General features: G+C 40.2%; 18 protein-coding genes, 4 long non-coding RNA genes and 1 other non-coding gene across 39 annotated transcripts in view; 12 read left to right on the top strand and 11 right to left on the bottom strand.

The window, feature by feature from the left end:
• Positions 1-113,685: 113,685 nt before the first annotated feature.
• Positions 113,686-188,313, bottom strand: lcor (ligand dependent nuclear receptor corepressor). The gene is made up of 7 exons (XM_044028592.1): positions 188,123-188,313; positions 149,474-149,539; positions 144,723-144,802; positions 140,999-141,131; positions 132,650-133,138; positions 125,098-125,182; positions 113,686-117,247 (listed from the first exon to the last, which is right to left on the bottom strand). The coding sequence occupies exons 1-7, from the start codon at positions 188,217-188,219 to the stop codon at positions 116,098-116,100; spliced, it is 2,100 nt and encodes a 699-aa protein (XP_043884527.1). The 5' UTR covers positions 188,220-188,313; the 3' UTR covers positions 113,686-116,097.
• Positions 126,788-130,488, top strand: LOC122771190. The gene is made up of 2 exons (XR_006360587.1): positions 126,788-127,085; positions 128,659-130,488. It is a non-coding gene; the product is annotated as an uncharacterized LOC122771190 (long non-coding RNA).
• A 1,994-nt stretch (positions 188,314-190,307) lies between the features above and the next one.
• Positions 190,308-205,330, top strand: LOC122770700 (MORN repeat-containing protein 4-like). Of its 2 annotated transcripts, none has more exons than XM_044027723.1 (5): positions 190,308-190,445; positions 191,596-191,667; positions 199,937-200,051; positions 202,458-202,567; positions 205,027-205,330. In XM_044027723.1, the coding sequence occupies exons 2-5, from the start codon at positions 191,601-191,603 to the stop codon at positions 205,179-205,181; spliced, it is 447 nt and encodes a 148-aa protein (XP_043883658.1). In that variant the 5' UTR covers positions 190,308-190,445; positions 191,596-191,600; the 3' UTR covers positions 205,182-205,330. The 2 variants fall into 2 exon arrangements, with proteins under 2 accessions (XP_043883658.1, XP_043883659.1); XM_044027724.1 differs by having other exon boundaries at positions 191,593-191,667.
• An 8,707-nt stretch (positions 205,331-214,037) lies between these two features.
• On the top strand, positions 214,038-215,256 carry LOC122770772. The gene is made up of 3 exons (XR_006360545.1): positions 214,038-214,058; positions 214,510-214,658; positions 215,220-215,256. It is a non-coding gene; the product is annotated as an uncharacterized LOC122770772 (long non-coding RNA).
• A 7,777-nt stretch (positions 215,257-223,033) lies between these two features.
• On the bottom strand, positions 223,034-238,433 carry hoga1 (4-hydroxy-2-oxoglutarate aldolase 1). Its single transcript, XM_044029283.1, has 7 exons — positions 237,949-238,433; positions 236,269-236,397; positions 234,319-234,446; positions 233,609-233,743; positions 229,926-230,022; positions 225,788-225,921; positions 223,034-223,449 (listed from the first exon to the last, which is right to left on the bottom strand). Exons 1-7 carry the CDS (start codon positions 238,151-238,153, stop codon positions 223,300-223,302), a joined length of 978 nt encoding a protein of 325 aa, XP_043885218.1. The 5' UTR covers positions 238,154-238,433; the 3' UTR covers positions 223,034-223,299.
• Positions 238,434-241,199: 2,766 nt separating this feature from the next.
• On the top strand, positions 241,200-256,699 carry LOC122771588 (metal transporter CNNM1-like). Its single transcript, XM_044029242.1, has 10 exons — positions 241,200-242,831; positions 248,934-249,077; positions 249,189-249,329; positions 250,092-250,261; positions 250,339-250,429; positions 251,242-251,387; positions 251,704-251,983; positions 252,232-252,336; positions 253,291-253,395; positions 254,046-256,699. The coding sequence occupies exons 1-10, from the start codon at positions 241,391-241,393 to the stop codon at positions 254,123-254,125; spliced, it is 2,703 nt and encodes a 900-aa protein (XP_043885177.1). The 5' UTR covers positions 241,200-241,390; the 3' UTR covers positions 254,126-256,699.
• Positions 256,700-258,397: 1,698 nt separating this feature from the next.
• On the bottom strand, positions 258,398-266,186 carry LOC122771430 (aspartate aminotransferase, cytoplasmic-like). The gene is made up of 9 exons (XM_044028999.1): positions 265,940-266,186; positions 263,469-263,650; positions 263,256-263,379; positions 263,038-263,150; positions 262,033-262,137; positions 261,431-261,581; positions 261,171-261,336; positions 260,936-261,078; positions 258,398-259,707 (listed from the first exon to the last, which is right to left on the bottom strand). The coding sequence occupies exons 1-9, from the start codon at positions 266,046-266,048 to the stop codon at positions 259,568-259,570; spliced, it is 1,233 nt and encodes a 410-aa protein (XP_043884934.1). The 5' UTR covers positions 266,049-266,186; the 3' UTR covers positions 258,398-259,567.
• Positions 266,187-290,314: 24,128 nt separating this feature from the next.
• On the top strand, positions 290,315-293,689 carry LOC122771338 (homeobox protein Nkx-2.5-like). Its single transcript, XM_044028860.1, has 2 exons — positions 290,315-291,005; positions 292,407-293,689. Exons 1-2 carry the CDS (start codon positions 290,573-290,575, stop codon positions 293,051-293,053), a joined length of 1,080 nt encoding a protein of 359 aa, XP_043884795.1. The 5' UTR covers positions 290,315-290,572; the 3' UTR covers positions 293,054-293,689.
• Positions 290,936-299,913, bottom strand: LOC122771339. Of its 2 annotated transcripts, none has more exons than XR_006360597.1 (3): positions 299,884-299,913; positions 298,594-298,858; positions 290,936-290,986 (listed from the first exon to the last, which is right to left on the bottom strand). It is a non-coding gene; the product is annotated as an uncharacterized LOC122771339 (long non-coding RNA). The 2 variants fall into 2 exon arrangements; XR_006360596.1 differs by lacking the exon at positions 290,936-290,986 and adding an exon at positions 296,265-297,418.
• A 4,829-nt stretch (positions 299,914-304,742) lies between these two features.
• Positions 304,743-312,982, bottom strand: LOC122771458 (mitoferrin-2-like). Its single transcript, XM_044029038.1, has 4 exons — positions 312,498-312,982; positions 308,345-308,573; positions 307,927-307,983; positions 304,743-307,395 (listed from the first exon to the last, which is right to left on the bottom strand). Exons 1-4 carry the CDS (start codon positions 312,843-312,845, stop codon positions 306,809-306,811), a joined length of 1,221 nt encoding a protein of 406 aa, XP_043884973.1. The 5' UTR covers positions 312,846-312,982; the 3' UTR covers positions 304,743-306,808.
• A 3,787-nt stretch (positions 312,983-316,769) lies between these two features.
• On the bottom strand, positions 316,770-348,600 carry LOC122770698 (regulating synaptic membrane exocytosis protein 1-like). 8 transcript variants are annotated; one of them, XM_044027721.1, is made up of 28 exons: positions 348,099-348,591; positions 340,583-340,796; positions 338,699-338,991; positions 337,484-338,328; positions 337,214-337,254; positions 336,927-337,037; positions 335,985-336,084; positions 334,392-334,515; positions 332,908-332,954; positions 332,637-332,752; positions 332,414-332,544; positions 331,558-331,729; positions 330,443-330,596; positions 328,225-328,372; positions 327,291-327,398; positions 326,405-326,467; positions 326,004-326,081; positions 323,922-324,011; positions 323,283-323,374; positions 322,986-323,089; positions 322,729-322,889; positions 322,358-322,492; positions 321,065-321,282; positions 320,067-320,211; positions 318,877-318,989; positions 317,933-318,034; positions 317,695-317,834; positions 316,770-317,596 (listed from the first exon to the last, which is right to left on the bottom strand). In XM_044027721.1, the coding sequence occupies exons 1-28, from the start codon at positions 348,284-348,286 to the stop codon at positions 317,378-317,380; spliced, it is 4,452 nt and encodes a 1,483-aa protein (XP_043883656.1). In that variant the 5' UTR covers positions 348,287-348,591; the 3' UTR covers positions 316,770-317,377. The 8 variants fall into 8 exon arrangements, with proteins under 8 accessions (XP_043883656.1, XP_043883648.1, XP_043883649.1 ...); XM_044027713.1 differs by lacking the exon at positions 326,004-326,081; XM_044027714.1 differs by lacking the exon at positions 326,004-326,081 and having other exon boundaries at positions 332,637-332,749.
• trnay-gua lies at positions 336,385-336,470 on the bottom strand. Its single transcript is given in 2 exon segments — positions 336,385-336,420; positions 336,435-336,470. It is a non-coding gene; the product is annotated as a tRNA-Tyr (tRNA).
• A 1,313-nt stretch (positions 348,601-349,913) lies between the features above and the next one.
• On the bottom strand, positions 349,914-360,074 carry rin2b (Ras and Rab interactor 2b). Its single transcript, XM_044027722.1, has 7 exons — positions 359,341-360,074; positions 359,076-359,235; positions 356,020-356,102; positions 354,554-354,779; positions 354,285-354,416; positions 352,430-352,593; positions 349,914-352,115 (listed from the first exon to the last, which is right to left on the bottom strand). Exons 1-7 carry the CDS (start codon positions 360,037-360,039, stop codon positions 351,783-351,785), a joined length of 1,797 nt encoding a protein of 598 aa, XP_043883657.1. The 5' UTR covers positions 360,040-360,074; the 3' UTR covers positions 349,914-351,782.
• Positions 360,075-365,785: 5,711 nt separating this feature from the next.
• Positions 365,786-369,956, bottom strand: dtd1 (D-aminoacyl-tRNA deacylase 1). 3 transcript variants are annotated; one of them, XM_044027270.1, is made up of 6 exons: positions 369,816-369,956; positions 369,554-369,644; positions 368,346-368,581; positions 367,698-367,795; positions 367,350-367,511; positions 365,786-367,149 (listed from the first exon to the last, which is right to left on the bottom strand). In XM_044027270.1, the coding sequence occupies exons 1-5, from the start codon at positions 369,856-369,858 to the stop codon at positions 367,359-367,361; spliced, it is 621 nt and encodes a 206-aa protein (XP_043883205.1). In that variant the 5' UTR covers positions 369,859-369,956; the 3' UTR covers positions 365,786-367,149; positions 367,350-367,358. The 3 variants fall into 3 exon arrangements, with proteins under 3 accessions (XP_043883205.1, XP_043883206.1, XP_043883204.1); XM_044027271.1 differs by having other exon boundaries at positions 365,786-367,152; positions 367,359-367,511; XM_044027269.1 differs by having other exon boundaries at positions 365,786-367,152; positions 369,816-369,954.
• A 692-nt stretch (positions 369,957-370,648) lies between these two features.
• Positions 370,649-371,598, top strand: LOC122771316 (small integral membrane protein 26-like). Its single transcript, XM_044028817.1, has 2 exons — positions 370,649-370,903; positions 371,268-371,598. Exons 1-2 carry the CDS (start codon positions 370,780-370,782, stop codon positions 371,444-371,446), a joined length of 303 nt encoding a protein of 100 aa, XP_043884752.1. The 5' UTR covers positions 370,649-370,779; the 3' UTR covers positions 371,447-371,598.
• A 2,799-nt stretch (positions 371,599-374,397) lies between these two features.
• On the top strand, positions 374,398-396,345 carry LOC122770540 (collagen alpha-1(XVII) chain-like). Its single transcript, XM_044027449.1, has 54 exons — positions 374,398-374,545; positions 376,675-376,742; positions 377,683-378,087; positions 378,175-378,222; positions 378,521-378,574; positions 378,650-378,697; positions 378,833-378,979; positions 379,088-379,186; positions 379,281-379,346; positions 379,445-379,519; positions 379,632-379,682; positions 381,391-381,555; positions 381,659-381,733; positions 381,831-381,878; positions 382,822-382,944; positions 383,032-383,328; positions 383,571-383,621; positions 383,876-383,902; positions 384,002-384,028; positions 384,106-384,168; positions 384,254-384,349; positions 384,435-384,497; positions 385,056-385,091; positions 385,176-385,229; positions 385,319-385,390; positions 387,052-387,114; positions 387,742-387,813; positions 387,973-387,999; positions 388,097-388,132; positions 388,328-388,363; positions 388,451-388,567; positions 388,682-388,810; positions 388,897-388,968; positions 389,077-389,127; positions 389,686-389,748; positions 389,839-389,898; positions 390,021-390,047; positions 390,133-390,174; positions 390,312-390,383; positions 390,814-390,855; positions 390,994-391,062; positions 391,171-391,302; positions 391,385-391,480; positions 391,628-391,768; positions 391,851-391,934; positions 392,172-392,318; positions 392,402-392,542; positions 392,708-392,869; positions 393,303-393,449; positions 393,658-393,807; positions 393,882-394,031; positions 394,111-394,191; positions 394,682-394,735; positions 395,559-396,345. The coding sequence occupies exons 2-54, from the start codon at positions 376,685-376,687 to the stop codon at positions 395,603-395,605; spliced, it is 4,758 nt and encodes a 1,585-aa protein (XP_043883384.1). The 5' UTR covers positions 374,398-374,545; positions 376,675-376,684; the 3' UTR covers positions 395,606-396,345.
• Positions 395,866-422,628, bottom strand: slkb (STE20-like kinase b). The gene is made up of 18 exons (XM_044027450.1): positions 421,880-422,628; positions 419,821-419,985; positions 414,495-414,543; positions 413,259-413,408; positions 410,484-410,556; positions 410,123-410,317; positions 409,477-409,558; positions 408,050-408,181; positions 406,554-407,261; positions 405,676-405,806; positions 405,379-405,502; positions 404,386-404,565; positions 402,203-402,332; positions 401,732-401,856; positions 401,304-401,495; positions 399,532-399,657; positions 399,325-399,438; positions 395,866-397,764 (listed from the first exon to the last, which is right to left on the bottom strand). Exons 1-18 carry the CDS (start codon positions 422,027-422,029, stop codon positions 397,618-397,620), a joined length of 2,973 nt encoding a protein of 990 aa, XP_043883385.1. The 5' UTR covers positions 422,030-422,628; the 3' UTR covers positions 395,866-397,617.
• On the top strand, positions 420,948-429,776 carry stn1 (STN1 subunit of CST complex). 4 transcript variants are annotated; one of them, XM_044027453.1, is made up of 9 exons: positions 420,948-421,071; positions 424,176-424,271; positions 424,526-424,603; positions 425,640-425,813; positions 426,346-426,451; positions 427,183-427,333; positions 428,314-428,436; positions 428,542-428,614; positions 429,447-429,776. In XM_044027453.1, exons 1-9 carry the CDS (start codon positions 421,068-421,070, stop codon positions 429,602-429,604), a joined length of 963 nt encoding a protein of 320 aa, XP_043883388.1. In that variant the 5' UTR covers positions 420,948-421,067; the 3' UTR covers positions 429,605-429,776. The 4 variants fall into 4 exon arrangements, with proteins under 4 accessions (XP_043883388.1, XP_043883387.1, XP_043883389.1 ...); XM_044027452.1 differs by lacking the exon at positions 420,948-421,071 and adding an exon at positions 422,658-422,774; XM_044027454.1 differs by lacking the exon at positions 420,948-421,071 and adding an exon at positions 422,826-423,364 and having other exon boundaries at positions 429,387-429,447.
• Positions 429,777-438,967: 9,191 nt separating this feature from the next.
• LOC122771538 lies at positions 438,968-439,372 on the top strand. Its single transcript, XR_006360614.1, has 3 exons — positions 438,968-438,990; positions 439,097-439,264; positions 439,345-439,372. It is a non-coding gene; the product is annotated as an uncharacterized LOC122771538 (long non-coding RNA).
• Positions 439,373-445,012: 5,640 nt separating this feature from the next.
• On the top strand, positions 445,013-533,459 carry sh3pxd2aa (SH3 and PX domains 2Aa). 2 transcript variants are annotated; one of them, XM_044028873.1, is made up of 15 exons: positions 445,013-445,250; positions 456,350-456,430; positions 474,893-474,968; positions 476,228-476,304; positions 480,020-480,111; positions 492,564-492,589; positions 500,520-500,564; positions 505,146-505,274; positions 517,065-517,178; positions 520,780-520,863; positions 525,621-525,738; positions 527,559-527,962; positions 528,252-528,301; positions 529,312-529,431; positions 529,680-533,459. In XM_044028873.1, exons 1-15 carry the CDS (start codon positions 445,155-445,157, stop codon positions 531,684-531,686), a joined length of 3,519 nt encoding a protein of 1,172 aa, XP_043884808.1. In that variant the 5' UTR covers positions 445,013-445,154; the 3' UTR covers positions 531,687-533,459. The 2 variants fall into 2 exon arrangements, with proteins under 2 accessions (XP_043884808.1, XP_043884809.1); XM_044028874.1 differs by lacking the exon at positions 500,520-500,564.
• Positions 533,460-539,616: 6,157 nt separating this feature from the next.
• myom2a (myomesin 2a) lies at positions 539,617-558,884 on the top strand. The gene is made up of 28 exons (XM_044028996.1): positions 539,617-539,773; positions 539,889-540,030; positions 540,319-540,518; positions 540,604-540,657; positions 541,123-541,250; positions 542,182-542,365; positions 544,514-544,688; positions 544,818-544,939; positions 545,943-546,130; positions 546,220-546,346; positions 546,629-546,807; positions 546,958-547,072; positions 547,507-547,666; positions 548,272-548,378; positions 548,476-548,520; positions 548,766-548,902; positions 549,324-549,468; positions 549,679-549,738; positions 550,291-550,358; positions 550,443-550,556; positions 551,165-551,252; positions 551,353-551,391; positions 552,821-552,926; positions 553,585-553,748; positions 554,452-554,488; positions 554,584-554,606; positions 555,251-555,306; positions 557,288-558,884. The coding sequence occupies exons 1-28, from the start codon at positions 539,644-539,646 to the stop codon at positions 557,831-557,833; spliced, it is 3,639 nt and encodes a 1,212-aa protein (XP_043884931.1). The 5' UTR covers positions 539,617-539,643; the 3' UTR covers positions 557,834-558,884.
• Positions 558,885-559,756: 872 nt separating this feature from the next.
• Positions 559,757-572,133, top strand: LOC122771441 (protein FAM83B-like). Of its 2 annotated transcripts, none has more exons than XM_044029014.1 (5): positions 559,757-559,823; positions 560,030-560,525; positions 563,921-564,085; positions 568,458-568,582; positions 568,672-572,133. In XM_044029014.1, the coding sequence occupies exons 2-5, from the start codon at positions 560,088-560,090 to the stop codon at positions 570,668-570,670; spliced, it is 2,727 nt and encodes a 908-aa protein (XP_043884949.1). In that variant the 5' UTR covers positions 559,757-559,823; positions 560,030-560,087; the 3' UTR covers positions 570,671-572,133. The 2 variants fall into 2 exon arrangements, with proteins under 2 accessions (XP_043884949.1, XP_043884950.1); XM_044029015.1 differs by having other exon boundaries at positions 560,003-560,525.
• An 804-nt stretch (positions 572,134-572,937) lies between these two features.
• Positions 572,938-576,716, bottom strand: part of lgsn (lengsin, lens protein with glutamine synthetase domain) — a 4,489-nt gene continuing 710 nt past the window's right edge. Inside the window, exons 2-4 of the mRNA XM_044029017.1 lie at positions 576,494-576,716; positions 575,666-575,832; positions 572,938-574,861 (exon numbers count right to left, since the gene is read on the bottom strand). The exon at positions 576,494-576,716 is cut by the window's right edge and continues 399 nt beyond it. Of these exons, the coding sequence (XP_043884952.1) occupies positions 573,668-574,861; positions 575,666-575,832; positions 576,494-576,716 (1,584 nt within the window). The 3' untranslated portion in view covers positions 572,938-573,667. The remainder of the gene's footprint in view (positions 574,862-575,665; positions 575,833-576,493) is intronic.

The raw sequence follows: 576,716 nt of genomic DNA, 5'->3' as shown, positions 1-576,716 counted from the left end.
TGGATCCATGAGCAGTGTGTGCACTCTCTTTCTCTGCAGTTTTGTCTGCCACTACGAGTTATGCTCACCTCCTTGTAATGGTTCCACCAGGCTTGAAATTAACACAATTTACCCCACTCTGTGGCACATCTTGGCGCTGAAAACCAACTGGTGGATCCTCTCAACCCTCCTGATAAGCCCATACGACAGAGCAAGCCAAGGACATAAGGGAATATAAAAGTTGTCAGCTTACATGACCAAGAAGTGTTGTGTGAAATGACTTTAGCCCGACATTGTTAACACTGAGCGGGCTGCCTCTGCCATGCTCAATAAAGGCAAATAAAAAGGCCAGATAAAGCTCTAACAAATGCAGTATATGTGTGAGGGTGTTGGGGTGAAGGAGTTTAAAGTTTGCCATCTAATCCTCAGCCTCTATTACAGGGAATGTTTAGCATCACACCCTCTGCTCCATTCCCACTTGAGGAGTTTCTTCTTTTCTGTGTCACTCTCATTCCCCCACACTGTCTCTCTGTTGACTCAGTCACTCATAACACATATTCATTTAAGGAGTAAACATTGGGTTAAAGTTTGCAGTGTTTCAACATCCATTTCTTCCATGTGTTGTCATTTCATCATTTGTTAAAATAGAGTATTCCCCATCAACTGCACATGCTGAGTCAATCACCCAAAACCAACATTTTAACAGTGTAAAATATGAACCATGTTGGTGTGAAGTCGACTTTGAGAGTGCTAGATGTTTAATCCGGGAAACAAATGTCCTTCAGGGGAATGTGAGCAGCAGAGGGCCATCAGCCTCCGGGGAGACGTGAGAAGCCATATATATGACAAAAGAGAAAGTCTATTTGATGAGGACATTCTCACTGCTACTTCTGGCCATGTGCTTGGTAATTAGCATGAGCACAATTCATTACCCAAGGAGACATGGGATTATGTCTCTGGATCACTCGGCAGCTAAAAGTTTTGACACTCTCTAATTTAACAGATGGAGAGCTCACTTAACTTTGCCAGCTCCCTATAGGCAAGTGGTACTAGTAAAGGGAGTGGATAAATCATGGATTTCTATATATGAGAGAGAGCGAGAGAGAGAAAGGACTTTATTTTAAAGTAAAAACGCCGCTGTTTCACAGCGGTAGAAAGTGCAGGAGATGCAGTCACATGCAGCACCACAAATCATACCAAGAGCAAGTGCTTGTTATATCTCAAATAGTTTTTGTTGTATGAGTAGCAGTGACGGGTGGTGATAAAAAATGTTGGGGGGTGTATTTAAATGAAAAGAGAGAAAAAAAAAAGCACAAGACGAATCAAAAGAAATAAACAGCTGATGCGATCGATTACAGATCAGACATGAGGCTCTTTTTGGAGCTGAGCTGAGAGAGAGAGAGAGAGTGGGAGTGTTGTCTCTTGCTGTGACAGTATGATGTTTCAAACTAGTTTGACGTTCACAAACGTTTACAAAGACATGATGGACTCAGTCATCACATGTCTCACCTGCTGTGGAGAAGCTGTGTGTCCACAGTGACGCTGCCAGATCTGCAGCTGTGCACAAAAGCATGTTTATATCTGGTTATCTGGGCCTGCCCGCTTGGCTGTGGCTGAGTTTTCCTATATTTTGTATTGGAAGGGCATGCCTTTGTGCATGCGTTACTATAGCCAGAGTCTCTGGTAAAGATTTGTGCGCCCCAAAGGAACCGGAAATATGTCACTTGATCGGCAGATTACACATGGTAGTCACAGACTGTATAATGTGTTGTTTGTTTATTTAAATTTCCCATGTTTTTATAAATTATATTAGATGATTCTTATCTTCATCTTCTTCAGACTGATGGGGTGGCACTCTAGTGCCCTCTATGGATGGGCCACCACTGATAAGTAGCTTCTATAGCTCTACTTAATGCCACTTACATCTGCCTATAAACATGTTGAAGTATTTGTTATATTCAAAAAGTAATCCAATACTGTTCTTAGTGTTGATACAGCTGACCAGTCTACAGTACAAGATGGACAATGAAACGTGTCAAAGAGAGAGGGCACAGAATGTGAAGATGGTTGAGCAAGCCAACATCATAGCTCTTACAGGGGAGCGCTGGACTGCTGGAAGTAATGACAGTTACTTGGGCATGACAGTGCACTTTGATGTTAAAGACTGGAGACTGCAGTGGTTTGCAGTGAAACAGAGGAGCAGCATAATATTGAGGACACAAAAATCCTATGCATACGTTGATTGGCTTTGATGGCTCTTAATGTGGCCTTGGTTTGTTCTTTTCTCATAATGCATACCATATGTGCCTACAAGTTCCATGTACTGCACAGGGGATAAACCATTCACACTATTACATACTTTATATATGACAAATGATTGAGTAAATAGCAATTGTTTTCATCAAACGACAGCCCTATGTACCTTTCATTGTTAAGGCTAAGCTGAGTAAAACTGTCTTTTATTCAAGTAAGAATAACACTTTTGTGGGTGGTGTGAGTCAGTCTCAGGTCCTCAGAGGCCAGAGGCCTAGAACTTTGAGGGTCCTGCACAGTATGTTCGTTGTTTCTAGGCCTGTGCTACTGTCTTGATAGAGATTTCAGATGTTGCACCTGGAACCTGCTGATGTCACTCTCCCAGTTTGTAGGTCATAGCCTCCAGTGCCCCATTAACACTGCTGCCTTTACTCCCCACATCTTTTCTAGCTCTTCCTACCCAGACCTTGGAAATTTTGTCTTTGTCACTGTTACTGTCACTTGCTACATGATCACTGCCTTCTTCTGTTGTTTGTCGACCCGTAAGATGTGCGATTGGTTAGCCATCACCAGTTTGGCAGCGTCTGAAGGTCCCCCATTCTTAACCCCCCTTGGAACTTCCAGGCCATATTATTTTTTATTTCAGCCAGACACACACACAGAAATTCACATATTCTATCATTTTAAGGACTCTGCATTGAATTCCATTAATTTGGATGTTCTAAACAAAGTGTTACCCTTAACCTTAACCGTAACAAATGTATACCTAACCATAACCGTAACCCATCCACATTATAAATCTTTGCCCTAAGAGGTAACCAGTTCTTCAGAAATTTGATTCTGCCTTGTTAGGACCAGGTTTTGGTCTCTGTGAGGAATACGGATCCTGAAAAGGCCAGTGTTTATGCCAGAAAATACAACAAACACAAGTACACACACATACATACAAACATATAATTGAAAAAGACAGAGGTGATCGTGTCTGTCTGCATAACAGCTATCGATCATAGGCAGCATGATATGTCTATCGTCTGTGTCTGCCCTAAGGGGAGCCCATATTTGAAGAGTGCACGTTGAAGGTCAGTTCTGTCCTGCAAATTGACTCGTTTTTATACTCATGAATGTGCTTGGTCAAACGCTATGTTCCCATTTTCATAATCCAGTCCTTCAGAACGTTATTACTATGACAATACAGCGTGGTATTATGTCTTCGCTAAAATCTTTAATTACCTGTCTTTTTCAGACTGCTGTGAATAAAGTATTCATCCTTTCAGTCCATTTCCTATATGAGTGGTCTGGCATCAGACAGGCAAACCAAAGAGTTTTGGGGTCTCTCAGTGCAAAAAATAATAATTCACATCTGTAAATGTTTAAACATGTAAAGCTGTCTGTGACAACATCTGACAACATCTTTAGAATCTACAATATTCCAATGGTCAGACTTTTTAATTATATTTGCAGGCACACCATAAGAATCCCTAGAGGGGTTTGCAATCCTGCTGGTTCATTACCCCTCCGATTTCTCACCTATTTTGTAAACTGCCATGACGTAATGTATTTCAGGTTCCCAGACAGTCAAATGTTTGCAAGATTTAAGATGTTATTGTAGCACGGTATATTGCCTCCTACTGAAGCTGCACATAATTATATCTTACTATGGTGCACCATATCCTGTCATGTTGTAATTTGTGGGTTTACTTGAATAGGTCAGAGAGTAAACATAGATTGAAACTAGAAAGATAGATAAATTACTGGAGCAGTAGTGGTAATGTTAAAAAAACAGGAACATCACTATACATACAGTATATACACATACTCTCAGTCTCCTCACTGCAAAGAACGATAAAAAGTCAGTAAATATACAATAGTGTGCCAGTTATATCTAATAAAGGCCGGGTACTTTTTGCAGTTGAGTTAGGCACGTACATATGATTGTTGGTTGGCCAGCAGTTCATGGATATCTCTGCTTCTGTATCTTTGCAGTTTTTTCTAGATTATGAAAGATAGCAATACTTTGAGTTGTTATTAAAGACTGAATTACCAAGGACCATTGGGATCATCAACAGTGCCTGTTCAAATGGTGAAGCCTTTGAAGCCGGACAGTAATGCAATTGGCAGTTCCCATTAATAGATGTAGATTAGATGTAGACAAATTGAGAACAGGCATACTTTTGCAGTTATGTATCAATCAAAAATACCTGCATTCCTGCCATTCAGACATAATAATTGCACGAGATGAGAAAGGCCAGTTCATCATTCACAGTCCAACCAACTTACCAGACTCATCTGGAAGGCAAGGCTAATATTTAGAGTTTGGGCTTCAGACAATGCAACCAGAAATGGAGTCTGGAGTGGGTTTATAGTTGGGAAAAGGATAGTATTTTTGCTGGTATCTATGTGGAAAGTGACAAAAAGAAATATGTACTAAAATTAGAACTAATTTAGTACATACAACTAAAGTTACTTAGATATGAATATTAATTTGACGGTGTTTTTGGCACTGTTGGCAGAAATTAGAAAATGTAACTAGTTATGAATGTAGTTAAGGTAAAAAAAAATATATATTATTATGTGTTTTTTTTATAACATCACCATCCTTTCCATATAAAAAATGGATCACATTGTTAAAACACAGTGGGATCATGTCCTTATAACACATACAATCCATAAAAAAACAGTGTGTTTCAGGGTTGGACAAGTAAAGCATTGGGTTAACACTGCAATGCTAGGTCTCCTCCTTGTCTGGAACCACGGTCTGCTGCTAGGCAGACATCACCACATCACAGCTGTCACTGTGAACACCATGTCTCTCATGTCTCCATATGCATGCCTGTCTGCTTTTCTGGACATTTCCCTCCATCTTGCATGACCAACGATTTAAGTGACTGCCACTCAAAGAACAATAGAGAGAAAAGATTCAAGGAGAGGCCACTTTTATCAGACATGCTTTTAGAATAAAGTTTCACATTGAGATTTACCTCTCAAACTTAATTAGTGTCTACCCTCTCTTATTATGCTCTGCATTCTACTTCTCGTTTCTCTTTTAGGCTTGTCTCATGCATTAGTGCATTTGCTTTCCAACTCCATGCGTCTCCCCTTTAGACCCTTGTCACTCAGCCAGACGCCTCTGAAGATAGTGGGCGTGATGATTACTTTAGCTCTGACATCAATACAACCGTAACTGATTATGACAAATTAGCTCTCTTTCTGGCCTCTCGTGAGCTTTAAAGTCTGCTGGAGGAGCTTTTCTCTGCTGTGGTTGCTTTGTTTTGAAGAAGTACCTCTGCCTTGTGCCATGAATACTGATAGAGCCGGGTAGCAAGGTGCTAGACAATTGTGATCAGTCAGTGTGCTGGTAAGGGATATTTTAATCATAGTTGGACACACAGGAACTTTACACAGGCAGACAATTGAATTGAAGCTGGAATACCTGGAATAGTTTTGAATTGTATTTCTTTGCATGTGTCAGAAGGTGCAGTTTATGATATTTTTCATGTACATACTTTCAAGTGGTTTGACACACTTTTTGTAAGAAAAGATTGCTGCAATTTTCAGACGTAGGCTTACACATGTTTGTCCACATGGTTTGTATAAATTCCTGCAAGATTTGATTTTGTTACTTTGGTCACACATGGTTAATACGAATAAATGGCTTTCATTTAAATGTGATGAACTATAAAATGTCCATACTGAGTACATACTAAGCATATACTTCATGGCTAAGTTAGCTCCTTAGATCACACAATGGCATGTTTAGGGGATTCTTCTCCTCTCTAAAATAATGTAAAAATAAGTGGGAAAAATGAAACTTAGGAAAACTAGATGATGCTAAAACAAACAAAGAAATGTATAGTGGAAAGCAGAGTAATTCAAATGAACTAATATGTACTGTATTTGTAAGAACACAATAAAATAAGTTCTAGGAAGACAAAGAATAAGCAATGCCATGGAGAGGGTTTCACACATCAGACTCAAAAGTGATGCTTTAAAGAGGACCCTGTTGATGTCAGCTTAAACAGATGGTGAAGGAATTGTGTTACATTAATGAAAGATCCCTGCTTGACTCGAGGTATCTGTCTTGCTGACAGCTCATGTCCCTCTTGAGGACTTATCCAAGTTTTCCCATCATTTTCAAAGAAGTTTGTGCCACTTTCACTTCTGCCATCTATTTTCAAGATCCTCGAGGCTGCACAAATGAGCATGGGAGGATTAACCCCTTGAGGGAGACTGCAGCGTGTCAAAGGCTGACCACAGTTATCCCAAAAAATACATACATTATCAATAATTTCATTTGCGCTCACGCATGCACAGACTGAAAGTGACGTGTCTTGGAGAACATCTTACAGTGCATATGTAAAGTCTTCATTTCTTTATAGTCATGCTGCAGTCGTGCTAAACCTGGTAGTTGCACTAAAATGATAAATTAATTGAAAAGGAAGAAAAAATAAATGGTCATATTGGTTTGAATATTGAGATCCTTTACTCCTGTTTTGTTTGTTTGTTTATTTTGAGTAAAACCCAGCTGTCTGTGAACTATTGTTTTCAGGTTATGTTTAATTGGGTTCAAATGAGGTCTCAGAGGCTCTCGTGGATATTCATCCACTGTTTTGTCTTGGTTGTTTGCTTAAGGTTATTGTTCTGTTGGAAGGTGAAGCTTTAACCCTGTCAGAGGTCCTCTCGACTAGGTTTTCATTCAAAATTGTTGTTTTTTGCTCAGTCCAGCTTACTCTGAAGTCTGACCAGCCCCACCACTGTGCTTAACTATTAGTGTAGGATATACTACTAATCTTAGTTTCAACAATGTGTAGAATCTGCTTTCTCACAGTCTGATAATATACCCCAAAAAAATGACATGTCTGTCTTGAAGACAGACAATCATGTGATGACTCCACTCTAAAGTCAGTGGAGTGCTGCAAGGATGGCTGTCATTACCTCCACATAGGGAAAGGATGTTTTTTTCAGTCTCTCTGTTTATCTGTTTGCAGGATTTCTCAAAAAGCCTCTGATGTGCATAATTTGGAGTCAGGGTGGGGCATGACCCAAGAGCCCATGAAATCCAGGAGCAACTCTGATGTAGCAGGTGGGTACATGATTGCTTTCTCACTTTCCCTTTGTTTACAGATGTATGTGCTCCCTGTGCACTGTGCACTAGTGCATCCCATATGGGCATTATTCGGCTTTGTGGTTTGGCAACATGGGCCTCTTTTGTCTTTTTCTTGAGGAAATGTCTTGTTAGACTCCCCATAAGTAGATCATAACGGTTCATGCTGCTGCTGACTAATTAAGACTGCTCTAAAAAAACGACACTGATCAAACCATGTTTTCCCTATTTTGTGATGTCATGATTGCAGGTATTTGCTCAGTAACTGGATTTGTCTTTGGGCGATTAATGACTGAATGTTAAAAGTTACAGTAATGCACTTATCTAACCGAGTGTGTTTGGTTTATTTATGCTCATAGTTTGATCAGGGTGAAATATTTTTGGCCTTAATTTAGCATTTTCTTTATTAAAATCTGTTCATAGAGGTCAGCATTTTTTTAAAGCCTCTATTTTGAAATGGCATGGATTTGTTTTTATTGTTATACTTTTTTATAAGAGGCATCACAGCATGATGGTTATTTATTGACTTCTATGAGCTATATATTTTGGTGCTTAAGTTGCACATTCTTGACGACAGCAGTTTTTGCATGGCCATAAATAGTGTAAAGATGGTATTAGGCCAGGGATGGAAATGCAGCTAAAGTGTGTGCCCTAAAGGAGCTGTTCACTGTTGCAGAATGTCCTTCGCACCCCAGTAAATCAATGACTGCTAATACAGGAGACTAACCCTGCCCTTTCCCCATTCCATCTCCCAACACTAACACGCACCACTGACACATGTCATACTTTGGTCACCTGGGAGGAAAAGGGAGAGGAGAACACAGAGAAACATGGTCCGGGTGATAAACTGAGGGAGCTCTACATGAGTATCCCTGCTTTACAGAATGGTCATCACAGCCTAAACGTCTAGAGAGCCTCAGTGAGAGCATGCTGACAAACTGCAAAGACATGTCAAGCCTATGGAGGAAAACGGAGCTAAAGCCACAGTAAGACATGGCACATAGAGGGATCTCCATTTCTAAAATCTTGTTTTTTACAGTGTTTTTAAAACATGGCACCCCTCTGTCATTATAATGGTCATCGGGTGTCTTGTTGAGACACATCTAAATGCACACATGCACAGAAACACAGCTTGAAAAGTGTGACTCTCTCTGTAAGATATTTCATTAAAAACGAGATGAATGAAGCCAAATTCAGCAAGAATTTTTGTAAAGGTGCTATTCATATTCAAAGCACATTGACTCATTCCTGTGTCTGTATTCTATGTTGTATTTTCTGTCTGTCAATAAGTGCACACGAGTTAGTGTTGTTTATTTGATGGAGGGGTTGGCCATAACCCAAGGGTAGGATTTTTCTTTCATCAACATGGTGAGATGGGGCGTTAGCATAATTAGCAAAGGTATGCACTTTGCAAGCCCCATTCTAGTTTTAAATAATAAATTAGACTCTTCTAGATACAGCAGCTCCTGGACAAATGGTAATGAATCTGCAAATCACCATGGGAAACCCCTGCAATTTGACACACATTTTGGAAAGTGGAGCGGTAATGCAGGAAAATCACAACTTGTATGTTCATTTTGACATTTGTAAAGATGAAGTTATGATTTACAATAATGCAGTCAGGAAAGACAAGCCCATTTTTCAATGGCGAAAACTGCTCTCTCCCCTGAATTGAAAATCAATCACTACTTGTTACTTTTCATAATAACTTAGTCAATTCTCAAATAAAAAATGTTGCTTCAATTTTCAAAGAAAAAAACATAGAGCCAAGATTGTAAATACAGTCATTCTATAGTCCTTCAACTACTATATATGTGTCATGTTTTATATGATGTTAAATATGAATAGTATTATTATTATTAGTGGTAGTAGTGTCATTCTTACCATTATTATGGTTATTAATAACATAGTTGAGTAGCAGTGTCAGATTTGGTTTGTGAGATGGGTGAAAGAGGACAAAGTACATCATGGGCCCATAGCAGCATATCTAAGGGACAATTCAGGGTTTGGCCCAACTTAAATTTAATGACTGTTATTCAACTAAAAAAAAAAATAATACAAAAATAATACAAAAAAAATCAATAGTGGCATTTGCGGCATTTCAAAAAGCTAATTGTACATTAGTTTTCTCTCAGTCTTATTTGGCGGCTTGTGTGTACTTGTTCAGTCTGGGTCCATTTGTATCAGAGACACAGTATTGAATATCGTTAGCCTAATAGCATAATTGCTTAAGTCATTTTTTTGGTAATTGTGATATCTGCCCAACTTAACACTCCTACCACTGCTGCATAACCCTACCTTATTCCCTATGTCCTACGTTCAAATAGGACTTAGGCAACTATGCTATTAGGCTAACGATATGGTAATTCCAAGGAATTAAACTTAAACTTCTTTAAACTAAAAAGCCCAATCCAGACAGTCACACACCACCCATCATTGAGGTTGGTTAAATACATACTGTACATGAGCGTAACAAAATCAAGGAATATAAAAAGCGAAAACTTAATAAATAATTATAAAAGGTTTAATTGCATGATATTGTACATCTCTGTAATTAGTTCACTGGGAATTAATTAATTAATAATTTTGGTCTCTCTACTCCCCTATTATTCCTGTTCTTAAATTTTGCTTTTAACTGCTCTGATTATCAATCCACATGGAACAGCACCTTGACTAGTTATCTGTGGGCAATTGGACTTGGCTACTGAAGATGACTAATACCTGGATGAATAAGAACATTTGCAGAAACTGGAAATACATTTGTTTTGTTTAATTAATCACAGCCTTCATTAAATCACAGCTTTTTAGCGACATTCTCACCAACTCATAAAATTAAACAATTGTGTGGACCTTGAGTGAGAAGAGGAAGATTATGTTGGAGAGTGTCAATGATGCCGATGCCCTCATCAGTGATGTCCACCCACATTCAGGTGGTATTCTGCGAAGGCAACAATGAATCATAACATCAGGTTTGCTCAGTAATATTTTCTTTGTTTTAAAGAGTGTCCTAGTTTTTTAAAGGGGACTGCTAAACTAATGCTAGACTACTAAACACTAAGCCAATACATGGCTAATGATGAGAGGAATTACTTGGGCTTTCATCAGTCCATTACATGTATTCACCTGCCCCATTCCCCAAACACTATATTTTCATTCTAGCCTACACTGACAGCTGCTCAACCACAATGTGCTGTTGAATGTATTACCATATTGAATGGCTTACATTAGTTGCTTGAACTGTCCAAAGATCACTGCTATGCTGATGATACCCAGCTGTATCTGTCATTCCCACCATTCCCAGCACAAATCTCAGATTGTCTCTCTGACATTATCTTCTTGGATGAAAGCCCATCACCTCCAGCTAAACCTCTCCAAAACTAAACTGATGGTCTTCCCAGCCAAGCCACTGATACATCATATCTATGCATGGCACATCGACACCCCATCTCTGGCTCCTTCCAAGATGAGCAGTTGACCTTTACACATCAGGTTTACGACATGTCGCCCGGTCATGTCGCATTGCTCTATTCAGTATAAGAAAAATCAGGCTGCACCTAACCCAACAGGCTACCCAGCTCCTAGTAAAGGCTTTGGTCATCTGCTGCCTTGACTACTGCAAAGTCCTGCTAACAGGCCGCCCCCCGACCTGTTCTGTTAAACCACTACAGTTCACTACACTTCTCTTCATTGAGCTCCACTGGGGTCTGCTCCAACCTACTAATAAAGGATTGTCATCTGGTACAAGACAATCCAGACCCTTTTTGTGTGTCCTTCCACACTGGTGGAATGACCTACCGAGCACGACCAGAACAGTCTCTTCCCTGTCTATCTTCTAGAAGCTCTTGAAGACCCAGCTTTTCCGAGAGAATCTTCTGTCCTGCACAATCCCTTTCTGCACTTGGATCCACTCTCACTGTCTGTCAGTCCGCTGTTCCTATCTAGTGGACTTCTTCTTTGTAGCTTATTCCTCTGTTGTCAGTCGCTTTGGATAAAAGTATTTGTTAAATGCTTGAATGTAAATGTGCTGTATGCATATTGACCTGGTAGGGAATCATGCAGCGTGTGCTGCTGTTGTCTTCTTGTTTATGTGTCTGCGTACTGTGCTGTGGAAATGAATTTCTCTTTGTTGCCAGTTTGAAAGCAGGAAAGCAAGGAGATGCATGCTATGCAAGCACACTATAAACAGAATTATTTAAAATATTTAATAAATGTCAGGTACTATACATTCAATGTCACAGCTGTAAACTATTCATCACACAGTGCATGCATATTGTGTATCATATATTAGTGATATAGGATACTAATGGAAGACTGACATAAAATATTGTACAATATATTAGCAAGATGACATTAGTTTGTTGAAAATGATCTCAGCTAACTTTTTAATGTCTCCCGTTGATGTGTTTCGGAATGAAAAAAACATGCAAATCAGTCTTAAGTGTTTAATTTGTGCAAATTCAGTTCTGTGTAATGATGCAAAAAAAGTGAGAGGCTAAAGCTGACAGGTCTCAAGCAAAAAGTCAGCACCCTCATCAGTTAATGATCTATGAAGAATACATAGAAATAATGCAGCAGTAGTCTGAGTGGTGCAAGATAAATGGCACTGACACAAATCTAACACTCCTACTTTTACTACAGAAGTAAACATTACTTTGGCAAACCAAGCAAAGTTTACATTAAGTGTGTGTGTGTGTGTGTGTGTGTGTGTGTGTGTGTGTGTGTGTGTGTGTGTGTGTGTCAGCTCCAATGTCAGCAAGGTCATCTTGGGTAAATTTCGCTAAAGTTGATACAGCAATAGCCAACACTGACACTGACAATGCATGTCGTCTTCTTCTTTCGGCTTCTCCCTTTTGGGAAAAGTTGTTACACCAGCTGTCTTCCTGCCATCCTTTACAATACCCATGATCCCTCTCTCTTTTCCTCCTGCCCGGCAGATTTATCTTCCACATCCTTGAACCAAACAATCCCGACCTTGCCTCTCTTTATTTCCAAACTAGCCTATGCTCATTTCTAATCCTGGTCACTCCCAATTAAAATCTCAGCATTTTCAGCTCTGCGACCTCAAGCTCCATCTCCTGTCTTTTAGACACTACCACTGTTTGTACTCCACATCATACATCATAGCAGGTCTCACTTCCGTCTTGTGGACCTTCCCTTTCACTTTTGCTGCTACGTTTCTGTCACTCATCACCTCTGACTCTCCATCCACCCCACCCTGCCTGCACTCTCTTCTTCCCCTCTCTTGGGCACTCACCTTTGCTTGGGTGGTTGACCCCAGGTATTTAAACTCATCCACTTTTTCTACCTCGACGTCATCTTCACCTGTCTCACTGTGATTCACACACAGGTACTCTGTCTTGCTCCTATTAACCTTAATTCCGCTTCTCTCCACTGCGTAACCTCCACCTCTCCAGGCTCTCTTTTACCTGACAGGAGCCTCCTGTCTGACCTCATCTGTCAACCTGTCCATCATGATAATAAATAAGAAAATTCAATATAATTAAGTGGCTGACATTAATTTGTGATGCCAACACACATTCATGGGACATATAGATTGTATGGAACTTGAAAGGGACAAGGTGTTTTTCTTATATGAAAGCACTTCTTTCTTATATGTTTATCTATAATGTTGGTCCATCTGAGCAAAATAAATTAATACCACTGCTGTGTTAAAGAATACAGTGATAGTGGGTAAACGAAACTGAGCTGTGAGTGCAGAATCTGTCAGCTGTGTATCATCTATGACTGTATTATGTGATGCTAATGTTTGTGTTGTCACCAGCACTCCAAGTGACCTGTTCAAGTCAGTCAGGTCTCTAGTCCTGTGAGCTGTCAGGCTTGTTAATGGTTCACTACTTCCTCCAGATTGCATTTCCCCATTACCCAGCAGTGTCAGTGCACAGCAAAGTCAATAGTGTTAATGTTGCTATGCATCTTTAGAACTTGTCTGGACATTTTCACAATAACAGGCTATAATCTTTTAAGCAGAAAGTGATTGTGTACAGTACAAACTTCATCTCATAGCATTTTAGATTAGCGGTCACACACAAAAAAAGGTTCCACAAAGGCTGTTAAATCACTTTAATGAAATACAAAAAAAAAAAAAAAAAACTTGCCTAATAACATAACATTGGTAATGAATGTCATGATGCTTTGCCATTTTGGGTCAAATTACTTTCACAGCTGCCTGCAGGTTAAACCATGTTCCTACAAAACATGTGTATTTAAATTGTCACAATAATTAAAATTAATTCACTGCATACCCCCCAGTGTAACTGTCGAATCAATTTGTATTCATTGACAATTAGTCAGGATTTAAGAGCAGCACTCGACTAGGGTCCAATTATTTGCTCAGACAGCAACTCATATCCACTACACAGAAAACACATTTTGTGCCATTCCCATTTGTCTTTGCCCTGAGACATGGTAACATGGATGAAGGGACACTTTGTTTATATATACCACAACTAATTCCCTAACTCCATACTCTAAGGTACCATGATCAATTAGTCTCCCTGACAAAACATCAAAACTGTCTTATTATCTCTAGTCATATTTGATGTAGTCATTCATTTAACGTCTGCTTCATGGTCAAATTGCTTTGCGGTGTGCAACAGTACACAAATCTGCCAATACATGAGTCGGTATGCTACTCAACTTTTGGTGCAGGCAATGATTATCGCTAGGCCTCCACAACTGCACTGGCCTTCTGGCAGGCTTCCCTTCCAGCAGAGTCCAAACCGTGCAGATGGTCCTTGACTTGCTCTACTCATCAGCCTTCCATCTATGAATCTGAGTTCTGCCTCTGCCATTCCTGGCTTCTGTCGGGATAATTTCCTTGGCTGTCCAGTGTTTCACTGGACTTACTGGAGTTTGTTCCTCTGTTGCATGTGGGATTTCCCTGGTACCATGTCATTGACGTGAGTCTGTCCAATGTACAAATCCAAACCAATGTATTCCATGCTTGTCTTTTGTTGGTGTGCCGCATTGATGCTCATTGGCCCCTTCCAGGCTGGTAAACTGTCTCTACAAAAACTACAGCAGTGAGTGACATAATCATCCCTAGCCCACTACACTGCATTAAGTCTATTACAGAACTTTGCATCCAGAGCTGCTGACTCGCCAGTCTGCCGCCAAACTCCATATAGACTCTGTTCAATCTTCCATTGAACTGCTTACCTTGCTTTAATTCATTTAAACTGCTACATCTGATTTCCCACCCGTCTGCCATTTGTGCAACTCATGTCCTAAATACACCCATTCCACATATGAACATATTCTCATTTTCAGTCAATCTTTCCAATAACATTCCATAGTGTTATTGTTTATGCTTTTAAAAGCAGGGGAATTCAATGCTGTGTTCAAGAACCTCTTAGAAGCACATCCCTTCTTCACATCTCTTGACAAACCTCCTCCAACTCCTTAACATGTCTAACCAGCAGTTACTGGGCGTTTTCAGAGCTCTGCTTTACAAACACAGAGCACATACTTGACCCTATGTTTGCTAAGAGTATGAGAGAGGAAGGTCAGTCAATCAGTCATCATCTAACCGCTTTATCCTCCACCAGAGGGTCGCGGGGGGTGCTTTGCCAATCTCAGCTTCATCGGGCGATAGGCGGGGTACACCCTGGACAGTTCGCCAGTCCATCGCAGGGCCACACACAGCTAGAGACAAACAACCATTCACTCTCACACTCACTCCTATGGTCAATTTAGAGTGTCCAATTTACCTATTCCCCACGTTGCATGTTTTTGGACTGTGGGAGGAAGCCGGAGAACCCGGAGAGAACCCACGCACACACGGGGAGAACATGCAAACTCCATGCAGTAGGGCCCTTGTTCCAACCGGGGCTCGAACACGGGTCTTCTCGCTGCAAGGCGAGAGTGCTAACCACTACACCACCGTGTGGCCCAGAGAGGAAGGTATTCTCCTTAAAAAAAAAATGTAAACTTCACTTGTTAATGGAAATTGTAGATACATCTTGGTCGCTACGGCCACAACAAAGCTTTTTTCTGGATGCCATTATGGAGAACAAGGGTTAGTTGTTCTGATGGATTCCAGCTGAAATGCAACAGAAATAAGCTTTTATTTAGAGATAAGAGCATAGCAGTATGAATTAAGATGAAGTCTTCAATATGATTAATTACCATCTCATTTTCTTCTCTTGACTTAAAAAATGAATGCTTAACTTTATTTTTTTCACATGAAAAATTCACACAGGTTTTATTTGACATTATTCTATTTGCATGTCCTCATACCTGTATGATTGATTCTAGCCTCTGTGTTAAGTTGTATCTAGGCGTTAAGCATTTTTGAGTTGCATTTTATTTGTATGAAAATAAATGAAGACTGACTGATACCAGAGTTCACTTCTCTTCTCAGTGTTAAACTGTAAACTCTTTATGTAAAAGTTTATGAATAAGGATTTATGTGTGTTAACTTCACTAAGTATCTAGCAGTCAAATGTCAAACGCACCCTAGAGTCTTTTCAGTTGGTGACTGGTGTCTGTGATATAATACATGGACTTGTGCTCAAGAGTCATCAGTGGCAAACTTGATAAATGAACATGTGTTGGATAGAGAGGGAGGAGGTGAAGAGAGAGATGGAGAACTGGTGCTGCACCCCTCTGGTTTTGATGCTGGGGTCCACCTTGCAATCCTTAATGACTCAGTGTCGTTGATCTGTGAAGGAAAGAGAAAATGGGCCATTTAGGGAGAGAAACAGTGGACCTGTTACGTCTTGTACATTGTCTGGGATTTAAGTGAGAAAATCAATTTGTCATGACACTTTGCCGATAAAAGTAATTCCCCTGTTCTCTTTCCCTAGCCCTCATCTGATAGGCACACTGTGCTTAGCACCAAGAAGGGGATTGGCATGATTTGTTGCGCACTTAGACACATAGCAAATATATGCCCTGTGTTTCTAGATTTAAACTGAATAATGTTCGTAATTCCTGTTTACGCAAACACTTCCTTCCATCCAGTTCTCACAATACACTAAATATGTGTCGGCTAGTCAGGGACACAGAACCAGAGGTATAGAAACAGAATGACACTATAGTGAAAATAGAGTCTGGAATGTGGATCAACTGTAATAGTCTAGGGCACTATGTGTCATAAAAATGCACCAAATGACAACCGTGTCTCCCCATGGTACTTGTGGGAGGGGGGGAATTTATTATCAGGTGAGAGATCCAGTCATGATGGCCAGCCTGACAACATTTTCCCCAGGTTCAATCAATCACGTGTGTCCTCTGTGAAGAGGCACCACCACAAGGGGCCCTCGGAGGCTTTGCCAGCAGATTAGTCACAGCCAAGTCTCATTTCTGCAGCTGCATCAGTACAAAGATGGAATGCTGAAGTAAGGGGGGAGTGATAGGTGAGAAAGGGGTAAAAGTACATGATAGAGGGGTTGAGACAAGGGTGTGGAATAGAAAAATTAAAGAAAAAGACGGGATGTGCAGAGCGTGAGAATGAAGAGGAGTATGAGCAAAATAAAAAAAAAAAGGGAAAGCAATCACTTTTAAAGGAAGTATTGATGAAATGAGTACAGAAAATAAACTACAATATAAATATGCTAGGCAAAGTCATATGAGAATATGACATGGCAGTGTCACATGTGATTGGCACACACTTTTTATGTAAATGTAGTAGCAGTTTATTTTTTCACGGTCTTTACCCACCAACATGTACCACAATCTTAATTTTGTAAATTTATGACTTCATTTCAGCATCAAATCATTAATTAGGGGATCATTTAACATTGTTATATTGCTCATGCACTGTGTGCAAAGGCAGTGTACATTAACTGCTAACTACATTCAGCCACCTCAAATAAATGATACTGACTGGTGTGCTCATATTTCCAAGTTTATTCTAGGAAGTTTATTGTGTGCCTCATTGAATATTCATGAACAGCTATAATAAGCTTACTACATTTTGCCATAAAGATATACTTTGCTTAAGTACAATATCATCGGAAATATGTTCAACAGATACAGGTACAGGTACCTTCATGTGTCATTTAGGCATTACTGGTACATTAACTATGTGGTGTTTGCATAAACATAAATACTTACTGGATTATAATTCTACTGTTGATTGTGTTTGCATTCCAAAACAATCTTACTATAGGATAAAGCGTTGAAAAACTGCCACTTTTAAGAAAAGCATTTTTTTCTGATATAATATCTTTGTTCACTGGACTTATAAGAATAATAAGCAGAGCATGTCAATCAAAACTTTTTATCGAATAGTCATGAAGGTGTAGGACCTGAGTTTATGACTAAGGCTTTGCCTCGCTCACATAATTGGTGGATTCTTAATGATGTTCTTGTGGTGATGTAGTGGTTCGGTCCTGCTTTAAGTGATAATAACAGCTTGCTCTGTTCATTACAGCGGAGCAGAATGCTGACCCAGCCCAAACTGCCACAGAGGCATGCCACAGTATCTAACTGCTCTCTGCTCTCCATCTCCTCCCGCATGACACTGGTATACACTTGTTTGCACTCAGTGAATATATGATCATAGCAATAAGAAAACACTTCTTTGTCTCTGCTCTTCAGGAAGATCAGGAAGTGCCACTGGAAGTACTATTATTATTATGATATTTATTGACAGATTTTAAGTGTGGCACATACAAATGGCAACCTCCAAACCCAACTCAATTTAGACACACATACACACACACCGAGGAACATAACTTAAATATATTAATACATAAAGGAATACAGAGGTAGGAATATAACATTCTATTGATGATTGTAGGAGCTGCTATAAGACTGTAAAAAAACAGGCACCACAACACTGTCCCCTGAGGGAGCCCTTCTTTGTTAACCCCCATTAACCTGTCCAGTGAACAGGGCACAGTTTCACAGTCGTAGCCACTTAGGTTTGATCATGACCTTACTTTGTGCTTACAACTGTCTTATGCACCTGCCACATCTTGGCTGTACTCCAGCTGAGGTTCTCCTCTGCTCACTTGTTCACCCCTGAGCATGTGCAAACGCGAGACTCTTGGTGCTTCTCCACTATACAGTTCCAGCACGACTCGGCTCGGCCCAGCTCAACTCACGTTTATTTTTTTTGCTATTCCCTTAGGGATAGTGCTTGGTACCTGGTACATTTTTAGTACCTGCTCTGACAAAGTTTCAAGCGAGCTGAGCCAATACGGAATGTGACATCGACAGACAGCGAACCAAACAATCCTGAACTATAGATTAGTTAAAAAGACTTAAAAATCCTGTGTTAATCTCCAACATTTAACAAGGACATTTCTAAAATCTCACTATTTAAAAGAGGAGTCTAGTTTATTTAACGACAGCACTGCCGAAAGCTGGCGATCGTGAGGCGAATCACAACCCTTTCCGCCGTATTTCGGTAGAGTGACTGTGTCAGAGGGATTCTGTGCTCCGGTCATGCAGGAATTAAATCTTTTAAACTGATTCTAATGATTTAGTACATACTGAAAACAACTGGTTTGCTTGTCGCTGGTTTGTGGGTGTTGCGTATAAAACAATGTCACAGCTGTAACACAGCTGGTACTTTAGTCATGGAAATGTATAACAAACCAAGTAGAGTCGAGCCAAGACCTGCAGGAACTTAAGGCTGTTTTAAAGAAGTCATACATGTTAAGAAATAGGTTCAGGAGCTGCAAACTGTTGGCCCCTGCTCTATTAGTTACCAAGTATGTATACATTATGCAGATGATTGGGTCAGATGACTGAAAGGTCAACCTGTCAGTGTAAATGAACAGGTTCTTCCTCTGCAAGATTGGACTTCAAGTCAGGCAGATCTCTGACAAATTATTAACACTAATGTATGTAAATATCAGTCAAATATCACTCTGTTAGGCTGCAGTAGCACTTTATTTTACCAATCATTGGAGTCAGTAATTGCCTCTGAGAGCTATTGAAAACGAGTTCAATCAAATAGTAGAATACTTAGATAATGACTGTGACAATGGATTTCATTAACAATTAACCTGCCAATTATTTTCTAATCTAGATTAATCATTTTCTCATTAACATTTATCAGAAATGATAAGCAGTTTCATTTGATATGAAACTAAGAACTAAGAATCTCCAAAAAATGTTTTTTACTTTTCATGAAAAACGTCTGTAGCATTTAATTGACAGACAGACAGAAGATCATTGATCATCAAAATAACTTGCAATAATCTTTCTGTCAATCAACTAACTAATTACTTGACTAATAATTATTAACAACTATATGGAAATTGCAATATTCATAGGCTGGCCTCTCACAATCATTCCATTACACTCAACTTCATTTGCTTGTCATTGTTCTTCTTTCTATTAATAGGATTTATAGTTTGTTTTGCAGACAACAATTTTGCTGCTCTAATATATTCTAAAATATATTCCTCTCCTTCACACAGTTACATAAAAAAAATGACTTTCAACTAATCTTCAATTAAAACAATTGTTGTTCTAGTTTAATTTTAATGTTTGGGCATTTATGTATTTTATGTTTCATGTGCACTCTTGAAAATTTGTTTTTCCCACATCCATCCTTCTGTAGTAAATTTTGTAAATACAAGCACTAATGTTCCAAAAACCATGTACTGTCATGCAGTGGAATAAACATACAAAGACTTATTTCCCCAACTAAAACAACAACATAAAATACTAGACTAATTAAAATATATATGATCTAATTTGCTTTCAGGCAAATGGGTTCATTTGAATTTGACCTTATGGGTTCCACTTCTAATAATATTAATAATACCTATTATGTACGGGAAGCTTTCAAGACTCTCTGTTTTGCTGTTCAAAATTATAACAACAATATGAAATACAGAAACAAATGAAAATACAACACAATAGTATTCAACACAATGCAAACTGCAAAACAAATGTAGATCACGAATAACTAAAAACCTATTGAAGAGACTAAGCCTGTCTAAAGAGGTGGGTTTTGAGCTGCAATTTGAAAGTGACAAGAGAATCTGAGTTTTTGATGGCTTGTGGGGTAGTGTTCCAGAGGTGTGGGGCCATCGGCTGAAGGCTGTCAACCCCATGGCGGTTAAACGGGCACCCTGGAGGATGAGTTGGATGGAAGAAGACCTGAGAGAAGGAGGTTGGAGAGATACTCCGGAATGAGGTTGTTGATGGAGTGAGGAGCAGGATCTTATACATGATACTTGTCGGGTAAAGCAAACAAAAGGGAGTTACGGTAGTCAGGCGGGATGGAAGGAGGTGAGAGATGCGCGGGCAGAAATATGAGTGGCATTAGTGATATGAAATTAAAGGTGAGCGTGCTGTTGAGGATGACATGCAGACTCTGGGGGGAGGGGGAAACTGAGGCGAAACTGAGGCACTATCAATGAGAATGGAGAAGCTGCTGATCTTTGATAGGGTAGATTTGGTGCCAATGAGAATAAGTTCAGTGTTGTCACTATTGAGTTTTACAGAATGGAGAGCCAGGATCTGGTTGCCTGTAGACAGTTAGAGAAGGAGGGTGGACGTGGCTTTAGCGAACAGGTAGAGCTGGTTGTCATCTACATAGCAGAGGAACTGAATGTTGTGTTTAAAGTATATGAAGCTGACAGCGAGGAGATAGATAATAACAAGTACTGGCCTGAGGATAGAGCCTTGGGTATCACCAGAAGAGGGGGAGTGGATGGGATGACAATGTTTTTAATTGATTAAACTGAGCGTGGCCAGAGAGATAGGAGATAAACCATTCCAGGGGTGTGTCTGATACATCAATGGAGGCAAGTCTATCAATGAGAATGGTGTGGAAGATAGTGTCAAAGGGTGCAATCAAATTGAGGAGGATGGGGATGGACCTCCCCCTCATCCAATGACACAGGCTTGAGAGATGTAAATAAACCCAGGAGGAGTGGATTCATTGGGTTGTTGCCAAGTTTATGTCAAACACAAGAAGTTATACCTGCAGTTATGTATGTGAGAGAGCAGACTTTGAGAAGTCCAAAGGGGAGGTTGCTGCGGTCGCCCATAATGCTATCATTAGCCGACTTGCTAGGCTGGCTAGTACTGATGTTGAAGCTCCGTCGGGAACCAAAGTGGATGTACTTTCACACTTCACACATCACAAAACCAAATGAAGGACCATGGGTGTGAATGTGAGAGTGATTGGTTGTTTGTCTCTATGTGTGGCCCTGTGATGGACTGGCGAACTGTCCAGGGTGTACCTATGTCAGCTGAGATTGGTGCAGCACCCCCCGCGACCCTCCGGTGGAGGATAAAGCGATAGATAATGCCAAAAATATCCAACTGTTTACGTGGAGAGATAAAACCAAAGTTCCTTTATTACTTCCTGGCTCAATCTATTGTCGATCACTGATATTTTTTTATGAAAGCTTCCAAAAGAGTGCCGTGTTATATACTTAATGCTGATCCTCCTCTCCACAAATGGTGCATTGTTCTTTCATTTTTTTAAACTTTGTCCTACTCTTTTTTTCCATTTTATGTCCTTACTCATCTAATATTCATACAAGACAACGTAATTTGCAGTCTTTCCCAAGAGTTTATCTCATTCCGTCTGTCTTGTCCCATCATCTCTTGTCAGTGGGATTGCTGCTAACAATCCGACAATATAGTTGTTCTGTGGCTGACATTTTTTGTACTTCTTTTTCCACGATTTGTCTGTTAACTAGTTTCACTTGATTGCTTGTATATTTCATAATTTCTGAAATATTCAATCTTTTTTTCTTATTAGAATCCATTAAAAACTCAAAAACAGTGTTTTCTGCTTCCTATGAGTTCCACATACTTAAGACTTCCTGTTCAAACTTCAAAATGCTCAATTATTCAGTTGATTCGGAAATCTGTAATATTTCCTACTTTCTAAAATATTCAAGTTATTTCTAAGACAGTTTCTCATTCCAATGAACTGAAACACAGTTCAGACGCACTCATTTTCTTCAATTTACTGCTTCCACATACTTTAGTGCACAGACTTCATTCAAGCATTAAAATGTTGATAGGTACCCTATGCCAGAATTTTACATTGGAGTGTACTGCATGGAAGGTTCAGAGTGAGAGTTTATGACATCATATGCAAGAGTTGAGGCAGGCTGTTCAACTGTTTCTTTTCAATTTGCTCTTCTGTTCACAAATTTCACTCTTCATACCTGATTTTCTACCAGAAGATAGTTTTGTTCCATACAATGTGACAACCAGGTCCACTCTCCTCCGGACTTGCTCCGAGTGGCCCTGTTGGTAAAGGCTTGGTCTCCTCTGGATTTGAGCCTCAACTTTGGAACAGCCAGGCCCTGCTCAATTAGGATCTATGATTGGGTGGTGGCTCATATAGGGTCAACATCTCTGATATGTAGCAAATTCAGGTTTGCATATATTTCCTACTTTCAGTGAATTAGTCAGTTCATTCATTTTCAACTTTTTTTTTTAAACATTCAGAAACTTAAACTCATCATTTCAACTTCTCAATCATACCAATTCAATGCAGCATGCCAGATTGGCTTCAGTTTGGGGCAGGAGGCAGCAATAATAATCTTTGCGAGTGTCACTGTTTTTATGGATTCCTAACTATTCAATTCACATTTGATTCAATGGGCCCTATTTGTGCCACTCATATTTCCCAAAAGAGTGCAACAATACCCAAAGGGAATTTGGTAAATAAGACTCTGGGAACTAAGGGTGTTGATGAAACAGAGCATGAGTAATGTCCTCAGAAAGAAGTTGAAGAGATTAGAAGAAAAATAACTTTTTCTGCAATTGGGCAGTCACTCAAGGAAAAGTAATATTTTGATGTATGTCTATAGTTACTGATTTTAAGGCGTGATATACAGTATAGTGTTTATTATAACAATTAACGGTAATGTTCTCAGTTAAACTGGTAACAGAAGTACCACCTCACGTGTCTTTTCTCACATTCACATCACTGGACTCTTCCTGAGACATTTTCATATGTTTTTGATCCATACAACATTTTCTAAAATATAAAATTAACCAGATGTTTGATACACCTTGACAAAGAGATATCCAATCTGATGATTAAACCCTGCAAAGGGACCAAGATTCACCCAGGCATTTTTTCTCATATACAGTATTTGACTTTGATATGCTGGTGATGGACTGGCAACCCATCCACATTGTATTGGAGCCATTGTCCAATGCATGCTGGGATAAACTCCAGTTATCTGTCATCGAGAACAAGCTAGTATGAATGATGGATGTATAGAACATGACAGTGAAAAAGGAAAAGCAGGTATAGCTGAATTATGTTGTCTCTCAGGTCTTCTGCAAGGTAAAGTCACGATTATGATTAAAGTAAATAAGAAATGCTTATAGTGCATAATGCATATTTCTGTTCTTTCATCTTTCCTGCATTAATCTCAAACATTGGGCCCAGAATTGCAAATGCTCACAATGTTTTTCATTACATAATCATTATTATTGTAAACTGAATGATTATTGCTGTCACTTGGAAAGTAGAGTAATTTACTCAGAAATAATTGTTAGGTTAAACAACAGTGATACTAATATTTATCAGTTTATGGCTACAACATAGTTAAAATCCAACAAGCAGAGTAAGCTGAGAATTTATTAATTAGAAAGTATCTATTTTTGTCAGACAACTGCTACTAAAAAGGTAATGGGTTGTTTATTCACAGTAATTAAACAAATGGGCAATAAATCACACTTTAACCTAGAGCTCCTAAAACAGTCACACCATTTTATTTAATGAAACACACAATATGAGAAATTCAGTTTGAAGACTGTTTACAATAAGTATCACAGACTTTATGAGGTGTATGTTGTATGTTTTCATTTAAACTCAACCTTGCTTCCAGCAGTATGATGCTGTATACACCAACTTAAGGTAAATCATGCCAGATCATATAGCATGTTCCCATGTTAGGTAAAACAAGTGAGTGTGTGTATATGACATAATCGCATATAATTACTAATTTGAAATAAGGATGGTAAACGTCAGAATGGTTTACGGTTTAAACTTGTCAATCTTACCATACAAAAAAAATGTGCAGTTACCATGGCGTTCAAATGAAAAAAGTAAAATTAGAAAAAAAAAATTAGTAATTATAATGTGAATGAATTATAAATTACCATTCTAAATTGTATTATTAATTGAAATAGTTGACACAACTTTTTAATTTGTAGTTATCCTTTACCTTTGCAATGTTCTCTGTTTAACAGGAAACTACTGGAATATTGATGACTTCAACCTATTTAAGAGATGCACAGAGGATGTTAAAACAAATAAAGCACACTTTTTGTGTTTGCTTAGCTTTGTTGTTGTTCCAGGTCAAGAACTCGTAACAACTGTAAAATCTTTCCACAGCCAGAAATGCTTTTGTTTGCAGGAATAATCAGCAGTGTTAGTTGCACAGAGGCCCTTGTCACATTTTTTTACCCTGTAATAGCAACTTAGTGAGCAATCATACCATCTTAATTTCATCTGAGCTGCACTAAGCACTAACATTAAAAGATGAATAAAACAACTAGGTTAAGTGATGCACAAAGAATGCTCTAGGTCTTTTGTCAAAATATGCACTGATTTATAGAACATGTCTGATCATTTTCATGAGGTCTTTGGAGGGAATATTCAAACCAACCCCGGGACTGGAGTATTGCAAATTTTAGACAGCCTTATTTTTGGTTAATAAATGTGTATGTGTGTTGTTGTTGTTGTTTTTCAACAAGAAATATCCCTTGAGGAGAGTAGCAATACAGTTACTATAAAACAATGCTACTGGTGAAAGGGAGTATATATTGAAAAAGACTGTTTTCCTGTATAACCCTTGCTTGTTTTTCTGTATATGATACATTTGAATCCAGCTTTTATTGAGGACTTAAATTGATGCCTTTGCAGTTGCCTGTATTACTCTGCTCCATGCAGTTATTGTGGCTGAGGAGAGGATATTTCCACAAGATCCAAGGGAAGAAGTAGAGCAGAATTTAGACAAATGTAGCATGGTAACAGTAAAACCTATAATGAGCAATTTAACACTATACTACAATGTGTTATTTCATAATGCTCTGGTCACATGCACTAATATTTTCTCTTCCAAGCAAGCAGATGCACAGTACAGTATGTCTCAACTTCAAGGCTTATTTGAATGGCTATTGAAGGCTTTAGTTTATGAATGTGTGCTGGTGCATTAAAACACCAAGGCCAATGTTTTCATTGTGGCCTGATTTGAAATTTGATGAAAGAGCTTTATTTTTGGGTTATCACCAAAGCAAGGATCTACAAAGTAATAAAAAAAAAAAACTACACTTAACAAAGAGCCGCCCTGCCATGCATGATGTCTAATTCACTGTAAAACTGCATCCACATTTAATCACCCGCTCATTCTCAGCTTTTTAAAGCCTTATTTGTTTACATAAAACCCTGTTCCTCAGACCCTGACCAATTCACATCATATACTATGGCTGTGTCTAAGCTACAATTATATAAATGTAACTTGTCTCAGTCATACAGAAATTACCAGGCTGGTCAAAGTAGTCAGTTTTAAGGTTCTTGAATATAAATAAAATTCACATCTTCACTCAAGTGTAAGTAAGGGTTATGCAACTCTATGCAACAATTTCCTGACAGACAAAGCACAGAGTGAGGTCTCCAGGACTGCTTCCCCTTAAACTACAGAATCATAACTGATCAAATATTATTTTCTTTAATATAAAATCTTTGAGAGGATAAATACCTCAATGTCTAAGGACTTTGTTCGCCTGCTGTGTGAATGAATGCATACGCATTTGTGTACATTTAACAGGATATTTTGACATTTTGGTGACAGTGTGATGCATTATAATGTGTACTCTGATCATAGGTAAACGATTCACGTCATTCTTAGTCTGGAACCTCAGGAGTACGCATTTGTTGTCTGGATGTTGTCAAATGTGTTACAGGAACACGACATGGGCTGTTCCAATTGTCACTTTCGAATGTGACTGACAAATGCAGGATACAGTTTTTTACGCCCAACCATATCCCAGAAGTCTTTTGCGTGACAGTGGCAGAGCAATAAATATGGCAGTAAAAAATCAAAGTAAAAATGAAGCCATAAAAGCCTAAAGAAGAAGAAGTTTTTTTTCAGTAACCCTTTATTTCAACAACACAGCAATGGTGGATACAAATATATATATATGTATATATACATATATTTCAGTGTTTTTATTATAATTATATATCATCTGATTATCATTTAGAAAGTTTTTCACCATTTATTATTGACAGGGACTTAGTAATTTCAACTCATTCTTTATATTTAAACAGGATTACATTCTGAAGATTTTACATTTATGGATTAAGAATTTGCACAATTTATTTTACCAAACCAGTCTTTGTCCTCCTACTTCATGTCAAAAATGATCTGCCGATATTGTAGAGTTGATTGCATCGGTTAAATATTTGACTCACATGATGTTGTTGTTAAACTATTGTAACAATTTTATATGTCATTCCAAATAAGAAATGTTATCTTGTTTCCTCCAGTTTTTGCATAACATAATTTTAAAATAAATTATAATATCTGGAACGTCTATCAAAACTATAAATATTATTCAAACTAATACAACTACTACAAAACAAAACTAGAATTGACTGAAAGCAAATCACCGACTACAAAATACTAGTATTTTTTTTTTTTATGACTGTTTAAAAAAAAATAAAATCTTATTTTATTTATATTTATTTCATATCAGATATATTAAACTGTTTAGGATGTTTTGGCACTGTGTCAACAGTGTGATTCAAGACATCTAACCCTAACCCTAACCCACCTCTTGGTATACAACCTGCCGGATTAGGAGAAGAAGAAAGGGAACTGGTGATGTAACCATGCATGTGTTGTGTGGGCTGCACTTTCTCATTCGATCGGCTGCACGCTCATGAGGATCCAGGCTAAGAATTGAGACACAGCTATCCCAAAATGGAAACTGATAAATACAATGAATATTTCCCATTTGATTCACCATTAAGTACTTATCCTAAAATACAAAAACAAACAGAAAAATAATAAAAATAATAACAAAAATACAAATAATAGTGTATAACATAAAATATAAGTAATTTAAGGTTAATATTGAATTAACCCAGTGCAGTCAACATAAAAACCCTTGCGTTGTCAAGTTGTATGTTCGGATATGGAGTATATTCAAACATTACTGCATATTTACTCTAAGGCCAATATAATATGGTTGCCATCTCTTGGCATAATAATGCACTATAAGCCTTTGCATTAGAAAGACAGCAAACAAGAACTCTTTCTCAATCCCATGAGGTCACGGGAAATAAGCCTCATACACTTGTAACTTGTAGGTAGCCAGCCGCACCAAAAGTTTAAAAGCACATATTTTGAAGGTCAATGTTTAGCATTAAAATGTATTCCTTCAGCAGTCCACCATAACATGTATATTTTTCACAGTAGATTAATTGTATTGTGTGGTTTGACCTTCATTTGTTCGTCATAGAGCTGTATGGAGAAGGCAGTAATTTGCTTGAGAAAATCATATTCAAAACTCAATGTTTCCCCATAAAGAGCAGTAACTACAGTATATGGATACATGAATGCAGTATATCGATGCAGCTCCCAATAACTGTTCCTTTCCCTGTCTTTCATGGTTCAATCTTTAATTTAGAGAGAAGCTTACTCATTCATAGTGTCTTGAGAAAACTTCTTTTACTGTTGCTGCTCAAACAGTAATATGCTCACGTTGTGTTTTTACTCATAAAATAATTTATAAATGTATTGTATTTATTTGTGCATTTTTCGCCACCATTCAACAGATATATGTCAAGGCTTCTAATTTGTAATTTTTTTTTCTTTTTTTTTAAACATTAATTGATGATTTCTTTGAAACAAAGCAAAACAAATACAAATCAGACAAAAAAGACAACGCTGCATTTTTATTATTCCATAACTTGACATAATTACACTCCTACACAACCTTACAAGTAATATTATGGGGATCTAAGTCACATCACTGAGTGTTAAAGATGGAAGTAACAGTTACATGACAGCCATCAGTCTTCACACTGCCAGCTTCACATTTCAGTTTCAATGATTGACAGGATACATTAGTACTTAGAGCCATTAACACAAATTCGGTTCAACTACTGAGGTGATAAAAGCAGCAGGAGAATCATTCAATATTGTACAGTTTCAATTTGTATTAATTATTGGTCCACTGAATGAAACTAAAAGTTCACTAAGCTAGAGATCCAAGTTTTAAAGGTTTTACCTGACTGCAATATTGCATCTGTCAGCCTCAAAGAAATCTTAGTTTATGAGTAAAGCTGCTAGAATGCATTTTTATGTCTGTTGCTGTCATGCTGTCAAGCAGCACTTTCATTCTAATACACTGGATCTGCTGAGTGTTAAACAGACTGTTGCTGGCATATTATGTGCTGCTGTTTTACCGAAATGTTCACAACCTCTGTTCCTGCAACTACTCTTGTTTTAATTGTTACCTTAATGGATTAATCTATGAATCTCGAGTTTAGAAATCAAGCATCCACACACAACATCGTCTCTGTTTCCAAGTGTATACAAATAAACTAAATTGTGCAATTTTGAGTGGATCATTGGTTGGATAGTGTGGTTCAACATTATTTTTGGTTATGAAACTGGTTCTCTGCTATAAAACGCTGTCAATCAAAAAGTGGTTTGACCTTTCAGGCAGTTTTTCCAATCAGTGTCCACGCCCACTCACTGCTCCATTGACTCCCGGAAACACTAATCTTCCCTGGAAGTGATCATTTTGCTGCATTTATCAGCGTCTCACTCACCATGGTGAAAATTTATTTTGTGCTGTCCCATCAATTGAAGCTAAACTTCCACCGGTTTTAATGTGCCATGCTGCTGCTGCAGGAATGTATGAGAACAAATTTGCGTCAAACGATCTGTGATAAACAGCTGATTCTGAACAAACTAGTCATAGTTGATCTACTTTCATCTTGTCCATGGACAGTCCCACAACCCAAACGATAGGGACATAGGAAAGGGTTGGTGAAGAGACTGTGGGTCCACCAGCCCACTGGGATTTATCCCAGTAACCCACTGCCCAAATCCAAGACATTTGTGGAAAAGTCTGAAATTGGAAGGGATGAAGACAGATGAGGATTACTCTCTTTCTGAACTAAACAATTAAATGTCCATTCATTACAACAGATATTCTTTTAATGGAGCGAGTAACTGTGGTCTTTTGCAGAGTGTTTACAGAATGCTCCAAGGTTTAAGAGTCCTTTCAATCTGTTTATTGTGAGTCGTTCAAAGTTAATGAGCCTACAAGTGTTTGGTTACTCCAGTTCACCCTGTAGGACTTTCTGAGGGCTAGTGTAACATGTTCAGCTGCCACTGAGGAAATACAATCATGACAAGTGGAAGGTACTTGGTTGTGACTCCCAGCATCTTTACAGCAGAAATTAATTTGAGGATATCAGCCAAGAGTCAAGTATGTAAAAAAAAATTAGATTGAAGTGAAAAAATGAAAAAAAGGTCACTGTCAGCAAAAAATGTCAATTACTGAGAGTGACCAATCAACATTACGGTGCTGTAACCCAGTCAGCTAGTGGCCACAGTAAACTATGTAAGCTATGTTCAACTTAATAATAAAAAAAAAAAATGTAATAAGCAGAGAAATGCTGTTTTGGCTTGTGAGGAAAGTGAGACATTTGTAGGTCTAACCGATGGTCTGTGTTGTTAACCACTATTTTTTAAAACATCTTTTTTTTTTTTTAGCATGGTGCAAAGTAAGTCGATCACATTTGTTCAGATCTCTTTGTTAATATCTGTTCAAAAAGAGTTGCCATGCTCAGTGTGCTCGCTGAACATTCTAGCAAACAATAATATGTTTGCAAATATAACTGTGAACAATCCCTCGGATAGACTTGCCTGGTTACCAACATACAGTATATCCTACAATATTATCTCAATAAAAGGTAGTTCTCGCCCTCTGTTGAAGGCAAATAACAGTCACATTTATTAAGTCCACATCCATCTACATCCACCTTTCTTTTACTGCATGGACCAGCCCTTAGGGAATCACACAATATACCTCTGCAGTATCTACATTCATACACACAAACATACGGACACACACAAAAATAGGCACATGTGGGCAGCCACATGCTATACCGCCCGATATGCTGAAAAGCTATTAATATTCAGTTCCGGAGCATTGTGATGAAATGCAAGGCTGAAGATGAACACTACACTAACCATAGATGAGTCTCTGTACAAAAGATTTTATATCCTGAAGGCACTGAAAATTAAAGTCCTTGGAATGTCTCCACAAACTAGCAGGAGATGTTGCCTTGCCCCCCAACTTATTGAAAAAGAAATCTTATTTGTTATTGTCAGGGACACTGAGGAAAATGTGCTTTCTTAATGAAACTGAGTCTTGTTCCACTCAAACAGAGGTCATGTGTACAAATTAAAAGAAGAAGAACAATTCCTGACCTGCCGAGTGTTATGAAAGAAACCTTGGGTTAAGACTCACGACGATTCACCCTTTGAACTTTTTATTTTTACTGATGTGAAGGAGGTAATTAGCACTCGACTCTTGTGATATAATACCCCGTGAGGACCTGCTAAATTACGCTAACTGGAGGACAAACAGTAGTTCATATGCAAAATAATGCCTTATGGATCAAAATGCCTTGCGGCCTTCCCTCATGTCACTGTATGCAAATTGCGTCAATTTTCCTTTGCCTGCATTCATCTATTAAGAGCATGCTCTCCTCTGCTCACAGTTTGTGGTTAGTAATTTAAATTTTAATGCAACGCTGAAAGGTATATTAACAATTATGCAAATATATAGGAGTGCCTGATTGGATCTTTCCAGCTGTTCCTGAGTGCAGGGGGCATGGGTAAAAACTGCAACATGTGGGGTGAAGAGGGAAATAAAAGAATGTGTAGTAGTGCATGGTATTGGACATTTTGCCGATATGCCAATACATCGGGAGTGCTTGGGCAGATAACTGATTATGATATACGTTTTTCCCTGTGCCGAACTGCAGAGGTAATTTGTCTCTTCTGTAGACAAATTAACATAACATTTTGAATACTCATGTCACAGCAGATGTAGATATACAGGATTCTAGCCATGATATTATTTTAGCATGATGTTAATGGCGAGGGAGTGGAGCTTTTGAAAATTGAAGGTGAAAATTGACCATTCTAAGGGTACCCAAGAGGAAAACATTGTTTTTTTATTTTTACACTGTGTATTCTTCATGGGTCATTCTTATACCTTTGTATCTTGGCAGTGTGTAACCATCTCAAAGGATTTTGACACAAAATATTTAAACTCAGAGACAGATAAAACAGATATAAAAAACAGATATAAAAAATGTTTTATACCAAACATTCAAAACATCCCAAAGCTAATTAGTACTACCTGGATTACTACCTGCGCTGGTGAATTTGTCATCTGTCATTAGTCATTGGCAAGTGTCTTATTAACTCTTAAGTTTGTTTCTTTTACCTCCATAAAAATAAAAATTTAGTGGGGGGGTGAAGCGGAGTTAGGCCAAAGACACTGATACAGTGAAGTTGAGAACGGAATGAGGCAAAGCATGCTTCTAAAGTTGTTTATGCCCGTAAAATTGATACACTTCGCAGTCCAGGCGGCCCGGCCTTCCAAATAACGTCATGATTAGTTCTTCGTATCTACTAGCAAGTGCAACACTGCTGGGGATGGTTTCCATGGGCTTGGCAGTTGCTACACAGTGATTGACATAGTTGGGTGGGTGCTAATGTTGTGAGTATTGGGGCTGAATGTCAATGCCATTCCTGTCATCGTGTGCACGATCTTTAACAAGAATTTTGATGTTGATACTAGTAAAAATGTGAGGAATATGTTTGGAACTGTTTCAGTCAAAATCCTGTTACAAAAGGTCCTCAATTTTGCGTGTAGGCTGCAAATCAAAGCGTAACAGGCTGATACGCTACCATGCGCTAGCTAGAAGCCTGATATACATTTTTGCCATAGACCAAAATAAATAAATGATGGATGTAGGGCGCCAGCATAGATGTCGGTAGCAGTTTATTTAGCCGACTGTTGTAGTCATCAGACATATCGGCAGATCTTGGTGTGTTTGCCCGTATCCGATGATACATTTTAAATCTGCTGATACCGATGCATCCCTAATGTATAGCAATAAAACACTGTACCCTTAACCATGCTGTACAGAGAATATGAAAGGGCCATTTACATCAATAACAAAAATGATAAAAACATTGATTTAGAGTATTCATGTAATATGTTACACAGTGCATTACAGAGCAAGATGAAGCATGGAATTACTTGATAGAAGTCAGTTCAGTTTATATAGGGACAACTAGCGATGCAGTAATATGTATACCAGTCTCTTGTATTGGGTCCAATGCTGCCCTCATATACTGGAATTTGAATTTCGTAAAAATGATTCCGATTCTGATGCACCTAATACCACGTTATGTATCTTCAAGTGAGTTGAGCAGGTGTGCGGCAAAAAGCGAATGTGTCGCAATGTCAGCAGTTTGGAAATACTTTAAGGTAAGCAATGACGACAAAAGTAGAGCAGACTGCAACCTGTGCTCTGCTAAACTGAAGAAGAGGAGGGGTAAAAATGAGCTCCTTCAACACAGGTCATTTTATATGAAGTATTATTTATTCAAAGTCCCTGTGAAGGGATTTAAACATTTCATCCCATAGAAAAATGTGTTAGTCACCACCTTATTAAATTTGAGTGATTAAATAAGTTTCATGTGTTTAAAATCTTGGTTTTAAATCGTGTTGGTGCTTACACTCACACACTATTCTGATCCAATCGCTCGGCGAATGTCGCAGTTCATCAGTGTTTGTACAAAACATTAATATAAATGCTATAATATCATGTAGAGAAGCAACTTTATTCCATATTTTTTTTGTTTTCACATTTTTTTTTGCGGTAATGGTATTATTAATTTAGTAGTAGTAATAAAGTATTTTATTTATTGATGTAATCAAAGTTGTGCTCAGTCAGGAAAATGTGGTATTGTGCATCCCCATTAAAAACACATCTCTGTAGTACAAGGTAGAATTTGTGTTTGTATTTGTACAAAATAAATTCCTGTTTCCCTGTAAAACACAGCAAAGCCTCTTTAGATTTTCAGTAGCTTCAAACTGTGAATATTTGATTGTTGACTTCCAAGTGGAATCTTTAATATATTCCTTTCTGCACTGTGTGATTGCATCAATATTTCTGTAAACATGCATTGCAAATGCTATTATTATTATGTGCACCACTCAGACTGGTTCAGTAAAAAAGGGTGTTGCCAAAACCAGTCTTTAGGTAAGGCTGTCATACATTTACACTTTGGGTAACCACATGTCATGTTTTACATGCTGTGTATAATTAATAATAAGTAATCTAATTTAAAAATAAATAATAGATTTGTTTACTAAATCATATCATTTTTTATTTGAATAGTGCCAAGTCGCAACATTCATTATCTAAAGGCATGTTGCGTTGTCAGGCAGAAACCTTTATTATAGTTAAATTTACAAACGTGCGGCCTGCGGGTCACATGCTGTCCTTCCTTCATATTGTAAACTATTTATTGTTTATTGTTCCAACCATTTTAGTTTATTAAGGTGACTGCAATATGTTTAGGAAACTTTGGTTTTACTTTAACATAAGCTTCAACCAGGTTTTGGCTATTTTTAATATAAATTCCAATTTATTTCTATCGGTCAGATTTACTGATGATGAATTGCTTTCCTCGGGAAAGTTAAAGAACTATTCTTCAAAAACCTCAAGTTTGAACCGACTCAAAGATATACTTCATATCTCCACATTGAATATTCTATTAGGCCATATGAGGACATGTCGACTTGATGTGCTGTTTTTAATTTCTTGTTCAATCAATTGTTAACCTCATAATACAAGAGAAAGCATTGCTTCAAAGTCCTTTATGCATTATTATACCACCACGGTTTCACCTCTCTACAGCCATCCCACCTCATCAAAGTAATCAATTTGCAGCAGCTTGCTCAGAAAGATCAATAACTGGTTTAGATGCAAAGTGCCTCCTCCCAGTTATGCGGACTGTATATTTATTTTGACAGTTAATGAATTTGCCAGTTCAGCCATTTTCATTAAAATGAAGGACTAATCCTCTGTTTCCAAAATCTGTACATTTACTTTCTATATGAAAATATTGGCCCATGTAGTCCAGATCTGTTTTTGTTCCACACTACACTTACATTATTTAAGATCCATAAATGGCTTTGCCATGAGAATGAACTTAGTTTGTAATATGTAGCGTAATCATGTGTTTACAAGATAATACATGTCGACAAAAATGCAAGAAAGCTCTGTGCAACCGATTTAGACGAAGAGAGTTGCAGTGGGAGGAAAATCAACACTGATAATAACACTTACACCGTGGCTGTTATATAAGGAAAAATATTGCTTCGCTGTTCTATAGTGAGTTCAGGACGATGCCTGGATAAGAAAATGTATGTGCTAATGGCTCTCGCCATCTTGTGATGATTATCGGAGTACAGTTTATGCCAGCCAAATTACCACTAAAAGCTGCACGAGTAGATACTTGAAATGGTGTTTTGACTTTCAAACTGTTCATCAAGTTATATCCAGTTCCAGCATCTTATGCGAGACCTGAAATCAATGGTGGAGGATCACAGCAGCATTATTAATCTTATTATCTATTAATCTTTAACAACCTATCTGTGAAGGTTCTCAGTCATCCAGGTCGTTAGCTGCAGGCAACTGGACTTGCTTGAGTGAACAACCTACCTTCTTAATCTGAAATATAACCAGTTGTATTTGTCAGGCATAGGCACATTTGCCTCACCTGTCATCCTAAAAATGTTTACAGTCAAAATCCCTGAATTTCCACATTTCCTGTTCAAACCCAGGAGAGAAACGTAAGGTGTGGCAGGGGCGAACCAAGACTATGCTATCCCTCACTCGCTGGGTTGATGCATGTGTGCCTGTTGCTGTTTCTCTGTATGTCGATAATATAATGTTTGCAGACATGTTTATTATACACCCAGACTTTCCACGGATTCAGAGCAAATGCCCTCTCTCTCTCCTTTGCTGCTATAAATGTGACGTTCTCTCTCCGACAAATATGTACATTACCTATGTGTGTGTAAAGAATGCTGATGATATATGAAACATAACCAGTAGTTAATGTGCATGCTGCCAATGGAGTAATGAATGAGCTTCCTCTTGGGTTTTATATATTCGTAAATCTGACTCTGAATGAGTCAGTGCCTCACCAGCCATGAACCTCGCTGCACGTCACTGGCACAGATGAAGTCTGTTTTAGAATGGTTGTTATTTTAGTTGTTCACTGTCCACTTGGCCTTGCTGTCACTGCATTTTTCAACTAGCATGCTCAAAAAAAATCATGTGAGGTACCTTGCATATCTCAGCCACAGAATGCCTTTGTTCAGTAACATATCAGACAATACTAATAACCTGACCAAACCTGAATTCAGTCGAACAATCAGAGTTGTAAATAATGAATGACCTCACCTCCCCAATGGTCTTTACAAATAACTGGAACAATCAATCGCTGCAACCCACAACGTGTAGTGGCAGAAGAAGGGAGCTCTCCTTATAAGAAATTGAACTGAAAATATATAGTGACATAGAGTTCCTTTACTGTGACAAGATTCAAAAATTATAAATATTGTGTTCCACTTCTTTCCAAACCTGCCGACTTTCACCAGCAAGTCTAAATTGGAGCACATTCCTGCAGGTCCTAACCTAAGTGGGACTGGCATAGGCAGTGGCCCTCGAGGGACCCCCAGACTTGGCCATCTCAATCGTCTCAATAGGTGCAGAGCCAGCTTGGCTTTAGACACACACATCTCTGGCAGAGAATGAGTGGAACTCTGTTGTTAAGCATCGCCTCAATGCAGCACTGTATTAGACTGCAATGATAAGCCTCTGGGAGTATCAGCGAGAGAGAGAGAGAGAGACAAGGGTTATAGGAAAGGAGGGTTATAGACAGAGAGTGAAAAATGGAGTGATGGAGGAATAATGAGTCAAGCAGGAAGAGGCAGAGAATTGTGTAGAAGAACAGAGGAACATGATTGAAGAGACTGTAATACATGGGTTTGCAATAGTATTCATTTTGCAATTAATGTATCTAAATGTCATAGGATAAGAGACAATCTATAGAACTGTTTAAACCAGAGTAATATAGGGAGAACAAGGAAATCCCAAAGAAGCATCTAATTGAATATGCCACGCATTTAGGTATTGTGCAACCTCTTCAAAGTAAAGCTCTGTATGTGTCCTGTGCGAGCTCGGCCTTGAAATGATAATTATTTTTAAACTTGGGGACTATATCAGTCACACTTTTCCTTGGGGAGGCAGGTAGGGCTAAGCCCAAGGCGAACATTGCTTTGGGACTCCCACTGCCTCCCTTGATTCAACAGTAATGTCCCTTGGTACCCCTCTTCCTCATTTATCATGCTATCAAGTGACCCATATAAGTGCATGCTTGAAAGGCACAGAGAAGGAAATAACTATGGGGGGGCAAATGCAAAGTTATTAAGATTTTACCTTTATCCAGATATCAAATTATTTCTTCACCAGTGTGAAGGGTACTGTGAATATATTGGCATTACATTATTCATGTTTGACATATTTCTCAACTCTCTAGGTATGAAATGGTGATGCCAAATGTCGTAACCAAAAACGATACGGCTTCATCTATCCAGCTGATACTTCACCGCACGGAGTGTGTTTGTTTGTTTGTGTTTCCACACTCGTCAATTTGACCAGCAGAAGCCGCCAGAGGCTTGTTTTGCGTGAATGGGGTGAAGTCTGCCATCCCTTATTGCCTTGTTATAGTCTTAAATTTGTTGCTTAGCAATACATGTAAATGAATTGTGTGTTTACCGTAACCAAATAAATAAATATTAATAAGTGAAGGGAAGCTCATTGCCTAGCATTTATGTGTTTGGGACAAACACTGACTTTATGGCACAGGAAATCAATCGATTATGTTTTAAAGATTAGATCTGGGACATCTCTACAGTCATGGAAGCTCAGTAGCAAACACCACCACTTTGTTTCAGTCAGTTGCTTCCGAACTTCGATACACCTCAGCTTAGAGTGAGTGACAAACATAACAATATTGCTTCCAGTAGTAATGTCAATGACAGTGACGGTTAAGATGAGCGTAACCTGACATCCCTATTTGCTGTTGATGTTGAAGTCAATAAGACACAATCCCACCATGTGTTAAAAAAGTGATTGTTTATACAATCCCTCTAACAGGCAGACAATCAACACTACATATATCAGCAGCGGTATCTTCAGCCTGAAGTGGCAGAAACAAGTAGAACAAAACAACAACAAAAAGGCTGTATCGAGCTCTGTTAGCTGACATCACACAAGTCATGGAAGTCATTCTGGCAGGGAGCCGTGCTGTTCAAATTTATAGATGTATTATATCAAGCAACATACATACCAGGCAATACATCAGACAAGTCGTCTCGTCTGTGGCTGTATTCATAAAGATGAATACATAGTGAAGCTGATGGATAGCTGTTGTCCCCCAGGATGCCAAAACAGTGGGGGACAAGCAACGGTAGAACATTTTACCAAATCCCCGAAGATCCCAAGAGCTGGTCGACTGCCATAAAATGCATTTCGAAGCGAGCATAGAAGATGGAGCGATGGGAACCCGTAGGCAACGGATTCAGCTTGTGTAGCGACCGCGTCATATCAGGTAGAGAATCCAACACTTACAACCTAATATTTCTATTTAACTTACATGGCTTTTACAGCAATCTCTAAGCACTCTCCAGAGTAGGATGAGGGAAAGATCATCATAAAGTCGAAGAGGCTGTGATACTGCCGGTCTAGAATATTTGTGTTGTTTCTATACTCAGTACAAGTTCTGTGATATACTGCAACGCAACTAAGTGCACGGTGAACTCTGACCGGTTGAAACGGGCACTGACGGCATTCATCTTTTGCCAAAGATTTACCTGGATTTTGAAGGCAACACCAAAACTTATCTAAGAACCATGTAAGTCTGGAATACTCAGTATTTGTTAAATTAGCAGAATGTCTAAGGAAGATAGTTGAGAATGTTTTCCAAGAAAAATAAGCGACAGGCTCTTTACATATTTTTTTATGATAATATATTTAATTTCAAGTTGCCTGTCTTACTCTCACTGATCAGTTGAATGCGTCTGTCCACTGGAGCTGCACATCCGCTTTCTTTAAAGGCATTTTGTCTGCTTCCTGTTCTCAAAAAAAACCCATGTAATATTCAAGGGATTAAGAAAGGAAGATAGATGTGTGCGTTTCTTGACAATTACATTTTATATTAACGTTGAGCTTAATTTGGGCCTAATCACTGTCCGATAATGCTGACAGTCAGATAATCATTTGGCAGCATATATAGAGGTAGAGAAGTAGAATACAGACAGGTGGACAGGTATATATTTTTTTCATAATTGCTGATTTTGCAGAAAGATAATTGAGAGAGACAAATTAGAACTATGCCGAATACAGGAATTCACAGTTAAAGGCTTGTGGTTTTAAGTGGGTTTCGGGGAATTACAAGAAGGTCAGCGAGCTGTCAGTGGCAGGGGGTGATCTAATTATAGTTCTAATCGTCTTGCATGACTTTGGAAGTGTAAACTATAAACTCTGTGGATGTACAGCAGGATGACATTCTCAGATAAAATACATTTCACTTCCAAACTTAAAAGCAGCACTGTCTGTGCTTGAAAGTTTCAAATCCCAGGCTGTCTGGGAGGATGTGATGACTAACCCTCCTTCTTTGTGATGTAGTGAATATCCGTGCAGCATTTTTGAATTAAACCAATCTACTGAAATGTCTGATAATTTTAATAATATAAAAAGTACCAGATGTGCTTTTGTATGGTTTGAGGTGGAATTACAGTTTATTCCTTACACTAAGTCGTCTGCAGCACAGGAAACAACATTAGTTTAGCTTTAATTTCGCTCATTAACAGCCTCATTAACAGCACTATGGCAACTTTTAAAGTATGTGCCGTACTGTACATCATTAAGCATGCTATCACAAGCTATGTATCATGTAAGACGGTGCAACAATTTGCCTACCGTGCTTTGAGGAAACATGATTCACCAAAAAAAGGTGAATAATGATTAATAAGTGGTACTATAACTTTATAGGCTATTAAAGCCTAATTGTGCAGTAATTGCCTTAAAGCTGGTTATCTCTGTCTGCCGTGCTGTGCTGCATCATTTCTCAACACTTCATTTTGGAACTAAAGTGGGTCATCAATACACAAGGTAAGAAATCCATTATCACCCAATTATGGTCTTCATGTAATGTTTACTGCTGTTATTACTGTGATAACTAGACAGCTGCACGGCATGACCTGTTATCCAAATGCTGTGGACTCATATACCTGGTCCCAATCCTGTGTTTTCTGTGTGTCTTTCTACTTCAGTACTTCTGTTTCTTGTCCTTACATGCCCTAGAGAGGTTTATATTTTTGACCAATACATTTTACTATAAATTTGACAAGTGTGAATTTTGGCCATAATTATGAATTCTGGAGTATGTGCCAGACTGTGTTTCATCATGATGACCACCACAACTCTAATCTCTTTAGCCATGAGTTCAAATGATAGTTTATGGCAGATGTAATGAAATTGCCTCTGGGTGTTCCCGATGTTTTGCATTCACAAGACAGTGACATTGACCACTAAGAGCTAATCAGTTCATCCTTGAGTCCAAGTGAAAGGTTTGCCAAATTTAAAGAAATAACTTCAAGGTGTTCCTTGAAGGTATTTCAACATGATGCCTCTGGCCATAGTTGTGCCTGTCACAAAAAGTGGGACATTGACACTTTTAGAGAGGTAGGAGAAAGAAAAAAGTTCAGGAAAAAGAATAGCAATAGATAGAAATAGTCATTGCAAACGTGATGTTAATGAACACAATGTAAGCAATGGGAAATGTAGGGTTGATCATACTGATGAACCTACAAAGAATTATCACCCAGATCTACAGCTTCCTTCAGCCTTGGTTTGTTTCACTTTCAGCACCGTCTTAATGCCATTTTTAGCTGTGGCAGGCAGCTGCTTCAGAGAAAAAGGTTTTCAAGGCCTACTTAATAACACTTGCTCAACACCAGACAGTAACATGTTGTTGCTGAGGAACCAAACAAGCTAGAAGTGATCGATTGTCGTTGTGTTCGACAGGTAGACACAAAAAAATGACTCCAAATTGGTGATCATTTTGCTGCAGAACATCAATATTTATAAATAGGCAACTGTTTAGTAACAAGTTTGCCACATAAGTGGCGAATGTGAAAATGTGACAGTACTTCAATTTCTGTACACAGCATGTTTTTCAGCGCCCTGACATGGCCAAACGTAGGTCAGCAAACATATATGCTTCATTTGTTTGAAATGTAATATTTTTTATTCTTTTGCAGAAGAAGTGTCATTCCGATTTCAACTCAAAACACTGACGTTGTTGCACCCTTGCTCTTAAAGCCTACTGTGTCTCTCCTTGAGGCAAAGAAAATATTCAGAGGACAGATGTGAAGACATGGAACCCAGCAAGAAATAATCAAATGATAGTGACCCTGCATGACAAGGGCAATGTGCCTGGAGGCAAAATAAACGAACAGCGCTGTGCCTTCATGATGACGTTATACCATAAATAATGTAACAGCACATTCTTAAGAATTAAGAGAAGCATGACAACATCTCAGGGTTTATGCGGAGCCTTTCAGTCAGCCGGCAGCTATATTCATCACAGCTTCTTTAATGTTCTTAATAAGTATCACCCAGCATTTGTCTCAAAATAATCAATGTGAATAATCAATGGGAACGCTTTAAGGACATTTCCACTGTAAGACATGTTTGATCCACCACCATCAATCTGCGATCTCACTGCATTCCAGCGGATATTAAGTTAATTGTTGCAACTCACTTCACCTGCGTCCTTTGGGAAATGTGTATGTCCTTTCGTTTGCAATCACTGCGTCAGTAATTGCAATCAAAACACTTTGTGACAACACACGACAAGAATAAGGAATTAGCAGTGTTTGTTTACATGTTTTGTCTAAAGTGATCCGTGTTGTAAAAGCTACAGAACTGGTGCTGAACTTTTGAAAACTGTACTGATATTTAAAAAAAAGCTGCCGAAGACTGTTCAAACTGATTTTGTGTCATATGAAAACCACTCACAAGATCTCCATTATGCACTCACAGTTCAGTGAATATTTTTAATGTGATATTAGCTGAATGCACGAGATGGATCCATGTGTTGTAATTGTTATTTTGTTTTATATATTTTTATAAATATATATGTTGCTTTTGCACTGAGGAGCATCCCTCTCCAGTACACAAAGAAAAAAAATTAAGTCCATCCTTTCATACGGCCTTCCATAAAATCCTTCTCTAGCTCGATGCTTGAATTGTTTTATGGTTTGTTTCTTTGTTTGGGCCATCCCTTGTGACCTGATTGAATTATAGCAAGCAAATCTTGCTGTGGAGAGAATATCAAGCCACAGTGAATTGTAGCCCAATGTTCACTTTTTTGAATACAGCTATGAATATGCACCTATTCGGGAAATTGCATTTGCAATATGATTATTAAATAAGTCGTTTTTCCCTCTCAGCCTTGGCAGAAACCTCTCCTCTCCCTCTCCTCTCTTTAACGATCACATCTCAGGGTTACTCTTGTACGTTTAAGAAAGGATTAGAATTACATTGAAAGGGAATGGTGTGTTGCCTCAAAACATTGTTACAAATTCAGTTTTGTCTCTCTTTTACCCGTGGTAGTATTCTTCTATTAGGAACATTCCACATTTTCTCACTAATACTCACTGACGGTTCTTTCTCCCGTACACTTTTAATTCTCTGTGTGTCAGAAGAAGGCATAGCTACACATTTCATCATTAAGCAAACTGAGAGACACCTTCTCCGGATTTTGAAACAACATTTTCTCAACAACAGAAATCTCAGGGTGTTTAGTAAGAGTTGTACTCTGCCGTATTTGTAGGAAACTTCTATTTCTTCATCAATTGGTAAAATAAAACTAAACTTTTGTCTGAAGAAAGGCTCCCAATTTGCATGTAACTTTGTTATTCCATAGCCAAAAGGTAGGATCCAACATTCTTGGTGGAAAGTCATGATTGTTAATTATTATTTTTTTTAAATCTTTCAAAAAATTACAAATCTTATATTCTACATTTTGATAAAGACAATTCCATGTCCACCCAAATAGAAGACGTCTTGTCCTGTAACTACTCAGACACAAACCTCAAGTGGGCACAGAGCTGATAGATTTTAATAATTGGAAGATCTAAGCGGCCTATAAATCCTGGCAGTTGTAATCCTGCCATTTTTAATCTAGGTTTACAATTGCTCCATATGAAGGAGCTGAGCCAGCTATTCAGATCTTTTAGTGCCCTTTTTGAAAATAATTTAGGAATCATTTGCATGGGGTGAAGGAATCTGGGTAACACATTCATTTTAACCAGAGCTATTCGTCCTCAGGGAGTGAGTTCCAATGCTCTAGGTCTTGTCTTATTTTCTCAAATTATGGCACAAAATTGGCTTTGTACAACTGAGTAAAACATGGAGTCATAAAAATGCTTAAATAAACAAAACCAGTAGGTATTATAGTCTGGCTGCCTGGAGGCATGGCATCCAATGTGTTTAAGTGAATCCTGCATTAAAAGTGTACGAAAAGTGTTTATCATCGCAATAAAAGCTGGATCTGGCGTCACAGGGTTGCTCAAAAAAAACATGCACATCATCAGCGTACAAAGTCATCACATAGGGGTGCCATTCTGATGGCTTCAGGCAAAGGCTCGATAGCCAACGCAAAAAAAAAAAAGTGTTGAAAAGCATTCTGATCTGAAACCATTAGTCACCACTGCTGCGTGAGGATCATTATAGAAGAGTTTTCAGACTTTTATAAAGTCAATTTGATCTAGATGGGGAAACATTTTAGCCAGCAATTTGCGATCTACATTTAAAGGAGTTACTGGTCTGTAGGAGGAACAAAACTGTTTTGATATAAATGCTATGTTTGCCTCCTTAGGGGTCTGTGGCAACTCTGCAGTTGAAAAAGAATGATTAAAAATGTGGAGTTAAGGTTCCACAAGCAGGTCCAAACGGCCCCGGTGATTTCCCACTGTGAAGGTTTGATAGCATTGATTATTTCATCTCTTGTAACTGGGATATTAAGAAAGTGCTGTTGTTCTACAGATATTGTTGGGAGATTTGGGCAAAACAAATTTGAGCAGTGTCATTTGTCTGCTCAGAGGCATACAGATTTGTGTAATATTCTTAAAAGCAATTTGTTCTCATGCACCCTGTTGCCCAGTTAGTATGTTTGGGTCTCCGTTCAGGTAGGAAAGACATTTCCCTGGTTTGTCATCATGCTCATAAAATCACAACATTCCAGTTGAAAGACAACCCACTGCAATACTGAGCTCAAGTTCTGTAAGTGACAGTATCTCAACTTCTGATTTTTAAGAGCTTAGCTGTTTTCCATCCGTCTGTCCAAATTAATAACCTATTAAGTCTCGATATGCATTCAGCGTAATCCATGTGTGGGCCTTGGTCAACAAATACCTCTGGATAAGTCGTCTTATAAAACAGAATATCCTCTTTCACTTTTCCCGGCTTGTAAGGCCAGAAGGGAGATCAAAGCCAGAAGTGAATCTTTTATTTGTTTCAAGCGTGTATTTCTGTTTTAAGAACATCTAAGCCACTACATCTACAAACAAAACAACAGAGATGAGACAGAGAGGGGAAAAAATGGTGTGCTTCTCATTACATTCTTTTATCAGATTGTTCTGTTGCCATGAAACATTCATGTCACTCTCCTGCAATGGTGCATAGAGATAAAGAGGGGATAATTAGTTCAACAAGCTTTCATGTCTTTCAGTCTTTTTTGTGGCATAAGTCCAGTGATAGTGACAGTCAGGGTATTTTTTTATTTATTTATTTAATTATTATAATGCTGTGAAATGTTTTATCTGAGGGGGATGTGCGTTTATTAGACCACTCTAAATGAATCATTATAAATTGTTTATGCATGGAGGCAGGAGGTGGATTTCAGGAAGATATGCATCTTATATAGGTTGTCACACTTGAGTGCATGTAGACTTCATTACTGCTGTGCTTCAATGATTACTCATTAACATTCATTTATCATTTAATGTCAGGCTCATTTATTTACTCCTACATAAATCACCTCACAGCACGCTAAAAGTGAATGTTGCTGTTTCCACTTGCAGATGTGCAGTTTTTTGGGGGCAATGATCCCGAACATTTCACAGGAAACATCTCAGATGGAGGTTAAGGATGGAAACGTGAGTTAAAGGTAACTCCCACGAGCACCGTCGCTGAAATTCTGAAATGCATTTCTCATTTATACCATTATTGTTCCATTATTGAGTTATACACTGTTTTGCACTTAAAGGCATAGTTCAGATTTTCATGACATTATTTCACAGCATTAAGTGATGCGTGTGTCTGACTCTCTGCCTGCAGTAAATACAGTTGGATGAATATCACTCAGTTTCTTAGTAGGACTTGCTTGTTTGTTTAATTACCCTCACTCCCTCTGACTAAAACAGCACAACTGCACGGCGCAGTGATACTGGCCAGAAAATAGTACCTAAATGTTGATCTGTGCGATCTGACTTACTGATCTACAGTGATTTTATAGTTCAAACTTGTTAACATAACATATGCATGCATGTTTGTGGTTTAAAACCCTTCAGTCATTTGTTCGAAACTGTTAAATCTCCAAACCGGAGCTTCGTTAAATGATTTAACCATGTGGCATCCACTCTACTCCTGGGGTCTGTGTCATACAGCTGAATGGTCAAAAATCCGAACTATCCCTTTAACTCCAACACCATAATCAGTCAATCCTTCTTCATATTCCTAATGAATGTGACTTTGTCATTAACACACATCCACAGCAAAGCAGACACCATGAGTTTTCAACACAAACATCATCTATAAACCATAGTGATGTGTCATTAAGGGCCTTTATAATGGACACCTAATTACCTCTTAACAGTTCCTATTTGCAATGTATGTAGACAACAGTCACTGAATAGTTTCGCCTCTGACGAAAACTGGAAAAGGATGTCCGTTGCAGCTGACCCACCCCTACTTAACCGTTGTTTTTTTCCCAGAAAAGTTTTTTTTTTTTTTTTCATCTGACTGGCCCCCTACTGACCAGACTAGATGCTCAGTGACTCCCAGGTCATTTGAGTTCGAGACCCCTGCTGTGGATCAAATGCTTTGGTCCAAGTGAAATGTTATCTCCCCAGCTGGTAAACACAACAGTATTAAGGCAACGTTGAAATATTACCTCTGCCTGAGCAGCTTTGGATTTGGATGATGAGCAGATTCTTTATTTCTCCACACTTTCCATCACTTTTTTTTAGTGGCTGATCTCAATCCCATTTGCTCATAAAACCTTGTTCTGGAACGTGTACTTCATGGGGCCTTGATGTTCTTCTTGTGAATTCCTTCACCCGTGAATTTGTGATGTCACTGAGTCGTATGTCTGTTGCTCAGTACACCTGCGGTTTTGTGTTGTTTCGTTTTTTTTCTGGACATTTCAAATTGTTGTATTGTCTCTGCCCAGTATTTGTGAATTTGTGACTGTGACTTTAACAATAAACCTAAGACAAAAAAGAGATTTATAATGCCACGGCAACAAGGCACACCTGTCAGACAGATATTTAAAAATGTTACGATTGAAACAGAAGATGCTATATGTGTTAAATTGTAAGATTAAAATAGGAAATAAACAAAAGCTGATACCTCTTATCGTCATAATAACATTTGATATATAGTTTTCAAACCCAGATGATAGCTGTGTACTTTTGATGGAGCTGTATCTGAATAATCACTGATTACCAACAACAATTTCCCTCCTCATATTGCTTAAGTTATATGGATTTTTTTATTATTAATGCAGAGGCAGTCATTTAGAAAATGATTTAAACTTTTGTTAGGCTCATGATTTCTAACTTGGAAGTAAACAATAAATAAATGTAATGTTTTTAATGGGCACTTTTTGCTGAATTATAAAAACGAAAGGCTCTCTCTGTCAGAAAGCCTTGTTTTATATTTGCCAGTTTGAGCTTTTCTCAAATGTGGCACATAAAATTGATCTGTAGATCGTGATTTATGGAGCAACAACTGACAATTTATTGGTTAATTAGTTACAGCATTTTTATGGTAGGGCTTGATTAAATTATGTCTCTACATTATAGGGCTACACAGAGATTAAAATCTCCCCAACAGAGCCATCACATACGGGTCTACTGCTGTGTCTGTGTCTTCAGCATTGGGTAAAGTCTGGGTTCACTCAGCCTATTCCGTTTTATACTGATTTTATACGGCTCAAGAAGGAAAAAAAAATCTTTAAAACTATAAATAATTTAAAAAAGAGGTGTCAAAAGAACTGCAGTCACATGGACTGTTATTTTGCGTCATTTTCCAAAACAGTCTGTGTTTTAGCCTGAAAAGTGAACAGAAGCTCTGGGGAATCATACCTATGACTCATCAACCCCACAAGGTCACAGGGCACTGTGATCAAAATGTGCAGGCTATTACACCATCTGTTTATTTCATCTTTAGTGACAATTATGACTTCAGAATGTCAACAGATGTCTAAATGAAAGAGAGGGGGCCATAAAAGCTGAGTGTCCATATACAGCATATTAGAGATTTTACATCACATTTTCAGCAAACACTGCTCATAATACCTACCCACATTACCATGCTACCTACTCCTCCCTCTGTACCTCTTTCAATTATTCATTCCGTGCTAGTATCTCTTGTATTATTAAAGACTTGCCCAGCTGGTCAGTAGTGCAACGTCTAATTATAATGTGTAATGTTGACTTTTCATAACTTTGTCTTAGCATGGAACAAATTCTTCTTCCTTGCGCTGAATTCCACAGACAAGGTTAGCAAATATGGTCAGTGTCCAGAATTCTGAACTTAATTAAAGCTTGCAAAAATCAATGTTTTTAGTAAATGCAAAAGTACAACAAATATGAATTCAGTTTTCTGGGCGTTGGAATTAATGCCCAGAAAACTGAATTACTTACTCCAATTTTTTTTTTTTATTTAAAAAGTAATTTTCTGAACAAATGCTGAACTTCCAACACTCATTGGCCAACCACATTGGTCTGTGTCCGTATGTCCAATACACAAGTGCTGCCTTTTCAAACTGGGGGGCGTGGAGACTCTCCGGGGGGGCGCGAGTTCTGTTTTTTTTTTAAGTCCTAACTAAAGTTTAGCAGGCGGAACTTTTTGTCTCGCTGTAAGCTGGACTCATTTAAGTGACGTACCACAACAAAACCTACACTGGTGACAAGGTTTGGTTAATAGAGAAGTTTCTGAGGGGCAAAAAGAAAACTGTGCAACTAACAACAAGCCAACGTCAGCCGAACGGAACAATGATTCACGACGACCAAAACACAAGACCAGAAAAATCCTACCAAGGACCTCTCTGTGTGTTGTCTCTCAAAACAGGTAGGGGCAGGGGACAGCATTTGTATTGCTAAAACAAAAAAAATTAATTGCACATCAAATGATTGATATTTGTAAAGTATTCTATGTTATCCAAATGTATTTATTGATTAAAAAATGACACTATTACAGTTATAATTGCACATTTCATATGTGTATTTAAAAATTGCTTTCTCACAAAGCAATATTGAGGTTATTTGTATCGCTAAAGCAAAAATGTCGCGGGGCCCCCAGGAGATTTCTTCCTCCAAAGGGGGGCCCAACAGAAAAAAGTTTGGGAACCGCTGCACAAGTGGATCTCAACAGACCCATGCATATGAAGTATCAGCTCCAATCAGGTGCTACATCACAATCACCACGGGGTAACATGATGAGATGTGAAGCAAGAGGGAGAACAGTGACCTTCCAGCTCACCAGAGCTGTGTCCTGATGAGGGAACTGAACCCAAGTTTAAGCAGCCTAAAAGGTTGATGTTGGTGCAGGAGGGGGATCCAGTAACAATTCATGTGTATGCTTTATATCGGAGTTATTTCTTGTTCTACATCTTAACATTTCTTCTTAGGACTGCTATAGTACTAGGACTAATATCCTTTGTTACACTGGTTATTCTGTTCCATCTCAGGTTAATGGTTGCATGGTCATTGTTGTAAAAACAAGACGACACATCTGTGAGTCTGTATAAACCTCAGTAGGCCTGTCTGTGTTGTAATACTGGTCAATTTTGTCATTATTTCATTGATTGATTTTGTCCAGCAGAGGATGCACCAAACATAAGATGTTTAAAAAGCACACAAGGAGTGAAAACTATCCTAGACTGTTATAAAAGTCGATGTAAAATGCAGATCTGAAAAATGTATTTTCTGTCTCACACGCAGCACGGGCTATGCCTGACAGGGTTTTACTAAATTACATTTGAGAATGCATCGAAGCAATTTCTCTGGTTGATGTACCATGATTTAGGATATGACAGGCGACATGATAGAAACCTTTAAACCCTCACTGTGCGCCAGTGACAAGGAAAACACAGTGCTTAAATCCAGGCGGCTGCTGAGAGCATGGAGAGAACAATCATTATAAGCTCAGTTCTGTAATGTAAGTCCACTGCAGAGCATAGTTTCACTCGCCGATGTCACTTTTCATAGATTGGATCTTTATAACAAGGGTTCTCTGACGCTCTGGCTCACAGGTGCAAAGAAGGTTCCCACACATTTGATGTAGACCAGAATAACACCTCAGAGTGGTGTAAACGCCTTGAAAACGCTTTTTCAAGTTATTTACAGGTGGAGGGGCACTCTATCACTGATGGTGCTTCAGGAGATGAAATTCCCTTAGAGGTGAAAAGTGTTGAGGTGTCTCTGCTAGTTTAGTTGACATCGCCAGTGAATATCATCTCCCACAGCATCATAGGCTGAGGTCACTGTTGCAGTAAAGAAGGTATTGAGTGTATGTCATTAGTGTAAATCAAATCCACCCCAGACTCACAGTCCTGTTCCTTAAATGCAGTGACACCTAAATGGATATCCTGTATGAGATTAGGATGCGATTAAGGTGAACCTTACGTGTATATACAAACAGTACTTTTTCTCTCTTTGTATGTTTTGTAACCATTTTAATTGATTTTGCTCTTTTGTGTTTGTTCTTTCTACAGAAACTGATTAAGAAAAGAAACTTTAAGTTGCAGGCGATCTGGTGGTTGTCATGGTACTGAACCCCTTCAAACTATAAACTGCTGCCTCAATGCTGTATTCTGAGAAATGACCAGAACATCTAGAGCAACAGACAGTCATTATACGAGGAAGGAGGGGAGGCGTGTGGTGTGCAAGATAAAGAAAAAAAAAAGCAGACATCGAGCAAAAAGCAAGTCATGGAGAAAAATAAATTTTAATCTTATTGACAGGTTTGAAGTCTCTGGTGGCAGGCTGGCACACAGGCAGGCAAAAATAAACTCAGGAAATCCAGAAACACAAACGCAGGCACAGGAACAAACAGAATACAGGGTAACATAGGGGAGCATTAACAGGAAAAAACTGGTGCGGTAAGCTGAACAGAACTAAACTGAACAAATCAACAAAGAAGGAAGACTGGGAAGCAAGATATTAAACTACTAAATACACAAGGGAGGCAGGGATAAAGGCACAGGTAAAACACATGAGGGTCGGGTAGAAAATCACTAAGACAAGAAAACCAGACAAAGGCGGCACGTCACACAAGCTAATGTGACATGAAAAATACAAAAAAATTATATCGTTTTATTTATACATTCACAATTTGCGTGTTATGCTGTGTTCACACCGGACGCAATGCACTTTTTTTTTTTTAACAAATTTTAGTTTTTTACAAGTTTACATACAAGGTCAATTTCCACAAGAGAGTGTGCAACAATGCTTTGGTTGATGGTGAAAATAAATGCCCGTTACTTCTGTTTAAAATACGGCGACCTGTGGCCAGCGCTCCCATCGCGTCACAAAATGTGCAAAATGATCATGTGGCACGATGGATGAAATTGTCCGGTGTGAAGCTACATACGCTGGAGATACGGTGACTTGATGACCACAGTCCAGATCTGGACCCAAACATGGACCTATTATCATGAATCACTGATTATTGCCACGTTTTAATTGAATGAACGTTTCCAGCCTTTCTGTGGTACTCACCCAATCATATTAGTGAAATGGGGCCACATTGGATGTGAAAGCAGAGTCTGCATCACTCAACATCTTGCTTTTTTTATTTTTGGAAAGCCACAATGCCCACATGAGTAATGCTTTTCAGGTGTTTCTCAAAAAGCTGTGCTGCTTTTTTCTTAAGAATAGACCTCACGTCTATTTTTACCTCAAAATGCACATATTTCATCAGTAAAAATAGACGAAGAACATCATCTCTCTCCACAGCGTTTAATGTCCACATCTGTTGCATATGCTACAAACACAACATGCCCTGTTGCTAATTGGCTTTCTGCCGTCTCAGTTCTACAAATCAATTAATTGTTGTCCAACAAGATTTTTATTTTGAAATATTTGCAGTGACAAAACATGTGCAACTTCGTACTTGATGAGTGCTGACGTATAGTTAAAGTATATTATGATATAATAAAAGGCAAGCCCTGTATAAAAACATGCCAGCAGCTTCACAACAACACATTCACGATGTGAGCAGTGAGAGACTTCTCTTTTGTTTTTAAATATTTAACTTAAACAACATCATGTCTGATCACAAAATCCTCTCAGAGAGCAATATTTTTTTATTATTATTAACAGTTCTAGGAACATTGTCAGGGATTTTTACTTGTATCAGCAACAAAGTAAAGCCTCTACCTTAAGCTGAACCATGCCTTTAATGTCTGAAGACAAGAACCCACCTACACTCATAAGTTGTTCCCCATTTCCTTTCCTCCGCACATGCACACACACACATGCACACAGAAGCTTATTCAGAGCCAGCATGACAGCTATGTCCTTTGATGTAGAAAGTGATAAGCTCATCTCCAAATCTCTGTGGTACTGGGGAAGGAGAGGAAAATGAGAAAGAGGAAGCAAGAGAGCGAATGGAAGAAGGGAATGAGATCAGTGGAGCCAGCTGAAATGAGGGGAGAGGGGAGAAAAAACAGCCAAGAGAGTGCATCACATTTGGGCTTGCAGACCTAAGCCCAAATTAGAGGACAATATAAACGAGCAAATGATCCTCATTTGGGCACCAGCATGTAATCACAGAATAACCATTTGCTGAGAAATTCAACTCCAAGCCTGCCATTTGGAATAAGGAAACAGAAATGTTTGCCATATAATGGAAGACTTGTAATCTGGGACCTAATGTGTCAGCATGAAGGTGTGTATGATCATAAATAACCTTTAGCTAATGCTTTACCAAATATTTTAAACCACCCCTCATAGCTAGCTCTGACCAATTTCCTCGACCATTGATTAGTGGTCAATTCGAGGCAGAGAGAGACGCAACTCTTCTTTAATATGGATTTTTATGTCACAGCAATGACTTACTGCAAATAAGCACTCGCCAATCATGTCCCACTTTCCAAGTGACCTTTCTCACTCACAATTGTGTGTTTTATTGCAGGTTCAAAGACAGAGTTCTTTTTTTTTGGCCAAAAACATTTAAAAATGGAACTGTGTTTTTTAGTAAATAGTGATGAGCAATTTATTTGGTCAGCACTGTATCTGACTATCAGTCATGAATGCAACACATGGAGAAGGCTGTGTGTGTGTGGGAGTTTGTTCATGTATGTGGGGGGGATTTGGAAGGGTTCATGGCTTCAGAAATCAAGGACAATATGGATTGGTGATTCATACGCAGGCCTCCACAATTCACCACACATGCACCTGCATTTATGAAAGAAAAATGTTGGCCCCTCCAGCCTTAACCTCAACCATGGCCACAAAAATAATAGGAGAGAGGCAATATTATAATAATAATAATAATAATAAGAAGAAGAAGAAGAACAATAATAAGAATAACAATAATAATAATAATAATAATAATAATATAAAATAATTGCAACAACATCAATACATTGTATTTGTATTTGCAGTCACAAAGCCATTTTGCGAAATGTCCATTGAGGGTGTAATTTTTTGTGTGATCCTTTTTATTTATTTATTTTTATTGAACACATCATTGTATTTTTCTCACTTTATGCTCTTGTTGTTCCAGCCTTTATTGTGTGACACTGGAAACACAGTTGTTATAATGACACTATAAAATGACTCATTACTTTTTAGATGTTTAACACCGGAGTTTGAGCTATCACTTCTCATGATGGTTTACAGATGCAAGGTAAAATTAATGTCATATACTTAACAGTCCCTAACTGTTGATAACAACCCAATATGTGGCTCAAATGACTCAGCTGACAGATGTAACAAAGGTTTTAATATTAAAATAATCTAACAGTGTGGGATGGAGTTCCTCAATGATTGAGATTTTTTTTAAAAAAACAGGACCATATCAGTAAAAAGTGTTTTATTTTATCCTTTAGGGATAGCCATTCACCTATTTCATGGATAAACACATACACTATATACTTTTTTTTTAATTGCACTTTTCACCCATGTCATTTTTTTTACACCTTCAGACCCCATATATATTCTACTTTTACTCTTCCAGGTGGTGCACTCAAGCTGTCACTCGTGTTTTGTTTTTTCCCTCGTTTCTTTTTCTGACTGAGTTACGATCTTAAACTTGCTGTCACACAAACAACCTGTGACCTATAGCCTGACTAATGCCACTCTCAATCTCATTTAACATAAGATTAGATAAAATAATCCTTTTTCAGATTGAGTATGAGTCTGGAAAGGGTGTAGTCATCTCCTACTTCCAAAAAAGCACGACCAATGGACGTAGATCAAAATGTCCACCTGTAGCACGCCAGGGGGAAACAAATTGTGATTGATTTGTAACTGGTGCCCTTTTTTTTTTTAGATTCTCTAGTTTTACGTGTTAATTGTGTTATGGAACCATATTCTTTTTCTCACATGTTGTTGAAATGACCTTTTTTTCACTTAGTCATCAATAATCTACAGCTCGTAATGAGGACACACTCAGGGTCTTTGTGGAACATGCAACTTGACAGTCATGATCAAGTGTAAAGAGCCATTTGTCCTTTAACCTGTGCAGATGATTTAGGAGGGCTGGTCACACGCTCATTTCATTAAATACGCTTCACCTATTCCCTGCCTTTATTAATAGATGAGGGAGGTGGGTTAAAGATAGCACGATGCTAATAGGTTACATGTGACACAGGGAAAGATTGCGGCAGACACACTGAAAGTGGAAGATAGAGAGAGAGATAGAGATAGAGGGGGGTGAGGGTTGAGGTGGGTAATCGAAGCAGGATTCAGAAGTCATTAAGGTCAGTTAAGATGACACCTGGCTCATCAGTGAGCTGAGAATGCTGGGGAAAAGAGGGTAGGTGTGAGTGCTAAGTGCTATTCTTGTTCAAAACTCTCTCTAAAACCACATTATCCACTATCAAAACATAAAAAAAGTAATGTTGGATGCAGATTTAATTTCCAGCCCACTCAAAACTGTAATTTTGCTGTTAGCCCTAGCTGTGCCTGAATCTTCCTTCCTAAATATGCATTCTGGGAGTGCTAGATAACCTGCCCCCAACAAGTGTTTATGTACACCACGTTGCATCTTAAAGGTTTCATGAAATAAACATGTTTTCTAATGCAGCTGTTAATCTCTTTTATGTATAATTCAGTCTGATGTGTTTCATGCTGATCCAAGCCATAAAACTGTCCCACCTGTTATCAAGCAATGTCAACTATAGGGAACAATAAATGAGACTTTGGCATCTGAAACTGGGGGTGTCGCTGGTAGCTCCTCCCATTTTGCAATTTAGAGTGTCAAGATCAGCTGACCATCTTTGGGAGACTCCACCGCAACGGTCACAATAAGTCTAAATAAGGGGATTTCCTTTGAAACAATGCTGTTCAGAGACTTTTGCAGAAAAGCATGGTTGCTGTTCTCCATGCAGCTTATGGTAGCAGCTCATCACCATAAAAAAATTAACATTTGTTTACTCTGTTCTGTATAGGTGTGTATGTATTCTCATGGTGCACATGGCTGTTAATGAGGGAGGACAGTGTGGCTATGGCAACAAGGTTTACACGGCTCACAGGTCAGATATTTGAATTATCATATCCGCACATACATATACCGGATAACAAAGGATGGCTCTTCACTGAAAACTGAAACATTATGCTGAGATACTGTCATGCATTCAATCTCGACCTTCTACATTATGCATCAGCAACTTATATTAAATATAAGCTGTGGCAACACAGTGCAATCAGTTAGGTTCATGATGTTATACCGACAAGCTATTTCCTGTGGTTACCAGCAATATGTGCAAGTGAGTGCAGGAAGAATGTATGGAGGTGAGCTTTGATTGAAGAAATTAGATTTCAGATTGCATTTGTGGTTGGAGGTAATGACTTTTTTTTTTTTCTTTACCGTATGAGCCATAAAAGATTCCGGCAGTGAATAGTCACAGAGACAGTCATACCTCGCGTGGCTTGTAAAAGCCAGATATGGGGCCATGTATTAAAAATGCAGTAGATGGATTCACAAGCGAAGGTCTAAGGGCTTTCAAACCTCCATACTTATTACTGTATCCATTCACCATGCACTAAAATTATTATAAAAAGTGTTGCAGAAATTCCTTTTGACATTTGCATACTAAAATGTGACTTGATTTGACTACGTGTGCAGGCATGTTTGTGTATTTTTGTGTATGCATGAGTCATTGCTCATTGTGTTAGCAGTTGTGCGAGATGGTGTGGTTAATTTATTTATTTGACTTTATCTCTTTTTAAACATTAGTAACTATGTTTAATGCCTTTTTTAAAACAAGCCTGACAGTGTGTGGGACTGTTTCAAACAAACAGCCTGATGGGTGTAATGGGTACAAACTCCCAACGCAACATTCTGGGATGTCGGTGTGATGTTGTGTCATCATCAAAGTCACTACAGGAAGTGCAAGAAATAAGAAGGAACAAGGTGTAGAGGCGAAAGAAAAGAATGTAAAATAGGACGGAGGCAGTAATGCAAAGTTATGAACAACTGTCGAGTGCAGAGGAGGGGGACGAAAAGGAAAGAGAAGAAGTGATGGATGATGGAATCCAGTAGAGAGTAGTAATGCAAAGGAGGCAGTAATGTAATATTACTGATGCCACGTATCAGCAAAAAAACATAAAAACAAGGAAGAAGGTAATGCAACCACAACGGTACAGAAAAGGTTATTGTGAGAGAACAGGGAGTTTGGACCCACAGCTAAGGCGTGCAAAGGAAAGAGAAGAAGGAGACAATAATGCAACATTAAGGCCATCCATCACTGTAAAACACCACAGAAGAGGGAAGGTAATGCAACGATATGGATGCCAACTGCACGAGAGATAAAGACAAAGCGGGGTGGGGGGTTTCCAAACGCTGAGCCACACTCCACAGTCTATGCTTTCTGTGGTCCTTAGCAACAAGACCAGGTTTGAGGTCCACTGGTTGGAAATCAAAAGGGCACAGACAGAGATTTATGGTTGTGTGAGTAAAATGTGACAAATCAAAGTAGCAAAACAAACTAAAAATGAAAATGTTAAAAATGTGTAATTTGATCACAATTACAGTGTGCTTTTACAGTGAGTGGATAAACAAAATAAGGGGAAACAGTGTCTGGATCTGATGAAGTCTGCAGTTATGAAGGAAAAGTGTATGCTGATGTGTTGTCAGTTTTCAAGGAGAAACGTATTATTCCAATGACTTAATCTTTCTCATACAGTACATTTGAGTTTGAATAAATGTCACCATGACTTTGATAAATCATAACGGATGTTTCTTTTGCTGCTGGATGTGAACTGGAGTAACCATTTTTACTATTAAAAGATGCATGCACATGAATATACTGCACACTTGATGGATAAGGTATAGCATACACACACACAAAATGTGACTGTATGAAGTTATTTCATCTAGACATATAGGCTGCAGCACACTATATATATATATATATATATATATATATATACACACAATTGGTTTTACAATACATGTTTTACTTTGCCAAGTTACGTATGAGGAGACTGCTCTTATTCTATTTTTCTTTGGATGTCATCCATGCAGGTGTTCGCAGATTTGGACTGTGATTATTTGAGTTTCTCTGTCTTAGTTTTGTTTAAAATACAGCAACACGTTTTCAACATAAAGAAAAAAAGTAGTCAAGTGACCCTTGAGTGTAATTTATTCTCAGTAAGCTTTCATTGCTGTTTCCCCCCGTGGATTTTTAGATATTTGTCAAAAACTTGAATTTGCCTGTGGATCTGTGGCAGTCAGCCAAAGTCTTAGGAGAAATATTAAAAGATAAATAGCAGTGGGAAGATGTCATCCCTAAATGCCAGGAGAGAACACTGGGCTTGGCATTGATGTACTTTCATCAAACAGTTTTATTATTGCTCACACAAACAGAAACAACATTCTCAATGCCACCTGACGAGGAGTGACATGTTCTTCTTTCATTATTAAATCAATTACCTCATGCATACCTCATGCCTTCATGAATTCCAAATGGCGCTCCTGGCCTCCCTCGGCTACCACCTGCATTCCTGTAGCAGGTGAGTGGTGCACTTGAGCATGAGACTTAATGAAGCATTTCAAGTGGAAACCACAACAAGACCTCCTCACATGTACAGTCATAATCCTTGACAAACTGTTAATAAAAAAAAAAACTACCTTTGCCTTGAAACAACTGGAAATATAGAAATCTATCCTATCACCAAGTCAAAGCTGTCAGAATTGTCACCCTCTGCAATATTTGTGCATGGCAACTAGAGCAGGGGGACAGGGAAAGACCATGTATATGGATTAGAGAATAAAACTGGCTTAGTTTAAGGAACCACCAGCGTAAACCTATTCCAACAACTTGAAATTAATATGAAATTCAGTTCACAATGAGGTAAAATGCCCATACATGACAACCTCTAATCTGCTTGTGTGACTATAACACCATACACCACTGTGCTGCATATCATTGGATCTAAACAGTAAGGTTTGAATTATCCTGAGGAAAAAAGGGCTGCTGTGATGAGCTTCCTTTTGCCAAAAATAGTAGCAGGACACCTGCTATCCAAATAAACATTGGGCAGAAACTCACTTTTTTTTATTATCTGCCACCATTTTTGTCAAAATAAAGTCCTTTCCGTGTGATATGAACAATAAATGTCCTTTGAGCTTTCACTGCCTCGGCATGATTTACGGTCGAAGTTGAAATACAGTAAACAGAGCTGCAATGGGCACCATGGGTGTACTGCAGCCATGACAGTTAATATATACCCTAACAGGTTACAAGCTTCCCTGGTTAAGTTATGATCACTTCAGACAGCTTTTTATTAACAACATAGTCCTAGAGTTAGATTGAAAAACATGGCTCCCATTTGCACTGCAGTGTCCCGAGGCTGTAAAGGAAACATGCACGCCATAATGATTAGTATTCAGTGTTGTGTAGCCTCTCAAAAACAGCAGATCAGGGGGAAAGCACCCGATAGGCTTTTAAGTGATAGTTGCATACAGAGCCTGTTTACTTTTTATTGCCAATCTAGCACACAGCATGTTGCTAAATGAGTTGAGAGGCTATTTCTAGGCGATACAAAAGGCGATATGAAAAACATACTTTTAGCTATAGTTTCACATCGACCAGCTCTTCCTTTACAACATCACATTAAAGTTGCAAAGCTCATTCACTAATTGCAGCGTATTAAAAACGTGCATGCACCCTGCAAAAATAAATAAAAAATACATTTGTATCGTCATTTGTTTGTGTACGCTATGGCTGTACATTAATATTTAAGGAGTGTATAGTACTTTTTATGCCTGTATGGTCCATTAACGTGAACACGATTTAATTTTACCATGCAATGTGGAGCATCTATGCAAATTAAACATAATCTAATCCTGTTTAATCCATTTCTGAAGCAACAGAAACCCAACAGAAAGCTAGAATTCATTTTATTTCCATTTTCTTCTACTTTAAATGACTGCACAGGAATTATGTACGACTTCATGGGTCTGAAATGAAAAAAAAAAACAGAGTGTGAAATCTCATAAAATTACTCATTTTTTTCGGTTTCAACAGGGGCAGGGACGAATATTTCACTGTTGATGCTTGGTGTGGTAATTTGTTCCACTCTTTTTACATTTGTGGGTTAATTGTAATTTATTGCATATGAGAACCATGGCTCTGCCCTTGTTATGCCATAATCAGGTCTTTATACATTAATAATGTTCAACCTTTGAAGGGATATTTCTCTTATTATTATTTACACTTGTTCCTGTAAAGGTTAGGCCCTGAAATGTTGTGTCTCATGCATTTGTCTTCCCTGTCTTAAATGCTTGCTGGCTGAGAAGTCTACTAGTCTTTGCTTGGCCAACTAATGTTCCAGCATAAGAAAAAAGGATTGTTTTTACCTACTGTAATACACACAGGAATATTTCTTGTCATCTGATTAATCAACTGCATTAACAATTAATGTGCCACCATAACCCTTGCCACCACATTGTGATGTGGGTGCTTTGTTCACAGTATATTTTATGGTAAATAATTACATAATATAATATTAAAAACTTTTATAAAACAAACTATGACAATAGTGTTCCAAAAAAACATCAATCAAAGTAGGTGTTGTAGCACGGTAGCTCATAACTGACAGTGACATGAGATGTATCGTTCTATGCAATAATTCAATGCAAGGTTTTTCAGGGGATATCTTGTTTCTCAAATATGGACATCATCAATCCATCCATTTTCTACCACTTTATCCTATCCCCAGATTGCCAGTCCATTGCAGGGCCACATTTAAAGACAAACAACCATTCACTCTCACACAAACGGTCAATTCAGAGTGTCCAATTTACCTAATCCCCATATTGCATGTTTTTGGACCGTGGGAGGAAACCGGAGAACCCGGAGAAAAATATGGATCAATCATTGGTTAATTTGATTCACTGATTAATTAATCAACAGATAGCTCCATTTCTACTTAGCAGCAGCCCTGCTTCCAGCTATCAAGACTGTGATAGTCAGAAACATGGTAAGTGCTGTCAGGGACATGCAAAATCATGTCTGCCTCATGTCAGATAATATGTAAAGAGAAGCAGCGCTTGGCAATTCCAACTTGTGGATGTCAGCCTATGGAAATGTTAGCTGGCAATGTGTTATTCATGCCAAGGGGAGATGAGGTCAAGATTTATCACTCACACATGTCTAAATCGGTTTAAAGTGTCTCGTAGAAGGAAGAGGAAACACCGGGTGAGTTTGATGCAACTATGCAGAGACACACAGTAGAAAAACAATATTTAAACTTCATCTATCACCGGGCAATATGTGTATTTTACTCATTTTAAAAAAAAGCAGAATCCAGGACACACACAAACATGTGCATCTGGGAAACGGTGCGATGTAGCATGCACAGACAAACGCCACAGTCAGAGCCTGGGAAGTTGGGAAGTGCACTAACAGGCTTTGCTGTCAGCCTTCGGCCAGACAAAGGGATGCTCTCTGTCACACATGCAGTCATTTGAGTTTTCACCCAGACCTTTAAGTGACTCCTCACACCACAGCGGTGAGTCACGCTAGGAAAATCAGAGCCTTTGCACTGATTTCGCCCCTTCATTTTATACTGAGAGACACGTTCTCTAACTTAACCTCGCTATGTGTCCGTTCATTTGACTGAAACATTCAGTAAGAAAAGAGCAGGAATAGTAGACTACATTCTGAGAGCTAAGGTGATCAAATGTGAAGGTTTGCTAGTGTTTGGCGTTTGAGAAAATTTCCAAAGCTGAACTTTGAGAATCAATGTTGGGGCTGATCAATGCATATTCTTATGGCAGCATGTCAACAAAACACATTTAAATTCAAAGTGAGTCGATTTTAATTGATTTGGGCCCAGTGATGTGTGACTGAGTTCTGACTGGGATGTGACCAGAACTCTCAATAGAGTAGAATTATGTTGAGAGGTGCTGCAGGAAAATGATTGAATGTTACCAAAGTAGAAATGTTTTGTATTAGGCCTAGAAATGTGCTATTCAAATGAAAAAGATAAGTCCAAATATGTGGCACTTCCACATATAGAGGATTACCTCGCATTGCCTTAGGATTTGGATCAAATATTTGATGAAAAATCACGTGTCCACATTCGATGGCTAGAGCCATTACATGGACAACTACGCATTTGATAGACTATCCAATATGAGCAGATGATAATTAGTTTGATTAGAGGCTCTAAATGAAATGTGCATGGGTGGTTTTGTCTGTGTATGTGGTTGGATGCATGAATGTTTGGATGACCACAAGCTTAAAAATGTCTCAGTCTTCTTTTAAATGCATGCTTCTTCACGCTATCTCACATGCTAGTGAGATGAACACACACACATTTTGTCCGGTACACTCTGCTCTCAGCCTTGCAGGGATATAGGTCGAGGACAAATGTGCACCAGCATCGTATGACGTGTCAAAACTCTGGAGACCTGTTTTCAGTGAAAACCCAACACGATATCTTGATGAGCTTTGTCACTGGTTGGCAGGTTGACACATGGGAATGTCTCACTGCCACTGTTGATCCACATCACTCCTCCAGATAAGCAGCAATTGGTGCATCCAGAGTGCAATTTGCAAATCACTATCACACACTGACACGCAACATGGATGTCGTGTGCTGTGTTGTAGTCTGTGGTATGAAGATGGGGCAGTTTTTCTCAGCTATGTGAACGAATAAGATGGGAAAGCTGAAACACTCCAGCCTATTGAGTTGGGTCATAAAGAGGTTTGGTGGCATTTGTTACACGTCTGTGGACTAAATACTTTGATGATGGCTGTCACTGAATTAGCCAAGTTTGGTTCCTGTCCCTGGGTTGTGTGAGTGCCCTTGTATTTGTATATGTGTGTCTCTGTGTCGTTTTGCTGTTGTAATTTAAACAGCCGTGTCAGTTAAAGAAAGACTGATGCATGGAGGCAAAGGTTTGGCTCACACACTCAATGGTGTTATTGATTTTTAAGTTGATGGAGTTTACACCTCTTACATACCATTGCATTCCAATTGCTATTCTATTGTGTAGTGTTGTGCTTTATTTTATGGCCACAGAGACATTGTTCTCTGAGGCTTGGCATGCATAAAAGAGCACACAGACACACTCACATGCAGAGAGAAAGAGGTTTGCGTAGCTCTTCTTGTTAGAACTCTGCCATCCATTTGGACAGCCTCATCAAAGATCTATCCTCAAAACAAAACAAGCATTCATTTCAATGTGTTTTGCACAGTGGTTGAGATTGAATTATCCACCAAACAAGCTTATATTTATATATATATATATATATATATATATATATATATATATATATATATATATATATATATATATATATATATATATATTTACTTCTTTCCACAAACATGGGGACGATTAAATTTGACAAACAGATAAATTGATATTGTTTTTCATATTTTGCTTTCAGGGATAATGTGTTTTCTGTATTAAATCATCCAGAACACCCCACCAAATGTTATTTACTAAAATGCCAGTATCTTTTGATTTCTTACACTGGGTACTTTGCTATAACTTTGGTCCCAAATCACAATATTTAAGAAAGAAAGAAAGACATGGGTGGGTGATTTAATTTTATTCAAAAACTGCTGCAATTGAAAAAAACATGGCAGAAGACGAGGGCATATTTCCCAATCAAAGACTATGTCTTTGACTATGTCTTGGGTCATGAAGTCAAAATTTCTTTGGACAGCTTGGTAAAGACTGTGACTTCCGAAGAAAAGCAAAAGTCACATCAAAGAGGAGCTGATATACTGTATTTGGGCACAAAATAGTAAATAGCAAGTGCCTTTGGCCATCTCTGTGAATAAAAAGTGCCAGAATATTTTTAATTAAAATGGGTTTTTGTGAGTCACTGGTAAACAACCATAAAAATGAGCAACCTAATACCCCCTTTCCTATTAAATCATATCAAAATTAATTAGCTCACGCTGAGTAATATAACACACAAAAATGTCATGTTATTTATAGTAGTAAAATACAACCAATGCCAAATTTATGCAATGACTGCAATGGGAAATCATTTTTGAGCTCTTCACACGTCTTTCAATTCCCTTTTCGGCCTGTGTACTTTTAATGATCTCTAAGCGAAGCTGCTTTATGCGACAGTTTCACCCATTCACACCCATTCACTCACATATTCACACAGCGGATCTATGTGCAGCAAGTTTTCTATCACACATCTTTCATACCCGTTCACACGAATTCGGCACAGCTGTCAGGAGCTTAAATGTTTTGCCCGAGGACACGTCGTCATGTCAACAAGCAGAGCCAGGAACTGAACCCACAACCTTCAAGTTGAACGACGACTCCATTCTATTATTTTTTTTATTTTTTTATGCTATAAGACATATAATAATAAAAAGTGTTTGTGTTTGTTTGCAAAATAATGTGACAAGCACATTTCATGGAGCAGGATAAGTGTGACATGGTGAAATCAAAACAAAGGAAACGATTTGAGTACTTTAAACACAGTTGCACACACACGCACTGTGACATCTTTTTGGAACTGATCAGTCAGTGGGACACAAACTATTAGATTAGAGCAGTACAGCGGTTCAGTGCCATCTGAACACGGATGATCAGTCTTCCCTAAATTTTAATTATAAGAATGTGCAGCTGTGTGAAAAATACAATTTTGCTCCCATAGCAGAAACATTTTTAGAGATAAATATTTATCACATGTCATTAACCGTGAAAGCAAAGATTATTGCTGTTGGTAACAGTGAGACTGTGGCTGTTTGTGATTAATATTGAGCACTATATAGTGCAAGCCTGCTGGATGTGTGAATATTTTTATTTAAAGTCGTGCAGTTTAACTCTGGGTGTAAGCATGTTATATAATGTCGACATGGAATAAGGAGTTCATGTACGTCTAACAATTAGACAATATGTGTCATAGTTTACACATATTGTCTAATTCTAATAATTATAATGACGATAATGAGCAGAAAAATCAAGTACAACTGCTCTACTATAAAGCCAACTAATGTTTTTTTAAAAAATCTTTTACAGGCTTTGTTGACACATTGCATTGATAATTCTATTTTACAGCCAGGATTAGAGTTGGTGGTGGAACACATTGTCTAAGCAATGAATAGGACTTTGCTACATAATCTTTTCCGTATGTTCAAGGCTGAATCAGATGGGAAGGCAAACTATCCCTAATTTTTACAATCATCACATTTTTTAAACAGGTTTTACTATATGAAATGATTGCTGACCTTCTCTCTCAAGCATCCCATTACCGCAGTGTCCCACAACTTAAAGTCAGTCTATTTACGTTGGCATCTAACGTCTGAGAATGTTCTTTTCTTGCTATGGTTAAAAGACACAACACAAATTGTCCCTGTTAAACAATGAAAGTAAGTATCGCTTGTCTTTTCTCTTAATATTCACAATGAGTACAACATGTGAAATGCATAATGCAGAGAAAAACTGTTTTCAGTTGTCACTACAAAAGAAAAATGACAATCTCACACACACAGAGGGTGACAGTGGATCAGTAGTAGAGCGAGTCTTCTTTCAAATGGAAGGTGAAGGGTTAAGTCCCCGCCTCCACAATAGTCTAGATGCCAATGGGCAAGAAACTTAACCACACATTGCCCCTGACAGCAGCATGTGAATTGATATGAAAGATGAGAGATTGAAAAGTGCTACGCATGGTAATGAACGTGTGAGTGAATGGGCGTGAAAGGGTGAATGGCATATGGCAAAAGTGTAAAGCAGCGTTGCTTGGTCATCGAGTGCCAAATAAATGTGTGTACTGGCAGCGGGATTCAATTCCTTTTGTGTAACTATTGTATGCCGTTGTGTTGCAGGGCTGTAGTGGACACATCTGAGGAGATGCCTGCATTTTTCGATTCTCAAAGTTGCTGTCACAAGCTGTACACTTGCTCTATGACAAATACCCCTCCCACATCCGCTGACTCAGCCGAGAGATGCTGTGGGCACAAAAAGCGAGTGACAAGTGATAGGCGGTTGGCACATCAGACAAGGTACTTGATACAAACCCATGGAAGGAAACACTTTGAAATGAAGCAATATCATACATAGTAAATAGGAAGTTAATTAATCATCCATTTATTCATTTTACACCACGCATCCCGTTGAGGGTTGCAGCGGGAGCTGAAGCCAAACCCAGCTGACATCGGCAAAAGGAGCAAATTATCAGTCCTTCCCAGTGCGAACACACAGACAATCATTCATATCACAGTGAGGTATGAATAAACATGTTGCTGGCCACTTTATAAGGTACACCTCTATTCAGTACGCACCTGGTGCTAATACATAGTAATGTCATACAAATCAGAACTCACTCGTGCTGAGACCCCTTCCTTCTCATCCAGTTAAATGCAGCAACTGACTGTCTGGAGGAGCCATGTCTTCATTTGTATTTTCTCGGTTTATTCCTCCTGAACACCAGGGGGTGCATCGGTAACAGCCGACGCTAGTCAGAAGAAATGTAAGTTCATGTCACTGATCACAGATGTTGCTAATTTTGGGGAAGCAAACAGTTTGACTGTGCTCAGAAGACCTGTGTTGGATGTTATAGACTTTATGTGGAAAACTTATTGAAGGTAACGTCACAACAGAGTGTGGACAGTGTGCCAATAAATGCATCTTAAACGATAAGAAAGTTTCGTTATCAGTTACACGTCTGAACAATCTACCAATTAGCAATCAGTAGCGGCAGCGGCTGAAAATGGATCATAAAAGCATTGTGACATTGGGATAATCTCAACACTGACATCACATGCACAAGTATTTTTCTCTCTTTAATTCAGTTATTTCAAATTGAGCAGCTGAAGCAAATGACACAGGATAGTTTTAGTTCTTCACTCTTCACACGTTACTTCTCTTGGGAGGTAAACTAAAAGTGAAATGCCATGATTAGGATGAAGTTAATGGATTCATTGTGTCCAATTTGTTATATTATTATATTTCATTCAATGATCATGATCATGATCTAGCGATTGTTTATTTGATTTGTAACGTGTAATTGTCAGAGTCCCGATCAGCACAGGTTGGGAATACTAACTTTGTGACAACCAATAATTTCTTTTAAATGTGCTTTTCTGCACCTGTTCTGCAACAGTAATGCCACAGGTAATTTAGTCCCATTAACAATACTTCTGCAGAGAAAGTGAAAGCATTTTGCTGTTAATTAAACCTTTTGCAAATTAATTTCAAACTCCCACACCCACTCAACAATAAGATGCAAATGTTTTGATCTGCATCCTGAATCTATAAAAGGCTCACATTTGTAGCCTTTTATATTTGTACACTCAACGGCATTATAATGTTTGTTTTTTTCTTCCAAATGCACAAATCCTAAGATGTAATATAAATGTATAGTTTAAACATTACTGACATAAATTCTAATTATCTGTTGGTTTGGGGGATATGAAGAACTGAACTTACCAACTGTATATATAAAAACACTCAAATTTGATGATTAAATCACAAATGTGGTGCACTGTATGGAACACAGCTGCACAATAGCTATACATAGACACTTTGTCCCTGACAAATGTAAAAATATTTAAATGTGTTTAAGGTATTTCTATTTTCCTTTACTCTCATCTCTCATGTATAAAAACCTCCAAATTGTTGCGATTGAATGTGCTTTTATTCATTCAACTTTGTCTCAAAATAACAAAATTATGTTATCACACAACTCAGCTGAATTCTCCAACATGTACAACTTCTAGATTGCATTTATTTTGTGTATTGACCTTAGAATAAGTCAAACCCACTCTGCTGGTGGTGTACTTTTTTTCTTGTGTGTATTCTCACCACAGACAGCACCACCGCACAATGAAAATGTATCCTTAAATGCTCTTTCTGTCTGCTGAAATGAAAATCCAGAGAAGCTGGTTAGGGAATACATTAATTACCTTTATCTTCACTAAAGGGGATGATCACAGAATGAATGCGTTTTCCTCTGGGTTCCCATTAGGTTTAGAATTTGTAAAAGATAAGGCCCTAAAACAAAATTAACAATTCACCTACTGGATACAAATTAGGTACATACTTAGTAATTTAAGTCCAGAAATGTGTTATCTATTGACAGCAGATCTGTGTTCTTTGTAGTGAGCCATGGTTTGCTAGTGGGCTTTTGGTGTATTGCAGGGCTTTACTATTAGGTTTATTTTTTATTTTATTTACCAAATTTATTGAAACACAAATTCTTTGTTTCCGAGAAGTAAAATGTAATTGAGGAATTTGTCATTCACATTTATTAATGATGACTATTCTTAGTTTAAATGAACATTTTCTGTGTTATTTGTGTACTTACTTACTCACTCTGAAGTTCTGGTGGTTGTGCATGGAATCCCACTATGGTACAGGCTAATGGCTCTTTCCCACTTGCCTCGACTCGCCTCGCCATGGCACGGCACAGTTAAGGTTTCGGATTCCACTGCAAAAATAGTACCTACTGAATGTGGGCGGAGTCATAACTGCATGGCTGCATGAAACTGCGACGTACACAAATGAATATTTAGATTTTTGACATATCCTTGGTGACGGCACTCTGGCCAATCAGTGACGTCACGCATATATCGCCTCAGCTCGCTTAGAACCTCGCCAAAAAGCAGGTACTAAAAAAAGTACCTGGTACCAGGTACTATCCAATGTGGAAACACACCATAAATTGTTGGTGTGTTATTGTGTACAGTGGCCCAGGTGCCTCAATGCAAATGCAAAAGACCAAAAAACTGGTGCAGGAAAAAGATAAGTATGTAGAAAAACTGAAGTATATCGAAAAACTGATGTCGAAAAACTGAAGTATGTCGAAAAACTGATGTAAAAAAACTGAAGTATGTAGAAAAACTTGGAGCACTTGCAATGTTTTTTATTGTTTCCACAGTCGTGTTGACATGAAGTGTCTGCCTCGGCCTGACTTCAGTGATGTCATGAATCTTATCCACATTACATCTACATATATCACAGGATGCCAGCAGATCATCTGAAAACATAGGCTATTACCATGGGATGCCTGTCCTGCATGATGATGACAGACTGGAGTGCAAATCTGGAATCTATAAAAGTACATGCACAAAGTTGTCTAAAGTCTAACACAACTAATTTAAGAATGTCAAGTTGGAAATGCTATGACTGCCTGAGGGAAATGGCGAAAGAAAAGAGGGCAAAAAGAAAACAACGGAACAAAGTAGAAACCTGAAATGTTTTATTCAACACAGGCCACTCAGTGTTTCCCACTTTATCCAGGGGACCTACTATTTACAGTTCTGTTCACAATGTCATTACAAGAGCAAATGTGTACATTATATTCATGACCATGTTCACTGTTCTCTGTAACACCTGATATAATTTGTGCCAGCTACAGCCATCTCCAAGAAAAATGTTTGATTAATTAATTACTTGCAATGTGTTATTTTAAACCCGAGTAAAAGTACATCAGTGGGAGATTTGTTTCCAATGTCATAAGTGTTCACTATTAACCAAGGGTTGTACCGTTCTATATAAATCATATCATTGCCTTCACCTTTCCATCATCTTTTTCAAAGCGATGTTCATCTCATGTTCCAGATTTTGTATATGGCTTTCCTCTCTAAACGCATTTCATTCTCTCTGTAATATTTTCCTTTTTTCTTGCACTCTTGTTCATCCTCAGCTGGTGACAAAGGCTCTGAGAACATTTCCAGGACATCCCCTGCAATATATTTCCTTTTCTCCTCTGCTCTCTTCTTCTGGATCCTCATGTGCTGCTCATATCTCTCCATCAGTGGCAGTTGAAACAGGGAAAGCTCATTTCATTCCTAGTTATTTATAAATACAGTCTTACAAGTTCTACAAACAAACAACTAGAACAAGGAAAACACAATAATTATGTCAAACTGAAATGCGATAATAGTATTTTTATTGACAGTGTATATGTAGAAATGAAAATTAGCTATATCGCTGAGGAACTAAGACACAATGACCAGCTATTTGTCTGATTCTTCGCAAGATTCATACAGGATTGAGACTGTCTTGCATGTTTCTGGAACGCTGTCAATCAAAAACTGGTTCCACCTTTCAGACAGTTCTTCCAATCATCATGCAGAAGCCCAGCGTCTGTGCCCACCCACTGCTTCATTGACTCAGAGAGAAGCTGAGCTTCCGTGGAAGTGATGCATTTGTCCAATCACCACCGAGCTCACTGCGGTGAAAAAAACATTGTTTTCTGTGTTGTCCCATAGAGAACAGCCAAAGTAATACGAAAATCACTTGAGACGATCCGTAAACTAGTGGCATGTTTTAATTGTGTTCTATTATTAAAGTGTAAATACAACACACTACATATTTGATGACATGTTAGAGCAATTACTTCTGCTCTTCATGTCTTCATCTCTATTCCTTGCTTTGGTGGTTGGAATGATTGAGAAGATGGAGGGAAACCAGTCTGAGGACAATGGGTCATTGTCATCATTTTGCACAATATGACTGTTATGGCGACAAGAAATCTTTCTGCAGAGTGGCGCTAAATCAAATTATTATTATTATTAGTAGTATGTTTATTGCATTTTGACAGTACACATTAATCAACAAATCAGCAAAAAGTATCAATGCACATATTGTTGTCCTTAGGCAGGTAACATAAAACACAGGAAATCACATTCAATTAACTCACAGAATAAACAACTGTTAGTTATTCAGACTAAAAACAAACCTTCCCCCAGTGTAACGATAGAGTAATGTTTATATAGCTATCATTAGCACACAACGTGTCAGAATGACTACATTAAATACAGTGATTACAAGAAGAGCATAATTGCACTAACTATTGCACTAACCTTTGACAAAATGATCAATGCAAAGACATATCTACTATAATCCACTGTACTGATGGGCAGGGCTCTGGGACGAGTGCCGTGAGCGGGAAAAAGAAATATTACTTTCTGATTTGCTGGTTGCTAATTCAAGACAGCTGCATGAATGGACTATGTGGAGCAATCTGCCTTCAGCGCATCATCCATTCATAGATTGCTAATTTATGTGCGAGGAGTTTTATCACTTATCAGTGTGAGAAATGTCATGTGTGAGTGTGTGAACTCATTGAAATGCATGTGTCTCACGCTGAATGAGAGAGACTTGAGAGCTCTACTGATGGGATCCTGTAAACAGAGGTGATCCTAGACTCGGGGGGTCCGAGTCACATGTCATGTACACTTACAAATAACAACTAATCAAATATTATCTATACCACACACACACACAAATAATAAAAAAAAAAAAACAGTTGGTAGGTTTTTAACACTGTCGCTGACCAAATGTGCTGCTGTTGTGCCTGTTCTCCTTGTTGATGTCTTGAATGAGCCTGTCAGGCCCACTTCTTCTTGTTTCACTTTGATGTGGCTGTGGTGAACTGCATATTAGTGGGGTTTTACAGGCTTTATGGATGTCATTGCAAAATATACCATTAGGACTAGCTCTCAGGGGTCCATAGAAGTTCCACTGCATGACAATACTCATAATGGGGCCCGATTAAGGGGGTTTAAATGTAACAGTGACCTGCATATTAGGGGGATTAATGGTTGTCATTGAAAATGTATCCAGAGGGGAGTGCCTCTGCCTGTAAAGGTACAACTCAGGCTTATCTCGTCATCGGTTAACGCAACCAATGGGGGCGACAACTGTTCGTCACTTTGATGAAAAACACAGTCGATGTAACACGCAAAAAGTTGATAACTTCCATGTGATGGGTGTAGGAGGGAGCCGCGTTCAGCCACCAAGGAGGCATTCCCAAAGGAGTGTGACATCACGTGAAAAAACTTCTACCGCACTGATGCATCTGTGTGGATGCATCAGTGCAGCAACTGCTGTTCTGCTCTGTTCTATACTATTCTTGGTTCGGCCGCCTGTCAACTAACACACCTGGACCATTGTATTAAATAAAAAAAACAACAAACAAACAAACAAAACCAAAAAAAAAATTGCTGACTCTCATTGTGGCTTATGTATTTGTGTTGAGCCGTCATGGCTCATAGTCCACTTCAGTAGCTGGCTGTACTTGCTTGAATTAAGTTTGAATATGATGTTGAAACGTCAGAGGAATACAGACTGCAGGGAACATTACTGAAGGGCTGAAGGTGCTGTGTGAGCGTCACATAGGTGAAGGTTCTTGGTGAAGGTTTTTTCGCTGCTTTTTTTCCATCTTTTCTTCCTTTTTTTCATCGCAGGCACATTCGCTTCTTCCTTTTGAAGAAGCTCAGTTTTGTTTGATTACTTCATGGCTTTTTGTAAATAAACACTTTTAATATTTAATTGACCTTTCTCCTCTTCTTTTTTTGAAAATCTTGTTTTCTCAATAAGATTATGTTACTTTGGGAACACAACACATTAGATCAGCAGTTTCTGAAATACTCTAAATACTATGAAAACGGATAGTTAATGCTATAAATGCTTTCACTCTTCTGTGTAAAGCATAATAAATGAATGCAGTCAATTCAGTCAACTCAAATATATTCAATTTAAAATTACGTAAAAGAAAAGCACAAATCAATTTTTCTATCAATATTTTTTTCTATCATAATTGCTGCATAAACATTTCTGTTAATATCTAGTAGTATTTTTCAGCTATACCTTCCTGTTAACATTATTCCCCTGAACATGCTGTTAAGAACATGTTTTGATTATGTTTGACTTTGACCTCCAGTAATATTTGGCCTTGTGGGATTTCAGACCTTTTTTTCATCTGGCAGTTATTTCATTTCAACTTAGGCAGGCTGCAGTGTTGACTCACAACTCTATCCTTTGGGACACTGGAGGGCAGGATAGGGCAGAGGTGCTTCCCTATTCGCCCTCCATCTCTCATTCCTCCCCCGACTTAGATCAATAACAAGCTCCTTAGCCACAGGTGCTCTCGAGGGAGACAGACATGGTGCCTTCCCTCCTCAGCTCATTGACTGTTGCTGACTCTGGCAGAGCAGTGGTGCATGACCAGAGCACACAGCCTTAAGCCCTCTGCAGAAATTCAACATGAAGTATCCTGGTACAGTACACACAGAGTTTGTGTCTTAATATGGACATGTACACATGCACACTTCCTTCAGGTCTAAATCTCTTTTACTCACATGCTAATACACACACCTAGTCAGGAATCTGCACTGACTCTGCACTGTCTTCCATTCATTTGGACAGCCTAATCAAAACATCATCCTGAACCTTAACTATAACCAGGTAATGCCTAACCCTAACCACAATTCAAATGTAGCACTAAATTCCACTGGTTCCTCAAAAATTAGGTTTGACTCATTCAGATCGGGTTTTGGTCTTCATAAGGACTCCTTGTCCCGACAAGGTCAGTGTTTAGTTCTAAAGAGCTAACAAATACAAGTACACACACAAGGTACTACATTATACAGTGTCCGTAGTGAGGACAATTCTAACACTAAACCTAAAACCAAGTCTTAAAGCCATTTTAAGCGGCGACAGAACATGAGGACTAAATGTCCTCACTCCCTATACGTTGTTTTTTTGTTCCTCACAAATATACCCATACATTTTTTTTTTTTTGTTGAGTTGAGTTTTCTTAACAAATTGCACACAGATTTCCTTGAAAAAAAAACAAAAAAAAAAACTAAATGACAGGGACAAAATGAGATCAAAAATAATGTTAATTATTCAATTTCTGATTCATGTTTCTGGTTTCTTCAGTACAACACGACATACCTGAATGTGACCTTCATCTAACATCATGTTTACTAACCTGACTTGGCCTCTCTCCCCAGGCTATCACTGCACACCACCCGTGCTTGCTGTGCCTTCTTGCTGCTGTGCAACTTATTGTTACTGACACATCAGCATTTACATGTTGACTTCCTCACCTTGCATATTTTTATCTCGGTAATTACTACAACTAGATTGGTTTCGTATAACTGAGATGGTCTATCATTAGCACACCTACAACAGTGTCTTAACATGGCTTTTGTGCATATTATAGGCTTTTTTTAATATAGTACCTTTACAGTGTTACAAAGGGAAAACAATTGTGGGGAAGCAATAAACAGCAAAACATAGAAGTTAAAATGACATAAAGCCACAGAAAGATCATAAAAGTAAAATATTCCACAAAATAGTTGATAAGCCATCCTGAAAATGTGACTTTTCAAAAGAGATTCAAAAATAGCAAAAGAACTTGGCTGTTTATGATGTCCTCAGTTTTGCATGCATTACATCAACTGATGTAAAAGGCATTTCATTCATTCATAACAGAGTAATCCATTCAACAGTTCTTGAGGCATTTAACACTAAATCCTTCTGAGAATCTCATGGCGGTGCTGTAGAGGAAAAGTAAGCAGATGAAAGTCAAGTTTTGATTTTGTCTCAAAGACCCATCACGGTGTGGTTTCTTGTTGTGCCATGATATATTGAAAACACAGTTGGAACTAATCCAAGAAAAAAAAAGCTTGCCTCTAGCTTTCCATAAAACAACAACAATATAAACAACTTATTGGCCATTTCTGTGACTGAGTTTGGGCTGTAGGAGGACTTTCTCTCTATGTGAGTGTGGACGCAAAGTGCTAATATGCATTTATTCTTCTTTTGCAAGAACAAACCACAGTTCACAATTGATGTTATTACTACAGCGTCGAATCAAAACCTACCTCAAGTGTTGCGACTCCATTTTTTTATACCTGACCCTCTTTCTCTCATGCCCCCCTCCCCTCCACTCCCCCACACCCACCACCTTTGGTAAGTAACTTTCTGATTATTTTCCACTACACACTTTAAGTGTCACTTCATCCCTGCTGTCTTTGTCATTTTGTGAGACAGTGTGCTATATGGACTATAGTTGAGACAATCCAATCAAAATGAGACCCTGTACATTTTCCACCATTAGCAAGCACTTAGCAACAGTGAAGAGGAAAAAAAATAACTGCCAGTTGAGCTCAATGTAGATAGTAGAGAAAGGAGAAAGAGGCTGAGAGGGTAAGAGAGTTGACAGATAATCTTGAAACTGTAAAGACTACCTTTGGTAAAATGAAAATAAGAGCAATGCACATAGTGGTAATGGAAATGAAAAAAAAAAAATACTCATTCAACTTGAGTTCTATTGCCTTGGCTTGAGACTCAAACCTAGAAAGCCAGTCAGTAGTACCGTCTTGTCTAACATCACAAATCGAATCATCAAAGAGAAGAAGTTCAGTTCAGTTTGACCACTGAACAATGTGAAAACATTTAATTTTAACCATAAAAGGACCAGTAAATGTCCTGTAACTAAGGGCTTTTGCCCATTTTTTTCCAGAATAACTTCCAATATCTGGCAGTTATTTACAATTTACTGTATGTTAAAATACAATTTAAAATGAAGAAGAACAAAAAGGTTTATTTAGAAAAACACTGCAGTTGTACGTGAACAATAGATTGGGCATGTGAAATTTTAAATTTGAACAGTGCAGGCATGTTTTTTTGAGTCTCTCAATGTTCCTTTGTCTCTCAATGTGCAAAAACAGACCAAAAACTGGAAACTCTGTACAGGTGTTCCTCTGGCTTCCTGAAATAGCGCGAGTGAAATTACTGCAATAACAACATGTTGGCTTTGACGTGCAACTTCACAGCTTTCCAAAACCATTGGAATTTTCCCGTAGCACTTAAAATGTCCTATGATGAAAAAACATGGCATTACCCCTTTTGCCATAACCAGCTACTGTACATTGTTGCACAGTGACAACTGGAGGAAATTGAGCCACTAATAACAAAAGAAAAACTGTGTATAGGACAGTGGAGCAAGGCCCTTCAAATGACACGTGCAGTTAATTTATTGGTATTCAGGAAACAACTCCTAAAAAAATGTATCTTCGGTTGAAAAGTTTAAATATTAAAATTTTAAACCCACCCCCCAAAATGTATGCCTTCCTTCACAGAGTAATGTGCTGACGTAGACCATGCAGCAGTGTGGTGTTAAGTAAAATAGTATGAATCTGGCAGATTCGACAACCCCTGGCTCCTAAACTCAAGGCAGAAATTCATGAGCTGCCACAGATGAGGAAGAAATGACTTCTGCACACAAGTCACACGGGGTTACATTGCACATGAACAGCTTCAAATCACAATTTGTGTCCTGTGGAAAAACATGTGGGAAAAAAAGACGAGGACAGAAGTATGAGGTCTAAGAGGGCAAATGAAGACGGCAGTGGAGGTGAGTGGTTTCTATTACTTTAATCAAGGACAACATAACTTTTCTTGGGATTTGAATTGACTACCCTGATGAATCTTCATGCTGCAGTAACAGTATTTTAGACAACAATATGTTTCCAGTTGGGACTGACAGGACAGACAGCACAAAGATCTGAGGCCTTTAACTGTGTCTCAGGGACATCTTAACAGATCAGGATGGATTTTGTCATACTGATGTAAGACGGTAAACATCAAAACATGAACATTTCAAGTGCCAACGCAGGTGACAACGTGTTCAAGCCTTTGCGGCGGTCTGCACTGTCTGCCTGCTCTTTTTAAGGATGATTCACACTTTCAGCAATCGACTGTACTGGTCAACTGTGACCCAAGTAAGAACACTTTTTTGGAACTGAATGTGGGTTCAGGTGTGCAAGCCAGACTCCTATGGTCCTTCAGTTTAGTACGAATGGAGCCGTGCATGTGTATGCATGAGCAGAATTTGTGTATTACTTCAATGATACATACAATTGAACAGGCCACAGAGGCACATTTGTGGGTTTGGACTATGTAAATTAGAGGCCTTGTGAAAAGCCTTGACTTCAACCCAATTAAACACCTTTGGGATGAACTATTTTGATGGCTGGTCAACCTTTAACACCAAACATCCCCCCATGTATGGGACTAAATATCCCGCAGGCAGATCGCAAAATGTGTTTTATTTAAGCCTCCAAAAAGTGGAGGCTGTAAAAACAAATTATGCTCATGAACAAGATGACCACACTTGTGTCCATGTGGTGCACATGCACGGTCATGTCACAACTGTCAGCCTCGTTTAAAATCATCTTGTCAACACCTAAGATGAGAATGTGAGACATTCTGAGACACGATGCTGATGATTCAGTTCACGGTTCTTCAGCGCTGCATTAGGGACCACAACAAAGCATGCAGTGTTCATATGTAAGCATCTCAGAGTCTGTGCCAGTTTCCGTATTATTATAAGTAAAGCAGTCCCTGCAGAAAACAAAATATAGAAAAATAAAAGGAGAAGAAACAATTGCTACTGAACACTTTCCAAGATTTGAAATTGCTGTCTCAAGGAGTAAGTATAGTGGCAAAAACAAGCAAACAAAAAAACTATTACAGTTTCATCATTTTTTATCTGAGCCGGGTTGGTCTCTATGTATGGTGTGTCCGTGTGTGCGTGCGTGAGTGTGAGATGGAGAGAGAGAGAGAGACTGTGTGTGTGTATTTGTTACCTCTTTGAGACCCTTCTGGCATGAACACTGATCGTGTCAGGACCAACAGTCCTATTGGGGACCAAAACCTTGTCCTCCATAAGGCAGGATCTCATTTTTTGAGAAACGTTAAGGGGTGAGATTTCAATTGTGGTTAGGTTGTTAGAGGCGTCATCTGGTTATGGTTAAGGTTAGGCATAACACTGTTCAGGTTGTCCAAATGAATGAAAAGTCAATGTCAGTGTCCTAAGAAGAACAAACTTGTGTGTGTATGTCAGTAATAGCGGTTACATGCATTCAACATTCATGATGGCTAATAGCGGTGGCGTAACTCTGAAACAAGGGCAACGGTAGTCAGGGATTAGAGATGGACAATGCCTGATTCAGCAAAAAAAAAAAGTATATAGTTCAGCTTTCCAAGCCAACGGGGACAGTGATGACAACTGCTTTCAAAAGTTGACATCTTAATTTCCCTTGAAATGTGGTCCTTTTCTGTAAATGAATATACCAACTGAAAGCATTGTAATCCACCTATGTATTTCTGTCACTGTAACATCCTGTAGCATGGCACTTTGCCCAGACTTCCCATGCCCAGGAGGCAGCAGGCAAATGTAAATGTATTCATCAGGAACAGTCCAAAAATCTTTGATAACAACTTCAGCAGTATTTATGTCATAAACGTTATGGCTCCACAGCCAAGAATAAACATTTGATCTTATAATAATTGTACCAACAGATTATCGCTGAATGATTTAATGCACACATTTCTTGGCATGATCAAAGCATCATGATTTAATTTTGCAATAAGAGAGGGGCCGAAACACAAGGCCAAGCATGGATTTAACAGAAATCTGAATTTCTAATCTTGGCATTAAGCAGATAATGGCAAGGATGTGTCCACACTGGCTGGACGTTCCCTCGTTGAATCGTAATGGCTACTTGCAGAAGCGCTGTAATTCATCTCTTTCCTTTTTAATGCTGGAACTGAGAATAAAGCACATGGCTTATTGATAGACATAAACCATTCAAATCTTTCCAATAGTGACTGCAATTGCCAAAAACTGTAAGCCACAGCAATTTAGCACTCAAGTTATCAAAGACTTGCCCTTTTCATGGGGGTCGCATGACATGACTCAAATGCTTTTTTTGGAAAAACCTCCTGCTTTTTTCTGTGGCTCTTTCATCTTTCATGGCTGTTCGACATTATCCACTATCACTCCAGCTCATGTGCCAAACGTCTATCATCAAATGTTTCCAACTTTTCACTATAGATTTACATGCTACGTGCGTATTTCCTTCTACTTAGTTATACTGTATAAAAAAACAACAACTGGCATTTACTTTTACTTAAAGAGTACTTGAATGAGATTATATGGTTGTTGACTTACAACACCTTGGTATAGGTAGTGTAGGTTGTGATTTTATTCCTTTACAAATAAAAATCAATTGCAGAGATATCTCGAAGAAGGTGTTGGAACAGATTTGTTTTCCCTTGATCTTGACCCGATGGAGTCTGCAGATGCTTTCCCAAAAAATATTTAAACCTAGTGTGTTGGCAAACATACTCTATACACACATATTTTGGCGTTAGGGGTAAAAAGAGAAAAAGAAAGAACAGCGTGGCCAGAAATTATCTGTTGCAGAATCAATCATAAATACGTTTGAAAAGTGTATTGAGGATGCTAGTTAAAATATGCTGGCAAAAACTATTTAAAGTAATGAAATGTGGCTCCTGAAGAACAGACTGTGTAAGAGAGACTTGGCTTGGCTATACGAGACCTTTGAAATCATAACAAAGATGTAACTGAGCTATGATGCACTTGAAATACCATTCAGTGGTATTCAGTGGATACATCAAACCCTTCAGCCAACAGATTAAGAATTTATTAAGGATTAACGGGCTCACGCTCTGCAGTACTTGGAAAAAGACATCCTTATCTGGTTGATTTGACCACTCTTAGGGTGTGTTTACAGGTCTCTTTAAACAAATAAATGTCTATATCAAAATAAGACAGATGGGGCTGATTCAAAATGATGCTGAATGAGTCTAACACCAAGTAAGCAAATCATATCACTCCAGTTTTCAGACCGTTACGCTGGCTCCTTGCTAGTGGTTTTGTGAAGCAACAACTGAAATACATTTTTGATCTGTTGCTAGATTATGAACCATCAAGACCCCTCGCATAAGGACACGAGTCAAGGCAGCTTTCACTTTTATGTTTTACTGGAACTAAAGCAGAGACCTGCACCTCCACTGCAACTCTGCATTTGTTTTGTTTCATGGTCAAATGTTGTTTTAACATTTCTAATCATTTCTAATTTTTTTTACCCCATGTGAACCACTTTGAATTATTTTGCAAAGAAAATAGACCTGTCCTCCAAGAGTATTTTTTTCTGTTAATTGCACATTTATACTGTGTTTTTGGTGACGTGTTGCTTTTATCAACGCATACCTGCAAGGCTACAGAATTTTAACCATTAGCATTCATGAATGATGAAGGATTTTTAAGCCCCGGTCTTGTGGGCTTCAATTTAATAGGAACAATTCAACTTTCATGTCACTGTTAGAGCGACCACGATGAAGTATTACTGTGGTATTGTTAAAAAGTGTTGGAAATGTAAAAAACTGTAATCACTGAAGTACACTCATACTAACTAAATTAGCGATGTCATGAATGGTAAATGGTCCATATTAATGAAATGTCCTTATCTAAGCCTTCATTTTTCGTCATACTGTTTTTAGACACTGTAGCTTAAACACTTCGGAGTGATCAACCCAACTCCTCAGCTTTGAATGTTACTGTACTGGCAGACTTGTTACGCTCTTTTTCAGCACTTTCACAGCTCAGCATGAATCCATTCTGCTAAAAGGCTTATAATAAACTTCCAACTATTTCAAAGGTGCTTCTCCAAGGCTTCTCCCAGCTGGGTGAGAGGAATAGCCACCTACTAAAAACTGGTCACTGGTCGCAAAAAAACAGAAAAGTATATTGTCGGCCAATTCATTTCAAGCATCTGGTCTTTCAGGCAATATAATAGGATTAAAGAGTTAGATATATATGGTGAGGCACCCAGAAACCCATGAATACAGCTTTGACATTTATGCTGCATGTATCTACTCTTTTGTGTGGAGGCTTTTTTTTTAACAGGTTTATAAATTCATTTAATGTAAATGTATTTCTTTTCAATTAAGTGTGTTAACATGCATATTCTATTATGCAGGATTGCAAATCAAATAAATAATAATAATCATATTAATATAATATTAAGCTTAATTTATATAGCACTTTTACTAACAAAGTGCTTAACAAATCCAATCGAGTCTAATCGAAGACTGTCTGGTAAAGGACAAGTAAAGAAATAATCCCTAGGCACGAGGCATCAGTGGAGAGCAGTCATCTGCCGCGGCTGGTTTGGACGAAAGGAAAACAGGGGAGAGAGACCAGGAGAAGGAGTATAATATGAGAGAGAGCCGGAGAACAATAAGCAGAGGATGAAATCATAGAACAAAAGAAAACTAAATTAGGATAGTCCATGACTGTCTTACCAAGCTAATTTTTAAAGCCACAAAAAAGATATAAATCCTAAATATTATTTTGAATTGCTCAAGGGTCTGAGCAGCTATCACATGTAAAGGAAAGGTGTTCCACATCTTAGGAGCTGTGATGTGTTCTCTGCATTTTGGACGACCTGTAAGCATCAGAGAGCCAACTGATCAAGACCAACATAGACGGTAATACAGAAGTCCAGGTGTGAATTGCCCAAGTCTTTAAAGGGAATGGAGGCTTTCACCTTAGCAAGGTGAAGCCTTAATTGGGAGACTTTTATTTTTACTACTGAGTTTATCGCTTTCTCAGGTTTAAAGGTTTTTTTTTTTGGTTAACTGTTAAGAATTTTAACTCCATCCATGTGTGAACGTCTCTGAAGACTGAATGGAAACCGAACTGAAAATCATCTGCAAAAAGATGGAAAGAGATATTGTATTTTTTTTTTTTGAAAAATACATATATAAAAGAGAAGCAGGTATAATGAGAAATAGATAGGACCCAGGATAGAGCCCTGAGGCATCCCACAGGTAAAAGGAGAAAATGCTCAAGAATACTGACCTAGATTAACAGAGAAGCTTCTATTTGATAAATAGGACCTGAAAGAGACAAACAAATGTTTTGATCTACTGTATCAAAGGCAGTAGTCAAGTTTAAGAGCACTGAGACAGCAGAGTTTCCAACATCAACAGTATAAGTAGTTTATTAATAGCCTTTAAGAGGGATGTTACTGTGCTGTGACGTGGTTTAAAACCAGATTGGAAATTTTCAATGATACAATTGGATTTGAGTTAACCATAAACCAGTTCCTCCAAGACCTTATCAACAAAAGGCAGTTTAGAGATAGGCCTTCAGTTGGATAAGGGGGTCAAGATTATTTTTCTTAATGAAGGGCAGAACTAAAGCATGTTTGAAGGCAGGTGGAACACAGCCAGCCCCCAAACCATATATACAAGCAGACAGGCTGAGATACTGTCTAACTTCTGGTAACAAAGTAGAGGGACACCTAATCAAGGTCCTCCAAAGCAGCAGTGCATATCAGAAAAGAGGCAGGGTCTGAGACAGAAGGAGAGGGAGAAGTTGAAGTCCTAATTGCAGAAATCTTGTTGATAACAATAGTGGAGGAGTCACAGTGGTTTAAAAGACTTAGTAGTTTTAAATAGGAATTGAGGTTTGTGTTTAGTTATCACAAGGTTGGAGAATAACTGAGATTTTGCAGCTTGAATGACACTCTGATATTCCTCTAGACCTTTAAAATGTCTAAAGACACTTCTTTGGATCCTTCTTTCATTTGAGCACATCTACAAGCGTGTCTGAGAGGGTGAGTGGCGTCATTAAGCCACGGCTCTGGCTTTGGCTTAGAGCTTTTTTATCTTAAATGGAGCCTCGGAGTCCAGTAAATTAAAACACAAAGAATTAAAAGAAGATGATATCGCATCAGGAGCAAGATTACAAAGTCTATGCCATTTATAGAGCATATATAGAGTTGTTAAATGCTGCAGAAAAATAAGGCGCTGTAACGTTTTTTCATGTGTCGGGCCAGTCACTGACTGTGTGAGATTCAAAGACTCAATGTCAGAAAGTGTCAGAAAGTCGGAAAGTCAGAAAGAAAAGCTGAAGTCACCAAAAATGAAGAATTGATCATAAATGACTGTTAATCTGAACAAAACTCAGGAAACTCCTGTATAATTTTACATTTTGGCGGACAGTATACGAGTGCGCACAAGATGGGAATATTTATGTTTACAACAAAAGTCCGTAGCTCCCCAATCCCAGCCCTGTACCTCTGCCGGTGGCACAAGGGGAGCTGAAGAATGAACAGCCAGGAGGAAGGAGATTGGAAGCCTCCTCACTTCCCTCGTTCTTCTGAGTGACGGGGGTGGAGGGAGACTTGAGTTTTGATTTCCCAAATCTTATTTAAAACTAGATTTTTGATCAATTCTTTTTACATCTTGGCAGCATTCACTGAACAGTAGAACAGCAAAGAAAAATCCTAACAATACTAGCTGGCCATGCACAGTGGCGCCATCTTCCCACTATGCACTTGGTCGCTGTTTCATTTTAAAATGTCAAAAAACATAAAAAGAATACAATGTATTAAGTCAGTAGTCAAACAAATTGTGATACAGCTTATGCATGTTCTTACAACAGCACACACTGTGGCGACATCCCTGGTGCCATCTGAATAGGCCAAACACACTGACTCTCAAAATGACATCTAATTTTAAGTTTCCATTTCGCAAAACCCTGCAGGTGTTTGGACTGTGGGAGAAAACATTGCACCATGGGAAATGAAACAACCATACGCATGGGGGATGATTCTTGCTTTGTGGTTATCCACAAGCTACTTAAAGTTTGCTTATAAACCCTGAATGTCAGAGCTCATCACTAGCACATTTAATCTCTATCATGCTTACTGAGGCCACGCCCTTTGACATAGACATAGTCTTCTAATATTAACCTGCTCAGACAACTTAGTTCAAATGTTTCAACTATGATTAGCCTAGTTAATTAGTCATTTTAAAAAGGTCTGACTTCCGGAAGTACTTTTTTTTTTTGTTGAATATCATCAAAATCGGATGAACTATATGAGAAACCAAAACCTTTCAGTCATTGGGAGCACTGCGGAGTTGGGTTAACTTTGTATCTCCTAGATGTGTGCCACATTTCAGGAGGCTAGAGTATCCTGAGGTTGCATTATATCAAATAAAGTATGATTCTTAATTTTTGTGCAACATTTCATATGATTTGGGGTTTTGTAAAGGCTTTGGCTCATTGAGTTCTGTCTCGATCCAAGGACCATGACCCTACTTCCGAGTCATGGTTGCACTTCCTGCCAGGAGTTGTTTGGCCCTGGCACTTTTGTGCCTGGCCCTAATTATATTGGCTTGCCTCTCTGTGCATGAGCTGTGCTTGGTATGGATTAAGTGGATGGTGGAGCGCAAGGTTTTTAGAGAGTGGTAAAATCCAAACCTGCAAAATAATACTTTAGGATTCTAGCTTGCAACTCAAAATTATTGTTTTCACTTCCATAATCACTTCATCTGACAGTTTTTTGTTTTTTTTTTCATTTAGGTGTATAATTCCTATGCTTGTTTTGTCTGACCAACAGTAATACATGTTTTATCCCAAGTAATCAGTTCTTATTATGCTCATAATAAAGTGTGGACAGATGTTGCATAAGGCTTTGCTGTGCACAAACTGCAAGCACTGTTTGCATCTTTTTGGCAGGCAATTTCAGTTTATGCATCTATCTGTCAACACTCACATCAAAGCAACCTTGATGAGCTTCTTAGTCCATCCTCATAACAACAAGAGATGTCGGCTTATTAAAAAATCATATAACCTGTTTTATCAGGCAGAAAATGTCTGGAGAAACATCTGTGAAACAAGTTGTGTATTAATTATGTAGAAGCTACATTCAAAATTCCTTTTTGCATGGGATGGCAGAGCTGTAAAGAGAATCCAGTGTGCGGGCCCCCAAGCTTATTCAAGTCCCACCATTCTCCCCATCTTACAGTTGAAGCAGAATGATCTGGCGCTTATGCATCCCATTCACTATTTACCCAACTCTATGGGGATAAAGCAGTCAGAATGTTCCTATCACTGCCAGAAATTAGTGACTAAGGATTGTCTTGGATCATTTAAAAAAAATCAAGAGAAAAAACCCCAAAGCATTAAGAGGTTTTTTTTTGTACTCTGCTTTCCCTGAAAGCATTTGCGCAGGCTAAAGAGTTCATTAATGCCATTTTTGTTCTGAAGCGGAGGCCTCTGGAGACACGCAGACTCCCCGGGCAAGAGAAGTGAAAGAAAGATGGGGGTGTGTTGCAGTACAGCAGGAAATGAGCACAATGCTGCATGGACAGATTAAAGAAGCTGGATTTCAAAGGCTTCTTTATAACCTTGTATTGCAATTATACTTTATGCTTGACAATTGCATTTTACTGATATTAGTTATTTGATCATCAAACCTCTGATATTCCAACCTCATGATTTTGTAGAATATGCATTTGCACTTTAATCATGATCATTACTTGCACAGTAGACCTAGCGGTGACATATTACCATGTGGTAAAACCCACTTTCCATCAAGCAACATTTATGTTCTATTGCCTTTAATTGGAGCTACATGATTAAAAAATGACTTTTTTTTGCAACAAGGAAAAGTCACTAATGACAAAATGTGATACAGAAGCATGATGAATGGAATCTGTGTTTCTCTTGATGGCAGTAACCTATCTGAGGGAAAGCATTCAGGCAGGATCTTTACAAATAGTGCTGATGTCTGTTGTGGTATTGGGGGGGGCCATTAAACAAAATGTAAATGGGGACATCAAGTATTGCTCCCTGTTGAGAACAAACAATCACGCACAAATGAAAAATGCAATCATGCAAGTTGTGCGACAAAGGCAATTTGTATATGTTTTCCAATTTGGCTCCAAATTGAAAATCAAAAAAAACCCTGATGCCAACATTTAGGTTTCTGCTTTCAATGGCAGAAGCCTAATATTGAGTCTCATGGGGGATGGTAGTCTTTTATTTTCCTAGGTTTCCTTCTTTCTTTTTTTTTAGATTTCTTTGTAGACACAGGCTTGTCTAAGGTCAACATTATTCTAAGGTAAATGATTATTTGTCATTACTAATTGTCACAGTGTCCTCCATATATGTACAACAATACTTGAAACATAATGGTGCAAGTGGTGCTTATGGACAGTTATGTTCATCAGTTTTACAATGCTGTCTCTGTATGTTGAAGAGGAGCATTGTGACAATTATTGAGAAGATATCAATGATGTACTGCAGGTACAGAAACAGAGGGAAAGAGACGCATGATGTGTTTCTGCTGCTATGTCTCATTTTATTCAGCAAAAAGAACTTGAACTTCTGAAAATTGTTTGGCAAAAGAAGAGGGTGTGGGCATAAATGATACACTCTGTTAGGACTTGTTTCCTTAAGAGCTTAAACACAGACATTACTAAGAATGTGTGAGACTGCAGAGTTTAAAAAATGATCATCTTTGGTGTTTGGTGTGCTCCACCAGTCTCCTGTCTTTCAGCCTTGAATGATACATCTCAGTGACTGCTGGTGAGATGAAAGGCTCCATGTTGAAGTGGTTAGTGCTGGTGTGCTCGACCGGCTGCCTTATATTCCTCTTCCTGTCAGAAACACTTAGACGCTTGTGGAAACCCCACTGCCATCTGGAGTCTGTTATCACATAAAAAAAAGGCTGCTCTCTGACCTGTAAACATGTTGTTGTTTGATACAATTCACTGTGAGACTCAAAACCCGAAACACAGAGTAAACAGAGAGAAAATGCACTGATTGTGATTTGAATAAATAGACTAGTGCTGCCCAAGCATATTGGCACCTCTCTGCATCAATATGGAAATGATGGATACTATCATTTATATGCATGGCCATGGAAAGGGTGCACCTGGGTTTAGGCTTGATGAAGAAAATGCGTCACTTTAGATGTCATGTTTTTACTTTTAGTCTTGTTTTAGATCCCCATTAAGTCATTTCCAAACTTAAAAGCCTTATAGCTACCAAACGTCTGCTGCTGAAATGAAGAGCTATTACTTTCACTTTGGGGAACAGGAAAAATAGCATCAAAATAAGATGGTATGGGGAGAGCTCACTCAGAGCAAAAGCAATTATACTTAGCTTCCCACAGCAAGCTGCTATAACACAATTAGCCGTGATCAGATGGAAAATGTAGTCTAAACATATTAGTTGTAACTAGTTTGGACAAAAAGCTGTTACGCTACAATTACCAGATAATAGTTTGGAAATTAGTAGGTATATAAAGAGAGGAGAAAAAGAGGATGCCAAGTATGTGCATGCTTTGATGTGTATGCGTGTCATTACCTTTACTGTACTGTAGACAGGCAAAGTATCCACATTTTTTGTTGTTTAGTTAAGTAAGAATTCAGTATTTACATAGTGTTTCTGCTAAATAACATTCCATTTTTACTAAACATTCTAATTATGTGAGTTAAGAGTTCCTCATGTCCTTTATTCCTCAGCAAAAGCACTGTACAAATGAACAGGAAAAAAGTTTTTCTAAAACATCTCCCAGTGAAGTTAAGGGTTGAGTTTGTGCTTATTGTGATTTAAAAGACAGGTGACAATTTAAAAAGTAAGGTGTTTGTCCAACACAGGCCACCAGAACAGCTTCACTGTGCCTTGGGTCGGATGGTATTTCATCATTTTGTATTTGGAGGTGGTGGAGCTTCTTGATCCGAATCTCCCGTTGGTGTTAAATTGAAATCAGAACATTCAAAGCCCTAAATCACAAGCTTGTCTCAGAGGATTTCACTGAAAAAGAGAGATAGTCTAGCAAGATCTAACTAATCGATAATCAATCACTGGAGAAAACAAAGTAATGCATTATGCAAAAAGTACAAGGGATGACAACAAAGCACGAGTACATGCAGCAGGTTGGCATGTCTAATTTACAAGGTGACCTACAGTGTCCCACTCTGTGTCCAGATGGGGTCTAATCTAATAAACTGACCCAGTGATATCAAAATGGTTACACAGTAAAAAAAAAAAAAAAGGGAAATATAGTAGTTTTTGTTAAGCTCAGGGTTAGGTTGTTATTGTAAAATGTCTTAGCTGTGGGTTTTGTTAAGATCAATATTTAAACAGATGCCTCACAGTTGCCAACTTTATCTAAAAATTTCAGTGTTCCCATAAATTGAGGAGCAATGAATATGTTTCTTGTCCATTTTGTTTCTTAAACTTGCATCAAATGGAACATATCTCTATGTTCAGCCTAGACTAAGCATCAACACCCCTCACCCCCCAATCTTTGTAGTAAGAATGTACCAGTCATAATAGTGATGGATAGTGATACTTACAAAAAGGTACAGTTGCATTTAATGGGCAGTCAAACATTTTAATGGTTATGAGAGCACCTTGCTGCCCTGCTCTAAGTGCTCACAACACCTCCCTGTGCTATTAAGTGCAACCAGGATGGAATTATAAAGGCATGAACAAGGTTTAGAGGAAATGAACACTCTAAATCCTCACCACAAAAAACACTATTAGTGTCCACATTTCCTCCAATGTACAATGTACATGCGGACATAAGTTCATATGGTATAATGACATGGTATTTCATTATACATGCATACAAAGGATTTTTCTTCCTAGTACTGAACTGAAAGGCAAGGTAATAAAATGTAAGTATATACGTTTACATTTTGAACCCTGAATAACCTTGAACCAGAGCTACTCTATACACACAAATGGTGAGAATGTGTGCATATCATGTATATACCTCAAATAAATGAATGTGATATAATGAAGCCAAACAATGAGGTGGCAAAAAGAATAGTCATAAAGCATTGTTCACTGGTTCTTATACACTGTCATACTTCTGCAGTTTCAGTGCAAAATACCAAATGTTCCTCATTCACCCTTTATAGATGATTGACAGCGGAGAGGTCACAGAAAATGAGCAGAGATTGAAATGGGGTATGATATTTAACAAAAGTTCCACACCAGACGTGTGCCAGGGCTGCAGCAGCTCCTGGTTGGAGACTCATGGACTAAGAAGGTGGGTGAGTGATTGGCAATTCATTGTGAATGGGACCTGGCATTGCAGCTCAGGATCTCCCACTGGGTTGTGCACAACATGGGGGAGTAAATGAAATGAGGATTCACTCCAGCACAGATCAAGGACATCAACACTCATCAGTTGTTTCCTCCTCAGGCAGCATTTTTATATTTAAACCAGTATCGACAAAATGTAGTGTGTTTTAAATTCTGTTTTGACAACACAACAACACAAAAAAAACACACAAAAAATAAATCAAACTTTCTTTGAGTGAAGTGAGGATGAAACAGGAACTATCCAGCTGGACCAGAATTTGTAAAAACACACACAGTGATGGTGGTGATTGTACATCTGGCTAACAGTGGGAAATCAACATCTAAAGATTTCTTTAACAATGTATGACTAAATATGAAAATGCACATTTTACAGTTTTATGCATCCAGCCCATATAAGGATCTGCATAGTACTGGCACTTTAAAAAACCTTTGTGACTAAACTTTTTATAGTTTTCCTTTAAGGTGAACTTGAGTATCTGTGAACTCAAGTTCTAAGATAAATCCAGAGTGCTGAGAAAATATTGGTGAAAACAAGGGTCGATAAACACCAGACAAAAAAAAAAAGAAAAGAAAAACCCAGTAGTCAATTCAGACACCTTATAAAAGCCAACCACGGAGCCTCCACAGCCCCATATATAACCTGACCCGTACCAGTGTGTGTGTGTGTGTGTGAGTGTGTGTGCACACTCGCACAATCCTTCACATGCTTGCGTTTGATACCTGCAGTTAGATTTATTGGATTTGGGGATTTCTCCTGCTGTGTGCTCTGTGGTACGAGTGGGTTTGACTCAGTTTCTCTGTGTGATGCTGGCAACACTTTGGACTGACCTTGCTTTGAAAGTGTTACTATGCAGCGTTGTTGTCATTATTCAATTAGACAGAATTAGGCTATGGATAACATGGCAGTGCATGCTGTGCAAACTGACTCTAGATCATGTGAGCTTTGGCAAGGCTCAACGTAATGTTAGGGCAATGGAATTAATCACCACAGGTCTTTAGTTATGTTATGATGCCGTACAATATTGCAGCCCCTGTATTTTGTTTCTATATTAAAAATAAAAATATGTTCAGTGATCATTAATGTTAATGATGTGTAAGTCATAGACCCGCGTCGATCTCTGTGCGTGTATACGTGATCCAACCTGGTTTAAAGGTTGGTTCTTTTAGCAATGCTATAACAATAATAGAGGATAATTATTTCTATTTCACTTTACTGGAACATATCCAGAAAATATGTATGCAGTTTAAAAAAAACAACATCTTCTACAGGTGTCAAGTATTTAGCGTGATCTACCCTTACACTTGAACAATAACACAGCTCTGTTAATACTGGAGTGAAACCTTAATTAATGTCACTGGTAAATCCTGTGTTTGTCCTACTATTACATTTAAATAAATATCTGCTGTAAAAAACGTCTATTACGGCAGGTTTAAACTCCAATGAAAAAACAACAGATCTGGTGGTGCCTGAAACTTTTGCACAGTACTGTGTTTTAGACAGATGTGAGGCTTTAAATGTTAAATTTGCCTTTTTTTTATTCAGATTGAGCAGTATGTGTTCTCTGAACTGCTGCTGCTGCTGCAGTGAAAAGAAAACATGCTCTGTTGTTTTTGTTTAACCCTCTACGTGTGCATGTGGTGCCAACCTCCCATTGTTTTGTTTATCTACTGCCTTGGCAAATTTGAAAACAAATTCCAGCCAAAATCCTTAATTTTATTTTTATTTTTATCATTTCTCAATATTTTGTTTAAATATTAACATTAAGATTAATGTGCCCAATGCCATCAGTGACTGTTTATACACACAGTAAATTTTGAATGGTCCTCACTCTGCACCAGAAAAAACAAAAACTAAATTGCATAAAAGCATTAGTCCAGCAGGGCGGCCATTCACTCTCCGCCAGTTCATCCTCAGGCATCATTTCATGTCCAATATGTGAATCCTTGCCTTAGCAGAAAAACAATTTTTTTTGATGAAACATTAAAACGGGACATTTTTTAACCTGATTTGTACGAGCTGTTTTCTGCATTTCACTGTTATAGCTACACAATCCATTAAAGGCAGAGCAATGAAAAAGTCATCAGTCAAACCCTTTGTGTGTTGCTCTTTACCCTCTGTGAAAGCATATATACCTCCTGATAGATAAATATGGACTCCATGTCCACTCTCTTTGAAAGCCAGCGTTAATGCAGCTAATAGTTACATGGACGATAATAATCAGTGATGGAAGGAAATAGCTGCTCCACATTCTTCATGTGTGATAGAATTTTCCGTTTGACTGGCCAAGGCTCAGGCTGTGTCAAGATTACTCTCACTTTCCTCATTCAATTACGGACAGACATAAATCACACTGTTCCTGCAGCCATTTTGGGGCAACTGCTGGCCACTTTTTCATGACCTTGTTCAAATTTGCTAAGGGTATTTTACTCATTTGCCACCACATGCCTCACACTATCACTTTAACAGTGGGAACGTTGGCTCATTAAGCCATCATCTGGTGGAATACAAAATAAAGAAGGAAGAACTGCAGACCTCCAACGAGGCCTAATAATCTTGTCAGCTGTTTCAAAGTCAGCGATGTACTGAACAGAGTTGTGCAAGTAGTTGAATGAGAAATGACAAACTTTCCAGAAACAACAGTTTCTCTGAGATAATTATTACATAATCCATCCATTTTCTACTGCTTTATCCTCCACATGAGGGAAACGAAACCGGAGAACCTGGAGAAAAACCAGGCAACTCCATGCAGAAAGGCCACATGTAAGCATGTCTGATTGAAATTGTACATAACTGATGATGCGATTGGAAGTGTAATTAATGACACTATAGAGGAAGGCTGTACATAAAAGAAGAGGCAACAACAAGAAAAACATGGTGAAATCCAAACCTGTGAACCTGACAAGGAGACAAATATAGGAGGAGGGTGAAAGAGAAGGGAAACAGATGTGTAACAGTTGTATTTAAGTACTGTCAGAATACTTTATAACCAAACCAGTGTTATGCAATGATGCTATTAATAATAGCAGCAGCAATGGGGACAGCATATGAAAGTAAAAATCACACTGACACAATTCATCCTACAGCTAATAATAATTTAGCAGCTAACCAGTAGATCAGCTACCACCACAAACAATGATCCAGGATTCTGGAATCTGGATCTGCACCAATGAAAGCACCAGGACCCTGGGGACGATGTCAAGTCAGCGACATGGCTCAGGATGTAGAGCAGGTAGCAGGTAGTCTTTTAAACAAAAAGGTCAGCGATTCAGTCCCGATTCAGTCCGTAGTCGATGTGCGGAAATGTCCTTGGGAAAGACATTAAACCCATTGCTCCTGGTGGCTGCTGCGCTCGCAGCATGTGAATGATGTGTGCTTGAAAATAGCGCTGCATATAGATGCACATTTACTGTACAGTAGATGTGATGCATGAATGTGTGTGAATGTGTGAAAGGCAGAGCTGTTGTGCTTCAAGTGGTCACCAGGAGTAAAGAAAGAGCTACTGTGTATTTGTCATTTACTGTGATAGGGGGGGGATACATTACCAGAGATATGTACAGTTACAGGGCCGACAGACACACAGATGCACACCAACACAAATTGTGATTAAGAACATAAAAATGTTATAAAAATTAAAAGATTATAGCCTTAAAAATTGAACAGTGGGTAAACCCAAGCTAATGTGACATGATTAAACACTACTAAAATAAATAAATAAATAAATAAAAATGGACCAAGAAAGTAAGGTTACCTGAACCATACAAAATGTTTACCTGTAAGTCACTGTTAGTGTAATGGGCAGCAGTCACTTGACACTGGATGACTGAAGTGGATCACTGATCCCACCTTTAATCCTAGCTTACCGCTGCATTTTCTAAAGACCTACAGCTGATCTAAACAGCTGTGTATGACCAGAAATTACAGGGAACGACAACCAGGCAGAAGTCTGTTTACTGCTACGGCTGTGAGTCATCACTGATAAACACTCTAATCTCCTAATTGATGAGTATAATTAGGAGGCAATAAAAACAAGTGTTTGTGGAAAGCAGGTGGTGAACTCTGTTTGTGAATGAATTCATCTGCCTGTATGTGAAAAAGGTCTAATTTTAACTGTTTGATTTTTACATGTCACAATGTACTGTGCTGTTACATGAATGGATTGGATGTGTGATGAACAGCTGTACCTTATCTCTTTCCCAACAACACACAAACAACGGTGTTGTCGAAGTTGACAAAATAAAATACAGCGACCCCCTCCCCAAAATGGTTCATTACTCCAATGACAGTTCGGGAGGCGGACACTCTCTCTATATTTAAAGTAAGACTTAAAACTTTCCTTTTTGATAAAGCTTATAGTTAGAGGTGGTTCAGGGAAACCTGGACCATCTCTTAGTTATGCTGCTATAGACCTAGACTGCTAGGGGATTTTCCTGTGGTGAACTCACATTCACTCTCTCACATTCAGGATATGAATATGACTTTTTATATGTCATTAACCTTGTATCTTTCTCTCCCTAGTTTGTGTCTTTCCTTCCTTCCCTCTCTCTCTCTCTCTGTATTCTCATCTTGCAGGTTGGAGGATCCAGATCCAGTTTTCGAGGCTACCCATATCATATATATCATCACCATTATTATTGTGCTATGATTAAAAGTCGATATCATTGACTGTATAAACTTGTAACTTGATACAATTGTTGTGTATCTGCTCCTGGTCTCTCTCTCTCTTCTGTCTCTACCTCATCTCCCTCTTGTCCTTTCTCTCCCCCCTTTCTGTCCCCCATCTCTCCACTGTCCCCCATTTTCCTTTCACCCCAATCGGTCGAAGCAGATGACCGCACATCTCTGAGCCTGGTTCTGTCAGAGATTTCTTCCTGTTCAGAGGGAGTTTTTATCTCCACGGATGCCTAGTGCTTGCTCATTGTGTGAACTGTTGGGGTTCTCTGCTCTCCTTGATGTTGTCTATGTACAGTGCCTTGAGATAATGTATGTTATGATGGATAGATGGATAGATGGATAGATAGATAGATAGATAGATAGATAGATACTTTATTCATCTCACAGAGAAATTCAAAATTTCGTGCTTTCGCTGATTTGGCGCTATACAAATGAAATTGAATTGAATTGAATTGAATTACTAAGGTCAAGACAACACTACAGCATTCATCCCTATCTAAAATACCACACTGTCCAATGTAAATGAAGTTGGTTGTATTAAGTGGTTATTATATATATATGTATATATATACATATATATACATATATAATAAGCATTTAATACAACAACATAAATACAGTATATATACTGTATTTATGTTTATGTCAGTGTGTGATCATTATTGTTTTTACCATAAGACCCCTTACATCCTTGCAGAGTTAATTTAAATAATTAACTCTGGCACTCTTCCAATGAAGTACAAAAAAAACAAAAAAGGAACAATAGAGGATCAGCTGCAGGCAGTTATTAAACAAGTGCTGATGGAACACTTAAGTCTTTTAAATAAACAAATGAGGCCACAGCTCAGCCATTGACCCTGTGTCTCGATGAACACTTTAAATGTTCAATGAGAAAAACACAAAGATTCCTCTCTGTGTCTGAGATGCCCCCCTCAGGGTGTCACTGTGGGATACACATCACAGGGAGAAAAAAAAAAGTATGTCTTTCAAATTCAGCCTGTGAGAGTTGAAATTGCCTCTATGCCCATGCTCCTCTTCTCCTGTTTATCTCTATTGTTTTTCTGTTTGTAATGTATGTATAGTGCCTTTTTCCAGATGAGACCAGAGGCAATATCCCCAGCTCAAGAGAGATCCACAACCCTTAGAACAGCCAGACGTCGTAAATATTCTGCTGTGTCATTGCAACCAAGCCTTGAGACATCTTTTTTTCCAGCTGTGAGTGTCCCAGCCTGCACTAGTGGGACCTTTTCATATATTCTGAAAGATTGAGACATTGTGCCAGGGGAATGGTTAGATTATCTACCGTCTACCAGGATCACATTTTTGCTTTAATCATTGGCTGTATGGCCAAAAACCATTTACATCCTTCCAGCCTGGATTTTCAGATTGGAAACATAGAATGAGTCAGACACAAGTGTCATAATCTGGGCGGCCACACCGAAATGCCAAGCCCACTTGACCTCCTCAGGCACATTCACGGAGATGAGTAGGAGCAGAAGGAAGCGTCCAAAAAGAATTACTGACACAACACTTTAAAATGAACAAGTATGAGAGTGTGTGTGTTAGCCAGACTTTTGTAATGCTCCAACATTCAGAGGAGCTCATGAATTTCCTAGATTCTCCCTACCTGGTGGCTTGTGTGAGAAAATTTGTATTTGAATTGGAGTGGTAGGGTGGTGGTTCAAATCCTGGCTGTGTCATGACAAATTTGTACAAAAAAATAGTACCTACAGCATAAAGACAGGTAAGAAACAGTGGTTGGTGCTGTTGCTCAAGAAGGTCCTGGGTTTGAACTCAGGTCCTTTCTGTGTTAAGATTGCATGTTCTCCCCGTGTTTGTGTGGGTTTTCTCTGGGTGCTCCAGTTTCCTCCCACCAACACAACATCTGTTAAGGTAACTCTCCTGTTCAGTGCCCCTGACAAAGGCACTGACATTCTATCTGGAGTTGGTCCCAGGGTGCAGCTCAGTGGTTACCCACTACTCGTAGTTCTCGTAAGGTTTCATCTAGAGGACAAATATCCCCATGAGTTTCCCCACGGGGATTGATAAAGTTGCCTTAACCTTAACCTTAATGGACCAGCATCCCATTCACGGGGTGTAGAACCACTACTACAACAGAAACTGCAGATTAGCACCAAATTAAAATGTATAATCCAGTCATACATCCTGTCTTTCTTTGAGCATATAAAGAGTGAATATCATAAAGAAGGTAAAGATGAATTCTCTATCTAATAAAGATTTTCTTTAAAAAATGTGTCTTTTCCTCAAATATATTTGCTCATGTAAAATAATCCAAGTGAAACTGTGCCAGTGCAGTGCTTCACACACTGTATATCAAGAAGAACTCAGCTCTCTCCCTGAAAAATGCTTCTGTTTAACCTTTACGGCCTCCAAAACTTGGTGAATGGCTAAAAAAAGACACTCAGTTCCAGTAAAAGATGATCCAACTCAACTTCTCACGGTTTAATAATGTTTTTATGTGGTGTAATAAAACAAATGCAGCCATAGAAAGAAGTCACATTACAGCGCTGATGTCCATCTGCGCACATGGTAATCTCCTGTGTTTTCAGTGTCAGAAGGTGGTGACACCAAAGACCGAAAGCCAAGAACCATATTGCAGCAGCTGGTTGTATGCAGTTCATCACCATTATGCCTCGGGGACTTTTAATTTATTCTCCTCTCTGTCTATTTTTATAGTTGGTGTGAGGGAGGTTTGTTTTAGAACTTAGTTTTAATCATTTTAATACAGCACATCCCATGTAGACACATATTACATTGCAGTGGCATTCCTGCTTCCATTATTTCTTATTTATTTATTTCCCATTTCGAAAGAGAGGCTGTCCGCCAGCGTGCCGTGTTTTATTTGGAGGGTAGAGAGAGACACACACAGGGATTATTTCAGTTTGCACCACAGCCGGAAATTAATCCCCCCATTAAGTGGACTGTGCCACAACTTCTCCCCTATGGCTTTGTTTCCTAGTTTCCTAACCGCTGAGAAGTTTAGATATGCATGGATGCCCAATGCATGTTGGGTTTAATGGCCATTATTGGTACAATGACGATACATAAAGAGTTAGGACCATGTGCTGAAATATCCAGTGTGGTGTTGTGTGAGCTGCTGTTGGAACAATTATTCTTGTCATTGCTTTTGGTTTGATTTGATTTATGAGACATGACGATCAAGTGAAGCAATTAATTATAAAAATAGGGACATGACTGAGATTTGTTGTAAAATAAATGTGTCATGGTGTCTCTTAAAATGAACCAATTCACTGGATTCACTGGCTTAAAGGGAGGTTGAAGCCATGTCTCAGTGGTTTCTCACAGAAAGGGAAGCTATATAAACCTCGCATCTGTAGCATCCACGCCGATGGCTCTTTAGAGATCTCAGACTTTTATATTCACAAGAGTGTGTCGTGGGGATTTTTTTGGGGGGGTTTGCTGACTAGCAGTTGAGTCCTGGGCTTTTAACTGCTCTTCTGGTTTTCCCCATCACCTCTGTCCTTCCCTCAATATCTCAGTGGGCTTAAGTGAAATTGACGCAGACTTCAGTCGTCAGTTCTGGGCTTATACACCTGACATTGACTTAGTGGTTAAATTCGAGGCCATGAGAGATACATACTTGTGAGTCTCTCTCTCTCTATCTGCTTTAAAACTTGGTGTTTTAAAGGTTGATTCCACCAAAATACCACTTTGCCTAAATATTCCAAATTTTAAAGGTTCAATACACTCTTTCAGATTTTATAATGCAGTCACCAAAATGTCATAGTTTAGTATGTCGTCCAAAATATGACAAAAATGTTACAGTTTAGTATGTCGTCCAAAAAGCAAACAAAATGTCATAGTTTAGTATGTCGTCCAAAATTTGACAAAAATGTCATAGTTTAGTATGTCGTCTATAATGTGACAAAAATTATGACATTTTTTTCACATTTTGGACAACATACTAAACTATGACATTTTTGTCAAATTTTGGACAACATACTTAACTATGACAATTATTTTGCATTTTGGATGACATACTATACTATGACATTTTGACCAAGTTTGGACGACAAACCAAAACTATGACATTTTGGTGGCTTTTTGGACGACATACTAAACTATGACATTTTGTCAAATTTTGGATGACATACTAAACTATTACATTTTGGTGACTTTTTGACACCATAAAATTTTTGTCAAATTTTGGACAACATACCATACTATGACATCTTGGTCAAATTATGTATGACATACTGAACTATGACATTTTTGTTAAATTTCTGACGACATACTAAAGTATGATAATTAAGTCACACTATGGAAGACATACTATACTATGACATTTTTGTCAAATTTTGGACGACATACTAAACTATGACATTTTTGTCAAATTTTGGACGACAAACCAAACTATGACATTTTGGTGACTTTTTGAACGACATACTAAACTGTGACATTTTTGTCAAATTTTGGACGACATACTTAACTATGACAATTATTTTGCATTTTGGAATCTATTATATTATATACTATGAGACAAATTTTGGTTGGATCTACAACTAAACTACTTACAATTATGTAGCATTTGGATTTTATACTAAACCATTACATTTTTGGTGACTTTTGGATGATATACTAAACTATGACATTTTTGTCTTGATCCACATACAACTATGCCATTTTTGGTGAGTTTTGACAACATACTATACTATGACATTTTTGCCAAATTTTGGACGACATACTAAACTATGACATTTTGGTGAATTTTTACTACTATGACACATTTTTGTCAAATTTTGACAACATACTTAACTATGACAATTATTTTGCATTTTGATGCATACTATACTATCACATTTTGACCAAGTTAATCACAAACCAAAACTATGACATTTGGTGGTTTTTGATCTATTATACCAAACTATGACATTTTGTCAAATTTGATGACATACTAAACTATTACATTTTGGTGACTTGACACCATAAAATTTTTGTCAAATTTTGGACAACATACCATACTATGACATCTTGGTCAAATTATGTATGACATACTGAACTATGACATTTTTGTTAATTTCTGACGACATACTAAAGTATGATAATTAAGTCACACTATGGAAGACATACTATACTATGACATTTTTGTCAAATTTTGACCATACTACTAAACTATGACATTTTTGTCAATTTGACACAAACCAAACTATGACATTTTGGTGACTTTTGAACTAATACTAAACTGTGACATTTTTGTCAAATTTTGATCTATACTTAATCCACAATATTTTGTATTTGGAGCTTTTGTACAATATTTTATGATTTTTGTACTTTGGTCACAATTTTAGCATTTGGACTTACATACTAAACTACATACTACTGACATTTTTGTCAAATTTTGACTCCACATACTAAATCCATGACATTTTGGTGAGTTTTTGGACAACATACTATACTATGACATTTTTGCCAAATTTTGACGACATACTCAAACTATGACATTTGTGAGTTTTTGACAACATACTATACTATGACATTTTTGTCAAATTTTGGACGACATACTAAATCAGAAATTTTTGTCATATTTGACCTATTATACTAAACTATGACATGTTGGTGTCTTTGGATAATGACATGATATTTTTGTCAAATTTTGACTAAATACTAAACCATGAAATTTTTCAAATCTTAGAGACATACTAAATCTGACATTTTCTTAAATTTTGGATCAATACTAAACTATGATATTTTTGTCAAATTTGATCTATATACATACTGACTTTTTGTCACATTTTGGACAACATACTAAACTATGACATTTTTGTCAAATTTTGACCTACATTCTGAACTATGACATTTTTTGTCAAATTGACGCCATTTAACTATGACAATTATAAAGCTTTGGACAACATACTAAATCATGACATTTTGGTGACTTTGGACGACACACTAAACCATGGCATTTTTGTAAAATTTTGGACGACATACTAAACTAAGACAATTATGTTGCATTTTGGGCGACATACTATACTATGACATTTTGACAAAGTTTGGACGACATACAAAAACTATGACATTTTGTTGGCTTTTTGGACGACATACTAAACTATGACATTTTGTCAAATTTGATTATATTACTAAACTATGACATTTTGGTGACTTTTTGACGACATACTAAACTATGACATGTTTTGTCAAATATTGGACGACATACCATACTATGACATTTTTGTCAAATTTAGGATGATCTACTAAACTATGACATTTTGGCCACATTTTGGACAACATACTATTCTATGACTTTTATGTCTCATTTTGGACGACATACTACACTGTTTCTTTTTTTTCACATTTTGGATAACATACTAAACTATGACATTTTGGCCACATTTTAGACAACATACTATACTTTGACATTTTTGTCGAATTTTGGACGACATACTAAACTATGACATTTTTATCACGTTTCGGAAGACATACTAAATTACGACATTTTGGTCACATTTTGGAAGACATACTAAACTATGACATTTTTGTCACATTTTGGACATGTCTTATGAGTCAGTCTCTTTTAAAGGGTGATTCCATCAAATTATCACTTCATCTAAATACTTCAAGGTTCAAAGTTTAAAGTGTTTCACACGAGGCATTAAAGTATGTTTTTTAAAACAGGGGCGACCCATCAGCTGAAAAGAAAATCGCAAACACTTTTAAAGCAGTAGGTTGTGGGTGTACTGTTGCTAAACGCAGCTCAGACAGGCCTGCTGAGAGGACGGCATGGGGCTGGCACTGAGTCTTAATTGAATGGAGCTGATGTGGTTCCATTAATCAGTAATGGGGAGCCTTGCTGGGCACAGCCACCACACACCACAGCAGGAGGGGCTTCTGATGGAGCCTGTGACATTTTCACAGCAGTCACTGTGTGTATGAGGAGGGAGACCTGTTTGTGTCTCAGGAGTAAAGGTTGTGTTTGCTACTTTTTTTTTCTTATTCAGCTGATGTAGGAGTAGGAGTAGGACTGGAACTGAGTAGTTGGAGGACACAATGGTAGCCATTAAAGCATTTTATCACAAGGCTGTTGCTGCCACTTCTGCACTTTTCCCTCCATTATCTAACAGTGAGAAAACCAGCTGTGGCAAACTAGAGACAAAATATCTGCTTCTTCTCTCCTTTTATCCACGAGCCAGGTATCCAGGAAAAAAGCCGCAAATATCTTCTGAAAATACTTTGTACCTGTTTTCTGCAAATGGTAAGAAATGTTACATGACATTAAAAAAGAGTGTCCTCTGCATGTTTTTGGACTGTGGGAGGAAACCGGAGAACAATCACATACACAGGGAGAACATGCAAACTCCATGCAGAAAGACCTTTGGTCGGACTGGGTCTCAAACCCAGGACTTTGAGGGTGCATTCACACCTGCCCTTCTAAACCGAATCCTAGTTTGTTTGCTTGGAAAGTCCAGTTCGTTTCAAGTGAACCAAATGCAAGAAGTGGAGGGCATTGTGGGTAAACACAACCAGAACATACGTGCGTGTATAACGATAGCCGGGAGAAACGTCTGAGCCAATTGTTACAGCTTATAAAAATAAAAATCCAACACTGATAGGATTTGATGCAGCTCCATGTTTTGCTTTTATTTGGAGTCCTGCATTAACCAACTGATGAGTGAGTTTTCTTGTTCACCGCTGTCTCGTCTTCTCCTTCTCCAGTAATTCTTGATGCATCGCCACCTCAGACCAGGAAGGGAATACCCTACTCACAAGGTTCGGTTGTTCAATTGAGCCAAGTCCCCAATCGTACCGAGTATAGCAGAGACTATTAGGTGTGAATACCACTGAATACCACTATACCTCTGTGTGGCCCTCAACTTCATTATCATCAAAATTACAATAATGATCTCAAACTGATTAAACTAATTAACTGTTCCTTTTTTTATTTAATTTGCCCCTAAATCAAACGTGTGCACTAAGACTGGACGCGTAGCGTAGAACATTGGATGTAAACACACAGAAACACATGAGGCAAGAAGCTATTTCAATATGCGTTTAATCTAGAAAAGAGTGGATGAATGAAAAAAGAGGTCAGACCTCCAGAGGAGAGCTGATCCTCCTAATATTCAATGCCTTTGTGCTCAAATTCACTCAGATACAGACCACGTGAGCTGCCATATATGTGCAAATGAGCCTAGAATGAAACCACACACACGCACACACATACACACATATACCATATATATACGATACATACAGTATCTAAAGAGGGAGCCCTTTTGGAGCCTTAGGCACAGTAGGAGAAATAAATATTTGATAGGAGGATGACCTACTTCCTGTGCCCTGAAAAGTTATTTGTCTTATTCTGCCTGCATCCACTATATAGAGGCCTTCTTCCTCAGGCCCTGCAGCAGAGGAAACCAGAGAGAGAGAGAGAGACAGAGAAAGACAGAGCGTGACATACACTCAGATAGAAAGAGAGAGAGAAAGGAGTTGGAGAACAGAGCAAGAGGTGAGGTAAAGAGAGAGAGTGAGTTCATCAGAGGCTGACAGAAAACCCAGACATAACTTGTACATAAATATCTTGTTTAATGGAGAGAAAATGCATTTGGTGATTGCGTGCATGCCTCTGAACCTCTGCTTTTAAACTTGTATGGTTACAAGATATACACTGTGCAAAAGTCTTAGGCCACCATTAGATGCCGCATCATTATTTCGCAATCACTTCACTCGACAACACATCCAGACAATACAGGAAACATGCATGCAGTTTTAAAATAACACATTTTTCGAGGGAAAAAAAAATAAAAAAAACAAGCTAAAAACAGCTGGTCTAGTATTTAGTATTTAATATTTAGACCTGAAAAATAGCACAAACCTGGCTCTTTTTTTTCACCTTTTTTCTCTATGCAGCTCCCCTACAGTTTCAGAGTACATATGGTGGTAACTCTGTTTCGAACATGAGGGTTGTGGGTTTGATTCCCGGCTCCGCTAGTCTACATGCTGATGTGTCCTTGGGCAAGACACTTAACCCCACGTTGCTCCTGACGGCATGTGAATGTGTATGAAAGATGTGATAGAAACTGTGCTGCACATAGATGCGCTGTGTGAAAGTGTGAGTGAATGAGTGTCAATGGGTGAATGGCAAAGCAGCTTCAAGTGGTCATCAAGCATTTGCCATTCTTACAACACCGACGTAAACATTAATTACTGTCTGCTACTTTATCCTCACTGTTATAAAAACTCACCGCTGATGCTGACCATGTGTGTTTCCTTTCATCGGAGCAGGCGAACACAAGCCATGGCACAGCCAACAAACGAGCATCAGACATCATTCAACACCTTTACAACAGCAGCAAACATGGAGAAAGTGCAACTACACATGAATACAGCGAGAACAGAGTTTATCCCAAAGATACTGAGCTACTCAACTGTAATCCTATTTATGAAAAAAAAATAATAACAACAACTAACTAATTAATACATAATTGATGGTAACCTTTTACAGTACAATACAGTAACCATGGTTGTGGTGTAGTAATGATTTATGATTGGGATTTTAACATCCAAGTTATCACAAAGGAGCATTAGGTTTAGGAAACTATATTATATATAGATATATATAAGTATATATATATACATATATATATATCTATATATATATAGATATATATATATGAATACACATATATAGCAACGGTAGGTGGCAAACACTAACAGTCTTGTGCCACATCCAACTTCTTAAACTTTTTAAAATTAAAATAAAATATCATATTTAAGATTGTGTCTATCATTAGAGAAATCAAATTTTGCAGGTTCATAGGAAGGACGTTGTCCCTCCTTACGTCTCATGAAAAATGCACAACTGTAAATCTCATGCTGTTGTCCTTCTTCTATTAAACACTAGATAAATGAAACATGTGGAAAGAAATCAATCACACCATAGTCACATTTTATTTTCACAACAAAATTTATTAGAAGAATAGTGGTTTTGAAAAGAAGGTTCTAGCATCCAGTGAATACTACCTTACACAACATTACAGCTGAAATGTGTGGCAAAAATGGCAATTTTCTTTTTTCTGTTTTTTTTTTCTTTTTTACCAAATTGAATATAACATAACCAGTAAAATATTTTACACATGCACAAAGACAGATCTAATCAGCGTTGCCAGACGTTCATTGCAAAATTAATAAAAAAAGAGAAAAGAAAAAAAAAGAACGACTGCAGGAAATCAAATCATCTTTCATCTTTTTTGTCAGAAAAAAATCACAGACATTATGAAACAGTTTATTATTCATTGGCCCAATCAGAAAATTAGATTTCGCATTCGAAACAGGGAGAAAAAGATAAACAATATAGTGCAGACAATCAAACTAAAAGCAATTATTGTGATCCTTGTTAAGTGCTCATTTACACAGACATTGATAAGTCTACAAGAATAAATGTCCAACTCACAAGGTACAAAATAAGAACAAAAACAAAGAAATAATTATTGTACATAAATAAAACTACAATATGAGAAAAATATTTTTTAAATTATACATTTTTTTTGTCAAATTGTAAACAGTAGATATTTGAAAATTGAGGTCCATTTGTTTGGAGAACCTGCGTGTAAGTGTGCAGATGTGTGTGTGTGTGTGTGTGTGTGTGTGTGTTGTGTGTTTGTAAGAGGTACAGTCCGGTTGGGACCAAACCATGAGAAGGGGGCTTGGGCATCCTGAGCATTGGCACAGCGCCCCCTAGGGCCCGCTGGACTGAAGGAATGAGGTATATATTGTCAAACCCATAAAGAAAATCTCAGTGGAAAAGAGGAGAAAGCCCAGCAGGCCCTGCAGCGAGGCGTCCAGCCACCCGTTAAGAACAGAGGTGAGATTACAAAACGTTAGAAACCTCTGCAGGACAACAATGAAGACCTATGAAAAGAAGAATTTTTTTTTTTTATTTTATTTTTTTTACTCAAAGTAGAATCCAAATCCCTGGACGACACTTCCTGCCTGCGTTAAAACCAAAGATCACAAGCTGTTTCCAAACCAATCAGAGCTATTTCTCTATCACGACAAAATCAGGTTACTACCAAAACCACCATAAGGAATGTAGAAAAGTAATCTTAAGAGTTCTTACAACATGAAATACAAGTCTTTACACAGTTCTCACCAAACGTCACTGATTTGATTGTTGCAATGCTGCGGTCACACCGGTGTTTACATACAAATTCAAAGCACAGACATGAGTAGATGTGCATTTTGAGTTGGCCGATCCGCACGTACATGGCGCGCTTAAGCGCCGTTCACATTTTTGTGTCATTCGCTGGAGCTGAAACATTTGAAAATGAGTCAGCGGTGAGATTCTCCAACTGATGTCCGGTGGCCAGCCAGACTCAGCTGGTTCACAATGGAGGAGAAATCCTCTCTGTGTGTTCACACCTGGAGCTTTTATCTACACAGACTGTTTTAAAAAGAAAAAAAAGCCTTAAATAAAGAGGAAGTCGGTCTACCTGGCAGACACAAATGTACGTAAAAATAGCACAAAACTGAGACACAACGTGAACATTGTTGTTTGGTGTGACCGCAGCCTAAGAGGTAAAAAAAAAAGGGGCAAAATTCCAAACACATGCCGGTCAACAATCGGGTCCAATAAAATCTGCCAAGAAACCCATGGCATTGGTTAAGCGCTTGCAACAAAAAGCTGAGGTTTTTAACCAAGTCAGGAGAGAGATATAGAGGCGGGGCTTCGCAGTCAAACAATACCAGAGCAAAAAATAAAACCTTGGCTCTTGTCTCAGAGAGAGAGAATGGAGAGCTAACAAAGTCTGAGAACAATTTTGGACATTCATAAGATACTCAGGCTGAAAAATAGAGCAGAAGACTAAAGGGCAGAAAAAAGCAAAATTACAAAAACTCTGAGGGCGGGAAAAATGGCTTCTGATCATAAAAAGAGATTGGCCATTGGTCATTTTTGTCTTTGTCTTGTTAATGTTCATCACTGCGAGGCCTTGGTGTAGATTTAGTACCTGAATAAGAATAAGAGCAGTTGTCGAGTGTCCCTGAGGGTTTCTGGGTAATGTATTTTGGATCTGCGGGTCTGTGCCCTTTGCTATAGACAGCCAAGATACGTTTTAGAGATGCACTTCTTCAAAGTGTTCCACTGATTTAACGTAAGCGCACGCAGGCAGATTAATGTTCGGAACAAAAGACTGAGGGAAATGTTTTTTGTTGTTTTTTTTGTTTAAAAGAGCAAGCGTTTCACATTATGTCTTACACAGTCGCACAGAGTCACACTCATACGCACTTTTTTTTTGTTACTTTACACAAGGGAGAAAAAAAAATGATTGCAAAAGAGCTTTTTTTTGCCAAAAAAAACACTATGAAAGCTGCAGTGACAAAAAGCAGACAAACAAAAAAACACCTTAGGTGTTCTTTCTCCTCGGGAAAGGTTTTTTTCGTATGGGGGCAATGTTTAATATTTAAAAAACATCTGTCCTGTGGACAACATCCACAGAGAAAAGCGCTTTTGGATCAGCCAGCCTCTGAACAAAGGACTGATACAGAAGGTATGTACATCAGCATGCAAAAATATCAAGAGGCTCAAGCGTTCATGAAAACCGTTCATGTGATTGAGGAGATGGCGTTTTTCCTTTCTTCCAGCATCGTCACAATGCCCGCCCCCAACCCCCAACCATCCCGTTTCCTTCACTTGAAAGTCTTTTACTTTTCTAGACAAAAAACACACAACCTTTCTCTCCTCCTCCTCCTCCTCCTCCTCAGTGCCTTCAATATACAGTTTGCCTCACCTGTGAAAAAGACAGGTGAGGTCCGATGGGTAAAGCAGATTTATGTACAGCCCCAAAACCCCCAACCCCGTCCCAATGTGACTTTCCCTCCACGTCTTCATAGATTTACTGTCTTTACAGTGTCCACTTGTAGAAAACAAAAACAACCACAACAAAAAAACCTGACCGTCCCCCAACCCGTCACCCATTTTCACAGAATTAGGCTTGACTACACTTTTTTCCTAGATCCACTAGATCTTTTGTTAAAAAAAACAAAAATCAAGCGCATGCCCCTTTGCCCTGTGCTACATAATGGAGGGAGAAATAACTAGCAAGAGCAGAGTAAGCAAACAAACAAGCAAAAGCAACAGAGTGAGAGTGATTTTTACCAAACGTACTGCAGTGGACTTCTCATTATTTCCCTGAATTATCAACGGAAAAGGCTCACCCTCTTCCTTTTCAAGATAAAAGTATATGACATTAGAGATTTTTTATATACATATGCATTTATGTCTGTGTGTGGCTTGTATAGGTATAATCTATGTGCACATATAGAGTATTTCTTATTCTTAAATATGTATAGTTAGATTAGAGGTTAGTTGTGTTTGCGTTTTTATTTTTACATTCAGTCTTCAACGACGATAAAGAGTAAGATAAGTAGGTAAAGAGGTATGCTAATGGACCACGCGGGGGACTGTGTGGTTTTCAAGCGTTCCGCGCCTCGGCCTTCGTTCATTCGGCAGACCCGTGTAAATTTAAAAGACAAAAGAAATCTCCTCGCTCTACACCTTTACACGGACAATTTCAATGAATCGAAGGGTCTTGAAAAGCGACCTTCTCGAATGCAAGGTGGGCTGCTAAAGGCTCGAGACCGAGCATGTTCACGAATCAAAAGACTATGCTATGGAACCTTCACCGGGAGCTACCTGCTGCATGGCAAAGAGAAAGAAAGACAAAGACAACGGACGGGAGATAGAAGAAAAAATATCCAGGAGAAGAGTTGATGGACGGGAGCTGAACATTATGTAGAGGTTGTCAAGGTTACATGGATTTCTTTTCTGAGGTATTCTGTGTTGTACTTTTTTTTTCATCTTCTTTACATTTTTGCACACCAAGAAACACCAAGATGGACAACATTATCAAAGACTGAAGGAGAGACCACTCAGCACTGCTTTCCCAAACAAAGATTCGGTCAAAGCGCTCGTCTTTTTCTTTTTTTTTCTCCTTCGTTTTTTTCAAGCAGCTTCCCATCACTTTGACTTTTGGAAAGGCAACAGTCCAAGTCTTACAAGTTAGATCTCTAGAGGACCAATGAGGTGGACCATTAAGCTCTGTATGAGCCTCCCCTGCTAAGAGTTATTCATATTTACAATCCTTGCTGTTTATAAAGCACTGATAACGTATTTGGCTGAAAATAATGTATGGAATTAGTCAAAAACAATAATAAAAAAAAGGCTTTTCGAAGACTCTTTAAGTGATGTCTGAGTCAACTTCAGCCAGATGAGTTCGAGCTGTTCCTGTTTGGCAGTAGGAATCGTCTGTGTGACATTTAATCTTGTGTTCTTTGTCACTCGCCAAACTTCCTGGCAGGAGGACTGAACTTGCCGAGAGCTGCTCAGTCTGACCCTGGGAATCGATCGCACACGTGAGCCAGCGCTGCTCCTCGGCTTGACCATAAACACACCGGCTGCAAGGGTGTGGATCTGCCTGTAGTGTAGGCATTCACAACTGAACGGTAACAGAGAAGGTAACGTGGTCGTCCAAACTTCAAACGTGATAACTTCGAGAGACGGCGAAAACTAGAAAAAAGGAAGCTATAGGAGGATGCACTGGCAATGTCAACAAAACAACCCTGCTCATTAGTGTACGTTTTTCTCCTTGTTTTTCAGTTTTTTATACAAAAACTAAAAGCCGAGTCAGTTAACCTGACACATCAAAACAAACGATCAGAGACATCATACAACATTAACGTCCAAACCTTTAAAATGCTGAACTCTCTCTTTTGTGGCGGGAGTTCATGAAATTTTTACCAACGCTAAAATATTAACCGACTGCCAAACGTACTGCATGTACTGTGTTTAGTATGTTAGTGTTTCTCAGTTGTCAGTACTGCAGAGGAGAATCGCCCTCGCTTGTTACTGAAAGAAGCTCAAGCCCTGTCTTTAAAAAAAAACCTCAAAATCTGCAAGTTGCTCATGAGAGAAGAGCAGCAAGCAGAACGTAGCAAAGCCTCTGTGAAAAGATTAAAGAGAAAAGAAAAAAGTGAAGGCCCCCGAGGCATCTAGGTTGTAGACACAATTCCAACGAGGTGGCAGCGAGGTCTAAAAGGAAAGGAAGTGAAGGACCTGGGTATGTCCAGGAAAACCTCATCTCTCCTGCGATAAACGAGGGCCTGTCAGCCCCACGGTGCTCACGCTCCACTGCGCAAGGACCCTGATATAAATAAGGGGCAGAAGGGGAAGAAAAGGGGGTTTATTTCTTTTCATCATAGTAAATGAATAAAATCAAACGGCGTGGAAAGGATGTGTGGCCCCATCTGGCCACCTGCGGTGCTGCATCTCTAGAAAAACGTCTGAGTGACAACACAATCAACATCTGACACGTCGCAGAAGGACAAGAAAACAAGAAAAGGATATTACAATAGTCAGCAGACAATTATAGGATACGCCGTCTTAGAGGAATGCTGGTGGGAGGCTTGACCGATCATCGACATTACTTTTCACTGCATTACAATTCTGTCAGAACCCCACGCCAGCCTGGACCTGAACTCAAACGTATATAAGGCCTATAGAGGATGCTAGGAAAAATTTGTACTTCACTAGCAGAACAAATAGAACAAATGACTAACTATTACTGCTTTTACTTTTTACTTTACTATACTGTCTGACCCGTGAAACGGTCACTCCCCCCCCGGACAAATCCTCAACACAGGCTGAGGTAGTAGAAATAACAGAGACGATCAGAGAGACAAGCAAAGAAAACCGATGCATGCCCCAAGATGTCCTCGAGTCAAGAGCAAGAAGGTCTCATAAAGGAAAAGCTGAGAGTACAACAGATGGAAAGCGATCGCAAGAAGCACACGAGACAACAGCCAACATTGAACGGAGATTTTTCTATACTCGTATCCTCAATGTCAATGCAATTTCCTTTAAAGACACAAATAAAGCAGACAGAGTCTAGAGACAGTGTGTCTGAATCAGCATCAGCATCAGCACAGAACAGGTTCTCGTCTGCAGAATGTGCCAAACAATTAGAATCATGTGCAAACGCCAAAAACACCCCAGACAAAATGGCATCAGCAGAGTTTAGAGCAGCCACAGACCAGCTGGTCCACGTGGGTGGCTCTAAAGGACCAGACACACCTCCACATGGAAACAATACTGCAAGATTGTCATGGCAACACACAAGGGCACCTCATGAGCGGCACTCTGTCACCGAGATTTCCTTCACACAGCCTTGGTCTTTATATTGTTGTATAATTCTTATTTTCGACGTGCACATCAGGTGCGACATGTCCATCTCTCTGTAAGTGGCGTTTCAGATCAGACGCTACGCGTTGAGTTGGTGAAGTGAATTTCAGCATCATTCCATTAAAAGCTTGTTGTTTAACTGTGGCGTGGGGGTGGGGATGGCGACCTTCAGCAGCCTTTATTCTTCTCTACTTCACTTAGATTTCGCACACCCATCCACCTTCTAACACCACCGCATCGTTCCGGCGCTTGGTTGGTTGGTCTGTCTGGCTGCCAACAGCAGGGGGGCGGTGGGGGTGAGACTCACACCAGTGCCGCATGCTTGTGTATCTGCCCTTTGCGATTTCGTCCAAGTGGTTGGATAATTTTGTGATTAAGAAACCAACCCTCAGAGATTAGATTAGGGATTTCTGATGAGTGATTTCAGAAAGGCACTCCTGCTTTGACTGATATTAAGTCATAATATTAACAAATTCTATTATAACTTATTGTTATCGCGCTGGATGGTAGAAGTTGAAATATTAAATGGATTTTATGACGTCATAAAAGGCAGAGATGGAAAATTAAATAATTATACTCTGCATGAGTGCATGCAACTTCACCAACTGATCTTGCTAAATCCTACACAGTGCGCCTTTGATGATTAAAAGGGGGCAGTTTGAAAACACATTTAAACTCATTAAACATTATAACAACACTGAGCGAAGGAATTTGCCAAATTACTCGCTGCAGCGCAACATCCTTCCTTCCAGAGGTGTGTCTGGCCTTTAAGATCTCGACTCAGCTCTGCTTTCAAAGCCGAGCCGCTGCTGAGCGACTGCTTGTCACATCTCCACAAATTCTCTGACATTTACAACACTTGGCATCACACCGCACGACAGAAGAGATGCACATTTTAGCAGATCTGCCGGCGTCTCTTTGACAAACGTCTGGGGAAATAAAATGATGGATTGCAGGGCGAAGCTCACATCTGTCAGTGAATGTAGTCATTTTTTTCTTGGACTAAAATAGAGCTTATTGCAAGAAGGTGATGCACACTTAAAGGAACAATTCAAAATGACATCAAGTGTTTCTTAAAAACAAAACTATTCACTGAAAAACCACCTCAGTCCAAGATGAGGATTCATTCTGGACTGAAAAACAAAACTCAAACATTTCAGTGATGGTCTATGATTTCCTGTAGCTAATTCTTGGCTTGTAAAAGTAGAGAATCCAACATCTGAAGCTGTAATGGACCAGTAAATAGTCACGGTTAAACATTTACAGCTGTATAATCTGACAGCTCTCACTTATCTAAAGTGTTCAGTCAATCTAGAAGAAAAATGTTCCAGTATCTTTATCCAATCCGCAGCCAGAACTCCACAGAGAGGCGGTCCTCTCTGCTTGTGAGTTTAAGGCTGCAGCGGGAATTCAGCCAAAATACGTCAACGCTAACAGTTTTCAAAATTGACCACGAAAAACGTTTGGTATAATGTAAATCATGGGACCTGAGATAGAGAGAGCAACACTTCTGCTACTCCTCTTAACTCTGTTCACGGCTTCACAACTAAATGTGTATCATCATGTGGGCATCACAGAGCAGTTCAGACAAAGAGCGGTGCAAAGACACCTACAGGAGGAAAGTCCAGAGAAAGTCCAGAGGAGAGTCATGAGAGCTGTAATTGTACTAACGTGGATATACGTGTGTAACGCGAAAGTCACCAATAAACTATTTTTCCTGCATTACTGCCTACAGGTCACAAGATTGGAGATGTATGTTTATATGGCCGTAATCTCTTTCTAGTATTACGCGATGGACAACTGTCACATCAAACAACCTCAAATAAATGCAGCCTGAGCTTCACTATAGTCGTAGTTTTGTGCATATCTACCCAACCGATGAGGACAAGCAAATAACTGCAGGAATGCAGGGAGCATCACAGAAAGGTCACATGTGCAGAGCAGAGCAAAGAAATGGGACACATCTTCCCCCCCCCCCTTTTTCCTTTGCACTAAGATCATCGGATTTGATTTGAAGCAAGAAACAAAACAAAAACGAGGTTTTCACAGAGGCAGTGCCAGCAGAGTCCCAGTGTGCTGGATCAGGATCAAAATGAGGCAGCGGAGCTGATGTTCTGCAGGCTGTGGACAAAACACACCCACCTGCTGCTAAAAGAGACACGGCAGACTCCTAGCTTCATAATTATACATATAACCTGCCCACACAAAGTGTGGCTATACCTGATGAGGAGCGAGCTTTGCTGTCGGTGTCTGTGTGTGTGTGTGTGTGTGTGTGTGTGCGTTCTGCTCTTCCACGTCTGTATGTGCTAAAGAGAATACAGCATTGTATTCACAGATACCTGGCTTCTGACTGTTTTAAAGAATTTCTATGATCTATTATTATATGTATATATATATATATATATATATATATATATATATATATATATATATATATATATATATATATATATATATACGTATATATATACATATACATACAGTATATATATAAGAAATAAAGAAAGGGGAAAAAAGAAGACAACATCAGCATAACAACAGTACGAATGACAACAAGAAATAACGATTATTCAAAAACCTGCTTCCGTTGGTCAAAATCTGGAAACAAGCCGTACTAAAAATCCTGATTCTTTTGTGTGTCTGTGTGTGTGTGTGTGTGTTTGTGTGTAATTCTAATATACAATCAGCTGCTTTGAAGTGGTCAGTCCTGAGGTACAAACGACAACTGGATATGCAGCGTGACAGAGAAAGAAGAACAGAAGAAAACCTCTTCGCAGAGAGGAGCATGGCAATCTTATACATCGTGGTTCTTTCTTTCCTGGTAAAGTGTCCGCATCACGCACCATCCTGACACAAAATGGCACATCATGTGGCGTTTACCAAGTGAGGTTACAATAGTTGCTGTTCAACATTTCATTTTTTGTCTTTCACTCAAAAGAAAACAAGAACTCAAATAGAAAACAACCTGAAAAGCAGTAGAGAAACCAAAAGGTTTACCTGAAGATGCAAAAACAGTAAAGTAAATACATATATTCATAGGTATACTGTATAGAGTTTTCATTTTCATCAAATAAAGGTACATTTTCCTGCATGTGGGTGGTACTGTATTTTTTTTTGGAACGCAGTGTAAAAAACTTTTGGATAGAATATCTTTTTGTTTTTTTAAAGACAGAACATAAAGGAAGGTTAACTCGTCCACCTGTCCCTGATCTCCTCTCTGGGTCTCTAATTTCTTTAGGTGTGAGAAATAAAAAAAGAAATCCTTAAATATCGCCCTGTCAAGTTTCAGCCTGGAGTTTTGTTACACCTAAAAACAGTACAATCAAAAACAAACAAAAAAGAAAGAACAAAACCACCTTGTTCTTTTTCAGAACAGGGTGGAACCAACGGGACGGATCGCCTCCAGGGTGAAACCAGACGACTGAATCCCAAAATGTTTTGACTTTTCAAGGAAGAGATGGGAGGTTTTACAGCCCTCCCTTACCAGCTGCAGCTAGCGCTAAGAAAATCTGTGCACTTCCCGAGGGTCTCTTTTCCTTTCTTCTCTTTTTTTTTTTTTGTCAATCTGTTGCTTGCGCATTATATAATTCTATAAGGTTTTGTTGTTGCAAAAGAAAAAATACCTGAAAAGAGGTAGGGTGGCAAATATTGGTCAGTCAGACACTTGAAGCCTCTCCCTCTGCCCTTCATAGGAGAGAGGTGAAACAAAGAGAAGAGAAAAGCAAATAGATAATAAAAAGAAACAGCAGAGGATCCGATATTTCCCAGAGTATCGGCTATCCCTTTGCCAGGCTCCCAGGTAAGGGATACAGAAAAGTATGAGGCACGGAAAGAAGTCATTATTCTGAGAATGAGGTATAGCAACCGGTCTCTGCTGACCAAGCTGACATATAGGTTGTGTGTATATACACATATACGTATTTATACGTATATGTGTGAATATATATATATATATATATATATATATATATGCGTTTATAAATTACATTTAATACAGGTAGTTAAGTCTGCGCCATTTTCCGACTGACAAATATTGCTGCCCATCCCATTGGCTCGATCCTGAGACATTTACAGTACTGGAGGCTACTGTTTGCACGCCGGCCTCAGAAAACGAGTGCGTTTTCGAATGCGAGCGGCATAAAAAAAAAAACAACGCAAAAAACAAAAGAATAAAAACAACAGTCTGTGAAAAATGAACGGACGGTGCCATCTGTTTTTCTTTCTTTATTGCAAGTCACTGCTGTGGTTTTGTACGTTTAAGTTTCACTACATTCATCGCATGAGTGTTTGTTAAAATATGTGTGTATATATATAAATAGATGTATACTGCTCTTTTCTTTTAAAGTATCAAGTTACTGCAGTGAGACTCAGTTGCGAGGAGGAGGACTTTTTTCGGACAGGGGGAACCGTTAACCACATGATGAAAAACCATCAAATAAACCAACAAACGGAATTAAATAAATAGAACGTAAATGGCATGCACCTCAGTAGATTAGTTCAGGCTGAAAATGGGACAGAGAAAGAAAATGTAAGTAAATGATTTTGTGTGGAACTGCCCCTCTCAGGGGAACTCAGTCTAAGTGCTGTTGGAGTTTATCCATGCAAACCTGTGCATTAAGTGCCAATTACACTATTTCTACACAACAATCTTGTTTCTTTTTTTTCGCAAGAACATGCTTTACATGCATTACATGAGGTACAGGCAGGAACATCGCCAGTGTTTGTTTAATTGTTTTGTTAAACGGCTATTTGGACAGTGTTTTTGAAATGACCGTGTCTATGAGAAGTCCATTACCACGCATCGACACGGGCGCCTTGATCCTGTTTTAACTATGAGATCGGTGCACTGTCCTTCGCCAGACCTAACTCAACGTACATGACCCTTTTTCTTTTAGACACTTTAAATGCTCAGCATTGTCAGTGTTGGACGCATTTCATGCATGACGACCCCCAGCAATACTGTCCTTCCAAGGGTCTTTTTTTTTTAGAGCTTTCCTCATTGGCCATGCACATGTGCCAATTAAACCAAGGAAGCTGCACAACTTAAGGCCTTTGCACACAAAACATTTCCTTTACTGTGATTTATTCACCTATTAATAACATTTTTCTATCCTGGACCCAGTTGATGTGAGTTTTCACAGGGCATTTCTATTAATTGCCAAAATGGTAGGATGAATTATTTTTGATAATTTTACAGATCATTATCATGTATGTCTGTTAATTATCATTGGTAATATGAATACATATTAGAATTTTAATGTTATCTGTTTACTTCAGTGTGCTACACTCTTGCTAACCAGATGTTATTGATTATATGATGTGCAAATACAAATATTCAGATAAATGAAGCAAATGTGCACAGAGAGACCTTCCTGGAGTCGGGAAGGGGTGAAATTTACTCTCCTCTCTTTTTTAGTGAAACCACGTTTTTATTTTCTTATTCTTTATATTAAATAACATGTCTGAACTCACGCTTGTTGTTGCTGTATATTGACTTTTGTTCCTGGTTCTTGAGAATGATTCGCAATTTTGTGCCATTTAGCTGCATTGTTGTTGATGTGCAAAGGCCTTTAAGCTGGATAATCAATGACTTCATGGGGGAAAGTAAAATTGTTTGCAACAGGTAGTAATAGAGTCTAGTTCTTAATGTTTTTTTTTTAAAGCATCTCAGGCTCAGGATTATTTGAGTTGAGATCCGCTCAACAAAATATTGGCGTGATCCCAAAATCAGCCAGAAAAGTGGTGCATGCCATTTTTTAAAAAAAAGAGGATAATCAAAGAAAAAAATCTGAACAAATAAATTAAATATACAATACATTTCAAAAGGAGTGAATCTTCATCATCATCATTTTGTCTGAACAGAGAGGTAAAATTCTCATTTTAAGAATCTCACACACTGGGTGAGCACCAGGCAGTGTTAGGAACGAAGAGCAACATTTACCAACAGCAAAATAGAAAAAACAAATTGGACAAACAACACAACTTAGAAGCATTTGTCATCTCATTCAGGGTTTTCCTGACAGGAAACACCAAGAGGAGAGTTTTTTTCTTTCCACCTGCGTCTCTGAGGGATATTCTTTAAAACACGATTAGAGGTTTTATATTCCTGATGCTTCAGCAATGAGGGGAGGCGAGAGACGAGACAACACCACAAAAAAAACTGAACTTGTTCAAGGTGTTCACCTATTTTCTGTCTTTCTTTAAATTGGTTGGAGGTAATATGAGAGGAAACAATTAGTAGTTTGGGTCAAAACTGCAGCTCTCAGAAAGTCTTCACACACTAAAGCTTTTTTCATCTTCCATCTTTTCACCCTCCTCATTGCTTCCTGCTCTGTATCCCTCAGAGAAGAGCTACACTGCATGCATAACCTCAATCAGATTTATCTCTCGTGTATTTTCTTTATTTCTGAAAAGTGCTATATTAGAAGTTTAGCGCCACATGTTCGACCCCTAAACCTATCGTCAGCATTTTGGGTTCTTTCTTCCTTACGTGATTCCTCTGCAGGTCTGTCAGCCATGTTCACTCACACGACCCCTCCTGCTCACAAAGCATTAGTAAGAGGTGTCTGTAGTCCTCCTGTCTGTCTACTATAGGTCCAAGAGGAAATATTCGAAACCCACATCATCTGCCTCAGTTACCCTGAGTTTAAAAATGAGGAAAAAGTAAATCACCCACAATCACGGATTGGCTTCTACATAATCAGTCATAATAACTTATAATATATTAAAATCTGGCTTTTCCTCAGCTCTATCAACTAGACCTTCCCAATGCATATTTGCCCACCCACCACCTGAAATGAACACCCCACTATAAATGCACATTGTTGTAGTAAACTGCCTTCGTCTTTGACGTTCGAGGGAGACAATTTCATTTTCAAACTCACCAGCTAAGCTGCTTCCGCTTAGTTTGATTAGAAAAGGAGAAAAATAAAAACAACAGAGATGTGTTGTTGTTAGCTAAAACTAGCTAAAGCTAGGAGATAGATAATCAACTGGTTAGCAGCAGAGTTTCACATTCTGATCCTAAAAGGCCTTCAACACTTGGAGATCACCATGACGGGATGAGCTCACTTCGGGCACCGTTCTGAGGGGCAACCTGAAGGCATCTCCGGCATTCAAGGATCAGCAGTGAGACACTGATGGAGGTCCATGAGGGAGCATTCCGCCTTAAAAAAATCCAACTGATCCATTATCAGATTACCCCTCGACTTGTCCATTGGCAAAAAAGAGGGTCAAACAGCCTCCTAAATCTGATCATGGATCAGTGTATGCAGGCGACGTGCATCTCTGACCCACTGCAAGGTTGCGACTGGGCTTGAAAGACAGACCATAATAAGTGCATGATGCAAGGGCAACAATGCCGAGGTAACCTGGTCTGTAAGCGCCAGACCCAAAGTGTAGTGCAAAAGAAAGCAAAAACGAATCAAACGAAAGGACAGAGGAAAAGAAGTCAGTTGTAGAAGTCAGTAGTGTCCACTAAACTCACAAACATGCATCCCTGAATGACTCTTTGTGTGTCTTTTCCAGTTCAAAAAGGACAGGTCAATGTTGCTTTCATTCACACAGAGATTAGCAGAACATCTTCAGGAGGAAAGTAAAGGTTTTGTAGTTAAAGCATCATGGCTATCTGGCAATAAGAGAATGGGTTTTGATTCAGAACCCTAGTGAGGAATATCAGTGGTATGATTAAACTTTACAGTTGGCTTCAAATGTAATAGACATTTCACTTACCAAATTTCAGCTAGTAAATCCATGAGAGAGAGGGAGTGGTAAAGGGACAAAATTTGTGAGTTAATTTTCAACCTTCCCCCCATTTTCTCCCCCAATTGAAATAGTCCAAAGCCCAAACTGCATTCAGAAGCAGCCAATGGTTCAGTATCAAGTTCAGAAAAAAGGGCAATTGGGTTTTTGGGTGAGGGATTATCAGCATGCTTAAGTAAATTTCATTAATAGTCTTTTAACTAATGTCTTTAGCTGTATTTGTTGGGCCCCTGGATATGAAAGCCAAACAAATGCTTGTATGGCGTCGATCATTTGACGCTTGTTAAATACCATTCGATTAGTTGTTTCTCTCCAGTTTGTTTCAAGAATCCTCCTCATATTTTCCCTGCATTTGTGCTCACCCAGATGCTGCAAAATAAATTGGCACAAATAAAGCCCCATCCGTTTTCAAATTACCCAAGTCATTTGACTGAGGTTTACATGTGTAAGTCGTTTAGTCGATTGGTTTGAAATTGTCATCAATCTCTTCTTTTATGTTGTCCTTGAGCTCTGCAGCTGCCAGAGGCGGGCCGTCATCTTGCGGGTTTGAATTAGGCATGTTCTCCGACTCGGTGGGAAATTCCTGTCCTGCAGCTTCCATCTTCATCATGAGCTTGAGCTTCTTCTTTGGGGGGTTCTTTAGGGTTCCCATGCGCTCTTTGACCTTGTACTCCAGGGTGCTGTGCGGGATGCCGTACATGTTCTGCGCCTTGGACACGCTCATTTTCCCGCTCATCACTACTGCTATGGCCTCCTCTAGGATCTCACTGTTGTACTGGCGATAACGACCCCTCTTCTTCCTTGGCTGCTTGGAGCTTGGGTCCCCTTCCGCATCAGAGGTGGAGTATGCCGGCCCGGAAATGGAATGCTCCAAATCAGAGGTCCAGTAGTCAGCTGCCCCATCCAGCAAGCTTCCAAGGCTTCCTCCCCGGCGGTTCTGTTTGGGCAGGATGGCTCTCAGCTTCCGGCTGAGGGTGCTCTCCCCATGACCACCACCCCCGATACCCATTGTGCCATAGTTGTACAGCTCAGAAGCATGGGAGTCCCAGGACAGATCCATGCCTCGGACTTGTGGGATCTTTAGGTCGACAGGAGGTGAGTGGCCCTGGTCTCGCTTGCCCTCATTTTGGTGGTGATGTTGGGCCTTGGAGACCTGATTGTGGTGATGGTGGAGGGAGCTCTTGATGGAGTAGGCTCCATGGTGGTTGAGGTGGTGATTCTCCAGGAATGTTGGCAGGTCTTTGAGGTCACTGAGAGCCCCACTCAAAGCTCCACTGGCCTGTTTTAGCTTCATCAGGCTTTCAAGGTGGGCTTTGCTTCCCCAGAAAGAGGAAGAACCCTTTTGGCCAAGCAAAGAATGGGATTGGACGTGGTTGAGCAAGCCAGCTGACTCCAGATTGGCCAATGAGAGGGCAGCAGGCTGGCTCAGCAGGCGGTGCTTCTGGCTGAGGAGCTCTTCCTTGATGCGCAGGGAGCGGGCCAGTGGGGGTTTGAAGGAGTTAGAGCTGACATAGTTCTCCCTCAGTCCGTCCTGCAAACTTTTCTGCAGCAAGCCATCCTCTTCATCCACCTCTGACAGGGTCTGTTCCACACTGAGTGAATGTCTTGATGGAGAAAAACAGAGAAGAGGATTTAGGATTACTGACTGACATTTCTTTAACTGATTCTTCAGGCTGGAATCCTATACACTCCACATTTCCCATTTTGAGATTATAGATTGTATCAGGGATTAGAGTCATACAGAGTTAATATATTAATTATTAGATTTAGAATTTGCTAGCCCATAATTTAGTTATTGACAGTCAATCACACATTAATTACATTTTCAAATCATATTTTGCCAGCAACAATATTTGAAGATAAACTATAGATCTCAGTGTCAACAGCTTTCATTATTTATTTATTTTTTTCATCTTCAATAAAATTCTTAATAAAGGTCAGGTCAACTATGAAAAACATATGTATTAGATGATTATCTAACATCTTCAAATTAAACAGCAGTAAATACTTTATATTGTAACTTGTAACATTTGTAATTTTACAAATAAAACTGCTGCTAAGCAAAGTCCAACAAATCAAGCACAAAAAAACATCTTCTGCAGTCACCATTGTTTTTCCAGCACAAGCAGAACTAAAACAGTAAATATAAACATAAATATACAACATAAATATACAATAAACATTATAATTCTAAGCTCTTTATTATTACAAATCAATTCGCTGATTGCAGGCACTATAGTTGCATTTAAACCAACATGGAATCAGGATGTTAATAATGCTTCAATCTTTTATGTCACAATTAAATCTTGTCATATGTTCTTTGAATGCATTACACATAATGTCTGTTGTAGTAACCACTATAATCAAACACCATTACAGTAACAAGCCAACCAGTGGATAACAAGTAACTGTCACAACTGTACATTCATATGAAAAGCACTGTGCATCGAGTGTGAGTGGTTGAGTGACAGGATGAATGGTGAATACCACTGAAGTGTATGCCTGTGAGAGAAGTAGATGAAAACTACAAACATGTGCCCAGCAGATGCTGACTCGTCCATGTGTGTGAGAGTGTCCTTCTGTCTTTCTGTCTGGGTATTTAAGCAAAAACTAAGACACAGCCTAGGTAGATTTCTGCTATCATCTGCTAGTACAACAGTAGGGGGTGTGTACAATAATAACGCATACCGCGCAATCTAGCCACTCTAAATTCCCGCAGGGGAAATTCCATCACTGCAAAAGCCCTAATTACGCACATAAATCTGATCCATCCACTCATCCATATATTCTACTTATTATCATCACAACTGGAGCTGGAGCCAATCCCAGCTGACCTTGGGGGGGGGATACTGAGGCTACATTTTTACTACAACATTTTCATAAAAAAAAAAGCTCTTAGAATTAGTTTTATTTGCACACACAACAAATTAAAAATAGTAAATTTGACCTCTGCATTGAACCCATCCTTTTCGCACACAGCAGTTAACATACAAACCTCAGCGCAGGAGAAAGCACTTATCTGCGCCAGGGAGGGAAATGAGGCTTGGGTAACTGGAGACGCTCCATTCCAAGCCCAATTCCCTTCCCATTTTGTCTGTTTTAGTAATAATCTGTGTCCATACTAATACATATAAAAACACATTCAGGTGTGCATGAGCACGGCAGTGCAAGCAGGAAGTTTACACTGCCACGAACAAAGATAATGACAATGAGGGGGAGTGAGTGAGTGAGTGCTAATGGAGTTTTTGTTGTTGTTTGTTGACAGCTGTTCGGGAAGCAAATGGTAATTTCATTTCATCATAGTCCTTTCCAAAGACCTCAGGTTTTGCCCATCCAGACTAAAATGCAGACCTTTAGTTCTCAAACTCTAACTCTAAGCATTTTTGAACTCATTTTTTCAATCTGGGGGTGGAGTGGCTCAGTGGTTAAGACCGGTACCCTGTAAGCGAGAGACATCATGGCTGCAATGGTCACAAGTTTGACTCCAACCCTGGCAGATTGTACTCAATTCCATTGTAAGTCGCTTTGGATAAAAGTGTCTGCTAAATAACATGTAATGTAATGTAAATGAAGGAAGACTGAGTACATCAGTGACTTAAAATTGTAGTATTTTTGAAGAGACACCCTATGTATCCTATGAACTGCTCCCTGTTTCCACCAACAGACGTGAGCGAGACACAGAAGATCAGTGACGCAGTTGTTAAGCAGTGCAAAGGCATCTGGTGTGGACAGGGTGTAACAGGGTAAGGGGTAAGGAGTTTTTTCTCTCCACTGATGCCTAGTGCTTACTCGTTGTGTGAACTGATTGGTTTTCTCTCTTTATAATATTGTAATGTTTGTCAGGATTTGGCTTTACACAAATAAACTGTAATGTAATTGAATGCTATTCCTATGGCTGTGACCATACAAGATCTATACAATGGAAGTCAACAGAAGAAAGGAGTTAGGAGCACGTTCCTGGTTTTCTTTGACATTCACAGAGTTTTGCATCATGAATTTATCACCCAGGGTCAGTTTTTTAACTGACATACTATTTACTGCAGGTGTCTGGGGGAGGACAAGCAGTGTAAAAATCCTGAACTGTAGTGAGATGGCAATTTGGTGCTCTATCAACACAACACTGATATGAAAATGCTCAAGGTTTCTTGGCAGTATTAACACAAAACTGGCTGCCAAACCTACTCACTTGATTTGGCTCCAAGTGATTCCTTACTCTTTTCCAAAAAAGACATTCAAGCTGAGGGGTGGCTATTTTGACATGGTGGAGGAGATCCAGCATGAAAGGCAGATGGTTCTTAGATGCATTTGCAACATGGGACTTCCAGGATGCATTCCAAATGTGGCAGCTTAGGCCGTGAGTACTACTGTGCAAGCAAAAGCAGTTTCTACAAAAGCTATTAAATAATGTAACAACAATAAGAGAGTTCTGAGAAGGCTGGGAGCCGGGAGCAGCAATGATCATGGGTTGAAACCCAACTATAATATCTGGTCAAGTCAGATTCACATGGGTATTTCTTTTCCATTTCTTTTCCAACCTCACGGACCAACATTGTCCTTCAAGTTATCTGAAAAAGGACTGACTGACTATCTATCAATGAAGCTGTATTTCCATTAGTAAGGTTTCCCTTTACAAAAGGCCAAACATACCACAAAAATTTTAGTCTAGGGGATATGTATGACACACTTCCCTTAAAGTGTTCCTGAGATGTTGTATTTGCAATGTAAAAACATAATTCTCTGTTGGGTCACTGTAACTTCACCTTTTGTCTCGGTCAGTGAACGTTGGAGCCATATTTGAAAGGATTCCCTTGAATCCTTGGATGATAAAGGTGGAATTGAACTGAAACTAGAATAACATGGTGTTAGCCATCGTGGCAATAATCAGTGGTCCTCAAGCCTTTTGCATTTCAATGTTTCAAATTACTGAAAACCATCTCTACCGCTAAAACATACACTTACATGCAAAGTGTCTGCACTTGATCCACTGCCATCACTACTGTTAAGTAACTATAGCAACAGAGGATAGACTCTTGGTGAAACGTTTCAAAGCGTTTCCTATAGATGGTGATGGGGAGAAAAAAACTTGAGAGAAATACAGTATCTCTCCTTTGGAGACGTACTGTGTTCTGTTGAGCTACAGTGCAACTGACTGTGCAACGTGGGGAGTCCTCAGCAGGAGATTTTAGACAGATTATCACAGTGGGCGGTCCTGGGTTTGCTGCAAACAATGCAGGGTTAACAAGAGTCTTCTGTCTAATAGCGTGTTCTGTTACAGTAAGCATGCAATCATCGGGGGGCTGGGTCTGACAGTAATGGTGGATCTGAGGATTCAATGCAAGTGTATATTTGTGAAACTAAAATACCAAATAAACATACATAACAAATGAGGATCCCAGTGGAATGGCTTGACAGACTGTCTTGTGCATAATCTGCATTCTGTACACAACAGTGTCAGTGTGCTGTTGCTTATGGTTTTTGAAGCATGGAATTTGTATCCAGTTTTATTTTTAAGATTTCATTTTAATTTCTTATATTTAGACATATACTGTACATAACCCATACATATCACATCCACTCAGTATATTAATTTCCGGTCCAGATGTTCAAACTGTGTATATTTCTACTCTTTTCAAGTTTTCATTTGTTAATTCTTGTACTAGCAAGTAAGTACGTATTTTTTTGTACGTGTATTGTTTTTTATTGACTCTAAACCTTGTAATCGCACTTTCTTGTTACTGTGTTTATAAAACACTGTGACACCAAAAAGATCCCTATATGTTAACACCTGGTCAGGTCTTCTTGTTATTTAAGTAAAATACAGCAAAACAGCATGTAACATGAATTATTAATTAGAAAGGTGTTTTTTTACAATACAAATTAAATATGTAAAATAATTTACATAATAAAATTGATCCTTTACCCGCAAGTGCAGTCAGATAATTATTTGATATTATAGGCTGGTAGCATGTATTGCACACACTGACATGCTGTGAGCTTTGGGGACTGTTAGCTCGTCAGAGATGAGCTGGTGTAAATGGGGGTGGACACAGAGACTCCGCCTCCTCCCACAGTAAATAATTCACAAGCCGATCATTAGAGACGCAGAGCGAGGCCCCCGGTCCTATGGGGCCTTAGGAAATTCCTGTCCTGAGGAGCTTAAGGTGTTCCTTCTAATTTAGCTGAGGTTTATTGTTGAGTCCTTGCTCTTGGAGAGCAACAGCAGATAATGTACTATTGTGTAAAAACCTGTTAAAACCAGATGCAACAAATGTGTGTTTCTTCTTTTAAAAGCTGTGTGATTTATGTGTGCTTCAAGCTTTTAAACCACAAGTAGTGATGTTTTATATCATGATGTTGGTTTAAAGAAAAATGATGAATAAAAGACATATATCTGGCCCTAAATAAATGCAAGCAACCAAACACTGTGTGTGTGGGATTGGTGCTGAGTTTTAAATGAAGGAGAATTTCCTGTTTTTCAAATTGACATCTTCAATGGTTAGTATTTGTCTGAGGTAAATTTTGGCCAACACGTATCTACCAGTAACATCTTCACCACTACCATCTGATATCAAACGCCTGGTTAAAGAGAAGTATTATAACCATTGCCTCAGACAGGTTAATGTGATATATATTTAATAATTCAATACGATCCACGGGGGATGTTATGAAAACTGAAACAGCTGCTGATGGGATGAGGCATTTTCTGTTGCAACTATCAGTTCTGAGAAAATCTGAATCATTAATGTGACCTCACTATGCTCAGTCTGGTGACAAACAAAACAAAAACGGCAATTGAAATATTACACATTTTAAGCTTTCACACTCTTTAGTTATCTTACAAAACATTATTAACAGACATTCAAGGCTGTAATCATGCAGAATTACCCTTCACTGTGTCATTTCAAGCATTTTAATCATTATATCTTGGTATTTTCACACTTGCCCATCATTGGGTATGAAAACATCCAAACTTAGTGCTGAGATTTGGGAACACCAAGGTCCAAGGTAGAACCACAAGAAATCAAAGAGGCTTTAAAAAACTAAAGAATCTTAACCACTTTTGGTTAATACAATGAATATGGTCAGGCTTGTTCTGTAAACTGTAATGAATCTTTACCAAAGTCCAAAACAATGGCTAAATCCAACCATCCATCCATTTTCTACCACTTTATCCTCCACATGAGGGTCGCGGGGGTTCTGTGCCAATCTCAGCTGACATAGGGTGATAGGCGGGGTCACACCCTGGACATATCATCAGTCCATCTCAGGGCCACAATGGCTAAAGAACAACAAAAAAAATACCCAATCTCTGGCAGCATCTGCTAACATATGAATATTTCTACGAATCCAAAACTGGTGGGGTTAGCACTTTGTTGGGAGGTTTTGCATCAAAAGAACTTTAGGTTTCGCCTTGAAGAACATTACTCATATGGTGCCCCTTTTTCACTTCTCTCATCTCAGTTCACAATGCATTTGGAGGTGGAGATGTGCATTTGGATCAAAGAAAAACTTCCCACATGGTGGGCACAAGTTTCCTAAACCCACATGCTACATTGCTGCAGCCTTGCTGAACTCCGATATCCAGGGGCCACTCACTGTATCGTACTTCTCCTAATCCATCTCTGACCTACAGATCAAAAGTATTTCTGGAAATGGCTGCTTCGATTAGCGTTGATTGTTTATTCCCTCTAGATGCAGCTGAGCTGAGAATGATGACTACTGATTTAAACATGACTTCAAGGCAGAGTACATGTTCATCAATAAATGATCAGGCTGTAAGGTAGAGGATTGTCAATAAAGGTACTGACACTGAGACGGAAAAAGAAAAGCAGTCAAACCTCCGTCAAGTGTTTGACATGCACTGCTGTTGAACTCTACCTCTGGGGTGGGTGGGTGGGTGGGTGTGTTAGACAGGGATGAGGTATGAATTATGAATACCTGTACGCAAGGACGGTATGGGCAACCTTGCGATGAGACTGATGAAAAATAGATTCCAAATTAATCAGCTGAACGAAACCGATATGTGCGAGATAAAGTGTGTGAAACGTGGGAGGCGTTGGCAGGATTCATTCCTGGGTGATCAAAGAATGTGCCCCAAAAAGAAGAATTAAGACTGAGGGCATTGTCCTTTGAGAACCTTTGGTACGCTGTTTCCATAAAAGTCGATTCTTGTTAGGTCAACACTTGCCACTACCAACAAGTTGCTGCTAGCATTTCTGCGACTCTGAAACTTTACATAACACACAGCACGATGCAGAAGATTTTGATGAACCTTCTTAAACAGAATTGCTTATGTTCATTTTGAGGGTCAAAATAGTCATCATTTGCCTACCTAACCATTGTAATTTAACCCAGAGTTAAGTTTCTAAAAACATAATGCTCATAATTCACAATGTTTTACACCTGCAGTGGTTTTGATATCCCTGCCCTTGACCTGGCAGGGATTCAAACCCGCAAACCCTCTGGTTATAAGCCCAATTCCCTTACACTCATCCATGGGTTGCCCCCTTTAAATGAACTAATATGCAAACTCATTTGATTTTACTCTAATTGCTGCTTTTGTTTGCTTTGATCACATTTGAACAAGCTCCTGTTGGTGCTGTGATGCATTCAGGTGCTGTGGGAATATCTGCATATCTATGTTCCTATGTTTGGGCAAAGGAGGATTTCTTGATGATATCTTATGTGTGCTCTGACCTGCAAACATATTTATAAAATTGTCTAGAGCTGTTGTTATTTTCCAGAACCACTTCTGCCAGCTCCTTATTCAAATAATATCCAGGTCTCTGTCAGTGTGAGACAACAACAGTGTTCTGCCTGCCGCATGCCCAATTTTCCAGACATTTTCCAAAGTTAATGTCCAGAAATAGCTGTGGATACCTTGATTGTTCCACTAATAATATACAAATCCTAGCTCTCTTTCTCATTTTTGGTTGTTGAATACAAACAAAGGCGAAGACTTAAGCTGATGTGGAAGTGCCTGAAAACTATCAGGGGGCAACTCCACTGGATTGTAGGTAATTCTATGAGAGAATGATTAACAGCAACAGAAAACATCTTCCTGAATGGTTTATGGTCATAATCTCTATGCTTTCAAGATAGCATGACATCCATTTTGTAAATTAGGGTTTTAGAGTCAAATTGACCATAAAGCAAATGTGGCTATGGTGTGATTGACAGATATGATCATCGAAAAACAAACAAACCAGAAAATCTGTGAGTGATGATTGTCAATCTCAACATTTTGTTTTCTACAACTGAGAAGCCTGACAGTGGTTAGACCTCTCATCACCAATCTTACACAGTGTCATCGTCATCATCATCATCATCATCGTCATCTTCACTGTGTTCAGCAGCTACAACGACTACAAGGAGAGCTTTAACTTCTCCAGAGTTGTTTCAGACACACGGCTGCGCTGCTCTGCTAACAGTTTGACTAATCCTGTTATCTTACCCTTTGACCCCAGAAGCAGGGGGAAAACCGGCGAAGGTTTTGTCTGAGCTGAGGTTCTTCTTGGTGGAGAGGTCCAGGACACCATCTGATGTGAAAGACACACAGGAGAAAAACATTATTCACCTGGGATTTCAAATCCACTTCAAAACTTGCTTTAAAGAAAACACACAGAAGGATGAAGGAGCGCATATGTAAATAACCTAATTACTACTCTTGGTATTCCTTCTCAAAGGCATTAAGCTTGAAATAAATGAAATAATCATTTTATTAATCATACATTACATATTAAATCTATTTTATGGCAGTTTTATTAATAAAAAACAAAATGTTGTGTGGAGTCACTGAAATCAAAGAGTAGAGGAAATCAATTTACAATTAAAACAATGATAAAGAAGTTAGTAAAAAGAAAGAGACATTAAAAAGAGAATGAAGTAAAATGGGTAAAAGAAGCAGAAAAGGATAGTGCTATACAATTTACAAAATAAATTGATATATAATACAAATACAAGAGACAGAAATGATAGTGTATAAGTCAAGTAATAAAAGAAAAAGTTAATACATTGATGCCATGGCCATGGATTTTGTGAAGTTAGTGTTTAACTGAAAGATAGTTTCAGTTTAAAAGTTGCATTCAAAAGAATTGATCAGAACCCATTAAAGCCTGCTGCTGGAGTATACTGTCAATAACAGACACCATCTTCTTTATTACCCATAATGAACCTTGATATTTACTTGCCACATCCTGATGATAATTTTAGATCCAATCAATTCTACACATCTTGTTTATTTTTTAGCACATTCCCGTTCATTCATCATTTGTTTTATATTTGGTTTGTCATCTGATTTTCACTGAACCTGAAATATACAACAGTAACAATAATGGTTATGATCACAACCGGGATTTGTTAAAACTGTAAATATCCTAGTGTACATCAGTTGAGACAAATAAATATTGGGTAAACATTGTAATATTTTGTTATTAACACTTGGAAATATGGCATCATGTTGTGTGTGTGTAAGATCATATCAATACTACACAATACTGATCTGATTTTATTTATATTTTCTAATGAAAATGTGCAAAAAATCCAAATAGAAAAATTAAGATAAGACTCAAATTGTTTCCCCCCTTCCATAACAACAAAGTCATATGACAGGAAAAACTCATTTTCTGTTAGTCAAACTTGAGGAAACTCATCATGGTGATTGTTATTAAAAAATATATTATCTTTCAACAAAATTAAGAACCTGACACAGAAAACAAAAACACAGAAATGGGAAAAGTACACACATACATTGAAAAAACATATGGCCTCTGTTATGGGAATTATGCACCTCATGTAATACATGAAGACAAATGCTCAATGCAACCGTTTGATGTGACCTGAGACCACTCACTCTTTGTATTGTTAATGTAACTGTTGGATGCGATTTTGGCCAGTGACCATATGTATTGTTTTAGGAACTGTTTGAAGTAACTTGTGAATAGAGACAATGGGTCTGCGACTGAGGGCAAGGTGATAACAAACCCACAGAGGCGGGGGTCTGCACCTTATGGCAGGGTGATAGCTGACCCATTGAGACAGATAAATACCTTGCGATTACTACAAGACAGGGAGTCTTCACTTTGTAACTGGCCTGTGTGTGTTGCTTTGTGAATGCTCCTCTTGTACAAGATTAAACCCTTGTTTGGACACTGAGCTGACTCCGATCTCCTTCCTATGGATCTCAATTCTTTTGACAACTTGGCGCCCAACGTGGGGCCCCAATACCTGTCGCTCTCTTCACATCAGCGGACCTGAAGACCTTGCAAGGCGGGGGTAAGAAAAATAAATCCTCCTAAAAGTCCTCCACCTCAGGGCTCTTAAAGCTCCGTTTGGTCAGGGAGGCCAGGTTCCGTGAAGAGTGGGACAGTGACGGGGCCAACCAAGGAGGGGAGACGGATCAGCCAGACAAACATTGAGTCAGGGACTCAAATCTTCAAAAGGGTAAGAAATAACCATTTCTAAATTTAAAACAAATTCGGCTCAAAAGTAACAACAGTTAGTTGAATATGCGGTGCCAGTAACGAAAGAAGCTGTAAGTCATGGTATTCTTCTACTGAAGTGAAAATTGAGCATAGCAATTCGGCAGATAAAAAGTAGCAACAGTAAGTTTGAATATGCGGTGCCAGTAACGAAAGAAGCTGTAAGTCATGGTATTCTTCTACTGAAGTGAAAAAAACGGTACAGAAACGGATCGATCCTAGCTCATTTAAAATAGATAAAAAGCAAGTCAGGGACTTGGGGGAGCAGAACTCTCTTATATTTAAAAGCAAGTCAGGGACTTGGGGGAGCAGGACTCTCTTAGATTTAGGGCAGGGACCTAAAAATGATTACTGTCTTTGGAAGGACAAGGTTTAAACTAATCCCTCAGGGCTGAGAAAACAACAGGCGTCGGGGTCTGGGATCCAAAGCAAGTCAGGGACTTGGGGGAGCAGAACTCTCTTAGACAAACCGGTAAAATAAATAGATTAAATTTCCGCTAATAAGTAACAACAGTTAGTTGAATATGCGGTGCCAGTAACGAAAGAAGCTGTAAGTCATGGTATTCTTCTACTTTGTGAAAATTTAGCATAAAATTAGAAAACTTAGGATACGAACTCTTTTAAAGTCGACATATATATGTTGTGTGTTAAATGTTGTCTTGTGTTGTTTTGTGTTTTGTGATGTTTTAATGTGTGCGCCATGGCTTTGTGTTGTTTTATGTGCCTGGTGGCATAGGCTCAGGCTGCAGAGTGTTGGTCCTTTTCAGTGACAATCAAAATACCAAATTTTATTTGGTATTTGTTCCTGATAGTGGATGCATTGTTAAAAACAAGAATAGATAAATAAATAGAAATTCAGAGTCTGGACAGAAATTATATGTAGAATATTTGGAAAGAAAAAGAAAAAACAGGCAAACACTGATAATCCAGATTAAAAGTTGGGAAAAATATATAAAATAATAATAATAATAATAATAATAATAATAATAAAGGAACCTTAAAATAAAAGTACAAATAAAATTGAAGGTAATTTTTATATCAAAATGGGAAATGGTAATAGTTGTTATAAATGTTGTTGTGAACCTGACGAGGTTCAATATGAAGGTGATGCAAAACGAATGGGCCAAAAGGCACTAGATAATGTAAAGTATATAAAAAGATGGGAAAATAAATATGGATTTAGAGGAAAATTACAGGTAGAAGAATGTAAAAACTGGTAGAAAAGATAGAGGTAAAGTCAAAGGAAGAACTAGAAATGACCAAGAACCAAAGAATAGATTGGCGGTTTGATTAAATGTTTAAAAATAATAATAATACTAAAATGAAATAAAAACAACAGTACTAAAAAAATAACATTAATTAAATAAAGTAATTGGGGTAAGAAGATAACTAAAGCGGTCATAAACTAAGTCATTATAGGGCTGAAATAATATAAAATATATATTTCCATAAACATCTCTCAAGTGTATTTGACAATTAGCTCAGGAGATATCAGAAGTTATGAGGAGAGACGTAGGATGCTGTGTTCTCTTCAGGAATTCCACAGCAAAGAAGAAATGGAGGACCCAGACGAGTTGATGATTCATCGGCGCTACTAGTCAATAAACCAGGTCATGCACTCACACACACACATACATACCAGGACACAGAAGATGAGGAGGAAGAAGAAGTATGTTAACTAGAAAACACTGAAGTATTTTTGAGTATGGACCAAAAGCCATAGTCACCCTGTTGGTTAAAAAAATCGTAAAACTTGTTTTCTAAACGATACTGAAGCATGCAGAATAATAATTGAAGAAGATGAAGGCGGTAGTAAATTGCCACTTCAACACTGTAATGGTATGAAGGTGAGATCTGAGACACTAATCTAAGACAAAAAGAATTTGTTTAAATTTGTTACAATATTGAGCCATGGGATTACCCATGTCTCAACAGGAGGGATGGTATCCACGATAGACTAGACTACATGGATGTTAAAACCACCAAAATGTGTTTGTGCCTCATGATTAATGTATTCTAAGCACAATGCTCAAGGCAGACTACATCAAAAACCAGATCCAGCACCCACAGGAGGGCCAATCAATCCAGGAGATTGGGTGTTGGTGAAGTGGTCAGCTTCACGCTGGGAAGGCCCCTATCAACTACTACTGTCGACACCTACAGCAGTACACATAGCTGAAAGACAGACAATGGATCACACACTTCAAAAGAGCACAAATGCCAGTCAGATAAGTAGAAGCATTCACCATGCCGGAATTAAAGCTGTGTTTAATAACTGTTTCATGTATGACCACAATTGCATTCCTTATTTTAAATATAGTGACATAAGGCCAGGTATGATAAAATGAGGAATAGATCAATAGGAACAATCTAGATGGGACACTAGGAGAGGTGCAGTGACAATGCGTGTACTATTGTCACAATTAAGTGAGTTTAAGTTAGATTTAGTTTCCAGGGCAGCCTAGAGCTGTGGCCGTCACAGGGGGCCTTGTGAGATCCAAACCTTGGAAAATAAAGTTTTGGGGGGTTGAAAAAGACTGCCTCGTTTGGTATCAAGAGCGAGAATCCTCCCTGTGTCCTGAGGGAAACAAGAGATGTGTAAAATATGTGTAAAATACTCAAGGAGTGTTATAAAGAGAAATGCACCAGCAGGTTGGTTTGATCACTCCTGGCTTGATGGGGAACTGTTAATAAAAATGTGGATTGATAAAAATGTGTATTATAATCAACAGAGATTTTTGACTTCACTAAGGAAGCAATTGGAAGCATACATCAAGAGTTAGATAAGACTAGTTTAATGGCATGGCAGAATAGGATGGCTTGAGACATGATGTTGCTGAAAAGGGAGGAATACTGTATAATGTAGAATGTTTGGAGATATGTGTTGTACATTTATTCCTAATACAGCACCTGATGGCAGCATCTAAGGCAATGAATGGATTAATCACCCTATATGTAGAAGGACTGTTACAGAGACTCAGGACACCGCTTTGAAAAAAAACAAAACAAAAAACAACTATGCTGCATGAAAGAGTCCCAACCACTGATGACCACCGAGAGGACGACAAGAATGCAGCACCAGAAATGTTCGACTGATTTGACAAATGATGATCTATATGGATACATGTTAGATTAAGATAACACCATGGTTTAAAGGATAATTGCTGTTTACTCTATTGATTATGATGGTACTACAGGAAATCTAGAAGTTGTAGTGTTCTGAATTGGTCACCATTGAATTCATTTTGGGGTAACAATATAATCAAAATGTTTTTGAATGTATGCTTTTATGCCTTGATCAAATGGAGTACCTGCGTGTGGTTGCCGGGGCAGCGGGACCGTGAGAGAGTTTCCCTATCTAGAAAGAAAATTGATAATTGGAATGTTTTGAACTGCTCGATAGGGTTTTCGCTCTCACACTCTAAAACATTTGTTATAATTATGCTTAAGCATAAACAGGAGGGATATGTTATGGGAATTATGCACCTCATGTAATACATGAAGACAAATGCTCAATGCAACCGTTTGATGTGACCTGAGACCACTCACTCTTTGTATTGTTAATGTAACTGTTGGATGCGATTTTGGCCAGTGACCATAGGTATTGTTTTAGGAACTGTTTGAAGTAACTTGTGAATAGAGACAATGGGTCTGCGACTGAGGGCAAGGTGATAACAAACCCACAGAGGCGGGGGTCTGCACCTTATGGCAGGGTGATAGCTGACCCATTGAGACAGATAAATACCTTGCGATTCCTACAAGACAGGGAGTCTTCACTTTGTAACTGGCCTGTGTGTGTTGCTTTGTGAATGCTCCTCTTGTACAAGATTAAACCCTTGTTTGGACACTGAGCTGACTCCGATCTCCTTCCTATGGATCTCAATTCTTTTGACAGCCTCTCTTTCTGTGTTTGTTGGTGTGTAATCCCTAAAGTGCAACTGACCTTTCTGACCTCCTCGCTAATCTCCAGCAGCTTTTTGTCATTTAATCAGGCAAAAGAGACATTAAAAACAAAAAAAGTGTCTTTATGCCACAGAAAGGAGATGGGGGAAAAAAAGGATGAATACGATGAATATGGTCATACGACACTAATCAAGACTCAAGAACTATGTGTGTGCAAAATATGTTAGCTCTAAAATGAACTTTAAATGAACTTCAGCCACAAGATGTCCATAACAATTACAAAGCAGTTACACTAATGAGGTCCTTCCTTCTCTGAGAAAAGATGAGATTTATCTCATTTCTCAAAAATAGGCCATAAAAGTAGATGATTTGGTATTTTTTAAAGGAACAACATGAATAAAAAAACAGGATTGACTCCAAATCCTCCTTCAACCCACAAATAATAAGCAGTAAGAAATGAAAGAATGAGGGACACAAACATCTACACCAGCGTGTGTCACATGCTCACTCTCCTGGATAAGTGTTTTCAGCTCATGGGGACACTGAGGCTGTTGGGGTTAAAAGATTTGAACACCAAAGTGCTAAAATAACATATTTGGACTGACTGATGAAGTGCTTCTAAGAGACTGAAACACTTGTCTGTGTGTGGGGGAAAATCACCGTTTACATTGTTATTGCACAATTGCCTTAATACACATTTTTTATCACTTTATCTTGTATTTTAAAGCCGCTAAACAAGTAAACCATGACTATGTCAACAGGAAATGTAGAAAATTATGCTGTAATTTAAGATTTGAGGATAAAAAAAAGTCTGAATTGTGTGTTTGTGTGTGTGAGAGAGACAACTTGTGAGAACACAGTAAATGCCTAAATCTTTTTAGTAAAAATGAAGGAGGCTTACTGTAAGCAGATTCCAAAGAGATGGTATTAAAGTGGGTGAACGGTCACAATGTGGTTAAATGTTGAAACAATGGGCTGAGGATTTAAACCAGCAGCCTGGTCGGTGATGGAAACAACGACCACCCGCTGGTTTGGTTAGATTAAATGGAGACGGAAACCATGGGCTATATTTCAGAGACGAGCATCTGCCAGCGCTCAGTCCAGACGAGGATGTATGTTCAGTGATTTTGTTGGAAATGAACCGGTTTGCTTCATCAGTCAGTTTTAAAAATAAAGATCTTTTTATGTTCTTGTCTGGTAAGGTTGAAATAAATCAAGAAAAAAAAGACAATTTCAAATGTCAAAATTTGAATGTGTGATTAATGGATTAGTTGTTTGGTCCAAAACATCTGTGAAATTAAAGTAATTCAATTAAAATATCTGGCAATTACTTTTGTCCAGTCAAGTAATTATTAAATTCTTGTAACCCTAAAAATCAAGTTGGACTTTATTGGTAAATTATATTAAAATCAAGTGATCACTTTCCAGTGATTCATTAATCACTGGAAGGTGGATTCACTATTTTTCTCTGAACCTTGGCAGCATGAGATTTTTGAATTAATTGTATCATATTTTAATCATGTGGTTGTAGTGTAGATTAAAATAAAGTCTTGGTAATCCTGCAGAGAATTAAAAAAAAAAAAAATGGCACAGTGACAAAAACAGGCTTCCATTTCCTCTCACCTTGCTGGCTGGGCTCTGTGTCGACCTGGTTCTTTTTTACGGTGAGGTCCAGCGGGCCGTCCTGGTCGGCCATGAGTAGTTTGCTGAGGACGGGGTTCTGTGCAGAGGCAGCAGCTGTAGCTCCTCCCCCTCCTCCATTACTGGCTCCTGTGCCGTTGCTGCTCTGGGTGCAGGCAGGTGCTGAGGTGGTAGCAGCGGTGGTAGCATTAGCGGGGGTGGGGCTGAGGCCCTGCCCGGGAGTTGGGGATGGGGAGGAGGAGGCAGACGATGGAGGGGAGCTGGGCGCCGGCAGGGGCCCGGGCGGGGAGCAGGGGGCCGGAGCCAGAGACGCCGCTCTCGGTAGGCTTTGGTCCTTCATGGTGCCGTTGGGCAGGGGCAGGTCGTCCTGAGTAGTTTTTGAGGTATATTCGGCAGCGAACTGGCGGATCATTCGCTGCATGATCTCACGAGCCACTAGTGGAATGTGAGGGTCTGAGAAACTTGGTAGTTCTGCAGAGAAACAACACAGAGGAGCAAACACATGAAACACTCTGCTTATTGACAGTGATGAAAGCATGATATTATCTTTGGACTATACCTTGAGCCATTTCTTGTTTACACTTTTACACTACAATAAAGAAATCTCCTTTTCTATCTCAACCAATTATCGGCCTGTCTTATTATTGGGGGCTGATATTTGACATTTTGACAATTATCGACATCTTGTTGTATATTAGTAAGTAATTAAAAAGTGTGCTACAGTGGCTCATGCTACAGTGGCTCAGAGTTTTGCTGCTCATCTGAATCCGTTACCAAACATTCATCAAAATGATGTAGAAAAAAGGAGAAAAGGCTGGGATGTTATTCTTTAGCTCAACTCATAAGAGGGCAATTTCAGCATTTACATTCTTTTCATTTAGGGATCATGTAAAAATATTGAAATATTACTTGCAAAAGTATTGATGGACTTTAAAGGTATTTAAACACATGTTTGTAAAATTGGTTTCAAATATCAGCCTCATTAAGTAGTAAATATTGGCACTGAAAAAACAATATTGTCAAGTCCTATTTAAGACTATATATATTAAATATTAAACCTATTAGTCTTTGATCTTTATGCCCATGAGCACGTGTGCACAGACAAACCTTGTTTTAAAAACCCATCCATCCAACTATGTGCTACAAGTTGATTAAATCACTGCTAAATACACGCTGAGCAAAACAGTGACAATGACGACACTCATTTGTTATTAATGCATAATCTGGCATTGTCCCAGTTAAACAAAAGTACTTATCTCTTGATAAACAGCAGGATTTTTGTTTGTCACTGAGTCAGATGCTGAAATCCTACAAACAATACATTAGCCCCCAAATAATCTAATCCTGTAGATATGATGTTATAACCCAGAAACCACATTTATGCTGCTCTGCATATAATCAATATCCACCACCATGATGTCACATAGCTGCTATTTTCCAGCTAAGATTTCCCAGCATGCTCTCTGATTTTAACTCTGATTGCTGTTTCAACACAGCATGTGCTGGAGGTGATTTTAGCTCAGAGAACGTGTGAGCAAAACAAAAACAATTGTTCAAAGGAATTTACTACTACAGCACGAGACTATAAGACAAGATAAGATAAGATAAGATAAGATAATCCTGTATTAGTCTTACAATTTAGACATGTACACAACATCAAAGACAGTAAAGGTAATTTATAATTAACATGCATTTCACATCTGTGATTGTAAATCACAGATGATTGTTATCATATTATTTAACTGATATGTTCCAAAACTAAAGCTGTTGTTGTATTGCATTTAAAAAAAATGTGAGTTCCATTAAAACATAATGGATCTTGTCTTATTTTATCATATCTTATGTCACTGTTATCTTATTGTAAATATTGACGCTGTAAAAAATAAATAATGACATGTTGTGCAGACGATTAAAAACAAACAGAACCATCTCTGCTCTATGAACACAACAGAGATATATTTGGAAAGAAAATCCAAACGGTGAGCAATTTTAATCACCGCTGAATAAAGATATGACACTGGTTGGAAGAATGTGTCACAACTAGTGTTTGAACCATTAAACACAAAGCTCTTTTGTAATTGTCAGCTGTGGTGATGTAATTATATATGAAAAACTAAATAAAAAAAAGGAAACATTTCCAACAATGTTTGTAGACGTTTGTAAACCATTCATATTTCGTCACATTTAAGACAAACGTTCACTCCCAGGCTGCTGCACGGCTCTGCCACAGAGCTTTTTGTTACATCTGCTGCTATTTGTTGTTTGAGATAGATTACGTAATCCTCTGTTAATGGAATTGGATGGTATTATGATGTTGTTGTTACACAACACATGACACTGTAATCCCTGCTCATGGAATGATTTTTAAGCCAAAATACACACATTTTTGGCTTAAACTTTGCTTCCACTGTATAATGAGACAGACAAACTGAAGCATATGTGTTTAAATTGGTCCCGATGAGCCTCTCTTTCATTGTTCTTCTCTGAGACACCAGGATGCAGTTTTCTTGGACAAACGCTTACTTGATTAACGCCGCAGATAAATTGCATTGCAGCCATTATAACAAAACAAAGAAGATAATAACATTCTCTTGGTGTCAATCACTGGTAATGGAAGCTGAATTGACAAAACAACTCCAGAAAAACAACTGGAGAAAAAAAAGAAAGAAAATAATTTAATTGACGGAGGAACAAAAGCAGGTGAAGATGGAAGTGATGAAGAGGGTGAGCTCAAGGAGGAGAGAGGCTTCAAACAGGAGATGCAGTTTTCACTCTTCGCACCATTAAACCTCAAGTACCTCACGTGTTTCTCAAACACTTTTTTTTAGATTATTTGTTGAAATCCACTTTAGTTCCTGACAGCAATCTTTAATTAAAGTCTGTGTATAATACAGGAATTAATATTATTCATTAGTTAAAATCGAGTCTCTTATGGTGAGCTTATCCGTTTACACTCTTGGCCTTGATTATAATTGTGATTTTGACTGTTATTCACTTCTTTGGCTGCTGGCTTTGAATTAGCCATGATGCTAACACTAAACATTAGGGGCCAGAAAACAAAGTAGGAGCTGTGAAGTGTTGGATATAAAGCCTCTTTTCCACCTATGGTCCCAGCTCGTCATCCACTACAAAATAGAACCTACTCAAGAGGGCGGAGTCATCACTGCACGAAATGCATGAAATTGCTGTGACACACACACTCGCGATCACGATCAGCAGTGCTGTCCCTAAAGACACCATTTTAGACATTTCCCTGGAAGTTGTTGGAGATGTTTTTAAGATTGTTAAATCTGATCTACAGATCTACAGTTTGGCATTGTTCGGTTTGATTCTTGTGTCGGACATCTCTTCCTGTGACGGCACTCCAATCAGTGGCCGGCAGTCTGGCAACGTCACACATAGTATTGCCTCGTCTCGCCTGGAACCTCGCCAGAGCAGGTACTTAAAAAAAAGTACCTGGTACAAGGTGCTATGCTAGTGGAAACGCAAAATAACCGCGTCGTGCCGAGGCGAGGCGAGCCGGTGGAAACACGCCATAAGCTAAGCATTTTAACAAATAATGTATTTTGGGGGTGTTTATAATTTACTTAAGTACTGGCATACATTCTAGGGTCTTGATGCTGCAGTGACTTTACAATAATGACTTGTTGAAGTGCTAAAGAAATACAGAACTTGTCTGTTGCTTCTGTAATGTGGCAATATACGAGACATACACTGAGTTTTCTGTGCTGCTGTCAAAGATCCAAACACCTTCAAGCAGTTTGCAGATTGTTTGAATGTCGAGAAAAATCCAGTAAGTGCTTTAGTTTCCTGGAAATATGTCAGTAAATGTACAGTATGGGGCTCCATTTTGACAGGAGCATGCTGCCACCTTGGGAAATCTCTGTATGAGCTGTGATTGTTATAGGAAATGACCATTGTGTAACACGGCAGGCTCGTGTAAAAGTACACAAGAGCTCAGGAAGCTGCATTTTCTCTATTTAAAACAAAACATTTCCACATTTAGTTTAGGAATTTTAACGTCCACCCTGTGAGTGGAAGCTTCCTGAGTCGACACAATCAACAGGAACTAATGTGTTGGTGATTACATGTTGTTCAAATCTTAGTGTGATTATGTGCAGCAGTGTGTATGCAGTAGGTCAGCTGTACTGTGGCAGTGACATCACATCACATCACAGTGCACCCTGGTTAGGGTTAGGGTCTGTATTTTACATTTGAAATGACCCAGTGTGTGATCATAAGGTTTCTAAAGATAAGTACATCCAGATATTGACTGTGAACACAGACGTCTTTTAATTGGAAAACAAAAATGTGCTTTGAAGATTTTTGCTTTATACAATTTCAGAAATGGAATAAGAACGAGAAATGTTCTTTTTACTGTGCCAAATAATTCATTGTCCAATAAACCTGCTTAGTTCTTTAAATCCATTGTTCACAGCTATGAAATTAAAAATATTTGCCAATTAGGTGGAAGGATCAATAACATGTTGCTGTTCATCTGGTGAAAGTGTTTTGGTTTTATGCTTTTGTTTAGAATTGACAGAATGTAGGCATTCACAACATCTCAAGTTACTTATAGTTTTTATAGTTTTATATATTTTTTTTACATCTATCTATCTATAAAAATATATATAATATATATGATGTCATTTTTTCTTTTGAAAATTGTAAATTGCGAGGTGTGTTTTCTAATTACTCATTTAAAGTTAATATACAACATCATGGGTGACTTGTCTCCTTGTCTTTGTGTCTTTCTCAGTGTATTTTTTAACCCTTTAAGAGCAGAAAGCTGTTTCAGCCACAGAATAAGAGACAGTGTATGTGTTTGTCCCATCAGGGCAATGCCTGTGCGCCTGTTTATCATCTATATATAGCGGCTCTGCGGGCAGCTCCGCCTGTGTGAGTATAGCTGGATTGATTAGGACCGAGCATTGATTGGACAGACATCTGTTTCCTCCCTCCCTCATGGAAAAAAAAAAACACACAACACAACACAATAAGTGTCTGCCTCAGGACACAACGTCTTACATTTGCAGTTTAGAGGGAAATATAGCAACTCAGCAAACATTCAGACGTTTATTCAATTTGTTTTGACTCCACAATACAAAGTATGACATGAAAGTTACCGCAGCATCCACTGTTCATTCATCTATTACTTTAATCCGATTTCCTGAGCTTAATGAATTAAATAACGAGGTTTTTGTTTCAAAATCTAATTTAAGTGTAATGCATGTTTAGTATTATGTTTTGTTTTTTTTCTTGGAAAATGACTGTCCCACTTGTGGCATCACATTAATAATGTCAGATATGCTTTTTGTCTGACCACAAGATTTGAAGATTTCATATTACAAAATTCAATTGAACAGGAACACGGACACTGGGGACGTGTGTCCTGATGTTTTCAAACATTTCAACAAGTTAGTGATCATTTAGATTTATTGTGCTGTTGTACGAGGTAATGCAATATTTATTGATTAATGATCGATTACTATATTAATCCTCAACTATTTTGACTATAATCAATGAGATTGAATGTGTTTTTAATAATTAAACCAAACCAACAAAGAACATACAACATTACAACAAGACGTTTGAAGGTTTGGTGGAACACTCACTGATTTCAACATTGTTTTGGATGAAAAACCTGATCGATTAACCCAGGAAATAATTGTTAGTTTCAGCCCTAACACAAAGTCAATGTCTAAGATGGAGCTCATTGTACTGAATGCTCTCCCTGTGTTCAGAGCCTGCGGAGGTCAACGTGACTCATGCTCAGTGAAAAAAATAGATTTAAGCCAAATCTACTCTCAAATGTATACTATTTTAGGAATACAGTATACAGTTTGCCACTGTGACTAAAGTTTGTGTCTGTAAACTGGTAAGCTTTTAAGCAGTGATCAGCAGTTGCTTTGTGTGAACTCTTCAAAGACACGATTAGAGTCTTCAGTTCCTTAAATATCTAGCGTGAATGGAAGTGAATTTCATGTCACCTGCACTGTCTTTGTTTTTGAAACTGTCTGCAATCTCTCCATGAAAGAGAGATTTGCTCTGTGTTTGTGTGAATCCACAAAGAATCCACACACTTGTACCCACATGAGCTTCGATTAGAGAAACTATGTTACCATAATTATGAGGATGACACACTTATTTAGAATTAAGATAAATAACAAAAGTCACCTGAGACCTGAGACCATCATTTCAACGCTCCCATTAATGTGGTTACCAAGTCAGTCAACTGTTCTACACAGCACAGATTCAATCATTTATGGTGAAGCAGGATTTCTATTCTGAAAAATCTAAAAACTGAGAAAAAAACCAGGAACTTCTTTTTTACCACAGCCTTTTATCAGTTCAGATTATTATTATTATTATTATTTTCTTGTTTTTATAATTTGTTTCCTTATTAGATTGTGTTTAGATCATTTATTTTCAATTGCTTACAAAAAGCCATTTTCCTTTGGATTCCTTTTTTGTTGTAATATTATTACGCCATGATACCTTTTATATCCACCCTTAATTGCTTTAAAATAAACGTTGCGTGTTTGTTATGTTACATTACATTACATGTCATTTAGCAGACAATTTTATCCAAAGTGACTTACAGTTGAATTGAGTACAATCAGCTAGGGGTGGAATCGAACTTGTGACCATTGCGACTACAACGTCTTTCGCACACAGGGTACCGGTCTTAACCACTGAGCCACTCCACCCCTATGTATACCTTCAGAAACACAAATTCATTCACTGTGTGTTAACTTCCGTTCTTTGTATAATTGATTTTGTGCAAAGACTCGTCCAATTTCAAAAGATAAACCTCTGCACCTCATAGAACATTTCTCTCTTTTTGCTGCCGCCTACACATTTTGGACAGTTTCTATTGGCCTTCCTCTCTCTGCCCTCAGGCTCAAGGTTAGTAAACCGAGTCTTCAAAAAGGTATCGGAATAATTTGCTGTGGCATATGTGCCAGAACATTCGCAAGTATAGAAAATGCCAACAAAAAGGACTTGTTTTTTTTTTATTTTTTTTTATCATTATAGCGTTAAGTGAAAGCAAATGCAAAACTTCTTTGCAATGAAATAAAATAATGCCATAATAAGGGACAATCAGTGCCCACTTTCCGTAGTGTTGCTGTATGTTTGCATTAATCATATAGCAGTTTTATATTTGGCTCTCAACATTTACGCAGAAATCCTCATGTGACTAATTATGTAAAACTCCTACGGTGAACCAGACAACTCCCATGGTCTAATTTTAAGCCTGTGTGCCATTAACACCTCATCAGTTTCTGATCAGGCCCAGAAAAGGCTCCATCGTTCTCCTCCTCGATCAACTTTTAGGGAACTAATGCTTGATAATTTGGGCTGTGCTTGTATATTTTTTGTCGTCTCTAGGATTGTGACGTATTCCCTGAGGATTTTGTGTACAGGCAACTCACAGATGATGAATCTTGCCCTATTTTAAAAGTCCCCGCCCTCCAAAATTCAGCAAAGGTATCTCATTATACCACCACCATGAAAAAAAAAGAAAGAAACTTTCCTCAGAGTTTCCCACATGGCCTCCCGCAGTAATCATGTCACCGTTGGTACAGGTCAGAAAAGTAGGTCATCGTCTTTGACACAGATCTGAACCAGTTTAAGGTCTACAGTACCTGCAGGGCAAGAACGCCTTTGTCCCAAATGCAAAAATAAGTTAAAACTAACAAAACCTCAAAGATGCAGTCTAACTGCCTTAAAAACATTAATATGGCACCTTTAATAAATAATAAAAAATACTCAAATCAACACTGTTCTTTTCTAATATATAACATATTATATAGCAACCCTTTCTTAACCTATCTATCCTTGATAATTATAATATTGCAGAAAGAATGGCCACACTTTGTTTTCATAGACTGTCATAGATATTTCCCTTTGACATGACTCTAACAAAATATAATAATGTATATGACCTTGTCCATACAATTCACATTCACGGTTATTCTCCTGTAATTTGGTGCGATCTGTGCCATGTTTGAGCAGATGTAACATTGTAGCAGTGGCCATTTTCATAATTTTAAATGACTTTCCCAAGCTTTAATTGGTCAGTGTTCAACTCCAGTACATATAGAAAATAATTAAATGTTAGGAATTTCTGACATATTCACTATATGCTTCCCTATAGGTTTTATATTACATTAAAATGGTTTTGATTTCTCATGGGGATTAACCAAATTTTCTGGCTTAACCTGTTTGAAATACACCTCTGGAAACACAAAGACACTCGAGTTATTCATGACCAGAGGGGATGTGGTAATGAGTTAAGAAATCTGTGCGTGTGTGTGTGTGTGGTACCTTTTCTGTGGAACACAGCATTGAGGAAGTCTTGGGCCTGTCTCTCCAGCCGAGTGATCCGTGACTGCTCCCGTTTGAAGTCTTCACACTCAGACAGCTCCTGGCTGCCGCCACCGTTTTCTGCGCTGTGGTCCTGCAGAGACAAACACGTGTTTAAAGGTCTGCTTCATCTTCTCCTAACTGCAAACTACAGGAACGTGCAGATGTCCACATTCTCTGCCCTGAAATTGGCTGCTTATGCTCCAGATCTCTGACTGTGTTCATCATGGAACATCTTGTGGTGGCACTACAGCCTGATCTATTTATCTTATTGAATATTTGATCATTTTAGTAACTAGAATCCCATTATATAGATGATTTAAAAATACATCCATATTCATTAGTGTAGATTAGTAACAACCGTAGTCATTATAGCAATTAATCATTTAATTAAAGCCTGTAATTTGCTTGTGAAACTGGAAAGATTGGGTGGTGTATGTGTTGCTAACTAACTAACTAACTACCTAACCTGCTCACATGATCTCACAGCACATGACCAGTCATCACGAGAGGGTGCAGCCAAAATTCACAGTCATGTTTCAGTCATATTTTGTCAATTTCTACTGGTCTACTCACATTATATATTTGAAGCATATTTATGCTGTGCTCTATTTACACTGATAGTCAGAATTGGGAGTGACCAGACGAGAAGTCAGAAACGCAAATGGAACTTGTGCTCCCCATTGTTAGAAATAACAGTCGATAATAACAGTGTGCAACACGTCTCCGACAGACACTATAGCTTCATGCACACACACACACACACACACACACACACACACACACCACTTTCCCTATATGATGTTTTTCTTTTTCATTCTTAAAAAAGTTTTCTCTAAACATTGTTTCAAGACGTGTCATCATCCAGACGAGATCCGCCACAACAACTCTAAATGCTGTAGTACATATGTCAGGCCTATATGTGGCGCTGTAACGCAGCCGCATGAATACAATCTAATCACAGAAATGGGTCAGGGAAAAACCTCCCAAAGCACCAGGTCCACGTGGATAAAAATACAACATACATACGATACAAGAGAATAACTTCAGCCGATTCTCCTGAACTGGTTTTCATGTGTACAGGCGCCTGTGATTATCAACCAATAACCAATAACGTGACATCACAGGGCGGAGTGGCGGCAGGGTGGATGAGTGAGGCCCCATTGTTGGGAACAGGCCCTTTTTAAAGCTTGCAGCCAATCAGACTGCTCCGTCAGGAAGTCCAGGGTCGAGACGTTGAGGGAATATTACAAAAGAAAGACAGCGCAGCTGAATGTGAACGTGAATGGACTCTACATGTTGAAGAGATTAACACCCACCATTAGTGTTTGTGGTTGTCAGCTGTAACGAGTGTGTCACCATTGTCTTTGAAACAGGGGAATTGTGTGTGTGTGTGTGTGTGTGTGTGTAAATGGTAAGAGACAAAGAAACTAACAGAGACAAGAGTGTCCTTCTAAGTCCATCCCTCGTGGTCCCTCTCTATATTTGAACCCCTCAGCTCTCTCTCTCTCTGTCTCCCTCTCTCTCTTTCTGTCTCTCTCTCTGTCTCCCTCTCTCTCTTTCTGTCTCTCTCTGCTTTCGGCTTCAGATCAATGAATCAATTGTTCCCACCTCCTGAAGCTCCTCTGGCATTTCACAAACAAGCAGACAGTAATAACAGTGAAACTGGGAAAGCCTTCAAGCCCTGACAGATTAATAAAAGATGAAAATTGTATTGAGTGAGAAGAGGAATACAATTAAGCCTGCTGCAAAATTCACCTTTATTTGCACACTATGAGGCAAACATAATTATTGACCAATCAGACGATACGGCAGCAAAGATCTCCTCTAATCCCTGTTAGGGTTAGAGTTTTAATTGATATTTCTGTGAATTATTTAGATTTATTTTCTCGTCTTTGTGGCTGTAATTACACCGAGGTTGTTTTTTTTGTTGGTTTTCAGTGCTGTGGTTTTATTAGCATGAGCAAATTGAGACACAGAAAAGGCAGACAGAGAGCGACAGATGGGGGTTGACGCAGTGGGGTGGTGGGGAAGCCGGGTTGTTTTTTAAGGAGACAGATGGTCGACCCTGGAGGTCAGAGTGGGGTCAAGTCGAAAAACAAGTCGGTGGGCCGAGGGAAGGATGGTGCCTCCTACTTCCTTCCCTCCTTCGTTTTGCCCCCTGTTCACTTGTGCCATCACACTCCAAAAATAAAGATGTGGATGGGAAACATCCCAAAAATTTAAGTGACAACACGAACATTGAGTCCTGTTTTTTTTCAGAAAGTCTCATCTCCTGACTAAGACTTCTGGTTTCATTTGAATCCATTCATCTATGAGCATGTAATTAAATCAAATGAATTTGATTTATGTTTGATCAAATTCAAGCATTAGAGACTAATGCCACTTACCACAATTTTATCTTATCTCTCTAATAATAACCTTTATATGTTTTACTTATTCAAATATGTTTTGATGAGTGATGTTAAGTCATTATTGATCAACTAAAGAGAATTTCAGTGATCATGGCTCCTTAAATATAAGTTAAAATAATTGCACTCTACTCTGTATTTTCTTTATTACCCAATTCTGATTCTGATCAATTTAAGGTTGTTGTCCATGTTTATAGGTTTAATATCATTATTACAATTACCTCTCCATGGAATCCAAATGTTTTACACTTTACTAGTTCAAATCCATGATTAACATTGTCTTATTGCCACTTTGTCTGAAAATCATTTTGAATTGTGCTGCTTTTTTTGAAATGTACAATAACAATAAAGTCAGTTTGATTGCTTTGTTGTTGTTGTTTCTAAAGGATGAATCTGCCTCTTCTGTGGTGATTATACAGGGTTATTAACACACAGCAAAGTCCCCTAAATAAAAACCGATGCGCATATGCAAATGTACAACCATGGCATTTCTGCTGAGGCAAGTACAACTATCACACAACTGCTTTGTGTCTCGAGCAGAATAAGTAGTCCCACAAAATCCATGTAAATATGTATATGTGCATCGAGCTGTGTGTCCAATAGACTCATTATTATTCTGCTGCAATCACCTTTTTGGCCACTGATGAAAACTGGCCTGTAGCTGTGGGAGTCTCACTAATTTACACTTTACATTTCATGTCTACATCATCTTACCACACACACACACACACACACACACACACACACACACACACACACACACACACACACGCTGGTTTTTATATTTTAGTGAGGACACATCATGGACCAAATGCATTCCCAAACCCTTTACCCTAACCTCAACCATCACAACTAAGTGCCTAGATGTGTACATGTGTACAGATGTGTACATTTTTAGGTTTTGCCTCATAAGGACCGGGTTTTGGACTATGAGGAATACTGATCCTGACAAGGTCCTGACAAATACAAGAACACACACACACACACCTCCAAATCATTATGGCACATTCCTTTCATAAATCGAGGTCAAGCCTGTGATGGTTGAAAAACACTAATAACAAGCGTGTGTGTGTGGTGGTGGTGGTGGTGGGGGGTGTCGAAGGGGGTGGGGTTGTTTCATGGTAAAAATGGCAGCAGACTAAAAAAAAATCATTAAATTATTCATTTAAAATGTATATAAAAATTACAAATAGGTTTCATGATGTTCCTTTATACTAGGCTAAGCCAAACATTCACACTTCTGGTAAGTCATCTAAACATGTTGTGTCTCTTACCTTGACTCTTTCACGTCTTAAGCAGCAGAAGAGACAGTTTTCGTCGAAGGACCAGTCAGAGACTTCCTCCGGCTCACAATCTACGTTACATACAGAAAAAACAGGAAGCAGCAGGTTAAGTCAAGACAAATTCAATCGCTGGTAATCCTCAGTGACACAGTGCACAACTTGTCAATGATGTCAATAGATAATTGCAAACTCTATTTGCATTTGCTAATTTCAACCCAAAAGCTGCCAGTGGTGGTTCGGTCATCAGACTGAGGACAGTAACATGGGTCCGGTCCAGGATTCATGCCTGGCTGAATGTGGTGGCAATGCTATTTAAGTTTGGGCGTCTTACAGCTGAGTTAATGGACTATATATATATATACGTATGTATATATATATATATGTGTATATATATATATATATATATATATATACGTACATATAACTCGGAGATAATCTTGGACTATTGTCATTTGAGAATGGACACTGTATTTTAGTCATTGTTTCAGGAGTTTGCCCTGACAGATAAAAAGGAAAAAGGCGTTTAATTCATGCATCGTGAGTTGTCCGATATTAGCAGATATTTGTCATAATTATTTTAACCACACAGCTGCAACCATTGTTGTTTTTTTTTACACTGAGGCAAAATAAGAAGATAATAAGCTGCCTTTAAGATCAGTGGTGTCTTTTATTATTACTACAAATCATAAAATGAGCCTGACATGGTCCACAAGGTTATACAGCTGGTGTTAAGACACAAAGTACTGTGCACGTGTGGTCATGGGTGGACATACATGCTGTGTTCTTAACAATATAACAGATCACTGCTACTGTATGTCTCTTCCCATCGTGCCACAGATAAATGGACAGTCTATTACTCACCCATTTTATCTCTTCCTCTTACTGTAATGGAAAGGTTAAAGGTGAGCTGTGCTTGAACCCTGCGGTTGTGCCACTTGCTATATCCCTGGGAAGGCGCCAATTAGCTCCAGTCCCACTGCTAACATGACCCCCAACCCTCACAGTTGTCTGGGTGTGTGAGTGTGTGAGAGAGAGAGGAAGAAAGAGAGAGAGAGAGAGAGAGAGAGAGAGAGAGAGACTGTTTGCATGAATCTTTAACTGGCTGCATTTGTGCATTTACATGCACTTAATTTATCAGGTCATTGTTTCCATGGCAACATGTTTTTTCCTAACTCTCATAATAAAACAAGAAACTATTTCTTTGTTTCATATTTACAGAAACCTGAATGAGGGTCTGTTTACTGTATATGTTTGTGTGGCAAAACTGGAAAGTCCACCAAAACTTGCAGGTTCCCACGGCTTTGTGGGAACCAACATTCTGGATTGTGCACATTTTTCAGTCATTCAAATAATGGTTGAGGTTAAATAGGCTTGTGTTTGTGGTGAGGGTAAGTATTGTGGGTCTAGAGATTCAGGTGCCAGGGTCTTCTTTTGCTCCTTTATCTCACTGTTTGACAGCTGTTTCAGACTGTGAACTGAAGTATTTGACACTTTGTTCACTGTTCACTCTCCTGCATCAAAGTCCAAAGAGAAATTCCTGGTTTACTGCAATTTAATGTGAACTAAGGATTTCAAATAGTGTAGTCACTAAATATCACTTCATGTGGAAGAAACAAATGGAAAGAACAAGTTTTCAAAAACAAAACAAACATCAGTATATACTGTTTGCTCTGGGAATATATCTAAGATTTTGGATACTGTTTTTAAAGCTGTTGCATTGATAATCATCATATATATGTATATATATATATTATATATAAAAATGATATATAAAAAAATAAATGGAATTGGCACAATTGTATTGTTTTTAAAAAGTCACTTAATAACACTTATAGCAGAATTGAACACACGTAACTATCCTTCATTGAACATTAATAAGTCAAAAAAATAAAGCAGGTATTATCTGATAATAATTAAAATTGTTTAGAAACACAAACATTCTCAAAGAAAACTTTAAAGAGTGCAGAGAAACAACCTGTGTGCAGCTTTATATCCACACATAGACTAAAGATATCCACGTGTTATTTATAACTGCATATCTTTACTGCACATCAACACAACATGGTCAAATGGCAAATTTTCAGACAGCTTGATGAACAACTGCAGCCCAGGCACCAATATTGTGCCACGTCTCTTGAGTGGAATTCTGGGAAATATTGGAAATCACTAATCACTGATGTGGAGAGGGATGAGCGCCACTGCAGGCTGATGATTTATGAAACACATTTTGGCTTTCTGTCAAAATGTATGGAAGTCTCTGAGTCGCTCATGTGGCGACCGTGTGCATGAGCGGCTGCTTCACTCAGAGACAGTGTGCATGCAAGTGTGATATATGAGTGAAAATATTGGAAATATTCTAAAAATGCCTTAAGTTGATGGGGGAGGGGGTCACATGACTACAGGACGCCATGTTGACCTCCTTTTAGCTGAGATGGGAGGGAATGAGGGAGAGAAAGAGCGGGAGCTGGGTGTTTAGCTGAGGTTGGGCCTGAGCTGGAGACGGGCAGCCAATCATATGATATGATATTATATATACATAATATATCAATCTTATGGTGAATTTGACCATATTTTGTGAGTGTATGCTTTCCCCCACAACTTGGCTGTGGTGCTCAGTGCCATAATAGCCCATAATGTTGCATTATGTTAATTAAATGAGGAGACGCATGTAGGAGAGGTCTAAAAACACACAGGGATCCTGAGCACTGAAAACTATTTCTGATGTATTGTATAATAGATTGTTTTTAAATGAGCTTGGATGACAGCTCTGTGGAAGGTGTCGTCCGTCTAACGCCGCCATTGTTTTTCGTTTCTAATAACATTACAGCCCTGCTGACGGCTGCTGCTCTGTATTTAATTTGATATCGATATATATCGCGATATAAATCAAATCAATACTTGTATAAGGCTGGGTGATATGACATGTTCAGGGTTTGGGAGATGTAATGTGGATATGAAGTCTCATGAAAAGTGTATGCTTCTCAAAGGAGAGTGACAATACATTGTAAAGTAAAATATATACTGTTTATTGTATCTGTATTACATGACCTTAAAATGCACTTACTATTGCCTTTCATTTCAGATAATGCCTGTTTTATTTCTTTGGCTTTTCATGTTAAATGAAGGATATTTACATGTGTTGAATCTTTTTTTTTAATCAATAAATAATATTTAATTTATAATATTTAGTGTATTTGATAAATATAGTCAATATAAAAACAATATCAATGCAACAGTCATCACAGATACTTATATTATATTGATATTGATATAATACATATATATACATATAATATAATTGATGTAATTACTCAGCCCTTGTTTTAGGTTTTTGCTTAATTTGAAGTGGAGGACCATGAGTAAGCAGTGTAAGAGTGTTTTATTTGAACATGTCTTTGTGTTTAGCCTGATTTAGCGTTCCTTTTTTACAAGAATGCCCAAGAAGTCACAAAGAACCGGTACCTTTTTTAGGCTGCTCTAGAAATAGAGAAAACATTTTTACTTTGCAAAAAAAGAAAAAGAAAAAGTATCATCAGTGAGACATAGAAGGCTCTGGAATTTGGCATGGAAGGGAAGAAAAAAGCAAAGATGTGCTTTTGGTGATCTTACATCTATTTAGGTCAATGCACTTCTGGGTCGGTTTGATCCATGGAAACCAAAAACAAAGACGAGGGTGGAGTGCACACACACACACACACACACACCTGTGGGTGAGGTTCATACAGTTTCATTCTGGGATTGGCCTCAAATAAAATCAGTGCTTTGAAAAGAAACAGTGACGACTGGCCTGTGTTGTCACATTGACTTATTTCATTATTGAATGCATTCATCGTGTGTACAATGTCCTCTTTATGGACCTCAATGACTGCAGCAAATCTTCCACCACACTCACTCACTCTTTTCTGCACTTTTGTGGGATCTTGCAATAGAACATCTTTAATTTTTACATGTTTAATTTTCCAAGCTTCCAATTAACTTCCTTCCTTAACTTATCTTCCTGGGCCTCCATAGAAATATAGAGCCTTTACTTCATGAAGCGTATACCTGTGTATGTATGTATGTATGTATCTTTAATTCAAGAACCTTCTTTTTTTCTGAATTTTCTGGCTATTGTTACATGAGATGTGGTGATTTTTGTTGCTGTTGTTGCTCGTATTATTCTGCTTCTGTTTGGTCTTCATGAGCAGAAATTTGTGTGAATACTGCACATTGCCAGGTGACCCGTTTGGAGCCGAAATGATTTTTGTGAAGTTGTGATTGTCAACTGTGATTGTCAAACTTATTTGACAATGGTTTGAACCTAAGTGACATATTGTATTTAGAAGTTGCACACGACGTCTTTAAAATCTGAAAACCTTTGCCAATGACATGAACAATGGACATTGGACCAGTGCCTAATCTGATGCAAAAACAAGTGCAAAACAAAATTTTACAACCATCAGTTGGTTGTTGTTTAATCTGTGAGATCAGCTGTGACATAATGGCCTTCACCTTTGTTGAAACAGACCAAACAAACTGGTTGTGCGGGAGAATTTCTGTTGGTCACGCTTTGACCATGAATGATGTTTTAGCAGCTGCATTCACTTTTGTTTTTTCACTCTGCTCACTCTGCATTTGTATTAGCATTTTCAGTAAACAATCAGTGACAATATATAAGTATATATATATATATTTATATATATGTAAATGTAACTTTAGTGGTTGAATTTGTGTTTCTCTGTGTTATCTTAGTGCGTATTTACCTTGGAAAAGTGTGATATCTTTGACTAGTCCCGGCCCAAACAAGCCTTCCAAGATGCTTTCAAAGCCTGTGAAAAACAGAAAACATGTTATATTAATGCATTGTGACCACAGGGAGAATATCATATGTAATAAAAGTTATAAAAAAACAACAACAAAATATAATTACATGGGTTATATTTGTCAAAATAAAATATTTGGAGCATAAAATAATTGGAAAGGATGCCTGAATCATTATTTTATATCTTTTGAAGCATGAGGAACATAAATGAAAATGTTGCCCCTCCCCCGTGGGGCATATTTTGCTGATGTACAGCCTCCTTTGTTTTCATCCACCAGCAACAAAAACAGAGAAGAGAAAATGTAAATGCATGTATATATATATATATATATATATATATATATATATATATATATATATATATATATATATATATATATATATATACATATATAATATTAAAACCCATTTAAATATTTTATGAAAAGTGACAATAATAAGAATTAACCTGCATGTCTCACACACACAGCGCATACATTCAGACAATGGCATGGAAGCTCGTTATTTAAAAACAAACAGAAAACAGTGCACGAGCACAGGCGTCACAGCGATACACACAAAGATAATAGACAAGGCCAAAGCTAATGCAGAGGCTTTTTGGACAAACAAGAAACAAACGCACAGAAACGCACAGAAATATCTACAGAGACAAGCTTGACTGAGCAATTATAATGTACACACACACACACACACAGACACACACACACACACACTCATCTTACTTCCCTGATCTTAAAGCACTGGAACGCTTTACCTACCCAAGCTAATGTCACTCAGTTTTTATTAACTGTAAATACCCTCATTCTCGCTGTTGCTTGGCAACCACATATAGAGAAACATAAATACATATCGCACTTTTCAACCTGGACACCACCGCCTCCCCCACCCCACACTGACACACTCCACCCCACCCCCTCCCTCATCCTCTATTAAATGGAAATGAAGGCAGACAGAAACAGAGACAAAGACACACAAGCACACCTATGTGAACGAATCTGCATGTGTGTGTGTGTGTGTGTGTGTGTGTGTGTGTGTTTTCAGCAAGAAGGAAAGGTTAACAGAACATGTGCACACACTCACACACACAATTCCTTCAGGTATTGCCACTTGTCTCTCCACAGAGGGTCAATGTCTAGGGCCGTGTATTTCCAATTGAAAAAATAAACTAGCTGAATAAAACACAGCCTGCATCCAAATGTGTTTTCTTTGTTATAAAATGATTAAAGATGACCTCACGACAGCCGCCGCGTCACCTCAGCTCCTTCAGCAGCGAAGATTCACACTCCGACAGCTTGCTGACGGGAAAACTCATACAACGCAAAGTTGTTGACTTCAAAAGAATCTTATGTTCTTTGACCTTAAATCATCCAACTCTAAACAGTTTGTCCGCGAGGCAAGACCAAGAAACTTGTGGATGAATCATGAAAATGATCCACCAGTTATGGAAAATATACATTCACACGTCAGGGATCAAGTTCAGAGAGAATGGACACTTCTGTCGGACGCTCTTCTAAAACAGCAACAAAATAAAAAACAACAGCCTCAAAGTAAGTCAAACAATAAACACGATATATTACATGTAAATATTGTGTCATCTGTCATTTATGAACTGAGTGTGTCTGTCCTGCTCATTGAAAGAAAAATAATAATAATAATAATACTAATAACCAAACTGTTTTTTCTACTCATACTGCAGCTTTAAGGTTTATGTCCGAATTGGTTTAAGTTTAAATTTGAGTTAAGGTTTAGATTCAGCTTTAGCTTTTAGTTTATGTTTCGAGATACTGATCTGTGAAGGTTTAGGTTCATTAAAGAGCTCGAGTGTGTTATTAATGCATTCGATGGTGGACATGGTTGCTCGAGTCGTCTTTTAACTAGAAGGTCGAGGGTTCGATTCCAGGCACTGATGTGCCCATGTGTCCATGGGCAAAACACTGAGAGTCAAGGAGCTCATGACTTTGAATGAATATGAAAGGTATGTGACATAGATGTGTTGTATGAATGGGTGAGTGAATGGGTGTGAATAAGTGAACGGCAAAACTAGTGTACAGCTAGAGAGCCCCCACACACACACACACACACATACACACACACATCCTCTAAAACAAGGCCATGCTGAAAAACAAGGACATTCTCTGTAAATCATAGTAGTGAACATTGTTAAAGGGCAAGTGAACAAAATTCAGTTTTTAAATAATAGCACAGTTCAAACCTTAAACGCCAAGGGAAAAAAAATCAAATAGTTAATGATTTAAATCAGTCAAAGCCAAAACTCAAACCTTTCACTAATGTAGTCATCCTATCAACCTTTTCTGACGGACAGCAACAAACCCCGCCCCCCCTGTCCTCGCTTCACAAAACAGTAAAGTCGTATATGGTGGAATACACACACACACACACACAGAGGCACATCACAAAGTTCCCTTAAACCTGCACATGCAAAATTCATGTGGCCTACAAAGACAGCTTTGATAACAAAAAAGAAAAAAGAAATGGGGAAGCTTCAAAGAATTTTCAAAAGCTTTAATTCTTTTCCTCCTTTCCTGCTTCATGTGTTCATATAGAAACACAGCCCTGCTTTCAAGCTTTAGGGTAAAATAATTAGGGTTGTGGCGTAAGAATTCACCACTGAGAGTTAAAGGTAAACAGGCCTCTACAGTATCTGGATGCTTTTCACATTTTCACAAACATCTTTGCAGGCGGATGACGTAAAAGTCGAAGAATGGCTGCGTTCGCGAGAGTGGAGCTGTATATGTTTAAAAAAATAAAAAATGAGCATTACATTAATGACCTGTCCAGAGTGTGACCCGATCCCTGTGAACCTCATGTGGCAGATAAAGCAGTAGAAAACGGATGACTGAGCAACTCTAGCTCCAATTTCTCTCACGTCAGCGTCTGAAGCATGTGTGTGAGGAGCACCTGCACTCTCACAGCTCCAAGGGGAAGTGACCACAGGACACATTTGCCTCTCTTTGACGAACCGCTACAATTTTACACTTATTTTACACTTATATTAAGTTGTAGTCAGTATCTTATATCATGTTACAGCTCCTCCTCTTCTCTCTCTCTCTCTCTCTCCCCCTCTCTCTCTCTCAATCCCTGTCTCTTGCCCAGGCATGAGGCCTGGTGCTACAATTGGATGGGAGCGAGGTAGAGGATGTGATTGGCTGGATGAGATAACGGCAATAAAGTCTCTAAAGCCACAGGCAAAAAAGAAAGAAAGACTGAAAGCTCCAGGAATGTAGGTCAGTTAGTAAACACACTGAGCCCAAAAGCATTCACACATGAGATGGAAGACAGCGAGAGAGAGAGAGAGGGACACTGTATAGTGTGGCATCTGGGATTCTCTTGCTGTGTTACGCAAAAATACACGCACATGTGCATTACACACACACACACACACACACACACTGCCCCAATCTCTGAAACCTCCATTGTGTCACTTCGTTTCACTTCACAGAGTCCAGCAGCACAGCCGAGAGCAACGTGACATAAACTTAAGAGACTCGCGCACACACATGCACACACACACATGCACACACACACTAATACTTGCATGAAGCGAATCACAAGACATCGAGCTAATCCACATCTGTACCAGAAAGGACAAACAACAAAACTGTTACACTGCTCTCCAAACACATGTTAAATGCATGAATGAGGCTGAAAACATGATTTAAATAATAAAGTAGAGTTAGATTATGTAAACATACACAGACACACACACCTGACAAATGAAGCATTTAACCACACCATTCATTTTTCAGTCCTGATTGGTTTAAATATTGTTTATATATATATATGTCTATATATATATATATATATATATATATATATATATATATATATATATATATATATATATATATATATATGTATATATACATATATATATATATATATATATGTATATAAGTATATATATATGTATATAAGTATGTATATGTATACATGTATATATACATTTATCTGGAGAATTAAAACATATATCACAATATAAAGAGTGATGACAGAGGAAGAAGCACTGACGGAGCCTGACACTGCTGATTGACTAACACCGATGTGACATGTGTCATAAGCAAGCGTCAGCCTGTCCAACTTAGCCCGAGGCCAAACACAGTTATTGAGAGGAGGAGGGGACAGAGGTGGAGTCATTAGGAGAGACGCTGTATCAATATGAGCTGATATTCAGCTCAGTGTCTGTCATCGGCCGATCGGCAAGAATACGATGACGTTCACCAACGGAGACACTGTTGTTTTTCTTGGTTAATGAACTGACAAATTCATCTCATTGAAGAGGAAGTCGAATAACAGGCTAAAAAAATATTTGTGAGTGGAAATAATAGAGGTTGTTTTACTTTGTGTTGATTCAAACTGAGTGTGATAGTGTTTAGTTATAAGTTTTTAAATAAAACAGCACCATGGAGCCGTGATTTCATTATATGGTCAATAAAACAGGAACAATTGCTATTGCAATATGATTTTTGAATCAATTATTCTTTATCAATATAAAAAAGCAGCTTCCCACGATCTCCATTTGTATATATGTCCTATATGTATATGTATATGTATATGTATTCTTTGAGCACTGAGTCAGGCACCAATCTCAAGCAGGTGTCCATGTTACTGTCTCCTTCGTTGTCTCTTTTGACTCAAACGAGATTGTTTCCACCAATTGGACTGAAAAGTGTTGTGCTACATGGGCCATGTGCAGTCAGATTTGACGTTACATAGAGACTAAGTGTATGGTTGCATGTCGGTTTCACACAAACTACTGCAGTCCCTGATGGACGGCATCAAAAAGTTTGCAACCACGACGCCACTGTAGGCTCCAACACATTACTGATTTACACAGTTTTTCAGCTGTTTTCCAGGGGTCCCCCTCTCATCCTGGGGGTCACCCGCTGCTGCCTCTTTTGCCAACCCTGTTGCAGCAGCCCTGCTCAGTGTGGACATGGCAACAGGGAAATCTAGCAAACACAACAAGGCGGGAAGAAACTCCTCCCTTTGCTGATGTACCACTGCTTTACTGTGTGTTGAGAGCAACAGAGCTGATCAAAAATGCATTCATAACACTCTTGTCAAATCAGAGCGTGCCCCACACACACACACACACGTGCATCGACTCACAAGCATGTTCAAAAACAGCTTCTCCCATTTCCAGTATCGGTGGGAAAGAACTCGACACAGAGCAGAGCAGAGCATGGGGGCAGAGAAGCAGTGAAGGAGCAACATGGCTTTTGGCTTTCTTGTGACCACTGGACCTGAGCTATATATAGCCCTGCATCGGAATTAATAATTTAGCATGACCAAAGCCTTTAGAACAGGGCCCCTTGCCCAGCCCCTATCAAATCAATACCTAATTAACTCTAACAGGGGTCTGCTGGGCTTAAAGCGATAGTTCGGATTTTTTAAAGTGTGCTTGTATGAGATATTGACATAATAGTCAGTGCTGACTGCGCTATGAACACTGCTACCATTAAGAACTGAAAACATGGCTGCCAGCCACTTAACAAAATGCTCACCGAGTAAAATCTGTGCCATCGAAATTCTAGGACATTAAAAAATAAGCTTTGTCTCGCTGTTCCGTTGCCATTTCCCGCTGGAAACTCCTGAACCAAAGAAAATCAGAATGAGTGGTTCATGTTGACACAGGAGCCGTTGGTCCACTGTTGCCTCCTTTTGTAAAAGGTGTGTCTTGTAGATAAATCTCAATAAAGGACTTCATACAATGACTTCATACACATACTTTATATGTGTCATAAAATGACACATATAAGGTAATTAATGGAGGCAACAGTGGATCAACAAACTTTAGTTTGAAGGCGAAAAGTCGGTCTCATGGGGACAAGAAAATAAGATTGAGGAGCTTTTTGTTTAGTTTTTTCTTTGTGTCTCTGGACAAGTCTGTTAGGTCCATATCAGAGGTTATCTACTTCCATTATAGATTATATTATAATATATTATAATATAATATATATAATATATTATATATTCACAAAAACACACCATTATGCAGATCTGTTGGGTTTTTTTGCGGGAAAATTGCACCATCAAAAGTGGAGTTACAGACAACACAACTAGCTAATAGCAGACACTGCTGTTTAGAATGTACCTCCTGTAGCACATGTGACCCAGAGTTCACACTTCACTCTCAGTTAAAAGGTCCAAGAACTTTCTCATGCAACGCATATGTGCTGGAAGCGATTCATGCCGTCTATTCTCAGCTATAATGTAATGACCATTGACTTCAAAAATGGTAATAACGTTGCAGTTGAGCAATATCTTGAAGACAATTCACAGTTGGATAATATCCCTAATTAATTCAGGAAACAAAGCAAAAGTGGACACAGCAATAACAAGCTCCCCTCATCCACTGAGACGTAAACAAAGCCCAAAACTGCGAGACAGAGCTGCAGGGAGTCCATATATAAATATAAAAGGCAGCTTATAAGTTATATGTTGTAAACAGCTCATAAGATTCTGGTCAATAAACAGGCATGAGAACTGAGGTGAAGGCAGCCATAGGTCTTCTACAATCAGTTGTTTACCCAAACCATCTGAGCCTGAACACTTAGGAGTTGTGGTGCAGGAGCTAAAGCGGGTCATCCATTATCTAGGAGGTCTGAGGTTTGATCCCTGGCTCCTCAAATCAGTGTGCGGAATCATCCGTGGACAAAACACTGACGGCAGAGTTACCACAAAACAAAGCACATTCCACTTATTGATTAAAACGTTGTTTTTTTTTTGTCTAAGGTGGCTGCTGGCCTTACATACTGTAAACTACAGCTTGAAAAAAAGACTAATTCACAAAATAAAACATCATTCAGTTAGTCTAAAATAGATAATCTATTTTCTGGACTGCTCAGTTAGAATAATTGTAGCAAAAATACACCAGTCTTCGGTTGACAATCAAGAATGCAGTCTCCTCATATTTGCTGGGAACAAAGTGACATAAAACAGATCTAAAACATAATCCTCAGACTAGGTTATCTTTTTTTATTAGCTGAGTCTGTTGTTTAATGGCTAAAATCAGTTTTTTCTTGTGTCCCCACTGGGAGTGAGAGTCCGTGTCTCCATCTGATTCTCAGTGCAGGGACCACACAGATTAATCAGTGCTGACTGTGTCATTACCTCTTACAACGGCACTTCAAAAAATTCTACATTAGTATTTAGGACCCACCAGTCTGTCCTCATCCTCATCCACAGCCTTAAAAACACTGAGATTAAAGCTAAAACCTGACAAGGCAAAAACACAGAACTGCAAAAACTAATTTTCAAGAAAGTGAAATAAACCTAATCTTGGGGAAATTGGTCTTATTTTTTGCCTAAAAAGAAAAAAATCTAATTTTGCTTGCTAGTTAACCTGGTTACAACTGACAACCTTCTCACCTCCATTTAAAACTTTTGCTTTAGGTTTGCAGAAAAGTGAAACGTTCTAATAGATTTATATAAGTGAATAGTTTGAGTGCAGCAGCACAAACAGGCACCGAGAAGTGATTTACAAACATCACAGCAGTGGAAAAGAGCAACACAATCCTTTTTTTACTTCTGCAGGAAAACAAACTTCAGTGGAATTGTTGAGCTTTTTTGTGTGTGTGTGACTGTGAGAACAAATATAAAAGCTTGTTTACTGAGAGTCACCACCACCTCTGGTATAATGTGTGCACATGCGTGTGCTGTGTATGTATGTATGTATGTGTGCACATGCATGTGTGGGTGTGTGTCCTGGGGAATGAGGAGGGAAATGAATAAAGCAAATATTTGCATGATTGGCCAAAGGCGTGGTGAGAGTCAAACGCGCACACACACACATGAAAACACACAGCCTAAACGCGCTGTGTCGATTCAATCTGACGGCTTCTCGGCAAACCAAATCCCTAATCTCATCTCATCTCTCGTTCTCTGAAGTATCCGGTGATGAGCTCAAAGGAGGCTGATGTGCGCTGGCAGCTATTTCTGTGACTAACACACTACCATAACACACACACACACACACACACACACTACCATCACGCACACGCACGCTTGTTAACACACTGTAAAAGCAATCAGAGCTGGGTGTTGTCTTGAAGGAAGATGACTCAACCCATGAACACACACATCATACTGTGGATTTGGAGACTTTACATTGTGTTTTTTGTGGCATGGAGCCAGTCACACTTCATTTGAACGCGGTCATGGCTCGGGGAAGGAGAAAAAAAAGAAAAGAAAGTAGGTCGGGCTCTCTGATTGGTTGACTAATCACCCCTAACATCAAGTGATGGTGTGTGTGTGTGTGAAGAATCACTCTCTGCTACTGTACACGGGGCCAATGCACACGGGGCACACTCTACTGTACATGCCAGGCTTTATTTTGAAAAATGCAAACGACTGGTCCAGGCAAATTTAGGGCAGGCTGGGCTCGGGCGTGGTGCTGCCCTCATTCTGTTCACTTTGCTCATTTCAGCAGATGTCGAAGCAGAAGGAAAAGAAAAGGGAGGAATCAGTGCAATTACTTGTCTAATTATCTAATTATTTCATTACATGGTGGAGAGCAGGAAGGAGGATGATGATGGTGCCTGCGTTTCCTTCCCTCCCTGACCTGCTGTCGTTCCGCTAACGACACCTGGACATATCTCAAAGTCTAACCTTCCTGCACAGGCCCTCTGCTCTGGATTCTCTGCAGATTTCACTGCTATTTACGTCCTCGGCCTCCAACACAAACATTATTTCCCACTCTTTTCATTTGCATGTTCTTTCTAAAGCAAGAATGCACGGGGATATTAAAGAGCTAACGGGAAACAAATTAAAAACACTTTAAGGAGAGACAGGGGAGTTTGTGCAAATGTGGAGAGGTGGGTGTTGGTGGGAGGAGGAAAGGGAATAGGGATGATTAGCAGGGTGAAAAATGGGAGTGCTAATTGGCGGATTCTTTTATTTTCTGCCAATTAACCTGCTAAAGTGATAAATGTTGACAATGTGAGGGAGATAAAGAGCAGAGAGGAGGCAGGAAGGTAAACTGGGCCAAGTCTGAACTGACTGACTGTCTGTGTCATCGAGGTATGACAGCACTGGTTTCTATGACTGTGGCTCCATTAAATTCACATGGTAATGTCATGTGTTTTGGATCCTAAAAATAACGGAAACGGAAACCGGAAAAGCTGCTTTAGTGAAGAAAAAAAGAGGCCATGATACAATTATCTATTTGGAAAAGCCCAAATCTTATTATGGTTTGCACAAATGTAGCAATGAACCACAGATAAGTCTGATATGCTTATTTAAAGATAAAGGGAGAGGAAAAAATGATTTGTATTGAAGTCTTTCTGAGCGCTGACTGAGAAAAGAGAATTGTGAACGCTAAGTGCCTCACAGCAACAAGGTTCTAAGTTGAAATCTAAGTTTGACCGTGACATTTCTATTTGGAGTTTGCATTATCTCACCAGCGTGTGTGTGTGTGTGTGTGTGTGTGTGTTTGCAAACATTCAAGACATATCTGGATCAGCAGTTCTAAACCATCTGCTTCTGTGCCCCTGAACCGTTTCTGTTCATTAACTTCATGTGTTACTTGCCAAACCAAACATATTTCAGTTTTTTCACACATTCAGTCTGTCCAATTCTTCTTCTTCTTTTTTCTATTTTTAAAATGCTATATGAGACAAACAGTAAGTTTACTTTGACATTTCAGGTGTGGTAAAACATCTCTATATATGCCGCATATACTGCGTATGTTAACCTCTAGTTTCACTTTCTATACAGAAGTTGAAACTAGAAGTTGACAGACAGACGTACAGTTGTCAATGACGCTCTGTACACATAGGTCTACCTGTGATTGAACCTGTGGTGAAAGATTGCTTTCACGGTCTATTTTGAATCTTCTTCTCGAGAAAAAGCCACACAACTCACTTGCATGTGAGGGCTCCATGGCTGCTGTTATCTGATAATGTGGGTGCCTCATTAAAAACACGCTACTCATTCATCCAGTGTGACCCAGGCCTTAGAAACCCTGTACCACACCTTCACAAGACATCACTTAATTCAAACCAACTTCTACAGACACATACTGAATAACTGAGCCTTTCAGTCAATGTCAGATTAGTTATGCTTAGCATTAATAAAGACAAAAGGGAAATATAATTAAATGTAATTGACTTCAAAATAAGTCGTAAAGAATGAATGAATGTCTTGGTATCACCTCTGCCCAAGTTCAACAGTCACACATCTTGCATTAACATACAATAAAGGTACATAAAAACATGCACTCAACTCTGCTGAAGCTCCCATTGTACCGTCTTTAAATACAACTTGTTTAACTATGATTCATTTTTGAAGTACTTTCTGACCCTTGATCCAACGCCTCTAAAGCATACATACTTCCCTCTTTCCCCATGAAAAAGAGTTTCTCATTTCTAAAGCCGGTACATGCCCCTCTCCACATTATTCTGTAGATCTTTAATTACTACAAGGATGCAAAAAAAAGAGAAAAAACATGTGAGTTACATAAAAATGTCAAAGATACAACAATAATAGAAGAAATGAACTGAGCTGCAGAGAGTTTTGTAATGCCTGCAGAGATGGGGGACATTTTTCTCCACTCCGCGACCTCTCTGAATATAATTTCGGGTCAGAAGAACACATTTTTATTTGCAAAGAAAATTACATCCAAAATATTTCACAGATATAGGGTCCTCATTTTTCAATCAAAAATATTAGCTTGAAAAAGAAGAATGTCACAGAAAGAGAAATGTTTTTAAACTGTTATCGAGACCTTGTCTTTTAGAGAACATCTCGCTTCGACACATAATGGCCTCCGCTAAGCACTCAAGACTGCCATTTCTAAAGGGTGGCAATTTGCAATTCACAACAAACTGAGGCCTTTCAAACTGAAGAGGGTGACACATGGCACTCTCTCTGACCTTGAAGTCTTCTGGGTTTTTCATGTTTGTTTTGTCTTTGGTTGGCATTGTCACTCCCTCCTTGAGAATGACAGTCAAGCATCAGCCAATCATGAAAATAACCTTTCTGGCACGGCAGGGTTAAGGCACAAAACATCCTTTTGGAAACAGGGACATTCAACAGACTTTGGACCACTAAGCCTCATGTCCACTAAGTAGCATAGTATAATTCATTTTGTAACAAAATAAGCAGTCATACTGTATGTCCCGTTTTTTTGGCTCCTACAGAACGAAGCGAGTCACACTGCAGTGTGCAATAATAACGGTTGTTTACATTTGTGTTCCGTTCCCCATGTTCCAGTTGAGAAGTCAGAAATGCAAACAGACGCTGGGCTAGCCATTGTTAGCAATATCAGTGGTAAGTGGTATTTTGCACACAAACAATGTAGCAACATGTCTACGGTTAAAAAGGAAACATCGCTATGTGTACGACTGATTTAAAGGCTAATGTAGAAGTGTTCGTATCCCATTTTTGTTTCCAAGTTAGAAATCTGACTGGAACGGCCCCATGATCTCGGAAATTCAGAGTTCTGACTACAAATGGAACGCACCATATTTCAGTGCAGCCTTCTCTCAGAGAAAACCCGTCTTCTTGATTGTTAACATGTGGTTAATTTTAGAAATACATTGTACTGTGTCACGCTGTTTACATACATATATACATATATATACACATACTATATATATATATATATATACACATATATATATATATATGTACATATATATATACATATATAAACGCTATTTACACACTGTTCAAAAGTTACCCGTATGAAGGCTCTGGTGTCCATATAATTTGGAAACAAAATTGTGACAACACCGGTGCTACCAACAACACTGGACATTTTCATAATCGTATTATATCACATCATATCACATGCCCCCTGATTATCAACCTGCTTCACAATAACTTTGCACCGAGCCAAATTCAGCGTTTTCGCCTTCTCGCCTTTGTCGATTGAAAACTGCAGCAGTCATGTAAATCTGAGATTGTTGTAGATACTAAAAGATGCTAAAACGCTTGTCTGAAAGGCGAGGGAAGATCACAGAGGAATTTTAGCCTGCAGGCACTGGAAGCAACACTGGCGGGAAACATCTGTTTAGGTGGCAAACAAGTCAACAATCATAGGTTGAATCTCCTCGTTAGCATCACAGAGCTGCAGAACCGACACCTTTGTGCGCCTCATTATCTCTTCCCGTGGAGCCTCTGAGCCCAGTCTTCCCCTGGTAATTACCATCAAGTCCTTTGCAAAGCGAGGTGAAGATCTGATGATCTAAATTACATTATTTTTTTAGGAGTAAAGAATAATGGCTCTACTTTTCAAAAAGTAAAGAGAAAACACGCATGAGACAAATGAGGCAGAACGTCAAACAAAGAAACAGACTCTGGATGGAGCGCAAACAAGGCTGACTTCTAATCTTTTTAGTTGCGCCAAAGTCAGATGGGTAAGCGGCAACGTTCACAACTCCAGCATAATTATGAGGCCAATAAGCAGCACATTCTCAAAGATAAAGAGTCACTCTCAGCATGGAGCGACGTCCAGTTGGGTTCAAACATTGCATTACAAACACAGCAACATCACCATCAGGAATAATTACAGAAAAATGTGATGGCCATTCCCTAAACAATCACTCACACTCCACTGCATCTCAGTCAAAGGTTTTATCATCTCGGTGTGTGCAATGTCGGCCTGGTGGTTCTGGAGAGGAGGAGTTTTTTTAATGACATCATTAATAAAGTAACACATGGAGGAAGTTGTATGACACACAGAGACTTCCCACATGGATCACACATGGCTCACACATCTCTTTTGCCGCTGTAATGTAGCTCATTAGACATGTGAGGTGTGTTAATGAAACTCAACTCTGTAAAAAAAATAAAAGAAGGCACCATGCGTGTTTAAAAAAAACCATTCAATCATTTGGCTTTCTTACTGTCATGTAAACAACTGTCATGTAAACAAGTCCGACTAAAATCGAGCTAGTCGGACTGGGTTGGACTTGGTGTGATGTGTATGCACCAGAGTTTCCTCCCTGGTCTTTGAAGTACAAGGAGACGACGTATAAACTGCAGAAAAGAACACAGCAAGAACACGACGACATCAGTGAGGCCAAAGGCTAGAGAGATGAAGAGACAAAATCCATGCTTACGATCCATCTTGCCATTCGCTGTTTGTTTTTTTGTCACGTAGCGATAAACAGGAAACTGATTCAATACGCTGTAATTTATAAATAGATAGAGCACCACCTACGGAGGCAGAGTCAGGCATACATGGCCAATAACTTGGTTTTCTCCTCTGCATGTTGTTTGTCTTAGTTGGACTACAGCCGTAGCTCCATTAAATTGTGCATGTAAATGTACTGACTGAGAACCTCACACAGCTACAGCTCAGTGCTGTGAGATTATCACTACCAGACCACGCCCCCCCTGAAGCCACTCTCTCTTACTCAGTACTCGCTCTCTTTAGGCACCAAAATTTGCCAAAAACTGACGATGAACACGAATCATGATCATTTGGTCTCAACCATTAAAAGCAGGGGTGTCAAACTCATTTTTGTTCAGGGGCCACATACAGCACAATTTTATCTCAAGTGGGCCGGACCAGTAAAAATAGTAAAATAATAGCATAATAACCTATGAACAACAAGAACTCCTTGCTTTTGTTTTACATTTAATGAAGGATATTTTTACAAAACATGACATTTCTTGAGACATATAAGTGCAATTTCAACAATATCATGCCTAAATGTACTATTTACACATCACACTGGATCTAAAATGGCACAAAAATTTAGTCACAAGTATCTGGAAGAGAAAAATATTGTATTTGACAATACGTTTAGATTGTAATCGTAGTGTGAAATTTGAACAAATTCATCCTGTGGGCCGGATTGGACCCTCTGGAGGGCCGGATCTGGCCCCCGGGCCGTATGTTTGACACCCCTGATTAAAAGTATCACGTTCATTACCCCACCCTACTTTTACCCTAATAGATTACTTTAGTATCAAAACACAAACCTTTCTATGGGGCTTTTTTACGGGTTAGAACCTGAACATTTCCCAGTATGAGAAAGACTTGATCAACATGTAAATGGTCAAAGTTGAAAGAAGAGACAGATCTCTTAGACACGGACAGTTTCCCACAGCATTTCTGCTGAAGACTAAAATACACACTCAATGAGGAGTTTTCATGTTGTGTCTTTCCCAGAGATTGACATCTATGACACTATCTGCTCACATGTCTGCTTCTGTAGTGATGGACCTTGAAGTCATCATTCTGCGTGTTGATGTTCCTCCCTGAGCAACAAAAGGAAACTTTGTTCTCCAGAATCTAAACTTGAAAAGAACATCTCAGGAACTAACCAAGGGTCCGGAACTCAAACAAGAAAATGTATTATCCCCACATCTTTTTGTTAAAAGAATTCAATCATTCCAGCTGATGTCATGGTTTCTTTGGCTTTTTTGTCATTCCCTCTGAACTTCTAAATTGTTTTCTACAGTTTGCAAAAACAGGTAAAAAAAAATGCCTCTGGTTACAGGAAGTGAACAGATAATGTAATGAAAGACTCTCTCTCGCACACACACACAAACACACACACAAGAAGCTGTCTACTGACAGTCAGTGACTCATTAAACCCACACTTGCAACTGGGTAAAGATATAGACACAGAAATACACTAACACACACGCAGATCAAACACACTATTTGTTTTGATTTTGTGTAGCAGCAGAAGCATCAGGCAGTGTCACTGCACTCAACAGTCTCATCTGGTCCACACTTGACCTCCATTTGACTTGATTTAACCGTCCAAAGAGAGAGAAGAGGAGAGAAAGAGAGAAAGAGAGTGAGAGGGAAAGATTAGGAGTGACATCATGTTTAGAGTACAGCTGAGCTACCAAAGAGCGGACAATCCAATTTGTGCAGGCAGGACCTTGGACAGGTCCCCCTCCCCTTATCCAAACACAGCAGTGGAGGGAGGGGTGTGGTGGCCTTTTTTTTTTTCCTTTTTTGGTTAAGCATTAATGTAAATTCAGTGGCGAGGTCTGAGGTAAAGGTTTTATATTTTACTTTCTAATTTTTGCACCAATAATACCATGCATCTGTTTTACAAAGGACACTTTAGGAATGGGATGATATATGGTTTTGATTAACTAGCGATGAATTGATTAATCGCATACAGTCCTAGTGATTTATTTTGCAACAATAATTCTCTTCTCAATCTGATACTTAAATGATAAAGTCCAATACAACAACATGTAAACAATAAATCAAACCTAAATGTTTCATTAGTTACAGGCAGCATGATGTAAAGAGAGAATCCCACCCCCCATCACAGCCATTTTTATATCCGATTTATTTTAAGTGGCTGCTACAGCTAGATGATAAATGCATTAGCACAAATGCGTCATCAACAATTAAGGAGTTTAAAACACTATATCACACAATATTACCATCAGAAGAAATTCAAAGTTAAGATATTGGTATCATATCAGACACAATAAAATGGTATTCAGCCATCCCTAAGAATACATTTGTCTTCTATTTGTTATTTATTAGCAGAGTGCAAGCTTAAGTGTGTTTTGGAGGAGTTTAAAGCAGGAGTTTACTCAGACATCAATGTTATTTTTGTTTGGTTAATCATGTCGTTTAATTATTCATATCATCTCATGCTCGGACATTTCTGTCTTTCTCACAGTAAACGGAGGTAAACAAAAGAATCCAGGGGTTTGAGATCTGACCACAATCATAGTGTTCCCGTGGAAACCTCTCAAAAAATACCAGTGGCAATTTTTTTGCATTTTTGGAAAAATGCGTGAGCAAAGAAAAACTGCTGAAATACTTCCCTCCGTTGCACTTTACCTAAGCCTGTGCTCTGTCTGATCATTAAAGGATAAGGGCTCTGCAGCAGCTGCCTCATTATTCTCACATTTTGTTATTTACCTCTGACTCTCTGCTGAACAAAGAGCTGATGCTGCCTGCAGCTGCTCAGGTGTCCTTGTTTACGGTGCCTCCTCAGGTGCAAACTGGAGGAAACGGTGAACACAGTCATGTGGCCTGTGGTTATTATTATCAACAATAATAATAATAATAACTTAAAAAAAAAAGAAAACCTGCAAAAGGCTGCTTAACGGTTTCAGCTTTACCTCTGACAGTGAAGCAGCTGCAGGTCGTCTTTTTAAAAAACTACTTTGTAAATACAGCACCTTTAAAAAAGGTGAAGTTCTTTGATAGACAAAGCAAAAAGTCACATTTTGTTAAGCAAATGAGGTTTCCTGGTTGCAGCATGGTGAGTACACGTCCCTTTCGTGTTATTGCAGTGGGAATATCTGTCAGCGTCGGGCGCACAAAACATGACATGTGAATGAAAACGTCGACATTTACGAGAAGATATTAGACAAGTCATTCCTAAAAGGGTTGATTCTGTATAATGCATTTAAACGTCTAACTTCTGCATGTTAAGAAATAACGTGTAACATGTATGCATTAATATAGCTCATAACTATGTACGGACATTAGCCAGAACATTTCCAACACACAGGGAGACAACAATCCCCATGATCCCAAGCTGCTTCCTGACCTCATCTTTAGTTTTTGGAAGAAATTATACTACATTTACTATGCTTTTAATTCCAGGTTCACTTTTCATTTCTACACTATTGTATTAAGTAAAAGACGTTTTAGGAGTTTCTTGAAATTTTTCAGATCCACTTGATTGAATTTTAGGACCAACAAATGTACAATTCTGTCAGGTCTACAAATAAGTAAGTAAGTAAGTGGATTAGGTAGCTCAGGTCTTTCACTAAACAAAGTGTAAAGATGAAAAGAGCACGGGATCACTAACAACTGATGCAAACAGTCAAATTAAATTAAAATAAATGGAAAATAAGAAGTGTAGAATGAAATACATTGACTATTGGCTTTTTAATGCATCTATATGCCTACGCAGATGGGTGTTAATAAAATGAATCTCCAAGTAGTTCTGTTCAGTGATGTAACTTTTCATATTGCTAGTTAGTAATAGTTTTAGTATAATTGAGTTAATCAGGAAGGATTTTCATTATCTTGGTTTAATCAGTGTTATTCAATTGTTAGATAGGAAAAAAGAAGCAGCTCCCATTAATGCAGCTAATAGGAGTCTAATTAATGAGGACATACAGCAAGTGCATGACATATTGTTTAAGTTTGAACGTGCGTAAGAGTCCAGAGGAGATTGAATTCTAATTCGCCCAGTGGATGCAGAGAACTATTATTACTGAATAACAAACTACATTTTCACATGTAATCATATCAAATTCCAGTCGCGTCTCATCTGTTCAGTTGGTGAAAAATGAAATTATCTAATGAAGCCGGAAAAACATTAGTGCAGGTAAACATTCGCTCGCACTCTCCCTGAGAACTGGCAACATTTCCAAGGAAGATTAGACCATCACTGTAAGTGCAAAACTGAGAGACGCGTCACATTAAAGCAGCTCGGGTCTGACATTTTGTTTCTGAAACAGACACAAGTAAGTAAAACAGACAAACTGGGCTCTGTAGTCCTGATCAAACTGCCTTAAACACAACCAAACATTTCTTTATTCCTTTAGTGAGCTGAAAGAGATTCTGAGATTTTATATTTCTGAAAAAAAAATCAAAAAATAAATCTATTTAATTTTTTAAATGTTTTTCAAAGTATTTAATGTTGTCTAAAAACAACAGCAGCAACAAGATTTTACCAAGTGTGTAAATGCAAACATAAAGGCCTATATATGTACATTTTACATAATTTTTCCTAAATACAGCATAGGTTTAGCAAAATTAAAAGTGAACCACTCAGTATATTAGAGCATTTACAAAAGACAATTTAAGTAATGCACCCATTTCATTTGAAAATACACACACACAAGTACCATGTTAGCTTTAGACTCTGTAATGTCCTTAACTCTTTAAATCTCTGCTAATTATAACATTTAAATGGTTTGCATCATTTACAAGTGTTGAAAGTAGCCACTGTATCGTGTGACGACAGTCTTGAGTAACTTTAGGTCATAGGAAGTGAGAGCTCGGCTTCTTTCTGTCCGTTTAACTCGAGACATGAGTGGTTGGTCATCCTGCGGCGGCACACGACACAGAAACAGGCCGCCGGATTATTTAGGTTCAACTGCATTGTAACTCTGTTCATTTGCTAATAGGCTGCTCAGCTTCCTTGTGATTTCATACATGTGAATAAATAACCTTGCATGTGTAATTGAAAGCATGTAAACCACTGGATTTGACAGATGTGACTGACTGCGTGTATTATGCTGGGCATGTTTTTGGGTTTTCTTTGGACTTATTGTCGTAATGACAACTGTGGGTTTCACTCTTGTGTCTGCTTGTTGATGGAGGCTCGTGCCTCACAATATGTCTCATTTAGTGCATATAACCCCCCATGCACACACACACACACACACACTAGCATACATAAATATAGAGTTAGTCAATCAGTCAGTCAGCATGAGGCCCCAGTAAAAGCCTTCACCGTGTGTTTATGGTGAGAGGGGGGAGGAGACGGTTGAAGCTCGCAGTGGGGTGTCTTCTCTCTCTCTCTCTCTCGCTCTCTCTCTCGCTCTCTCTCTCGTGAAGGACCGCTGCTCCATCAGCTCCTTTGTGTCTTATTAAAGAAAGAACACGCCCTCTACCTTTCTGATTAGGTCTGTTATATATGTAACAGTGGAGGTGACAATGGTCCTGTACTCAGCGACGCTGCGTGACAATACGTTATAATAAATGGCCACCACTGGTATTTTAGCAGCAGCCACCTCTTGAATGAAGTTCACATGTCGCCGCTTGTCAACAGCAACACAAATAATAATTAAAAAAAGAAAGCAGTTCCCATACAATCAGTATCAAAGACACCATTAAAGACTAACAATTGGAAGATTAATTGATTAGGAGGCGATAATTAGAAGATTAATATCATTCTCATTGCCTGCTCTTCCCTGTGGTGTTTATTTTTTCCATTACCCGTGCGTGAATTACTATGGAATCAAAATGAGCTGGAGGAAGAAGAAAAACAACAACATTGTGGATCTCAGTATAACGACGTTAAAGTGGTTCATGTTTTGTATCTTTTAAGTCGGTCCCTCTTTCAATCAATTGTTCAGTTGATTTGTACATAATATATAAAGTAAGGTTCAGTACATGGCTGCTTTATTTATTGCACTACTGACTTAAAAAAAGAAAATATTTGCACTACCATTGGAAATATATTTAAACACAAAACATTTCCTTTATATTTTGTTCTTTTCATATTTTAATATACTTGATACCAGGAGCAAAAACTAATAAAAACCTGTTTGTTGAGAGTCATTTGACCCTGGAGTGACTTACTATTACTGTGTAACTAAACCCCTTCCTCGGAGGTTAACTTAGTCCAATGCCTGATTATGAGATATGACAAGAAGTGGGCTGAGAGCTGAGGGAGGGAGGGAGGGAGTCAGAGTGGGGAGCAGAATTGAAAATTTGAATGCAGTAGCTGGTGTTTGACCAGAGGTGGCAGTCGATACACAGACACGTGTATAATTTCAATCATTTTCTCAACTGAGGATTTGCACTGGGATGAACAACTAACATTAAGGGATGAACATTTACACTGGTGAAAAAAGTGATTATGGGATCAAACACAATCACTAGTGCAAGACACATTTATACCCAAAGGGCTTTTGATCAGTGGTAATATGAGAGTAAATGGACATTTTGGTTTCTGTGCTGTTTCCTCTGTAGTAGTCTAAATGTCTGCTTCATGTGGCAACAAATGAGCCACAGAGAGCAAGGGCCAATATTTAGGGGCTTCCTGTGTTAAAAGCGGTAAACAGAGGCAGGACGTCCTTTCAGTGTCAATGGGAACCAAAGCCTGCTCAAACATGACTGGTCAAACTGGAAACAAAACCTGTCCCTTGTCTAAAGATCCTGCACATATTCACCTGATCATAGATTCCTGCTAACATCATGTGGGGACGGAGGTTCCAGAACACAGCAGGTAACAAAAAGTGAAAAAAGCCACACATCAGTACACCATTTCATAAAATGTACTATTTAGAAATTGATTTACATGAACACTCCAAAGTCTACAGAGAGTCTTCCCTCTTGTGTTTACTCATTCTCATTATCAACAAAAATTGAATCGGCACGCCACGCTGTTTGCTGTCTGTTGGTTCAACAACGTGTTCGTTTTGGAAGGTTTTGGTTCACCAGCAGATTATTCTGGAACTTCTAAAACCCAAACAGCAACCGATGCATGTACATATAAAAAGGGAAATAAAGGTGTGCTGCAGCTTCGTAATGGGCCGTGACTTTCAGGCCTTTGAGCACCTCTGAGATCAGAGGCTGAACACTTTGCACCCGTTGACCTCTGCCTGCAACAACAGCAGCAGCAGCAGCAGGAGGAGGAAGAGGAGGAGGAGGAGGAGGAGGAGGCTAAACCACGACTCTGTGTGAGCTTCTTTATGGAGAGGAGAAAATGATTCTAATGGGTTCAATCTAAACCTTTTAACAAAGGCATCAGGGTGAATATAACTGGAACATCACTGACAGTATCAGCAGGAGGAGAGGAAGAGAGAAGCAGAGTCAAAGTGATAAAATATGTTTAAGAAGGAAAGAAATGCAAACAGAAACACAGTCATTCTTTTTTTTTTTAACTGCCAGATTGTGTGGATTTTTTAAAGCAATAGGGATAGTGTTTATGAAAAGTAGTATCCTGTTATCATATGATTTTCACAAGAAGCTGTGCTGCTTATATTTTGACGGACAAAGGGAGCGATTCACAGGCAGCAGGGAACATATGGACAGAGGCAGAAATTCCCCTAAAATGCACACACACACAAAGATGATTGTCTGCTGTTGTAATTGGGGGCGAGCTGAATGTCTTCTGTGACCTTTCTTTTTATACAAACCACATAGATCTCATCACTTTGCAATCTTTGTTTCCGTGCTAATTTCTTCAGATACAGGTTTTAGTCTTGCATTCAGTGTCTTGGCTGAGTTTATTCATTCAAAACAACCCCAAACACAAAGTCAGTGCTGTTTCCTATTTCTTTTTTAAACGTGCTGTGCAGTGCTGGCAGGAAACAAAACTACAATGGCTGCTTGCTAATGGCTGAGCCTCAGTTTGAACACATTCAAAAAAACAACAAAAAAACAACAAAAAAAACAGTGGTAGACCATTGTTCTATACAAGCATGTTTTGATAGGTCAGCAGCATGTCATTACTGTAACACTGGTGAGGCCACACTAAAATTAATGACTGCGTCAGTGATTCACTATTAAACAGCGACTCTCAGTGAACACATGCGGTTTAAGTTCCCACCTTCCTGCAGTGATGCAGAGGTTTACTCATAGACTGTAAACAAATGTAATCTGTAACAATCTCCGGCGCTGGGAAAGTAAAGCCTATTTGGAAGTGTGAGGAACCTGTATTGTCTTGAATTGCCACCAGGGGCCTGACTCTGATACTGGTTTGTGTGTGAGAAAAAAAGAGCCGAAATCTACCCTCATATATATAACGTCGGTAAACGTGACGAGTTTAAGGTCGTCTTTAATAAAGCATGACATCCATTTTGTAAATGATGGTGGATAGTTTGAGTCAAATACCGAATAAAGCAGGGGAGGCTTTAGAACTGGGCTGAGATCTGTAGTGGTTTCTACCGGTTTTAAAAACCAAGATGACAGTGGACAATGCAGCAATATACTTTACACTGGAGCTAAATATCGACAAGAATAATCTAGGGTACGGGAGCATTTTTTATCACATTCTTTTTTCAGCTCTCATTCATATTCACATTTTTACATCATTCATAGCTACATATGTCACAATATGAATCAAATCAATGTTTCTGTAAGGCTGGGTGATATGGCTTATCAATAATATCTGCATATGTTTAGTTTATATCCTGATGTAGGAGATTTATGTGGATATAAAGCTGCACAAAGGTTGTTTTTTTTTCCTCTGGACTCTCACTCTTTCTTTAAAAAAGAGTGAGAGTGGCAATACACGGTAAACACACTGAAATGAAATATATTCTACTGTTTATTTCTACTGAATGACATGGACTTAAAACACACTCATTATGTATCACCTTTCATTACCTTTTAAGGATATTTTATCATTTGTTAGCAACAATGAAATTGCCTGTAAATTCTGCTATAACACAAATTATTATTATTATTATAAGTTACTTTTTTAAAAAAAATTAAATGCATATACATATATATGTGTATATATATACATATGTATAAATATATATATGTATATGCATTGAAAATCTCACAGTATGACAATATCCAAACTCTAAGACCATATCTTGTCTCATGTCACCCTTAACTTCCACATATCAGACCTTCATGTTGCACAGCTGACCTTGACCCCCACCCCACCAAATGTAACCAGTTCATCCATCTGTTGTTTTCAGTCAACTTGAAAACATCACTGCTAATGTGTGTTGGGCCCGTTTGTCATGTTTCAAATGTTTCAAATGTTTCAAAAGACCATGAGATATCACCGTCTCGCTGTGTCACATGATCGAGTCAACATCAGGAGGCGGAACAAAAGCAGCAGGACACAGAGACTTCCATGTGTCTCAAGGATTGATGTACAATTAAAGCTGTAAAGCCATTAGCTGCTAATTTCTTCAGCGCACATGAGATATGAATGGCATCATCCTGCACAACAGCAGCGGCTCTCCAAAGATAATGACGAGGCTGCAGAGGCTAACAAAGGTCAAAGTCCTCTCATCAACGCTCTCATAACTTCAGCTGTGATTCAGGAAAACCTTGTCATTTTTTCGGAAGGCTTCATATGTGAGGGATACAAACGTGATCTCGATTGAGGTATTCGCTTCTTATAATTGTTAATATTATTTTGTTCATGTACAGAAGTGGTGCCAGTTTTTGATCTGATTTGAGAAACACGCTCACACACACACACACACACACACACACACACGCACACACACTCTCATTGCATTAAAGCAGCACTTCAGATCCGAAGCCATTTTGGAGCTGAGGCTAAGTGCTGCAGTGATTTTAATGAGCCATATACCATGTGACACACACACACACACACACACAGATGACCATATGGCTGCTTTTAAGTCGTCTTACTTCATATTCACACACTCACATTGGTCTTTGGACGGCCGTTAGCGCTCCCTCACTGTAATGCAATGCACTCCTTTTGTTTCTTGACCTAATCCTCAACAAACTAAAACCTAAATGTAAACCTAAACTCACACCTCGACCTAGTTATAACAATGAAACCATGCCTTTGAAGTCCTGAACCATTTCAAACGTGTTCACCGAGATGAATTTGGCAATACAGGGAGCGACCACACACATACACACACACACCCACGCACACACACACACAAAGAGAGTGTGAACACACTGTGAATTTAACAACTGGTCATAAATATTTACATTTTTGCAAATCCAAGGTCTGGTGTTCTCCCTTATCTGTGTGTGTGTGTGTGTGTTTGCATTTGTTACCTCTTTTATGTCATAAGAAGAATAGCTGCACAAATGTGTGTGTGTGTGTGTGTGTGAGAGAGAGACAGAGGGTGGGTGTGTATTGGGGGATGGAACGGTATGATGAGTAGTTCTGGGGTTCAATATTGACAAAGCAGCAGAGGAGCCCCCTAGCATTAATATTAAATATTATCAGCAATATGGAGGAATGTTCTATTAGTTATCTCCACTGACAAGCGCAGCATGCGCACACAGGAAGCCGTGTGTGTGTGTGTGTGTGTGTGTGTGTGTCTGTGTGTTTATTGCTGTAACTTTCCTTGAACTGTTCCCGAAACGACTCCTGCCCAATTCCTCCTCACAGTCCAAAGGTGAGCCAGTCCAAAGAGCCGTGGCACACCTTAGTTCACAAAATGTTCACGACTCATTAACCACATCCAAAAGTGACACGCTGCACAACAGTGTGACACACAGAAACCACCAACACACAATGTCTGTGCCTCTGACACACAACAAGTCCAAAGCCTTTTCAATATCGACCTGAAGCCTTTCAATGATGTAGAGAAAAACGTTTCATTCTTCTTTTATTCAACTGAATTAGACTTCATAACGATCTTAACCCTATAACACCAAAGCCTCAAAATGTCCATCTGGACTTATTATAACCATAAACAGCCAGACAATGTCCACGAGTAAATGCTTTTGACCATTTGCCCGGAATAACTTTCAATATCTGGCAGTTTTTTTTGTTTTGTTTTTTTTTATTACTGCTAAAATAGTGTATTAACAACTTAAAATAAAGAAAAAACAGTAGTTGTACATGAACATCAGATTAAATTTAAAATATGAATGATATAACACATATTTAAGAGAGTTTTTGTCTCAATGTCCAAAAACAGGCCAAAAAAATTGAACGTTTGTACAGGTGTTTCTCCCACTTTGTTCCCTCTCTTGTGACAAAGACGCTGGTGAAATTACCGTAATAACCACACACTGGCTTTGATGTGCAACTTCTCAGCTATGTTTTCAAATAAATTCTAACCACCACAGAATTTTTTAATCTTTAATCCAGAATTCAGCTTTTTTGAAGTGTGGTTGTACGGTACCACGCAGCAGCTGTAACTGAAATCCTGAAATCTGGCTGCCATGTGGATGTTACACTGCTTTTTTCAACAGGAGACTGAAGTTTGCAAACCATTGAGAAAATCTGTCAGGGACACAGGAGCCGCTGGTCTCCTGCTGCCTCCTTTGGTTAGTTTTTGTCACTTGGGTAAATTCAAATGAAGGATTTATAATACAAAAGCCACAACATAACACATTATGCACTGACTGATAGAGGCCGCAGTGGATCAAGAGCTCATGTTGTAAAATGACTGGTTTTCTCTGTGGACAAACATCAGTTTCCTGCTGGATGTGGCTGTCCCATGGTGCTTCTTTAGGAAATATTATATGTTTATAATTTTTACATATCAAGTTCAACATTTTACAATGATATCGTAAATCACAATCACTTGACGTGAAATGAACCCATGTACAAAGTCTATGGCTGAGTGTAAAGCATTATTCCGGTTTCTATAATAACTCAACAACTCCCAAATACAGACACACGGACTCTGAACAATTTAAGAAAAAAAAGTACATAAGAAAATCTGCAAATAACAATCAAAACAAGTCTGTTTTGTGGCCTTGGTTTAATGACATTTATTCAGTATTAATGAATCCGACAAGCTATGGTAGCAAAGGAAAGCCGTCTAACAATGTCAGTTTTTGTGTTACAAACGATTTCCCTTTTATATGATTCACACGGGTTTGTCCTTGTGGTTCTGATCTCATACATTGATTTATACACACTGTGGCTCTTTAGTGTGCAGCACAGTGCTGTCATTGTTCCGGCCTCATTGGCAGACAAAATGACCAAACTGCAAACATGATTGACCATGAACAAACATGTTTCATGCAGCTTTCATAAACAAGGAGGTAAAATCACGACAACCGAGGAGTCCCAACACAACTGTCCCTATGCTGTTTGTGTTGGGACTACACTCTGTAACCAAAACTATGTGAAGATCCCATTCTGCAGCCCATGACCCAGTGGATGAGTATTGTTGACGGTTTGAATCCCCGCCAGGTCAGGGCCTGAGCAAGGAACCCTATTCCCATTATTCATTGTTAATTGGCTTTCGTCATTGCAATGTATATTTATTTGAATAAAGTTTTATTTGTCACTCACTGCTTTCATTGTTGAGTCAAAACTGCAACAGCGGCAGCTGAAATATGTCCACGCTGCATGACACTAATCAACCAAAGAGAAAAAGGTTTCATGGAGGTTTTCAACAATCAGTCACATCGCAGGAGAGAATCTCGAGCTTCTGTCACACACTCCCAACCCCAAACCACTTCCTCACCGTCGAGTGTTGAAAAAAGCGAATACTTTGAAAACACTTAAAATACAGTAGATCACAATTTATCTCCCAGCGAAAATATTGAATGCGCAGAAATTGAAATTAGATTTGACTGTCTCTTCTGTGCTTCTCCGCCAGTGTGAATAATGGTTGTACAGTATGTACAGTGTGTGCGTGTAGAGCGACTGCAGGTGTGTTTATTATATCTCAACATTCACAGCGCATGACAAGACCACGGTGGTGTGACATCTGCACTCAAGTGTAAGAAAAAATATAACTGACACTTTTGAAGGAACAGCGAGAGAGAGCGAAAGAAGGAATTAAACCAACCTGTCGATGCTTCAATTAAGCCTGTGATGAAATCTAAATGGGTGCATGGTGGGTCTTAGACAAGCTGCGAGAATGTAAAGGATTGCAGAATATATAAGACAATAAGTTGCAGCAGACGACTGATTCATTATTGCTGCTTCTGAACATGTCTGGCACTTGACATAATCCTGATAAAATGTCAAAATACCAAAGGTGAGATGGAGGTAATGCATATATGTATATATATATATATATATATATATATATATATATATATATATATATATATATATATATATACACATATATATGTATAAAAGGCCTAAAGGAGGACAACTAACCAGGAAGTAAAAGAGAGGTGGAACAAGGTTGGATTAAAAGAAAAATATAGAGGAGAAGAAGGAAAGAGAGATGGGAAAATATAGAGGATGCAGCACGGAGAAGAGGAGATAAAAACACAAGTGACATTTCTCCTGGCAGTGATGAGAGTGACGGTGGCGTCAGAGCGGCATTTTTTTTTTGTTTGACCTTCACTTTTATTGGTGTGTGTGTGTATGTCAGAGCCAGGCCTGGTGGGCTTGACACCTAACTGAGGGTGACACGGTCACACACAGAGGAGAGCTGAGAGAAGATCCCCCCACCGCCCCCACCCTGGCTCTGCCTGCCGGCCTGGCCCTCACACAGCACAGCTGGCCCTGTCACCTCCACTTATCCTGCCCTGCTCCAAGTCTGCCAGTCCAGTAACAGTAAAGTGTGTGTGTGTGTGTGTGTATACAAAAGCCAAGTGAGTATTAAATTGAATGTTACTGTCCCCCTGCACGTACAGTCTGTGACCATAAATTATGTGCAGGGTTTGTACTTAAAACTAATTACTGCGCTACATCAGCTCAACCATGCAATGACGCACGTTTTGTTTATTTTCAACACAAAAAAAACATTTTAAAATAATGAATTTCTGACTTGAGAATACAGTATGCTGACTTTCCTCTATTGTATACTTTATAAACACTGCAAATATGAAAATACATGTGGGTTCTGAACTGCAGGTCAAACTGTGATATAGAATATTTCTGCACATATCTGACATTCTGTAGGTCAAAGATTAAATAAATTAAATTATTCACTTCCGCAGTGTCTCCTTCGTGGTCCAACTCTAACATTTAAAGCCTGCGTTCATGTTGTCCACTAAAGATTTGCCACCACAGTCGATTACCTTTAAGGCGAAAAGTCAATACAATAATAACCCTAAATATGGCACAGATATTTCACTAAGCGCAGACTGTAAAGGCAGCAACAGCATTTTGACTGAATCATGTTTTCTTTTTGGAAGCAGAATATTTTCAATACATTTGGAGGCAGTGATTATGTTTTAACAGCTTTGTAGTTTCAAAGACATAAACTACTGTATTGGACTGCTTCAGGGCACCAATGGAATTACATAACTGAAACAATGGTCAGCTGAAAGCAGCACTGAGTGTGTTTAAATTCTGACAGAGAGAACACTGTCCACATTATTTCTAGTGTAAAAATCAAAGCTGGTCATGGATGAGCCACCTGGTCAAACACAGAATATACAACCTTATATTAGCCTGAAAGCCAGGTCCCCGGCAGCAGCAGCCTGCAGCTTCTGCAGCAAAAAAGGAGATGCTGTGAAATAATGTCTTCACCAAACTCAACTTTTTCAAGTATGTTGACATTGCAACATACAGGCGTAACCAACAAATGTTTATACGTGAGTGGAGCAAGAACAGAACACAAAAAAATCAGAGCAGGGAAACAAGTAGACGAGGAGGTTTGTAGAAATGGCTGGAGAGGTGGGAGTTAAGGAAGGTTGTAGGTGGTGCTGAAGCAGCGGCTCCAGTCTGAGAGAGAAGAACATGTCTGCTATAGTCTCTGGTTAAAGAATTGATTTAGACTGAGACTGGTCACCATGAAATACTTGTTCCTCAATCTGAATTAAGATGCATTTTATTTATTCTTTTCACTCAGACAGCAACAAAAAAAACATTTTACAGAGCTAATTACCTCAATCTAGATGTATGTCTTATTTAACACAGCTTGACATCCATTTTGTGAATTATTATTTATTTTATTTTATTTTATATGTATTCAAAGTTTTATATGTTTTTTTAATTAGACACTTACACATGCCTTTGAAACAGCAGCCTGTGCAAGAAGCTTTAACTGTTTTGTGTATAGGAGAATGACGAGTTCAGTATTCAGTCGGTCAGGTCAGACCCTGTGGCACCGTGCAGCATCAGAGAGCATCACGGTGGCTCCCCCTCTGCTCTGCTCCTCACATACACAAAGACTTATGTGTTTTAAGACACGCCAGCATCAGTGAGGCCTTGTGCCGCGGTCATCGTGTCAAACACCACCGTCACTCACTCTGCTCACAACATCTCTGAGTGAAAAGATAATTAACTGTGGATGCACAAAATGAGGGAAACAATTTTTTACTTTTCTTTTTTTTTAAAGAAGGTGAAACTGATATTGGGAAAGGCCCTGCCTCTCTCTAGCCTTTATTTCCTGCATTCATCCTGTCAAACTCCCGGCCAGAGAAAGGCCAAAACACACTGAGGAAGGAACAGGTTCACATTACTCCACCACTCCTCTTACACTTGTTTTCATTTCCAACATGAATTTTCTCATTCACACAGTTGACCAGGAGCAGAGAGTGGGTCTGACTCAAATATACCTCCAGCAGCTCATGAGTCCCCATGGGCTAAAAATTTGGATTTTTCCCTACTGACTTTATTATGGGGAGTGAATTTAAACTTCAAGCCGGTCTAACAACATGATCTTCTCTCACTGTGTATATACAGTGAAGGGTTCATGCTCGTCTCCATGAGCAATCTCATGTCCAAGGCCACATCATATCGAAGTCCCATTCAGTCTTTGAATTGCAAATAATTGCTCATTGTTTTTGTGTCATTTGCTGTGCAAACCTCATCTGTCATATGTCCTCCCAGGGTCCGCTTCATAAAAGCCGCACACTCCCCGCTCCCTCTCCAGCTCTCTCTATTGTTCCCATTCTGTGCCACTCTTATAGGAACTGCATTTCCCAGGGTGCACCTGTGGGCACGCTGCCATGCCCTGTGGCAACAGGAGCTTTAAACACAGACAGATTAAACACCACTTAACCACAGACCCGTGCCGCTCAGTAAACGACACACATGCACTCCTGTACTAAATGACACTTATTATCCTCTGTGCCACGTTTCATAAAATGTTCATGTCTTACAGTTACTTAAAGTGAGAGTACGTTACTTTTCCATTTTTGCTGGCTGACTGCAATATAGATTTTAAGACCTGCAACTCCACAAACACACACACACACACACACACACAAGCAGATGGGACATGGACTAAACTAATGGTTTGTTTCCTTTGTCATAACTCGGAATTTCCAAAGAGCAACCTTGCATACCGCAAATTAGGATTACAAGATGGCGACTGCTTCTTTTATTGACGCGTTAGTGTCACAGTGAATCAGTCGTACACAGACTAAGATAGTGTTTCAGAGCATTGTTATGCACTGTTATTGCAAACAAAAATCTGCTAACAATCTAGTAGTCTAGCCCAAGTCACGGTTGTTCAGTTAAACTCACATTTTTATTTAGATATTAGATTTTTCAACATAAACAAGTGATTTAATTCTGATTTATACATCTCTACATTTACAGCATTTTTTTAAAATTAATCAATCAATCAATGTTTATTTGTAGAGCCCTTTAATAACTAGATACCCACAGTGCTTTACATAAAATTATAAGACACAATAAAATAGCAGCTTTTGTGTTTTGTTTTTAGTTTTTTTTTTTTTATTATTATTATCTATGACCATTTATCTGAAGTAAGCAACTTCTGTAGTGTCCGATGAACCTACATACAGTAGCATGTACAGTAAATATTATATTATTATGCTGTATATTTATGCAGTGAATCAGATGACAGTCATTTATTTAGGTGACTAAACTGCGGATTATTCCCTTAATGATTCAGAACAGACGAGTGCCCACGGACGGTCCCTTTAAGTCTGAACCATGACAGCTTAACACTGCTTAACCGACTGTTCAGCCCTGTTATTATCTCATTAGCCGCTTCCTCTGCTTCGAGAATACCGAGGTGCCGCTTGGTATTAATTAATTGTTAATAGCACAGACTTGTACTTTAATTCCATTAACAGTGAGGACTCACAGAGCGGAAGAGTCCCACCAACACGTTCCCTAAATGTAATATCACCAAATAATAACATGTAATATCACAAACTTAAAATCAAATGTCCTCAATCTTTCCTCACAAACATTAAACAGTGTGAAAGCAAACACTCACACACACACACACAATCCTAACCTTAACCTGACCACAAATCTTAGGCCTAAACTTAACCAGTTCCTCAGGAATGAGGTGCTGCTTCATTAGGACCAGGTTTTGGTGTCCATGAGATCTACTGGTCCTGACAAGGTCAGTGTTTGTACCAAAAAAAAAAAAACTTACAGAGGTAACAAATATTCGGAATGTACACACGCAGGCACACTCAGGTTCTTCCGGACAATTAATTGAACGAACACACTGAAACTCAAAGTGCTCAAATATGACCTTCCACACAAAAGCAGCCAGTATTTAAGAAGCAGGAGGAATTCACTGAGGGCGGGGCCAAGTAAACATTCCTGCTGCTCTTAAGCCACCTCTCACCAGCCCTGTGTGTGTGTGTGTACTTGTATTCGCTAACCCTTAAGGACCTTTTCTGTCATTAACACTGACCTTGTCAGGACCAGTAGTCCTCATGGGGACCAAAACATGGTCCCAATGAGGCAGAACCTCAAGTTGAGTTAAGGTTAGGTTTCGGCATTATGGAATGAGGTTTGTGTCAACAAATAAAATACAATATCTTTGTAATGATTAAATCGATATTTTATTTGCAATTTGTGTATTTTGATTTTGTGGTTCACTTTTGTTTGCTCAATTCATAAAGCGTTGTTTGCTTCATGAAAGGTGTTATTTGAAAATGTTGACACAAATCTAATTCCATACGGCATTATGGTTAAGATTAAGGTCAGGAATAATGTTTTGTTCAGGTGTGTGTCTGTGTGTGTGTACTCAAAACACAAATCCCAACCCGAGCATGAGCCCTTATAGTGTCACTGTCCAAAGAACTGCTCCAAGGAGGTCAGGTAGCTCACATAAACAAAAGCACTCCCTCCCATGTACACATACACCTACACACAATAGAACTCTTACGTAAATTTTAGGTTGAGTCAGGGACGCTGTGTACAAAGTTTAGTTTAGGAAGTGGAGGACTTTGGTCGCTGTTGACACCTAAGGCAAGAAAAGAAAGAGGGTGAAGTGTTGATATCTAACCAGCTACAGCATTTTTTTCCCCTCTGCACTCTAAACACCTCGGTACCCACGGACCTGTCGGATCATGGGACCCAAGGTCATCTTCCCCAGCTCCACAGATAACCCTTAAGGCACAAACACCCACTATACACTACACAGCTTTCCTTTGGTGCCTCAGAGTCATCCTTGACTGGCTTCAGTTGTCCATCTTGACTCTCTCTTTGCAAAGAATAAACCAAGCTCCAACAATCAACTTTGATCCAACTTACGACAAATTTTGCCACAACAAACCTTTAAGAATAACAGAAATCTGAAATAGAAGTCTGAGAGAGAACTAGATGTCTGCACAATTGTTTCTCTGGCCTTCACCACACAACTCCATACACTGCAAAGAACCCTTAAAATGTATAATAAACACAAGAAAACACCTCAACATCGGCTCAGTCTTTCAGAGGTGGAGAGATTGCATTTGACCAAGCCTGTCAGTCTCAGAGGTAGAAAGGTAGATTTCTATTTTGACATTCATTCAAAAGATCTCAGCGGAAGAAAATGGCAAAAACAGAAGCCAAATTAAATAAAAGAAAATACGTAACATAGAGTAGAAGTGACTTTATCAGACAAAGAACAACAACCAACAACAATGCTTCCTTCCTCTCCTGAGACTGTGTCACACTTCATAAACACAAAGGATTATTTCCTGAAATGTATCTCTATGCTCTACAAAAACCAGATGAAGAAGCACAATTATATTTTATCTTTCTGGCACTTCAGATAAATGTGCTTTAATGCGTTTGAACATGAGGCAGGACGACACTGGAAAGGAGCATGGAATTTTTGTTTTCTACATAAATAATGGTATTCACGCGTGCGCGCACACACACACACACGCGCACACCTTCTGTCAACATCCACTCGGTGGATGGAAGTGGTATATTTTGCTTTTCCACAGATTGCAGTCAAACCTCCCCACCCCAAAGAGAGCAGCCCTCTTCCCACAGGGTTCCTGGTTGGCATGGATCACCCCCTCAAGACACACACACACACACACACACACACACATTACTGTCAAGCATGAATGTGTAATGAAAAAGGCGACGCAGAGATTTATAGCTTTGGCACCTGCTCTGGTCGGATGGGTGGATCGCTGCCACTCTCTCCAGCCGCTCCCAATAAAATGTGCCATGTTTTGTTTTCCTTTCAAAAAGCCCATGAAAAGAATTAGCAAGATGCGAAAGTGGACGGCAGATCTCTCGGGGCGTCCATCTGTCCATTACTGGAGTAAAAGCAGAGCGCTCAGAGTGGGGAGGCTGAGCCGAGGGACTCTGGGATTTTGTCGACGTGATAAGACTTTGAGTACAGAAGGTAATCAAAGGAGTAGACGGGTGGATAGATGAATCGACACACAGATAAATGCTAAAATAAAAGAAGAACTCATGAAGGCACATTTAATGACGTCGTGAACCAGAACGGATGACCTTGCACATCGTGGTCTATCCACGGGGGAATAATCAGAGTACATATTCTTCGTCTTTATAGCCGTCATGTGCCTACGCTTTCAAACTCTGGTGCTAAATCATCGACGCTTTCACTAATCTGCATTAACGGAAAAAAACCAGAGACACGCAGCTAAAACGACCAAGACAACTAATCATGTGACAGTCATCAGCACATGGGAGAAAAAAGAGCTGTGGCTTACACATTATACTATTGCTCTGTTTGACTGGATATTCACTGGGGGCCATTTTGGTCATTGATTTATTTTAAAAAATGAGAAGAAGAAACCAATCAGGGAGGACTTTGGTTTCCTTTTCAGAGCAGATTTTAATCTGTTCCAAAAGTCAACCACAGCCATTTATCTTATTGTAAATGGGGCGGTTCCGATATGACTTAGAGAAGGAGTGTCCTACTTGAGAGCTGCTGAAACTGAATCCCAGGTGGCTGGTGCTGACACGCCTGCTAAATCTGCTGTGAGAAGTTTTTTTTCTCCGTTGCTCTGATCTACATGACACAGTTTCATGGCTATTCCTTTAAAAAAAAAACAAAAGAACAGAGTCGGACAATTTTCATTTGATCAACCAAGACAACAATGTGCACTGAAGATACTGCACATCTAACCCTGATATATCTACTCCATGTTCCTATTTTGGCAACATGACTTAAAAACAGTAGTCTTAATTAAACAAAGCAAAGCTTATTGACTCTTACCCGAGCTACAAGGTTTGATAGATCTATGCACTGGATAATAAGGTACACAGATTGTATGTGAATATGACTCCGGTGACTGGTGACCAGTCCAGGTGTAAACAACCTCTCACTTCATGTCAGCTGGGGTTGACTTCAACTACCTCTGTCACCCTCAAAGGTTCGACAAGATATATAATGGTTTTACTTTATATAAGGAGTCACTTCTTAGACATGACAATGAATACTTTTTCTGTGAAATATAATATGATCTGAACAGCAGAAACAGACATTTCTAAGAGTGTGTTAGATAAATTCAGAACAACTTCATTTTATGCACATGAGAAACGTTTCCTGAGCCCTAAGCCTCTATGGGACTCAACCTGGTCTCAGGGCAACTGTCTATGACATATACTGTAAAGGTATATGACCTGGATGTATGAGAATCTACCAAAACATCCCCAGTCTGACTTGACCTAGTATTCAGTCCTCCATCAAAGTTTGTGCCATGTTACATTATTGTATCTACTTGTATAAAAACTCTATATTAAAAATTCTATATTAATGAGATTTTGATATGAAAGCCTGCATCTCTGTTTTTCTCTCACGCAAACGACTGACACACACAGAGAGAGAGAGAGAGAGAGGGAGAAATAACTGTGACTCCTCCAGCTGATTCATCCTGTGGCGTTGTTGCTGCATTTGGAGCAGCTCTGCCTGTGAGTGTTGGAGGTAAAAAAGCAATCTGCCGCTCAGACTCACACCTCTCTCTGCCTCCTTCTCTCTCGCACACAGTCTGTCTCTCTGCAGCGCTGCCACAACCTTTCAGCGATCAAATTAGCTGCACTCTCTTACCCAGGATATGTGCAAAAGGAATCAGCAGTTGGGCTTTAATTGCCCCACACACACACACACACACACACACACACAAAATACGAAGCTTTCTGTGGCATATACGATCAACTTTATCATCAGCACAGTGCGGGGCGGAAAGACGGTGGCCGTGTGCATCACCATGAGCTTTAAGCTTTGGTAAATGACCTGCTGAAATCACATGATTCAAACACACTGATACTGATGCTGGTGTTTTTTTATTATTATTATTATTATTATTATTGCCAAACAGAAATGAACACAACAGCTTTTTTCAAGTCTTTCAGGTCTTCTTCTCTATCTTTAAATAAATACAAATCCATCCATAAAATATGTGAAATAACCCTTTTTTTACTGCCTTCAATCAACTACTTAATAAGTCGCAGTTAATATGTCCCTGTATTTGCATTTCTGTTGATACCAGTCATGAAATATTCACTCAAATGTTCTAAATTGACAAAAAAGTGTTTGTCAATTAAATGACTGATTCTTTGATTATTTGTCGTTGTTAGGTCTGTGTGTTTTGGACACAATAAGAGTTGTAAAAAGTTTTTTTAATGACTTCCTCACACTTAAATCAATGCAATGATTGAAATGATTGTCATTTTTAAAATAAAGGTATAAATATAGTAGTAAACAGTGGTGACTACCAGCTGCAGTTGCTTTATTTAATTGATTAACATATGCTTAAATATTGCTGCCTTGTCATTTTGTCTATATAATTCACTTCTGATGCTATTGTTGTTGATAATGTGGTTGTCCAGTGTTTCCTGACCCAGTCTTGGTGAGGACTCACCAGTAAAACAGGTTTTAATCTCAGTGTGACTGCAGCCAAGTGTCAAAAAAGCACATTCCATGGCTGCCAATATAAACAAAACCTGTAGCTGCAACACTTTTACATAAAGGATCCTCTGTTTTGCTTTGTCTTCCTCAGCTGCTCAATTTCTCATGTTTCCAGAACATGTCAGACTTCAATCTGAGGGCTGATAAATGCTGCTGCTGCTGCTGCTGCTGCTCTAAAACTCATCATGCACTGCAAACCAGTACACACCAACAAGCGTGGGGAGATGAAATATGCCAAACTAACAACACAAGCTCGCACACACACAGAATACAGAACTTGAATACCCAACCTTGAGTTGATTATTGTGTTTGTTGGTATATGTATTCCCTATAGTATTTGTGATATTAGTACACACATTCAAGGTGCACAATAGTATGTTTAGTATCCTTATGGCATCTCCATAGACTTCACCATCATTTCATGCATCCGTCTAGATGTCGAAGGTCTTACTGCGACGCCTGAATAGCGCGTTTCCACTGGAGCTGCATACATCCAAACAGGATTAGGAGCAAATACTGTTCCACAGAAATGTCATTCGCACATAATTTAAGTGCATTCTCAATTATCCTTCAGAAGGAATGTATTTCTGCCCAAATTAAATTTTCTACTGACACAGTTTTACAGTGCTATGAGGACTCTTTTGTGCTATTTTAGGACTAAAATCTTACCACAGTTAACTCACTGTGTCTAAAACAAACAGCACTGATCAGGAGAAAATGGTGATCGTCACCGTCAATTCACTCACTGACTGTGAGAAAGTGTCAGTTAAAACACCAGCTCACGTGACTGTGTGCTAAACAGGTCAGTTTGCATTTGTTTTTTATTTGTGTGTGTGTGTGTGTGTGTGTTTTTCGCACAGCTTTCAGAAAAAGTGGTTTTATCTAAAAAGCATCAAAAAGCAGCCCACACTGAAATGTGAAGTAATTTCACCGTGTTTTATTTAAGATCAGATCATGTGACCAATTACCACAGCCAATATGTTTTTTAACCATTAACATAAAGGAGATAAACGGAGTTTTACTTATTCATTTAAGTTTAGACATTTTAGTTCTTCAACAACATGAACTTAATAAGTGCTGCTAAATCACAAATAGCTTCATTTTTCATTTGAAGTTCAATATTTTTGACGACCTGTTTCATACAATAATTAGATTATACATTTAAAATATATAAGTATTTTTCCATATTTATTTGTGTAAGTCAAGCAATTTTGCTAATGTTTTGTCACTTTTAAAATGTCATATTTTACCTGCTAATAATAAGCCAAATATATTGGTTTAAAAATCAGTCATACAATAAAAAGGCATGACCGCATGCATATCAAGATCTTGATATGCTCTTGATTGATTAATTTATGTATTCATTTATTACTGTTTTGTAAGTGACTGAGTTACATAATTTTGGTTTCATTAAAATAATAGGTTGTGTGTAAGGGAACAAAAAAAATAGGTAAAAAGAAAAAAGAAAAAAGGTTTGATGTCAGTTTAAAGACATTTTAAATCACCTCTTGTTTACACTGTACTGAAGGTGATTTCCTTACACCACTACATTAAATGCTGAGCACACGCCAACTGAAGGTCAGAGAGATGACCCAACCTTTTCATTCACCACTCCATGGCTTTATTTCTCAAAAAAAGAATAAGAAAGAAATTAGAGTGTCACTGACCTGCAGGAGACTCAGAATCAGGCCATGTGGGATACTATTATGATGATATTATACAGTGGTAGGATGGATAAGTAGGTGACAGGTCAATATAAAGAGTAACATCTGGACGCAGAGATGCAGCCAAAAACAAGTGCAGCCGCAACAACCCAACTCCTCTCCCTCCTCCTCCTCCTCCTCCTGCTGGTGCTGATGCTTCAGCTCTACAGCGCCCGTAAAAGCCAGATTATGAGGCCGAGCATAGAAGCGGAGGAAACCTCGGGGAGGTTAGCAGATCAAGAGGGGGGGGGTGGCGAAGAGTGGATGATAATCGTGCCATAACATCGGGATCGGTGGATGTCACCGGATTACACAGCTAATGAAATACATACAGATATAGATGGTGGGTTGAGAGTGTGTGTGTGGGGCGACCCACGGATGATAAAATCCAAAATAAAAGCCGACACGAGGTGATGGAGGGGGTTGTTTTTTTTAGCTGCTCTCCAGGGAAGGACTGTCATGTGTGTGATCGTGTGTGTTATTAGCATCGATAAATTGTTTGTTATATTATATTAAATTGTTATATATATATATTTTTTTTTATTTAGATCGTAGGTCCCTTTACTTAACCTCTGAGTCCCCATGTTGGCGCAAAAACAAGTGTGTGTGTGTGTGTGTGTGTGTGTTATAACTATGACAAAATAATAATCATTAGATTACTTTTTATTGCAATAAATATACAAACTGAACGGGACTGACTTTTTAAAGCTCAGTATCCGAAGAAGCGACGCTTCAACAAGTATCGAGGTTTGCAGGGCGCGACACCGCGGCATCCCCCGCCCCGCGAGCCCCCGCACCGCAGCATGCACCTTCCCCCTAAAATACAAAATTATTTCCTCTGACATTTTTTTCCCCCCAATGCAGCAATGCGCGCTCCCAAAAGCCGATTTCCAGGTCAGTGGAGGAGGAGGAGGAGAGGGAGGTTGTGTTTGGAGACCGAGAACGCGCACCCCCACCAAAAAAAAAAAATGAAGAAAAGAGCACGCGCACTCATGCACGGGCCGGCCTATAGCAGGGAAGCCCATTGGCTAACGCGCAGCTCCATCTGCACATGTGACACTGCTCTGCTTACGATAAATAAACAGCTACATGTATTTTTATATATATATATATATGTATAAAAATAAGAAGAAGCATAACAAGCCAACGAACGTAAGACAGCGACTCAACAACAACCACAACAACAATAACAGTGAAGCAGGTACACAGGTAAACACAAACATAGGTGACAGCACCTGAACGCACCACAACACAAGAGACACAAACTTGGAGGAGAATATTCAGGAGAGTCCGGTAAAGAGGCGGGTACCAGAACAAACACACACGCACACACACTGACAGAGCTGACACAGCTGACAGCTCCACTCTATATGTTCTTCACTGGCCGCTATACATTAAGAGCTGTGAGCTCTGGAATCAGGCAAGTAGAAAAACAACAAACCGGGAGCTCCGGCACATCCGGACCCACCGGACCACGACACACACACATACACACACACAATGGCAAACGAGCTTACCTACACAGTGAATGAGTTTGTGCCTCCAAGAGTCAAGTTCCTGCCGAAAGCCGCGCCTCTCTATCGTGCATTGCTGCCTTTTGCACAGACTCGCCATTTTCTGTCGGCCCCTCCCGTGGGCGCGCACATACTGCTGGGTGCTTCCCTGCGCGCACGTCACCGGTGGCTTTTTTATTCTAGGGCTGGGTGGAGTGAGTGAGATATGAGGGGGGACGCGGCTGCAGCATCCCCCTTTCTATAGCGCTCTCATTTGTCCCACCCACCAAAAGTAGCACCCTCCCTCCTCTCCTCCCTCTATCCCTCCACTCAGCAGCATCTCAACGCGGGGATGCGCTCACTCATTGGTCCTTTTACATTATATATATATATATATATATGTACGTATACACACATACATATACACACATATATATTTTTTGCCTGGCCTCCAAATCTGCCTTGGCTTAAAGCTGTGTGTATATGTGTCAAAGGGCGCGGGTGCGTGCGCAGGGCCGCGGATGGATTTAAAGTACGCATAAAACACTGCATTGTTGAAAAATGAACAGATGTTTGTTAGAGCGAAACACACATACACACACACAGACACACACGACACTGCCGTTTCAAAGGCCATGTAAACAAAGAAGCATGTTTGCATAGTTTGCATGAAAAAAATAGACTACATATAATATTTGTATGAATGCTAAATATACATATATATACATATATGTATATACATATGTGTATATATATGTAAGAGCAGCTCCTCACTGTGACATCACTAATATCCATGTAAGCAGAAGAATGTAATTTAGCCAATTAAAGGATTAACACAATTATTTTAATAATCAATTAATTATTTCACGATTAGTCACTTAGTTGTTTTATAAAAAATTTTTTCCCCAAACCTAAAAAAAAAAATCTGATGTTAATTTGATGTTCAGATTACTGTCATAGAGGAGCAAAACAAAAACAAAATCTACTCACAGTGCTTTTGTGTTGTTCTCAAAATAAATGAATTTATGAATTTAATTTAATGAATGAAATTTTCTTTTACTTTTTTTTTTAGTGTAGGTGCATTACTGACTCTGCCAGAGCTGACTTCACTGTGTGAACCCCCAGTGTCTGGCTGACAAAATTACCTGCAACACGAGCATTCACTAAAAACATGGCTGTTCTGAAATCTGATGTGTTCACAGACCTCTCTGACTGAAAAAAGTTTGTCAACTTCCAGAGTCCTCAGAGAAAATCTGAAAGTTTTTAGCTGGTGTGGAAACAGGCCCTGCTGGTCTACTGCTGCTGGAGTTTGTTGAGTTTGCGTCACTTTTGTAAATCTCAGTAAAGGATTTCAAACTCACAGGAAACAAATAACACATTTGAACCTGGAGATTGAGACAGCAGTGACTGTCTGCTCTGCACTGTGATGTGTGAGTTGTTTACAAAGTGACACAAACTTCAGTTTCCAGTCAGAAACACACATAATCTTAAAATATCATCAAGCAGGTGTAGATTTTCTGAAGTGATGTGTCCCCCTGTTACCTGTCTCAGTCTGGTTCCAGGTGATGTCAGCATTGACTACTTCATACAACCACCCTTTTAAAAACTAAACTTTCCCTTTACATTGTTGATGATAAATGATAAACAATATTTTTCTTTAAAAAAAAGAAAGACATCAAAATAAATAAATCAATAAAAAGCTACAGCAGGTTAATCGTAGTGCTGGATTTACCCTGGAGTATCAAAAATCAGGACGCATACAGTGTTTTTGTTTCATTTGGGTCACCTTCACTCCCTCCTCTTTATTTCAATTTTAGTGGATTAAAGCCTTATTGGCTCCACCTCATTTAACAAACCTGCTCCACCACCACAGTGCAGCTGTTTTAGCTGCAGCGGGAACAATAAATCTTGTTTCATAAAAGTGGACAAAACGCAGGTCTAATCACTAAATTGAAACTTGAAATGACACAGTGGCATTAAAGAGAGTCCTCGCCGCTGTTTTTATAATCCTACAGAGACGCTGGGCGGAACATAAAAAGGCAAGGGCAAATGCTTTAAAGGAGGTGCACTCCGGCTAATTAAGTCATTGAACCCATTGCCCCAGACAAAGATGTCTCCCGCGGAGGGGACGGACAGTGAGCAGGAACAGCCAACGGGAGGGGGTGTTGAGTCGAGGTGGAGGCGCAGCAGCCAATCAGAGCACGGCACCTTGGAGAGACACTGAGGCAGCTCCTGCCAGGACAGTGGCAGCCACAGAAAAGGCTGAAAATAACCGCTGAGAGGAGCAGAATTCCTCCAACTGAGTGATGTAGAGGAAAAAGGACCGAGTTGCTCGTGAATAAAACAGGTAAAACCATTTCTTTCACTCCTCCAGGCCTCCTCTCCCTCCTTCTCCCTCTCCATCAGTCTGCATGTGTGTGTGTATGTTTTGGAGGCTGGCGGCGTCATACCGGCAGGATGAAAGGGATTAGGGGCACCGTTACTGTGGCAACATTAGATGGAGGGATACACACTCCTCCTCCTATCTAAACTGACAGCATGTCTGATGGCATTTGAGCAATTATTCAGCCTAATAAACGGCCCTTAGATGTTTTCTGTCTCATCGTGAAGCCTGAACGAGTCTTTGATGCTCCATGTGCAGCAGTTTGTCTCTAACCTCATTGTGAAACAACAGGAAGGAGAAGACAATGACACTACAGAGGACCATAGTAAACACAGCTGCTTCACAAATCCAGTAGCATATAGGCAACAGACTTGATATAGGACATAAACTGTGACAGAAAATGGCCTAGTCATATTTATATATTCATCATTTCATATTGGGGTGAACAGTAGTAGTTGACAGTGGTATAAAAAAATGGAACTCTTCCAAATTCTGCACTTTAGCCTTTTTGGGGCCATATTGTGGTGTATCATTACATGATTGTCTTGTAAAATAATAATAAAATAATAAATTACCCTCACCTCCCAATCACTGTGTTGTGATATATAATTTGCCACTTGCTTCACCTTTCTTCCATATACTTGTACTATTTTGTATTTGATTTGTGAGTTTCTATAAGTTTTATTTGTGTTCATCTCAATGGGTCTTTTATCTGGTTAAATAAAGGAGAAATAAAATAAAAAATCCACAACAGGATGTTTGCATGAAGACAAAATCAGCCAAGATGAAGCTGACATCATCCAATAATGCAGATTTTGTTTTCTTGGCATCGCACAAAAAAAACAATTTTTTCAAAACTTTGAACTCTGATCTTGGCGCATGATGCTTGGCATGAACTCTGTTATTGAACTACATGAATATTTTGCTTTTAGTGTGAATGCACAGGAGGAAAACATGTTTATTATGGAGTGTCTTGAACCTATAATCTTAAACCCTGCAGTTAACCCACATGGGAGGTGATAGGTGGACACATGATCTGATGAACTGCCAGCTCTCAGTATGTGTGCGCGTGTGTGTCAGGTCTTAATGATGTTTTTTGTGTGTGTGCCAGCAGGACCCATGACCCTGACACGAGGATCCTTCACCTACTCAAATGGCGAGGAGTACCACGGTGAATGGAAAGAAGGCAAGACTGACCTTCTCAGTCACTCCATCCATCACTGACTTCATTAGCTTGCACAGACTAGTTATATTATAATTAAAACAATAAGGCACAAGCCCATGTAAATACCACGAGACATATGTTTGATTGATGTGATCAAGCTCTTAGCAGTAAAACATAGCAGTAGCATACAGCTAGAGGGTGGATATGTGCTGGGGTCCATTGCATTTGCGGAGCTCGGCTATTTGACATGTTGCTTTACCAAATAAAATGATGGATCTATAGCTGGTCTATACAGTAGCTACATTTCCATTGCAAAGTACCAGGAACTGTTTTAAGGAACTAAGAAGGTTCCTGATGGCCATTGTTGTCTGTATTTCCACCATGGGAAGATTAGGTAAATTAGATTGATGACATGTAAATAACCCTCGGTCACAACACAAGTTGTTCCCTTCCAGTCCACTAGGTTGCGGTAATGTGAAAGACTACAGTAACAGTGCCACTAATGTTTATATTTACATATTAAATATGAAGATAGTTTTAAGAGCTAATGCAGAAACTGATCAGCTGACATAAAATACTGGAGCACAATACTGTAAGTACTGTATCAGAACTACAGGCTCCTGTACTTTCACAAAGTAGTGTCCCCTTAGCAGGGGCCTTGTTGGAGCCAAAAACTTCTATTTAGCTCCTGGATACCTGTGGTGAAAGCACACATTGTTAAGAGTATAGTCCCTGTACGTAACAATGATAGAAAAACAACATCATCCACATTATAGTGGTACCTATATATCTTGCTTTCCCTTTTTCCTGCGGTGGAAACATGCCTTATGTGGGCTATGTCCTGGTTGGTTACCGCTACATTTCTGACAGTACAAATGTAAGTAATATTAGCTTAGCTTTGGATAAAGGATGTGACGGGGGTATAGGGCTCGAGTTCAGTTATTTGTATACTGCTTTTCGTAGCATTTCTGCATTCATGCCCACATCGACAATTGCTGCGTTCCATTTACATTGAGTTGACCGCGTTTCAAAATCACAGATGCAAACACAATTGTTGGCCATTCCTGTCGACTTTCAGTGTTAAAACTGGGAGAGTCTGACTTCAGAGTACAACAGGAACACGCCATAAGTAAACCTACACTGGACTGTTGTCAGGGAAGAAGTCACGAGTATGGTCGGTGGAAGAACAGCATAGTGGCTAGCACTGTTGCCTCACAGCAAGAAGGTCTCTAGCTCAAATCCTGGTTCAACAAAGGTCCTTTCTATGTGGAATATGCATGTTCTCCTTGTGTGTGCTTGGGTTTTCTCCAGTTTCCTACCACAGTCCAAAAACATGCAGAGGTTAACTGCAGACTCTAAACTGAGCGTAGGTGTTCGTGTCTATATGTTGGCCCTGCGATGGACTAGCGACCTGTCAAGTGTGTGACTCCACCTTTCACCTATTTCATTTTCAGCTGGGATTAGCTCCCGCCCCCCATGACCCTCGTGTGGATGATAAAGCGATAGACATCTCTGTTGGATGTCCTTTTGTTTTCTCTTATGTTGATCGATGGTAAATGGTCTGCATCTCTATAGCACTTTTCTAATCTTAACAACCACTCAAAGTGCTCATAGCCTTGATCCAACTGTGGGCTATTCCCTCAACAGCACTGCTCCCAGAGTCCACCACCACAATAAAGTGGCTGTTCTCACAGGAGTATAATTCAGATTTATTGTACTGTACTGTATTGGAGGAATAAAACTGTCCAAAAATGATTCATTATCGAGATTAGGATTGTTTTGTCTGGCACCTTTTTTTCTTGTCTTCATGATGTTAAAACTGATTGCGTAACAATGATAGAAAAACAACATCATCCACATTATAGTGGTACCTATAAATCTTGCTTTCACTTTTTGCCGACTCAATCAACTGCTTTTTCTCTTGCAGCTTCTTTAGTTCGCGTTTCTTGAAGTAGAGGTTTATAGGTATAGGTAATGTATGTGAATGACAGTGGTCTAATGCTGAGATGAAGCCATAGCTATACATTTGAGACATTATAGATTTAGGAAGGCATATGTTTCATTAGGTGAGCCTTTTGTCAAGTGGCTGAAATCAGTGTTTTCCTTGTACTGGCAGCCATGTTTTCAGTTATGGTCGACTTTAAAAGTCTCTGGCTGGCATCGTGAAGTCTCATACAACCATACCTCAAAAAACCTGAACTATGACTATGACCACAAACCTACCTGTTTGTTGGAAGCAATGACATTATTCAAGTTATCCTATAAGGGTGTCACGATTCTCCAAATGGTTGATTCGATTTGATTTTTGATTAAGTCCAGGGTTTTCCACCACTGAATAAAGTCACATGTCTGATGTTAAAAACACGTCTATATCGCTAGTTATCGCTGTAGCATGAGTTGAATTTTGAGGAAGTTTCACTCCAAATGAGGACGGAGGTGTTGTCTGAGTTTGCGGACTTGTTTTTTTAGTTACGTCTACAGTTCGTCCTTATAATGCATGCGGAGATGTCCTGTGCTATGCTACAAGTACATAGCATAGTTTACACACCGTAGTTTTATTGTTGACAATGTTCATAACAAAACTCACAGGGAATTCAAAATATGATCATGACGTTGTTTTCGATACGGCGATTGTGACACCCCTGCTCTCTAAGAAAGCAGTAGTGAGACCTGCTATGATGCATGGCTTGGAGACAGTGGCACAGTCTAAAAGACAGGAGGCGCTGGAGGTGGCAGAGATTTTCGTTGCGAGTGACCAGAGTGGACAGGATTTGAAATTAACGTATTTCAGGGACAACTCAGATTAAACGGTTTGGAGATAAAGTAAGAGAGTCAAGTTTGAGATGGTTTGGTGCAGAGGAGGGTTAGTGATTATATTTCTACAAATGATGATGAAGATGGAGCTGCTGGGCAGGAGGAAAGAGGAAGACCACAGAGGACAAGGTGGAGGCAGATGATCCACTGTGGCGACCCCTACAGGAAAAAAAAGAGCTTGGCTGTACTCAGCCAACACGCCATGTGCCATTATCGGATTAAAGGCGAGTGCTTCACGGAGAATGTGGGCATCGATCCCACTTCCTCTCGCATGCTAAGGGTGCGTTTCACCATTTGAACTAATTCCCCTTTGTGAAATTTAAATTTGGCCTGTAATAGCTCAAATACATCACAGTGAGTTACCAGACTTACTGTAGTTTAAAGAATCGGCTAAAGTGCACTTAAACCAGGCTCAGCAGCTGAAAGTCAGCTGACATTGCCAGACCTTAGCTGCAATCACATTTGTGTGCATATTTCTTCCTTCTCCTCTACTGTCTTCAACACTGCGGTGCTGATAACATCAACAGGAGCTTTTGTTCTGTCATAATAAGCAACTCCGCTCTGAAAAAAAACCACTCCCGTTCTCCTGTTGTGTGGAGGTGCATTAACATCTTGCTCACGGCTGGAGTGTTTCTGGTAGGACGCTTATTATGGCACAACACCTTCTCGGAGGAGAAGGTGTTTGACACCTGCCACCTGATGCATCTACTGCTGCATCTCTACACCAGTGGCCAAATATGAATATGAAGATGTCTTAGCTCCTGAACGCTCGTCCAGGGGAACACAACTAGTGTAGTGTAGTTCTTTTTTTAACTGGAACACAGCAACAGTAAGAGCATTGGAAATTCATTCAAATTTAAACATTTGTATATGTGATACAAAAGGAGTTATGACACTTGAGTTGTCTCAGAAAAAGTATTTGGCTTTTAAATGAACCTCTCACACAAATAGATTGCATCTAACGGTTAAAAAAAAAAAAAAAAGTGTCAAATTTAAGTCAGGAAGTTCAGACAGATTCACACACATTCACACACGCACACACAGACCATATGGTTCCAGTGAGTCTGCTGAGACTGTATCACATTACCTCAAACCAGTATTTGTAGGTTAACAAAAACACTTGGACAACCTTTAGGGCAAGGTTAAACAAAGAAAAAAAAAACATTGGCACCAAACATTATGGTCTGTGCACTTTTAACAAACAACTGTAAAACAGGTTTGTCTCTGCTGCATTAATACACACACAGCATTTAGCACACCACAGCAGCTGATGCCACTCTGTGATAACTCACAGGATGTTTTGATTGTTTTTGTTTTTTTATTATCTTTTAAATCTGCTAAAAATGGAAATGAAAATAAGCTTTGTCCTAATACAGGGGCTATTTGATCTATGCAGGTGGTATGTTCATGCTTCTCAGCTACAGTATGTGTGGGGCACGCTGGATGAGTGAGCACAGATGTTCGGGAACACTTTATTATTTATTATTATGTATCAAGTTATCGGATTAGAGCAGCTACACTGCCTGTGAGCTGCCCTGCTTTTCTCTCACCTATGTTTTTCACATCCTATGAGCAGTTCCCAGCAGAATAGAAAGTGGTGAGGATCTTTGATCACAGTTCCTGTGTCTGTACTTAACACCAGCGCATCTGTTTCCTCAAGGGTTTAAAGTGACGATATTATTTTCATTAGGCAGAAATTGAAGGTAAAATGTAACTGGTTATATATCCAAAGATGTTTGGAGTTTTGATGCTAACTGAAGGCAACATAGTTTTTCCAACGCACTTAGAAGGAAAGGGGGCGGTGAAGGATATTCAGCTGCAACATGAAACTTCACCAATAAGTGATTAAGCTTACACACTGTACCTGTAATCTTTTCAACAAGGCTTTTATTGTGAATTATTTGTTCATCAGATCATGTGTCCACCTGTTAATTATTATATTAATGTGCAGCTTCATAGCACAGAATCCTGGTATGTAGTTGATACAGTGTACTATTAAAAATGATATTATTTATGGCAATTTTCACAGGCAAACCCGATGTTAAATATGCAGCAAGGCAGCTTTATTTTTATGGTGCATTTCAAACATGGGGCAACTCAAGGTAAACAAAATAACATTTAGAATTCGGAAACATTAAAACAGTACTGGAGAGTACAAAAAAATAGAACGAGAGAAAGAACAAAATAGAGCTTAGAATATGATTATTAATAATAATTAATAATCATATAGCAGCAGGCAAGTTCCCTGTGTTAACAGATGTGCATGTAGCAACACAGCAACTACACAATGCACATGCATCCACGGTGGCCAAGGCGTTGGCCTCTAGGGGCAGCAGTGGATATCTGGGCCAAGACTTTAATCTAGCTACTGCGTACAGTCTGCTGAGCAACAAGTCAGAATTTTTTACAACTGTATGTGAAAGTAAAATTTAAAAAAGCTGAAAGCAGATGCGTTTTAGTCAAAGTCCCAGACAGATGAAGAGTCTGGCTATCCAAGATCTGGCCTTTTTGGACCAAGTAGACTGTATAGGCTCAACTAAAAGGAAACGTTGAAGACTAACTTCTTTGTTGCAGCTCATTGGTTTTAGCGTGTTAGCTGAATCCTGGTGTAGGTTTGCCCTTCTTGAGATCTGTTAATGGAAAGAGCTTTTGTAATGGAGCAGCCTAGACACACTGCTGTGGTGCAGTCAGAGTTCAAATACAGTCTCATGCTACTGCTGCGTTTCATTTAAACTTGAACTCAAAAGTCAGAGGTGGGAGTGACGTCACCTGCGTTCCAGAGAGAGGTTGGAAAAAAAAAACATGAATGCAAACTAGTACCAGCATAGCAGTGCAAAAAATGTAACAGTACGATGTGTACGACTGATTTCCTGTAAAACAAATACGACAGAGGTGCTACTAACATAGTGTTTGTATAAATTCTGAGTTCTGACTACACATGGAATGCAACCATATTCAACATAAACAGAAAACAGTCAAACATGACCTTTCAGTCACATCATTGTCGTCATCTTCAGATTCTGGATACAAAAATGTTTTCTCAACCTTTATGTACACTTCTCTTTGGTAAGCTCATGATTCACAGTCTCATCTCATCTTAAATGAGAATGGGATGCAGAAAAATACTTGGTTGTTGGAATTGTCACTTTTTATTATTTAGCCGTTTGTCAAGATGTTAATTGTTTTTAGTTGCTTTCCTTTTGACTAATTTCTTTCCTTTATTAAGTGTGTCCCCCCACCATGTAATTCACACAAATGTTTTCACAGAACTTTAGTACACCAGGGAATATTCTCACGTACCTTTTCCTACAACACAGTTAATGTCTGCCATTTCCAAAGTACAACTCAACGAGCGTTCTCTCGATATTAACTGAATTAACACTGTTGAATTTGCTCTGTGAAGTACTTGGAACTCTCTAGGTGTCGTGTGTGTTTGTGTGTGTGTGTGTGGTGGGAGGTGTGATCAAGAACACAGATTGACACGTGTCATGCAGCGTATCTCGGTATCCAAGCATGCAAAGTCACTGTTTGCACACAAACATGTAGGTGCATGTCGGACAGAGGTCTACGGTGTCACATGAATTATTTAGCAGCGCTCCAGTGGAAGACAGACCCGGGGCTCTCAGATTACAGGAAATAGGTTGGATACATCCCCAACAGCCAAGGCAACAGCCAGAAACCATTTACTACTGTACTTCCCCTGTGCGGTCATTTAACATATGCATTACCGCTATTGATTGACATAAAAGCCGAACAAATTCAGCTAAACCAAAATTAGCCAGAGACCGTGACCCAACATGAGATTGGAGGGAGGCATTACAAAGGAGCTGAGCTCTGGATTAGAGTCCGTGTGCAGGGATCAAATCAAGGAGACAGGGAGGAAAGTGCCGCTGCTGCCGTCCGCTGATAATCTGTACCATCAGCAAAACTGTCAACTGTTCGCTCCATAGCAGTCTGTTAAAACTCTCACACTGATACCACTTTATTTCAGTACATTCAGTCTATACACACAGGTTCTCTAAAGCTTGATGGAAGACACTGCTGTTGGCGTTTGTGGCCAATGTGACCTCTCAGACAAACCAGCAGATTGTTGCATTTCAGTGGCTCGTCCGTGAAATTCCTGCCTTGGGCTTCCAGGGCTAAAGAGCAGGATTTAAGCCCCAGTTGGCCCTCTTCTTTACCAACATACAGTATATATAGACTGTATACTTAATCAAGTCTGGCCTCACATATGGATGCACTATGTGTTAGACTTGGAAAATGGAATGAAGAGCTCCAGATTTAGTTTCGGCCAAATCTCTTCTCCAAATCTCCTGCGAAAACCCTGCTGAGATTAGGCAGAGAGCAGCACTTTAAGCAGCCCTGACAGATGGACTGCCTAATTTACTTTGCCATTAGCTGCATGGAAGCTGGGGGGACAACACTCACTCGCCTCACCCTCACTCGTCTCACCCCCACCTCTCCTCCTGCAAATCCCAATCTGCTGTTCGGGTGCTCCCCCGAACTCACCATTGGAGATTTTCTCTTTCTCATCTTCATTGGTTTCATGCCATTTGGCGAGCTCACGGTAAATCCTCTTCCTCACTTGCGACTGCTACGAGGCACCCAGGACCTCTTTGGACCTGTGTCCAACTGTGCCTCATATCCATTTATTCTCCTAATTCCTGCTGGGCTTGCTAATAGAGGTTGCAGGGATTCTAACTTCTTTCCCTACCCCATCAATCCTGATCCAGGGAAGCAAGAATTAGGAGGAAAATTGGATCTCACCTCCACGGGATCATCTTAAGAGTCGAGAAATGACAGAGAGCGGTTGTGCATTTTGTCTCTCATAACACCAATTATGAAAATGAACTGCTAATTCAAAAAGTTGGAACTAAAATAATGATGTAGCTGCCTTCTTAACCCCCACCGCTTACCCTAATTTAAAAATTAAACACCTTCCCATTAAGGTCTGAAAATCATTAAGGCGTTCATGCTGACATGAAAACTATATTAGTATTTCTCAACCTTACTGATTGTTTTATTCATTTATTCATTACTTCAATCTTTTACTGCATAGGCATTTTGGTGACCAAGCACACAAAATTGTAAATAGAAATAGATAATAATTGTGATAGAAAACGAGCTGCACATGGATGCGCTGTATGAAAGTGCGAGTGAATGGATGTGAAAGGGTGAATGGCAAAAACTGTAGTGTAAAGCAGCTGTGAGTGCTCATCACGACTAGAAAAGCATCTGTCCTTGAGGAAAGAAAACAATCCGAGACAATGTCCCGTGCAAGTTGTTGAGCTCAAAAGTGCAAAATGTTACATGATGTCAGGAACAGTAAAAATGTACATTAAACTTGCCTTTGTTTCCTCTAAAAGTGCCATTAACCTCATTATGTTCAGTATAGTTTGTTCAGACTATATGCAAGCCCTTGAATTTTCTGTGTGTGTGTGTGTGTGTGTGTGTGTGTGTGTACGCACTGCTGCAGGTCTGCGTCATGGCCTGGGTCAGCTGAACTTCAGCGACGGGACGTGCTACACTGGACAGTTTGAGAACGGTCTCTTCAATTGCTGTGGGATGCTGGTCTTCCCTGATGGTTCCAGGTCTGTGTCTCCCCTTGTGTTTACCAGACCATTGATCTTTTAAAATACAATCATCTTTTGAAGGGATAATATTTCATTTTCCACAGAGCTGGAGGTGTGATATTGATCAGAAGTGGTCCACTGCTCAGAGTCCCGATTTGAATAACGTTTATGACTTAGAGCACTGATGATTTAGATCCAGACTTGAATGTTGAGTGCATTTAACTTTTTGTGTTATTGTATTATTATATTGAGCCAATAAAAAAATTCTTGTCAAGTCACATTACACTGGCAACACCTGTGAGCAACACCTTTCCTTTTAGATTCTGCCCTCTTTGTTTGATTTTGCTCACTCAGGTTGTGCAAACACAACTGTCCTCCATTGCTGATACACGAGGACACTGGAAGAATCTCAATCACGTGTTGAATTTAAAGCCTTTTATATTTGAGTGTCAGCTCTGAGTGCACTGGAGGCAATCGTGTAACTCGACTCACAGACAAACTCCGTGAACATGAAACAACATTTTGGACTCAAGTATAATGACTGGACTACATTGTCTAGTCTTGTTTGCACTAATGCAGGTGTCCATCTGTAAGGAGAACCTCCTGTTACCTCTAAAGTCTCCAAAGTGTATTGGTGGTGCAGTGCTACAATAGCTTAGCTTGTCGGTGATAACTATTAACAGTGCAGCTGTCTCTGTGGTGCAGAACGGCACTAGCATTGTCAACAGTGGAGAATAAACACCTTCCTTTTCTTCTGCTATGCAACTTATGATGTCGAACATGGGGTCTGACTTAAAGCACACATGCGTGTACTTTCCTATTTTTGTGCAAACTCATTTAATTGCCCAACATTTCTCACCTAAATACACTTAACGCAACCTCCTTAAAGGGGCAGACTTGGCTTACAACGCCTCAAATGTAAATGTTTAATTTGCCATTTACTTTAAGGTAAAAATGCACAAAGCTGGATCTACTGATCGTGTTTGGCAGATACAAAGTTTTGGCTTTAGAATTGTTTGAGCACTTCCACAGCCTGAACATGTTCAGAGCCAAATTGTCGGAATTCTCTTGTAGTGAGAATCATTCCTGAGCAGATGGAAACATTGGCCTTTCATCTGCTCCTCTTTGTCTGGTGAAGATTCAAGTAAACAAAAGTGTTGCCTCCTCGAGGACATTTGTTGCAATATTACTCAGAGACAGACGAAAAAAAACTCTTTCACTCTTCAAGGGCTACTGAGACACCAGAACATATTATTTACGGTGTTCAATGGTGAGTCTTCTGAATCTCTAAGTCACAGGACAGAACATTTTCTGCTTCTGTGGTTTGGCACTAAATTAGAGTTAGTGATTAAAATGAACAAAAGACATATCTAAACTGTACTTCTGATTCTCGTGAACCCAGCATTCCGAGACTGCCTTCAGCTAATCTTTCCATTTAGCAAAAGCTTTCACTTGAACTCGAGGATTAATTGATTACAGTTTGGGAGTCGAAGGTCACGGTCAAAGTCGTCGTGTCCTCACAAAATCTCAAGATCAAGGAATCCTCAAATTTGCTAAAGAATTGATGACTGTGACCTCATGTTTTTATGAATATGAATATCACTGAAACCATTTTTTCTTTTTTCTAATATTGCATTAACATTCTCTTGCACTGAAAGATGAGCTAGATACATTTAGGTGCTCACAAGTCAAGATCATGGTGACCTCATGATTTTATTGGCACAATGATGGTAGTTGAAGATAAAAAAGACACATGAGTGTGATATATCAAATAGATGTTGTGTAAAAATATATGTAACAGCAATGGATATTGCTGTTGCGTTCCATTGGGACTGCAAGGGAAAAGAGATTGTTGATACAGACATTATACTGATATCAATTTTAATCATAATAATAATGGCAATACTACTACTGCTAATGATAATGATAATAGCCTCAAAACTAGATCTGGATCCTGCAGCCTGCAAAGATGTGGTCACAGAGCGTGAGAGAGAGATTCTAGATTTATCTCAGGGTAAAACTGGAACTGAACTACATCATCGTGCTTGTGTGATTATTACTTTTACTTTATCATATTTTGAGTCAGTTACAGTGTGTGGTGACTTGCTGTCAAAGCTTCTACCTCGTCTCTTTCACCACTGTTTGCATTAACTCCTGTCTGCTGTTGTCAAAAGAGGCAATAATGCAAGGACAATCTTGCATTGCTTGTGTGATGTGAGAATGTGAAGAAATAGATGAAGACATATATGACTTACATGCCTGGAATTCCAAACATTCAAGGACAATTTTGCCAAAGCCAATCCTTCATCCCTGTACATGCAACGAAAACAAACAAACAAACAATTGCTGTAATTCTGTAGCGTGATGGGGGAATGTCAGACTTTTTTTGTCATGACCTTTGTGAATTTTGTTCTCTCCTTTCAGGTATGAAGGTGACTTTGTGCAGGGGAAGTTCCATGGTGCTGGAGTCTTCACTCGCTTTGATGGGATGAAGTTTGAAGGCGAGTTTAAAAGCGGTTGTGTGGATGGCTATGGTAAGACGTCACCTTAAGAATCACACAAATGCATGCGTTGTTGCAACAGCAACCTTTCAAAGCAGGTTAGAGACTCAAGCCTCCGTAAGAATCTTAAAAACAGACAATCCAACACGTGACAGCAACAGGCGCAACATGACACTGATGACGTATGATGAGCAACAGAGAACAAGCATGTTGTAGCTTTCTGTGAGAAACGGTGTCGAACGACTTTTGCTCAGAGGAGCTTAACAGTCACTTTAAATGAAAGCAACAGTTGACTCAAAAGACAGCTGCTCTTCTGTTGGATGGATACAAAAGCTGCAATTGTTTTAGGAGATTCTGGACATGGTCAAAACGTTGTCCTTACCTGACTGAATTCAGCCAGGCTGCAGCCAGTGATGTGACATAAGGCGCTTCTTCATAGTACCTCCTTAACATGGTGCAGTGACACAGACACACAAACTAGTGATGGTCAAAGCAGGTGTTTCTGGTGTAACTGAATCATTAGACATGGTTAATGAAAAAAGATTTGTTCACCAAATCATTCAGTACTTCCTGCAAGACCAGAGCACTGACATCGTCTGACAGCAGACTCAGGATTTTTACAATCAAGACAGTTGGAGATGGAATGTCTACATGGTTCAAACAACTCAGGAGAAACATGCAAATAAATCCAAGAGTGAGCGGAAACAGGTTAGAAAAAGAAGACAGCAGCTATATACAGTATATACTCTTTATACTGCTGCCTAATTTGGGGGAAAGAGATGATGAGAGCCATGGTGAGGTGATTGCCAAAGACAGGATCTGAAATGACACTTTAAAAACTGGAGGAGAACTTGTGACACACGGTCACCTGGTGACTAATCACATTGCACAACAAAATATGATGTTGTCCACAACAAAAGGAGATTTTACAGGTGCACAACACCAGAGGAAGTCTTGTCCATTTCAAGTGTCTAGACCTAGACTAGATGTTTTTATATTTGTGAGGATTTTTCTGTCATAAACAAAGAAGCAACACAAAGACGTGATTACGTGGAGAGGTGCACTGACGCATCCTGCCTGACATTAAAGGTAAAACTTTAAAGGCTTGTACCATAACGACAATGCATTAAAGAATAACATTACTCCCAAGTTTCTCTCTTCTGCACTTCTGAGATTTCTTACCTTTTATATTTATTTTAAATTGATGCCGCTGTAATCAAATTAAGATAGATTTTTTTTTTTTTTTTTACCAGCCGGGTCCCCTGTGTTCTTTGTTCTGATACCAGGTATTTTAAATACTTTTTAATTATATTAAACAGTGAATGTGTTAATTGACTAAGTGAAGCTTCCTATGTCTCAGCTGAGTCTAGTCTGAGGAGGTAATCAACACTCTTTTTATTTGAGCACTGCTGGGTGGCGAGGGTGGAACAATGTGTCACCTTGACAACTGGGTAATTTTTGTACTTTTAAAAATAGAGATGGAACATAAAGATTCCTTCAGCTTCCTCACATCTGACAACCTGAAATCAGAGCAGATGTAGGGAGCGGCGTCTTTATTTAAAGTTTAAACATTAACTTCACTTCACTTCAAGGATCAGTTAACCTTAAGTCGTTGCTTATATGACACAAACAAGAGCTCAAGCACAAGATGAAAGTGTCAAAGCTTCAGCTTCAACACTTCAAACAAACTTTTTTATTTGCAAATCAAGTCGACCGTCTGGTTTCTTGTCAAGTATTTGTTTTCCTTTGTAGTGAAAACGGCTAAACAGAAGAGCGTGTATGTGGAACCAAATCTGCTTGAAATATCACCAGGTTGTTTTTTTTTTTTTTTTGTGCTTTTTTTTCCTGACATTATATTTTATTTTCTATATGAGGTCAAACAATGATTGTTTTTTTTTTGCTGTTTGAAAATCTGACTCAACATAGATTTTATTCCCATCGTCTATATTTATGGATAACTTTTACTGAGCACATTTCAACAATTAAAATAACTGTTCAGAAAAAAATAAAATAAAAATAAAGCTTGGAAAAATGTAAGTCAGTAAAATCACAAAGAATATGAATCAAATATAATTTAAATGCCTTAGACTGGCTGGTTTTCCTTTGCCCGTCATCTTTCCTGCCAATCTGCCAAAGTGAAATAAGGAAATGTTCTCTGACAGTTGAACTGTATGTGTTTGAAAAAAAAAAAAAAGAGTTAAAAATGCATAAACGTTTTGTTTGAGTTGTTTTTAATAATTCATCAACTTCTTTAATGTGAAGATTTTCTGGTTTCACATTTGAAAACATCGTCATTTCGAGGTTTTGGTAAAACGGATGAACATTTCCCGGCATTTTCTGACAAATAATCGATGGTGAAAATAACAGTTATTTATAATCCCAGCCTCATTGTCCTAAAATCCCATTCTTGTTTATACTTTACACCTGTCTATGTGCCTGTAGCGCCTGTTTACCACAATGAAACGTGTTGTGATCACCTCTGTCTGGTGCAGGAGTGCTCACGTTTACGGACAGCGGCCCCGGTGCTGGAGGCAGCAGCCATGAGGGCCTGTTTGAGACCAACCAGCTGATAAAGAGAGAGAACAGCCAGGAAGCCGTGCAAAGGGCACAGGCGGCCGCCGCCAAGGCCCGAGCACTGGCCATGTGACCCAGATGACATGACCCTCAGTGCCCCGCTGATCCACCTCCCATCGTTCTGCTGTTGGATTGAACAACGGTCAAAAACAATCCTTACCTTATCTTTCATTTATAATCTATTTTGTTCTTCAGCATTTTTCTTTTTGTATTATTTCTTAAACCGATTAGGTAAATTGGACACTCTAAATTGGCTGTATAGGTGTGAGTGTGATGAATGAGTGAATGAATGGTTGTTTGTCTCTATGTGGCTGCGTGGGTTTGGACTGGCGACCTGTGCAGGGTGTACCCCGCCTTTCACCCTATGTCAGCTGGGATTGGCTGAGTCAGCGTGTGAGTATTATTTCTTAAACCTAAAAAAAAAGAAGCTGCAGTATGATCTTGAAGAAAACAACATTTCCAGCATATTTGTGTTGTATACTTTGCCTCTGATTAGAAAGCCACTGATTCAGGATCAATTCAGCCAAACACAGATTTGCTGTTCAGTCAAAACACTGGTGCTAAATCTGTTTCAGGGTCAGCTCACCTTACAACTGTGGATTCAATTTTCTAGTGAACACTGATGTGGTGATTTTCATGTCAGAGAATGTCAGAACATCTGAGTTTAAACTGGGCTAAATTTATTTAAATTACATATTTACTTTTGTTCATGCAAAAAGAAAATCTTCACCTGAATGACATATCGTATATAAACATGTAAATCAGATTCTACCTTTGTCTTACAGCTGTGAAAATGCAGCAAATTACTAGGTCTGTTATGCTAGATGTGAAACACACATAGGTCACCAGAATATAGTGTATTACAGTGCCTTCAAATGGCAATCATGAGAAGTTTTGGAAATGACATGCTTGCTATTCAAATGGTCACCTCCGTGTTCACCACACTCCCGGGAGTGGAAGCAAACATATCCTGGGACTATGAGCGTTGTTAGCAATACTAGTCGTTAACGATGCTCTATGTTTTTGCTTTCCCAAACAGCGTAGCAACATCCGTGTCCGTAGGTAGAAATTGAACAGTACTATGTGAATGACAACAGGAGTGCTATTTAGGATAAAAGTGGCAGTGTTTGTATGGAATCCTGTGTCAGGGTTGGTGAGGTTGCTTGAGTTGGAAATCCGAGTTCAGGGACCTTAGAAATTCCCAGGTCTGACTTCAAATGGAACAAACCGTCAAAGACTTCAGAAACGTTCCACTCGCGATGTTGTGAATACAATATGAGGAGAGCGTTCAAATGGACTCGTCGCATAATAAACACATTAATTGCGCCATTCAAATGGCGCCATGAGTGTAGGTAAATATCCTGCCTAATTATTAATGAATGAGGGCCACATGTTTGGTGTTGTGGTCAGCACTCCTGTCTTTGCAGCAGACCTGGGTTCATGACCACTTCTTGCTGCATGTTCTCCTCGGGTACAGTTCAAAAACATGCAGATTTGGGGATTAGACAAAGTGGACACTCTAAATTGACCGTGAGTGTAAGAGTGGATGGTTGTTGGTCTCTGTGATGGACTGGTGACCTGTCCATGGTGTGACCCCACCTTTTGGCCACTGTCAGCTAGGACTGGCAGCAGGATAAAGCGGTAGTGAATGAGTGAATTATTAGCTGAAGGGTAAATGAATCTACATATAATATATAGTTTTTAAAGTATAATAAACTACAGTTACTGAAATAACTTAATTCAGCCATGACATTTGTTGTGGTGCATTCACACTGGATGCACAAGTATATTTCACATCCCTTTACTCGCCTCTCTCTGGTCACGAGACCCTTTATGTTTATTTGTTAGCTCACATAATGTGAAATGTGTCTGCTCGTCTGGGGCTAAGGTTTGTGCTAACCAATGACCAACAACCAACCAACCACACAGCAACCGTCACCGCCTCCTTCGCCACACGTTTGCTCTCACGGGGGAAATCTCTCCACTGATTTTTTTATTATTACACTGCATGTTTACTTTGTTGTTTTATAAATATAATCGTGGAGAACTATGATGAAATGAAATCACCAACTCAGAACTTACTGGCTTTTCCTGCCTTCCTGTTAAATACACATTTGTTCACACGTCTGACCTCATGTTGGTGCTCCAGCACCCACATATCAATTGTTTACTATTAGTTATTGAGGTGTCAGAGAGTTGTTTTTTTCCCTCACTCAGTGCCGTTACAGCTCAGTCTGATCCCAAATCAGCAGGAACATCCTCCTCAGTGCCGACCACACAGTGCCGACAGGCTGAGGCTGATCCTGAATCAGTGGCTCAACAATCAGAGAAGTAGTGTAGTGGTGGTGGAGGAGGAGAGTGAGTGGGGGGATAATCAGCAGAGGGGAATGGAAGTGCCCTGCATGCCACAGTAATGATTGCAATTTCTGTTCTGGAGGCAATTTGGTAATAATGTGCAATTCCTGCCTGACAGTAAGATTCCCTCTGCAGCATGAGACGCTGAACTGCTTTTGTCTTTGTCGGTCAAGGGTTTCATTCCAAAATATATGCAGGTGTTTTGTTTTAATACTAAAGTCAATCTCTTGACCTCATTTGTCATTTTTACCAAATATGTTTTATGCTATCATTATTATTATTATTATTATTATTATTATTATTATTATTGATAATAATAATAATAATAATAATAATAACAATAATAATAATAATAATAACAATGATAATTAGATAGAGCACTCTTCAAAAACAATCTGATCGAAACGATATTCATAAAAAACATATTAAAGACCACAATAAACTTATTAAAGAAAATTATTAAAAGAAGGTGTGAAAAGGTCATTTCATTTTTATTTTGATTCCATTCCAATTAGAAGAAAAAAATAATTTAATAAAATTTTAATGAATGTCCTAACAGAAAAAAATACATCAAATTTAAAATAAATAAATAAAGTCCAAATAAAATTCATTAATAATTAAGGATTAATGATGATAGTGAGTCACGTTGTTTTTGAGAGGAAACTCTTCCGTCTCTTTGCGGCTGTTCCTCTGCACTTTTTTAACACTGATTTTTCATCAGTGTTAAATGTTTGTGTATAAATCACAAAAGAAACACACACACTTAAGGAATAAGAAAAAAGAAGTGAAAGCATCACTGTTGTGAACTTAACAAAGCTCTATCTAACACATAGTTCACGCGTGTGTGCCTGCTGGGAATCAGTGTCTGTCTGCGTGAAATGAGACTGTGTGTGTGTGTGTGTGTGTGTGTGTGTGGTCGTGCTGTGGGGGTGTCAGGCATTAAACGGGAAATAGAGTTAATTGTCAGTTATGTGATTATCTCAGAGTAAGATTAATTTGGGATGTGGTTCGGGGGCTGACGTCGCCCTCACTGAACAGTTTGGCAGTGACATCTGCAGTAAATGTGACAGACTGATGAAGGCATCTCACACCTTTTAATTGGCTCTGGGATCCAAACAGTGACACTGTTAAATGCAGTTAACTGTTGCCTTGAGGTGAGGTGGTGTTATATTTGACTTATATATGTATGTTTGTATGTATATATATATATATATATATATGTATACATATATCTTTTTATTACAAAGTGTGCTTCTCTGACCTGTCCGTCTTGCACACTGTGTTATGGTATGGTGGGGTTTTTTTTTGAGTTTTTTTAAGATGGAACAACCTCATGTTCTTTCACAGGAGTCTGATCGCTGAAACCCTTTAAGATGCACCTTAAAATCTCAACTTGAAAAGTTGCCATTTGATATTAATGTGTAGTTATGACTTATTTCATGTTTCACTGTGAACAGTCTCCACAATGAAGGAGTTGGAATCCACCCAGAAACAGAATTCACACGTACATGTTGTTGCAGATATTAAAACTTCAGCCTTGTGTAAAGTCAGTGATTTACTTTAGTGTTAATAATCTAACTACTATCTTACTCAGTGACATGGGTGTGACTGTTAAGGCTATTTTCCACCTGTCGTCCCAGCTCGACTCGCCTGGACTCACTTGTTTTGTTTCCATTGCAATATAGTTCCTCCTCAACGTGGGCGGAGTCATCACTGCACGGCTCCACGACTATGACTATAGTGACTTGTAAAGCAGTTGTTTTCAGTGTAACTCAATCATTAGATTCAGTTAATTAAACATATTTGTTCAGTCACTGGACTGAAACACAGCGGCAGGGTTTGTGCTGTCGCTAAATACACCAGACTTTTAAATTTTACACATGTCCCTGGTAATTGTTGGAGATTAACCCACGTTTTTAAGATTGTTAAGTCTTTTTAACTGATCTACAGTTCGGCATTGTTTGGCTTGATTCTTGTTTTGGAGGTCACGCTCATGCCTCTTCCTGTGATGGCACTCTGACCAATCAGTGGCCGGCAGTCTGACCACGTCACGCCTATAGTGTCAGCTCAGCTCACATGGAACCTCGCCAGAGCAGGTACGAAAATAAGTACCTGGTACCAGGTACTATCACAAATGGAAACACAAAATAACCGTGCTGAGGCGAGGCGAGTAGCACTAGTGGAAACACACCATTAGATCACACCTTGTTTGTCTAAAATCTGTCATGTGACCAAACTCTATACAAAAGCATGTGTAATGGACACACCGCGGCGTGAATGGTACATTTGATCTGAACATAGAATTAGGCTGTAAGGAGGAGAAGGGAGGGGAAACACTATAAAAAACTAAATCAGGTGTGAATTCTGTCTTACAAGTGAATTCAGACTATAAGAGGAGACTAAATGCCTTTTCAGTGTTTAAGAAAAAAAAAACATGTACATTTTAAAGTTTTACTTTTATCTTGGCTTCATGACTGTTTAATGTCCACCTGTTGATGTGTTGTTGTTGTTGTTGTTGTTGTTTTTCTATTGTAGAATGTATGTTTTGTTTTGTTTTTTTCTCTTTGCATGTCAGAACCTGAGTCTGTGCCAATAGAAACTGTAATTGTGTTACTTACTTCAAACAAACACACACACACACACACACACATTACTTTGATTAGTTACCCAATGCTCACCCCTCACCTCTCTCTCTCTCTCACACACACACACACACACACACACGTACGGCAGAAACCAAACCCATTACAATAATCACCACTGTAATGAAAAAACATGAGAGCAGCATTGTGAACCTGTACCTGTTGGTACAGAAAGAGTTCAACGAGTGCCTGAACAACAACCTCCTTCTACTGTGCTTTGAATACTTTAAATATACTGTGTGACTGTTTTATCGTTTCTCAAGTGTCACTGTTGTGTTTGTGTCTAAATGAAGAAAGAGAAGAAGAATGGCAGTGTGATACTGCAGACAGCCTCCAGGGTGTGATCCACATGTCTCTGCCTTCACTTTAGGGGGCTAGCATGTTATATAGTTACGATGGATAAACTGTGTCCTAATCCAAAGGCTCCTTCAAACATGGATTATCCAAAAGGTGGGATCGTTACTGGCCTAACCTAACCTCAGCAACAGATTGATTAAGAAATAAAAAGGAGGCATCAAATGACTAAAAAATTATCAGGTGATTATAGTGCCAAAGATGACTGACCTCCTTCAGACTCGTATTAACACTCATCACATACAAGACCTCGATGATCCGGCTCATGTTGATCTATTTGTAGCCACTGACACAATGTGATCATAAAATCATAAATCACAAGTAATGCTTTGAGTCAATTGATCTTCTCTTGTATTTTTTTGGTTTGATGGACTTTTGTTTAAAAAAAAATGTGAGAAAAAATATGAACTGTTAGTGGTCAATGCAGTGCGGCTCTGGTGCTAGCAGGCAGCGGGAATGTGAAAGGGAAGTCCTCTGGAGACCAGACATAGTCCATAGACCAGTCTTATTTATAAGTCATGTAGACCACAACCACTTAAGAAGGCAGCCCCTGGGTTGGGACACAGATTGTAGTCTTGACCAGTGAGTTTTCAGACACTGTTTTCTCTCTGCTGTGGGTTCAGCTTTAGACAAATGTGTTCCGCAAAGACAACGCAGGCAAAAACAGTGTTTATCAGAAGTAGATTGCTTTGATCCTAGTGGAGAGAAAACATGATCTCCACTGCCTTTATCACCGCGGTACCTTTGGTTGATTGCAATGTTGCCATGTGTTGAAAAGCCGAACAGCAGAACAACCCTTTATACAAATATGACAGGGACATCATTACTAACGAGGGTTACTTGTGTACATTAACTACTTCTTCTACAACCCATTTTCCAATTTTCTTCCAGAGCGCTGTGATTTACTAGATTTGCCTTTAGGAATAAAACATAAAAAGATCTTATAGCAGGATGTTTAGAGCGCACATACATGGTTAATGCCTTATCACACCATTTTAAAGAAAGTAAAAAATAAATCTGTGTAAACATATTTGTCCAGATCAGCACCAATGTTTTAATAGTCTCTTCCTTATATAAATGAAATGGTAAAGAATAAGTAGGACATGTTGAGGCTCAATGCACGTGCCACTGCCCAGATACTGCACTTGTTCAGAGGGCAGCACAGGGTGGAGAGTGTCCGACGGCAACGATGTTGTGATGGCGGAACCTGAGGCCAGATTCAGGCTTTCTGTGTCCACAAAGGACAGCAGTGTCTGTGTATGTCGCAACCATTCACCGACTGTGCATACTCCACGCAGTTACAGCACGTTTAAGTCCACTTGGTGATGCAGTCTTGTTTAGTTTGAAGTAGATACAGAACAATAAAGAAAACAATGATCACACTTGGAGAAGCTAGCACTCAGAGAATACAAGGACAGAGAAATGGGGGCCAACTCCTGGTGAGAAACTGCTATTAGAGAGAAACGTGACATCACAGTACGCATGCGTGGAACGCTGCACCATTCACCATCGCCACTGGATTGTACACACAGGTGTACAATCGTATGAAACAACATTCAAACAACTTTCTTCCTCACACTTTTTGTGGGATAATAGTTTTGTTTTTTTTGTTAAAAAAATCTATTAGGTTAGTCTGAGCGAGACTGTGACAGTAAATACCTGGTGTCAAACATCCAAAGCAATGGAAAGTGGACAGAGGAGGTGAAGAGGAGAGAACAGGCAGCGTGGAGTGGGTGGCGACGAGTGTCAGGGCTGATGTGTGACAGAAGGAGAGAAGCAAAAGTGAAAGTGAAGGTGTACAAAACCCTGGTGAGACCTGCTATGATGCATGGCCTGGAGTCAGTGGAACTGTGTAAAAGACAGGAGGCACTGGAGCTGAAGATGCTGAGATTTTGGTTGGCAGAGACCAGGATGGACAGGATTAGAAATGAGCATATAATCCAGGGACAGCTCAGTTTGGAGAAAAAGTAAGGGAGTGAAGGCTGAGATGGTTTGGTCACGTGCAGAGGAGGGATAGTGATTATATTGGACAAAGGATGTCGAAGATTTTTTTTATGACACATCTGCATCACATGGGACTTTGTCTGGATTGTGGCACTTTTAAACACTGGAAAACACCGAACTCTTCCTCACAAACGCAAAGTCTTTCGAATAAAAAAAGTTTCTCCATTGTTGAACTGTCGGCAGCCAAAAGAAAAACACAAATAAATACAAGGAGAACAAAAGGAAAGCTCCATTCATTCCTATATGCGTTTAATACACTGAGCATAAAAGAGCCTTAACATTTAAATCACAACACCTTCAAACACCGGAAAACACTGAAGTCGAGGTCTGCTGTTGAAAATTGAAAAAAAAGTGTTACTTTGTTGCTGTTTCTTATGAATGTGTTGCAAAATGATGTCATGACAGAAAAAATAAAGGCTGTGTTTGTAATATTAAATGGAGGAATAAATGACAAACATGAAAAACTAAATTAAGCTTCTTTTATTTGTGTCCTTCACGCAGAGGCTCGAGGGGAAATACTGCAAAGTCAGAACAATGAAAGGTGCACACGACCACAACTCTACACACACACACACACACACAGAAGGAGGGAAGGATTTTGAACCCTGGTCACACATCTTGGCAGGTGTAGTGATTATTTGTGGAGCTAGGCAGTTAGGAAGCAAAACTCCCTCCCCCCACCCACCGTCCTCCATCCCTCCCCCACCCACTCTCTCTGTTCTGCTGTCACTAAAATAGCTTTAAGGTGTGTTTAGGTTGGACTTTAACCCCGCCGCCTATTTCGTCTCCTTGGAAACCGTCCAGAGTTCCCTTAATTTGTATCATCTCAATCCCAAGTGCTGCAGCAGTTTTGCCTGTTTGCCCCTAATCATGGAGCCTGTTGCCATGGCAAAGTATTTAAATATGCTCTGCAGATCATCTTCACCTAACACACGAGAAGTGGCAGCTATACATGTATATACGTGTGTGTGCTTGTGTGTTTTCTTTTGTTCACACAAAAAAAAATAAAACCTATCTCTCCTTAGGTTTTGGTCCATATCTGGGGGTTTTTAAATTTCATTTTCTGAGCACATGATTTCTCATTGCTGCTCCCCTGCTTTTCTTTCCATCTTATTCCCCAGGGAGGGATTGCCTATTTTCTATTTCACGCGTTCCTTAAAGAGAGAAGGGCTTTTGTCTGTTATCTTATCAGTGAGGCTTCACGGCTCCCAAAAGCTTTGGTCATGTTTAGAGAGGAAATGCACACGGCATACTGATAAGAAGAGGCCGGGCACTGCAGGGACACACCGTGTCACTACATGTGCAACTGCTACCAAATAAGAACTGGCAGAATGAAGGGGGAAATTAAAGAGAAAGAGAAAGAAAACAGATGCCCAGCTGGATTTGCCTGGTTTTAATTTGCTCTGGGTTCCCACTGCTCACAACAGCACATTTGGGAGTTTGTGTGTGTGTGTGTGAGAGAGAGAGAGTATAAACATGCATGCATGAGTGTGTTGGGGGAGGTATAAAACACGTAGGTGTATTCATCTACTAAATAAAAATTTCAGCAGCCCTTAATCTTTCTGTGTGCTATGCTGCAGCTCAAGAAGGAAGAGGTTAGTGACATCTTAGACCACGTTTTAGTCATTCTATAATCACCATTACAATTGTTTACAATTACTACCTAATTGGAACAGATCCAGAAAATACAGGAAACGTGTTTGCAGGGTTTTGGAGGTTTTTTTCCAGAAAAATCCACTTCTATAGGTTAAAGTGTCAATTATCCAGTGTGCAACATTAGTACAACCATGGCTCTCTTAAAACTGGAGTTTTAACACATAATTAATGGGGAAAAACCTGCTTGTTTGTGTGTTTGTTACACTATATCAGGTTGACAAATACAAAAGGCAATAATCACAGAATTCGACATAAGAGCAGCAAAGACTTGTGCACAGTACTGTTATGTCAAACAGAAACAGGCTCCTCCTCCTTACTCATCATCACATATCAGTTACTTGTCAAAGGGACAGTTTGAGTTATTGGTTATGTTTTTGTGTTTATTGTCAGTGCAGACAGGCACCATTTCACGAGCAGGGACACCAGGACAACCAAACAGGAATGCTCATTGAGATGGCTGCCCAAAGGGAAGACTTGGATATCACATCCACCAGCAAATATCACACATGCTGTCACATGAGTTAACGCCTGAGAAAAATGTAAATATTGTATAAAAGCTGCAGTGTGTAACGTTGGATGATTGTTGTTGATGTTATGACTTTGCCTCGAGACAGAAACAATATAGAAACAATATATACATTGTCTGTATTAAGCGTCCTTCATCTGTTAAATGGACTCTGCCATGCAATACTATCAGACCTGACCTGAATGTTTGTTTTTGCCTCTGTGTGTATATACATACATATATATATATATATATAAAGATATATATATACTGTATATATTGAATTGATAGTCAGTAAGTGAGAGTTAAATGCATGACAATTTCATGTAACGGATTTGTGCACAACATTGTTGAAGAACAGTGAACAAAGAGGTACAAACATCACGATGGAGAATAATTCCTTAATCTTAATTTTGAAGCTATGATTAAAAATCCTCATCTCGTCGCCACGTTCATTTTGTTTCCAACATTATTAAGTCGAGTCTTTATTACAGTTCTCCCTCAGGCAAGTAATCACTGCACATCTTGATTTTAAGACCAGGACACATTAATTTTATGGTTATATTTTAAAATTTCAACATGCTGCTGCCTTCAGGTGCTTCAGGCAAAGAGGAGAGGGGGTTGAAAAAGAGCTGGAGCAGATTAAAAGAGGACAAGAGGGATGGCGATACGAGTGTAAGGAGGAATAACACTCAAGACCAGCTAACAGAGGGAGGGAGGGAGAAGGATGGAAGTGTGCCGAGGGATGTGAAGACACAATCTACATATTCAACATTCCCGAGTCTGGTTGAGTAAACTAAGAAATCGACACTTTGATGCTCAGAAACATCTCAAGCATCTGCAGTGCTGAGTGGATTCCTGCAGCTCCTCCGTGATGCTGCTGAACAGGACTTGAAAGGTGTTTGAACTTCACGCATCGCCTCTGCCACAGGTCACAGTGTAGGTGGAGAATGCAGACTCAAAGGTGTCCAGTTAAGAAAATTCCAGCATCATTCACTGTGAAAACTGTGGGTGTGAAAAACTAACCTCAGCGTATCTTTTACTGATTTTAAAACCGCTCTGACTGCACAATGAAGATGACTTTTCTTTTGGTCCGGTACAGCAGCAAGTTTTTCAAGACCTTTGACCTTTGGCATGTCAGGGGGCGCCAGGGTCTACATTTAGATAGTGGGCAGTAGCTGCAGTAGCTGCAGTAGCTACATCCCACCTTAAAGTCCCCAAGGTAATAAAAGTACAGTAGGCAAGAATTGTTTTTGTGTTATTGATTAATAATTATATTATAGTCTTTCAGCATAAAGTTAATCAAGTGATCTGAAAGAGAGAACAACACTTCTGCTCCTCCTCTACAGGCCAGACCTGCGCGTTATACGGCCCTCAGGCCACATCTGGCCCTTTGGCCGTTCCTGACCAGCCCGCGTGGGGTTAATTGTAAATTAGAAAATAAAATTAAACAAGTCACCATCATGTGTGCTTTTATTTTGAAGCCGACATCTTTTCTGCGTGTGCATGCGTGCGTTTATATACATAATCTGAAAGGCAAATTCAGAATAGTGACTCACAATTTTGTTTAAATAAATATTATAATGTTTTTACTAAGCCTTCTTCAATTTGTCATTCTTTATTCATAACAGTGATGTATTCATATTGAGCAGAATTGAGCCCAGCCTATTATAGTCTGACCCAAACAGATTTTCTTTATAGAAGCAACCACTTTTTCCACCATTGCTAATTAAAGAGAGCAATTATCATTTGAGGAGACTGGGCGTTTTAATCATTTAAACAATTGGCCCAGCTTTTTTGTTTCTCCGCTGAGCAGCGTCTCAATATGAAGCGGGATATAGGTCACGTACTGCCGCTGTTCAGTTATGCTTAATTTTAGATCTACAACGCCCATTTTAACCAGCTGTTAATCAGGTTGTCGCCGCCTCTCGTCGCTCACTGATTGGAAATTAATCTGCCGAGTTTGAAGTCTCACTTTGAAAACTGTGACTTTGTGAACCTGTTTCCTTGTTTTTGGTTTTTATTTTTTATCACACATATATCCACCATCGCTCTCCAGTCTCAGCCACTTCTCTTGCTTTTTTTTTTAAACAATCTTTGACCTGCACACTGGATTTATCACCTGCTTCTATCTCGTAGAGGAGGTTTCTCTATTATCTTCTTCACTCCGATAAGCAGTGGTGAGCTGGATCACAAATGGTGGGAGGCAACAAAGAGAGAGCCTCCGCCCAGTAGTCTCTGCCTTAGCTGACCAATGCAGACACTAGATGTTGTGCTTTTGTGAGGCCACCCTGACCTTAGATCACAGACCTTTGTTCTTAGATCACACATTCAAAGTTTTCAAGAGTTTTGTGCGCTCACAGTGACCTTTGACCAACAAGTCATCCTTGAATCCAAATGAATATTTGTGCTAATATGTATAAAAATCACATTTATAAAAACATGAGGTCACTGCGTCCTTGATCTTTGTCCAGCAAGTTCAAAAAATACCCAGAAGGATTTTCTTGAGTTACTGTGTGAACGAGAATGGACAAAAACATAACACTTTACAGATTTACATTTACAGTCAGACTTGGTGCTGACAGCTCCACTCATTGCTTCCTGGATTGGACAAGCATGTTAATCCAAACAGGGGACACAATGCAAGGATAGAACCACTGTACTAACCAAATAAATGACTATAGAAGTCGCTCACTGTTTAAAAATGAAGTTTCAAATTTAAAAAGGCTGGGGGCGTGTCTACTGGAAGAGCCAAACACACACTCGTACTGGCTTATCCACTTTCGTGGGGACCAAAGTCCACGAACATCGCTGATTGTACTGAATATACATGCAAATAAATGTAAATGTAAATGCAGTGGTAACTTCCTGCTGAACAAATATGCAGAGAGGCTCTTGTTGTGTCTGTTCTTTTGTTTGCTTTGTTTTTCAGCATAAAATGTAACATGTAAGATAAAACCCTTACATTAACTAAGACATTTTAACATTTAATGGTGGTTTCTGGGCAGATTGGACTTCATTTCTAATGATAACAGTTAGGTCTTATTTATATTTATTTCTTATTTGGTTATAAGGACTTAAAAAGGATTTTAACCAATGACAGACCGGAGCTTTGATTATTTTGTCTTGATGTTACAGTGTCCACATACTTTTGGCTACACTACATGCATGTTTCATAGAGGTAAATATAATATTGCTGTGTGTAATGTGCAAGGAGACAAACTCTAAAGTTAAGTTATGAAATAATGATTAAAGAACTTGAATTATAGCTAAAGACAATACATAATGCATGTATTTGTATTTTACATTCTGCACATCAGGGAAGCAGCAGCAGCAGCAATAATTGAAGAGAAACGTCGTCATCACAGCAGCCGGCGCACTAACAACACAACGCAAGTCTGAAAAGCTTCATATCAGCTTTTTTGTTTTTATTGTCCAGAGGAAGCAGCAGCAGCAAATCACAGGGAAGGAAAGGTGGGGAGGCAAAACAAGGACCATGAGGAGGAAAAGGGGAGGAATCTGGGAATGTTTTGAGTTTACTGTTTTAATCTGGGGCGATGCCAGAATGAGAGAGCGAGAGTGAGAGAGAGAGATGAAGAGAGGAGAGGAAAAGAGGGACTGGGCATTACATGCTACACTACACAGAGAGGTCACCACATTGCCTGGAGGACTGGGGGGGAGGGAGGAGGAAAGTGAGAGCTGAGAGAGGGACTTGATGGAGGGAGGCGGAGAGGAGGAGGAGCAGCCAAATGTCAGGTGTGGAGGGGATGATGAGGTGCAGGTGGAGACAGGAAACTTGATGTCCTCTTCATGTCATCCTCACCCTCTTCCTGCTCCTCTTCCCCCCTGTGTGACGCTGCAGCACTGAGGGCAGCTTTTGCTGACTGGCCACTTGCTTACCCCAGGAGCACATCCCCACCCAACACCCCACCCCCCACCACACACACACACACACACACACCCTCACCCCCCACCACCCCATCATGCACTGGCTTCGCTAACCCACCCCCATCCCTTCCTACCCGCTCAGGAACAAGAAGACCCTCTTACTGAGATCAAAGGGACGCCCTTGACACAAGGGTGGCACAGTGTGGCGTGTCTCCGCCGTGTGGCCGCTCAAAGAAACTACAACTCAGACAAAGACGAGGGAAAAAACATTTCTTTTTGGTTTTTTTCTATGACTTATTTGGCAGGAAATCATAAACATATATAGAATGATAGTTGAATAATTAAAGCAGATTATTGCCAATTTTTTATGTCTGTCATTTTTGAACTCAAAAACATCATTAAGATTCTTAATGATTGATTTAATCCAAACATAGACATTTAGATTTGATGAATTGCATTGTTTGAGATTCTACAAGTCCTCAGAAAACTTCAGAGAATCTGACAGCACCTCGTCTCCAGTTGCTGAAAGGAAAGAGGAGTTTAGACGCAGTCTGAAGACATGGATTTTCAAAATAAATTAAATTCTTCAAGTGCTGTCACTAAAAGAGGTTCAGGTGAATGAAAGGAATGTGTCGTCGAGCACAGTTGGAAATCCTTGAGCATGTTGCTTTCATGTGAGGAAAAAGGTTGTTGTTGTGGGGTTTTTTGAGATGTTTTTTTTTAAGTTTGAATGAATTCTGTGCTGAAAAATGTTGCCAAATGGATGAATTCATACAAAGTGGAGACGAGAATGCCTTTGACACTCTGTCAAGCCCCAACTGTCAGGGCTTTGTGCCCGAAGTGAAGCTGGTGAGAGGTCTTTTGAAAATGGCCTTTTTTTTCCATCTTTAAAAGTTTAGGTGGAATTCGAATCACTTAAACTCTGCTGACATAGTTTCACACTGACGATGTAACAATGCTGGAAAGGGTAAACAAACCTATTAACCAAACTTGTCATTGTGTTTTAAGAGGCTTTTGTAATATGGATGATTAAATTAAGCGACGTTAGTAATTTTTAAGTGTGTATATACAAATATATATATATACATATATACATATATATACATATGTAAAAGTGTCTTAAAACACAATGACAAGTTTGTTTCAGTGGGTTTGTTAAGTTGTTCCTTACAAATGTAGCAGTATTTAAAAGGGAAATAAATATGCTTTCCAACAGTGTAGAATTTATTGCCAGGAAGCAAAGAAATAATCAACCAAACACAAAGGGGTGCACTGCGTCAGGTCACCAGTCCATTGCAGGACAACATATATATATGTCAACACAAAACGTGTATTTACTGTAAATTCAAGGACTGTTTTAATGGCTTTCTCTCCTGTGAAGTACACATTTGGCACACAAAAGGCATCTTTGTTATATTCTGGAATAGAAATAATAACATTGGCACTTTTAGGCCCATGTTAAAGTGCAGGTTGAAAATCAAAACCACCAAGGTCAATAAAATTAGACATCAGCTGAAACGGCAATTACCTCTTATATGAACTTGCAACATAAATGATAACAACAAAAATACAGTATGTTCCATCTTTGTGCCAGTTCCATTTCAAAAAGGTGCAAAAATATAAAAAAAAACATTTTCACTCCATGGAGACAATTTGGCTTAGTCCTTCTTTACATTCAGCCAGTCACTGAGGCGGACCAGTTTGTTTACAGTATCAGAGGACAGTGATGTGGCCTGAGAGTGAGAAGGGTCAAGTGCACCTCACAAGGCAGGTGTTCACAAGTAGCTCCCCGGCTGCAACCATGTTACGAGCACTGTCAGTGCCAAGCGTGGTTCATTTTTCCTTCATTTTCCAATTGTTTCCTACATCCAGAAAATGGTTAGCACATTCACGTTTAAATGAATCGCCAAAAGTAACGCATTAACGTTGACAGCACTAATATACACACACATATGTATATGTATATATCCATATGTATATTTATTTTGCGTTTTGTAATTTTCTTTGTCTACTGCTGCCTTCATTAATACGTCTGTGTTACTTAAATAAAAGCATATGTCAGAAATACAACACAAATGACTTGACTGATGGAGGCAGCAGTGGATCAACAGCTCCTGTCACCTGAGAACTAAAAACAACTTTAATATGGGGTACAGAGCTCTGTGTCAGGAGTCTCCAGTACATATTTTTGAAAAAAAACTTTTTACTGGATTAAAAGAGATTACTGGAGTTATAGTAAAGATAAAAGCAATGTGAAAAAAGCTGAATGCTCCCATTGTCATGGCTCCATGCTTTGCTTGGCTTTAATTACTGAACTAATTTCTGCTTTAAACACCATCACATCAAAGAGCACTCTGGTAGTTTATATGAAAATGTAACCTGCAGCTTATTATAAAAATAACACAAAGATGTTGTTAAATCGTTAGTGCTGCTGTTTTTTAAAGAAAAAAGTAAAGATCTTTCTGTTTGTTTGGGAGTTTTCTCCTCTGTTTGTCCTGAAAATAAGTTTAAATCAGAAAACACCTGTGTGGATGATGATGATGATGATGATGATGATGATGAGACATTTGGCAAATATGCAAATCCAATTGCCAGAAAAGCTGGGAAGGTTTATGAATGCAACCAAAACCAAATATATGTCATTTGTTTTATTTACAATTTAATTAACCTTTGTAGGTGAAATGTTTGTCCATTCTTGCTGCTTCACAGTCTCTGTTTTCTGAATCTCCTCTTCATGGTGCGCCATACATCGTCAATAGGAGACAGATCTGAACCATGTGTTTGCCTAAAACTTCAATATAAGCATCTTCATCAATGGTACCTTCACGTATGTGCAAATCACCAATGCCATGGGCTCGGATGCTCCTCCATACCATCATCACACATGCTGACTTTTGCACATTTCTTTGACAACAGTCTGGATGATCGTTTTCATCTTTGTCATGGAGAGTCAGAGATCAAATTTCTCACCAAAACACACTGAAACATGGACGCCAGACCATGTTAGCAGACTGTGTTAAGAAGGAATGATTTCCAAAGTTACTCCTGAGTGCATGTGGCCATGTCCATCATAGAAGCACGACAGTTTGTTATACAATACCACCTGAGGGTTTGATGTTCGCACATATTCAGCAGCAGTTTCCACCCCCAGCCTTTATGCACCTACATTTCCCAGGACTCTCTTCGTCTATCTATTCAAAATAATAATGGGTACTAAAGATGTGACAGTATAAAGCCAGAATTGTTATTGACTAATTTGCTCTTGTAACGCCACATCATTGTGTGCTTTCACCAACAAAATGACCATCCATGTAAACTGTAAAACATTGTTTGTGCAATGAAGATTACATGTTTGTTTTTTGTCACACACCATAAATTCTTGAGTTATGCCTAAAAAGAACACCACACATTTGTGACCTTTGAGCTTTTAAACACAAAATATAATCAGCTCAGTCCTTGATGTGTCCATGTTTCTAAGAGGCCTAATTAAATTCCCTCCAGTCATTCCTGATACATCACCTTCATGAGAAGGGGACAGAATTGACCTCACAGTGACCTTGACCTTTGACCTCCATATGGTGATCGGCTCATTCCCGAGCTAAATTTATGAATGGACGAACAATAAGAAAACCAGCGGGGGGGCATTCAAACATTATAGAAGAAAATGTACGATGTAACTGTTTATACTAATATATACAGTGAAAAAGCCCCAGACCACCATTAGAGTTGTTTTTTTAATACAGGAGATACTGTATATAAATACACAGTATATATACAGTATCTCCTGTATATGAGTCATTTTTTTCCCTCAGTTTTATTCCCAAACGTTCTCACTTTGCATTATATTTCATCTTGATTTGATCTGCTGTAGCTTCTTGATGAATTAGCCATGACTTTCTTTAGTCTAAACAGAAGAATACATTTTAAAAAATATATCAATAATAAGAGAAAATGTGCCATCATCACACTCATCCATAAGTCTGTTCAATCTTTATTATAGAACCTTAATGTTAACATATTTACAACATTGTTGTTGTGTTGTTACGTCAAGTTACAGTGGGCGGCATTTTTATTTAGCATCACTGATCAATAATTTCATAGTAACCTTTCAGTGTAATGTAAATCAAGCGATAGTGGAGAGAGGATGAGACTTCTCCTCTCGACTCAGCCTCGAGATTACGGGCTTACGGGCTTCTCCCTTTAGGGGGCGCCACAGTGGATCATCTGCCTCCATCTTGTCCTCTCCCTTATGTCCTCTTCTGTTAAACCAACTGTCCTCATGTTCTCCTTTACCCAGCCATGAACCTTCAGACCATAAATGAAACAGATGTGAGTTTTTCTTTCATTTTTCTTCACTTTTGTTCCAAGTAAAAATTTTAAATAATTGTCTACTTAATTAACTCACCATTAAATCCAAATATGGAAGTTATGGATGGCTCAGTAGCACTTCTGCATATCCAATATCGATACTAATATCTCCGATCGGTCCGATATGGTCTTGAACAAAATTTGACTCGTCTGTTTTGCTGTTTTATTCTTTTATTTAAGAATAAGTACGCACATGATCACTACATTGTGGAAGACATGTGCATCCATTCTTTACATCCTGGTCACATGATGCTGGTGGTGAACCATTTATATGATATTATACGATTTCTTTCGTATCAGACACCTTTTTGATTTCATATTATGTGTTGTTGAGTGACAAGAATCAAAACTGGTCGTTGATGGTGTATGATTTGGACTTTATTTTCCCTCCTTGGTCCCATGTGACCGGATCAGCCCGCTCACAGCCAGCCGTTGGAGGTGAAGTCCCGTCTCAGCTGCTGGGTTTCAGCTTCTGTGAGTGGCTGAAGAGGTGATCGACAGGCTCCACCGTGGAAGCCAAACCACTCCATCGCCTGCTTGAGGGCAGGGACTCCCAACTTCCTGGTTACCTAGCAACACAGAGATCCAGTCAGTCTCCATACAGCTGTGTTGATAGGTGGTGGTAAAGGGCAGCTATAACTATAACCCTCTTTTATGAGGCTAATGCAACTAAATGCCTGATTTTAAAAAAAAAATGCCAAGAAGTGGGCTGAGAGATGAGAGAGGGGGAGGAGGGAGGGGGAGTGGGGAGCAGTGCAGGGGGCGTGGTCTGGTAGTGAATTTGACACCAATTGCAGTGGAAAATCCCCACTGCAGGTTGAGAGAGAAAGATAGCATTTACAAAAGAGTCTGGGACAACAAGCCTTTTGCTGAGTAGACAAGGTGAAAAAAGCTTGCATCAGTTATTAAAAAAAGCACGTAATAAGAAAGCCAAGAGCAAAATCTGAATGCAGTAGCTGATGTTTGACCAGAGAGATGTAGAAAAAAACGGATTCATTCAAAAGATTCAAAATCGATTCAAATCTTTCAAAAGTCGATTCTTTTTTTAAACCAAAAAATAGAACATTGCATCATTTTTTATTGGAATAGCCTGTTCCTTTTCAAAAGACCTTCTCCTTTACAGCATAGTGGAACAAAAAGGCTTCAGTTTTGTGATTACAAGTGAGACGAGCAGTGGTGTAGATTTCTGTATAAACACATAAAATGTGCGTTAGTGGCAGTGACAGTTTACCCACTAAAGTAGACCACACTACACCACTGGAGACAACGTGTGTCATACCCTCACAAAACCTTTTCAGGTTATGCTCAGTTACCCGTGCAAGTTTAGCTGAAATGTACAGTCTGTAAAATGTCTTCTTGGACTTTTTGTGTGTGTACGTTGACTTTTCCCGAATATAAAAGCTTTGCAATCTTGCAAAAACTTCAAATTAGCAGTCCTGTGTAGTGAATCAATTTTGAATCAGAAAAGGGCAGCAAGTGGAAAGGGAACTTGGCTTGTAACCGGAAGGTTGCCGGTTCAAGTCCCCACCAGGTCGAAAGGGCTGGGGTACCCCTGAGCAAGGTACCCAACCCCCATTGCTTTCGGGCGCTACTCAGTGTGGCAGCCCACTGCTGCTAATTCTAGGATGGGTCAAAATGCAGAGAATAATTTACCTAAGGGGATTAATAAAGTATAAAAAATTAAAAATGACTTTTGAATCAAAGTGTGGCCCTAGGAATCGAATTGAATCGAGAGATTCTGAAAGACTCACACCTCTAGTAGATACACCGGTTTTTATGTTTAAAGTTTCAATATTTTACACTAAAGTGTGAAGCTTTGCACATGGATCAGCAAATAACATCACAAGATACTCATGTACACTTTAAATATCAGGTAGGTTTAGTCATATTAGTGATCAAAACTCAGCTGTATGTAAAAAAAACTATGACAAAAAATGTTGCTCAATGACACTTTTTCACAGACGTAAAACAAAGTGTTAAGTAAATGCAAATAAAGTCGTTGGGACAAACCCTAGGAGGAAATCTACTGACACTTTCGTCAACAAACAAAAACTAGACCAAAATGTTGGGGCAGGACGAACTGGAGAGAGAACGAGAGAGAACCAATCAGAAGAGTTCCAATCAAATCTCTCAAATCTTCACGGGGTGCAGAGGTGAGGTTGATCTCCCCGGATGTCAACACAGAGGAGGACACACGAGGAAAGCGTCAGAAATGGCGGTCAAAGGAAGAAAGAGGAGTTTCAGAGCAGATCTTGAACATACTAGATCGACAAAATGAACACTGTTCATGATGCAGCACGTGTGTGCAGGTCGTGTCAGAGACTGATGCTGCTACAGGGCACTGACATTTAATACACTTTCAACACACACACGTTTGTAGCCTGGAGCAAATTCCACGCTGTTTCCCACACATACACACAGACACTCGCTGCTGCTTGTATGTCATGTATGACACAAGCTGCTGAGTTTTACTTCCTCTTTTTCTGTAAAGCATCCTTGGGTTTCTTGCTATATAAATTCAAGCTATTTATTCTAAGTCATTAAACCAAAAATCACGTTTTGATGTAAACTGGCAACTGCCACTTTGAGCCGTTTCCGTTCATCCAGCTAGAAGAAATAAAAAAAAGATCACAACAATATATTATAACAATGCTATACATGCAATACGATATTTTAACTCCTCTTCTTTCTTTTCAAATCAGTAAGACTGTGTTTAACAGTCTGTAGCCAAAAAATTCTGTTTCCTTGGCCCACTGAGGTTTCATTAAAATCTCTGAACGTATTTCAGGTTCCAGATCAGTTCTGTCTCTTAAAAAGTGTGAAAGCCCGAGAGAGCCTCGTCAGTGTTTGTCGGAGCCTGTGTATGAGGTGGATAAAAGCGTCCACCGCGCAGCAGATGGTACTCACGGCGGCGTTGGGCTCGATGAGACGTTGCTGCAGAACTCTGGCTTCCTCCCAGCGACCTGACACACACAGGCGCTCCAACTCACACAGCTCCTGGCCCAGGACGTTAGCCAGAGCACACACTCCGCCAACTGCACCTAGAAACAATCACACACAAACAAACACCAGAGACCAGTGAGGGACTGAAACCGCTCTTCCATCCGTCTTACTTAGAGCTCAAACTTAGTCACTAATTTGTTTCTGGGACGTTTTTAGGCTTATTTGTTGACGACTGCGTCACATCCTGATAGCATCAACGAATTAAGTTGTCTGAAAAAAGGGGAAAAGAAAGGCTCATGTCTGTAGACCTCACAATACTATAAAACACACATCCATTTGTTTCATTCAGACTACAAGAAATGATTGGCTACCCTTCATTTGGCTATGGGGATAAATATTCCATTGAAGGCAGTAGCCAATCACATGAGGTTTATAAATGTGTGTTTGTTGGAGTCCAATCAACAAAGGTGGATATGGCAGACAGGACATCTCCATCAGTTTAGCAAGATTAGCAACTTAGCAAGAAATGCCCGTTACTTCTGTCTTCATGCCTAAATACACCGACCTGGGCTAGAACGCCATGAGAGCGTGTCACTAGTTTATTCAGAATCAGCTGTTTGTCACGGATGACGGATCGTTTTACGTGATTTTCATATTCTCGTAGCAGCCTCCGCATGAAAACCACTTAAACTGTTCTCTATGCGATGGCACAGCACCGTTTTTTTCATTGCAGTGAGCTTGAAGCTGATTGGACAAATGAGGCAAAAACAGCTTCTCTGGGAGTCAAGTGGGCAGGGCATGGAAGCTGGGCTTCTGCATGATGATTGGAGGAACAGTCTGAAAGGCAGAACCAGGTTTTGATGGACAGCGTTGCAGAAACATGCACAACAGAAGTGGTCCTGTGTTGTTTGCTCAGTGATTGAGACCATTTTCATTTGTACACTTTAATAAAAACACTATTATAGCATTCCCCTTTTACATAATTATCGCGTTTCCTAGTCATTCGTTTGCAGAATGTATGTATAAATAACTGGGCTTGAAATGAGCTTGATATGAATATACATTTGATATTTTCCAGGAACCTGACTGGGGAAACTCCAGACCCCTCCTGACTATTCCAGGGAAATGTCACTGTAAGCAATCATTCAATGCATCACATTTTATGATTAGAATTCTAAACATACCACCTGCTGCTTATGCTCTCTAAAACATTAGCATGCGCTGCAGTAAGGTGTAGGAAGCACTTTAGTTACCCAAGAGATTGAAGAATTTCCATTTTGTCCTTTTAGAATTCAAGTGACAATCAAACAAAACATGATGGACAGAGGTTTGCTATCTGATTTGAAATATGATATACAAGTGATCCCCCTTCTATATAAAATCATCCATCAAACTCCTGTTTATAAACATACATGATGTGTTGTCAGCGTGCAGCATCTCTGAGATAGATGCTCTGCTCTGCTTTTCTATGTCTGGCTCTTGGCTCTTTCTCTCCTGACAGATCAGTAAGCACATGTTTTTTTTTTTATTTATATATAACTATATATACATATTTAGTTAGACAGACAGATACTTTCCCAAGCAACAAGATACCATGGCCTTTCAGCGTAACATCTCATTGTCTGTCTGGTGGAGGAAAGCAGAAAATCAGTCTGTGGCCTTGAATTTGCCGTTGTGGATAGACAAGACGCAGACTGCTGATTTTCTGTCTCACTTATGTTTCTGTGGCAGTCCAGTGCTGACAGCAGCTAACTGAACCACTGACAGGTGAGTGGCCCCGCCTCCTCGCCGCACTGCAATAACAGTTCCTGAAAAGACAAGCAGTGGAGCGAAAACGCGACTGAACGCAGACACCCAATATATATTTTTTTTTAAATAAAGAAGAAATGCTCTGTAGTAGATTCCAGGAGACGACAGAACACTTCCCATTAAAGCTTTTTGACACTGATTGACAGGCAGAGGGACCACCCCTTTGGCATTATTGTAGGGGAAGTTGATAGCATTAATTTGGACATCAAAACTTCGACACATAGTCAGAATGTGGACACATTATCTTATCAATCATGCACTCGCACACACACAAGTTCATGCAACTATCCCTGTTAGGACTCTGCGTTGACTATTGTGTATTTTACGTCCTTACCATACCAGTGGTTATTTTGTTAACGGATGAAAAATGTTCGTGAACGACCCAAGAGACCTTAACCCTTAGAACACAGAGCATTTTGGCTGCTTTTTCCATTATGATGTTATAGTGTCTGTCTTACATCCTTTTTTTCAGTACAACCTGTGAGTGAGTGAGTGAGTGAGTGAGTGAGTGAGTGAGTGAGTGGGCTGGCAGTGGGAGAACATGACTCATTAGGTTCCTGAGCATCATGTTGATGTCTATCCTCTAACGTGTTATCTAATCCAAGTTTACAGTTCCATGTACGTGGCGGACATTTCAAGAGGGGAGAGGAAACCTCTTCAGAACTCTGTTGATGTTTTACGGCTAGTATTCAAGTGAGCGATCACAAAAGAAACACTTAGAGCTTAGAAGGTGATTAAAAATACACGGTGGTCAAGCTGTTTGACGCATAGAGCTGCAAATATGCAAATATTTAAATAACTTGTAGTGTTCCTAACACAGGGAGAATCATTAAGGAGTTTGTGAAAGGTTTACCCACATCGGCCTACCACTCAAGAAGACAAATCTCAGATGCATCTTTATACAAAACACTTTCTGATGCAGATGCAACGTAGTTTCAGGAAACAGAACATTCTAAAGGTCAAGGATAAGCAGCTTACACAGAAGTGCCTAAAACATGTATTTTCTTTCATGTCCATCAGGGGGCGACTCCATGGGGTTGAACTGAAAATGAATCAACTTCTCACTTGATCTATTATGTCAATAAAGGAGGATTTTATGGTTTTAATCACTACTTTCAAGCCTTCATCAATACAGCATGAAATCCATTTTGTAAATTGTGTTCCCATTTTGAGTAAAGATAGACTGATTAATCAGTACAGCTGATTTAGCAGACCACTTTTTGACAAGTTTAGTTTACGGATTACTTGTTTTATGAATTGCACTGCAGCACAGATACAGAAAACTCAACTAAAACACATAGATTGTGCTCTGAATGTCTACCGTCCATACTACCCCGGTATTCTAGAGCCCCGCAAACTGAGTACAAGTCTAACAAGTATAGAATAGTTGTTGTTCGAAAACAAAACCGGGGAGCATTGGAAATAATATCACAGTCACCCACATTCACTTCTTATCAACCGTGTCAGCTCTAAATGAGAAACGCTGTTATTTATCTATTTATGGAGGGTGACATCACAGTGGGTTGACACAAGATCTGATTCTGAATGTGAAGATGATTTCAACAAATAATCATCATTAGATTTATTTGCACACACCACTAGGGAATTTGTCCTCTGCATTAAACCCATCCTGAGTCTCCCAACCCAGGGAGCAATGGTGGTTGGGTACCTTGCTCAGGGTCAGACTCAGACTGACATGATCATAATTCATCTTTAAAGATCACAATAAAGGGGGAGAACAAGGAGTTTTTTCAAATACCATGTGTAAAATTTCGCCAAAATGGACCCAAAATGGCTGTTTGATCCAAAATGTCTGCATTCTTCTTGAGTTTAGGCGATAAGTCAGAAGCACTCTTTTTCTAGAAGTTACACCTCGAAATCCCAAAATATCCCATATAATCTATACATGCATTAATTGATTTGTTTTAGTTAATTTAATGGAAGCCATATGAGCTGAGTGCAAGATAGGAAATCAATCAAAAAATTTGGACCACGTATTCAGTGCAACCTAACACCAGGATGATGCCGCTGAGATTTTGCACATTCAGTCGACAGTGACACACAATCCTCTCTGGGAAAAACCTGTTTTCTGTGAAGTGCGAGTGAAATTTGAAACAATGACAGGAAGTGACCCAGAATGCAATGGTTGAAAGAAAAAAGGCCAAGAAATGAAAGAGGTATAAAAAGACAACAAAGCCGGGTTCTTAACTTTGGTTTTAGATTAACAAAAACAGAACAAGTGATGGCAGCATTGCTTGTGACCGCTCCTTTAGTCATGTTTTCATAGTCTTACCAACAGAATATGCAGCCATGAGAAACCCTGCTGAGCCCGCCAACAGCTGGAAATCCTGTCCTTTGGTTTTGTGAACAATCAGGCCGATCCGTGTGATCTGAGGAATGAATAATAAGAGTCAGAGACACACACACACACACACAGGCACAGAGAAGAAGGTAAAAAATCTGCACCATTTCATTGTCATCATCTCTTCTCTCCTGCTGTCAGGATTAATATGTGGTGTAGAATTTTAATCCCTGGGGGGGCTGTCACATGAGAAAACGACAAACCCAACATCTCACAAGGTAAACAAATCGCTCAAATTGAGACGAGCAGTGGATCTTTACGTTTTAGGAGGAGGGATTCGTTCAACATCCCAAATGAAAGAAGAAGGAGAAAGTGAAATCCCAAGTGAGATAAAATAGAGGAATCAACTTCAGAGGAAGAGGGGGGGACGAGCTCATGCATAATTTATAAGCTCCTTATTTTGTTTTGCTTCTTTTAATTTGCTTTTGTCAATCCGGATATGAAGTGCAGAATCCAAATAAACCTGAAATGTTCAAAGGCAGCATGAGACAACGCTGCAGCTACTCTGCACATGAAGCTGAAAACTCCACAGGGAAAAAAACGCAGCCTTCCGTTTCAGCCTCCATCACCATTACAGGGGAGAGTCTATTTTTAACCACCGGGTGTCAGTCAGTTTTTCCCTATATCAGTCATTTCAAACACGTAGGGCTGTAATTGATCAGCCAGTCAATCAGGTTCTAGGAGCTCCTGCTGGTCTCCTGAAAGCTTGAGCGCTCTGGCTATTTAGACATTGCTCCCCAGTGGGAGAAATAACATTGGAGCATGACTAGTGTCTTGCCCTATGACAGAAAAACACTCATTAGCTGTTTTTTTTAAGTGTCATTATTGCAATTAGCCTGAACTAATGTGCAACTCAAGATTGCAGGAAAATTAACTCTCTGCTGTAGAAGCAACTCTTTAAATGGATTTTTTTTTTTCTATTAATTATAAAACTGGTTTATTATATTAATAAAAAATATGAACATGCCAACACCCACACATACATTAAATGGGCATATATGGTAAAAGAAAATGTAGTCCAGTAAAACTGTAGGAGTAACAAAAACTATATGAATTTATAATTGGTTACAAAGTAAAAGATACAAATATGTAGTTTATGTTATGAATGGCTTTATGAATCTGCTACAGTCTATGTTTACTTTCTCATCAGCAACTAGCTATTTTGCCTCTTAGCAGCTAGCAGGTAGCTTCTTGGCTGGACTTGGACTTGATCTGTTAAATCTTGTGTTTCTACACTTCTCAAAACCAAAGAATTTGAACAAAGCACGTTAAAAAACGTGCGGAAAAATTACGCCACACAGACATCAATTTATTTTCTTTTGTCTAAATGTGCCTAATTAATCATGATAACAGGTAGTTCTTAAATGATTCATCAGTCTCATTTATTTGAAGGTAAGCGTGTGATAGATTTAGTTGACACTCACTTGAAAAAATAATGTCTACATTAAAACAAAGCTTTATTCAAGTTGAATAAGCCTTTTTTTGAAATCACTGTGTGCACATCCTAAACGGGTACATGCTAACAGCTAACACTGCTAGATATACACTGGTGAGCATGATCCCTTAAACAAAATTAGTAACTCTTGCTACAAAGTAAGCCATAGCACTAACTTTGTGAAGTTTCCTCCAACACCAGGCATCATGTGAATCCACAGTCAAGTGTTAAAGTGACACGTACGTGCGAGTGCAGTGTTGGGTAGATTTTAGTCTGAGTGCAAAGACAAAAACCCTTTGACATAATTCTTATTGTAAAACACAATATGTGTTGAGACAAAGAGGAGTCATATTAGAGGAGATGAGCTGGGATAAGATGAAAATGTAACTATCCCGAGTGTAAAATTGTGAAGCAGCAAATATCTTAACAGCAAGAACATTTAACTCTGCTCATGTCTTTTTAAAAACATTTATGTTTCAAGATGCTGAGATTGGAGAGGATTAGGAACCATAGGTGGACGACAACTGTCTCGAACTGGATTTGAACCTGTGATATACTGTAACTGAAAATGCCACACGAGTCTCACACAGCTTGTTTGTATGTGGCAACATCACATTTATTTATTCACAAACTTTCCACTCCCACATCTGTCACATCCGACTGCTGTCACTCTCTACTAATCATCGGCTTCACACTGCACAGAGAAAATAAAAACACGGCGATCAAACTGCTGCCAAGCCTTCGATGCCCAAAATAGAAACAAATGGAACCACAAACATATCCCATGTGCTCACCATGGCTTCATAGTGTTAGTTGATTTCATAAGGCGGCGAGAAAATCCAAGGATAGTGAAGCTCTCTGATCCTCTAACAAGCCAAACGGGTACAAGTGTCATAATGGGGTACTTCACCAGAAACTTTTGTTAGTCACTCACAGCTAGTGGTGGAACCTATTCATTTTAAATATCCTGAAAGCTCATAGCTCAGAATGTCTGGTTCATGAAACACGCACTGAAACTCCACACATTATCTGAGTGTGTGCAGTAGAAGCTACAGCAGCCGTGAGCAGGATTCAGTGTCACATGACCACTAGCGGGTCCACATGATCACATGACCTGTCGCGAGCATCCCCCCTTTAACACAGGTTATCCACGTGGGGTTATTCTAACAGGGAAAAACATGGAGACACCAACCTCCACCATAAATCTGTGACATTGTGTTAAGAAAATAAGAGTTGTTTTCCTGAAACATTGTGTCCATGGATGTGAGTGAACTATTAATGACTTAATCAATTCAAATTTTAAAGGATATTGACTAATTATTGTCAAAATTCCAAAAAAATATAGATATCATTTTTTGCCCATATCACCCCCACCCCAAGGCAACACTCCAGATTTACTTAGAAAGCACTTTTCCTCCAGCTAGATGGATTCTGTACATAATGTTACAGGTCTATTTTCATGGTCTCTGTTCCTCTCTGATGCTCATTTTTGCATTTGGTGACTTTTAATAAATTGGTATAAACAGCAATATTCAGTTCCATCCATGATGAAAAAAAACCAAATATGTCAGACTTTTACACAGTAATCTGTCTGATCCGTCTGATTTCAATAATCTTTTTGCAGCTCGTCTGCCTTCCTCAAATTGACCCATCACCCCTTGTTTTCTCTGTGGCTTCTTCACGCCTACAAATTGAGCAGGTTGACTCTGTGCTTGAACTACACCCACGCTTCTGTCTCCCAGCGAGTGGACAAACATGTTATTTGCCGAATCAGAAATCTATTTGCAACTTCTCGCATGCACATCCCACACAGACAAAAAAGTCCAAAGAGCTGGACAAGAGAAAACTCTGCTTTTCTTTCCAACAACCCACCCTGCAGCTCCCACTCTCCCATTGTCTACCAATTCTTGGCTGTGTAATGTAAATTAAATGGGAAGTAAGCTTTAAAATGATAAGCGTTACATGACAACCCACTGTTGCATGCACATATTTCAAACTTTTAACATTAATGTTGGCGTGCAGCTGTTCTCTGCTCTCTTTTCAGAATCAACAGAGTGATTCAGTGATATTGTGACAGTTGTATACCCTGAGCCCTGATATAAATATCCATATGACTCTGGAGATGCAGAGACAGTGCTGCCAACACAGGAAAATAAAGAGGTGTTTGTTGTTGTCTTACATCTCCTCCACTGTCCTTTAGGCCTGCGATGTTTGGGTGCTGAGAGAGCTGAACAACAGCATCCACTGGCAGCTCCAGTCCTGTGTTGGCAGGCACACTGTAGAGCACCACAGGCACTGGGCTACTGTCTGCCACCTGCAGAACCAGGGGGAGAAAACGTCCGTGCATTTGTATCCAGCTTCATGTGACTTGAAATTGATATGTAGAAAATAACATGGATGTCACTAGGAAACAACTCAAATGTTGCTTTTACTTGAAGTGTTTCCAGTGCAAACATTTTGTTTCATACAGGTCAACATCATAATTACAACCTAATATCTAATAATAGTAATAATAATAACAACAATATATATATATATATTCCTTATTTTCTATCATGAGTGTTATTTTAATTCTGAAGGAGCAAAGTTAATAATTTGTGTACAAAGTGAACTGAGCAGTAGTCACTGATTCTTTAAATAAAATACTACTCCACACATTTTTACTAATAATATTATCATACAATTTGAGAGATAGTAATACATTATGTACATGTATATGTATGAGCAAGAGTATTCATTCTCTTGATTATAAAAAGTCGATCAGTTACCAAGACTATTCTTAGTATACATATTACTTTTTACTGTTTTTTGTGTTGTTTTGATGGCTTCGCAGACCCCGTGGCAGGGATCCAAGGTTTTAGGCTTAAAGTGAGACTTCGATGACATTACCTTGGTAAAGTGCTGGATGAGTGCTTGGCTGTCCATTTTGCCCTTATAGAAACAGGGAGTCACCACAAGGACGACATCGGCCCCGACTGCAGCCATCTTCTCTGTGAGCTGCAGTGTGGCTTTAGTGGCTGAGCAGACAAAAGGTGGAGAAACAACACTCACAAACACACACTCGTCTGCAACTTTTTACCAGCAAAGACAAGAGTTCAAAAGCTGGAGGGTGAAACCACACAGAAAACATAACTTTTTTTTATTTTTCAAATGATATGTATGCACACCTAAAACATGTAAACCTTCATATACTGCACAAGGCCTACCCTCATATTTACCATCATCGTTATATGCCTTTTCTTTCTCCTGCACAAGAATAAAAAATTATTAATAAAAAATAACCTTGGCAGATAGAAAAAAAATAGTAAAAATCAGAAAATAAAGAGAGAAATGTTGTTAGTTTTGGTTCCTCCACCAGCGGCATAGAAAAAAAATCTGCACCTGGAGTTTGTATTAAAAAAAAAAAAGGATTCTACAATATGTTAAATTTACAGTGCTGGACTTCTGTCGCCCCCATGAGGAATGACCCAAGTACTGCAGCTACATGACAAATGTCTCTGTGATCATCTAGTGAAGCTTTTACCCTCTGTGGGTGACTGTGGGTTCAGTGGTAGAGTGAGTTTACCCTACAACTGGAAGGTTGTTTGATTCCCAGCTCTGCTATTCTCCATGTGTGCAACACACTTAACCCCCACTTTGCTTCTGACAGCTGTGAAAGATGTGTGATAGTGAATTTTTCAGTGAATGAGTGTCGGTGTAAAGCAGCTTTAAGTGGTCATCAAGACTAGAAAAGTATATACGTAAATGCAAAACCATTTAGTGACAATGTGCTGAACATCTAGGTTTTCCTTAGCATTAAAATCCACTTCTGAAATGTTTAGTTTATGGGCGTTTATCTCTTGGCATTTTTAGATATATACCCCAACCACGTGCAGCCATCTTGATTGAATAGAGCTATGTACGTAGCTGTTGTGACTACGCCTTACGTCCATCAGCACTGATGTTAAATGAATCAGTTCCAGTGTGCAGTGCAAGAATGTCACTGAGCGACATGAGAACAAAAACACAGCTGTACTGAGAATAGCTGAGAGTCATGTGGCAACTTCACACGACAGCTTTAAGAATATGTTGTCCACCTATCTCTGTGTTAAACATCCTTTTCTGTCTTTAAACTGAGGTTCCATTGTCCCACAACAAAGTCCATCGTGAAAAATAGCATGGTGGTGCTGGTCGACTGCTGCCTCGTGTGGTCACTTTGTGTCACTGAGGTCAATTTGAACAAAGGATTTCAAAGGGCAGCAGTGAATCAACATCTCCTGTGTGCTTGGATGTAAAATCATTGACTTTCTGTGGGAGAGTGAGCGAATTACAAAGTGATACAAACTTAATTTTCTGTCTAACAGAAAGATAAAGCAGTAAACATACCCTTAAAATAGTGTATACTCTTTATTAGCCGAGCCTTTTGTTAAGTAAAATCAGTTTTGCCTTGTGTTGCATTGGCAGCAATGGGTGCGAATTTGCTGGTAAATCAGTGATTTTAAGTCCACTGCATTTTTCTGTAGCTCTGTATTTTATAATCCACTTGAAATCTGATTTCAGTCTGCTGCAACTGATGTGATCATATTTTACTTCAACCTGTCAGCAGCTTTTTTTTTATCATTTTGATGGCTTTTATTCTAAAACATTTAAGAAATGGAATTCATTTAAAATGTACTGTAATGCCTGAGTTTCACGAGATGTTTTGACATGACAAATTCTATTTTAGCGACTGCTTTGACAGCGTTCTTAATTGAAACATTATTTTAACTCCACTGCTTTTAGGCAACATATTACCCATTTGTTGCATCAAGTACTACTAAGAAAGCTACATTGCAAACACACACACATAGGGAGACCTACATTCACAGCCTGATCCAGCCATCAGTAGTTTCTGTGGCTGCAGCGAGCTTCTGACCGCCTGTACCACCTCCACTCGCTCCTCCTCTGTCAGGTACGGATACTCGCCATTGGAGCCCTGCACCACCAGACCTGCAACACAAAACAGTTCTTTTCACTTCAACCTTCAGATACCACTAATGAATCATTTTCAGAGTTTAACTTGTCTTTTGACCTCCAAGGTTTGCTGCAAATTAATTTTGTATATAGAATGTTGTGTTGTAGTACCAAAATAATTTCACTTATCGTCCTTTAGTTTTCAACAGACCTAGAAGGAAAGCGTGAGGTGAGGGATATTCAGCAGCAACATGTAAATGCTGATTGTACCTTTAAATAAACATTAATCTTAGTCTGATTTTGTGTCTGCCCTGAAGTGCAATAAAAAAATAAACTTAACATTATTAACTTTTTTTAAATACTCTGGATATGATGGATTAAAATAAGAAAAAGGTTTTGTTAGAAGAATTTATCAGGTTCCTGAACAAAAATGCATAAATCTATAATACGAATAACTAATAACCACTAAAACAATGGGAATAATCAGCCTGTGAATAGTGAGAGGTTCTTTATTGATAGAAATAGAAGGTTCTCAGTCATCAAGGTCACTGTATTGTATGACACTTGAAGACTGAGTGTCTTCAATGGCATCTCAATTGCGTCCATAATAACATGTACTTAAATTCTCTTAATGCTAAAGAAAGGTGCTCCATCGCTTCCTTTCCTATCTCCTATAGGGTAGCCTGCCCCCTTTACTATTTTTTGTATTGTTTTAGAATGGTGAGAGTGTAGGTTATAGTGGTTTTGTTGATCTACTAGTTTATGTGCGTGGGCTTATGTACCCTAGCTGCGGACTGCCATCCTTTATGAAATGAAAGGCGATCATGTATCCCACAATTAAACACAGCAACAGCTGTCCACATGTGGGTGAACATGTCACCTGTTTGACCATCAATCATTTTTTTATTCTAGGTTCAACTTTAGTGACGTTTTTATCATTTTAACTGTGAATATTTGCAACTGTACAAGCAATTACTAGATACATACACACACACATACAGTGTTTTACACCTGAAAATAAAAGACTTAGGTGTTTAGTTTCACATCCACCGTCACACAGTTACATCATCTCGGGTAAGTAATGCCAAATTCTCTTCACACGTCATCCTACATCCCTGCGCATCAAGTGCACCACTTGCCACAGACAAGTGGTTAGGAAAGAAATTAGGGGACTATTTTTTGTTGGGCCAATATGAACATTTGTCTTGGACGCATGCTGTGCACATGACAGCCTTCATTATGCAATAAAAACGATATAACTGTACATACAACAATCGTTCATAGACATACAAAAGCAGTAACATTAAAAGGTCACCAGGGGGCGACCAGCCCAGAGTTGACTTTTCGTTTTTTCCTCGCTGCTGAATTTGGACCTCTCTGTCAGGTCCCTACAGACGCAGTTTTAGTTACAATGTAGTGAGTGTGAAGTTTGTCTGTAATAGGTGACTCTGATAAATATGACGCAACATGTGACACGCGTTCACGTGCACCTGAAGCAAACTCTCTGACACCTGAGTCTAACTTTGTCTGACCTCAGTGAATCAGTGGTTCGGTTCGTGTTCGAGCCTCCTGAGCTTTAGTTCTGACCTTTAAACGGTATCTTGGCATATTTCTGCAGGTTCTCCTCCAGGCGGCGGTAGTCCACGTCCTCGCTGGTGGTGAACGGGGTTGCGATAGGCGGGAAGATCCCGCTGAGGTCCAGTCTGGCTGCGGTACTGGCGCTCTGGACTCGTGTCCACGCGCCTCTGCTCAGCAGGGACCTCGCGCGTCTCCACATCTGTACGCTGAGCATGGTGAGGTGGACACAGTGACCGCTGCTGCTCTGTGAGCGTGTGCAGCTGCAGTCGAGTCACAGTTAATGACTGACCCGCGTCTGTAAATATTGACCCGAGTTTCTCAGCACTTTTGTCAGGACAGGAGCGCACGCGCGCTGTGCGTTACACTTGAATGCGCGTTCATGTGACGCAAGCACAGGACAGAAACTCACCCGCTAACAAGCATCAATGCTAACAAGTCAGTGAGGACATACAGTCACAGAGCAACAGATGTCAGTCACCATGCTACAAGAAGCTAAGCGCTTTCCTCACAGCTCCGCCCCCCGGCTCATGCAGGGTCCATCAACCACAAGCAAGTTTCACAATTAACGTAAAATCTCTGACACCTGTCAGGAGTCCAGGAAATAAAGTCCATGGAAAGAAATAAAGAAAGAAAACACATCAGATTAACAAATCTGACATTTCTAGAGAGATGTGTCTTAGTCTGAATTATGGCTGTTAAAATGTAATTTAAAAAAAGACTTATATCCCTCTAAATTTGACATATTTCCAGGATTTGCTACCAGTTCTCAGTCAGATTATGTCCAATATGTCAATTAGAATTATCCCTCGCATGAATTATCCCTCGCATGAGGGTTGCCCCCTGATAATTCTCCAGGCTGTGCCAATCTCAGCTGACATAGGGCATGGCCTGGACAGATCACCAGTCCATCACATTGACACATATAACGACATATAACAACCATCATCTATGGTCAATTTAGAGTGTCCAATTTACCTAATTCCCATATCCCGTCCTCCCAGCCCTTGCCCTGTGGGGATTCAAACTGGGAACCCTCCAGTTACAAACCAAGTTCCCTTTGCACAAGGCCATAAATCAGCTAACTTATTATTAAATATAATATTATATAATGTATGTGTATATATATATATATAAACCTGGGACCACATGTTTTAATGAAAATATTACATATAAATGCAGCCATGATTGATTTAACAGCCACTCTGATACTGTGTAAATTATAATAATACAAGTATTTTATACCACATTCACGATCTGCTCATCCGTTCACCAGAGTAAGGACAAACAGATGACCAATTGAATAAAACAAAAAACAGTGAATGAGCACATGACTTCCATCAGAAAGTAAAGGAATTAGAAAACTTCAGAACGATGGTCCCTCTAACAACCTTTGATAGCCTTTACACTGCTGCCATCATGTGGAGACATTACATACAGTTTCTATGATTCCTAACACTGACATGTAAGTGAAACCTGACACTGGAGGAGAAAAACCTCACACCAGATCTGCATAACTGCAAGCACATTCTCAGCCTCACATATCCAAAGTCATTTCACACCAGTTTTTAAAGTAACTTCCTTCAAAGATCCACACCCATGATCCTGCTCTCACTGAGGACTGCACCTTCCTGGACTATTCTTCTCTGGTCGGTCCAGGGCTAGACGTTCCCAGTGTAAGCTCTTCAAGAAAGACTTCAGAGTGTCTTTGTAGCACTTTTTTGAGTTAAACTTTTGCCAGTTCTTCAGTTCACCAAAGAAGACTTGTCTTGGCAATCTTGTGGAGGGCATTGTGGTCACATGGCCAGTCCATCTAAGCTGTGCATTTGTAAGCAGGGTGGGGATGCTGGGCATGTTGGACATGCTGAGGACTTCAGTGTCAGGTATTCTGTCCTGCCACTTGATCCTCAGCAGTTTCCTCAGGCAGCTCAGTTGGAGGTGGTTCGGCATCCTGGCATGACGCTGGTAGACTGTCAAGGTCTCACACACTGTGTTTGCAGTGTTTATGTACTATATTCTATTTTAAATATGTTGTGTTCTGGTTTCCAGTGCAAAAACAAAATACTGGTGTGTAATACTGGTCTTTTTTCTATGGAATAAACCTCATTGAGCACAGACACGCGTGACTAGTACAAACAAAGACATATAATATGAACCATGTGCTATTTGGTGACAAAATTAAACATTTATATATTTTATGAATGATTGTATTATTTTCAATGAAGTGAATTTGTCCCTGTCAAAAAGAGAGCAGCAGGGTTTTCGGACGACCTGTAAGCATTGGAGAGAAAACTACGGGTTAACTACTGTGGGATTTCCACTCACAACCAGCTCTAGTAATTACAGAGATTGAAAATATCCTGTGTGCAGCAGTTCTCTAGAGAAAATGCCTTATTGATGTCAGAGGTCGGAGGAGAATGACCAGACTGCTTTGACGTGATATAAAGACAACAGTAGCTCTAATAACCACTTCTTACAACTAAGGTATGAGGAAGCAAAGGTGCTTCAGCAGCAGGACAGCACACTTTTTTTATATGTTTGGCAATGAGTTGTCAATCTGGGATCTGAACCAGTGATATTCTTGCTGTGAGTGCTGAAAGTGTTGAAACATGCACATGGAGATTTTACATGTGCTATGGTTTGATTGTTATTTTAAATGTAAATGAAATGACTATTAGGTAATGATGATCAGGACAGAAAGACAAATATGTTTTTATTGCACTTGTAATTTCTCGAGGCATGTTGAGAGGAATGTATTGTTAAAAGGTGAGAGAATGATAATCATTGCCTTCACACTTCATTCACCATTTACAAACACAGAAACGTTTTTCCTTTTCCAAACTTTGGACAATGTAAAAGTCAAAACTCTTTACCAACATGAATCTCTTAGATCTTAACACTGTAACACCAAACACTGTCACTGTGAATTAAAGTCACTGAGAATTAATTAAACACAGTGTTTCCAAACAAACCTTTAATCTGTAACTAATGGCAATTCCGTTTTATTAATTAAATTTCAACAGAAATTAGAACTGTTTGCATTTACTTTCTTGTTAATACATTTTATTTCATCACGTCCAAGGTTTTAATGTGGTTTCTGCTGAAGTGAATTGTGCCACTGTTGAAAACGTGTGTTATAGTTAGAAAGTGTTTTTGAAGTGTGTGCTCATTCATGTTAGTTTAATGTAAAGGGATTCCACGTGGAGCAGAAAATGAAGTTTTTGCAAATAAATGACGGAGCAGAGTAAACTGCACTGATTCTCACGTCTTAGTTGGGGGCTATTATTAGAAAGTTACGTCACTGCGCTGTGGAGGGCGCTTCTCCCTCCGTTCCGATCACAACCACCGACGGTAACGGAGAATAACTCCCTCCTTCTCCTCCCACATGGACCGGAACCAAGCAGCACCACGTGACCCGGGGCCCCCGGACTGACTGAGCTTCTCACACCGCATCATGGCTGCGGAGGATGCGGCCGCGCGGTCCAGAAGCGGAGCGCTGCTCCCCCGCGGGGCTCCGCTGTCTGCGTCCCGGCTGCTGCTGCTCTCCCTGGCCGCCGCCTCCCTGCTCCCCGCCCCAGCGCTCGGCTTGCTCGGCTTTCGGCCGGAGGAGACCGGGGCGGAGCTGTCCGTGGAGGACGGGGTGCTGAAAGCCACCGAGGGGACGCGCTTCATGCTGCGGGTTTATTACTCCACCTCACCGCAGAGGCTCAACCGCACCTCGACGGCGCGCGCCAACAACGCTGCGCCCTGGATCGCCTTCATCGAGGAACCAACTCCCGGGAGAGAAGGACAAGTTCACCCGAAGAGGAACATGTGCATGGACAAGACCGCGAGGACCTCCGACATCGAGGTTCTGGGCTCTTTCAAGTCCGCATCCAGCCAGAACTCGGTGCTGGTGGAGCTGCTGGCAAAGGACCTGCGGCGAGGAGAGAAGATCAAACACTACTCTATGTGCGCCTTCGACGGATCCAAATGGGAACACTACCGGACGCGGGATTTCTGGGTTGCCGTGGTGGAGCGTTCAGCGGTACCCGAGTTGTGGCTGCAGGTTCTGGTCTCAGTCCTGCTACTCGGGCTCTCAGCGTTATTCAGCGGGCTGAACCTGAGTCTCTTGGCGCTGGACCCGGTGGAGCTGCAGGTGCTGCAGAACAGCGGCACCGACAAGGAGCAAAATTACGCGCGGAAAATCGAGTCCGTGCGTCGGCACGGGAACTACGTCCTGTGCACTTTATTACTGGGCACCGCGATCATCAACGCATCGCTCGCTGTGTGGATGTGTCAGATCCTGGGCATGACCTGGGTTTCCACGGTCATCTGCGCCTTTGGCATCTTCTTCATTGGGGAGATCCTGCCGCACTCGGTGGCGTCGCGGCACGGCCTCGCCATCGCCTCCAAAACGATCTGGGTGACGCGTTTGCTCATGGTGCTCTCCTTCCCCATCTCCTACCCCATCAGCAAACTGCTGGACCTCATCCTGAACCAGGAAATCTCCAACTTTTACACCAGGGAGAAACTCCTGGAGATGCTGCGCGTCACGGACCCGTACCACGACCTGGTCAAAGAGGAGCTCAACATCATCCAGGGAGCGTTGGAGCTGCGCACCAAAACCGTGGAGGACGTCCTGACGCCGCTGACCGACTGCTTCATGCTGACCTCGGACGCGGTGCTGGACTTCAACACCATGTCGGAGATCATGCAGAGCGGCTACACGCGCATCCCTGTGTTTGAGAACGAGCGGTCCAACATAGTGGACATCCTGTTTGTCAAGGACCTGGCGTTTGTGGACCCGGATGACTGCACCTCGCTGAAGACCATCACACAGTTCTACAAACACCCACTGCATTGCGTCTTCAACGACACCAAACTAGACGCCATGCTGGAGGAGTTCAAGAAAGGTGAGAGGAGTGTTGTTCTGTGTGTTTGCAACAGGGGGCCCTAGAAAATGGTCTTAAGCCATTAGTTTCTCAATGATTTTATCACTCATCATAATGCCACAAGTGAAACGTGTATTTTTCCAGTTACTCCAGGACCTCGTGGTGATAATGATCTTTTTTTTTTAAAGTTTCAGTAATTTTCTCATATTTTTGTAACTTCACATTTAAAAAAAAAATAAACTTTTTATTTCATCCTTAAATTCAGCTATGTTCCTCTTATTAGGGCTGAGTCACACTTTCTGTGTTCCGTGTCCATGGAGAGCAGCAGCACCACATAAATGCCACTTATAAATACTACTAAACTCTCTATAGTTGTACCTAAGTGAGTAGGTACCAGTTGATTTCATATAACGTTAAGCAAGTTTCCATGGTCAGAGCACTCCATCAACTGGAATGGAATCAGACCTCATGGAGTCAAACTGAAGTTGTATCCACTTTCATCCATGTAGGGTCCACCACAGAGTAAATCTACATCACATGGAGCCCAACAGACACACGTATGATGGAAGTATGACCCAACACTATAGGCTGTTTTCAGACCTGCACTGAAGTCTGGATGTTTTTCTGAAATTGTCCAGGTGCAGGTGCAAACACAAAGTAGTTTGGGACATTTTTCGTAATGTCTAACACCAGCACCTGAATTCAATTTTCACATTTTGAATTTTTTTTTCAAGTTTTTTTGCAAGTGCATATAAAGAAAACCATCAGATATCATTAAATGACCAGGTAACACCTGCATTTTAAGGTTGCAACAGATATCACAAACAGCTAGAACAGAGGAACAATGTGTTTTTAGGTTCATTTTCAGTGAGAGGGAGGGAGAGAGAACGTGCAGCTCTTTGCTGCATCACAAAGTGTCTGCAGTCTGCAGTGTTGCTGCAGAAGTAGCAGCAGCAGGACAGTGTTTCCCTCCTCTCAGTTGTGTGTATGCAGTCAGCTGGTTTTAAATGGGTGGGGTGCTCCCCGTCCAATCACAGCTCTCCCTGCTCCTCACAGCCTCCCTGCTGCATATTCAGCTGTTTTGTTTTTTTTGGTTGTTTTTTTGCCGTGATAGGACAGAGGAAAGCAGAAGGACACCTTGACCAAGGCGACGTGTACTGTTTTCACAGGTTTTAAGTTGACAGCTATTTATACATTTGACAATGAAGTAAATTTAGTTTAAAAAAAAAAACATTCTGGAGGACTTCTATCTTGTTTTAAAACTATAACGCAATGAATATTCAACTGATGCTTGATTCATTCATAGAGACAGAGAGAGAGAGAGAGAGGCCAGATGCAGATGATAATCTAAACACAGCAGAGGATTATAAACTTAAATCCTCCCTCAGTTTCTCTCTCTGGTTTCTATTCAAATGCGACAGAGCTTTGTTTTCAAATGTTCAGTAGCAGAAAATATGCCTTCTATCCACAGCTGGAAAAAAATATGCAAAGTTGCAACTTGTTGATGTAAAGAAAGAGAGACATACAGTTATTACTGTAGTAATATTAGCTTTTTGCTTTCATTTTATTCAGAAATGTTGCAATTAGTTAACATGTTCCTTACATGTCATGACTTCCGATGTGCACAAACACAGGCTGAGAGAAACAAAGCCTCTCATCTTCTCTGTCTATGTTGTTTTTTTAAACCTTTTCACTGCAGCAGTAACATGCAGACAGAGACCTTTGCAGCAGCTGATGCTGACACAGAAAACCTCACAGTTGTGTCTGCGTTAACAAACCTGCTGGTGACATGGCTCCATTTGATTGTGTACAACTATACTGTGGATTATTATCTGCTAATCTATGGAAAGTTTATTTTTTTCCAGCCTTTAAATTAACATAACATAATAATAATCTATTTGAGCTGCTGCTGTTGCTGCTGCTGCTGTAGTTACTGCAGCACCTGCCTCTGGTTCAGTCTCTGGGGGATAAATCTGCCATCACCGCTCCACACTCTTGTCCTGTGCTTACTGCAAAAATGCCGCTGAGAATAATAAGGTCAGGCTACATCCATTCTATTACCTTTTCATTTGAAAATGACATTTTCAGCTTAAAAATCATCTGCATCCAAACAAGCATTTCACCTCATTAAATCTCTTAAAAACGTCCATGATTTCTCACGAGTGGAGACCCATGGGACACTTTTAAATGTGTCCACTGACAGAAATGGACAAAAGAAAATTGTCAAATATTCTAATGTCATACTGTCTTCGAGTGGACGTTTCATCCTTAACAGTCACATCAAAAACATCTTCTCAAATCCATACATTATCAAAACAAAGAAAGAGCAGCAAAGATATAGGTGCAAATTAAAAAGCGGACAGAAGGATGAGATCAGGAAAAGCTGCAGGACTGGAGGATTGTGGGTGGTTGGTTACCATGGCGACATCAAAAACCCTCCACAAGAGCTTAAATTAAATGTGTTTTATTTGTCAGAGAGCAGTTATCAAAATTGTCAAGCGAAGAAGTATACAAAGCTTAACATACGTGAAAATGTATGTGTATTTTCAATAAACCAGCCCATCAGGTTTATGTCGTATACCCACTAGGGCCAGGATTTCCGTGTGACCACTTGAAAATACACAATGATATGTATCAACACTGTCAAGTGGATGGAGGAGGACGACATGAGAGGAGGAGATTGTGAATGGCCTTGAACATTAACAGTTAATGTTACGTAGATGAAAGGATGACCAGGTAATGTTGTTGATGTGAGATTTTAAAGATGGACACACAAACCATTCATAATTGCTAAATTAGGCTAAGGATCTGAGTGAGACTACGTGAAGAGCCATTTGGGAGCCGTAAGAGCCGGCTCTTCTAAGGGGGTGGAGCCAAAACGATCTGAATCCCCATCATTACAATCCAGGATAATATGAGTGTCAAAGGCCACACTCAGGTCAAGGAGGATGAAAATGAGTAGACCAGACTGTTAGATTGTTGGTGATTTTTATGAGTGCAGTACAGGTTTGTACTGCACTGCATGTGATAAATGGAAGTGAAGTTCAATAGCTACTGATTTTTGAGAATTTTGGAGATGAAGGGTTTTGAAGGATGTAGGAACAGTTCCAGGGGAGAGAGAGAGAGGAGTGGATGATGGCTTTGAGTGTGCGGCTTGTTTTTGTGACGGGGTTAGAGTGGGCTGAACTCGACATGCTCATGCACCGCGCGCATGGCATCACAGAACCAGGGTGCAATGAAGCGGAAGAAAGTGAAAGAAAAGTTTCAACTTGGCCCTAAATCTACAGTGATTTTAGAGGACGATGTGTCCCTAGAAAAATAATAATATATTAAATAAGCTGTATTCAGTTAGTATTTAGTGATGGATTATGGAATGTAGTGGGGGGTTGTGCACAGAGGGATGCAGTAGTGATCTGCTGTAACTATAACTACAAAAAAAAACACAATGCCCAGGTTTCCTGGAAGTTAAGGAGCTTGCTTATATTTTAGTGAAGGTCGTAAGGGATTCTCTGTGCTTATAGATCACTAACAAAGCACAAGAGATGAAATTAAAAACAGGGATTTGTGTTATTGAGTGTTGATGATGTGGAAATGGAAGTGAAAGTAAAAGTTAACAAAGGTTTTTGCTCACAGCTGAAAAGTGCCAACCAGGAAGTGAATGTGGTCACTGAAAGAAACTGATTTTAGTCCATTTGAAGACTGCAGATTTGTAGCAGAGTCTCCTGGTGTGGTGAGACTGGAGGCAGACCTTTTGGCCCGAACACTCGGGAATGAAACTAGCCAAGTAACACCTTCCCTGCTGTTAACAATGGCAACAGTAGCACGTTAGTGTAGCGGAAGCGTTTCAGTGCCAGCAGTATTACACAGAAGGGAAGCTGAACAGTGAACATGACACACAAATCCTGGACCAATGCCTGTGATTTCCTCCTGCCAGAAAACTTCATCATAGTTTATGTCATCGAATTCTAATCTTATTATTGTGCATATACTGTATTATAGAATACTTGTATTGTTCTTCTAATTTTAGTTAGACAACAAAAACATAAAGCAAGGTTGAATGCAAATTTGAAGCATTTGACTTAATCAATGTAAATGATTTATTATAATTATTATTGTTGTTGTTGTTGTTGTTATTCTTTATTTCATTTGTTTATTTGTTTAGCAACCTCAGGCAGTGGCAGGAATTCCAACCCTCATCCCTCTAGTTACAAGCCAAGTAATCTCTCCACTTGGCCTAACTGTTTACTCCTCCTCCTGTATGTTTTTATGTCCTCCTCATCAGTGACTGATCATCACTGTGAAGAGTATGAAATATTCAGTGCGCTGTATTTTCCACAGTTTGTCTCGAACCATCTGCTCATGCTCCTCGTGTTCGCATTACTTTATCCTGTGAAGACGAGCAAAGGAGGCGATGCTTCATTTTCTCCACAGGGAAATAACAACACTGCGTCTCATTCATCTGGAAATGTGATCAGAAATCTTATCGTACAATCGTACAATTGTTCGAACTTTACAAAATGTGCACACAAGATCAGAGACATCAATAAAAACAAGTGTGAATGCACAGCCACTTGAATAACATGGTGAGATTCACTGTGATTTGTTTTTCATCCTAAGCAATGGAGGCAAGACCTGTGTGTGTTTAATCTGGATTTAAACCATCAAAAACTGAGGCGCTTTAGTAGAGATGTATGCTCTTGTATGAGAAAGGAAGCAGGAAAACAGACCAGAACCTAATAAAATACTCAAATAGGAACAAACTGGATTGAATTAAAATGAAGTGACAAAGACACTGGGATAATCAAACACAGGTGAATATCATTAGACACAGGTGAATCACATTAGGGCAGGGCAGGAAATCAGGAGAGACAATAGGACAGGACAGGAAGTAAAACATAACAAAACTACAAAATAAAACAGGAAACATGAAACAAAGAGAACCCAGAGTAAAGAAAGAATACCGTCCAAACAAAAAGCCCCAGGAGAAACCATGACACATCTGTCAGGTCAATCAGTGAAATAAAAGTTTTGTCAGCAACGTCTTGAAGTAGAGCTGTTTTCCTCATCAGTTATCATTCATTTGTGCTTTACAACCCCTTGCAATAACATCGAACCTTTCTAATCTCCCACCACTGCAGCGTTTATTGCTGATGTTTTAAAGCTGCAGTGCGTAACTCCCCCCATTAGCAAAACATCTTGCTCCACCCCCTCCCCTCTGCTACTCACAAGCAAAAAGCTCATTATACAACTGGGTTTTCTTCACTTCTGGATCTTTTCATGGGTCCTTCATCAACCTGTAGCAATCGCTCTTCACTTACATGAGAATTTTTCCAGGCACCATGGGATTTAAAACACACTGCTACTGAGAATCTTAGAGAGTCACGCGGAGCTCACAGACTCACAGTTATATATATGCAGTATATACTAATCTTAACAAAAGATGGGACGAATGAGCTCTAAGTGGGTTTAAAAGTTACATTTGATTATATACATGTGAATAAATACATGTTGGTTTATCATTTCATACACGTGTGACATTAATCCAATGAAGCCGTTTTAAGCAGAACTGAAAGGACAGAGAACATTATGTGTATGTTTGAGGCTGACCCACTTAGATGAATGCATCTCTGATCTGTGCCAGAACTGTGTGTGTTTGTGTTTGTGTGGGTGTGTGGGTGTGTGTGTGTGTGAGTATTTGGCAGGCAGTGAGCGTAGAGACACAGAGAAAGGTGACTTGGAGCCAGACAGTTGAGGAGCAGTGACGACTACAGAACAAGGATCAGTGTTTGCATTGTACACTGACAGAAGCAGCAGCAGCTTTGACAACATACCTTATAGCTTTGTTTTTATTATTATTATTATTATTATTATTATTATTATTAAATTGTCAATATGTAGTAATTCATTTTTTAAGGAAGATATTTGGTAGCCTAAGCCTTTAACACAGAGTGTATCTGAGCAAGTGCACTTTGCATTGCCGTAATTAAAAATTCCAGCAGTTTCTGAAAGCTGAGAAGTTGCAAGTCCAAGCCAATATGTGGTTATTACGGTAATTTTACTTGTGCTGTTGTAGGACGCCATCTCATGATGGGTTTGTTGTTGCTTTCAACCTTTGACATGCAGGAAAGTCTCACCTCGCCATCGTGCAGCGGGTGAACAACGAGGGTGAAGGTGATCCTTTCTACGAGGTGACGGGCATCGTCACCCTGGAAGACGTCATTGAGGAAATCATTAAGTCAGAGATCCTGGATGAGACTGACCTCTACAGTACGTATGCATGTACATGTACATGTACAACACGTTTCAGGGATGTTTGGGACATGCTCGCTCTGTGTGTCTCACTGTGTGTGTGTGTGTGTGTGTGTGTGTGTCTGTCAGCTGACAATCGCACGAAGCGGCGTGTTTCTCACCACGAGCGGAAGCAGCAGGACTTCTCCATCTTCAAACTGTCAGAGAATGAGATGAAAGTGAAGATTTCTCCTCAACTTCTCCTGGCGACTCACCGGTTCCTGTCCACAGGTAACAGCAGACCTTACCCAGGCCTGTCAGGGAGAAACCACTTTGTCCTCTCTTCTTATAATAATACAATCTGAGTTTCGGCTATAGATAAAAGTTGAAATAGACACATTTTGTTTTTGGGACCATGGGAAGTGTCTGAAACCTGTATTGTCTTCAACATCCATCATGGGGCGATTCCACTGGTTTGTATTTAGGTCTATGAGAAGCTAACAATATTTTTCATTATATCAGGAGACATTTTATCTCATTCAATAAAACATTGCATCCATTTGGTAAATTATGGTCCCATTAAAAGAGACCATAAACCAGGGAAGGTGTTGGGGGATGGACGCCGTGCAATATTGATGAATATGTACTTGTGACGAGACCGTTCAGGACCCAAGAGCAGGCAGACAAGGAGACGCAGCAGTGACACAAGGCGGGGCATGACAAGACAAAATGAGATCAAATCATCATGTCAACATGCTGGTGCTCTAACCCAGGAGAAGCCATGCTGTGCCTTTGTTTCATGCTTATTTATTTTTATAGGGACAGATACAAAAACATAGACAGTTCTGCTGCAGTTACCTATGCATGCATCATGGTGTTTGTAGCAGATGCTAATTTGCACCACTCGACACAGGAATTGACAGAACTAGGTGACTATATAAAAGTAAATAAAAGTGCAATGAAAACATGCAATGAAAATATATTAAAACATTACATTTCATATTATATCCAAGGACTAGATGTGTGTGTGTTCCTCTCTCCTCTCTCCGTCAGAGGTGGAACCCTTCAAACCTGCTCACATTTCAGAGAAGATCTTGTTGAGGCTGATCAAACACCCCAGCGTGGTCCAGGAGCTCAAGTTTGATGAGAGGAACAAGCGAGCGCAGCAGCACTTCCTGTTCCAACGCAACAAACCTGTGGAGCACTTCATCCTGGTGTTGCAGGTATATCTGCTTGTACCAGAGCAGCACTCACAATGGTGCTCAGCTCACACAATGTTTTTGTGTTCATTTGCCCTCAGGGTCGAGTGGAAGTGGAGTTCGGTAAAGAAGCGCTCAAGTTCGAGAACGGAGCATTCTCTTACTTTGGGGTTCCTGCCATCATGCCAGCAGGTACAGCGAGAAACATGCTGATTTACATATTCAACATATGCTATTACAGTTTTTGAGGTTTACAGAGCTCAACAGTTTGGCTCGAGAGGCAAAAATCCCTTTGTCCATTTTCTGAAAAGAGATTTTGATGATGAACATGGTTTGTATTTTTGTAGCTCTTTTCTAGTATTGATGATCACTCAAAGCTGCTTTGCTGCACACAAACTGCTACTGTCCTCCATTTCTGATACAACATTGGGATTAGCTCAATTAGCTTTTGCTAAATCACAATTCTTTTTTTGCTCTAGTTTAAAAAATTCATGTTGAACAACTGAAGCTTACAAAACAAAAATGGCATTTACGTTTTCCGACATCTGGGACGGATTATGAGAAACTGGGCCCCTGGGCACTGTGATTGTAAATTCAAGTCTCTTTTGAGACACCCCAGTGTCCTGTATTCCGGGATACTTCCCAGACTCCTGTGGAGCAGTCCTCAGGAATAAAAACACTGAGTGTTCAGTGTCTTTTCAGCATCTTGACCGTTCATGTGCTGATTGACCTCTTTTGCAAAATAAAATAAAAACCTTGTTGGTCGGCAGAAGTCTCCATTTCATTCTTCACCAGCAAGAGAGAATTTTCCACACCAGCCCTTCACACATACTCGCTGCCCCTGCACAAACATTAACCCAAGTCGTTAGAGAAATACTTGAACCCAGAATCAAATCAAATAAATTCCGCTAAAAAGTCCGACTTCCAGGCTAATTTAACTGCTCGCTGAGCCAGTCCTGTATATGCCTGAACTGCAGTGCCATTTCACTTCTGCTCTAAATCAGTCCACAGATCCCCCTCTCGCAGCAGTGGTTTGGACCGCTCTGAGTCCATGCTGTATGGAGGGAGCATGGGGCAGCTGAACGGAGGCGGGAACGTCTACCTGCCAGATTACTCGGTCAGACAACTCACACACCTTCAGGTCATCAAGGTAGTGGCACATCACAGTCACATAATCTCAGTCTTTTACTCAGCTGGCTTTGTTTCATGTATGTTGAATGATGATGATGAAAATGTGTATTCTGTGGATAATGGGGGCGGGACTAGATAAGCTTTTTGCTTCTCCCACTTTCCCTTTCGGTTATGTGACATGACCGAAATAAACATATAAATAAATGTTGAAATGTGTACATTTGCAGTGGATTTCACTGCACCCAATGCTTGCAAAATTACCAAGAGTTTAATTTATTTCTCATGTACTCAACATAGAAAACAGGTTTTCATTGGTACCTCCTTTATTGTGTCAGATCACTCGGAGTCACTACCAGAACGCTGTGACAGCCACCAGGATGGACAGCTCTCCTCAAACACCTGATGCCGACGCTCGTCCATCTGAGGGCAACACCCCAAACCCAGAGCCTCCGATAATGGAGCACGGAGCCACACTGATGCCCCCACCACACACCACCACCATGCTAATGCCTCCACCCAGGGAGCCCAGTCGGCCCAGCTCGGCCAGAACCCAAGGACCGCAGTCCACCGTCCAGCACAGCACGTCCCTGCTGAACGAGAAGAACCGCATTGTCCGTAAGTGTCCTCCACTCTAGCGACAGGTGATGGTGCTTCATACAAATGGTTATAGAATCTTTCTAGAACCTTTTTTTCTTCCACTTCTATGAAACTAGACCCACAATTAAAGTATGAACCTGTTGAATTATGAGTGCATGAGCAAGTTAATTTGACAATGCATCATGATTTATTTGGTGAAGTTTACGATCAATGAATGGGTGGAAGGCAATGTTCAAACATCTTCTGTTTATTTGTGTTTGCTGCAGGGAGTAAATCGGACGGCCAGAAAAGTCCCAGTGACTCAGTGTTTCTCAGGATGGACGAGATCCCGTACATCAGAGAGGACAGAGCTGAGACTGACGCACACACCGGTACGGCATCTGCATAAACACGTTTGTCACAATGAACTTAGGGATAAAGCTTTTATATTTATGAACGTTATGTACATATGAAGAGATAAATCCTGATCTGGCTCGCGTTGTCACTGTGTTGGCTGGTGTGTTAGTCGGATGACGATAGCTGAGTCAGATTCACTGAGGGGGTTAAGTGTCTTGCTCAAGGACACATCGGCATGTATAGCTTACATGTGGAGACAGGAATCAAACGCTTAACATTTCAGTTGAAAGACAACTCACTTTACTACTTATCCCCCGCCGCCCTAATAGCATGACATCACACTAACAGGACACATTTGTTGAGTTTGGATAATATACTGTATATACCCAGTTAGCTTCTATGCTACAAAACGACACATAACACGAAAATACAACTAGTGAATGGAGTTTTTCTCCCTTTATACAATAATTGAATCAGATCAACCAGCAAACTCAAAACATAAATCAGTCATCACCAATTCCATGGTAACTGATTTTCAAACTTTGAATCCCGAGAAAGCACAGACGAGACGATCCATTACAGGACCACACAAACCATGTCAGGGAGGAGATTCCAGGGATTTAGGATCTCCAGGAACTCACATTGACCTGACCTGCTCTAGCAATAACAATTTCATGCAACAATCCTTAATTCCTATCATCGCTACATAAGGAAAATGGCTGTAAATTGCCTAATGAAGCTTGAAGGGCCCCCTGGGGCCTTTTTCTTGGGGCCCCCAAAGTCACTGAAAACACCACTGCCAAGAACACAAAACCAAACCTCCTTGGCAGAGTAAAGCAATATGTTCACATTCAGAGTTCCCAAAAATTGTTTTTCATTGACTTCACAGGTTGGATTTTAAGCTTCCTCCAACAGACAATGCTGTTCTTCACTGATTTATGACTAGCTCTCTCTCTCCCCCCCTCTCTCTCTCTCTCTCTCTCTCTCAGACATGGCCTCGGTTCCCATAGAAACGGACACATCTCCTTTCATCAGCAGTCTGTCGCTGAGCGGCTCAGAGGAAACACTGGGCAAGAAACTCCTGCTTAAACTCAGTGAGTCCTCACATTCACCAACCTTCTCTATTCTCTCTTTCTGGCTTTAATTCATATGTAAACTCAGCTGCAAACACACACGCACACACACACACACACACACACACACACTAGAACTAACTTGCCTACTTTCTATTCTCATGCTGTTCCCTTCAGGATCATTCCGTTTTTATTCTACAGATGTGTATATATTATTGTAAAGTTGAGTTTATAACATTTAAAACTGCACAGGCTACAGAATTTCAGATTTACCAGGCTGTTGTGGATTTAGGAGCTAAACAAAGGTACATTCTTCAAGCAGAGGCTTCAAAAGATGATGCTATTTTCTGGTATATTGCAAATATGACATTTTTAACCTGCATTTGATCCATTTCAATGTAAATCAAAAAGTATGTAGACTGGCTTTTATGCTGTGTTTTTTGGTTTAGATAAACAAAAAGCAATAGCAATCCACAGCGGGGAAAATGATCGAATAAATCAACCATAAAGGCTTACACGGAACACAAAAAATACATCTGGAATAAAGGGGAAGATGCCTGTGCGTCCATAGTGGCATGCGGCAAAGACCTGAAAAGAGCTAGAGAGGAAAAATGACTGGTATGATTAATATGAGCCACATTTTCATCACTGCTAACATGTTGTCTCCTCAGGCCACAGGAAGAGGAAAAAGTCCCGCGAAGGGGACAAAACACCAGAGGACATTTCAGAGCAGCCGCTGGTACAGACCTAGCAGAGTGTTTGCATGAAACAGACTCCAAGTCTCCATCGTGTGATGGTTCTTTATGCTGTTTGTAAAGACAATGTGAACGAGGAACTACAGCTCTCAGAGTTTTATCTGAGAGATACTCACTCTGCACACAGGAGGAGGTGCACCCTGGGCAAGATGCATCAAAATGTCATCGTCACATGTTCTTGTTGATGCTTGTACATAAACGATTGACAGCAAGTTTTTTCAGAGTTTTAAAGTTTGTACTTGTACAGGCTGTTCTGTAACCAAAGTGATAGCTGCACCTGGATCATGTTATTAGTGGTTTTTGGAAGCCTCCCCTTTTCTTCTTCTTTTGGCTTCTCCCTTTGGGGGGCGTCACAGTGGATCATCTGCCTCTATCTTGTCCTCTCCCTTATGTCCCCCACTTGTCCCCTACTCTAACTACACATTACAATCTCATAGTCCACTGAGTCTCCTGTCTGACCTCCATTGTTCCTTCCTTTCATCCATCCATCCACTTTCTTCACCAAACCCCCAGATACTTGAACTCCTCCATTTGGGGCAGGATCTCAGTCCCGACCTCTCCGGGTCTCAGACCTTTTCCGCATTAGGACCATGGTCTCAGAGTTGGAGATCACGGCCCGATGAAGCAAACAGAACCACATCATTTGCAAAAAGCAGAGACAGGATCCTAAGTCCACCAAACAGAACCTCCTAGAAAGTCAGAATCAATGAAAATAACTCCAGGCAGATCTCATCTAACCCCGGGGACCTGCCACCGAGGAGCTTTTTAACCACCTCTGCACTTTCATGGAAAGATTTCGAATCACAATCAGAGTGTATAACAGTGATATACAGTATATGTCAGCCACTGATTGAGTGAGAGGAAGCAGGAGTGAGATGGAAAAGCAGCAGAATTCCAAACAGGAGAAAGAAGATGAATGAAGATGTTCTTTGTTTCTTTATGTTTCTGCCTTTTTTCGTTTTAAAGCATCTTTTCTTCACACAGCGCAAAGATGAGAGAGTTTAAGAAGGATGTGTCGTTGATTATCCTCTGCACTTTATATTTTCTTTGCTGTTGGCAATTAAATACAAATGTAAAGATTTAAAGAAGATACCTTTATAAGACTTAAATTTTTAAGCCATAACTATAGCAATCTTGTGAGAATGATGGTGTTTTTCTTGTATGAGAGCAATACTGAAAAGGCTTGAAGCAATGTTATTGATGTAAATGGGGCCCCAGGAATAGTGATTTTCTAGAAATCCCAATTCCTTTTCCGCATCAGAGACATCTTGTCAAAGCCAGTGTGCAGAATAAAATGAAAGAGGATACTGTACTGGTTAAGATGAAATTTTTTGCACAGGATGTGTATTTATACATTATATGCATATGGAAATTGACATTTATTTACCATAATCACATGGTATCAAACAGTAGTTTATGTTTATTTGGAGGTTCACAGCATTAACGCACATCTTAGTTTGGAGCATTAGAAATGTCTACGTGAGAAACACACACCAGTCGACCTTTGTCTTATAATTGAATGATGGATGATGGAAGGTCGTGGTGAAAGCTGCTGCTGAGCTGAACATTTGTTCGGGAGCTGAAACTCTGTCCACAGTTTGTCTCCATTGTTCTGAAAATGTTCCTGATGGTGCACCGTTCTGTACTTTCTGTGCTGGCTGCATGGTGCAGAGGGGACAGGAAGGAGGGGCGTGGCCTCCATCTGACTGTGTTTGCAGGATCAGATTTGTGGCACTGCAGCACAGAGGAGGAGGAGGAGGAGGAGGGGGAGGAGGAGGAGATGCTGTTTCAGCTCAGACTATTGTTATTAGAAGGAAATAAAATTAGGGATGACTCAACACCACTCTCTCATGTCCAATAGTGACATCACATCTTTGAGTGTTTGCCAATGTTGATGTAATTCAGATTGTTTAAAGCCAGGGCGTCAAACTCAATTACAGCGGGAGTCGAAATCACAAACTGTATCCAGGTCGAGGGTCACCGGGGTCACGTTTCGATATATTACTGAACGCAATGGATCCTTTTCTTTTCATAAAATAAAATGGATTTATCCATGAAATAGACCCAGAAGGGCTAAATACTGGACAACTGTTTCATAGTTACAGCACACATACATCAGTTGGAGGACTCACAAAAGAACATAAATGAAGAAGTGTGTTCAATATTATGTGGTGAATCATTTATAAATCATTTTCTCTTAAACTCAGCAGTATAGTAATGACCTGATTCCCTCTGCTGTATTTTCAGTAGAACAGCAGTCACATGGATCTTAGCCAATAATTTGCTGTTTGCTGTTTTACTAAATGTTTAAAACCTCTGTTTAAAACCTCTGTGTCCACACGTCATTTTGTTTAATTCTTGTATGGGTGAGGAAACTCACCCATGACAAAGTGTGTCAATGGAAGGGCAAGAAAGACATAAGACATTATCTCAGAGGCTGACCATTAATGTGTGTTTTAAGTTCTTCACTTCTTCCCATTTGTGCTGAGCAAAAAAATAAAACATACCTGTGTAACAAATGCTCTGCTCACATTAACAATAAATAAACAGGATTTTTGCTTTTGTTTACATTTTTACAGCTTTTTAATTCAGAATTTATGAGACATTGAAGTGTTTTGTGGTTATTATGACTACTACCAAACTGATATCAAATACAGTTCATCCCCGGTCACATGCATTTCATTTTGCACGCTTACATGTTGGATGGTAAACACTGGCAGGAGCAGCCGCTGTCTGTTGTACAGGCTTCACACACACACACACACACACACACACACACACACACACACACACACACACACACACACACACAGGCTTCACACACACACACACACACACACACACACACACACACACACACACACAGGCTGTGGGAGTGGTGCTTTGTAACCACATTCATTGGCTGATGGAGCAGAGGGAGCGGCTGAGGGGAAGAATCCCTCTTGGGTCGAATAATATCAAACCTGCTGAGTCACTTTGCTGCAGTGGAGCAGTGACTGCAGCCAATCAGCATCATCCGTTGGAGGTCACAACAAGATCAAGTCATTCTGCTGCAGCCGAGTTGCTGTGTTTTTTTTTGTCTTGTTTGTATGAGCTGTGTATCCTCTGCATTTGTGTTCAGAGTCCAGTGTGAGGTTTGATTAATGCTCAGAGGAAACATGTTCTTTTCACCTCTGTTCTGCTTATGTAAATGAATGGGGGGGTGGTCCATGTCATTTTTATACATGTAAAATAGAGCACTATGAAACTATGTGATAGTGTTTTGCATCAAAATATTCCAAAAATATAAATAACTGCAACTTACTGAATGTCTGCATCTTCATTTTACATTAATTACATATGATTAATACCATTATTGTCAACATGTTTTCATGTTTGTTTCATTGAAAAGACAATTTTGCTTATTGTTTATTTGCAAACACTGATAGACTCACAGTGCAGCTGTGAGGGGGATTTGCTCTTACTGAACATTCAGCAGATAGAATTTCTTATCATTTTTATTCATTCATAATTAATTATCATAATATTGATAATTAACTTGTTGATAGTCAGTCAGTCAGTCATCATCTAACCGCTTTATCCTCCACCAGAGGGTCGCGGGGGGTGCTGTGCCAATCTCAGCTACATCAGGCGATAGGCGGGGTACACCCTGGACAGTTCGCCAGTCCATCGCAGGGCCACACACAGATAGAGACAAACAACCATTCACACTCACACTCACTCCTACGGTCAATTTAGAGTGTCCAATTTACCTAATCCCCACATTGCATGTTTTTGGACTGTGGGAGGAAGCCGGAGAACCCGGAGAGAACCCACTACACCACCGTGTGGCCCAACTTGTTGATAGTATTTTACATATATTTTTTTTATAATTAGTTTTAAACTCAATCCCCCAGACACAATCCTTTAGTCATTACAGATTAGAAGGGACATTACTATCACTTCAACCAATGTCAAATCAATAAATTATAAGACACTCTGGTTTCTTTGCTGAACATCTTTGGTTCGTTTGAGGTCAATTCAAAATTTGGTAAACACAGATTGACATGACTTTTTCCATACATACATAATATAAGATTAAATAATGATAATGAAAATAATGGTTAGTTGTAGCCCTGCCATACCATAAGTGAGAGTGTAACGTTCTTTTAACAGAAACAGGCCGAGTGAGTTCAGCCTCCAAATCTGAATCAACTATTATTAGAGGACTTTCACCTTTTGTCGGAAGTGACGGGAAAAAAGCTGAGCAGAGAAAGTTGGTTGGTTCCTGTGGTTTATTATTTATTTCAGTATGAACACACACACACACTGATGTGTGCCTCCACACAATGGACATGTGGTTCATAGGTTTTACAATGGCTTTTAGTAACATAGTAAGGACACTGCAGATTGATCAGACAAAAACAGAGACAGTAACAGACGAAAATCCAATTTGAATCACTGAGGAAGAAATGAAAGTCATGTTTTCAGCTTCTAAACAGCTTCAACAAGGGAAACACCCCTGATTCCAGGCTGCAAGGGACATTTCAAAAGTCAAATGACAAAGACAATAACTGTTAATCCTGTTACACAAACCTTCAAAAACAAATTGCTGAGGTGACAACACTAAAACTGGACAAAACAACCACAACTTCATTAACATATTGTTACAGGTCTCTGTGACATTAAGGTGTAGTCAGTCATTTTTGAAGATTTTCTTGGTGTCTGGTGTCTTAAGTTTAGTGCTTCTGCAGGAAATGAGCAGGACCAAGGGTCCATTCACACCAAATGGGACACAAGCTTTGCATCAGACGCGCCTGGCGACACTTAGCACGCAAATATGCACCTTGAAATGCATGTCATTAGTTTCATCCATTGCTTTCGTCGAATAAGACAAAGTATTTTAAAAAATGTGTAATGCAGCATCACATCCTGATGTTTTCTTTGGAGTTGAGGACAGTGAGAGAGAGAGAGTTCTGAAAATATGTCACATGATTGAAGATTTGAACTGTACTATTGTTGTACTTAGCATTTGTCCCAGGTGAGAAAGCACAGATTGTGTTTACTTGCACAAATGACATGTGTCAGAGTGAAAACATGTGATGCTGTAACCATTCTTGACTGTGAAGGAGTGATTATTTACTTATACAGTACTTGTGCAGTACTGTATAACAGATTCAGCATATATTACTCTACAGAGTGCTAGGAATTAATGATTTTCTTTTTTTAACACATAAGCTCTGGTTCTGCTGACAGCAAAATGTGACTCTTCAAGTGTTTTCCTAAAGTCATTGCACCTCCCAAGGATTTACAGTTTTCTTGTGAGAACATAAACACACATCTGTCCTCCCATTGGTTCAACTGCATAGAACCCGGCTGCAGTTTATCCAATCAGAGGAGAGGTGAAGCAGGGAAGGGGTTACAGGAGGCAGGAGAGCGAGAGAAGAAGACAGTCGTCCTTATTGGACCTTGGTGACAGACTCGTGGATGGACTGAGCGACATAGTCGATGTTCTTGGTGGTCAGACCGCACATGTTGATGCGACCACTGGCCATCAGGTACACGTGCCTCTCTTTGATCATGTACTCCACCTGTTTGGCTGCAGGACACATCACAACACAGCGATATTTAAATTTTTTTACAATGAGGAAACTCTGCGAGAGAAGGGTTTTAAGAACAAAAAAAAGGCCTTCAAAGGCCTCGTCTCCTTCAACGGCTCAAAATTGCCCGTTTGGAGTTTGCACGAGAGCACCAAACATGGGACATTGAAAGGTGGAAGAAAGTTTTATTCTCTGATGAGAAAAAATGTAACCTTGACGGTCTTGATGGCTTTTAACGTTACTGGCATGACAAGGAGATCCCACCTGAGATTTTCTACACGGCACAGTGGAGGGTTGTGCATGTTTGGTGCTCTCGTGCAAACTCCAAACGGGGAATTTTGTGCCTTTGAAGGAGACGAGGCCTTTTTTGTTCTTAAAACCCTTCTCTCGCTGATGCCGTCTAATGGTTATGGGACTGCAGTTGGCACCAGTGACAAGCCTAATCTGGGCCGAGGATCGTCCCGTGTCTTGACGGACAGCGATTTGGATCCTCCGGCTCAGGGCCGGTGAAATTTCTTTGGGTCTAAGACTTGACTTTTTTTGTTCCATAACCCTCAGGATCTTTTAAGAAGTTTAAAATGACTGTCTTACTGCGTCCAACCTCAGCAGCAATGGCACGCTGCAAGAAGCCTTGCTGATGCAGCTCAACAATCCGACCACGTTCAAAGAGAGAAAGCTTTATTGCCTTTGCCATCAGGAGGTCATGACAGTGTGGATACCTGACAGAAAATGGCACTGAATCCACATTTTTAAAAGCTGTGGTCTTAAACTTTTGATCAGCCAATGAACAGCCTATTTCAGTTTAATGGTTGTTTGCAATACATTGTGTACTCATATTTTTTATTTTTTTTGTCTCACTCCCATTTCTTCTTTTTTGCATTTTGAAGCACTACTTAGAACCTTCTTAAGATCCAACAGTGCAAAATGTAAATTCTTGCAATTTTTCAACTGGTCTTAAAATTTTGATCAGAAGTGTAACCTTACATATAATGTTAAAACAGCCTGAACTTAAGCTGAGGAAATAAATATAGCCACTTAACAAAAAGCTCTACGATTCCTTAAGAATGTTTGCTCCCAAATAACAGCCTCTTCTGTCGGGGAACTTAAGCTTGAATTTGTAAACTGTCCCTCCCTCACACCAAAGTCCAACTTTACTTTACATGATTACGTATAAGATCTGCATAAAACCCTACTTCAAAAATCCCAAACTATCCCATATGTACTCACGGTTCAGGCCAGTGAAGCTAAACATGCCGATCTGTTGTGTGATGTGGTCCCAGGTCCCTGGGGTGCCCAGAGCCAGCAGCTTTGCCTTTAGCTCGTCCCTCATCAGCAGAACACGGTCTGCCATGGTCTTCACATTCCCCTTCCTACAAAGAACAAGAGGCAGACAAACAACTTGAACTTGAATAATCAGCTAATCCTCCAGAGGGGAGTTAACCAACGCTAACAAGGTCATTACCACTCAGCAAAGAGTTCAGGGCAGTTGAGGGTCTTGCTGACGATACGTGCTCCCTGAGACGGTGGGTTGGACCATGTCGTCCTGACAATTTTCTCCATCTGAGACAGGACGCGGGTCAGAGTCTCGCTGTCCTGAGAAACCACCGTTAGGTTCCCCACTCTCTCATCTGTTTACAGCAGCAGGACAGATTACTCTAGCCATGTGCGTATAACAGAGGTTGCTTTTAAGATGACACCTGTGTGTGAACTGTGTGTACTCACTGTACAGGCCAAAGTTTTTGGAGAAGGACTGGGCAACAAAGAGCTCAAAGCCCTCAGAGACAAAGAAGCGGATGGCCCAGGCATCTTTATCCAGACTGCCAGAGGCAAAGCCCTGATAGGCTGAGTCAAAGAATACAAACAGATTCCTCCTCTGTAGAATAAAAGACATTTAAACAAAAATGTTTACAAAATTACAGAGAAATATCAGGCCAGTGTGTGAATGAATCACTTCCCCTATATTTCCTCGAAGCTTAGGTCTGTGATCTGTTCCTGCAACACTTTTTTTTAGTTACCTTGTCAATTGTCAACCGCCTTTAACCAAATAAGATGACATGACTGATGTTCATCTGGGCTATGGGATGGAAAACATTCTTAACTGTATAAGAAGGTGAATATGAGTTTATGAACTGTTTATGAAGTAAAAGCCCAGCTGGTGATTCTGCAGAGCATTGGATAGATAGATATTGAAATAATAACACCTGCATAAGTATGGGTAATAAAAGAACTGTGAGGATTCATTTTTGACAAGAAATAAGATCATTATAAAAACACACATCTTGTATTAGAGGGGCAGATATCACCTAATTTGACAAATGACAAACCTTCATAATCTCTGCGATCTGCTTCCACTCCTCCTGTGTTGGGTCAGTGCCGGTGGGGTTGTGTGCACAGGCGTGGAGGACAAAGATGGAGTGTTCTGGAGCGTTCTGTTTAGAAAAGGAAGAGAGGAAGCAATACATTACAGAATAAAGAGGTATTTAACACAGATTTAAACTAAAGGATTTCACTGACGGCAGCATTAATATAAAATGGTCAGGTGATCTACCTTAATTAGTCAGATAAAGCCGGGGACAAATGACACGATTTCACCAGTTTTACCCACGATTCAGATGGGCAGAGTCTGCACCAGTTAGCACTAGTTAGGGACAGTCGGCATGCATGCTGGTTGGCGCAGAAATCTGTTAGTGTGTGAGGGGTAAATATCCTTGAATTTTGGAAGCCAACTGGACGCAATCGGGTAGTGTGTACTGATTACTGAGCCAAGTGCAAACACGTGTTGCCAGTGGCCAATGAAAAAAAGAAAGACGAGAGGAAGTAGCAGCAATATCAAAACAACCATGGCGATGTTTGTAAATGGTCTGTATTTATATAGCACTTTCCTAGTCTTGATGACCACTCAAAGGTGCTTCACACTACATATTTTGCCATTCACCGAGTCCCACCCATTCACTCACACTTTCATACAATGCAATTATGTGCAGCACATTTTTCTATCACTCTTCTTTCATACCCATTCACATGCTGCCAGAACAGTATGAGCAGTAGGTGAGGCAGCGAGCTATCTAGCATGTTGCTAGAGTTGCTGAGTGCCAAAAAAAAAAAAAAGAAATGAAATGTATGATGATAATGGGGGCGGGACTAGATAAGCTTTTGCTTCTCCCGCTTTCCCTTTCGGTTATGTGTATTGTGTGAACTGCACTGTTGTGTGATGAGTGATCTAAATGTCATGACCGAAATAAACATATAAATAAAAATACATAAAAATAGTCTGTTTGCCTTTCCCACTGTAAGTGAACCACTACACCAAACGTGCGGCCTCCCCTCACCTCCAGGTCGCCCAGGAGCCCAGCGAGGTCCAGGCCCCTCTTAGCAGCATCCCAGTAGTGGTAAGGCCTGATGTCTTTAAAGCCAGCATCAGAAAACACACCATTGTGGTTCTCTAAGAGGAAAGAAAACGCAAAGCAAATGCTTACAACCTTAAAACTTTCAATTTAAAAAGAATTTAGGAGTAAGGTGTTACACAAGTCTACAGGTGTCTACTTACCCCAGGTGGGTGCTGACACATAAACTGGTGTAGCTGTGTTGTTGGTGCCGTTGTACCAGCGGCGCAAATATTCTGCTCCAACCCTCAATGCGCCGGTCCCACCAAGAGACTGGACACCACCAACCTGTGAGAGAAAAGAAGCCGAGTATATAATCTAAATATAATCTACTGATCAGTCAATAATGAGATGACCCTTCACCTACACCCTCTCACCCTGTTCTCCTTGATGGCAGCGCTGTCTTCTCCTAGAGCGACCTTGGAGGAGGCAGAGCGGAACTCAGGCAAGCCGAGGATGGGCAGGTACTCGTGGTTCAGGCTGCCGTCCTCCACGATCATCCGCTCCACCTTCTTCACCACTGGCAGCACCCAGGGCTGGCAGTCGTCAGTACGGTAAGCTGGAGGGACACAAAGCAAATTAACAAACCACCAATGAGCTGCAGGGATTTCTCACCACACAGAAATAGGCTGAGCAATAACTCACTGGCAACAGTATGTACAGTAATGTTTATGCTTTGTGCAAACACACTTTGCGACAAACATACAATCACTTTGAATATTTTATCTTATGTGTTTCTCTGTGTTTAAAAACACAATGAATGACGATTTACAGACCACAATGCAGAACATTAGTTATGTGTAAGCTTTTCAATAACTGTATGTTTTTAGATGAATGACCTTTAATTCAATCTCATGTTACATGGGCCTGTCCAATGACCAAGGGAATAAAATGTGTTTTTAATCTCTTATATTCAAGAGCGATGCCAAAATGTAGCAATGATAACCCTGACAACAATGACACCACAGACATACAATAAAGGAAAGCCAGAGACAAAAACATTTAATCGCGTGTCATGTCACACCCTCTCAGAATGTCACCCTGAATAACCGCACTTAACTAAGTGGGAATATGCACTGCACATATCTGACTCCTTAAGAATCTGTGCTCACTGGTGCTGTAGTGAGGTCTGAAGCATGTGCAGAGCTGCATCAGTATCAAGTATCAGGTCTGTGCCACAGCTAAAGACTGTTCCTCTGAATAAAAGGGTAGACCAGTCTGTGAGGTCAAAGCAATCAGGTTTTGGATGAGTGGATATGCTCCAAATGTACTTGGTCAAAAAAAAGAATTAAATTAGGACCAAATAGACACTGATGTTGCTGTTTCTTGAACTAACTGTCTGGTGTAGGGCACAGATGGCTGTAGTTGAATTATACTTGTTCCTTTTCAGTTCCACACCACAAGTTAATGCAGCTCAGTCACTGAGCATTAAAAACATAATCCTCAGCTTGACAACAACAGTCATGAGGGAATGGCTCTTAGACAGGACAGCTGATTATTTCCAGTTCAAACTGGTTTGGTCCACATCAGGTGTGTTTTTGCAACACAATCCAAAGGTGCAGCTAAATCCAGCGACATTAGTTCCACAACTGACTCAAGGCTGGGCAATAGTTTGACAATATATATTGTGATACAGTTTTCTTCAATATCATTAAAAATAAAGGTTCAATGTATATGAATAGAGGTAGACCATTTTGCCATTTCATAATAATTAGCATGGGCCAATTATTTAAACGGTATATAATTGCACTGCTATACAGACATAAAACATAGATTGGAGACAGACTATTAGTATTGTTCAATAACTGGTCATTTTTTTATTGTATTATTTGTTTTTAGTACACAGTTGTTTTTTTAAAAAAGAATAAAAAAATTCTAAATTGTTATCAACCATAGAAAAACCAAGATAGGTCAACCTCTAAATCTAATACTTTTTACATTGTACGGATACATTTTCATGTGTAACAACAATCCACAGCTGTCATACGTCTCCTGTCTCTCTCCACCATTCAAAGCTCAGTGTAAGCAACAGAGAGGCTCAACTTATGGTACACCCCAATAACAATTGGGTGGAGTTGACCTTTTAACAGGGGGTTTCGTTGCCTTTTAATGTAGGGACTCGATCGTGGCCACATTCCTGTGCAGATTGATTTGAAACTGCTTCCTCAGCTGACACCCTCAAAGCTGTTCCAGATTTACAGTGACCTGAAATGGTTTATTTTACACTACCCAGCACTAGTGTGTAAATATGTGCAAGTACAGCTGTCAAAAAAAAATATAATCCAAACTGACATAACATATGTCACTACACTTATGTCACTGTGCATTTTTCGATTCCTCATGCTGTAGAAGCAGCAGGATATAAATGACCAGGTGTCTCAGTGAACGACAAACGTTCAGATTTTTAATGAAGACTGCAGGATGTTACTATGGCTCAAAGTGGTGCGTTCAATGACAAGATGATAGGATAGGATAGGTCCCTAACTCTTCATGGAGTGTATTTCTCATGACGAACAGCCTCTATTCATCAATTACACTATTGACACAAGAGCACAGACTAAAGACGCGGCTCTAGTTCCATAAAGTGTAATTTTACTCATTAACAAACAACATTAAGAAGGTGTAGCTGTCAAACTTGAAGAGAAGCTAATTTCAGCTCGCGCAAGCTAGCTTGTAGCGAAGGTCAAACCGAAGAGCTGCCATTTATTTACTGTGTAAAAACACCACGTAGAAAACACACATGCGAGACTTTGTTTGCAAACCAGAGACGAGCTGCAGCAACAACCGGGTAAGTGAAGCCGGATCAATCCAGTCACACTAGCAGCGTTAGCATAAGCTACAATCTTACCCCCGACTCCTAGATTGACCTTCTGCGGATGGGCGTCCTCTCTGAAGTCCGCGGTCAGCTTGAAGACAGCCACGGGAGGAGCCTGTGGGACGTCGCCGAATACGGACATGGTTCTGACGGAGTGAGCGGAGCGGTTTAGAAGAAGAAGGTGGTGCGGGAAATGGTGAGCCAAATAACGGGTTGATGGAAAGTGAGAGAGAGAGGAGACTTCACCTTCACACCGGTGGTTCCGGGAAAACAGGAAGTACGTGCAGCAATCTGACCAATAGGAGGACAAGTACAGTTGACGTAGCACAATATATTTAAATTTTCTTAGTGTAAGGGTATTTTTAACTTTTGTTCATTTATTTAAAAAAAAATGTTTTTGTACTGTTTGATTTGATATTATATTTTATGTTCAATCTAATATTTAATGTTAGACACAAATAAATAGCACTGTTCTAGATATTATTGGTGACAGTGTCAAGTCGTAGCACCACCAGTGTTCTGCCACAAGAGGTCAGTGTGAGCAGACGAATGTGCAGAGTCACAACAACCACAGGCCACTGCTTTGGAAATCATGTATGCATAATAAAGTGTTCAGTGTATTCTTCTGCTTTAAGGTCTGACATGTTGTGAGTTCAGAGGTGTTTTACATACCTTTGTTTTAATGGGTGGTTATTTGCCTGTTTTTAATTTCAAACTAGTCCTATCACCACTGACATCAACATCAACATCAGTATTCTCACTCACTGGATATTTTCTTTTTAGACTGTTCTCTGTAAACACTAAATATGCTGAAAATCCCACGAGATCAATAGCTTCTGAAATACTCATACCACCAGTTAGTTTAGCACCAACAACAATGCATGTTCAAAATGACTTACATCACATTTCCTCGTCGCTCTGATGCTCAATTTGAACTGTCGAAACGTCAGTTTGAGTGGGTTGTCTTGATCATGAGTTGCTGCTATGTGATTGGATGATTGCATATTTGCATCAACAAGCAATTGAACAGGTGATTGTGGCTGTTTAGTGGTTTTTTTTCTCCTCCTTTGTCAAGATGACTTGCATGAACTAACAGTTGGTTTATACTTATGATTACATACCTTTTTTTAAGCAAGAAATGTTTGGCATTTAATTATGAGGCTTTCACAGCACCAGTCATGGATAGAGGCACCAACAAATGAATCACCAGACTAGCTGGTGAGGAAGGTCAGCTCTGTGGTGTGAAGTCAATGGAGTCAAATTTTTAAAATCGAATTGAATTTGTGAAATTTTGGTAACACGTCACAGTTCAATGTTCACTTGGCTAATTTTTATGAACAAAAACAGAAGAAATACGTCCTATTTTTTTACTTCTGCACAATTATCGCTACTTTATATATTGATAAAATGCGATTTAAAATGAATCATAACTTTGACTCAACAACACATAAGAAGATGAAAAAAATATATGACCTATAAACACACATGTCCATATAAGGTGCTGTGTATTATTCCAACAGCAAATTACCATGGGTGCGCCCGTGTGAGCACTAAGGGTTAAAGTGGGAAGCTCCTGAGTGCCATCAGAATGAGACTCAAACCCACATGCCAAAAGACTGTGTTAATTAGAATATCACAAAAACTTTGTGATACAAAAGGTCCCTAAAGAGGTAACAAATGCAAGTAACACACCCAAACATAAACAATGTGTGGTGGTTTACCATTCCCTTCCTTCACTCTACTAAATGTACAAAATTGTATTTGAATTTTTTTCCTTCTCTCTCTCTCTCTCCTTCTCCCTCTCTCTCTCGTTTGATCCAAAGTGTTTGATGAATAGCCTCAGCTTCACGTCTCTATGACCTCCACCTCCAGCCCTCCTGTCGCTGGAGCAGCATGTTTCCATGTCAGTGAAGTGTGACACACACACACACACACGCACACACACGCAGACCCTTGTATGTCACAGATCACACACACACACTGCTCTCCTCTCTCTCCATCACTGCCAGCAGGGATGACGAGGCCTCTTCCTCTCCTTCTCTCCTCTACTTGTGCCCTTTTTTTCCCTTTCCCTCTCCAGAAACACTCTGGTGAACCATCAACAGTGTTGAATTTCAAAGCAGCAAGGAGCTAATGCTCCTGCACGGAGCTGATTGACTCAATTTGTCGACATGATGGACGTTTTGTGGCCTTGGCTCCTGCTCTCCTGCTGACTGCAGGCTACAGGCCTGACACTGGCTTTTCAGACTTCAGACGTTCTTTGTTTTGTTTTTTTACCTCTTACTTTTTCAGAAGAGAAAAAAAGGTGTTGTGATGTTTTACCTGCCTGTGAGCAGCAGAGGGGAACGACAGGCTGGACCAAAACCTTTATCTGACAATATGGAATTTGAAAATCAGGTTTTTAGCATCCAAGTGTAGTTTATCAAATTTTCCTCATGGTTGGACTTTGTCAGCAGGTGGAATTACAAAGAAATAACAGACACTTATAAAAAAAGTTTTTTTCCATATATATATATACATACACATATATTATAAATATATACAGTATATTATATATATATATATACAGTATATTATATTACCATCATACACAAACCCGCCTCCCTGTGCAGCTACACAACATGAATATACATATAGCAGTGATTGTTGAATTCAGGGACAGACATGAATATGTGATTATTTGATTACATTGATTTACTTCATGCAAAAAGAATTATTACTCCAATTACTAATTTAGTGGTGCATCTATTACCTCCATACACTGTGAACCTTGTGTTATTTTCACTAGCTCTGATGTGCTGGAGTTTGTTTTTTTAATCTAATCTAATCTAAAGCACCTGTGCTTTTTCCAAGACCAAGCTGTCCAGCTGTTAAACTGTCATATGCACAGTCAAAAAACATTTAGATCAAGTAATAAATTCTCATTTTACCTTTAAATTTAGAAATTACTTTTGACTTTGAATTCATTTTCAATAAAATTCCACTTAGGTTAAAGTGTAGAAGATGAAATCTGAGTTTAAAAACTTGATCATACCAAAAATACATTCTGGCAAAATCAGACTATTAATCTCATATCCAGAACTCACTGAGATTACTAAAACACTTCACACTTCATACAAAATAAGCATAACCGTGATGAAAAGAAAATCAAGTACATTTTTGTATTATATTATATCACACTGAGGGCAAACCTGATGATGCAAATATCAGTTGTGTTACGTTGCTTCGGTAAAAAATTTTTTTAATTTGATTTAATCAATGTAAAAACTGTTTATTTGAATCAACATGTTTAAATTGATGAATGATAAATCATTCACATTTTATTGTACAATCAGTTGAAATGATCTAGAGCCTCTCTAAACCCTGGTGATTCTCTCCAATAGGGCATTTAAACCCAGTCCCATTTCTAATGGTTCTTGTGTGTTTTTGTTTTATTGTTCATTGCTCAAAATGTTCAATGTCTGTGGTTTTTCATCACTGCATTTTACATGAATTCTGACTTCATGGATGTGACAGAAAGAAAAACTCCATAGCTTAGAGTAATAATGTTACAGTGGTTACTATGTTGCATCTTTTACTTCAGTCTGTCTTTGAATTAATCATTTTCGATGTTCCAACTGAATAATTACCCATCGGGTGTAGGAGAAAAACATTCCCACCCAGCACAGAAATTCAGCTGAGGTGACAGAGTTGTAGACAGAAAAACTGAAAAAAAAGACTTACACAGTAGGTTTTTTCTTTTTCTTTTTTTTTTTATCGATTATAAATAAAGAAAAGCTTTCATTCAAGACATTTTCTCTCATAATCATGGTCCTTATGCGGCAACACCTCATTTCTGTGGAACTGGTTAAGTTTAGGGCTAAAATGTGAATTGTGTTTAGGTTAAGTTTAGGGTCAGGGATTAACTGGTTATGGGAAAGGTTAGGGATTATGCTTTGTTTAGACTGTCCAACGGGTTAGGGTTACTGTGTGTGTGTGAACATGTGTGTATTGTATGGAAAAGTAAAGGTGGGATCTATTGTGAGCTTTCATGTGTGTGTCAGCCACTGTACGTCTATATGAAGCTGTGAGCCTGTTCTCTGTAGAGGCTGCTCAGCCACTGTAGGGGAGGTCTGGGGGTTGATGCGGGTTTTTTAGGAGGGGGGTGTTTGCAGGTGGGGTCAGGGGGTTTCATTGTCAGGTCAGCAATTATCAGATTTGCCAGAGCCCCAGCTAGAGCAGGACACACACACACACATCTTAAGTAGCCCCGGGCCAGCCAATGCAAGGCTGAGAGAAGAGAGCCGTCAGTGGGACGAGTTGACAGGCCGACCCCCCCAGGGAAGACAATAGCCAGCGCTGCTCTGACAGCTGCTTAGTGGGAGATTCTGCCTGCCCAGAAACAACAAGCTCTGACACACACACATATGTATGAAGAAACCCTCAAGAATGCAAACACACACACCAACATCTGAACTGTACGTAATGCACACGAGAAAACCTCTGTGCAGCTCATAGAAACACAGAGGTCTGCCCTCATTAAAAACACGGCTGCTGCTGTACAGAAGGAAAACCTTAACAAAAGGCTGACCCTGATGAAATCTCCTCAGTGGTTTAACTTGCACAATCTATACCAGTTACTGCTTTAAGAACAAGGCTAAAGACAACTTGAAGACTGTCTTTGTGTCAACTGACATTTGTTTTGCTGAAATACTGATAACTGAAATTTCAAACTTATTAATTGATGTTTAAATAAATTAAATTGCCCCAATCCTTCTTTACAGTTCACTGCTAAACAGCCTTTTCTGACAGCAAACGTTTAGTAAAGTTTGAATCGAGAACCATGCATTTTTAGTATGTGAGAAATGGGTTGCAGATCTATTACTTGTAGTTTTATTACATTTGTGTCACTTAAAATCTGAGCAAAGGTTTTCAAACAAAAAAGTCAATAAAAAATATTATACTGGGTCTTACTGATGAAACTACTGTGTGTCATGATGTAAAATCATTTATTTTTCCCTCTGGACTTTGGTGCAGGAGAGCAAGCTGTCTACATATTTAATTTTCCAGTCAGAAATGGTGAGAAAAAGCAACACACATTCTTAAGAATTACACTGGCGTAGATATTATTAGGTGAGCCTTTTGTTGAATAGCTAAATACCTTGTTTACCATGTTTTCACACCCTCTATGTCTTTAACTCTCACTCAGCACAGTCAGCACTGACGATGAGCAAATAAAGCTCATCACATTAAGTTAAGTTAACACAATCTCTCCATCTGAACGTCTGCATCCATCTAGCGTTTATTGCCCATCCATCCATCTTCTACTGCTTTATCCTCCACATGAGGGTCGCGGGGAGGCGCTGGTGCAAATCCCAGCTCACATATCAAAAAGTGTGGTACACCCTGGACAGGTCGCCAGTCCATCACAGGGCCACATAGAGACAAACAACCATTCACTCTCACACTTATGGTCAGTTTAGAGTGGTTTTGTGGTTTATTGTCCATCGTTCCTTTATTTGAGGTTTCTATGTGTTACAGACTACAGGAGAAATGACTGTTCCACTGAAGGGACATGTATGTGCCTCTGCTTAATAAAACAGCCAATAGGAGGTGCTCCCTCCCTCTCTCTCTCTCTCTCTCTCTCTCTCTCTCTCTCCCTCTCTCTCTCTCTCACACTCTCTCTCTCTGAACTCCCTTGGGATTGGTCAAAGTCTCCAGTCAGGAGGAGGTGCAGAAGTCACGTTCTCTCTCACTTGATTTAAGCTGAAAGATTACCATAGAATTTTATTGATTAACAACTACAAACATTTCTTACCTAGCGGCTTTAAGCTCCAACAAATCTGTCTCCACCCACCCAACATCCCATCTCTGAGCTGTCCTCGAGCACTCTCATCTCCCCTTCACCCCGATGGCAGCGCAGGCCTCTGGTTAAACAAACAGCAGACACACTGCTGCAAAAGGCTGTCAGTCAACAGTCTCCTCCCACTTTGACCCCCCACCCCCCCTACCCCCAACCCAGCCAGCCACCTTCACCACCACAATCATCCTTCTCCTCACAGACCCTGGTTCTGTTTGTTGATGTGTACGCAGTAACACGGATCACTTCCTGTCAGAGATCACCCAGACTCAACACGGTCAAGCAAGACAGAGGGGGGGAATGAGACATGCAACACACACACACACACTCCACATCCCACAAGGTCTTGGCGTAGCAGTGTAAATTACTGTGTTGACAAGTTGTTGTGCGCACACATTTGACAGAGCAGGAAATGAGACAGATGGCTGCCTGACAAACCACACCCCATTAACTATCAATGGCAAACCACGTCCATAGACACCATCCAGGAGGTGATGACCAGAGAGGCAATGTTTAGTCTGTTTGTTATTGTCTGCTGTTGTGATTGTAGGTGATTTGTGTGTCCAGACATAACCTATCTGCATGGGTTGCTATGGTAACGCTGTACACTAAGTGTGTCCTCCTTTTTCAGGGGTTTTCAAACACAGAGATGCATCTTCACATATTCCAAGCTGTTGCACTGTAAAGTCATGATGCAAAACGCCTGACAGGAAACTGGAATGTATTTTATCATTTATGTAAAAACAGATATAATGTAGGATGGAAATAGCAGTTTGTCACCAGGGGGCGACTCTGCTGATTTCAAGATCAACTCTGATTGATAGAATGGAGCACTCCGAGAAAATTAGCTTCTTCTTCTCACTTAATTTCAGTAAACATTTTCCTGAGGAATTTATGATGCCAATCTCTATTTCCAGCTCCTCTTCAATAAAACATAATGTCAATTGTGTTCCCATTTGGAGGAAAATAGATGATATAATGTGCCACATATGAGTAGAAACCAGTGTGACGGGGCCTGGTGGTAGGAAATGACTGTGATCTCATGAGTTCATTTTGCAACCTTGAGACTAGGTCCATATTCATTCGGTCTGTGCAATATTATGATGCTTGTATCATCCATCTTGGATTGTAAACCCTGAGCATGAGGACTTTGAACAAGACAATGACTTGAAAATACAACATCAGGGGGCGCTCCAATTGAAAATGACTACCTCTCATCAGCAACACAAGGATTCCCCATCACATATTATGTGCATGGATGTATCTACTGTATACACCAATTTCTCTAATTTTAACTTAAACTCTCATTTAAAGATGATTACTTTTAAGATGATTGTAACTTGACACACTGATATATAATCAGCAGGTATATTCATATAACTGAAATTCCAGGACACTCCACCTGCTCAGCGATCCCTTCACCAAACGTGGTCATGAAGCAGAAGTTAGCCTGAAGACGATGTCTCTAACGGCAGCTTAAGTTCATGTTAACTCTGCAGTGAGAACATGCCAGTTATGCACAGTCCAGTGCGACTATATCCCTGACCTGCCCAGTGGCTGCTGTCCGCTTGTGCCTGACTGACTGATGGCCTCATTGTTGTCAGGCAGCAGCTGTCAAGGTTACTGTGCCATACGATGGTGCAGATCCCTCAGACTCCTATTTTTGAGTCTTCAGGGCCACTGTAGAGGATCTGACACAGCCTTGCCAGGGTCTGAAGGAACCTAATGTGTGTGTGTGTAAATGTCCTAATAATTATAAACATGCCAACTAATTTTAGCCATCAAGGCCTTCATCAGGACAAATGGCCATACATTACTTGTCTTATGATCAGAATGGCAGTCACACGATCACTGCAGACGGTCAGCAGAAAGGAGACAAATCAATAAATGTATACCGTACATGAGTACACGTCAGGATATTTACATGTCCTGTAGATTCTTAAAGAAGCACCTGCTTCCTGGACCTCATCTCTGCGCTGGGCTTAATAACCTTTACTTAGATCAGCAGCGTAATGTGGAAACGCAGAAACACACTATCCTTAGAAATATGTGAAGACCATTGTGGTTCCTTAACGCACTTGTGAAAGGTCTCACTATTAGATGTCACCAATTCTTACACACTAGTCCTCCCTGCAGTCAGTTGGTAGTTTTTCTGTAATCGTGATAACAACAAATAGAAAGAAAACAAATGTGTTGGTCACGTCTGAATAAAATTAGAACTTATAAAAAAATGAGCTAAAATAAACATTTAGAGTTTCACTGGCTATCCAATGAATAACAATTCTTGAAAGAAATAACTATTTCTATTTGATTAAATGGTCCAAAGATGGTTAAAAGTTATAGAGTTGACCATGTAATGTGCACGAGAACCATGTACCAGGACCAGAAGCATCACGGTGTCATGGAGTTGGAGGTGAACGTCATGTTCTGCCTCAGAGACCTTGAAGCCTGCTGTCGTGCATCCACTGAACATCTGACAGGGCTGCAGCTGCATATGTACTGTATGTGTGTCTGATGTGCGTGTGTGTGTGTTTATGTGAGACACCCTGACCCGAAATCCCCCTCTCTCTCTCTCTTTTAATGTGTAGTTTACTGTCCACAAACATTTTAGGGGAAGAGGCATTTCTTATCCACAAACCCTGCGACTCTGGGAGCTTTTTATTTACAGCGTTGGCGTGTAATGGAGGAGCCACACAGTCTCTCCAATAACAGATTGTCATTTTGATGGCGACACCACAGGGAGAGAGGCAGAGCAACAGCCTGAGTCCATCCCATTGAAACAATGTTTACTGCCTCTAAGGTCACATCAGAGCACAGGGACACACACGTACACATGTAAACACACAGAACTTACATAAAACAACCATATTTTCAACAAGATTGTGTGTGTGTGTGTGTGTGTTGGGTCCTCATTGAATGGCACACATTTAAAGCCTCTGATGAATTAATCAAGTGTACTGGCTTGGGAAAAGAAAACCTATTGGTGATCAATCATCATTTCTTGTCTCAGCTCATTATTCTGTGTACTTTAGCCTGAAGCAGAGAGGATGCGTGGGAGTTTTAAAGCGCTACTGCACCACAGTAAATCATTAATAACATGGAGTCTATAGATAGATTTGTGTAAACCTACAGTCATTAGAACACACACACACACACACGCACACACACACAACAAGACAACTTCCTTTCACATGAGTTATAGTCACTTCACAATAGTTCCGATAATAGTTTCCCATCTCTGTCCTGGTGACAGCAGCGACCCCTCTCTGACCTTTCAATGCTGGTTGCGTGTGTGTGTGTGCGTTGATAACTTCTGGTTTCATTCACACCAACGAGGCAGCAAACAGAAGAGGGAAGCTCAAGGAAAAAGGACCGAAATCTGATTTTAAAACCTGATTTGCTTCCTGTGTCGGACGTCTTGTTCATGACTCCTCCGGTGATGACACTCTCTGACCAATCAATGGCTGGCAGTCTGTTAACGTCATAGTTTAGTGTTGGCTCAGCTCACTTTAAACCGCGTCAGAGCAGGTCCTAAAAAAAACACAAGTGTGAATATGGCTGCACTTTCTCAGCTTTTCACTTCAATTATAAAAAAATAAAAATAAAAAAAAGAATAATTGTATCTACAACTCACAAATGTGCTAACGTGTGGCTGTTGTCTCCACTGCAGCGGTGCATACACCTCATTCCATGTGAAAAACTGCATTATTTTGTTTCTTTTGACAACTTTATCTCTAGTATTAAAGTGATAGTTCATCTTTTTTTAAATGTGGCTGTTTGAAGTACTTACGTCAGTCATGTTTCCATTAAAATGCACCATTTTCATTCAAATGTTTCTGTTGACTGAGATGAGCAGCACAGATGATGCAATGACAGTATTTTACAACTTGAAAGTGAAGTCTGTGTCACTTTGTAAACTGTTCACTTTCTTGTGAACATGTCTTTTTTTTTCTTCAGAACTGTCAGACTAACACACCCAGAAAATGTGATAGGGAGGAAGCAAAATCTTTAATTGTTCTGGAAGTGAAACATGAAGTTGGAACACAAACCAGATAACTGCCTCTTACCAGTCAGAATCAGAAATATTGTATTAATCCTCGGAGAGAAATTGCTTTCCTTTCAGCTCCAACCAAGAACAACAAATATCAAGAGATTCACAACTTGTAAAAAAGTAAGCATCACAGTATATAAAAAAAAAAAGAGGGAGAGGAATTATTTACAATAAAATATTTAAATCTGTGTCACAGAACTGAATACATGAAGTATTTGTGTTTCAGTAAATGTGACACCTACTGCACGGGGGAAGTTTTTGTAGAGTTTGTCCTTACTCGATGTGACACTCTCTGTCCTTAGACCCCAGGCTGTTACTTGCTGTACAGTCTGTAAAACCCTTTGAGGCAAACTGTGTTTGGGATGTTGGGCTTTATTAATAAAATGGATATGACCACAGAGTCAGAGCAGATTATATATAGTCAGCACATCTGATCAGCAACAGCTCTGAGGAAATAAACTGATGTACTGTAAACCTCCTGCCTGATCTGAAGCACCAAACATGCCGAAGCCAGCACTTCCAGATATTGAATCCATAGACCCATTAGTATAAATCTGAAAACAGTCTTACAGTTATACATTATACACTTTTGAATTTGAAGATTTCAATTTTCTTCAAGTATAAGATCAGTCCACTTTTGGAGGAAACCAGAATGGGACCAGACATGTGTGTGTGTGTGGTAGCAGATACCTTACCTCTGCTGATGATGATTATACCTGCAGAATGATTCTACACTGTACTGTACATATGAGCTGCGTAATCCACTTACTCACTGCAGGTCAAAGGGTCTCTCTCTCTCTCCCATACACACACACACACACACACACAATACAAATGCACATGCACAGTCACATGCAAAATGTAAAATACCACAAAAACATCACCTGTAAATGTGGATTCTTCTTTTTTTTTTCTACATTTTTGCAACTTGTGTAAGGCATGATAATGAGAAAATACATATAGAGAACAAAGTAACATCAGGACAGATTTCATTCATTTTCAAGCTGCACGTCCACATAAAGGCACATAAAGCTCAAATCAAATTCAAAAGGTTAACAATAAGGAAAATGAGGTCTAATGTACAACATAAACGGGAGTTAAAAACATTGAGACAACAAATGTGAAAGAAAATTGTTATGCTTTAAGACACGAGACTGGTGGACTCAAATGCACGACTCGAAGTCAGTGTTAAGTTTAACATAAAGTTTACTTAATAAGAATATAAGTAAAAAACACTCACAAGGAGGATCCAAAAACATTAACTTAAGGCGTTCTTCAGGACGATCAAACAAATCTCAATTCGAGTAAACTAAAGCAGAGAATCATGAATAACTTGACAACGTAACTCTTGGATCATACCATACAAACTAGCGACATGACAGGGGAAGACCGGGACTATTTAAGCAGGATGTAAGTGGTAACAGGTGAATACAATCAGGGGCGGGGCACACAATCACCGTGGCAGCAAATCAAACAAGGGAAGGAAGTCAGGTTCTGAAACGAGAGGGAAAAGGTGAATACAAAATAAAACAGGAAGTGCATAAGAAAACAAGACATGAGTGACTAAACTTGAGGTGATATTACAAAAATCTACTGTAATTTACACTTTTGTATAGCCTGCTAGCACATTTCTATATTATTGTGTTTCTGAAGATGCTGCTACACTGAATCCACTGAATATACAAACACCTTATGTAAATACCACCTGCAAATTTTTCCTTATTCTAATTTAAAAATACTGTTATTTTCTCTGACTATAACTAAATTGCCTGTTCCATGTGGTTTGAATAAAATGACTGGTCATACAGACAATTCATTTTTTCCCATTTGTTTCAGGCAACTTAATTTATTGATAATTTCAACAAATAATGTTATAAAAAGAGTTTCAGAAACAAAATAACTGACCTGGGTTTTATGTTTAAGGTCAAATGCATCAACATTTACAGGTGAAGTCTCATGTTGCGCACTATAATATTTTACACATGCAGTTATCCTATGAAAACAAAACATGCACAATGTTTGTTTTATGAAACTGTCTCTCTATCTCTCTCTCACACACATACACACACACACACACTCTGTCTCAGTCAGGTCAAATCTTCATCAGCCATTAAAACTGTGCAGGCACCTTATTAGCTGACATGTTGGTGACCACTGACCTTTAAGTTAAGAGACAACAACAGGATGGACAACACTAGAACACAATATATTGTACATACCCGAGGGAAGGTCCTATGGTGTAAAACACACACACACACACACACACACACACACGTGTCACATGGAGTTCGACCAACGTCATTACACGACTCTACACCTAATTACATGTTCAACAGACTCATTACTGGACTGAGTTACAGCATCAAGTTCAGTTCAGATGAAACTCAATCCCACAACACCTGACACACACACACACACAGTTTTGCAGAGCTATTCTTCTCAGGACACTGCATTGACATGCATTCATTTGGACAGATTGAGTTTGTAGCTAGCTAACCTTAACCATATAATGTCAAAAAGAAGTTACAAATACAAGAACACATGTGAAACACCCTTCATACACAGCCCAAGGTACTGTCTTACACAAACACACACACACACACACAGTAAGAGAGAGGGAGAGCACATGATGTGCAGCAGAAATAATCCTGAGGCCTCACTATTAAAACTATAAACTGCATTGAAACAGACACACAAAGTTTCAGGAAAACACGACCTTTACTCACTTTACTCAAACATTTTTTACAGCCTCATATTTGTCCACTTCTAACGTCACCTTTTCCCCTTTTACTCACTTCTATTATTTCAGCGTTGTAGTTTTACATTTTATTACATGAAAAATATACTCATGATCAGTAAATAAATAATAAATAAATTACAAATGACTGTCAGAAATATTTCAAAGTGAATTTATGTATTTGTCATTTATAGTCAGCTCTAAATGTTCATGTGAACACATTTCATATACAGTTAAATGTAAAGTGTTAGTCTGAACAAACTTAATTTATGTGATTATTACTATTAAAATGATGACGATGATGATGATGATGATTATTAGTAGTAGTATTATTTTGTTGTGTAGTACTGATATAAAATCTGACAAATACTCATAGGAGAAATAAAATAAACAATGAAATAACAACGTCTGAGTCATTTCAGCATAATGCGATGTCAACAGAATTCAGTATCTGGAGGCAAAATAAAGATCTGGAATAAAGTCAAAATCTATTAATTAAATTAAAAATATAAATTAAAAAAATGATTTCTAATTAAAGTGAGAGTGTTGGATTAAGTGCCAGCTCCAGTCCATGTGTGCTGATGCTGAGACTTCAGCTGAGAGATGGAGGTCTTGTAAATGTCTGCCCTGCAGTGAAAGTGAAAGTTAATGGCAGGAAACTTCGCTGAGAAACAGCTATAAACATCCTCTACCCGCCACCTTCCACCCTGATGCTGCTGCTGCTGCTGCCTCAGCCGCTGTCATTCCGCGGGCGTAAGCATGACAAACCGCCCAACAGCAGTGGTGCAGTGGGCCCTTGGCTTCTGGTCCGGAGCCTCCCCAGCTGTGGGGCCTCGAAAGTGATGTATTGCCAGTGTCCATCCGGTCAGAGGCGGCCCGGTCGCGCCTGAGTGCAGCGCTCCGGAGGCCCGTGTTTAGCCTGATCCCGGAAACAGACTCTTCCTCCGCCTAAACACACCGCAGAGCCGCTGAGGGAACAGCAACGGTCCGGGCTGTCCGTCCACTGGCTGAGGTGTGGGGGTAACTGGCAAGTCAACGCCACGTGACATGATTTGCGAGCGCGCCAAACGGTGCCACCCGTGCGTAAAAGTCACCAAGTGAAGTTTATAATATGTCTTCAAATATCTGCTAATTCTTCAATTCATTTGTTTGTATTATTTTTGACAATTATGATCATAATCAATTTTCATTTATTGTCGGAGTAAAATTATAAAGTTACAGAGCGGACACCAATTATCATGATAATTGCTGCACACATATTTAGACAAGTTGAGAAATTTAAATAAAGTTGTTTTTTTTTAAATATATATATTTATTTATTTTTAAAAAAGCAAATAAGATAATTGATTTTACATTTTCAATTAATATTTTACACAACACTTGACTTCAAATTACTTGACATAAAAAATGAGTGCTTGTTGACTACTTCATTTACAAGCTTTGTATTGTTTGTATTGTTACCTGGTTAAATGAATGAATATATAAACAGCAGTTAAACATCTAAGTCAGTCTGAGTTTACTTACATTTTTAAGGCAGCAGGTGAACTTTTATTTTAAGTTCAACCGCCTTGAATTGTTTTTGTACCCACACTGAGGCCATGAATTATATATATATAAAAATATTCAATTTATTTAAAAAAATAAATAGCTAATGACTGCAGGCTTTATTTCAAAGATATAATAGGCTACTAATTTGTTCTTTTAAACAATAGCAGAAGTGACCACTCTGCATCTGCTGCCTTTGGACAAAATTAAAGTAAACTGAAATTTGATTTTGACAAGTTGCAGAGATTTTTCTTTTGTCATTCCGAGATCATGTGAGCTGACAGAGGTCGTGTGAATGGGAACTTTCTCTGTGCCTTACGAACGAATGAGTTCCTGCAGAGCAGCATCGTTCGGTGGGTTGCTGCTGGCTCACAGGATCATTTCTATCCGGAGTTTGTCTAATGGATCTTTAAATGACAAGAGAGACAAAGGTAGAGAAAACATAAACAGTTAAAAAATAAATAAATAAAACAGTGAGGAGGATTCCTGTAAGTCTACGTGCCACAAACGTAGCGGTTGGATAAGAGAACGTGATGAGTTTAAAAGCAGATGCTTTGATGGTTGAGTATCAAATATTTAATCATAAACAGGTTCGGGTTCGTTGTTGTTTCCTCTTTGTGGCTTTAAAGTACATTTTCTCCTTCTTTCAATGAGCTCAGATTTCATAAAATATTCAAGCATAAATTGCCAGATGAAAAATACCCACATGTAAACCATTCAGTGTGAAACTAGAGAACATCTGTGTGATTAAAAGTTTTAATTCCCTGAATGAAGAACATTTAAATCATTGAAATAGGTGCACACATGAGTGTCATATTTTTACAACAGATGTTTTTATTATTTTCTGTATTTCTAAAAAACTTAAGGAAGACTCGTAAACACGACTGTGGAAAATTATTTTTCATAAGAATTCATGAGAAAAAATAAAGTGCTCTTGTCACAGTTTACTGTACTGTACTTTTCCACAAGAATGTACTTCCATGCAAATGTTGGATGTTAACTGCTTCCATTTAACGCACAGGTATCTTTTTTCTTCTTCTTTTCTCGCGTTTTTTCCTGGTCTTGCGTCCCAGAGAAGGAGCCTGATCCCTGGGCGGGACATGGAGGACAGTGGCGGGGGGCTTGTCTTGGCCCCCCGGGCTCTGCTCGGCAGTCGTAGCTCGGGCCGCAGTGACTGATGGTTAAGTCCTTGGCAGGTTGTTTAGCAGCCAGACTGGATGCTGTTTGGGAGATAGAGAGCTGATAAAGGAGGGAGAAAATGGGCTCTAATGGTGCAGGAGAGAGGGAATCCGCACTGTCTGCGCCGTGATGGAGTGGTCTGTCTCCCCCCCGCCCTCTTTCTGAGGCACTAATACCCTCCAGTTTATACACAGACAGAGAGACTTCTCCTCAGGAACCATGACATCGCTTGAGTTTATCTTGGAGAGAACGATTCTTCATAAAGAAAGGCCTCACTCTACGAAGTCCGTGACACAATGTAACCTAATCCCTGGGATAAAACCCAAGAGTCTTATAGAGGTTGGATAAATCAAATACCTGGATGCATCTGCATATTTTTCTCCTCAACAAATTAGACACAAACAAGCGTCATGGAAGCGAAACAACAGGGTGATAAATCAGGGCGCAGAGGCTGTAACGACTTGTTTCCTCTGCAGTAATAACAATGGAAGTGGAGGCTTTAGGCTTTGGAGTCCACGTTTCCCTCCTCCACTCCTCCCTCCTGCCTCCTCCCTGCATCCAGGTTTATTCCTCAATATGAGAAGTAAAAAAATAACAAAACACTCATCCATCACAGTGGAGAGACACCATCTCCTCTGCGGTGGCGCGTTTATATACAGTGCGTCTGTTAATGTCTGCAGCAGGGTGGAGATCATTTACTTTATTTTCATGGTTAAAATGAGACGAAGAAAAAAAAAGAAACAATCCAGTTTCACTGTCGTTTCATTTCCCACATTAATCAGGAATTCCTCTGCCGGTAAAAGTCGCTCGTTTGTCAGCGCGCGCTGGCGTGCCGCGTGACAGAAAACGAGAAACAGAAGTCCCATGAGGTAAACCATTCAACGCCACGATTTACACAGTGCGCCCGGCACCTTCATAAACACAGAGGGAGGGAGGGGGAGAGAGAGGGGGGGAGAGAGAGATGAGGTTTCACCCCTTTAACAACTCAGACATGTGAATGAGAATCTTAGATCAGGGCCTTCATTTATGCAAATGTTTTTTACGCATAAATGTTGGTCAGTCAGTGTTCAGTGTTGCGTCAGTGCAGCCTCTATATTTACTGGACATAGAATTAGTAATTATGAAAATGGACACAAGTTTCTTTTCTCCTCTCTTGTCTAATGTCTTGTATTTTCTGGAGAAGAGAGAAGAGAATGTGTCGCCACAGCCGGCCTCCTGCAGGCGGGCGGACATAGACGTTACGGATCACTGAGATAGTGTCTTCCCACTCGGCCTAATGGAGCTATTACTGGCTACAAGCCTCTGCTATCTAAACACACGCGAGCACGCGCGGGCACACGCGCGCACGAGTAGGCTTTGAGCCGCAGGCGCCGCGACGCGCGAACTTTTACGCACGGACGCGCTGGACAGAGAAACAGCGCAGAGTCAAGTCATTCAAACATTCTATAAAAAGATTATGTTAAGAAAAACTAAATATGAGAGTTTTGGGGATTCTTATAACATTTTATTTATTATATTGATATAATAAATAAAATGAAAAAAATCACAATTGCTGTGCATCATATATAACATGTCTGTTCATTGTGGCACACATCGTGGACAACACAGTTTCAAATTAAATTAAAAAATAAATAAAAACGGGCAAATTAGGAAAAAAAAATTCAGGCGCAAAATTAAATCAAAGCCATTTGAATTTGTGTCAAACCAAATCATAACAAACATTATCTCAAGGCGGAAACCTTATAATATTAGGCATAAGTTCCACGATTTCAATTCATAAACGTAATTTATATGTGTTATATTTAACGTGATTGAAAGCACATATACATGTTCTTTCATCAGACCAAAATATAAAGAACAAAAACAAAAGAAATCAGGAAATCTGTGTATTCTAAATGTTCCTGTAAAAAAAATGACATTTATGTATACATGTAATTGTTATTATTGTTTTGGTTTTTTTACCAATTGAAGTTTAATAGATTGTGAATTGATTATAAAATATATTATTCACATAAGAATATTCAACATGTTTAGGGAAGACTGAAAACCTCACCAAACCTCAGTGCACTTTACTTCTGTGAAGACATTGCTACAGAGTTTGGAGTTCACAAACTGTATATATAATATATAAAGGACAGAGGAGGAGGGGACAGTCATGTGACATTTATGGATCACAATAAAAAAATCAAAGTAAACGAAGACAACGCCTACAGTTATTTGTATTTTATGTTTATTTTATCTGCCTTTTTATTATTATTTTTATATTATTATTATTATTATTATTATTATTATTACTATTACTATTATTCCCTCACTGGGTTATGAGTATGTTATAAAGTCTGAATAGACCTGACACACATACTCTCTCTCTCTCTCTCTCTCTCATCCAGAGCCGCCTGGCGCCTCCGCTGGGCCGCAAATGACAGCAGACAAGAGGTGTAGCGTTTCCTATTGTTACCTTCTCCATCACCTATAACACACACACACACACACACACAGATAGAGAGGGAGATACCATCAGTGCGTCATGTTCAGGAACATCTGAACAACCCTAACAACAAAACTCTATCACAATGGAAACAAATCCAAATCTCAATATAATCTTCTTTAAATTGACTCAAACATAATCTCACGTGTTTGCAGTGATAATAACAGAACGCACTGACCTTTCACTGAAACATTACAAGTGGATTATATCATCAAAACCTACCTTTGCTTTTTATGAGGATATTCTTCTGATTATAGACCTGCTAATGCTATAATATAACAGCAGTGGAAACAAAAGCAGACATATGTACATACATACATATATATACACATATAATAACTTATAATTAGTCACTTTATTAATGAAAAGTAAAAAAAAGTGCTTATTTTTTAACATATTTTTTAACACTTTTTGTTTCACTGGCTTATCTGTGTTTGTGTGTCAGATAAAACAGAAGCTCCACAGAGGTCAGAGTCTTCCTTCCACCTCTGTCAGCACCAGTCAGCTCGTACAAGCTCAACAACCTCCTCCTTCCTCCTGATGGACATTTATCTGTGTCCACACTCTGCCGCAAGAAAAAAAAAAAACACCCACAGTCCTCTATGAGCTTTCAAACATGATGACACACAGACACACAGGCGCACACACACACACACACAAACAAAAATGTCAGGGGTGCCACTCAGGATCCCTGAGGCACACCGAAGCACAAAAAGCTCTCCTGCTGCAGATAAACATCTAACTCTTTAACTGATACATGTTGCACTTTCAACACCCAGGGACGTTTCAAGGCATTTCAGAGGCTCGGGGGCAAAAAGGGCCGGCCCCACCCCGACCCTGAGGCTACATCCACAAACGGTGTATCCAAACAAAAACAGTTTGCATCCAGACCAGAATTTCAGCCCCACATTAGAAGTCATTGATTACAGCTGTTTTCAGATATTGCCTGAGAAAAATATGTGGTGGGTGTTGGGTTGATGTCTCTGTCTGGGTCCAGCACGCAGGAGGTGGGAAACTTGTCCACTCTCTGTCTCATTCAGAGAAAAACAGTTTTTTTATCGCATCTGCATTTTCGTTTTTCGTGGGGGACATGCCATGTTTTGTTACGACCACGATAACATGGTCATAGTCCCACCTCTCTCTTGCTCTTTCGTTTGTTCCTTTGTCGCCCTGACTCTTCATTCTTTCTTTCTGTTTCTGTGATTGTACTTATGTTGGAATAAAACTTTGTTATGAAAGGTTTGTATTCCTGTAGCCACGCTACAGCGCCACATAGAGGCCTGGCATATATACTACAGTGTTTTAGATGGGAATCTTTTTCAAGAAACAGCAAATACAAAGATCGCTTCTGTTTCTTTTGACATCTGGCATCAAATAAAATGGATAAAACATAAAGTACCGATCTGGACCAGAGTGCCAGGCATGGATTTAATATCCAGGCCCTCCTGACTATTTCAAGAAGATTCCAGAATGTTGTTTTGTTGGTGTTGGTGTCACCACTGGTTAAGGACAGAGACAGAGCCCAAACATAAAGGGTTGTTTTCATGGAGTTGCAGAACAATTCCACTGCCAGATTCTCATCCCTCTTGACAAATACATCTCAGTTTAGATCAAGCTGAAAATCATCCAGATAATTCTCCGATGGAAACTCTTCAAAGATCTCTGGAGCTGCCTTTGGAAACCTTTGTCTAAGAATAACCACCCGGTCTTGTCTTGTCACTTAACTTGAATTTAAACAGCTTTATCTCCTTCTCTTGCATCAGCTGTACAGCGTTGGCCCATGTGACTCACAGAAAACACAGCGCACAGCCTGGCGTCATTGGATTTAATGCTTATTTAAAGTAAACGTAGGCGGCGGTGTGCCAGTCTAAACACTGGGCCGCCTTGTTTGGCACTTTTTTATGAGGACGCGCTGATGATGATATAGCAGGAATTGGAGAGAGTCGCCGGGAAGTCTACGGGGAAAACCACGCAAGCAACTGTCTGCTGGCAGCTTCCATAGATAGAGATGCACAGCAGGATATTTACAACCTGTCAGGATGCACACGGTGTGAGGAGAGACCGGGTCACTGAGAGTGAGAGTCCGTGTGGTTTCTGCCTGTTCTTTTGGGTTTAGTGAAGTTTCAGTGAGGAAAAATATTCTTTAGTGAAGCACTGCAACTGATGATTATTTTACATGATTGATATCAGTGATCATTCAGGATTTTCAAGTTTACAAAGGGTTACAAAAACCCATCAACATCACTGAATTAAATCGACTCCAGTTTAAGTGCATGTTACATTTGGAAATAAATTCACACTTGATTTTGCCAGTAGACAGAAAACAGAGGTTTTATCAACCAACATCACAGCAAACAGAAGCTGGTGGTTCACTGGTCTGTGCTTAAAAAGCCTCATTTGTGCCACAAGTGACCTAAACTTACATGTGTGTGTGTGTGACACTGACACTGTTGTACACATCAGCAGACAGAGACTTCATAAGGTGAGGATTTAAATCTGTTTCTCCTCTCTTGTCCCTCGCTGGCAGCCGTGTTTACACTGAGTCTGTCTGTCTGCCTTATGGGCAAGCACACAGTGCAGTCAGCACGGACTCTGTGACCACACTTAAAAACAATCTCTTTACCTTTAATATCTGGACTATTTTTCCTATCTAATTGCTTCGGTTTTTGTTCTGTAAAACGTCTGAAAATGTCGAAAGTCTATAGTTGTCACCTGTAAGAATAACAATGACACATCTTCACCCTTATGACAATAATGTTTGGGACATAATGGAGAGCGAAACATGCTGTTTGAGACATGAGATTTCTCTCCGTCTGACGTCCTCTAAAATGTTAATTTGGTGACTGTGTTTAGTGGCGTCCAGTTAGCCAAAGTAAAATTTAGCTTCTCACCCACATGTTTCATTATTTGCCCACAAATAAAGTGCTCCTGTATCACAGACCAAGCCTGTCAGACAACTTTTTAAAGTCAGATTTTATGCCTTGGATGGCGTTGTGTAGTGGTCTTAAACTCAAATGACCCTAAGGTCACCAAGCACCTAGTCTGGCCAGTCGGGGTCGGTCAAGTGAAAAAAAGTTCAACTTTTTTGGAGGGAAAAAGAAAAAACTGTTCTGTAGCTGTGGGAAAATGAGCTTATAATTGTATCACAATATTCCATCATGATATTACAATATAAATGTTTCACTGCATTTCAAAATAAAAGTGCCTGTGTTGATATGGATCGATATAATATATTTATGATGCAAAATCAGAATCTATCACTCAAAACAATGTACAGAAATGAGTCCATTATGACTTTAATGACATTAAGTGGCGGGCCACATGACATCGATTGGAGGGCCACATGTGGCCTGCAGGCCGTGGGTTTGAGACCTGTTTGTGTTCGATAACTACAGGAAACAAAATGTGGCTGTGTTGAATATTTTTAAATTAATTCAAAATAACTGAATTTTGACAACACTAATTATTACTTATTTATAAAATGCTACATGGATTTGTTGTCTCAGACTGGTCACTGCTGCTCTTCTTATAAACTCAGCAGCTTTTTCTATTGTGTTCTTTCTAACCCTCTATGGAATCATTGAAAGCACAGGTCATCTCTTTCCCTTTTAAATTATTGCTTCTAATTTCCTCTTTCCTTTTGGTTAAGTCAGTTTTATCTATCTAACTTTAATATTATGACAAAAAAAAGACAAACTAAAAGACAAAAGGAGATTTAGAACAAATGTTGTTAGGTCTATCATGACTCATAAGAATATAAACTCTTGTTTTGAAGCCTCCAGATTCATGACTTGGTTGGCACCATGCCACTGGACTTGCCCCCTAGTGGCTATCTAATGTATTATTATTTCCTATTTAGCTTCAACCAAAATACCAGAATATTATATCCACTTGTTTATGCTCTATGGTTTTCACACTTTGACAGAACGTTTTGAGAGGTGATGGCTAAATTGCAGTACACATAATCAAATAGTCACTCAGCATTCTCACAGAATTCAAAGTAAAACGTTTCTGTTAAAAATGAAATAAATGCTCATTGTTGACTCTCTAAGAATCTTCATCTACTAATTTGAAATGTAAAGTTTAAAGTAGATATCTGCATGTCTGTATTTGTACATTAAACAAAGTCTAAAATAAAACAAAACATTTAATTGAAAAACTTGACATATTGCATGAAAGTGTTTGTGCTTGCAAAGGAAACAGATTGAGCAGATAAAAGATGATGTTTAGAAGTCACATGACAGCTTTAGCTTTTCACTGCACTGGAGAAAACAACAGATGAGAAGTGGAATGATGAGGAAACCACGACATTCTTCCACTGAGTGCAACAAGCAAATACTGCAATGATATAAAAAAAAACAAAAAAAAAAACACCATGGTGCTGGCTTTATTGTGTCATCAGGTCACACCTTCTTATCCTTCTTGTCTGGTGACACCAACTTTAAATTGAGTGCCACCTACTGCTTATCTGCCAACATTTGTCTAATAGCAACATGGTTAAAATGACTGATACATTTTGGGAAACCCTGCAAACCTATAATCCCAGAAACCAGGTTTATAAGTGCATGAGTCAAGTGTTCTGCTGTGTGATGGCAGAGCAGCAGACGTGTGAGTGCGTCTTCATGTTCCTGTAAAACACAGCACACTCACTGTGATAAAGCACGTGTGAGTGGTGATTAATGTACTAATGAACAACCTGGCATTTAATACACGTCACACACGTGCTTTTAGACTTAGTCTTGAATAAAAATGTTTCATGTTTGAGATAAACCTAATTATTTAATGTTACTAATGTTAATGTAAAATCCTCACTGACATCACCAACCAGTTCAACTAAATGGTGTAATGTTACAGGAACGCGACACAAAGGACACATAATAACATATTTATAAATCGTGAGGTGTTGGAATGACTGGTGAGATGCAGGCTCCCCCTTTGGCACTTCAAAATAAATCACTAGGATGGTATGCTGGCAGTGAGACAGTATTTTCAAGTGGTTAATTGATTTTATTGCTACAGGCAATAATATGTATCATGTCCCATCTCTTTCAACAGTTGATAATGAAATGGCGTCAAAGACATAAACCAAATTTGGTGCGATGATTGTGATGTGGAAACTCAGTGTTTTCAAAACTCCATTTTATGTCACCAAAGTGCCTGGTGGTAATAATAATAAATGTCAAGAGGATGACATTCTGTCAACAATGTGTCTCATAAGCTCATGGATCATTATGTTTGACCACCATCTCTTTGTAAATTGATTGTAAATTGTTATTAAAATGGTTATTGTTTTATTTGTAGGCATTTGTGCCTGGAGCCTGCACCTGGAGCCTGGAGCCTGGTGCAGCAGCAGTGAAGGCAGAGTCCAGCTGCGCAGTGTCCGAGTAGGAAAAAGCCGACGGGGCAGTGGAAGAAGCGAGTGACAGAGGGCGAGGGTCCCGCAGCAAAACGGAAAGGGGAGCTGATAGGAGCAGATTAGGTGGGTCTAAAAACGTCAGCCAGTTTTGCTGGAGGAATTTTAATTGCCCCTGAGGCCCTGCTTATCTGCTCTGAGCGGTTATTAATACAACACCCGAGATAAAGACCGACACCGAGCACTGGCTCCTGCTGCAGGGCCGAGGTCACACACAGGCATTGTGTGGCCTACTGTATATGTTCTGCAGAGAATTCACTTCAACACTTAAATATTAATTTCACGTAACTTTTAAAATGCTCTTTTTGCCGTTTATCTCTTTAAAAAAAAAAAAAAAAAACTAATTTCTTTCCTCTTTTACCAAAAATGGTAACGTCTGTATGTAACATGCGCCTTTTCCCCTCTCTGTTGTACTGATCGGTGTCTGCTGGCATCTCGTCAAAAAAATGCAGCGTAAACATCAAGTTTTCTAAAGTTTGGGAATTTTCATCCAACCTCGGCCCTCGTGGCCAGCATGTCCTTGTAAGGAGCCACCGCCAGTAAATGCTGGGAGTGAACCCTGCACTGAGGCCTTGTTTCTGAAAAATCTTTATAGTTAGTAATTGTTTTAAGACAAATGAAATATCATTCAAATCTGTGACATGGCAGCCAGTGAGGCTGTTTCTAAAATCCACTTGATTAACCAGGTTAACAGCACACTGTCTAATCTCATTATCCCTTGACTTGACCGATGACCTTGACGCACCACCTCACAAGGCGCATCTCCAAGACGCGTAAAGTTATTTTTTACGCACAAGCACCGCAGCTATTGCTCCATGTGCAAAACAACAATAAATGTACACAACACGTTTTAAAACACAACCAATCAAAGTAAAGGTACAGTTGGTAAAATGCTAAGGTCACAGTGCAGCTCTATGCTCGCGGTTCTTATAGCAGGACCCGTGCGTAAAAAGGGCCACTGGAGCGGAGTCAATGGATCGTGCGGTGGAACAGGGTGTCAGCACAATTCTCTGTCCACCATATTCACACAAGTTAGGGTTAAAAGCAGCAGAAGAACATATACGTCACGTGCATGGGCTCCACCCTCCACCCCCGACTCCCAAACGCTTCCCCCTCAGCTCGCACGGACTTTCCATTTCACACACACACCCCTCCCCCGACACCAGAGGAGGCACAGACACAGGCGCTCCGCTCCCTCGCCCCGGTCCAAACTCCACTTACAAAGCCCGACATTACATCTGTCACAGAGGAGAGACCTGCGTGGACTAACCCGGGGACTAATACCCATGTTTTCCTCCGATTTACGGCAATGAGGCATTCCAGAGGCTTAACGCACCTCCACTTACCAAAGAGGCTGGAATTAGGAGCAATTATTTGTTAGGAAGAAGAGCAGGGAAGGAGAAAGGCGGAGTGCATGTTACTCGGCGGGATTCATTTCCTCGATGGTGCAGAGCAGGAGCTGGATGACATGATGCTGCAGAGTCCGCTCACCTCCACACCTTTCTCTGTCAAGGATATCCTCAAACTGGAGCAGCAGCAGCAGCAGCAGCAGCAGCAACAACAACAACAGCAACAGAGCGGGTCCCTGGAGCTCCAGCACCGGGTCCACAACCAGCAGCACCTGACCGGGTCGCCTCCCCAGCAGCAGCAGCAGCAGCAGCAGCTTTTCCAAACCCCGCCGTCCTGCATGCTCGCAGTCACCCGGGACAGTTCCTCCTTCTCGGACGGAGAGGATAATCTGGCGTACCTCAGCGCGCTGGCAGTACGGGAGGAGGACCGTCTGTCCCCGGACATGTACGTGCACCCGCCGGGCCTGCAGGGAGCCAAGCTGGAGGAGCAGGAGAGCAGTGAGTTGTTGAGGCACAAGCTGCTAGAATATATATGTACAATAAATGTATAATGCTGAACAAAGGACTCACATAATAATAATAATAATAATAACGATAATAATAATAATAATAATAATAATTACGAGCAGTATTCACACACACACACGAGACAAATATTTCAAATACAAACTCAAATAAAAGCTGTTTTGAATCTTCCACCTTCACCTAGAGTGGTCATACAATGATTTGCATGTTTGTCTGTAAAAACAACCTGAACCAAACTGCTGGAAGGAATGTTTCCTCTGTTACCCCACAACACACATGCTGTGAATTAAATCTAACAAATAGAATGCATTAAAAGCATACGTAATGTATGTCCACAACAAGCAAAAAATATGCGGTGATTTTCACCTGCAGCTCTAAATATTCCACGATTTTCAGTTATTTTTTGATGCCTTACAGAAAAACCACAACATAAAAGTTGTGTTAAATAACATTCAATAACATTCTGGAAGTCTGATCAGATTGTGGTTCACGGAGCTTTGCGTCAACACTCAAGACAGTCATTCCCTGATAAATAGCAAAATCAGAGGCCAAAGACGGATCCAGTAAAGTCTGTAAATGTCAAACACTTTCTAGTGCTTGAGCTGCGCGTGTGATATGAGGAGTCTGTTATGATATGTGGACCATAAACCGACAATTAGTTTAAAGAGGCTTGTAAAACAGGTGACACCGCGAAGTAGTGCTAATAAACACAGGCGCAGACTGTGCTGCAGCAGCAGCAGCACAAATGATTCAGCAGCTCGTAATAGTTAAAAAAGAGTGAGTTTAAATTCGCTTGAAATTATGCAAATGATCAAATTAATATTAGTGACTTATTTTCAAACGATTTCTGATTTAAGTTTTGAACGTTTGCTGTGATTATAGATTAATTTCCGTTGCCAATTAGGTTGTGTCTACTCTTCTATAATGAAGTTTAGTTGAATATCCTGTAATTATATTGTATTATCATTGTAAAATAATCATTGAACTAAATATAAGTGTACACACACACACACACACACACACTAGGCTTTCTCTCTTTTTTACCTAAATGTTTACTTGGGAATTATTGAAGGTGACAATGAGAGTTGGATGAATCTGGATCCTGTCGTCGTCTTTTGTCGGTGATAATCATTGGACCTGAGTAAAGAATCTATAATCCGTGTGTTACAGTTCAGAGTCACATTGAATCACTGGTGTTGTCTGATCTAAATAATTACATAAATATTATTTTTACTGTATTAGATTTTACTGCCTTTCTTTTGTATCTGTAATTATTGTTACGTTTTTGTGTGAGACAATTTTACACATTGTGGATAATTAACTTTAACCAAACTGAGTTCGGAGATTTCAATGTGTCCTTTCCAATCTACCCAGAGAGCTGCGGGCTGGAGTCCAGGCATGACGCAGCGGAAGGCGGGCAGGGAGACGCTGAGCGGCCGGCGCAAAAGCAGAGGAGCCGGCGGAGGCCCAGGGTTCTCTTCTCCCAGGCGCAGGTCTTTGAGCTGGAGCGGCGCTTCAAGCAGCAGCGCTATCTGTCCGCCCCGGAACGGGAGCACCTCGCGACCACCCTCAAGCTCACCTCCAACCAGGTGAAGATCTGGTTCCAGAACCGGCGCTACAAGTGCAAACGGCAGCGGCAGGACAAGTCCCTGGAGGCGGCGGGGCAGCACCACCCTCCTCCGCCCCGGCGCGTCGCCGTGCCGGTGCTCGTCCGGGATGGGAAGCCGTGTCTGGGCGGCGCGCAAAGCTACGCTGCTGCTGCCGCCGCCGCGGCTCCGTACGCATCCAACCCGTACAGCTACAACGGATACCCGGCATACACATACAACAGCCCCGCTTATAACAGCAACTACAGCTGCACGTACACTAGCATCCCCGCCCTCCCTCCTTCCAGCTCCTCCAACGCCTTCATGAACATGAACCTGGGAACCGTGAGCGGCATTGGCGGCTCCTCGCAGACGCACCAAGGGACAGCGGTCACGTCCTGTCAGGGCTCCCTGCAGGGGATCCGGGCCTGGTAACGAACACAAACGAAACAGTCGACAGTTATTATTGAGCTCTTTGCATGTGTTTCAAGCTACACATTTTAAGATGTGCGTCCATTTGTTCAGATGGCCTCCGAAATCAGTGTTGCTTGTGTAATGGATGTGTGTGTGCGTGTGTGTGTGTGTGTGTGAGTGTGTGTGTTCACGTGAGATTTCCAGCTGCTCCGCATGTTTTAGAGGCGACATTAGTGCGCGTAAAGACCGGACACCGCAGTTGAGGACATTTCATGTCGGCTCTCCAGGTTGCGCACATGGTTGCGCACTTCTCATTATGCGAACTGCAAAAAAGTGGGTTCGTTTTATAAAAAAAAAAAAATCTTGTATATTCTTAGGTTATGGATTGAAATGCTTTAAAATGTGTATTTTTTTCAACAGAGAATTGTTTTTAGACTATTTCACATCTATTCAAATAAACCCAACCAATGAAAGATGCGTTTTTATTCTGCAATAAAACTTATAATATAATGATATTATACGATATGATCTCGCGTGGCCTTGAAAAGACACAGTAAATTTGGTCATGAAATAAAGAGATTATCATCCACGGAATATAATCTGATTTTACACGAGAGACTTGAAAACAGTCCTAGTGATTTAATTTGAAGTGCCACAAGGGGGAGTCATTCATATTCATTATTATCATTAATTAATAATCATTCTCGTTTTTCCTTCTTCAGTCACGAAAAATATCTGTGGTAACATATTTTTGAAACTGAATTATTTGGTAAAGGAAAATAGTATAATGTTGTTTGTGGGGCACCACGTGTATTTGTGTTGCATGTGTTTGTAATATAACACTTTTGAAAAAAAACCTAAATGCACACAACCATTCGTCTGTATTTGTGTTCAATTTCTCAGATATGAACCAAATGCAGGTAGAATACTGACCCTTTCATTTGCTGCTTTATTAATGCACTGGAAACCGTAAAAAAAAAGACTTCAGCTGGTGACACCTCAACGAAATCAATTCATTCAAACTAAAGTTGTCATCTTATAAATTTAGTTTGAATGAAGGTTATCAAGTGAAGCCATTTATCTTTTTCCAGTGCATTTTCAGTGTGTTTTATTGTTGCTTATATTGCTGTGGCCATGAGTGAAGCAGGCACACGGTGGCAAATGTAGCTGATGATGACGAGCACATTTAAGTGGAGCGCTGCTGGAGGAGGCCGGGCCACAGGAACTCTTTGTCCCGGTGCCAGGCGACGTGAATGGAGGAAGTTATTCCCCATCTGAGGTCCTTTTAAGGGCGCGATTAAGCATCTAAAATACCCCTGAAGAGCGAGCTGCAGTCGGGCCAGAAGAGCCGAATAATGGCTCTTATTGGATTGCGGGACAAAAGGTGTGTGGTAGGCAGAGCCGGGCACTCAGCAAAGACAAAGGCGCACACAGGCCGTGAGATTGACGTCCTAATATTCCCATTTTAAGGGGCAGGCAGCGCAGAGAAGGGGGACGTGGAAGGGGAAAAAACCTGGTCACTTTTGTTCCCCCTTCTTTTTTTTGTTCGTGGAGAAAAGCTCTGCGAGATCCCCAGCAGCGAGGCTTCTTCAGGGGCAGCCGGGCTGGAGGTGATGGCAGCGGGGAGGCGTTTGTGTGAAAGAAGGGGGTATTATTGCTACAAGTTTCACCATTTATCCCGGCAAGGAAAATGGACGGGAGAATTTGGAAAGGGAGGTGGCGGAGGAGAAGGTTCCTGGCTGTGGTCTATTATTTCAGTGTTAAGGGTGTTATTCCAACCCCGGGCCGAGGAGATTCTCACAGGTACCAGTCTAATCCCGTGTGCACGTGACCCCCCTCATAATTATTTTTTTTTCTGTCGGGAATTTAAAACACGACACAGAAATAAAAATAATTTCCCCCATCGGAGGAGTGAAAATAAGTGACGGAATTCTTGTATGAAACGAAATAAAGTCAAACTAATGCTTTACTAATACTCGGACATTCATTATATTCATATATATGTATATATATATGTATGTATATATATATATATATATATATACATACATATATGTATATATATGTATATGTATACTGTACATATATATATATATATACATATATATACACACATTGGAGAAACTTGATTAAAACGAACCCAGGACAGACTAAATTTACTCTATATCTCTGTTTACTGGACTATAGATTAAAACCAGGTTAGCTGATGTCACAGTGAACATCAGGCCTGAATTTAAAGTTCCACCTGATATAACCTTGATCTAAATGTTGAGTATATATTGATATTAACAGTCAGACTCAGAGGCCTGTGGAGGCCTGTGTTTGGCTCAGATTGACTGCGGGACATTGTTAAGAAAGATTTACTCCTTTTTTTAAGGTCGTGCAGTCTAATTGGCGCAGTTAATGAACCATTACGCACAAACGAGGGCTCGGAAATGACAAGCAGGGACCAAAACTTTTCCCCTTCAGAAAGTGACTTATCTGGAATAATTCACAGGAATATAAACGATGATTAACGTTGTGTGAAAACTAGGGAGGCTGGCGTGGAAGCATGTTTTTCCCTGCGCCTTTATTGTCCCTCAAGATGAGAACACAGCTGTTTCCCGGATCCAGTCTTTGTGTAACCTCAGCACACACACAACGGAGAGTGTATCGTCAACACAGTGTATAAGATAGTCCTACACTCTGATAAAAAAAAAAAATCTTTAGCATGATCTTTAAGTGAACTTAGCAACATTGTTATCTTTTGCTTGGATCAGGTGGGTCTCTCTCACACACAGTCACACAATGTGTGTGTGTGTGTGTGTGTGTGTGTGTGTGTGCCAGACAGTCGGTCTGTGCGCGCATGCAGATTGAGATCTGCCACTCTGGATCTGTTAACCAGCTAATCTCTCCTGTTTGTTTGGGCCGAAACAAACAAACAAAAACACAGAGTTATTCAGGACGATCCTGCTGCTGCTTCTGTTGCTTCTGCTGCGGCTGCTCACCCCCTCCCTCCCTCCCTCCCCCGCCATCAGGGCTAATGGGGACTAATTGAGAGGTAAACATGGAGAGCTGATAAGCTCTGGGCGCCCTGAGGTGTTGTCTGGCCCCAGGACGCAAGCTGATGGACGCAAATGCTGGAGGAGACACAGGGGCGTCAGCCTGCCAAACATCACCATAATAATAATAATAACAATAATAATAATAATGATGACAACAATAATAAACCATGACCCAGGATACAACGATATAATGGAGGCTTACTTTAAAGCTACTTTAAATAGTAGGAAAATGCCAGTACTTTTATAATACATTCATCATGCTCATCATCATCAAACTTTTAACTATTAACCCACCAGGGTAAATCTGGCCCATAATCATAAATCAAAGTTCAAGTCCACCATATAACACGTCAAACATGACAATGTGAATGGAAGATCACTCAACAACAAAGACAAGGTAAACAAACAAAAAACTCACAGATAACTGACAGATAACACTCTCATGGTGACTCTTAGTTTCACTCACTGAAGCAGGAAAAAAATGAAATAATAGTATCAATCAATGACATTGTTTCTTAAGGATCATATCAATTTATGAGTTAACCTTGTTCTATTCTGATGGGACCATGAAGGTAAAGTGTTATTTGTGTTTTTCAATTCAGTTCAATTTTAAACAACCTATTTTCCCACAGGGAGTGAAAGGGTTTATGAAGACTCGTGACAAACACAAAGACCAATGGACATAATGTCAAATAAATAACTTGACACTCAATCTGTAAATTATATAAAAGTAATACTACTGCAAACTGGTGAGGTATACTTTTTTTTAGATTTAACAAAAAGATTCAGACTCAGACTTACTTTTATACAGCAAAATGGCAACTCATTCATTAATATTATTACTGCCTGTACGCTTAGTTAGTCACTGAGACAACAACAGCAATAACCGCAGCACTGCAGCTGTGGCCATGAAAGGTTTCAGGAGCGAACTCTGCTGCAAAATAAACCTTCAGTGGAACTTTACAGTCACATTTTAATCAGGTTCACAGTCTCTCACTGTATTTCTGCATCTCTCTCTCTCCCTGACTGTGAATGGACAGGGAGAAAAACTGGGTCAAATCAGGACGGCAGTGTTGTGGTAAAGACTCACATGTCCACAGGGGGCGACAAAGGTTCTTTCAAAGTGCCGTTTCAGTCTAAATCAAAGTGCTCTCTGACATCGTTTCTAAATCGGGGTCCTCAGGATACCACTGTCCTGCATGTTTTAGACGTTTCCCTGCTCCAGCGTCACCACTGCACAAGCCTGATAATGAGTCACGTGTGTTGGATCAGGAGCAGCAGGGCTCTGGTGTGTACTGCTCATGTCACACACCCTGCAGGTTGAGTCAGTCATGCTGCTAATCTGTGTGGAATACATGAGACTCATAGTGCAACATAATAAAAGATTGTTATTAAATACCACTCTGAATCCAAAGCCTAAAGGCAAACCGTAATCAGAGTGTGACACTGAGGCAGATGATATTATTCTGCCTGAGAAGTCAAAGGGAATCACAAAGCCAAGCTCAGTGATGTACAGTGAAGAACTGTGAAGAACAGTAATTACAGTAAAGAACAATTACAGTAAAGAACAGGCTACACCACGACACAAGGCACCAAGTCGTGCTTATGACATGTAGAATTTAAGATAAAAGACATTTCTCATCAAAACTCATAAGTGACAAAATTCAATGCTATGTGTTGGTTTCTTTTCTGCTGCCAAGCAACAAAATTTCGTTGCCAGTTTTCACTGCTGTGTTTTCTGTGCAATGACAATAAAAGGAAGTCTAAGGTTAAGTCTAAGTCTAATTTTTATGACATAATAACTTTTCTAGTCTCGATGACCACTCAAAGCTGCTTTACATCCCAGTTTTGACATTCACCCATTCACACCCATTCATCCATTCGCAAATTCATACAGCACATCTATGTGCAACACATTTTTCTGTCATTTATCTTTCATACTTCACACGCTGCCAACACAGCTACCATCAAGCTACTAATTTATTAGATATTAATATATAATAACATATAAAATAACATATTATTACATTTGTAAGAACATATGTAATCATATTTAGAATAACATATATAATCATATTATAATGATATATAAAAAACATCCCCTTAAACCCAAAGGTACCCCAATTGGGACTGATGGAGCCAGTGTAGCCTATTTTCGTTAAGGATGGCGGAAAAAAGTGAATTTTGAAAAAATATTTTGAAGCTGGGTATCAAAATTTTCAGCGAAATCTAGGCTACAAAGCTGTAAAAACTATTTTAAAGGTGACAAACACAGCTCCAATAAAACCTAAATGAATGACTACGTGTCAAACCTCATAAATACCACTGCGTCAACAATGTATTGCGCATTTGGCTGCATTTCTGGAGCTGAAGCTCAGCCATTTTCTCCACAACACTCTGCTCTTTCCAGCGGTGTATGCCAAAGCAGTATAGGACAAAGTATTACAGAGATACACGCCAAAGAATACAGACAACAGAGAGTCGTTTGCCAAAGGACAACTGTAAATATGCTCTTACCGTTGAAGTGCTCCCCAGTTAGACGGACTCCCTCTGTTACATTCAAACGCTTCCCTGCGTCTCGAGATGACGTCATCACGTTTTTAGAAGCATTACTCTATTCTAAGGCAGCAGCCAGGAGCGTCACATCTGCACTCTGTTGCTTCTCATCAGCGAACAAAGCTGACATCAAAATTCTGAGACGACAGCGTTCTTCTATTGGCTGTAAGGAAGTCAATGAGATGTCGTTCATTCATGTAGACCATTCCCTCGCTGAGATACAGGCCTGAGAAGAGAGACAAGTCAGCTAGTGTTTGTTTTGTGAATGGAAAACATATTAAAGTTCTGCAGGAACTTTGAAACAATGCCATAAATTGTTTTATTGAACATTAATAGTTATATAAAAGTGAAGAAAGTAGTTGGTTTAAATACAAGTGGCACAGATGTTTCCAAAATGTGACAAATAAGTCCTCGTCTGGAATTTTTGTACTAAAATCACTCTAATTTCGTTCCGCTTCAGTTGATCAAAGTCAAACTTTGCAGAGGTGAAGCTGAATTATTTTCATTTTTTTTGTTTAAAAACCGTTTAAAAACCTGAATACACTGTTATGGTATCAATTTGTAACATTTGTCCGAACATTTTCTCATTCAAAGGACATACTGTACTTCAAGAAAAGTTTACAGGCTTAACAACATGATCACTAATCATTCAACATAACTACACACAGAAAAACATTCAAGTGCTCTCATAAAAAAAAAAAAACCATCATGTCAAATCCTGTCTGTGGGATTCTCAGCGCTGCTTCATCATAGGTTAGTGACACTTTCTTGGCTCAGCCTCTGCCGCCTCCACTCACACGACTGGTCGTCAAGAGAGTGAAGCCCCGCCCCCTCAAGCATCCACGGACACCAGCAGGTCCAGACAAGCTTTATCCACGAACTTATAGCATTATATAACATTTATGCTGCAGTATGTTCACTCCAACTGCGACTAATGCAGCGTAGCTCCGACAAGTATCACGACTTATGCTTCTCGGCTGAAGCTGGAGCTTTTTTTACCCTGCTGGTTGGGGCTTGTTTTCCCCGCTGGGCCAAAAACAAGCTGCTGCTGCTGCCATATTAACCCCACCTTAAAGTGATAGTTCAGGTTTTTTGAGGAGTGCTTGTGTAAGGTATTAACACAGAGTGTGAGTGTCAACAGGGACACAAGGAAAAACTGATTTTAGCCACTTAACAAAAGACTTAACTGATTTAACAGGCACCAGATTAAGTCTATGATATGTTACGATGCGGTCTGTCACTTAATCTCACCTTTTTCAGACTGGAAACTGAAGTTTGGGCCACTTTGTAAACCTGCTCACTCTCCCTCACCAAAGTCCAAAGAGAGAATCAGCATTTCTACCTCACAGGGGAACTGAGCTGCTGGTCCACTTTGTATCACCAAGGTAAATCCTAAAGTAAAGGATTTGACAAAAATAACACATTTGTGAGTTTGTGAATATGAACGAGGCAGCAGTGGCTCAACAGCTCCTGTGTGAAACTTCACTCTCCAGTGATAAAAGGCTTTGGAACAGTGAGAAACACCAGCAAACACATCCTCAGGTGAGACTAAATGTCAAATCAGTTTGCCATGGCGTCCCCCACTTGCAGCCATGTTCTCACTCTATATGCAGGGAGCAGTCAGCTGCATGGAAGACTGTGCTTATGTGACAGTACTTCATACAAACACACTTCAAAAAGCCTGAAGTGCCCTTTAAAGGCCTATTTATACCTCTGTTTTACATCCATCCGTCCCAAATGCTACCTCTGTCACTACCCTACAAATCTCCGTGCGGCTCTTGCATTGGTATGGATGTCACGCAACACTTCCTCTTGAGGGCTGACCTGGTGATCACTGAAGAGGTTATTTTATTGTGCTTGTGGTGAGACGACTGAATATAAGAGACAGATGAAGAGCGGCATTTTCAATATGTCTGCCGTGACTTTAGCCCCTTGAATACAGTCCTGACTGTACTGTCCCCGCAATCTCCACTGGTACTGCAATGTGTCGTCCATCATTGTTAGCTCTCCTGCGACGTGCACAATGAGTGCGGACAAAGGGCTCCGTCTTTTGTGTCAAGTATAAATGGGCCTTTAGTCTGAGTGTGCAGAACTGCCTTCGTTCAGATAATAAACCACTGTGATCCTGGTGACTCATTTTTCATCCAAACTGTTACTGACGGATGACCAAAGCTCTTCTCTTTGTGATAGGTAGTTGGTCAGAGTCGTCCAACTAATAAGAATCGGTCTCAAAATCAGTTGTAAGAGATCATTTTAAGTGTAACAAAGTTAACAAAAAAAAGTGCTGAATATCACCGTGAAACCTCCGTGGATGTGGACTCCTGTAGATCACAGTCTGTGGGAGTTTAAATGAGAAATCCACCAATTGAAAATGTGACACCTACAAGCTTAGGAGTAAAGTGCTCTCCAGAGGCTGCACAGTGTCTTCCCCGGGCAGCTCACATGTAATGCTCCCTGACGTCAGCGCAATGGATTTCACAATGGACGGTGGATGTTTGTAAATTTCTTTTTAACTGGTTTCCCGTGTCCTGGGGTGGGAGACGAGAGGAAGAGCAGCCAACAGACAGATCGGGGCTCGTCCATCAGCCTCAGATATCTAAATATTTATCCTGCGATCCACATTTATCCATTCACTGGTGCAGCTTTCTGGGTCAAAAACATTATGTTTCTGGGAAGATACATGAGAATACAGTGTTTATCCAATGCTACCCACAGAGATTTAGCTGAAGCTGTCAGAGTTTACAATAACACACATAAATTGTGGTGTGCTTCTCGCTCAAAATCATTAGACTCATTAATTCGAGTCTTGCAGCAGCTGGGAAAATCTGCTTCTATCAGCAACTGAAACCCAGGTGAGCAAAGTCAACGCAACAATTCAAGATCTTGGGTTTTTCTCAGTGTATATGTTCCAGAACTTTAAACTGATAAGAAAAGTCAGAGGAGAAAACAACGCTACCAGGTCAATGCCCCGCAAAATTATTCATTAAGAACGAGCTAATACATAACCCAGGTTTTGGAGATCTGGGGTTAGTACATGGAAGCTCATTCATCATCGTGGTCCTGGTGGTTTTCAGGGTGTTTTCCTCTGGAGTAAATCACAACGTTTCACCGCAGCAGGTGGCACGCGCTGCCAAACTGAATTATGATTAATGTTGTTTTTGATCATCATCTTTACAGTGATATGAAGTGCAGTTGATATTTGTGTGACTTGCAGGCCGAGCGTCACCGATAGTGAGATTAGACACTCATCCCACATTTAAACACCAACCAGAAGCCATTTATCAAAGCAGACAGCAGGGGGAGGGTGTTAGTCCATATCTCTTCTTCTGACATTGTCCAGTGTAACACACACACACACACACACACACACACATTCTTGTATTTCTATCCCTTTTAAGACTCGCATAGTCTTCCATTCATTTCGACAGCCTAAACAAAGCAGTATCCCCAACCCAAGAAATGAGGTTCTGCCTCATTGGAACCAGGTTTTGGTCTCCATGAGGACTAATGGTCCTGACAAGGTGAGTGTTTATGACAGAAAATGTCGCACACATACAAGAACACACACACATACAAGAACTTGCATGTGTTGTTGGACCGTCTTTAGCTTTGATTACAACATGGTTTTAATAAACTTGTACAATGTCTAAACATGTATTTCAGTGCATAGTTTTATCTATTTTTAATCAAAATCTTCAATCCAGCAAATCCCAAAGATTATCAAGGGGGTTAAAATACTTCTTTGCATTTATCTTGGTATTACTAGAATAGGGGTCGAGAAATATCTTCATTCTTTTCTTTGTTACGTGCCCACCAGTGACACTGCAATGCTAATTCCACACTTTTTGTGTGGAATTGTGTGGAAGCACAATTTTTCAAAAATACTACACCTAATCTAGTAATACAAAGCTAAATGCAAATCGATGAAGTATTCCTTTAAGGTCTGGTTATGGTCTGGACTCTGAAAATGATGTCTCGTGCTCCCTGAACTAATCTTTAGATCAAAAAGTCAGCATTGTCATCTTGGAATAAGCCTTAAAAGCCTAGTGTTTCTGTTTACGTTGTTTATGGGCTGTCCTCATTCATTACAGACCTGACTAATTATAGCAACCCCAGGTCAGAAGATACTAAATGAAATGTATGTCAGATATTTTGGGCTGGACCATGTATATTTCCTGGGTTGAAGGATTAGCGGAATGTGATTATGTCTTTGTATGTGTGTGTGTGTGTCGCCTCATTTGTCTTCACGTCTCCCACTCACACACGCCTAATGTTGACCGTGGCTCTGACCAGACCTGTTGCCATGCGCCCTCCAGACGGGGGGCCTGACCTCACCTGCCAAGACCTTCCTGTCTGACTCAAGGGATCAGTTACTTTTCAGAACAGTGGAGAAGAAGAAAAAAGAAAAGGTTTGAACAAAGTAAGAGAGGCGATGCGAGAGACAACATTTTAGCTTGTAGGCCGCGGGGAACGACAACAAACACAGGGCCTCAAGTGAAACAGGATCCGCCTCAGAGGGAAGGTGGAGGTGGTGATCAGTCAGACTGTCTGTGGAGACACACCCATCAGCTTTCAACCAGAGAATCAACTCTGACTGATAAACTATCACTTTTGTCTCATGGAAGATGACAGAGTTAATGTCACTATTCTTAGCTGCTAACTGTGCTTTAATTTAAAAAAAAATTCAAATTGGATCATCATTGTAAGTTTTAAATTCTCATGCAGCATTCATGGTTCACCGTAATCTTCACCATCACAACTTAATGCCTAACCCTAACACTTAACCTAAATCTAACCTTAACTCCTGACTATAAAAGTTTTTAACCCCCAAAAAGCCTGTTAAAACTGTGAGAACCAAACTAAATGTCCTCACAAAAATGCACATACAAGAACACACACACCTTGCTTGCATCATTTTGAACCATCTGTAAATATTGTCTGCATATACTTTTCGTTCTACTGTTATTATATATTATACATTTTTACATTTGTACGTATTCATCTTTAATCTCATGTAATTATGTATAATTATATATATTGCATGATTATATAGACAATAAAGACATTTCCTTGTGTGTTCGGGACAAAACTAAATGCTCGTCAGTTTTATAAATCACAGATGAATTATTTCTCATATTACTTTACATTAAAACAAATAAAATAATAAGCAAAATCACAACACCACTGCTGTTGGTCGTTTACTGATTTTCTCGCAACGTCTGCTGATTAAAATGATAATATTGACTCTCATGAGTTATAACATTAAACCAATAATCCACAGTATATGATGCACATGTACTGTATACTTTATAAGAGCCAGTCATAAAAAGCTGTCCCTCCTTTCACTGAGAGAAAGCCTGCAGGGTTCTGCACACAAAGCAGACGGTGCTGAACAAATGCCCGGAGCTTTTACAACCACACTTAAAAAACAAAACAAACTCCCACTGCAAAGTGAAAAACCCGGTTTGTTTTTGTCCAACTAACATTCGAAATGCAGTTTCCTTGTTTTTGGCATTTCTGAATAAAATGCACAGCAATTAATGATTAATTAAGGAAAGTGCTGTTTTTTGTTTATTAAATGTTACTAATTCACTCAGTTCCCTCTGTAAAAGATTTGGTTCTGACAAAATAAGGAAAACTGAGCATTATCTTTGCTGCATCTAGAAAGTTTCTCATACTTTCCACAGAGCGTCACTCGTCAGGATATACAGCGAATAATACGGCTAATCTGGGTCATTTGATTTACACATTATGCGGTTTTTCATACATAGTAACACCATAGCAACATGTCCATGGACACCAGTCACAAAGTAAGACATGAAAATGTTTAAAAAATAAATGTCAAAAAACTCCCAACTTGACGCTCAAGAGCAGACGTTTTGAAATATGAACTTGGGGCATGAGGTGTTTGAACGGCTAGGAACTGCATCTTCTTCCATAGAAGTGGGAAATAAAAGACCCCAGTGTACAAACGGCAAGAAAAACTGTTGAACAGAAACACTCTCATCCGTTTGACTGAAAACATGACGCTATATCATGTGCTATCTCGTGTTACATCATGCAGAGGAAAAAGGAGGACGGAACAGAAGAAACAGACAGGCAGACAGATGTAACTTTTCTCTCAGCACTTGGAGAGCCAGCACCAAGAGAAGACCCTGCGTCTGCGAGGAGCTGCCTTAGCGAGTTTATTTACAATTCACAAAATACAGGTGTCACTTTTACAGTGTTTCACATTAGTGTCGTCCTCTGACAAACCCAACACTTCCTCTTCCCTGTTGCTCTCACTCTTTAGTTGCCGCACTATAGAAACTTGGCCTAACAAGAGGAACACACCAGAGCGTCCTTCTAAAATACTCCAACACCCCCCCTCAACCAAACACATGCACACGGTCTATGTGCATTTAAAATAATCCAGGTTTTCTTTTTTTGCTTCCTTCTACGTAATGATGTTGTGCGCATTCTACAAATACCAGCATTTTTTTACAGCATGGTCTTGGAAAAGAAACTTAGCTGGTTAGTTTTTTTTTTTGGATTAATCTATATTTACATACATATAATATATATGTGTATGTTTCCTGTTTTATGGCTTTTAAACATATTCTCTGTATATCTGAGAATCTCCTTGGAGGAGTTGTGCGTCAGACGTATGGCAGCTATCAGAAGTAGATTATGTCCTTAAAATGATAAGTGCTAGGATGCAATAAAACTTAAAAGTGAATGAGAATGAATGTTTTCCTTCCATCCTTCCATGATGAGAACCAGACACAGAAATGCCAGGAAAGGTTTCTCACTTTATCAACAATATGAATACTTCAGGTTTGTTGAAATTATACTATTTTGTTAAACCAAGAACTTGGATTTTTTTTTTCTATTTATGTTTTCAGAAAACAAACTGATCTGAATTTAAATCTATGAGCATCACTAAGCAGTCATGTAAACGCGTTTCACTGCTACAACCAGAGACGTGAAGCCATGAAGACATGCATGGATATTAAAGACCTCATTAAGGTTAGAGCACACACAGTGTGAGGACCCCAACTGCTCTATTTATTATTAATAATAATATATTATTTGACATTTTAGATTTTACATTATGTATTTTTATGCTTCCTTTGCTTTTCTTGATTTTTTGTCTCATTGTGACGAAAATGCAAAGACTGCTCCAAAAGGTGCTGTTTTAATAAAGTTATTATTATATTAAAAACAAATAAGGGAAACAAAAATATGAACAGGGGCCAACACAGACAAGGAATGTTGTTATGATCCTTGGTCTATGTTTATATAGTTAATGCAAACTAATCCAATATGGCAGATTCTGTAAAATCCATCTGTCTGTGTTTCCATTGTTGAAGTTGTCAGTGAAATCCTCCAGATAAAGAGTTCTAAATTCATACTAATATCACTGATCTAGCATGTTTGCTTAGTGACATATTCACCAATCAGGAGGCAGATATCCACAAAGAGACAGTAAGAGGGAGGGCAACACTAATAGCAGCAATGAAAATTTTGTTCGTCAAATGGTAGCTGACATATCTCATTGCCACTGCCATCAGTGGCTTTAACGAGTGCACCCCCTATGGTCAGAAGGTGAAACTGTTTAATACTTTTCAACACGTGGTTGGTTAAATAAAGGAGTAGTGGTGATGACCAGCTCACAGATACATTTTTGTTGATAGACTTTGCTGAAAATGTGTTACTGTGAACTGGAACTTGTTTATAAATAACAGCATCACGTTTAAGTTTAAACTTTGACCTCAGAGTTTTTCCACATGCTGTGGATCAGGATAGCATCAAAACAAAAATGTCTAAATACGTAATTGCACTCTAGGTGATAAAGAGGAAATTAGACCATGACAAATTTTACTTTCAAGGTTACCCTACGTTAATTATTCGCGCCGAGAAAGCAAACATGGGGAGTAGACTAGACTTAGATTTTAAAGGTTCATGGAAGCAAGATTTCCTGTGAGCCATGGAAGTCTGCTGAAGGACCACATATAATTTAAGAGTTGTTGGCATGCTATGAACTAGAAACTGTGTTCTTTTGATCTTAGTTACCAAGACAAAGCAGACTTTTGCTCAAATAATCTAATATTATGTGGATTTTTTTAAATAAATTGGTCAAATTATATGAGATACTGATGCCAATGATCAAAATGGTGGGTTAACTGCCGGGTGATTATTTGTCTCCATCACGGTCTCCACGCAGACGTCTCTCGTGCTGCCTCTTGGTGATGACGTATTTGAAGAACTCGTACACGGACCAGCTGATGGCAGTTGAGGGCATCTGGTAGATGACACGCGCTTGGACACCCTTAAAGAAAGCTGGCATGCCACCCATCCTGTACACCGTCCGAAAAGCCTCGCCCAGGCCAGCAATGTGTCGGCTGATGGGGGCTGCTGTGGCGCCGGCTGCTCCGGCTGCAGTTGCCGCCTCTGCCTGGACCACGTGAATGGCCTGAACCTCCTGCGTGTTGAGCAGGGTCTTGCAGACATCGAGGGGAGTTGTGACTGCAGCAGCCACAGCTCCAGCCAGTGCGCCTGACACGACATGGGAGGAAGGGTTGTACTGTCTGTGGGGGTTGAGGAGCTCCTGGAGGTACTCATAGGTCATGAAATGGAGCGCCTGGAAGGGCACATTCATGGTCAGCTGGGTGGTGTAGCTGCGGTAGAAGGCAGCCGGGCCCTCGCGCCTCAGTAACGAGCCCATACATTCTAACACACTGCGATAAGGTGAGTTGTACATCTGCATTCGCTGCTTCACAACTGTAAGGAAAAAAGAGAGACAGAGCGGGGGAATAAAATCTGTCTACACAATTATAGAAGAAGAACAGCAAACAATGAGGATGGCAATAGTAAGAGTGCAATGGTAACAAGCCAGATGCAATAGACGGTCACAACCACACATGACACCTCAAATCCACACCAGTGTAGACTGAGAATATGCCTTAAAAATGGGGCTGACCCAAAAGAAAGACACTGACTGGAATCATTTGACTAAGATCTTGCCCTTCACTCTGTGTTCTCCCTGAAACTCAAATCAACTGTAGCCCTCAAGAGTGCATTTGTTCACCCACTCACAAATTTCCATATAAATACTATAACTGAGTCTGCAGCTCCACCCAGTGGCCTGATGGCAGGCATGCACCTTGTGTTAGGCATAAACAGAGCTATCTTTAAAGGAGGTTGTGTGCAGCTGACATTGTGTAAACTCATTTGACAATGGTTTGATGAAACAGGCATTTGTTTTTATTGAGGTGTTACACAGTACAGCGTTAAGCAAAGACAAGGTATTACCTTCAGCTGGGTTCATGATGGCATCATGCAGCACCGTGGCCATGCAGCCTGCCACTCCTGCAGAAAATAGAAATGAGGATGTTAAATCATTTGGGTTCCTTGGCTGCTATGATGACTTTTTTCTAATAGTCATTTGTACATCACACAAGAGCTTTTGGGATAAAGCCTCTCTTTCCTGAGCCCCTCCCACAAGACGAGCACAGGCATATTGACATTTATTTATTAGGTTTCTTTGCAGTGTAGGCAGTTGTAGCTAATGCTAATTATCAACTCTTCCACTGAAGGAATGTGTTCATGCTGCTGTGCAGTAGGACAGGAGGTGCAGAAGTCTCGTTCTTTTTGAGAGAACTTGACTTACATTATTCTGTTTATTACAGAATTATTGACAGGATTTGACCATCTGTTGAAGGCGTCTTACCATTAGCAAAGTGGCTGTTAGCCCCGGGGTGAATTGCATCGTTGAGTGAAAATCTGATCTTCTCGTAGCAGGCAAAATAGAGCGCGTGGGCGGGCCCAGCACCAACCGCCAGCACGTTCACGCCTCTGATTGGCCGCCACACACCTTCAGTCCGCACGATCTGTCGCAGGGCATCCATCACATTCCTGTAGCGTGCTCCTGGTTCAGGATGCAAACTCTGCATACGGGTCTGTGGTGAATCAGATAGAGGGAAATTAATCATTCAGTCATTTTACACAGTTGGTTGTCACACTATGCAGTCCGCATAGTGTCATTTGATGTGGTGCATGTTATAATCTCAACATTATCCTGACCTGTACTCTGTGCCATTATTTTCAAACCCTGACGTGTGTGTGCATATTTGTGCATAGAGATTGGAGAAGGGATATCTGAGATTAGGGATGGGATGATGTATAATCTTGTCACATAAATGCAACGATGTGATGTGACAAACAACTAATGACGATAAAACAACGGTGAGGCTGACTGTAAACACAGACAGAAAGCAGGATCACTGTCGGGTGTGCTAGTTTCAAGCGGGGTGTTTTTATCTCATTTGAAGTACATACGACTTTGTATACCACTGCATTTAAACACAAACCACTCATGCAGAGACAGTGTGCCCTTCATAACCCTCAGTCTTTCACTTACATTGCTCATCGATAAGAAAATACAATCAATGTGTCTATATTATTGACACAACAGGATGCCAGAGCAATGAGCACAGTCTAGAAGCTCCAGGCAACCATTGTGTAATCCTGTAACTTTTAGCTCATACGCAACAAGTGAACTGACCCGAGATTAAACCATCCCCTTGTGGGTAAATATGCACAAAAGAGGAATGAGTGCCACTTCCTGGAGGCATACGTGGATGGATGTTCTTGTTGTCTGCTTCTGGTAACTCGGAATGGATGGAATGTGCTTCGTCATCTAGTGGGGATTTTGCTGCTCTGGAAGAGAAGCAGCCAATAGTTTCTGTGCTCCTCCATGAACAACTTCCTGAATACATAAGGTCTCATATCATAAAAATAAGACCTTCCATCACTACTGTTTGTTATTACGTCATTATGGTTTATTTGCACCTCTAGGACAGTAAATTGATAGTATTTAGTCTGCTCACAAAACTAAACATGCTGTTTTGACGTTTGGAAAACTCAAATTGACATCATCACAATGTCCTAACATTTTATGGACAACATATTGATTCATTAAGAAAATAATTGACAGGTTACTAAATTACGAACATAATTATTAGCTGTGGGAAATCTGCTCCAAAAGATAATGGGTTCTTCATAGGATTGGGAATTGTAAGCCCGATACTGGATCGATCATTGTTACAAATTAAGGGGAAAAGTAGTTTAAACATGTGATCTGGTGTCAAACAGGAGTGCAGCCTGGTCACAATCAGTCCAGTGGCTGAAAATATGTGGATGGCACACTGATGTTCGGTGTATGGAGAGGTACACTTCTGCCAGTATGGGGAATCTATTTGCTTACTTTCCGCCAATCGGCTTTGTATCCAAGGATGGGGTAAAAAATACTGTGACCTAATCACGCCAGCCTCGAAGCATGGAAATAACAGCAAACGCACGCATAACATCACATCGTGTTTCACGCAACAAGTGACATTTCTCATGCTGAAAATTGACAAAACTTACCACAAATAAATTTGTAATCTATGAATCGATGATGTGGAGGCAGATAGCACTGTGCAGTTCATTCATAGAGCTGTCTTGTATTAGCAACCTATCAAAAAAATAGCACTTCTTGTTGCTGGGGAAAGTCTGAAAATAGGTTTCCGCTGCAAGTACTCGTTCCACGAAGGCACAGGAGCATGAATGCTGTGAATGTGTGCACAGGTTTTGAGTGAAAGCACGGCCAGGTAATCACTCCAATCACTTAATTTATGATAATAGCTGCTTATTAAAATGTGAGTTTGAAGTATAAGAGTATGAACTTAGGGTTTGCCTGTATTTTTTTCAAGGCATCAAAATCTGCCTCAAACACAACACCATAAACTAAAATGCAGGCACACACAATTTGGGATGGAAAAGGGCAAAAATAGGTTTAGTGGTTTAGGTTGTTTCCTGTTGTTGCCACAGTAGGTTGCAAGTAGATTTCCATGACTTTTAAACTCAAGTTCTAACTTTATATACCCAAGGAGCAACTTTTCAAAAAATCAACTAAGCCTAGAATTATGTCTTCAAATTTGTTTTATCTGGTGGGATAAAACTTTCTGACAGACTCTAATAGACCAGAAAGTAATTCAGATCAATTAGTCAATTCAGGTTACTTCCTGTCCATTGCAGCCTTAAGCATTCCCCACCCTTCTCCCTTTGACGGGGTGCAGTCTAACAACGTAAATTCACAAGCAGATAGGACTGCCTCTTTGTGGGGTTCTGGCTCCTGATTTGATAAAATGTGGTAGGATACTGAAAAGGTTTCTCCAAAATGTACTCTTAGGGCCTCTGACTAACATATCCACGTCACTGAGCAGACATTCTACTGATAGCCACTTGTGTAACTCAAACTTATTTAAACAGGATATGAACACTGTTGGTGGTCAAGACAGTACTCAAACTCAAACTCAGTGACTGAGAATTAGAGCTGGCTATAATTTTGACCCGATATGTCCCGACATGAAATCTCAGCAGGACAAAATGCATGGTGTGTGATGCAAAACTATGCAATGGAAACTGCTCTTGCAAACAATAAGGGGAGGCATGTTTAAAGCTGCTTTGACCAAAAAAAAATCATATGCACTAAAACAGCTAATCATCAAAGAGAAAGACGGAACATTGCTCTGGGAAAACACAACTGCAAAGGCCTGGGTAGAGAACTAACTTTTAAGTGAGTGGTAAGTTTGGTCCTAGTTTTGCTCAGGCCTTGTAAATGGTATCTGAATCAGAAAGGCTATTTCAGATAACAAAAAATGTTTGCAACACAGATGGATTATCACATTGTACACGTCATAGTCTTTAAATGTGCGTCATTTCACCACTTCTCATGTGCTCTTTGTTAGAATCAATTTTACATGTGCAATAACAGAGTGAGAAAGTCATGAGCAGAGAAATTGACCCTAAGGACACCACCGTCATGCTATAGAGGACACAGGGTTAAAACTAACCACTCCTGGGCTGCAATAAAGTATTGTTTAGTAAAAGACCACTAAATGTATCAATTGTTTTGAGAATAGAACACTACGATGCCTCCTGCCAGGTACAGGGAAGTTTTATAAATCACACAATCTCCTTTAGTTAGACTGCTGCCTTTTGATCTAGTGACTGATGCCCCTCTTTGAGTTAATCATCCACTCTTTCCTTTCTCTTCACAATGAACGTTCCACATAATCTCTTCAGATCCTGCAGTTAAACAGACCTCAGTGTTACAATAAAGACATCAGTAAGCTTCAAACCAAGCACATATCTACACTTATACTGAAGTGTTGGTAAATTTGCACAACTGACAAACCTATTTATTCAGCACAAAGCTAATTTTACATCAGTGTTATAGCAATATTTTTACAGGTTTCCACTATCAACTGTTATTACCGTCACTGACAACTGTATTAAAACACAGCAGTGTTGGGCTAAGGCTATGATGAAGTCACGGTGACCAATGCCTTCTGCAAGTGAATTTAAACACAGAATGGAGGTGAAGGCTTTGTTTCATCATTCCAATTCAGGGCGGTAACAATGATATACTTTCAGATAAGGACATGTCCGAAAAAGGATGCATGCTAACATACTACTATTTTAGCTTGTAAGCTAGAGCCAGAGTAGCGCGCTAGCACAACTAGGAAGAAACTATAAACGCGCCTTTTTGATCAAATGCATCCGTCAGCATGAAAGCTGAACTGAAACAAACACAACAACTTAAATTTAAACTCACGTGTCGGATATTTATTGTGTTTTACAGCTTCCCATTTCGGTACCATTACTTGGTTGACTGACCTCTGTTAGCAAGGTTACCCTGTTTGCTTGTAGGCTAACCGGACTGAGGCCTCCTGTGTTGACACCGGCTTTATAAAACCAGATGCAGCATTCACCGTTCACAAACCGGGGCTTAAAACGTTATGAAATAAGCGGTGTGGTGCATTTATCTGCGTGTATACCTTGACACAATCGATGGGATACATTAGGCAGTGTTCCATGATTCCAGCCACGGCTCCTGCCAGCATGTGAGTGCTGGTGGCTGCTTCGTGAGGCAGTCCTTCATAGTCTATTTCTGGCTCCTCGACAGGTGCAGGGCTCTCTACCGTTGCTCGGTGCAACACCGCAGAAAAGTCCGGTTCCCCTGGCATTCTTGGTGAAAGAGTGCCTACAAATCCCCCGGTGGCTTCCATGAACCTGCCGCCAAGCCATCGAAACTGTGCCTCGGCGGCGGCAGCGCCTGCTATCCGGCTGTCGACGCCCGGTGTTTCCACGGACGTTCGCCGAGACAAGAAGCCGTCCGCTTCCATTCAAACGACCAGGAGTTTAATCGGACGAAGGTGTTCAACTCGAGGAGCTTCCCGGCGGTTCACACAGGGTAAGTCCTCGCGGGTCGCGCCTCCTCGCTGCGCGGCAGACAGACTTCGACCGGGAGAGTGGCCGGAAGAGTCTTTCAGTGAGTCAGCTGTGAAGCTCACGCTGATTGGACACATTTACTGTCAATAACTAGAAAGCTCTCTAATTGGCCGATTGCGGCAAAACAAAAAATGGGGCAGGCAACAACGTGAACGGGGTCCCTGAGCAGGCGGCGATTTGGCAACCGAATGGTTACGTAACGTGTAGAGTTTACGGGAAACGTTTCACACTGGACATTCCGTAATTTAAATACGGAAACGTTGCTTTAGAACGTTTAAAATAAAGATAAGAAGGTCACATCTCATACAAGGGCATGGTTTAGAGCCCCGTCTTGCACGCAGGTCTGTTTCTTCATTTTTTATATCCTTTTGTAATCTCGTGTATTTTACCGACACACTGTGATATTCAATCAAGAAAGATCATCAGGAACTTTACTTTCCACAAGTGCCTAATGACTTCTCTTGGCCCCTGAGCGTGTGCTGGTTAGAAGGACTTTGCTAATTAATGTTCAGGTACATTATCGTTCTTCATTCATCATCATTGTTCTTCTAATTTAAGCAATTGTTTTATTATATATCATTATTTTTAGGATTTTTTTTTGTTGTTTAACTATTTGCTTCTACACAGGTGGTCAACCATTTGTTGGAAACCCTCAACAAGCCGTCTTAATATTTTTTTTTTACATGTGCCCTGATGAAGATTATGGAGTAAAGACAATGTGTTTAACTTTAAAGATATGAATGAGTTAAGTACTTTTAAAAATTGTTTTCTACATTTGAGTACCTCTGATGCCTATAGAGACAGTCATTACTTTTTAAGGCAATATTCACTCAACTGTCTGTGTACTTTGATCTTTAACCATGAATAATGGTGGCAGGTTTACAAAATGTATGAGGGTAAGATTCAAGATTCAAGATTCAAAGTGTTTATTGTCATATGCACAGTAAAGAAACACGTTTCCCTGTACAATGAAATTCTTACTTTGCTGTCCACTCACAAAACACCAGCATAAAGTAGAAAAAGAGATGCTTTTGTAGAAAAAAAAGTATAAATATACATAAGAAAAATATAAATATTACAAATAACTAAAATAACATATATGCATAAAATAAGTGTAAGATTTGAATTCAACTCATTAAATGCTCTTTTGCACTTGCCAGAAATTGATTGCTGCTCTGTTCATGTGACCTAAAGGTTTTTTTTCTCCCATCAAAATCACTTGGTTTCATTCATGAGGCTAATATTTTGCAGATTATAAAGTTTACGCAGACAACTCAACTTTCAGGTATGAAGGGGTCTGATCATTAAGTGGTTTGTACATGAGGAGGAGGATTTTAAATTGAATTCTAAACTGTACGGTGAGCCAGTGTAGAGAAGCTAACACTGGAGTGATATGGTCTCTTTTTCTAGTTCCCCAGTAGGAGCCTGCAGCTGGAGGTGGAGATGGGGTTTAAAGCGTAGGCAGGAACAACAGCGCAAGGTCGCTGTAGCAGCTAGTTGTCTGCGTGAACTATAGCTCGCAGGCTCGCATCATTTGAAGAAAGTGGGAATATGGGATTTAAGACTTAGTAAATTGTATGTTTGATGTGGGTTCTCTGTCTGATTGTGGCTCTGGTGTCTGGGGCTCCCGTAAACATAAACATCTGTAACAATAAACATTAAAGAGCGATTTGTGTTCATAAATTTGCCTCAGTTTAGTGGAGACCTGGGATGGGAACCTCAAAGCATCAATCATAAATATTGATTATGGAATAGATTTGTGAAGATGTCTGACTAGATAATCACAAAGAAAATGGTCACCACTGAGCTAATGAGATGACATCCTTATTTTATCTGAATTGTTTATCTTTTATTTGAAGTGTGCCAACCAGAACAGTCCAATCAGAGCCTGGAGGAACTCTGTGTGTATCTTGATCAATCCAGGGAGGCTTCTGCTGCAAAGACATGGAGTGATGTTTGACACCCTGTGATGAGATGTACCACCGTTCATGTCAGAGGTGCATTATGTCAAAAGTCATTTCCTTCCTTATTACAAAACAGGATATCAGTATAGGTGATTATTTTAGTGAACAGGGACAAAAAGTTTTGTTCCACATATTCATTTTATTTGTAAATAATAAAAAAATTACTTACACATCATTTTAGCCACACCTGTTACACAAACAAAAATGTTGCAGTGAACGCTTTAATCTTTTCTAATTTGTTTTAACATTGTAAACAATCACCATTTTTCCAGTTAATACTGACAAAACTCATTTAAGAAAAACAAACAAAAGAAATGAACAACATTTGACGATGACGGAGAAATGTGCCATATCCTGGTTTTGTTGCACTGTGTGGTCCCTAATGATGACTCGCTCCTTCTTACATGACTTCTCGCAGTTATCACTCATCTTAGTGAAAACAGCGTTGGATTTTATATCATTTAACAGTTCTTGTGCAAGTATATCTGAGATCATAAAGTTAAAACAACATTCATATTCTCATGTGATTTGAACATACTTATTCATACAACATCTCAGCCCTTGGTGGTGTACAATGACGTGGAAAAGACTGCAGATGAGTTCAGATGTCTTTGCATAATGGGAATGGCTTCAGTTTCTTGGTTTTATCTCTTCAATATTCAAGAGCAAACTGTACAACTGCATGCAACATACAAGCAACCCTACATTATGTGGACCTAACACACATATCTAGTATCTTTTTCTCTGTCGATCTGTTTTGTTTCACAAAATTGTGCATGCAGCTTGGAAAAAGCTCAAAAGTCATGCTGGCCCCACTTACTTCCTGAGGGAAAGAAATTAACCAAACAAGTGATGAGTTTTGTTGGTTTTGATGCAAAAAAAGAAAAAGAAAAAATCAAGCTATTCTTGTGCCTGTGGTTAGATCTCAAAATGATTTAAACTTAAAACCTTCAATGTGTTGGGGGTGGAGGACGTGGGGAAAAATGAGACTGCCCTTCTTTTTCTTGCTTAAGTGAACAAATGCAATTTTTGTATTTATTGTTTACACTGACCACCTCAATACGGTCAATCTCATGAGAGGCCTAATAGACAGTACATCTACAAATACAACTGACTGGCTCGGACATTTGGACTTTTAGTTTTTCTTCCCATGCACACACCAGACTGACAGCATTATCATGAACATTTTATGTACTGTAAATATATTTTATACCAGTAGTAACAAAGGGGAAAAAAATAAGGGACAAAGCAAATACTCTGAAAGAGTGCAGCCTTAGTAAAACCCCTTTTCCACTAGTGTTGCACGCCTCGCCTCGCCTCGGTACAGTACGATAATTTTGCGTTTCTATTAGCAATAGTACCTGGTAACTGGTACTTTTTTTAGTAGCTGAGGCAATACTATGCGTGACGTCATCAGACTGCCGGCCACTGATTGGTCAGAGTGTCGTTACAGAAAGAGGCATGAGCCAGACGTCTGACACCAGAATCAAACCAAACAATGCCGAACTGTAGATCAGTTAAAAAGACTTAACAATCCTGAAAACGTGAGTGAATCTCCAACATTTAGCAAGGAAACTAAAATCTCATCATTCAACAGAGTCTGGTGTATTAAGCGACAGCAATGCTGAAAGCGGCGATCACGACCGGCGAGCCGCATCACAAACCCTGCTGCTGTATTTCAGTCCAGTGACTGTGTCGGAACGGAGATGGAGGAAGTACTGAACACATCTTTTTACTGAACTGATTCTAATGATTGAGTTACACTGAAAACAACCGCTTTACAAGTCACTAGTCACTAGCTTGTGTCGCGCGTAAAACGAAGTCACGGCAGCTTCATGCAGCCGTGCAGTGATGACTCCGCCCACGTTGAGGAGGTACTATATTGTAATGGAAACACAACCAAACCGAGTCGAGGCGAGCGGGGAACATGTAGTGGAAACACGGCATAAATACATAGAAAACAGAGTGTCATGGGAGCAACTTGCCTGGGGAGTGTCAAGTCTCTCTGTTGGGATACTAGAGGACACTGTAGAGCGGAAGGTGCCCCCCGCAGGTGTGGAGGTTGACTTTCTCATTTTTGAGTCCATACATTCTGAAGCTTAAATAAATGTCCTTGTTTTTGTTGATTCAATTAAAAACCACCCTGCCTCCCTTTGATTCTCTGACATGTTTGATCTCTTGTCATCTGTCAGCAGTCCTGCTTCTTCACCATACACAGAGAAAAACCTGTAAGATTTTTCATGAAATCAATATGAAACTAAAATTAAAATTATCGTGCTCTCTACAACAGACAAAATTCACCACAGTAGGAGTGATTGTCAGATCTCAGCAATGCTTTCTAGTTGTATTTCTGATTGTTTTTGTTCTACATTTCTGCTGATATTTTTGCCTCTCTTTCTCTCTCTCTCCATTGTACCGTGTTTGAGTTTGTTAGCTCACTGAGCAGCGTGCACCTGTAGACACTAAGATCGCACCCCCGCAGGTCCAGCAGTACTATCAAGTGATGACTGAGAAGTTCGTCGTGTAAGTGAGGCAAGGGTTGGGTCCACCAAGGACGATGGTGGGAATAACTTGTACCAACCAATGACTGTGCTCGATAAATCCAGTTCCTCCAACAGGATTTGTGCAACTCCCATGAAGCTTTTATGGTCCATGCGGCCGTAGTCTCCCCATACAATCACCTGATGGAAAATCATTTACCATAAATCTCAGCTTTTTTTTCCCTTTACTTTTTACACTATTTACACAATCTGCTCAAGGAATGAAGAAAGACACTCACCTGTAACACTTTACCCTGTGGGCTTTCCTCAAATAGCAGTGCTTGCTGGTACAGTGGGTCAAGTGTTTTCCGTGCAATCTTGGTTTTCTTTTTGGCTACATATTTTCCATTATTCAGCAGGTAGACCTTGACATATGGAGCTGAGGGCAGACACAAAACAATGAACATACATCAGTGTGTAAAACAGAGCGTATCCTCACCAACTCCATCTTGGTTTGGTTGAAGGGCAGGCCGTTACCAGGGAGTGACTTGGATCCTGGCTTTTGTACAAGTCCTCGAGCCCTGATGACTTCTACCTCCAGCTGGCCCCTTTTCTCCATCATACCAATTTGGATGTCACCTAGAAAACAGTTGCAGGAAAGCACATGATCACATAATTTAATCCTGTTAGACATGTGCTATATGTGGAATTTTGGTCCCAATGACTGTCAAGATTTCCCTCCAGAATGCGACATCAGTGGGGAAACAGTGGAGGCAAAAGACATGGCGGAGAGGAGCTTAGGCAGGGGTACAAAATGGGCCACACCTCTACACCAGTCTACCACTGATGTGGTGTGGAGTGTCTTAAGGACAATAGCAGACTGTCTTTCACTCGTCTTCTTCCCGGATCCAAACCAGATGGTAGGCATTGAGTATGTCTAATTTGGTAAAGATTGTGACATCATGCAGTATCTCAAAGGCAGAGGAAATGACAGGAAGTGAGTAACGGTTCTTTAGTGTGACTCCAAAAGTAAGACAGGCATTAGCACAGACAAGCTTAGAAAGCAGGACGTGGCCTATCACCAGCTGATGAGCAAGCTCCTCCTCCAGATATGTACAGTAAGTTGTGTGTGGCATCAATTGACTTCGCAAGGGTCTGGGATGGATCTGAGAAGAGTAACTTGTCCTCATTCAGTCTGTGAAACAGTACAAAAAGGATCGTGACGAGGGAGACTGGTCTGTCTCTTAAGTCCTGCAATCGTTATTGCTGCGAAGTCAGAAGAACAAACTACATGGATCCGGACCTCTCACTGCACAGACCATCAGCTCTGCCCAGCATGTAACAGCTCTTCATGGACTTGAATATTTTTAATTCTACCAGTGTAAAATACATTATTCAGCAATTAGTAGCAATACGTAGTGACCCATGCAAACAGTAATTATCTTAAATGTATTTAGACAAGAGAAGAGAGGTGTTCATACCTATGGCAGGAGTAGCGAGTGTTTGCCTGCCCACTAACTGAGCTGGACCCAAACCATCCAGGAAGTCACTGAACTGGTTGCTGGCGCCAATATTAACTCCAGAGAAGATCAAACTAAGAAAGGAAGCACACAATAAATATTATTATATTAAAGAATGATTCTGTCTGAAGTATGTGTGTGTGTGTGTTTTTGTCCCCCACACTTACAGTAAGTGTCTGTGCACAGTGAGCATATTGTGACGCATTATTCCCTGTCTTCAGTAATTGTAGCTATTTTTAGGGATGCACCGAAATGAAAATTGTTGGCCCAAACTGAAAACCGAAAATCAGGAAACTCAGAAAGAAATTATCATGCCAATTCTGTAACCCTTGTTGTTATTGCTGGGACTTTGTCTACTTACCTCACTAAAATCAAGGAATTGCAATTGTATAGATTAATATTCATGCTTAATAGAATAAATTAAGAATCTATGAAAATATTTAGGAGGATCTTATTGAACATATCAGACAAAGAGGGTGCATGTCCCTCATCTGGTGCAGACAGACCAGCCTTTCTTACTGTGCTGTGCGCTTTTCTGTCTCCAAGCGGGCTGGATCATTTCTCGACGCGCCCAAGTAATGATCTTTAGATCGAGTACGGTCGCGATGAAGTGCAGGGGATCCGAGTAGATGTTAGTAAAACGTGTTGGCAGACGAGAGTGCATTTTTCATTATTTTCACTCAGTGGTCTCAACCTCTTTGTGTAGAAGACGCTTTAGTACTGCAATTAAGTTTTTTTTAAGGATTAATAAAAAGTATAAAAGTCTTATGGCCATTTTCGGCCGAAATGTTTTGGTCGCCAGATATATCGGTGCATCACTAGTTATTGCACATATACGTTACAGAACATATACTTTGAAGTGATAGCTGTTGTTTTTTTTTGTGTTGTTGTATGAGGTAATCAGCATGTCTGCCTGATCCAAGAACCGGCAGACATGCTGATTTTCTTGGAAAAAAAATGTTTGCCAGTGGGCCCACAAGAAAAACTGATTTCAGCAACTTAACAAAAAGCTAATATAATAAAATCTATGCTACTATCTTGGCGTGTGCTTTCCTTTCCTATAGCAAAAATAGCACATGTGAAGAAGCCTTTTAAGTGGCTTAATATAGCATGTTTTTTTCTGTATAACAGTGATTATAGAGTTTACTGACTTTCCCTCAGAACTGTAACTGTTCATGCTGCCATTGTTGGACTCTCTACTGGGCTGGACGCTCGTGTTCCTGGTCAACTCGACTGCCATTCCAGTCTCTGTGCTCCTCTGAATGGGTGCATCCTTCTCTTTTTTACTCTTCCATTCTGGATGAAACAGAAAAGATTGAGGTTAGCAATGCTGTTCTCTTAGTTATTTTTTGACTCAGAAAAAAAGGTTGCAGGACTGTTTTTCTTTTTTCATTTATTCGTTTTACCCAGCGCCTTGCAGATTCAAAATAAACAAAAAACATTTACAGTGCAGTGAAAAATAACTAAATTGGTGAAAGAAGAAAAGGTGATATATATTGGTGCTGATTTCTTCTGTATCCATTGTGAGAAAGTTAGGATGTGCATCCACTGCACTGGCTGCACAGTTGAAAATAAGCAAGGATTATGAGTAGGAAAGCATGAAGGTAAAGTTAAGCATCTGAAGTAAAATAAATTAGTTTTAGGATCAGGTTGGATAAAAGATAAAAAAGAGATAAAAGTAAAGTTTACAACACTGAAATACATAATACGACCAAGAAGAGAAGCTTCAGAAGCTGCAAATACGCATCATACTGTCGAAATTTTAAAATAACAAGGTATATGATCCAGTGGAGACATAATCTGAGACACAAAAATGTGTGATAAACAACCACCTAAGCGAATGAGACCCACTTCTCTCACTGGCTATGTGTAAAAGCACACCAAAACTAATATTATTTTCAAAATATCAAACTTTACATTTGGCAACGAATTAGATATAGAAGCAGTATAGCTTGATCTACACATCCCAGTTCTCCTTTGTTTGGACCCCCTTAAGACCCTTAAAATCCAGCAGCCAGTAGTTTCTACCTCCATCATCAGACATCAGGCTCACTTAAACCATGAGTAGTGTGCCTTATGTCCAGTAAAACTATCACTTCTACATCAAACAGAATTCACAGCAAATTTTATAGGTGCCGTGGCAACTCACCGGGTCCACTGATCTGTGAAGTGCTACGGCTGCGGCGGTTGCCGACTATGGCCACCATGCGAGCGCTGAGGCTGGACCGTCTCTTCTTGCTGCCTCCACCTACCAAGCCAAGCGCTGTGTCTGACTGGCTGCCATCGTTGCATTCCTGGGTGTAAATCTCTCCACTTACACTGGAGCTCTTCAGCAGGCAGCGGCCCATCGACGACCTCATATGTCGGCTGGAGAGAGAGAGTGAGAGAGAGAGAGAGAGAGTGAGAGAGAATTGATAGAAACCGGTGCAGATTCAGTTGCAAAAATCAATGTGTTCCAAGTCTCACGTGTGATACATAAAACATGCATATGTCACACAAGCCTTGTGTATGCCTGATCAGGCAGGTCAACTGATTACCACCCTCCCATATATTTAAGATTTAGAGACACTGAGATGTGGAATAGGAGCAAGAAGAGAGAAGAAGGTGAAGGTGAAGTCTCAAGTGCCTCAGGTGGACAAAGGAAAAAAAGTTCAAAGACAAAAAGACGCGTTTTCATGTTTCAGATCATGTTTTAAAAACAGTCTCTCTGCAGGTCTCTACAGGTGAGGAAGGACAAAATAAATAAATGAGCAATAATTAAAGTAATTTGCAGCGGATCAATTCCATTTCAATATACAGTGGCACAATTGGAATCCCAGAGGAATCCCTTATGCAATTAATTAATGTGGATTGGATGTTCCTTTAATTCACTATCCTGACAAAATCATGTCTCAAAGTTCTATAAACTGTACCCATCTTTCCTGGTGCTTTATGGAAATGTCCATCTTTAGGTAAAGAGATAATGTAATCTTTCCATTAAATATGCAGCTATTGTTATATTATTGTAGGTCCTGCCCCCATCATTCATCTTTTAGTCAAAGCCTTTTTTTTTGCCACTGCCAGCAATGCACCTATCAGATACCTGCTTTATGTATATCTTTCCAATAACTCTTTCCAATACCTTCATTAGCCGAGTGGTAAAATATTTTTTCTCATATAGTTGTAACGGGTCTTTGGGCAAAATTACTCCTGAGATATTTCAAAGATCCTCTGTCATGGCTGGCAAATGAAGGGACACCATCTGACTCTGACTCTGACTCTATTAGTACCGTTTCCTCGCAGTGAGAGGATTCGCTCAGTCACCTCTGAGTGATTCGTTCAAAACGAATTACTTCGAATCACACAGATGATCGTCAGTAAGATCATATCTGTACCTGGATTTGTTAAACCTTCAGATCAGAGGTGTGGAAAGTGTGTGCTGCTGTCTGAAAATGAGGTTTACCTGGACACCCTGGTATCTCCTGTTACAGTGTGTCTCCTGCGCTTCAACTCAGCAGAGAGTCCTGATACCCTCTTGCCCACGTCCAACCCCCATGACATCCTCCTCTCCTTTTTCTCCTCCTCTAATGACGAGGATCTGAGTTCAATCACCATTCAGCATGTATTCATGTACATGCGTGTGCGCGTATGTGGATAGAGGAGTCAGGGCATGCCGGGCAGAAACATGCAATCATTCGTGCATTAAAAAGAAAGGCACACAGTGATAAGCATGCATTACACACATAATCACGCATTGTTATTTCAGAAAGCTCAAATTCACCTACAACATCTAACATGAGCACACACAAGAACAACAAGACCACGAGCACTGACCCGAGGCGTCCAGCATGTCTTTCTGATTGGATAGACATGTAGCTGGTGCTACTGAGGCCAGAGGCACTGCTTGCATGAGAGAGGGCAGAGACATCGCTCATATCACTGTCTGAGGATCTTGCTGAGATGTTTTCGCTGCAATGCCTCCGTTCTGCATACATCTACATACAGAGACGAAGGTGTGAATGAGGGGTTCTGAAAAACAGACTTGTAGGATTTATCAAGAACAGGAGGACGAAATAGACTCAGACACTGACCTCTTGTTTGGTCTTGAGGGCTGTGTCCGGGCTGTGGGAGGCTGAAGGCCAATAGGAATGTACTTTCATGTGTAGGTGGCAGGCTTGCTCCCCTGCTGCAAGGGCTGGGACAAGAGTAAAAACATGAAACAAATGAAGATAATTCAAACAAAGAAATCAGACTACAGAGTATCTTGAGGAAGCAAGATCACGTTTTTAATAGATGGAGAATGACGTTTAGTATGGATGGATATATGTATGTAAATTCAGAAAAAAGCTTTTAACATCTTCACCAGATTTGATTGCCAGTACACATACCTTGCTCAATGCTGCTGCTCTTTGAAGGGAGCTGCGGCAATCGCCTGCCCCTGTGACCTGATGATGTCCTAGTTGGACCATGAGCTTGTGCTCTGTCAGTTCATAAAGAGGACAAGGAGAGAGGAAAAGACACAACTGGTATATACTATCATAGCTGGTTTAGGGTTACAGGAGCAATAATGTAACAGGATTTAAAATGCTAGTTCAGGATTTTTGTGGGTGCTATCACATAGACCCTATTTAATTCTGGTATTGACAACCATCCTCAGAGACCCGATCCTCACCAGACCTTCATTTATCAAACGTATGTATACCAAAATGGTTGGTCATTGACAGGCTTAAGTCTGGCTGAAGCACAGTTACACGCTTTTGGTGGCGATTTTGAGGTCCGATGTAGCAATATGTTTTAATATATGATGACTTGTACACTATGAATCATTTGTCAACACCGTCGTTGTTGACCGCAGTGGTGACTTCTCTCCACACTGTTGCTTTCTGACTTAGTTTGATCCCATATTTCATGCTGACAAACAGAATCACTTTATTTCTGTTGTGTTTCTACACAATTTTGATAAATGAGGGCCATCATTTACAACAACACCTATCGCTTTTTGAGTTAATGAATTTTTTCTTGTGTACCTGTCTCTGCCAGGTGAGTGAAAGTAGGTGTCTGGTCTCAGACAAGTGGTGCTGGCACTCCTCACTCTGTCCAGGGACGGCAGCAGGTCACTATACCACCGCATCAAAACAACACAGAAATGGGGCAGGGGGCAAGAATGAGAATAATGTGGGAGAGCAAAGGGATGACACGTAGAGAACAATGTAGTATGTGGAGGAAAGAGAGAGGTAAAGATTTAAAAAAAAAAAAAAACAGACACATACAAAGAGAAATGAGAACACCATCAGTCATTCATTCGGCTGCTTTGCACTGTGAGAGCATTCAGACTGAAGATTGTGAGTTGCCATGGGAACCAGCTCGACATGGTATAGGGGGAAACGCTATGCTGTCGTGTTGTGAGACAATTGTAAGAAACAAACATGATGGTGTGCACCTAAAACTAAATATTTAAGGTTTATTCTCATTTATGGGTACTTCAGAAAAAAAACATTCTATCTATCTGCTCTTGTTGGTACTAGAGGAGAATTGGCTGGATGATCTGGAGATCATCTGGTAGTGAGTTTTTATTGGCTAGAGACTGGAAAAACATCCAAAACAAAAGCTGTTTTTTTATTATTGTTCTGTATTTAGTATTTTAGGGTTTGATTATTTTATTTCATTTTATTGTGAAGCACAACGGAATCCTCTATTATGAAATGGGCCACCTAGGAATTGAGCGTACAGTGGATTTGGCAAGGGTTAGGGTTTTTCTGGCCAAAAACATATTTGACTATTGAAGAAACGGTCAAGACCTGAGAGCGATTGCCACAAAACACCTCCAGAGATTGATGAGTATATAGACCTGCATTCCCCTCACACTAGTGTTTATGGATTTATTGTCCTTGGAGCTCAGATCAGTCCAACACAACTGTACTAGTAATAAATGATCACTTCATAAAGCAAGCAGCAGCTGTACTAACTGCCAACCAGCAAGCATGCACTGTAGCAAAGTGCCTCTGGGGACACTTAATAGTGCATTATGGGTTTACAGAGAGACTGCACAGTGACCAGGGCCCAGATTTTGAATCAAAGACCATTAAGGAACTCACTGGTATCAAGAAAGTTTGTACTACCCCATACTATCCCAGGGGGATCCCGATTGAGAGGTTAACCACTCGATCAAATGCTTGGGGCACTAAGTCAGCTTGAAAAGTCCTTCCACTGGAAGGACTTTGTCCCCTTGTGCATGACTACTAGTGCACAACAAGACATGAACGTTTGAATTAATATTTAGGAATCAACCACAACTTCCAATCGACACAGGTCTTGGGTTGCCCACCAACACAAATAAGCCATCCCAGTATGTCAGTGACTTAAAATCCCGCTTGGATGAGAGTTACCTGGATTTCTACCACTAAGGCCACTTATTCATGTCTTGCATCCTTCATTCAATGGCCACTTCATGGTTAGGCACGCACGCACAAAACACAGCTGTACGTTAACAAACACACACACACGTACATACACATACTGTACATTCTGACAGTGCTAACTTAACTGGGCATAGCACAGCAGAATTGGTTAAGCATAAACTGTTTAACCTTTTGAAATGTCGTATTGAGCTAACTCAGTGCGCACATGCTGTCTAGATCCAGGTTAATATGATGTTACTAATGCTTCCTAGTGTGCATGCTACTAACCTCTCGTGTAACCCGGCACCTGCATCCTACATACTCTAAGTGGCCTTAACAAAGAAACACAGCAGCCATGTGGCCAAGAAGCCATCTTTGATTCCACCCTTGTGTTGTAGTTTTCTTTTAAGCTGGAGTGACATTTCAGTATGTTACAACATTAAAAATGTAAATGCACAGATATGGCCTTAAAGGATTTCATAATTCAGAGGTAAACCAGCACATAGCATTAGCTAAAGCAGGACTATGAACAAAGCAACACATCAACCACAGGAAACACAAGCAACACAGCAGTGTGGGGACAGGTGGACATTTACTGTATTGAGAGAACACTTCTGCAACTAGACCAAACAACTCCACAAGTGTCTGGGAAAGTGAGACGAATGAAGAGAGAGGGTTCACAAAGATGCCTTTTACATTACAAATACTTACCTGTAAATGTCTTTATGGATACCATTTACTAACAGGGGCATTTTGGGGGGGAGTGTATTGCTGAGTCTACTTATGTACCTGGTTGTGAGGTCATACACATGAAGCAAGGCATGAGAAAAACAAAATATAACAGTTATGAGTGAACAGTTGGACATTAACTCCTCAGTGTGCCACAACTATCATATTTGCTATTAATGAGATAGATTAATATCAAATATGATTTTGAGCTATGCAGAACATAAGCAGAAATATAGGATGTCTTGAGAATGCTGTATTTGCTTTGGAAATACTAAGTTTTTGGTTTTTACGGTGTTGTGAGGGTGAAATGTTGGTTAAATTGTGCAAAATACATCTGACGGTTCGCTTTCTTTCTTTCTTCTATTTAATTAAATTTGTTTTACCTGTTTGTATGCAGGCACTCTGCACTCCCTCCCCGAATAGACCGCTGCATCTCCGGGACTTCACTGTTTGAGAAAAAACACAAAATGGCAGGCAGGAAAACAGGAAAAGTTAATATACGGGAATGGGAGAAACCAGAAAATATAGAATGACATAACAAACCCCGTATATTTCCAACTTTTAGTAGTATTAGTAGTGTGAAAAATGAACCTGGCAGCCCACTTCAGGATGGTAGCATCTAAGGCACACTGAGGTGGTTGGTGTTGTTAAGAATACAGCCAACAATGTGGATTCCAGTGAAAAAAAAGTAGCGTGAGTTTATTTACTGTGCATAAACTAGTGAACTGGCAAACAGCCAACAAAAAGAGAGGCAAGGTTCAGATGGTTTGGTCATGTGCCAAGGAGGGATAGTGATTATATTGGACAAAGGATGTTGAAGATGGAGCTGCCAGGCAGGAAGAGAAGAGGAAGACAACAGAGAAGATTCATGGACAGGGGGGATATAATATAATAAGGGGATAGAAGAAGACACATAGTACAGTTGAGTAGTAGCGTGACCCTGGCTCCCTTAAACAGAGTGGAACCCTTATTATTTTTACTGCAAACACTTGTGTTTGTCTTATTTCATGTCAAAAAGATATTTGCTGTAAAAAAGGGGTCTATTTTGCTAGGTTTATCATATTTATAATATTACATTAACAGCTTGCTATTATGTAAGACTCAGTCACATCATTCCAATCCAAATGCCAATGATCACAGAATTCGGCAAACATAAAAACAACAAAGCTGGTGATGCCCTGTGACATTTGCACACACATATACTGTATATACAGTATATGCATGTATATAACCCAATCTTCTTCCCATGTGGTGCTTAAAACAAGGTACCTGTCCTCAGAGTACTCATAATCTGAGTCACCGGAACGTTGGTCCTCCGAGTGGTTGTTGTGGTCGTGGGGGTAGGGCTGGCTGTTCTGGCGCATCTCATCCAGACTCCTGATGAAAGCACAAATATTTTGTAATTTTATGTTTTTTCTTCAGGTAAATAGATCTTGGGCTGTAGTAAAAATAAACTGTAATGGTGTCCTCTGACCAGGGATGGGACAAAACATGATTTTATCAGGCACTGTGAGAAAACAAAACATCACAATATGTTGCTACAGGTGAATTTCTTTTACACAAATCACACACGTGTCTGTAGTATTAACGATGGCACTCCCAAACCGCCAGTACGTCTGTTTCTCTCTGCCATTGATTTTCACATCGAACCTTGAGGTATTAAAATTTACTTTATGACATGCTCATTCAGCAATGCCTACTGGAACGAGCGTTAACGTTAGCTAAGATAGCTTATCTGTATATATGGGTATAATATGCTGAGATAGTGGAAGAATGAAGAATGATTTATTGGTCAGTCCCTCTGCAGGGCCTACAGTAAGCTTGGCATCACAGGTGCAAGCAAGTGCAGGGCTATCAAGCTGGTCACCAAGGCAGCAGAGGTGAGTGGGGTAATCCTATCTGGACACATTGATCAACTCCAGGTGGGTCACCTGGGTGAGGGTGCATGATGTTGAAAGACTCCTTACATCATAAGATTATGAGCCTCAATACAAACATTCACAAATACGATTGTTGTAAACCACACAGTAATCTGATTAAAAAGGAAAAAAAAAAAGTTTGGATGCATAATCTGAATTATAGATTCTCCATGTCAAATATATAATATTTCTGTACATAAAAGCTTGTATATATTTTATATATAAGCTTTTATGTATAGGCTACATTGTCATAAAAAAATGAGAGTTCACTATTTGATGCTGACCTTTGCATGGGCACTCGTACAGGCCGTAATCGGGCCCTGCAGGAGTCCTGTCTGTTAGGAGACACCGAGCGGGAGCGGTGTTGGATTGGTCGCTGCTGCTCAGGGACATCCAGCACACTGCTGTGCTCTTTCTCCCTGGAGTTATGCTCTGCAAGTTCACACACACCACACACATACAGAGATCCAGCACAAATGCACGCACGCACAGACACACACATTTTCATATGAACATTTTGGTCAAGTCATGGATTTGCATGAGAACAAACTAAAATATGGGTACATACAAGACATTTGTTTAGGGTCCTTTGTACTACTAAAAACTACTTCACGTGCCATTCTCCTACAGACTGTGGTACATCACAGTAGGATGTCTTAAAGGAAAATGACTAGTGAGCACACAGGATAACTAGTCATGTGAGCATGCCTGAGATGCAAACTGTTTTTGATTTGCCTGCACTGTTTTTACCTTTACTGAATGTGACTATCAAATTCATAACCTTTTGGGGTTATTTGTTTACTGAACCAGCCATAGTGATACAGAGAATGTGGTACAATCAGCCACAACATTATAAATAGGTAACCAGTTTTAATGTCATGGTATATTATTATTATTTTTTTTACTCGATCATATTACAGATGGTTCAGAATTGATGCAGCGCCGCTATTTTTCACATGTGATAGTACCTGGTACTTTTTGTAGTACCTGCTCTGGCGAGGTTCCAAGCTAGCTGTGCCAATACTATGTGTGATGTCGTCACTCTGCAGTCCACTGATTGGTCGGAGTGCCATTACAGGAAGAGGCATGAGCAAGACCTCAAGATCCACCAAGGCAAAAAAAAGTGCCTCAGTGAGTTCGACAAGAGGCCTTGAGAAAAGGCCAAATCAGTTGAGTGAACCCCAGAGGCAAGAAAACCCCCAGATGAAGCGCAGTCTTCCTTGAACCCTTTAGTGGACTCTGGTCTGGAGCCCAACTGGCCACAGCCAGCAGCAGAGAGAAAGATGGAACGAGGAAAACCTCAAATTCTGTGGCCAGCCAGAAGTCCAGCCAGAAGAAAGTGTGGGAAACCATCAACTATGACCTTGTCCTCTTGATAGAAGGACAGATGTGAATAGTTGAAAGAAAACTGGAGAACATGGGAACCATAATTTACAACTATGGAGTCGAAAGATTTAGGGTGGGAAGGAGAAGACACCCAGTAGGCAGAACTAACTTCAACCCAACTCAAATCCAGTAGGCAGTGAGAAACTTGACAGGTTAGTGAAGGAAAGAAGAAAACTGAGGAAGCAATGGAGCAAGACCACGGAGGAAGACAAACTGCCAAGAAAAAACGGAGAGACCTTTGTGTGGCTTTCGGATTGGTTCCTCACAAGATGCTGTCGACGGCGTTTGATTTCTTTCACGTCCCCAAAAACATTGCAGAGTTGGTCAAGACCTATGTTCAGAATCTGCACAATTTGACAACGTCTGGATATAGGCATCATGGTAGGCTGCACTATTTCACCGCTGGCGATGGAGCTTATCATCTGTGCATCTCGATGGGTAATGAGAGGCAAAAGGTCTGAGAGTGGCCTTCATCTTCCACAATCCAGGTGTACATGGATGATTTGACCGTCATTGCATCTTTGAAACCATGTACCAGAAGACCGTTGCAAGTGGGCACAAATGGAGTTCAAACCATCCAAATCTTGCAGCATCTCCATTGTTAAAGGCACGGTAAAAAGTGCACTTCAGCTTCTGGTCTAAACTTTCACTCTGAGGTATAAGCAACCTCTTGTACAAGCACCTTCAGAGAAGTACAGTAGTTCAGTGCTTCAGTGTTTCTATGGCTCAGCTCAGCTAAGTGGAGAAGCAGTGTTCACTGCAGCCTCACTGCAGAGTAAAGTGCACTGTTAAACCTCAGAACAATGCAGAGTGCACACCACACCATTGTAATCCAAAATTTGCAGCCCAGGATTAACGTGAATGGAGTGTTACCTTATTATTTTGATTGTAGCTTTTGTATTTGTGTTGTGGCTTTTGTATTTGTGTTGTGGCTTTTGCATTCATGGTGTGGCTTTGTGTGAAAACACATGTAAAAACACATACAAGACTGGGTAAGGTTGTGTTTCTCAGTTTCCTTCAACAATAGAAAGACATCGAAATAAAGGACATGTTACCAAGCACATTAAATAATTGACATACATAGCATGTACATTTACTGTGTTTAACCAGACATACTCTGCAGCTTCTTGCTGGGGCTGTCTTCATGCCTGTGTCGGCGTGGAAGGTACGGAGATGGCTCGGGTAGAGGTATGGAGGACATGTCATGGGCCTGGAGTTTGAACCAGCGAGGTATGTCATCCAGCAAGGCCGTCTCTAACTCTATCAAAATCTGAGAGAGCAAGGATGGGTGAGCGAAAGAGAAACGGTGTAGTTTAGCAACTGAGCATCAGAAGAATTAGGAATAGTTCTTATATTAAAAAGATAGTTAAGATACTGACACCGAGAACCAACAGCGAAGTGAGTGGCATCACATGTTGTTATCTTGGATGGACTTAGATTTGCCTGAGTGAGTTTCACATTGATCCAATTAATGTTGCAGTAATTCTGACCATAAATCAAATGTTTACATTTTGGGTTACCACTAGGTGGTGCTTTCTCGAAAGGCAAGTCAAGGCAAGTTTATTTGTTTAGCACAATCAATGCACAGGGCAACTCAAAGTGCTTTACAAGGGCATAGAAATCCATTAAGAAAATCACAGAATAAATAAAAGCATGACATGGGTGCTTCATAGGGAACTACTATATTAATTCTAGGATGTATATTCTGTATTCATTCAATGCTTTTTAGACCAAGAGTAGGGTTTTGATATATATCCTTTCACTCACGGAAAGCCAGTGTAGAGACCTAAGGACTGGTGTGATGTGGTCCAGTTTCCTGGTATTAGTCAGGACAGCAGCAGCATTCTGGACCAGCTGCAGCTGCCTGATTGATTTTTTTGTTACGACCTGTAAAGACACCATTACAATAATCTAGTCTGCTGAAAATTAGTTTTTTCAGCAGTTTTTTGACAGGAAGGTATTTGCAATGTGATAGTTTTTTAGGTTAAAATTCAGGTCTGAGCCAATAATTACGCCAAGAAATCTGGCAGTCATTTCAGGGGCCCCCTTTCAGTTGGGTCCCATTGCCTTCTGCAATACCCTGATGACAGTGAGTGATCATGTAGTTGTCTAAACTATTACTAGTTAAATATCCAATCCAGAGAACTAAACCCAAATGATATCAATACAAAGAAATAAAGACAACTTATACAAAAGGAATGAAAGCATGGGGTTCACATGTGGTTACCCACCTCACCCAGGAATTCACTCTCCTCCTCCTGCACTCTGGGCTGGTCCCAGACAGTGATCTCCAGCATGCGTTCTCTGAAGTCCCGTCGGTGAACATGGGAGTATATGAATGTCTGGTTCCACTTGGGCTCAGCACTCTTCTTCACAGTTTTAGTCCGACGTTTACTCTTGTCACTAGAGCAAATGTGTAAACACACAAAGTTAGATTCCAAGACTCAAAATAACTGCAATCACTGATGGTACTGGAAGCTTGTGGCTGCAGAGGCTTCCAGGTGTGGATCCACAGGGTTGCATGGCTGAACGCAAAACAAATTTCTGACTTGACCAGCGAGGGTGAAACCGGCACAATCTCTTCAGAGATTGGGTGTCATCGTTACAGTGCTGGATGGCAAGAGTGTAGGTGCAGCTCCGACAATTGTGGCCATATAGGGAGAGGAGAGGTGAGTTACTCTAACTCCGAAACCTTTGTGAGCTTGATAAAAGCTGCAGTGATTAAAGTCAGGTGAGGAGAGAGGTGTGTTTGCAGCAACTCCGATTCCCATGGGAGTCAGATGAAAGGAGCTTGGAGACACCTCCTACTGTAACCACATTTAGGAAGGAGAGGAAGAGCTGAGGTTGCACAATTGTATTTTGATTAAACTCCAGCCTCTCACATGGAGTAAGGCTTTTGCTTTTCCCTGTAGGCCATGCTCATGGAAGACAATGGAAATTACAGCCACACTGGGCCTGGGGCCCTAAACAGTACATATGCAATACATGTAAGTGTACAGTAAATGAGTTTATTTTGGGAAAAAAATACTTTTGATAAGGACTAGGACAAGGAAAAGGTAATAAAACAAATCAATATGATGTCATTACCTCCTGTCTGGTAGAAAGTACATTTTGACATAGGGGTTCTGAGGTCGACCATCTGGTCGAGTTGGCAGGTCCCTGGCTTGAAGGATATTGACAATCAACTGATGACCCACTTTGTCATACCACAGCTTAATCTGAGAAGACATGAGATGGCATTTCATTTAAACTCTATCTGTATTCATATTTATTTACACAAGTCTACATCCATTCTTCTCTAGATACTCACAGAGAGCTGTCCAGGCAGAACCAGGGGAAGGTCTCTGAGGGTCCCAGGACTTGTAGGGGACATCACTGATATAGAGGGACGGTCCAACTTTTGTGACTCAAAGGAGCTGGAGCCTGCTGAGGGATGGATAGAAACAACATATCAACACAATTGGGTGATTTGAGTGTTACAATGTGTTACAATGACAAGATTTCTCCCCAGAAGTTTACCATAGCAGTTAAAATTGGCAATCACATTAACAGCTAATATACCTGGCCATATAAACACTTACTAGATTCTAAAGAAGGGTGGGAGGACTGTGGGATTCTAGAAGTGTCTCTGGAAGCAAAAACAAACACATTGTAAAAATGAGTATAAATCAAGACATGAACATTTGTATTTAAAGTGAATGAGTGAAACACTCTTGACAACAGCCATCAGTAACATGTTAGAAAAACAGCCAGGGGTAAAAAAGCACATGACAAGGGGTTGGCTTCTCCCTGATCCGCCCTCAATACAGGAGTGGATAAGTATAGTAAGCGACATTTACCTCATGGAACAGATTACCTTCTCCATTTGCCTACAGAAAAACATATTTATCAAATTGTGGGCCAAATGGGTAAGATAGGTTAGTTTTGAACAGACAGAAGTATTGATGGATGATCCTGTAATGCTATTTTTATGCTTTATTTTTGAATGTTTTATTTGGCCTAACAACTAGTATGTATTGTTTTATTTAAAAAAAATAAATAAACAAATAAAAAACTCCCTGGTGGACATTTCTTTATTTGCTCTTTTATATACGTCTGTCTTTTTCCAATTTGTTCAAGTTCTCAAGTATACTTTCATTTGACTTTCTGTATTTTGTTTCGTGTTTTGTATACAAAGATTTCAATTGTGAGTGGCGGAAATACCATTGTATGTTATTTGAAATGAAAATAATTACTGTATTGTAATGCTCTCACAAAATAAATATAACAAATGTAAAAAAAAAAGAAAGAAAAACAGCCAGGACCTAGTCGTGGGTCCTGGCTCACATTTACAGAGCTTTTCCACTATACAGTTCCAGCATGACTCTGCGTGCACTGTGCTCAGAAGTATACCAGGGCCTTAAAGCAGTTAATTTCAGTGTACTGAATCATTAGACTCAGTTAAAAGTTAAGATTTTTTCACAGAATCGTTCAGTACTTCGTTCAGTAGCGCAGACTCCGTCTGATACAGTCACTAAACTGAATACTCTAGACTCCTCTGTTAAATATTTCGTTTTTTAAAAGTCCTTGCTATATGTTGGAGAGTAACACATGTCTTCAAGTTTTGTATGTCTTTTTGACTGATCTACAGTTCGGCATTGTGCGGTTTGATTCCTGTGTCGAACGTCGTGCCACTCTCTGCCAATCAGTGGCTGGCAGTCTGTCGACATCACATTTAGCTCGCTTGGAACCTCGCCAGAGCAGGTACTGAAAAAGTGCCAGGTACTATTGCTAATCGAAAAGCAAAAAAAATTAGTAGAGTCGTGCTGAGCCGTGCCAACCCGAGCCGAGTCTTGCTGGAACTGTGTAGTGGTAAAGTGCCATTAGATATTTAATATGATGCAAAGCAGAGAAGGGAAAAAAGGATCTGAAGGATTTCAGGAGACATGAATTAATCATACACTTTTCTCAAAATGTTTTGGGACATAATTTGGTGGATAGAGTTTTTAAATGAAGGAAGGAGAAATATCAAAAGTAAACCAATAACTATTTTAATTATAATACATATTGATAACATTAATCTTACCCTATAGGTCTTGAAACAACTATTTCTACTTTAAGGTTGGCCTTTGATTCAAGGATAATGTTGTACACTTCTTTCTTGGTTGCTCCTGGCAATGACTTCCCATTCCACTGCAGCACCTCGTCACCTGGACACACACAACAAGGCAATCAGACATGGCAGACTTCACCTCATTCACACAACAAGCCTCTGTCGGCCTCTGTTGGTCATATTGGAAAGTGGACAAAGGACTGTATTAGGAACCTCTGCTTCCCAGCATCCCCTGCACTTCCTACCTACATGTGAAGTACTAAAAAGCAGAATCCTGATATCTCATTGGCCACCTCTGCTGGACAACAAACCTCACTGGCTGAATGTATAAACAAGACTGCTCGCCTTCTGTTTGTCCTCTCCTTCCAAAGTTCACAGCAGTAGGAGCTCGTCTTCAAGCTTCTTTCATCTGACTCACATGGGAAATGGTGTTTCACCCTCACTGGTCGAATCAGAAACTTGTTTTGCGTTCAGCCAAGCAGCCCACTGGATCCACACCAGGACGGCCTGCAGCCGCGATCTTCTGATCGTCCTTGCAGAAGAGAAGAGCGGCGGAGACCTCCTTCTAATATCGACTCTTGAGCTATTTTACCCCGGACGAGGCTGAGGATCAGCCGCTGTTTTCCCGCTGTGAGCTGCACAACTGACGTCAGTGCTCCACGACTCCACCAAACTGGACTGGACCCGAAGACGGAGAGAACACCTCGCTACACCCTATTGGCTGACAGTAAGAGGCATAGTACTGTGTTCTGTTTCCTTTGTGTTGAATGTATCGGACCACGCATCCACACATTTGTGTAACTCAAGTGTTTGTTGTCTGTTAATTGTTTGTTTGATTGCCTCTGTCCAGCAAACCTGTTCAGGAGGACATTTGATGAGACCCTTGACATGTTAAATGAAGCATGTAGTTCTACAAATGCAGTTTAAATGTACTTGTACTAGACAAAAGTACATCTTATCTTCGTTACAACTGTATATCAGGATATTCTGTTTTGCATGTTGTTACTGGTGTTGTCTGTGACAGAGGCACTTGGTGCATGTGTCATCAAGATTTTTGTGATCTCCAAACCAGGGCGTGAGACGGTGACTACAAGGGATGTGATTGTGCTCGAGGTCCTTTTTGGCATTGCAGATGTGGCGCAGGCATGTGCCTACCTTATGGGCCTCATGCATGCATTGGAACCAAGCTATTCAAAGACACTGAAATACACATTTTAAACATTTCAGAAAGTCTTCTTGCATTAAACTCTCAAGTTATGTTAAAGGACTTAGACTTTCTTCCCCACACTGTACTACTTTGACCCATGTCGTGTAAATTTGATTGATGTTGTTGAAACACTAAGAAGTTTTTTTCGACCAAGTCTTTAGAAATATTGACTCAAAATAAATTTGGTGGTGTTTTGGGGCTTGATGATTTGAGATGCTTGAACTCTGGATATGATGGTGTCACTGTTGTGCTTTTGTTTGTTCATATATTATTTTGTTGTGTTTGCTCTGATTTACATATGTGCATACACAATGCCCAGTACTTCCCTACATTAAACAATATGTTCAGTAGACTGGCACCTGCTCGTAGATGTCCCACCACATCTGCCAGACTGCCTTTCTTGACTTTGGTGATGAACGCCCCAAGTCTCCCTGTGTTTGTCATCTTCCCTCCTACCACCTGCAGAAAACGGAGGAACATGATTGAACATGATTAACTGTTAAACTGAGTGAATCATATATTGTATTGAACATTGAACATATTTGCCACCCAGTAAACCACATTCCAAATTCGTGTTACTATTTCTACATTAAAACAGTCATTCATCGGTCGTCACGTGACCATGCTTGACCAATAAGGAGTCAGCTTTTTGTAAACACAATCCATCCATCTTCTAGACTTCTACTCTTTCAATTTCAGTGAACTTGTGACCAATTGAGGAATTGGGGTTACAATTGTTTTGCCAGCATATAAATGTGTTCCTTCGAGCCGGAGTCGAACCAGCGACCTAAGGATGACTTTGATGTACTCTACAGTCCTCCGCTCTGCCACTGAGCTATCGAAGGCACAAATACACTGGGGGAGGCCATGGTCTTGCTGAAAAGCCTCAACAAGTTCATGCAATTCAGTTTCTGTGACAAGCTCTTTTATATATTTGGGCCCCAAGTTAACAGTTATTACCTGATAAACCTGTCTGGATATTTTTGAAACCACTTGCCTTTGCAGTTATTTGTAAGTGACCCTCACCCACCATTACTGTGGGACGTCCTTCATTGAGCAGGCACAGTATGTCAGTAGGTCTCTCCATTTGTGTGGGTGGACGTCTTGTTAATGAAATTGTTCCTATCCATTTCACACGTTATACAATACTACAGCTTTTTATGTCACAAGGAAAGAATGCTGTTTTGCCCATCCACACATAAATGGTGAACCCGAAGTTTTTAAAAATGTACACTTAAGACACAGTTTTCAAAAGCATAACATAACACAATCACAAAAAAGAAGAAACATTTCCTGCTTACTTTTAGGCCAAGGAGGGAACCATTCTCACGAAGCACGGCTGACCGCTTACTTAGTATGATGCGACCAATCAGGTGGTCACCTTCCTTAGCAGGCTGCCATGTGACTGGATGCTACAGGAGAGAAAAAGCACAAACAAATAATAAGGATGAGGGACAGAATAAACAAGGAAGGCAAGTATTTATTATTTATTTCAGATTTTGTCCTGCTGAGTGGTCTTTAATCAGCTATGTGATCATATGTGAATAAAACTGCAATGGTGCCAGTATGAATAGGGTATAACACTCACGTGCCACACAGTAGGATCCAATGGGTGACAGTCCCAGTCACCTGTAGGCAGAAAGAACAATAAATTCAGTCTATGTCAGTATTCATAAATTGTAGAGCTGAAACTATTATTCAATTAATCGATGTACTAAATTAATCGTCAACTATTTTGATCGAATCGATTAATCGGTTTGAAGCTTTTTTCTTGATTAAAACAAGATTTTGTATTGTTTCAGCTCCTTAAATGTGATTTGTCTCAGTTAACTGGAGTGAGCACATATTTTTCACTGACCCTTTTTGCTGATGTTTTCCATGTCTAGGTCCTCACAGCTGGTGTACTCAGGCGTGGAGCCTCCCTCCTCCTCCTCCTCCGAGCTACTAATGGACATCTGCCTCTTGTTGACTCCGCACCTGCTTTTGCATGATTGAGAAGGCAGCAAAGACTCTGACTGGGAGTCTTTCTTTACCGGGCTATCCTTGTCTATTTCTCTTTGTGTCCATGTTGTACTTGGTTGGACAGGTCCCACTGGTTGGGGTCCTAATTTCAATCCACCTTCACTAGGTGGAGGCCCTGCTCCGACACCCACAGTCCTGTCTACAGAGTAGGCACAGTGGTTATCCAGTATGTTGGAGTCTCCCCTCCCACCACCGGACAACTTTACTAAAAGATTTTCAGGCACCTCACTTGCATTGGCTCCTCCACCTGGTCCCAGACCAACCTCATTGATTGCCAGATCACTGTGTCGTCGTTCATGGCGTACCTTTGAAACCTTAGCATGCATGCGCATCTCTCGCTCTTCCCGCTGAGGTTTCACTGGGTAACGGGCCAGATTGGGGTCACTACGATAACGATTCTGGAAGTCCTTCTCACAACGCTTCCGTTCTCTCTGTTCTTCATTCTCTGGACGTCTTTTATGTGTTTCTAAACCACCTAAGTTATCCGCCCCGTCCTTATATTCCTGAGAATGGATCTTCTCCAACCTCCGTCTGTCTCCCAGCTGTCTCTCACCTCTGTCACCAGGGCGCACCCGCTCATCCAAGGATGACTGAAATTGTAACTTCCCAGTAGCTTTCCAGCTACCACCACACCCCATGCCTCCCTTGCCATTTTGTTCATGGAGGGAAACTGGTCTTTTCCTGAAGGATAAGGTTGTTAAAAATGCATCATTATTTGGACACAGACATAAATACAGGTGTACCGTTTTCTTTAGCACAGGCAAGCACTAATGAAAGACTTTTATTTAAACACAGACCACATTCTACTATTCAACATCAGACAGGTTACTTCTTCCAGTCTCAACCACCAAGTACTAATAATAGGATTTAATCAGAGACTTTACCACACAGATCTACCCCAAGGATAAAAAAAAAAGCTTCCTCTGTTTAAGATGCTTCCCACTTTTCAATTCTTATCATGTCACAAATGTGACATATAAAACATTTTATAGTGACAGCATGTAGCTGAACTTCATCATAGAGGTTGTGTAGTGTGTTTACTGAGTCTTACTTTTCTCTGGGTGGTTCACTTTGAGAGCGAGAGCCTGGCATGGTGTCAGCACCCTTGACAGCAGTGTCACCAGTGGACAGCTGCTTCCTCTCTAGTCCTATGGAGGCATTAGAGGCTGGGGCTACGGACCTGGAGCGCAGTAGTTTCTTGTCCTGTTGGTTTTTATCTCTTATAGCTGGGTCATTCAAGGAGGTGTCCATCATTCCAGGCCGCACCCCTGACTCTGAAAACCATTCTCCTGATTTGGTGAGAATCTCCTGCTGCTTACGGCACAGGTTGCATACGCACATTACCTGAACGGGTTAAAAGAACAGGAAATGTTGGTAGAGACACTGGAATAATTAACAAAAGCAGTGATCAGATGACAAATGGCCATGACAATAAAAATATGTATGTGAGCATAGTATAGAACTTAATCAATGAATTCAAGACAGGCATTAATGATAAATTAACAATCTGATTAATATATAATAATTATTATATTATCATTATAATAATAACAACAATAATAATGATAATAATAATAATAATTAATGATTAAGGATAAACCACTCAAAGTGGTGTCCCCTAAATGATTTCCCCTCTCTGTTAGCTACAGTTCCTCCTTTTAAGAGCCTGTACAATTTTACCTGCTCTGTTTTATGACTTGAGTAAAATTACAGTACAAACGGCCGTGTGTACGAACACAGTGACAAACCATCGTCAGGACAGCAATGATCTCAAATGCTGGCAAAATGCCACCTGCACACCATGTACTGCGTGAGTGTCACAGCTCACTACGTGACATTTCCCCCACCTTCTGAAGACGCCCCTTGTGACATCCTATACAGGAAGTCTACGGAAGAGTTGAACTTCCTGGAGCTGTATGATATTTCAAAGCCAAAAGGCTGTATTGCCAGAAACCACCTTGTGATCCTGGCATTCATGTCCTTCATTTGTCCAAGCCAAGACACCGCTCTGTGTTCAGTCTGTAATACAATTTTGCAGCTCCCTCAGCAAACGTTTTCCGACTGAGCCACGGGTCAGAGCTGTTCCTGGTCCCCTTGCAACAGAACAGCACCTAAGCCTCTCTCAGAGGCATCAGTCTGTAGAGTTAAACACAGAGAGCTGCAATGGTATTTTGATGACCTTTTTACATTTGTATTGACAGTCGCTTTAATCTCCACTTAATTGTTTTAAGAATGGCAGGTTACAGTTTGAACCCTTTTTTTTTTTTTATCCTTGAGCCTTGAGATCCCTTCCTCTCACTGGTGCTAGTCTTGTTCTTATGGGAGCAGCAATGTCACTGGTTGGCATGCATGTACAGTATGATTACTGCAATCAAGTCACGGGCAACATGGGACATCATAGGTGCTGTAATTGATGTGGATGTGGAAAGTAATCTATCCATCCATCCATTTTCTACCGCTTTATCCTCCACAGGAAGGTCGTGGGGGGTGCTGTGCCAATCAATCAATGATATAGGGTGATAGGTCCATCACAAGGACACACAGACACAAACAACCATCCAGTCTCACATTCACACCTATGGTCAATTTAGAGTGACCAATTTACCTAATCCCTTTATTTCATGTTTTTGGACTGTGATAGGAAGCCGGAGAACCAGGAGAAAACCCACACACAGACGGGGAGAACCTGCAAACTCCATGCACAAAGGCCCTTGTTCCAACCGGGGTTCAAACTCAATAAACAGCACTACAACTTCAGACAGAAAGTGTTTTGATGGACCAATGACTGGTACCAAGCCATTCTGCCAATACACGTTAGTCTCACAAAAGTATGGTCAGGAAGCAAAAAAAGGATCAACAGTTCAATCACAGCAAGAATGGGAAGAGCATAAGACGGAGGTGGAATAAAAAGAAGGCCAGAGGACAGGAGTCTTACATTATTGGACCGCAAAGAGACCCGTCCTCCACAGCGAGCACAGAATTTGATCTGACAATAGGAGCAGTGGTGGCCGCAGCCATCAGCAAACTTGGTCTTGCGGCAGATGCCACAGGTGGGCGTGTCGTCCTTCTGATGAGTCGGCTGCTGCCGTATCTCAGCCCCGATGCGACGTACCTCCTGTTTGTAGCTCTCAAACTGCTGGTGCAGTGTTCTGAGAGGGACGAAAAAATAGAAACAAATACAACGTTGCCCATTAGTGGTATGCATTTAACAACATTTCTTGCTTAAAGTGATGTGATCCTTGTGTATGTTTGATAACATTTTATTGTTTAATAAGTGGTGTGTAGAGCACACATGAAAGGTGCCTTTAAAAAAAATCATACAAGCAATTTAAGATCGATGGATCAAGTTCAAGTTATATTTACAATCAATTTGTTACACAGCAGCAGCAGACGAGCCACACATGACAGCAAATCATACTATAACAAATAACATTCATTGTTCAACAGAGCAATGGAGGCGGGGACACATTTGATTTTCAATCCGTCTGTCCTGAATCTGGGCAAGTGGAATTTATGACCAGATGGTAGCAACATGCACTCAGAGAAAAGACGGAGACTTGGAGATAAAATATAGTATATTGGGCTTTCTGCAGGCACTGGGCCTTGGACAAGAGGGGGAGGCCATTCACTGTGGCCTCTAAAATGTCCCTATCCATAAAAGCAAATGAAACAGGAGGTGGGGATGGGTTCTATAAAACAACACAGAGATTTGTGTCATGATTGTCTTCTGCTTCTCTGACACATTCAAATCTAAAAAGACACATCATACTCACTGTCCATGTGTCCCTTTGCCACGCCTCATTTTTCCTTGACAACAATAAACTGTCCCTCTACATAAGTTTCATGTTGGAGGTCTGAATACGTCTCAAGGTGGACAAACTGGTGAGGTGTCAGAGCTGACTGGAATCCAAGGGAGAAAGGCCACTCAGGTAGGTGAATCCTTATCTTCAAGGCTTAGACCTTGTTATAAGAGATGATGATCATAATTCTTTATGTTTATATACAATATACTTTTCATCTCCATATTATTTGTAGATATGTATTGCCTTACTGAGTTTTTATGGCCTGTATGTTATTGTTTTTTCTCTAGCTTTAGTGATTAATAGTTTGATGAGTGTGTTTTATTATGGAGTATTTTTCTAGGTTTACTGTTTTTTAGTATACTGCCTGGCCAAGAAAAGTTGCCACCTAGAAAAGGGTAACACACTCCAATATTTCATTGGACCGCCTTTAGCTTTGATTACGGCACTCATTCGCTGGGGCATTGTTCCGCTAAGCTTCTGCAATGTCGAAAGATTTATTTCCGTCCAGTGTTGCATTCATTTTTCACCAAGATCTTATATTGATGATGGCAGAGTTGGACCACTGCGCTAAGCCTTCTCCAGCACATCCCAACGATTCTCAATGGGGTTAAGGTCTGGACTCTGTGATGAAAATGATGTCTCTTGCTCCCTCAACCACTCTTTCACAATCTGAGCCTGATGAATCCTGGCATTGTCATCTTGGAAAAAATCCATTGATGGAATAATCTGGTCAATCAATATATTCAGGTAGTCGGCTGACCTCATTCTTTGGGCACATAACGTTGCTGAACATAGACCTGACCAACTGCCAAGACTACCAACAATAAACGGCAGTTCTTTTTTGGCCAGGCAGTGTATTTTTTTAGTGTTATTTTCTTTAGTTTCGTGAAAGGGGGAATTGTAATGGAAAATGTGAAAAAGTGTTCGATACTGTGTGGGGCAAATATGGGTAAACATTACCATTTATTCTGGGACTGCCCAAAAATTACGCCGTACTGGTGGGAAATTCATAGGTGTTTGAAAACAGTTTTTCAGCTCACACATTACATTTCATCACATTACATTTGATGTTTTGATAATGTATGTGGGTACGGTAACACAGATTACACAGAAGACTATGGTTGACAAAATACTAAATGAAAATATTACTTATTGCAGGGGAAAAAAGCCCTGAAAAGAAGTGGTTGCAACCGGATACTCCATCATTATACGAAGTTTAAAATGATTTGCACAAGGTTACCATTTTCTATGAAAATGAAAACAGAGACAAATGAGACATTTAAGAGGATGTGAGTACATCAATACATGGAGACCTGACTTGATCTGATGGACATTTCATTGTTAGTAATCTATATGTATGTATAAGACGTGTATCTTCAAAGATGAGTGAATATGTGTGACGCTGTTTGGTTCAGTTAATTACAATAAAATACTAGTACCGCGCGCGGTTCTGAACGGGTTCGAGTCGACCCACGCGGGTCGCCGTGTGCCACGGCTCCCCGCGTGCCTCGCGCTCTCACCCGTTCATTCACCGCGCGCGGTACTAGTTATTTTCAGTACTAGTTATTTTCAGCGGCGTCTCCGCACATGTCGATCCAAATTTCGGGGGGGATCGGCAACGTATGGCAAAGTTATAGGGCACTTTTTTTCCTGTTTAAAATGGCCGACTTCCTGTTCGGTCAAATGCGCGTCCGTAAACGTGTTCAGGGAAGTTCCCTTGTCTTACATATCAAGTTTTGTGCAGATCGGACAATCTTAGAGTTTACTTCCTGTTTCGGGCATTCCACTTCCTGTTGGGAGGTCATCTTTTGCAGACATGCTCAGGACAGGTCCCTGGTGTGACATATAAGGTTTCGTGCAAATTGGACAACGTACGGCAAAGTTAGCGGGCACTTCCTGTTTAAAATGGCCAACTTCCTGTTCGTCTCTGGAAACATGTTCAGGGAAGGTCCCGTAACTCACATATCTAGTTTTGTGTCAATCGGACAATGTAAGACTTTACTTCCTGTTTCGGGCGTTCCACTTCCTGTAGGGAGGTGACCTTTTACAGACATGCTCAGGACAGGTCCCTGGTGTCACATATAAGGTTTTGTGCAGATCGGACAATATACTGCAAAGTTAGAGGGCACTTCCTGTTTAAAATGGCCAACTTCCTGTTCGGTCAACGGTGTCTCCGTAAACATGTTCAGGGAAGGTCCCATAACTCGCATATAAGGTTTCGTGCAAATCGGACAACGTACGGCAAAGTTAGAGGGCACTTCCTGTTTAAAATGGCCGACTTCCTGTTCGGTCAACGGCGTCTCCGTAAACATGTTCAGGGAAGGTCCCGTAACTCACATATCTAGTTTCGTGTCAATCGGACAATGAAAGACTTTACTTCCTGTTTCGGGCGTTCCACTTCCTGTAGGGAGGTGACCTTTTACGGACATGTTGAGGAAGGGTCTGGGGTCCCACATACTAAGTTTCAAGTGGATACAACAATCCTTGTTGGAGCAGCATCAAAAACTATAAATGTAATTCTGTCTGCTGTCACCAGGGGGCGCTGTATTTGAAAATTAATATTTTCATATAGACGTGTTCAGGGCCGGACTGTCATCAATCCTTGCAAGTTTGGTTCAGATCGGACCAGGATTGGCAAAGTTGTAACAGTTTGTTTTTTAGAATTTTCTACCACCACCAGGAGGCGCTGTTTTCAAAATGTACCGTTTCAGCAACACAGTCGTCTTCAGCAACTAACCATCATCAACTATAGCAAGTTTGGTTGGGATCAGACCTTCCGTCGCAAAGTTATAAGAGTTTCATTGTCTGTTGTGAAAAATTATTATTATCTCCAACTTTGGCGCCCCCTATCTGGTACGCCATACAATATTTTAAAAAGCTTTTGATAACTTTTGATGCTCAACTCGTCCACATTGATCTCACCAAGTTTGAAGGTGATCGCACAAAAGCTCTAGGAGGAGATAATTGAAATACAAGCCGTCATACTGTCTGCTGTCACCAGGGGGCGCTGTTTTCGAAATTGAATATTTTCATATAGACGTCTTTAGGGCCGGACTGTCATCAATCCTAGCAAGTTTGGTTCAGATCGGACCAGGATTTGCGAAGTTGTAGCAGTTTGATTTTTTGTCCCAAAAATCCGACTTTGCGTCGTTGCCATGGCAACACCGTTAAACGATTCGTCGTCATATTGATCACACATCATCTACCATGTGTTTTGACTGTTGTCACCAATTTTGAGTGCGGTACGATTATCTGTGTAAAAGTTATTCCCGAAATCGTAAAAAAACTTTTTTTTGGTGTATTTTCTTTCACCACAAGGAGGCGCTGTTTTCAAACTTCACCGTTTTTTCATAGACGTCTTCAGCCATGGCCCATCATCAATCATAGCAAGTTTGGTTTGGATCGGACCTTCCATCGCAAAGTTATAAGAGTTTTGTTTTTCTGATGCGAAACATCAGAATCATCACGAACTTTGCCGCCCCCTATCTCGCGCGCCATGTGACATTTGAAAAAACTTTTGATACCGTGAGCTCCTCAACTGGTCCACAGGGACCTCACCAAGTTTGAAGGTGATCGCACGAAAACTCTAGGAGGAGTTAGTTCAAATACCATTGCTGCGAATTCGCCAAAATCGCCAAAAAATCGCCAATCAACCCAAGATGGCGGATTTCCTGTTGGGTTTGGATCATGGTCATAATGTAATTTTTTCTTCATCCTGACCCACTACACATGTGTACCGAATTTCGTGCATGTGCGATATTTGTGTTGGTCATGGTGAATTTGGACAGGTGGCGCCGCACTTATTGGCCCCTCCCACATTCAATTTTCGACGCACATTCCCCGAACCTTTTTCAGACGTAAATTTACACCAGGATTGATGCGGTCACAAAAATTGGTGAGTTTTGGGGTATGGGAAAGGCCTCAAAAAGGCGATTCATTTGGGGGAATAATAAGAATAATAATAATAATAATAATAATAATAATAATCCTTCCAGTTTCAATAGGGTTCTTGCAACCTTGTTGCTCGAACCCTAAAAATAAAATAAAATAAAGGTAAAATAAAAAGGGACAGCTCTTTTTATATCATCTTAAGAAAAACCTTTCCACAACATTGATCATTACAGATAACACACATCCACATCACTCTCATAGAAAAGGGAAGTGTAACAAACAAAGATACAGCATCACTGAGAGAGACATGCCAGCGTCCGACAAAGCTTGTCTGAGAGTGAGATTAAGAAAAACAAACATTTGTCCTTTGTCCATTACTGACTGAACCAAAGCCCAGCTTCCCCTTAAGACTGCAGTGGGAAATCCAATAGAATGAAAGCAGAGTGTTCTTGTAGAATGATGCATGCTTTCAACAACAATATTCCTCATTATGAACTGAACAGAACCGCAGCTGTCACATGTTTCAGTGCAGCTGTGAGAAAAAAAGACTGGTAAATAAAACAAGCACGAAAATGCAAAAAGCAGCTAAAGTACAACCAGCATCACCTCATGTCTGTGCAGATAGTGAGGTCAAGTCTGATTATAGAGCTCTGGATGTTATGGGACTCTCCAGTTTCAAGTCATCAGAGTTCAAATCCTTCCTGATTGATCGAGCACCAGTGCACTGGCATTTCTGTATCGCCCAATGCATCTATCTGAAATCCAACAATGCTGATTCTTACAGCTTAGTTTCACAGTATTTGCTTTAACGTGGCTCACATAGGCTTACTTACCACTCAGGTCATTGATAAACTATACAGAATATTTATCACGGTTCAGACCCTTGATCCACATAAAAGTACATATATCAAATTGTAAAAATTCTCCACAACAAGCAAAAGCCTATGTTGAAAAATGAAAAGAGTAAGAGCTCACAATTCAGTAAAATGATCCTTCTTCCAATGTTATCCTGTTATATTTGGTGTTTTTGAATTAATATTAACCCTAGATTACTTTTAATGCTGCCTTTCATTGAAGTAAATGTCTGTATGTTATACACATTATGTAGAGATACATTGATACATTAAATCACATATATTTAAGCTGTTTTAATTACAGTTATAATTATTTGCTTAGTTTTCTATTTATTTCACTGTTTTTGTGCATCATAAATAATATGGGTTTTTTGTGAAGTGTACATCATTTTATATCAAAACAAGCACTTTTACTTTAAAATTCTGTCTATTATCATCATGAATATTATATTGCCCACCCGCTACTGAAAAGTTGTTTTTTTGGGACGTAGGGATTTTCTGTCCTACTCCGTCCCAGGCCATAAATAAAACATTATAAAACCAAAGCTACGGGCCGTACAAAATCTGACTGAGGGCCTTGATTGGCTCGCGGGCCAGAGTTTGGACATGTCTGCTGTACACAGTACTAATATTTGAGTAACTGTTCTTTTATTCAGTCAGAAAAAAAGTGGTATCGGTGCATTCCGAGTGATGCTATAATATTGTTAGTTTTGTTTTTGTCACACAACAGACGTGGATTCTTCCTCCCAGAGTAAGGTGGACAATTAGCTACAACCCTCGTTTTCTTCTACACAAGCTGTCCTCTGCTGTGAGACAGCTGCAACACTGGCAAAGCAAATGTCTAATATCTTCACCACAACACAGTGTAGTGTCTTGAAGATAACGACACACTCTGTTCGTCTCCTCTTAATTATACTACAACATCTGTTTGGGGGGAAAAAACTTTTCATAAATGCTGGGAATTGTTGAGTATTAGCTAAAGTCATGGTAGACGTAGGTTTTCCTCTTTGTAGACTGTATGCAGGACAACTCGTTTAAATGAAAACAAGGTTGAACTTAATCCACCATCACAGTACCACCACAACTTACAATAACACACATTTTACAGGTGTGTATGCATCTATTTCCCGCATTAATAAAGGTTGCCCATGTGATTTTTTTTACACAGACGTTATCTCCTGAGCTACGTGAGGTTGAGCTCATTTGAATGACATACTTTTAGATCTTTTAGAAAAGCATCATATTCTATCAGGATCATCTTGTTTGTAGTGCAGCTGGACCATTATACTGTTAATAATTTGTGTCTCTGAAATGTGTTTTGTAGTGATACAAGACAAGCTCTGCCAGAACCTTGCTTCCACTCACGTTGTTTATTCATGATGACGGCAATTAATGAAAATTCAGTATGACAAGGCCCCCAAGCTTGGCTTTGTATTGGCCCTAAAATGTCGTAATATGCACCTGCACAGCTGGTGTGTGTGTATCTGTCCTGTTTAGGCCTGATAAGACTCCCAGCCACACCCCATCCTCCTCTCCCTCCAAGGATCAGACACTTCACCACTGACCGGCTCTGATGTTTTGTCTCCAGAAAATGTCAAAGTTCGTGTGCCGAACCTATTGATGAAAACGAGTGGGTGAAGAATGGATAATGCTTCCCCACCACCAGGTCACAGCCCATCCTCACAGACCTGTCCACTACTAAACGTTCTGTCTTTATGTTGGTGGCTTTGGGGGAAAGCACCTGACATCACAGCACGCCCTGATCTTCAGGTGTCAGCGGGGAGGAGATGGGTTGTAGGATGTGATGGGTGTGAGACTATCACAATAACTGACACTGGCTCATCAACAACCGGCCACTGCTGAGTGTTTTCCACGACAACATTTCAAAGAAATATGCACTTACTTTAACATTGCTTGTTCTTTCTCCTCTTCTTCCTTCTGCCTGTCCATCACTGCCAGAATAATCTTCCTCTCCTCCTCAGTGAGGTGGCTGAGGTCCGGCGGATCCGACAGGTCCGGCAGATCCGACATGTATGGCGGCGGCACGGCGGGTGGGCGAGGGCCGCCCTGGGGCCTAACAGAGGTGGACATGTCTTCCAGCAGCCCGGCTCCTCTTCGGCGTGTCGTCTCGGCTGACAGCTTCCCCGTAGAGTTTCCGAGCCACACCTCACGACGCGCTCCGCGGACAGAGCGGCAGCGGCGGCGGCGGCAGGCGAATCTCTGGCGAATGATGCCAGCGGCTCATATTTCTCACGCACCCTCGTTACTGCGGTCAAAGCAGCCGTCTGTCGTGTTTGCGGAGTCAAGGCAGCCGCTCCAACCTTTCAAGTGCGCCCGTATTGCACACTTTATGGTAAATACACGGAGGTGTCTGGGAAAGTCAGCGCTACCTTACGACAGCGTTGACCAACTTCCGGTTTTCAAAATAAAACGATAGGAAAATGAGGCAAACTTATTGAAGTGTTTTATCACAAAATGCGGAAGAAAAACAGAAAGCCTGGGGGCTCCCGTGACACCCTGCAGCCTGATTTAACATCTTACTCTTTAAAAGATTATACACTTTCCTAATCAATAACACTTGAGTCAAGAAGTTTTGTTTGTAGAGAATTTTATACATTTCCACAGTCTGCATGGAGCTTTGTATAATTAACAGTGTTAATTAAATATGAGTCCAGTACAGAAATAATTGTATCAGAATACAAATGGTTGTCATTTAAGTGATGAAAAAAGAACATTTGAATATAAAAATATCTCTGCAGAGAAATAAAAGGCTCCAATTGACCAGCAATTGCAAAAAAAAGTAAAAAATATTTATTAGAACTCTCATATATAGTACATTTTACATTTTAAACTATTGTTTAACATTGAGTTCGCAAACAGTATGTTCAAATCAAATAACACGTCAAATAACAGCAGTTAGGGCAAAACGTTAGGGAGATAAAATACGTTACTCTCTGATATACATGTCCAACAACCCAAAGAACTTCAAACATAAAATAGCACATGCAGAAAAACCCAAAAAATCAGCTCATCACATGATCTGACCACATCAAACACAGGACAAGTGTATTTCAAGTAGTTGACATGAGATGAAGGTGTTGTCAGAAGCCAGAGGTCAGAGTTCTGAATATATGACAGTTTCTGAGTCAGGAAATTGTTCTACTAAACTTTAAACGTAACCATTTCTAACCAAGAGCCCATTTACATTTTTGAAAACAAATGAACAAAACATAAGACACTTTTAGAAATCCCAAAACAAATTCACAAAACTACAGTCCTTATAGAAAGGGAATGTACCAAATGCTGCAAGTGACCCGGAAGTGATAATTATTTTATTTTTTGCTTTTACTCTTCTTTTTCTTTTTTTGACAGTAAGAGATCATATTTAAAACTTCCAAGACAAGGCTTGTGGAGTGATGTTAAACATTTATTTTATTTTATAGAATTAACTAATATAGTGAACATTGGGGCAAAAGTTTGATATAAGAAGTAGTAAAAAAGGCCAAAGTCAGTGGCTCTTATTTTGAAAGCCAGGTTGAAAGGAAGTGGTGCTATATAAGATTATGAAGAGAAAAACGTCCAATAAGCAGCTGAACAGCATCCGTGAAATGTGTTTTGGGAATTGTGAGTTTCGCATCTTTCGTTATCTTTGCATAAGAAATGTGTGTTGGTACAATGCCTTTCCAGGGGCAGCACTTTAATTGGTGGTCCTGGGGGCTTCATCTTTTACTGGGGAGCTTTGAGATACAGCTGCACCTGTGATTTTCATCTTACTAGTCACTCAATATAAAAGCCAAATCCAGACATACACAGATATAAATATTTCTCTCCATCATCATCAGAGCACAGACAGCCTTCACAGTGTCGACATGCACAATCCCAAACACCGCTCTAACGCCACAGAGGCCTCCAACATTCAAAACTCACCGCTACAGGGAGCATTAAATGACCCACACATATCAACGTATCACTGCTATTTCAGACCAATACCTTCATCAAACTGCCATGGTCAAATCACACAATTAACACAAAGCTCATCGCCATGGGAAAAACGCCAGTCACTTACCAGATTCACAGAATAACGTAGTTGTTGAGGGCAAAACAAAAACCTCAATAATGTTTTTCTCTCTTCTTAATATTTATACCAAATTGCTCAGATTGCTCGTACGAACGTCTCCACTGCTGTTCCTCAGAGAGCTTTTCAGGTGTCAAGTATATGCAGAGGAGTTTGTTGTAAATCTATGAAGGCATAATGTTAGTATTCTCCACACTGCTTTCTGGTACTGCCCGCTCTTCGACGTACAAGGGCGCTTATTCGGTGTGACTCGTTCCATTATTTGTAAATATCTTTACAGCGTGCTTGTGCAGGACCATAAACGTTGATATTCATATCATACTGTCAGATTTATGTTTTTTGTTCATTTGTTTTGGGATTTGTAAAAGTGTTTCACATTTTGCAATAATGGTTTGCACTTCCAGGCTACCATAAAATATTGATACTCTTGATACCAAAAGCGGTATCAGTATCAATTGATACTAGCACGATGAGATCGATACTTATGTTTAATGTTCTCTTCTCTACATTCAGTAAATCGTTCTTTTTCCTTGGACAGTCTGGGGAGAAGAGCGACTCTCTCTGACTCTCTCACTGTTCCTCCCTCCTGCTTCGCTCTCAGTGAAGTCACGTGACTCAGTGAAGTCAAGAGCATCAGTTCTAAAGTTGGCATAAATTGTTCAGTTCTGTGGCAACACAACTAATCTCTCTAAACGCATTAAACTGCATGAGAAAGAGAAAAAATGTAAAGTGGACGAGTCTAATCTAATCTAATCCCAGTGAAAGACGGGGCCACAGAGACAGAGGACGCTGGCCGAGTCATTTCTAATGAGTGTCCAGGTAACTCGCACACAGTATGGTTATGGTGATAAGTAATGGGTTATAATTTATTTTATTTTAGCAGACTGGTTGACTCTAAACTGTGTTCAGACATTCAAACAATACTAATAAATACTAATAAAATGTGCTACTTTAATGACTTTACTTTGACTTTTCTGCATTCAGAGCCGTAGACAGTGTTGGACAAGCTGTTACATATTACTTGTTATGAGTTATGTTATGTTATGTTACAATATCACTCTCTGTAACATAAGGTAGAAATTTTGTTTGTTAAATATAGAAGTTTTTGAATTTTTTCCCTCAGATCTATTATTGTTTCTGAACAAAAACCTCAGACTAAAGGAAAGTAGAGTTTCTCTCGTCATAGTTGTGTGCAGATTACATGTTTGCAAACTTTATTCTATGATATTTTTTGACTGGTGGATTATTGTGAGTAACTTATAGTTTAGTTTGTTGTTGCTCTGTTTACAGGTGTTAGCTGTATCAGCAGTTTTTGTGTGAAATGGGTTATATCAGTTAAAATGAAAGGATTCCTCTGTGTGTTGAAGACATAAACAAACACACCCCGTAGCAGGCGCTGTAGAACAACCCACGGACAGGCCCCCACTGTAAGAATCGATATTGGTTGAGATATACTGGCCGGTACCGCAGTGATATCGGACTGATTTTGAATTTTTTCAGTATCAAACACAGCTATAATGCAGGTTTCTTTTTCTGATGTCCTTGAAGTGTGATTGCAGGTGCAGGGAGGTCACAGTTAGGCTTCCTCTTGTAGACAAAATGAAAGACTTGTGCTAGGGGCTTGCTATGGAGTTTGGCTTTGATACTCTGAGGATGCGTGTCTGGGGCCAGCTGCTGGCTGGTGTCCTCAGTGACCAGAAACAGTGCATAGTTCTCAGGGTCGGGAATTGTGAATTTGTAAGTACAGAGGGAGCAGACCTCTTCTGTGGTGGTGTAAGGGTGGACAAGCAAGGTTTTGGCTGTGCAGCCTGTGTCAACTTCCTGCAAAGCTACACGGAGATAGTTCTGTAAAGAGACACAACATGCCCTGTGTTACAACTGGGCAGAAATGATAGAAAGGTTTCAAAGAAATCATCACTGAATCAAAACAAGCAGGCAGAACAGACGGACAGTTACTGTCCAGTCGAAGAGAGAATTCACATGCAGTTGGAATATGCTCCACAAGAGGGAGCTTTGTGCTAAAAAATAAAGTTAGCTGTGATGGTAGAAAGCTGTACATATGCCTTCCATGCAACTGTCTGATGCTGTATGCACTGTTATTGGTGTGACTTTGACTCACTGCCTGAATGTTCAAGATGGGCTCAAGTCAGGCGTGATACCTGAAAGTCATCCACAGTTGGCGTTGAACGCTGGGCAGTGCGCCGACAGTGCCACTGGTGTAGAGTGTTCCTCGTCTCAGAGCTCAGCACCCGGGCTGCCTGCTCCTCCTGGAAGTTCTTGATGAGCGCCATGGCTCCATAGGAGCTGGTCAGGTAGTAGCCTCCTGAGGTAGAAAGGAGAGGTAGAAGAATGAGCTACACGTGGCCAATTTTCTACACATGAAAGCAAGTGACACTACTCAGTCACATTCAAAACGTAATCACAGTTTTCCATAAATGTCAGGTAGAAATGTGTTCTCCGTATGTGTTGTTTCAGGTATTTGTTAAGTTCACACGAGGTAAACCACGTCCACTTGAGCTAACATACCAGACAGGCTGACGCGGACTCTGAAAAGGTTCTGCCTCTGCTCTGAGCGTGTTGCTCTCATATCAAACACAGAGTGGAATTTCCTTCCACTCGCAAAAGGGCTTTCCTTCCCATCTCTGTGTCGAGATGAATGACTCAATGAAGCTTCCTGGAAAACACAACTGAGTTCACATGAGCTCAGAAGACAAATGATGGCGATGCTTTGATGTGCACAGATTCCAGTGTGCACACGCCACAGTCTCACGCTTACTGAGGCTTACACCACGAAAAAAACAAATAAAACAGATCTTCTTATGCCCATGATATGTTAAGACTATGTTTGCCACTCTATGTCACTGGTAACTTGTTTTATACTTCTATATGTCTTTTTCTCATATTTATACATTTTATTTTCCTTCTTCTTTATAGCATTGAGTTCAAGAAGCTGCAATCTTAATTCCCTACAAATCTATTCCACTCTATACTATTCCTCTAGCAGTAAGAATACTGTACAAAACAAAATCCACAGGTTTCATTCATACTGTTCTTTATATTTCTTCTTTAATCTGCTACTGTAACCACCTGCCATCATTATACCAGTGCCCAAACAGAGTAACATAATAATGATTACAAACCAGTAGAACTGACCCCCAATATCATGAAACATTTTGAGAGTCCAGACCAGTCTTGGTTCCGACCACTCTGCCAGTCTTCAGACTCTCATCAGTGGGGCACCACAGGGCTGTGTTCTAGGTTCAATGCTGTATTCACGAGACACGTTTGACTGTATTTCAATACATCCAACAACAGTGGTGAGGCTGACAACAAGGAAAGCCAATACTGTGAGGAAATAAACAGGCTGATGGACAATAACCTCACACCTAACAGCACGAACACTAAAGAACTCAGGATACACTGTGAGAACCACGGTTGCAATAATGAGACATTTGTCTTTTAATGCTGCTTAACCCTTACATCACAGTGCATTTTGGCTGCTTTTTTTCCATGACTATGTTTAAACGTACAGTTTATACAGGCTATAAGAATGCAGAATGTCTTATATCATTATATATATTACCACATTTTCACATTTCAGCAAAAAGTGCTCACAATGTTTAAAATTTGTGAAATGTGGAAATACGTCAGTGAACGTCAACGTTCACTTGGCCCGTTTTTATGAACAAAAAGAAACTACTAAAATGTGATATTAAATGAATCATAACTTTGACTCAACAACACATAAGAAGACGAAAGAAACACATTTTTAAAGCCGGAATGTCCATATAAGGAGTTGTAGATTATTCCCAATTAACCTGCGGCACAGATCTGTGAGGGTTAACGTCTCATTCTTATGTCTTGACTGGTATGATTGTACAATGCGAGTGTGTGTGTGTGTGTGTGTGTGTGTGTGCATTCTAAACTACCTGCAATCCACAAAGAAACAAAGGAGTACAGGGCAGTATGGTAGGTATGGTGATGTTGTACACTGGGCAAATCTACGCCACCTACCCTCTCCTTGAAGCAGAGATGGGTCCAACAGCTCCATCATGTACTCTATCTCTGTGTCCAGCTGAGGCATGTCACACTGAGCCAGCACGTAAGTCAACACTGGCAGGAAGTCATCTGCACCATACATCCTCCCTGGAAGGAAGCAGAGGCAGGGGTGTGTGCTGGTCAGGTTCTGACTCGTTTACAGATGCAGCAACAATAATGGAAAAGCAACAGTCATGTATGAGGTACAGACTACACTGTGAAGGAGTTTTAGTCTCACACAATACCTGAGTGATCCTGCATGATGGTGTAGATGAGCTTGCACACACGCAGCAGCAGAGACACCTTCTTCTCTGGGGAGTACATCATACTCATTTTTAGGAACTTGAGGCGGATCTTCTCTATAGCCACAGAGTCAGGAGGAGGAACCCGATCCACGCCCAGCTCCTGTGGCCTCTTCGTCTTAGCCAAGGCCAGGTTGTCTCTAAGCTGCTGCCAAGCTCCACTCCTCACCTGAGGGAGAGAGAGAAACACAAAGAGGGACAAAGGATCATTCTAGGAACTATGCCGTTTCACTTTCCCTCCAAAAGTAAATCATAGCTGTACTTCAAACTTGAATCTACAGCCGTCAGCCAAATAGCAAAATCTCTGAAAGATTTAAGGTAGTACTAAGTGCTATTGTTCCCTCTTAAAATGTAATGTTTTTAAGAGTGAACAGACCATGTCTTTCTGCGGTTGCTGACACAGTCAGTGCTGACTACACCTGGAACCTGTTTGAGACACAGAGCCTCACTCTCATTAAAAACCTGACTGCCTGCGGGCACAAAAACACTCAGAACACCAATGCCAGTTTAAGTGCATGATATGATATCTGTGGCTATATGATCATTGCTTCATCTTACGCTAACTGTTTCACTGTATATTGTATACATTTCCAGATTGTCTACTTTATTATTGTATATTTTATTTCATTACATTTCATTGCCTATTTTACTGTTTTATTTTTATATGTATCTTCAGCTCTTGTTTCCACGCTTGCTATATTTCTGTCCTACTTTTCACGGAGCATCTGGAACAAACACAATTTCCCCCCGGGGATTAATTAAGTATTCTGATTCCGATCTTGCTGTTAGTCAGCATTCTCCAAGTGGAAACTGTAGTTTTTGTAAACCGTTCACTTTTACACCAAAGTCCAGAGACAATCACAGGAACTGATGATCCACTGCTGCTTCCACCAGTAAATTCAAGTCCATTATTTTGTGTCTTTGGTGTTTAGAATCCTCAGTGGTATTCTACTCGTGAAGAAGATGCACACTGACGATTTCTGTTGGAGTCTACTGTATATTGTGCTGGGAGCTAGCTATTTGTTAATATTAGCAATCTGCATTCCTGTGCAAATAACAACAGCTCATTACTCACTGCTTCAGTTTGCAGGAAGCCAGTCACTGATGGTAACCCGAGGCATGTGGTAACGCGTATAACATCAGATCTTTTAGATTATCACAAAAAATCTGATCCAACTCCTGCTATGATTTGTTCATTCACTTAACAACGTAAACACATTGAAAGTGACCAAAAAAAAATCTGTTTTATGCAGACAGAGCGTGCATGTGTGATTATTCATCAGGTAATGAAATGTTCAGTGTGATTATTAGACGTGTACCAACACAGCCATCTGTGCAGCGATCACTGTTTTCTGGCAAAAAAAAACTCCTGATGTAATAGCAATGATAACCATGAAACAATTCCTGACCTGAAAGTCATGTAGAACCACCTCAATCATGGTCTTCAGAGGCTTCAGGACACATTTGTGCATGGCCTTCTCCAGAACCCGGTCTGTATGAGACACACACGCACACGCACACACACACACACACACACACACACACACACACACACACACACACACACACACACACACACACACACACACACACACACACACACACACACACACACACACACACACACACACACACAGGAAGAAAATGAAATTATATTAACAAACGTTAAACTGCACTGTGTGTGTGTTTCGTAAAATCCAGACGATTCCTTTTTGTCGTGCAGACATATTATTACTGAAGAACCTACATGTATCAAGTCAGCTGACCATGATGTGTTTCTTTAGTCTAAAATGAAAGTGGCCACACAGAATCCAAGTTTTCTTTGAATGTTTTCCTTAAAGTAAAGGTAAAATGGGTCATTTAAAGGACAAAGCTGCGTATTTTCTGAATGTTCTGAATGGACATTGAAAACATTAGTTACTCACGTCCCTATACAACATTCTCTCTTTTCTTTTTCTTGTATTGCACCAACTAGAAACACGGAATAAATAAATAACCCCGGTTTGACATTCAAAGATTTAAATGTCAGGTTTAATCAGGTATATTACATATTTACAATAAGGCTAAAGGTTTTAACCCTTAGTGCTCATGCAGCACGGATCTGTGCCACAGTTGCACCCAGGGTCATTTGCTGTGGGAATAATACACTCCTTATATGGACATCCTGGGGGTGTGTGCTTATAGGTCACATATTCAGGCTTGGAAATGCAGGGTTTTTACGTCTTCTTATGTGTTCACATTTTAGTGATTTAAAGGAGCAATAACTGTGCAGAGGTCACAAAATAGAGCTTTGAGCTGTGACATATTTCCAAATTTCACAAATTCAATCCGATTTTAAACATTTTGAGTACTTTTTGCTCAGGTGTGTTTATATAGTTGGTCAGATTGCCTGGTTTGTGCTGAAAAAAAGGATGTTATATGCTCTATTATGTCACAATCGTATACCCTGTGAAAAAAGCAGCTGAAATGTTCTGTGTTCTACGGGTTAAGACTGGTTGTGTCTCACCATGACAGTCTCTGGTATTTTACCAAAGAGGATCCCACTCAAACGCAACGCTCTTTGATAAACTAACCATTTATTTAACTGAGATGCATTCAGACATAGCACTTAGTTCCTACAATGGCTACGTCTGTACCTCAGACCTACGTCCATAGGCTTCAAACAATTTCCTGCCTACCCCCAACTATGTCCAGCATTGTGGCACACGCACAACTGTGTCTCACTGTCCTCGGGCAATGCTGACACAACCGTTCATGTCGCACAAGCGTCCCACGCCTCGGCTGTTTATGTCATGCTAATGCAATGAGCTAGGGGAAAACACTAAATCTGTGCCTTTGTGGTGATTCCGTAGAAACAACACTGGAACTGGAGCTACAGCACAGACAAGTGTCCATTCTCAACTGTGTTGTGGGTCAAAGGAGGACCCTTAATGATACAGTGCCGATAAGACAAATAACACAGTCGTGAATCAGAGGCCCAAAAAGGGGGTATTACAGACAATCTGATGAAGCATAAAAAAGCAGGCACATATATATACACACACTTCCTGATTCCTACCAGAAATGCTTTTCTTTTGTATGTTGAGCAATGTTTTTGAGCGTGGGCTTCCTCCGAATGCAATAAACTGTAGGAGATGGTATGATACATGTTTTCACACATTTGGGGAATCTTCTGACCCAGAAATCTCTCCTGTGTCTTCCTGCTCCTTGTTTGTTCTTGTCGAGCCACAGCTTTAGTCAGGATGCATATACTGTGAGTCATAAACCCCCCTTTTTCACAAACATCAATGTTGTATTCCAGTCCCTACAGTACCAATACTATAAATGTCTAGCTCAGAGTCAAAGTGAATCGATATATTGACACATTTCTTTTTCCGAATGTCACATTTTCAGCCACAGACCCATCTCAGTCTCTGACATCAGGCTGTCTACCCTGCTGCACACAAGTCTCAAGTTTGGTTTTGGTTTTCCAGGGGAAAATTAATGCTTGGAATTTGTGGGTTGCACAGACACACCTAAATAAACACCCAGCCATTTCCCCAATACTCTACATATACATTATAGAGTCACTAACACAACTTTTTACACCACGTTTTCTCCTCTGTGTCTAAAATGTAAAACTGAAACAGGCATTTTAACTCATTGCCTGTGATTATGTCATGAAAAGTATATATAGGAAAGGTTTACAACTGGACCTAATGCCTTTGATTATGGGCTTCTCATTTTTACAGTTGGACCACTGATAATGGCTCCAGTTGGAGTGAAATACAATTATTTTCCTACACAACAAAACAAATCCCTTTCACATGATCCACATGTGATGTATCTAGTGTTTCAAAGATTCTGTGGTTTGCTCGCTCAACCAGAGTGAATCACTTCTCTGTCTCCAAACATAGGGATGTGAGATGTGTGCAATGACAAGCTTAGATATTAATGCAAATGTTCTCGTCTACAATGATCTCATTGAAAGCCCTTTCATGGTACTGCGTCTATGTCTCCTCGTCTATAATCTTCTGTTATTTTTACATTTGTGACCTCAAAAACGCAACCAAATGCAACAAGATCGTGTGGTGGTGTGTTCAAGTCTCAGGCCCGGTTAAAAAAACTTTTGTTCCGTTTGAGAATCAAGGGCACTTTGAGCCTATGTTACCTGTTGCAGACGCCAAGAATAACTCAATGGGACACAGCACAATGGCATTTTTGTAACTAAACACCGATAATAAAGCAGACTAATGTAGAAAACAAGTACATCTGACTTCCAAAAGAATGGCAAGCCTAAGTGAACTGAGTCACTGAAGAACCTGATGTGGTCATATTTCTCTGGAATGAAAACTTGTAGGGAAGCGATTGCTGTCAGAGACGGTGTATGACTAACACATCACACACACATGCCCGTGTGTGGACGAGCAGATGTTTCACAAAGTCAGGACACACAACAACAAAGCCTCATGAGGCGTAGGCTTACCGATCTGATCTTCGGGTATGAGCGATTCTATAGGTGGGCCCAGTTCAGAGCTCTGGCGCAGGTACGCCTTCATCTGTGTCATAAACTGCCTGAGAGTCTGGAGAAAATCCATCCCTGATGTGTGACAGCCTTGGTTCTCCTGAACAAAGCTGATGTAGTCCTGAACGAGGGAACCGAAGTATGAGCTTTTGTTCCTGGACAGCTCAGCAATTCTTTTCACCACCCGTCTCTCTGGGGTCATGAAGGAGCTCAGCATGCCGCTCACCTTGTGGAAGCGTCTCTTCAAGGCCCTGGGGAGAATAAAGGACCCTCCACTAAGACTCACACCAACCCTCCTCCGTCTCCGTGATTTGAAGGATGTACGTAGGCGCATCTCAAGATCAGTCTCCAGGCCGACCCCATAGTCCTCCTCTTCGTCTTCTTCCCCATCCTCTTCCTCCTCACTGCTGTCTTCCACTGGGTCTTGATGGTTAAGGTGTGCAGATGGACTCGGGGCCAGGCCCAGAGAGAATTCAGGAGAATTGGAGTATTCCAGTGAGTCAGAGGAGGACGATGAGCTCATGTCACTGAGCCGGTGGCGTCCCCTCTTGTTAGGACTAGATGGGCTCATAGCTATCTGCCCATTAGCAGGGGCAGCAGACGGAGACTGGCACGGTGGCAGCCTGGCACGAGACAGGGCTCTGGCGATGGTCTCATCCTCCAGTGCAATGTGGCAGCGATGGGCTTCGAGATCGGGCTTTTTAGGCCTTGGGGGTGGTGGGTTTGAAGGCACAGGCATTGGTGAGCTGGCACCGTTGGTAAAGCTGCCGTGCTTGGCACCCATTTGTGGTCGAGCAGGTGCTGGACGTCTTGCAGGTGGCTGCTCTTTCCTAGCAGCCACAGCTGGAGCTTCTGGCATACTCTTGTGTCTGGTGGTGGCTAGTGGAGGTCCAGGTGGGGGTGGGGCAGGGCGCCGGCGTGGCATCAAGTGCGGGGGAGGGGGGCGAGGGGGTGGGGTCCGTGCTTTACCGTTCAGTTTGACCTTGTGGGTCACCCTTTGGGGGTGGTCAGGGGACTCACAAACGATTCCCTCGCATTGTGTGGGTTACTACTGGAGTGGATAGCATGTGAAGAGGAGTCTGGAGAAACAGTGGGTCGATGGAGCAGTGTATTGTCTCCTGATGAAAGAAAGGTGGAGGAGTGTGGCACCGTAGGGTAGAGGGCACACTTTCGCTATAAAGCTCAATGTGTCTCTGGTGTGACCCCCCCCCCAACCTCCCTGTTCCTGTTTGCCGGGGGCTGAGGGCACGACTTTGACAGCGACAGGGAGAGCGGGAGGCGTGGAATCCCAGAACCCTGTGACACACATACAGTCAAACATTACAAGTTAAGGCTATAGTTCTGCTAAAAGTTTCCAAGAGTCTTCAAACTAAATGCACAGTTAAAGAACAGAAGTAAATGATCAAACAAAGTATTCACAACAATTTCTCACTAAAACAAACCAAATGTTTACCATTAACTTTTGAGTTTTCCCTCTTTCCCTTGTATTTACTTACTTGTGTCTTTAGTTTTGAAAGGAAAAAGGCAGTGAGTTCAGCTCCGTGTCTCTTGGGTCTGATTCACTAGAACCCAAAACACACCCAGTGACATACAGAGGGAGTGACCATGTAAATCACAGAGTGGGAGGACATTCACACACACTCCCAGTTCCTCAACTCCTTCTTCCTGCTCTGGTTTCCTCTCTCATAATTCTACACTGAGTTGCGTTTCACCGTGGCTCCCTCAACTGAGTGATTTCAGTATTGATCACTGTTGATCTGTGAATTTCCAGCTGTCGCAAACCTTATTTCTAAGGATTTATTCTGACAACTTCCAAATATAAATGCATAGAGACTGCTATATATGTCTGGTGTCAGCTGTTCCTGCTGCCTAAAAATAGAAGCATGACCTGTTGACATGCAGGAAAGAAGCAGAGTGTAGCAGACTGCTGGTAGAGCACTTTCAGATGTGTTAAAATCCTCCGATATCTAGAGAGTGTACTCTGCCTGTGGTATTTTAACCGGTCAACGTGAGCAACTAGAATGTGACGCTGCAGAGCAGGAATGCACCATGCAGCCCAACCTGAGTAAGCCAGTTTTGACAAAAAGAATTCAATAATGCAATTTCATTGTACATTACCCAGGTCAGTCACGAGGAAAAAGTAGTGCTGTGGGGTGGAAAAGTGCTGCACCTTTACGAAAACATAGCATTAATTCCCTTACTTATGGATCTTTAGCATGTCTAAAGTGATATAGACACATTCATTGACTTCTCTGTTCACATCCTCTGTGCCAGGGAACCAGCTTGAGACATGGCTGCCAGCGGGGACACAAAGACACATTATACACATGACATAACATTATAGCCACTTAACAAAAGGCTCATGGAGTCTTTGATTCTTAGATTAGTCTTAGATTATGTTGCTTACTGTTAGACACCCGTTCTCAACTGAAAATGCACATTTGTTTTCGCTCTGTAAAAAACTGACTCAAAAAACCCATCACAATGAAGTTGTTGATCCACTGCTGCCCCAATAGTGAGTTCAGAAACTGACTGTGGTGTCTGATGTTATTTGTTTTGATTTACCGATAGGTAAACTAACCAAATGAGTCAGCAGTACAACAGTTGCAAGCTAAGAACAATAATATCCATAGATGATATTATCATCGTGATGGATTTCTGCTCAATATCCTGGCAGGTGAGTGCCATGTCGAACACGGCTGCTGTCAAAACTTCACCAACTGCTCCAAAAGCTGGCTTTTCAAAATGATAGCATCATGTAAAGGAGCGATAACGCCAGTCCATTTGTCTGGGAATGTGTATGTTCCGAATAATGTTTCCTAGAACTCATGGAAAACAACAATCAGTGCTTTCAGTCAGTCAAAAGTCTAAGTCAAATACTGTATATGACCACAATGTCTATATAAACCTTTACAGTTGGCCAAAGTAGCATGGATAAAAGGTTGAATCATATTAATATGACAGATACATAAAGATTTGCCATTCAATGCAGCAGTTAATAAGTTCCATCTGCTCAGAGCTTCACTTCTATTAATACCCCAACACCCTCCAAGCCTTCTGTGGAGGCAGATGAGGTGATAAGTCACTGTGATACGGAAGCAGTTTACAACATGTTTGTGTTTCACATGTGTGTGATGCCCAGATTCCACAAAAGCGGTCAAGGCAGTTTCTTTATGGTCTTTAAATATATAGGTTTCCATCCCTTCATAAATACACAGTATGAGTTTGCTCAGCGAGGCTCAGAAGCTCAGGAGTTCTTTTCTCCAGCACTCAACAGTACGACAGATATTACAATGCACACTAACACCCACTTCCACTCACAGGAATGCCGGCATGAAAACACAATGACAGCGTTTCATGTTTGCAAGTAGCTATGACACGGTTTACTCCACGTTGCATTAGCGCTCGTGCTCGCATGTTTGAGTGTGGTGTGGTGGTATGTGTGTGTTTAGACAGCAGACAGTCAACTTTCCACTCACCACTCCCTTCTCCCCCCACACTGAGATATGCCACATGTCTCTACAGTAGGAAACTGTCTCACTACAGAGCAGCTCTACTAGACTCTACACCAGGGGTCGGGAACCTTTTTGACTCAGAGAGCCATGAAAGCAAAATATTTGCAAATTTATTTCAGTGAGAGCCATATAATATATTTTAAGACTGAATTTAACTAAATGTGAGTATAATAAGCCTCTGAATTTATTCTTTTAAATAATGTTGTTATAATACTCACCATTAATGCGACTTCTGGTTCTTGTGGACCCTTTTATTGGCAGAACAGCAAGACTTTCTTCGCGCAGTGTGTCACCAGCAGCATATCTTGCAATCACACTGAACTGCGACAAATGACTTACGTCTGTTGACTCATCCAAAGCCAGGGAATAGAACGGTGCTGCATTTATGTCATTCACTTGCGTTTCCTCCACTTCCAAAATCGATGGATGGATTAAAACAAGTGATAATATTTTATGTTTTATCTGAAAAGCCGAAATCTGCGAGCCAGATGCAATCATCAAAAGAGCCACACCTGGCTCGCGAGCCATAGGTTCCCTACCCCTGCTCTACACTATACATGTGGCCAGGGGCCACTTTTTTTTTTAAAGCTTGTGTACCCACTTAAGAAGGCATCATATACCACTGTCTATACAAGGTTTGGGATCTATAAAAAACAAACTCGATGGGAAACGGAAACTCTGGCCCATGCACACACACATTTATGGCAGAGAGGAGAAACTGCGACTCCGGTGGCAGAAGGTGGAATCACCAGAAACTGTGTAAAAATATTGAGACATATTTTTAAACAAATAAACAATCACCTGTTTGACTGAAACAACCTTTCACACCCACCCACACACAATACATTTTTAAATAAATGCTGCGACTATTATTATAAAAACCCTAACCCTAACAACTCAGGAATAATAATGTGTTATTATTATTATTATTGTTGTTATTATTATTATTATCATAGTTGGTTTTATTATAATCAAATTAAAATAATTCCATCATTGTGCATTGTGAAGGATATATTATATAGGATATATAGGATATTTTATTCTCTCCACATCTGATTCAATCAGATTGTGCAATATGACGCAGTTGGTTTGTCAAACTGGTTGATTGTTAATGTGTCCTAATAAACTCTTAAAATGGCATATTTTGCCCGGTTTTAATGACACAATATTTATTATGACCTTTTTGAATCTTGCACCTGGAAAATACTCCATATTACACTAAAATTAATAAAAACTAAATCACGTTGAATCACAAACACATATGAGGTTACTGAATTAAAAACGTATTAATTATATGAAAGCCTGATGAACTGTATGGCTGACTATGAAGGCAGCGCCAACATTTTTAAAAGAGAGACAAAACTTGTGAGTCACCTGCACACAGAGCTGTCTCTACTAGGTAGAGGCCACATAGGTTACCTAGGGCGCCATCTACTGGAGGGGCACGGTACGCCCACTCAATTAATTGTAGATTAATACTGGAACACATGGAATTATGTAATAAAGAAAAAAAAAAAGGGTAAAATATTGTCCTCATTTTGCCTGTTTGGTAAATCATTCTTCTTTTCTTTAACTCTCTTGCACCATTTACCGTTTGGACCACATGGAGTCGGATCACTCTGGACAGGATTTCACCATGTGTTCCTCCTCTCCACAAACCGAACACTTTTGGCCCTTTTCCACTATGGTCCCGGTTTGCCACGCCTCGCCTCGGCACAGCATGACACGGCACGGTTTAGGTTGCATCTCCACTACAAAAAAGTACCTACTCAATGTGGGCGGAGTGATCACTGCTACTATCACTACTAAAAAGCTCTCCACATGTGTCGCAGCTGCATCTGTGCATTAAGAAAAGGTCAAAACACTGGATTCACTTCAATAACTGTCAGCATTTCACCTCACACCTCTGAGTGAAACAACTGCTCAGTTCAACACTGCAGCAAAGTGTTTTCAACTTGTCTTGTTTTTCCTGCATTTTTCACATTGCCTCATTCCCTCCCAGGGACTCAACTGCACACATGTTGATGTTTTGGATGCTGTGCACTGATGATGTGCACTTCAAACTATGTAAACAATCAAGCGGAGTACGTCACTGCCGGCAGCTGCACATTGGAAATTAACCCTTATTGCTTATTTGCACCCATGGTAATTAGCTGTGGGAATAATATCCAACTCCTTTTATGGACATCCTGGGGGTGTGTGTTTATCGGTCACATATTCAGGCAAAAATAAATTTTTTTGGTGCTTTTTAAAGTAGTTATGTGCAGTTCATGTGTGCAAAATGGACACGGCCAGGTAAAAGTGTCATAGGTACAGTGGCATAGCGAGCCAATGCTGTGTTACTAGGTTCAACCTGAGGACATGAGGACACAAATCCTAATCTGCCATGGTAGAAAAAATAAAAAATGAGTTAGCCGTGGTCGTGCACCCCGATTGCCAGTAAACTCATGAGCAGTTCATCACTTTGTCCACACCTTTCACTAGAAACATCGCATTTATGTGTTTTTTCATCCACATAACACAGTAAGGAGTAGGGAGATTGGAAGGAGAGCCATTGATAGTTTGAATTGAGAAGCACATGGTTCTCACTCTTCCTTCTCCTCAAGTAAACAAGCATACTGAGGCCAAAGCACCACTCGGTTATAGTTGATACTAAAACATTCAATCACTGTCATCAGCCCAGGGTTTAATTAAGTGTCACATTTTGCTGAGAGACAGCCAGACATTCACATCTGAGAGTATGTAAACATACTGTTGGTGCCTTTAGGTATTCAGAGAAGTGAAGGGGTAAAAAAGAAAAAAGCCAGAGATTGAGATTAGGGTTAAGGGCCAAGAAAAGGACTGAGGTTAGAATAACTAACCAGGTTAGGATAAGTGGATATTCACTGTTGGCTCACACTCTAAATGCCTCGCCCATCTCCTTCAGATATGAAAGGATACCTTTGTGTCTCACACAAATCTCTGTAACAATCTAGCGTCACAAACAGGATTTGAACAAAAATCATTCTTAGTTTGCCTTACTATGTCCGAGTTTAACGAAATCCAAAGAACTGTGTAAAATTTAAGGGTATTGTTTATCAAACAATTTATAATCTACTCGTGTGAACAATTACTGATGTTAAAATTAAACCCCAAAAATACTGGATGATCAGTGTCTCAGTTCGAGAATATTTTATTAACGTGCCAAAAAAATACTAAATAAATCCTGGCATGCAAGAACATTCCGTTTTACCTTGTGTGACCTGATTTGTCTGAAGTTTGGTTAAAATGAACTGCTTCATTTTAACCAAACTTCAGACAAATCAGGTCACACTGCTCATATTGCTTCAGGATCATCCTGCAGTGTGTAAATCACCTGATGATCAAACTAAAACCCAGACACTGAGGCTTTTCATGTGTAAACACTGATACCCCTTCAGATTGTTCATAGCTTCACCATCAGTAGCAATGAAGTGAATTAGATGCTTTACATTCATTATTTGGGAAAATAGAGACACTGTTGCACCGACATTGGTCTAATGTGATATTTACATAGTGAAGGAGTCTAGCAGTGTTTAACTAACAGAAAGAGTCAGTTCATCCCTTTATACTTCAATTTTGGAGTTATGTTAACGCCAAATCTCAATTGTATCTGGTCTGGACTATACTTTACTATGCTCTTTTTTGTATGGTTAAATCCTCGATACCACCTGTGCTTTTGAAGGTCGAGATGGTGACGTCGTTTCGATCAATATTCGATTTACAATGGAGATTGTGACACCCCTATCACACACATACATATAGATATATATATGTATCACTGTCAAGACTGAGAGCAAGACGTTCACCTAGCAGCAGACCACAGTTTGAGACCAAACGTCGTTTTTACAATTTTCTAGGAGAAAAAAAAAACCATTAACTTAAACTAGTCCTAACCACGTCTTTAGGCTTTCTGTGCCTTAAATTAACCCTCATTTCTAGCAATTCTACAACCAAAGACGTGTAAACAAGTCACATCATTATCTGTGGTTTGTAAAAATGTACAATGACAACATAAGATCATTGGTTTGTGCTGTGTCTGTGAGACATAAAACATAATTACCTATAAAAACCAACAACAAGACAGTTACGTTAACGCTGTCCTAAAGATCTCTTCATATACTAGAAGCCAAGTGTCATATTCCTAAACAGAGATGAAGCAGGAACAGCAGACTGAGAGTGAGACAGTTTGAAAGAGTCTGGAGAGAAAGAAAGACAGAGACAGACGGAGAAAAGGAGCAAGAATCTAAAGACAGTGTGGAAATAGGAGTAGGAGATAAAAAAGAGCCACGCATCATATAGCTCCTGATTTCCATTCCATCACATATCTTCTTTGTTCTCTCTCTATGCAACAAATGTTCACCTTCTCGTCCCTCTTTCCCACTTTGTTACACCTTGCCAGCTTGCTTTTTTGATGCTTCCTGATTTCCAAAGAGGAAGGACAGTCCACAGTCAGGTGTAAGTCACTGGGGACGAAGGTCTTCCTGATTAAATTGGTTTCACTGCTGTGAAGTGAAAAAATTAAATTCAGTCATTTTGGTCTCATCATGTTATCATCGTGGCATCCATACATTTCACTTCAGAGTCTAAAGCCTATGCAAAATCAACGATCATTAAAATATGCAGCGACAAAGCCAAGCAAGCAGTGTTGTTGTCCGTGTGTTAGAGTGCATGTTTTTGTGGGTTTCCTTGAAGACCTCACCCTGCTAACCTAGGGCTCCCTCTCTGAAGACACGTCACCCTCTGCTCCACTACTGGCGTTTGTGTCCTGTCGGGAACGGGCACCTTTCTCCCTGCTTGACTCTGAGGGCCCCTTCGAGCGCGTCTTCTCTTTCCTTTGCTGCTGCTTCTCCTGCTTTGACAGCTGAAAACACAAGGTGTAGAAACAGTGACGTCTCAGGACATGACAAACAGTCTTTACATACAAGTCAATGCACAGACACGATTCACACCGGCCGGGCAGAACCCCAAGAAAAAAAAGCTTGACCGTGAGTTTAGATTTCTTTATTCCCATCAGATTCCCATTAAACCTTCACACTCAATGACATACCTGTCTGGCATCAGAAGGACCAGCAGGTGAGCTCAGTTCAATGGTAACAGGTCCATCATTTTGGATCTGGACCTGCATGTAGGCTCCAAACTTCCCATCTAGGGGCAAAAGAATAAACAACAAAGTCAAGTAAAATTTATTTCTACAGCACATTTAAAAGCAACCATGGTTGACCAAAGTGCTTTACAAAGTAAAATGCATAACAACAAGGCAAAAAACAATTGTAGAAAAGAAGTACTAATAAAAAGAAGTACGGAAGAAGAACAGATTTTGTGTATTTTTTGAAGAGAAGTCAGTGAGGGATTTTTGGTTTGTTTGTGTCATGGTTAGCGACAGCCTGAGAGAAAGGCCTGTTTTTGGTTTGTTGATTTCATTTGATTTGGCATAAACCCTCGGTCCTACCCTCATCCACCTGTGTTATCCTGTTTTGTGAAAATTCCATAAAATAAACATCTGAGTTACTTGTACCCCAGGCTCTCTCCTTTCTTTGGTTGCCCTGAGTTACCATCTCACCCCTAGGAGATATAACAGCAAGTAATTACATAGTGGCAGCAGAGGGGGCAGGGGACAAGAATGGTGAACAAAACAGGCAAGTGGTCTTAATGTACATGTGTTGCAGATGTCAACGACATGAACACATTGACACACCTTTTATGAGCTCTGGCTTGTAGATACTTCTCATGTTCTCCAGGATGCTGGTGTAAAAGGGCTGGGCCAGCTCTGCAGGCATGGCTGAGTGGAAGTCTGGCTTGTTGCCCTTCAGTATACACTGCAGAGTGAACTGGCTCACACAAAGCACCTCAAAGTCCCGGTCCATGACACTTTTGCTCCAGGCTCGACCGTTCTCATCTTCAAACAACCGCAGGTTAAGGATCTTGCGTACTCTGACAACATGAGGAGAAAAACAGTGTAGTGTCGTCCGATGAACTGCACTGAAACATCCACTTCCTGTTTATGTTAGGATTCAGAGATAGGTGAAGATTGTTGCCTTTAATATAATAAACGTGCATCACTTTACAGTAATATTAACATAATGTTTGTAAACTGCACACTTTGAATGTTTGACCTAGGTTGGTTGTTTTTAGGGATGCACTGATGCCAAAACCAGTATTGGATCCAAAGCTGCCCTTGTGTACGCATATTTGTGTTTGTAAAACTGCTGCTCGATACTGCTGCAACTGATACCACTTTACATACTTTTTAAGTGAGCTGAGCAGGTATGTGGCATTAAGTGGATGTGTCGTAATGTCAGTAGTTTGGAAACACTTGATGATAAACAATGACGACAAGAATAGAGCAGACTGCCACCTGTGCTCTGCTAAACTGTGCTCTGCTAATGCAGAAAATGTTCATCAGTATATAAACAGCCCTAATTTCAATACCCTTGTAAACATTTGACAATTGAAATACAAATAATTGTGTAATGTTAAGAACTGAACCGGACTGAGTCGTAGGACTGGGTCATTTGGCTCTTAAACAATGTCTGGTTATTTTTAGGCTATATCCCTATAAATCTCTTATATCTAAATAAAGATGCACACAGTTTGTTTCTCATGATAGGTTTTCTTTGAGGTGTTTGTACTTCTCAAAGGAGACTGACACTTAAGTGTTATTAAGTGACTTTTTCTAAATGTAATTTTTTTCGATTCCATGTATTTTTACACACACACACGTATATATGTATATATATAATATGTGTTATAATATTTCGTGTACTTTACACATGTATTATATTACAAATGTGAGAATTATTGATAAAGCATCACGATATGACGACAGCCAAAATCTAAGACCATATCTTGTTTCACATAATATCGCTATATTGAGTGGCTTGGTGGAAAGTGGGCTTTACTCACATGTAGTCTGCGTCTCTCTGAGTGTCTTCGGTGGATAAACCCAACAGCACACACAGACCCCGTCCTATAGAACTGACCTGCTCCTCTCCCACTGCAGGAAACAGAGTGAGGAGTGAGTGAAGTACTGGGAAAGCAGTTCGCTGGGAGTGCTAATGCTAACCCAGCTAAGTTTAGGTAAGGAGCATGGTGAGCTAGGCTAATGAATGAGAGCTGTTCTCTGTTCACTGACATCAGAAGCATAACTGGACGTGAACCCGCTTACCTGTCACCACGGCCTTGTTGACTCTCTGAATGACAGCTTTCATTTTGTTTTGGTTTGTTTGGTTGTGTCTGAACAAACTGACAGCACGAGCTCACATACGTCCAAAGAAAGGAACAACGACGCCCTCAAGCGGTCACAGCGCACGACACACATACACATAAAGTACTGCAAGACAACAGAGAAAACGATTAAAGAAAAAGATTCAAAGACAGAAAGCACCGTTCGATGTAATAAGTTAAAAGGAACTCAATTGTTAACGTGATATATCTGATATATCCATGACTATTGCTTATATATTGGCTTGTTGTACTGGAAGCTGCTGTTTTAGGCGACTACAGCGTCACCTAACGACTTGGATGACCAGAGACATATTTCACAAAGCAGACTAGGATTTGGTTAATGAAATCCAAGAATTATTGTACAAACTCAAGAATTTACACATAAATTACATTCATGTGGATACCAGCTCACAGAGGAATAAAAGGGAATGAAAAAACAGCCAAACAGGCACTTAAACAGGACAACAGTATATGAAGTCACAACACTAAAGAATGGCAGCACAGCTGGGACAGTGTCAGTATTTATTTACTATTGTTTTTTTCTGGTGTATAGAAAAAAAAATACATATATATAGAGAGAGAGAGATACAGTACACGTAATATAATGAGGGGTAAGTACTTTGGTCTATACTCCAACACAGTAGGTGGCGTAGTGCACATTAAAGCTGTTTGCCCCCGCCATAAAACCAAAGAAAGAAGAAGAACAAACAGTGTCACATGTATTGTTGTCCGGCTGACTCACATTCCAGTCCACTTGGTGGCGGTAGAGCGCATCTAACCTGGTTTGACTACTGACTGTAAACTGCGTCAGACATGGCGGCGACCTGTCCTCAGAGGTGAAGGCACACACTTGTAGTCACAAATATCATCATTTTATAGACGCAACAGCAGCAGCGGCGGAGAACATGAAGCTGAAAGACTTAGCGAAGTGGAATAAAAGAGTGTCCGCGGCGTATGCCATTGGTATCTGGAGCATGGTCGTTTCATACGGTTATTTCAAATACACGGGTCGATATGAGGGCATGTCCGGTGAGTGTCACACACAGAAGCTAACAGTTATTAGCGTACTGTAAATACTTTGTGCCAAGTCTGACTTTAATTTCCCCTAAGTATCATTATTGTCACTATTTGCCACATTCATGTGTGTGTTTTTGAGCAGCATAACATGTTCGTCACAGGCCAAGAACAAATGATTCGATTGTAGTGGTGAACTATAATATTCAGGATATTTGTAATAACAATTTTCGACGCAAACAATTTGTAGGAAACTCATTGTTCCATGAGTCTGTGTAATACGCATGAAATAAAAAAGACAGTAACAAAGACAGACATGTTAACTATTTTAATATTAAGTTAACATCAATGTACTCTTGACTTTTTTCCTCTACTGCAGTGAGAAACGAAGAGGAGACTCAAGAGCCCGAAGATCCAAATAAATTCGTCCACCAGACGGCTCACAGCAAAACTGTCATGGTCTACAAGAAGGACTTTGTTCCATACAGCACACAGATCCAAAACTTCATCAGCACGTTATTCAGCAGTGGACCTGGGAGTGGAGACGTGGGAAAGTAACTGCATCAGTGCAAAAAACAGACTGGAACTGGATATTTTTTCATGCCAAGAGAAAATCTGTTCTTTTGTGTGAGATTGTTATTATAATGTGTAAATTTGGAGTGTGTATAACCTGCCATTGTGTTTGAATATTAAAAATTTATCACAGGTTATTTTATGGTATCAAGTTGCATCATATCATAAAGCAACATGATATGTTCAGGGTTCTCCCGGGTCCTTGAAATCTTGAACGTTTGTGAATGGGAAAAAAAAGACAAAGCCCTTGAAGGCTTTTGAAAATCGACCCTAAATATACATTGAAATATCATTGAAAGTGCTTGAATATTGTGCAAGAAGTTGAGTTGATATCTAGAATGTTTCCCACCACCAATGTGTCCTTTTTTGTTATGACGCCACCTACTGTTTCATTGCTTGATGGTCTACATAGAACGCATGTCCAGTCGATATGACTACGCCATTGATGTGACATTCCTTGCAGAACAATAAGTGAGTAACGTCAAGCGAGAGAGAGAGTTAATTACAAGGACAAATATCCCAAGGACCATCACTTACAAGTTTAACCCTATCTTAAGCTGTATCGGCACATTTGGTCCTTGAATTTGAGGGAATCGTTCCTGGAAATTCCTTGTATTTGATGTCAACCAACCCTGTATGTTACATTATTAACATAACATAAAATGGCCAACACAATGTTTAAATAAATGAATTCTTATACATGTGTGCTCAGATTCCCTTCAATTTTATCAGTACTCGTACGTATCTGAGGCTGTTAGGATTAGGGAAAAGAATAGTTGAGCTTTTCTAAAATGTGGTTATATGAGTGACACAGTCTGTGCTGTGTTTACCATGTCCTGAGACGTTTGCTCTAAGTGAAACAAGGAACAACTGATTTGAGCCACTTACCAAGAGGCTCTCTTGATGTAGTGATGTAGACTCATGTAGTATTCTGATAGGCGACTTTATTAATTATGTGCTTTTCCAGTACTTTATACATCATTGTTACTCTATACACTGAGCTGAGAGGTATTTGGATGCAATACCTAACCTTATCTCTAGATGTCACTAAACCTACACACATTTACTATGTTTATTATCGCCTTGTATTTTTGTTATTATTTTATTTCAGCTGTTGTCATCTTATAATACATCAATTGAGATTTATTTTTTTCATTTAATCCTGGTTAAATCAAAGCTTGATTTAACTACTACTAAACCAGGGGAACCTAGTCTCCGTATCAGTATTTCGAAGAGCAATTTTTGACCCCTCTACACCCAAATGGAATAATTCTGCAGCCACAAAACCGATTTGACCCATAAAATGAAAACAACTCTATGTATTAAGTTTTTCAATTTCAATATAACTACTTTGTTGCATTTGAGAAATTTAAGAACTACAAAAAAGAAAACTGTTGTTGGAAAATTTCGAAATAAGTGATGCAATGTTTGGATTTTATGCAGCTAAAGTATGTGGATCCAAATGTGCACGTCCTTCATGTACACATGACTTCATTTAAGTGTTGGCTTTTCATATTTCAAACACAGGTCTGGTGATTTTTGGATGTGACACATTTTTAGTTATGTGTCTAAATATTAAAACACTTGTTTATCGCCTTGATCTCTAAATAAGTGGGGTGCAATTCATTTTAACCTCTGAATTATTGTGTTTCCATGTATAAATGGTCAGATCCGTCTTCACATTAAGACTGTGTAATGTGGACATTGTCAGAATGTGAGTCATTGTTTTGAAATCACAGTAGACAGTACAGTGCATTTTGTCTGCCACAGGTTTTAGACGCAATTATAAAAAACAGAAAAGAACATGGCAGCAAGTGAAATAAACGTTTGAAATGCAATACAAATCGGTAAGTAGTATCTAATGAAATGTGACGTGTATGTATTTTAAACACTAACCCCCTGAACAATTGCGGTTAATTTATAGCCAATATTGGTTGAGGTGAGTGTCAAAACATAACAGGAATAATCAAAATAATTCAGGAAATCCACAAAAAACAACAATGACTAAACTCACAACACAAGCCAAAAATTAAACTCCAAAAGAATTAAAAGACTATATTTAAAACAAAGTTCCAGGTCCATGTACAGGATCGTGGCAGTTTTGAATTACAATATTTTTGAAAATGAGCATTGCATAGGAGGAGGAGGAGCTTGATGTGAACTTTGACTCAAAAATGTTTATACTGATTATATATAGCATATATACATTATTCTAATGTTAATGTTAAGTGCAGTAGTTTATCAATAATACAAAATATTCACTAGGAACTTGTGGGGGTTACATATGGAAGGCAGTTTTTCAGTGATAGATTTAATGGACATGTTCTGATTTAAATTTAGAAATATACAGTTGTTCTTGTGTTTTAAATACATCAGCCAGGCATGACAGTTGCAAAATCAACGTGGGTCTGGAACCAGTTTGACATCAGCAAAAATAATCTATTGAACATTTTTTGTCACCTATTAAAGATTTAAGTTCAGGAAATAACAATAATAATAATAATAATAATAGTAATAATAATAAAAATAATAAAAGTGAAACAACTCCAAACATCAATCAAGTCTCTGTCTGGGACACAGTAAGCCTGGTCCATGTGTATGACCATCAGCCTCTCAGCCTGCAATGTATATCTATGTGGTCTGGTCTTAGTTTCAAAGAAAAATATACATATTTGCATACACACAGTGAATCTGAGGTCATATTCCTGTGCTGTGATGAGTCACCAGACACATCCATCTACACTGATCTCCACATAAATGAAGTAATAAATGCAGGGGCGTTACACAAATCGTTCAACCACATTCACTCTCTCCATGTTTTCGTTTTTCACTCACTGAGCCCCATGGCTATTTTCTGCACACATTCTGCACAGGTGCGTGTCTTCAGCCGAAGACACGGCCCCTTCCACCGTGTTGGAACTTGTTGACTGAAGCTATGAATCAGACAAAGCTAATACATAAAGTCTGCAGGCACATGTACAGTCTGCACCTGGACTTAATGCGATAAAGTGAAGAGGACAAAGTGATTATTTGTCTCTGATGGGTGCAGACGGCTGGTTTATTTTTGCACAAATGATATAAGAGGTGAGTCAAAGCTTAACTAAATGATTTTATCTGCCTATTGTTAATGCATATATAAATATATATTGTTAACTAATGTTGCATGTTCATACCTGGTACCAAGTACAAGTTACAACCGTAATGAAGAATGTCATCCAAGTTTATTGCTTTGCTGAAAGATATAATGTAAATTAGCAATGAAAATTATAGAGCACATGGTAGGGAATGCAATAAAAAGTATCTAAGGAATATCAACTTAATTAATTGAGTATATATAGATAGATAGAGAGAGATAGAGAGATAGATAAATAGACAGACAGACAGACAGACAGACAGACATATAGACAGATAGATAGATAGATAGATAGATAGATAGATAGATAGATAGATAGATAGATGTGACATGTGCACACACAGTGTTAGGGTTAAAGACGTTGGCTTCTGTGCCATCTTGTGGGTGAAGGCTGTATTTATTGCGTGACCAGTTGGGAGAAACATTGTTTGTGCCCACAGCAGCTGCCGCTCCTGAGCTTGAGGCTTCTCTCTCTCTGAGGCTGAGAAAACATGCCCCAAAAGACAAGTCACTTCAAGCTAAAAGCTGCGCTGAATGGAAAAAAGCATATTTGAGTTTTGAGAAGATTGCTGCAGCCCAGGGGCAAACAAAAAGGTCCATGTTAGTGTTTGACAAAAACAGATTTTCAGCCAACTGGCTGACTGTACACGTACAGCTGCTTTTACCTGGATCTGTGCAACAAAAAAATAAAACTGAACAAGCCCTTGGCCCTCATTTATTTATTTTTTTAACCTGACATTTATGTGTTTGCAGGTAATCGTGTCGTAATAACAAATTGCTTATAAACGTGGGAAGTGTGACAGCTTGTTTAGGTTGTCTTTTCTTGTTGACCTTTATTTATACAGGTTATCCCATTGAGACCCGGGGTGTCATTTTCAAGAGAGACCTAAACTTGCAAAATGTCAAGTGAATAAAGAGATTACAAAGCTAGGAGCAGGAGCAAGTTCCCAAAGATGTCCTCTCCAGTGACTATACAAGAATTTTTAGGAAAATGACTTTTTGCCGAGCTCTGTGTAGACAGAGGGGACAGTAAAAGAAATTGTACCAATGCAATGATGAGCAGCTGACCAGAGAGGACGCGGTGCAATGGCGTGTGAGGGGCCTATAGCCGGTCATGAATCTCAGCGTCCCATGATAGATGGCATCCAACAAGAGGAGAGATTGAGCACAGAGGCATTCATGTAAATGATATCTGAAGTTTTCTTTGGTTATGGATGTGTTTTGATCTATGATAAACAGATGTGTAACACAGCTGGATAAAGCTGTTCCCATTAGAAAGTGACAGATAATTGAGAGACACATTTAAGTTGATGATGATGAAAAAAAATCCACATTTTAACCCAATACACAAGATACAAAGGCTGGAGCATATGTTACTATTATGAGAGGAGTTTAAGGGGAAATGTAAGGGTCCCCAGACCCAAAAACTTTGAGAGGCCCTGAGTGAGGACAGTTCAGGCTGCAGGAACGAGCTTGGACCTAGTTGTTGCCGATAGTCTAAGGTAAGACATCGTATTTAAAGGGATTTTGCTGCTGCTCCTGCTGTGTAGCCTGTGTGGCTGCTGATCCTCAACGTCCTCTCCACATCCAAAGCAAAACTCGTAAAAACAACCCACAATTGTGTTCTGTTGGTTCTGTAGGTGGTTAAACGATAGTAAACACTGCACATTACAATGTCCTCATAAATGTTCATAATAATACAATAATTATTTTGTTATTTACTCTACACCTGCCTCTGCCTACAGTAGGATCCACCTGCTGTGCAGATACATCATATCAGATCTCTTGTAGTTACGTTTCTTTAGCGCTTCACCTCTTTGTGTCTTTCCTTGTGACATAAAAGGACAGCGGGGCCTTCAAGGAAAGACACATTCATCAAGCGAACAATAGCCTCCTGTCGTTTCTATACAATGACGCGGCAAACCCTTTCAATCAATGGCATATATGACTTCAAAGGAGAGAAATATGACCAGAGCCAAATGTGACTTTGGTTTACTCCAGTCCAATAATGAAAATCCTGTATTTCACATAGCATGACTCTCACACACTCTTCCTGTATACACCCTGTCGTTTTCAACAGATACCGCTGGATGGACAAGCTAACCACAACCAGGAATGTTGGGAGTGCTGGAGGCACTGGAGTAAGAGGTAAGATGTGTGTGTGTTCCTGCATCTTCATTGTTCTCTGCTCTCCGCTCTTCAATGTAAACACGGTGCAGCAATCAATGTGTTCTTGTATGTTTGTCTTTGTGAAGACCAAACAAAACATGCTAACCAGAGCGACTGAGGACGTCTCATGGTTCTCACAACTTTTAAGGGCTTTTTGGGGATTAAGACTTTAGTTTTAGGGTTAATGTTAGAATTAGGTTTAGGCTTATTTGGTTAGGCATTTAGTTGTAATGGTTAAGGGTGGGGTTAGACATTAACTGGTTATGGTTAAGTTCAGGCATAGGCTGTCTAACATGATATCATACCAGTAACTGACCAATCACAGTCCAGTTCACAGCGAGAGAGAGAGAGAGAGAGAGAGAGAGAGAGAGATCAAATCAATTATGTTTATGTCAGCTTCACCCAAAAAAAATACTCCTGTACAATAACTGTCTGAAAAGTTAAGTAAATTGTCTAATCTGAGATGATGTTACTACTTTACTTATTACTTATTACTTTACTTACTACATTTCCAAAGTGACATAGTTGCCAAGTATTTGAGGCAAAATGATCACCAGCAGGAGGAGGATGAGTAAATAGATCTCAGAAACATGAGATGACATGTATCTGTGGATCAACACCCTGGACACTTCTCACGCCTGTGTCGTAAATCAGTCAGGGAAATATTTTATGAATAAGAGTCTTATTGGACATGTGCAGGCACAGTATGCTGTCAGACAAGCTGAGTCTTTCCTTGGGAATGTAATTTAATAAAAACAATTCAAGCTTAAAAGGTCAACCATTAACTTTGACTGTCAAGTTCTGTCAACTGAGCTGGAGAAGGATTTGCAGGCAATTGGATGTGAGCCATCCAGTGGGCAGTTTTCTGAGTGCTTTAATCTCAATCCCTCCCCCCCCCATGTGCTATTTATCCCCCTAGGTGATTTTTCACTAAGTGCAGGTGAGTCAGGTGGAAGATCTGCATCAGGAGGCTCTGGTGTCACAAGCAGCTCTGTGGCGATATCATCCAGAAGCTCCAGTGGATCTGGACTAAACAGAGGTTCTGGAAGCACCAGCTTCACTAATGTAGGAGCTGCTGAACCCATGACAGAGATTGGGGCAGGTGGAGGAATGTCCTCCGGCATGTCTTCTAGTTTTGTGAGTGGTGGCAGAGAGGGGAGAAGGGATGGAGGTCTCGGTGGTGTTACCACAGTGACCAAGACCAGCTACAGCTCAGGTGGATCTGGAAAGAGAGGATCGTCCTCTGCAGCCACTTACTCGCCTTCTGCAAGAGAGAAGAAGAGCACGACCGCGATGGCAGCAGCTCTCTCCGACGTGTTCGATGGTTGGTTATTGGTCAGCACTTACACGAGTTGAACAAGAAACAGTAAACTGAAGGTTCATGTGATTGTTTTTGATCTCCGTGTTTCAGACAGCTCAAGCACAAACTCTTCCCCTGAGTATAACAGGAAGGTGTACAGTAAGTGATTGAATCCTTTCAGTCTCACATACAAAAGATGCCCATCACTTATAGGTTTGAATGACACCCATTAGCAGTTAATCCAATCATTTATTTTATTTAACAGATTCCGGATTATTCTACAGTTTAGTTTCAAACAAAAGATTATGCTCAGAGTGGCAAAAGTGAACAACTCATTTTCTTTTCTTTTTGACCAAAATTTCAAATCAGCACTTGGACAATTCATTATTTATGTAAATCCCACACAATGGCAAAGTACACCACCTCGGCTCACACATGTAAATGTGTTTTCTTGCAGGCACATCAACTGCAACTTCAAGTTCTGCCACCAGAGGGAGAACTCGGAGCAGAGGTAGGCATTCAGTGACTCGTGCAACAGTACATGACCATTTCATGATCACTCAGTGACCATGTCGTCTTTTCATAGAGAGTGAGATCAGAGCCCGACTTCAGAGTGCTTCTCCACCAGCAAGTTGTGAGTGTGACTTGCATTGTCCATGTCTATACATAGATCTGTTACTACAGAGTTCAGTTACATTATATCCTGTAATTATTAAATCTAGACAGCAGTGTGAGGTAAAAGGAAATGTTCCTCTGTGGCTCCCTGCAGGGACAGAGCTGGACGATGTGAAGCGTCTGCTGAGAGGAAACCACTCCACCAGCACCAGCCCCACACAGTCCCCCAACAACACACTGCCCATCCCCAGGAAGGCTGGTGTGGAGGCCAGGACCATGTCTGAGAGCTCCACGACTACAGGTTCACGTTCCACTCAATCTATTCATTTGCATGTCAAAAGTGGGAGAACAATGAGGACCCTGACAAATGCTTCCTTAAAGCCTAACATGTTTCTTCTGTTCATTCTAGAGCACTATGGCAGCATTTGGCCTGGAGGAGTAAGCAGCAGTTACAGTTACAGCAGCAACCCAAACAATCTGTCCACTTCCTCCACTCTTTACCAGTCAGGTCAGCAATATACTCATGGCCTAATAAACTAATTAATGCAATCGTACATTACATATGAAGTTCCTGCAGCTGTTAATGGTTGTGTCCTCTCCAGGAGCTCAGAACAACCTGACACTCAGCTCTCCCTATGTGAGCAGTGGATTATCTCCCAGCAGCACTGGTGAGCCTCTCCTCCACCTCATCTCACCACCCTCATGTGTTTCACATCTGAAGCTGTGCACCGACAGCAGTTGACAATGTTGCTTTTCTCTGTTCCAGTGTATGGTGTTCAGAATAATCTGGTCAGTACTAGTCCCACTGCTCTCTCTCCCACTGGCACCAGCACTCAGATAGGTAAATATTTAAAGTTGTTTATTTTTATGAGCTTTTTAATTGTTGTTGTTTTTTAAATAAAACTGTCAGTTGTATTGATCTTTATTGAAGATGTCTTCTTGTCTCCTCACAGTTTATGGCGTGCAGAAAAATGTTTCTGGCACTGGAATAAGCACAACCACAGGTGAGACCTGGAAAGATACTGTATATGATACACGGTTAGGTTAGGTAACCCTAGGTTAGGTAACCACTACATGGTTGGTGTAGTGATTAGCACTCTTGCCTTTGCAGCAAGACGACCTGGGTTTGAGCTCTCCCCGTGTGTGTGTGTGTGTGTGTGTGTGTGTGTGTGTGGCTTTTCTCTGGGTTCTCTGGTTTCCTCCCACAGTCCAAAAACATGCAATATGGGGATTAGGTAAATTACTCTAAAATTGACCATAGGTGTGAGAGTGAATGGTTGAATGGTTGTTTGTCTCTGTATGTGGGCCTGTGATGGACTGGTGAACTGTCCAGGGTGTGACCCGCCTATCGCCCTGTCAGCTGAGATTGGCACAGCACCCCCTGCAACCCTCCTGTGGAGGATAAAGCAATAGTGGATGGATGGATGGAATATAATATTCAAACATTTGCCTTTATTTATGTGTTTGTTATGCTGTGCACTTTATACATTATCTACTGACTTGAAATACAAAACTTGATGAGGCAGAGACAGAAGAAAGAGATTCTGTCAGTGATGACATGTTTATAGAACTACAATGTCATTTATATAGCAGCAGCAGAGATTGTTGATAAAGATGACACTGATATCAACTTTAATTATAGCATAACAATAATAATAATAATAAGGGTGATGATGTGATATGAATTATAATAATAATAATAGCCTCAAAACTGGATCTGGATCCTGCAGCCTGCAAAGATGCCAATAGGAATAACAACATCCGTATAAAAGAAGTAATGTAATATAATGGCAGATTGACAGATTACAATACTGAATATATTGCATATATCACAGCTGCATATTAAAGCTGTTGTCAGCGATGTCATCTTTTGGCTCTTTTCCATTGCTGTTGTTAGCATTAGCTTCTGACAAATAACCTATAACCTCATAGTGAATAAGTGCTCCACCGCCAAACATGCGGTCACACAGGGAGGCCTCCGTGTAGAGCTCTGGCTCCTGATTGGTCAAATTGATTCTGGAAATCATTTTCTCATAGATTTACTGTCAGAGCCTAATGCTACGTTCACACCAAATGCAAATTTTCAGATCACTTCAGTGACAATAAATGATTATATTCTAAATTTTGTAAAGCACTAGAGTGGTGTCTCTTATCCTAGTTCCCTAGATCAGTACTCAACGAAAGACTAGAAAGAGACTTTTTAGAGCATCCTGTAAATAATGGCTTACAGTAGTTTTGCCTAGATGTAATAGTAGCATGAACAAGCTTTTCAGCATCCTTTAATGACAGGATGTTTCTTTTTTGTTCTGTTGTGCAGGTGAAAGAAGGCTGACTAACAGACTTATTGTATGTGCAAATCTGGGTCAAAACAACTCAACTCAAATGTATTTATAGAGCAGAATGACGTCAATAGAGTAAGCAATTCCAAGCTTCAGGTCCATTGAGCTGTCACTCAGTAGCCAATCAGCAGGCAGCTTTCTAAGGCCCGTAAGAAAAAAAAACACAGCACAAAGAACAGGTGCATTTTCACAAAATAAAATACAATTATACATGTCCCCAGCATATATACACAAACCTGCACCCTTGGTTAGAACAGTCCACTTATTAAAAACATGTCAGGTTTAAATGTGGCTCAGGCTCCCCTGCATTAGATAAATAGTTTAGCATCCTTACCAGTTGAGTTGTGAATGTTGTGTTGTTTGTTTCTTACAGTGAGGCCCAGCAGTCCCAGCTTTGATGGAGCTCCAGGCAAAGACTTTAACTTTGTGCTGATAGAGAAGGAGAACGTGCCCATCAAAAAGGAGACAGAGAGGCTGGTCATGACCAAAGACACAGGGAAGCAGTTCATCAGCTCGGCTGCACCTCTCACTTCTGCTGGTAATAGCAAATACTGCAAAGTAAAGGACTTCTGCTACCGCTATGATTTGTAATGCTAATCCACTGTTGTTTATGCCTTGTTTTATAATATGTTCTCACTTAGTGTCCTACTCTGATGACTCCCTGAAGAAACAGAAGTTATCAACCAGCACAATGGACGAACTAGCAGACGCTAAATGTAATTCGACGAGTTGTATTGAGTTTTATTTCATATATTACACAAGACACAGTGCACTTCCTGTTTGCCATATAATTCATTTTGATTTTGATTTAAGATGATTCAGCGCTGAAAGTTGCAAAAAAGGACAAGGCCACATATGCAGGTACAGTGTATATATATAATAATAATAATATATAAAATGTACTCGTAAACACAAACATAAATTATATGAATAGAAGTTAAAGCTGCAGTCAGTGATGGCCTGTTACAGATGATTGGCCTGTTTGTGAGGGGGCGGGGCATTTATTCACTGCCAAAACGCATTCATTCATTCATTCATTCATTGGATAAAAATGTTGTGGGATACTCTTTCTATGTTTCTCCTGGAGTTACTGTCAGATTTTCATTCAGATCTTGTATTAAGATCCATGATTACAAGTAAACAACATGTTCATCACAGCTGATGTGGATCCTGGGCCAGGACAGTGACATCCAGACCCATGGTGTGTGTCTGGATTTAAAAAAAAGAAATTAGGTTTCTGTTCACACATGTAAAACAATGTGGACACACACACTGAATGGGGACTAACAGTTAACCATGCTGTCACTGAACAACGAGATGTGAACAGTTGGGCATCCTCTGTCATTCTGCCTGTGAATCCCAGACTTATGGCATATCTAAGGTTTTGGAGAAAAGGGGGAGACGTCAGGTCAAGACTGACACCTAGAGTCGACCTTGGGGAGGACTGCGTAGTAGTGTTATCGGTCCTTTTCCCCAGTTAGATCAGGTTCAACAAAGATACAAAGAGGAACACTGTAGATAAATGATGGGGCCAGGGTTACACAGAGGCCTTTGTGATTTGCCAGTTTCAGCAAGTTTTTCTCTCACAAAACCACACACTTGCAACTCTAGTGACGTTATTCTTACCAGGCTGTAAATTACATTAAATATAAGCTAATAGTACCATAACATTTTTTCACTATCTCAACATTATGACTATACTATTACCACACTGTTGCTGTCCTGGCATGTAAGAAGACCATTTACGAAAGACTAAGTATATAAACTTTTCTTATTGTTTCTTGTATCTGACCTTTTTCGTCAGAGATTCAAAAAGATGAATTTGGCTTTGGCTGGTGCTCCTGCTGCAGCTGGTGGAAGTGGCTGTTGGGCCTCCTGCTCGGCCTCCTCCTCCTCCTCGGACTCCTCTTTGGGCTCATTGCTCTGGGTAGGAGAATAAAACAGGTTTTCCTTCATGAGGGTGAAGAAGAGGTGATTTTTTCACATGCTCACCATCTTCTCTCGCGTTTCAAAGGGGAAGAAGTGAAGCGTCTCAAGAACCGCGTCGACGCATTAGAAGCCAGCGCGGGCACGGCCTCAGCCACGTCCAGCCGATTGTCAGCCTCCTCAGGCATCAACATCGTCGACCCACTGGAGTCGTCGTACATTGGCAGGAGTTCTGGTGGCCTGACCCGCTCTGACAACACAATCAACCTGGGAGCTGCAGGGTCAGGAGTGGGTGGTGCAGGCGGGCCAAGACAGGACAGTGCTGTCCTGCAGAGGACCATTCAGCAGCTGGTCAGGGCTGAACTCCACTCAGATGCTATGAGAGGTACAGACTGAACTACACACACACACACACACACACACACACACACACACACACACACACACACACACAGAGGGTTTATTGATTGTGGTAATATTGACAAATAATGCTGACAGAGCTGAATGTGCCTCTGGAGCCAGTTCTTACTGCAGAGGATGCACCAGAGATTGAACTGGATCTACTTGGAAAAAAAAACCCTGTAAAACTGCAACTATAACTGATTATAACTTTGTTGTGTCTTTTAGAAACACTTACACACGGTCTAAAAGGGGAGAGAGGAGATTCAGGACCCAAAGGTATGTTTGCACAGATCCTAGCAGACTTCAGAATACAGGTCACATACAGTGGCAAGAAATTCACAAATATTAAAATACAATATTATAATAACCGCAATCATTACACGTTCACTGTGGTAGTGGAAAAAGTAAGTGAAGCCCTGGAGTAATGACTCTATGAAACCAGTTTATCGGTTTGATTTAAAAAGTTATTATTAGTTCAACTCAAGGGTTTTATGCCAGTGTATATCATAAGTTTGGCTGTTCTGTTACAGGCGACCCAGGGGCGATAGGACAAAAAGGTGAGTTATGAATCCTAATTTCATAAACACAAAACCCCAGGACTGTTCTAATCAAACTCTTAAAATGGGAACCATCCAATAAAAATGTGTGTTTTTCAGGGGAAAGCGGTTTCCCTGGTCTGCCAGGTAAGACAGAGACACTGAAAACAGTGACCCACTGTGTGTTCTATCTGTTTACGCTCTGTAACATCTCTTTTGTGAAGGTCCCCCTGGGCAGATGGGTCATTCAGGATTGGATGGTGTGAGGGGACCAAAGGGAAGTGCAGGTAATTTCCAGTTTCACTTGTTTTCTGTTGCTTTATGAGGCAGAGGGAAGAGTCTTGGGCTAAGTTCCTCCTTCATTGTGACCAGGTGAACAAGGTATTGAGGGACCACCAGGTCAGAGGGGCCGGGATGGACTGATGGGCCCCCGCGGAGAGACTGGACCACCTGGTTTTGGAGAGAAAGGCAGAGTACAGTTTGTGTCTCTCCCCACATTAAATCAATGGCAGGTTACTCGTTTTACCTTTGATAATGAAGCTTGATTTTACAGGATCTCAAGGAGAACCAGGACGTCCCGGTCTTGCTGGTGTCGTTGGACCTGCTGGGCCAAAAGGTAAATTTAAAGGTTATGATGAAATTGTAAATCTTTTTACTTAAAAGACTTTTAAAGACAGCTCAATTTGCGCGTCATTCGTTCAATCGTCAATTAAATAAAATGGAAAATGAGCGTTTCCCGTTTCGTCCAGTTTTTCCATCTCACACAAGTTATGTGATCCGAAGGATGCGTAAGCCGGAAGTGACTGCGACAGGCTTTTTGCCGGAAGTAAGAGGGTCACTCTGAAACCAGAAGACTATCTATATAAAGTATGTGCATCGTTTTCATCAGCTGGAGCAACTACATTGATCTCTATGTCCAGTCGTCAGTGAGACCAGAGCGCAGGGACCGTCTGCAAAGTGCAACGTCCCTGAAAAGAGTCACCAAAATACAATGCAGTGTCGCCAAACTCTGTAAACTTTGATTTAATGGGTTCAAAATGCTATGGCTATTATTTAAGTGGTTTGCAATCATGTTACAGCACGAGAGAGATCACAGAATATTTTTTTAAAATATTGTTTAAAAATCAACATTTATTGATTTATTATTTATGAAACTTATCCTTGTTTGACACAGGTGACGTGGGACATAACGGTGTGTCAGGAATCCCCGGTAGGAGCTTCATATTTTGTCTGTGTTGTTTTTTGTAGTGACTGAAAGCAGTTTTATTAAATGTGTTTATCATTTGTCTGTCAGGTTCTCCTGGTCCAAAGGGTTACCAGGGTGAAGCAGGAGCTCCAGGAGTTAAAGGTTCTTGTCACATTTTTCATTGTTGGCCTATTCACAGTAAGTAAGTAACTCTTGTATGGACAGAGGTTTTACTGACCTTCTAAATGCAGGTGACAGAGGAAGTCCAGGAGTGCCAGGGACCAAAGGAGAGCAGGGAGAGTGGGGTCCACGTGGACCCTCAGGTGGGTTTGATGAATGTTATTTTAAAAGATAACAATTATTTTTTGGTCTATGCTTAAATATATTTCAGGATGAGTAAATCAGAGCAATGTCTCTGATTTATAAAAATGATCTTTTTGTAAATAAATAATCAAACAAATGCAGCCAGTCTAAAGTCTGATTGGTTATAGCAGTGATCTACTACTTCTGTCTAAAATAAACACATCATTGATTCATTTAATAAATAATGAATGTACAGTGTAAACAATAGTGAATATACAAATACATGAAGAATGACAGAATTCACCTTGGATTACAAACTCTCAGCCTCAAACACAATTTGTTTCCGGGACAAATTGTAAAATCTCTAACCAGACCACTTTTGACAAAACCATAAAAGAAGAACTCTGGTTGTCTGAGGAGGACGGAGCGTGTCTGCCGTAGATGGACGGGGAAGCAGACTGGTGTGTGTTGCACGCACACACACACACACACACACACACACACACACTAGTTGGTAGGCTGAGCTCCATATTGCGACATGCAGAGAGAACTTCGGCCCAAGACAACAAGCCCACACAAGGGCAATGACAGGTCCCGGGCAGGGCTACTCTGGTACTGAGTGAACTGAGAGGGGAGCTTATATACTGGGTTGATTGGTGATCAGAGGCAGCTGAGTGCAACAGGTGGGGAGAGTTGGACTAATGAGCAGGGAGTGGCTGGCAGGCAGGCGAGGAGAAGGAGGGGCTGGTGAGCTGAGGTGAATGAGATCATGACAAATACTGCAGAAAACTGTAAGGAATAAAAACAAGGTTTGTTAAAAACTTATTTCTAAAGCATAAAGGGCAGAGGTCTCACTTGCAATCTCCAATTTGCAATAAGTTATTTTGGTTGTTTTCTTTTAATTTACAGATTCATTTTGCGCCATCATTTTTATTGTGACTATCCGTCCATTTCTACCGCTTTAACCACCACATATGAGGGTTGCCTAAGCCTACCTAATCCCAATATTGCATGTTTTGGACTGTGGGAGGAAGGTGGAAAAACACACGGGGAGAACATGTGAACTCCATGCAGAAAGGCCCTTGTTCCAACCAGGTCTCTTTTGGGTTACACTTTTATTTTGAAATACCTGAAATATCGTCACTGATATCATATATCATATTGCCTTCCCCTCCTGATCAGACCGGACACTCAGTGGCCCCCAGGTCATTTGAGTTTGAGACCCATGTTATAACACATGTAAGTTTTCATCAGGCTCTGACATCCCATCAATGACAATTACAAACGCCATTTTCCTTTAATGATCCTGTTTTTGTCCCATTGACATGTTCATTGACATAAATATCTACTGTGAGTGTTGCACACTCTGCTCGGAAGATTTCATTTGTGATTTGAAAAAACATATATTTTTATTTATTCATACTTGTGTCAGTACTTAAATTGTACACTTAAATTGAAATTAAGTCAATTAAATTTTATTTGTATAATGCCAATTCATAACATTCATTATCTCAAGGCACTTTACATAGTAACGTTGAGACCTTATGTTAGTATAACAAGGTTATATCTTGTTATACTTACATGAGGTTAAACAAGGTGTAACCTGACGTTGCTTGAGTGCAAAAGAATGTTTAAAGTTCAAAAGGAGCCTTTAGATAATTCCTGTTTTCATGGTTCAAAGGTCAACCTGGACAAATGGGACCACAAGGCCCTGCTGGACCAAAGGGGGCTAAAGGAATTACAGGTGAGGAGAGTTATGATCGTCCTAATTTAATTTCCCATGATGCTCTCAGAGTCATGTGACTACTGGCATTACTACAATGACATGGCAAAGAACAGTCGTACAGCAGGAGTCCCCCAGTTCAGTTTCCCCAAAGATCATATTATCTCAAGCATGTCAATACAACCCATCAAACGTGTATCCCTTTCAAGCAGATTCTGTTTTTATGCATCAGATATCTACAGCTTCTTTATGACTGTGATCTGACGAGTCATAATTACAGCTCCACTATCTGTAATTCACCTCAATTTGGGATAGATCAGAAAAAAATAGTCATAATGGTGAAATGGAAATGAATTAGACTGTAGATAGTGATTTTGGATCAGTGCTTAATAATAATTAATCACATAATAAGCCCATGTCAGCATGTCAGTGAACTTCTCTGTGTAATATGGCAGTCTAACGACAAGAACCACCAGCATTAAATCACAGCCGGAGTAACAAACATCAACTCCCCTGCTGTGTAACCAACGAGTAAAACACAGGACACATTATTTGAGTGGTTATAGCTAGTGACGCTGATATTTATACAAACTTCAGCAGCAGTATGTTCTCCTGTTGTTAACTAAGGTTTTTGGGTATAAATTGCAGGTGACACTGGTTCAATGGGACTTCCTGGTGTCAGAGGGCCACCTGGACTTCCTGGAGATGCTGGTCCCTCAGGTACCTCGATGCTGTCCATGTGGCAGTATTCTTAATCAGTTGTAAAATCATAACATTGGTTTGTATTTAATATACATTCAACCTGAAATGTAAATCACAATAACAAAAAGGGAAAACACAACAATGACATGAAAACTAAGTTGTTGCTTTTTCCTCCAGGAACCCCCGGTCTTCAAGGACCCCCAGGTATGATACTACAATAATATAACAGACAGTACAATGGTAGAGTCCTTTGTTATAATATAAATGCATTTATAAATATGTTTCTGGTTGATTACCACAGGCATTGCTGGGAATCCTGGACACCCTGGTGCTAAAGGTATTTTCTGACTTTCTAATGAAGACTTTCCTATTTAAAGCCGGAGTTGGGTCAGAGCATGGTAGTCAGGCAGCAAGGGCCGGATCAGAGGCAAAAATCATGAATCATTAACATCAGGGGAAAGGGAAAGGATTTCTAGCCAGTCTTGACTTTGCCTCTTTATGTTTTGTGGTCTGATATAATGCTAATTTTCAGGTGAACCTGGTTTGCCTGGTAAAGTCATCAGTCCAAGTAAGAACTGCAAACGTGTCCATGTTGTGTTGATTATCATGATTGTGTACATTGCCTGCTTCATGTCTTTTTCTTCGTTGTTTCTAGTTGGCTCTGATACTGTGGCCATCCCTGGACCTCCAGGAGCTGCTGGTCCTCCAGGCCCTGCTGGAGCCCCTGGTTTGTCTGGTCCAATTGGTCCTGCTGGTCTCCCGGGACAACCTGGTATTCAAACGCCTCTGATAAATAATGAGAAACTGATGTAGAATATATTTTGGTGAGGATAGATAAGTGGACAGGTGGCTGTTCCTGTGATGGTGCTCTGCCTCAATCATCTAGGTCCTAAAGGAGCACAAGGGGAGAAAGGAGACAGGGGAGACAGAGGAGAGAGAGGAGCACAAGGTAAACCTGGTGAGCCCGGCATCAGCGTCACAAGTTCAGAGACTGTTAGTGCCACCCGAACTGGTCGTGAGTACTCTCCATTTACAGTAATGACTCTGACGCTATGTGGTGCTAATATAATTTACACTGTAAAATGTTTCCATTTCTGACAGACCTTTCATCAGCGGGAGGATGGCCTGGTCCTCCAGGACCTCCAGGTCCTCCTGGTCCTCAGGGTCATCCTGGTACGTTGGAAGCTCTTTGTTACCTATGGTATTCTCAATTTAAACTTAATGCTTAAGTTCTTAGATCCAACTGAGCGTGAATCAAGTGTTTCTGTCACCGTTGTCTAGGAGAGAGCACACAAGGTCCTCCAGGACGCAGAGGTCCTCCAGGAGAGCCAGGTAAACAAGAAAGAAAGAAAGAAAGACAGAAAGAATTTCAAAAGTCTAACACAATTATAGTGTAAAACTATTAAACCAAGGGAGAAATTCCATAGGAAATAAATCAACTCAAAAGTGTTGAACTCGAGAGTTTGTGACTGATTAACAACCTAGCAACGAGCTAGCATCACTACTCTCAGACATAACAGTGTTAATTGTGGTTTGTGAATGTGCAGTGTCTAAATTCACGAAATCACATTTAAATTTTGTCTCAGATTGTCTCAGGTCATCTATTGTGTATTGGAACTAGCAATGAAACTCAACAATCCACTTTTTTTAACCTTGCATAAAAACTTCTAGGCTGTTAATGCACTCATCAAAGCAGGGATTGAATGATCTTTCCAAACTAGAATTGTGAATTATGGAGGTCTACTTACAAATATTAGCTTGTTTTTGTGGTCAAAAACCTCATAGTTTCTGCAGAATGAGCCAGTCTACCAGCTCTGGTAATCAGAGCTGTAGTGGACTGGCTCGTTCGTAATAATTTTTTATTATTAACTTGCGATTCTTACCTCACAGGCGTTGGCTTTCCTGGACCCCCAGGAGAGAGAGGAGAACCTGGTAGTTTTGTGCCTACATCAGGTTGGTTAAAGTAAAGAAAACTTACTGTATACTGTATGTATACTGTACATGTCATGTTTGGCATTGTCTGAAGCATTTTTCCCTCTTCAGAAACCTTCTTTGCTGGACCACCAGGACCTCCAGGTCCCCCCGGCCTGCAGGGTTCAGCAGGTAGCTTCATTAATAGATGCATTAAAAGAGTTTTCTGACTGTATTTTAGGGAATTGTGAGCTCAAGTTGGTCTTTTCCACTTTAATTTATTTTGCTTTTATCTATTTCTGTGTTCTCTTTAGGTGACAGAGGGCCACGTGGTTACCAAGGTGAGAAAAACAGCGAACCAATTCATGCATCATGTCGTTTATGACTGTCGTGTTTTTTTTCTAAACAAAATCAACAATGTTTCAGGTGAACCAGGTCAGCCAGGTCTTCCAGGAGAACCAGGTGTTGGTATGTGAACTTTACTGTTGATTTGTTTATTTTCAAACTTATCGATGTATTAATGAGATATCTATTGTATTGTGTGTTTTCACATTGGTAAACCTCTGAACTCTTTCAGTCTGATCAGTCAGTGTTTTGCTTTCTAGGTTTCCCAGGTCCGGTTGGATCTCGGGGCCCACCGGGTCCACCGGGCCCACAAGGTCCTCCAGGACACAGAGGTAGAGTTTTCATGTTCTCCCTTGAAAAATAGTCACATTCTGTGTGTTCTTTTGGTCCTTATGAAAACAAAATCCCATAATGCCTTTCAGGAAAGCCTCATAAATTTGGCAGGATGAATTGAATATATGCATGGTCACTTCCAGCTGTCACCCAAAGATGCAGAGATGTTCTACAGTCAGTGTCTGCAGACGTTACCAAGAGTATTTAGCAATGAATTATGGAATTCAGTGGAGGCTGCGCACAGATGGATGCACCAGTGAATCAAAGCATTTAGAATTTTATGTTCTAATAACAATAAATGGTTCCAAAGTAATATCTATTTTTTTAATATCTATCTTTTTTAAATGACATACATAAAAATCACTGGAAAAGTTCATGTTGTATGTATTTACACAGCCCAGAGCCTGAGATTCTATCACATTATTTCAGGTGATCCAGGAGCAGCAGGATTCCCAGGAGCGTCCTCTAGTGGTAAGATCATGAGTATTAACTCTTTATATCACATATGTTTAGACTTGACGTTTATTTTTCTTATTGTAAGCAACCATGAGTATGATTGCTTGTCTATGTGACATTAAATCGGTGATCTTGTGTCTTTTTTTTAACCAGATAGTTCCTTCAGTTCTGGCCTGAGGGGAAGAGATGATGTGAGCCAGTACATTGCTGATTACCTCCAGAGTAAGCTCTGCAACCGGGTGTCTATTTTTTGGTTGACAATATGTAACTCCTCTTGTGAAAGACCAAAGTCATGTGATCTGTTTGTGACCATGTCTTCCTGACTTGCAGGTAGTCAAATCAGGGAGTATCTAGCTGGACCTGCTGGACCTCCAGGGCCTCCCGGTCCTCCGGGATCCTCAGGTTATGCAGGGGATGGAATGGTGGACAACGTGGCCAATCAAGTCCTCGCCTACATCCAAAGTATGATCAGTTATCACACAGGATCAACTGTTTTATACCAGATGTGAAAATGTTTTCTGTTAGCTTTACCTTCTGTATTTAGGTTCAGGTCGAGGATTTAATGGGGCTCCTGGTCCTCCTGGCCCCCCAGGTCCTCCTGGTGCCATCTCTACCAGCGACATCATCAACCTACTACAACGTAAGTGTCATCTGAGGGTGATCACGTGTAGTGAATTTTGTATCTGTTCTATTTGTCATCATGTGTTTGTCATCATATTCACATTGAACTTATATGACGGTATATCGAGCTCTTGAAAACAAACAATATGACTGTGTTCATGCCCAGGAGAGGATGTGAGGAGATTTGTTGCTGGTCCACCTGGTCCACCCGGTCCACCCGGACATCCAGGAACTGGAACCATTGGCAGCTATATCAACATAGAAAACCAACAGGAGATTGCTGAAAAGGTGCTCAGCCTCATGAACGGTGAGAGGAACTTTAGCACCTTTTCAAATGTGATTTGTTTAGAGAACAAAGATGAGAAGGACTCTTGGTTTTCTGTCACCAGACAGGGGGGTGTTAGGTGTCCCTGGACCACCAGGACCTCCTGGGTCTCCTGGGTCTCCTGGTCTTCCTGGAAACGTGTTATCAAGTAAGAGACACAAAATAAAAGTAAATAAAAAAATCAGCCCACCCACCATTAAGCCCCGTGTTGTGAGGTTTACCTCAAAGATATAGATCAGGTTAAGTGACTGTATGAGGTAACAGGTCAAGTGCGAGTGAACATGAACTAAACCTGAAAAAAACCTGAACTATCTACAGTATCAAGTAATTACAATAGATCAACAGCGTTATTGTAACACATGTTTGATTTTGATTTTCTGACTAGCTGGGTATCAAACAATCATGGGTCCTCAGGGGCCGCCTGGACCTCCAGGTTTCCCTGGTGTACAAGGACCGCCCGGACCTGCAGGACCACCTGGTTCAGTGGGACCTGGGAACTACATCACCTCAGATATTCGTGACTACCTTCAAAGTAAGTTTGACAGAAATTCTTTTTTTGTTTTTTTTTAGTTCACAGAACAAATAACTCAACTGTCCATCCACTGCTTCTTAAAGGCGTTGCCTTCAGAGGTTCTCAAGGTCGCCCTGACCCCAGTGGTTCTGAGGGCCACGGTGATGAAAGGACTAGACTGGCTTCCTATGCTGAACGTGCTGAGAGAGGGTCGCTCACACCTGAACAACAGGAACACTACAAGAGTACGTTTTAATTCACCTACCTGAGAGGTCGATTGTGATGGACAGACAGACGGACGAGCACATAGATCCATATATGTGGGATGTGTTGTTGCGAGGACATAAAGTGGCTGTTCACAGTGTTTCGGACTCAATATAGGAGGTCATGTTATGTTTGATTCTCTCTAGGTGGCTCTGTGAGAGGAGCTATGTTTGGAATCCCTGGTCCGCCAGGACCTCCTGGACCCCCAGGACACAAGGGAGAGCCAGGTGGGGCTGGTGCCACAGACTGGAACCTGGATGCTGTTTCCTACTCCAATATGGCTGCCAGAGTAGCTGACTACATTAAATGTAGGTAGAAACATATTTGGAAAAAATACTGCAGCTCTACCAGCCTTTTAAACACCGACCTCTCGATGTTAAAAAAGCAAAAGAGACCAGAATTCACCAGTTTCAACAGCACTGGACATCTGGGGCTCTCTGCTAGAGCTGCTGTCCTCATGACCCGATCTCGGTTAAGTAGTTGTTGCTGGACGGATGGAAGAATCGATCCAGGTTCTCCGGTTTCCTCCCGCAGTCCAAAAACATGCAGAGGTTAACTGGACCCTCTAAATTGACTGTAGTTGTCAATATGAGAGTGAGATCGATTAAAACAAACATTTTAAATATTAAATATAAGGCCGCCAGTCAAAAGTTATATTTGTAAACAAAGGTTGTTGGTTCCGAAACAGGTAATGAGTTGAGGTTAACTGCCGTATTAAACCAGACTGTCTTCCACACGCAGCCCATGATCTGCTCCGTGATGTTTTGAGAGACTCTGGACGTGTTGTCCAAGGACCTCCAGGACCTCCTGGACTTCCTGGAATACCTGGCCAAAGCCACAGGGTCAGTTCCCAGGAGAATATCGCAGATGTGGTGGAATATCTCAAATGTAAGTGGATGTCACCTGTGTGATTACAGACTGACTCTGCTGTATGATCAGTGCAGTGCAGATACAGAGAGGTCTGAGCAGATTGTAGTATGAAAAGAAAAGTACTGAATGTTCAGTTTCTTCAGCTGAGATTTGACTCCTCCTCTCCTCTATGTCTGTCGGTACATTGTTTTATTGTCTTGAAATTCAAGTTTTCTCACATTTAAAGCTGCCGGTGTGCTGCGTGATATCGTGAGCGAGTACAACAGTCGAATCTTTCAAGGACCTCCGGGACCTCCTGGCCCCGCGGGTCCCCCAGGACTCACTCGATGGTCTGGTTCATATGGAAATGCCACAGAGTTGCTGGAATACATCAAATGTAAGTGTACTGTGATGCCATACTGTAAAAGACGACTGGTCATGGAATCAGTTGACACGGATCTTATATTCCAGCATATGGCGGGCTTCGTAATATCGAGCGGAGTCATAACGAACGCGCCATCCAAGGTCCACCCGGAGCACCTGGTCCTCCAGGTCCACCAGGATACAGCAGAGTGTTTGGTTCCCATGCAAATGTCACTGACTTGGTGGAATACATCAAAGGTAAAGTAACAATAAATGAATGAAATTTAAACAACAAGTCAGCAGAACTTCTGAAAACAATCTAATTTTTTTGTCACAGCTCATGGAGCCATTGTAGGAGCACCTGGGAGACCAGGACAGAGAGGGGACATGGGATTCCCAGGTCCAAAAGGAGACAGAGGTACTTTTACTAATTGTTTTCATACTCACATATCACAGTATTTTACTTCTTCTTGTCATACAGAAAAACCACAAGCATCCTGAACATTAGAACAATCCTTCAGCCTCAACTTTGAGGGACTGTCCACACAAAAACGAGTCTGAGGTGTCTCAGTCTGCTTTTTCATTGTATCGGCTTCTTATACACACGGTAACAGCCTTTCGGGAGCACTGAAACAGTCCGTGACTACCGTGTGTAATCTGCATTCAAATGTACCACACTGATGGTAAATGTTAACGTCTTTTTCATTTTAGGCCTTAGTTGAATCTTTCAGGGCAACGACGACTAACACAACTACTAAAAGACGATGTCGACCATGTTGACTTGCTAGCAGTAGCCTTAGCGACCAGTGGAAGTTAAAGAGACGGCTTATAATGGGAGTGGGAATGGTAAGTGACGCTCCATGCAGATAGTCCATGTCCTGAATAATGACTGTAATGTCTGTCCACAGGTGATCAAGGCTTTCCTGGGCCTCGGGGACCCAAGGGACCAAAGGGGGACAGAGGTCAGTTGTTATTGTTAGTTTCGGGTCAGAGCTCACTTTAGTTTGCTTAAATTCTGCAGCCCTGGATCATACAGGGTATTTAACATCTGTCCGGAGTGATCCTCTCACATCTGATGACAAACACCACATTCATGAAATGCTTGACTGACGACAGTTTACCCCTGTCTACTGACCAGCACTTTTTCAAACTAATCAGAGGCCAGATGTCGGATTTATTTGTTGTCAGAAACACATGCAGAGGTTAACTGGACACTCTAAATTGACCATAGGTGTAAATGTGAGAGTGAAGGGTGTGTAAGTCCAGGGTGTGACCCCTCACCTCACACCCTCTGTCAACTAGGATTAGGATTGTCATCTCGAAAGTCATGACATCAGTGTGTATTTCAGTAAAGGGCGGGGTCTGTCACCTGATCGGATCACGTGTACACAGCATCAGGTGTGAACCATCGTTATATCCTATCAGACCCCCAATTCTGACCTAATAAGACAAACCACAGGGTGGGCGTGGCAGCTGGCCTGAAAATGGTTAGTAGGGTGAAACGAAAGTGAAAGTATAATTTACTAGAAACATTTAGAAAATCCTTGTTTGAAAGGCATGAAACCTCAGCATGATTCCACTGTTTGAACCCTCATCGTCCAAGTGATCATAATGCACACGTGTATTTACACTATTGGCCACAGTCTGAACACAGTCTGAAGGACGTGAAAGTCACATTGACATGAGAATGTGTGATCTGTAGACACAAATGCACAGATCTGATTTATTTCCACATGAATGTGATCTGACGATATCTGAAAACAAATCTCATGTGTTGTTTTTCAGGAGAAATCACAATGATGTCTGAAAGGAGGAGGAGTGTTGGTGTGTGAGAGCCACCATTTACACATGTGGACCATTGAATCAAGTCTGTACTGAGAGGCGTGTAAATAAAGATGGTGCATCGAGCATGTGGTGACACACACACACACACAATACTTTTATATCCATTTAAATTTACTGCTGTCTTCTTAAAATCACAGACTTCACTGTAGCCTTGAATTAGCTCGTCTTTTCCACTGTATTGACGAGTTTTTATTCAGTGTGTTTCAGTTAATTTCACGGTGTGGGACTCACTGAACCTTTGTTTGAATCCAAGAGCAAAACTGTTTATTTACAGCAAAATACAAATCAACATTACACTGGCATTCTAAAAACCACACTTTTTAATGCATGTTTTTTTTGAATATGGATGCAGATTTGTTTTTCTGTCAACACAAAATCAATTTACAGTTTAATGAATCCACAAATGACTGATTATGCTAATCTTTGCTGAGTAGAGCGGAGTGAGCTGTGGCGTCTGCCACAGTGGGGCATTTTATATAAATAGCTATTTTGGTATGTATGTTGTGTTTTGGTATGTAATAAATACACGACTGACTTTAAAGACAATCAGAGAAAATATGATGATAGAATTGTGACCAATCAGAGGTCAAGAGCCAGTCAGCTCATTTTCTTTTTTCCTTTTTTGCATCAACTGTATTAAATGCAGTATCACAGATTTTTCCAGTCGGAATAAAAATGTGCACTGTATGTTTGAAAAAAAGTCAAATAAAACAATTCACAAGTTTGACCCAAATCTTTAAACATGGAAACACGACAGCTTTATAGTAAACAAAGGTTATTCGCTAAAATATCAATGAAAACTCTTTGTATTATAATTCCAATAAAAAGAAGAAACTACCTGGTAGCAAAACAGATCCTGAAGAAAAAACAAAGAAAATAAAATATAAAGGACATATCATCACCTGTGACTGCAGCTCAGCTAAAAGCTGCGCACTCACCTCACAAACACAGAATTTTCATTCATCCCTGAAGAACTAACTCCGATAGATGCAAACACTTTGCTTGGTAATAATAATAAAGTGGTGTCAACTGTAAAGAAAACAAAAGATAAATGGAGCGACAATGTTTCCACAGTCTAATGAATATATCAACCTTTTCTGCCTGGAAACTGCAGTTTGTAAACCGCTCACTCCCTGAACCAAAAATCCACGGAGAATATCGGTGTTTAAGCTCGAGTGGACACGGGAAACTGCGGCTCTGCTGCTGCATTCAAAAATGGACAACAAACTTACGGAGTGAGGCAGCAATGGATTAACAACTCTATGCCATGAGGTAAAAATTGCAAAAACAAAAAGGGACCATGCAGCGTACAGACTGACAAACCTACAGGAGGAAAAGGCTTCACCATCTCCACACTTGCTCTATCATACACAGTGATGGTTTACTTCAGGTTCTGGTTGCTTGTCAAGGTAACGTTCAGGTGTAAAGTGTTTGAAACAGGAAGACATTTGGAAAAGAAAGCAATGGTCTCTGCTGACACTGACATAAAACACAAGACAAGCTACTGCAACGTCTACTGCATCACAACCTACACTTTCATAAAAATATACTCCATCATCATGATGAGGTAACAAATCTCCTCTGTCCTATTCATCTGAAATACATTATATTTGAATATCTATTCTAAATGACAGGTTTGTTATTCCAAAAGTATCTAAATGAAACAGCATAAAAATCCATAGTGCAAAAGTCTAAATAGAGAAAAACTGAGCAGCAAAAAAAAAAGTCAGTCACTTTGATTTAAAGTCTACAGGCACTGGATTCTTTACAGAAATGATTCACGTTCAGTGGGTGTGAGATGATTAACAACACGACAGCTGGATTTCTCGTTCAAAAATGACGACGATGGAGTAAATACTAGACACAATGAGGAAAAAGACTGAGGAGCTCAGAGACAGAAAAACTACTGACATCTACTGACAGACGACGAGGGCAAGGCAGCACAGGGTCAGTCTTCATGAGAGTGTGTGTGTGTGTGTGTGTGTGGAGTTGTTCTGAACTATAATCCAGTGGAGTGGACAGTGGGGATGGGATAGAACTTGGAGATGCGGCTCTGGCTTGACGGGTTAAGGCACTCGGATTCTCCGCTCATCTTGAAGAACACTTCCTGTTCCTGGAGCTTCCTGGCAAACTCTTCTTCCAGGGCCTGCAGGACACACAGGAGAACATGGTTACTACACTAATGCTCATTTATAACTGATATTACTCATTTATGTTTTTATGTCTTTTAATTCATTTTTGTTGTTTTAGATGCATCTTATTGCCTCTTGTGAGCCATTATGCCTTTTATTTTATTGTGTGTTGAAGTTATTGTTCTGTACAGCACTTTGGTTCACTGTGGTTGTTCTAAAGTGCTTTACAAATAAAGATGGATTGGAAGCAGGAAGCAAGCACATGAGGCAACCTCATACAACCACACGATCATAGTGTGTGTTTCCATCAGCTGGTTTTTAATGCAAGACTTAAAAACACCAGAAGAAAAGGTATCATATTTAAGTTTTAACGCTGGAGGGAGGTGAAATCGGCACATCACAACAAAAGAGCTTTATTTACGTCTTCAGGTTGTCAAGGATTTTGGTGCCACCTACTGCACATCTCTGTGAAACAACGTCCCAATATTTGCTTTAAGGCAGGGGTCTCAAACCCAAATGACCTAGGGGCTACAGAGTGTCTAGTTTGGTCAGCAGGGGGCCGGTCAAGTGGAAAAAAAGTCAAACTTTTTGTGAAAAAGACATTGAAATATTTATAATGATATTTCACATAATTCCATTGGCGATTCTTACTTATACAGTAGTTCCCAACCCAGACTGGGGTGTGTGCCCCCCTGGTGGTGGGGGGGCATGACATCATGACAGGAAAGCACAGTGGTGCCTACAGATCAGGTTCAAAAATCTGTCATGGTTCAGGGCACATGTGTACCAGTCTGCTCGGTTCATGATGTAGCAACTAAAAAGATGTACGGAAGCAGTGACGGAGATGGCGTTTGGGACAGACAGACGGATGTAATTGGGCCTTCCGCGTTGTGCTAATAACCCAGTGAAATATTACCAATTTTTAATTTGGGACAAGGTGGAGGCGTGAAGCGTTGAGTGCTGACAGAAGACGGGAGGTGAGCAGGAGTTAGAGGATGTGGTGGACAAAACTATACACATGTTCCTCACACTGGCAACAACACCTGGAAAATGTTCACTCATATACGGAGACCCAATGTGGACAACAGACAGCACGAGGAGGGAGAAGACAGTTGTTAAGCTTTTTCTTTGCAAAATGAATAAAAAGCATATTTAAATGCAGCAATGTCTCCCCTCTAGTTGTTAAAAAATGTCACATGACTTTGATGTAAAATGGTGTCTAATCACGCTGCTCCATTCTTTCAGTTTCCTTAAGAATATTTGATTTAAAAATCAATCATAGATTATTAAGCTATAGATGTGACATGTTTTTTGTACAGTGAGTGCAAGTGTGAATGAATGAATGAATGAATGAATGAATGAATACATATACATATGGACACACATTTTGTGAACCGCTCCACCTCTACAGCAGACATTTGTGCATAGGATGGCAGTTTTTTTTGGTTTATTTATTTATTTTTTTGAATCTGCAATTAATGGGAACCTACCTCAAGATAGACTTGAGTGTTACCAGTGTGTGTCATTAAGTTGTGTGTACATATACAGGAGTCAGACTAACGACGACGCTTCACCTTCTTCCTGGGTCGTAGTTTCTCCCTCCACTCCTTCAGCTCCAGACTGTGCTCCTCATCCAGCTCTTTCAGTTTCTGGGTCTCATGCTCAATAAGCAAGTGGCACTTCTCATTCTGAAACACACACACACATACACACAGTGAGGTTCAGGAGACGGGTGAACGTTACTCTCTGTCTTTGTGTGTTGCTGCGAGTTCAGTGCTCACCTGCAGCTGCTGCAGCTCTCGGACGTTGGCGTCACACTGCAGCTGTAGGTCTCTCATCTGGTTTTCATGTTTCTGCTGCTGGTGGAGCCTTTCATTCTTCTGTCTCGTCTCTTCTTGAGCTGCAAACTGGAAGAAACACTGGAGTCAGGCTTCACAATTTGTTGTTGTTCAGTAATGTTGGTCATTTTTCTGTTAATACAGGCACAAGTTTGACAACAGAAGAGACCAAGGAGTGAATGTTGTCCCAATAGTCAGCGAGGGGTGGTAAATTATTCATTCAGTCATATCTGTGTTGGGTTTGGGTAGTGCAGTGATTCAGGTATTCATTAATGGATCAAAAGGTTTTGACATAGCTGCTCTTAGAATAACCTTCAGCGTCCTTTAGGGGAAGAGCTAAGACATTCAAATCTTGTAAAAATAAAACAGGTGTGCTTTTTATTCCATTTTAAATGTAACAAATTGCGTAGATCTGAAATAACAAATAATGCTAGCCCAGTCTTATTTGGTTGAGGTGAGAAGCAAATTAAATTGCAGCCCATAGAATCTGAGAATAAATTGGCATTTTCTGAAATAGTATTAACACAAATGATTGTTTTAAGTAGCGTGGTATTAAAGCGCGGCCACACGGGAGCACATGGCGAACACTATTGCCTCAAAGCAAGAAGGTTGCTGGTTTGCGTACCGGTCTGCAGTTTCCTGAAACCAGTAAATAACCGATCCTTCAATAGCTATTATGTCAGAATAGAAACCATATTGTCTAGAAGAGGGGTTAATAGCTCTAAATAGATCCGTAAGAGTGGAGTTTATAAGAATACTGCTGTAGAAGCAGATGGACTGAGAGTGCTACTGACAAAATCTGAACTAAATCAGTTTGGGGCATATGAACAAAGAAACATTTAAATATGTTTTAATATATGCAATTCAGCCGCCTTCACTTCCACAGCTTCCAATTACTGTTATCAATTAACTATCAATTTATCAACAGTACTAAATGTGGCAACAGCCATGTTTCACAGTCCCATCCATGTTGAAGAAGATCTCCAGGTAGTTGATTAACATTCTTTGTCGATTTGCTCGCTCTGCATGTTTAGGAAATCTTCAGTTGAGAGTCGAAGAAGTGAACTTTGGATCTGAGGGACAGCTTCAGACTGGTTAGGTAGATTAGGAGAGGAGCAAACCCTGGTTTCCATCGCTGTTCCATCTCTTGTGCAAATGAGCAGTGCTGTAGTTAATATAGTCAGCTGAGATGTGAGTGTCTCTGTCGATGACCTCAATCCGTGTTCTCCTGGTCGTGGTCTGTGTACCCTAACATCTTACAGATCAGCGTGTGGCAGCCCCAGCTGTTGCGGTCCAGTCCTGTAAGATGTGCTCTCATCACCTCCATCTTCTCATCAAGGAGCAAAATGAGGAAACCAACATGCTTGAGATGCGGCGCTTGCTTCAAGTCCAGACCAGGTGCTTTCCTTTCATGATCTGTTCTGAGCTTTTTAAAGTCGTTCAAGTTCCTGTTACCTGTTTTTCACACTTCACAAACATCATGTCAATGAAGGTGCATTGCTCCATCAGTGCTGAAGTTAGCATGGATGTTAGAAAATTAACCTAAGCTTCTCTTCATCTTTCGTGAGCTCTTGGCCAGCTCTGCTTTTCTTTTCTTTTCCCAGGCTCTGAACCTGAATATCCTGAGAACTTCTTTCATACATAATTCAACCTGACTGTATCCTGTCATTGCAAAAGCATTTTATTGTTATTTCTGCTGCTGTCGATGTCACTACCTGTTTGACCTTCTCCCTTTCCTGCTCGGGGGTGATGGCAGCTATGGTGATGCGCAAGCTCTTCTTAAACATGGCCATGCGGGTCTTGGCCTCACTGCGCTGAATCTTGGGCAGTCTGGCTCTCTCCTGGGTCTGCTTGTTCTTCATCTCCTCGATCAGACGCTGGTTGTAGCGCTGCATCTGCTCCATCTCCTGCAAAACACACACACACACAAAAATGTAAAAGGTGGAGGGAAGTGTCAGAGCCTTGGTTGTTGTCACACTGAACAATGCAGATGGAAACGTGTGTTTCATTTTATTTTTTATATTGCTAAAATGGAAGCAATTGTAGAAAAGATACTCTTTGAGTCCCTGTTTTTTTTAAATGAACTTTGGGGTGATGCCACTCCCAGTTCCAATCTAAATGGAAAGCATCATATGTTAAGTACCTTCTCATGTCTCTTGAGCAGCTGGTGTCTCTGCATGAAGTACTGGTCTTTGAGCTGCTGCTTGAACAGCTGGTGCTTCTCCTGCAGATGGCGCTCTTCCAGCTCCCACATGGCAGCCTCCCGTGCTGTGTGCAAACACATGAAGCTTAATAGTGACTGCATAGGAGACCAAGGCTTCACAGACGCAATAAAAGGGATAGTTCAGGTTTTTTTGATTAGTGGTTGACTGATGTACTGACAACTAGATTCAGACAGCAGGGACACAAAAAACAAAACAAACAAATCCATTAATAAAAGGCTCAACTCATAAAGTGGCAAACATGAATTGAAGCAGTTGCTTATTATAGAATTTATGCAATTAATGACACATGCAGCATCATCTGTCCAGTGTCAAGTTATGCTGCAGTTGTCAGTAACTGTGTTCAATCACCCAATACTGGACAGTAAATACGGTGAGAGATTAGTTTCTACCTCGGAGAAACTGCTGCTTGTGGTTGAGACAGTCTCTCTCAATGGTGGCAAGCTCAAGTTTGTGCTGCTGGATGATCTTCTTCAGGGAGCTGTCCAGGTCCTGCTGCTGCTTCTGAACAAACTCCTGTTCCTGTACACACATGAGTCAAGACAACTTTATTTAAAAACTACCACGGTTGACCACAGTGCTTTACAGAGTTGAAGTCACAGCAACAAGGTATAAAACATACACATAACATACAAACAAGAAAAAAATAAAATTGTAAAATGAAAGATAAAATAAAATAAAATAAATAATAAAATGGTAAAAATCTAAGTAGAGGTGTCCTGGTTGACTATTCATATCCTAAAGTCAAGTGAAGGCCAAGGAGAAGAGGTGGGTCTTTAAAAGTGATTTAAAGTTTGGGGGCAGTTAAGGAAAAGCACCCCAAGTGTTTAGTCAGGTTTTTGGCACATCTAAAAGCAACCCTGTTGTTAGACCTCAGAGCTCAGGATGGAGTGTGAAGGAGTTCAGCGAGGTAAGATGATGCCAAACCATTAAGAGCTTTAAAAACCAACAACAACAGTTTAAAAATCAATCCTAAAACAAATAGGAAGCCGTTGGAGGGAGTGCAACACAGGTGCGATATGTGTGTGTGAGTGGTGGCGTTCTGGACGAGCGGGATTAGATTAGATGGCATTTCTAGTGTTTTTACTCCGCTTCATTTTTCAAGTGTGGTTGTGTGAGGTGCACCTATTCAGCACTGACTACACTTTGAGACGTAAACACTCAGTCTCATTGAAAACAAGGGAAAAAACTGATTCCAGCCACTACTGGGTTCCTGCATGGTAAAAAAAGAAATGCAGACTTTTGCTATGGAATTTGGTTCAGGAAGGTCCATTCCATTTAGACACGGCTGTCCAACAGTGAGACAAAGAGGCAAGCAGATTGTTATGATATCATAATCATCATGTCAAATTCATGGAGGTGTTTTGTTTTATGTGGTTAAAATCTGTTTTTCTCGTGACCTCACCAGCTGCGATGTTTTACTAGGGATGGGCCTTCTGAGCAAAAATGCTCTTCTAATATCCACCAGGATTATTTGTTGGATATTTGATTATTGTAAACCCCGGCGAATGAGAGCTAGTGAAAGCATTTTAAGAAACATCTGCAGTACATTTCATCACTGCAAACACACTTGAAGACCTCTGACCAAATGTTTGTTGCTGTTGACACCTTTAGATATTAGATGTTTCTTCTATCAATAAAATCATCCATGGATATTCAGTTTTGCATCTTTACAAATATAATTACGAATAGTCACATTAACTGATGGTCTTTTTATAATCAATTGAATAATGGAATATTCCTAGTTTTTACAAAGAACCACTGAATACCACCACATCAGAGTAATGCCTAGCAGACACAGAGGGCAAAACTAGGCAACAACCATGGGATAGAGAAAACACACAGATCTTCCTAATTTAAATGTCTCTACACTTAGGAAGCATCTCAGCAGCATTCATGGAGCATGGGACAGGCTTTAGGAGGCCAGCTAAGTGTGTCAGTTAGTGTTTGACCTACAGGCTTCCTGCCGTCTTGATCTGCTTGAGCTGATGAACTAAACAGCAACAAGTGGGATCAACCACTTTTCCACCTGTCATTCACATGAATCCAGCCAACTTGGCTCAGGAACCCAACATTAAATGCTCCAATACAGCACTCAAGTGTTGTACAATACAATATGTTCAAGGTCCGTACTGCTGCATTAATGTCACAACACATGAAGAGAGAAATTACAATGAAAAAGACAAATAGTAAAACTTAACTCCCTTAAATGTAAATACTGGACTCCTCCTTGTACTGTTTTATTGATGGCACAACAACACTTTCACCAGGTGCTGACCCTTTTGCATGTACTGTTCAAAACAGTGAGCTCATCCCAAACCAAAGACTGAGTATCACCACAGACCTACAAAATCTATTTAGTTTCCAATTTAGAATACCTATTTTTCTTGGATACATTTATTTTAAAACACGGGACAAGATGGTAACTGTCCTTCAAGGTTCTTTACAGTAGATCAGATATACTTCTCATTAAAGTCTATCACTTTATCACATGTCAGACAACCTAATTTAACTATGATCCTCACAAGCTGTCCTTATAAGTGGGTAGCAGACATAAATTTAGCCACATACTAACCTCTTTCTTGCGGTTCTTCAGCATGTTCTGGTACTTGGACAGCTCTTTCTCCTGCTCGCCTTTGATACGTTTGGCCTCCTCCCTGAGCCGGTTGGTGTGGTCCTGTTCCAGCCTCTCGATCGTCTGCTTCTGCTGCCGCTCCAGATTCTCCACCTCCTGGTCATACTGCCGCTTCTTGCTCTGATGGACACAGAATGTTGTGTCACTGAAACGAGTCTGAACAAAGTTTAGCGTGTAAAAGGCTTCAGACGTGAAATATGTCTGGTCAGCAACGTCATGGTGTTTGCACACTGGAGAAATTCTCAAGTGAAGGACAAAATATATACATATCAAGAGGCAGAAGAAATTAAGTGAATAAAAACAAGCCTTTATTCACAGCGACAGTTTTCAGCTGCTGCAGTGCACATGAGACTGAACTGAGGCTCCAGCCTGCTGCGACAAACTGACACAGTTTTTCACTTTTACATACTCTTATGTGACACATTCTGCAAACTCTGAAGAACAAAGTTACACTAAGATGAGTTATTGTCTTTTACGTTTTTCTCCCCCCGACATTTGTTCAGGTTTTTGTTTGAAGAAAGACAAAGCAAACCTTCACTTAACAATGAGTGAGTCACTTTTTATAAACATGTTCAGGAACCTATGACAACAGTTTCCTGGAGGCGTTTCCAAATTTCCTCATTACATGTTATGCAACTTCAAAAGAGGCTGCATGTAGAACCAAATCTAAACTACATGACTTCTAAAGTCATCCCTTACTACACAAGTACTATGCCTTGTCACAAAAAACACACTTGAGAAGCCAGGATGGATTACTGAACAGTCCCTGGCCTCTATCCCCATAATTTAACAACTATGTGATTCATTCTGAATATATATATATACATACATACATAACAGATGCTAATACCAGGTCTATAACCTGAGGGTCGCCAGTTTGACCATGACCTGTTTGGTGTTGGCATGTTTGACTGACAAGGTTAAAACACATACTGTGGTCTCTTGTTCAAAGCGGCGGTACATCTGCTCTTTTTGCTGCTGGAGTTTGTTGCTGAGTTGCTGCTGTGCCCTTTGCTCCTCCTTCTGCAAGAGACGCAACTCCCTCAGCTCCTGACGCCTGGAGAAACGCAGAGGGAAGTGAGGACGGGGAAGAAAGAATCAAAGAGAAGTAATATTATGAGACTTGAAGCAATTCTTAACCAAAAGTGCTTCAATAACCCCTGAAAGGGTAATGTGAAGCAAAAAGACCTTTAACACTTGACCACTAAGATACATATGGAGGGTGAATACCTCAGGTATCTCATCTCCTCGTTCTTGGTGTCATTGTCAGTGATGATTTTTGAAGTTGTCACGCTAACTTCCACTCCATCCACAATGAATTTGCGAGTCTTTTTCAGTGTCTTCTTATGACACTTGGTGTCCTGGGGAGAAAAAGTGCATATCAAGAGACATCTATAGGGATTTAAGGTGCAGGAAGCTTGACACACTGTTACGTATTATGATGATAAACCCTTTCTGGATGTTTTAATGACTGACGAAGATTTGACCAGACTGAGACAGATGGACAGACAGGTGTGTGTATGTGAAAGACCAAGAGAAACAGAGAAATGTTGATGCTCCCGTCTACTACACTTTTAAGATTTTCAAATGCCATTTTTTCAGATTTACATACGACACATTTAAATTTGAGGCCACATGGTAGTCTCTAGCTGTGTGTGTCCCTGCGATGGACTGGCGAACTGTCCAGGGTGTACCCCGCCTATCGCCCGATGTAGCTGAGATTGGCACAGCACCCCCCGCGACCCTCTGGTGGAGGATAAAGCGGTTAGATGATGACTGACTGACTGACATTTAAATTTGAATCTGGATGCCAACTTCAGTACCGTTACAGACCCCAACACAAATTAACATATCTTGTTTAATTGTCAAGCTTTTTCTGAAGTGAAAGCATTCTCTGGATGTAAATGAAGGAATGTTTATCAGAAAGTTTAGGATATAATGCAGCAGGTTTGAAAGAATGCCCAGTCCAGCTGTTATCATACTTGTGAACCCTGCATGTTGCTTCTTCTGCATTTTTGGTTTAATGGCAGCTGGCAAACAGCATGGCCACCCCCTGGATTATTTATATATACATTAATATAGCTTACGGACTTGTGTTTCTGTGTTACCTTTATGGAAACAGATGCAGGCTCCTTAGTTTTGGACAGAAAGCTGGAGATGGACAGATTGAGCTCTGTGTTGCTGTTGACTGCAGAGGAGCCACTTCCCAAGTCTGAATCTCTCTCTTTCTCATCCTTTGCTTTGTCGGGAACCTTCTTCTCATCTTCTGTATTTATTTTATCATTGTCTCCGGGCCTCTCTCCATTCTCCTCGTTGGAAACAATATTATGTTGCTCTGGTAGTGTCAGTGACACTTTTAGATGTTTGTACCGGTCCTCCTCCTCCTCCTCCTCGGTCAGTGTATCTGACTCCTCCTTGTCCTCCTGAGCAGCTTCCTCTGGGGTGGTTTGGGCTGTGTCTACTTGCTGTTCATCCACAACAGTGATCTCCAGCTGCTGCATTTCTTTAACTTGTTCCTCTGGTGCTGTCTCTTTTTGAGGTGAGGCAACATCTCCTTCTGCTTCTGAAGGCTCCTCATCCACATGTTTCTGCTGTCCCACTGCATTCTCAGCCTGCATTGTGTGCTCTTCTGTCACTGGCTCCTCCACAAAGCTACTGTCCACCACATCCTTAGCCACAGTGATATCAGTGGGTGTTGGCACATGCAGAATTGGCTCAACCTTCTCAGGGACAGATTCCAAGATGGAGGGAGACAGGGGGATCTTCTCATCCTCTGAACTGGTGATGCTGACATCAGATGGGGCACGTTTGTGGCCCTGAATAAAGGAAGCACATGTATAAATAGCAGTCAAATCCGTATATATATATATATATATATATATATATATATATATATATATATATATATATATATATATATATATAGATAGATAGATATATTTACAGTGTATCGACAATACACTGTAAATCCACTAAAATAAAATATCAATGCTTAAAATACATTTATTACCTTTCAGATACCTTGTTTATTCCTTTGGCTTATTAATGTTAAATGAAGGATAATTTTGTGTGTTACAAACAATGAAATTGCCTATAATTTAGGTGTGTAATAGTAGGCAAAAGTCATGGTTCAGTATGTACCTCGATACCTCTGGCATAGAACGATAGATGTTCATGCTGAAGTCAGTTCATTTAACGGCTCAACGGCGACTTGCAACACTTGTCGATTTGTTACGTTGTTACGTTGTCGGGTGAAACTAAGAAATGTGATTAAGTTTGCGCTCTGCGTTAGCGTGGTTACCAATGAACATATTTTGAAAATATACACGCCTGTACTGAACTGTTCAGGACAAATCAATGTACCGTTACGCCCCTACTATAAATATGGTCAAATTCCAAAATGTATTTTTTTTATAGAATTGTTTAATCTATATAATGTAAATAATATCTAATTTATCGTATTTCAACTGCCTTTACTAAAAATCTAAAAGTTAAAATTTTTAAATCATGGATCAAACCTATTGTTTTTCAGTCTATAGAGAAAATCATTTCAATGTACTGGTGGAGGGAGCAGTGGATCAACAACCCATGTCAGTTTACCCACCAGATGTGCTTCTGTTTCCTCCTCTTCTTCCTCCTCTTTGTGCTCTTCAATCTCTTCAGTAACCTCGGCCTTTGCCTCAGCTATGAGTTCTCGCAGTGGCTTGCTGTCAGTCACACTGGACACAAATGGATGCTGTGCAAAACACAAATTTAAGTCTGATTTCAAAGGTACCACCTGAAGCATAGTATTTACTGTGGTAATCATTTCACCTGCTGTAACAAGAGCTCAAAGGTTTGATTTAATCCCACAGATTTGGAGATCTAAATTGCTCAGACTACAATTATTTGACATGCAACACAATTATTAAACAACACAGGCTTTATATTATATTTCAATCTGTCTTTCCTTTGCCACTCAGTCTCTCTGTGGGAGCCTCCCTCACTCTGTGTCAAAGATAGATACGACACACACAACACATCTCAGCCTCACCTTTGCCGGCTTGGAAATCTGCTGCACATATTCTATCGCTGGCCTGAGAATATGCAGCTTCTTTGATATCAAGACCTTCATTGGTGGCAGACCACCATTTTGGATTTTCAGGCCCATTAATTCTTCTTCTTCATAGAACAATTCTTGCTGTAGAGTTGTCGTGCTCCGTTTCTAGTGTCTAGTGTATGGATGTGTTGATGCTGCCTCTCTGGGTATAAGTGGCTCTGACTTTGCCAAGCACCTTAAAGCCAATGGAAAAAGAATATCCTGCCCTGCCAACGTCAGCTCAGGCACAGAGGGATGAGTATCAGAACACATGGTGTCTGACACAGAGCAGGTTAACACACACACACACACAAACACACACACTCTGGATGGCAGGCGACATATGGGTATGGGACGGAGAGCGAGGGGTTGGAGGAACTGAGAGAGGATCATGGGGCTGTCCACATGGAAATGAGTCTAGGTGAATCCACCAGTTTTCTCGTCATATCGTTTCGGCATTTTATCTACACAAAAATAGCGTTTTGGGAGCACTGAAATGCAATTTTTTGTTGTCTACCTGTGTGATTTTGTGTAGACAACCAATAGACTACTTTGGGAAGATTGTCATAACCCCACCTCTCTCTTGTGCTTGCTTTCGCCGTTGCCTATCTTCGTTCTCGCCACCGTCGGTCTCCGACTTCTTGTGTATGAAGATTATATGATCTGTTTTCTGTATATCTTTTACTGGATTTTCCCTGCATTCGGTCTCTGTGTGATTGTTTACATTGTAATGTATACTTATTTGAATAAAGTTTCAATCAAACAATGTTTGTACACAGCGAACATGCCCTATGGACATGCTCAGCGCCGTCTCTCCAGTTTTGGCGTAGCAGCGCTACAGTGACACATACAGACCTGGTATATGTACTGCGGCATTCAGAGTCGTTCTGGGCCTGAAACAGGTCTCATGATTGAGAGTAAAAATGTTGTGTGAACGTAGAGGAGAAAGGTACCTGAAGAAGTTGTGCTGCATTCCACCTGTTGTCCACATTCTTGTCCAGGCACCGCTTCAGGAAATCACTGAATTCAGGGGACCTAAATAAACAAAACAAAACAAAAAGTGTGATTTGTTTCTGAAAGTATTTATTTGTGTCAACACTGACGGCAGTGTTTGAAGTGGAAACCTTGTGCCCTGCCTTCAGAGCTCATGTCCTCTAAGGATATATTGTTTTTGTATTGTTTTTCTTAATGACCCATTACTAGAAAATGGCTTTTGATCTGATGTAAATTATCATATATTTGGACGTCTGCAGCTGCATTTTATTTGATTTGATATTTTCCCCTTTTTAACAGGATTTGAGCAACACAAATGGATGCCCCCATTCTTTTGTTTTCGTTAGCAAGTTAAATCTACATTTTGTGTTATTTTAATTTTGTGTTGCATTACACTTGTTACTTTACTTGTTTCATTTCGGAATCTATATTTGTATTTATTTTCATAACATTACAGAAGGCATGAAGAGATTTAGCGTTCACTGTGAATTTTGCAAGACTGTCTTCATTGTATATAGGGGCCGTGAAAAAAAATTAAGACAACATTATGTAAAACTAAGCGAAATGAACCATCTACAGGCTTGATTCATTCATGTTGGGACTCACCAGCGCGACGGCTGCATCAAGGTAGGAGGATCGGCCTTGGCTATTTTCAACAGGACCCTCATGGGATTCATCTCATGATTTGGTGGCTCAATCTGTGCCAGCTCAATCAACGTGACCCCAAGGGACCAGATATCAGCCTTGTAGTCATATGGGCGGTCCTTGGATGTCTCACACATCACCACCTCTGGGGCCATCCTGGAACAGAGAACGGAAGTCATTGAGAGGAGATGGAGAATTTGTTGACGTTGACTGGACTTATATTTGGTTTATATGTGGACTTTTTGACTTGTATGAAAAAAAGCAACACTGCAGATGAATAATAGAGTAGTAAAGTTATCTTTCTGTTTTATTTGTCACCCACCAGTAAGGCGTTCCAATGAATGAGTCTCTCCTCTGCAGGGTTTTGCTGTTCTTGGCAGACACGCCAAAATCAGCTGGAAGACACAGGATTCAAGGGAAAACCAGAAATTAGCCACATTTTCCAAACTAAACCAAACGTAAAAGTACGAAGAGAAAAACAGTCTCCTATAGCAACACAAGTGCTGAGCTCATCAGTGTACTACATCAACACTATAATATGAAACCATACACTGCTGTATCAGCTACAGCTGGGATGATTCATCATTTATTAATTCATTGTCAACTACTCTGATCAATGATTAATCAGTTTGACTTTTTAATTAAAACATGTTTGAGATTTTCCAACTTCTACATGTGAATATTTTCTGGGATAACAAAGAAATAAAAGACAGTTGAAAACATCATCACTTCACGGTTTTGTAAACATTTTATGAAACAAACGATTAATCAAGAAAACTATTTACGATTATTAAAATATTCGTGAGCTGCAGCCCGAGTATCAGTGTGTGCTACGTCCCTGAAGGAAATGTTTGCCGTGTTACTTCAATGAGTCTGTGCCATCCAACATCAATGACTCATACCCCTCTTAGTAACTGGTAGTGGAAATATTGCACCTGATTAAACAGACATAAACAGCTGTGCTGTGTAGCAATGAAAGAAAATTTTTTAACCAAGATTTAGTGGAGGGATGCATTTTATCTTTCCAGTGAAATATATTATAACTGCGAGCCACAAGAGATACAAACATTTTTTTCCCTGTTGGTAAAATGTGGAAGTGCTTCAGGCACCCTCACTAAAAATAGGCTCTAATCGAAAAAACATATTTTTTCAAAGAAGTTAAAAGGACTACAAAGTACAGGTTTATTTAGAGCTTTTGAGAGTACATCATAAAAAGGATCATAATGAACCCTGACCTAGACAGGAGATAAACATGTGTATGACTGGCCGCTGACAGTGACAAATATATCAAATGTTTGATTTGCTTGATTTGATTTTCTATTTAAAATTGGTATTATTATTTATTAACCATGGCAATAATGAACAACTGCTCAGCAAAAGCTTCTGAAATTCTTCTATAGGAGTTAGAGCAGCACAAGCCACAGTTGACACAAAGTCTCTCTTGTGACCCTTTTTACATGTCATTTCCCAAGAGGGATCATGTGAACTCGTAAGCTTCTTGCATTAGAAGGGTTAAAAGTAACTGTCAAACAAAGTGGCAGAGTTGTTTTTCACAACTTTGCGACATCACATGATAGAAGTCCTGAACCATTTTCAGCAGCTCAGATAAGTGAATGCACCACTGTGTTGTGAATAGATGATCCAATCATGAGGAAACATGAGGGGAGTTCATGGAGACTATGGCTGAGGGCACAAAGCCCACATTGCTAGACTGAACACATTTATTTATTATTTACACTTTCACTTTATTCTCTTTTATGACTGGGCTAGACATGATGCCGAAATGGCAGCGTTCAGTCCCACTTTTATTCAGTTACTGTACACAGGGGCTTGCAGTTATAGCTGTTTATCTAATACAAGATGTTTCTTGTGGGAGTAATCACAATGAAAGTGACCAATCACAAGTGCCCTCCTTGGTTTCCACCCCCAATCTGCCAAAAGTCTGGTCAACTAGCGCAATCAGTTTTCAACCATAACAGACTTCACTTACGAGGGCTTAGAGGTTTGTCACTCGCAGCTGTCTGTACTGCTCACGGTTGTTTAATACACGTGCAAGCACCTATATTGCGCCTGTGTACATCAAGACGAGCAAAGCGCTATATAGATACAGATGTAAAACATTCAAACTGAAAGCAGTGCTGAAGCCCTGCCAAACCCTGCAAACCATTGTAGCATCATGGTAGCCTTGTATACAGCAAAAATGAATGGGACTAGTGCTGGATTCAACCAGTGCACGACCGATATATCATAAAACTTGACAGACTGAATATATCCGATCCTTGTGTGCTTTTTATGAGTTTGAAAAAAGCCAGAGAGGACATTCCAGACCTTCAGTATCCTGATATCTTCAACTTCCTGATTTCCACACCAGAGGGCATTACCATGGTTGTGTGACGTCAGCTACTGGAGCTCTATTGTCTATTGGATCATATCCATTAAGGATGTGTTCTTTGTCTCTGTGCGTTTACCCTGACATGGACAGTGCCACGGAAAAGCAGCAAACAATGAATGAAGGAATGCAATATAAATGGTCAGATTGTGATGAATGATAAAAATGTATATTCTATGCCTTGCCCCTCCTCCTGTTCTCCACCACAAACACCAACATGAAAAGAAACTTTCCGTTATTCTATTTTTCAAATATGTATTCAATCAGCTTTGAAAGTATAAATGCATTTGCCATTTACCACAGGGCTGAGATGGCATCACAGAAAGAGAAGATCAGACTATACGATATTTTTGTCTTGTCAGATAATCAATCACAGTGGTCATCAACCGGAGAACGTCATAAAAGACGTCAGACTAGGCAGGAAAACAAAAAAAAATGCTAACATGCCTTACTTTAGGGAGTTATGGAGTATCCCAGATTCATAATTAGGTCCACAACCAAATTGCTTGAAAATTGGCCTGAATTTGTGCAGTCTGATCCAAACATGAAAGTGTAACGTGTGGAAACTGTGACTCTGGTATAAACAGACAGCAGGACTGTGTGTGGTTAGAGCTGAGCTTGATGGTGACTGACAACACATTAACACATCTCTATCTAGTGCAGCCCAGGCATAACTTTTTCTGGTAATAACATCTAGATGAAACTTACCTAGTTTCACATCACCATTGAGTGAGAGGAGGATGTTCCCAGCCTTCAGGTCTCTGTGGATGATTTTAATGTCATGGAGGTAGACGAGGGCCTGCAGGGTCTGCCTACAAACCACCCTGATCTGAGGCTCTGTAAGAGGTCTCTCAAGTTCTGCGGGGAAAGGAAGGTTCATCAAAACAAAACACATGCTTAGGAGTCCCTATTTACAGTTCAGGGATTTTTTTGTACAAGGCACTGACAGATGGTCAGCACCCTCTGTGCATGCCCCCTGCTGGCTATAATCTGCTTTACAGCCATATTTTTACTCAGAGTTTCTCCTGGAGCACCCTGGAACTTTCATCATTAGTAACAGGCCTGTTTTATTTTTTCCACAGTAAATCAGTTGGAGATAGTGTTTCATTTTTAACTGCAGGCATCTTGCTAAGTTATTTGCGTTCTCAAAATACAATATACAGCGTTGTTATCAACTGGCCCGAGAGAGAAACCTTTGCATTTTCAACTTGAACACTGTGGACTCGAGCGTGACACAAAGGCCTTGACTTGGTGAAGGAGGTAAACGCTTGATCACACTTGATTACAAAAGACATGGAATTGACAAAATGATATTAAAAATGGTCACTTAATAACACTGATTATAAGGCTAATTATTTATGTATTGTTTTTAAGTAAAGTAAGTAAATAACCTTCATTTAACATTAAAAAGCCAAGATAAACAAGATTTTCTCTTTTTAGATTACAGTGCATATTTTATTTAGAGTGTATTTACAGTGTATTCTCACTCTCCTTTGAGAAGTGCAAACATCTCATTAGAAAACTCCATGAGCCCAGAGAAACAACCTGTGTGCAGCTTAACCCTCATAAATCTCATATATTGGGATATAGCCTAAAAATATAAAAGACATCATTTAAAAGCCATATTGCCCATCATGATAAGATATTTTCCCATATCACCCAGCTCTAAGCCAATGATTGAGTACAGCATTCATACACAGGGTCAGTGTGATTATCAGAGACGTTAATGTCATCAACGTATGATAAAACCTGAGAGGCATTAAAATGAAAGTCACTAAAGTTGGGCTTTTATGATCACAGCGTTTCTTCATATTACTGAACACTCTTCACTGGCTTATTTGTCCCCACTGGCTGAATACTCCATGCCTTGTGATTAATGCTGATTACTGAACTGTTTCCTGTTTGACATTGTAACCCGTATTCAAAGGGGAAGTGCTGACTCACCAAGCATGATAGCGTCCACCGCCCCGCCTGCACAGAATTCGATGAGGATCTGCCAACAGGAACAACAAAAACAAAACACACAGTCATGTTTTTCCAACATAGACAAAGAGAGGGTATTTGTTTATTTCAACAAAGTGTAAAATGAAAATATATCCATTGCCACAATTTGCATTTCATATGCAGAAGAGTACTGTCTGCACATGCTAAACATAGTGACCTCTAAAATACATTGTGAGAGTCTGGAAGTTCTCATGTTCACAGAGAAACCTCAATTTATTTAGTGCATGACTAACGCATGAATGAATCACTACTGTATGGCATTTAGGAGTTTTCTGTATGGCTGCTGATGTAAGAGAATTGGCAGAGTTGGAGCACTTGGTGGAAAGCGTTTCACACAGCTGCTGTGTAGCCTGTGAGCTCCATGGTCAGACCATAGGCCTCACTCTATAAATAGGATTGGAGTATTTAGGTAGCATGGTTATGGTAGCTCAAGCACATATGGCAAAAGCATCTGGGGAAGTGTTTTCATTAACTTTAAAAAAAGGGACAGTTGTACTGACATACACACACAAAAATGAGTAGAGGAGAATCGGCAACTGTTTCCTATCTGACAGACTTTTTAAAATAATCTCAAAACACCACTCTTGCATTATCACATATACAAACAATCACTACTTTGGGAAAACAATGATGTCATAGCCCCAGCTCTCTTCCTCTTCTAGAATTAGTTAGGTTTGTTCACTTCATAACTTTTTTCTTTCTTAGTTGCCCTGGCTTGGTTCTAACCCACTGTAATATATACTATCTAACTAAACTAAAGCTTTATTTTTTTTAGAAAAATGTTTGAACACATCTCTTCATTTTAGGTTTATTTATTACAGCACCATTTAAATGGTCTGTATTTATATGTTGACCACTCAAAACTGCCTATGTGCTGTATCTTCTATTATGTACCCATTCACAGCAAGACTTTTGTAGACTATCACTGAACTGATCCACCACCACCTGGTCTATGTATTGCAGCTTTTAGAGTTGTTTTGGGTAGTTTTTTGTGGATGCAGACAAAGCGTGAAAAAGATAAATAATGTATAGGAAAGGTTCTGCTTGTGTGTGGATATGTGTTGACTGCTCTCTGTGTGCACTCTGACCTCAAAACCAGCATGAGACAGCCATTTTTTCACTGAGAGTGAGCATCTCTGCCACAAGGGACACAAGGAAAATAGACTTTGTCCACATAACAGATGGTTCACCTACTAAAACACCTGCTTAAGTCTACAATATCTCAATAATATGTTTAGCGCTTGGTCCTGCCAGCCTTTACTAACTTGAAGCTAGTGCTGGGCGGTTTACCAAAAACTGTAAACTCAAAGACTCAACGTTTTTCCAAGGGCTTAGCTGAAGAGGTAACTGTGGTGGTAATTGCAGTGATTGGCACTTTACTCCACCACGTGTTAGAGTACCAAGGAGTTATGCTAACAGACACAGAAACACACACACATACACACACAACTGCACCCTTCCCTCCCTCTCTTACATGACCACTCGCAATACACACACACAAAAACTCAACTGTGTCTCTCTCTCGCTGGACCACTCACTCATGCTCATACACAAAAAAATAAATACCATTGTTTACTGTGAAACATACCGTGATATACATGTTTTGTCATACCATCCAGCACTATTTGAGACTTTAATTTGGAGTCGTTTGAAATGCTTCGTTCAGATTTACCTCATGTGACTTGCCAAACAAGGCAACAGTAGAGCGACTCATGTAGAAAAACAGGAGAGTGAGCAGTATTCAATTCTCAGTTTCCAGTGAGAATATGCAGTCTCACAGCGAGATTAAATTGTTAAATTTAAATTGTTTTCACACAACTAAGCAGGCATAGATTTTTAATGAATGAATGAATGAATTAATAATAATTAATAATTGCAAAATGACTTGGTTTGACCACACACTAGGTAGCTCAAATCAGTTTACCTGTGTCGACGATGGCAGCCATGTTTTTGCTGATAGTGATCATTTGCAAGTAACATGTCAGCGTTTGGTTTTACTCTCTGTCACTTTAAAAGTACAATGAATGAATATGTTATTATTAAAGATGGGTTCAGGATAGTCTAATGTAATGGCAGTGTTCCACTAAACGATGAACGGACCTATGCAATACAATGTGGAAGTACAATATATGTACTCGGAGTACATTTACAAAATACATTTTAGGGTATGTATTGAGTATTATTTAGTGGAATGCAAGAAAAAGTAAAAAAGCAAATGTACTCCTTGGAAAAAAAAAATCTCACTGTACACTGAGATTTGTGAAAGATAGAGCTAAATGTCACCTAGAGGAAGTATCAGCACTTCTGCAATTGCATAACCACTGAGAAACTGTGGTTGATTGGTTGGTTAAAACCTTAAACTGTCCATTTCCCCACAAAAAGGCCATGTCCAGCTTTTGCCAACATTGAATGGAATTCGACGATTCAGGTGATGATTTTCAAGACAACTCAGTTCCACCAACAAAGCTCTGATGAGACATTCAATGCCTTGAGTCAAAACAGTCTTGCCTATTCAACACACACACCATTCTAGTGTTTCTCTGTGGGCATGCTGTTGTTTCAGTGGCTCTGCTGGTGTACAATGGCCTCCACAGAGGTTTGTCACAGTGGCAGCTGGCAGAGAAGAACACAGGTCAAGGCTGTGGCTTCCTTCCCCACTTGTTTATCTGACGTACACAAATACAAGAAGAAGTATGCATCCACATAATACTCCATACCATTTATGTGCCACAGTCTTGGAAGATGTAAGACATGCATGATCTGAGCCATAAGGATGAAAATACCAGCTACATCTCAGAGACAGGATCATTAAACTGAAACTAAAGCAGGAAACAGAGGTCAGTGTGTGGATTTTATCTGTAGATGTATGGTAAGTCAACCTCTCTCATGGTATAATGTGGAATAGAGTCCTAGATATGGCCTAGATACGCTCCCTGTGCACAAACAGGTGCCACACAGGCCAAGATAAAAATCACCAAACAGCCTCTTTTGTTCAGAGGACAATGGAGTGGAAAAGGGCAGAGAGCACAGTGAAACACACTGAAATTAAACACTCAGGTAATCACAAGTGTTTATAATGATACAACTTTTTAGATGGTTGTGTATCGATTCATAAAAGCCAATGTATTTTAGATCTGATCACAGATCACCATAACACATTTCTGAATCTGTGGTATACATTTTATATGTCGCTTGGAGGCTGGATTTGAAAAAGAAAAATCTAGTTTTTACATCAAGTAAAAAGATACTGGCATGCTAGATGTGTTATGTATTATTTAATCAGGATTAAATCAATGTTTCCCATTAATTATGTAGACTGTGGTGGCCATTATAGTCCATTTTCCCCAGCTACAGTTTCATGACAAAATAAGAGGTCGTAGATCTGTGTGCACAGCCATGCTGTTTGTGCATGTGCTATAATACTGATGTGCTGACATTATTAATAGTTATTAAGGTGTAACTAAACCCCAAAACCACTCCAACTTTATTTTATGAATGCTATTAAGCATAACTAAAACTCTCAAACTTTTTTCCAGGTGTAAACCAGTGTATATGGATAACTTGTAATGATCCACATGCAAGTCTTCAATTTAGTGCAGGGGTGTCAAACTCATTTTAGATACAGCATCTAAAATGATGATCTCAAGTGGGCCAGACCAGTAAAATAATAGCATAATAACCTATAAACAACAAGAACAAAACAAAACATTTCTTGAGAAGAATAAGAACAATTTCAACAATATTATGCCTAAATGAACCTGTGCATTACAACCTACAGATAACAGTGGAACTATAAACTGCAACTGCAACTGCAACTGTTACTTTCTTTAGACTTTTTGTTATTTAATTTCTGATTTACAGCACAGACTGGAAGTCTGTCACCTCAAAGAGTGGCAGAGATAATTTTTAACAATAATGTATGTAATATACTTTTTTACAGAACTCTTTTGTCTATGCAAGATGACAAAACTTGCCCCCACAGTGTGGGGTTTAGGGGACTAGGGGAGTGGAGAGGATGGAATGGCCTGCTTGCAGTCCTGACCTCAACCCCATTGAACACTTGTGGGATCAGCTTGGGCATGCTGTTCGTGCCAGAGTGACCAACACAACCACATTAGCTGACTTGCGACAAATGCTGCTAACAGCAGTGTTTGACCAAGTGGTGACCAGCATTTTTTGAGCAAATGCCCAGTGACCTTGGATTTGTAACATGCAAACTCTGACAACATCACATACCCCGAGTTCAGGATTCCACACAATCACTGCTACTCTTACCGTTTATACCACTTCTGCATGTTGCACAGTCAATCAGTGGTACGCATGGTGCTGTTTAATTTTTAACCACAGACCTGTTGCGGTTTGTGTGTGGGAATTACCACGTTGTGTTATCTACCAGTGTTGCTAACAATGGCTAGCCTGAGATATGTTTGCATTTGCCACTTCTTAATTGGAATGTGGTGAAGTAAGGGGTGACATCACTCCCTGTTCTGAGTTCGGATGTAAATGGAACACAGCATAATGACCAACTTACCACAGACGGTGGGAAACACAGAGAGACCAATATATTGAGCATACAAAGCGAAAACACAGCAGTGACTCGAAGAAACTTAAAGCATTTCTCTGATGTTTTTTTTGGCGGTTACTATGTAAATCTGAAAAACAAGCTATTGGAATTAAGTTAAAAAAGTGAGCCAAGTGCAGCTCTGCGATACACAGAGGCCATGTGCAGGAGGAAAGATTATGTGGAAACATTTTGTGGGCGCAACATATTTTAAATGTTTACAGCTTCACTTGTGCCATGTATAGGCAAAATAAAAGCAATACACTGCTGTACTGAGAGACACAGTATTGTGTGGAGCTGGTTGGCTTTAGCAGCATTGTGTGAACTCATTTGACAAAAGCATTTACTGTATATTCAAAGGTTTCACACTACAACAAGCTTTATGCATAGGAAAGAAAAAATCAACTTACATACATTTTTTTCTGAATTGATTCACAATTGTTCAAGAGAAAATGATGAGAAAATGAAGTTTTTTTCCCACTCCTGTGGTATGTACTATACATAACACATACATGCATGTATGCATAAATAGATAGATAAAGCACATGAATACCATGATTCCTGTAAGTGTTTGTGTTGTGTGCCCCCCCAAAGCTGTTAACCTAGTGGATACACTGAAACTGCTGTATTAGCTCCATATTTTTGGAAGGAAACAGAAAGGAAACACACCCTGAACAGTTCGAGAGAACTCCTCCCACTACTCACCCAGAGTTTGCCCTCATAATAGAAAGCATCAAGCAGTTTGACAATGTTTTGGTGGTCACAGGACGCCAGGATTTCAATCTCCACTATGTAGTCCTCCAACTCCTCCTCGGTCTTTGTGTCAATAACTTTGGCTGCAGCTAGGATGCCCGTCTGTTTGTTTTGAGCCTGTAGGATGAGAACGTCATTAGACAGTTATAAGGCCATAGCACTCAAATAAACCACACACTTATGTTTCTCTGCTCTCACGCGGATATCTGGCATAGAATATTAGAGCTTGCTCTCATTTTAATGCTCTGGATGATTATCCATAAAAGACTGATTGATGTCAACATGGTTAATGCCAGATCTGAGGTCGTCTTTACCTCAAAGACGTGACGTCTTTGACTTTCCCAAAAATCAAACTGTGCTACTTTATAAAATAGTCATTCTCTGCACCAAGGTACACAGAGAAGTCCAGCTATTATACATCACAGCACACAGCAGTTGGTTGACCCACTGCTGCCTACAACCATCGTTTGAATTTACCCCAGTCAGTCACACAAACTTATAAGACGAGGCAGCAGCAGACCAGCAGCTCCTGTACTCATTTTATCTACAGATTTTGGTTCCTTAATTTAAGCTGTTAACAAACTTCAGACAGAAAAGGCTATCAAATGGTGAGATGTAGTTGACAGCAAAGAGATGAGATGTAGGGCACAGCAAATCAACACAGACATGAGACATGTCGTGTTCGAGAGGAAAGTTTCTTCTGTTTGTTTTGGCCTTGCTGCAGACAGGATGTGCTCAATGAAGTTGCTGCTGCGATATGGGATTCAGCCACTTCCTAGTGACCTGCTGTGTTCTGTGGTCAGCCCTACACACCATTTAGAAAACAAATACGTCATCTACTGCTTGGTGACAGCTGATCTCTGATTGTGAATAGAAAGAGTTTGGGGACTCTACCACTGATACATAAGAGGAAAGGTGTATTGTACCTGGAATAGACCAGACAGACTGAAAACACAACACAGCAATTTACTCTGAATGCACTTTCTTCAGTTGGATTCTGGAGTGTTTTGTAGTGGAACAAACAATAATTCTACGGAATATTAACAAAAAAGGACTTGTTATTTAGGTGTTTTCCCTGAGTCTAGTTCATGTGAGTCTGGCTGAGGAATGCTGGAAAACTGACCACCTGTGACTAAATCACTGTGCAAGAAGATTAGGCTTAATATAAGTATGATGCAGAGCAACACTGGACTGAAATCATGAGTAAGTACAACTATTCCAAGACTCTAAATATACAAAGACAAAGATAGTATGCAGAGTAACTTCCTGGTACTGGACTTGTATGATTGCAGTTAGTGTCACATATGCAAATAAGGCTCCTGGATTCAGTTGTGCATCAGGATCAGATCAAACAGTGGCACTATTATAACACTGAACTAGTGTTGTGCGGCTGTGCATACTGGTTTACGGCTGCAACGATTAATCTTTAAATTCTTATTTTCCATTTTCAGTGATCATTAAAACAGAATCATTTTGGTTTGAGGACAAAATAAGATAGAATAATGTCATCATTTCAAGGTTTGTGAAACAATGATCAACATTTTTTGGAAATGTTCTATAATTTTGTGGACCAAGACAAGTGCTTGATTAATCGTAGAAAAAATACAGATGAACTGATTATTAAAATATAGTCAGTGAACCTCCTTCATCCAGGGTCTACAATACATATCAAAACGTCCTCCTAAGGAGAGGTGCACAGCGGAAGTGAACAACATTGATTGATTAGTCAATTACAAAATGAATCTGTATTAATGTTGAGATTATAAACTGGATATCTTAGGTTTGCGGGGGAAACTAAACATTGTGCAGTATGTGAAGAAATGGCTGGGTGTGATGATGACATGTGTCTGTGTGTCACATGTAAACAGAGAGCTGTGAGACAAACAGATTGGTCAATAGTGGAGTAACAGTTCAGCAGTCTCTGTCACAGGACAACACACTGCAGGCAGGCATCACACACAAAGACACTAAAGGACACAAAAGACCATTTCAGGAAAACACATGTCCTTACCTTAAACACTTTCCCAAAGGCTCCATCTCCCAGTTCACCGATGATGTCCCAGATTTCCTCTGGGTTTTCGTCTCGGCGAACATGCTCATACTGTTTCTTTTTCTTCTCCGCTCCCAATTTAAATATTTTACGAAAATTGAAAAACGACATGCTGAACCCGGGCGCATTCAGTTAGCGTTCACAAAGTAGTTGTGTCGGGTTTTGTTGAGCAGTTCGCTGCAGTGGCATAAGTGTCAGGAGTAACATAAAGTAAATGCCCCATTAACTAGTTATAAATATCAGTCCGGTCAGCGTGACCGAACCTAGCTTAGCCTATTAAGGTTTTCAGAGAACAGCGCTATTTTACGCACAAAGAGTCACTGATAGAAATGAGAAAATGATAACATTATATGACCTATCATCTGAAATGTTGATTAAAAAACGCTTCTTTAAAACAAACAGACTTATTACAATGCAAAGCAGTACAAGAGGCTCGCCGTTGTTCAAACTCCTGACGACTCACTGGCCCGACAACACTGTGGCAGCTCTTTCTTCAACCCAAAGAAAAGCAAAGACAGAAGGTTCGAAAAAGTCGTTCTTCCAAACACTCGCAACTCATTCGTGTTCTTGAGGGTAAAGCGGCTACTATTGCTCCGTATTTTCACATTCTCCAGGACAGTTCAAAGAGTCATCTTTCCCGTGCTGTGGGGCGGCTTTAATCATCTAGCGGATTTGGTGTCGATGCGCGTTCACGCGTGCGCGCTCGGCCGTGCTTTCTTTCTTTTCGTGCTCGCTCCCGTGTCTGTGTTTGAGACAGTTGGCGCGGTCATGTCAGTGTTCTGCTGCCGCCGTCTGTACGGGAGACGAACCGCAAGTTCCACGAGGGACATTCAAGTGCCCACACAGACAACACAGCGTACGTTCGCTAAGTGAAACAACTAAGTATGGTGTGCACTTGTTTGTGATGCTAATTATACTGCGTCCATCGGCCAACACTGCCTCAACAGCAGAGCAAGGAGATTTCTTTGTGTCTCTGAAACTACATGTCCCATAAGGCATTGCGAGACAATTACACAGAATAGAAAATGCTTTACAAAATGTTTCAACATCGTTTTTCCATACGGTATAGGACTTTTGTAAATCCCCATATGTTTACGTACATATCGCCGAGCTAACGTCAACGACATTAGAACTAGTTAACAACCGTTTAAGTACGTCACGTGTCAGCCGACGTCACATCGACGCTCCAGTGCAGCTAGCTTGTGTATCTAATGACGCTAGCCTCGCGGACGTAACGATGGCATACGGATCAATAACAACGTTTATGATAATAATCCCGCTGCAGCTGCAGTGATGAAATCATGGCTAAAACACAGGCGGCTGCGGTGGAGGATCCAGCGGAGGAGCCTCCCTCCGCGATGTGGGGACTAGACCCGGTGTTCAGTGCCTTCGCCAGGCTGTTTGTCAGAGATATCCTGCACATGACTGAGTCCACACAGGTGCCAGGTGATAAATAACACCTGCATACACTCACAGTCTGTCATGGTAACATTACAGCTCTGAATAGCTTAGCCTAACAGTTAAATTGTCTGTCATTTCTTCTACAGATTAGTTTACTCTTGTACTAGACACCACTGACATAGACCAATCTCTGACGATAATAAAACAGGTGACTGAAAAGTTTACATTTGAAATACGTTTGAAAGGACATTAACAAATGCTCTGGAAGGACCAATATAGACTAAGATTGTTAATTTGCCATCACAATGACGTTGTCTCTGAAGTCGATACCCTCCAGTCTTCATGTGTCTTTAATGTGTATACTTTCTACAGTCATTTTAATTAATACATTAATGTAGTTACTATTGTCTTTTGTTACCCCCAAACTCTTTCGTTTCTATGTTGAGAGAGTGTTTTGGGCATTTACTGCCCTTCCTCGACAGTAGGGCTACAGCTAATCATTATTGTCATAATTGATGAATCGGTCATTTATTTTCTCAGTTAATCAAATAGTTGTTTGGTCTTCAAAATATCAGATGATTGGATGATCAGTGTTTCCCAAACTGCACAATTCTGTTCTCAGATGTCTTGTTTTGACCATAAACCAAAATTTAATGAATTGAAGATTTCTTTGTTATGTGAAAAAAAACAAACTCAAAATCTTTCACAAAAGTAAAACAAACTTAATATTTAAGCGTTTTTCTCAGTCACTTTGGTACATTTTTGCAAAACACTGAGTGTGCCTTACTTGAAATGATTAGAACTAAGTAGATTACCTGCAAAAGTGAGAAATGTATACAACTTTTTTCTGTCACAGGTATTTACTTCTACAATTCACACCCAATATACAAAGTTGATGTACTTGGGACAGTAGTGTACAAGAGGGAAAGAGAGGACTTCTTCTGTTATGGAGGTAATGTTGCTTTTTAATCTATGTTTTATGATGTCTCACAATAGGAGAGCCACTTCAGAAGCCCTTATGGTTATTCTGGTTCCTTCCACAAATGTTGTTGTTTCTTTCCCTCAAATAACAATTGCATTGCTAATCTTATGCATATAGTACATTTAGGTTTCTTGTTATTTTACTGCAAACAATCAATGAATTATGCAATAGAATTATTAGATAGTTTATGATGTGATTTTGAGTGTCATTCCTTGTGTTCACAGTGGATGATGGGACTGGTGTCATAAACTGCCTGTGCTGGAAAAATGACCGTTTGAAAGAAGAGGAGGATCCTAATAAATGTGAGTCTACGGCAGTGTTTCCCAAACGCTTGGTCAGAACCAACAGATGGGTTGTGGGAGAATTTTCAAATTGTCAAATTCACTCAGATAATTAGGCTTAAAATTAAAGTGTTAAGTGACATATTTAAATATAATTTTCTAATCGTTATATATAGTCTTTAATTAATAATTCAATTTAATAAATATGATGATTATCAATGCAGCAGCCTTTAAAATGAATGCTATAGATATAATAGCCACAAATTACCTAGTCCTAGTTTAGGGATTTAGTTACATTGGAAAATTGAGGTTTTGATTTGAAAACAATAAATGATTCTGTTCTGTCGTCAGCTGCTGTGGTCATGAGCAGTGGACAGATTATCAGACTCCTTTCACTCAGTATGAACTTGATAAGAACATATTTTGTCAGCTGCCAAACCAAAAACAATGACACGACACATTGAGTAGTGCAATTATTTAGCACTTTCATGGATTTAGTGCAATAACACCTTGCATGGATTTTTATTTTTATTTTTATTTTGAAGACAGACAGAGGTAGAATGTGTCCTCTGAAAATTGAGAAAAAGCTAAGGATTCATCCATTCATTTAACAGCAGTTGCTTTTCGCCATAGCAACTATGTTCTCTTTTAAACTGAGGCCCACCTGTCACTGATGACCTCATCACATAGTATTCTCCAGCTTGATAGGCGTATATGGGCATATGTATGTCAGTCAGTCATCATCTACCGCTTTTATCCTCCACCAGAGGGTCACGGGAGGTGCAGTCCATCGCAGGGCCACACACAGATAGAGACAAACAACCATTCACTCTCACACTCACTCCTATGGTCAATTTAGAGTGTCCAATTTACCTAATCTCCGCATTGCATGTTTTTGGACTGTGGGAGGAAGCCGGAGAACCCGGAGAGAACCCACACACACACGGGGAGAACATGCAAACTCCATGCAGAAAGGCCCTTGTTTTTTTTTTCGCCATATGTACGTGAATTACAACAAAGCACACTGTAACATCTTGTATTATTTTGTCATTTGTAGCTGAGGGGAAGCACAGTGATGCAGCTCAGGGAGCCTTCAGTCCGGTCATTGAGTTGAAGAAACTCAAACAGGCCCAACAGAAACTCTGCTGCCTGGAGATAGGAGAGCTGCTCCGAGTCAGAGGGCCAGTCAAGACTTCGAGGCAGCAGAGAGAAATCATGGCTTCCGCCTACTGTGAGTGAAGAGACCTCCACTGCTTTTCATCAAAACATCAAAATACCCAGTTCTCTGACAATTACACTGGATGACAATTGTCACTGACAATTACATTGGATGCAACCCTGCAGCTAATCATATGATCAGCACAAGTATTTGAAGGAATCCTGAAAGGAATCCACCCCATTTCCTCCATTTCTATTACACCAAATCACAGCATACATAATGTTTCTTTACATAGTAATGTTGAAACCTTACAGTCCTACCCTTGCATGAAGACATGTATGTATAGCTGGGAAAAAGAATGTAACCTGTCTGTGCTCCTGTAGTATGTGCAGTCTGTTTTTGAAAACCTTTTAAATTGGCTCTATCCTGTTGGTACATCTGCCCTTCAGTCCTCGAACCACACACAAAGCAAGGGCACTCTTCATCTTGTTTTATGATGGCCTATGTGTCTTACAGAACTGTTTACAACCACACACCACATGCAATCCATCTCTTTCCTCTGCCCATTCATTGTGTGTTAATGTGTGTTCATGTGTTTTTTCAGATAAGGTGAACGATCCAGTCATGACAGCCCAGATAGCATGGATGATGGAGGTTCCTCAGCTGTACAGACTGTGCTATGACAAGCCACTGCTACATAGTGCAACAAGGTATATGGGACATCTATCACTATCTGTGGCTTTACGTGGGCCCATAGTTAAAATGTATTATCAGATATAGGTAAAGAAACCAAGATCTCTGAATATTAATGACTAAAACAGTAGGCAGAATAGTACAATGTTTAAAGAGATGTGTAGTGCCTTGCTAAAAGGCAATATTATGTCGCCTCCTCATCCTTTCTCCTCCTCTCTGCTCCATACTCACTTTTTTTTAGATTTTTGATATTTTCCTCGTTCCTCCTTTTTTTATATATATATAGGATATTTTTCATCACATCTGTGGAATTTAGTGCACTAGTTGACTTTTTCTCGACTTCATAGGAGAAAATCATGGTAGGCAAAATAAGGTATTTTTTGAGCTGCTATATATTATCCAGTCCCGATTGATTTTTTTCCCATCCATTTTGCCTGCCCTCTGCTGGAAATTCCTTTGCCGTCTCTAAGAAAGGCGTTTGTATTCCCATCACAATTCTCAATTTTCTTAAAATAACAGTTGAGTTTTTTTTTCATTTATGGTTGCATGGGGCACTGACACATAGTCTGCAGTACCTTTTACAACCACAAAAAAGCTGCTGCTGAATAAAAGGGAAAGTAAAGCCTGGGACAGAAAGCTTAAGAGGACTTTGCAGTTGTATCTTTCCACGTCACGCTTAATAGTTTTACTGTGAGAGCAGCTATAACCATGAGTAAATAATGTTTCTGGTTTTGTGTTTGCTTTGCAGTGTTACAGCACTCACTCCCATCAGCAAAGCCAAAGACATCATCCAGACTTTCTTTAAGCAGAGGTCAGTGAGTGTGTTCAGGCCCTATGACGTCCAGGACCTCCTGCAGCCTCTCATCTCCTGCCAGACCCAGACAACATCTGTTGATGAGGTACACCAGAATCATCGTAACCACCACGTCATTCTCAACTAACCCTTTCTTTAGAGGTTGCCACAGCAGATCATCAGCCTCCATCTTGCCCTATCCCTTGTGTACAATTCTGTTACACCAACTGTCCTCGTGTCTTCCTTCACAACATCTATGAACCTTCTCTGTTGCTTTCCTCTATTCCTCCTGCCCAGCAACATCCTTTGTCCAATACAATCACTATTCCTCCTCTGCACGTGACCAAACTATCTCAACCTTGCCTCTCCTGCTTTATCTCCAAACCGTTCAACCTTAGCTGTCCCTTGAATATGCTCTCTCTTCTTCACCTCTCTTGTGCACTGTCCATTACTTTGCATGGTTGACCCAAGGTTTTTTAACTCAACCACTTAGCAGATTATCATTTTAAAGTGATCCATCCATTCATTCTACTGCTTTATCGTCCACCAGAGGGTGCCAATCTCAGCTGACTTAGGGCGATAGGCGGGGTACACCCTGGACAGTTCGCCAGTCCATAGCAGGGCCACACACATAGAGACCAACAACCATTCACTCTCACACTCACACCTTTAGAGGGCAAGAGGAAAAGAGTAAGGCAACAGAGAAGGTTCATGGTTGTTGTGAAGGACGACATGAGTTGGTTTAACAGAAGAAGACACGTGGGATAGGACAAGATGGAGGCTGATGATCTGCTGTGGTGACCCCTTAAGGGAGAAGCTGAAAGGAGAAGATGTTGTGGAAGGGTGAGCAGTTTACAAACTTAAGTTTCCAGATGGTAAATGCTGTCTAACAGTGATTAAGAGCATGGATTTTGTTAGGCAAGTCTTTTTGTAGCAAAAATCAGTTTCTCATTGTGTCCCTGCTGGCAGCCATGTTCTCACTGAGAGTGAGTCTCAAGCTGGTTTTCCCTGAACTATCTTTACTTTAAAGGCGGGTTCAAGAGAACCACTTCAATAGCTTATTGTGTTTCCTGTGCCACTGCTCAGGAGCCAGTGGCGGGTCCATCTGTCTGCCAGCAGCTACGCCAGCTTCTGAGGGAAACCTTGGAAATCCTACACAAGGAGGGCATCATTTACCGCAAGGTGAAGTCACAGGATGAAGTCTATCAAGTGAGAAACAGCGATGTCTCAAATTAATTTTTGTTTTTCATTTCCATTTGGTTGTTATTGTGTTGTTATAGTGTATGTGTGTCTGAGGCTGTTTCTTCTTATTAGGTGACCGCACAGGATAAAGATCTGCTCATCACTGTCAAAGACATAATCAGAGAAGACTCAAAGAGAGAGAAATGTAAGTACTCATAACCTTTGCTTGGGTATGTAATTGTTTGCTGAAACACATTTCATCTCTTGTCCTGATAGACCTCAATAAATAAAGTTGTGGAAGAATATAGCCGGTATCTTTAGCTCTTACAGAAACACAACTAATCCTTTTATTCACACCACATGATTGACTGAAGGAACTTGTCTGTAATAAAGACCCCCCTCAGACCTGGTATTCTCTCAGGTGAAACGAATCCACTTATTTTATCTTCTCTTATCTATGTGAAAACAGATCTTTCCCCATACAATCTTTTTCTTCATTCTGTAAACACAGCATTTTTAGGGGAAATGTCATCGTCCACACAAAACAACCCAAAACTAAAAGATTAGTACATATGCCAGGCCTATACATGTTGCTGTAACGCCGCTACACCAAAATTGGCTGTGAAACTCAGGTTTCCCCTGAGTTGAGAAATCTCTTCATTCTTTTCTTTGTTACGTGCCCACCAGTGACACTTGGTCCTGTTAGCGTAACTGTTGGCACTGTTGTTTTCACATGAGCATCCTAGGAGCTGGCAGGATAATCTTTGGAGAATACCAGGAGTGACTTCTACAGCCATTTGCATTCACACATGCAAGCCCTCTGGAGAATACCCAGACATGGACATGTGTCTGAAAGCAGCTTATGTTTTTTTGTTCTTGTTTCCATGATGTTTAAACAGCATACTGATAGCAATATAGTTGTATGGTAGTAAATAGTTGTTGTTTGGTCAATAGAAAAACTGTAGTTGTTTTCACAGATTAATCATGTAATCAGCCCTACATACCATGGTGACAGCCGTCTGCTCCTGTGCCTGTAGATGCAGAGAAAGGTTGCCACATTCTGCACATCCTGTCTGCAGTCAGACAGAGGTTCAGCCTCAACGTGAACAGAGCAGCACTGGAGCGGGTCCTCAAATCCTTGGAGTGCAACAGTGACATCATCAGCACCAGTGGCGACCACTACACCATGTTTTAAGGATTTCCTGTGGACACACTGTTAGCAGCAGGCTTTATTGGTCCATAATGTGAGCGACCACAGTAAATCATATTTGTAAATTATATTGTGTTTTATTGTGCTGTTCTATGATGGAAGACTTTGAATACCAAGTTAAATAAAAATCTAATAAACATGTCAAATAAAGAAATGCTTTTACTCTTAAAAAATGTATTATCTTTCTTTTTCTTTAATTGTTTTCCCTTTTCAAAAAAATGTACAATTTGTGATAATGCGTTTATAATAAATAATAATAAAATGTGCAGAAAGAGATGCTGCTCGTCGGGTTAACACATTAATACCCAACAGTACTCACAAGCCTACAGTCCAGCCATTCTGAAAGTAGACGAGACCGCATAATAGACATACAACAAACATTATGTAGAATTCAGATGATGGGACTCAGACAAGGTGGCAAAAGCAGCAGCATAATATATAACTATATATATATATCTATATATATATATATAGATATATATATATATATATTGATGAGGCACTGATGAGGAATTGGAGTTGGTAGATGTATTGCGAGAGGACCGGAGAGTTACAAGAAATTACTTCAGTTTCTTAAAACCACAAAGTTCATTGGGAGGATATAGGATGGATGTGTGTGTGTGTGTGTGTGTATGAATAGGTGTATGTATACGTATGCATATATAGGTTGTTGTTTTTTTGTGTTTTGTAGTTTGTATATCTATCTATCTATCTATCTATATATATATATAGACATATACATATATACATATATGTGTGTGTGTGTGTTTGTGTATATGAATATGTATAATTTATTTTATTATTTTTACTTTTAAGAGTTCTGTTAGATCAACATTTCGATCCACACTCCATACCAGATGGTGGCAGTAATGCCGCCATAAAACGAAAAAAAGAAGAAGCAGCACACAGAGGAGACTGATTGATTGGTTACACCACACACCTGCTTGTCTTCACGCACGTGTTTTCAATCAGCTGATGACCGCAGATTGCTTCCTCCTCCTCCTCTTATTTAATCTTCTTCCAGGCCGACAGTTCACTGATGTTACTTTGAAGAGAAGCTGCACGAGCCGTGGAACGAAAAAAAAAGACGCGAAAAAAGTTTTGCTGCTTAACTACTGAAACTGTTCCGGGAGGAGGGAACTTGTGGCGGTAATGCACCAACCGCCCTAAAACCTCGAAAAAGAACGAGGGAACTTTAAAAAAAGAAGAGGAAAGAAGAAAACTACCGCGGTCTGACGTCAGACGCCGAAAAGTTGGTCGCGTGCATCAGCTCCTGTATAAAAACGCAGCAAGGCGCTCCAGGATGGCGTGTTCGACCTGGTCCAGATTGGTGGCCCGTCCAGAATGGTGAGTAACTTTTGTGAAGTTATCTTAATGGTGACCGTTTGCTGAATTATATGCTCAAATTCAGCCCTGCTCAATTCTGCTTTAATGTTTAGTTTTGCCTTAGTTATTTACTCAATTTCAGCTTTTGCTTGAGCTGTGCTTCATTTCAAGCTTAATTTATGTAATATACCATAATTATGATATAGCCCAATTTTGGCTTAATCTTAGCATAATTATTTGCTCAAAATTAGCCTCACCTGTGGACCTGGTCCAAAGTGGTCTATATGCTGAAAACCAATGAAAGGTGCATTTATTGCATTTTCACAATAGAATAAAGGTTTCACAAATCGAACTGTGTTTTTATAAGTCTTCAGGGTCTGTAGGATAATCTAGTCCAGATTTGAGAAGTCTAGGTACAGTGTTTTTTGATGTGGACCTAATCTAATGAGGTCTTGGTATGAAACAAAGGGTGAAATCTCCCCTTTAGCATTTTCACAAATACAATGCAAAGTTAATGTCATACCCAAAGTGTTTTCACATCAAGACGTCTCCCAAAAAAAGATAATCAGTGGACAAACAGTAAATTTCCACCTATTTGCATGTGGCTTTGTAGTATTTAAAAAAAAAAAAAAATTTGTAAAATATCTGTTTTTCACTTTGCCCGGGGAGGGCAAACGTCGTTCAAGGTTTTAAACTACAACGCCAGTTCCGCACTTTTTAGACTCACCCATAGGGAGACCTCATTCCCAAAATGTAAACACGGTGTCCGCCATCTTTTGTTAACAGTTACGCTAACCGGCTCTTGCGCTGCAGACTAAACTAAGAACGACAATGACCAAATGTATTCAACCTGATACGGCTGCAAGGGAAAATGCCTACATTTCTGTAAAAACATGAAGCTGACCTGCGGCCAGTGCTCACCGTGCTCATCGCCACGGGTGGAATGAACGGAATAAATGGACGTCTGAGTACAAAGTGAGTATTTTTTTTGTATTACATATTTTTTTTTACCACCATGTTTGTCCCTGTTGACATGTAACGCCAGCTGAGCTAACTTTAGCATCTTTACAGTTCATTTACGTCTATGCTACTGTAAGCACAGATACTTTGCGTCACTAACGTTGTGCTCATTGTTTCGTAGAGCCTATCAATACTTCGTGGAGTGGATCCAGAGAGACTGGGGAAAGATGATCGTCTTTTACCTGTCTGTTGGTCAGAACATCAGAAGATATTCAATTGTTGTGGTAGTATCAATAAAAAATAAAATTCATACTGGTTGTGGTTTCTTTTTTAGCCATTAGTGTCTTAGATGGATAGTGATTTCTTTTTGAGGAAACAGTTGATTAAACACTGAAGAATGAGGGCTACTTTGTTTACTGATAACTGCATCATTTTTTGTGTAAATCTAACTTGTGTAGTATAGTAAGTAAAATGACGAGATCAGTAGCTATTCTTCCTCCCATGAGTCTTTACTGTTGAACTGTGGTGTACACATGAATGCAGGATAATAAAACAAAATATAGCATAATTCACAGAGGAAAAGGTTTTAATATAAAATAAACTAGCCAAATCTAAAAGAATGTTTAACAGAATATGCAAACAAAATGTATGATCTGATGTGGCACAGCTGGAGGATTGTGGTAGAGGAGCAAGTACTGGATGGAGGGGTGTGAAGTTGGCTTTACTTCGCAATCACTTTACTTATACATTTCGTATGTATAATTGTCTATCAAACATTACTTTAACAACGTTGTCGCTTACTGCCGGCAACTATATCACATCGTAAACAATGTGAGCAGAAATGGAGTGGAGTATTAGCGTCAGTCTTACTTCCCAGTGACGTCTTTGTGTTGGAAATGGAGACTGAGTCCTCGGAGTTTCCAGCTTTTCCATGTCGGTGTCTTCTAAACTCAACAAGCTTAGCTTAGCCTTCAGGCATCGGGCTTGCATCACTCTGAAACTCACTGGCAAATGATGGGAACTTACTGCTTGTCCTTGTTTTTACTGCACGTCCTGGTACAATGTAGCACCATAGAAAAACAACCTGAGTATTTTACAGCTCTGTAAGATATTTGCCGACTAATCCCTCACGGGGTTTGTGTGTTTACACAACTAGCACTGTTTGCTTCAAAGCCTGAGACGGCGAGGAAAAAGCAAGCGCAGTGCATTCTGTGATTTGTCGTTCTACATGAACCAACATTAAATTTTTTCTGCTTTTCTTAGCCTTGCTTTAAATATTAAATCATATTTCTACTACATAGATGGTCTACGTTTTAATAGACATTCATCTTCCCAAGGGTGCGTTAATCTTCCCCTATCCCTTGTGCCAAGTCAGAAGCTGGCGAATTGGAGGCCAACTTCAACGTCGTCTCAATATTCAAGCTGTGCCTCATTGTGAGCCAGTTATCTGAATTGGCAGCTGTTTTGTCTGGTTACAGCAGTTAAATCATTGGTTTAAATGGGGCTGCAACTAATTTCTATTTTCATTAACTGTTCACTGTTTCTAAATTCCGTTATATTCTTAAATTATTTGGTTTCAATGATTGCTTAATAGAGGAAAGAAATTAGGAAATTAACATTTAATAAAATAAATCTGAAACTCGAACACTTAAACCAATCCATTATCAAAATAGACAAAACAAGACTTAAAACAAGTTAAAATGGCTGCTGTGCTATAGGGCTGTAATCAACCAAAGAATTTCATGGTCGACTGAAGCGATGGCTCTGAAAGCGCTTTGCATCTTGATTTTGTCTCTGTGCATGTCCTTGCACAGAGCGACACTGAACATAGGAGCTCAGCTTCGCGGCTGAGACACAAATAGATTGCTGCCGTTTTGCGGGCCAGCAGGTACACATATTCACCATTAACTTGGTGCTTACTAACATGCAAATACTGTCATGAGTTTATTTTTTTTAATTATTCTGGAAGCATGGTTGAAAATCAATGTCCGACTTTGATTGGTTAAATTTCACTGTGATCTGTGGAAGAGGGGTGCTCTGCAAACACCCCCATTAGCACTTGGTACATTCCTCCAGATGAAATCAAATTAACCATAAACTGTATGAAATTAACACGGCAAAAAGTCGACTTATCAGATTTTGAGTCGAACCAGAACGTATCGACTGATTAATCGACCAGTCGACCGGGACTTTACAGCCCTACTGTGCTATGTTAACTCACTGTTCCACTCATGGTCATTACTCTTGAGTTTTCACTGGAAATACTTATTTGTTTGTTAAATGTTTAAAAATAGATTCATGGTTAAACATGTCTTTTATAATTCTAAACTTAATGTAGTTATTAAAATACAAACTTTTTTTTCTTTTTTAAAGGAACAACCTGCTTCCTGCTCACGGAGACCTGGTCGGACACGCCATATACAAAAGCCTGAGGTTGTCAAAAAAAGGTGAGTGAAACTTTTAGAGATAATTTACTACATAATTGAAAATGTTATAGCTAATTTTCATAATGTTTGATAGCAATATATCATATTAATTTAATCATACATGTATAATATTGTTTTTGTGTTTTTTAAAGAGTTTGGCTGTATGATGCACTGACATTTCTATACTTGAACTTAAAAGGCATTCCTTAAGTCTCAATCAACTTTATTCTACATCACTTGTGATTATGTTAATTTCTTTGTTTCACTGTTAGGATAGTATTTGTGCTGGCAGCAATGTTTTCACTGAAAGTGAGTCTTTATAGCTCAGGCTGGGTGAACCATGTCTGTACCTCATACAAACACATTGTAGAACACCTTACCTAGTTATTTTGCATCTGTAACAGTATGAACATTGTCACTGGACTGATTCTATACTCATTCAAACATTTTTTTGTTTGTTTTTTTTCCCCCCAGATTGATCTTCATGAAGATATTCAAATAGTAGGTGTCATGATTTAATTCTGGGTGGCCGCCGTGTCCCCACTCTTTCTTGGCCGCCGTGCCTACATCTCTCTGCATTGTCCAACATGGCCACGTTCTTTCTATTCTCCTGCTTTCCATCTGTCTAGTTGAGGGTTGTACATGGAGCATTTGCCACAGGTTGGTTTTGTATGTTCCTGTCCACTTTATTAGGTGGTCTGAAATCTGGTCCTTGTTGGTTATATTATTTGTGGAACTGCTGAGCGAGTGATTTAAAAGAATGAGGTGACTGATGGAATGTTTGAAATTCTCTCTCTGAATGGGTTGTGTGTGACAGATGCCTGGATTGAATAGTTCAGGTGGTCTGAGATGATTATGTTCAGCAGTTTACATTAAAGTAGATATGGTGTCTTGAAGGGCTTAGATGCTTGATAAGTTATAATGCACTAACATTTCCTTTTTAGGTCTGTCTACAAAGGGTGAGTCCATATTTTTTATTTCTTCTCTGGGGGCTACTGTCTTGGCCTCCATGTTTGGTAGGGTTTGCAGAGTAGGGGAATAAACAAAAGAAAACTTGTGTGTTGTGTTTTTTGAAAGTGAAGGTACTTAGGTGTCAGCAACTGACTTGCTAGTCTGGCTGCCCACAGCTAACTACCGGATCACACTGACAATTTACATGCAAAGGTAAGAACACGCATCTATATGGAGGCGTTTTCTTGCCTTGCCACTGTGCCCTTAAACACTTTTTCTTTCCAACTGTTTAGGTGAGTGACATGCAGGCCGCGGGCCATCGCTCTTCCGGCCGCCGTGTCAGTCTGTCCTGGCTCTCTTGCCTTTTCTCACTTCTAAAAGGAAAAAAAAAAATCAACTTGAACTGTTTTCATTAGCACTAAAATATAGTGATGTTGGAGGACCAGATCTTAAATGAGGTTTAAAATGATGTTGGTGTACAGTTAAAGCTAGATAGTAGGAATAAAATTAATGTTGTGCCTTTGGCCGCCGTGCCTTTTTTTTCCTTTTTTTCTATCGTGGCCATTAATCTACCGTTAGCCCTAAAACGTTAAAGTAAATCCTGGTGATCTACATTACCTGGCTTTGGATGGCAGCTGTCCCATTGCCTTTGTATTGCCATATGTCCCTTAATACAAGTAGGCCATGATTGCTAACTGTGCCCGCGCCTTCGTTGCCTACTTGTGTTATTGTACGTCTGGCTTGCGCGTATAGTCATTTTACATAGGCAAACATGGGTGCCTTCCGCGTCCATGCACAGTAAGTGAACTAACCTGTACTTTTCTTCTAGCATCATTCAAGAGGAGCACCGACATCCCTGCATGTCCATCTTAATTAGATTGCGTTTTAGTTAGGTTTAGGTAAAATTTCAAATGTTAAGTGCAGTTTTTCTTTCTTGTTTGGCCGCCGTGCCATTACGTGTGTGTGTGTGTGTGTGTGTGTGTGTGCGCGCTTGTGTGTGTGTGTGTGTGGGCGTGCGCAGTATTTCGCTGTCTTGTTTGTGTTGTAAGTATTCTGTTGTGTGTGTGTGTACACGTCTAAATCGTCGTGTGTACATCGTACATCCTGTCCGCATGTTGTGCGTCTGTACTGAGTGTCCAAAGGCCTTTCGGGTACAGACACCTGTGCCAAGTACGTCATGGCAGTCACTGTCTGTCTGTCCCTGTCTCTGTTCTGTACCAAGTGTCTGTCCGTCCGTACCAAGTGTCTGTCTTGTCTGTCTGTTCTGTGTCGGATTTAGTCACTTTTAGTCTCAACTTAAATGGATGATTTTAAAGTTGATTAGTCTCAAGGCATCTGATTTCTGCAGGAAATACTGGTACATTATTTTGAAATGGCTTTAATGAAAAAATCTAGTTTTGCTCTTGAATCTCAGTTATAGTTGCAACTGGGACTGTTGACAAACGTGGAAGCTGATGAATCATGTAGTAAATGCATCAGAGTTTACTGTAGCCTGTCTTTCAGAGTGTTTAGTAATTGATCATGACGAGCTAGACCAGGTCTTCCTTTATTCTCAACAGGTAATTGCTTTAATAAGATAACTGCTTCCTGATTTGATTATGAAGCTAAACTTTTTATTTACATGCAAGTGTAGTCACATTAGATTGTAGGTGTTATTCAGCCCATGGATAATGTTATGATATACTTTAAATCTGGCCTTTGTTGGCACACTTTTGATATCCATTTAAGTCTAACTTTACGCACTGCCATCAGCCTTTGTAGTCGCTAACTGAAATCAAATTCAATATTAATGCTGACTTGTCTCACTCTGCCAAGTTTATTTCCCTCTAAAGGAGTTGAACCTTTTTGTGTTCATAGTCTTTTTGCGCGTCATGTTGGGAGGCCTCCCAGCAGGGGATTTTTATCTTCCCCTGCAAAACTATGCGTTACTCGCCTTAGGGATGCAGGGCTATCCTGCATAGTTTATTTCATAAATTATTTATAGGTTGCAGGATTACAGCGCGTTTCTTTTCTTTAGGAGGACACAAACCTGGCAGAGAGACAACTCGGATTATTTAAGTGAAAGTTGCGCCAAATGTTCGAACTTTTTATCTTTCGATAGGACGACTTGAAATAAAACCTTTATTCTGTGGGCTGAAATTGGACAGAATTTGGCTTTGTGTTAAAGACTCTTGTGCAAGTACCCTCTTGTAGCAGGAGTGAGCAGCTGCAGCTTTTTAATTTATTTTTCGTTATTTGATTTGTTTCCTGGATTGACTTGGTGTCTGGAGCTTTGTGGTTAACAGTGATCGTGTAAACACAAGTGGTCTTTTGCCTATTATTTGCGAAGCTGGCAGCTGGTTAAAATGATAGAACTTTATGGCTTGCCCAAAGTGGGATTTTTGATGGAGCATAGGGTTAACACCTCACATTAATTATTTCAGAGAACAAGTGTCTGTAGTCCGTTATTACCAGCTTGTAGAGTCATTAGGAAGATGCTTAATCCCAATGTCTTGGTTGGTTGCATGAGAAACTGCTATCTCTTAGATGTGTTGGCGAAGTTCCTCCTGATTTTTGTAGACTTGCCCTAAAGTTTCTCTCTGCTTTAACTTTTGTTCAGTTATGCATTAAATGATTCCTCCAACTTGTCTCCATATCAATTTTTTTCTCCCTGCAGCCTTCCACCACCCACTGCTGCTGTTGCATCTGCTAAAGGTAGCCGTATCCTGATTCACTGCGTCTTCATGTGTTGGGTAAGAAGTGTCGTTAGACTACTAACAATGTAAACACCTGTTAAATGCTTGATCTAATTTACCCAAATGGTTCATAGTTTAGGACAGAAAATCATTGAGTTTAACATTGTTGGGGTCAGTAACCTGACCTCTAAATGTTTGGGAAACCATGCAAATGATCGCAAGCTCTCTGCATGACCCAACAGCATCGATGTTTGAGTTATTTAATTGCTCAATTTTTAAATCAGTCAAGATTTTATGAGCTGGGTCTTCTTCAGACAACAGAGAACAAGGTAAATTGAGTCGACTCGCAACATGGTAAGGCATTTCGTCCTTCCCCTTCTTCTCTGTGTTTGAGGAAATCTGGCCACGGATCCTGACTGAGTGGCATACCATGGCTGTGCAGTTTCCAAAATCAGACAAGGATCCATCTGATTTTGTGACTCGGCCTGTCATGATATGCATGTATCTTCCTCCGAAACAAAGGATTAGAATTGACAGGTTTGTAGTGTAAATCACATCACATCACTTGTAGGTGGTGAAGCATTTGTTTAAATTGGGGTCAAGCATTTTCAGGTGTCTGCTTTGTCAATACTCTGGTGCCACGTCTTGCTAAACACACGAGAAGCTCTGAATTGTGAAACTGCTGCCTCTTGCAGATGTTACAACAGCAATGGCTGTTGAAAGGCTGCAGGGGGAGAAAATGAGATCTGAGGACAGGAAAGTGGAATTGATTTCATGCTTAGCAAAATGAGGGTTTCAGCACAGGACCTTTTTGTGGCGAGGCTGCGGAATCAGAAGGAACGTTTGTCTGGGCAACTGGGAGATTTACAGTTTTTCATACACCCAAACAAGACATTGGGGTTGGTATCATCCCAAATGGCTGGCAAAGATTGCTTGTAACTGTTAGTGTAGGACAGGAAAGGCAGGTATAGGTTAGGGAGGGCATTCATTCCTGAGCTCTGACTGGATGTGAGGACCTGTCACACTTGACCAGGTGAGCTACCTGAATATTTGTCATTTGTTTACTTAGTTTTTTTTGTGTGTTTTTTTTCTTGTGACTCATCAAATTCTTCCTCGTTTTGAATAGATGAAGGCTGCAGCACATTCCTGGATCAGAGGACTCCATGTTGGACACCCCGACCTGGAGAAGTCCCGTCCTGGATGGCTGCACTGATAACCTAGCCCAAGATGAACCGACCCTTCTACGACGAGGACTTCGCCCAAGATGAACCAACCTTTTCCGCCTCTTTTCCACAGGATGTCTTCAGGTACGTTCTTTCAGATGGTACTCAATGTTTAATTTACTTATTTACTGTGCTGATTCTTTTTTTTTTTGTTTGTTTGTTAGATGTTGGACCTTGCCAAACTGTACACATGCCTCAATGGCTGCTACGTCACTCTGCCCAACAGGACATGGTCACGAAATGTTTTTTTTTTTTTTTAAATGGACTTTAACCCCCCCTGTCCTGACTGACCCACAACCACACATGACAAAACACTTTACATGTGATGCATCACCAGACTAAAATACAGACACTGCTACTTTCAGCCTGTAATGTTTGACATTGAAAACTTGTATTTATTGCCTTCTTTATATCAAGTAAAACTTTTGTTCTTAACTTTATGGTTGACTTGTATTTTTTCTGTGATGAGTGTTATGTGTTAGTGCTTTGAACTTAAAGATGTGTAATTCTTTTAAAATGAATTGCACTGATCTGTTACTGTAGACTTTGCATCTTTTGACACTGCTCCAAGCGTTCTGTTGATCTTAACCAGAAAACTCTCTATGGATTTGTACAAGGTTTTAAAGGGAATGTAATAAATTGGACTCTAAAGCAGGGAATGCTACAGTGGATGGTGATGCTGCTACTTGCCCCCATCTCACAACTTCCTTACTTCTAGCCACTAACACTAAATATGGCTAATGCATAAAAATATTCCACTGAACATTAGACTACTTTGCTTTAAAATGCCTTCTTTTAACTATAGATGCAATTTACAATTTTATTTCATCTGGCTTTTCATTTGATCTTTTAATTCTCTCTTTTCCATTTTGCGCTTAACGGTTTTATTTTTCTACTATGGAAAGCACTTTGTAGAGTCGTTTTGAAAAGTGTTATTCAAATAGTTATTTGGACAGTGTTGCAGTACCATTAACACCAGCAGCAATATGAGCAGCCACACATGCAATGCTAATATTTCTGACTGTCTCAGGTAGGTGACGTGATGAATCACAGCCAGATAATGCTCTACACATTAGTGCTGAAAACTAACCCTAACCCAGTTACATAAAGATCAAAGTGTGAGGCACAGATTTACAAGATGTTTCCCAAAGTAAAGATCAGACAACCGAGTGGTAGACAAAGAAGTCAGTGGCTTGTAGCAAGCTGCAAACACTGGTGACCCAAGATGGAGAGAGGGCGAGGAGACAGTTCTTCCAGTCTAAGCGTCCATTGCAGCATGAATTCGAGAGATGAATGACATTTAGGATGACACTTAAGACTTCCCTACTGCACAAGTAGCCACAGTAACATCTTAAGTTATTAAGAGTGTCTTAATGCATGTGTTTAAACATATTTTTTTTTTTACATTAATTTAGGTGTCAGTCCTCTGGTTACAGAAGCTACTTCACTCTCTCTCTTTTGTGTGTTTGTGCTTTTATCTTCACAACCACGGGAAACCCAAGTTGACTAATTTCAGACAAACTCCCCTCACATTTTATGTGAGCCAGAGCTGCTCATCAGGGCTGAGGCTGAGTAATCGGGACTGTGCCTGCCTTAGGTTGTTCCTGAGTTTTGAGGTGGAATCTTACCCGTCATAAGCTTATCCAGCCTTCCATACTTGCCTGACATAGAGGGCCGTGGATGTATTTCGATACACAGGAGAATATTTAGATCCATACTTTTGAGGGTAGTAGTTTTGAAAAGGATTTCCTGTCTGAATGTTGTTAAAAATAATTTTTTATAAAAGTGTTTATCTAGAAGACTTTTATAAACAAACAGCTGTATAGTGGCATTTAACAGTGGTTAACCAACCAGGATGATAGCAGAGGAATTCTGGGCACATCACCTATCATAAAGATAACAGCAGGAACATCTATGCCCTAACAAAATATCATTACATTAATAACATTAATTATACCATAAAACATAACTAGCTAGATGTAGTAAGCTGATTTTCATTACATAACAAGCAGCAAGCATTTTTTATGCACATGCTAGTGGAAATTCATAAACAGTATCAGAATTTAAACTAATACAAAACGCTCCATAGATGTATGTGAAGCCTATCTATGTAATATTTATTAGCAATATGTATGAAAATTAGGGAAAGGGATGTGAAAAGTTGACGACTCATCTTCACTCTTCAGTCTTCACCCTCTTCAAAGGGTCGAGCTTGAGCTCTTAATCCTTCCGGGCTCAGTAAGGCGCTCCATGGGCAATTTGACATACATATTTCCTAGATAATTTGCGGACCAAATTTACCAACAGACCCATTATGAGGGACATGGGATTCTGTGGGTATTATTACACAATGGCGGTAGAATCAATTTCTTACCCCCTTATCCTATCACCCGTAAATTCCCCACAGAATCGACCTTGGCAGGAAAAATGTCAGCAGAGTTCACCCCACTGACTTCCTCCCTTAAATAGCACTCAAGGTTGAGAAACCACCCACAACAATTCAAGAATTATTTCTTTCTTTATGAGCCTTTATTTAACACTAATCCATGCTTGTGCAAACAAATGTCTTTTGAGTAAACTCAAAAGCTCATTGATTTGATTATAATATATAGGTGAACATTTCTTGTTTATTTGGGGCTCATGTATTTTATCATTTATCATTTAAGTCTCCCTTTTGAAGTTCTTGTGTCGTCAAAAAGGAGCACATTCTTTTTAATTATATACAGTAACGTCCCCATACAGGCTCATATATGTATTTTAACACTGCAATAGTAACATATACCTCTTTATTAAATTCTAATAATACTGATTACACATACAAAACTCAGACCACTTCACACGCACACACTCAGAGCTCAGCTGTCCAGCAGACTAAAGCGCATTAACACAAAACAAATTCAATGTGATCACAACACACAAACAACACTAATCCCAAATTCTCAAGTCGACTTTCCTATAGCATGCTTTTTGCCACTTTTTCCTTTAATCCTCTAAATTTATGCTCCCTTGGACATAGGCTTCAAAGAGAGGTCTCATCGAATACTAGTTTGTCAACTTTTATTCGGGAGGGGACTTACATTTGAATTCAATGCTATATCTCCAGTTCCCAGAACTGACTTAAAGAACCAACTATTAGTTCTTTAAGGTTTACGGCCGGCCTAAGCCCAGAGGGCTTTATCAAATAATGCGGCTCTCCAACCGGGACCTTTTCACCAGACTCCAACTGGGACCTTTTACTTTTTGTTTTGTTTTATGTTGTTTTTTTTTTTGTTTTTTTTTATCTGTTTGTTTTATCTTCCTTAATACATTAGCATTACATGTGATAGATCCCAACATAACAAAGCCTTCTCTTATTATTGAAATAATTTTTTACTAAGGACTGTTTAGCACCATTAAAACTGACAATCGAAAATTTGGATATGATCAATTGCAGAATTTTTCATAAAAGAGGTATTCTGCTTTATTTTGGAGATCTCCTCTCGGTTGTCAGGTCAGGTGAAAAACGCCCCTTTCCAGCTGGCCCAAATCCAGCGAAGATGTCTCTGAACTCATTTGTGACTGATCTGGGTCACGGCACCAAAATTGTTAAGGTCAGCCTTCGCGACCTCACCCCAATTCTTTGGATAAATTCACAACGGTTTGAGTGATGAGACTTAAATGTAAAGAACAGTTGAACAAAAAGCTTTATTATATCTATCACAGGTAATTGTATATAATATTAAGCACTGGTACAGATTGGACCAGGATTCGCAAAGTCGTAACAGTTTTTTTCAAGTATTTTCTGCTTCCACCAGGAGGCGCTGTTTTCAAAGTGTACCGTTTTCAGCAACAACCCATCATCAGTCATAGCAAGTTTGGTTGGGATCGGACCTTCCATCGCAAAGTTATAAGAGTTTCGTGGTGTGTTGTGAAAAATCAGAATTATCGGCAACTTTGGTGCCCCCAGCTCAAACGCCATGCGACATTTTAAAAAACTTTCAGCAACTTTAAATCCTCAACTTGTCCACAGTGACCTCACCAAGTTTGAAGGTGTTGTGAAGTGTTTTCAAAATATTTTCATATAGACTTCTTCAGGGCCAGAGTATCATCAATCCTAGCAAGTTTGGTTCAGATTCGTGAAGTTGTGACAGTTTGTTTTTTTTGTTTTGAGTGTTTTCACCAATCTCTGTAAAAGTTATTTCCGATCATAAAGTAACTTTCTTTTTGTTTATTTTCCACCACCAGAAGGCGATGTTTTCAAACTTGACAGTTTTTACATACTGTAAACTGGCCCATCATCGATCATCGCAAGTTTGGTTGAGATCGGACCTTCCATCACAAAGTTGTACGTGTTTTGTTGTGTCTTGCGATTAATTTGATGTTTTCGCCAACTTTGCCGCCCCCGTTCTCGTACGCCATGTGACATTTTAACTAACCATAAGCTCCTCAACTTGTCCACAGTGACTGCACCAAGTTTGAAGGTGATCACACCACAGCTCTAGGACAACCCTGCATTTGTTTCACTAGCTCTCATGTGCTGGACTGTATAATATTCTCATATTGTTGAATATAAAAATGTCTTGATTAATACAAATTACATTAATATAATATAATGGGTCATTTTATTTTTGTATAAATGCCCCCCCTTTCTCTGACATAAAATGGCCCATGTTTAAATAAAGTTTTTTTGAATGTATTCTACATCAGAGTGCCTCAGATGTATTTCTTTTCCTTTGCGTCTTACTTCATGGACTCTCTCTGTCGACTGAAGAGACGATCATTATTGTGGCATTTAAAGAGAGTATAGCTTTTATTGTTATTTTGTGAACCAGTGCAACAACACCCTCCTTTGTTTTTCTTAAAAAACCAAAAACAAAATAAACCTTTCATTGTGATGAATTGATTTACAATAAAAACAATGACTGAGGAGGAAACTGCAGTCTGCAAATGTTTTTTTTCGCTGTGTGCACACGGGGGCAGTGTTTGGTCGCTAATTGGCTCGCTCTTGTCGAGCAGGCCGCTGATTGGTCGTCTGTGAAACATCTGTATCTAGTTGCCGTCGCTCGTGTCTCCGGCCAGAAAGCTGGTGTGTGTGTGTGTGTGTGTTTATTTGACTGGTAGGAAACACATTTTGGTTGAAGACATTTAAGATGGTCCTTGCGACTTTAAAGGGCTTTTTGAGAGGTTAAGACTTGATTTTGAGGCATGTAGTTGAGATAGTTAAGCTTGGGTTAAGGGGCTATGAATGCCCTTAACTGTAAAGAGGCAAGCGTGTGTGTGACAAAATCAAGTCCCCATGACGTAAATGATTACATTTGTAGGTGAAGATGTGTTGTATGTTTATGGTAAGGACATTTTTACCTTAATTATTCTGAGTATGTGTGAGGACGTAAGTGAAGCCCATCCCACTCCTTCCCCTAAATCCACTGCTGGTGCTACTGAACACACAGTGGCCGCTTGCTGGCGCTGGGCTGCAGTACCTGCTCCTTCACACTGACCTGCAGCTGTGCTCATCAAAGCCTCTGCCAGTGTGTGTGTGTGTGTGTTTGACTCCTGTATGTGTGTGTGTGGTCACCGCGGCAGACACAAAGGAACTCGCTGCACTTTTTTAAAGGTACCGCCTGCCTGGAGGAGCTCAGGCCGCCGCTGTCACTGTCTGGACCCGCGTCTGTGTTCGTGCTCTCCTCGCGAACAGCAGGCAGTAACGGACGCCAGAAGCCGGACTATTGACAAGTTTGTGATCAGATCGACGCTCGCCGTTGAACTGGAGGAAGAGAGAGAGAGACAGAGTGAGAGGGAGGAGGGAAGGAAGGAGGGAGGTGTCAGGGAGAGAGAGCGCCTCACTGAAACGCTCTCTTTCCTTCTCCCTCTCCCCCCTCTCTCTCTCTGTGTATCTTTAGCCTGGACCGCTGAGCTGATTCAATGACACACCGATGAATGTAGTGTTGCGTGTGCCGTGAGTGTGTGTGTGTCTGCTGTGGATCTATCGCCGTGGATGCAGAGCCTCTGCAGAGTCAAGATGCAGTTTCGGACTGTGCTGGACGTGAAAGTCGTGGACGTGGAGAAGCGACGCAGTCCGTCCAAACACTACGTGAGTCAACCTCATCTTTCTATCTGTATGTGTGTGTGTGTGTGTGTCTCTCTCCCTCTCTCTCTCTGTGTGTGTCTGGCCTGCTCCCACTCACACAGCGTGTCGCGTCCACTCCACGCAGCTGTATGTGACAGAGCTGTGCTGTATCTGCGCTCAGAGCCTGTGTGTGTGTGTGTGTGTGTGATATCAGTGAACAGCTGTCATTACGGTGCGCTGTCCAGGGCCGTTCCAAGGGACTTCCAGGGCCTCAGGGTAAAGGCACCTGGGAGGCCTTACATTAAACTTTTTTTTTGACATCATGGTTCATGGCTATAAAAGACTTCAAGAGTCACATAATGGTAATTGTGCATTTTGTTAATTACAATTAAGAATTATTAATATATCTATTACTACATTTAACACCGAGTGTATACAGACAACACGTTTGCACAAGTGCACAAGCCAATGTGTGGTTATTACGGTAATTTCCCTCTCGCTGTTGCAGGAAGCCAGCAAATGAGCTTCTTTAGCACCTCATTGTAGTAAAGAATAGAAGAATAAAGTCTACCGGCTAAAGATAGTGTTGCGGTCACTGGAAGGGTAGTTGTCATGTTAGCATAATGTAGGCAGGACATTTTCTGGCCCTTTTAATGGTTAAAATTAATGTCCAGACGGACATTTTGAAGCTTAGTTGTTAAAGAAAAAGCTTAAAGTAAATTAAAGCACCACAATGTAGTTGCTCAGGTTCCCCCTACAGTTGGTAAATTGTTGTTATCTTTTGTCGAGGTAACATACATTTATTACTTGTAGATAAACAAACAACCACAACCATGTCTTTAGACCAGGTACACTTTTAAAATGTTGTGGCATTTTATACAAATCTGATGACATTTTTTTGTTTCAATATATTAGAAATGAAAACTAGCCCTGAAAAAAGAAACAGAAGAACAATAATGTGTTAGGCCATAAAGTAGAATTTTTGTAGCATTGAAGTTCCATCGTGTCAACGCTGGTGTGTTGCAGACGTGCTGTGTGGGATGAAGTATTGTTTTGATGGTAACACATGTTTAGCTAATAGATTAGAAGGACCGTAAATAAATTGTGTCACTGGACATTAGAAACAGGCGGAGTCGATGTCTAGAAAAGTCATTTTAAAACAAAACTGACAATACTTACTTTACAGCCAACACAGGTGTTGGTGAAATGCAACAGATACTGTATATAGAGCCACTTCTGCCAAAAACATATTATAAAAGAGAATGCATCAATATTGTAGATTTAGCATAGATTTGAGTTGCTTAGGCTTTTGTTAACAGTTATCTCTTATGTACTTCCTGATGTCATGATTGAGAATGAATATCCAAGTCTCAGACTGGTTCACAGTGCAGGACACATGTGTTAGTACCTCATAAAGCCACACTTAAAAAACACAAACTATCCCTTTTAAGTGGATCAGAAAATGCTGTTTACATGGCTGTCTCTTCTTCAGACGTTGGTGGTTATTAGATAAGAGTGAGCAGGTGACTAAGTAATCTACCCCCAAAGTCCACTAAGTTGATAAAGTGGACTTTTGGATCATCATCAGCTGCTTATGCTTTCCTGACTGTTATAGACTTGTAGATATTTTTGAGTTCTTAATCTATGGCGGCTAAAAGACTCAATAGATGAAAAAGTAGGTCACTGTTTTCCACTTTTTGTGTATAATAACAAACCTTACAGGCTTCAGTGATTAGTCCTGGTTGCAGTTGCCTTATTCATCAATACCACACTTGTGTTGGGGCTCTGCACTTCATGGCCCCATTTCAGATCCTATTTCCAGCTTATAAACAAGTCATAATAAATGAGCACTATGAAAAGAACAGGATCTTGCTCATATGTAATTACAGTCCTGTCCTGCAGACCCTTGGGCCTAATGCTATCTAAACACAATTAGCACATGCATCTCCTCTGGATGGCAAAGTTCACCGCTCCTCTAACCACGTGTCCCTGTATCATACACACACACACAAACACACATTGTAGCTGCTTTACAACTCACTCAAATGTGTCATTAACAGATAAAAAATAAAAAAAGACATTGTGCATAACATAATTTTGATATAGCACTTCATTGTAGTATAGAATAGAAGAATAAAATAGAACAGAGTCACTTTCAGAACATACACTATTTCAATGCCTGTATTCACCATTGGACTAGTACAATATAATAACTCTAAATATAAGTGACCTCTAAACTCTTAGCCATTGAGGTGTCACTATAGCGCTCCGGGCGTCACGTGGCTTGGTTTCTATGAGCCACCATCATGGCAGCCTAAAATGAACAGGATATACAGTATGCTGGATTTAATGTCAGAGTTCACTGCACACTCTAAATCCACCGCTGATATCTCAAAACTTTGACAGACTCAATATATGTGATTCAGCGAAGGCTGTTTTAAGAATGAGTGGATGTTATTCCAGACCTGCAGTATCCTCACAACCTCAACTTGTGAAGCATCCGCGTCAAGACATAAATGACATATAATAATAACAATAATGTAATAATAACTTGTCTTCCCTTCATCTTATTCCAGAAAGTCACTGAAAGTTTACAAGAGCCAAGAGAGAGGAAAACATTCAACTCTGGAGTCTACCAGCTAAAGATAGTGTTCTTGTCACTGGAAGGGTAATTGTCGCGTTAGCATAATGTAGATAGTGTAATGTAAACAATTGTTTTAATATTGCTTTACGCATTGTTTAATGTGTTAATGTTGCCACGCAGACTAGCTTTTGGTAAATCTAGTCTGAGTCCTTGATTTATCAATAATTAACCACATAATCAGAATCCTTTTATTGTCGTTGCACAATGTACAACGAAATTATAGAATTTCCATTGCTTATTCTGCTCACTGTGAGCACGTTTCATCTTTAGAGAAAAACAACTCCCCCTGCCTCTTCCTCTGTCACTCAGTGTATTGTTATTTCAAATATTGATCAAGTACAGCACACACAACAGAATCCACATAGCAGCTTTATTATACTGTAGATAACCTGGAGCTCTGGAAACCAGTGCTCACATACTGGAGAACAACTGGCCCTAGGTTTGTTGTTTGTTTGTTTATTTAATAAATGAATTTTATGAAAATTCATAATTAATGGGAACTACCTCGAGACTCCCACAAAGGTCAGATTATAGAATAAAATGTTACATTTCCTTTATACCAGTTGGTGTAAGTACAGAAAGATGGCGCGTTACAGATGACACTACAGTACTAGCACTACTAGGTTTGGCTTGTTAGTTTAAGTAACATTGCATATTGGATAGATGAACTTAGTAGCATAGGTTAAGACTTGTTTTCTCAGATATCCTGGATTACTGCTTTGAATGTAAACAGGAGGATTTTACTGCGAGCTTCTGACAGCACTCATGCTGCAGCATTTTGAATCTTATTTTTTTTACAGGATTATGAAAACATCTTAGTAATGAAGGATTTCACAAGCCCAGTCTAGATCTACCAAAAGCATGAGGTAGTTTTTCAGTTTCCTTTTGGGACAGAATGTTTGTAATTGTCATTAACAGGTTGAAAAAGATTTGCTCTATGTGAGTCACATCGAGTGTCCTGATCAAATCTCCAAGATACTCATTTATGCTTAATTTGTTAATTAAATATACACGCACACACACACAGCGTGTTGTATGATCACAGAAAATTGTTTCTAGGTAACAAGTCCCTGCTTTAAACATGACATGCACAGTATTCAAAAGTGAGGATACATTTTCATGTTGAGTCTAGATTATTAGATTCCTCAGAAGGAATTACGCAAGGCAACAGTTACTCCCCTTTAGATTCCAAATGACTCATCACATATTCTGTTTTCTGAGTGTAATCTGTTCCTCTCAGGCAGACATTACACAGTGTGTAAATGTAAAGCTGTCAGATGTATCGAATAATAAAGGAGAAAACAAATCATATTATGGTGCATTCCATTTGTAGTTGGAATGAGTATGGAACGCCCCCCAAACTTCAACCAATCCCAACATGTGAATTCAAGATGTCTGCTACCATAGTAACACTGTAAATCAGTGGTGGACATGATGCTACGTGTGCTGTGTGTTAGATTTTGTTATTGCCTGTATTGCTAACAGACATTTAGTGTGGTCTATGGGATTTGGCTTTCACACAGACTGGTACACACGATGAGCCAGTGTTATCTAGCTATGTGAGTGGTGAATAACATAAATCATGCTATGTGATTGAGGGCCCCATTAGATTATTGTGAAGAATAACGCAGTAACGGCTTGGGATTCAGGTCCCTCTGAGCTTTTGGGCCCCTGGGCCTTGGCCCCGCAGACTCGTTCAATAATCCAACCTTGCACCCACAGGCATGCGCTCAGTGAGGGACAGCAGGGATAGAGTTTAGTTATTAATTAGAAAGTATAGATCAGTAAGTCGTAGCAGTTGAATTTGTTGTTGGATCTGATACAGAATTATTTAAGGATTGTTCTTTTTTTTTATTGCACAACCTGAAACAGTATCAAGGACATGCTAAAGGTGCAAAGGACCAGAATAAACCCTCTTCTTCAGGCTTTGACTCTTCCTGTTTCCACCAGGAGGGCAAACAGTGGCACTGGAAACTTGTACGGATCATAAATGACATCATTTTAACAGTTGATCCAGAAACTTGTATCTTCAGGCTTTTTCCAGAGACCGCACTCTTCCAGACGCTCACAAATGAAACTGTCACACCTTATACTTTCTTCATGTGCCACTTTTGTTGGCTTGCTAAGACTCAGGTCTGAAGAAGTTGTGCAGTTTTATGGTCATTGGTTAATGTGTAAGGATCATTGACTGTATTAGACTGTTAGACTGTGAGTGCACAGATTCAAGTTCCATGTGGTTCCATGTGGTAAAACTGAAACTCCAGGCAGGCAGAATATTTCCAACCAAACGTTTTGTAGTCAGATCATTTGTGCATTCATGGTCTGACTCTCAGAGTATAATCTGGGTCTGTTTTATAAGTCACTTTAAATATAGAAGCTTAGGCGGGGTTCACTGCATTTAGTGGCTAGGCCGACATTCTCTGCCCCACCAAGCACTCTGCTCTTTGCCTTCTTCTCTGTAGCTGTGAGACTGGCGTCCAGCTTTCCCTCCACACTGTAAGTCATTTCTTCCGTTTGTCTTTGCTCTTTTATTCATCTATTGACTTGCGTTAATGTTGATGTAATTGTAGAAACAATGTCTTCAGGGAAAGCAGAACATAAAGACAGCTGTAAACATGACATGAATATTGATAGCAAACCAAATAATCACAAGTCCAATTTGTTTAGTCAGAACAAATCATTTTTCTGTCTTTGCTTCTGAGCATGAACACAGCTCCGCTTCCACAGCGGGGACAACAGATCTTTTCTTGTTATTTGGGACAATGATGTCCCCGAAGCTTTCTCTGAGTTGTTCAGATTTTCCCCTCCTCGTTTGTGTTTTCACTGTCTGTGAATGAGATAGTTGAGCTCACGCGTCAGAAAGTCACGACTGTGTGGTCAGAGATAACATGGTTTTGTCTTCGTTTTTCTGTCTTTGGAGATGCTGATAAAATGTTCATTAAAGGAACTGCCCTGTTCAACTGCAGATACGCTATACACTATAGATTAGATGACATGAGATTAGGTCCGATTTGACACACTGGGGGTGAATTTCCCCAGTGTTACAGCAGCAGAAGGGTCAGGAGTGGCATGTGTATATAATCTAAAATATACAAATGCAAAAAGTAGAAATAATCTGTTCACACCCTAACCATCTCTCTGTATCATCAGCCTCAGAGGTCAGAGGTGAAGAAGCCTCTTGGATGAGAGGTGTAACATCCAGTCACACCCAACCATTATGGCTCATGTGAATCATTGCATGAGTGTGTGCTAGTTCTCTGTTAGTGCAATAGTTAAAATAGTCAGATTTCATTACTGGGAAATCTTAAAGAATTCACAGTTAGATTAATCTTGACAGGCACCAGTCCAGGCTTTTTATAATGATAGCAATTGTTGATTAGAGGTGGAATAAATCATCTGTTTTCACATGCATTCTGACTGTGAATCATTTTATGAAAAAAATTGTAATTGTAAAAACAATATTAGGGAAAAACATAGTTTGACCAACATATGCGTTATGTTCAGTACACGTTACCCAATTAACGGGTTAAACGTCACGCAGCGTAAATGTGTGCGTCACCTCTTAGCAAAGATGGCCGACTGAGCGCTAACACTGAAGGGCTAAAATCCGACAATCGGCACAATCTGTGGCAACACAACCTACACGAGCGACACGTAAACACCCGGAGGTGGAGGAGAAAGGAACGACTGCCGAACAGCTGAGAAAGAAGCAAATGATGAGGAATCTTCCACAAAACTCTCGTTGTGTTACAGTGAAACATATTGTTTAATTTTGTATTAATAAATGCCAATGGAAGTTAATACAATTGGGAATTTATCCCTTAGAACACAAAGCATTTCAGCTGCTTTTTTTCCATGACTAAAAATGCAATATAGAGTGTCTTATATCCTTTTTTCAGCACAAGCTAGACAAGCTGATGAAAAAACTGAGCTAAAAGTACTCAAAATGTTTAAAATCGGATTTAACTTTTTAAAACCTAAATACACACCCCCAGGTTGTCCATATAAGGAGTTGTGTATTATTCCCACAGCAAATTACCATGGGTGCACCTGCGGCACAAATCGTGAGCACTTAGGGTTAATAATGGATCTTTAAATACACTTTCAGATAAAAAACATTAAGATACAATTATATAATGGCTTCAGAATTGTTTAAGAATTGTAACTATTCCCACCCCCATCACAGTTTCTCTTTGAAAACATTAGTAATGGTGAAATGATCAGAGAAAAGTTCATTGTATGCAGTTGTATTTTCTGTCCCCTCTGTTTAAGTCTGATGCATCTATAGACAAATATTGAAAACAACCTGTCGCGCTGGAGCATGTGGCTAGAACTGTTGCCTCACAGCAAAAAGGTTGCTGGTTTGTATCCCAGTCCAGGTGTTCCTGTGTGTGTGTGTGACTCGTGGTGCAGTGTTTCTTTGCTCGTGAGTCCTCGTTACGCTGCACAAAGACAACTGTAGACGCACAAGCGTTTTGCTCGTGTACGATCGTCTTTGACTTCAGTGAATTTGTGTCCTGGCACGACCCCGGGGAGCGCACTCTCACAGCAGTAAATGCCAAAGCTAATCGTGCTAAGGACACATTTTTCAGTGAGGAACGACAGTTACAACCTCTGGGTGGAGTGAACATACTGTCATGGCCGCCTGCCAGCAGCGACTGAGGTGTTTTAAAGCTCAGCTTTATCGTGGAGCCTCTGTTGTGTCTGACCGCTGCCCTTCCTTTAGCTTTGACTCCACCTCTTTCATTTGAGCTGTGCTGTGAGGGTCGGGATGACAGTGGAAGATCCCACTCAAAGATGTGTGCGAGTGAGTGGGAATAGTGCACCAGGGAAACATGTCGCTTTTATGCCGGCTCAGTGCTTATACATGAGGTAAAGTCAAATGTGTTCTCTGTGGGCCACTTCGCAGCGAGACAGTGGTAACGTTACGGCCGCTTTCACTGCACATCAGGTTTACATGGGATGTTTGTAGCTTTGATTGTAACAAAATAAAAACACATTTTGTAAAGTAAAGTTTTTTTAAAGGCCATAAGAAATAGCTTTCTTCTATATTCTAAAAAAAGGTCACTCTCTCATTTTCGACTGCTTTATCCTCCACATCAGTCTTCATAATTTATGTAATAGAAGTCAAATAATATGGCTTATAAATAATATCTTGATATTTTTAAGCTGTATGCCGATATACAAGCTATTTCAGGACATAAAGCTGCATATAGTTTGTTTCTCTGGATTTCCTTTTCAGATGTTTGTGCTTCTCAAAGGAGAGTGAAAATACAAAAATAAAACATCTACTGTTTATGATCTATATTACATTACACGATTTATTTCAGACAATAGCTTATTTATTTATTTGGCTTGTTGATGTTAAACGAAGGATTTAGATATTAAGTGTGTTAGAAACGATGTCATTGCTTTTAAATACAGTCAACTGCTATAACACAAGTAATTAGTCTTAAAATGAAACGTAATTTTATCGATTCCACATATTTTTAATCAATATATAATATTTGATTTATCTTATATTTTGTGTATTTCACTCATTTATTCCATGTAATAAATATGACGAGTGGGTCATTGTTCACTCTCACTCTCACAACAACAGAGAGTCCATTTAACCACAACTGTAACAGAGAACCCAGAGAAAACTCATGCACACATGGGCAGAACATGCAAACTCCACACAGACACAAAGGTCCTTGCATGAACTGAGATCCGAACTGGAGACATTCCTGCTGTGTGGCAACAATGCTCGCCACTGGAACACCACGTGGTGTCTATCCACCACAGACAGGGTCACGGCAGGGAGGTGCGTCACACAAACGTGCTGCCCTCTGATTCTTTTCACACGATATAAATGCAGTCTTGGAAGTGTCTGGTGTTCCACTGGTTGTGTATCACATTCAATCATATTCTAGTACATTGTCCCATCTGAAATATGCGCAGTTTCCATGTACGCTCACACAATATACTTTATACAGCTGGGGTGTCAAACTCATGTGACCCGGGGGCCAATGAGCGTCTAATCTGGTCATGAGGGGGCCGGTCTAGAGAACAAAAAGTGGGAGGAGCTTAAAATTAAAACACAATATTGCTTCATGATATCACAATTAAGATATTCATGATGATATTTCCCAGAATTTAAAAAGTAAAAGTGCTTGTTTTGATACGGAATGACATATACTGAGACATTCTTTTAAAATACCATATATAATAATGTGGACAAGTGTAATAAGAAACACCACACAATCTTATTTATATACATAATTGAATGTTGTATGTAATACAATACACAGTAATGTGATTGTTTATATTATTACTGTTATAAAAACATTGCTTGCAAACATACTATATTCTATCACCTCACTGGCAGCTGTGCCTCAGCTACACACTGTGATTAAAAGAAGGTGAGGTCGTGGGCCATGTTTTTATTATAACATGATTTTTAGGTGGGGGCAGTTTGACACCTCTGTTATACGCCATAAGTTTTGGGCAACACTGGATATCTGGACAGAGTCTGGACGTCACAAAGTCCAGAGTGGACCTTGGGGCTCTTCATTCTTGGATTTGTTAAAGAACATTTATTCAACCCTTTACGGTTCTTTAAGTCAGCGTTATTCATGTAAGTTAGATGTGTGTGGCGATGACTGTTCCAGCCTGAGTCATTCAGTATCTGCAAATATTACGGAAAGTCGTTGCGCAGGTCACCGCGCCCACTGTGGGAGGCACTGACGAACAATGTCCTGCTCCAAACACGCACTTGTTGTGAGTCACATTATGTCAAGTTTCGGGCTGGGCCAAGAAAAGCTTATTGCATTGATCTGTGTGTGAAATTTGAAGAAAGTTCAAGGCCACTAGTGTGTTATGCTGCTGTGAGGCACAGCACCATGTGAAGCATGAGAATAATATATTTAATGGAAGGTTATTTCCAATAATCAAGCGTCTCTGAGTCATTTCGTCTTCATGAGTCGCCTGTAAGTCACAAAACAACCTATCCCTTTTTTTTCTTTTTTTTTGGCGCAGCTCAGTGTGAGCAGTTGAGTGAGACACGGCTGTTGAACACTTTCTGTCGTCTGGATCTGTTACCTTGCTTGTTGCATTGGATTAGAGATGATGGCAGCATCACTTACCTTCTCTTGACAGATAAATGGACTCTATCTTAGACTTGTCAGCCTTCTCAGGGCTGCAGCATTGCTCCAGTCAAGGGTAAAGGCCAGCAGGTCAGTGTGCTGACAAAAGAAAGATGATTCCACCGTTTACCCTCCAGTATGAGCCATTGACAGATTTCTGACTGACTCTGCTCTCTGTCATTGGGGGTGATTGTTTGAGTCTGCTGCCTCTGGATTTGTTTGCACTACAATCACACACAACGATCCGTTCATTGTTTGAGTCATAAATGAGTTGATTGTCAGTTTTTGGATGAAACAGAGATGTTTTTTTTTTTTCGAGGACCACTGCAGTATACTACAGTCTTGACATTCACCCGTTCACTCACAGGCTGTTGGCACGCCGGACACATTAGCACGTAGCCTCTCACTCAACCACTGTCCCCCTGGTATATACCATGATGACACACCCATTTATAGACATAAACGTTATGTGAATGCTAAGTATTTATGTAGCGCTTTTCTTCACACTACAGTTTTGCCGTTCACTCACACATTCATACAGCGTCGCATCTTCTATCACACATCTTTCATACACATTCACACGCTGCCGGCTCAGCCATCAGCAGCAACGTGGGTTGAAGTGTCTTGCCCAAGGACACATCGCCATGTAGACTAGACTAGTGGAGCCGGGAATCCAACCCACAACCTTAAAAGTGGAAGACGACTACGCTAATTCATTTGCTGTTGCTGAAATCAGTGTCAAATATGTCTGATACATGTGCTGGCTATGCATATTGTATTGTAGTGTGGTCATTGGTCCTCTTTCAGTACCACTGATTGACTTTAATGCAGTAATAATCATTTTATAATCTAGTTCAGCCATGACAGAGGAAGCTATATTTGCAATTTTACCAGTTAGTGATAGTGAATTCATCCTTTTTACATATCCATAGTGAGCGCCAGGTTCAGGAGCAGTGGGATTTATTTATCTTGCTGGCAAAGAACAAGAACCAGTTTGTGTTGCTTGTTGAGCTCCTGTGTCCCTGTGAGCTGAAAACACTGATATTCTCTGAGGACTTTGTTTTTTGGACATTTGGATGTCCATCGTGGACGACTGTGTGGAACAATCACTGATCTGTTTTGTTTTGTTCAAGTAAAAAAAAAAAGGTTATGCTTTCACTTGGTATTATTTTGTGTGTGAGATGTCTAAAGACAGGACGTGTTCTGGCGATATCTAGCGTCGTGTCAGGTTGACTTTAGATGCTTTTCATTGACAGTAGTTGGTAACACTGTCAAACGATCTCCAAACACAAGACAGTGAGAGAGCTGGGAATATGACGTCCTCATGTTTTTTTGTGTTCTTCTCTTGGCAGGTATATCTCATCAATGTCACCTACTCTGACAACACATCTCACATCATCTACAGAAGATACAGCAAATTCTTTGACCTTCAGGTAAAACGTCCCATCACTCACTGACTCCCCTGCTGTGTGTGTAATGAAAAAGCCTTAATGGTGATGTACTTTGAACATGTCATCCCTGTGAACCTGCAGCGTTGTTTCTTGCAGATTAATGTGTGCAACAGACAATTCCTCATTGCTGCCATGTCTGTGGCCATGTTCTCCACACCTCATCACCTCAGTGACTCAATGTGTGTGTTAGTAATTGTTTGGGGGAGGCATGGTTTGTGTCCTATAGCCTTGCGGAGACGAAATGATGCACCGTGTCTCTCACTCTGTCTGTCTGTCTCTATCTCCACCCCTACTCCCTATATTCCTCGTTTCCCCTCTCTCTTCTCTCATCTCTGCCTTGCCCATGAAAGAAATCGCAGGGAAGTGAACTGAACGTAGCACGAGCTACTGTGGGTCATAGATAGATTCTCCAGAGTTGGCTCTGACTGGTGAAGTCTTGAACCTGCCATTCTTTTCAGAGGAAAAACAGGACATACCCAAAGTAAATGAAGAATTGCGTCACATTATTAAGGTTCACATGTGTGTTCTTGGTCCCTAGGGACATCTAGGGATCGCAGGGAATGTATTACCAGTGACAGAGATGTTGTGTCTGTTTTTTGACAGACAATAGTGCACATATGCCCATTGATCCCCTTATCAGCAACTCCTGCACAAAAATCTGGCACAATTTGGCACAAGTGTGACCAAATGACAACAGCCCAATAAACAACAGTCAAATAGATAATTTGCCTCCAAATGGAGTGATTTTATTGTACTGATACTACCTACACATTCAAAAAAAGCAACTATTTACATAGGCTATAAATAGCCTATCATTACTCAATTGGATGTCCCATCCCATGATACTCCAAAAAGCAGTTCCTCTCTGGAACCAGGCAAAGTGACACATTACACTTGGAGCAGTAAATGGGTGTCTTCATGTCCTTTATTTGTCCTCGTGATTTTGGAGAAGTTTGCTGGTATAAAAGTTATCAACATAAGGATGGTCAACCCTCATCAGATCCATGACAGTCCCCTCATTTTACTCTTGATAAACATCAAAGTTGAAGGTGTAGGCAGTCTTATATCTGCCAGTACAAATATTGTTGTTGTCTTGTCTTTCATTTACTACCTGAATCCGGTTCTGGCTTTGCTTGGCACCATCCTCTCGTCGATTGTTATTTCCTGGTGCGGTTTGAAAAGAGGAGCCGGTTCACAGATGCTTTTTTGAAGCAAAACAAAAGTTGACCTTCTAAGAAAGAGAGAAATCGAACATGTGCACGGTTGCGATGACGATGATATAAACGATTGATTTTGTTTTGTTTTACTACGTTTTTATAGAGGATGAATACTATGGTAGATTTTTCAGGGTTTTATATACAGTCTCATATTAACTCTCATGTAAAGTTATTTTCAGGGTGAGGTGGGCTGCAGTGAAAACCCCTCTTTGTGTCTCTCTGGTGACTGCTCCATACTGAGCGAATGTGTGAATGCATTGATGCCCCTCACGCCCTCGTTCCACTGCAAGCTGATACCAGATGTATGTTGCCCCTAGAGGTCTCTGGCTCACTGGTAAATATGAAAGGGCTGCAGTGAGCGATTTATAGGGGTCACGTCTCAATAGCAGCAGTGTGTAAGTCCAGCCAGAAATGATGCTTCACTCTTTCTCAAAGGTTCCATTGATAACCACTGGACACATGTCAAGTGGAAGCCCTCTCCTCAGCTGATCACATCCACATCCACACTCTGGAAAACTCTGGACCTGTGTTTTACTCTGTGAGACTGTTGATTCTAAATGTCCACAGCTAAACGATGAGCTGTGGGCAAATCTCCATCAACACTTACTTTCACGTTCAGTCTTAAATCAAAAATCCTTGCTCTGACTATTCACTTTTGTTGTTTCTTCTACTGCAAAACAGTTCAATTATATTTTAGGCACTTGGAATCAGAATATTGTATTAATCCCTGCAGGGGACTTGGGTGCAGGAAGAATTTAAGGAATAAGATTAAGAAAACACATTAGATATATATACCTTAATGTGAAATATAAACATGGCAAGACAGAGTATGTGCGTATGAAGTGATATGACCTAATAAAACTAGGTAGTAAATAGAATATGTGAATGTTTAAAATGTAATGATGCTGTCAAACCCACGTGGTTTTTACGAGCATTTGCCAAAGCAGCAGAGACACATCACACATGGATTATTGTGCCAAGTATTTAGTTATCACATAAGTGAAAGCTGGTGCATGACCAGTGAACCTGACATGTTATATATGCGATTATTTATTTATTGTTACTTTTTTGAAAACACTTGAACCAATACAATTTGTATTATTGGTCTCAGTCTGACACTGGTCAAAAGCAGAAACATGATAAACATGCGACATACATCAAAGCGTAGACTGAAAAATTGTAAATAAAAAGCAGCAAACAACATAGCAATAGCAGATTATTATTAGTTAGTATTATTATTATTATTAATCAATGTATCGGACTATCAGCGAAAGAAAAACATGAATTCAAATACAATCCCCAAATTCTGGACAGTGTGGACACATGTCTTCCTCCTAGATATTCAGCCTCTCGCTGTCAGTGTTTCACAGATGTCTTGGCATGAAACCGCTTCCCATTCAGGAGCGGCAAGATTGATTTTGTTAGCTTTGTGAGATGATGCAGGGGAAAGGTCACCGGACTCAGCCTGCGCTTCATTGAGTTGTCAAATAAAGTGGCTGTCACATGACCAAACTCTGGCGGAGTTTGACCAGGCCGCCTTCAAATGACTTCCGTTGTGAAAATCCCTCACTGCACATTTGTGGGATTTGCCGAATGTACCCTTTAAAGCACACGGCAGTGTATCACCACTGCCACTTCACTGCTCTCGTCTTACCTTCAGTAGGTCTTTGATGTTTTCATTTGCAGTGTGACTCATGTGAGGAAAACTAACCCCTGGCAGCTTTTTAAAACACACTAATCCTCACTTTCTGCTTCTATATGGTCTGAAAGTAAAGTCCTCTCCGCCTGTTTTTGATCTGGCACTATGTGCTGATGCTGTGTGATCTCGTTGTATTCAGAGCAACCTGGAGCATCTCCTGTCCAAACATGAATGTGCTGCAGAGCTCTCAGCAGCCCTGCTAAGAGTGAAAGAGAGACATTTGTCCACTCTGAAACACTGGGAGAGCACTTTAAACAAACCTTTTGTGCAAAATAACAACTGGAGACTGTGTTGTCCTAGAAGAACAAGCTGTCTTCCTGGAAACATTCTTGTGTTAGGTAGAGGGGCCTCAGATGTTCCTTTGACTGACTTTGTTTTCAGTTCTGTCCCAAAAAACACCAAATGAGCTTGTGAATGGCTGGAGTTCTCTCTTAAAATGATGTTTTTCTGCTGGAAAGTAAACCACTTCATACTGACAGCCAGTACTCTATTTACTCTTTTTTATGATAGAAAGTTTTCATGTGTCACAAGACCAGTATATAAAACCAGAACGTGTTTGGGGGGGGGACCTTTTTACTGTTGCACCACCACAATGCCGGAGCTGTAACTAAGCAGCTAAAAATGGACCGGTTGGACCTTGAAGGTTCCGAACCTGAAACAGTAGAACAGAACAAATGTGTATCAAAAAGAGGAGCAGTGTCTTCTGTTGTTTGAAGGTTATTTGGGTTTGACATTCATCAAAAACAATAACGTTTTATACCATATTAAAAAGGTGTAGTGGTTAGCACTCTCGCCTTGCAGCGAGAAGACCCCGGGTTCGAGCCCTGGTTGGAACAAGGGCCTTTCTGCATGGAGTTTGCATGTTCTCCCCGTGTGTGCGTGGGTTCTCTCCGGGTTCTCCGGCTTCCTCCCACAGTCCAAAAACATGCAATGTGGGGATTAGGTAAATTGGACACTCTAAATTGACCATAGGAGTGAGTGTGAGAGTGAATGGTTGTTTGTCTCTATCTGTAAAAATACAGGGATGTAAACTGACAAAGAAAGTGTTGCAGTACAAATAATATAAAACATAGTAATGCTATTTAGTGGCTCTCTGTGGAAAAAAAGACATTTAAAACCAGTGTTTGATTCAGTGTAATGAAAACAAGAGTTAAAAATGTGTTAACATAACTTCATATTTCAAATATGACAAGATGCAGCAAGTTAAAAGCAAATTATTAAAGGTTAAATGGCTGTTTTAAAACAATATTCTGTAATTTCAGGTTGAGTTCAATTTCACCTTGAATAGAATAGAGCTTTATTGTCCACCAAGACTGAAATTTGTCTCTGGCTTACCAACATCAACACATAGAGTATATACTGTAATGTAACTTAATTACACTGCCTGTGTTTGCGGTTTAGTTTTTCCTGTTTGTCCAGTAAAGAACATTTCTTCTTTACATCAGGCTGTGACTCTGACTCTCACTGCCGTGGGTTTGTCCTGGCCGGATGAGATCAACTGGGTGAAAACCAGGACAGGCAGATGAATATGTTCCTTCTTTCAAAAAAGACCTTCATCTGAATGTTTAAATTAGAGTAAATTGGACTAGAGAGTGATTGGGTGTTAACAAACACAAGCTTACATTCAGTGCAGGACATCTGACAGTAGCTGTGATCGAAGCACATGCAAGGAAGTTGACTGATTTATGGAAACATACGTTATGTATGTGTGTTACATTTGCTGTTTTACCAATGACCAACTTTTAACCAGCGTGTTTGCAGTTTATTTAGTATTTACACTAGAGCATCATATACTGCCGCTTTGTCATGTTCCATAGCGCCGCCTCATAGACGCACAAGGTGATACGAGGCAGTTCAGGACCAAAGAGCAGGCAGACAAGGAGACGTGGACATTTTTAACTGTTTATTCAAAAGGGTTAACAAACGTGAGTGAGGCAGCGATCAGTTCCAAACGGTAGCGAGGATAAGCGTCAATGGCTGCATGCACGCGGGACAGAGCGCTGGACGCAGGAGAGTAGAGTTAATGTTAATAGAGTTAACCAGGTGTGCTGATTGCATGCTGGAGGTAGAAGCAAGAGAGAAAGGAGGAGTCAAGGCGGGGCATCTTTCTGCGTCAGATAAAACATGCACCGGGCAACGCACTGAGACACTCGGACACAGTAATGTCTGTGGGAGCGTCTTATAAACAATATAAGTCTTTAGTCTTATGTTTTTATATTGTATTTGTTTTATTTATCTCTGATGTACAGCACTTTGTTTCAGCTGTGGTTGTTTTTAAGGGTGTGTGTGTGTGTGACAGCAGAAGCGCATGTTAACACCAGGTGTAAATGTGATGAAGCGATATCCGATCACAGAAAACACTGTAGTCAGTTGAAAGCCCAGTTGATCTCTTTCAGACGTGGATCCGTGTGTGTGTGTAGAGAGCATCGTATACTGACCCGGACTCTGTTAAACCTGCTGTGGAACCCTAATCAACGTGACTGGTGCAACCTGTGTCCTACCTGTAAAGAGTCTATTACACCAGGTTTATTCAAGACATGCTCGAGCGTTAAATGCACGTTTTGTGAGTTAAACACTTATAGTATGCTTATATATAAAACTAACTCAGTCTCAGTCACATCATTCCAATTTAAATGATGATAATCACATCATTTGACAGACATAAAAACAACAGATCAGCTGGTGCCAGGAGACTTTTGTACAATACTATAAGTCCAGAATATAAAGCAGTACTGGTGTGACATCCTCGAGGATACATGCTGACTAGCCCAGCCACGTTCAGCCTCCTTTGTCCTTGAGGTGTTCTGTGGACGTAGTGTATGTGAATGAGAGGGCCCATTGTTTCAGGTGGAGGATAAAGGGCTGCTTTATTTTATTTATGTGTGGGTGAAAAGAGAGGGAAACAGACCTTTTAGTTCCTGCTGAGAGGCAGAGGAAGGACACCTACATGCCCAACACTGGACCTGTTCATTTCACTAACAATCGGTCACTTGACAGGACAAACCAATGGTGGATTGCAAGGTTTCCCACAGCTCCTGCGAAGGGATCTGTAGAGTGGGCTTTAGAATGAAGAAAGAAAGCCTTTGGTTTAAGAAGCAAATTACAAGGACATTCTGATGTGTGCATTGTGATCTGTCTATACGAGAACTAAGAATGGGTCCTATGAAGAGTAGAAGAAGGTAATGGAGCAAAACAACAGTAGCCTGGCTGAACTCGGCCAACTCTGATGCCGTTGTGGCTACACAATCTCCTAAAAAAGGGAACCAATCACAAAGCCCCTGGTGCAACAGAGGCGGGCTTAACGCGCTGACGACAGAGAAGCGACATCAAGCGGCTTTTCTATACATGCATCATGGCTTTTACCACCTAGCCATTAGTCACGCCTCTTAAAAGTGGGAGGTGACCACATCTTGTGATGAGACTGAGATGCTGTGTGACACCAGCGAGGCTAAGAGAGGCAGGTGGGGTAATGTAGCGGGGTAAAACTTTACAATTTGTTTTGGAACTGCAGTGGAGTAAAAGTATTTTTATAAATATGGCAAAACTAACTAACTTCAGTCAGTGAAGCATGAACACAGTGTTACTTTACATCAGTTGAAGAGACGTGGCGTATACTCTGGTGTACATTATAGTAAAGCCTCTCCTTATTCACACTCTGTGTGCCCTGTGTTCACACTGTAACCCGTAGATGTTTCTGACAGCATATGCAGTCTTATCTTTTCTATCTCGCCCTCATATTTCTGTTCAAGTCAAGGTCTTGAGATGGGGGAGAGTCTATGAAAGAAATTCAAGGACTTTGTGCTCTTAAATCTTTGGCAACGATTCTGTATTAGAGAGGCGGCTCAAGGTTTTTCTTTTCTCTTCCATTACATTTCTAGCTCAGCCATTGCTGCCTTTATTCACCGTCTAATAAATCACACTGCGTGCCGTTACACCTCTGCTGTGTATCTCGCCCAGAGAGGACAAGGTCGTCCTTTCTGTGTGTCCGGATATAGTTGAGAGCAGAAGAGAGGTTTGCACTGTTTGAACGACGGAAGGACAAAATGCAATCAGCAGCACGTGACAGAGAGGGGAACATGAAACTGTGTGTGTGAGTGAACACTGTGCACAGTTTTTATCCTCACATCTGAAGACATGGACATGAAAGCACTTCCACCTCTCTCTGTTCAGCAAATACTTCACATGTCATTTTCGGCAATAACAGACATTAAAGCTCACATAGGCAAGATATGTTTTACTATTATTCATCGATTGTTACTGAAATCAAGTGACCCCAGTGGCCAACTCACTACCTGCTGAGAGAGAGCGTTATGAGAGAAAGTGACGACCACAAGCCCTCTGTGAAAAGGTCACTATTCCAACATTGATAACAACTGCTTACACTGCAAAGCAACCTAAAAACCTCAAAGGGAGCCACAGTAAACAGATAAAACACATGTCTAAATGAGCAGAATCTTCACAGATGGAGAGATTGCCCAGGTGGTGTGGTCACACGATTATTATTCCAGATTAAAATAGGTGCACTGTAACAACTGCACTGTAACGTATATTAAACTACTGGCAGCTGCAGTATGTCAGTTATTCTATCAGTTATCCATCACATGCTCCTTATCCACATATTTGATTTGAGCGATCATTAACTGGACTTGGGACCGGCACTAGAAAACAGGCGACCACAAGCCCTGTTCCCTTTGCATTAGTCAGTCAGTTAATAGTCCCGTCATTATTGTAAATCATTCTATGAACACATGCTGCACAGTTCTCAGGGATGTAGCCCGTGCTTTTGTGTTTCCTGGATTCTCACACTCTTCCATTCCAAACAAACAGAACGGCTGCTCCGCTTATCTACAGCAGTAGCCGCTCTGTGCCTGACCTCGCCTCTCTACAGCTCCAAGTTAATGAATAGTGATTGAGGAAACAGCAGTCTGACCGGGACACACTGGACACTCATCAGATACAGGATGATAAAAAAGGACAGTTTTGCAGATAAGAGATGAGAATTCCCACAGGAATCTAGAGAAAAACCCAGGTGTCTCTCACCTCATGGCTCCATCAGCCTTTTGTTTGGCCCAAGAGGAAAATAAGATTGTTTATTTGCGACGCAGCTCATGAAATGAAATGCAGAAGAATTGTTGTCATTTAGAAATGAGATCATGTGCAAATAATAGTTAGATTTCACACTTTTTGGTTCACACGTTCATGTTTTTTCAGTGTTTTATAAAGAAGAAACAGTTGGTGAATGGCATCCGTTGTCCTTCAATAACTTGGCGTCAGCTTATTTAAAATCACATCTTTCTTCTTGGTTTCTCGTGTTTTCTGTCTGTGTCTTTCACGCCTTTATAAATGTCGACCCACTTGTGTTCCCCTCGTGTCTCCTTTCCACTGCACACCCAGCCTCTCCTGAACTGCCGCCGGTGTGTCCCGGCTGTCAGTACGTCTAAATTAAGTCCTCCTTTAGCATTAAAACTGGGCACAGGTGAGAACTCTTCCTCTCCACCTTGCAGTGACCTGTAACTTTGGTGGCCTACTTACTTAACCCGAACTAAGGCAGCCGCTGTGTCAGCTGACCGTGTTCTTTCCCCTCACACTGAGGCTGCAGCTGCTTGTAAGCAGAGCTGTGTTTCCGGGGCAGTAAATGCCACTGGAACATTGACTTATTGAGGTTATTAAAAAGAAAGAGATGTTAAACTTGACAGAATCAAATGATTGCTGAGTGTTCGGTTAAATGTAAAATGTGTTGTTCACCGTAATTCTTTTCTAATGACTTTCAGTCATTTCTTCTTCTTCTTCACTGGGCTTCTACCTTTAGGAGTGGCCACAGTGCATCATCTGCCTCCATCTTGTCTTGTCTTTTGTATCTGTTACACCATCCATGCACCTTCTCTGTGCTCCTCCTCTTTTCCTCCTGCCCGGGCCGCTCCATCTTCAACATCCTTTGTTCAGTATAATCACTCTCCCTCCTCTCCAAACTCAACCTTGTCTCTCTTACTTCATACATCACAGCAGGTCTCACTACCTCTATCTTGTAGACCTTCACTTTCACTTTTGCTGCTCTCCATCTGTCACACACCAGGATTGTTCCGGTGCTCTGAAAACTCTGCATTCATAACCCTACCAGTGTTCTCCTCCAGCGGGCAGGGATTTGCTCCGACATCAGCACAACTTTCACAGTTGGCAAATGGACTCACTAGTCTTTATTATGTTTCAGTGTGATACCACGGTGGGCCAATGAGGCAAGCAGTCAATTAAACCCCGTCCAATTAAAGCCAAAAATAGACATCAATTAGAGTGATACAGAAGTGGAAATGATAGCTTTTCTTACAACTTTGAACAGCACTTAGTCTTATGGTCCGCTTGCATTCATCTTGTAATCTTCTGCTCTTTGCTGCAGCACCAGGATACTGTGCATGGAAACTAGCTCGATGCATCTATCATTTCCCTTATTACTGTACATGTCCCACTGAGTAAAGTCCTCTCCACACATTCAGTGTTTGCACACATGTCCCAGTCACACATACACACATGCCCAGGGTTCCATTGACCATATGGTATTTCACACATGCATGGATGATTGCACTGCTCAACAGCTAAATATGCTGTCCTTGTGTACCTTATTACAGTGGTTGTCAAAAGTCCCACTTTAGCAAATATTGAGCACTTAATCAACCATCATGACCGACGTTAAAGGCGACATAGACCGGAAGCTCCAATTAACGCTACGCTTGTGTGTGTATCTGCGTCATTGCCTCGTTTATGAAACCCTAAAGTTTCAGAACAAACAGTTCAGCCACTGCTGAGAAAATAGGGTTTTATTGTTTTCCTGGGCTCTGCGAAGCGGATCGGCACTTCCGCAGGTTGATGTCGGCATCAGGAAACCTCACCACTCCTCTCACCACCGTAGCGCCTCCTGGTGCGGCACTAGTCCGGGCACATCCGGTTGCGTACATTCAACCGCAGAAGAATAAGAACTACTCTCGTTGTAGCTGCTGAGATGCAGAGCATCCACCGTGCCAGAGGGGGAGCTGTGTATCTGAGAGCTGGCCTACCAATTACGTCACTTCCAGGTACCTGGCCAATCACAGGACAGTGGGAAAGCTCTCGTTGGCTGGCCAATCACAACACAGTCCACGTTCTGGGTTGTGATTTTGGTCGGCTCGTTTGCAGCGACTAGGAGGTTTTTAATCATGAAAACAAGTTAATATATGTAAGTAGACCTCCATAACTAACATATATGTGCTATACCAGCATTACATGTCACCTTTAATATATATGCAATGGTGTAAAAAAAAAGCTACAAGGAGGCAAATTTATTCCTAATAAGATCATTTATTGTATTATTTATCGCTCTTCTTAACCACAGCCAAACTGTACAGCAGGTTAGCCCCAGACCTGGCACTCAAACTCTCTCTTTTTCCCCGACAACTTCAAATCAAAAATGCTTCCTGGATTAAAAGTGACACTTAGTGTTGAACATTGTGGTGGTGACTATGAGGCAGTGTCTTGCGTGTGTGGAGGATGCTGCTGTCAGAGCATAGGTGCTCCCTCATCCTCCTCTTCTCCACACGTGCATCAGACACTAGTGTGAGTGACAGTGAAGGGAGATGCGGTGAGACTCAGTGTTGTTTTTTTATATGCCACTCAATGCAACGGTCAAAATCCTCACTTCACTCGACTGCTGTTTGAGAACAAATGCCTCACACATTACTATATACTCTAAAGTTTCATTCAGGCTTTTTAGATGTTAGCATATACAGATAATCTGAACTGAGTGTCATTGTCAAGCTGCTTTAGACTGAGATTTTGCTGTTCTGATATCAGCTTTGATATGGAATTTATCGATGTACTGAGATTCTTTGTGTGACTGTGTCGTGTTGCAGCCTTTAGACCCTGTTCATTCAAACAGTCAATCCTAAAGGAATTGAGCTTAAACAGGTCTGGACAAAAAACAAAATCACAGTTGGTTTGAGGGTACACGTGTCCATAATTTTGAACATGAGCGCAGTGCAGGACGCATTCCAGACCAACTAAACTAATTAAACTAAACTCATTTCTACAGGTTTAAAGTTATTTGATTAAACAGGTTTTTTAAAAGCAGTCAGACCAAAGATTATACCTGTAGGTATCAGTAGGGTTGGTTACTGTGCTGTAGGAGAAGCAGAGAATAATCAGTGCTCAGCTGGTCCTATTAGCTGTGTAGACTTGTTGTATGTTATTTAGTAGGAAATTCTTTATTACTGTTAAATAATCAGGTTTATTTTCTGAAGAATCGCCAGCAAGTATGATTTAAGCATGAAAGTATATTTTCCTTTATACATCATCAGCAGATTAACCACCAATAGGAAATAATGTTAGTTGCAGCCTTAAAATGTAACCCCCTATACCACAACACTGAGAAGAAGCATTTATTTTTGGTATAAAAACATCCGATAAGTATCACTCACCAGGCTTACAAAAGCCACAGAGTATAAAAAGAAGAGAAAATTCAGATCCTAACCCTCCAGAAAAAAAAGGATCTCATGATATGAAGAGCTCTCTAATAGCCAACGCTGGTCCCCAGGGCCTCGAGGCAAAGGCCACAGCAGCATCTGCAGCCTGAGACGGATGAGTGATGAATGAGTGACTGTGGAGTGGAAAAGTTACCACATCCCCACACCTGTTGTCTTATTGAAACAAAGGCCAGCCTGGTTTGCCACATGGGACAGAGAACCCCACTGTTGACAGAACTTTCCCACTTCACTCCCACACGTAAATCCAGACTCTCCTATATATATATATATATATATATATATGTATATATATATATATATATATATATATATATATATATATATATATATATATATATATATATATATATATATATATATATATATATATAATGTGGCAACTCTGGCCAGTGATTGTCCCATGCCGGTTTATATTTAGAGGCACAACTGTGAGTAATTGTGGCTGGAAAGGAACGCCTTCCCCCCTCAAGCTCATCACAGACATCTGTCTCACTGAAACTGAACACTGCTGGCGTGTTCAGACTCCATTCATGTGCACCATTAGTTTCTACTATCCTGCTGTCTTTAGGATCCAAGCTGATGGGGACAGCTATACAACAGATGGAGTCAATCTCTATGATTTTCTAATAGATTTGTGCATCATTTGTCCTACTTCCTGAAAGAAAAGAAGGGCCCAGAGACAGAAGCGGGGATTCATATTGTTTCCAGTGACAGTTGAAAGGAGACGGCGTGTGAACATCATGGAGACAAGATCTTGTATGTGTTTGCTGTATCCTTAACTTGATGTGTGTTTGTAGACACAAGTGCTACCAGAGCAGTGACCCCGAGCACAGACAGCTGAGTCCACAGCCTCACTCACTATCGCCACGCTGCCGTGGAAAGGGTTCAGAGATCACCTGACTGCCTCGTCATGCTGTGCTGGTCACGAGTTTCTCCAGAGGTTCAGCGCATAAATGTTTATTTTCACCTCGTTCTGTTCCACTGCTGTGAAGCCTGGGTTCAACTCCTGAGTCACATGACCACTTACAGGAAGTGAGGCACCAGTTCACTGCAGAATAACAGTATGGCATCCCACAAGTTTATGCCAACTGACTCGCACAGCTCCATAAATGGAGGGTCTATTCTTAGCACATGTGCATGATATGAAGAAGTGGCTGCGGTCGGACTCGTTCTGAGCGCCGTTCCACACACATGAGCCCTGGCGGTCCCACTTCCAAATACATATAACACACATAATGTGTATTAGAGATAGTACATTCATTTTGGTTTCTGCGTCAAGCCAGACATCTGGTTTAACCCGCATTAGATTACAAGACACCATCAATTTTTAAAGAAATACAAATAAAAAAACTTCCACTAATAAAAAAACAACTGCTGCTGGTGAGAGTCAGAGTTGTGGCTAATCTAAATGTATAAACTGCCAACTTTCTCTTTGTGAATCATCCATAATTACAAAGTCGGTACCTTTTTATTGGGACAATCACATCATTGTATGTATGTCATGATAGTATCATTCTTTTTGTGATCTCGGCACTAGTGGATTAGGACTAGGGTATTAAAGGCTAACTAAACCCCCTCTTCTGAGGAAAATGACTCCCAATGCCTTATTTTGAAAAATACCAAGAAGTGGGCTGAGAGCTGGAGGAGGAGGGAGGGAGAGTGTGGAGCAGTGCAGGGTGCCTGGTCTGGTAGTGAAATCTGATCCGTGTTAGTAGCTCAGTGAGACGAGTCTCTCAATCACTCACAGTTTGCTTCAAGCGGTGGAGAGAGAAACACAACGTAGCAACAGCTCTGGCATTTGCAAAAGGGGGAGGAGTCTGGGGCCACTAACCTTGCACTTGTTGGACAATAGGGTGACACCAGTGTGTGCCAGTAAAGCAGTCGATGCAGTAGCTGGCTTTTGACCACAAAGGCAGTAAATGTATAATTTCAATACTTAGCTGCACCACACTGGTTTACTGGTTTGAACTTTGCGTTCTAGACCAAAAGGGCGACAGATTTCCCTGTTATGGGACAAATGAAGTAAAAGCAGTAGTTTTCAGCGTAACTGAATCATTAGAATCAGTTTTGTAAAATTATTAGTTCAGTGGAATACTGAAATACAGTGGCCGGGTTTGTGATTTCGTAAATGTAATCTTTCTATTCATATTCATTCATATGAATTTGTGGATTTGAAGTTTTTAGTTGGTGGTCTGCATGTGGAGTGCAGAACTAATGACATTAAGAGGTTTTTTGAATGCATTTACCAGGGTCTTTGAATGCATCTTGTTAGCTGCACCTCTTACAGTATTAGGGTTTTTGCCACCTGATTGTTTTGATTTTGTTTGTGTTGTTCTGATTTGAATTTTTTTCTACTCATTGTTCCTGATACAGCAACCGTGCGTCTCAAAGTTATCATTATTATTATTTTACTGACTAATAGGTGATATCACCAGTATTTTCTGTCAATTGTAACTGTGTGACATGTGCTATAGATTCTCATTTTGTCGATAATGTAATTCTCAGTGAAGGGCTGTTGTAGATGGCTTATTTATTTTTTTTGAATGTTTTGTCACATTTTGACAAAGAAAATGACTTTTTTTCCTCTTGTTTATGACAATTACTGTATTACATTCAACCATTGTTTACTATCAGTGTTTTAATCCAGCATTATAATCACCTTTATCTTGGATTAAGAGTTAAATGTGTCGGATAATGTCAAAGTAAAAGTCACAGAGGAAAAACGTGCGACAACAATCTCTACTCTCTCCTACAGGAGGCAAAAAAGAGACAAAAGAACCTCATCTCCTAGATTTTTTTATTACCTTACTCCCAACACTTACTCCAGTGGTCCAGTGCTGCATAGCATCATCCAATCACGTCCCTTCACAACTCGTCTTCACACTCTCTCTGTGCTGGTTACCAAGGAGACAGTGAAGTGAAGTCTGGGAAGTGGAGCAATGGTTTGGCGAGAGTGTTTTTCTTTCTCTTTTCTTTCTGATTTGACGTCCTGTGGATGGAGTGATACCACCTGGCCTGATGACTGTGTGTTAATCAGACTGCGAGTGAAGGCAGTGGAAAAACAAGTGCTCAGCATTAAGTGTACGTTACGGAGTATGCGTGTATGTGATGGAGCAGTTCCCCACCTGCTCTCACCACCTTCTCTCTCTGTCATCCCATAATTCCTGGTGGGATGTGAGTGTGCTTAATCTGTCAGCAACAGCAGATAAAGTGTATATTTTAGTGCAGACTGGAGACTGTCTTTAATAATGAGCTGACCTTCATCCAAGTGGGCCATTTGAGTCTCAGATGGTTTGGTGAGGTGTGTGTGTGTGTGTGTGTGTGTGTGTGTGTGTGTGTGTGTGTGTGTGTGTGTGTGTGTGTCTCCAACTGTGGGGTAAGGAAGCCGTCATTGCAGAAGTCACGCTGTAAATTCAGCTCCTGCTTCTCTGCTTAAATCTTGCTTGTCAATCATCAGTCCATGCCTGTGTGTGTGTGTGTGTGTGTGTGTGTGTGTGTGTGTGTTACAGAATGGGATGTAAATTCAGCAGATTTCTGGCCCATGTATCATGGGAGAGGATTCAAGCAGCTGGGCCTGCTCTAAGTTTTGTGCTGCAGCAGCAGTGGAAGTGATGGTGTCCATGCTGAAACCAAGCATCTTAAAGGGACAGCTCAGGTTTAGTGAAGTGTGTTTGTATGAAGTACTGACACACACACATACACACAGAGCATGTGTGCATGTCCCCTGCTCTGAGAATCTGTCAGAGAGGCTGATTACTGTGAAATCTACAGGCATTTGCTGGCAGCGAGTAAGTCGCTATATTACATTTCACAGGATGCTTTAATCTAAACTACAGTAACAATTTAATGCTGTAATGTTTATTGCAGCAGTTATGGCCTTGTAATTATATTTACAGAAACAATCACTCTCTGCAGGTCTTGTGAAATGCATTTGCACTGAAGATGGTGTTCTTTGCTGCTTAAGAGAAAGTGACTTTTTGTAGTGATTTACGGCCAAAAACATCTACTGTAAAATGCTTTGTTACAGTTCAGGTAACAAAAGACTCATCTGATGAAATCTGTGTGATCAGTGATTTGACAACACAACATACACGAGATGCTGATCCGCTGCTGCCTCCATCAGTCAGTTGAAATGTCTGATTTTGTGACGTCAGTGTTGCAGGATCCATTTAAAAACTTCACTTTCCAGTTGGGGAATGCTTGCAGAACAAAATGGTGACCATGTCCTTAAGACATTGTACATTTAGTGTCTCGCACAGGGAAATGCACAATGCAGTCAACTACCTAAACAGCTACACTTGGAAAAACCCTGACCTATCCCTTTAAAAAAAAAAAAAAAAGGTCAAAGTCAAAGATCGTTTTGATCCCAAGTCACAGCTGACATTGAATCCGGACCTGAAGTATCAACTCCTTCTCACTAGCTGCTTTCGCACATGTCCCCATTCGGTGACAGTTTCCTGAAACTGTCCGCATGAGAGTGCAAAAATGTCCGTAAAGTTTTCTACAGCTTCTCACTCTTTAGTCCGACTTCCGGGCTAATATTTGAGTGTTTACTATGTGAGAACACAACAGGGACAAACCCCTCGTATCCTGCCTCCTGTTTGCTCCAGCCAGGCTCCGCCCCCTCATCTGGATTCTGTTGTGAACATGTCTGACCCCGTTGACCTCTCCCACTGTTCTCCTTATATGTTTACTACAAACTCTCTCTCTCTCTCTCTCTCTCCAAATGTTCCCTGACTTTCTAGTCGTGGAACCAGTTAAAAAATATATACAGGACTTCACTGAAAAGGTAGATGCAGTTTGACAGGTGGACAGAAAGAACTGGATCTGGGGAGCAATGTGTCAGGAAGATGTGTGTGTGTGTGTGTGTGTGCTCACTTTAGTTCCCCTGGGTCTTTCTCAGTTCTTCAGATACAGACATGCCTGATGTCTCATCTCTCTCCTCTTTCCTCTAATTATAATATTTACTGGACTTCTGTCCTCCTACACATGCAGACTAACACATACACCTGCTCACTCCTGTTCACATCCTCCCATCTCTGATTACTGTAGCACACAGTTTTGCTGCAGTGCTGTACATCACAATACAGCACTGCATGTCTGCATCTCTCCTCTGCTCTGCTTTTACTTTCTCTCTAATCATTCTCCTGAATGATTTATTTGAAGGGTGAAACTGGGTAAACACAATAGGAGTGATGCGCGCGCACACGCACACACAGACACACACAGACACACACATGCACAGCCCCTTATCCTACCGTAACCATCACAACTTCATTTTATTTGCTCCTCACAAAGGTACACATACAAGAACACACACACACAAATTGGACAGCCTAAACAAACAGTTATCCTTAACTTTAACCATAACCAGTTAATACCTAACTCTCACCTTAACCTGACCACAATTCAAATCTTAGTCTAATACTTAATCAGTGCCTCAGTAGGACCAGATTTTGGTCTCCATCAGGTCTACTGGTCCTGACAAGGTCAATGTTTATGCCATAAAAGGTGACACACACACACACACCCTGCTGCATCTCTCTTCCTGTGTGTGCCTATTTTGTTTCATTTTTCTTGCTTTGTCTCCACCTTTTCTCCATTTCCCACCAACCCCCCTCTCTCTCTCTCTCTCTCCCTCTCTCCATCCTCCCCCGTTCTCTGTCTTTCGTCCTGCACCTCTAACTCCAGTGTCAGCACTTCTCCGTGTTGCTGCGCTTTATGAATAAACGGGAGCTGCTTTGACTCCTGTGAACCTCCTCAGCCGCCGCTGTCCTGCTGTCCTTCAGACCAAAGACGTGTTGACAGCATTTGATTTTGAGAATAATGTGATGCACTTGTGATGTCTCTGGGATCAGATGCAGATGGCGGTTTGTGTCCCACATTCACTTTGAAAGGAAAAGATGTTGATTTTTTGTTTTTGCTGATACTTGATGTTTCCTCGTGGAATTAAAAAGTAAATCATTTGAGGGAGCCATTATGTGACATATTCTGTGCCGTTATATCCGTTTTGCACAACTGCCTAAAACGCTTGCATAGTACTGTACAATAACAATAACCCACTGATATAAGATGTGCATCAAATTAAAGGCAGACTGAATGGATGGACTCATTACAAACACTCATGTGTTGTGATTACCAAACAAAGAGAAATGCTGTCTTTAAATGTCTTTAAAACAACTTGTTAGATCCAGGTTTCAACATGAAGTCATGGTGTATATGGTGAGCCGCATTTGGTCAAAGAAAAAAGTGTAATCTCAAACTCTTGCTCTAAACCAGGAGTCTCCTGGGGGCCAATCAGTGTCCAGACAGGTAATTGGGGGTATGGTCAAGAGAATAATGAAATCAACTGGGGTGACTCATTTGGCCCTGGGGCCTTTATATCACATAACTGTGACATGCCTACTACTGCTGCCTAATTTGTAAAGTTAGTGTCACTGACAAAGAAATACTAACTTCAGTTTTCAGGGCACCCACTTTTAAAAGATGCATATGTTTCGGACTACTCGTGTAACACTTAATATTATTTAAAATAGGTACACCAGACATTTTGTAAGGGATATGATGTTATTTTAAACATGTGCACACACATCATCATGTACATGGCAACTCCCGTCAAACATTCTGCTGCAATTCTTCTCTGGGTCCTGTTCAAATCTTAGTGAATGACAGGTCTAATGGATAAAGCAATGAACATATTGTTATATAATAAGTGGCCAAAAATCCAAATTCCCTTTGTCCTCACTGGCAGCCATTTTTTTTCCCCTCTGCGAGTGTAAAGCTGATTTTGACTTTAGTGTTAGTTACAAAATTGGCGTTCCAAAGGCGCAACCCCAATGTGAAGGCAGCATATTTCCAACGATTCCATTTTAGCTGCACCTCTATGCAACATGTGAGATATGGGATTGATTTTGACTATCGATGTTTAGTATCTCACCCTTGGACATAAAGCAGATAAGCATATTTTTACTTTTCTTTTGTAAGTTAAAGCTATAACAACATGTTTGTGTGTTTTTTCCAGATGCAGATACTTGATAAGTTTCCAATTGAGGGCGGGCAAAAAGACCCCAAGAAGAGGATCATCCCATTTCTCCCAGGTATTAGCCTGATGCTGCTGCTGATGCTGCTGCATTCCAGTTATCTGAACAGGCTCCCACATTAATAATGTATGGCTGGCACTTGTGGGGCTTCAATTTGAGCTGGTTACTGAGGCCTGTGTGTGTGTGTGTTACCTTGTTACTGCTGACAAGGCTTTATTTGTGATTTCCAAATCTCAGTTTTTTTGTCATATTTTGAACTGAGCTTATGATGATATTCATGTCACCTGAATATCTGTGTGTGTGTGTGTGTGTGTGTCCTGACACATGCGCTGGTCTCTCCTGAACCTGACATTCAGGTTCACAGTGACCTCCAGTACAGTAGTGTGGCAGTGATGGATGAGGGTGTTTGTGATGGTTCATAAGGCCTGACAGTGATTCTGCTAATCACACTGATGTCCTGTGAACACGTGTGTGACAGTTGTCAGTCACCCAGCTCACAGTAGCGCTATGTTTTGGACACAGATATACTGTAGATTAACTGTGTGTTCCATCATTACTGCAGTGTTGTCAGTGACTGAGAGCAGGACAGATGATGGTAGGCAGTCTACAAAGGTTCTTTATGAATGCCAATCATAATTTAGATACCATCATAACTATTTCTGTTGTATCTGCGCCCATATGCTCTAGCGCAGAGGTCTCAAACTCATGGACCACCATGTAATATCAATTTAAAATGAGTTATTTCTGTATGTTTGATTTTTTTTCATGAATAGATTCTTTTTGCATCATAAATAAGTTTTCATAACGAGCCATATGTTGTATCATATCACACACTTTTAATAAATGAAGCACTTTAAAACAACCACAGTGGACCAAGATAATAATAATTATATATTCTCTACTGTAGAAAATAAAAAGACATAATAAATACATACATAAATAAATAAATAAATAAAAGGCATAGAATGATGCAGAATTATTTTAGCTTCTTTAAGTAGCACATCCAAATAGAAATACATTGAAGTGCGGAGGGTGTCACTTTTGATGGATTTGATTGAGGAAGCGTCTTAGATATCTGACCCATGTCAGCATAAATCCTTTTTGTTATTCACAAAGCCAGAGGTCATGGAATCAGCTGAGTCCTGAGCTTGACACTGATGACTGGGCTGTGTTGTACACGATCACCACTGTTCGTTATTGCCATCTCCTGGCAGGCTGGGATACAACACAAGACCTTTAGTTTTTAAGCAGTACATGTACTACATGACAAATTCTCCTCCATTTCCAACATTTTTCCCCACTTTCCTTCTCTCCAGGCAAGATCCTGTTCCGGAGGAGTCATGTGCGAGACGTGGCCATGAAACGACTGCGCTTCATCGACGACTACTGCAGGGTAAATAGACCTCACTGTAAACATCCTTCATTTCCCCATGTGACTCCAGGGAAAGTCCCCATAGCCTGTGAGAGGTCAGAGGTCACTGTCTATACTGTTCTTTCACATGCTTTTTTATTATTTGTCTTTGTGGATCCAGAATTAAGTACACATCTGACAAACATGTGTCCTTAATGTATTTAACATGTCTGACTGTACAGATATAACAGGCTGTTATTAATATTTGGGGGTTTTATGTGTGAGTGTGTGTGTGTATCAATGCAAGGTAGAGAGAAATAAGAGTCAGGAGGAGCTGAGTGAATCGACTGAATCAATGCACAGCCTGTGCTGCTGTAACAAATAAGATTTTAACCATTAGAAGAAAAAAATCATGTGTTGATCAGTATTATTATCACAGTGGTAAATTACGACAGGCCGTCAGGGACATTATTCAGAATAACCTCTCACACACACATGTGAAACGTGCTCACTCATAATAATAATAATAACATTAATAACAATAATAATGCATTTTATTTATAAGTGCCTTTTTGACACACAGTGTAACTAAAGTGTTAGTTACAGGCTATTTTTTAAACAGGTTGGTTTTAAGTCTGGATTTGAAGAGGGCAAGAGAGCATGAAAACATGCTCACACATACAAGGAAATTTCAGTATATTATTATTACTGCATTAATTTCCAGTTAACTGAAATGCTAACATACCGAGATTTCGCTTGCATGTGAGAGCATTTCACTCGACCACTGCCCTGTTTATTTTCAGTGGTGGCTACAAATAAAATCAGTATTGGTGCAGAGAAATGTGAAGCTGCAGTGTGTGTTTGGATGGTGGATCTGTGATGAGCGAGCAGACAGGAGGGGTAACTATGTTGTTGCATTAGTTGCAGTGTAGTCTGCTCTTACAACTGTTTCCAGACTCCTACTACACTGACTGAAAGTGAAGTTTGTTTTACTCTGTAAATGTTCACTGCCTCGCTCAGAAAAAGGGCAATGAAGCAACTTATATAAGGGGGAAGGCTGCTTATAACTAGCTCAAGGCTACTTATCCCATGGTTCGAATAACGCTGGAGCTAATGGGAGCTAAGGTGAGCTAATGGGAGCTAAGGGGAGCTAAGGTGAGCTAATGGGAGCTAAGGGGAGCTCTGCTTCCCTGAAAACCCACTTAGAGACATTGAGGGGAGCTCTGAAACATTGTCCATTTCTGTGTCATAGGTTACAGACTTTGATTTTCCTTACAATTAGGTTCCTGGAATAATCCTAATAATAGTCAAATAGTTTTTTGTGTGACATCTGTCGGTGTCTTCACTAATAAAGCTAATGCTATTCCTGCTGTTGCCACCTCTGCGTGGTGGCGCTGCACTCAAATCACCTACATTTTAGTGTTAAAGTCACAGAGTTGGTGTCGCCACTGTATGTGAAACATAAATAATCATTAAGACAAACAGTAAGGACGACAAGCACCCAGGGCCGTGTGGTCACTTCTGATTTAAAGTAAGAAAAGTGGAATTTGTTGCCTGAGCTGTGTGTATGTGAGGACTGGCCCGAGTCCTTCTTCCAGTTATCATGTATTTTATTGTTGTTGTGCGAGTCTGTTTCCTAACTGTGATGATATATTCTGTTTTTACGGGAATAAGTTGTTTGAGACGTTTTGTTGTTTCAGCACAATGGACACCATGGTCCATCATGGTATAATTGGATGACTGAGCGTACCAGTGACATGGAATAAAAAAGCCCATGGTGAAATTTGAACACAGTTGCTGGGGTTTGACCAGAGAGGGCAGTAGACATCCCGATTCTTATCATCTTAACATGTATCATGTTCAATACTTTGCACTAAACTGTGAAGATTTGCACCTGGATCAACAAACAACATTAACTAGATGCACATATTTACTGATTTACACCTGAAAATAGTGGATTAGTGTTTAGTTAGACTTCAAGGTATCATAGACTAAACTGGTAAAGATTAATAAAACAAAATTGTTCCTGTCTCAAGCTGAACTCCTTTCAGCATGGGATGTAATGCTACGGTGATGTGGATGTTTTTTTTAACATGGTGTGAAGAGCATTAAATCTGCTCTGATTCTCCACACATGTGAGGCAAAGAAGGAATCATGACATTATGATCTTTTCCTGCTACAAGTGTGTTTATTGTCATGTAAAGTGCCACTGTCAGAGAAGCAGAGTGACTTTGAGCTTCGCTGTCAAATTACATCATCCCTTTATTTGATTCAATCTCATCCTAATGAGTGTCCTTGAAAAGTAATGGGAGACTTTTCACTTCATGCTCTCTCCTTTATTAGATTTTGTATTATCCTGGGTTCAAATCCTGTCCTCCACGATGCCTTCCCCACATGTCTTTCCCCTCTCCTTGCACAAAGGCACACAGTTGGATATCAGTATTAGGAGCAGTTCATTACAGGATCAGTTCTAGTGAGTAGGAAAAACAAAGTTTCCTCATTAACCAAATGACCCAAATGTTCACAGTTGTCATAGCGAGGCTGCTCTTTAGCTCAGAGCTGTGTTGCACTGTTTACTTCCTACATCCTGTTTATGAGGCAAACAACAGGGAGGTGGAGTAATTGACTAGTGTTGTCAGAGGAGCTGCTCTCTGGAGGTTGGAGGATGCCGAGTCCAGCCAGCTGTGCATTCACAGCCAGACGCTGCAATCACAAGCACCAGCCTGTGTCAATGATCCAGGATACAATGAATGAAATATGAAGGGAGTTCATGCAGGTTGGTGCCGGCTGTGCCCATTGTCACACATGTTCATGGTCCAGCATCCATTACTGTAAATGAGATGTGGATGTGGTGGAAGTAGGCTGGATCATTAAATATAGATGCTTAGTCAGACAGACAATCTTCCCTGTAGTTTGGCTTTGTTCACGGACAGACGAGGAGAGAAGAAAGGAGCAAGAAACGCTGGGAGAAAATTCCTGTGTGTGTGCTTTTTGTTGTGATAAATAATCATTCATGGCAGGGCAAGTGTGTTGTAACCGGAGGATCACTGGTTTAATACCTGTGTCAGGTCAAGGGCTGGGGTTCCACCAAGTAATGTACCCAACCCTGCTGCTGCCGCCCGGTCTGTGTGTGTTCACTCCTGGTGTGCAATAAGGACTAATTCTAATTATAATGTGTCCATGAGATGGATATTTACCAAAAACAGAAATCTGTAAAATCTCTGCAAAAATTTCATTATGTCCTCATAATGACAATAAAAACTTCTTGAATCTTGAATCTTGAATCTTGAATCTGTAATTCACATCCTCCACAGAAGAAGACAACAAACCTGCTACTGATTCAGGGACTTTTTTATTGAGCGCTATTGGTAACAAAGGCTTGCCCAAGATGTGTTTGTATCCATATTTTTTCCGACTCCTCAACTGGAGAAGAGTGATGTCACACTGATGTCTGTAAATGGAATTGAGCGTTAGCTCTAAAAACAGTCTGCGAGAGAGACAGGGAGCAAACTACACAACAATAATGGCGGTTTCTTGTTTGGTTGTCTTGCTGCTGTTTGTTGCTGATGGTGTTCTACTGTCTGCTGCAGCTGGGGATTGTGTGGATGAGTCTGGACGACTGAAACCAAAAGAGCCTCACTTAAGTTTACTTTGGTGATAGTAACTACAAGTGACACATCAGCCTCATTGAAATATTAACAACTTTAAAGTACAACTTTAAAATATAATGTGTAATGTGTTCTTCCTCTGTCCACAGGCGCTGGTGCGACTCCCTCCTCAGATTTCTCAAAGTGAAGAGGTGCTGCGCTTCTTTGAGACCAAAGCTGAGGACGTCAATCCACCAGTGGAGTGAGTGTCATACACACACACCATTTAAACACCAAACACATGTACAAGACTCGTCACATTGCTGATTTATGTGCTTTGGTCCCATTTTTTGGTGTTCGAGCCCTGGTTGGAACAAGGGCCTTTCTGCATTGAGTCTGCATGTTCTCCCTGTGTGTGTGTGTGTCAGTTCCTGTTCCTTCACACCAGTGCAGTAGTGCAGTAGATGTGCACTTACTTAATATAATCAGCTTGAGTTTGTATTCTAAGAATATGTTGGGAATTCTATTAAAATTCTATAAATACTATTAGAATAATTTTTGTCAGTGGGGAACAGGACTTATTTTAGTTAGGTTGAAGATGTTTCACAGCCTCTGTTCACCCCCTGACCCTGTTTCAGGGCGTTAGTTTAGTTAGTTTACCTGTGAATGAGGGTCATTAGGCTCACCGTCACCTGAGAGACACAGTCTGCTATTGCAACTGTTGCATTGCATTGGTTTATTTTGAATTATTTATGTTTAACAGAGGTTGCCTTCTTTTGTCTGCATTGTTATGGGGGCGGCGCCCTAGCGCCCCCTATTGATGAGCTACCACTGTGCGCCACCACAGTAAATATGGTGTGCTTTTTTATTGACAACCCGACAGATACATTTGAATCCACACACACACACACCCTCACTGGTGTATGTGCATGTACAGTATTTACCAAATGACATGTAATGTTAAGGGTGTGTAGAGAGGATGTGACAGCCCGGACCAGGAAATTCATCAGATCAAGTGTAAGTGTTTAAAATGACTGCAATGCTGCGTGTATCACAGTGGGGGGGATGACGAACTGTGCTGCAGTCAGTGTATATGCATATGTATATATATATATATATATGTATATATATATATATATATATATATATATATATATATATATATATAGCACCCACAGTTTGTCATTCTCTCACTGTGATGCAGCACTGCAGTCATTTTGAACACTTTCAGAATTTTCATGTATTCAAACTCCTCCCAGATCCACACAGGGGTGCATGTGGTTAGCAAGGTTCCCGGTTCACGTCCTGGTCTGGGACTGTCTGTGTGGAGTTTGCATGTTCTCACTGTGTGTGTGTGAGTGAGTTTTCTCCACCATGTTAAACAATATGCAGAGGTATGAGGACTGATGGGACCTCACACTCCCTCTCTGTTGTTGTTGAGCACCACCATATAAAAAAAAGACACCTTTTATATAAATATGCTGTGTTGTTTACCACATTTGTGATGTGAGCATAGGTGAACCCTCCTATCATATTCACAACTTGTTAAATTTCACGAGTTAGATTTCATGAGTGCCACTTGAATGCAACAGTAAACACGGGCAGTAAAAGTAAGATGGCACTGTAGTTTAAAGCATCTAGTTTAAGTGGGATTTACTTCCAGAAAAAGCATCAGACAGGGGAAGAGAGATAAGAGCAGGGTTATGGTTGGTCTGGAGAACCAACATTATGAAAAATAAAAAAAATAAATAAAGTCATGGAAGACATTCATTCATTTATCCTTTCCCTGTTGATTTTATTCTTCCCTGCCTCAGTGAAAGCAGTAAGTAGAGGTGCGTGACTCTGGCAGTCATCATCATCTAAATTACATGGATGGAAATAGCGTGTGATGTCAGGTGTTATCGGTTGGAGCAGGTTCTCAAGATTGATTCTTGGTTTTTGATTCCCATCCCTACATATGTGTATAGTGTGTTGCCACCAAAGCTTCAGGTGCATCTGTTGAACAGTTTTACTTTGACAAAGGACTCAAGAGCAGGGGGCATTTGTGTTATAGCAGTTTATGGCCAATAGGAGGTGCTATAGTTTTCTCTGCATACAGTTACTGAAGTGAAGTTACCTGCATTAAAAGCAGCTGAATGAAAGATAAAGTTTCATGTATTGATATGCAGAGAAATCACAAATACATGATCACACAGTTCTGATGCAATAAATAATGTCTTTATTTAGATTTTACACTTGTCCATGTGAATATAACAACATAATAATAATGTAGTCCGTGAGTTCAGGGCTCTGTGCTGTGATGATTCATTTTGAATAATTAATCAATAATCTCAAGTTTTAGAGCTTCATCATCTAAAACATCATTGTGACACAAACACAGACGAATAAATGAGTATTTTATAGAATTGCTCACCTTTACAACCTCCACTGTTTCTAATTATCTCAACAACTGCACAAGTATATCACCATAAAAATGTTTCAATCAAATACAAACATCAGTCATCATGCAATCATTAAAGACTAATCAGAATTAAAATGACATCGAACCACGTGTAATCACTGTAATATTTTAATGCAGGTTAATAAAACTCCAAATAGATCACGAATAACATCTAAAAACACATTTAAAAGGCCATTGTTGTTTTGATATTCCCGCTACGTAATTAAGCAGCTCACTGCGTAGTTGAAGTTTGAAGTCGGTGATGGTGTCGTATCTCAGCCTGAGGAAGAGCTGCACTCAAGTCAGCTTCAGATCAAATAGAGGCCGAAGCTCTTGTGGCTTCTGTGTTTCCCTGCAGGCTTTCACTCTGTCTTAATAAAAGAGGAGAAGACACAACTGTTCACTTTGTGTTTAAACACAAGAAAAAAAGAGACCGTTCAGTTAATGGCAAGAAAGTGTCGGGATCCACAGGACTATATCGAATGGGTTTCTCTCTTCCCTACCCATAATGCATCGCCTAAATGTAAATGAATCACGGCGGAGTGTGGTCATGAATTAGATTAGTCCTTGATTTAAAGTTGAGATTGGACGCTGTGTGTCAGTGGTCTGTGGGTAATTTATGGGAAGAATCCTGGTCCATTAGAGACTGAATTCCTTATAAATAAATGTGAATCACTCAGTTTGAACCTGAACAATTTGAATGATTGCTTTTAGATTTTTAATCTGGAAAAACATGATGATTAATAAAATAAAATAAAATAAAATAAAATAAAAACTGTGGTTGAAAATAATGTGTAGATGAATATACAGACAATTCTGCTTCTGGTTGTTTCTTTGGTTGTGTTTTCTCATCTAAAATCCACACGCAATGTCACTTCCCACTGAATTTAAAGCATTGAGTACATTTGAAAATAAGTCAAAGCTACATTTTGTGTCTGTAGTGTGAGTAGACAGGAGAGGAGTGGTCGCCTAATTAATGCTGACAGTAGCTAATGCTATGAAGTGAAAATGAGACAAGCATGAGAAGATCTCATTAAATAAGATTCAACACATTCAAACACTGACCTTTAACACTTGAAGTTTTCCTTACAGACTACATGGCTGAGGTTTCAAATGTTAACATACAGATATGATAGGATAGTTAAATTGACAGAGGAATCACAATTCTTTATATTTTCATTTACGAAAACAAGCGTTTTGCATCCTGTTTACAGAGAAAAGTTGAAGATTGTTGATTCACTGCCTCACAGATGAGGACAGATAGTTAATTAAAGGGGTAACTTGGGTGTTTGAAGTGTGGTTGTAGCGAGGACACAAGAAAAAAACAGGTTTTATCCACTCGCTGAATAAGCTAAAAAGTACAGAATTAGCGACCAAGGCTCGGACCAAGTGTCACTGGTGGGCACGCAACAAAAAAAAGATTGAAGATATTTCCCAACTTTGGGGAAACTGAGGTTGGGAAGCACAATTTTTCAAAAATGCTACCTCTATTCTAGCAATACAAATTTCATTCATTTCATTAGCTAAATGCAAATGAAATGAAGTATTCCTTTAAAGATATCTTTATCTTTCTGTAACTTATTTGTAAACCACTCACTCTGCCACACCAAAGTCCATAGAGAAAATGTGTGATTTTACATCACAGCACACAAAGAATAGTATGTTCATGTGTTCATGTTTCAAACTTCTGAATCTGAAATCCCCTTCTTCTTATTAACCTCAGTAACACAAATGTACCAAACATGGCAGCAGTAGCTGGGGACAAGCAGCATTCTAATGCAGAGGGACAAGAAGTGGACACAAAATCCAGACTTCCCGCTCATTGTTGTTACAACAGGCAGTCAGAAGGTGCTGCTCATATCTAAATATGCTTAATGAAAAGTATATTAATCTCCTTTCACACTGTTCCTCTCACCCTCTGCATAATTGGACATCAGTTTAATGAGTTGCTATATTGTACTCGGCGAGTGCTAATTAAGAAGCACTTGATCAAACTCTCATCCACCTTGAACTGCAGTTCTCCATGAAAGTAAGTCTGAGAAAGCTATTAATGCATTTAAAAAATGTTCTTCTCATCGACCTCATCTGCTTTGTTTGGTTTTCTCTGGTTCTTCTGCTGACGTGTCAGTGTGATGTAAATGAGGAACAGAACAGGAAATCATGAGACCTCAGTGTCCCCAAACACATTTACAGAATGTTCCCATCCTTGTAGGTAAGATTTATTTGAATATGTTTTAAATAACATGCATTCAATTAAGTTTTAATGAATTTACCAAACATCCCTTGGGAATGATTTGTTTACCAATAGAAAACGATGTTATTATGTGGCTGTAGATGAGCTGCTACATTATGCACAATCATTTTGCTGATATTGTCATTTGGGTCATAGTTTGCAGTTTGAAGGCTTTGCACTTTTTAAAATGACATAAACACAGGTTGTTTTAAACTCGGATTAACTCCTGGTGTCGTACCGGGTGCACACACACAGCAACAGTCAGCTTGTCCTCATTGAACATGAAATACAAATCCTTCAATTGTTTTGCACCACGTCCGGTGTGAATGTGGCAAGTCATGAAAGACCACACCCAAATACTTTGGGAATGGTTTCCTCTATATTCTTAGGAGTGTAGATTAAGGCAATTATCATCTAATACAGGGGCCGCACAATTGGTGTAGTGGTTAGTAATGTAATATAAGACAGTTTAATTACAATTGTACAGTTCTCCCCAACTGGCCGAGGCAGATGCTGCATATCTATGTCTGGTTCTGGTTCAGATTTCTTACTCCTACTCTTGCACATGGATGTTCATACTAAAATGAAACAATTCATAATTGTCAGGTTTCATTCCAGTACAGGTGATTTCTCGCCAGCCACCGACTGTACTGTAGACGATTGCGTAACGGGAGCGTGTGCTGTGTTGTTCTATGTGCAGCACTTTTTCTTTTTTTTTGTCACACGTCTTTCAAACCCATTTACACACTGACAACACAGCTGTCAGGAGCAACGTGGGATTAAGTGTCAAAGACACATCAGACCCACAACCTTCCATTTAGATGACTACTCACTCAACCACTGAGCCACCGTTAAATTTGCAGTCCCCAGTTGATTTCATGTACAAGCTTGTCTAGTGTTGATTACATCTGTGTACATGTTGTTATTGATTTAAATAGGATCATAGTTATTTATAGATTAATTTTGCATCATAAATAACTTTTTCTGTAAACTATAAATTGTTCCATTTAGTCTCTCTCTCTCTCTCTCTCTGTCACTTATCTTTTTCATCCTAACTTCTGTTTTCTTCCCTTCGTTGCCCTGGTTTTCTTCATTATCTTTGTTTCTGTGATTCTAAACATTATCATGTAAACCTATTCAAATGAAGCTTTATTTACACAGTGAACATGTGATGCGCATGCTCAACATCCTCTCTGGTTTTGGTGTATTTCTGTAGCAGCACAAGAGCGTCACATACAGGCCTGGTATATGTACTACAACAGTGGTTTACGGAAAGCTATTCCAAACCGACAAAGCAGAAGATTGTTTAAGTTTCCTTCCGTTTCTGTGTGGATGAGATGTATATTCTTTTATTTCCTGGTTGTCACAGGAATAAATATCCCCAATGCCATCTTCCTCCTTGTGTGTTCCACTCTGCAGCGCACAGCCGACAGGCGACAGACTCACTCAGCCCTAATGGATAAGCTGCTCTGTTCTCCTCACAATTAGGATCAATAGCACTCACTGGAGAGCAGCACAAGAACAGCACAACATGAGTAGTGTACGGCGCCAGGGTCGACGGGGTTAAACACTTTAAGCGTGTCAGAGTGGTGAAGAGTGGTCAGCTGAGCATGTGGCCCAGGGGGAAGTCTTTGGCATGTGTGCGCGTGTATGTGTGAGCATTTATCGGGCAATCTCAAACAAAGCCGTTTGGCACTTGACAGGTATTTTTAAAAACACTCTTTCTTGTTGTCAGATTATTTCTATAGTTTCACCTCTGTATTGTTTTACATGGATACACACAGCCGCATCGTGTAACTCACTCGTGCTCGCCTCCTCGTGCACTCCCTCACGTGAGTGTAATGAATAGCAGCCATGACAACAGCAGTAACCCCAGTGATGAAATGTTTCTTCTTAATCACTTCCTGGAAAATGAGGATGGAGAAAAGGAAGAAAAGAGAAATGAGCTCCGGGTGACAATGGATGTGAGGAGGTCAAGGTCAACGGTGCTCTGACCTGATCCATATGCTGCGGATAACTTCCAAATAATCAATACATGAGGCGGCAGAGGCAGTTTATTGGCATTTAGATGAAAGGTGCCCACTCTGCCCTCAGCATCATTTTTATGGCCAGCTCGTGATCTCATTTCGTTTTCTTAATTCCCCCTCCATTTAGTCTTATTACAGGACTTGTGCCTTGAGAACAACCAGTGTGCTCCTGCTCCTGCTCCACGATATGAGATTGGATTTTCAGACGATGATCTGATTTGGAAAGAAGGAGTGGTGCAGTGCCATCAATCAAAGAAAAAGCCCTGAGACTGTGAGCAGACCCCACGCTCAGCTGCAGTTTCCTCCTCTCTGCCCTGACTCACGTTGACCCCTGTCTGCCAAACTAGAGAACTGCATCTCAGCACAACTCCCAGCTGATGTCACTCTCGTGCAATCTGCTGTTTGAAGATGAGCGGCTTTGATGTTTAATGCATATTGAATGGACCTTCAGTCACTTTGCTGCTCTTTTTTGTTTTCTCTGTGATGCCTTCATGTCCCTCTTATTAATAAGTGCAACACACACACACACACTCATATTTCACTGATGTGCAAGTACAGCTAACACTGCGGCTATAGGACATTGGATGCGTCGCTAAACACATGTTTATACACACCAGTGAGTTAGAAAACAGAACTAAACTAAACTAAACAAAACTAACAAACTACTACTTTTGTGTCACTGTCCTTCCTCTGTCGTCCGGTTCAAAGACCACATGTAACAAATACACTAAACTACATGATATTTCACGTCATGCCTCTATTAGTATGATGATAGTATGATATTCAAGCCCAGAGTTCAAAACAAATATGGCGAAGCAGCATTTAGTTGCTATGTGGAACTGAAATTAGCTCCAAATGTCAATATCCAAATGTGAATATTCATAAATCCAGGTTTATGCGTTGCCCTTGTGTATGAAATGTGCTATTTACATTTAGTAACTTCAAATAGAGTATTGTTGTGGGAGTCATAATCTCAGGTTGCTTCTAGCCTCATCTGAGGTCAGGAGGTTTAGTTTAATTTAGTTTAGTTTTAATTTTGATGATTTTTCACAATTTAAAAATACACACAATATTGCAAAATGAAGAAATAAGACACAGTCCACCTATACAAAATTAAAAATGTCACAATACTATACAGAACTAAGGATTAGTGACATACACATTAGACACCTGCATTTACACACATCTGATAACATCAAAAACTAAAAACAGAAAATGTGAATGATACACCTATACAGACTGTCCAGGGCGTACCCCGCCTATCGCCCAATGTAGCTGAGATTGGCACAGCACCCCCCGCGACCCTCTGGTGGAGGATAAAGCGGTAGATGATGACTGACACCTATGCAGCCTACTATGAAATTTAAATGAAATTAAATGAAAAGCCTGGAATAATTAAATGGAATTTCTCATCCCCAAAAATGTTATGAATTTTTGGTCAGTGGCACTGGCATGTTAATATTCATCTGCCCTGCTTCACGAGGGTGATGAGCAGGTGGCTGGGTGTGGTGGAGCGGCTTAAGTCTCTGTGTTCTTATCCCCAATGGTAATGTGGTAACGTTCCCCACTCTTCCTCCGCCACAGGTTAGATAGCACAGGGAACATGAACTGGGATAAGTCTGTCTTGACCCTCTGATGATGTGCTGTTGCAATACTAATCCACCCTGTCCAAAGCCAGTGTGAATGCATCCACACCGGCCCCATTTAGTGTGGTTAAAGTTTACCTTCCTGGCACGGTTAGTTTGGATCAATATGATAAGTCCTAATGATAATACTTGACTGAGAATAATGTGATTTGACTCCATTGATTAGGGAAGACAAAAACCTGACTCAAACACTAGGCACTTAATAATTATAAAATATAAAATATGAAGTGAGAAGAGTGAATATGGGCTACTTTGTTTGTCTTGAAGAATCTTAATCCATCTCAAAACCCTCATGTCATCCACTTCTTAAAGCCAACATCACCAAAGTTCAGGCTGCAGTGTGCTGTAGATGTTAGACACAAAAAATATACTCTCGTTATATTTCAAATGTCTGCAAAACATGACTTTGATTCCAACTACAGCCACATAAAAAACCTCTCACTCCACCACTGCAGTATGTATTCTTCACCTGTGACCTTTCACCCCATGCTTCCTGCTCTCCACACCTCAAGGAGATGTAGAAAAAGAGCTGGCAGTCAGAGGTACAGCTCAGTCCTCAAGGGAAGAGTATGATTTCACCCTAGTGACTCAGGTCAACTGGATGTGGTCTGGACGTCTCGCCTCTTGCTGTCTTGCTGTTATTGTTTTTTTTGCCCCTCTTTGCTCCCTCTTCACACCCTAATGCTTTGCAGATGCCTCCAAAAGTGAACGTCTAAAGACAAAGACAGAAGTAACTAGCTTGCACCCCTGACTGGCATTTCTGCAGTAATGTTAGCGGCACAGCAAGCATGCTAAAAAATGTAGTGTTAGGGTTATGGTTCTTCTTGTTCAGACTGAAAATGGCTAATGATTTGACCAGTATTTCGACCTAAGCTGTTGAAGTAAGTTCATTCTCAGATGTCATGCAGGCGTGCTGTTTTAAATCCCTACATGAATGTTTAACGCTAACAACCGCCCACACATGCTAGAAGCTAACTTCCACTTTGACCTGCTTTCCATGACAACAGTTCAAGTAGGTGAGGCTAAACAGCTTTATTTTGTTCTCTGCATCTAATCATTTAAAAAGAACAGTCAACCCCAGAGACTTTGCTTTAGGTCTTTATGTAAGGCTAAAAGGTTTATGTAAATATACACATCTGAGTCAAAGGAGCATTTATGAGCTGTTGATTCTTATCTTTTTATAAAAAGTTGTGGTATTTCCAAGCCTCTTACTTGATTACCAGAGTGTGTCCTTCGATATTCACTCATTATAAGGGGTAGGCCAGATTCTCTGAATTTTTCCTTGTGTCCCTACTGGCAGCCATCTTTTCCTACTAAAAACTGCCCAGTCAAAGGTTAGATCAGGGCCAAGAGGCTGTCAATATCTGTGTCAGTATCTTTTCAAAAAGTCAAAATTTCCTGTGTTTCACTGTGTGAGAATTGGTGATATTTAAAGGTGAGATTGCAGATTGCGACGGTCCCATAGAGCTCTGGTAGCTGATGTCAAGCAGCCAATGTAACGCCATTTTGGCAGGCAACAACGCTGTTCACGTCCACAGATATAATAACCAGCAGAACATAGAATAGAATAGAATAGAATATACATGTTTAGTTGCCGGGGGAATTCTGTAGTGCCTCAGGGGATGGAAGGTATCTGCCAGTAAAAACGCTGACACAAATATTATAGGGATTTACCAATTATTTTGGTTGTTTTTTGACACCATTTTAGAAAGCTTGTTTTTATTCCCGCAGGAAATATGTCAGGCAACTCGTCTCTAAAATGGCTGTGTTCATAAAAACAGTCTAACTGGAGAACATTTTACTGGATCGCCAAAGATCTTGAGGTGGATCTTGTGCTAGAAAACACAATCAAAGTGAGTGAAGGAGACCCACAGACAACTGTGATTCGTTCACGTTTTTGCACTTCTTACTGATGTTAAAGTGCATGTACTGTATGTAAAGTCTTATTGATACTGTATTTTGAGACACACTATGACATCAATGTGTTTTATTTGCAGTGGAATGAGGGGATGTTTATCAGAAAGTTGAAGGTATCGTAATGCTGTGGTCACTCTGACTGCTTACATATTCAAAAATTCAAAATGCACCCCCCGTTGTAAGGATCAGATAAATTCAGTCTGTCGGGTTCTGTGATTTTTTTGAAATCAGCAAATGGTACAATTTTTCAGGAGCTTTGTCAGCTAACATGGCGCTGTGAACAAACAGAGTCAGGTGACGTTTGAAGCTGATGTTTTAAAATTGGATTATTTGCCTAAGGCACCACAGCAAACCTTATTCAAAAAGCTTGGTCTGTGCACAGCATAGTTTCCACCGAGACACAGCTCACTGGGAGATGCTGGCCACTGTCTTGAATATTTTCCATTCCACTTATATTAGATGTCATGTGTCCAGCATGGCTTGAGATGGATGGAATAAGGCAAAGAGGGTCAAGTCCTGCACTCCGTGTCTTTGGTGACAATGAAGCATATTCTAGCCGGAGCACACAATGCTTGTCTTGCTAAAGGCGGCATAAAGGCTTTATTCATCGGCTGTGACCAGCCACAAAGAGACAGATACATGAGATCACAGAAAAATGGATGAAGGGAGAGAAAGAGAGAGCTGGGACCAGCACAGTGACAATAAAGAAGCCAGAGCTGTAAACGATACATGGCATTTACCGCATACGTGCTGTCTTGTCTCTTTTCCCCTCTGCTGTCTCTCTGCGTATTCATGTGCACGACCGGCATACGTCTCTTCATTAAGCTGAATGTGGTCACAGCAAGAGTGAGTGGAGGTTTTCATTAACCTCATGCATTGAGAAGGCGCTACCCTGAGTGCTGGTGATGCTCTGAGTAGATTCTGCTCTTGGCACTGCAGTATAATAACTGGGCTGTTCTGTTCTGCTCTAAATTACATCTGACAAAGGTGAGAAGTCCCTGATCAATGAAATGTTTCAAAGTGGCCAGTCGGGTCACCCGACGCAATCACTGACACTCTTGCTGATGGATCGTGAATTACAAATAATGACATGAAGAGTTCAAATATTTTTGGAAATGCGGTTTTATGGGGTCGTGACACGTGTGCGCGCTGACAGCACGAGAAACCGTCCTGAGATAAGGAGCCTTGCTATCACTGAAAACATGGCTGCCAACAGGGACACAAAGAACTCCATGTGACAAAAGGCTCACTTAATACAATCTACACATGCAAACATGTGTGACTTTAAGGGACTTTTCAAGTTCACCCCCCGTCCCCATCGTGCCCCTGTGTTGGGATGTAGATCATGAGCTGTGCAATGACTCCAAAAAGCCTGAACTATACCTTAAACTCAAACTCGTGCCTACATTCACCGTCCTACTTTGCACACATCCTTTCTTACCCAACATTTATCTGCTTTACCTTTTGAAAATTAGTCATGTTGCTATCAGTCATCAAGAGACTTCTTCTCCCTCTGGTCTCTATATCCCTTTCTGTTATCTGCGAGCTGATGTCACTGCCTGTATGGGCTTATATTGAAGCATGAGGATGTATTTCACAGGGATGAGAAGGTTCTAGTGAGATTCAGCTCTTCGCTGCATGGCACTGCAGAGCACTGTATTGCCACTTTCTCGGCTGCAGTAGGATGATGTGGCTAAAACTGTGTTCCGTTCAGAGGTTCGATTACTTGGGAAAGCTGAAACGGACATGGTGTGTGTACTGCTAGAAAGAAAGAAAGAAAGAAAGGGATGGACAATTTGGAGTGACAGTGGACAAATTGTCAGATCTGTGTTTCTATAAATAGCACGTTGCTTGATCTTGCTTCTGATAATCTTGAAGGAAGGAATGAATGAGTCAAAAAGGCACTATTGACAGATATGAAGGTGACATGCACTCTGTGCAGCAAACCTCACACACAACATTGTGTCCCCCCCTCTCCATCTACAGCTTAGCCTTGTGGTGTAATCCCATTCCATTCCATTAAGCAATGCAGTTTAACTGATCCTCCTTTACATGTGGGGAGCAGGTCGCCTCCTTCCCTGACCGGGCTTAGAGAGGATGGGAGGGGGGATGGAACAAGCACTGTATATGAAGAGGATGGTGGTGCCGCTTTATGGCCACATGACTAATTTGTTGCAGGGAGTACGGGCAGCTGGCCAAAGTCATCCCTCCCTCCTTCCCTCCCTCTCTCCATAGCCGTCCTGCACTCTGTCTCCTTCTCTCACCCTCAAACCCGTGCATTTGTTTTGCTGCAGCTGACCATATGCATGTGTTTCTGTGTGAGTGCGGTTGCCAGGTTCTGTCTTTTCGGGAGTATCTGGATTCACATGAAGTGACCGCATGCTTTTTTTGTTGACAGAGCGACGTCTGGCTGTCACTAACTATGTCCCTCTTGTGTTGCTTTTCCCTCAGGGACTATGGCTCCAAGCGCAAGTCTGGTAAGTCACCTGTTTTCTTTTCTAAAGCCAACTTCATCCTTTCTCTGTCTAACTGTTGCTGTATGTTGTCAGTATACGGTTTGTTAACTATGCAGACTTAAATGTCCACTGTGTCTCGGGGTTAGTTTAAAAAGCTGTCAAACTTCTGCCTTTAGCCATGGATGTACAGTATTTTTCAGTCCAGGGTGGGGTCAAAATAGACTCGCTACGAGTAAAGAAAAAACCTTCATCTCTGTTGCAGCAGTGAAGGCCTTAGCCTTTGATGTTGTCACCTCCAGTGTTGCTGATACCTCATTAATGAAGAAGACATGAAAAACATGTATGAATGTTAGACACTTTTGGTCAGGTTGGTCCATCTTTGGCTCTGATTAACCCTCCATCTGACCTTGACTTTTCATTTGCAATTTCGGCTGCATAACGACAATAGATCCTTAGCTTACCTTACCATTTAGAGGGCTTTGGTTTTATCCTGATCCATATGGCCTACTTTCCGATAAGAGGTTAACAATCTCTGTGATATGTCCAATAAGTGCCACACATGGAGAAAGAAATATCCAATCATAGATTGGTCCTGGGCCAGTTCTGTATCTGACATGTGAAGTGGCACAGGCTAACAAGCGCAGAACAATTAGCACTTTTCACTGCAAGACTATTCATCCAGTCCTTTCTGGCAGATTTTCATCCTCATTAGCGGTTGAAGCAAATGTATGGCTACCAGAGGGCATGTGCGTAACAAAAGCACTGTGCATGTGAAATGTTGGAATTGGTCATATACGTTTGTTTTGATATTGGTGTAACTTTAGGTTTTTGCTTGTGGAATTGAATCATAGGTCGGCTCTGAGTCGGCAAACGGCATCTATAAAAGTTTGGTAAACAACGACTGAAACTGCTGAGTTACAACACTGATTCTCCTGCATGGATTTGCTGTAGCTCCAGAAAGAGCTGGCTACCAACTCAATCACATCCAGATTCCTTGTAGGTTTCTTGGATTTACTTGTTTTGTTTTTCTTCTCCACTTCCCTTTGGTGAAGCACATTTATGAACCAGGTGGCTTTGGCAGCCTTGGTGTCAGGCAGCCTTTAATCTCTGGGATGACGCCAAGTCAGATGCTACTCCACTGACCCACTAATCGCTGTTACAACCTCACGTAACTCAGAGCCAGTCAGGGCAGCAGGAGGGTATCTGCACTTCTGTTTTTAAACCGTTGTGGACAGTTGCTTAACGTCTGCAGTTTGAAGTGAAAACGGTGCCTAGTTTTCTCAATGAGGTACTTGATACCCAGATTTAAAGTGACAGTACAGTTTTTAAAGAGTGCTTGCGTTAGATGCTGACACATAGTCTGACTATGACTGTGCTGTGCATGCCCCGCCATGCCCCCTGTGCCAAGAATCAGCTTGAGTCTTGGAGGCTTGCTCTCACTGAAATACGGCGCTGCCTTCAGGGACACAAGGAAAAAGACATTGTAACCACTGAACAAAAGGCTCACCTCCTAAAATCTATGCCTGCTTAAGTCTATGATATCTTAAGAATGTGTAGCTGTATCCATTAGACAACTCTTTCTGAGTTTTCTGCACCAAGGCACATAGAAATGCTGCTTGTTTCCTCCTGCCCTTTGTGCTGATGGACAAACAGTCTTTTAAGAGTTCTTGTCATCTCATATTAATACCCAGTGCCATAGGTGCTGGAAATGTATGCTGAAGTCTTTTAATCAGTGTAGAAAATGTACAGCTGAATATGTCAAACCTGAGTTACATTACCAGAAATTGGGTCTTAAAAATTAGTACAACTTTTACTATTGTCGTATGAAAACAGTGATTTGTCTCACTTCAGAGACAGAGATAGAGCGCACACACTCGTCCATGTGAGGGCCACATTCAGAGGGAATGGAGCAGGGAGCTGTTTGGGCTGCGGAGGGCACAGGGGTTGTTGAGGTTGTCAGACAAGCACTAGTTTGTTTACGTGGCACAGTGGATAAGATTTCAGATTTACCCCTAGTAGGCAGGAAGCCCATAGCTTTATTTCTGAATGTGTTGGTGTTTTTACAAGTGGAGTTTAGTGGAATGGACCAGTTTGAGTGTGTGCTCATAATCTGTTAAGCTCTCATTGCTAATTAGGGTTTTAGAAGCCGGCTGTTGTTTCAGCAGAGGCTCTTCTTTCTAATAAACATTTATATGACTCTTTCAGCCTCTGTTACCTGCCACCAAACGCAAGCCCATACAAATAAAACGCCTCTCTGTTTTGACCTTTTCACATGCATCATCACACTGAGCATTTCATGGCAGCAGTTATTATTACAGCTCACTCCCATTGCATCAGTGCTGAAGATACAGTAAAGTGACTATTGATTTAGCCTGGAAAAAAAAGGTTTTATTGTCCTTTGCTGCTTTTTAGCTACTGTAGAAGGAATAGCAGTTAGGATTCCCTGAGGGGTCATGGTTCTGTATCTCTGTGTCTTATTTATACGGTAAAAAGTGTGAACAGTAGTGACAGTCCTCATTTTAAACCAATTACAGACACAAGACAAAATACAAAAATGCTTCCTGTGTACTACAATTGAGCTCCATTTCGGAAGTACAACTGAATATGTATATCTGAGTATGTGCATGTCAGATTTAACAGGAAGCTGATTTTCTCTTCTGCAGTATGTAGCCAAAGACAAGCAGTCTGAGACTAAGACTGAAACTAAGAAGAATTAGGTTTTCTTAATGTCATGATAAAACGTTAGTCCGACTAAAATCCAGCTAGTCTTAGTTGGACTAACATACCTGGATAAAATGATTCATAGTCCGATTACTCCTGTATGTATATGCTTAGTTGGACTGGAGTTGGACCCGTCGTTCTGCGCATGCACCAAAATGTTCTCAGTTGTTTGATTGCCTGTCTTAGTCGGACTACGGCCTTAGCTGGATTAAAGTGTGCATATAAAACATACTGAGTGTTTAAGGAGCTGATCATTCTGATGGTGAATTCACACCTAATGCAAAGCGATTTTTCCAGTGACTTTACTGTCTCTCTGCTCCATGGATCATTTGCTTTTGTTCCCATAATTTGCAGTCGACAGACTAGTCTACCTGCTGATGTGTCCTTGGGCAAGACACTAAGCCACGGGTTGCTCCTGACGGCTGTACCGACAGTGTGTGAATGGATATGAAAGTGTGAGTGAATGGGTGTGAATGGCAAAACTATAGTGTAAAGCATCTTTGAGTGGTCATCAAGACTAGAAAAGCAATATATGAATACAGACCATTTACCATTTGACTGGGGCCAATGCCAGCGCTAACGCCATTCATAGTTAAATGTGACCAAGAGCTTAAATCAAGTGACACACCAATTTTGAAGAAGTTGCAGATTGCAGATGTACAACCTCTTTCAGGCAAGTTCTCTGCCTCCTTGTCTGTCTCTCCTGCTCCTTTTCTTGATTGAGATGCAGACATACAGAAAATGGATGTCATGTTTACTCTGACGGACTTTTGTGACGTTGTATTGCACAATAATACAAAGCTGCACACAAGTTGTTTCTCTGGACTCATGAAAAGTATTTTTTGGATGTTTGTGCTTCTCAAAGCACAAAGAGTGACAATGCACTGTAAATACACTAAAATTATACCTTTCATTTCAGATTATTTCTGTGCATGTTAAATTAAATGTATCTGTGTTACAATCAATGAAACCGCCTCAAACTACATTTATGCTACAACACAAATAATTAGGCTTAAATTAAAGGGTTTACTTTAATAGTAATTTTGTCAAAATGCATGTATTTAAACAATATATAATATTTAGTGTATTTCACTAATTTACTCAGTATAATAAATATGCTGATTATCAATGCAACAGCCTTAAACCGTATCATGATATGATGATATCTAAAATATAAGACAATATCTTGTCTCATGTCACAACATAGTATATAGTATATTGTTGATATACTGTCTAGCTCTATCTTGCACACTTTGTCTCTCACCAAGCTAGGACTGGGAGCTTTTTGTCAGTGCCATCATGGTTTCCGTTTGTGTCGCGTCACAGCCACTGCAGACACTAATCACCTGTTAACCTCCACCACCACTGATGTTCACTGCACAGTTTGACCACAGATGTCATTTGTTACAGGCGAGGTGGACACGGACGCGGTCAAAGACAAATTTCTTTGTCTCTCCTGCTTTCGCGAGACACTGCATAAATGCTAGTTAGCGCTAGCCTGTGGTTTGACATTGTCAATGTTGGTGTCATTGTCTCTCACTGGGCTTTTTCTGGTGAATTGGATCAATGCTGGTTAGAAGTCATTTGTCATTGGTTGCCTCTGTGTTGGTGTCAGGTGGAAAGGGTTTACCTTTTAAACTTCTGGCTGTCTCTCTGTGTGGTGGCAGCGATTTCAGCTCGCTGCACTGAGGCCAAAGCTTTGTCTGATATCATAGTTTGTCCTTCAAAATTCTCAGATTTCTTTGTGTGATGCTTCATTTGTAAAATAGCCCAATTTTTAGTGTATTCCTAGTGCCGGACCCAAAAAACTAGATAAATGCGTCAGGAAGAGCATCTGGTGTAAAAATCTCTATCAGTCTTTTGTGGCTGAAATCAGTTTTTCCTAGTGTCCCACTTGGCAGTCATGTTTTTAATAAGAGGAAGCGTCTGTGTCTTGGACAGTGTTGGACATGTTACTTAAAGTAATAAGTAATTAGACATAGTTATAGTTACTTCTTCCAAAAAGTAACTGAGCATTGTTAAAGTAAATAGTTACCTGGGAAATAACTATTGGGTAATTTGGATTCACCCCCACCATGAAACTTTAAATTCATACTGCATGTACAATTATTGATAATATAACTGAATATTAAATATGTGTGAATTGGACAGCTAATAGACTCAAATATTAACAGAAAACATCATACACTAATCTACATTTTAATGTTACTGTGGGACAAGCCAAGAAATGTAAAGATGTTATCGTCACTATGTTTATAACAGTAGAACAATGTAACGCAACAGATGCACTTACAGTTTGAAAATGCTACCTTAGAATTCGCTGGAATTCATTTGAGCACTTGAACAACCCTGAACTATTGCTAACTTAATACCATGTTTAACTGCCTTAAAATATACTTCAGTTCTCAATCGTTATTCAGTCGTGGATAGTAGCTGGTTGTTGAAGAGGTGTGTGTGTTTATGTCGGCAAAAGCAAGCTTTTCTTTCAAAATGTAATTGTTTATGTTAATATAGAAACAAGATAGATGGGTAATAAGCGTCCTGCAATCAGACGCTAGAAAGCAGGACTCTACAGATGCTATATTCACTGTCCCTAGGCCTTTAATTATAGGGTACTGTAAATGTTTGGGGCCAGAGTTCCAGGAAGATTATCCACCGCAGGTTGTGGGACAGAGAAAACACTGCTGGTTTGTTTAAGCATCTGCCCCTTAGAGTCCTCAGTAAGAATGGTGTGCAAGAATGTGTGTGTTAGTGTGTACTTGTTACCTCATTAGGACCCTTTCACTTCCCCATGGAGACCAAAACATAGTCCTGATTTCGGAGCAACTGGTTAAGTTTAGGGCTGTACAAATGCAAGTCAATGCAGAATCCTTAAAAGAACAGCTGTGCAAACCTGAGGGTGTATAGATGGGGATAGTGGGCTTGGTTGGGTAGTAATCACAGTAGGGCGTTAGTGAGTTGTATTTGACCTTGGCTGACCCGGGACCAGCCCACGTCACTCCCTCTGGGGTCAAGATCAATCCAGCAGAACTCCTGCGGCTCTTGTGGAGGAGGGTGAGGAGATTTGGCTTTTATTATCATGAGTCAAAGGAGAGGAGCTGCAGGCTTCTCAGAGGGAACAGGACTCACTCACAATAAGCTCTGAACTCTGCTCATGAAGTAAAACACCTTCAAAAGAATGCCAAAGGTGGATTATTTAGGAAACTCCTTTTACAGTGTGACAAAATAGCAATTCTTGCAGCTATAGACCCAAACGCCTCAGCCATACGTCTTCCAGGTCCTTCAAGCTGGTGTGTGAGGAAACCTATGACTTCCCCCGAGGTCAGCATATTGTTTGCATTTGAGCCCAGCTGCCAATTTAATTGTCTCTTACTAATAATAACTTTATTTACCTTTCTGCAATTGGCTTCAGTATGTCATTGTAATTCATTACCAGATTAAAATAAAACGGAATTAATTCAAATTTGTCCATGTGTGCAAGCAGCTGAAGCACCAAATGAATAGTGTATCCATAGGAGATGACATAAGTAACTCATTCCCACATTACTAAGTCGTGGACAACCAACCATTGACTATTACTTGTTCAACTGAAGGTTAAGTGTTTCTGTTTTCTGATGAGACCTCACTTTCCTTGTAAGTTTTTTTTTGTGTGTTTTTTTCAGGCCTGTGCGCTTAAAAATTTAAATGTAAACAACTGAAGATCAAATACAAGTATACGTGATGATGGACATAATGGTCTTATGGGATATTTTTTTCCATAATGTTCCTGTGACTGTGTAGATGATAACATTCCTGCTTATTCTCAGCAGCATGCCCTGCCCAAGTCCTGGCTGCAGCACTGCATGCTCACTGTTGCCGCTTACTCATATCTTGGAAATCTTTCTTCGTTCTGTCATATCTCAAAATGAAGCTTCAGGTCATAGCTTCCTTCAAAGGTACCTCGGTTTTAAGCTGCATCACAAATCTTTAGTCGGCACCTCCTTTGTCCTTTCTCTGATTTAATCTCCTTGAAACGGGGCGCTGAAATGTTTCTTTACAAATCATTGACAGCCATTTCTTAGCATTTAAAGTATAGGGATGGAAGAAATAGAGCAACTGATGACAGGATGAAGGGAAGTTATGGAAAATGTAAAAGGTGTTTGTTCAGTACATGACTAAAACACTAGCCAGTTTCTTGCCCTCAGATGCACTGGATTCACTTCAGTGCGGAGTTCAGAGCAAAAGCTGTGATGTGCTTTCAGGCCTCCATTCACTCCTATCATTATTGATAGGAGCATTATTGATTTTATAATGTAAAAATTCTCTGTAAATGAAATGATCAGCAGCTACACATCTTTTCAGAGAAGAGGTCACAATTTCAGTGTTGACAACAACGGCCTTCATGGCCTTCAAGTCAAGTTCCCTTTCCACTTGTCCACACACTGCCCATGTCCACAGGATGCTTTACTGAGTCTGCCCCCCACAAAGTGTAAGACAGACTGACAGCATTGGCAACATGAAATCCCTGGTGGAGGTCATGGTGTTGGGTCTGGCCTTAGTTCCACTTGTAGTTGGAACTCGTATGTCACGGGGCGTTCCTAAACTCGATAGCCTCCAACCAAAGTTAAGATTCCCAGTTGGCAGCCACCATACAATCACAGCTACTTTGCTTCTGTCGTATTTGATTGACAGTAAATCAGTCGTACACATTGTGCCGGCACACAAATGCTGTTCAGCTCTTTGTGAGGGTTGTTATGGACTGGTATTGCTAACAAACACTAGCCCAAGAAACGTTTGCATTTCAGACTCCTCAACTGGAACATGAATAAATGCAGCATTAGACGGGTGTAATGGCCACTGCACCATTTGTCTTCGGTGTCTTTGGTCTCATTCAGTACTGGTGTTAACATCTGTCCTTAGAGAGCTGATCACAATTACAACATTACGTGTTGATCATAGTTAATATTCTGGAGGCTAGAAAAATCAGCATATGGTTACTGAGAAGTGTAAATATACAGCAACAAGTCAGAGAACTTTAGGTGAGGAGGTTGTCTTTGGTGTGTCCTGAGGAGGACGGTCACAGGCAGTAAAGGAGAGTCTTTGATTAATATCAGATGCACTGCTGTGTCCAGTGAAAATGTTTAATCACAGCTGTAAATTGTTTTGTTGGACCATAGCTTTACGTCTGCTTCTGGTGTCAAAGTGAGTAATCTATCTCTCTGCTTCTCTTCTTCCTTCTCTTCTTCTGCAGTATGGATGTACGGCTTTACAGACAGCCCGAGGAAAGAGGCCTCAGGTAGCATTGTGTGTCTGTGTCAACATGTCTAAAAGTGCATGCACGACCGTGCTTGTGACAGGGCGACATGCCAGCTGCATCCCTCCAGGGTTTTGATTTTATTCTGTTTACGTGTTTTCACACTTCAGCTTTCCCCTGACATCTGCTTTGCATGCGCTGTCATCGTCCTCTCTGTCAGTCCATCTGCTCACTTGCAGCCTCTCTTTCTCTGCCTTCTGTCCGTCTTGCTGTGCAGACCGGCTCAGCCAACACAACAGCTGGGTATAGTGTCAGAAGACCTGAACATTTTCTTCATGTGACAAAGCAAATTAGACCATAGACACGAATGAGCTGTCAAATCTGAGTAATTTTAACACACAAACAAATGATTCACTGTGCACAGGAAGTTATTCCATTTACATCAAGACAGATGGAGGCAACAGCAACATTGTGCTAGTAAAGTGAGGTGGCTGCTAACAGGTTGGCATATGACGGAAAACACAGAAAGTTTTGGAAGTGATTCTACTGCTTAGAAAACCTGGTTGTTCAAGGGTATCTAATCCCATAAACCACTTTTCAAACCAGAGTATTTAGATATCTAGTTAAAGGTAAAAATTTTCACGGTTTAGTGTAAAGTATTGAAATCATACTGTTGTCATAGTGGTGTTGTAATATTGAGCCTCTCTGGTCAAACACCAGCTACTGAATCTTGCATCACTGGTACACACATTTGTTACAGTGCAAGGCTTGGTGTCCTAGACTCCGCCCCCTTTTAGAAACGCCAGCACTGTTGCTTTTTCGTTTTTCTCTAGAAGAGTGGTGTAATGGCGCGGTGACACCAGCCGCGGTGCAGAGTCTTTAGAGTTGGTCAAGGCCACGCGAATAGCAGCGTGTCTTCGTGTTTTTGCGTCATTCGCTCGAGTTGAGAAATTACAACTTTGGCGAAAACCTTGCCTCATACAATGACGAGAAAACCAATCAGCATTGAGATTATCCGACTGATGTGACGTCATGTCCTCACTTGGTTCATGATGGAGGAACCAAGTATGTGTTCACACCTGGATTTCTACAGCGCTAGAAGTTTTATCTACAGATACCATTTCAAAAAAAAAAAAAGCTCAGAATAAAGTCAGTGAGGAAGTCGGTTTACCTGGTAGACACAAAAGACGCAAATAGCACAAAAAGTACCCTGAGCGCGTATGACGTATGTGAAAATTTGCGTTCAGAGACTTGTCTGACTGACCACCTCACACAGATGCAACTCCATTGCTCCCCACTTTTCCTTACTCAGCTCTCAGCCCAATTCTTGGCATTTTTCAAAATGAGGCATGGGGTGGAGTTTGGAGGGAGTTTAGATACCCTTTCAGTAATTAGATGAGATAAATGCTTCCCCACCCACTTCTGTGCTGCTGCTGTATACACACAAATGCTCCCTCTTTTGCTTGACAGAGACTGTTTTCAGGTGAAGGACACGACATACAAATAATGTTATACCGATTCTCTTCACAAACACTAGACCATAGGTGATTGCTTCTTATAATAAATGGTCAAATATGAACTGTTGTGTATACATTGTGTACGTACAGTTGTTTGTTTGATCATTCATTCTTATCCCCTGTTCCAAAGACCAGCAACCATCACTGAAATAGACAAAGGCAGAATAATAACATCAACAACAACACTATAGCTTTAAGCGTCATCTTTAAAACATGAACTTTAAATCACTTCCTGTGACCCAAATTCAACTCTGGGTGTGTTGCAACAACAATGAGTGGAGGGAGAGAGGTGTGGATTTGAAATAGTCTCAATTGCAAATAAACATCTGGGCAAAGAACACTCTCTGCCTAAAGATATAAACACAGTCCTAGATTAGCCCATCTGGTGAACATTTAGCAAATGTTTTTTTTTGAGACATTGAACTGTAATGGAGGCCTCGCTGGGGGAAACACTCAGATATGTTGTTTCCTTCCATTAAAGCTGTCACTGTGTCACTGTTAGTTAAGGACAATAAAGACACATCAACTCACTAAGTGCATGGAAGTAAACCTCCAACATTAGAAGAACATTTTGAGAAGTAATGAGCAGTGATTTTTGGAACGACATGAAAGGCAGAAATGTAAATGTTAGGATCCGTGGTATTTTTCTGCCAGTACAACTGCACATGGCTTTTTAAACTGGATCTGTACCTCTTTATTTCCTCTGGTTGACTGTGATTGCTCCCTGCACGTGGGCTGCTTACGTTCCCAGCAAAACAGAGTGTTCCCTTTCTTTATTTGGCCTCCTGGGAGAAAGACAGCGATAAAAATGTGGCCTCACCCAGGAGGAGGTGAGGTTAGGAGCCTTTCCCCGCTGTTCCCTGCTTCTTCATTCGCCTTACGACATGTAGAGGTGCTTGATTATGTTTCAGGCTCTGCACAAATGCTTTACCACGCTATTTGTTTGCCTGAGTGTCAGGGAAACCTTTTTCCGTCTCATGGAAGTATAACAAGTGAATGTACATGATCGAGCTTCATTCATTCACACACCCCTGTGCTGTGTGTTTGAGTCTCAGATCATGTGACCTGTAAACAACACACTTAATCTTGGCCTTGATTGGTTCTAACCTTTGTAGATATGTCCATACATCTTATTTAATACACACAATTTTAATGGCCAGCGTACAATTCATGTAAAATATGTTGCTTTCCGTAAGTAGAGCTTGTGCTGTTTCCCGTCAAAAACTCCTCCCCTCGCTTCTTGCGTTTGTAAATCAGACTTGCTTGATTGATCCAAACCAGAGTTCTTTCCTGTAAGAGTCATGTTGCTGGCCTCATCGTGATAATGGCACTCATGTCTGTCAGCGTAGCGGAATTGTCTCTGAATCCTTAAACAAGTCTTTGCTGTTGTTACTGTGAGTTTGCACCACATGAGTGACCAGCAACAGGGCTGTCATACACGACACTTTCACCAGGAGGAGCTGCTTGACTGATTTGTCTTGTTATGAAAACACATGTGGTCACAAGAACGCTGAGCCAGGGGAATATTGTGCAAAACCAGGATCATTTTTATCTCAGTTTCATGTTTCTCGCCATTTAATTTTGTATTTATGTTTTTCCATCTTCTTCCTCCTTCTTTTTCTTCTTCTTCTTCTTCTTCTTTCTGACTAACCGCTGTTTTCCTGTTCAGGTTTTCAGCTGCCATCGGTCTGTCTGGGTCTCAGAAGCAATGCTTTGTAAACCGCTCCCCACACCAAAAAGAAAATTAAAATTAGAAAATTTTCCTGAAAGAAAATTAGCGTTCAAATGTGTCATTTGGTTTCGCCACTATTTGAAATCGGTGTCATAAATGCTGATTTTCTCAATGGACATTTGAGTGAGCAATTTATAAACGTTATAAAAAAATAAAGTGGTAAACACATTCTTAAGATGTCATAGACTCAGGTTTAGATTTTTATGAGCTGAGCCTTTTTTCAAGTGGCTAAAATTGGTTGAGTGTCTCCGGGAGCAAGTTTCCATGTCTCAGGCAGCACAGGCAGCACATATGGCGCAGTCGGTGCTAACAATGTGTCAGTTCCTCCTACACTTCACACACTATTACTTCCACAGTCACTCTAGCCTTTAGCCAAATTGTAGGACACATAAGATGAACGATAAAGGATTGTTTTGTGAGAAGCATCCCCAGCATCCATGTATTTGTTCCCACTGCACATTTTTGTTCTGTTCCCTGAACGTGTCGTTGACACAGACAGAACCTAACAGGATGTGTAATGTTCCTCTCCGTCTGCATGAGTGAGGGATTCCTCTGTGGCCAAATAAGCAAATGCGCGTGTCTGCAACTCAGATCAGATGTGGAACGCATGAAGTGAAGTCAGAGGATGAAATCACTGCTGGCATCGAAAAGGTTAAACGTCACAGAGAAGGAGGGAGGGAGGGAAAAGAGAGTAGCCTAACCCCAACTCAAATGCTTTATTCTTTTGTCTCACATAGCCTCCTTTCCATTTCTTCTCTCTCTCTCTCTCTCTCTCTCTCTCTCTGTCTCTCTCTAGACAACTCATATGTTTCTATTTAAGGCCAGCAGTGCCGACTACCATGATTGGTGTGTCTCCCCCCCTCCTGTCTCCCTGTCCAACGGCTGGCTCCCAGCAGCAGTGGAGGGGAGGCCTTTCCTCTTAACCACACTGTTGATTTTCCACAGGGAAACTTCACCATTCTTCCACTCACTCGCTCCCGAGTCGTCCCCACCAGTCGTTAGCAGATGCTGTAGTTTTTCTCCGGATCTTAAAGTTTGGTTGAGGTCATGGATCCACTTTAGGTGCGAGATGCAGCCCCTACAACCCAATTCTACCCACTCCCTGCGTTTGTTTTGATTCCTTCCAATGCTTGTCAGTCCTTCGCTTTGGGCCAGAGGTCGACTCAGCTTTATGGCCAGACATTTGGGACAATGCAGCCAAGTTGTAATCAAGCGTTGTGATTGGTCAAGGGGGAAGAGCAGCGGCAGGGAGCGGGGATTGGCTGATGGCGTACCGGGTGCACAGCAGCAGAGGCAGCGGTGTAGTTGGTTGCAGTGGGCGTTCGCACGGTGCCACAGCGGGCAGGTGGCTGACAGCCTGTTTCTTCCCCTCAGGGATTGACAGCTCGGAGCCCATGGTGTTGGAGCAGTACGTGGCTGTTGCCAACTACGAGAGGCAAGAGAATTCGGAGATCAGCCTTAAGGCTGGTGAGACAGTCGACGTGATTGAGAAGAGCGAAAGCGGTGAGTTGAATCTTGTGCTTAATTACTGCCTGTTATTAACATGCTTGATGTGTTTAAAGGTAAGACAGCAACATAAACATGTCTCTGCTGTCTTAGAACTTCCTGCCAGTTAGTTTGTGTTTGTCCTGTTACACAGAGTGTCACGCTCACTCAGAACCCCTCTTGATTTTACTCGTTTCTAACCCCCTTTGTCCCCAAGGTTCCTCCTCTCCAGCCCCCCTCTTGCTCCTCTGCTCTCCCTTCGTCTTCCCCCTCTTCTCTTAACCTAACATTCTCCAGGCTGAGGCTTGGCACAACCTAGAATGAAGTTAAAATATCATATCAGGATTTTTTTTTTACATTGACTTTCAACAATTTTTTTTTACCGTTATGCAACTTACGGAACAGTGCAACCAAGCTATTTGTGTTGTATGTTAAAACATATAACATAGACTGTATAACATATATAACATAGACAACAGACTGTTTTGATTTAAGTTTAAAAGGTAAACAACACCTTTACATGTCTTGTGAGAGGGTTAGGGTTAGACTATCAGCCTGAAGCAGCCCCAGCTTCTGTCCTGGAGGAAAGACTGCAATGTTTTCAGGGTCAGCTCTGGTGCAACATAACCAGACTTTTGAACGTTTAACTTTCTCCCCAGTGGCTGTTCTATGTCTCTGTGTAACGCTCTTGCTGCTTCTCAAGCAGTGGGTGTTAGCCCCGCCCCCTGCACAGTCAGTGACACACAGAGATCTCTCCTCTGGATTTGGAATATTCCATGTAACTGCTTTGTTTTCATATTCAGCCATGGCTTCCTGCTACACTCTGAACCAAACAGAAATCCACAACACTGCCCGTCGTTCGCTAGGATTGTTCGATCGCTGTTTCTCTATAGCTATAAATTGTTTTAAAGAGACATTTGACTCCAAATTGGCAGATTTTGATTTTGGAATGAGTGCCTGCAGCAGAAACGTAAATAAAACGTCTGCGTGTCGGCTGCGTGTCGGCTCCACTTAGTTGTGGAAGGTCGGCGTGGATACGCAGCACTTCTATTTCTGGCTGACCTTCGGTTGGTAGAACTACTGCTCCGTTTAGAACATATACAGTGTAATTCTGTGCGTGTACCGTGAGAAAACCTAGTCTCACAACTCAAGTTGTCCAGCCAAGCAGAAGCCGGCGGACGTGAAATGCAGGCAGTGTAAATTGGAGCAGCTGTGCTCATCCAATCCACAACCAGTGTATATTTTACCCGGCAACACGAAATACTATTATCTGATAGTCATAGATAATTAATTTATGTGCAGTGAGAAATATCAATCATGTGTGAGCGTGTGAACTTATTGAACTGCATGTGTCTCCCTCATTCTCTATCAGTGGCACTGCAGCCTCACAGCAGGAGTCTGTTCTTCTCGACCTCATTTCCTCATCTTTAGCTATTTTAGATAAAGTGGCAGAGATTCTGCTTGTTTCTGCATTGAGGTAAGATGCGTTTTCGAGACAAAGGCATGTCAGCAAAACCAAAGACAGTAGTGTCGCAGAAGCTGCAGTTACTCATGAGTGAACAGCTGAACAGCTGATAAATGCACTGGTTTTTATATTGTTAGTAGATGAGTTTGTGTGTGTGTGAGTTACGATGCCAGATTTTTGCATTTTGCAGTGATAATGTCAAGTACATACTGGCGCAGCATTGCATTTTTATTTTTTTTTTTCAAAGTGGGAGTTACAATTAATTTATTGAACTCTCTCTGCTTGAAACCAGGAAGCAAAATACATATCAACGTGTCATCACTCACACATACTGTACATCCCTTCGCTTTTCACCTTCCACATACCAATGTGAACGCTGTGTTTAGCAGTCCAGAGCTGGATCTCATTTTCCACACCGCCTGCTCAGCTCAAGAGAGCTCAGCAGAAAACCTGGCACACACACACACACGGTGTCCCTGCCATTCTCTCTGCGCCTTTCTTTACTCTGATTACACCTGTAAATCCACTGAAGTCCACCCTTCAGCTTGTCTAATACTGATGTTGCCTCATGAAACAGAGCAGACCAGTTGCTTGGGACAGGATTTCCTCTGTGCTGTGGTGTTTAGTCATCCAAGTCAGTGTTGTCGTCATGATCACTGTGGATGTCTTTATTTCCAGATGTCCACTCAGCTTTATGTGTAAGGGTTTGTTAAATGTTTGTGTCCACTCTTAACTTAGAAGGAAATACTGTTTTTTTTTTTGAGAGTATATTCTCTCAACTTTTGGATATGCTGTCATCATTTACTGGGCCAATGATGATGATGATGAGGATAAATGATGACATCACTTAGAGGATATGCCAAGGCAAACACATCTGTATAAAATCCCACAATCCCCTTCCCACTTTCTAGGCGTTTCTGCAGCCTCCTAGTTAGTGTGTTCATGTTTTTATTTCACAGACCATCGTAGTCCAACTGTTAATTGGTGCTTATTTTCTTTAAAACCCGTAAGTGTCAGTGCAATATTGTGATATATTTTTATCTCCTCCAGGAAAAGCCACTAACCCATTATTGTACCTTTTTCTTTTTACCTTCATATGCTGAGCATAGATGCTGTTGTGAAATAATTTGCTGTCATTCCAACTTATAACATTCCCCCCAGTTTTTCCCTGAGAAGAGTCAGATGTTGTTTTTTGCCCCTGGACAAAGTTATTGCCCTCACAGATCTGGACCCAGCTGTTTCATTGAACTGTGTCAACGAGGTCCATCATCATCCGGAAAACTGCATAAACCACAACTTCCACTCTCACACTCGTAAAAGTGTTTGTGTGTACTGGTATTTGTCGCCTCTTTAGTACTCAGTAGTCCTCATGGAGACCAAAACCTGGTTCTAATGAGGCAGAACTGGTTCTGTTTAGGTCAAAATTGTGGTTGGGTTAAGGTTAGGGTTAGGCATTAACTGTTAAGGGGCTAGGAAATGCATTATTTCTATTTGTGTCCTCACTAAGCATGCTGTACAAGAATGAGTTTGTGTGTGTCTGTTTTTAGGGGATGCTGTGAATTGTTGCTGTATCTCATAATTTAGCAGCTGTTATCTCTTAAAGTGAGATTTATGCAGCACTGAGATGGTCCGGGTTGGACAGAGTAAGCCTCATCTGGGCCTTGTTCCTGGTTTTTCTCAGACATGGGAACCGTTGAGTGCCTGGAGAGAGGAATACATCCCAGCGGGAGAGAGCCCGCCTGCATTTGTGACTGCTTAACTTACATTGTGTTTTGGATGTCGCATCTTGGTGTACCAAGTGGGGCAGATGGCGCAATACATTTAGTACTACAAGGTTAATTGTGATTGTCAAGAAATCAAGTGAGGGCTGCATGGTTGGTGTAGTGGTTAGCACTCTTGCCTTTGCAGCAAGAAGACCCAGTTCCGTGACCCGGAGATTGCATGTTCTCCCCACAGCCCAAAAACATGCAATATGGGGGTTAGTCAAGTTGGACTCTCTAAATTGACCGTAGGTGTGATTGTGAGATGTACATGTGTCCCAGTGATGGACTGGCAATCTGTCCAGGGTGCACCTCTTATAGGCTCTGTTCACAGCCTCACTAATAAATGTAATGACTCCGCATACAGCTGTAACTGTTAAATTACTGCTTCTCCAGTACCAGCAGCAGCCTATGCTGCAAAGAAAAGGGTTAGACAATAATAGCAATAAAAGCTATAAACCACATATCACTATCAGCAGGAAGATTCAGAGATGGAAAGATTTGCTTGCTCATATGGAACAAGAGAGATGAGAGGAGCTCAGAACAGAGACTTTACTTGACTCCTCAACATTGTTGTTTTTCTTGTTTGTAAATCTTTTGAGAAACAAGGCAAACAAGTAGAGAGGAGAGAATCAGTGCTGAAACGCTCATCTGGGCACAGTTTTTGTGTGAAAAGATTATTTTCAACTATTTCACTACTTGGTCTATTTTAGGTATATTTTTATGTGTAAAAATGTACAACATATTTAAGTGGGCTCTTAAATAAATATGACCCCTCCCTATAACAGAAGGTTCCACCTCTGACTGTGGACATTTGAGACAGATCTAAGTGCTTTTGCCTTCACATGTGGTTGCGTTCATGTACCTGGCAGTATTGGATGTACATATGTTTTGAATTGACAGCATACTGTTACATGTTTGGGACTTCCTGGTGGCCTAGGGTTTCTTTAACGCTGATCATGCACCAAGTTTGCAGAGCGTTGTGCACTCATGCAGTCTGCTTATAAGATGAGATACGTTAAGGTAGTCCTTTATTAGTCCCACAATAGGGACATTTACTGTTTCACAGCAGCAAAGACAATTAAGATGAAGGTCATAAATTATAAACATGCATCTTCACATCGGTGAACGTGATTGCGATCTGCATCACAACCCCTGCCCCCGTATTTCAGTTCAGTGACTGTGTCAGATTGCACTCCCTGCACGTCATTGTTTGTGATATCTGCTCCCCCAGGTGAGTGGGCAGAAAACACAACTATACAATAACTCAATAACGATCAGTCCCTCTGTGTGATTTAAACTGATCTTTTGTGTGGCAGCAGCACTACTAGCCCTTTTGGAATGCTGATAAACTACCCAAATTACAATAAATCCTAATATCCTAATGTCATTTTGAATTCATATAGGAATGATTTCCTGTAGTTCAGGGGTGTCAAACGTAAATCCAAGAAGTAAGGATGTTAACCTGGAGCAGCCACAGCTGAAGCAGAGCAGGAAAGTTAACACTACATCAAAAATAATCAACTACAATTTTACAGTCATTCCTAATTTGTCAGATAGGGTTAGTTTCAGGAATATTACATAGATGTGGAGTAAAACAATATCTAGATCTTGATATGTTCTAATCATATGTGAAATACTAGAATTTTTACTTCCAGATACCTGTGACTAAATGTTTTGTACCTTAGTAGATCCACTGTGATGTGTTCGTTGTAATGCACATGTGCAAATGGTAAACTTAAGCATCACAATTCAGGTTTTACATAATATGTTTTGTGTAAAGATTCATCATTAAATATAAAACAAAGGGAAAACCATGTGAGGTCATGTTGTTTATAGGTTGTTATGCTAATATTTTACTCATCTGGCTGGTGACTTACAATGAGTTTGACGCCCCTGCATAGATGTTTGGTAAATGAATCTAAACTTTGTGTTATGCATGTTATTTATATCATATACTCATAAATATTGTGGGGACAGGCTGTTGAATGCTCTGCATTTGCAAAAATGACAGTACCATTAGGAGGACACATGTGGAAGAAAGATGCAGTGATTTAAACCCTTAATGCCTGAATATTATCTCCAGTGATTATTGATGTGTGATAATTAAGTTTTTTGCTGTGCAGCAGATGCTCAAGTAAGTGGAGCTTATATGAGTGTATTGCAGAAGACTTGTTTGGATGCATTTTGCATCACCGTAATTAAGTGACGATTTGTGCTATCAAAAATATTCCAACAGTTTCTGAAAGCTGAGAAGTTGCATGTCAAAAAACATGTGGTTATTTCTGTAATTTCACTCGTGTTGTTGCAGGAAGCCGGCGAATCAGCGTCTTTGTCACCAGAGAGGAGAGATTTGGAAAAAACGCCTGTACATTCAGTAGTTTCCATTTTATGGCCTGTTTTTGGACATTGAGACATTGAGTGTTTTTTTCTAAATACAACTTTTAGTTATATACAGTATTTTAACAAGCAGTAAATAGTAAATAACGGCAAGATATTGAAAGTTATTCTGGAAAAATGGACAAAAGCACTTACTCACAGGACATTTTCTGGCCTTTTTATGGTTAAAATAAGCAAAAAAAGTCGAGACAGACGAGGGTTCATTTTAATATAGCCCATACAACAGATAGAAATTTGGGTTTGACACCAATTTGTGACATCAGGCATTTAAGGAATCCCATCCCCTGGAGCCCCAAGCAAAGTTTTTCCCCAGCATGATTTAAAAAAAAAACAAAAAAACTCAATGTCTCGTTCTGTTCAATTATCTCCCTGCCCTGCAGCTCGCTCTCTCTCTCACACACACACGCAGCGCGTGCAGCCAATCAAAAGATAACGATGTTTGTATGAAGATGTATGATGACAAAGCAAAGTGCTTCACCGCCATTAGTGGGATACATACACCCCCTCAACTGCATTCTCTCTCTTTCTGAATAAACTAAAAACATGTGACGTTTTCTGTGATGATCAAGCCCTAATCATATTCGTGGTGTGGGGAGACACACACACACGAGCTAGACGTGGCACAGCAGTGATACACATGTGATGCACACACGACACACACAGTGTGAGCCAGGCCTAAAGTGATCGTGTTTTTGGGCTCATAGTCACAATCGCATGCACAAGAAACCAATTTTGCCAGCAGGGACATAAAAAAACTGATTTTAGCCCCTCAACAAAAGACCTGCTTAAAATGTAGAGACCTACAGTATGTGGACTAGATGATTCTGTGTTGTTCTATACAGTATTTATGCATCCAGCTCTGGTGCTATATGTTCATCACTGGGACGTCACACTTTATAGGAATAATCTCTCATGTGACATTCGCTCAGAATTTATAGAACCATAATACTAACTTACTAGTAAGTTGACAAAACTGATGGTTGTGTGCTTCTAAGCTTTGGTCAAAAGTTTCAAATCTGAGTGCAGAGGAGGTGCAGATGTGTTCACTCTATAATATTGTCCAATTCCTTTTAATGGAGCGCGTGCAGTCCATGTTAACAATAATGCCGTGGCTGATTTCACAGCTGGTTTTAGGCTGCATCAATTGCTGTGCTGCTATTTTAAGAATACACACACACACACACACACTGCTGACTCTGCAGAAAGACAAGCAGGCTGTTCAATACATCGCCTCTGAAACCACACTGCATTCCAGCGTTTCTGCACTGTATCTGTCCTGATTCTAATTCCAAAGTTAAAGGCGGAGACGAGAGTGACAGTCACCCTGTGCTTCTCCCACCAAATGTCGCATTGTCCGATTGCTCTCCCGAAGTTTGATCCCAAACTGAGAAACCGAAAAAACTCGGTGTTGCTGTCGAAGAGGGAATTAGCATGGAATACTACAGCTTTGAAGCTGCAGCCAAACATCTGCTGGCTCCCTCTCTCTGTCTGTCTTTTAATCCCTTTCTCCCCCTCACTCTCTTATCTCTCTTATTTTTTATCACTCTTACGTTTCACATCTAAAGGCGTCTCATGCGTCTCCCATTTCTACCAAACCTCTCAGATGGGGCCCAGGTCTCTGACAGTGATAACTTTGCTCTGATCCACAGGATTCTCACCGTGACCTTCGCTTTACCTCTGTGGAGAAAGAAAAGCAGGCAGTTATTTTCTGCCAAGGTGTGAAAGTCCAATGTGTTTAAAATACAGGAGAGGGCAGGTGTTGCTGCGTAACGTTTCTGAAAATGAGTCATTACTCACATTGAATTCAGTTTTATTTGTATAGCACCTAATCACAACTTACATTATCTCAAGGCACTGTAACATTATAGAGAGCAACAACAAACAACAACAATTCACACAATGAGCAAACACCAGGCATCAGTGGAAAATAACTCTCTGACAGAACCAGACTCAAAGATGCCTCGACTGGTTGGGGGTGAAAGGAAAAATGGGGGACAGAGGAGAGGAAGGGGAGAGAAAGGACAAGAGGGAGACGAGGTAAGGACAGACATGAGGTTTAGACAAGACAGTAAGTGTCTCGGTTTGCAAGTTTGATAGCATTAGCTTACTAGCACCCTTCTCTGTTGGTAAACCTTATTAACATTATGTCCCTCCCTGTTTTTTAATCTAACCAGTAAAGCACGTTCACCATTAAGTATGTGTGGACATTTACCTACACCTTATTCTTGTTTACAACTGTTATTTACAAACCATAAAATTGAGAGGAAGAGTCTTTCTGGCCATGATTAAGTCTCTTGATCAGAAGCGAAAATGCCTGCCCGGGTCTGTGAGTGCGGGAAGAAAGAACTCTGCACAAATGTACATACCCAAGAATATATCGCAATATATACCGTTAACGCACAAAGTAAAGCACAACCCACCTTTTTTTTTTTTTGCCGACATGAAATCATATTTGTTGAGCAGAGAATTGTGATCCAAATTTTTTCCCCGTGACTAATCCTGCAGGGAACATGATGCACTGTAGCTGCTGCTGAAGCTGAGCTGGACTCAAGTTAAAGGAGTTAAGGGATTTCTTTGCTCTTTGTTGTGACTCACTTCTTGTAAACATTCAGAGTGGAGAAGTGTGATTTTTTTTTTTTTTAACCTGTTAAAGCAACATGTTTTTGAAGCTTCTGCTACAGTTGGCTTTCAAATATGCTGGATGAGGCTCCTGCATGGGTCGGATAAAAAAAAAAAAAAATCTAATTTTCAGTGCAGTTAAAATTCCCACTCAAAAATGAAAAAAAAATTGTCATTAAGTTTGAGTGAAAACGTATCAGTTTCTTTTATAAATGTCAATAAATAAAGTTGTAAAATAATCTAACTGAGCTTTAACTAAAAACAACCTCCCTTTGATAAAGTGCTGAACCTCCATTGATTTTGGTTTAAAACTCCTTGAGAAGAGGACATGTCGTCCACTCAGAGAAGTGTGGTTTCCTCCTTAATGTTTAATGTTTTTATACAAACAAAGAATCTTTTATTCTTGCACTATTTACTTTTAACCCGCCCCCCAGCCATCAGTACAATGTCAGGGAGAGCAACAGGAAAGATAAGGCTGACTGATTTTGACAGTCATTCATACACTTAAATAATATTGACCTCTTTTCTGGTTCTGTGTTCTTTTGGAAGCCCTTTAAATAGAACATGTGTTCAACTCTAATAAGTCAGAGAATATTCCATTGCATCATTGTGATTCCTGATTTCTGTCTTCATAAGTGTTCGAGAGAGAATTATGACACGTGTCATTTCTATTTTCTGCCCAAGTTTGGACCTGCCACTCCTTTACAGAACATCACTTGTTTTTTTCTGCACAGTTCCATATGCTTGGCCAAGTTCTGTTTTAACTGAGTGACAGTTTTTTCTCTCTGTCTGGTTGCCAATCAGAGCTCCTCCTACAGAACAGATTGTCTGTGAAAACTCTAATCAGTTTACAGAAGATCGTCAGCCCACAGATCTGTCCTGCTGCCAGCTGACTGTTACCGTCCCACAGTGACTGTTTCTTCACCTTTCCCCACATCTGCTTCTCCATGTTGTCTTTCTGGAGCTGGTCCTTTTTCATCAGCTTTTACTGTGCCCACGTTGTCCAGCTGGATTTATTTCAGATCTCTAAGTCCTGCTTAAACCCTATCATGTACTAACATGTGTTCACATTATGGCATCTGCAGCTTGGTGTAGGAGGAAAGAAGAGAAAAGGTGTCTGATCTGTAAGGTCTTTGGTTTGAAGTTGTGCTTGTAAAACAAATGAAAAGGCAACTGTTTTAATCAGCAGCATAGCGACAACAAGTTGTACGGTCTGTCTTCTGTCAATCAAGAGCCATTATCATTATGTAGGTATTGTTTTAAGGTCTGAGTAAAAAACATTCATATTGTTTTCATCATCCTCACATCAAAATAAGTCACATGATTCCTGATTTGAAACTGACTGCATGCTTGTGCGTGATCTCTCTGTCTTCAGAGCATCGTACCATGTTACTCCCTCTGCATTAGGAATCTTCTGAAAGGTTATTCTCATGTCAACACCCCTTTTATAACCCCAGCTGTGGCCAGAGGAATCATGTTTTTGGGTTGACCCTCCATTGGTCTGTTCCATTATTGTGACTGTAATATCTCAGGAATGTGTTTATAGGGAATCCTTTCAGTTGGACTCAAAGATGAATTCATTTCAGTGCTCAAAGCCAAGACCTGGAACCAGCCTTAGCCATGGATACTTGCTGACAAGCCAAAACACATTTTAGCTCTTTAAGAACATCTTTATCCACCAATAGACTGACTTTTCTAACTGTAAGATGAAGTTTATAACCCGCTCACCCTCCCACACCAAATTATGACTGTGATCACAGCATGCAGGAGTTTATCTGTTATTTTGTGACTTAATTGAGATTTCAGATTTACAGGAGTGACACAAATGCCCCTTATCCACCTATGGTGGGCGGAGTCATGGCTGCAGCGTGACTCTTTCTACTGTAACACACAAACCGGGCCTCCACAATTTAAAGAGATTTAAAGTGCTTTTAACTCTCTGCTGAGGTCAAAGTCAAACTAAAGAAAGATTTAAGGCCTCTTGAACATTAAATGATGTCAACATGTGTAGGTTATATGAGAACAGATAATTCCAGTTATCTTTTTTTTATCTTGGGCACTCTTGCTCAGTTTAGTTGTGCTTGTGAACAATCATCTCAGTTCTCTATCAGCACACTGGAGATTTTATCATTCTGTTTTTACAGCATGTGCCAGGTGGGCTAAAGAGAGACTTAGCTCCTGTTTTGGTCTTTTGTGAACTCATCGTCCTCTGGACTGTACAGGTGGTTCCAATTCCTCCTCAACCTTTTTAGTAGTTGCAATGAATCAACCTATGAAAGCCCTAATGGGTTTCATATGGATGGAACTACACTATAACAGAAAGTCTAACCTTTTTATATTCCAGTGAAGCCAAACATAATTCAAAGTCATCAGTCCTGAAAACACAAACTCTCTACTAAAAGTGGAATCTGAAGCATGAGAGGCCACTTACACAGTTCACACATAAACAAACTACCAGTAGCCATGATTAGCATAGTGTGGTGTCAGTTTGATATGAAGGCCATTGGACTGACCTCTCCTGAGGTTCTTCTTCTTGTGGTGCGTTCCATTTGTATTAGGATTCCAAGATGGCGCCACCACATGATGTTAATAGCACTTATTTCGTATTTGTTTGACAATAAGTCAGTGATCATTTTGAACTGCACATGTAGTCTGCTCTTTGATTGGCTCGCCCGAGATGTGTTCTCAACTGGGTGACGTCATTCCCAGTTCTTCCAAGTTCTGATGCAAAGGGAACGCATCCAAACACTGCCTCATTGGCAGTTTATATCTATATTCTATATCTATATCTATATGTTTATGTCTATATTCCACCTCTTTGCTGGGAGCTGTGCCTCAGCCACACATGCTGTGTTTAAAGGAAGAAGGGGTCATAGGTCATTTTTGGGAGTATAATTGCTTAGACTGTGGTTCTGGAACACACCCTCCCACCCACCATTACTCTTTATGTCCCTATGACACAGCCCTGTATTACAGACATATATTTTCCACATCATTCAGGGGCGACTACAATAGTTTCTGGACCCACATCTATGCTGGTTTCTACGGTTACAGCTTGACTAACGAAGGCCACTGGCTCTTGAAAATCTGTGGGTTTTATTCAGCATTAACCAAGACCACTTAATGACAACATCACGGCATTAGAATTACACATTTCAAAATACGTAATCCTGAACTGTGTAGTAAGTGCTTTTTAAACACATGGTAATGATGTGCTCCAACACTTCTTCCTGTCAGAGTCTGGTTTGGTAACGATAGTAAAGAGCTTTTCAAGTCGGTGAAACTCTCAGCTGTCATGAGACTGTCACACGTCCCTCTGTTATTCTGATTTGGACATGCTCAATTTATTAAGTCTACTGTTTTATACACAGACTTAATGGATCGCCATGCGAATGCCTGCTTGTTTACAGTCACGCTACATCGAGTGCAATGTGTCATTTCTATTGACTGATGTAATTCAGCATGTGGGGAAGGATGCTTTGATGCTTTGATGTTTTGATGTTTTTTAGCAACACTATGTGACCATGGCTCTCTCTCCCTGTGTGTATGTGTGTGTATGTATAGGTTGGTGGTTTGTCAGCACAGCGGAGGAGCAGGGCTGGGTGCCAGCTACATACCTGGACTCACAAAATGGAACCAGAGACGATTTAGATCTTGGAACTTCCAGGACTGGAGAAGGTTAGCGCACGCACACACACACACACACACGCACACACACACACATTGTATTGATCCCCGTTGTTAAAGCTGCTCCAACCAAGAACAGAATATAATATAATATAAATATAATATATCTCTATATATACATATATACATTGGAAATACTGACTTTTAGTTTTGTTTTGGTGTTTTGGTGTCTGTTGCTCCACCCACCACACTGGGTAAATGAGCTAATTCTCGCTCTCTCCTCCATCAACTGTCGGTGGATATTTAACATATATAATGTCTATAATGTCTTTACAGTCCATTATTGTCCCATCGTTATCTCCTCTCATTATGTGACAATTCTCTGCCACTGTGACTCAAACACACTTTCACTCACAAGCCCCGCCTGTTGCTGATGCCTGAAAATGAATCGAATATGTTTAGTCTTTCTGAAAATGGAACAGATGGAGGGAAGGTTTTGTATGTGTATGTCCATGATCTCAGTGTAACACCAGGTATAAGTGCTGCTCCACTTTTCTTTGGCGACAAGGCTCTAAAATGTTTTAAATTAGGACGGCAGGAACCATTTTAAATGCTAAAAGTCACACTCACAGTACCATGGTGAAATGGTACTGGAACAGAGCAAAGGATTTTTTTATGTTTTGGAACCAAAGATAATTCTTTTCATCTGCCCCGGGAGGCTGCAAGTCCTGCATGAGCCTCATTTCGATGAGCCCTTTCTCTCCCTCCTGAATGAAGCATTCATCACTGTGTCATGAGCACCTTTCTGTTTTTAGAACAAAGATCTCGGTCTTCTGTGGACAAACACATGCACACACTTGCTCTGTAGTTGTGTGTGGTTCGTTGAGCTGCTGGTGCTTCCGGATTATCTATCACGTTTTTGATGACTGTGTGAGAATAATGACACCCTCTTCACGGTTGTCATAGATACTCATATTGGCTGTTGTTATTAATTAACACGCACAGCATAATCGGTGTTGACAGTGACTCTAAAAGTGCACATGATGGTGGGTATTTAACAGATGTATGTTTTTACAGTCCATTATAGACACATTGGCATTTAGAGTCAAACCCACAACCTTCAAGTTGAAAGACGACTGGCTGTACCACTAAGCTACCACTCAGTCCATTATCGTCCCCTTCTTTTCTCCTCTCGTCATGTGATGATTCTCTGCTGCTGCTGCTGCTGTGAGCAGCCACCAAATATGATGTATTATTCATTTAAATGTGAATTCAAGTCCATCTGTTCTATACTTTTACTCACCTAAGATGTGGTGTTCCATTACGTTAGATCTTCAAAGTGGTTTAACGTGTCTGGATGTCGGATGTTTAAATAGCAGCAATAATGTCTAATGTCATTTTTTTCTTCACAGTCAAAGTGAGGCTAATATTAGTGACTTATTATTGTTGATATTTAAATATAAAATAATTAGTACTCAGTATCAACAAGTACTCTACATTTAAGTCAGAAAAAATCAGCAGCTGATTTGTCCCTGATAGCTGATAGGTGTGAGAGAGTGAACGCTTTGCAAACCTCAGCTGAAACGCTGAAAAGTCAACTCTTGTGTTTCGGTGAATGCACCCACACTTTCTCCCACTGGCTGGACTACTCCATAGGGCTATAATGTAATAATATTAGGTACTAATATACATCCTGACTAAACTAACGAAATATATAAACCTTCCATTTTCCTATTAGACCTGGTGTCTCAGTGTTTGCGCACATCGTCACTTCATATCTCCTCTCTCCGCTCACTTCCTGTCGTCTCTTGCTCGATCTCATTATCTCTGCCTGCTCTGTAACACAATTCCACTGACAGCTCAGTGAGCTGCAGAGGAACAGACAGTCACAGCCCAGCCCCTGCTGAAATTCCTCTGCAATAACATTTCCCTGTGTGCCCTCCCTTAGCTGATATTTCAATTAAGAAGGTCAAGAGGAGCAGGGCTGTGCTGTAGAGGAAAGCAGAGAGGAAATGACAAGTAATAGACACACACAAAGGGAGAGGACACGTGTGGAGCAGAGGTAAAGGCAGAGGAGAGGATGTGAGGTGGAGAAAGTGAGTGGCATTGGAGGAAAGAGATTAGCACAGAGTTGCGTCTGACTCTCCTCCCTGTCATTAATGTATCTGCTCTTCATGTGGCCTTGGAGGCTTCCAGTATTGTGACGGTTACTTTATTACACAAGGTCTAAACTAATGAGGAGTGAAATAGGTTGAGATCTCAGCGCACTGTCGCTGCAGATTGCCGCCACTCCCACTTCAATATTGTTTGTATCAATTAACACTCGCGTCAATGCAGTGTGAACCCTGTAGACTATTGTAATTGCAGCATTTGTACAGTGTCATCTCATATAATTTGTGTATAAATGTAAAAAAACCCAAGGGATAGGGCAAGATGGGGACAGACGGTCTGCTGTGGCACAGAGTATGTAACTGTGTGTGTGTGTGTGACTGGACAAGAGCAGTTCTGCTCAGTGAAACAGACAAAACACTGCATTTCAAGATGTCACTTTGACATTTTATTGTCCAAATGAATAAATAATAGTTTGGTTAGAAGGGAAAAAAGCTGCCTGTCCTACAATTGCATTTCTCTGTCGCCGCTTTGTCTGACCTGTGTGGAGGAAGCAGTGTGTTTATGACAGACTGACGGTACCTGTCTACATTGTACTGTCAGAGTGAAACCCACCACCAGAGCCATGTGCCTGTGAAGTGGCTCTGATGACAAAGTGTGAGGAGAAATATGCTGCTGATGCCACTGTGATTTCTGTTTTTGGCTCACTTTCGTTGAGCAGGGCCATGCAGCATGAAGGTTGCTAGTTCACATCCCCGTTTGACAGATTGCCTGTCGGGGAACTACGGTGGCCTTCACATGCCAGAAAGTTGATGTCTTTCGCTTAGCAATGCCTCTAAGAGCAAAACACACATTTGGGCGGCTGCAGAAACATGGCAGCCTCAGTAAAGAAAGACCCTCGCTTTATTTTTAACACACTTATATTTATAGTTCACGATAACTCGTCTTTCATCTCATCTCAGCTAAAGTTGCCTACGTTATATGTAATTACTTGTAGGGATGCAACTAACAATTATTTTCATTATCACGTGTTTCTTTTTGAAAAAAAACAACATATATTTGGGGCGTTGAGAAATTCTTTGTTACGTGAAGCAAAGACACCAGGAAATATTCACGTTTTAGAAGCGGAAAAATCAGAGAATTGTTAGAAAAACAACGACACATCATCAGAATAGTTGCCTATTCATTGAGTGATCCATTCATTGTTGCAACACTAATTCATTGTTGTGATTATTAGAAATGAACAACGCCAGCTTTCACACATGAACGCGTTCATAGCTCAGTAACTAAACCCGAAGAGCTTAAAGTGTTTTTAATAATAAACCAGCACCTCAGAGGATGCACATTATTTATACATATAAATGCTGTTGCAGAACAGGATCCTTTGGCTTCATGCAGAAGTTGTTTTTGTTTTTTATGAAGCTTTTTCTGAGCCTTTTTTTTCCCTAACCTTCGCTCTCCCATTTGATCATTTTGGCTTCTTACACTAACCCCATATTTGTTTCTTTTCTTTCTCTTTCTTTTTGCTCATCATCCTCATCAGTTACTAAGAGACGCAAGGCTCATCTGAAGAGGCTGGACCGGCGCTGGACCCTTGGGGGTATAGTCAACCGTCAGCAGAGCAGAGGTGAATATAGTGGGCGCACACACACACTCACACACACACACACACTGACAGAATAGATAGTTAATGAATATAAACCACATAAGTGAGTGTGCTTGTTGTAGCAGAGCAGAGCACTGCAGTGCGTGCCAGGAGCTTTTATTGGCTTGTTTTTTCCTGAAGCATCTCCATCACAAAGAATTCATGTTAGGTGTTTGTGTCGCACACATTTACTACAGTGCTGGACAATGTCCATGTCACACTGTTGACAAATATGAATACAGCTGCTGGAATGGACTGACAGCCGCAGTCAGACAATGATCTATTATTACTATCTGCTTATCATATCAATGTGTCATTATTGTTACGAAAAATAACACCGGTCAACTGCACTTCATATGTGCCCAACTGCACTGTGCACCATGTGTCAGCACCTGGACTAAATCACACTCGTGCTGTATGTCCATGAGGAGCCTGATGCTGAGTCATTTTCTCGCCATAAAAAGGAGCAAACAAGCTCATGGATATAGTCACGTATTGTGAAGGCCACACATGTAGCGTAGCAGTTTGTATGTTTATACATGCAGTTCACCATGCTGCCACACGGATCTTTTTGCTGGAATTACACGACACAATCAGAAATTTGTCTGCAAAGGGTATCAGCATTTACTAAAGGGTCAAATTACTCTGCAATAGCATCGAGCACTGTTTATATTTGAATCTATAAGGGTGTCATGTGACTCGGTTTCTTTCCATCATCACAGTGGCTTCACTGGCTTCACTTTGACATGACCCCTTCAGCATCCTCTCCCTCTGCCCTGACCACTGGGCAGCAGGTCATGCTGCAGGTCACTGACTATGGCAAGCTGTTTTAACAGTTAATCGAACCACACTCCTATGCATACTTACATTTTAGATATCCATAATAGCATTTCTCTGAAATAACATTGTGACTAGTAGAAATTGTATTTAAAGATATCTGAATCTTTATTTCGCCTTCTTTAAATCCTTAAACAGTATAAGTGGCCGTTTTAACATTTAATAGCCAGACTGGATATGTATTACCGATATTCATGAATATACATCAATGGCAAAAGTGACGTCATTTGTCCTTGGAAGAATGTCATTGTGGATATCTGAAATGTTCTTTTTGACTAGGAAGAATTCAATTGCAGATATCTGTAATACATATCCAGTCTAGCTATTAAATGTTAAAATGGCCACTTATACTTTTTAAGGATTTAAAGATATCGTGAATTGAATTTTGACTAGGAGAAATAAAGATTTAGATATATTTAAATACAATTTCTACTAGTCACAATGTTATTGCAGATATCTCTAACTGCCATTTATCCTAAAATGCTAGAAATGCTATTATCTAAAATGTAATTATGAATAGTCAATGAACCCTTTTTATTGGCGTCCTGTCTACCCGTCAACAGATAGTCACAATACATTTGTGGATATCCATAATGACATTTTTGCTTGTCATAATACGAATTGTGGATATCCATAATGACATTTTTACTAGTCACAATGTATTTTTGGATAGTCAAAATTACAACTATAACTGTAATCATTTTTAATTTTAGATATCTGAAATGAAAATTATGACTAGTAAAAATGGGAGTTTGTCCTAGGAAGAATGTGGATATCCACAATGTTCATTTTGATTAGGAAGAATTCAATTACAGATATCTGCAATACATATCCAGTCTGGCTATTAAATGTTAAAACGACTTGCTATACACCGACTAGTTAGAGGAGATGGAACAGGGCACATTTATATTTACTAATAGTTTAAGACACTCATAAACAACATAATGTTAATCCTCAACAACTCAGGCAGTTCATGCAGGGTTTGGTTTAGTTTGGTTTTGTGGAGCAGAGCCATGTAAACTGTAAAGACTCAGGTTCATCACTTACTCTCCTCCCTTCTCTGGTTCATCCTTCAAAGGCCTTTTAAGGTTGAAGTTATTGTAATAGAGACATTAGAGGGTCACGTTCTACAGTATCATGGACTGTAATCAGTCAGCTCAGTGAAACCGTGTTATCCAGGCCTGTTGGAATGTCACCCAATCACAAATGTCTTAAATGAGTCAGTGGGAAGTGAAAAAGTGGGGCAGCAGCCGGCTTCCTGCTTCTAATCACTCAGACCTCAGCCTCTGCAGCGTGTGCATGAGTCACCGACTCACAGTGAGAGCATTAGGCACCAACGTTCCTCTCTGTATTTCAACTGTCATCTCAGTGCTGCTTTATTTAAAAGTATGGTTTGGGTTTTATGTGTGGTGGCATGAGGTAGTGATGTGTGCCCCCTACTCTGGCACTGTATGGACTGTCATAAAGGCTTGCTTTTTGTTAAATCACTGCTACCACTAGGGACACAGCAAAGGACAGATTTTAGCCAACAAAATACTCACCTCATTAAATCTACACCTGCTTAAAGCCCAAATACTGGAGCAGCACCTCTTTTTTTTAATTCCACCATTGAAAACAGTCCCACCATGAAACCTGACTGGATTCATGTCAATCTCAGCTGCAAAGTCCTTAAAGAAAATGTCATTTTTTTGGCTCACAGGGACATGACAGCTCCTTTTCTAACACCAAAGTCACAAAATTTGAATTTACTGATGAAGGCAGTAATGGATAAACAGCTCCAAAAGCACTATGATATAAAATCTCTGATTTTCTCAATGGATCTTGGTGCAATAAAGTGCAAAATCTGTTGCTCACTGTGAGCACGTTTCAGAGCTGTGATTCACCTCTACCATCTCTCTGGTAAAATTCTCTGCCATTATCCTGTCTCCTACTGTTTTGGCACAACATCTATCCACCATCTTCACTTTTATGTTGAAAACTGTCATGTTGCTTGTCTACGTCTATAGAGGTGAACAGCGTTGTTACCTCTGCATTACCTTGGATGTGTGACATCAGCCACTGGAACTCTATAGGGAATATTGAGTGTCAGAAAGTTGAGACCCTCAGTGGAAATTGTGGCATATGTGTTTGACTAAGTTTAGTTTATGTTAAGAATTGTAACACTTTTAAGAAAATAATCATTTTCAGCTGGAATTTAAACAACACCTAGTTTCAGTCTGTCCTCATTTCTCGTGTCCTCGTCCTTCACACTCTCTCCTCGTCCCACATACCTGTCCTTTGTTGCCGAATGAGGGCACAACTGTCGACCTGCTTGAAAATGCATTACTGAGCTGAGCGATAAGGAGTGGGTGAAGGCGTTTTTTACTGCTCAGCACAGACACTGTGATACCACTTGATTTAGTGGCACTGGCAAATGACAAAAACAAAGACCGGTCATGCAAGATTTATGTTCTTGGAGGATGTAATTTGCTAATGGAAGAAAGCAGTTGTATAATGTATATAATATATATAATGAATGATGATAGTAATGCAAATTTGTCCTCACAGCCTACAACACACACTCACAACACAAATGTGATTAAAAACTGGGATTTATTTCAACCTTTCTGTTTTTCTTCCTCTCCTCTGGGGAATTGACATAATTTCCTACAACAGATGCATACATTTAACACTCTCATGTTCCAGGTTTCTGTGTAAGCCATCTCAGTTCCCTGTTCATCTGCTAGTCCTCTGCTCTCTCACACACACACACACACACACACAGATCTGTGTCAGACCAGGTTTAGGGCCACATTTTCTTTGCATTTGGCTCTGTCTTAGAATAGGGGTAATATTTTTGAAACATTTTGCTTCCCAACCTCAGTTTCCCCTGAGTTGAGAAATATCTTCATACTTTTTTTTTGGGGTTGGGAAGCACAATTTTAAAATTTCAAATCTATTCTAGTAACACAAAACTAAATGCAAATCGGTGAAGTATTCCTTTAATCCACCGTTGAAAACATATGTCCGTGCCTCTGAGATATCACCACTGCTTTTCCCTAAGCCATTTCATTTGCCTCAGCCATCTAAGGTCACATTATCGCTCCTCTCTGTCTACCATTCTATGCTCCCTTCTTCTGCCCCAGTGTCTGTAAATCCCCTAAACTTCTCCTGCTCCCCCACTAAGATGAATGTAGCATTTCCTTTCCTCCGGGGGTTTTCAAAGTTTAGCAGAGCGTGAGAGAGGAGTGGCGGTCGGATGGGGATCTGAGAGGGGAGACCACGCTTAAAAAATCTTTACCTCCTTAAGGGGAGGCCCTGATGTGGGCCTGCTGCCATAGGAGGAATCACCGTTTGGACATAGATCAACAAGCTGTAGATTTATCTGTCATGGATGCACATACGCTTTGCACTTGCTGTGTGATTAATATTGTTATGATCAATGCTGTTATTACTGGAGGTCTTAAGGGTTTGAATGGTCCACAGCAAATGTTCCCTAAGAGGGAGCTGTGTTTGTGTTGAAGTTTTCTAAGTAGGTCACACTGAACATTTTTCCACTCCTAAGGATTTTTGGTGCGACTGAAAGCTTTGGCTTGGTTTAGTCTAATAACGTGAGACTGTTTTTAAATCCCTGTAAAGCAACAAACAAATGTTCTGTGAGTGTATCACACCATAAGATGTGTCATGAAACATTCAGCCACATTCATTGCCTTTACCGTTATATTCGTGGGCCTTTGGAGATAGTTCCAAAAGGTGTGTGTGTGTGGGGGGTAACAGGGTCAACACACAATTGCCTAATTAAACTCCACCAATGCATGTTTTTGGAATGTTGGAAGAAATATCTGAAATGACTTGACAGGAAATTGAATGATAACAGTTTGCCCTCTTTTTCTGTTTCCTCTCTTTCGCCTCACCATCTCCAGAAGAGAAATATGTGACGATACAGCCATACACCAGTCAGGGTAAGGACGAGGTCAGCTTTGAGAAGGGGGTCACTGTGGAGGTCATTCAAAAGAACCTAGAGGGCTGGTGGTACATCAGGTGAGCACACACTGGTGAGAGGATAACACTTCAATAACTAACTAACTACATGGTGTAGCCTTCACTGCTTTTTAACTCTTAATGGCTGGTGTCACGTGATGCCAAGTGACACTGGGTTTTTTTGTTATGCACAATCGAATCACATTGAAGCTCAGCTCACCATCCAAACAGACCACACGCTGGTCCATTTTGCTGGTGTTTTGGTCTTACCTTGGTGTCGCCATCATTTTAGCAGCATCAGCATCTCTTCTTCAAAGGATCGTGACAGATACTGTTTCTGTTTGTGAATGCAGGGTTAGAGCGCCAATTGCATCTAGGCCTGGTCATTCTGTGCCTTAAAGGAATACTTCACCTTAGCTTAGAATAGTGTGGGCACGTAACAATCGAAAGAATGAAGATATTTCTCAACTCAGGGGAAAACTGAGGTTGGGAAGCACAATTTTTCAAAAATACTACCCCAATTCTAATAATACAAAGCAAAATGCAAGTAGTATTGCTTTAAGGTCTGAGCTGTTTTTAATGACTAATTAAAAACGCAGTACAGGAATCACTCAGGTTCTGAGTCGGTAGCAACTGGACGTTTCAACTTCAAGTCTAGTTGCTTCCAACTCGATGTGTTTTGGAACTGTAATACCCTAAAAGAGGGCACAAAGGATTGGGCGAGGTGGAGGCAGATGATCCACTATGGCGACCCCTGAAGGGAGAAGCCGAAATCATTGTTTTGCTTAAGGTTATCATACCATCCGAAACCTGGCAAAGCAAGTGAGTCCTCAGGGAATAATGACTCTGCTCGTGAGAGACATCATCTTGTGCCGTTAAGTCAGCTGTTTCCTGCAGCTCTCATTTGCCCAATGGTATGGAGAAGAAACCATTATCATATGAATCTGTCCACAGATCAACTAACTGCTCTGCCTGGGACGTCTAATGTGTGTGTGTGTGTTTGTCTGCATATTAGCACATGTGTGTTATTTACCCAGCCAGTGTGTGTTTCCTGCCAGTTTGTTTTCTTGTTCTTGGGGGAATTGTAGCAGAGCTCCAGTGCAGAACTGATTACTATCACATGCTGCCTCTTGGCATGATATGTTCACATTAAGACTGTATTCTTATATAAGAGAAAACTCACGCAGTTACAGGTCTTTATTAATATTTGTGATGTGTGGCCAACATGTATGCACAAACGTCTAGCTCCTGCAGCTTGTTCACTCGTTGGCTCTCACTTCAGTGAGAATCTTTGTCAAACATGAACTGATCCTCCAGATGTGCGTCTCAGCGAGGACCAAGCATCACAATTTTTATTTGGAAATCCTTGCATGATCTTTTTTAAGCTGAGAATGATTCAGTCTATAGTTTCGGGGTTTTGATGTGGAGTTTTGTGAGGTACTAACACATAGTCACTCCTGACTTCTGGCACCGAAGGGAAAAAAAAAAGGTTTTATTCACTTAACAGAAGGCTCACCTAATATAATCTGGGCCCACTTAAGACTATAGTATCTGAAGAACATGTTCTCCACTTTATCTTTCTGACAGACAGCTTAGTTGACGTCCCTTTGTTGTGTTGTAGTTTATGTCCCTCATTTCTTGCACCAGTGTACCGAGACATTATGGCACCCAGGAGTTTTGATCCACTTTTGCCTTCATCAGTCCATGAAAATGTGTGTCTTCTGTGTTTGAAATCCTTGATTCTGATTTACCTTAGTGACACAAACTAACCCAGTGATGCTCAAGCATACAATAATCCCAATGACATTTAGGATGAGTACACTGACACTGAAGAATACAGCAAACTACAATGTCAATCCTTTCTTCCTTATGCATTCCAGGTACTTGGGGAAAGAAGGTTGGGCCCCTGCATCATACTTGAAAAAGCTGAAAGAGGATTTCTCCCCACGCAAGAAAACGCTGACAGGCCCAGTGGAGATCATCGGCAACATCATGGAAATCAGCAACCTGCTGCAAAAGAAGTCCGTCAGTGAGAAGGACATCCAGACGGACGGAGAGGGCAGCACCACCCCGGAGCGCCACATCTCCAAGAGTGAGATCAGCCTGCCCATGCCCTTTAGCTCTGAAATCAATGCGGAGACGGGCAGGAGGCTGAGTGCCGGCCGGGACACCAACAGTCCCTGTCTAGGAATTGCAGCGAGCGCTGCTCTGAAGGAGAGCAAAGTGAGAGGAGAGCCAGGGTCTCCGGCTGTTGCCAGAGTGGCACCACATAGAGTGGAAATTGGTAGGTATTTGTTGTGTGTCACTGGAATATTGTTTGTCTACCAGAGGATGTTTTTGCTGTAACTAAACGGAGGACATTTATTTTGAGGTATTAAGACATGTAATTTCCCATTTGTGCAGGCTTTGATGCTGTAGGTAAGCTTTATGCCTGGTGGTGGTGGTGACTTGAAAGACTAACTGGGACTTTGAAATGTTTGCTGTGTGCTTTCACTTTCCTAACATAGGTTTTAACCCAGGAAGCACGAGTAAGTTGCAGTGACATTTAAATGAGCTGTCATTTTGTTCACCAGGGTCTCCAAACCTGAGACAAAAACCTCCCCCCAGGAGAGACACCAACTTGGTAAGACACACCACTGTTTTTTAAATTAAAACATGTGAGCAAAGAATCACATCCATGGATAGTATATAAAAGTAAACAGGAGGTGGAGGCCAACATAGAAGCCAAAAGTAGGAGTCATACTTGAAGCAATAAGGCAGTATTTTAAAGTGAGAGTTCTGATTTTTAAAAATAGTGGTTATAAGAGGCAATGATGCATAATCAGTGCTATGCATGAGACACAGAAGATTGCTCTCAGTGAAAACGTGTCTGCTTAAAGGGATCTATGTTATCTTAAAAAAAGACGTACCATTACACAGTGTTTGTGTCCACCAACAAAACCTGTGACTTTATATTAAGGTACACAGGACTCGTTGATCCACTGCTGCCTCCATCAGTAACTTCAAATGTATAATATATTAATCAACTCAAGTCAGAGAAGGCTGTCTATTGGTGAGAAAATGTGGTGATCATATCTAATAGATGCTGTCACAGATTTAGGTGGACCTGCAGTGGATGAGCTCTCAGTCAGACGCACCCTCATCTAAGCTCAAAAACCAGTGGGTGATGTCACCAAGTCTTAACTCCCACGTTACTGTGAGAGTTGGCACAGCACCCATTAGGGTGTCAGCATTATTTGTCATTCATAACTGTATACATTCTTTGAGGGTTCACTTGCACACAGTTTTTGAAGGAACTCAGCAGGTAAATTGTTCCAAACATCATGAAGAACTAACCACAGGATTTAATCCACTATCTTAAATCTTTCCGTCTCTTCACTGGATGATGAGATCAGGCCTCTGTGGTGGTATGAGAGCCATACCACCACATCCAGAACTCAATGTCATAATACTGCAATGGAGAAGTATCTGCTTGTATATTTCAGCATTAAGGACATTATTAATCCTAATAATCCTCACAACTCATTTTGAAATCACTGACAACGTCTGCAGTCTCAGTCATGCACAATATAATAACACAATCTAAACAATGATGTCAGTGGTTCACCTCTCTTCTCCTCCTCTGCTGTACAGGGATTCCAGTTACCTAAGCCACCAGAGCCCCCTGCTGTGGAAGCAGAGTATTACACTATAGCAGATTTCCAGTCCTCCATCTCTGATGGCATCAGTTTTCGTGGAGGACAAAAGGCTGACGTAAGATGTTACATCTCTATGGCTGCTGCGAAGAGGAGACAGTCACTCCTCACTGAATTTGTGAAAATGTGACAACAGCAATATGGATTCATTCAGGGTTGTATAGTATAATAGTAATAGTAATGATGATTTTTTAAAATTATTTTATACTGCTCTGAATTATCATGTCTCATCAGATTTTAATAACAAACACACAAGTTCACATTAAAATCCTGTTTGTTTGTTTGTTTCTTTTAACCCTTGCGCAGGTGATAGAGAAGAACCCCGGAGGCTGGTGGTATGTGCAGATTGGAGAGATGGAGGGCTGGGCCCCTTGTTCATATATCGACAAACGCAAGAAACCCAACGTCAGCCGCCGAACAAGCACGCTGACCAGGCCCAAAGTCCCACCGCCCGCTCCTCCTGTTAAAAAGCAGGATTCTGACGAGGCTCCTTCTTCTGCTAACTCTGCCTCCAAAGTTTCAGAGCCACCTAGCAGACCAGTGTATGAGGAACCTGAATATGATATTCCTGCGATTGGCTGTGAAGGTGAGTCTGATACAGATTTGCTGAAGGATGTGAAGATGAGTAGTGTGGTCAGCGACAAGTACCACAGCTCCCCTCCTTCCTGCAAAGCCTCCCCTCCTCTTTCTAAGGCGTCTCCTGCGTTCACCCATCGGAGAGCTCCCTTTAGGTCTGTTGAGGAGGTTGGTAAAGAAGAGTGTATTTACGAGAATGATGGCTTCAGACCAAGCGGTGGAGGTGAACGAACCTCAGCCAAAGTATCCAGTGAGCCCAACTCCCCAAAAATGTATCACTCATCCACAGTCCCACGAAAACCCTCTGGATCGTCACATTTTGGCGAAAGGCCCATGAAGACTATGACCCCTGAGATGAAACGTAGAAGTCAGACCCTGGGCAGACACATAGATATCAGCCTTAGGTCCCATGACAACAGCCCCCTTTCTTCCTCTGATGAATTGAGCAGAGGCCCCAAGAAAGGCACTGCTTTCACCCGGGATGTGGAGCAGAGGATAGGACAAAGCCCCTCCACCAGGCCCAAGCCTTCTGTCAGACCCAAACCCCTTCTCACCAAATCAGAGCCCCAGAGTCCTGAGAGGATGGACATCGGTTCCTTGAGACGTCAGCTGAGGCCAACAAGTCAGTATCGTCACGGACTCAAAGCGCCTCGTGGGGACGACTCTGAAACTGCTTCTGTTATCTCATCAGAAGACTCCATGTGTTCACACAGCACATCAGATCTCTCCTCTGTGTACTCTAAAGGGAGTCGTGTTGACTCAGATGTGGAAGGCCCCACTCTATATCGCTCTGTGGACACCTACAAGAAAGTTCAGGACTCTGAGATCAGCTTTCCAGCTGGTGTGGAAGTCGAGGTTCTGGAGAAGCAGGGTAGTGGTTGGTGGTATGTCCGCTGGGGCATGGAGGAGGGCTGGGCTCCATCCTACTACCTGGAACCTGTTAGACAAGTAGTTAATGCTGGTGGGATGGACTCAGATGGACGTAAGAATAGTGGGAATAAGTCCAATAGCCTGGAGAAAAACGAGCAGCATGTTTTAGCCCAAAACAATATCAATATTCAAGGTCCGACACAACAGCAGCATCAAGGCCTGAGTAGGAACACGCCACCAATTCCTTCAAAGCCTCCTGGTGGCTTCTCAAAGCCCTCAGGGATGCTTAACGGAGGAGTGCGAATGAGGAATGGAGTACGCCAGGTGGCTGTGAGGCCTCAGTCAGTATTTGTGACTACATCACAGCCAGCCAAGGATGGGCACTACATGACAGGGTCTTTGAGGAGAAATGAGTCACTCAGTAGAAGTGATCACTATTGCTCCGGTTCCGCCACTCTTGGTGTCCGCCGAAATGCCTCCTTTAGCACTGTGCGGCCACATGTAGTTGTCGAAAGTCAGACAAGGCCTGCAGAACGCTCCAGCCTGGGGTCCTCGGGGAGTGCATTTAGTTCAAGCAATGCCCAGGACGCCCTTGGCAGAGCTAACCACCGCAATGGCATCCCTGTGTCCACAGTCCGACCCAAGCCCATAGAGAAGAGTCAACTGATCCATAATAACCTGGGCAGAGATGTGTATGTGTCCATCGCTGACTATCGTGGTGATGAGGAGACTATGGGTTTCACTGAGGGCACCTGTCTGGAAGTATTAGAGAGAAACCCTAATGGATGGTGGTACTGCCAGGTGCAGGACAGCCTGCTCCCCCGCAAGGGTTGGGTCCCATCCAACTACCTAGAGCGGAAAAAGTAGAACCAACGCCACATCCTTCCCTTCATCCCGTCACCCTGTTTTGGATGTCTCCAAGGACACAGGTGGTATCGTTCCTCAAGAATGTTACCCATGATCTCCTGTAAGCAATATGCTCTTCATAATGTACATTTATGTTCATTTAATGTACATTTATGATGTATGTAAAAAGAATGACGTTTTAATCCAATAAGGAAGGACACTTTTAGTGCTGGTTTACTAAAATGTATACAAAGACAAGTGTTAAGATTTTAAATATTTTGGCTGCAAGTGAGAGACATTGGCATTGGTCGCCCTTAAGTGAGGACATTGTCTTTAAGATATGACGTGATATGAATGAGAGTGATGACTTCTAAAAGAGGTTTTCTCCTGCCCAACACTGACTATGATGGCTAATAAGTGCCTTTTGTATTTGATTACCACAAAGTAGGTTTTAAATAGTGGATGGCAAAACATGAAATCATCCAAATCTCTTAAGAGTGCCATAAGCCTATGAACACCACCAATAGTACTCCCATGACCTCTTGTAAGAGCTACACTACAGAGTGAAAACAAAGTGCAAAGTTTCAGTCTACAGTGGTGACATTGGTCCAAAAACAACAGCAAAGACAGAAAATCAGATCAAGAAACCTGTTCTACCAGAGAAAGCATTTGTTTTAAGCAGCTACAACTAAAACATTTCTGTCTCATTGTTAGTATTTTGGTTGTTGCTGAGTGCCTTCCTTAGAGAAATATTTCTGCTTTCTTGCGACATCTGTTTTCCAACTACAGCCTAGAAATGGAAGTCAAGCTTAGTCACAGATCCTCAACTTCCCCCAAAATGTGATCAAACCAAAGAAAAATAACCATTTCATTAGCGCTGCCTTCTTTTTTCTTTTTTTTTTTACCCCCATTCTATTCTTCTATTCTTTATGGCACACAAACAGGGTTTCTGAATTGTAAACAAACTTTTAACGATTTTTACCTGGAAGCACTTGATATAATTACTCAAATATTAAAACAATGTAATCTATACAAACCCAAATCTGAACTAAAATGTCATTTAAAGATGCAACAACAGTCTTGTTTCAAAGGTTTCATTCATATATTTTAATATTATATTTAGAAAACACCTCAACTTGAATAAATTATTGTCATAAGTGTCATCTAAAAATGTGAAATTCCGAGCTGATTTCCACCTTTTCGACATTCACATGGCTGATGTTCAAGACCGCTGAAATACATTTTCTAATGAAAGCTGCTGAACACTAAGCGTGGAGGATTTTTCTGCTGGTCAGTATGATGTTAAACAAAGGACGATTGCAGTTACCTGTTGTCACCATTGTCTTGTCTGTGTCTGTTGTTCACGTCGTGATCACACAGTGACAATACTGAGGAATGAAGTGGTTGAGTTTTGTGAGTTAGTGCACTTTAAAGTTTGTTTTATGGTGCATTAATGTGAAGGTGCAGTCAATACTCAGCATATTTATTGAATTTCTTTGTGATTATTTAATGTCTATTTGTTCTGTTTCTCACCTCAGGTGAGAGGCACAACTCTCAGTCTCTTTGAGTAGCATTGGAGAAATGGAGACCTCTTGTGGGATTATGTAGGTACTACAACATGATTTCTATCCAATCCACTAGGTTTAGTTGTCAGCCGTCAAACCTCAGTGCAATAAGAAATGCACTGCTGGTCAGTGAGTCTCCTCAAAACTGTGCAGAAATGAATCCCAGTGCAGCTAAACATAGTTTTTGTTTTTTTTTTATTTAATTTTTTATTTTATCGGGGAATAATTTATTTATATTTTTGAAAATCTAGAGAACTTTTACATTTTCTCTGTGTGCTGTGTGCTGCAGCTTTAGCAAACCACTTCCTTCATCTTTATTGTGCTTTACATAATGCCTGATTATTTTAGGTGTATTTATTATGATCATTTTTTTTTATTTACCTCATCAACCCATTTCAAATATGACTAACATTTTACACAGGTGATTGTTTTCAAACACAAATAATCAGAGGTCAGTAACATAATGTTGCCGACTCATTCATAGATATCAGTAAATTGTAAATGTAATCTACATGAATGGAGAAGGACTTCATAAATAATGAAATAAAGAATCAGTGGATATTTTTTGGCTAAAAGCTCTGTCTGGACGAAGGCATTATGTAAATGTGTTGAATCACTTTTGGCATTTTCTGCAGCACATATTATTTCATGTCACTGTTTTTGGATTGAGATTAAAGAGGGAATGGTTCTGTGTTGATCACACATTTATCTGTGTAACATCTATCTCTCTTTATTATTTATGCTTGTATTTTGTTTCTTCGTATTTCCTCTTTATGCCATTGTTTTGTCGTCGAATTCTGAGAGAAATTGCAATAGATTCAATTTTAAAAAGACGCATTGTGTTTCCACTGAGAGGAAAACGTCTAAAAGAAAAGTGTGGACAATGACGGGTGTTTGTAATTCCCAGTCAAACTGCCAGTCATGAGCTTTCCCCATCATTTAAAGTCATGGCTCTGAAAGCAACTGGAAAGTCATCGGACCAAAGCAGCCATATGTGACACTTGATTATCTCCTGATGTGATGGACTAAATATCACAGGATTCTCTGCGCGCCCTGTCTGGGATCAGCAGTGGACACTGATATGTGAACGACACGACAGAAACCCACTGAGGGACACTGAGAGTCAGTGCAGCTCTGAGCTGTCACATTTGTGCCTGAATGGAGTTGTTGATAGTTTCTTGTTTTTGTGTTGTTGTTTTCTTCTCTTCTTCTTCTTTTTTTTTAACGTGTGCGTGTCTCTGTGTGCACCCTCTCTCTCCACTCATGCAGGTGCCTCTCTTGACATTTACCCCCCCCCACACACACACACACACACACACTTTCCTCCCCATCACCACAGCAAAGGTGACATTTGAGAGACTTGGTGGTAAACAAGAGGTTGGGAAGGAGATGATGAACACTTCTCTTGGCCATTTCACTTCAGTCCATCTACTTCCAGGGTGTATGCCACAAATATTGGGGGGAAAAAAGCTATTTCTCTCTTTGCTGAACTTTAGCAGGCCTTAGCCAAGTGCCACAGGTGATTATTGTCATTGTGCTAAAGAATACAGTGCGTACAGGCCAATACAGCTCCTATGTTTTTTATGACTTGCTGACTTTTTAACATGTGACTTACAGATTAGAGAATTTTAAACTGGTAAACAGTGGAAGCCAACGTTTTGTTGCGTTCTAAAAATCTCTAAAGGTGATGTTAATGTAAATGACAGATCATTTTTAGGTACAGTGTGCATCTAATGCTGAGAACATACTGTGCATGCATTTGACACAATTCAGCACACTTCCTGTTTCCAGAGGGAGACGGGAGATTGATGGGGATGTTAGAGACATGTCAGACACCACGTTGCTTCGGCATAATAATCGTTCATATTTTCACCACTTTAAGCGCCACATGAGGTTCACAGGGAGCTGGAGCCAATCCCAGCTGGCACAGGACTAAAGGCAGGGTACACCCTGGACGGGTCATCAGTCCATCACATACAGAGATAAACCACCATTCATCTCACATTCACACCGATGGGCAATTTAGAGTCCCCACTTAACCTAATCTGCATGTTTTTGGATTGTTGAAGGAAGTTGGAGAACTCAAGAGAGAACCCAGGCACACAGAATGGCCCCCAGTTGAACCGTGATCCAAACTGTTGACCTCCTTGCTGTGAGGCAACAATGCTAGCCACTGTTCTGCCATGTGGGGCGGGCACACTAATTGTCTCAAAATATTTCAGTGGTTCACCACAGATCTGCCTCACGGTAACACAACGTCTGCACTGTTGTAAGAACACAAATGATTTCAAGAGCAGCAGACAGTAAGAGTATTGCTGATATTCTTCATTTCACTTCACTCTTTTTGTGCAGTGACTCTGATCAGCGCGTGGTCGACAGCGAGTGTGAAATGTTCAAAGACAGTGATGGACACAACTTAAGACTGCCCACTGTTCCTTTAAGAAGCACAACCTGTCATGTTCATTTGCTTGTGTAAAACAAATACTCAAAGACAGGCTGTTTAATTTCGTGCTAGTTTGCCACGAGTGCGACTCTCAGCAACATTTCCTGAAGAAAAATCTGATTTACAATGCGGTACCGCTTCACTGCCCTTAAATGTGCCGATGCAAAGTGATGATTAAGAGGAAACATAATGAGTCTCCCTCATGTTCAGGTTCCACGACACCTTTACTCATGTCAGCCCATGCGTCGTTTATATTTGAATGTCAGCTGTGAAGCACTTACAGCTCTGGACTCTTCCGCAACTTATTTTCTGCCCCAGGTTCATTCTCTTTGTCTCATACTTATTATTCTCTCTGCCCTCGCCACATATATCTGTCTCTCTCCTTCCTCGACACAGCCCAGTCTATTCCCAGAGAAGTGATTGAGGTGTTTTGGCTTGTTTTGCATGCGATGCGTGGCTCTGTTTGTGCGCGACCAGATGGATTGTTTGCAGGTGTGTTTAGGAGGAGAGGTGTTAGAGGTCATGGAGGAGGTTTTGCAGGGAGACAGAAGATGGATCAGGTGGTGGATTTTAGAAGACAAGGGTGAGAGTGAGGTGAGAGGATGCCGGTACTGATGCAAGAGCAAATCAAAAAAAAAAGATAATTCCCTCCAATAAGCAGTCGGCCTGTGTTAACACAACTCCTTTACGGAGCTTTTTGGAAAAACCCGAGACATAATGAGCTGTGAGAGCTCATTTCTCCAAACTGAAGCTGCTTTGAGCTCACAACGAGCTCACTCTACACATTGGACAATAGGGGACAATTGTACTTTTTCTGTATCATAGTACTGAGAGGGTACAAGTTTAAGGGTTGATAAATTATACTTAATTTGGTACAGTTTGATAATGCACAAAAATGTACTTTCCAAATGTTACAGCTCCAGTGACAACATTTGTCCCCTTCTATTTCTCCGTGTGTACAGTGGCTTCTGTCCATAGAAACTTCACAGTTTTAAGCTCGTACGGTCGGTGTCTTCATTTATTTTATTTTTATTGGAATAAGAAAAGGTTTATGGTGTGCCTTATTCCTTTGTTTTTTATGAGGGGTGCAGCGCAGGTTTTGAAGGGTTTGTTCTTATCTGATGAAACAAGCTTTCATTCATCATGGAGAGTCAACAGCACTCAGCTAAGGTTTGATGACTTGGAGTTAGTGTGTGTGTGAGCAGGTGAGAGGTTGCATTTGTATGTTTTTTTGTTTTAATTAATATCTAGTTTTTGTTTGAGTGCGAGAGAAGAAAGAAAATGACGAGTGAAGCTGCGGGGATTCCTCTCGAGGCATGTGAATTAGGGAAGGCTGCTTATCTATGTCATTGTGAAAACTTGAAGTACCAGCGGGGGAATCAGCAGGAGCCGTCCGCCTGCTCCTCAGAGGAGGCTGTGTTGAGGAATGAGATGTGCCGCCGTGTCTCTGTGACTCCTTTTTGTTGTCTCTGCTTGAATCCTGCACTTCTAATTAGCACAACAGCACACGATAAGTAACCTAAACCAGTCGGATGATATTCTTCCTTCGTCCTGCCTCTCCTGTGCTCCCTTAGCATAGCCATATTTCCACAGTGAAGGCCAGCTGTCAGCTGAGTGATGGATGTGATGGATGCCGAGTGACAGCTGATTTATGAGAAGGCCGAGCTTCTTTTTTAGCCTGGATGTTGAATTTATAGAATTGTGTTTGACACCAACACCCTGCTGTGGGACGCAGTGTGCCAAAGACACTTGGAATTCCAGCGCTGTCAAGCTCATGGTCGGTAAATTCTGACAAAGAAAAACAGTTAACCAGCATGACCACACCATGAAACACACAAACTACCGCAGGCCTCGCGTTGGACCAAAGGAGGTGCTATTCTTCTTATTTCTTTATTTCTTTGTTTCTTTTGACCATTGTTCTTATGCAAAATGTGTTTTATCTCATTGTTTTCAAAAGATATGAGAAGGCAAATGAGGCCTCATAAATAAACCATAAACCAAGCAGCCATGAGTCATTCTGGCCACCGACTCACACACACGCACACACGCCACTCTGTGACGGAGACTCTGTGCGTTCCTTTGGAAAACATTTTCTTACCTACAGCTTCATTTGGACAAAGTCTTGTTTCTTTTGTTTTTTGTATCTTGTACATGTTTACATTGCATCTCACATTGCCCAAAAGAGAAACAGTATTAAATGTATTATCTTTGTTGTTTTAAAATGACTCCTTTTCATTTGTGTCTTGCAGCCGGTCACAGTATGTGCACCTGCACATCAGATAACCCCCCCCTCCCTCCCCTTCCCCCGGCAAATGCCGGGGGAAGGGGAGGGAGGGAGACATTTGTCTTTATTCACTGTATTTTGTGTGGGCCGGATGAAGTGATTGTGGATGAGGAGGAGGAGGAGGAGCAGTGAGTGCCTGCTTATAAACAGCCAGGGATGAGTTATGGGGGAGCAGTGTGTGGAGGCTGAGAGTGACGGATGAAGATGAACGAGCTCTCAGTGTTCCAGTTCCTCACTCAGCAGCAGAGGCAACACTTTGTTCTCTCCTGTATGTAAATATGTGTGAAGAAATTCATCACTTGCTCCTTAAGTCGCATGAAATTTGTGCCGACGTCTCGGAAGCAACATGAACGATCACTACATAAGGACGGACCAGCTTTTCAGGTCTTTTTACAGGTCGAATTACTGTATGAGAGGAATTATGGAACAAGATGATCATTAATGAAAGAGATGATTTGCCTGAAAGCAATTAATACATTCAATTTACAAAAGAGTCTACTAGAATATCGGCTCTTATATGCATCTGTTGACTTACGTCAGTGGTTCATTAAGTCTGGGTAAAGACCCACACATGGCTTTAGTTAAGATTTATGTGTATATAATTTAAATGACATGGACATGAATGAAGTTTTAATTTTGGAAATTATTGAAATCAAACAGATGTTACAGATATGGCTGTAAATGAATCTGCACATTACAAACACATTTGCGCTTGACATGACTGATACTGTGAGGAATATAGAAGGAACGTTTGGGAAACACCAACGTACACAATTAACTAATGACGCCATAAAATTCATTTAGTGTAGTATGTCGTCCAAAATCACTCAAAAAAGTCACAGTATAGTATGTCGTCCAAAATCAGTCAAAAAAATCATAGTATAGTTCGCCACAGGAAGAGACGACGTCCGACACAAACATCAAGCCAAACAATGATGAACTGTAGATCAGTTAAAAAGACTTAACAATCCTAAAAATGGGTGTTAATCTCCAACTATTGCTAGGGAAATGTCTAAAATCTCAATATTTAACAGAGGAGTCTAGTGACCGCACTGCTTATCGTGAGCAGCATCACAAACCCTGACGCTGTATTTAAGTCCAGTGACATCATGGAGAAAGTACTGAACAAATATTTTTAATGAACTGATTCTAATAATTGAGTAAAACTGAAAAAAGACTGCTCGTCACTTGTGTGTGTGTGTGTAAAACAAAGTCACGGCAGTTTCATGCAGCCGTGCAGTGATGACTCCGCCCACGTTGAGGAGGAATTATATTGCAATGGATACACAACCTAAACCGTGCCGTGCCAAGGCAAGATGAATCGAGTCAAGCTGGGACCATAGGTGGAAAAGGGGCTTGCGTTTGTTCTTCTGTTAGAACATTATTATTAATTATTAACATGGTTCAGTCCTATTGAACAAGTTAAGATGTGTGTTTCACAGCAACATCTTAAGAGATCAGGATGAATTTTGTCATGTTTATGTAAGGTGGTAATAGCGATAAGCAGAAAAAGGTCTGTACAGATCCAGAAAGTTTATGGATCAATAAACTGGATCAAAATTTAAGAATTCCAGGTGTCTGTATGTGAGGTCTGAGCTCTCCGGCTGCTCTTCATTTATTTTATCTATTGTTATTTTATTGTTTCTTCTAACAGATAAACTGCTGAAATCAAGTAAACTGGTGGAGATGGCGGTGGGTGGAGGTGCAGCCCGCCTGACGCTGCCCCACCTGGCCAAGGACGATGAGGGTCTCTACACCCTCCGCATCTTTACAAAGGACGGCACGGCTGAGCACAGTGCCTACCTGTTTGTCTCCGGTAGGACACGACTCTGCGTCACGTTTCACATCAATAAATCACAATATTGACGTTAGACTGTCAGTTCTTCATTTCTTGTCCTCCCTCCTCGTGTCTCCGTTGTCTTGGTCCCCAGATGCCGCTCCCTCTGCACCCGGGGCCCCTGGCGCACCAATGAGCGTAAAAGCATATGACATCAACTCAGACTATGTCCTTGTTGCTTGGAAACCCCCCAACACTGTCAACGAGGCGCCAATCACCGGATACTTTGTGGATCGGTCAGTGTGTGCCCTGAAATCTCCTCAGCCGTTCTTTTTATAAAACACAGTTGGCTCTTTAGCATGAATCACACTGCACTGAGAGTATTTAAAGCTGAAAGATTCAAGCTTTATATTTAATACACAAAAATCATATAATCATATAATAATATATGAAAATCTGAAAGACGGTATATAATAGTTGGTATTTGCAGGTAGTTTTAAAAACCGTGTAATGATTTGACTTGAATATAAACTGGACATACTTTGTGATACGCCTTTCATTCTGTGTATTTATCTGATGTGAAGGTGTGAGGCCGGCAGCGACGCCTGGGTCCAGTGCAACGATTCTCCAGTGAAGGTGTGTAAATACCCGGTGCACGGCTTGAGCGTGGGCCGCTCCTACCACTTCCGGGTCAGAGCCGTGAACAGCGCCGGCATCAGCAGGCCATCCCGCAAGTCGGACAAGGTGACCGCTCTGGATGCTGCCGAGAGCGAGAGGCTGCAAGGTACCGAGGAAGGTAAATACAAGAAAATCAGCCGCGGTAAACCAATGTTACCTAACGGATCTGCTGTTGTCATTTCCTGCAACAGTGATTAAAATTGAGGGGAAATACGACATAGTGATCAAGGATGATGATCTGGAAGGTACAGTAGTAAGCAAAGATCTGGTTCTGATCTGGATTCAGATTCTTTCTTTTAATCCCGTAAACCTCTTCCGTATAATTCTAACACTATTCCCTCTTTCCATAAAGCATCATATTAACGATTTAAATGGCTAGTTGCACTGTAAATTTTAAACAACAATATTCTTCTTACAATAACATCCTTCTTCCCAATCCTTTCAAATAAAAAATCTAACTGTTGTGTTAGCATCTTTGATTTAACTCCAACATACAGTATATCTATATAATCTATAATATATACAGTATATACAGTAGATTAAAGACAATTTAAGATTAAAGTTGATTAATCATGCGTCTTTTTAAACAAACTGCATCTATTAGTACATTAAAATAATGATAACATTACTAAATCACTAAACAGTAAACGAGTGCATTATGTGGGACTTGTGCCGTCTTTTTGCCTCAACATGGTTCAATCCCAATCCAGGTTATGTAACTCTCCCCGCGGAGCCCACCAACGTGCATGCATCTGAGATTTTCAAATCATACGTGGTGTTGAGCTGGAATCCTCCCAGCCCTCGCGGACGAGCGCCGCTGTGGTACGTCGTCGAGAAGGTGTGTGTGTGTGTGTCGCTTCACTTTTGGTCAACAATTTCCATCAATGTAGCTCTCACTACAGTGAAAAGAAGGCAAATATGTGAAATGAGTGTCATGGTTATGTAGTAGAACACAATGAAACCTCGACATGTTACTGTTTGGGCGCCACTTTATTGTACCGAGCAGAGTTAAGGCCTGAGACATTACAATAAAACGACAAGAGGAAGATTTCTTTTTTCATTTAAGGATAAAGATGAGACTACATTTTGGTTTGCAGAGCTGAATAGAATGTGTTTTCACAAGCTCCTTCTTCCCCTTTTTTTGGTTGCAAAAACCAAAAGTATGCTTCAGGTGATTTAGTTTTTCTTCTTCATTTTCATTGTTGGCAGCAGAAGATGGTGAGAAAAGAAAAATGTAAACCAACAAGATTTACATGAAGCCACTTTATGCATCATTTAGACGTAAATAACTTAAATAACATTATTAGTCACTGCAGTAATTATGGAATGGAATGCAGTGTATGTTCCATTTTACTACACACTGATCAGTGTGAGTAGTTTATTAACACAGGTAGATGATATAGCCCATATGTACATTTTTATTTTGTCTATTTATACAGTTACAGGGAGTATAAAGGAAAAGAAAAAGAATCATATGCACAATATGCAAGACTGAAACAATTAAATATCAATACTATATAAAAAAGTAACAGAAAAGTAAAATATAATCATGTTTTCATGAGTGTATAATTATGAATCATTACACTTACTAGAGTTTATAATAGTTAAGTTAGAGGTTTTCATGAGAGTCCACCATGTCACACCTACAGTAGAATCTGCAGCCTGACAGTTTGTGTTCAGGCTGCACTGATGAAGTTGTCGCAGATGACTGTACCTTCTCATTCACCCCCTCAAACCCCCCAACCCCCCACACCCTGACTCTCCCACAGTGCTTAGCAGGCACTGGAGCGTGGCAGCGGATCAACACCGCAGTCAAACTGCACTCACCGCGTTATCCAGTTTTCGATTTGCAAGACGGGCAAAAGTACCAGTTCCGAGTGTATTCGGTGAACATGTACGGCTCCAGTGAGGCCTCGGCGCCTTCTGAGCCCGTCCAGAAGGTTGATGAGGATGGTAAGGACCGTACCCACTGCAGAAAGTTTCATATATATGTATATCTATATCTATATATAGATATAGATATATATGTACACAGCACATCAAACTAATCTTTATTATGCCTTAAGATTCTCTCTAAATTTTACTGTTACTGTTTAATTACTTTAAGTAAATTCAACAACATATCAGTTGTTCGTTTTATATAAAAGAAGAGAGTAAAAATAGTTGAAATGACAAAAGGAGACATTTAAACTTTAGATCTTAAAGCTTTCATATGAGCAGAAGAAAAGTTTGAAAAGTGCCTTTGTCAACTGTGAAAATCCACAAAAACACAAATGGGAAATTTACAGAATCAGCTCATATTAAAAAATCAGTCACTATTGATGATTATCAAGATAAATATCTCTCTGTAGGGAAATGAAAACAAAAACATCAAAACTAAAATACTCAAAGTTATCATGTGTTATAAACATTGATATATGTAGACTTTTTGTTGCATTGCTATTGAGGAGAATTATATTGGGATAATTGTTGTTGAATTATTATTTAACCCTCAGATTGTTCATCAGCTATGTTTTTAATGTTCTTTTCCACACCTTGCAGTCAGCTGAAAACATGGACTCTAACAATGACATTTGTTTCAAAATGACTGGCTGTGTTTTACAGGTGTGGAGCTGTCGGTTGGTATGTACACTTTACTGGAAATCTGTTGATTAACTCACGTTTCCACACTGTGTGTTTTCTAACTGTGAGCACACTGTCGTTCTCCTGCTGTTGCCAGCGCTTGCCACTGAGCTACAGAACTGAGTGGCCCTCATTCAGATATTAAAGATATTTAGGGCCTGGGCACGACTTTGTGGAAGGAACCTATTGTTATCCTTCAGATTATTATTATACTGTATAAATATGACACAGTGGAACTATAATCACATCCCTTTACTCAAGTGCCACATTGTGAGAATCTTTAATTCAATTCAATTCTATTTTATTTGTATAGCGCCAAATCATAACATACATTATCTCAAGGCACTGTACATAGACAACATCAAGGAATGCAGATAACCCAAAAGTTCACACAATGAGCAAGCACTAGGCATCAGTGGAGAGAAAAAACTCTCTCTTAACAGGAAGAAATCTCTGACAGAACCAGGCTCAGAGATGTGCGGCCTTCTGCCTCGACCGGTTGGGGTGAAAGGAAAAAGGGGGACAGTGTAGAGGTGGGGGACAGAAATCCACGAGTGTTTAACACAAGACTCACGTTTCACTGAAATCACCCTTTAAACACTGAAGTGGGGTGGAGTGGCTCAGTGGTTAAGATCCGTACCCTGTGTACCCTGTGTGCAAAAGACTTCATGGTCGCAAATTCAACTCCACCCCTGGCAGGTTGTACTCAATTCCCTTGTAAGTCGCTTTGGATAAAAGCGTCTGCTAAATGACATGTAATGTAATGTAATGTAAGTTACCTGAACTCATAACTTGACTTGCCCCAGTGATTCTTCTGGCGTGTACTTGGACTTTTTTGTAATTTGCTAAATTATTTTGGCAGTAGATATTGAAACATTGCTTCAATATTGCTGTGTCATGGTAATGTGTTAAAAGCCTACAGTGTTACAATCATTTACTTTTCATGCACACAGATTTTACATTAAGTTTTACACCTTTTTTTATTTGTAGGTCAGCTCTAAGTGGAGCACTGAGGCCCGACTGTAACATAAGGAGTCAGACTCTGTCTTTCATAAACTCAAACACGCAAAACTCAAACCTCCACTTAGACCTGAGTCTGACAGAGAAGAACACAAACTGTGTGACATCATCTGACTATGTTCGCATGCAGAACCTTTTCTGTCCATGTTACTGGACAAGTGAAAGCCTAAAAATCCCTGATTATGTGAATTTATACTGCATCTTTTACATTTTAAGTTCATGTGTATGCATATCTGAGTATATTTGTTATGTTATTGAGTGTGTCATATGCCCCTAAAAGGTTTTTGTATGTCCTGCTGCCTAACTTGGCCGGGAAACTGTTGCTAAAAATGTTTAATCTCAATGAATTTTATGCTTAGTCAAATAAAGGTTAAACAACGACTAATCATTATTCTATAATTATTTATAAAAGTGAAGTTATGTGGTAATTAATTGTGACTCCTTTCTCTTGGTGAACAGGTGTCCCCTCTGCTCCTGGTCACGTCGTTGCCAGCAGGAACACCAAGTCGTCTGTGTTTGTGCAGTGGGAGGCTCCCAAGCATCTGAAAAACCTCATGGGATATTACATCGATGGCCGTGTTGCCGGATCCAAGGAGTGGTTCGCTTGTAACCATAAACCCTTCAAACACACCAGGTATAGTGCACAACTCATGGTGTTTTCAATATTAAAATACAATTCTTCGTCTAAGTCATTTTCTGCTACTCCATTGTGGGCTCCACTTCCACAAATGTAAACCAAATGAAAACTGAGTGTGTGTCTCAGGTTTGTGGTCCATGGCCTGGTCCAAGGTGAGACCTACGTGTTCCGTGTCCAAGCTGTCAATGTCTTTGGCCTGAGTGAGGAGTCGCAGGATTCTTCACCCATCGCTGTGGAGCCGGCCCTCGGTAAGACGGACGCCACTTTTACACCAAACTCAAAATAATACAATGAGATCAGCTGACGTTTTCAGTAAACGCAGGTGGTAGTAAAAGGGAAACACATCACTGAAGATAAAAAAAACATTTTCTTGCTGTTTTTTTTGGGGTAATTTCCAGGTAAGGGCGTGGATTATGGTATGTATCATATCGGTTTTCCTTAACCCACTTCCTCCTCATCACTTGGCACAACGTGTTTTCATTACACCTGTCACTGTGCACTGCACTGTAGTAACACAACACACTGGTTTGTGTCAGGAGTTCACTTGTTTCATATGTACATCTATTCAGCACAGGTGAAAAAAAGGTAATGTGTTTTCAACACTGTGATGTTGTAGGTGGTTATAAATGATCAATTTTGGAGGGTCGTGTGACGTATTGACTCATACTCCGCATCTGTGCAGGCGCTGTGTACACAAAAAAAACATTTTACTCACCCAATCAAATCCACATTAGTTTAAATGTATGTTTTTTTCAGTTTATCTTGCCATTAGACAGCATTTTGTAACAGGAAAATGAAGTTTGTGTCACTTTGTAAGCTGCTCACTCATTCGTGCTGTTTAGGTAAATCTGAACAAAGGATGGCAGCAGTGGAGCAGCAGCTTCTGTTTGTTTTTATTATAAAATCACTCATGTTCTCTCTTGAGTCTGGTGCAGGAGAATGAACGGTTTCCAAGGCAACACACACTTCAGTTTCCGGTCAGGAACTACTGTGTAATGTGAGATAAAATGAGGAACATATTCTTGAGATATCGTAGACTTAAGAAGCTGTGGATTGTATTCCTGAACCTTTTGTTAAGTGATTAAAACACTTTTAAAGCTCTGAATATGAGTCAGTACTTTATCACTTTAGGGTCCACGTACCTCACAGTCCCTTTCAATATTCAAGCACGGACATATTTTCTAATTCTAAAAACGTTTGCAATGAAAAATGTTTTCCGTTCCAGTTTAACATTAAAACCTTGTGATCCAGCGACTCCCAGTTCTCCCTATGGAATCGCCTTGCTGAGCTGTGACGGCTCCTCCATGACTATCGCTTGGAAGAGTCCCAAACGCTGCGGTGGCTCCAAGGTCAATGCCTACTACGTCGACAAGCGCAACGCTGACACTCTGCTCTGGAAGGAAGTGAATCTGGCCCCCATCACAGAAAGAGTCTACACTGTTAGTCTACACATCACAACATGAATGTGGTGAAAGCTCAGTGTATTACTTTCTGAATCTCTAACAGTCACTTTTCCCGGTGTCAAAAGGTTGATAATGTGACAGAAGGAACCTTCTACGAGTTTAAGGTCCAGGCTGCAAACATGGCAGGTGTTGGTGTACCATCAGCTCCCAGTGTCCCCATGAAATGTGAAGCGTGGACCATGGACGAACCAGGTACGAGGCGTATCCACAGCATACCATAGCACTGTTAGTCATACAGATAATGTTTTGACAGATGCATTTCAATCTTGTGTCACTGAGTGTTTACAAGACCAGATAGCCCTAGTTCAGGTGTAATTTCTGACCTTTAAATCACCCTGTGTTTTCATTTCATTTTAAAGCAAGAAAATCAGCCAACATTTATGCTTCTATTGTGGCGCACATTAGGTGGATCTGAAGGACAGACTGTCTTCTCTCTGTTGTCCTGTTAATGTTTGTTTGTGTTTATCCTTCAAGGCCCAGCCTATGACCTGAGCTTCAGTGAGGTCAGAGCACACTCCCTGGTCATCGTGTGGAAGGCTCCAGTGTACATCGGAGCGAGCGCCGTCACTGGATACTTTGTGGACAAGGCCAAAAAGGGCTCAACAGAGTTTGTTACCCTGAACCAGGAGGCTGTGAGTCACCGCTACCTGCAGGTACGAGACCTTCACCTGTTTGACCAGCGGGACACGTTCCATTTCAAGCATGATGAAGCTTGGATTTCCCTGTTTTTTGGGTAAAATTGCAGTTTGACTAATGAACAATAGCAGTGACATTTGTGAAGATGTTTCTGTGTTTTCCCTCAGGTGACTGGTTTGGAGGAAGGAGAAACCTACGTGTTCAGAGTCCGTGCTGTCAATGCTAACGGTGTGGGAAAAGCTTCTCAGCTCTCTGAGCCGGTCTGTGCCAGAGCTCTTCCAGGTAACAGCGACTAAATGCTTTTGTCTTTCAAACAAAACCTCAGGGGATGTGAGGATTCTCCACAACACCAGCATGATGTTTACTCTTCCATCCCATCATATGATGGCACAGTCCAAAAACATGCAGTTTGGTGATTAGGTTCATTTGACCATGGGTGGATGGATGAATGGATAAATAGATGTCAGCTGGGAGAACATGAGATAACGACTGATAGATGACATGAATAAACATGAATAATTACTAAAAACGATCGCTTAAAAACGTCCATTCATTCATTGAACACATTAATTTAGTTTCACTGACTAATGTCATTTTTTCATGAAGCAAAACTATTCTGACTGAAATAAAAATTAAATAAAGACTTAGCAGTTACTGATAAATGAAGGAATTCACAAATTTAAACCATGGCAACCACATGCGCTTCATGTCTGCAGGCACCACAGAGATCGTGGCAGGTGTGGACGAGGAAACTGGGGACATCTTCCTGTCCCTGGAGGCCTGTGAGATCAGCGAGATGTCCACGTTCGTGTGGTCAAAGAACTACAAGGCCATCGGCGACTGCCCCCGAGTCCAAGTGACATCGAAGGGCAGAACGTAAGCTCGCCTGCTGCAGCTGCAGCTGCAAGCTTATCCACACTTACTGACACTTGCGTTAATAATAAAGTGTGTGTGGAATAATCTGTGTTACTAAAGTCTGCCCACTGCCGTGACATCAAAACTGCTTCATGAAATGAATGAATCGCTCAGAGAGTGTGGGATGAAAGACTTAATAATTCATCCTAACACAATGTCCCCGCAACATGTGGAGACTGGCTAAGACTGGCTAAGGCCTCTGACCATAACCATGCCCTGAACCATGAATACAAACTATTTCAAAAACTCTGTAAACCAGTTAATCTTGATACTAAATATGGAACATTGAGGAGCCTTGAACATCATCTTCTGTTCAACTTGTAATATGTGTGTGTGTGTCTGTGCTTCTGTGATTGTTTGTTTTTTTCTGTCCTGTATGTTTTTGCAAACAAAGCTGCTGTGATGCAAAACAATCCTTTTCAGACATGTTCTGATGATAAAGTATGATCATATAAAACAAAAAGGGAATTTCCTGCAGCAGCTTGTTTCACACACATGTTCCTCTGAAGTTCTCTCAGTGCTGGTTCATGTTTATGTAAAATGTGTGTTGTGTGTTTGTTTCTTAGCTCCAGACTGATTTTCACCAACCCTGATAAGGACGACCTGGGCAGATACTCTGTGATGGTCACCGACACAGATGGAGTCTCTTCCAGCCACACGCTGACCGAGGACGGTACGTCATCACACGTTTGTGCAGTGTGTGCTCATGTATGCTCCTTTCCCACATGTTGTTTTTTTTGCACTCATGCTTTTCTGACTCCTCTGTGCAGCCCTGAACACCATGCTGGAGCTCAGCCATGCCATCAGACATCCAGGTGAGTAGACAACACAATTCTGTATATGTATATGTGAAAATATACCTGTTAATATTACAAACATAAATACACGTACAAGTTATTCACAGTATTTTAAACAGCATTCCAGTTCAAATCATGTCAGGGTCATTTTATGGGGCATCCCATGGCCACGAGGAAAGTAATTGGGCTCGTACCCAGAGGGTCAAGGGCTGAAGTGCCACTGTGCAAGGTACTCACACCCCATTGTGTGTGTGTGTGTGCAGTTGTTCCTCTGAAACACGGCCTGAACTACGAGGTCCTGGAGAAAGGTCACGTGCGTTTCTGGCTGCAGGCCGTCAAACTGTCGTCCTCCGTGTCCTACAGGTTCATCGTTAACGACAAGGAAGTCACCAGTGGAGAGGTACTGCGACACACAGAATGAACACAATTATACATTAAATTATAACTGTAATGCTGCTGCTTCTTATATTTTCAAACATTGTTTACTGGATTTTGCAAACGCATGCAATTGTTTCAAAACATGTATAAATAATTATGAAGTCTGCATTTCCCATTCTTGAACAATCTGGTTACAAAAAATGAATACAGAATTTGAATTTAAATAATAATACTTGTTGATTTCTGGGAGAGAGTCAAAATCAAGTCATACCCAATAAGTTAATTCAGTTTAGATGAATATGTCTATTCCTTGAATATAACCCAAACTTATTATCGACCGGGTCTTCAATATTTATCTGTCATCAATCATTTCTCTTAAACACAGCATGGATACACAGATACACACATACACGCTGTACATGTGACCCTTGTTCTGCTCTCAGGGTCATAAGATCAGCCACGATGTGGCCACAGGAATCATCCAGATGACTGTGGATCATTTCACCAGAGCCAACGAGGGCACGTACACCGTCCAGATCAACGATGGCAAGGCCAAGACCCAGAGCTCCCTGGTGCTGGTGGGAGAGGGTGAGGCTTTCTCCGCCCACATGTCAATACACAGATACATTTAGAGGAGTTGCATGAGATGAGTAGCATTTTTTAGATGCTTTATTGTATTCTTTTTGATTTAATTATAGGCTTCTAATAGAATCTCTTCTAATCTGGTATTGGTCACAGTCCCACGGTGACCTTTAAAACACTTACTGAGACTCACTGTCTTTTTATTGTGTTTGTCAGTGTTTAAGGTTGCTCTGAGGGAGGCCGAGTTCCAGAGGAAAGAGCACATCAGGAAGCAAGGTACCACCACAACCAGTGGAAACATATATTGTACATTTTATTTCTATTGCACTTTTGCAGAAAAATAACACCAGCAAACAATATCAATTAAAATCAGTTAAAGGTACAGTATGCCGGTTTTTGTCATTATTGTTAAAAATTGTTAATTCCATAATCATCTTTTATTGTGACATAAAGTGAGGTATCAAACTAAATGACTCATTATTTCAAATCTGTGTGCCAGATTTTGTGAGAATCCTACTTTGTCTTAAGGCCTCAAAGATGTGTTAAATCCTGCAGGATATACAACATGGCCGACTTCATATTTGGTCATATTCCTCACCAAGTTTTGTCAAACATCGATGCAACTTTTTGAAACGATGACTGTCAATTGGGGGCGCTACTGAGCCATAGAAGTAACAAGATTGAATAAGGTTGTTGACATGATCTTAAAGAATCCTGTCAAGTTGATCGCACTCACGATACACCTGACCAAACACACATGTCAATAATTATCTGTTTAAATGCTGACAGTATCATTTGTGTGTTAACATATTCACTTTGTTGTTGTAGGTCCACATTTCTCTGAGTATCTGTATTATACCGTCACTGAGGACTGTACTGTTCTGCTCGCCTGCAAGGTGAGGAGCCTGAGCACATTTTAAAGCCCTGTTGACGCTTATTGATTTTCTCTAATCCCTGTATGTGTCCTGTGTTTGGGTCAGGTGGCCAACGTGAAGAAGGAGACGACTTTCCACTGGTACAAAGAGGAAGATGAGATTGTTCCAGAAACTCCTACCAATGTCATGTCGGGGGCCTGTGCACTGCCCATACCTCTGGTAACAAAAAAAACAATTTTTTGCATTGTTTTACGTTGAAATGATAATCATCTATGGAAGAGTATTAAGGCCACATGTAAAAAGATTAAAGTCAGAATTCTGAGATTAAAGAAAAAGTCAGCATTTTGACTTAAATCTCAGAATCTGAAATCTCTTCCATACTCGTCTGCCTTTAATCTGGAATGTGGGAGTTAGCCGCCCAAAAAAAAAGACAGAAATGTACACAGTACAATACTGTATTTCAGCTACTGGAGTCAGAGACCAAAAAAACAACAACACTTCTCTTGTACATACCATTACAATCCATCCATCCATTCATTATCTACCACTGTAGACTGTGTCTGTGGACATATTTAACCTCATTTTGTTAAGAAAAGATGCTGCTGCGGCACTTTAATCATCTCATATTGTGGTGATATATTTCTTCCTTTCATGGCTGTTGTGGCAACAACACAACTGTGCTGTTAACACCATAGTTGATTTTGATAAATAGTTGAGTTTATCAAAGTGACATCGGACACAAGACAATGGTGTTGAGTTGTCAATGATGTTGTCAACTGTAATATGTAATAACATAATGATAATAATCACACTGTTTGTGGTGCCAGTTCTCCAGAAAAGATCAGGGTGTTTACAAGGCCGTGCTCGGTGATGACAGAGGGAAGGACATGTCCACGTTCGACATCTCAGGACAAGGTCACTTTATGAATGATTCATTTCCTCCTCACAGTCAGTGTGTTGTCTTTTGTTTCTGGACAAAGTATCTCACATGTTCTCATCTCTGTTTGATTGGCAGTGTTTGATGACATCATCAATTCCCTGGCCCACATCGCTGGTGAGTGAGAGCAGCTGACGTGATGTTTTATGTTGTGCATATTTACAGATGTGTACAAGAGACATTGGTTTAAGTTCTGAAGTGATGACGACGATGATATTAGGTTATATAAATAAAACTGATGACTTGTTCCACAGAAGAAAAGTCTTTAAGACAAAAAGCTTAATGTGACACATCTTTAGATTAAGAAAATGCTCCCAGGTTAAATTCATTTTGACTCCAGCAAACCTGAGAACTGAGTCAAAAACACTCATGAACATATTCACTAACGTGACTCAGCTTTATTCAGACTACAGGACGTGATACTGGAATTGTGTGTCCATCTTTTGTGTATTGTGTTGAATGATGAAAAAGATCATTTATAATCTGAGCCAGAGCAATCTGAGCTCATATCCACTTTTTCCAAAGAAAAATAGATTCGATTAATTCTGCATCATAAATGTTTAAGTAAGTGTGAGTAAGTGTCGTAGCCCATTTTACCAGAATACCTTTCAAGATCTGGCCATTATTTACAATGCAGTTTGTAGGGGAGGAAATATCTACCACCAAGTAACAATCTCTCCCCAAGAAGTATTCTGTCTTTCCGGTGTTAGCAAGAGGTTTTCCAAAGTGAAGTAAAGTATAACTCAATAGTTTACAGGACATGATACTCAACCTTTTCTATTCAACTCAGAGGTGGAGGGTATGAGTGTTAAATCTCACCATATAACTAGACTAAATAAATCTTCAATAACAGATTCTTAACTATTAAGAACAAAAGTCTCAACAAGGCAATATTAGAAATGAAGGGTTAACATACCAGTTTATTGAAATGTCCCATAGTAGAAAATACAGCCAGTAAGTTGTGTGACACACAGTTGATGTGTGGGAGCTTCTGTTAAGCAGACCAAACTCGTCAATGAATGGGAGCTCTGTCCCTTATATCCAAGATATCCCACCAGAATACAGACACTTTACATTTACATAGCCATTGTGATTTACTCAGGAATGCTATTTCCGTCTGAGGACCTTTTAATCACCATGGGGTATTTTCACATGACAGTTGAGCCACCTTGACTTGTCCACTTCCTGCACTGAGAACATCAGACACTACACACTTCAAATGAGACAGTGTTTACACTTCAGAGTGGTGGGACTGTCCCCAACTGATGAAGTTTGAACCAAGTTGATTAATTCATTTACAGATCATCAAAGAGCAGAATATACAGAGTGATGACGTTTCGTCTATTGTCTCAAGGGTGTGGTCTCACTGTCTTACAAGTTGTGCATGAACACCAGATTGTGTGTTTTAAATTTGAAATTTGAACAGTATAAAACATATTTAACATAACAAAATTTGAGTTTCATTACAACCTTGTTTCCTCTTTAGTGTCTCCTCTCAGGATGCGTGTTTATAGCAAGTGTTGACGTGTTTGTTTGTGTGTCTCAGGTGCGTCTGCCTCTGACCTGGTGCTGCAGTGCACTCCGGAGGGCATCAGGCTGCAGTGCTACATGAGCTACTACACAGAGGAGATGAAGACCGTGTGGAAACACAAGTACGCTTGAAGCACACTATGCACCAAAGGGTCACTCTTACTTTCCCAGTCAAGGACCCTGCACAAGATCAAAGATGTTCAAAAATGTTATCATGATATCCTTTTCTACATCATTTGAGATAAATGTAAATATGATTATACATCACAAAACAAATACAATCATTATTTCTTTAAGGCTGGGCGATAAAAAAAACATCTGGATATTTTTAGTCTATATCCTGATATATGAGATAAATGTGGATGTAAAGCAGCACACAGGCAGTTTCTCTGGACTCATGAGAAGTTTGAGAGTGACAATACTCTTTCTTATTTCTTAGAATTTGACTATGAATATAGTCAAATTCTGCACAACAATTAGGCTTAAAATTAAGTGGTATGGAGATATGAAAAATGTTAAATACACCACGTGTTCTTTGTCCTAAAACTATGATGCATCACTTTGTTATTCAAATGTTAAGGTCAAAGGTTGTGTGTATCAACGTAAGGCTTTTCACCTTCCACCAAAATTATTTTGACATTTTTGCCAAATTTGAAGTTGCCTCAAACCTCTGACATTTTGTGAAAAGACACATGTGACCATCACTGCCCTCCGACGTGTTTGTTTATGTGATAAAATGACATCATCATCATCATCATCATCATCATGTCACTCACACAGGGAGACAAAGATCGCTTCCTCTGAGAAGATGAGGATTGGCGGCACGGCGGAGATGGCCTGGATGCAGATCTGTGATCCATCTGACAAGGAGAAGGGTCACTACACCATCGAGATCTCAGACGGGGTCAAGACTCACACCAGGACCTTTGACCTCTCTGGACAAGGTAGCACATCTGGAACACAGAGATAATGCACGTTAAATCATCATCTGATGACACCAGCTGGTTTGACACAATATTGTAAGGGAATATTTCTACTGATTTGGCAGCAACGATCACCCTGAACCAGCTTAACAAAGGCCATTAACACCAGTACCAGTGGTTGGTTTTTTCGGTTCTGTATCACCCACGCATGATTTGTGATGTCATGAATGCATTTATTCCACAAAACAAGTCAGAGTAAAAAGCTCAGTAACTTCCAATTAAATAAATAATCATAACATATTCAAATAAGCCAAGAAGCACAGCTGGGTCTGTTTACGTATGAAGATCACATCTTCAAACTGACAGATCATCCAGTGTTCCTGTGCTCTCTATATCTTGTCTTTTTCTTTTTAATCACTAAAATGACTGAACACCAGCTCATCAGCACCAGAATCCTGATTCTTCCCATCACACACTTTATTTTTCCTGATCTTTATCATTTATTTCACCTATTTAGATCAGGGTGGTCAAAGTTCATAGGTCACAGTGGCCTCATAAAATGGCCTCTGTTGAATATGAATTTTTCTTTTAAAAAAACATGAAACGTTTGTCAGTGGAGACAAACGACCACTGGATGGTGAATATTAGGTGATTGTGTTTTGCTGCACTGTGTTATTTTGCTTTGAGTTGTTGAGTTTAATGAATATTATTCTTCATTTTGCAGCATACACCGATGCCTACGAGGAGTACCTCAGACTGAAGTGAGTCTTTCTTGTGGTCGTTGTTTGTGAACAAGACAGTTTTTACACTGTGTATAAATGACACTATAATCTGTGTGTCTCTGTTTTGTCCTTAGGGCAGCGGCATTTGCTGAGAAGAGTGAGTATATGACATATATTATATAATATAAAATGATTTATTCCTGCCTCTCACAGTGTTAATGACAGACTCAACTGTGTGTAAATGTTTGCAGAGTCTCATTTCTCTATTTGCTCTCAGGGTGAATTAATGTTGTATCTGACAGCTGCAAAACATACATCAGGTTTTATTCATAATCACATAAACTTTAAAATATCAAATGTCAGTGAGTGTTTTAAATGTTCTTTTATGCAACAAACAGCAGTCTGTGTATCTTTGTGAGTGAGGACATTTTGTCTGACAGACAGCTTCTTATAGAAGACAAAACTTTACTGAAGATAGAAGAAAATAAGCGTTAATCCTAATCAATGTGGAAGACTTGATTCTACATAATGAAGGCCAGATGAGGTCATGTTAAAACATGTGCTGCTTCTTCCTTCAGGTAAAAAATAAAACAACAAAACCTACAATAGAGTTACCATTAATGTTCAGTTGCATATTAGACCTTAAAAACTCAATAACATACTTCCTTGCACATCTTCAAAAGGTGACACACGTGGCTACAACTCCAAACAATAATGTTTGGAGAGCCGTATAAAGACGTGCACATGCTGTCATGTTGTGTATTGTTATTGTAAACTTGTCACTCTGTCGTCTGTGCTCAGACCGCGGCAGAGTGATCGGCGGTCTCCCTGATGTTGTCACCATCATGGAACACAAGGTGAGGATATTACTTTATTCTCCCCCCCTCCCCCTGCCCCTCCCTTTTCTTTCTCCTGCTTTGTTGGTTTTTAATGTTTTATTATAATGAGCCAGTGCTGTCCATGACACAGTAGCTGTGGTGTAGAATTGTACCATCTCTGCTTCTCTTCAGATACTTTGACTGAAAACAGTGTGATTGTCATCCATTTGTTGCAGGGAAGTGAATGTGTCTCTGTGGGACACAACATTCAACTGTTGTTGTTTTCATCTAAACAAACTCTGACTCTACTCTTCTACTAATTATCAACTTTTATCAGCACAAGCTGCACAGGTGGAGTCATATTTAGTAAATTCTGGTGCTTTTATTTGTGTACTGGCATTTAAACTCTTCATTCATTCATTCATTCATTCATTTATTAGAATATATAGATAGAATAATCATTTCCCAGGCTGCACGATGTGAGTTTTGCCCGTTCTTGGGAGAGTCTAGTTTTGTTTTTATTATTGATAAACAAGAACAATATCTTTTGGAAGTGTTTATAATGTCTGTTAATGTTTAATTATATACTCGTCGTCTTCTTCTTCTTGCCACATTTGCATAACAGGATTAACAGGACACAAAATAAAATAGACTGAAGTTTAAATCGTTGTTTCATGATTATCTAAAACAACATCGTTTTTTTTGTTTATTTTAATATGGACTAAATATTTAAATGAAGAGATTTTGTAAACATCACTAACATCTTATGGTACCTTTTATTAATAATAAATGCATACAAATAAATAATAAAGAAAAGAAAAGAAAATGTAGTTGTCACAGCAGCAGAATATAACAATTATTAACAATTAAAATCAAATGTCATGATTTTTGTTTTTCATGACATTATGAAATATATGGTCAAATATTCAAAACAGTGTCCAGTTGACAACAAAACAGAGAATAAAAAGATTCAAATAAATGGTATAGATATGCACATAAAACAAAACATTAACTACATAATGGATACATGTACATTTGCATGATATATAATAACATGAGCGAACAATGGCTTGGGATGATTACAGGTGCAATTACACATAATGATATGAATCAACACTGACACTGATATTTTTTTACAACTTTATTTTCAGTATGTTGTATTTTATGTCATGACATCATCCATGTACAGGTTCTACAGCTCCAGCTGCATTCTTATGATGCGCCAGAAAACAAAGCATGAAAATTACAGCTGTGACCTGTGTTTCTGTTGAAGGCTTATTTTCTGTCTCCATGCTCTAACGCTGGCGCCAGAACACAAGAGCTTTGAAATCAGGCTGCATCAGGCACGAGAGGAGAACCTGCACATATTCTCACCATGAACATGCGCACACAGAAGAGCAGGATAATATTAGGATTATAGGGTTATTATTATTATGACCTTATGAGGGAACAAAACAGACACAATGTCATCTGTAATAATGATGCTTTTATAATGCTATAAAATGAGCCTGTTCTTCAACTGAGAATTACAAATAAAACAAACAATATCATAGATATCATAATGAGTAAGAACGCAATATACATTATTTATATACATTAATAATAACATTGTTTTATTTAAAACCACTGAACCTGCTATAAAGTAATCATATATATATATATACATATATATATATATATATATATATATGTACATATATAGATAGATATATATATATGTAGTATATATGTTTTTAAACTGCTCACTCACAGTCACATTCAGTACCTCTAGCACTTCAAGCCTGGAGCCACAAACTCACACATCCAGATAATCTGGGCTGAACTAAATCTGTACCAATCAACGTTTAAGACCAAATTTCTCTCATCTTTTTGTTCCTGTAGGGGGCGCCATTGCTCTGAGGACATGAGAGGTTTTTGTAGTTTAGTTGAACTTGCTTTTAAATGTTTGTTTTTTTTTCTCCTCCAAACAAACCTAAACTGTTCGATAAGTATTGACGTGAGTTGACTCTCCTGTCCCCAGTCCCTGAGCCTGACCTGCACCGTGTGGGGTGAGCCGACTCCCGAGGTCACCTGGTTCAAGAATGAGCAGGAGGTCGCCTCCAACGAGCACACCAGGGTCACATTTGACGGCGGCAAGTTCTCCAGCCTTGTCATTAACAAAGTCACTCCAGAAGACTCCGGCAAGTACAGCATCAATGTGAGGAACAAGTATGGCGGCGAGTTCGTCGAGATCACCGTCAGTGTCTACAAGCATGGTGAGCAGATCCCCGAGCCCAAACTGGGACAGCCCAAAATGGCCACACCCACAGTGACATCCACAGCAGCCACACCTGTGCCACCAAAGTCTCCAGCTCCCCCCTCCAAGACTCCCACCCCCGTGCCCTCCAAGCCTCAGACCCCAGCACCGTCTGTGAAGAGCCCTACTCCAGCATCAAGCGCTGCTGCGACTCCCGTCCCCAAGTCTCCAACTCCAACCCGTAAATCCCCAACTCCAACTCAACCACGCAGTGTCAAGTCCCCAACCCCGCCCAGATTCATGAAGTCTCCAACCCCACCGAGGAAGTAAACCAGGTCGTCAGTCGTCCTGTCTTTAGCATGAGTGTGAAATCATTTAAAACAAAACCACTTATTTAGAGGTAGTCACTGTTAACAGTCCCACGTTTTGCATGGCTGCACACACCGGACTACGACTCGTAGAGAACAGGTCGCTGACCGGCAGAATGTTTGTGTTATTGTTCAGTAACTAGCTGCAGAGAAGACGTGAAACACACAAACAAACAAACAAACAGAGCGACATTAACGGTGGGCAATAACGTAGATGTTCAGTCACTTCATGTCATTCAACTGGCCAGCAAAAGCAAGAAGAAGAAAAGGCCAGGGTGGATGTTGATGTTCAGTGTTTTAAGAGCTGTACCTTCCACTATGCAACACTAGTGGAATGCCTGTGTTCATTTTCTGTGTATGTTAAATGATGATCATGATCCTAAGTAACAAACTCATACTCGCCAGGTTTTTCTGCTGAGGCAACGCAGTGATGAACCTCCGGCACTCCAGAATACAAAAAGTCAAGCTGGCTGTTTTCCAGAACTTCTCCTGCCAGCTCCCCCAATCAATTCTGCTGATAATAGATAGAGTGAGGCCATGGTCCTACAAGGCCTCCTGTATTCTCTAGTTGGGTCTGGACCCAACTTGTCAGGCCTTTTCTGGAGTTCATGTGTGAAAACACCTCATAAGTCTGTTGCAAACAGGGATTATTTGTGATGTATCACTTCAGATTTACTAATGAGGGGGTTTATATCATCTATTTAACCACTGCAACCTGTGTTTCTCTCTTTAACAAACTAAATTACAGCAGTGTCACATCTCAGCAGTGATCTTGGTGAGTGTTGGTAAGAAAAGAAAAGAAAAAGAAACCTGATATGAGTATGTAAATCGGATCCAAGCTGTTTTAAACCAGAATCCTGTAAAGTGCCTTTCGTCCCAGGATGCTTTCTTCATTCTAGGGTCCTGCAGGAGTCAGTCTGTGCCACAGAAATCTGTCTGTCTGTCTGTCTTTGACATGTTCTGTCCCACCGTCAGTGCTTTGTGATGGCAATAAACTTTACTAATCAACCTGATTCTGATCTCTGTGTGAATGATCTCAGCGTGAAACATGAGTGTTCTGTGATCACAGAGACTCTGACTTCAGAGTTCTGGTCTCACATGGTCCATTCATGCTAAACTGACAGTAGGTGTGTGTCTGACATTCCACACGTCTACACTGCGTACGAGCACTATGTATGTCTCAGGTCGCATTTTTCAGTTTGAAACCCAAACTCGACGGTTTGGTTTTTGTCTTTTTGTCACTTTGCAGTTCAGCTAGTGGCAGTAAAGACGAAAAAAAAGGTTTTAATATAATCTCCATCCACACTAACTGAACAGTACCTGACCAAGCTTTGGTATGTGTGAAAACGTGCTGTTAACGCATGAAGATCACATTTAAACTAAAACTAAAAAGCAGCAAAGAAAAAAGACAGTTCAATGGGCCGAGGGTCGCCAATATCCCTTTGACCTTAAAGAGGCTTTATGTAACATAATGTAACTGCAGCCATTAGAGGGCGCTGCAATTTCGATTGGACAATGGAGCGTATTCTTGTGAAACCATATTCTTGTGTTGTACATTGTATAAAATACTGTAAATATGTAAATCTTCTCCAACATCTATCTAAACATCTATCTATCTAAACATCTATATATCTATCTATCTATATATCTATCTATCTATGATTGATTCAGCACAACACATCATGGTCATTTAACGCAGTACATTTGGTACATACTGTACTTGAAAACAACTGCGCGTCCAGGCTGACAGAGACACTGTGTAACAGCCTTGAAGGTAAACAAACCTGCTCCTGAAACCCAGGTGAGCCACGGTGGGCGGGGCCTGATCCAGTGTGTGAGGTGTCAGTGGACTTAACAGGGCAGGTACAGCAGGCTCACAGGTTCACATCCACACCTCAGTGGTGCAGGAGAGAAAACACTCACACACCACAGGAACAGCAGCCTTTCACCAGGTAAGTGTGCTTGACTTTTCTCTCACCAAATACTTGGGAACTGACTGTGAGTGAGACAGCTCGAGGATAACTGGTTAAAGAAGTCATCACATGCCTCCCAACTGTTTATCTACTTGAGCTGAATCACACTAGACAGACAGGTTTTCATGCCTTTAACTGCTCTCCTCTCTCTCATTGAGATTTCCTGTGTGTGTTGCTTCATGCAGCAAGGGTTTCTGCTCTGAACCGCATGGTTAACAGACGCACAGAGACTCACGCGGGGCCATGACGTCCAATCTGTCCTGCCTGTCCTCTCTGAAGGAAGACGACAGTCCCCTCTACATTCAGCCACACTACAAAGAATCCTACCGCCTGGCCATTTATGCCCTGCTCTGTGGTGGCAGAGATGCCTACGAGGAGTTTCTGTGCGCCGAGCAGATCAGCCACTTCCTTTCTGAGGAGGAGATCTTCTTCATCCTGCAGAATGCTGAGTCCCCACACATGGAGGATGACGCAGAGGGCAGAGAGGTCACGGAGGTGGTCAGCCCCTCCACCTACTTCCCAATGGAGTCGGACGAGGAGGTGCCGGACCTGGACCTGGGCTGGCCCGAGGTCACGCTGGAGGGCACGGACACAAGCATCAGCCTGCTGTTCCAACCGCCCCGAGAGAACACGCCAAGCATCAAGGAAGTGGTTCGCAAACAGATTCAGGAGGCGAGGAAGGTGAGAACGATACAGATACTGAGCTTTTCAGCAGTGTTGTGTTAATGAGGAGGTTTGGTTTCCTAAGGGCTCTCACCTGACTTCCATTCATTTGGACCTAAAGAAAGCCTGGTCCCTAAACCTGAACCTAACCACAGTTCAAATCTTAGTCCTAAACTTAATCAATTCCCCAGAAATGAGGTTCTGCCTCTTTAACATCAGGTTTTGGTCTCCATGAGAACTACTGGTCCTGACAAGGTCAGTATTTATGACAGAAAAAGGTCCCAAATAGGTGACAACAAACACACACTCTCTCTCTCTCTCTTCCTCTCTCTCTCTCTCTCTCTCTCCATCTCCATCAACTACAAAAGCATTTTATCAAACACACAATGAAAGGCGTTGCTTTTACACAGGGGAAAAGAAATATCTCTGCATACTTCTGTGTAGTATACACAGTGTATTCATTAACACGCACACACACACACACACATAATGTCGACTACAGCATTTCTTTCAAATATTAAAGCTTAAATAATTGATATTTAAAAGCATAATCACAGAATTAAAGTAAAATAAAGGAAGTATATTTAAATGACGTAGGTTTTCTGTGTGAATCACATGTGCACTTGTACAATGTAGGCACCTCTATAACTAAAGCTAGACCAAACATAAGTAAGTATGTGTAAAAGTATTTACTGTAGAAGAGAATCATTCTTGTTATATTATTGTTAGTTGGTACAAATAACTGCAGTCTTTAACACTGTCTTTACTCACAGAGTGGCCTGCTATTTAGAAAAAACATACAGTATTTAACTGGCATATCGATTCTTATCATAACCGAGAGCCATTAGGATTGCGAGTAAAAGCAGCATAGACGGAATTAGCCACCTCTCAAAAAAGTTTATTTTCCTAATACTACATATTTTCAAAGCGTCATGTGACACTTTCCACCGACAACTCCATCACTGTTCACATCCGTCTTCAGCCACAGTGCGTGAGGAGGAGGTCAAAGGTCAGCCACCACAGGTGTTTTTTTTGTTTTTCACTGCATGATATGTTTAAAATGAATCACAGAATGTACAGAATCAAGTGGCTTCATATTAACAAGCAACAGAGAAATGAAACATGCAGAAACAACAAAAACAGCAGTGTGTGTGTGTGTGGGTGTGTGGGCGTGTGTGTGTGTGTGTGCACATGTCAGAGCCCATCCTCCTACCTCTCTGAAGGTCAGAGCTGCTCTGTCCTGCACAGGCTCGCTCACTCGATCGCAGCACAGTGATGTTAGTTTTCAGACTCTGAAAGTTTCTGCCAGGAAACAAATGTTGACATTTAAATGTAAAACACATTTTAACAGCAAGTAAATACATTTTTGTTGTATCCAAACCTCCATTCAAAGCTAGGGTAGTTTATAGTTAATAGTTTAACACATTAACGACAGGAAATAATGACAAAACAATCACCATCATCATCAGATCCTAACATCACATGCTGAGGGAGAAACTAAACACCTGAGGCGACTCATTAGTGATCACACGTCTCACCAGCAGCAACTGCACATACTGTGAGATTCAACATGTGAAGAAACAACTGAAACAACGGACGACACAAACTGTGTCCGTGCTCAGCTTCACACGGAAGACACAGTTTGTCAAACTTTAGATTAGCAGGTTCACACACAAGGTTCACCGTAACCAGACGACGTGCCTCGGCTTGTGCTCGACATTAAACTCCACACGTTGCGACGACGACCGGCTCCAGAGCTGATGATTCACAAATACAGCAGTCGGTCTGTGTGTGCACACTGTAACACTGTAATGTAGTTGTAGTTTTGATGTGTCCTCATAAAAAGTCTGGTCACAATATGTAAGATAAGTTTCGTTCATGTACGTTAAACCCGACAGCAGTTTTTAGGCCCGCCCACTAATATACGTAATTTTTCAGCAGGTCTGATGCGGTTGCAAAAATTGGTGAGTTTTGGGGGTATGGGAAAAGCCTCAAAAACACGATTCGTATTTGGTGGAATAATAAGAAAAATAAAGAAGAATAACTCCTACGGTTTCAATAGGGTTCTACGCACCTTGTGCTCGAACCCTAAATATAAATTCAATCTCACTCACCTTCAGCCAATCTCAGCTGACATAGGGCGATAGGCGGTTGTCACACCCTGGACAGGTCACCAGTCCATCACAGGACCACATATAGAAACAAACAACTATCCACTCTCACCAGACAGAGTGCCCAATTTGCCTAATCCCCAAATCTACATGTCTTTGGACTGTGGAGGGGAAACCGGAGAACACCCACTCCATGCAGAAAGGCCCAGGTCACGAACCCACGTCTTGCTGTGAAGGCAAGAGTGCGAACCACTACACCAACCGTGTGGACTAAAATCTAAATTGGACACAGCATAATCATTTAAATGTAGGAGGAAATACAGCAAGTTAAATTAAATCCAAAATAAAGTTATAAATACAATATGGACATACAATGTACAATATAGCAAGTCCCTTTAACTGAGGGACCTGGTTGACAGCAGGGAAAACTGTTTTAAATCCATTTTCAAAAGGCTGACCTAATACAATCTATGTCTGCTTAAGTGTAAGATAACTTAAGAATAATTATGTTTGCATGTTTTTTCTCGTTAGACGGACTTTTCTGGACCGTTCACTGTGTCGCACCAAAGTCCATAGAGAAAATCAGTGATTGTGGTTTGTGGTCACTTTGAGTCACTGAGGTAAATATGAACAAAGAAGTTCAAACCCTGAAGTCACAAAATAACATATTTGAACTTAGTGACGGAGGCAGCAGTGGATCAACAACTCGTGTGTGCTGTGGTGTTAATTCACTGATTTTCTCCATGGACTTTGGTGTTGGGGGAGGGAGCGCTTTATAAAGAAAAGACTAATGACGAGATAATGAAGCATTCTTATGATATTATACACCTTTGGTTCAGTGGCTGTTTCCCACATTTGATGAACTTTAATGAGCTTTGAAGTGGCTTAAAATGTTTATATTAAATTATAAGATTATATGAACAATTACAGCTTGAATGCTAACATCACCAAGCAACTGAGCTGAATGAAATAGCCTCTTAGCTAGTTTATGCTAACTCTCTGAAATTTACGGCAATACTTCGAACTTTGCAGCAAAAGATCCATTTTCAACACATGGGCATGGACATTGTGTGATTGACAGCTAGTATTGTCCAACAGGTGGCTGGTGGACGTGCAGTGGACAAGCTCTCAGTCAGGCTCCACCCCTTGCTCTTTAAAATATGACGTCCTCTACATAAAAACTGTGGGGGAAATGTTTCACAGACATCTTATCTACTTCTGAATTATTATTATATATGTGCCAAATATCCAAGAGCTAGAAAAATCTGATTACAAATGGTGTGTCGGTCCATGTGTCTCCAGGTTATCGCCATAGCGATGGACATCTTCACCGATGTTGACATCTTCAAAGAGATCGTCAGCGCCACGCTGAGGGGCGTGGTCGTCTACATCCTCCTGGATGATTCCCAGTTCGCGAGCTTCCTCACCATGTCACACAGAGTGGGCGTGAACATCCAGGACCTGAAGGTGAGTCGTGAACATGGCCACCACTGCCAAATTCCATGACGTCCTTTAACGCTTAGAACACAGAGCATTTCTCCATGACTATGTTTAAATGTGCAGTATATACAGAGGTGATAAGAATGTGCAATATAGAGTGTCCTATGTCCTCTAAAATCTGACTGAAATACGTCACAGTTCAAAGTCCGCTTTGAGCGTTTTTTTATGAACAAAATTAAAGAAAAACGCTCTATTTTGTGACTTCTGCAGAATTATTGCTACGAAAAATGTGATATGAACATGTGATATGCTCAACAGCACATGAGAAGACGAAAAAATTAATTTTGTGAATATGTGACCTATAAACACCCCCCAGGATGTCCATATAAGGAGTTGTGTATTATTCCCACGGCAATTTACGTGAGCACTAAGGGTTAAAAGAGGGTTTATGTTTAGGGTTAATGTGACAACGTGCTGAGAACATGTGAATGAACACAAACATGGAGACAGACACGGCAGCCAATCAACAACCACAACAACCCAAAGAAACAGTGCTTTATTTACCAGAAGTCGAACATTAGAGGAAGTGGAATTAGCTGCTGAGAACAGAATATTAAACTAAATGTTGTGTTGTGTTTGGAGGAAGCATTTTCCTCTCAGGGAAATTTCACCCCCGTCTGACTGTGTTTTTGTTTATTTGCCTGTTTGTTTGTTTGTTTGGCTGGTTGGTTGTTTAATGTGCAGGATTACACAAATATTTAACTGACTTCCACTCCGACCAGGTTGGTGACGGCCAGTAAAAAACCTCTGAAATGTAGGTTTTAAAAATTTTAGGATGTGATAAAATGTGACTACTCAGGCATTTATGAGCCACAGACACACACACACACACACATATGTATATATATACAGTGTGTATGTGTGTGTTTGTATAGTTTCGTGCACATTTTTGCAAAGCATTCCTCTGTTTTTCCGTAGTTTGCTGTGATAAGAACTCGACAGACGTGTTTAGGATTGTTTGACCATGGTGGAGGTTTGGAATTGGCCGAGTTCCATTCCAGTTATGTGTCTGAGTCTGAGTCACAAAGGGTTAAACAACAGAACAAGTAACAATGTTGACTGAGGTACAAAAGAGAAAGTGAAAAAAAATGATAATTGAATGTTTGATGTAATTTTTAATATCGTGCAGGGATGACTTTGAATGTCTGATGACATTCTGTTCCCAGTTTGTTTACATGTGTTCATCTGATTTTCCTACATCAACAGGCAGCATATGTACTTCAGTTCAGTGCTAGTGTGTGAGTGGAGTGAATAACAGATGAGCACAGAATCACCTCAGAGTGTTTATTTAAACACATTACAATGACAGTCAGTCTTCAGTTTAGCTCCATTACAGTTCAGTTCAGTTGTGTTCTCAAAGTTGTGAAGGCTAAAACAATAATTCATCTATATCATCTTTCTGTTGGGTGTTTCCACCTAGTGGAACGGTTTGGTTTGGTACAGTATGGAACATATTTTTTTTGCATTTCCATAAGGAAATAGTACAACAATAACAAGCCCCAACCATTCCATTCTTTGGCACCTTCCTTTTGGGGTACCAGTGTAAAATGATACAGTCATGACAATCAGCTGATTGGGCGAGAGAAAAACATCACTCTCTTGCTATTGGTGTAAATATCAAATATCATGCAAAGCTTGATGTCTCGTTGAGACAAACAGCTACAAACCGAGCAGGAAAAAAAGAGTTGCTGGACGTCCTCCATTGTTGTTTTTTGTGTCACGTTCAATGTCATCATTCATTGTCGTCGCACCAATACAACAGTAAAGGTACTGTTCTCAGTCGAAATGCAAGCCTGACCCAGGGCTTTACCATTCCAAACCGTACTGTACTGTACAAAACGGAACCATACCATGATGGAAACATAGCATAACACATTGACACATTGACCCAGCCCAACATTTGTTGACAGAGAATCATTATTTCCAATGGAAAGGGAAAAACATTTAGGCTGTCCCATGGTTGAGGTCAATTTAGGGTGTCCAGTGAACCTAGTCAATGGGGAGGGATAGGGATTGGATCATACCCAGTGGGAACTGGGTATCCCGGCCCCGCTTGACCTGTTGGCATTCGAATCAGCAACCAGTCAAGTTCCCTTTCCAGTAGGACCCGGGCTGACCCTCATCTTATTCTGCTTTGTTGGATTTATTGGTAGGCTAGTATGATGTCAAACTTTTTACATAGCAAATACATTTATCGCCATCAGGCCAAGAAGCGTAAGCCAGATCAGGGTTTACCATTCCAAACCATACTAATGTGAGCTAAACTGCACTGTTCTGCTTGGCTCACGTGACATGGATCTGTGCCGCAGGCGCACCCTTGGTAAATTGTCATGGGAATAATACACAACTCCTTGTATGGACATCCTGGGGTGGGGGGTGAGGAGTGTTTATAGGTCATATCTTCAGGCTTTACAAAGTGTGTGTTTTTGTCTTCTTATGTGTTGTTGGGTCAAAGTTATGATTAATTTTAAATTGCTTTTTTTTTTAACGGGTGTAGCGACAATTGTGCAGAACTCACAAAACAGACCGTTTTTATTTTATTTTTGTTCAAGCCAAGTGTGACTTATTTCCAAATTTCACAAATGTAATCAATTTTTTTTTTTTTTTTTAAAAAGGTGTGTTTATACAGTTGGTGAAAATGAAAAATATATATCATTTCATCAGACTGCCTACATGTTGTGCTGAAAAAAGTATGTACGACACTCTATAATGCACATTCTTATAGCTTCTGGAAAAAAGTGTTCTAAGGATTAAGATTGGGAACCATATTATTCATGGTTGATGGTTGAACTCTGCGTTCATCATCCTGATCAATAGTCTGATTGGTCGTAGGTGCATGCAGAGTCCTCACTGCGTATACTATGTCCGTCGGGCACACCTCTTGATAGTGGGAGGTGACTACACCCTTTCCAGACTCAGTCTCATGGAGTCCAATTAGCAGTAATGTTGACGTGTTCCCCATCTACTATTCTGTCTGCTCCAGTCTGCATTGTTCCCAGCATAATATTATGATGCACAGTGTTACTGTTCAGTTTGAGAGTGAATGTGTAATCAATGAGATTCAGAAACACAGAAACTTTGTTTTTTTGCTGCTCCTCTAGTCATGTGTTTGCAGATTAGCATTCATTCCATACATGTTTCTACACCAGAGGAAGTGTTGCCTGTGGGATGACCTTTCTTCTGTTGGCAGGAGGATTTAGGAGTTTAAGTCTGACATTTGCTCCACATCCGTGTAGAAACACTGATGTTTACCAGAGTTTCCCCTGCTGCACGCTGTCTTCCTACCATTATCACATGTGAGAGCGACTGCAGCAGCTGTAGGACAGATCTATTGGTCGAGCTGGATTTTCCTGTTGAGCGGCATCAGGCTGACGTTTGAACATTCGACATCAAGTTGTCAGAGTGAACACAGTGCCAGCTTTGTGATCTCTGTGCAAATCACATAGCCAGTAGCCACATCCAAATACCAGACTCAGAAAAGGCAGAGACACAAGTTTAATCATGTCGAGAACTACAAACGGCGTGCGAGTGAATAGTAATGAAAATTAAAAAAAACAAAAACGGTTTGCATTTTTATAGTTTCAGACATTGTCTTCTATTCTTTCTTTGTAAGTTCCTGGAAAAGACTATCCACACATCTTACATAGTAAACACTGGATCAGTGATAGTAGACAGAATATAGAGCCATTTCACATGGCTTTGAAGTAGGTTCATCCTCTGACAGCAGCTTTAATTTGGTGACAAACAAAAGGTTGGGAGACATCATGGACCTGTAGACTCTCTCAGCCTGGGAAGCTTCCAGTAGCGTTGTTAGCAGGCTCTTTCACATTCCATCTTCTGATGCAATACTTCTCTTTTCTGAAGCTAATGATGTAGATAAAGGTGCACCACCAAGAAGGTCACTTACATTGTTGTTCTATAATCTGCATTTAATTCACTTGTTAGTTCTTTTTGTTTGACATGTTTACTTGTTTGTGAAATGAGTAACCAGAGTAACTGTAATTAACTTCACCTCAGCTTTTGGTTCACAACCACAGCTCTTTAGCACTAAAAGCGGAAAAGGAAAACCAAATGTATGCTACTTGCCAAGCATGAAATGGTGGTTGGATGAGAAATGTAACTCAAATAAAGCTTTATAACGTTGAGACAAAAATATCATTACCGAACAGGTACTGTGTATAAAAAGTGGGGTTCACCAGCGCCTCCAAGTGGCCAGAAATCAATTACTGCAGAATTAAATAACAATGTCGTTTTTATGTAAAAAAGCACAGGAAAAAAAAAAGATTTGACTTGTCTTTGCCTTTCTCAGGCTGAGACTAACTTTATGTTTCTTTATCAGAACATTCGAGTTCGGACCGTTCAGGGGCAGCAGTACCAGTGCCAGTCTGGAGTCAAGTTTTATGGCGATATGGAGCAGAAGTTTATCCTGGTGGACTGCCAGACAGTTTTGTATGGAACTTACAGGTAAGTCGGTGCTCAGGATGTGTACCATGAGTCGACGTAAATTGCTTGTTTGGGTTTGTGTTGACAGTGGCTCCTTTTTATCCTTTCAGCTATACGTGGTCTTATGAGAAGATAAACCTCAGTATGGTTCTGGTGGTAACTGGTCAGCTGGTTAGCTCTTATGACGAGGAGTTTCGGAGGCTGTACGCTCGCTCCACAGTTCCTGAGGTTCTGTCCAGGGAGAAGCTGTCTGCCCAGTACCTGAGAGACACAGTGACCTTGCAGAGCCCAAACTCCAGCCAACTTTCCCTTCACCAGCTTCATATGAACCCCAGAGGGATGCACGGCATGAGAAGTGCACAGGATGACAGGTTAATTAACACCACCATACTAACAAGGGGCGTGAGTGTCCAGGATAGGCTCCATCAGTCTCACTGTCCTGAGATGGGGACACTGGTGCGGGGTCACAGTTACGGTGGAGAACTGCAAAAGTTAAACTCAATGAGTCGGCTGAGGATGGGGACCAAGGACGTTGGACCACATGACAGGACTACTTCTCACCTGAGAGGGGGTGGTGACTTGATGCCAACAAACAGGTTATCTCAGCAGCACCTTCGCCATCGCACTCGCTATGGTACGGACCAGAATCTGATCCCATTTAACTCGGAAACCTCGCTGAACAGGTGGAAGATCGACGCATACTTTAATGAAAATGATGCTCCTCTAGATGCATCAGTTGATGCACTATCCCCAATGATATCCCCATACAGCAGTCACACAGGCTTAAATGACCACCAGTCACAACTGATTCACAACAGATCGAGGGAAATTAAGTCCAGGTTGGAGGAAATGAGGCAAAAGAGGCTCAGTCTGCAGGACTATACCAATCTCAGGCAGAGCCAAGAGTCCTTGAGGTCCATGTATCCCACTATAGAAAGACCGAAATATATGTCGTCGCTGAGAAATCTAGACATGAAGCAAAGCGGGGCAGAGTTGGACACACAAAATGGTCGTATTGTGGAATCGGCCATCCAGAAAATTAGGGAGCGCGAGCGAGGCAATGAGCCTCTTTCCAGGACAGTATCAGCTGCTGACTTAGATATGAAAATGACTGACCCATCACTCAAACTCTCTCATTTGCAGACAAGCAATCTCAGTATCCAGCACCTGAGAACTATGGAGTCTCTGATGGAGATCCCCGAAGAAAAAGATAGTTCTAATACTCGTATCAACATTTCAGATGTAGCTGTGTCCCACAATGGATACGAGGAAAGTAGCAAAGATGAAATTGCTGATCCAAAAGGGAAATTAAGCTTTCCTGCAGAATCACAACGTGCAGGTGAGGTCAGAGGAAGTCATGGTTCTATAGGGAAGCTGGCAAACAGTTCAGGCCCAGCTACTCCTAAAGAAAAAAAGAAATCGGTTTCTAAAGATGTAGACAACACACCAAAGGTCTCAAACCCATCTACAGAATCTCAGCATTCATCAGAGACCAAGGGAAGTCACTCAGAAAAGCGACGAGAGGAACCATCACTTCAGAGGAAGAATTCCATGAGAATGAAAGTTCAATCAATGCTTTCATCAGATGAAAAGAAAGAGAAAGTATCCAAAAAAGAGGACAAGTCTCTCCAAAGGAAATCCTCAATTAGATCACAGAATACCTCAGGATCAAATCAACCTCTCAAAGGGGATCATTCACAGACAACTGCTGCAGGACAAACAAGGAAAGGTCAATCACCAACCACCGCAAGGTTGCAGAACTCTAGCAGTCCAGTCGACAAGCATAAAGCTGCATTCCCAAGATTATCACCTCACCGTTCAAGCAAAAGAAGGACAAACCTTGCAGCTGATCAGGATCAAGGCTCAAAGAGCACTCTGGATGACGAGGGGGCAACCGTTTTACAAACCAGAAGAGAGAAAGCCTACAGCCGGTATGAGTATATGCTTAGTACCGAAAGGATTCCTATGGATAAGTCCACAAGGATGGCAAGCATGTATTCCTCTGAGAGAGACATTGACTATCCAATGTATCAGGCACAAAGTGGCACAGACAACAAACTGGGAAGATTCATGCAGCGAGTAGGAAATCTAATAGGTAAGAACAAGTAAAGATGTGGGAAGATTGGAAGGCCAACATGCACACATTGGTTTTGATAACACAGCCCCAGAACATGTGTTGGCCAGCAAAGATTTAAGTAGTGTGGACACCAGTCAAATCAACCTGGGTCAAAATCAAGCCAAATTATTTCAATGTTGGCAGGAGTAGAGCACCTGCTAGAGGAGACTGGTTACCACAGTTCAGGCAGACTTCCCTTGTTCAATCTGCATCATTTGTGTAAGCAGTGATGAAGTGGAATTCTGTACCAGCAACATTACTCTGCACCCACACTGAAATTCTTTCATGATGGGTGACGATGGGTGACGATGAGTGACGATGGGTGTGTCAAATGCTTGGCAGAACAGTGACTTCAGACAAAGAGTTGCTAATGTTGCTAAAACAGTACTGACACAGTGACTAATATGTCTGTTGTTGATGCACTCCCAGGGATGACGGATTAGCAAATTAGCTACAAGCTAACTCTCTAAAACCTAAGCTAGTTTGCTAACTCTGTAAAATTCTTCTGTACATTGGCAGTTGTAAAATTGTAGCATTGTAGCAAAAATGTTGTTGTGAGCCATGGTGTGATATCACAGCTTGGACCCTTATATGGACCAAGATGTAACTTTAGAGCATTATTGGTTGATTTGTTTTGGCTAGGACACAGACGGTAGGGTGTGAGATCCCTTCTACGTTTCCTTTGATTTTTTTTGTTGTGGCTAAGAATTTATTAGGGAAGATCTAATTTATGATATTTTAGCTCAAGATGACATCATTAGACAGCATCAGATAACATTTGAATCAAATTGTTTACCCTAAACATGGTGTGGATATGAAACACCCCACAGTCTATTGGTATTGTAAAAGCAGAAAGAATATGACAGTGAAGATTCTAAGTTTCTAACTATCTAAGTTTGTTGGTGCTTTCAAACGTATGTTCATCTGCCACTGAAAATAGTCCCAAACCATTGCACTTATACTCCTGTTCAAACATCAGCATATTGAAACTATGTCATCATTACCAATTTTAAAGGTTGGTGTAAAGGTTCAGTAGAATGTCGTAAAATATTTTGAGATTGGGAAATAAATATTTGTTCTAACTGAAACATGACCCATATCCTGTACCATAGTATATAATATTATTTATTGTACAAATATAAACGTGTGCTAAAATGATCTGCAAGAATAGGTACCATATGTGGTTTTGTGGTAAATTGATTGATTGATTATTGACGTTTGAAAAATTGTTTCAGTAAACAAACCCGTCTCTGTTTACTATCTCTTGTGGAGCTTTTAATAATTGATTGTAGTTTTCTTGAGAGAAAGACGAAAGCATTAAAATAGAGGGCTTTTTAAATGTCTACAGTTCCTGCACAACTGGGAAAACTTTGTCCGATGAGGATGAGCACAACGTACGACATTTGTACGAAAATGTACAAAAATGTAAAAATGTGAATTAAAAACCCAAATGCAAAAAATACTGATCTACAAGTAAAATATTTACAGTAAGTATACTAAATAAAAAAGTTGTATGTAATTTATTATTTTTAGTATCATTTTATCATTTGGGAAAGCTACAGTGTGAAGACGGATGTGTCTATGCAAGTATCTTCATGTTTATATCAGAACCTCATTTGCAACACTCACCACTTTTATTAAAAAAATATTAAACATATAGATTAAAAAGGTGAGATTAAACACTAAACACTCACATAGACATGATTTAGTTTGCAGCACATTCCAGGTAATCAGGCCATGAGAGCGCTGTTGCTTTGCAACAAAAAGACCTGTGATCATGACCCGGTCAGAACGAGGGTCTTTCTGGTACTCCCTGGTTTTCATGTGTGTATGGGTTTGTTCTGGGTTCTCCACTTTCCCCCCACAATCCAAAACATGTAGATATTAACTGAATACTCTAAAATGCCTGAAGGTGTGAATGTTTTTTTTCTGTGTGGACTGGCATCCTGTCCAGGGCTTACCCCCAAATGTTGCCCTGTGTTCAGCTGGGATGGGCTCATGTAGAGGATAAGGCGGTAGACAATGGATGGATGGTTGAATTTGATACTGCCAAGCCCACGGATGGTGAAGCCAAAAGAAAGAAAAACAAAACACTGTTATGTACAGAGCAGTAGCTGCTCCAGATTATTAAAAAAAAAATTATAAGTTTAAAAAAAATATGCACACACAAGAAATTCAAATTGACCGTGCGTTTTTACCTTTATTTTGAAATGATTCTGACAATCTAATAATGTTGATAATAACACAATTTAGACATTTATATGTAAGCAGTGTTTCTCTTCATTTTATTTGTGTCAAAGGAGAAACTGTGTTTCAACAAGCTACAGTATAGCAACAACAAGCTTTCTAGATCAGCAATTCCCATAGTGTGGGCCACCGCCCCCTGGTGGGCCAAGGCGGTACTGCAAGTGGGCCGTGAAAGGTCCACCTGCAGTACCTGCAGTATTTATGTTTTATTAAATATAAATAAATAAGAAATAATGAGAGACAGATTTTAAGAAATAATTGTGTTATTTTTCTATGAAAGTTGAATGACATATTTCAACTGATCTTTTCTGCCTGTTAAAGTCTTCTTCATGATGTTGTTGGGTTTAATATAGTGACATTTATCCAGTGTCAGCCAGTCAGCATACAGGCCTAACATTTCACTATTTCTACTCAAAATACATTTGCAAATTTTAATCAGAAATTGTTATTTATGTTGATGGATAAATTAGTAAAAACCTCTCAAATATGACATGGAGCCCAGCTGTAATAACCACATGCATGTGTTGAAAGATATGCAAGTTCAGAAATAAACTGAAGTGGGTTGATTTATTATTAATCTGCACTGAATTACTGAATTCACATACTGTAAAACAATAATATATATATGGGAATCGTCGATCCTAGTCTTGTGTGTTGATCAGAGTTGATTTAAGGTTTGGACCTCAGAGGGTTTTCAGATTTCAAACTGGGCCCCGGCACTCTTCAGTTTGGGAGTGGCTGTTCTAGATGAAATACTCCAGGCATTTGTTCCTCTCATCATCCAGCTCTTGGGTCTCAATCTCATACTTTTTCATGGCGATGAAATACTGAACAAAAGGCTCTCCGAGCATGCTGCAAATCCTGTGATCATCCCCCAGTGCCTCTAGAGCGTCGTCAAGCTTCACAGGAATTGCAAATTCCTTTTGCTGACATGGGGCTTTGCTCAGAGCACTCTCAATGTTCAGGTTCCGTGTGATGCCGTCCAGTCCAGCAGCCACTGTAGCGGCCAGCACAATGTAAGGGTTGGCGATGGCTGAACCAAGCTTGTTGTCTATGTGCGTCTCCCTCCCACCATGAAATTTGATGTTGAAGGAGCTGCTGTTATCATTGCAGCCACAGGTGGCGTACAGCATCTGTTTGGGGTCTTTGATTGTCTTGGCAATGTGACTTCGGCAACCGAGGCCAGGTGACATCAGGCAGCTCAGAGCAGCAGAGTGGGTGAGTAGCCCAGCCAGCCATTTTCTGCCAATCTCAGACAGCTCGCCTACCTTTTCTCCACTGTGGAAGAGGCTACGTTGCCCATTAGCATCCCACAAACTATGGGAGAGCACCCCGGCATTGTAGAGGCCGTCATCAGTAAAGAAGCTGGCAATGTAGCTGTGTTTACGAGCCATTTCTTTGATGCCAGTGCGGAAGGTGAAAGCACTATCTGCAGCCGCGATCCCAAATTCTGGTCGCAGATTGATCTCCATCTGGCCGGGCCCGCTGGCAGAAGAAATGCTATCTATGTCTGCACCCATGCAGTACATGTTGTCCACCAGTTGCTGGAAGAAAGGCAGGTCGTGGTTGCTTAGCAGGGTGGTAGCGGGGAACAGGAGCATCTTTGGTCCGATCCGGTCCGGCGTTCCCAGGACACAGCATTCATAGGTGAAGGAGGAATGCAGGGAGAATCCCAAATTTTGGAGCTGGCCGAGGAGCTGCTTGGCAATGAGGCGTGGCGAAGTGCGAAGAGGGCTTCCTGTCACTGTGCAGGGGTCACAGATGACCCGGGCTGTTTGCTCTGCCCATGGTAGCACCCTGAAGGTGGAAAGGTCAGGAATCAAAAGGATATCACTGCTGAAGTTTGCGGTGTTGACATTGTCCACTTCATTGCTTTTAGGGCTCAGTGTTAGCTCCAAGTAACTTCTCGGCATTGGAACTCCATATACGGCTTTCTCCTGTGGATGCAACATTTATTAACTTAATCTTTACACTTTCTTTACAAAATATAGCTGAGACAATTGTGACAAGGCTGTGATTAGTCCAGAAAAGCTTAAAAACTGCACGCTTAGTTGACAATAAACAGTAAGATTAATATGCCTACATCCATTTTATAATATAATATATAATAAGAATATTTGAATATTATAATTTTATAATATTCAAATATTCTTATTATATATTATATTATAATTATATAGCTTTTCTTGGTTCTGTTCATTGAATCATTTTACCCATCCAACTGTATTTTAACCTGACTTTTAACATGATTGTCTCCACTCCCTGCTCTCGTTTGTTAGCAAGTACCAGTCATTCGGCACTTGTACAAGTTGCTTAAATGCTTAGTATTCCTGACACCTGGTGCTAGAGGTAGCTGTCCCAAATAACCAACACAACAACATTGCTGGCACTGTATGGATGTCGTACATTTTGAGCTTAAACGTGATTTGACTGGCTACAGTATCTGTGCTATAATGTTTGCGCATAATGAATAGTTTGGCTGGTGCATGCAGTGCAGCTTGGAACATTCTAAATTGTCTCTACTTCTGCACACAAGTCCCCATTTTAATTTGTGTCTGAATAAAATGAATAATACAATGTATGAATATGTATGAATAAAGAGAACAAGCTGTATTTATATAAATAGATAGATAGATAGATAGATAGATAGATAGATAGATAGATAGATAGATAGATAGATAGATAGATAGATAGATAGATAGATAGATAGATTGATTCATTTTGCACATTCATTTGCATACATGGAAGAAGCGGACTGGCACTGTCTTGGACCTGGACACCCCGTGGAGATCGGTGGCCTCAAAGCGGACAAAGGTGGTGTTCTCTCGGGCGATCTGCTGCTTGATCTGCTGCATGGCTGCAGTGAACCTGTAGTTACCAGAATACTCGACTGTCTGGTTCCTGTTATCTGTGGAAAACAATTTCAAATATCTGCAACAAACATTTGACAACCATTGATTTCATATTATAACCTTTACAATTTTGGGAAAGAAATATCCACCAATCCATGTTTTCACAAAAGTCAAATCCGAGACCATTACTGTTTGACTTGATATCAATATAGAATAGAATTAGGCATAATATAAGTGTATATAAATATAAATATAAATATAATAAAAAAGTGTTGACCAACACCCAGTGATGCACAGTGCTACTTAACACATACATAGGAAAAATATATATTTTTATCAATTATTTTTATATTAGTAATGTGTGAACTTGGCTTGTAACTGGAGAGTTGCCAGTTGGAATCCCAAAAGGACAAGGGCTGAGGTACCTCTGCTCCCCACAATCTAGAGGGGAGGAGGGGACACATCCATTGTTTGAAAAACTGTAATGATTCAGGAGTTTATTTGAGATGAAAAGAGTGACAGAAACAGTAAAAAAAAAATACACAGCCAGCTTTAAATTGAATTCATTAATTAAAATGTCCAATTAAAAATCAAAGCACAAATAAATGTCTTTAAAGCTCCCAGCAGTTTGCCAAAGGTTCAGTGATTTGCTAAGTTGTAGATTTTTCTAAATTTCAATCAAGGATGAACTTTTCTATAAGCTAGAACTTCACTGACCTGTATGAGAAGTTCCAGTCTCCTCCCAGGATCCACCACTTGCATATGAGGGTGCACTGACTCCTGGCTGCCTATTTGTGTTGCCATTAGACCTGAATGAGCTGGATGAATCCATACTGGGAGTCACCTGAATAGATGTGCTCTCCCTTCTGGAAGCTACAGAGTAGGGTTTGAATGTGCTGAGCACTCTTTGGGGGTTCCCATGTTCCTGCCATCCACTGGG

The sequence above is a fragment of the Solea senegalensis genome, linkage group LG6, assembly GCF_019176455.1.
Source record: "Solea senegalensis isolate Sse05_10M linkage group LG6, IFAPA_SoseM_1, whole genome shotgun sequence".
Classification (NCBI taxonomy): Eukaryota; Metazoa; Chordata; class Actinopteri; order Pleuronectiformes; family Soleidae; genus Solea; species Solea senegalensis.
Note: the sequence above shows the minus strand (reverse complement) of the source record. Positions and strands in the feature narration are given on the sequence as shown.

Bases quoted from the DNA above. Each gene is read 5' to 3' on its own strand.
- LOC122771458 (XM_044029038.1), bottom strand. From the start codon at position 312,845: ATGGAAGCGGACGGCTTCTTGTCTCGGCGAACGTCCGTGGAAACACCG. The intron at 308,574-312,497 runs GTATACACGCAG...GATTCACCACAG, and splicing joins ATCCCATCGATTGTGTCAAG to ACCCGTATGCAGAGTTTGCA. The intron at 307,396-307,926 runs GTAATACCTTGT...TTTTCCTTACAG, and splicing joins CATCATGAACCCAGCTGAAG to TTGTGAAGCAGCGAATGCAG.
- LOC122771441 (XM_044029014.1), top strand. From the start codon at position 560,088: ATGACGTCCAATCTGTCCTGCCTGTCCTCTCTGAAGGAAGACGACAGT. The intron at 564,086-568,457 runs GTGAGTCGTGAA...TTTCTTTATCAG, and splicing joins TGAACATCCAGGACCTGAAG to AACATTCGAGTTCGGACCGT. The intron at 568,583-568,671 runs GTAAGTCGGTGC...TTATCCTTTCAG, and splicing joins GTTTTGTATGGAACTTACAG to CTATACGTGGTCTTATGAGA.
- LOC122771338 (XM_044028860.1), top strand. From the start codon at position 290,573: ATGTTACTCGGCGGGATTCATTTCCTCGATGGTGCAGAGCAGGAGCTG. The intron at 291,006-292,406 runs GTGAGTTGTTGA...CAATCTACCCAG, and splicing joins GCTGGAGGAGCAGGAGAGCA to AGAGCTGCGGGCTGGAGTCC.
- dtd1 (XM_044027270.1), bottom strand. From the start codon at position 369,858: ATGAAAGCTGTCATTCAGAGAGTCAACAAGGCCGTGGTGACAG. The intron at 369,645-369,815 runs GTAAGCGGGTTC...TGTTTCCTGCAG, and splicing joins CAACAAGGCCGTGGTGACAG to TGGGAGAGGAGCAGGTCAGT. The intron at 367,796-368,345 runs GTGTGTCAATGT...TTTTGCCCCTAG, and splicing joins CAAGCCAGAGCTCATAAAAG to ATGGGAAGTTTGGAGCCTAC.
- LOC122771316 (XM_044028817.1), top strand. From the start codon at position 370,780: ATGAAGCTGAAAGACTTAGCGAAGTGGAATAAAAGAGTGTCCGCGGCG. The intron at 370,904-371,267 runs GTGAGTGTCACA...CCTCTACTGCAG, and splicing joins TCGATATGAGGGCATGTCCG to TGAGAAACGAAGAGGAGACT.
- LOC122771588 (XM_044029242.1), top strand. From the start codon at position 241,391: ATGGCTGCGGAGGATGCGGCCGCGCGGTCCAGAAGCGGAGCGCTGCTC. The intron at 252,337-253,290 runs GTACGGCATCTG...TCTCTCTCTCAG, and splicing joins TGAGACTGACGCACACACCG to ACATGGCCTCGGTTCCCATA. The intron at 253,396-254,045 runs GTGAGTCCTCAC...TTGTCTCCTCAG, and splicing joins GAAACTCCTGCTTAAACTCA to GCCACAGGAAGAGGAAAAAG.
- LOC122770698 (XM_044027721.1), bottom strand. From the start codon at position 348,286: ATGTCCACCTCTGTTAGGCCCCAGGGCGGCCCTCGCCCACCCGCCGTG. The intron at 330,597-331,557 runs GTGGGTAACCAC...TTGCTCTCTCAG, and splicing joins AGAGTGAATTCCTGGGTGAG to ATTTTGATAGAGTTAGAGAC. The intron at 324,012-326,003 runs GTAAGTATTTGT...GCGGTGGTATAG, and splicing joins ATCCATAAAGACATTTACAG to TGACCTGCTGCCGTCCCTGG.
- LOC122771430 (XM_044028999.1), bottom strand. From the start codon at position 266,048: ATGTCCGTATTCGGCGACGTCCCACAGGCTCCTCCCGTGGCTGTCTTC. The intron at 263,380-263,468 runs GTGAGAGGGTGT...TTTCTCTCACAG, and splicing joins CTGCCATCAAGGAGAACAGG to GTTGGTGGTGTCCAGTCTCT. The intron at 259,708-260,935 runs GTGAGTACATAT...TGTGTCCTGCAG, and splicing joins TAGCTTCACTGGCCTGAACC to CCAAACAGGTGGAGTACATG.
- LOC122770540 (XM_044027449.1), top strand. From the start codon at position 376,685: ATGGACAAGCTAACCACAACCAGGAATGTTGGGAGTGCTGGAGGCACT. The intron at 378,698-378,832 runs GTGAGTGTGACT...GGCTCCCTGCAG, and splicing joins TGCTTCTCCACCAGCAAGTT to GGACAGAGCTGGACGATGTG. The intron at 379,683-381,390 runs GTGAGACCTGGA...TGTTTCTTACAG, and splicing joins TGGAATAAGCACAACCACAG to TGAGGCCCAGCAGTCCCAGC.
- hoga1 (XM_044029283.1), bottom strand. From the start codon at position 238,153: ATGCTCAGCGTACAGATGTGGAGACGCGCGAGGTCCCTGCTGAGCAGA. The intron at 236,398-237,948 runs GTCAGAACTAAA...TTTGTGTTGCAG, and splicing joins TGCCAAGATACCGTTTAAAG to GTCTGGTGGTGCAGGGCTCC. The intron at 225,922-229,925 runs GTAAGACTATGA...GATTGTTTCTAG, and splicing joins CATGGCTGCATATTCTGTTG to GTGCAGTTGGCGGAGTGTGT.
- LOC122770700 (XM_044027723.1), top strand. From the start codon at position 191,601: ATGACCCTGACACGAGGATCCTTCACCTACTCAAATGGCGAGGAGTAC. The intron at 191,668-199,936 runs GCAAGACTGACC...GCACTGCTGCAG, and splicing joins CCACGGTGAATGGAAAGAAG to GTCTGCGTCATGGCCTGGGT. The intron at 200,052-202,457 runs GTCTGTGTCTCC...CTCTCCTTTCAG, and splicing joins GTCTTCCCTGATGGTTCCAG to GTATGAAGGTGACTTTGTGC.
- stn1 (XM_044027451.1), top strand. From the start codon at position 423,220: ATGGCTAAAACACAGGCGGCTGCGGTGGAGGATCCAGCGGAGGAGCCT. The intron at 424,272-424,525 runs GTAATGTTGCTT...TTGTGTTCACAG, and splicing joins GGACTTCTTCTGTTATGGAG to TGGATGATGGGACTGGTGTC. The intron at 428,437-428,541 runs GTGAGAAACAGC...TCTTCTTATTAG, and splicing joins CACAGGATGAAGTCTATCAA to GTGACCGCACAGGATAAAGA.
- slkb (XM_044027450.1), bottom strand. From the start codon at position 422,029: ATGTCGTTTTTCAATTTTCGTAAAATATTTAAATTGGGAGCGGAGAAG. The intron at 399,658-401,303 runs GTAGTGACATCG...TGTTTCTTCCAG, and splicing joins AAAGGGAGAAGGTCAAACAG to TTTGCAGCTCAAGAAGAGAC. The intron at 399,439-399,531 runs GTGAGCACTGAA...TGTGTGTTTCAG, and splicing joins GAGAGCTGCAGCAGCTGCAG to AATGAGAAGTGCCACTTGCT.
- lcor (XM_044028592.1), bottom strand. From the start codon at position 188,219: ATGGCGAGTCTGTGCAAAAGGCAGCAATGCACGATAGAGAGGCGCGGC. The intron at 149,540-188,122 runs GTAAGCTCGTTT...TGTTTTTCACAG, and splicing joins CAAACTCATTCACTGTGTAG to GCTTTGAAAGCATCTTGGAA. The intron at 125,183-132,649 runs GTGAGAGGAAAT...CTTTCACATCAG, and splicing joins CACAGAGCCCAGCCAGCAAG to ATGGTGTCCTGGACCTCTCC.
- myom2a (XM_044028996.1), top strand. From the start codon at position 539,644: ATGGCGGTGGGTGGAGGTGCAGCCCGCCTGACGCTGCCCCACCTGGCC. The intron at 539,774-539,888 runs GTAGGACACGAC...CTTGGTCCCCAG, and splicing joins TGCCTACCTGTTTGTCTCCG to ATGCCGCTCCCTCTGCACCC. The intron at 551,253-551,352 runs GTCACTTTATGA...TTTGATTGGCAG, and splicing joins GTTCGACATCTCAGGACAAG to TGTTTGATGACATCATCAAT.
- rin2b (XM_044027722.1), bottom strand. From the start codon at position 360,039: ATGCCACGCCGGCGCCCTGCCCCACCCCCACCTGGACCTCCACTAGCC. The intron at 356,103-359,075 runs GTAAGCCTACGC...TGTCTCATACAG, and splicing joins CATACCCGAAGATCAGATCG to ACCGGGTTCTGGAGAAGGCC. The intron at 354,417-354,553 runs GTATTGTGTGAG...GCTTCCTTCCAG, and splicing joins CATCATGCAGGATCACTCAG to GGAGGATGTATGGTGCAGAT.
- sh3pxd2aa (XM_044028873.1), top strand. From the start codon at position 445,155: ATGCAGAGCCTCTGCAGAGTCAAGATGCAGTTTCGGACTGTGCTGGAC. The intron at 520,864-525,620 runs GTGAATATAGTG...CACCATCTCCAG, and splicing joins CAACCGTCAGCAGAGCAGAG to AAGAGAAATATGTGACGATA. The intron at 527,963-528,251 runs GTAGGTATTTGT...TTTGTTCACCAG, and splicing joins ACCACATAGAGTGGAAATTG to GGTCTCCAAACCTGAGACAA.